Source organism: Planococcus citri, chromosome 5 (assembly GCF_950023065.1).
Source record: "Planococcus citri chromosome 5, ihPlaCitr1.1, whole genome shotgun sequence".
NCBI lineage: Eukaryota > Metazoa > Arthropoda > Insecta > Hemiptera > Pseudococcidae > Planococcus > Planococcus citri.
In genome coordinates, this window is record NC_088681.1 from 45,183,420 (window position 1) to 45,673,747 (window position 490,328).

General features: G+C 35.1%; 2 protein-coding genes and 2 long non-coding RNA genes across 6 annotated transcripts; 1 reads left to right on the plus strand and 3 right to left on the minus strand.

The window, feature by feature from the left end:
• Window positions 1–44,908: 44,908 nt before the first annotated feature.
• LOC135848372 (uncharacterized) lies at window positions 44,909–48,748 on the minus strand. The gene has a single exon (XM_065368272.1). It carries the CDS (start codon window positions 48,746–48,748, stop codon window positions 44,909–44,911), a length of 3,840 nt encoding a protein of 1,279 aa, XP_065224344.1.
• Window positions 48,749–60,060: 11,312 nt separating this feature from the next.
• On the minus strand, window positions 60,061–445,679 carry LOC135849145 (zwei Ig domain protein zig-8-like). Its single transcript, XM_065369413.1, has 6 exons — window positions 445,009–445,679; window positions 316,878–317,068; window positions 210,619–210,829; window positions 149,146–149,297; window positions 85,877–86,048; window positions 60,061–60,284 (listed from the first exon to the last, which is right to left on the minus strand). The coding sequence occupies exons 1-6, from the start codon at window positions 445,097–445,099 to the stop codon at window positions 60,130–60,132; spliced, it is 972 nt and encodes a 323-aa protein (XP_065225485.1). The 5' UTR covers window positions 445,100–445,679; the 3' UTR covers window positions 60,061–60,129.
• LOC135849146 (uncharacterized) lies at window positions 176,384–177,751 on the minus strand. 3 transcript variants are annotated; one of them, XR_010559497.1, is made up of 5 exons: window positions 177,571–177,751; window positions 177,436–177,496; window positions 177,221–177,367; window positions 176,739–177,141; window positions 176,384–176,661 (listed from the first exon to the last, which is right to left on the minus strand). It is a non-coding gene; the product is annotated as an uncharacterized LOC135849146 (long non-coding RNA). The 3 variants fall into 3 exon arrangements; XR_010559496.1 differs by having other exon boundaries at window positions 177,221–177,496; XR_010559495.1 differs by having other exon boundaries at window positions 177,221–177,751.
• On the plus strand, window positions 324,336–328,233 carry LOC135847900 (uncharacterized). Its single transcript, XR_010559268.1, has 2 exons — window positions 324,336–324,754; window positions 328,051–328,233. It is a non-coding gene; the product is annotated as an uncharacterized LOC135847900 (long non-coding RNA).
• Window positions 445,680–490,328: the final 44,649 nt, after the last annotated feature.

The window sequence follows — 490,328 nt, forward strand, 5'->3', positions numbered from 1 at the left end:
GTCAACTCTAGCTCCCAAAAGAATCCCATTCCCCAAGTTTGACTTCATTTTATCAATTAAAACAAGTTACAAGTCCCAAATCATAAAATGTACAATCATTGAAATCACATCACTTTGAGGGGTCGTAGCGCCATCCCCCTTGAGGCTAGGGAGTTGGTCGATAGCTCATTTGATAGGTATTGGGGAGGAGATGAAATGATCACTGGGCTCATTTTACTCAAAATTCAATATTTCAGGAGTTCTTGATGAAAAACTGATTTTGGGGGGCTTTGATCCACTGTGGGGGGGGGTTAGCTCGTGGGGTAGGGGCAGGGACTTTTAGTATGTTGTTCAGCACACCACCCTAGACAATATTCACCAAAAAAACCTTTGTTTGTAATTATGTTTGGGTCAAATTGCATATTGACTGGGCTATCAGTTTGAGGGAGTAGCTCGTGACCTGCCCAATGGCAGCGTTTGAGAGAGGCCTTCTCCCATAACATGGGCTTAGAACTATGAGTTTGTCAATTATTTCAAGAAACGTTTTTTTTTTTTCTGTTACTTTATGATGTTATACATCACCTATAGTTCTAATGAAGGCTATTATTTATTTATTTTGTTATACTTGCGTACCATATCAAAGAACATTTGTCCAATGAAACAGTCAAATAATACAAATAGCATTACTGCGATCAAGGATGAAGTGAAAACTACCAATATCTCGAGATTGTATTTTGCTCCATCAATCTATTTGGAATAAAGCATTTAAAATATCAATGATTGTTTTTGAAATTATAGTTACCCACTGAACAATAGTCATAAATTGATTTGAGAGATGGTACTTACCGAGAAGGCGAAAAATGCCAAACTTATGGCTATGATGTAAGAACTCGTGTAACTCAAGGATAAAATAATACTCAACTGCTCGCTGAATAATTTTGCAATCCTGCATAGATATCACACACAAAAATTTTTTTTTGTAGAATTAATAATGAAAAAATATCTAGCAACCAACCCCCATACTCGTTCCTCGAGGTCATTCCCCTGTTCTTAGATACCTACTGAATTTCTGAAAAAATTACCAGCAAAACTGCGAAAACGTTTTAAAATGTAGTGTAATGTATAGTCTACTCACAAGTACAATCTTTGATGGTGTTTTATGACGAAGATAGTTTTTGTGGTGAGTTCATCTAATGCTAGAGCCCTTTTAATTTTCATTTCGTCGATTTTTGTCAAACTGCTCGGTATACGTTTCTCATACATGGCCATTTCCAAATTGTGGACTTCATCGATACACAGGACAACCGAGTACGAAGTTTCTCGTAAAAATAAACTCAAGAACTCAAATCTGTTGTATATGTGGACGGTGATCATGAAAATGAACATTGGAAACGCTGAAGAAATGGTCATCTCGGGCACGACAGTTGTAATTTCTATCAATCGAACAATAATGCGTAGTGCCAAAGTTTTGTTGCCAGTGCTGATGTATATTGGGTAAATGAAGATAATGTAATCGTCTTTACTGACATATGCTCCATAATCAATCATCATCGTACACAAGAGCAGGAAACCAAACGTTGCCACAACAATCTCGATTCTGAATTTTTTCAAATTCGTTGTGTAAAATGAAGCATATTTTTCTCTCTCATTCAACGATGGCATGGGTTGAGTGGATTCGTCATCTTTATCTTCGAAAAAGTCGAATAATTTGGAAAATGAATCTCTCCAGAGAAATGTCCAAAGATAAATGCCGAGTTTTGCCGGCGAGCCAAACATTAGCGGTGTTATCACAAAAAAAGAGAAATAATCGTTGATCCGTGCATTGATTAAGTAAAATACGATCGATGAGCACACCAACACCAAATTGAAGATATTGAAAATAATCCAGAATTTTCGGAATCTCGTTCGGACATTTGTATCGAAACAGAACCCTCCGCAACAGCAATATAATACGAAAATAAATTTGGTCTCTTCATTTTGGTATCTTTGGTTGAACCCATCGATGTAAACGTAATTTTCGATTTTTTTCCACGCACTTGAGAAAATCGGCATTTTTTTTTCAAGAAAAAGAGGATTGCTATACCTAATCGCGAATTGTCAAGTTTGAAACATTATTTACACGCGGGAACTTGAACACCACTACTCATTTGATCCGTGAAATTTTCAATATCACGTTACTTTTCACTTTCTTAATCATGAATAATTCATTTTTTTCAGAATACATACACTCCATCTTGAATTACCTACTTTCGTCTTCAAATACTTACCTAATGATGATTTTCAAGATTCATTGTCTGATACTTTATTAAGAAAGGCGTGCTCTAATAAGTGTCACAAAATGAGTTTTTTTAAAATTTATCATTCGATTTTCTTGCTTACTAATGTTCGGTTAGGTACTTAGGTAGCCTGTGTTTTAGCATGGGTGCGATTTCAACAGAAATTTTCTTTCTGGAAGGTGGGTGATGACTGTGATGAGAAACATTCGTTGAAAAATTCATTAAAGAGATATTCCTTCTTGATGAATCGATAGGTCGAAATAATTTATGATTCTTTAAAAACTGCTCCAAATGAACTCGTGTTTTTTTTTTTTCATTTTTTCATTGTCCTACTAATCATACTTACCTCGCGCGAATATCTACATAGGTAGGTAGGTTAACATTTTGATTTTGGTGTCTGAGTATTATTGATAAGCATTTTTAAAAAAAGCCCTACTGATCTCTGATTAGATTTGAAATACAACCTACCTACTTCTCGCCAATTCGCTAACTCTTCAATTAAAAAAAAAAAACAAAAAAACGGTTACAACACGATTTTTTCTTGAGCTTATCTCCAACAAAAAGTTTGTACTTTTAGAATGGATTTTTTAATTTCGAAAAAATTTCACTTTTAGTGTTTAAAATTTGAATAAAATATGACTAAAAAATCATGTAAAATCTCGATCCATGATTTTTGAAAAACTTTCTGTTTCTACCAAACAGCTTGCGCATTCATCGTTTAATTGTCTCTACAGTTTACACATATGCAAAAGATATTAAAAAATCAGCAACCTATCGTGCAATTTTTGTCCAATTTGACGTGGAATTGCCCACTTCGTGATTTCCGTTGGTGAAAAAATTTAATCAAGTTCCAAAACGTCATTTTTAGGAGAAAATATGAATTATGAAAGCAGGGGCGAAAATTTTTATGGGGTGACTCCTTATATGTAGATGCTCACAAACGTACTGAAAATAAGAAAAAAAAGGCTTGTATGGGGCTTAGAATTTTGTTTTAAATTGTGATTTCAAAAAAAGGGAGATATCTGAGAAGCTGAGGAGAGAGAGGAGGTCTAAAAATTTGCACACGAAAGTTTCTTGGTGGTACCAACTTTCCATGCAAATATCAAGCCGAAAGCTTTTAGAGGCAAAAAAACTCTTCTTATCCAACTATTGCCTTAAAAAAATCCAAAATCGTATATTTTTTTAGAAAATCACTCGAAATTTCCCCTGCCATTATTCAAATCGACTGCCCTAATTCTACTACAACCACTTCTGAGCTGATCTGGAGTCTCCAGAAAAAGTTCATTGTCCTCCAACAATTTCTGAACGCTCTATAGAAAATCATAGTTCAAAAATGATTGAAATTAACTCGGGGGAAGGAGGAGAGAGAACAGCTTTTGCACCAAATTTCTGACCATAATCTCGTGATTAATAATTTATGCAAAAAGTTGATGAACCGATGGAATATTGTTACGATGTTTCAAAAATTTGCTAAGAATTGATGAATCAAATTCAGCAGCTTAAAATCTGGATTTGATGTGGGTGAATTACATCTTCATTATGTAGAATAAGTACCTACATTTCAAATTATGAAAAGGATAGCAAATTTTTGTGATGTTCAAACTAAATACCAGTACCTTAGGTAATTTTTTCAACAAAAAAAAAATCGCAAAAAAATATGGATGTAGGGTAGATATCTATTATAATGGATGAAAGTTTACTTTGGGGATATTACGATTTATTTTGCTTCAAAAAAGTCAAAGGTTCAAATTGGAAAGCAAAAAATTTCATAACAGAAAGTCAGAGACATTTTTTTTGTTTTTCGAGAAACAGACTTTATAAAAATGGTTACTTTTTTGCGCAAAATGTTGTCAAAGTTGTTGATTTCTAGGATTTTTCTTTTTCAGGGTTTCTAAAATTACCATCGCGTATTATTTTTGGAGAAATGAAAATATCTTGTTTGTAACTTGCAAGTTGTCAATTTTTTTCATGTTTACAATCTCAAGTGTGTGCTTGCGTTCTTTTTCGGCTTATTCCAATCAATACTTTGGTATCCAGGCACAAAAAAAGATGATTTTTTTTATACGATGTCGATTTTTTTCGTCCTCTGTAAACCGTTAAAGGCTATTTTAAGCCTGCGTCCTTCTGAATAATATGATTTGAAAAAAATATTAGGTCATTTTGAAAAAAAAATTGTCAACATGGTCATTTTGAATCGTTTAATTTACCCTTGAAAAATTCGTCAATGTCAATGTTAAAATGACTCACAGTCATGGAATACCTATAAGATGAATAAGTTAGAGCATAGTAAGACCAACCGAACATCAATGATCATTGAAAAATAATTGATGAGTTGTATAATAATTATTCGATGTTTTTCAATTCAACTCACTATTGACGTAAGCATAAGCACCTCCATCGTCTCTATTACCATTATGTCGAAAAAAAAAAATAAAACGCAAAATAGGCGTAATTTACGCGACAAGCAGCTTCGAAAATACAATTTTGAGTTTTTTTTGCCTTTCGTAAGACGATTATTCATTTTTACGATAACGAGGAGGAAAAAAAGAAAAAAAAACGGACGGCTCGTTGTAATAATAGTACAATATAACAAACAAATATAATAATTTAACAATGCCTAACTAGGCGTCGAAGAAGCTTTTTTTCGAGTAACAAAGATGTGACGAGGTGTACGAGATTTGAAAAATACGAAGAAAAAAAAATCACCCCGAAATAAAGACGAATTTGTGGCCAAAAAAATCGTACTTAGCTTGAAAAAGATTGACGTATCTCATAGCTCTGGAAGGGGTTACGGGAGAGAGGGGGTTAATATTGAAAAGAAAAATATATTAAAGACATAAAATGTCTAAGAAAGAGAGGCAATTGGATAGTTTCTTTTATGCGGAGAAAGACCCGCGCTGGTTTTTTGCACACGTTCGTCATACTCTCTTTCTCATCTCTGATTATGGTAAAAAAGAAAGAGTAAGAGAGAAAGGCGAAGAAAAAGCGCGAATAGGAGAGCGGAAAAGTTTGATAAATTGTGGAAACTGGAAGCTGCCTATTTTACTATTCAATTCATCACCCAGGGTTGACAAGGTCGGTTGTTGCCGATATTCACGAGATGCTGACTTATATATATTTTTCAGCAGTAATGTATTTTGCGTAGCTGTTTTTTTTCTCTCTTTCTTTCTCCTTTTCTGTATCAGCCTTTTTCGCTCATATCGTCTTAACGCATTTATTACCATATTTTTTTCCTGCCGATGCGTTCATAAGAAGCAAGTTAATGTTTGAAACATCCTACGAGTATAAAGTATTTTTGCTGGATAACGCGTTTCTTCGAATTCAGCGTGAGTCGTTTACTTCTCTTCTCGTGCTGTTGCAAAGCGAAGCAGAAAAAAAAACTTACACAGAAGGTAGACTTGGTTTTTTGTTTTATGAATTTTTCGGGTTTCCCTTGTTGAGTTGTGTTTTTTTTCTCTTTTCTACTGTTGCGCTGCGACTCGTTCTATAAATTGAAAATAAAGTTCTTCTTGATTCGTACAAGATGGATTCGCGGTTATGGCCTTGGTTGAGTTTTTGTGTACGTGAGAAACGAGAGTAAATCGATACATCGTTTTGAATTTCCGAACTACGTCGATGTCGTGGTGTTGAATTTGGTTCGAGGTAAAGTCAAATATGATATGAGATGTTTCAAAAATGGGTTAGATAATTTAGCCTGTGTAGCATATGGACTTTCCTAAAAGTGCCGTGGGAAGTGGGGGTTTTTGGAAGACTCAGGTGTATGGCTTTCTGAGCGAAAAATTTTCAGATGAACAGGGTGGCACATTTCTGTTTTTTGTTAGGAATTCCCTCGAGTTAATTTTCAGCTGTAAGCAATTTATATCTTTTCGAAAATTTTGAATTTTTTTTTAAAAAGGGAAGAAATTATTGAAACGAGGATTACCTGATTGAATTTGATATAGTGTAATATGCCTTCACCCTCTAGGTGGACATTCTCGGAAAGATTACCTGGTTAGGGGAATCGTCGTAACGTGGGAACTATTTCTACATTAAGCTACTTGACAATAGGTGTATTTTACACATAAATCATGTCAAGTAGCACCTGCCACCCAAAGGGGTGATCCAAGATCGTGCGGATCTCGTGGCAACTCTCTATGAGAATTCCGCCACGATCCTCACTTGTTTTCTATCGTCTGCAGCGTAAGGTATCAAGTGGCATTGTGCTACATAGTGTCGAATAAATGCTTGAGTCTCCCGATGAGACCGATAAATCGTGTTTAACCCACTTCTAGCGTGGTAATTCTATAAATTGGTTTACTCATTCGCCGGTCGAGTAATTAACGTAATTACTTTCTGTATCGTTCGCGAATACCTTCTTATCTCCTTTTTGCGGCTATCTAGATGATCTAGACATCAACAGATAGAGCGTGTGTTACGTGTGTCTCTTCGTAAAGCAGCCACCGACAGCCACTATTATTGGGGTAGGCTAAGGAAAAGAGGTGGTGTGACAGTGAGCAGTGTTTGGTAAGTAGATACTTACATGGTGGTCTCTCAGCCACTATATTAATTATAACTTTATCATAATTAATAGATGATGTCAATAGACGTGAGGGATGGAGCATAGATTCCTCACTCACGTCATCATGAACCTTTTTCGCATACATAACTATTGTAGATTACGTAGTTAGTAAGGTATCAATTCCAAGTATAATTGCCATGATTTGCCAGGACGAGTACCTTACCTTCAGTACTTGCCTATTTGTTTAGATAAGAACACATTCAACGAATTAATAACATATAACGATATGTTATATATGTAGTCTATGTAGTGAATATCTTCTCAAAATAAACCTTATGTACATAAATAATATTTAAATGTTGATTATTTATGCACACTTGATGACTTAGAAATCAGTTTGATCATCCAAGAGAACTCCCATCTGAGCTAGCTGGGAGTCGCATAAATGTCCTCCCTTAGGTGATATTTATGAGATTAATTATCAACACAGTCGTGCCTAAAAGCATCTATTTCGCCGATCATTCTCGCTTCTAAGATAACAAATTTCCTACTGATTTTGAGACTAGATTTTGTTGAAACAACACTGAGAAAAATGAATTAGCACTTTTATCTGAAAATTATGAAATTTTTTATGTAGCCTAGGCTACCTATGCAATTCTCCTTCTCTCAGTATGTTTTACAGATTTTGAAGAAAATTTGAGGGACGGCAGGAAGAAGTTGGAAGAAATGAGTCTCTCAGTCAACATTTTTTTTTTTTTCAAAATCGGAGGATAGTTTGATTTCTATCAAAATTTAAAATTTTAAGACTTTTTGAAAAAAATTGGATGATAATTCCACTTAGAAGTAAGCTACCTAATCATACTTGCATTTTTTGCACTATTCCAGGAGTGTTGCACAACCTTACAAAAATATTACAATTTTGGACGTATTATTCAAAATTTGTGTAAAAATTTAAAAAATTTCAAAAACGGTGTCCTAATTCCCAAAAGCATGCAATTATGATTATGAACCTCCTTTCCGATTTTCCGAAAAATACTTTGTCAAAAACGCCCCACCCTGTAGGTAGGTCTAGGTAGTATCCAATAAGCATAAACCAAAGTGTTATCTTGTAGTTGCCAAAGTACATACATTTTGTGGCCTTTCCAGAGTGATTTGACTGGAGAATTTCATTTTTCTATTTTTGGTAAATTTTCGAAAATTCAAAAGGTATTTTTCGTGAAAAATGTCAAAATTTGATAAAATTGAGGTTTGATGTTTGCCTGATTTTTGATCTCACGAATCAAAGTGATGGTTCATAGCCATGGGATCCAAAAGTTTTCCTGTCGTTTTTTGAGGTCTTAATCCGACAACTTTTTATCCAATCTTTCCTATAATTTTCCAAAAAAAAAGTCGACGATACCCCATCCTATTAGATATGTACTCTCTAGACTCTACTTTGGGTAATTACCACAAAATCCCAAGAGTGTAGGAAAGTTCAAAAGTGAGTTTTTGACCACAATTTGTAAATTCCAGGAAAAGTGAAACAAAGAATACAATTTTCAAATGAAAAAAATACCTATATACCTAACGAAAACAGTCAATGGGAGTGCCCAATAAGCACAAACCAACGTTACAAGTGTCAAAAGTTCATGTTTTGTCTTTCCAGAGTGATTTGGAATTTCTGGAAGAATTTTAAAACTTGTTGAAGGCCCCAAAAAATCAAATTGAGATTGTTTTCAAGTCAGATGTGATCATGTAGATACATCAGACGATGAATTGTAAACAAACAAAAGAAGAAACTACTCATGGTACTTTTTTTGAAAATAAGGAATTTAATTTTTTCACTTTTTCTGGAATTTACAACTTCAAAAATCCTGGAATTTCGAGATGACCCTCCGAAACGGTGGAGAGGACGTCCCTTAGGCTCCAACTAAAATTACAGGTGCTAAAGTTCTTTTTTCATCCTTTCTAGAGCGAAAATCACGATGAAAAAAAAAATGAATGCGGAAATGAATAAGTATTAGGTCAAAAAGTAAACAAATTTTGTTCAGATCATTTTTTTTTCTTACTCTAAAATTTAAGAAGATTTTGAAGCTCAACAATTTTCGATTTGATAAAAATTTCATTTTTACAACATTCAAACTTCAAAAACTTCTTCAATTTTAGAGTAAGGAAAAAAATTATCATAACATTTGTTCATTTTTTGACCTAGTATTCATTTCCACATTCATTTTTTTCATCGCGATTTTTTGAAATTAAAAAAACCATTTGTAGTCCCTTGAATTTGCAACTTAGGCAAAAAGTCATAATAAGTAATTTTGTTTATTTTTCAAAGCACTACCGACCCACATAGTCAAAATAGTATCTTGGCTCTTGGATTTTGAAAACGTATTTTGCCCCGGCTTCAATTTTCAAGATTGGCATCTTGTTCATTCTACGTTTTTTTTTACTCGTACCTACCCGGTTACATTCAAATCTGAAGTTTGTACAACCATTCCCTGGACACCCCTGAGGTACCTACCTCCTACTTCATGAAAAATTTTGAAAATCGCTCAAAAAACTACTTCTAAAAAGTTTTAAAATTTTCTAAAATTACTTACCAAAAATTCAAAAATTAGTTTCAGTAAGAACTTTAATTTTTGGCTACGAGTGTCTCACTCATTACATGCTTTTTCGATAATTATAGCTACGAGTATGTACTTATTTTAAATCAGAGGATGTAAGTTCCAAAAGTTCTCGAGTATTGAGAATAAAAAATAAATAAAAATTTCCTTTAGAAGTATGTATGTAGTAATTGTTTCATTATTTTATCTGGGAATCTCGTTTCACTAGCTGTTTTGAAAAGGAGCGCGCCATTTTACTCCTGGAAAAAAGCACACCTACTCCTGTTTATCCGCTCTCGAAATATTTCTACAGTATTTTAGCAGAATTCCTCACAATAATGTTATGAGAACCCATAGTCGTCGACAAAACGCTTCCGTGAGTTTAATTTCGAAAGTAGATAGGAAGCTGAATTCTTTTCAAAGAGTTTTTAATAGTGAAAATATGTACAACAATTTTTATCTCTCCTTTCTCTCCCTCTCGAAACCTAGAATCGTATAAAATTCACCCTTATCGACTTTACATTCTTCAATTTCATAAATTCGTTATTCGATGAAATACCAACCGTCTTCCTGTGTCAGGTGAAAAACTTTGGCAGATAACCTTTAACTTTCTACGTAAATGAACAAACCGTAAATACTTAAAAACTTTTCCTGTTCGGATTCGGTTGTGTGCGAAAGAATTTACAAATCATTTTACCTATATTGCTCACAATTTTCAATTCACGGAATACCAATACCAATAGTGATTCAAATTGTGGTTGTAGAAATATGTATTTTTTTGAAAAGAATTCCGAATTCGTGTTGAAGTTAACAAAGTACGTACTACGTATAAATACGTACGGAAACGTCGTAGGTAGGTACATATAGGTACAAAGAAATTATTTTTGATGAATAAATTCAACTCATGGTCAATAGACGTTCGAGTACATACCATGAAGTTGAGGATAGGCGGACTTGAGAGTTTTCCCGTTTGATCACAAAAAATAAAACAAAAAATTGAAATATCTCACCTGTATGATTTGTAAATAAGCTACCAGGTTTTAATTTCAATCTATAGCATGGTTTCGAAAAATATGAGCCACGACGAGTGTTTTAACGCCTACCAATAATGAAACTTGAATGAGTGAAGTGGGATTGGAGAGGGTATGTAGGTGATTAGGGTAGAGTAGAATCCCTTCGTAGCCTAAAGTATCATAAAACAAGTAGGTACCTACGTAAGTATATGAGAGTAAAATTCATTCTTATTTTTCATTCCACCCTTCGACAGCGCTGCAGACATTTCCTCCTTCTTCCTTCTTCCTTCGCTCTCTTATTTTTTTCCCCACAGAAATACAAACCTTGTTCTCGAAAAATTTATTTTCACCACGATGACGTCGTCGTCACCGCGAACTCAAACCTAACCATCAACGTATTCACACTAAGCCGTTGCTTTTGCTCGCGTTTTCGCCCCGTAGCTTCTCCATCCTTCATTTTTACCAGCCTACGGCTTTATACCTGCAGATGAAAAAAATACTTCTTCGTGTGCATTGTAGTTGAATTGTCTCGTTTCTGCGCCGAGAAATAGCTCAATTTTGAAAGAAAATTAATTTTTATGCGTCCGTCGTTACTGCAAAGCGTGTATTAACCAACTTGTAACGATATAAGTACGTAAAGCCTACGTAGTTCCTACAACTGCAACTATGTTGTACATGTACCTATACAGCGTGGATCGCGAAAAAAATTCATTTGATATTGATCAAAATCAGTGGAGACTTTATAGTTTCAAGTTTAAAGTCACCTGGGAATTTTTTCAGACCAAGAGGTATCCCCGACAGCCCTCGTGTATTCAACTTTATTTTGGAGAAAATGACCCAGTTCCAACAGATATTATTCTAATATTCTACTTCGACCTGGGTCATTTCCATCGAAATTCGAAACTTCTGTTAGGGCTCTACCAAACGTGAAAATATTTCCTGTAGAAATACCTTCCGAAGGGATGAACAATGGTGCAAATCGCAGCCCCCTATCCCTTTTTTGAAGGCTGCTAGGGGGTGTCAAAGTTTTCAATGAACTTGAAATATCATCAATTTCAGCAGTGGATTACTCGATAACCGCGATACCTACCAAAATGGAACTTTTTCCAATAGTAAGTTTTTTATACGAAAAATTAGCTTGAAATGTTTCGAAACGTGGTTTTAATATGGTTCCGACTCTCAAAAATTCTGAAAAAATATAATATGGACAACTTTTTATACTGAACAACATATTAAAAAATTGGGATGGCATTATGTCGTAATGTCGATTTAAAAAAATTGAAAGTTGGCGGGAAAAATGCGATTTTTTGATTTAAAACATTAAAAAAAGTTTTGACCAGTGAAATTGACCCATTTGACGCTTATTTTTACGTATCTGTAGAAAAAGTTGAAAAAACCCTTTCACTCGATGAAATAAACTCATCACAAAAAAATCGAAATTCCAAATAAAAAGTTGATAGAAATCACATTATGAGCAATCTTTATACCAGTTTATCTACAGCTTATACAGTATGACACAGAAGTAGTGCCCGATGGCATTTATTTCCAAGTGGAAAGAGCTAGAGAGATGAATGAAGCGGCGTTGAGTAGGGAAAAATAAGGGCTTTCAAAAGCAACCTTGAAAATGTCAGGTTCGCGCACAGGGTGTCCATAAATTGAAAAACCAGTTTGGTCAAAAAATTCAAACTGGTTTTTATTGGCGCAATGTATTCTACACATTGAGGCGACAAAAACGTGATATGAATTTTTTGAAACCGGTTCGTTAATTTGCAACTAGTTAACAAAAAATACCCAAAAATTGTAGATAGATAAAAAAGTTTGAAACAAAAGTTGTAGAGCGTGAAAAATTACACAATTCTGTCTAATCACATTTTGAAACCGGTTCACTGGTTCGCATTTAGCAACCAGTTTTTGACAATCACCAAAAAATTGAAGATAGAGAAAAATGCTGAAACAAAAGTTGTAGAGCGTGAAAAATTGAACCATTTTCACTGATCGGATTTTGAAACCGGTTCATTAATTTGCAACCAGTTATCAAAATTACCTAAAAATTGGAGATCGAGAAAAAAGCTTGAAACAAAAGTTGTAGAGTTCGAAAAATTACACAATTCTGTCTAATCAGATTTTGAAACCGGTTCATTGGTTCGCATTTAGGAAACAGTTTTTGACAATCACCTAAAAATTGCAGACAGAGAAAAATGCTTGAAATAAAAGTTGTAGAGCGTGAAAAATTGAACCATTTTTGCTGACCGGATTTTGAAAATGGCTAATTAACTTACAATCAGGTAACTTCTGATGGATCATCATTTATTATTGTTTAACAAAACCTATGATACATTTTCGGTTTCTTACTTTTTTTTTTTTTTTTTTTGTAATTTTGTATTCCCCCCCCCCCAATAGCTTCAGAACGTGTTTTAGTTTTTATCATCCCCTTAACTATAAGCGGTCTCTCCTGTAATTGACTTCCAGCTGTTTAGTACAGTCATTTTAGCAAAATTTTTAGTCGAACCTCGAAAAAATTGGGGGCAAGCTGAATTTTACATTAATTTGTTCAGATTGGTCTCTAAAACAACCCATCAAAAGTTGCACCCCGCAACTTGACTGCTACCCCCGCAAGAGGTCATTAACCTTAGCCGAAACATGTTTTTCGGCTTTATCGCCGAAATGAAGGGTCCAAGAGGGAAAATGTTCAAATAAATATTATTCTACGTTAAATTTCCTATTACCATGACCAGTTCAGTTTTTCCCAAAATGGCGATTTCACCCTTACTAAGGAGGGGGTAAAGTTGTCAATTTTATGAAAATTGTTTTAAAAAATGAAAATCGACCATTTAGAACGTGAACTCGATCCACGGTACACTCGAAAATATTTTGACCAAAGTTGCACACCGCAACTTGTATGCTACCCCCGCAAGAGGTCATTAACCTTTGTCAATCTACGTTTTTTGGCAATTTAACCGAAATGAATGGTCGGAGGGGAAAAAGTGATTGAACTAAAATTGTTCTACGTTAAATTTCCTATAAGCATGACCAGTTCAGCTTTTCTCAAAATGGCGATTTCACGCTTACTCAGGGGGGAGAGGGATAAAGTTGTCAATTTCATGAAAATTGTTTTAAAAAATGAAAATTGACAATTTGAAACGTGAACTCGATCCAAGGTACATTCGAAAATATTTTGACCAAAATTGCACACCGCAACTTGTCCATCACCCCGTCACCCCCCCCCCCCCGGCAAGAGGTCATTAACCTTTGTTAATCTACGATTTTCGGGGGAGCCCTGCAATTGCGCCAAACCACCAAAATCATGTACCCGGAATTGCGCCGGGTGTTCAAAAAAGTATACTGGCAATTGCGCCGAGTTTAAGAAATGCGAAACGAACAAGATATGAATGAATCGTTCAGTCGCAAAAGTTATATCTATGATTTATTCGGCCACTCCAGAATCTTCCCCCACCTAATGTCACAAAAAAATAGGTTCAACAAACAGGAACAAAATTAGAGGTTTGTTCGAGAGGGGGTGGGGAGGGTGACTGAGAATTTTCCGATTGGTATGAGGGGAAAAAATACCAATTTTGCCGAATAAAATGATGCATTTCTAAATAGGTACTCACTCATCCATTAAAGCTTATTTAAAAATTGTAATTTTCACTTTTGAATTTATGGAAGTTCCAAATATGTATGAAATTTTTTTAGTTTGGAAAAGAGATAGGAATTGGTCCGAGCAAAATGAGGACAAAAGTATTCAAAAATTTGTATTTCAAGAAGTGAAAAACAATGTATTTTTTAAAAACTTATTTCTTTTTCTGCTCAAGAATTTTAGAATTTGAATGTTGAGTTTTTGAAAATTTCAATTTTGAAAATGAAAATGAAACAGACGTGAACGAAGCGAGGACAAAACTTGTTTCCAGAAGTAAGAAAACAATGTTTTTAGATTGCAAAAATTTATGTTTATAAAAAGTGAAAATATAATAGCAATTTAAGTACCTCATGCCCCTACGTTTACGGTGTCTACACCTAATTATAAGAACGAATTATTCAACTACACCAAAATTACGATTCTGACAGTCCGCAGTGTGAGCAAAGGGTCGGGAAGATTCGTTCTTTTGATTGGCGCAATTCCCCATGAACACATTTCCCTATCTGGCGCAATTGCAGGTATGCTTATTTTTTTACTCGGCGCAATTCAGGGTATATTTGGCGCAATTGCATGGCAGCCGATTTTCGGCTATACCGCCGAAATGAAGGGTCGGAGGGATAAAAGTAATTGAACTAAAATTATTCTAAGTAAAATTTCCTATAAGCATGACCAGTTCAGTTGCTTGCGTAATCGTAATTTCAGCCTTATAGTAGAAGTGTTTCATTGTTTTATTTTTGAAAAAAATCTGCGAAAAAAATATTATTACTGCTACGGAGTCCACATTATCTGTGTCATCAACAGTTGACCACTTTTTTTTTGTTTTTTCAACAAATAATTGGCTAACAAATAAGTGTTTATTTTTTTGTTGGGTGTGATGTGTTATTTCAATCTTTTTTGTGATACAATTACTCGTAAATTTGATTTTTACTATTTGGTACGGTTTTACGCTAATGGATCGAATACAAAGTCAGAAATGTAAGTAAATCTTTGTATGTTTTCTTTAAATTTCATACCTTTTACTTAGATTTTAAAATTTTGAATTATATAGATGGATGAATGTGTTATCTGTAAAAAAGCACTTTTGGAAAAGGGGACCATCAAGGTTCTGAAAAAAGGTCTCCTTTCAATAGTGAAAGCCAGTCATCGGCGACAAGATGAGATGTGGAAGGTGTTGGAAGATAAGGAAAGTATACACGTACATGTCGACTGCCGTTCAAAATACATCCACGAAAGAAATATCAAGAAAGCTGAAAATGCAATATTCGTTGAAGCTACTTTAGAAGAAGAGATGGTATGTTGAGTGTTTTTGCATGTTTCTCAGGCAATTTTTTTCAATGATATCAAGTATTGTAATATTGTCTTCATTGTTTTTGAATAGGAAATTCCTCAGTCTCCTCCTCGTTTGAGATCATCGGGTAGATATATGTTAAGCTACAAATGTTTGTTCTGTTTTGATCCCATTGATGATGATTTTTTTGAAAAAGAAAAAAAGAAAAATCTTGAATGTCGCCGCCCAGTGGGTTATGTTACAGAAGAAAAATATCACGAAACTATAATTGAAAAATGTGTGGAAAGAGGCGATGACTGGGGGCAGAAGGTTCAGAAAAAATTACGAGGCGTTTCTAATTTGGCATTGGAAAACGCAGTGTACCATAGAGACTGCCAGAAAAAATTTTTCCATGCTCATCAGGTTCTTCCAATAGGTCGACCTCTTGACAGCAACATTGAAATATTCATGAATGAGATATTCAATCTATTGGAAAACTCGGACAATTGTCAATTCTCCCTCAATGAACTGATGGAGCTGACTAAGGGGTAAGAAAATTTCAAATTCATTAATAAATGATTTATTCTAGAACTTATTATTAATTTTTCAAAAATTTTTAGAGATAAACCTTCAAAAAATACGGTATGCGCCAAATTGAAAGAACGTTACAATGATCAAATTATTATTCACCATCTACCAGGAAAATCGAGTATTATTTGCCTATCAGACACTGCTAAATCTGTTGTGGCAAAAGAATGGTACGAGTATACGATGCATTTCATAATATCCTAAGGACTACTAAATTTTTGAAACTAACAACAATTTTTAGGTATGAGAGGAAATCAAAAAATTCGAATAGCAATGCTGAAGAATTTCTGGAAATTATGGATAAGAAGCATGAAATTTTAAAATCAGCAGCCGAAGTATTAAAAAATGACATTCAGCTGAAATGTTGCAAAAATTCAACGTACGAATCTGCGGACAATTTTCGTGAAGCAGTTGTTGATGAAATCCCTGATTCCCTGAATTTTTTCCTAGAAGGTATATTTAATTATTCCTATATTATGTTATCCTTACAGTTACGTCGCGAAGGTGTTTTTTTTTAAGGGGGCGAGCAGCCGAGCACACAAATTAGAACAACTTGAGTATCAATGTAAAATAACTGAAATATGCAGGAATGGCAGTGTTTTCAAAAATTTTGAACTCGTTTGCATTCATTTCAACCAAATTGACCAAAGGGGGTTTTCAGAGGGGGGGGGGCATAAAAATGACAATGGGTAACATTTTTTGCCTTGAAATTTTCAACTCAAATTTTTTAAGGAAGACTTTTAGCAGGACATTTTTTAAACAAATGAGAAATTTTTAAGCGGGGAGTGAAATAGGTGAAATTTTATATTCATCCTTTTCACTTTTGCGATGTCTTCAACTTTTTTTAAGCGAGAGCATGTCGAAAATATAATTTTTAGGCCTGGCAAAGCAAGGGTAAAAATGCTCTTGAAAATCAGTACTTCGAGAAATATAAAAAATGATATTTTTTGTAAGATTTCGTCCCTATCTCTTGATTTTTGTTCATTAAGTACAATTTTGCGACATAAATTTTAAAAATTGTACTGTTTTGGCGAAAATTTTCAAATTTGCATTCTTTTAAAATGAATGCGTTTACGTTTGCGTTCTTGCAAAAAGAAAGTGTTCCATTTGCGTTCGCGAACTTGTCGTTCATGCTGACATCACTGGAAATATGGATAATCTGGGCGGTGCAGAGAAAGAACTACATAGCGACGTCATTGTATCCTTATGTACTTTCCTATATTCTTTCACATTTTTGTTTCTCAGGTCTTATTTGCAAAAAAGGTAGAATACCTACAAATTCAGAAAAGAAAAAATGCGAAGCGATCGCACATTCTATTGTATCGGCGGTGAGGCCTCGTTCATTCATTTCAACCTTACAACTAGGAATTGGTGTATATGTGCACAGGAAATTTTCTTCAAAAATTTTTATATCCATTCTCCACAATCTTGGATTCTCTGCATCTTATAACGAAGTTGTTCTATACGAAGCGTCTGCGATGTCATGCACACAGAGTACAGTAACGGAAAAAAGCTTCTGTCAGTACGCATTTGATAATGCCGACTTTAATGCATGTACATTGAATGGTTTGAACACCATTCATATCACCGGAGGTATTAAAATCACAACACCCTCTTCGTCGCTTACTTCACCACCTCCAATCCCACGATTGAATAAAATACCATCGAAAACCACCTTAGCAAACGTAAACAAGATACCTATTGTGTATTGTGAAGAAAAATCCAACGATGGTTTAAAAAAAATTACGATCACCGACATCAAGCCTTTCAACAGCCAAGATCCTCATCATTTCACCTTGGCAGATGCCTTATGGGTGTTCGACACAGTGTTTAAAATCAAAAACATCGGTGGATGGGCCGGATTCATGCAACAAGTTGTGAAAAATTTACCATTTGAATCTTCAAAAATTACATACCTGCCTTTTGTTCGACTTCCAGCGAGTAGTGATGACGCCATTCTTACAGTATTAAATTTTGCAGCAAATGACAGCATCAAAAATGGGCAAAAATCGTGTTTTGTGACGTTTGACCAGCCCCTATACCTCAAGGCAAGAACCTTCACAAGTAACGTTGAAGAAGCAAGTCCGCTGAAAAATGTCATAGTGAGATTGGGCGGCTTTCACTTACTTATGTCATTTATGGGTTGTATTGGCCACACAATGGAAGGAAGTGGCCTTTCAGATGCTCTTGCCACCGTATATGCTGAAAATTCGATTGTCAAAATGATGGCAGGACATGCTGTTGCAAGAGGTATTAGAGGACATTTTATTGTTCAAGCTGCCTTGAGTAAAATTTTATTTCCTGAAATGGAAATTAATGAAGAAGATCATTTCGAAGTTGAATCTTGCTTAAAAAATTTCAACGAAAACACACCCAGTGAAGAAGAATTAAACAATATGGAATCCCTAAAACGTATTAAGCAAGAATTGGAAAATGTGTTGGAAAAAACTGTACCTAATGCAAGGACCTACTGCTCAACTTTGGGTACAATATTTTCGGTTGGTCACAATCATGAAAAATTACATAATGGCTGAGAGAAATGGCAAGTGGTATTTACATTTAGAATGTGTTCGAAAAATGCTTCCTTATTTCCATGCTTGCGGACATTTCAACTACGCAAAAAGTGCACATTTGTACCTGGAGGATATGAAAAAACTTCGAGATACATTGTCAGAAGAAGAACATCGCCAATTTGTGGAAAATGAATTTTTCACTGTAAGACGAACTGATAAAAGATGGGCAGGACTTTGGTCCGATTTAATAATTGAACAATCGTTGATGCGGGATATGAAAGCTACAGGTGGATTAACACGTGGTCGTGGCATGACTGAGAGTGTTGAAAACCGATGGATTGAAGCTATGCCAGCAAGTAGTAGTTTATGCAGTGCGGTGGAAATGTATTCTGGTGTAAAGGCTACATTCAGTGAACAGCATGTAGAGCTGAGAGCATCAAAAAAAACCAGGATGAACGAGACATTGGAAAGTTGGTCGACTGGTTCAATCTTCACCCTCCATTTGAGCAAGAAAATAACATTAAGTCGATTTCCACTGGATTGCTTGGAACTGATGATGTAAATTGTTTCAAGAGTTACGAAGTTGGATGCAATGCGATGAATGTTACTATTGGTCAAAATTTTGCAGAGGTGCACTACAAGCGAAAAGAGAAAATAAAAACGCTAGCCAACACAACAACAACAATTAAAATCAATGATGAAAATGTAGCAATCGATCCATTTCTCCTGTTTCAAAGAATTTCTGTGCTGAAAAAGAGTGACGAGGAATTGGAGGAATATTTAAAATACGAGCTCGCACCTTACCCAGTGAGCCTCTTCCATAACAATGGTTTTCGTAAGACTGACAAGTCTAAAATAGCGCAGCTTTTTCAAAAATCGGAAAATAATTACCATATTCCGAATTTTATCACTGTGATCGACGGAGGGTATTTATTGCGCCGCGTCATCTGGGGAGCTGCTACCAACTACGGCCAGGTTTGTGAAGCATACATCAATTACATACTGAAACACTATGGTTCCAATTGTGTTGTTGTATTCGATGGCTACAGTGACACTGAAAACAGCACCAAGAGTGTGGAACGGCTACGAAGAGGCACCACTTCGTCTGCTAGGATTAAACCAACAAAGCAGACAACTCTTTCACTCAACCAAAATAAATTTTTTCAAAATAACCTTAACAAATCTGATTTAATTACTCTGCTCAGCGAAGAATTTCGAAACGAAAAAATAGAAGTTTACCAAGCATCGGACGACGCAGATACCCTGATTGTCAACACAGCTATCAGAAAATTGGAAAATGCCACCAAACCAGTAGCAGTGATTGGTCAAGATGTCGATTTGTTGTGTCTAATGGTTGCATTGACCCCTCCCGAAAAAAACCTCTTTTTTATTCGCCCTAGTATGGGAAATCGCGGAATCGAAGTGTTTGAAACGAAAAATCAAGATGAATTAAAAGAAAAAATATTATTCCTGCACGCGTTTAGTGGTTGTGACACCACCTCAACGTTACCTAACATGGGTAAAATCAAGTGTTTCAACTTACTGGAAAAAAATAACAAACTTCTGGAAATAGTCGAAATATTTAATGACAAGAACTCGTCAATAGCTGAGGTGAAGTCAGCAACAATTCGGTTTTTGCTGGCTTATTATGCGGCACCACAAAATGTAAAAGATCTAAATTTCTGGAGATTCCGTTCGTTTATGAAAGCAGCCATGAAGAACAAAAATAATTTCATTTCGCTACCCCCTACGGAAGATGCTGCTCAGCAACATGGTCTACGAGTATATTACCAAATTCAGTTATGGTTGGGTAATAAGTTGAATCCTACTGATTATGGATGGAGAAGGATGAATGGGATATTGCAGCCAGTAACAATGTATGCACCGCCAGCGCCGGAATGTCTCCTGAAAACAATTCACTGCAATTGCAAAAAGCAATGTGGCAATGCGTGCACATGCCGCAAACATGGTACGTAGACATACATATTATGATAAAACGCTCATTACATGTGAGAAATACAAAAAATAAATTTTCAGGTTTAAAATGCTCGAAAATTTGCCGGGAGTGTAATGGTATAGAGTGCCTTAATGCCATCGAAGTTTCTCATCAAATGGATTCTGAGAGCGAGAGTGAAGATGATTGTGATACTGATGACGTGGAATCCGTTGCTTAAGTGCTTGCACGTGAGGTAATATTTTTTCCTGCATATCATTTATATGTAATATATTATTTCAAATCGAAAATTCACTCCCACCCCACCATAAAATACAGAAATTGCTAATTCACGAACAACTGAACTGGTCATACTCATAGGAAATTTTACTTAGAATAATTTTAGCTCAATTACTTTTATCCCTCCGACCCTTCATTTCGGCGGTATAGCCGAAAATCGTAGATTAACAAAGGTTAATGACCTCTTGCCGGGGGGGGGGGGTGACGGGGTGATGGACAAGTTGCGGTGTGCAATTTTGGTCAAAATATTTTCGAATGTACCTTGGATCGAGTTCACGTTTCAAATTGTCAATTTTCATTTTTTAAAACAATTTTCATGAAATTGACAACTTTATCCCTCTCCCCCCTGAGTAAGCGTGAAATCGCCATTTTGAGAAAAGCTGAACTGGTCATGCTTATAGGAAATTTAACGTAGAACAATTTTAGTTCAATCACTTTTTCCCCTCCGACCATTCATTTCGGTTAAATTGCCAAAAAACGTAGATTGACAAAGGTTAATGACCTCTTGCGGGGGTAGCATACAAGTTGCGGTGTGCAACTTTGGTCAAAATATTTTCGAGTGTACCGTGGATCGAGTTCACGTTCTAAATGGTCGATTTTCATTTTTTAAAACAATTTTCATAAAATTGACAACTTTACCCCCTCCTTAGTAAGGGTGAAATCGCCATTTTGGGAAAAACTGAACTGGTCATGGTAATAGGAAATTTAACGTAGAATAATATTTATTTGAACATTTTCCCTCTTGGACCCTTCATTTCGGCGATAAAGCCGAAAAACATGTTTCGGCTAAGGTTAATGACCTCTTGCGGGGGTAGCAGTCAAGTTGCGGGGTGCAACTTTTGATGGGTTGTTTTAGAGACCAATCTGAACAAATTAATGTAAAATTCAGCTTGCCCCCAATTTTTTCGAGGTTCGACTAAAAATTTTGCTAAAATGACTGTACTAATACGAATAAATGACGTTTTATTTTGTGTTACACTCGTCAAATCCTTAGCTGAACCTCAACTTCCTTTAGACTTGTGACTTTTCGCCACATTTAACTGATTGTGTTTTTATTCAAAGAAAGAAAAAGCTCAAGAAGCAGAATGCTGGTGCACAAATATCTGCAGTTGAGTACTGCCAATAAGATTCTGAATTTGATTTTAGTTTCTTGATTGATTCCATTTTCAGTAAAATTGTCAGATTTTGATGGATTTAGCCGGAATTGTATTCAAAGGAAAGCAAATAAGGGTAATTATCTGCCTCCTAGCGCAGAACCCGCCTTTCTTCCCATCTGATCTGGGATCTCAAAATTATTCAATTTTCTACTTTTCTCAAGTGAATTTGGATCTGATATTCACCCTTCACTGTTTCTATCTCCAAAATAGTGAGTTTTGATCATGTCTCATAAAGATTTTGAAGCGATCAGGGGTGATTAGAGTATATAGCGATCTGAAAATTTCATTGTAGGAATTTCGGACCACAACAGCCAACTTCTATAGGTTAATTTCAAAAATTTCAGTCATGAACTGATTTTGCCCAAAATTACAATTTAGTTAGTACATATCTATCATTTTGTATTTAGAATGTTTTGTTGGTTCCAAAAAAACAAAATTTAACTATCAAAAACTACGAAGAATTTGAAATTCAATTGACTTATTGATAAGATGAGATAAACTAGGTAGTAAGTAGGTATAGTATACACATTATTAAACATCAAGGTACCTACGAGTATAAAAAGCTACATGAATTATTTCATTTCACGACAACAGTAGGTAATATAGAATTTAAAATTCGTACATAATTTCACTTCTCATTTCTGTTTGTGAAAATATTGAATAATATTTACCTACTCAGATCATTAGAGTGGGTAGTTAAGTGAGCACAACGATTGTAACATACATTATTTCCAAAAATCAACTCGCAGTATTGTTGAAGTTTTCTTTGGGGAATAACTGTACAAAGTTTGGTGCAAGTGCAAGTTTCGCGTAGTTGTTTTACAAAACATGGAATTTTTCTCCGCGGCTGGAAAAAAAATCCAAGATTTTATTTTCATCGACGAATTTGACCAAAAGTATGAAAATGCAACAAACAAGCTAATTTTCATATTGTATTGCTGCTCCGGAGGATTTTTCTTCCATGACGATGTGCGAAGGAGATTCAGAAAATTTTGGATCATTTTCAACGTTATCAAAGATATTTTTATCATCTCATCGTGCTTATTTTACTTACTAAACGCGCCGATATACGATTACTACACTTTTCTCGTGCCTACTCCGGCTATGTGCGGGGTATCTGCAAAATACGGCTTCTACCTTTGGATTTACTTTTCGAGAGGTGTATTCTCGAAATTATTCGATTTTCTGAATCACGAAGACCACCATTCAGCTGAATCTGTACAACCATCGGACAACTATGCCTCATTGTGTACCAGATTTTTGAAAAAATCCGAAATGATGAAAATTTTCGTGGGATTATGCTTTTGTATTTTTTTCGTTTCGATGATACAAAATTTTGGAAATTTTGGAAATTATGTCAATCATGATGGTTATTTTATCAGTAATTATCCCATATATCTACCATACCATAAAACGATCACACTGCGCACCATCATTCGCTTAGTACAAAGTGTAACTCTCCTGCCTGAGATGATCACGGCTGTATCATTTCCATTACTGAACTTCACGATCACCGCTAACATATACAATAGAGTCGAGTTACTGGCTTTATTTCTACGTGATACTTCGTACTCGGTTTTCCTGTGCATCGATGAAGTCCACAATTTGGAAATGGCCATGCATGAGAAACGTATACCGAGCAGTTTGATGAAAATTGACGAGTTGAAAATAAAAAAGGCTCTGGCGCTGGATGAATTCACCTCAAAAACAACAGTGTTGATTAAAAAACATCAAAACCTGTATTCGTAAGTAACTTTAATTATTATTCTATTAACTTAGGTAATTTTAAATAATTACAAGAATTAGGTAGGTAAGTACACATGTTACAGAAAGCGAACAGTTAAACCTAGTTACCTTTTAGGCTACCCTAGTACCTATCTTTCTCTGTTTTTTGCTGTAGCGTTGCGAAACTGTATAGTGAGAAGATAAATTTAATTTATTCGATGACTTATGCAGAAATAAGCTTGGCTGCTGTGATGTTGGCATTTTTTGTCAGTTCGGTACGTTCAAGTGATGACCTAATAATCAAGTTGAATCCTTACTGACCTATATTTTTTTTTTCGTTGAAATAATTGGCAATTTTGATATTTTTTATTTGAACAGATCACCGAAACCGGACGCTTCAATCAATATTTTCTTGCTATTACATGGGCATTGATTGTAACAGTATCGTGTTGGCTGGCTTACTGTTTCTTGGGAGAAATGTTCCGCGATCTGGTAATAAATCAAGTACTTATGTATTTGTATAAAAAATAAAACGCCCGAGAAAATGTCTCAAACGGTACAAAATTTTTTGAACCGGAAAAAATGGGAATCCAATACATCACAAGCCAAAATTTCAGGAGCTGAAATATTTTTGGCAAGTTCTTAGAACCTAATTCAAATTTGGGCCAAAAACGTGGGAAAAAATCAAAATTTCATCAAGTTGACCAAGAAAGCCTTAATTTGGTTAGTGCCATATTTCAGACTTTCTTAGCCAATTGGTCTTCGTTTCGAACCATATGCATGGAGCCTCCAGTGCAGCGGATTGTTTAAAGATTCTCCGGGTAACGAAAAAACACTATAAATCTGGTAAGTTTACCGGGGGGGGGGGGCGGGGACTGAAGAATTCGAAAATGAGCTGAGGGTTCTAGAATGGTTTTTGGAAGATCGAAAATATGGTGCAAACCAAATTTAAGCCTAATTGGCCAATTTGATAAACTTTGAATTTCCTCCCATTTTCGGGACCAAATTAAAATTTTCCAAAATTAATCAGAAACTGAAAAATGAACTTCAGCTTCTGTTATTTATGCTGGTCGTCTATTCTGAGGCCCTCTATCAATGCCTACAGTGTGCACATTTGATTTGGTATATGTACACATAAATTATATGTACATTATGAGGGTAGAGTGGAACAATATACAGACTCGGACCAATAGATAGTCGTTATCTGTGTGCTCATGCGAATCAGATATCGTATACTATACTCTCTTATGATGTCTATCCCGAATCAAAAGTACACCCCGTATTTGTCTGGTTTAGACATTTTTGCCCAGGCATAGTCCACGTAAATAAACCTCAAACTCCATAAACATCTCATCAACTTTATTTCAAGTCTCATAATAATAAAATAAAAAAAAAGGAAGAAAATAAAATCTAATCCTTTCGAGATTTCCTCGTTAATTACTAGCTTACATTTTTCAGAACGAAATCATCTCCAATGAGATTTATTGCAGTCCATGGTACCACCTCGAACCAAAGGATCGTCAGCTGATTCTTACATTTCTCACAATTCTTCAACGACCTCTCGCGATCTACGCTTTCAAAATATACCCTGTGAATCTATCAGTGTTTCCAAAAACACTGGATAACATCTACTCTAATGTGCAGATACTTCGCACTCTTCAGTTTAAAAAGCTCAAAGGTTGATTATTAACGCAGCTAGTTTATATCAGAGTCTGCTAATCGCAATCACGCACCTCAATTATTTTACTGCTGAAAATTGTTCTATTTTTAGCATTTTAATCACCCTATCATAATGATCACGATTATTATTAAATGTAGGTTTTGTAATAAATAAGCACCCCTGCAATTCAATGTATGTACTTACTTATCATTAATGAAATATTTCAACACCAAATGAATTTTCCTTGTCTTTATCATTATTTCAATCATGATGGGATAGGTAATGCCTCGATGAAAAATTCGGCCATACTATTTCTACTTTGTTAATTTCTGAATTATTTACGCATATTTTAATCTAAATTTTCATAATTCAACTATTATTTACTTCAAATTTATAGTAAATTAAGTGGCTTTAAATGATCGATAAACTAAAGTTCACATGAAGTGTTCAACCTCTCAGTTTCAACATCGCAGAATTTTGAGGAAATTTGTAGTAGGTCAGCTCATAAAACGTTTCGAACTGGCACTCTGAATACTCTGAATAAAACTAAGCCAGCTTCGCTAGGTAGATCAAAACAACATGCCTTGAAACTCCCATTCTTTGTTTTTTATTTTTTGAATGTGTATGAGCAAGAAAAAAAAGAAAAAGAAGAAGGATAAATTTGAAACACAAATAGTCATACGTACAAATGATATTCATCGATTATAATTACGACACAATGCTGGTAATTTCTATACACCAAGTTACGTGTGTGTTTGCCTTTGGGTGCCTTTAAGGAAATATTTTTCTGAAAACAAAAATTACGCAAAATCACGCGAATGAAGCTCTTGACAATAATTCGTGCGACATCATTTTTTCAAAAATTGTCTGAATCTAAATACTTTCCAAAAATTGCCTGAAATTTGCACTTTTTGCTCAAAAATTCTCGCTTTTTGGTGAATTTTCCAAAGTATTTGTTTTTCCTCAAAATTGGCACGAATCCTCGACCTCGATTTTTATCAAAATTGCAGAAAAGTTCTCGTTTTCTGTCGAAACCGGCAACAAAGCTCCATATTTGTAAACGTTTTCGTTTTTTCCCAAAAAATCGAAAAATTGCCGCTTTTTTGCAAAAAAAAAAAAGAATTACCTTTTTCCAAAAAAAGCTGAATACCTATAGTTTATCTTTTTGTTAAAATTGTCAAAGTTGAAAACTGGCGAAAAATTCAAAAACTTTGATTAAAATATTTTCAGTGTTTCTGAAAAATCTTGCGCCTAAAATTGGATCATAATAAGAGTAAAGTTTCGGAAATGAATCAAAAACTTCTGTTTTTATTTGTTTTTTTTTTTTGGTAAAAAATTGTAAAAATTTTAAGTTTTTAGAAGAAATGTAAATCTTGGCCTTTTTGAAAGGATTAGGAGTGATTTAAGTGTAGCGATCTGAAAATTTTGTCATAGGAGTTTTGTACCACAAGAACCAACTTCTACTGGTTGTGTAATTTCAAAATCTCAGCAGGGAACTGAAATTTTTCCCAAAATTACAATTTTGTTAGGTAGATACTTACCTATCACTTTATGTTTTTAGAACATTTGGTTGGTCCAAAAAAAAATCAATTTTTATTGTCAAAAACTACGAAGAATTTGAAATTCAATTGACTTACCTATACATCAACTGAATTATTTCGTTTTATAACAACAGTATAATTTAAAATTCGTACATAATTTCACTTCTCATTTCTGTTTGTGAAAATATTGAACAATATTTAGGTAATCAGATCATTAGAGTTAGTTAAGTAGGTACAACGATTGTAACGTACATTTTCGATACCTAATCTGCTTGTAGTATTGTTGAAGTTTTCTTTGAGAAATAACTGTCCAAAGTTTGGTGTACCTAAGTGTTAGTTTCGTGTAGTTAGTTGTTTTTCAAAAAAATGAAATTTTTCTCCACCGTTAGAAAAAAAATCAAAGACTTTATTTTCATTGACGAATTTGACCAAAAGTATGAAAATGCAACAAACAAGGTAATTTTCATATTGTATTGCTGCTGCGGAGGATTTTTCTTCCACGACGATGTGCGAACTAGCTTCAGAAAATTTTGGATCATTTTCAACGTCGTTAAAGATATTTTCATTACCTCGTCATGCTTATATTACTTACTCAACGCGCCGATATACGATTACTACACTTTTCTCGTGCCTACTCCGGCTATGTGCGGGGTATCTGCAAAATACGGCTTCTACCTTTGGGTTTACTTTTCGAGAGATGTATTCTCGAAATTATTCGATTTTCTGAATCACGAAGACCACCAATCAGCTCAACCTGTACCACCATCGGATAAGACGGGAAACTACGCTTCATTCTGTACCAGATTTTTGAAAAAATCCGAGATGAAAATCTTCGTGGCATCATGCTGTTTCCTTTTTTCCCTTTCAATGATACATGATCTTGAAAATTTTGTCAATCACGACGGTTATTTCGTCAATAATTACCCGATATATCTACCATACCGTAAAACAATCACACTGCGCACCATCATTCGCTTATTACAAAGTGTAACTATTCTGCCTGAGTTGATATCGGTTGCGTCATTTCCATTACTGAATTTCATGGTCACCGCCAACATATACAACAGATTCGAGTTACTGGCTTTATGTTTACGCGATACTTCGTACTCGGTTTTTCTGCGCATCGATGAAGTCCACAATTTGGAAATGGCCATGCATGAGAAACGTATACCGAGCAGTTTGATGAAAATTGACGAGTTGAAAATAAAAAAAGCTCTTGCGCTGGATGAATTCGTCTCAAAAACAACTGTCTTGATTGAAAAACATCAAAAACTGTATTCGTAAGTAGCTTTAATTATTATTGTATTACTTGAGTACATTTTTGATGAAACATGATTCTGTTTTTTGCTGTAGCGTTGCAAAACAATATAGTAAGAAGATGAATTTGATTTTTTCGATGACTTATGCAGAAATAAATTTGGCTGCTGTGACGTTGGCATTTTTTGTCAGTTCGGTACGTTCAATTGATTACCCATTTATCTTAAAACCGTACAGGCCGAAATAATAGGCATGTTTAGTGATATCTTATAATTGAATAGATCACTGAAACTGGACGCTTCAATCAATATTTCCTGGCTATTACAGGGTCATTGAGTACAGCAGTATCATGTTGGCTGGCTTACTGTTTCTTGGGAGAAATGTTCCGCGATCTGGTAATAAATCAAGTAGAATAACACTCACAAGGGAATGTATTCCACCCGGCTCGAAAATCTCTGAACGCACAAACAGAGAATCCATAGAGTACCATAAAATACACCACCAGCCAAAATTTCAGATGAGTGCTGAAATATTTTCCGATTTTCGCCGAGTTTATTCTGGTATTTTAATTCAAATTCTGGCCAAAAATGGGGGGGGGGGGGGTGGGGGAGGTAAGACAGAAATGTCATCAAACTGCCCAAGAACGATTAAATTTGGTTGCTGTCATATTTTAGACTTCCTAGGCCAATTGGTGATGATTTCGAACTGTTCTGGAGCATCCAGCGAATTTTCGGATTCTTCAAGTTTCGGAAAAGCACCATAAATACCTAGGTATATGGAGTAAATGAAATTCGACGCTTAAAACTGTTTCTTTCAGGGTCTTATTACAGGGAGAGTTGGCCGGTGAGTTTGTTGTTAACATCTCCTATCGTTTCCTCCCTCTCGTCTTCTTCCTTGAATTTTCCCCTGTACCGCTAGCATGAAAATACCGTTTTCTCGTATTTTATGAGCTAAATACTTCAGCTTTCTGCATGTTCCTTATATCTTCTACTACGATATTCTGCTCGCCTCATACTTCCTCCTATAAGTATTTTTGAAGAAAAGAAATGAATTGAAATTCACGGATAACTCCACAACGGTTTGAAAACATTACCAATTTACTGGTTGGGGTAGGAGAAAGGGTCGAAAATAGGGTACAAACTAAATTCCAGCCATTTTTTGTTCGCATGTTCGCGAAGGATGACCTTTTATTTTTACCTATATATTTTTTTTCTGAAAATAATCACTGTGGCATATTTTAGATTTGATAATTGGCACAAAACGATTTTTAAAACACAAAAATGTGCCTAAATCGATTGAAAGGGTAACAAAGATGGTGATTCCGAGTTTATAGTACATAAGTGTTGAATTTCTTTTTTACCATAATATGCATACCCACCTATTTACCTAGTTTTCCCGAAAACTGGAGAATTCGAAAATAATTATCGACTGGTGAAATCGAATAAGTACCCTAGATCGCACCTTAGGAGTAATAAGGTTACATCTCAAAAAAGTGAAATTTTACTGGAGAGTGATTTTCTTTTCTCTAAAAACTTGATTCATTATTTTCATCAACTTATAATTAATTGTGAGGAATGAATAGCTCCTAATTTTAAAGATCTGGTATCGTACCTTCATTTAGCATAGGAACACTTCGAAAAATAAAATCTTAAAGAGGAAATATTTCAACTTTTGGAAAACATTTTGCGTTATAACCTTTCATTAAAATTGATCTGGAGGTGAAAGGAAATGTCCAAAAAAATTCATGTTTACAAAAACCATCGCTTTTCTTGTAAAAAAAAAATGACAACAAATGTATTCTATGTAATTGCACCTCATGTTTAAACACAGAATCCATGAGCGATTCAGACGATTACTTATACTTACACAGACAGTGATTTCGAGTAACAAGGGAACCTCTTGAGGTGTCACACTCCGATTTGAACGGGACCGCGATTTTAGGAAAGAGCATAGTCTAAACCCCCAAAACCTAATTTTCAGCTGCCCAAGTTCATTTTTTGGTTTTTGGCGAATTTTTGAAAATTCAAAATTGAATGTTTTTGGCGATTTATGCTTTTTTTAAAAAAGTACGTACTTGATCAGTAAAAATGGTCAAAATAAGTCCCAAAGCTAATATTAATCACCCAAACCGAAATTTCACGATTTTCAGCCATTCTGGAGCCTCCAGTTCGATTTTTCAATTTCTCCAGAATTTTGAATTTGCTCCAGAAGGCGTGAATATGCAGTTGGACAACTAAAAATCGGGTTGTGTATTATACTCGATCTATTTAACGAGTTTATCTACATTTGAGCCAATTTTGGGAGTGACACCTCAAGAGTGGTAATCGAAAAATGAACTTGGACAGCTGAAAATTTGGTTTTGGGGGTTTTAGACTATGCTCTTTCCAAAAATCGCGGTCCCGTTCAAATCGGAATGTGACACCTCAAGAGATTCCCTTGTAAGTTTTAGTTTCTAGATGGTAAGAATATTTAGTTGTACAATAATTAGTATGAATAAGCATTTGGTTGTACAATTTTCATTTTTATTTTGTAATAAACTGTTAAAATTTTACTTATCAACTTAGAAAAAACATTGGATGAGGAGAGGGGCATAAAAAAATGCGAAATTTTAGTGCATTTTGATGGGTCACACATGAGCATTCACAAAAAAATTGTCAAAGTACACTGTAGGGTGGGGGAGGGCACACAAGGGTTAAAATTCAAAACTGATGTCATATTCGGATTCTACGCAACATTTTAGTGTATTTTGATGGGTCGCACGTGAGTATTCGCTGAAAAGTTGTCAAAGTACACTTTACGGAAGGGGAGGGGGCACACAAGGGTTAAAATTCAAAATTAATGGTATATTCAGATTTTATGCAAAATTTTGATGCATTTTGATAGGTTGCATGGAATTATTCATAAAAAAAATTGTCAAACTACAATTTAGGGCGGGGAGAGAGGCACAGAAGGGTTGAAATTAAAAATTAATGGTATAATCGTATTCTACGCAAAGTTTTAATACATTTTGATAGGTCGCACGAGTACTTCGGGGGAAAAAATGTCAAACTAAATTTTGGGGTGGGGGTAACCTCTCAACCACTTCTCTGCGCCATTACTCGTCATTGTGCAGGTATTTTTCAGCCATTCTTTTTCAATTCGGTTGGAAATAATCTTTACGAACCAGTTTCACAAAAATTTTTTGGTAGCCGCGCATACTTATGACTACAGAACGATTTAACCATCAAAAATGAATAAAAATGCATAAAAACTGCATTCAAAGTGCAATAAAATCCGTTTGTGCTACTTTCCAACAGAACAAAACACATATTTGGTATCTGGCGGTGACACCCTTCACGACTACGTTTCATTTTTTGGTAGCGCCCACGTTCATAAATACACCCCTTTGAGGCTGTAGCCCCCTATTGTGCAATTTTGAAATATTGAAATCATGTGTTTTGGGTTTTCGCGGGTCCCTTCTACACTTTGCCGGATAATTTTTTTGGTAAGCAAAAAAGTTCAGTATGGTAACACTTTTACGTTCGTGGATTGTAGACTATTTTATCCAAACGTGGGAAGAAAATGCGCATTTGATCACTCGAGCGACTAGTGAGAGTGAATTCTACTAGTAGAATAAACCACATTTAAGTTGTCTTGGTAAATTTGGAGAAAATTTTGATTTTTTTTATCGATTTATGGGCTAAATTTGAATTTTAAAAAATTATTCAAAAACTAAAAAATGAATTTCAGCTCCAGTAATTGATGCTGGTTGTCTATTCTGAGGTCCTCTATCAATTTCTACAGAGTGCACATTTGATTTGGTATACGCATCATGAAGGAGTGCAACAATATACAGACTCGGACCAACAGAAAGTGTACTCCCATATGATGTGTATCCCGAATCAAAAGTGCACTCTGTATTTGTCTGGTTCAGAAATGTTTGCCCACGTATTAGGTAGGTACCTATCTTTTCTGTCGCCAGACAGTCTGCGTTAATTGGCTTGAAACTCCATAAACATCAACTCCATTTCAAGTCTCATATATAATGAAGAAAGGAAGAAAAGAAAAACTAATCCTTTCGAGATTTCCTCGTTAATTACTAGCTTACATTTTTCAGAACGAAATCATCTCCAATGAGATTTATTGCAGTCCATGGTACCACCTCGAACCAAAGGATCGTCAGCTTATTTTTACATTTCTCACAATTCTTCAACGACCTCTCGCGATCTGCGCTTTCAAAATATACCCTGTGAATCTATCAGTGTTTCCAAAAATATTGGATAACATCTACTCTCACGTGCAGATACTTCGCACTCTTCAGTTTAAAAAGCTTAAAGGTTGATTATTAACGCAGCTACTCGTAGTTTATATCCGAGTCTGCTACTCGCATCTTAATTATTTTACTGATGAAAATTGTTCTCGTTTTAGCATTTTAATCACCCTATCATAATGATCACAATTATAAAATGTAGATTTTATAGGTATTCAGCACTCCTGCAATGCAATGTATCGTTGATAAAGTATTTTAGCATCAAATGAAGTTTCTATGTCTTATTTATCACCTATTTTAAACATGATGGAAAAATCCGTCAATGACTTTTTTGACTATTTTTATCACTGTAATTGTTAAATTTTTGAATAATATGGATGTTTACAATTGTTAAATGTAGATTTTTTAATAATTAAGCACCCCTGCAATGCAATGTATCATTGATGAAATATTTTAGTATTAAATTAATTTTCTTTGTCTCAATGATTATTTCAATCATGATGGAAAAAAGCCTCGATGAAAAATTCGTTCGTCTTTATCTACTTGGATAATTTCTGAATAATTTATTTTACACCAACTAAAAAATTTTCATGATTCAAGTATCGTACTTCGAACGTAGGTAAATTAAGTGTCTTGAATGATTGATAAACACCAGTTCACATATAACTTCATGAAGTGTTACCTAATGTTCAATACTCCAGCTTTAATATCACAGAATTTTGAAGGAATTTGCAAGGCCAGCTCATAATACGTTATGAACTGGCACTCTGAATGAAACTAAGCCAGCTAAGCTAGGTAGATCAGAAAAACGTGTCCTGAAACTCCCACTCTTTGTTTTTTATTTTTTGTATCCCTATGAAGAAGAAAAAGAAGGAGAAGAAGGAGGAGGAGAATATATTTGAAGCACAAATAATCAAACAAATGATATTCGTCGATAAATTATAACACAATGTTGGAAATTTCTATACACCTACGTGTGTACACTGTACAGGCCTTTGGGTGCCGATAAGGAAATATTTTTTTGAAAATAAAAATTGCGCAGAATTACGCGAATAAAGCTTTTGATGATGTGCCTTTGATGATGTGTATCAAAGGACGCTAATACGTGCGACAAAAATGTTGCAACGTTGATTGTTTTTTTATTCGAAAACATACCACGAATATCAATGAGATATTACCGATCGTGCCGATGCCGTATCTATATGGTTGCGCTTTGTGTTGTGGAATATTTTTTTGTGGCTTGATTTTATGCATGGAATATATTGGTATTGGTAGAGCCATGAGAACAAAATACAAAAAAAATTATACCCGCTTATTCAACCTAGAAACCGATATTATTAGGTATGGAAAGATGATTTGAGGAAAAAGTTTTGCTCTGGGGCAATATCAGACGTTTTTAGAGAAATTATGAACAATTAAGCACATCTCTTCAATTTTTTGATAGATAATTTTGTAAAAAACATTCCTGACATACCTACCTAGTTGGAACTTTTCCAAAAAAAAAATTAAAAAAATTAAATTACAAGATACGGCTAGAACTTTGATAAAAAAAGTAGAGAAAATTACAGTAAAACTCTTTAAATTTCACTCTAAATAATGGAATGATTTTTTTTTTTGTTTGTTCAAGGTAACTTGTACATGCCATTTGTAATAATAGGTACATGAAAAATCGATATAGTGGTAAGTGCATACAATTTTTAACTACGAATTCAGTTGGGATGAATTTTTACGCACGAATAGTTTCAGAATACTAAAATGTTTCTCTTTTTGAAAATGAGGTGATGGGTTGTTGATTTATACATTATATTGTGAATTTTTGGAAAAAGTCAAAGATCATTCTAATTCCTAAACTGGTGAACTACAATAATTTGATCGTGGAAATTAGACATTTTTCCTACTTTTTTGTTGTGCTTTGAGCACACGATTTTTCGATTATCAAAATAAAAGTCCAAATCAATTGAAACTGTTTATCTGTACAAAGGTTAGGTACACAATTTTTGTATCCAATCATTTCATTCAATTCTCTGTTGAAAAGTTTGAATTTTAGGTAGGTGGAAAAGTGGCGAGATGAAATTAGAAAATTTCCCTGAAAAATTGTTAGAAGTCGAAAATTTTTCATTTTGGAAGCTTTGGGGGAACAGCTTTTTGACATGAATATGTTTTTCTGCATTCTCTTCTGGAAAATGGCCCAAAAGTGGATGAACTACCTGAATAGGACAAATAGGTTCAGCAATTCAGCATAGAGCGCAACTCGATTTTTAGCTGTCCAAATTAATGTCCACGCCTTCTGGAGAAAATTTAAAATCCCGATAAAATCGAAACTGATTTAAAGGGCTATACTTTTAGACGAGCTACAGCCATTTGTATAAATGTCAAAAGTTTCCCTTCGAACAGAAAAATTTCAATTTTTCCCTCAAGTACAAGCCTGACACATGGTTTTGTCAAAAAAAAATGCACTTGAGAGCTAGGCCTTCCTGGGAATCAGCTCAAATATGGATAAACCCTTCAAACAGGTAGAAAATACGCCACATTTTGATTTTTAGTGGTCCAAATTGATTTCAACACTTTTTGAGGAAATTCTAAAAGATTCTGGAGAAACCAAAAATTACGCTGGATGCTCCAGAAGGTTCGGAGGGGTTAATATTACTTTCAAGACTAATTTCCATAATTTTTTACTGAATAAATAAGTAGGTAGGTACTTTACATTAAAAAAAGAAAAAAAGAAAAGAAAAACACAAATCGCTAAAAATGGTTAATTTTGAGTTTTCAAAAATCAGCCAAAAATCAAAAGGTCATACTCGAACGGCTGAAATTTTTTAAAAACAATTTTCAATTTGGAAGGAGAAAAGGTCATAAAATTTTAAAATCACAGCGTTCTTTTCTTTTGGTTTTTGGTGAAATTGCTTAATTTTCTGACAGCTGAATTTTAAGCTCTTTGTGCAGTGTGCACTTCATTATTGCCTTTTTTTTTTTTTTTTTGAATTAGCAAGTACCTAGTTTTAATTTTTAATCGTCCGTTGACTAACCAAACACCAGGTAGGTAAGCAATTGAGTTTGTTTACACCATAAAGCTGCTAGGAAAATTGAATTTCTTTCGAATGATTACGCATTTTGGGAGAAAGGAGCCCTCCAGAAAGTATCGTTGTTTATTGTTGTTGTTTACCTTTACATCGTAAACAAACCAATTTCAGAATATCGACGAGTTCGTTAATTCACACCTCGTGTAACTTTTTATCTACGTTGTCTTTTCGATAGAGGAAAATTTTAATTAGTTAGCTATCCAATTCATCCAGTGGCAATTTTCCGCTGGAATATAATCGACTCTTTGTGCCTGTGATCTTCTTTTCTTATCGCGAGATAAATTTCACTTTTTGAAAGCTGGCATATTGGAGAATTTTCCATTTGATGTCTCAAAGTCGAATCAACAAAATAACTATACAAAACTATGTCGATTATTAAACCCTGGAATTTTCGTGGGCAACCAATCAGAGAAAACTTGATAATGAGCGAGATTAAACTTTATACAGAGGCTTCGTTTGACGAGACAGACGGCGCATCATACAGCCAACTTCTTTTTTTTCTTCACAAAACGAACAAAAATTACAAATACTGGTACCCTATTTCAAGGAGTGAAATTGCAACACCTCGACGCGAATATTAAAATGAAAATCTACGTTACGTGTACTCGCGAGAGTTGCCATCATTGTACAAAAATTCTCTCTTTCTCTCTATATTCACGGTGAATGGGGAATTGTATGGGTAGGTATAGGTACGTACGTTGTTAGAGGGAACATAAAAATCAACAGAAAGATGAGAGAAGTCCCGACGAAAGTTTACAGTAGGAAAAGAACTCTTCGTCTCCTTCGTGCATGGTGATGTTTCATTTAGAAAATTATAAACGTTATAAACCGCCCAGTTGTGTCGAGCTTTTCATACTATTCTACGCAATTAAAATCAATTCAAGTCGGCAACTTTTCTCCTCTTTTTCTTTTCCCATTCCGACTCGGAGTCAAAGGAGACGCAGGGGGAGGGGTGGGGTGGCTTCTCGTATCTACGTGTACAGTTCACGAGTCGTTCAATTTGAAAGTATTCGTTATACAGCTATTGCTGTGTACGTAGACGTTCACATAATATACACTGTACAGCGCGAAACAGAGGGGGAAAGGTGGAGAAGAAAAAGAAAAGTGAAAATGAAATACAACTCGGCGTATTTCAGACCAGAGCGTAGATAAATTACAAACTATACCGCGTGCTTGCTGCTTCACTCAGCATACCATACACTAAGTAATAATACCCACCAGTATACAGTGGAGAAGTTGCAGCGGTGGCACCGAAACGCGAAAAAGAAAATGAAAATAAAGTCGGCACATTTCGAAAAAGCTTTCGTGTTGCGCTTGCATAGCCATACCAGTTAAAAGCCGGATCAGGTGAGGAATGAGAGGAGGGGGTCGCAGGCGAGAAGTCGGTTTGCGAAAAATGTAATTATTCGTGAACGATGCTATTGCCTGTGCGCGCCACTGAACTGCCATACAAAATACTCAATGGTAATCTACGGTTTAATAAATGTTCTTGCAAATTTCTACATTTGCCTTTGTGGCTGTTTCATCGACTTTTTTTTTTTGGAAAGGCATAGAGAGGTATTTTACTCGAGTAAATCATTATGTTTACGCATGTAGATTGTATAGGTAGGTAGATGTTTTGTATACTTATTTGCGATAGCTAACGAAGTAGTAATATTGCCAAAATTCGTGCCAAAAATTGACAATCGTGTGTGGAATAATAATTTTTCGACGTGTGGAGAAAGTTCTGAGAGATGTGGAAAATCATAATAACCTGTGTGACGTGTTGGTTGAGTTTTCGTTTTGCAACAAAATCGATGTTCTGGTTTCTTTCTCATGTTGATCGTTTATTTGTTCATTCCCAGTAGATGGGAGAATACCGGAGTTTTGAAATTTGATCATGGAAAGCTGCAGGGTGTTCATTGATGAAGAAAGAGTGAATCGTGAAATTAGTATTTTGAAATTTTGAGGAAAAATCAACTTCAACTATTACATTGAGAAGTGGATAAAAAAAAGTCAAAGTTGTGAATAAAAATTATCGAGTGCCAAGAACTTTTTGTTCTAAAAAAAAGTTGAATTCTTCTTTTTTTTACAAAATTTATTGTAGGCACCTATTTATAACGAGATAAGTGAACAAATTTATGTAAGGTGATGGTTAAAACAAGAATAATTAACCAGTCTGGAGAGTCTTTGGATTGTTCAATTCCTATTTTTGTTACCCAGAAATTCCCCATAATTCGGTGAAATTTCACAGTTTTGACATTTTAGGGCTCATTAAACCTCTTTTATAATGGACCACTGTGAGATCAAAATCATTATCTGAGGTTTGTTTTTCATCTAAAAAAATTCACCTCCAAAATCCCAGCTATTCCTAGAATTTGTCTGGGTGATCCTCAACTCTTGAGTAATAAATGACAGAATGAGCTGAAATTTGTAATAGAGTTCCTTCCATTTTTTGAAAACTTAATCAAAAAGATTCACGGTTTGCCGGAATTTTCATAAAATGTTAGCAGGTTTTCTGTAACTTAAGAAGTTTCTAAAAGTTGTTGTGTCTCAGCAAAAATCTGAAAAGTTTCATTTAAAAAAAAAATTGTTTAGAATCATCATCATCATCGAAAGTTTATTTAACGACGTCCGGCATCTTGGCCCTTGACGTCAACAAGAAGCTATTTGTCAGAAATGGCCAAAAGCCCTGCTTTTTGCTAAAATTGTCAATAGACCTGCCTTTTTGTAGAAAATTTCCAGAAATTCTTATCTACTTTTTTGCAAAAAGTATAGCTTGCTCCTGAAATTGTTGAAGTGTTGTTTTTTTGTCAAAAATTGACATAAATTCTCGCTTTTTATGTAAGTTTTAGAAAAGCCTCGCTTTTTCAATTAAAGCTTCTAGAAAAGTCCGTTCTACTAAAGAAAAAGTCGAGTATTTATCGCTTTCGCCAAAACCAGATTTAAATCTTTCCTTTTGTCAAAATAACCAAACGTTTCTTGTCTAAAATTTCAAAAAATTCTCTTTTTTTTTTTTGCAAAAAAACAGGAAGACTTACTTTCTTTCTAAATATGTAGTTGCTCAGGTCTCGTTTTTTGCCAGAATTGTAAGGTTTGTTGTTTGTCAGAAATTGACAAAAATTCCTACCTACCTTTCATCAAAATTTCTAGAAAATCTTGCGTTGCTAAAAATTTTTGTTTTGTAGTCAAAAATTGCTAAAAAAAGGGCCACTTTTTTCTAAATACATATTGTGAGAGGCAGGATGCCCGTAACCGCCTTAGCGATTATTAGTATAACCCCCTTTTTGCACAATATTACTCGATCTATTTATAGGGAGATACTTCGTTACTTGCTCTCTCTAAAATTACACCTATACTGGAAGTAAGGGGAACGTGGGGGATTCTCTGTTCGTGGATCCGGCAGCAACTGTTGCAAGATCACGAGCAAGGCTCTTCACTTAGCACCGGAATCTCAAGCTCTCTGGAGCTAAGTCAACGTTGTAAATATGTATTCTCGCTTCGGCACCGGAAAATGTGAAAGTGCTTGGTACTTAATACCAAGTACCATTTATCGTATTTAACCCACTTCTAGCGTGGTAATTAGTGTTTCTCTGAACATATTGATTAATCCGACGTAATCAATATGGTTCTTTTGAATGCACATTTGATCACCCGGGCATCAAAGGCATTTCTCGCATTACATCGAACCTCGTGTAGTACGTACCTATCAAGTACCAGGAATTAGTGGATACGCCGATTGGATAGGTAATATGTACAGTGTCTTTGGTAAGTATTGAAAAATACTTATTTGGGCCTGATGGTTCCCTCAATTAATTATAATTAGTTTTAGTTAATTGAGTTAGTCGAAGTAGGAATATATTATTTGTGACACCTACCCAAATTAACTCATAGTGATTGTAACCTCATCGCAGTCATTGGTGACATTCCAATTAATTATGTATTAGGTACTCATTTAATACGTAATTAATTGGAATTCTTTCCTTATCTAGGTCGTAATGGCAGGTAACGCACTTGACCATTTCATTATGTTCAAATACGTGTAGTTTGTAATTGCTTTCTACGTACTTTCTTATATGTAAGTAACTAATATGTAATAAAGACATTTTAGTAGTCACCACGAATGTGTTTTATTGTTATTAGAGTACATACGTGATTAGTTAGGATAGGATTATCTACCCCATTTCATCTCTAGAGCTAGCTAGGTAAGTAATAATTATTCCCCACGTAAGGAATAATTATTATCCCGATCCAGTGAGAATTAAATACAACGATTCCCACCATCCAGGTAATTCATCCCTTAACTATATCAATATGTCTAAAGTCTGTAATTATTTTCGCCAAAAATTAGCTAAGATTCTCACTTTTTCCCGAACAATTCTTACTTTTCGCAAAAAATACTGATTCTTGTTTTTTATTAAAATTTCAGAGAAGTTTGCTCTTCCAACCAGAACTACACATACATACATACTCTCATAGTTTCTAAAAAGATTCGTTTCGTTGTAAAAATTTGATAACAGGTCTGACGACTAACAAAAGTCATTTTTCTGTCAAAACCAGAAGCAATAAGTTGTTTTATTGTAAAAATTTTAGTTTTTTCCAAATAAAATCTAAAAATTGTAGCTTTTTTGTGAAAAAAATTACTTTCTCCCAAAAATATGGCTCAAAAGTTTGGCTTCTTGCTAAAATTGTCACAATTAAAATTTGACAAAAAATTCAAATCTTTCGATAAATTCTTTTAAGCGTTTCTGAAAAATCTTGAGCTCAAAATTAGACCATAATTTTCGAGATTTTTGAAAATAAGTGTCACGCAAAATCATCAAAATGGATAAAGATTTTGATAAAATATCATAAATTTCTTCTTATTTGTTCAAAAATTGTGAAAATTCTTGACAAATAAAAGAAATGTAAATTTTACTCATTTTGGAGAGATTAGCCCCCGGTGATATTTGAGTACGATATAAAAGTTTTATCATAGCAGTTTTTGACCATAATAACCAACTTCTACTGATCAATCCCAAAATCCCCACCAGAGGAACTAATTTGCCCTACGAGTATACCTAAGCTGCTATGCTATTTTGTGCTGATTCAAACACCCGATCGATTTTTCTTTATGACCATTTCTCCCAAAATAAATTTTTTAGTTGGAATAGAAAATGTTGTTCCTTATTACAATTTTGTTAGGTACCTACCCACCTACTCACCTACGTACCATTTTATATTTTTGGAATGTTTGGTTGGTCGAAAAAAATAATTTTTGTTGTCAAACGAAGAATTTGAAAAACAATTGACTTATTGATGAGGTGAGATAAACTAGGTACCTAAGTACGTAGTAAGTATACCTACACATAATTAAACTTCAAGGTATAAAGAGCTACACGAATTATTTCATTTTATATGGCAACAATAGAATTTAAAATTCGTACATAATTTCACTTCTCATTTATGTTTGTGAAAATATTGAATAATATTTACTCAGATCATTAGAGTAGTAGGTACCTAGTTAAGTAGGCACAACAATATTGTAACATACCTTTCCGATAATCAGCTCGCAGTATTGTTGAAGTATTATTTGAGGAACAATTGTCTAAAGTTTGGTGTAAGTGTAAGTTCCGCGTAGTTGTTTTTCAAAACAATGAAAATTTTCTCCACCGCTAGAAAAAAAATCAAAGACTTTATTTTCATTGACGAATTTGACCAAAAGTATCAAAATGCAACGAACAAGCAAATTTTCATATTGTATTGCTGCTCCGGAGGATTTTGTTTCCATGACGATGTGCGAACGAGCTTCAGAAAATTTTGGACCATTTTCAACGTTATTAAAGATATTTTTGTTATCTCATCATGCGTATTTTACTTACTCAACGCACCAATAAACGATTACTACGATTTCTTCATGCCAACTCCGATTATGTGCGGGGTATTTGCAAAATGCGGTTTCTACCTTTGGATTTACTTTTCGAGAGATGTATTTTCGAAATTATTCGATTTTCTGAATCACGAAGATCACCAATCAGCTGAACGTGTGCCACCATTGGATAAGACGAGAAACTACGCTTCATTCTGTACTTCATTTTTGGGTAAATCCGTAATGAAAATCTTCGTGGCATCATGCGGTTCAATTTTTTTCATTTCGATGATATCTAATCTTGGAAAGTTGGTCAATTACGATGGTTATTTCATCATTATGTACCCCATATATCTACCATACCAGAAAACAATCACACTGCACACCATCATTCGCTTAATACAAAGTATAACTCTCCTGCCTGAGATGATCACGGCTGTATCATTTCCATTACTGAACTTCACGATCACCGCTAACATATACAATAGAGTCGAGTTACTGGCTTTATTTCTACGTGATACTTCGTACTCGGTTTTCTTGTGTATCGATGAAGTTCACAATTTGGAAATGGCCATGCATGAAAAACGTATACCGAGCAGTTTGATGAAAATTGACGAGTTGAAAATAAAAAAGGCTCTGGCGCTGGATGAATTTGTCTCAAAAACAACTGTCGTGATTACAAAACATCAAAAACTGTATTCGTAAGTAACTTTAATTATTATTCTATTTAGTGATTTCAAGTAATAAATTGCGAGAAGAAGGCACAGAAAGCGAATATTTGAACTTTACGTCTGTACACTTCTTGGTGAACATGATTCTGTTTTTTGCTGTAGCGTTGCAAAACTATACAGTGAGAAGATGAATTTCATTTTTTCGATGACTTATGCAGAAACAAGTTTGGTTGCTGTAACGATGGCATTTTTCCTCGGTTCGGTACGTTCAAGTGATGGCCTATTCTTAAAACCGTTCAGACCTACCTATTTTTTTTTTTTTTTGAGGGGTAGAGAATAATAGGCAAGTGATATTTTTTATTTGAATAGATCACTGAAATTGCACGCTTCAATCAATGTTTCCTGGCTGTTACATTGTGCCTGAGTATAACAGTATCATGTTGGCTGGCTTACTGTTTCTTGGGAGAAATGTTCCACGATCTGGTAAATAAATCAAGTACATACTTACATACATAGAATAACACTCTCACATGGAAATGTATCACAACGGGTACCTAATAAAATACACCATCGGTCAAAATTTCCGGAGCTAAAATATTTTTCAAATGTTGACAAGTTTTTAGTATGTATCTAATTGCTATTCGGGGCAGAAATGTGGGAAAAAAAATCAAAATTTCATCAAATTAACCAAGAAAGTCCCGATTATCAGCGAATAGCAGGGTATTGACATGGGTGTCATTGATGTCTAGCCCTTTTTGTTTGCTTTTCAGCCATTCTTTAATCATATTGTTGAAGTAGATGTTGAACAAGCTACAGGATATTGGGCATCCCTGTCTTACTTTGTTAGTTCACTTAAATTTTTCTCAGGATTTTGAACAACTTCTTCCTTCATACTCGATTGTACACCTTTTCCAGATCAACAAAGCACACGTGGGTTTCTAGGTTATACTCTTGTCTCTTCTCAATCAGCAGCTTCGTTGCGTATACTCTATCTATGCAGGACCTTCCCTTTCAAAATCCATTTTGGCATTCCAATATCATTGGCTCCGCACGTCTCTCGATTCTTCTGGCTAGCATCTTTGCAAGTATTTTGTAAGCGGCATTTAGTAGGCTTATTCCATGGTAGTTTCCTGCGCTCCCCATGGAAAATGAATTCTATAAAATTCTATAAAAAAAAACATTGAAAAATTTTCTATAGAATTTTATGTCCAGAATGTACCTATAAAATTTTATCAAAGCTCATATAATTTGATTTACTTACTTACTTGGATAAAATTCTATCAAATTTGTATTCTTTTGTTTAAAAAAATGATATTTAATTGGTAAAAGTGGGTGGTCTAATTATGGTTAAAATGTGATTTGCGCCTAAAATGTGAAGTAATGTGGTAAATTTCATCAAAAGAGCGAAAAAAAAAATTTCAAAAAATTTGACTGTCTTGGATCCTTTTTTGAAAATGGGTATTATGATTGCTATATGGAAGTCTTCCGGGTATAAAAATCAAATTCAGTGCTCAAAACTCAGATTTAGTTACCATCTTTGCGATTCTTTCCAGCATTTTGCGTTCTCGTGTTCACAGACAATAACTTAATTTTTTGTGGAAAATAATCTTTGGGAATTTTTAAAATACAAAAATGTGCCTAAATTAATCGAAAGGGTGACAAGGATAGTGATTATGAGTTTATAGATGTTGAATTTCCAGGAGAGGGGGGCTGTCGAAAATCACCTGAGGCTCCAGAATGGCTAAAAACTATCATCAATTGACTCAGAAGATTGAAAATATAGTACAAACAAAATTTAAGCTTTCTCAGTGAATTCAGAAGGTAAAGTTTTGATTTTCCCCATTTGTGGGCCAAGTTTCAATTTTTTAAAATTTATAAAAAACTGAAAAATGAATTTCAGCTTTAGTAATTTATGCTGGTTGTCTATTCTAAGGTCCTCTATCGATTCCTACCAGAGTGCATTTCGATTTGGGGTGTTATGTCACGAGGGAGTGGAACAATACACAGACTCATACCAATAGAAAATCATTATCTGTGTGCTCATGCGAATCAGATATGGTATACTCCACTCCCTTATGATGTACGTGTATTGTGTATCCCGAACCAAGTGTGCATCCTGTATTTGTCTAGTTCAAAAATGTTTGCCCACACCTTAGGTAGGTACCCTTCTTGACGCCAGATAGTCTGAGTTGGTAAATTAACCTCAAACTTTATAAACATTTTATCAAATCCACTTTAAGTCTCATAACAATAAAAAATGAAAGAAAAGAAAAACAAATCTTCTCGAGATTTCCTCGTTGATTACTAGCTTAATTTTTCAGAACGAAATCATCTCCAATGAAATTTATTGCAGTCCATGGTATCACCTGCAACCAAAGGATCGTCAGTTTATTCTCACATTTCTCACAATTCTTCAAAGACCTCTCGCAATCTACGCTTTCAAAATATATCCTGTGAATCTATCAATGTTCCCAAAAACATTGGATAACATCTACTCTAATGCGCAGATACTTCGCACTCTTCAGTTTAAAAAGCTTAACGGTTGATTACCAACACAGCTAGTTTATATCACGAGTCTGCTACTCGCATCTCAATTATTTTACTGCTGAAAATTGTTTTCATTTCAGTATTCTAATCACCCTATCATAATGATCACAATAACTTATTATTATTAAATGTAGATTTTTTAATGTAGCTTTTATAATAATTCAGCACTCCTGCAATGCAATGTATTTGTTTTGCGTATATTCGAGTAAAAAAGAAAGAAATACTCATTAAAGCATACTTGCTATATTTACACGTTATGATACACATTCGGATGATAGTGGACTGATAGAGAGATAAGGGAAAATATACAGACGAGGTAAATGGTAACTAATACCGATAGAGAGCGTAATTATTATCTAAACAAAGCTCCCCCAGGAAGACCAAGGGTCTTAAGAAATAAATATAAATAAATTATATACATTCGAGTAGTACTTAAACTATACAACGAGAAATTACGATTACGTATGATATTTACATTCGAGCGAGTAGAAAAAAAACAAAAAACAATTTAAAAATTAACGAGTGAATAAAATGCAATAATTTACATGAAAAGGAACAATTATTTACATTATTCGAACATCCAAAACGAGTTTAAAATTATTCGAACGTTATTCTCCAGCGATTTTCGTTTCGACTGGAAGTTTGACCAATTCCTGGACACCTCGTTGGAAAATCGATCCTTTGGCCTTAACGGAGACCTTTCGTAGGTGGCCTTTGGCATCAGGTTTGCCATCGATGATTCTTCCGAGGGGCCATGAACATGGCGACGAATTTTCTTTCAATATGACGATATCACCGATTGAAAGATTCGGTTCGGCTTTTTTCCATTTCGAGCGAGTCTGAAGTTTGGCAAGATAGCTCGATTTCAGATTATGCCAGAATGACTCGATAATCTGACGTTGAAGCGTCAATCTTTCGCCCAATGTAATATCGAATGGGCTAGGATCGTCCTTTTCGAGCAAACTTGAACCAATCAGGAAATGGGATGGAGTGAGGACATCGATCTCCTCAACATCGGTCGAATTACAAGAGGCATATAATGGTCGAGAGTTGAGGATCGCCTCGACAGCTGTGAGAACTGTTCGGAATTCTTCTTCGGTTTGAACAGCTCCTTTCGTCGCAGCTAGTAGATGCTTTTTCCCAGCTTTGACCGCAGCTTCCCAGACTCCACCTTGGTGTGGAGTTCTAGGAGAAATAAATTTCCATTCGAGTGCGAGTTCGGGATTATTTTTCTCGAGATCGTTCTTAGCACCAACGAAATTCGTTCCGTTATCGGAGTACATTATCGCAGGAGTACCTCGGCGATTCCGGAAGCGTTGAAAAGCGGCTAAAAACGCAGTCGTCGAGAGATCGGACACAGGTTCGATGAATACAGCGCGAGTCACCAAGCAAACGAAGAAAGCGGCATAACATTTGATGTACTTTGGTGTTCGATGATTAGTACATCTGATCATGAAAGGACCGCCGTAATCGACACTGGCATTGGTAAACGGACGAGCGATGGTTAAGCGTTCAGTAGGCAAATCACCCATGATTTGGCTAACTGTCTGAGCTTTCATTCGAGTACACCAGACGCAATTATCGATGGTGTTTTTCACTAGTCGCCGAACTCCAGTAACTATCCAGTAGCGACTGAGTATGAACGATCGAGTAAACGATTGTGATGCGTGGTAATACTTTTCGTAAATGTGTCGAGCGAGTAGTTTGGCGTACTCGGACTGTCCGTGTAAGATGATCGGGTGCTTAACGTCGTAAGAGAAGCGACTATTTCGAAGCCTTCCTCCTACCCGGAGTACTCCAAACTGATCGAGAAAGGGACTTATCGAAGCGAGCGTGTTACGAGATTTCAAAGGTACTTGATTCTGGATTGATTCGATTTCGTTCTTGAACCAAGTAAGCTGAGAAATTCGAGCGATGATGTAAATCGGTAATCGTGGATCTTCGAACATGATCTTCGAAATTCGCAATTGGTAATGAGATAATCGAGCGTAGAACGTTACAAACAATCGAACCATTCGAATCAGCTTTTCGTACGATGAATATTCGCTGATGAATGCTTCTGTAGTTGCTTGACATAACAGCAATACAGTTCGACGTTTTTCAGGTGGTTCGGGTAAACTAATTTCGACTTTCGGAGTATCTTCGGTTTGTAACCAACTAGGTCCTTGGAGCCAAAGTTGATTGTCGATGAGCGATTCGATAGATACACCTCGAGTGACCAAATCAGCAGGATTTTCTTTCGTGTTGACGTAACTCCATTGAGCGTACGGTATGATCGAGTTGACGTGTTCGATACGATTGCGTACGAAGGTATCGAATCGAGATGCTGGACCTTTCAGCCAAGCGAGTGCGACTTGAGAATCTGAGAAGACTCGTGACTTCGAGACGTCGTATTTCAGCATTTTGGAGATATTCGAGAGTAGATTAACGAGCAGTACAGCACCGAGTAATTCGAGTCGATGAACTTTGAGCTCCTTTATCGGTGTGACTTTCGACTTTGAGGCAACGAGCGAGACAGCGATTGATGATGAAGAATACGATTTGATGTAGACGACAGCACCATAAGCTTTTTCACTTGCATCACTGAATCCAATTAATTCGAATCGATCAGGAGCAAATGTCGAGTAAGCGCGAGGTATTTGAATAGAAAACAGCTTTTCAAGGTCTTGGTAGTATTCTCGAAAACTTTTTTCAATTTTGTGAGGAATTTGGTCATCCCACGCCAAATCTTGCCGCCATATTTCTTGAAGCAAGATTTTACCTCGAATCAATATGGGGTTTACGAGACCGAGCGGATCGAAGATGCTGGCAATTAACGAGGATACCACTTGTTTGGTGAGAGTGACTTTCGAAATATCCACCGTTTGATGGTGAACACGCAGCACATCTTCGTTCGGGTACCATTGAAGACCAAGTATTTTTGCAACTCCATCAGAGCAAAACGATACTGGTTTCAATTCTTCAACGAGTTCAGGAGCGAGCGAGGTGAGAAATTCAGTCGAGTTTGAGACATATTTACGCAAAGGAAATTGAGCTTTCATAAGCGCGTTGTGAATTTTTTGCGCTTTAACGATAGCTGCTTGAACGTTTTCCGCACCAGATAGAATATCATCCATATAGGTCATTTCCTTTATCGCTTCTTTCACTTCAGGTTCATCTTCGGGTACTTCTGTGTCAGCTACTTCGTTGACACAGGCAGTAGAATCGGCAGCGGCTGGACCTGTTCCGTATGTCACAGTTGTGAGCTCGAATACTTCGACAGGTTGATCGAGATCGAAACGCCATAAGATTGATTGAAAGCGACAATCATCTTCGTTCATACCGATGCAACGATACATCATCTTGATGTCAGCAGAAAAGGCGATTAGGAAAATTCTCCATCGAATGAGAATATCGAATAGAAACGATTGACGAATCGGACCGTTCAGCAAGATATCGTTCAGAGAAAGACCAGATTTGTTCTTCGCAGAAGCGTTGAATACTACACGCAGTTTTGTTGTCGAGCTGTCTTCGCGTAATACGGGTAAGTGCGGTATGTAGTATCGCTGTACTGCATCTGGATCTTTAATGAGACGCATGTGACCGAGATTGAGATATTCGCGCATGAATTCGGCATATCGAGGTCGAAGTGGCGATTTCTCATACTTCAACAAAGCGCTGAGAGCTTGAGGATACGTGTTGGCGAGTTTATCAGTAGAATCCTTGAAAGGTAATCGAACTTGGAATCTGCCATCGGGTAATCGAATTTGTGTGCTTTGGAAGTGGTTTTCCCAAAGCTCATGTTCGCTGAGAGTAATTTTGGGAGGATTAACTTCTTCAATTTCCCAAAATTTAGCAAGTACATCGTGCGTTGTTGTACTAAGCAAACAGCATTTTCGTTCGAGAGGTGGAACTTTGACAGCTCCGATCGTGAGCCAACCGAAGAGCAATTCTTCGAATGCGAGATCACCGACGAACTTCTTGTTGCCAGTCATGATACGACTGACGTATTCAGCACTGATGAGAATGTCAACGTGGCTGGTTTCGAGTTCCGAATCGGCAAGAGCGAGGTCTGGTTCGAGCGTGGCAACGTGTCGTTGCATTTTCGAGTCGATCGTGTAAGGTAGTGAGCCAATAAGTTCAGCATCGATTTTCAGCTGAGCTTTATTGAAACGCGATTTCACAGTAAACGACACAACATAGCTTGTATGCACCGTTTGAGATGAAATACCTTCGAGGCTGTAGGCAGACGGGCGTTTAACGAGATGGTGTTTGTTCACAAACGCTTCGGTGACGAGATTGACTTGTGAACACGAGTCGATTAAGGCACGAGCGAGTACAAATTTCTTGCCAATTTGCACTTTGATGACAGCAGAAGGCAGAAGTACGTCTTTACCGGAACGAATCGCTACTACTGCTTTTGTCTGGTCATCGGATTTCGGGTCTGGTTTTGATTCGGGATGAAGCATAGTGTGATGATTCTTTTCACACGTGCGACATTTCGAGGAGCGACAAACGTTGCTAGTGTGTCCAGGACACAAGCAATTTTTGCACAGTTTTTTTCGAGGTAACGTACAGTTCGCAATCTGTGACGTTCTTTGCCTGAAATTTCGGACACTGTGAGAGGTAATGCGCTTCTCCGCAGTCGAAACATTTCAGCACAGTCGAGGGAGTTCGTTGAGTAGTCTGCGGCGAAGTACTGGAAGGACTCGAGACTGCCAACGTAGATTTTGTCTTCTTTGAAGAGCCGTTTGTTTTTTCTGGTGTCGCTTTCGAGGTAGAAGACATCAGATTGGCTGTTTCGTAAGCAAAACAACAAGCGCTGAGAAATTTATCGAGTGAGTCGAACGAGGGATATGCGGAATAGTCTAGGTTGCTGTTTTCCCAGTCTATTCGAAGTTTTTCGGGCAGTTTTCGAACAGTGATGAACGTTATGAGAGGAGACATCTTCGCAACATCGATATCGCATGTTTGTAAACCTCTGATAAGTGCTCGAATTTTACTGATCGAATCGCGTAATGTGGATGACGTAATTGACGGCATATCGAGTAGTTTACCGAAATGAGCAGCAATAATGGCTCGAACATTGAAATATTCAGTCAATACTGCTTGGTATGCGAGTACGTACATACCCTCTTTCACTGGTGTCTCTTTGAGGAGGTATTCGGCATCCTTGATGAGAGCACCTTTGAGGAAGAAGAGTTTATGCACTGGTTGCAGCATATCGTTCGAATGAACCAATGCTACATACATCGAATGCCATTCAGTGAAATTGGTAATATCACCATCGAATTTAGGCACTTTGATGTCTGGTAGTTTAGCGAGCGGGTTTCCGAGCATATTTTCACCAACGAATGACGAATCCATGGATTTACGAGCTTTAGCCATTTGCTGAGCAGCTTGATCAGCTTTGTTGATGCGAGCTGCCATTGCACTCAACAAACCTTTGGCTTCGTTGAATTTCTTTCGAGAATCGTTGTAGGGTTTCACAACTTCATCTTCAGCCTTTTCCAGCTCTTTGGCATCTTTGTAGGCCTTAGGATCGAGTAGGTCGAGAATTTGCTGGTCTAGAGCTTCTAATTTTCTAAGCTGTTTCAACCACGAATCGAGTATAGCACCAATTTGATGAACTAAATCTTGCGATGGTTGTTCATTCAATTTAGCTAGTGCATCAGCTTGATCATAGTTCAGATTTTTGGTCAGCAGTCGTTTGTTACGTGTACACTGATCATACGTCAGATCTCCAAAATCTTCATCATCAGATGGCATGATGAATAATTTCTATTGATCAAGGCGCGTCGAGAATGCGAGGTAGCGAGAATATTTACGTGTTTTCTGCGTTGATAACAGCAGAAACTGCGAGGAACGAGTTGCGTGAGCCTTTTACGGAGTAGGCGCGGCGAGGGGTACGTTTCAGTACGTGATAACACAGAGTACTGGCTTCGTACGGCGATTTCCGAGTCGAGACGATGAGAAACGAGCGTTGCTGCTGCTGATACGAGGTCCGGGGTGCGGAGAGACGAGCGTGTGTGTAGCAGGAACGTTGATAGGCGAGGTAGGACGAGGTACGATGATTTTCGGTGAGCTGGCGGGTGCGGCGAGCGGGGTTCGAACGTATCGGCGTTGTGAAACAATGTAACAGCACCGGGTTGTCGAAGCTTGCTGCTTTTTGGTTTTTTACAGCAGAAATTGCCAGCTTTTTTCAGCACAACGAAGTAAATTACGATGAAAGACTTACAGGTTGATTCGAATGAAGCTGGAACGAGTCGAATTCGAGTTGGTTTCGGGTAGATTTCCCTTGACAGGAACACAGGAGCGAGTAAACGAGGTGACGAGGTGAAAACTTTCGTTTTCCGAGAGATGTTCGAGATCAATTAAAACACATACGCGATTGCACTTTAATTGATTTAAACGAGAGAAACGAGTGATTAATAATCGAGTTAACTGATATTCAGGTCGGAAGGACCATTTGTTTTGCGTATATTCGAGTAAAAAAGAAAGAAATACTCATTAAAGCATACCTACTTGCTATATTTACAGGTTATGATACACATTCGGATGATAGTGGACTGATAGAGAGATAAGGGAAAATATACAGACGAGGTAAATGGTAACTAATACCGATAGAGAGCGTAATTATTATCTAAACAGTATTATTGAATATACTTATTCTATGTAGCACCAAATGAATTTTCTTTGACTTATTATTTCAATCATGATGGAAAAATCCATCAATGTCAATGATGAAAAATTTGACCTTCTTTATTACTCTATTGTTAATTTCAGAATAAATTAAGTATATTAAGTAGGTATTTAACTTATGGATATTTTATGTACATGTAAATTTTCAAGATTCAGGTAGTATGCACATAATGCACTTCAAATGTAAGTCAAGTTGCTCGAAGGATTGATAAACATTAAACAACAATTGAATGAACATGAAAATATAAGCGAAGTGTTGGTGTTCAATACACTTTAATTTAATATCACAGAAATTTGGAGGAATTTTCCTCAATGTGAGCTGAAATGAGGAATACCTATACATATACAAGTAGATAATTAAATAATACCTACCCTGTTGTTTTTTTTTTTGGTAATTTTTTGCATTAAAATGTTTTGCTCACGTTTTGTAACTTTTTTGATATAATTTTTTGGTAACTTTCTGTTTATGTACTTTTTCAATTTTTTATTTATCTTTTGGTTATTCTAGTCTTTCATTTTTTTAATGGAAAAAAATAGACCCCGAGCTTTGAAAATAAAACTATGATTTATCTCATTAGCAGCTTTTTTAGTCTTATTTCTCGTTCTAGTCATCTCTATTATGCTAAATAATTCGCCATTGCTCGGTTTTTACAACATTATCTGTTTAGAATATGAATTGAATATAGGTCAAACGTGGTCCTACACAATCGCGTAATAAAAATACGTAGCTGTAGGCGTCATTCAAATTTGGGAAAATATCCCTCCGCAAATCACAAATTGGCATCTTGTTTATCACAACAACTCACACGTCAATATTTAAGAAACAGACGCCCCCGTTTTTACGTGATTACTGCGAATTTACGTTGCAATTTTTCACTCAGTTGAATTTCAAACGCAAACTACCATCCCGTTGTACTGAAAATTTCAATTTCATTTTCCAACTCATTATTTTTCAGTACTTTTCCATCGCGCATTCGAGGAAAATCTGGCTCGTCGTCATAAAAATCCTCGAGGCAGTTGTTTTTTTTACATTATGTAAATGGTACTGTTCAACGTTCATGTTTATACGGCGGTATTTCGCAGTAGCTGAGTATTTGCTCTTTGTCGAATTTCACTTCGCATTTTTTCGAACATATGAGAAAAAATTTTATTAAAAGAGATTTTTTGGATGAGATGGGATTGTTCATAACCTGCTACCAAATCATCTAACCTCTGCGTATAAGTACAACTGTACGTACATAAATAAAAAATTTTCCAAAGTAGGCAAATTATTCGTAAACAAAAATTTTTTCCAAATATATTCCTACTCTACGTTAGGTAAGTAATATGAGATCCTGTTGACAGAAAAAGGCAGGAAATGAAAAACACAAAGCTAAAAACAATACGTCGTATATTTTTCAACATTTATTGAGAATAAAAAAAAATTCATAATATACAAACATTATACAAACATGAAGTATATGTAAAAAATAAATTACATAATGCTTGATGTCTTTTTTTTTCAATTTTTCGACAATTTTTTTTACAAAATTTCATTTTATCTAAGTAGGGCTAGGTATTTAGGAAATGAAACAATAAAACGTGGTCGTTGTGCAATTAAAAACGCTTTTCCTAAGTACATTCGACGATAATATTTGAAAAAAATCTAGGTATAGGGATCTATCAAGTTGGAATAGGTATTATTTGAATTTATACGCGATTGAAAAAATTTTAATTTCGTAAATTTTCGTCCAAGTTATAACTGCTCAAGAAGGCGTGAATTCGACATCGAAATCGTATCTAAAAAAAAATAAAAAATAAAAAGAGGAAAAAAATACATTTCCTGAGCAAAAATCTTTAATACTTTATAGAAAAAGTTGTTTAGCTGTATACGACTCGGAATAAAATATTTGCTCGGGAGGCTAACGAGAGAAAAAAAAGTTAAAAGTTAATTTCAAAGCGAGTTTTTCAAGTTTTATACATTTTTTTTTGCCTGTTCATTTCGCCGAACGTTACAGATTTAATATTGCGGTACATTTTTTTGCCTGGGTTTTGAAAATTCAAATTACATTTTTATTGCGCTTGATTTAACAATTATTATTCTGGATTTTTTTTTTCATTTTTTTTTTACAAGAGAATTTTTTTCTTGTTTTGGAATGTAAATATTGGCTGTATAGGTCGATGTTTCGGACCTCGAGGGCGTTTTTAATTGCTGACGTGGTCAGTGGCGGTCGAATAAGAAGATTAACTTTAGAAAACGCTCTCAATCTAGTTGATTTGTTGAATATTGTGGTGGTTTTAATGACCTAACTTCTTTGAATTTTTTGAATGAGATTATAAAATTAACAATCGACTGATTACAAAATCTGATCCTTTTTAAAAATCCGTTTTCGTGGTGGATTTTGAAGATTCATTATTCAGATTATTGACATTTTGGTGAAGGAAAAAAAAAACAGATGGTATTTCCGCATAAAAGTCCTCCTCCCTCCCCCCAACCCCCTAAAAAACAAAGATGAGAAATCGCCATTGAGTACTTTTATTTGGTATGTAATCTATGGAGTGCAGTACTTTCATCAAATAATTTTGGGAAATGAGGTAAAAAATACTCAATTGAAGATGCTGGTAACTATATGGATTGAAAAATAAGCCATTATTTGAACTAAAAACTCCTTCAAATCAGTCGCAATTGATTTTCCACTTCACATGATTTTTTTAAAAATTTTTAAAGGGTATTGAGATCCTTTTTTCAAAATTAGTTTGTTATGAAGGGGATGAAAAAAATATATTTGTAGTAATTTTTTCAATTTTTTAAAATGGTATCTTTCAACTTTGGTAACATAATATTATGAAACATCGAGTTTTTAACCTTGAAAGTTCAAGCTCAGGTTTTTCAAATTCCTATCAAACATTTCAAATTCCCTATTTATTCTCCTTGAAACCCTGCCAATAGATTTGTTCCAGGTTTATATTTTTTTCAAGAATTAATAACTGTGGTACTTTCCTGGCAAAAAAATACGTAATTTTTTACGATGTAAGGTTTAAAAGGTATCAATTTTTCAAATTAGGTACCAATCGAAAAATAAAGAAAGAAAGATACAGAAATTAATGTTTTTTGTACTCATCTGGATTTTTTAAAATGTTCTTATCGAGTTTAAATACCATTCCATACGTTGAGTCCATTTTGACATCATTTTTTCAGTTTTTAAATTTTCAAACTTTTTTGGAAAAAAAATTTGAAATTTTAAGACTTTTTCTTGGTTCTTATTTGTATCAATGCAAGGCTACAAATAACTTTTCACCCGTGTTTTGTGAAAAAATTCAAAATGAAATGGGACGTCCTTGAATTTTATCATCCCCATAGAGTGCAAAAAATGGCAATTTTTTTAACACGTAGTCGGCGTCTTCGCAGCTAAATTAGCATTAGGTAAGTAAGTACGTCAAGATGTTATCGTTGCAAACTTATGCGAAAAATAAGTTGCCTAATTTCACTTTTGAAGGGAAAACCAGTAAATTTTCTTGGAAACAGCGTATTTTAAATTTTCATTTTAAATTCCATTTAATTTCCCAAGGATTATGGGACCGCCACTGAATCTACACGTGTAAAATTTATTCACATTAAAAACAAAAAACGAAAACGAAAAACAGTACGAATATAAAAAACAGAAAAAATTACGTATCTAACGTAAATAGGTAGGTATTTATATAACATCGAAAATATTCGTTGAAACATTGACAACATCGAGATAAATAGTAAAAATACATACTTATGTACTTAAAAACAGAACTTCACAGAATTCGTCTTCAAAAAACGTTACAAAAAAAAAAAAATGTAGAGAGAGAAAAGAAGGAAAGAAAGAAAAAAAAATACCTAAATAATGAAAAAAATTGTTCGGTATTATTTACTTTAGATGTATGTAAATAATAAATAATAAAAAGAGTAATAGATAGAATAAAATTACGTTTTTAAAATTTGAAACGAGACCAAATGACAAAGCAGCCCCTTGAGAACATTTTTGTACACATAGTTTCACGTTTTGTTTAAACTTCAATACGTTCCCTACGTATATTTTTTTTTAATTTACAAATTTTATTTAAAAAGAAAAAAAAACACAACAAAAACAAAAGAATTGCGAGAAAACAAAAACAACGAAAATAAACGAGGAAAAAATCTTAGAAAATTTCTCACAGTTACGTCGTAGGTAATTTTAAAAGGTTAAGACTGGTATTACCTAATTTTCGTTGGCGTCTTAACTCTTCGCAAGTAAATTCGCTTATTTAACCAGAATACAGCAAATTTTTAATCAACTCGATTAAACAGAGCGGATTTCGGTTCATATGAGGCTTTTCTGCTAACGTATATAGAACGATGAGATTTTTCTCTCGGAAATAGAGATTGATGAGGGATGAGGGGGGGGAGGGGTATGTTAGAATTAGTTTATGTTTTTCTTCGCCGATCGTACACAGGACGTATTTTTTCTCCATTCTCAATATTCGTTTGTTTGTTTGTTTTGTCGAGCCTCGAAAGTAATTTAATTTTGGTAGATTTAAATAAAATGCTAAACAGCTTCATTCGATCGGTTTTCCTCTCACACACATGGAAAGAATAAAGCGTGGATTACTCGTGTTTAAAGGCATACGACGCCACTTGGCGTTTCTCTTTATTTATTTCAACTCTTGAAAGGAGAAAAACTCGACTATTTGTCTCAATTTGTACAGGTGAATGTAGCTCGTTCTCGAATAGTAACCCCGTTCACGTAAAAAAACCGAATTCGCCCAAGTATAAGTGCATAATTTACAATTCCAACATGCTGTGGAGAAAAAAAACGTTCCATTTTGGTCATCGAGTCACGTATCAAGTCTTTATTTTTCAAGCGGAGTATTTTTCGTAGCCGTGTGTATTTTCCCTGTGTAAATATCGCAAGTGTTGATGGGTTTTATGGCGTGCTAACTGTATTTTTTTTAATGAAGTGTAGTGTATTGAGTTGATGCGAGGAGAATTTTAGGGTATTTTGGCTACTTTACCATTTTTTTGGGGAATTTTTTTTTAAAACGAATATTGATTGCTTGATCTTCATGGGAGAGTTGACGAGTCTCTTTTGAGAAAACCAAATTGCAATCTTATTTTTCTGTGAAAAAGATGCCAATAAATAGAAAACTGAGTGCAGCTTGCAGCCTTTGAATAATTGAAAGAAGGAGTTTAAAAGTCCAGTTTACTCACAAAGAAACAAACAAAAATGTCTCTCACGATTCCAAGGAATTTTCTCTTACACAGTGTACTCAAAAGAGTATCATAATAAGTGGATACCTATCTGATTTTCAATTTAAAGTAAAGATGAACTCTCAAAATATGATTTTTCGATAGTCTCAAGATAGGTACGTTGTATCAGAATGCATCTTCGAACTCTAAGAAGTTCTAACTTTCAAAAATTTCGAAAAAATTATCTACCAACAAATTACCTAACTTTATAAAAAATATTATCTTCAACAAGTTTTCAGTTCTACTGGTGAACAATTTCAGTAAGCAGAAAATCATTTTTGTTCGTCTCGAAAAATTATATAATATGTACCTATGTAGCTGCCAAAAACCAGGGTCACAGACCTTAACTTTTTGAAAATTCAGGGCTTTTCTGGAGGAATTTGATACTCATGTTGTATTTTTTCCAAATTTCGAACTCCAACCCGCTCTGAGAGGCTTGTTTTGACTTTAGGGTGAAATAAGTACAGGAGAATCTCCTGATAATCTTTGAAAAGATGAGTCATTATCAGTAATTGAAATCCAAAATCAATTGAACGAAAATATCGATTTTCAGAAGATCAATTTTGAAGAGTATAGTTTTGCCAAAAAATGAAAATGAGAATCAAAACATTGGAAATAATTGGGGAGCTTCGTGGAAAAGGGGCCTTAGTAATTTTTTTTAAAATGATTTTTACAAGTTCAAATGGACTTGAATTTTTTTCTGTAAGGTAAAGTGCCCTAATTCCAACCACTTTTTTTTAAATGCATTTTCGGATATCTCAATTTGAATTTTTTTTTAAAGTTGTGTAACCATTTGATAAAGTAACTATTCAAAATTCATTTGGCATTGTCACCTTGTGGAAAAACCATCCCCAGAAAAAAAAATGAACTTTAGTGAAAAGTGTCAAATCGCAAATTTTCATTTTTGGGTCCCTAATTCCAACCACCTACTTTTACTATGAAAAAAAGTAGCGTAAATTGCAAAAAATACAAAGTTTATTGATTAAAATACAAAAGTAATTAAATCTTCATTTATTATTGAAGTGTCACATGCCGAGATTTGCAAATTTGAGGGCAGTAAAAAACAAAATTTCAAGATTCTCCATCATACCTGAATTTAAAGACTCAAAAATTCATTATGTAAAAAGAGGTGTATCTGACGTCGTTTTTCCCCTCAGAGGCCTTAATTTCACTCAACAATGATGACGGCAGCTCTTTTCTCCTACCTACCACTAATTTACTGGGTATTAAAAATTTTTGAAAATGAATTATCATGTTGTACTTGCTGGTGGTTGGAATTAGGACCCCCACAGAGATTTGAAAATTGTGAAATTAATGGGCCTTCCGTGAGTGGTTCCTACAAATGAATACCGCACATATGTTGAAAACTATCTACTTTCAAGATATATTCATCAAACTTGACGAAAAACTTCGTTAAAAAAATTCCATCGGTATTTTTCTCCGAGCTTCCTTTCAACCGGCAATTTTGAAATGTGGTTTTTCGGCGATGATTTTTTTCCATTTGGCTTTCAGGTGCTGGCGTTTTGTACGTCATCATTTAATCACTTTAGCAACATAATTTCACAAACACCCGCTAGGTAGCGTTATCAACGGACGAGAAATTGAAAGTGGTTGGAATTAGGCACTGGGTGGAATTTGGGCACTTTACCTTAAGCAAACATTTTCCAATTCGTTTTTTTTTTTCATGGAAGAACACTTCAATATCACTGAATATGGTGGAATTAATAAAAAAAAAATAATTTTGAATATATTCAGAATCGTAAAAATCAGAAAAACAGAAAAAATTGACTAAAGCCCTTTTTCCATGGAATCCTTTAATTTTCAAAACGATCGAATGATCGATCATATGAGTTCAAAAATTAAAAATGAATCGACTTTTAGGTTTGGGATATGATTAGCTATCTACTTTTGAGGCCAAAATGGATTCCTAATTTCGATTGTGATCGATTATATGAGATCGAAAATCGTGAATGCATTGATTTTTAAGGTTCGATTAATCGATTTATAATGGGTAGATCAACTTATGAGGCTAAAATTGGTTTTTCATTTCGAATATAATCGATCTCGTGTAATTGAAAATCGAAAAAAATCGATTTTTCAAGATTGGATTAGTCGATCTTTGATCAGGAGCTCCATTTGTGAGGTCAAAATTCGACCTACCGATCACAGATCGATCATGGTCGAAAATCGATCTGTACCTTAATCCTACATGAGATTTTTGATTCCATTTGATCGGTCATATTTGAAATAAAAAATAATTTCTAGTCTCTAAAATGATCTTTCTGATCAAGAATTGATCATGATTGAGAGTCGATTAATCAAACTCCAAAATCGATTTATTGGCGATTTTCGATTACACATGATTGGTCATGTTTGACATGAAAGAACAGCTTTCTTGGTCAAAAATTGTATAAATCGATTTATTGAATTTCAAAAATCGATTTTTTATGACTTTGATTCCATATGATCGATCATGTTTGAAAATGAAAATCAATTTTAGCATTTGTGATAAATACAGAAAGTCTGATCGAAAATTGATCATAGTCGAAAATCGACCTGTTTGAGATCATTGATCGATTAAGATCGATCATTTTCAAAATGAAGAAGCAGATTCCTTATCACAAAATTGATCACGAACAAAAATCGGTTAATCGAGCTTCAAAAATTGGTTTATTTGTAATCTTCAATTCCTTATGATCGATCACATTCGAAATTAAAAATCGATTTCAGGTTGAAAAATGAACTTTACAGATCAAAAATTGATCATGATCGAAATCGAAATCAGACTGCTTGAAAATGCATTTAAGTAGGTACCTACTATTCGATACCAGTATAATTTTTTTCGATGATTCAAAATTTGTTATCCTCCCTCTTTTAGGTATCTACACCTTTTCGAAAATACGCAGCAAACCCAAAATGTCCAATAGGTACGTCAATTTTTGCCATGAAATGCAACCTTTTTCCTTTAAAAAGTTTTTTTCATTTATTCAAAAAATTTTCCACACAAAAATTTCAAATTTTTTATTCGCTTTTTCGGGGTTCATAAATATGTTAGCTGAACAATTAGGTAGCCAGATAATTCAGGGCACTTAATTTTATTCGAGATAACAAAATGTCATCAGGTATAACCTACACATTGGTTTCTCACGTTTAATTACTTATTTATAATCGATCGAAGGAAACCGTTACTAGCGTACATTATTTTTGATATGTGTTTAAAAAATTACGAGTACATTATGGATGTGTGTTGAAAAAATAGAGAATAAAATTCACGGAGACGAGCGAACGAGTCGAGCCATTTTATGTACAAAGCTATACACGATGGTTTTAAGTATGTAGGTAGGTAGTATTTACATTGCAAATGCGTTGTTGTCGAGTTCGCTGATGCGGTAACCAAATTGAAAAATATTTGCGTTTTTTCCTTTTTTGTACTTATGTGTTTGTACAGGTGAATTTTGACAATTTACTACTCATTTTTTCTTCTTTTATTTAACCAATCAATGTACGCACGTGTTGCGTAAAAATTGAGAGAAAAATTCCACTCGGTCGATTATCGAGTATTCGAGATGAAATTTCGCAAGGTAGGTATTTAAATACACTCGGGTAATTTTACCTTACACGATCGTGCCATTATTACTAACGTAAATAATATTTACAAACGATTAAAAAAAACAATACGATTGGAGGGAAATAAGAAACAATCAAGGGACGGGGACGTAGATATAAAAAAATAGTTTTCGAAATTGCGCAAACGGTTGTTAAACAGTCCATTAACATACGCGAAGTTGCATTTTTCGCGATCGCGATTTAACTAGTACAAAAAAATCAACAAAAACAAAAAAATCGAAAAAAAAATATTTTTTGAAAAACTATTTTAAAAAAAAATATTCTATTATAGTTTTACATTAACGCTTATGGTATGGCGTTAATGAAGGTAACAAGGAATAGTAGTATGGAGAGTTTTAACGTCGAAGCTTCATTGTCTTCCTTTGTGATCTCAGGTTTTGAAGTAGTATCGGCTGTTCCTTTTGTTTTCGCATCGTTTTTCATAGCCGCCGGAGTTTCGCCTGGAAGCAGAAAAGTAAAGCCAAATGAGAAAAAAAGAGTAAAAGAAAAAAAACCATCGTTTGGGTACACAATGGTGTAGGTACTGGGAGCTTGGAGAAGCTTTATCATTCAATACGTTTATTAAGCTTGTTTAGCGGGTCACGAAAATGTGCTGGTTTGCGAAGACGTTTTAATTAAAGGTTCGGTTTATATAGAGAGAAGTTAATTTACTATAGGTATGGTGGAGTGTTGCTGATGTTGGCTTGTCACGCCGTATCCCCTTGCAGTATAGGTATGGCTTGGCTCGGGGTGTATTTGTGTTGTTTTGCAGCATGCTACTACAGATATATGTAGAAGCAAGGGCATAGGTAAGGTACCCCCAGTCAAGGGTATATTCAAGTTTTTCTCGTTATACACTATGCACGTATAGTAATTCTCTAAGGAATCTCGTATTTGTGAATATGCATTAGTTCGCTTTGTATGTACTCTATCCCACCTACCAAGCCTGTGTATGATTTTCATCTGGTTGGTTGTAGGTAGTACCTACTCTTATGTGAAAAAGCTGAAGGAGGTGGTGAGGAGATGAAGTAGGTTACATGTGTTGTATTATGTAAACTTCTTCGCCAAAGCTCCAGGATGCGTGTCTTTGCACCTCGGAGACAAATTTTACATAGGTACATTATATTGGAGAATCACAACGAACATGTACAGGTTTCGATAAGTAATGGGCATTCTATAGCTCAATATTACATTGGAAGTTCTCTAGGTTTCCGTGTTGCCCCCTCTTGGAAAATTTTGAAATAGCCTACATGAATTTTGATTCAAACCTACTCAAACTGCTATCAAAGTAAACCAAGCTAGTACCAAATTTGAGCAAAAGGGTATCCCTAGCTAAGATAGGCGAAATGGCCCTGTTCCCAGATTTGGAAAAATATGATGGATTATTGTTGGGTACCTCTACAAAATTTTTCGAGTGGAATTCCCGCATCCCAACCCACCCCCTTTGGACAGTATAGCCAAAAAAATGCGTTTTTTGCAAGAAAAAATGTCTCCACGAGTAGCGGGGAGATAATTCTGGTACCACGCGGAATATGTAGGGGAAGTCTGGGCCTTTCAACACGATTTTTCTCAAAAGTTTTTATCTTAGTGGTGAGGGTAAAATTGATAGAAGAAAACTTTGCACCGTCACAGCTGCTGATTGAAGGGTTCAACACAAAAACTGTTTTCGTCAAAATGTGTCTTCTTTCAAGTACTTTCTTTCTGCCAATCCACAAAATTAAAATTTTGGCTGCAAAAGGCTCATATTTGCAAAAAAAAAACTTAAAATCACGCGTTTTTAGCGTTTTTTTTTTTTTTTTTTTGCAAAAACCGTTTACCAGGTACCGGGTTTAAACCCAGCTACAGAGGCAAGCGTGTGAGTGTAATTAAAAATCTTACGTGCAATTATCAACATTACACACCAAGTACTGGGGGACTACCAGTTATTAGCCGAGCTAACAGATCATGCACGCCATCTGTTAGCAGAATCAAAAAGCTGAAACTGGTTCAAGCATCTATAGAGGTCAACACTGAGGAGCTCAGGGTCTCTTAACTACCCGGCTAGCTCCAAGGTGCTTGTGAAGATGTCACTAGTAAGCAAGCAGGAAACTACTAGTGGAAGCTCGAAAATAAAATTTCCATGAGATACGTCATCAACGCGATCGAGGCAACACAAACATAAGGGATGTTAGCCCAAATACCCAATTCGGCATAAGGGTACGCGTTGATTTGTATGGGATACCACCTAGAGCAGTTATATGACTCGATGATGATGAATGTTAAGTATGCAAAAAATTTATAGAACAAAAAATAGTGCGAAAAAACGCAAAAACCCGTATTTTCAGAATTTTTTACAAATATGAGCCTTTTGCAGACAAAGTTTTTTTTACGTCTTGTTCATATTGTTGAGAGGGCGGGGTGTAATTCTTTTTTGAAGAGTTTTTTTTTGGAGGATATCAGTACTTTTTTTTCTACGTTGTGATAAAGTGTTCAATCCAATGAATGAATATAGCATTGGAAGTAGGAGCATGCAGAGAGTTGAAAGATTACCAGACATTTTTCATCAAACTGACTGGAATAGTGGGGTTTCAAAGAAAGTGGGGGGGGGGTGACTGAAAATTTGGCAATCAGTAATAGAAAAAAATAGGTACCAATTTTGTCACATAAAATGACAAATTTCTAATTTCTAAAATGAAATGAGATATGAAATACCTAACAAGTTTATCAATAATAGCCCAGGAAAGTGAGAGCAAAAACATTCAAAAATTCAAGAGCTGAAAAACGATGTAATTCTCACAAATTTGTTCATTTTTTGGCTTCAAAATTTTAGATTTTAAATGTCAACATTTAAATTTTGAAAATGAAAACCAAACAAACCTGAGCAAAGAGAGGGCGAAACATCATTTTTAGATGTAAAAATTTTCAGGTTGTGAGGAGCAGGAATGCCTTAACCGCGTATCGTGGGTATTCTTATACCCACTATACTCGCGGGTATTAATGTATTTTTACGTTATACTTATGAAAAACCAGTACACTATATTTTCATGTATTTCTCTACCTTGTGGTGTGTGTGTGTGTATGAGCTTTGACGTCAGTCAAGGACTTTTCCGAATTCGCATAGGGCTCGTCTCTAGGCGATTCGCGCTCGATTCTCACTTGATCTTTTACGTCTGGCCAGGGTAGAACTTCTCGTCACCAAAACGATTGTTCATATCGTTCATAATGGGTATTATAGTATCCTCCTTGCAATTTATTCTAAGTATTACCCGCTTGTTCGGTGTGAATTTGTATGTTTATTAACGTAATGTAAATCGTGAGATACATCGTCTCGTTATATCGTTTTTATGGTATTTTTGGATCACGTCCCATAGTCCGGACTTGGGGCTGTGATCTAGTTTCAAAATGTATTCCTCAGACCTTTAGAATTATCGATCGGACCTAGTATTGGTGAGTCCACAGGAGAGATAATTTAACGTGAATAGTTCTGGGTAAGTAATGAAAAAAGCTTACTCGTGGAGTCTGGTACTCCGCTGCGGTTAACTCCTTTTAATAATTTAATGATAATTATTATTACGACTAACTAATAGTGAATAGGTATAATTATTTTGTACCTATGTTCATAACGCAGATAGTGCTTTAATTGATAACTAAGTGTTTACGTGTTATCAAATGTTGTGTATTTTGCTGCATACTCGAATATTTGTTCATTCGATATGTACTTTCTATGTAAATCTCCTTTTGATCTATTTGATTTACGTAATTTCCATGTATAGATATATATAAAAGAATATAGGCTATCTGTACATGTTCTTTCGAGTTTTATTTAATGGTACGTAAAGCTCAACTTTTATAAAATGTAAGAGGGTCGCTAATAGAAAGAGCCTGCCTCCAGAGCTAGTTAGGTATCAGGCAATTATTCCCCTCCCAGGGAATAATTATTTGATTCCCTTTTTATGAGCCACTAGACAAAACTTCTTACCGTCAAAAGTAATTAGTTACTTTCTACCACTGCCATCTATTACAATCCCCACTTTATCAAGGTGAAAAGTGTATCTTGCTTGTTTTAAATAAATTTGAGTAATGGAATTTTTTCAATAATCACTTTGAAAAAAAAAACACAAGAGGCCCAAGCCAAGCTAGGGCAAAAGAAAATTTATATTTTAAGAAGTGAAAAACGACGTTTTTTTGTGATGAGTCATATGTTTTTGACTTCACGATTTAAGATTTATTTTTAGAAATTATTGAACATAGTAAATAAAAATTGTGTTGAAAAAATCAACTTACAAATTAAAAAAAAGTAGGATCTGGTGGGGTTCAAACCTGAGCATACTGCAAGGTGAGCCGCAGCTTAAATCATTCAGCTAATAGGCTGTTCAACACAATGGTGCATTTCAACTGCATACAGCTCAGATTGTAATGCTAACACGTTTTGTACTTCAAATCTAATGGTTATTTGTATATTGAACATTTATGCACAATAATAATAATAGGTAATAATTGTGCATAATCGTTGTCTTAATACTTATGCAAAGTGGCCAACTCCATTTTTGTAAATTGTTCAGGAAATGCGAAAAACAGCGTTATCAACACTATTGATGGGTGTTGCATAGTTAAGATTATTTAAATGCGGCTAAATTTTTTTTTCACTTGACACATTTTAAGCCACTTTCAGTGGAGTTAGATATTTTTCCCAACTTCAAATGCGGATACTACACCAATGAATTCACCTGAGGCAAATTTCAATGTCAGAAGTTCCTTATATGAAGTGTTACCTTTCAGATGGTGTTCATAACTCATTTTCATGTAACGTAAAAATGAAACAGTTTCACGTAGCTAAATACACAGTGCGTTATCCTTTAGCGGAGTTAGATAATTTTCCCGACTTTAACCACAGATAATAGACGAATGGGCCTGCATAGGCATGTTTTTAAGGTTTCAACTTATGAATTAAGTGAAGAAAAATCAGATGGCACTCATAACTCATTTTGGTCAAAAATTGGAGTTAGCCACTTTGCATATTATGACGACGAAATGAAATCTCCAATTAATTTGAAAATATTAAAAGGCACTTCTACAATGATCGAAGTATATTTGAACAGAATTTCAGCATGATTTGTGCCCTATTCAAAGCTGTAGCTTTGTCTAAAGATGCAAAAATGGTGAAAATTAGTATTACAAATCAACTGTTTCTTTAGACAAAGCTACAGCTTCAAATAGGGCACAAATCACACTGAAATTTTGTTTCTAAATATACTTTGAACATTGTAGAAGTGCCTTCTGGTATTCGTAAAATCATCTCAGCTTTTGTTTGGTTGTCCTTTTAATTTATATACTCGTCATATTTTCAAAATTTGCCATTTTTCAGAATCTTTAAACATAGCTTAAGCTTGATGTAATTGGGCTACAAAGCTCAATTTTTGCATGAGTATTAAATTTGTGGTGCAGAAGTGCCTTTTGATATTTTGGGTCAATTTTGAGAATTTTTGGGGCCCAAATAGGGGGGATGCAGGGTCAATTTTAAAAAAATTTATAATTTTTCAACCTTGGTCAGTAGTAGCCAACAAATCAAAGCTGTATTTCAAATTTCATCAAAATTGGCTCGGCCAATCCTTCAAACTTTGAGTGAGTGTTGAAGAATTTTGCTGAAATGTAAGAAAAAAAGTATTCCTGCGTTTTTTTGAATAAACGCATAGTTTTTGATAAAATTGCGTTGGAAATATCGCGGATAATACAGTGAAATGATAATTTGAGAATATAACTCCAGTGCGTTCGCGTTTGGAACCGTGGGAGGGCGGGGTGGCGACGCAGTGTCCAAGGAGGGTGGGTGCGGGCGGAAAATTTGCTCGGAAATTTTTGTAGGTACTCAACAACAATCTATATATCATAATTTTCGAAATCTGTGAACAAGGCCATTTCGCCTATCTTATCTGGGAATACACTTTCAATTAGGTACTTTTCTGCATAGGTATTCCGCGAAACCGACGAAAAATGATACAAAAACGACCCTACGAATCTTTCGACCACTCGCTGAAAAGCTAATTCAATAAATTTCCATAAATAAACGTAACGATTACAAAATTGGCGAACATCTTGAAAATACGAGCCGAAAAAAACAACGACGACGACGCTGAGGCAAGCAATAACAACGGCGTTAGCTCGTCTTTCATATTGAACTATAGTAGGAAGACGAGAGGCACACACTATGTATCTTTTCTCGGGACAAAATTACCGCACACGGGATAACATTGCCGCATAAACCGCATGAGTTATATAGAGATTTCGGGGCAATTTCTACGTAAGAAATTAATTTACCATAAAATATTTGTTATAATGCAATGAACTATAAAACAAATCGCTGCACATGTTACTTTGCGTCGTCGTCGCCGGGATGGTTTTATGATTTCCTGAATCTATAATTTTCTTTCGCTTTTCGCGTGTGTGTCGTGTCTGCATCGTCTACGAGAACCACAGCGTAAAATCGGAATGAAAATTTTTTCCCATTTCCTGCTCGAAAATAGGTACTCGTAAATAATACGCGAGCTGGTAATTTATACGTCGATGCGACAGCTTAGCCGTTTCAGGTTGCATAATGGTCTATGGATTTCGACCTGCGTAGGTATTTTGATTTACACATTTTGAAGAGGCGAAAAAAAAAAGTATAGTAAGTATATACTCGGGAAATTTTGCATTACCAGCTTTAAATTATATATTACGAGGGTTAATTTCGTTTAAAATTGTCACGTAAAACGCGTATATAACCCAGAGTAAATTGTACCGAAAGGCGTTCCATTAGCGGTGCAAAATCCCAACTCCAAGGTCCCCCCCCTCTCCCATAATTCCACCCTACGTTCTCGCTCAGCATATATACGGTAGGTATTCTTACAGCATCCACATCCTGCCTATTCGAATTACGTTTCTGCGAAAGACCAACGCGAACGAGATTTTTTCATCTTCATTTTTATTTTCAAGGGCTTTTTCCAATTTTCTTTTTTCTAATGAAAATGTATCTACATTTTACTTACTTAACCAGAATTTGAAAATTTTCCCCTTCGAATCTCGAAGGTATCGAAAAAATATTTTACACGTCGTTTCAAACCCTTAAATGAAAACATAGCCCTGCGCAGAGTAATTTTATGCGATGAAAAAGGTCGAATTTGTTATTTGAAATTTTTTGCGGTCACCGCTACGCTATCTCTGCCTTTGCCAATTTCGTCGCCTGAATTTTGAAATTTTTATATCGTTTCATCTCTTCATTCAGTTAACGTTTTTCTTTCCCTTTTATTTATTTTTAAATAAGAAGCTTCGCGTCTTTTTAGATTTTTTTCTTTGGCAGTAATGCTGTGTACATTTGAAGAGTCCAGGGAAAGAACCAGGTAAGTCACTTTTTCAAACTTCTGAGTTACGGCGTTTTGAAGTATCAGAAGGCTCCAATTTTGTAGCGAATTTGAATTTCATCAAGGTAATGACTTTAAATACATCACACAACATCCCACAAACACAACTTGAGGCATTGTAGGAAAAAAATGAAGAGATGAGCCAGTCACGACTTGAAAAGTCACTGTTTTCGTGAAAAAATCAAGCAAAAAATCGAAAAATCAGTGTTTCGCAACAACTTGAATTCGATGAAAATCGATTATTATGATGACATAATGAAAAATTTTTGTATTCTAAATAGTTGACGATGTTGAAATTTTCTTCCTGTCGCCTCACATTTCGTCTCGGCTCATTTTTCTTTTCTCCTCTTTTTTTTAAAAGTAATTTTAACCACGAAAAATCGATTTTTTTCAAAATGTAAATAGACTACATTTTTCTACTCCTCAGTGTGAATTTAATTCAACCCTAAACTCATTTTTGAAAAAAAGTGACTTACCTGGTTCTTTCCCTGGACTCTTCATTTATAAGTACTTTGGTTTTTTTTTTTTACGAATTTCAGTGGTATTTTTCCTTTATTAATGAAAACAGATTTTATTTTGGAATAATGAGTTCGAAAATAGATAGGAAGAAATTTTTATTCCTGCAACCGTAACCAATATGACAAATTTTAAGGATGCGAACAGAAAAAAATGTAAAAGAATGTCTACATCGCCATACAAAATTTTAAAAGCTCATTTTTATTTTCGCAATCTTAAAAAAATTTTGTGGTGACTGGGACGGTCCTTGGTATTCAGAGGGAAAGCCCAGTGCTTAAGACCACAATATAGTAAGCCCAGGGAACCTAAACTTGTCCGATATCCTTACGAAAGATATCAATGTGCACAAGGTGACGAGACACCGCTAAATAGATCATAGACCGCAAATGATGTGACAAGTTTTATTGTAAACATCTCTGATATAAAACCAAATAGAATAATTACAAATAAAACGCACAAACATTATTAAAAAAGGCACTTGCAATATCGATTGCAAGTGGAAGCTCTGAAATGCATCCGAATAGGAACACCAGTGAAAATATACTCAACGTTTTGTAACGTCTCTAATGGCGGAGTGGCTCAGCTCGAACTAATCCGACGGAGTGCACTACTTAGTCAGTGCAGCCACTCCGGAGGAACACATCTTCCCTCTAGGTGGAAGCTGTGGGCGCATCCCCTACCATCACAATTTTAAGTATTCAAATTCTACTAGAGAAATTTTTTTATCAAAATTAACTCGAGAACTCTTTTGACTGTTGATATTCCTAAATCGATAAAAAGGGGTCACAAGTAAGTACATAAAACAAAATTACATAACCAAAAAATTCTCTAAATGGAATTAGAGAAGAGTATAAAATTTTCATATCCGATTTCATTTTCAAAACGAAATGAAAAAATATTTTTATCGAATTAAAAGAGAAAAACCGGTTCGGTAATTGACGAAATTTTCGTCAAGTATGTTTTTAAAATTTTCAAATATGGAATTGGAGAAAATTTTGATATATTTTTTGGTCATATTTGAATTTAATTTTCAAAGAAGATTGGTTTAGCCAATGTAAAAATTGATATTAAGTTTGGTTTCATGTCCAAAATTTGTTTAAGTTTAATTTGGTTACCTACTTTAATGTAGAAATTTCCATTTAGGGGTTGGCGAGGATTAGAAGATGCGACAATTTAGATTAGATATGAATTGAAATTTTAAAAAATGGGTCATCATCGGAGTAAGTAAAAACGTAAATTAGGTTTCGTTTAAAATGAAGAATTGGTTAGGTTTGTACGTCAAACGGATATTCAATAAGAATCCATTTGAAATTTAAAGTTATTTGTGTTTTGTTTGGTAAATGAAGAAATTTTTTTAGATTAGGTTGATTTCAAAATCAATATTGAGCGAGTTCGTCGAATGTAGAAAAGATTGATTGTGGTTTGAATTTCAAAACTTTACGGTTTTGGTAAATGTATGTAAGTAGATATAATAAATTTTATGATTTGCTTTGACATAAATTTATCATCTTTTTTGATATTTTTCACCTCAGAGGGTTTCATACAAGCGGGCCAACATCATTTGGAGGACCAAAGAGGGGCTTTCTTGATCTTAAACAAAAAGTGTTTTGCCCAGAAATGAAATATTTTCAAAAAATTTGTACATATATACCTACAGATAAAAATTTTTATTTTTTTTGGTCGATTTTTTCGACTTTGATGGGCTTTATAGGGAGCCAACATCATTGTGAGACTGGCGAAGAATTTTCTTGATGAAATGCTTAATATTTACAAATATTCTGTCTGCAGGTAAGTAGAAATAATTTTCAAAAAATTTCAGTAGACATCAATTTATCATATTTTTTCATTTTTTTCAAATTTTGGGGCGCTCCATACAAGAGAGCCAACATCATTTGGGGGGTCCAATGAAGGTTTATTCTTGAAAAGGGAGTTATGTAGAACAATTTTAATGAGGAAATGAGATATTTTCAAAAAAATTGCTGATTTTGATTTATTTTCATTTTTTGTGATTGTTTCAACTTTGAAAGACTTCTTACTGGGTATAAAATGGTTCGAAGAATCGGGAACATTTTTTTCTTGAAAAAAGGATTATTTAGAAAAATTCTTGCCTAGAAACAAAAAATGTTCATAAATCGATTTTTAAAAAATTGTTTTCATCTTTAAGGGGCTACTGGTACCACACTTTTTGCAATCAGGAAACCGGAAAAAAAATTTCGGTTTGACCCCATGCCTTTGACAGATCAAGTTCCTTCTTTTTGCTCACAAGATTGTTTACTCCACTACTTTTGCGGCAGTCAAACATAATTTCTCATGCGCAGCACAGTGACGTTAATAAAATTGCATAACCAGTTTGCCGTAAGTAAATACGAAATGTTCAGAAAACAGTTTTTACTCGAACAAATGATTGATTTGAGTAATGTACGAACTAATACCTGCATACTTGTAAGTAAATATTTTTTCAAACATATAAACCACATCCAGCCTGAATTTTAAATCCTATACGCGTTTGAAAATGTTGAAATTTTTCAAACTAATTGTTTCTGTATTAGAGGTTTTTAAACGACCAAAAAAGTACAAACTGAATGAAATTCTCATGTTAAAAATTTTCACTTGTGAAACAATACTTTTCTTCGGTGACATTTTTTCATCTCTCAAGTCCGTTACCCCAGTTTTCTTCAAAAGAAATTCATTACTTATTCATAAAGATGGTACAAAAATAACACGAAATTTTCATCAATTTCTTCGATATTCTCGACGTCGAAAGTTTTTCACGCGACTTCTCTACCGACAAGTTAATTTTCCCATTGTTTTTTTTTCTATTTTGCAAATCTCCGCTTAAACCACATCGCTAACCAAACCCACCTCGATTCGAATGTAGTGCTACATGAATTGTACAAAACTACAAATTATTCGATTAGCGAGCTAATTTTATAGCAAAATGTTGTATTTGGTGTTTAGAAATAACTACATTTTACACGTTCACGCTTCGCATAGTAAACAAGATAACTTGGTTTGATGTTTGTATACGCGTTAAAGGCAAATACGCGATTAAAAACAACGCCATTCGACGCGTCGAAGCTCGTTTAATGCGCTAAATATCCGAAATTTTTAAACAAAATCACCTCGCTGGTTCGTTTTTATACAGGCTTTTCAAGCACACCGCCTGTACATTTTAGCAAATTGCGAAAACATCGAAAAAAAGGCACCGTAATTTGATTTTTTTTTCCACCCTTAAAGGATAGGTTAGGTGGCTCTACTTCGTTTACGTTATTTTGCCACTATAGGAATTCGTGGTATGGTTTTGGTTAAACGGGCATGGTAAACAGAGGTGGTTTATTTTTCTCTCTCTCTTTTCGACGAAATATTCCGAATATGTGAATGCTCGGCAAAACGTTTCGCCAGCTCTGCTACCGCATTTTTTTGGCCTGATTTCCGCAGAAAAACGCGGGATATTTTCGCTGCGATAGTCTATTGATGTAAATATCTACGTAAGAAGGAGGGAGGTAGAGTTAGGGATGAAACAAAAGGTTTGAAATACTTGAAAAATTTCAACCTGTTTCGATACCTAAGTCACATGACATTTTATAAAAGTTCTAAAATCATTAATCAATTTTGACCTCAAAATTGTTCAAAAGCGAGCAAAAAAAGTTTTAATCGGTAATAATTTCTTGTTCTCATTTTGAAAGGTTGCGTGACACTTTTTCAAATAGTTTCAAAAATCATAGTCTCATGAGTCATGTGGGGTAAAAATTTTTCAGAAATTTTTAAACCCCTTTTCTTATAAACTTTTGGAATTGTCAATTCAGATACCTATCTGAATTGAGAATTCCAAATGTGACTTTTCAAATATGTAGGTATTATCAAAATCATTCATCAGAGAAGTGTTCAAAAATTTTTTTTATCAGAATATTTGAAATTTTTACGAAATTTCAATCCATCTGATAAGTTGCATGACACTTCAAAAATTTCAAAAATCGAGATCCAATTCTGACAAGAGAACCTCTTGAGGTGTCACACTCCGATTGGAACAGAGCCACGATTTTTGGAAAGAGCATAGTCTAAAACCCCCAAAACCAAATTTTCAGCTGCCCAAGTTCATTTTTTGATTTTTGGTGAATTTTTGAAAATTCAAAATTGACCGTTTTTGGTGATTTATGATTTTTTTTTAAAAGTACGTACTCGATCAGTAAAAATGGTCAAAATAAGTCCCAAAACTAATAATAACTTTCCAAGTCCAAATTTCACCATTTCCAGCCATTCTGGAGCCTCCAGCGCGATTTTTCAATTTCTCCAGAATTTTGAATTTGCTCCAGAAGGCGTGAATATGAAGTTGGGCAGCTAAAAATCGAGTTGTACATTACACTCGACCTGTTTAACGAGTTTATCCACATTTGAACCGATTTTGAGATTGACACCTTAAGCGTGCTTTTTTGAGGCGTCACTCTCGCTCCAAAACGGCTGGAAATGGTAGAATTTGCGCTCCGAGGGTTATGTTCTTGAAGAAATACAGTTATTCGCACACACTTCAAAAATTTTCCCACAAACGGTTATCTTTTGATTTTTTGGATTTTTTAATGTTGAAAAAAGCTGGTCAAAAAACCACTCTTGAGGTGTCACTTCCAAAATCGGCTCGAATGTAGATGAACTCGTTAAACAGGTTGAGTATAATACACAACTCGATTTTTAGCTGTCCAACTGCATATTCACGCCTGGAGCAAATTCAAAATTCTGGAGAAATTGAAAAATCGCGCTGGAGGTTCCAGAATGGCTGGAAAGTGTGAAATTTGGATTTAGGGTGTTAGTTTTGGACAAAATACAGCGATTCGTGTGAATTTCAAAAATTTTTACACAAACGGGAAACTTTTGATTTTTTGGATTTTTTAATTTTGAAAACAGCTGGTCAAAAAGCCACTTTTGAGGTGTCACTCTCAAAATCGGCTCAAATGTGGATGAACTCGTTAAACAGGTCGAGTGTAATATACAACTCGTTTTTTAGCTGCCCAACTTCATATTCACGCCTTCTGGAGCAAATTCAAAATTCTGGAGAAATCGAAAAATCGCGCTGGAGGCTCCAGAATGGCTGGAAATGGTGAAATTTGGACTTGGGTAATTGATATTAGTTTTGGCACTTATTTTGACCATTTTTACTGATCAAGTACGGATTTTAAAAAAAAACATAAATCGCCAAAAACAGTCAATTTTGAATTTTCAAAAATTCGCCAAAAATCGAAAAATGAACTTGGGCAGCTGAAAGTTTGGTTTTGGGGGTTTTAGACTATGCTCTTTCCAAAAATCGTGGTCCCGTTCCAATCGGAGTGTGACACCTCAAGAGGTTCCCTTGTGAGCTCAACACTCTTCAAAAAATAATCTTAAGACATTTTGTACAAAATATTCATATTATTTCGGAAAATTTCAGCTCGTTTCATAAGTCAGATGACATTTTTACAAAAATCTTGAAAACCATATTGCCTAATTTGGCCCCCAAATTGTTCAGAAGAATGCTCAAAACACCTTTTTTGAATTTTCGCGAAATTTCAACTCAATTTCCAATAATAATTCTCAAGGACATTGATTGAAGGTTTCAAAAATATTTCGAGTTATTGTTTTTGTATGGATTTAATAAGCAAACTTTCATCTTGAAATCGTATTCTCTCGTTTCCTCTCAACAGATGAACTTCTTCTATCGAACTATCCTTTGTGTTTTTCCTTTTCTTATAATTACGAATTTTTCAAATTCTCTTCTCAACTTCATATCTCTCGGGTAATTTGCCGCAAGATTACATTTCCGCTTGTTTTTTCGGTCATAAAGAAAAACGTACGCGCTGAGCGTACAGCTCGCTACTTCATATACCTATAAATTTGCTCTGTATTTACCGCAGAATCGGGCTCGCTAGCGACGAACGACATAACGAATTGTGAAGTGTGTTTGGCGACGATAATGGAAAAAAAAACTAATTTATTATCAGAGTGTTTCGAATAATCGTTCTACAGCGCACCGTGTCGTGAATCAAGTTAAAACGAACCCTCTTCTTCCTCTGTTTAGCCACCCATCATTTTCAACTCAATTGCACCGTCTCTTCTTCGAGACGAGAAAATTCACCGCCACGACCACGAGTGGCTAATTTGCGCTGATATTTTCAATAATAGCTATGGGACGAGAAGAATCAAGGAAGGAGAGAAAAACTTATCGATCATCGAGCGAAGATGTTCTAAAAAATTGAGGCAAGTACTGTACTCGTATGAATACGAAGTGGAGGGTTTTTTTCATTCCTTAATAAACATATGTAGGAGAAAATCATCGTTATAAATTACATTCAAAGCTCCGGCTTGTAAACAAATAATGCCACGAGCTCGTGAAATATCCTCTATTTGAAAGCGCGAATGTCCTTTTAATGAAGTAGGTTCTCGTATCTTAAAGCAGCAGAAACAAATGTGGTAATGGTGACTGAAGCAGTCTACGAGTCGTTGTTTACAACAAGCTTCAAGATTTTTTTCTCAAAAACACGAACAAAAAAACCCTGCAGGGGAATTCGTAATAATGTTCGAACGTGATAAAGTCTACTAGGTACTAGTTTTCTGCTTAAATTTCACTACTAAAAAAAGAAGAGGAAAAAAAGGCGAAGAAAACAAAAAAGAAAAGAGCTATACGCGCGTGTGAACATGATATATCGCAGAGAGAATCACGAGTAGGTAGGTAGGTACATAAAGCTTGCTGCAGATTAAAGTAAAACAGTATTCGTACATTGTTCGTTTCCGTATTATATCAAAAGCTTGCGAAATTATCATTCATGGGTTACACCTTTGGCATAATAATATAGCCGAAATTCGTTTTACCAAAATGTTCTTCATTTATACAAAGGCGCGTGGCAAACTTGTTACCGAACACGAAAGCAATAAAGTTGCAAGTTATTAAAATTATACGCGTAGATAGGTAAATACTCGTACGAGAATTGCCTACATGTGGAGGTAATATATTGTACGTATGCGTCCTCGTCGTCGTCGTCATCGTCCTCGTTGGGTACACGAACGCAAAAATCCTCGAAGGTAAATGTGTAGCCTACTACCCTACGAAGGATATTTTGTAACTGGAGATGTGAAATTTGGCTTTGGGCGAAATTTTACCAACGAAGTATTCGAATAACCGCTGCATAATCTTTGTATAAGTATACGATGTGTTACTGGATGAGAATAGTTAATTGAGAAACCTGCCAAGAAAGGTACATATTCCAACTAGATGAATGGCCCTTGCATCAGACAAAAATTTCAGATGTTGAATTTCATATTTTAATTTTAGAAATTTTTTTGATGATTATAATTTGATTCATTAGCACCTCAAAAATCGATATTTTTATCAGAGGGTCATTCCACGTCGCTTCGATCAAGAAGTGGTAAGGTGGGTCGGAGATTTTTTTGAAATTTTTCCAGTGGAGAGATCTTCTGAAGGGACGGCCAATGGCGCAAATCACAGAACTATAGCCCCTTTTTAAAGGCTGCGAGGGGGTGTCAAAGTTTTCAGTGAACTTGAAATATCATCCATCTCAGCAGTGAGTTACTCGATAACCGCGGAACCCACCAAAATGGAACTTTTTCCAATAGTTAGGCATTTTGAAAGGCTTTTTGGTGACATCATAAAAATCAGTGTTGCCACTTTTTTTGTACGACAAATTGGCTCGAAAAGTTTCAAAACGCGGTTTTCGTATCGTTCTGACTCTCACAAATTCTGAAAAAAAATATATTACGGACAACTTTTTATGCTCAACAACATATTAAGAAATTGGGATGGCATTATTTCGTAAAGTCGATTTTCAAAAATTGAAAGTTTGCGAAAAAAAATAGGAATTTTCGATCTATAACATGAAAAAAAGTTTTGACTGGTAAAGTTGACCCATTTGACCCCTATTTCTACGTATCCGTTGAAAAAGTAGAAAATTCCTTTCACTCGATGAAATGAACTCATCACAAAAAAATCAAAATTGTGAGTGAATTGAAAAAATAAACGAATTTTAATTTTTTTGCTGTGAGTGTAATTTTTATCAACTTCTTCATAAAATACGTCAGAATGAGGTCAAAATAAGACAACTGAATTTCAAACTTTTTTTGATGTTTGAAATTGAAAATTGTTTTTTTTTTCGAATTTTGTTTTTTTTTTGTGATGAGTTTCATTTCATCGAATGAAAGGGGGTTTTCAACTTTTTCAACTAATACGTAAAAATATGAGTCAGTGGGTCAACTTCACCAGTCAAAACTTTTTTCCATGTTTTAAATAAAAAAATCGCATTTTTCGCAAACTTTCAATTTTTTGAAATAAACTTTACAAAATAATACCATCCTAATTGAGTTAAATCTTACTGCACACTCGTGAGGTTCTCTTGTCAGAACCCCAAAGAAAGAGCATGAAAATTTTTTTAAACTTGAGAATACCTAACAAAAGAGCATGAAAATTAATTGTTCTCACTTTTGAAAGAAGAACATTTCAAACTACTCCTTTCATTTGAAGTGATAATTTTGGATCAATATTTTAACCCTTTGGAGGTTCTCTAGGTTCCCATGTTGGGAAAACAAATTGCTTTAATCGCTGTAATTGAGTACTCTGCCCAATTCACCAAATCACAAAAAAGTTGAGCTTTCAATGAAAAAATTATGTTGGAAAATGAAAGTTTTGAAAAAGCCCAAATACTTTATTTCCAACAAAACAAATGAATATAAATGGGAATTTTTTTTCAAAAATAATTTAACAACACAAGTAAAAAACATTAAACAAAAGCACGTTTTGAAAATATTTTTAAAGAATTAAATGAGGGAAAAAATCGTGATAACGGTAGTAAAAAAAGTCGTCTGGCAGTTCACAAGTTGAGCTAAAATGAAAACTTGATGAAAGAAAATGACTTTGACCAAAAAATGAAGAAAACAAAAATCTATGTCACTGATAGAGGATTTTTCATCAAGTCATAAAATTTTGTTGGAAATCGGACCCAAATATGACATAAAATTTGGCCAAATTGCGAGCTTTGTCATGGGGGGTACGGGGTAACTAATAATAAAAATATTTTTGTCTTGAAGCACGAGATGTGACATAGAATTTTCTTCCATTTTGGAAAAAAATAAGTAGATATTTTACCACTTAATCCGATGTTGGAATATGAAGATGAACATAGAGAGAAATAGTGACAAAAGTAAACAAAAATAAAAATTCATCTGCGAGTTCAGTCTATAGTCATTTCATTTACGCTATGAATTTTATGTTGTTTTTTTTTTCACTAATTTTAAGCTTTTCACTCGTAAATATTCAAAATATATTGGCTAATTTTTTCGTTTCGATCACATTGACTCTCTCTACCCGCTCCTCAGGCCCCCTCCACATGCTTCTAAATCATAGAGTCAATCTCTCAAATATCGAGTTCTGAAATTGTGTGTTTTTTTTTTTGGTACGTAGGTAGGTATATATTTTGTAAGTAATGGCAAAAGTGGAATTTTGAAAAAGTATAGGTAATTTGAAAATTTTTTCTTTGCAAATATTTCGCAAAGATTACCTACCTTATGCCAAAATATTGAATAATATAATAATTCCTGAAGCTGGGGAAATACCCTTTTGGAACGCAGTGATACCAATCTTTTACAGCCAAAAACTCAAGAAATTTTTTCGATTTTTTCGATTTGGAATTATGACTAAAAAATTGGTACCACTGCGCTCCAAAATATTCCTCCAGTTTCAGGAATGATATCTTTTAATACTTTGGCGTACCTAATCAGCGATTTTCAAATTTTAAACCACTTAGGTACGTCACTAAAGCTTAAAAGTGCAGATTTTCGATCTTAACGGAAATAGCATATGGCCGACTTTTTTGAAAACTACCTTTTTTGAGAGCCGATATCTCCCTTCCAGAGGGCACCTCCGGTGATAACTTTTTTCTGACCGACTTTCAACTGAAAATTGAGATCACTGTTGAATTTAGTTAAAGTTTTTGACTTTTTTTTTCGTGATCCATCCTAATGGGCCACCTTTGAAATTCATTCTAAGTAGAGAAATGGCAGGAATACCTTAAAAATTATAATTTCTTGTCCCAATCAACCTTTGGATCATCATTCTTAGACATCATCGGGGTCCCTGCGATTGCGACACACTCTGGTGTATTATAGATGAAACATGCCTAATTAGTATAGTAGCTTGAAATTAGGTCAATTACTCCAGCTTGAAAGAAAAATAGCCGGACGAGGTGAATTTTGAAATGTATCTTAAACGAAAAAATTAGCGGAGAAGATAAAATAAAAGAAATGGCGTCATTTTACTCGATAAAACGAGTACGTAATTCGACTTTACGCGATTGAATTTCATTGAAACGTCGTCGACATCGTCGTCGGGTCTTCTTCGTTCTCCGGGACACCGCAGCTAATTCTATACAAATGCATTTACCCTCGAAGGTTCAACGAGTCTGGCCGTGTCGCGTCGAGTATTACACAGCACGACGAACGAGGAAAGCTTTTTCTTGATGGCGTTAGCCACCCATGGTGGGGGTGGGGGTGAGGGGGAGCAAGAGAAACAGGGAACAGAGAAGCACGGACGTATACGAGTATGGTTTTAGTATATAAAAGAAGCGTAATTAAAGTCACGTTGAAAATGAAGTTCGCATTCGAGACACAATGGTCTAACATTAAAAATAACTCATGGCAATAACGGCGTTTTTTGTTCCGTTTTCCTTGTTCGCTTTTCGCTTAAAATTCAGCGACGCCGAAATGAAAATAAACGTAACTCGATTTCCGCCAGATAAGTGTTCATTTGCGATTGTATAATATACCCAGAAGTTTGCGCGAGATGCATTTGTTTTGTATATCAGTGTATTATATTACGTACATAATAGTACATATTATAGTTTGAACAGTGTACTGTGTATACTTTGTATAGGTACCTATACGAAGCACCGAGTGTACGTGAATATTCTACCATAATACGAATATGCACATACTACATATCTAGTATACCCATACAAAGTATACGTACAAGGTATACATAATATCCACCTAATACGTACACCGAGTACCTACCCAACACTGCCAACTAAGAAAAAAAATCAATTACTAGCAAATCTGAAATTCATAATTAATTGAATAATTATAATTCCAGATGTGTACCTCTTGAATATTTACAGTGGAATCATCAAAACATTAATTTTGTCAATTTAGAAAAGAAAAGCTGGTATGAATGGCCAACAATAGCCAAAAAAAATACTCATAACATTTGAACTTACCTACACAGAACCAACTATACTTCATTGTTATTGATAAGAAAAATGTTGAATTTAATTTATTATGCAATAGTAACGGTATAATTCGTTGCTGTGGACGTTTTCAATTTCAAAACTCAAAAACATTAAGCTATGATCGTAAATTCCCAAAACTCTTACCTTGAGACCATGATTTTGTAAAAAAAAATTGATTATGAATATTCAAATTAAATACTTCCACGTGGGAGTTCCGCATATTTTATTGGGAAATATATGTAGGTATAATCGAACGATAAAAAAGGTGGTTAGCATGATAACCATTCGAATGATAAAACGTGGCTTAGTAACGGTAGTTTAAGTGGTAAGCACAGCATTTTTCAAGCATTGAAAGAGGTTGTAAGCCCGATAATTTTCATTGATAAACACGATATTTTTCATTGATTAGCACGATATTTTTCATTGACAAAAGAAAACACTGGCACACAGTGGGGCAGATTCATTTTTTAGGGTGTCAAAAATCATATTTCAGAAATGAATGCAAATTTGGACGTCAATCTTTTTGATACACAGGTATTTTGAGGCGCTGAATTCATTTTTGTCGATATTTTGGGTCGAACCTCAAATAGAGGGCCCGGGAGGAGGGTGCATAAAGGGGTAAATATTTTGGAAGAGTCGAGTGGCGGGGTATCGATATGTACATTTTTTGGGCTCCAGAATTCATTTTTGACGTTATTTAGGTTCGAAACCCAAATGGGGCCTCAGAAGGGGGTGTGCAAAGGCCATTGAATAGGTAAAAAATAGCATTTTTCGTAATTTCATTAAAAATCTGTGATTTTTCCAAGTCTAATTAGAGGAGAATCGGGACATTTCTAGAAAAAGTATTAGGCTCAGATGAAAATTTACCGAATTTCAACTCTCCCTTGGCAGCGAAATCCATCCCATTGGGTCAAAAACATAAACGAGATCGTCTGGCGTTACCTATCTCCTAAAGCTTTATTGAAATAGGTAAGGTACCTATACCACTAGAACACTTCATTTTTTATTCACTCGCAAAAATCTTATACTTTTTGTCATTCATTTATCCTTATTTATCGTGGGCATCACTTATTTATCATTCATTTATACTTATTTATCGTGGACATCACTTATTTATCGTTCATTCTTTCAAAAACTTCTCGTGGAAATTGTTTATTTTTTATTGTTCTTACTATCATATATATCGTGGATACCACCTAATTTATTGTTCGTTTTTTAAGAAATCGTGCAATACATTTTTTTATTGCGAGATACACTTTTTTATCGTGCAATCCTCTTTTTCATCGTGAATGCTTATTTATCGTGATAACCCACTACTGTTATCGTGCTAACCCCCTTTTTTAAAGTAATGATAAATTGCATCCTATTTTATTGATAATTCATCGTAAATATTGGATTGAAAACAGTAGACAAGCTGTCATGAAAGTGTTGAACAAATGTGTTAGTTGCAGATGAGTTGATGGTAATGATGGTGGTTCATTTATCATTTCTGATCTTCCTTCTTTTCCTCCCAAAAGACTCTCAACAATTATTCCTTTCACTTATGTTGAAATGTAAAGAAATTCTTTGTCATTATTTTCACCTGTTTAACTATCCAAGCTATTCATTTGGAACTTGTTGAAAGTATGAAAGCTACAGATTTCTTAATCGTTTTTAGTCGTTTTATTGCGGAGAGAAACGTGCTGAAAAAGACCATTTCTGAAAACACTGTACAATCAAAAAAATTCAAATCATGATTGATCACATTTGGAGAGAAAATTTAAGAAAGAATAACGAATTTGTTTTTTTCCTGCTCGAAAATAATATCGAATTGAAGTTTATTCCTGAAAATGCTCCCTGGATGGGAGGTGTCTACAAATCCAATTAGTGCAGTATCAGAAAAAAACTAGTTTTTTTTGCCATTTTTTGTTCACTTTTTGGTAGTTTCGTGACATCTCGTCAGGTCTCATCGCTCATTGGCTGGAATTTTTGGCATTCTGCTACCATTGTGGCAATTAAAACGGTAAAATTTTAATGCTCGTCGCTCATTGGCTGAACTTTGCCATTTCACCAGTTTTTTTGCCATTTGTTCACCTTTTGTCATGGCAAAGTGAATTGTCACTTGTGCGAATCGGGAACATGTGATTTTGTCAGTGAAGAAATGTATCAAAAAATCATTCTCTGGCATGATTAATTTTGAAAACTTGAAAACAACCTCAAAAGAAATCGAAAATGTATTAAACTCAAGGCCACTCACATATGTGACGCGACGCGACAAAATCGACCTTCGAGCCGAAAACAAGTTTTTGAGTTATGGGGGTGTTAAAGTTATCAGTCCAGTTCTGCTCCTTTAGCAGAAGCGCTTGCGTTCTAATCACGTTCTCTGGCTAAGGCTAAACTGAGCTAAACATAGTCTTGGATAACATTTCTTGCCTGTTTTGGGTGAACACCACTGGGTAAAATGGTTATTTACATTGATACAGGGGGCTCAGTTGTGATTACGCTCATTTTTTCATTTTTTAAAATTTTTTTTCATTATTTCAATTTTGAAATTGATCTGGAGGCGAAACAAAGCGTTCTACGAGAAAAATAGGTGGAGCAAAGTTGTAGAGAATTAAATTTCCATAAACCTACAAGAGGTTCATTTTTCTCCAAAATGCATAGTTTTTCCGTTATTCTCAAAAAACAAAAACCTCATGATGATTACCATAAAATTTCTGTTTTTTGAGAATAACGGAAAAACTATGCATTTTGAAGAAAAATAAACCTCTTGTAGGTTTTTGGAAATTTAATCCTCTACAACTTTGGTCAATGGTTTTTTCTTGTAGAACGCTTTGTTTCGCCTCCAGATCGATTTAAAAGTTAAAATAATGAAAAAATCAAAAAAATGAGCACACTTCTGACTGGATTACCCTGTATATGGAGCTATGCAAATCATAGGGACTTCTGGGTGGTTTTAAATGATTTTTGAATGTCCGAGTACCAAAAATCCGTCAAAAAGTGAAAAATAATTTTTACGGTCGGAAGGTCGATTTTGTCTCATCACGTCACATATATGTTTCTGGTGATCTTGAAGATGTCATTACTCCAGCTCATTTCATTTGTAATTGAAGTCATTTATTTCAGTCGATCAGGAATTGGGTGTTGTTAACACGAAATCCAAATTATCCAACATTTGGAATTCATGTAAATAGGTTTTACAGTCGTTTTGGTCCATTTGGTATAAAGATTACTTATCCAGTTTACACAAAAAGGACAATTTTATACAAATAAACGATGTTTGTCAAGTACCAATTGTCAGAGAATAACCTACTCGTAGGTACATATATTAATAGAAGAGGACGTTTCGAGGGTAAAATGAAGATTAGGTGTAATTGATCGGCTTCATATTAGCAGTGATGGAAATATTTGTTCAGCAAACGTTAAAATCAAAACTGGTATATTAACTAGACCCATTGAAAAATTGTACCCTTTAGTAGGTACTTAATTTTAATTAAAGTAAATTTTGAAGTAAAATATTTTGTTTCTTGTTGGGAATGTCGCAAATTGCGATTATTTTAAATAAAAATAATCGCAAATCGTGACACCAACCACAGTGGCCTTCACGTTTTTTTGGCAAAAAAGTTGTGATTTTTAGTTCAGAAATCATTAAGAAAATTTCTTCCTTTAATTTTGAAAAATCATCTTTCACCATCATATTCTGCATTCTAAAAAAAAAAATCATTAGGTAGGTAAAAATGCAGTATGTGTATACATTTGAATTTTGAAATGCATCCCCTTCTGTTTGAAAACATAAGTTGTATTGATTTAAATTGCATCTCACTACGGTTATTTCTCGGGTATTATAATGTGAATGAATTTATCGTTGTCTAAAATGACTATACAGAATACGTACAGTGCCGTTTGTTGGTCCACGAACAAATTCGTCAAAAGTACATTATAATTAATTTTGAGATCTGAGAGATTTGAGACATGTCTGTAAACGAACTTCTGAAAAGAGAATCGAGTTCGAAACTTTTCATAGTTTGCGAAAGCTAGGTACCTATCAATTGAATTTTATCGAATAAGTTAAGATTGATTGTTTCATATAGGTATTGTTAGAATTGAAGTATGACACTAGATAGGTGAGCTTGAGCTGAAGTTGAAGTGAATTTAAACAAGACATGGGTAATGAATGTACAGGTGCTCTTATTTCTTTACGTACAGTTGATGGTGTCGTATCAAAATTTCTGATAATTACTCGTATTTAGAGAGCATTGTTGATGGTCATTCCTCCTTATTTACTACACAAGAAGACATTGAAAATCTCATATTCTTCATTATTTACGAAATATAATGTATAAGTAGATATTTTTTTCCTCTAAGTATCATAAGGTGCACCGGGGGAAGTCCGAATTCGGGGTAAGTCAGAAAAACTGCTCTAACTCTTAGAGGCTTAAGTATATCTGCCGAAGCTCTACCCAGGGGTAACTTGAGGGTACTGCCCCTACTTCATCACAGCATAAAAAATTTCGCGACCCAGTTTCATTTTACAGGCTTTTCATTGGTTCATTTTTAGTTGCTGTTTTGAGTTTGATTTCAAATTGTAATCAGTGTTTTTCAAACTGCTTTTTACCTCAGAAGAAATGATCAGTAAAAGTGATATTATAAGTGAAAGTATTCCTAAAACAATAATGTAAAACCCCAAGTATTCAATTTTTGTTAATTTTCAATTATTCATTATTTATATCGCTTTTTCTGACTTACCCCCTAAATTAGTGCTATGGGGTAAGTCAGAAAAGTGAACATTGATAATTAGGATTCGACTTCATCGATGTGTAATACGTAGAATAATATGTTTTCGAGGTCGTAGAATCCAAATCTGGAGTTATTTTTTTTGTAGGAGTGGGGGGTGAGTCGTGGGGAGGGGGCAATTCTAAATTTTTCGTACATTATTGTGTAATATGTCGATTGATATGTTTTCGAGGTCGTAGAATCCGAATCTGCAGTTTTTTTTTTGTAGGAGTGGGGGGTGAGGCGTGGGGAGAGGGAAAATTTCGAATTTTTCGTACATTATTGTGTAATATGTCGAATAATATGTTTTCGATATCGTAGAATCCGAATTTGGAGTAATTTTTTTGTAGGAGTGGAGGGTGAGGCGTGGGGAAAGGGAAAATTTCAAATTTCTTCTACATTATCGTGTTATATGTCGAATAATATTATATTTTCGAGGTCGTAGAATTCGAATCCGGAGTCATTTTTTATGGTGAAGGTGGAAGGTGAGTCGTAGGTTCGCATGGGTGGGGCACCCTCCCCAAACGGTGATACTTGAATAGCACTCGACCCTAAAAACTAGCTCAAGATTCGAATTCTGCGACCTTGAACACATATCAACCAACATGTTACACAATATTATAGGCAAAATTTGTAATTTACTCTCTCTCCCCTTGACTCACCTCCCACCCCTACAAAAAAAATATCTCCAGATTCGAATTCTACGACCTCGAGAACATATTATTCAACATATAACACGATAATGTAGGAGAAATTTGAAATTTCCCCTCTCCCCACGCCTCACTCCCCACTCCTACAAAAAAATAACAGCAGATTCGGATTCTACGACCTTGAAAATATATCAATCGACATATTACACAATAATGTACGAAAAATTTGGAATTGCCCCCTCTCCACGCCTCACCCCCCACTCCTACAAAAAAAATAACTCCAGATTTGGATTCTACGACCTCGAAAACATGTTATTCGACATATTGCGCATCGATCAGGGTCGAATCCTAATGATACCAATTAATTTTGTAGATTTTCTGACTTACCCCAAAGTGGGGTAAGTCAGAACAAGTTACATTTTATTCGATTGTGCGAAAGCTACTGCGACAATCGCGCTGAAATTTTTACCATAGGTTAAGAACCCTTATGGGAACCTACGTACCAAATTTCAGCCATATTGGTTCATTAGTACGAGAGTAACAGCTGATCAAAGTTGAAATTGTGAAAAAACGTTCTGACTTCCCCCGGTGCACCTTACTAGTTATTCTTGTTTCCAGAATTCGATATTTGAAAGATCAGCTCCACTATTCATAGGTATCGATTTTTTTTTCAAAATTGAAGTATCTGGAGAGGGCACTGAGGGGTGAATTAATGATCGAGTATAAAATAAGAAATTATAATAAAATTAACAAAACTAGGTATACAAATAATTCCTCACTTCATTTTCGATTCGAATTCACGAAGAAAGAAGTCTTGTATTTACGACAAATTGGTTATGCAATTCTATTAACATCTTTGAAATACTATGATTTGCGTCTATAATCGATATTTGAAGGCAAAACAACACCATACTGCTGATAGTGAGTGGGGGGGAGAGATTACCTCAATCCACTCTACGGATTCCATAGGTGCCCAAAGTTTTCAACATTTCAATTTTTGGCCAATTCCGTCAATAAAAAAGAAAAAAAATGTGCTTATAACAGTAAAGTAGTGATTTCTAGAAGATCTCAAGCGTCAGAAGGTCATATTCCCAATATTTTTTGGGGTCCAAATCTTTAAAAATCACCCAAAAATGATTGGAAAATGTTATTGGAAAACTACAACATTAGGAATCTTCTTTTCCAGTCTCAAGTCGAGGTTCCTCAGGGTTTAGGCGTGATTTTGGGTCTGCGCATGCCCAATGGTACCCCATATGGGGTGAACTCCTCTGTCCAGCAGTCCCATTTCGAATTCTTTCCCTTCAATGTTTCTGACTTCTGGTGTTCATGTGAAATCAGATACGCGTACATCCCAAAAATTCAAGTGGTGAAAAATAATATCATCACTGAATAATAACAAAATACTCGTAATAGTTTTACAAGTACCCGATTCGCAAGCAGTTTTCAGTCACAAATACGTAAGTTTCAGTTTCAAAAACAAGGCATATAAGTAAAGTGATTAACTTACCCGGTAATACGTGAACGAATACGGAAGTCTGATTGGCTAAATCTGGCTTACAGGTATATTTACCGGAATCTTCTTTGGACGCGTTGATTATTAATAAGCTACTGGAGCTGAATTTGTTGCTTTTCTCGGTAACGACAGAAACACCTCCTCTAGGCGAATCGTAGTTAATACCCTGAAATCACAATAACCGAAACAGGCTCGAATATAGTACAGGTTTAGGTATCTATAGACCTACTGCCTATATAGTCTATACTGTTACATTACTACATAAAATTAAGTGAACAGAAAGCTTTTGACGATCGGTAGATGGGGCAGCCGAGCAAGGCGGTGTGGATAAATAATAAATTTTGAGCGCGGCAACCGGCAATATACACACAAAGAGCGCAGGGTTGAAACGATGCGCATTTAAATGTATACGTAAGTACGACGAGACGAGCCTTTGATGATTTATTCATTCGATTGTTCGTCTGTCGCGTTCGGTGTAGGTAATTTAGCATTGTGCGATGAAGTAGAGGTAGCGGTGGTGGCGACGAATTCGCGAAATAAATTGGTTTTCGCGTTTAAAAAAGGGGTAAAATTTATAAAAGATTCATTTTTTTTCTCCCAGAAACCACTGGCTGCGGTTGCGTATCCGGCCAAAAAGACTCTTGTATCCGTCCTTCACCTCTTATTTTCTCGTTGCTTCTGTATACAATCGGGAGGCTGTAGTAGGTTTTTATTCCTTTCCATAAGAGAATCCTTATAATTAACTCGCCGATCAGCGAGCGCGCGTGGATTGAATTTGAAACCAAAAAGGAGGCCAAGTAGTGTGGAAAAAAGTGGCAGATTTCTTTGACGAGAAATTACCCTAGGTACGGTAATTTTATTCAAACGATATGGAAAATAAGAGAGGCGCGAATCAATAAGTACTAATTTAAAATCTATTCGAATTATATTCTCGCTATCAATCGTTATTGGCTTTTCAAAATGAAACGTAAGAAAAACGCCAGTTGAATATAAATCAGCAGGAAGTAATTTCAGCCAATTACGTAAACGTGAAACAAATAACGTTACTCGCACCATCCAAGAAGGATGACGGGTGTGAGAGAATGTTCGAGAACGTTAATATTAACATTTGTTTCAAATTGATGTAAAACTTTTTTTTCTCTTACTTCGCGGTGGTATTTCGTATTATGAATTTTTTTTTTCAGGCTTTGGAAATACTTGGGCGTGTACATATGTGGTGAATAGGAGAAGAGGAAGTGGGATTGTCGCCGTCGTAATTTACGTAGGTATAAATTTTACCTCTTGTTGAGTTTTTTTCTTCTATTTCTTATTCATGTCGTCATCATCCTTGTGGCGTTACAAAAAAAAATATCGAGTTTGAAATTCGTACTTCCCTTCCCCATTCACTTTGATATATTGGGTGAATTTTATACGTCATCGTCATGTTTGGCAACAGAATATTGTAAAACGTAGGTGTAATATGGGCTCGTTAATTCACTACCTATATGACGGTGGCACAAAGAGTTTGTCAGTTTGTCACTGAGCAATAATAGTAATTTTTTAACTGGCTGAAGTTTCGAAAGCGAATTCTGCGCCAGGAGGAGACGACTAAGCGAGAGAGAAATGCATTAAATTTTGTGCATCAGACAAAAGCAGTGCGACAACATGGTGTTTGTTATCACGCTGGATCTCCATATGTGTTTTTCTAACAAATAGTCCAGCAGTGAGAGTCTGGGTGCGAAAAATTTAATTAAAAACGATCCACTTTTAAGCAAAGGGTAGCCTGGGTTCCCTAGCATGCGTGGAAAAACAGGATCAAAAGTGAAAAATCAAAGCAATCCCGTACTGTACCCTGGCAGGTGCCCACTCCTTTGGCTTCATTTTCGTTGTCAATATATTTATGTACATTATGACAGCGGGGTACCTATATAGGTTTAGGTATATTATGCACATTTGCATCGAAAGCGATTAATTTGCCGACTCGTATATTTAAATTTGGTCTATGTAATTGTAGGTACTGATGGCGTGTGTTGATAGATTTAATCTCGCGCTACGCTATTAGTTGGCTGGTCCTCGACGCAGAAATGCGTGAGTAAATATTACAGCATGAGTCTTATGGGTGGCTTTTTTTTTTTTTTTTTTTTTTTTACAGGTGTGAGTTTTTTTATGCTCGATTGAGGAGTTGAAGTTGATATAGTTAAATCTAGCGGAACTATGTATAGAAATATTATGAGAAATATTACTGAGGTGAGAAGGCCAAATATCACTATATAGGTAGTTATATTTTCCCTATACCTTGCTAGCTTATGTGGGTCGGAGAGCGTTTAGAAGTCATACCAAAATTACTATATGCACAGAAGTCTGTGTCTAACAACAAGTCCTCGAGTCGATTTAGCGTGACAAATGATTTATTGTTATAAACAGACATGAAAAAATATAAAATAAACTAAATTATTTTATATTGTTGATTGAATAAATAGGGCTGACATACACATGAAATAATCATAAATATACCCTAACTTTGCCTTCCTATGGGTACATAGTACCCATAGGTAGGGGTGGTTTGTACAAATTAATGGAGGATGATAACTTACTTATCAGGTTCACAAGCTGTCCATTTTTCCTGCCTCTTCGGTATGTCCCTAATGCTAGACATGGTCGGCAGGGGTTGGTTAGGATTTGACTGAGGGTGCTTTTCCAGACGAGAAACATGATCAATGCCCGGGAAGATTGATTCATGTTCGAAATGAACGCGACGAAATAGTATACTTATTTCCTACACGCGAAAGATACGAATTATCCCCTATAGAAGGGGGCGACATCGGTAAAAGAGGGGAGAGACACCCTCAAAAGGGTGTCTCATCAGCCTATAACATCTGATAGATTTCATAAATACGAGGTACATGTTATGATCTAGCACCGGCGAGCTCGAGATACCTATACTACGATCATCTTGAGAGATGAACTTCTAATGCAAATTAGCCTAACTACATCTTGCGCGGCAAGTAGCGTATGCGACTAAGTGCATCTCGTCGAAGATGCAAGTGAAAGTACAACTTCTCTACGACATAGTGAAGAACAACTACTGGTTCGGCTCGTGGGCGCGTTGCATTATATATGCATCGCGCTTGGCGCCTTTTTCTTATTTAATCAAAGTCACCTCTAGAAGTTAACACGTTCCCATCACTTACGTTTTCGTATAATAGGCATTCGTTGAATGCCTACTTACTAGTTATTCGGTGAATAACTAGTTACGTAGTTGGGCCATATCTCACCATATCAAAGTTTGAATTTTTTCATGCAAATTGTTGAAGAGGAGATGTTTTTGCATGGAAAATATGATCTGGGAGAAGCTTTGTGCTTTCAGTTCTTTCTCAAGAGAGGCGAAAAAGAGAAGGGAAATGAAGTGTTCGGCTTGGATTTTAACACATATATTATTTTTGGGGCAAAAAATCGAGTAAAATAGCCAATAACTTATGAAATTATTTCAACTTTTTCAGATTCACAATAATGACTAAAAAATTTGGTACCTCTGCTTATATGTATTTCCCCAGTTTCAGGAATGATATCTTTTGAAATTTTGGCATAACTAATTTGAAATACCTATCAGTGAAGAAAAAATTTTCAAAATACAAATTTTATTCAAAAATCAAAGATTTGCATATTTTTAACCGTTCAGTAGAAGTCTGTAAAAGTGATCTTGGATTTTGGCAGCAATAGCGTTAAGGAGCTGTATCTAGTTCCTTAATAGCGTGGATCGACGTAGAATCTCTAATACATACTTTCATTTGGGACTGGGCTATATTTCCCAAAACAAGTTGGGCAGAAGCTGGAGCAAAAGAACCACGACTTTTTACCGACTTTGCCGTGAAACGGAAAAGTGAGGTATTGTATTTGTCATGATGGTTCAAGAATTGGGTGGGGGTGGGTTTTCTTGACGTTTTGGAGTGTGCTGATCACGATAAGACGTATGGCGCAAAACGAGATAAGTTTACATATATATTTATTTATATATGAATACACGTACCTAGTACCTTGTGGTGCCCGGGTCTTTTATGGTAATTGTGGTGCCCGCGTACATAGAGGATCACATATATATGTATGATAAAGGTGTTTTAAAGCAGTTTGATTTTTTTGTGGTTTTTAGTCATAGAGGTGCCCGATACATAAACTTGGTACTTGTGGTGCCTGCCTCAAAAATTTTTTTTTCACCTTAGAGTTCATTTCACTCGATTCTGCATTGTTTTATATAAAAAGACCTTGTGGTGCCCGATTTGGGCGCCACAAGCCCAAAACCGGGCACCACAATGACTACGTATACTTAAAACGGGCACCACAATGACTAAGTTTAAATCTATATATATAAATATTCTAGGGGGTAAACTCGTAACTTTTTTATAGATTAACCAGCAAACTCATAACGTTTTGACAAACTCGTAACCTTTTTAGGACGTGACTTTTCGATGAGGTGCCATATGAATCTACAAGGTGTGGGGAGTCTACTGGCAAAGTTTGAGCAGGGACGTGAGATTGCCGTTTATACACTTTCTCTTTTGACTCAATTTTCAAATGAGTACATAGCCTAATTAATAGGTATGAGGATATGAGGAAAAGGTGTTTATTGCCAAGAATCATTTTTTATGTTTTTTACGTTCTTTTTGGTGATATTGGTGGTTGAAGATGTCCTCTTTCACACGGCGTGGTCAAAAATCGTCTAAAATAAATTTTTGACTGCTCAATTTTAATTTAGAGTTGATTATACAGGTCCGAATTTTCGTGTTTTTCAGTCTATGTAAACAGTGATTTTATGGGAAAAGTATGCATCCTAGGAAAAAAATGCAATGAAGGAAATTGTAGAGAATAAAATTTTCTTTCTGCTTAGAGCTGGTTATTTTTCTGTGGGATGCTTTGTTAAAAAGCTATTTGCGAAAAACAGAGACGTATGGGACTTTAAAAAAACAGCTTTTCTGAAAAATTGATGTTTCAGCAATGAGATACCTCTCCACAGGTCACCCAAAAATCAAGTTAACGAATATAACGCGGCCTAACATCGAGTACTATCAGGCCTATGGGGTGACGCGTCGAGCGCATGCACAGCAACGAAGTTACAGGTGGGACGTGAGTTTGTATTTTATACAAAACGTTATGAGTTTACCTGTATGCGGCTATATACGAGGGGCAATCAATAAGTGCGTGCACTTTTGCTATAACTTTTAAACGGGTAGATATTTTTTGATGAAATTTGGAGAAAACATTCTTCAGACCTTTGAGAAAGTCTTGTGATAGTTGGTTTTGAATTTGGTCCCGGTGTTGATAAATTACAGCGTTATCCGTAAAGTGAGTTTTCAAAAATGCCGTCCAAGAAGGAAATTTGTTCAAATATTCATTTCCTGTGGTTACAAGAAAAATCTGCCACCTAAATGAATAAAAAAAATAATTAAAACGTATCCTGCTAATGCTATCTTAAAACAGATTGTGTTCAATCGGAGTAATTTGTTCAGTAATGGTCGTGAAAGCTTAGCTCATAAGAAATGCAGCAGTGAAGCAAAAAAGTTGGTTTTTTCACTGCACCCTTCATCAAATGAACAATCGCGACTGTTACTGAAGAATTACTCTGATTGAACACAATCTGTTTTAAGATAACATTAGCAGGATACGTTTTAATTATTTTTTTTATTCATTTAGGTGGAAGATTTTTCTTGTAACCACAGGAAATGAATATTTGAACAAATTTCCTTCTTGGACGGCATTTTTGAAAACTCACTTTACGGATAACGCTGTAATTTATCAACACCGGGACCAAATTCAAAACCAACTATCACAAGACCTTCTCAAAGGTCTGAAGAATGTTTTCTCCAAATTTCATCAAAAAATATCTACCCGTTTAAAAGTTATAGCAAAAGTGCACGCACTTATTGATTGCCCCTCGTATATAGGTATATCAATTTATGTATAAATTTGTGTCACGCTGAACTCAAAAGCTCCGAACTTTAAGTCGAAACTGATGATGGCAAAATATTGCTTTGATACTGAACTAGAGAAATTTTTAATTTGGTCGAAATCGATTCAGCCGTTTACGAGATATGAACGTTTAAGTGTGTTTCAACGTTATGGATAAGCAGAAATTTGTGTAAACCCTTATATCTCGCAAACGGCTCACCCCCAACAAACAGATGGGGTGGTTAGGGTGTGTAGGTTGCAGATTGGTGCGCCGGAGGTCGGGATTTTGAATCCCGCGAGAGTCAAGAGGAGAAAATTTTTTGTTAATTTTTTTGTTAATTTTATCCGTCCAAAATTTTTTTGCCATAAAAAATCAAAATTTTTCAAAAATTTCCAGTGTAATTTTTGTTTTAACAAAAAACATCAAGTTTTTGGTAAATAGCCAGTAAATTTTGATATTTTTTTTTTTTTGGTGAATTAATAGTAATTTTTACCGACTTTTTTAGTAAATAAAATGATTAGTTATTTTTGGTGAATTACTCGTAATTAAAGTTGGTCGAAAATTTTGGTAAATTGCTTGGGTAATTTTTGTTTTGGTAAATTAATGGCGTAATTTTTATTGGTAAATTGGTATTCCAATTGGTAAATTTTCGTAAATTGCTGGGGTTATTTTTGGTAAATTGGAAAATTGGTAAATTAGTGGGTAATGTCTGGTAAATTACTGAGGTGAATGTTGGTAAATTGCTGGGGTAATTTTTGGTAAATTGGAAAATTGGTAAATTAGTGGGTAATGTCTGGTAAATTACTGAGGTAAATATTAGTAAATCGCTGGGGTAATTTTTGGTAAATTCATAAATGTTGGTAAATTGGTAAATTTTGGTAAATTGATAAATGTTGGTAAATTGGTAAATTTTGGTAAATTGATAAATTTTAGTAAATCGGTAAATGTTGGTAAATTGGTAAATTTTGGTAAATCGGTAAATTTTGGTAAATTGGTAAATTTTGGTAAATTGGTAAATTTTGATTTTTGGTAAATTAATAAATTTTGGTAAATTGGTAAATTTCGGTAAATTGGTAAATTTCGGTAAATAGCTAAATTTTGGTAAATCCGTGAATTTTGGTAAATTGGTAAATTTCAGTATTTGTTTTGTAAACTACACGGCTCAAATTGTTTATAAAACCAATTGTTTAATTGTTTGTTTATTTTCCTGTATAACAGAGCAAAGTCGGTTAATCTTGCCTACTGCGCAAGATGTTTTTTTGAAAATGCCCCCTTTTTGCGAGCCGATATCTCCCTTCTAGAGGTATTTCGCAAGCTGAAATTTTTTGTGGCTAACTTTCAACTCAAACTGAAGGTTTCTACTGAATTTGGTCAAAATCCACTGATTATTTCATCGCGCGATTCACCTCACTTGTTATACTTACAAGGGAACCTCTTGAGATATCCAGCTTCAATTTCAACGGAACCGTGATTTTTGGAACGAGCATGGTCTAAAACCCCCAAAACCACATTTTCAGCTGTCCAACTTCATTTTTAGATTTTTGGAGAACGTTTTAAAATTCAAAATTGATTGTTTTTGTAATTTATGCTTTTTAAAAAAAAAGTACGTACTTTATCATCAAAAATGATGAATTGTGATGAGCAGCGATATGCCCTGATCACCTTAGTAGTTATCAGCATAATTTCTCTATGAGTGTGGGTTATTGTACTCATCCTATGGAAGGAGCAATAATCTACATAATGTAATCGCGATCCGAGCCTCGTTGCAAGGATCATGAATCTAGAAAAATCACTTGGTCCAGGACACTCGAGCTCTCTGGACCAACGTCAGTTATGGTGAATATTTAAACGGCTGGTATGGCTAGTTCCATACTCCCTACATGTGTTTTACCCATCTTTAGATGCAACGTGACACTTCGTTAATTCCTCATAAGGTCATATAATGCGATACTTCGTTAATTCCTCGTAAGATCGTGGTACTTTATTGGCCCATCTCTGATTGATTAATCCAGACAATCGAGTGGATAACCCTACTAAAATGGAGTAACTAATCATACCTGCCAAAGCGACTATTATTGGGGTCGCCAGGGAGAGGCAGGCAACATGTACAGTAAAACTATGCGTATCTTCATCATCCAAGGTAAATTGTTTAATTCTTGTACCGGGGTTGCATTCGCCCTTACATAATGCCTATCGGGAAGTATAAGGATGACATTATAAAAGTCATCTAAATACTTACTTGTTATTTTTAATGTTATGAAGTATACTATTGCCGAGTATGCTGTATTCACACTAGTGTTGTCTACCTTGCTTGTTAATAAATTTAATCTTCCGAAATCTGGGTGACGATGTGTTAATCACCTCAGCATTTGAGACTCAAAGAATACAATTACATACATCGTATTCTTTTAAATATTTACAACTCGCTTTATAATAAGTTGCAAGGTTTTCCTGTGGACATTTTATATCACCTACTCGTAGAGTTAGAAGATAGGTAGTTTGTATCCCGATTGGCACATTTCTGGTGATATCTGACTAATCATTTCTGCAGTCAGAAAGTGCCATTTTGACAGTCAGATTCGCAGTCTGACTACAATCAACCAATCAGAAACAAGTATTTTTTTGAAATTCCAAGATGGCGGTGACTCGTCAGGGGACTGAGTGGAGATCTGAGCGTGGATCTGACTAGTCAGATCCACACTCAGAACCACAGTCAGATATTGCCGTTTTGGCAGTCAGAAAATACATTCTGACTGATATGTGGTCAGATCCCTATTCAGATGCACTGTCTAAAAAATGTCGTTTTGCCAACCGGGTATTGTGTACCTATCTCACACACAGATTAATTATAAGTAATTATGATTGATTGGTATAATATGCTCAATTGCTCAATTATTTGTTTTACACTAACACCTGTAAATAAAAACCATAAGTAATTTGTAAGAGAAGGCTTTCTTTATTTATAGTATGGTAACTTCTCACTGTGTACATTGAGGTAGAAAGGATTGCCTATTCTAGAGCTGCTAGGTATTTATTTGGAAAATGTTCCTTCTCAATTGAATATTTCTCAGAAAACCACCTTAGGAGAAAATTATCATAATCCATTCTTCTAGCAGTTCCATCTAACCCCACTGTTACAGAATATAAGTTCTAAAACTGATACCAATTCCCCATATCCAAATTTCACATTTTTCAGCCATTTTGGAGTCTCCAGTGTGATTTTCAATTTCTCCAGAATTTTGAATAGGCGTGAATGTGAAGTTGGGCAGTTAAAATCGAGTTGTAGGTATGTTATAATACTCGACCATGTTTAACGAGTTTATCCACATTTGAGCCGATTCTGGAGACGACATCTCAAGAGTGGGTTTTTGGCCAGTTTTTTTCAAAATAAAAATATCCAAAAAATCAAAAGTTTCCCATTTGCGAGAAAATTTTCGAAATTCGCGCGAATCGCTGTATTTTGTCCATGGACTAACCTCCCGAGGGCGAATTTCTCCATTTCCAGCCATTCTGGAGCCTCCAGCGCGATTTTCAATGCCAGTGAACTTTCTGAAAGTGATTCTTGTAAAATCTAGGAATGCCTAAAAATTTTCGAAGTCACCAGAACGTTTAGAATGACAGGATGTCCGTTCTCTGGAAAATTTAGAAATTGCTAAAATTCAGGAAATCATCATGAGATTTCATAATTTTAATTAAAAAAAAAATCCTTCACATGAATTAATAATCTCATAGTAGTCATGCATGGTCATTTAAATAACCGAGAAAATTTTCATTGTACGTATTTCTTTTATTGGTGAAAAAGAGAGCGTTTATGGAAGCTACCTAACGAGAAACTTCAGAATTGGTCTAGAAAACAAATGCCACATCGATACCTATAAGCAGCAAAAAAGTCAAGAAGTTTGCTCAAAAACCACATAATAATAATATAATATTTTAAAATTGTCTCAAAATGTTTGAAAAGTACATTTAAATTTTTTTTAAAGGCACTTTCATGAGAAATTTTTAAATATTTTAAAAATTTTTTGCATTTACTTGGCTTAGGCAAAAATATCTTCCATTATGTTTTTCAAAAGTAACAATTTCGAAAAATAGGGGTTGCATTTTCTCATTATGATGCTAAATGGAAATTTGTCTACAATTTCTGCGTTCTCGTTTGTGAGGAAATATTTTCTCTTATTAAAAATCATTTTCAATGAACAAGTTCACATTCTTAAAAATAAATAATGCAATACTTATAGTTTTTTTAAAATCAATGAAAGGAATGAGGGGAGGTGGAGGAAGAGACCACAGGACTGAAAATTTTAGTGGAAAAGATCGAGAAAAAGTCTAGAAATTCAATTTTGCAAATTTAGTAGCCCCTCTGATTTTTTCTTATGTGACTTCGTTGTATCAAAAATACCCCCCCCCCCCCAAAAAAAAAAACAAAAAGAAACATAGTCGACCAACTGAAGAATATCTGATGATATTCGTCGATCGTGGAATTTAAAAAATAACCTCTTTCTGCCATTTTGTTTGTTGTTGATGTACGATATTATATTTATTCAAGTGTTCTGAAATTTTGGAAAAAAGTTTCGGGGAAAAATATGGCGAAGAAAATTTTTCTTTTTAATTGGACAAAACATCACAGTCAGTTAGGATTTTTAATACGATCAAATTGGCATTTGTACTTGAATTATGATTATGAGAGGGAAGGGAAAATCAACGTTTGATGAAAATTTCTATTTTTAATGGGTGGGAGCAGAATGACATTCGTGAGGCGAGTGATTACATTGCTGGGTGATTAGATAATTCGACTCGAGGTATTTCAGCTTTCCTGAGAAAAGAGGTCCAAAGTTGGAGTTGATTTATAAAAATACAGGATTTTTTTTTATCCTTGGCGTGGGCATATTGTATAATTTCCAAGATTTTTACGCCTCGTTTCAAAGGGTTAGTCTGGATTTGGTTCGACAGAGCGATTTCTTTTATGAATGATTTTCTAAAATTGACGGAAAGAATCAAAATCTCGCTAAGAGCTATACTTAAATTGCCTGAAAATGAATAAAGCATAGTGAAAATAATTTATTTCTAAATAACAATTTGTGATTTTTCAGATTGATATTTGGAATTGGGTGTTGATGTCTTTTTTTATAGAAGTATATTTTCAGAAACGATTCTGAGAGCTTATTTGAAAAAATTGGAAGTTCTCTCGGAAAGATAATGATGGTAAAATTCATTTTGTGTTGAGAGGGGGGGGGGGTTAAACAGCTAAATTTTCAACTCGTATACTGCTCGAGGGAAAAAATTTTCGTCGACGTAGATAGTTTCTTTATTTTATTCGAAGGTTGACCGAAAATTTTTAGTTGGAATACTACATAAAATAGAACAGCATATCGAGCCCCCTCAGGTTTCAAAATCAACCCAAAACGTCTTCTTGTGTAAAAAGTACATATACACGAAGTTTCGTTTGATTTCGTCCAGTGGTTTTAGCCACCTCAAGTACTTACCACATGGCCTTCTCTGAAACCATATTTTCCTCAATCAAATAATAATCCCCAAGACTGCTTATTATGCCTCAAGTGACCAGCTATGTAATTATTACTTAAAAGTGAAGACCCGAGTCAGAAAAAAATATTGGATTTTTTTTCGTCGATGGAATGAGCAAACTTTAGTCAAGACGTTCTTTAGAACAAACTATACGAGCATTAATACAGAAACTATGCAGAAAAAAATATACATTTAAAAGCTAAAGAATTGTATGTTATGTACTTTCAATTTTTCTCGGTCCCATCTCGTTATCTATTTCGGTCCCCTCTTCACAATCGTGTATGCATTACTGCTCAGTCGAGACCCTCGTACCACTACCCTAATACCTTTCAAATAGGTGGGTACCTCTACCTATACGTTTGTTTTCTCGCTAGCATTATGAACATAATAATATGAGCCGGCGGCGACGATAGGAAGCAGATGTTCTAAATTGAAAGAAAGTCCGTATTACCATTCAAATGTCCATTAAATGTGAATTTTATCCCGTTTCGGTTCTGCCTCGCACTGACTCCGATGCAGGAAAGGCTTTTTAGAAAAGATCGCTATATGTACCGACTGTATACGAGTAGCTGAGGTACTTTCCCACTCTGTCTTTTCTTCTACACCGGCGACTGTTCGTTATCGCTGCGAAAATCTTTTATATAACCGAAAACTTTATTCGTATTTGCCGTATTATGCTGCTTGTATATCATTCGTATATCTCATATTCACCATCCACGTATAGGTACCTACGTATTACTTACCAGGATATTGTGCATAGCCTACGTAGAATATTGTGCATTTCAAATTATTGATATTGTTTTTAGACTCGAATGAAATTGCCCATAGTGGGATTTTATCGTTTTTTACGACGTATATTCCTGCTGTGCGGTATTTGTGTTTATTGTTTCTAAAATGCTATTTTGTTTTTATTTTTCTAGCCGAGTGTTTCGTTCGAGTGTCTACGCGGAGTTCAACGAATTGAAAATGGCCAATGTTTTGGTCATTTGTGGTGCAATTCTTGATGTTTAGGAAGGGAAAGTAAAGTAGGTAGGTAATTCAGGTTGCGATGTTCTTAATTTTTTGCTGCAAAAAAAACTGAAACCAATTGTAAGGTAGGAGATTTGTGTTATATTAGAAAGAATTAAAGATTATTGAATAGGCGATTTCTTAATAATTGATTTCGGGAATAATATTCGAATTTAATTCTTGAATTAAGACAGTACTTATATGAATAATGCTTTGTTTCAACATTTTTATAAGAAGACTTTTGTAAGGCGATTCAGTGACAAGGGAGGTGACTCTACTGACACAAAATTTTTAATAGCACGCAAAATTATATCACTACCTAGATATCTCAAATTTTTGTTGATTTGGTGCATTTTCATATTTTTCACTGAAAGAAATAAACAGTAATCGTTACATTAAAACGATGCGCTCAGTGCATTAAAACGCGGTAATTTTGGTATAGGAATGAAACGCATTAATCAGTACATATTTAGAGAAGTAACTATTACACAGAAGTGCGGTAACCATTACATCGTTTTTATTCAACAATATTTAAAAAGAGGGGTTAGGGGTATATCAGTTTCAAGTTTCTCCGTACATCTAAGTAATCCTCACTTCAACGAATTTTTTAAGACCTTATTTTACCTACGAAAATTTTCCGACCTAACTGGGATTCGAACCTGCGACCTCTCGTTCCTAACTACCTGCACCTAACGACATGGCCACGAGTAGAATATTTGATTCAGGCCCGAGAAGTATTTATATGTTTTTCACTGTTTGGGAATAAAGGATTTCATTGCAGTATGGCGATGTACTCAGTACATTGTTTACTGTATTCAGTAAATCACTGCAAGGTTCTCAGTCATGTTTAAGGAATGTAATCATTGCTTACTACATGATGTAATTATTACCCACCAAATGATGTTTTGAATACCAAGTCTGCAGGACTGAGTCCCCAAAGAAATGTAATGAGAACATCAAAATGAATTTTTAAAAGAGATGCAATAAATCCATCCTGGCGATGTACTCATTCCATTGTATGATGCATTCTCTGATTTAAACTATGTAATCATTACATCAAAATTAGGTAACTTGAAAATTACTGTACTGTGCAGTAACCATTGCATCAATTTCGGGACTGAATAACGCGTTTTGAAAATCATTTCTTTCAGTGTTGGCTAATTTTTGAAAATCGAATTTGCACTCCATTTTTTACTCCTCAAATCCAAAAATTCACTTTTTCTCATTTCTTTTTTTTTCAAACCATACAGCAAAACTTTGAAAGAGATACCGCAACTTACTTTAGTGACCTTTTCGATAAAAGAAGATATGTCTTACTTGGTGAGTTTTCGCAACCAATTATGAAGAAAGTAATCAAGTTATGTAAAGGGAGGAATTGGCGCATTTTCTATCACTTAGGTGACAGAAAATTGTTGTGTATCCAGCTATTTCTCATCTTAGTTATGTAAAAGCGCATTCTGGCGGTTTAGTTATGTCAGAGCGCCATCTGGTGGATTAGTTCTCTCTTGACAAACATGTTGTGAGAGCTCTGAGCCACACTTCAGTCATCCACGGACTCACCATGCTTAGCATGGGTATTTCATCCATTCGCCAAGATAGGTCTACGTCAGGCTTCCTATCTGAGAAGATAAGACAAGTTGAGGTGTGGAGCCTTGTCTTTTTGGACATCATATTTACGTAACATGAACTAATTCACTTGTGATCTGTTGCATACATATAATTGGGATTCAAATACATGGAGTTCAAGGTGGCTCGGGTGTTACATTACCAATCATATCATCCTTATTAAAAGCTCTAAATAGAGTCATGGATGATGGACCTGCCCTATTCGTTGACCATGCTCTTCCTCCCTGGGAGGTGCACTTGCACATTATCTTGAATACCTAGTATTCTTTCCTATTTATCCTTTAGTAACGTAATTCACTTACGTAACATTAAATAATAAGACTACAAGTGTGTACCATAATAGCTTAATAACCAATAAAACAGGTATCACGTAGTCGTCAGAGTTATTTTTATATATTATCATGCATTCTATATTTATATCTAATTCATGTCCTATTACCAAAGAGTAGGTATCGAGGCGGTAAATTGCCAGTGTCTATGTGTGTAGCACTAGGTAAAGGTTCACTTCCTTGAAGTAGGGTGGAATGTGAACCATGTAAGAGTATATGGCATGAAGTGCCAAAACCATCTTTACAGTTTCTGAAAAGAAACCCTTGATGGACTTTATAAATTATGAAGTCTTATGTAAAAAATGTTCTGGTGGTTAAAAAAATAATGTATATAATTGGTTTGGAAAGTAGATACACCCAAAAAATGATTTGAAATATTCTCAATAATACGCATAAATGATAATTTTCAGATCTGGGGAGTCGGAAATGGAGTGCATACTAAATTTCAGATTACTAAATAAATTTGGTAAAATTTTGATTTTTTTGCATTTTTGACCCAAATTTGATTTTCAAAAATTTGGCAGAAGTATAAGTTTAGGTACTGTAATCCTATTTGTAGAATATTAGCTCAAATTCAAAGGTATAGAATGGCTGCTTCTGTGTCGTAAGATCTACTTTTCAGATCAAAAATACTGGAAAAATTGTTTTATTTCTGGAAATTTGTAAACTTTTTAAAAATTTTGTCCTTTTGCTTTGCTCTACCTACCAAATTTTAATACTCGTAAATTTTTAAAAATTCTTAAAATAAAACATGTGCAAATGAAATAGGAAAATTATAGTCATTGTTTTTTAAAATTTAATTTATATAATCATTCAGTGTTTTTTGTATTTGGAATTTTTTGAACTTTTATTCAACATTTTCGTTTGTGACAACCTCTAGGGCCTCACTCAAGAAAATACATCATGTGGAAATGACCGTTCAAGAACAATTGAGGTTATTTTAGGAATTTTTTGCCATTTGCTTCTTTATTTAATGGTTACTTATTGATCAAATGATCACATTTCGGTTTCCTACTTTCTGTGTATACGTCTTCGAACAAAATGTTTTTTAAAATTATTTTTTTCTCTATAGAAAGTAATTGAGCTGTCCAATAATTTTTACCGTCATTTTTGAAAAATTTTCTTTTTATTTTAAGGGATTTTTTTAAAAATCAATTTTATGCAATTTTAGAGAACATAAGTATTTTCAAATCAATAATTTCAATGGTATTCTATTCAAGTTGTATGATATTATCGATAGCTTAGGCATGTTTCAAGAATTTTAACATAGCTTTCAATAATTTTTCTGTTGATTTCACTCCATTCAGTCCAAGTGATTTTTAAACTTCTCTCATCACATCAATGAAGTGTTGGCCATTTTTTTATCACATTGTGACAATTTAAATAGGTAATTTTTTTTGTTCTTTCGCCAGTTTTCTTGTTATTTCGAATAATTTTTACCTCATTTAACGAAATTTTTAAACAGATGATTCTGTTGGATCAACTTTTTTCCCTTTACTTTTGTAAAATCAAAGTGCTTTTTCCCAAGTTTTTCTCTGTTTCTTTAATCTAAGAAACTCAGGCATTTCGACATGACACAGCAGTTTTCAAACCGAGCAAAGTTAGATCAAAAGAGCACGAAAAAATTCCATTAAAAGCAAAAAATTCCATTAAAAGCAAAAAATTCAGGTGCCAAAGTGTATCTGTGAATTTTTGAAGATCAAAAATGAGAAAAAAATATAAAAATTTCCCCAAAACTGACCTAGAAAACTGGAGTGAAACTGGGATTTTCAAAATGTATGTACTTGCATGGATGGCTTCAAAACTGTGTAACAGTGCATGTAATCATCTTACTGCTTCAAATAGCTTAAAACCGTTTGCAATCGATTCAGAGTGTCAAAAATAGTGTATTTACCAAATTTCAGCTTTTTAAATCATTTTGGTAAAATTTTGGTTTCTTCTTATTTTTGGTCTTTTGATTTTCAAAATCCACCGAAAATAAAATAATGAATTTTTGCGCCTGAAATTTTGTGTAAGGGACTGGGTGGTGATACGTTTCGCCTATCTACTCTCAATTCGATCTCCATATTGAGATTACAAAACTTCAATTTGCTTCATCGTAGTACTTCTGATGTTTGAATGATTCAATTTCCGTTCTTAAAAAATTATTCATCTCCAAATTCTCTCCCTTTTTCTTTTTTTCGTCAACATTGTTTCGAGATTTTCTATAATTATTTTTTCGATAGAAGTGTTTTAATATTTCGAGCCCTTAACGCCTTCGCCATCAAACCATAGGCAACTTTCTCATTTCAATCGTATTTTTTTTTTACTCTGTTACACGAACGAAGAAAAACTACAACGCAATTTAATTGGTAATTTTAATTCGAATACCTAATGATTTTTGAAAGGAAAAAAAAACGGTATTTACTTTTTTTCCAGTAAGAACAACAAACAAGCTAAATGATTTCAATTTAAAATTAATTGTTTGTCGGAGGAAAATTGAAGAAGACTTTTGTAAACGATTTTGTACCTATTTTATTCGTAATTCGACATTTTATGCTAAGTATTTACGACAATGATGACGTGAGCGCTAAAAATAAAAACTCTCCATTCTTATTCTTCGAAACATTATTTTCTCGCGAGTTTATCAAGAAAAAATTCTCGAAATAAGCATATTTCTTTGATTGTACAATTTTATAATTTACCCATGACGAGATAATTGCGGTGAAAAAGGTGACTTCTTTATGGGTAATTTCGAGACTATATACTTACCATGCGATAGAATGAGATGAAAATAAATTATCGAGTATTTTTCCAAGGGGAATAAATCACTACCAGGGGGGTTTTCTCTTCCGATACGATGCAATAACTGGAATTTTATTTCCGTTCTTTTATTTCACATCCCTTTCACTTTGATTGTGCAAAAGTCGAGGATGAACTATACACACAGAGATACACGATACACGCTAAATATTTTTCAAAAGTAATGACTTTATTATTTGATTGGGAATGTTATTTGACGCTGATTTGTTTGAATGGCGAAAAAGAAAAATGAACGTCGGTGGGTTTTGGCGGCGCAGCGTGGTAATTCGATAATAACAAGCAAGCGAATCCGGATCACTATGGTATTGTAAATGTTCCATCGTAATAAGAATAAAGGCTTTCCTTAATAATTTCCTAGTTGGATTTGATTTTCCGGCCTCGAATATTTTCGCTCGTTTTTCTTTTTAATAGGGTTGGTTATTTGATGGCGGTGCAGTTTGTTTAGATATTCGCGAACCGTTCCGTCGAGAAATTGATGATATCGGTAAAGGTGCGAAAAGGTCAGTACGTGTGTTTTTTGGCCGGAAAATTTCGAGCTGTTGCGTAGGTATTTTTAAATTTAAAACGGTATTTTCATCAAAGGTGGCATGCGGCTTAAATACGAGGCAATTAGATGTGTACGGCTTACCTGATATAGGAAAACCAATGAAGGGAGGGAATTGGGGTACGTAAGTAATGTAAAAAAAAACGAAACATCACGACAGAGGCGCGTTTGATTAAAAAAAAAAGGAACTTTTGCCTGATAAATTGTACGATGAAGGCGAAAAGGGGGAGGGCAAAGCTACATCACATAAAAATTTGTTAGCGATTTCATTGGCGTAGATAAAAGTAACTTGCACACACACCACGTAGGTACCTAAATGTTGGCAGGGAGTTATTTGAAAAATTTAGCAATTTATGAAACGCTATTTGAAGAGAAGATTTAGCGATTCAATTTACGCCACGGTGCACCGACATAGGCCTCCATCTTGACTATGGAATAGGACGAGTTGCAGGCTTTTCAGAGCATACTGTATAGATACATGTAGTGAGTAGTTGCGCTGTTAGGTTAGGTTGGGTTGGTCGAAGTATAACGAAACACCTTGCGGGTATTTTGCGAGTTTTGCACTCGTATTTGTGTTTGTGTGTGAGACGGTGCTGCTATTACGACTGATAAATTAAGCTAAATTCTTGGATAGTTTGTTCAAAGGTTAAACCGACGTGAATTTATTTCTTTCGTATTAATCAGCATCAGTTTTGAAATGTATTACCCGGTTTAGTTTAAAAGGTTGAGTAGTGTCGATTAGAATTTCATTTCCTGAACGTTTTATCTTCCTACGTTGTTAAGTTCGATGGGTGAGAGTAAAATTGAGCCTGGCATCTTCTTTACAAGATCCAGTTCTTTTCTTGTAAGGTTAAAAAAAATTATTCCAGAGTTAAATTTTTAAGAACAGTTAATAATCGAGATCAAAAAAGATGTTTTTAAATATTTTTTAAAAACTGGTCATGTAATTTTTGATTGGTACTTGTTCGCACTATGAATAAATAGAAAAATGTAAGTATCCATAAATTTGAAGTTTCATTGATTTTTTAACGCAGTTTTTTTTTTTTTTTTTTTTACAAATTTATAAGTAAGTACAATAATTTTATGGTATTTTTTCCCACGAATATAATGCCAAACGAGTTCTATTCTATTCTCATTATTAGTATAAAAGTAGGTATGCACATGGGTTTGGTAGGTTGGTTGGTAGGTAGGTAGAAGTATACTATACAGTTAAATACGTGTAAGCGAGGTCGGATTTCCTGCTTTTTTCCCACATCATTACGAAAATTGTCATCCGAAGTGGTAAAAATGAATTACTTACTCTAATTGCGTAATTATCTTAGGTTACGAACGTTTCATCGTGTTCGAATTTTCAGACTTGGATTTTCATTAATGATTCTACCTTTCTAGTCGAGAAAAACGTGTATTGTTAATTAAAATTTGAGAATTAATTTGTATCTACACGCGTCGACTCGAATAACCACGTTGCATCCAATTGTGAGAATGATGTAATTCGAATAAGTACAAGGTATGATCTTTTTGTTTGAAAATAGGTACATTAAGTAGTTAGCTACGCCAAAAGAAGAATTGTGACCAGAGACGTGTGATTTAATGAGCTTGAGGGAATTATCGATAACGTCAAGTTACTGGAATAAGAAGTCGTAATTCTATGAGAAAATTTTTCCATTTGCGAAGTAAATAGAGAGATTCTCAAGGTACATGGTTACTTTTCTAAAAAAAGTACAACGAATGGATAGGTATTAGGTAAATAATTAAAGACTTGAGAAAAGTGACAAGAAATGTGCTAATATGACTCGAAATTAGTTGAAAATATTGTAAAAATGTCACAGCTAGAATGCCGTGAAGATTTTTTAAAATTTACAAGAAATCAACAGTGTCATAATCAAAGTTTTGTACTCGGTTACTTAAACTCAGTTAATTTTGAAGTACCTATCATCTCCAAACAACCAAAGTTACTAATTTTATAGTCTCAGTTTCTATCCAAAATAATTACTTAGTTTCTTTTCTCACCTAAAATGACTTAAAACTTTCGCTTTTTAGCAGAAAATTCCAGAATTTTGGACTTTCCAGAGTGATCTGAAGTTTTTAGAAAAAGTAGAAAAATTGTCAGAGACTCCAGAATGGCCCCAAATTAGTAATTCTTGATGTGTAGTATGTAGTTGAATTGAAAGAATTGTTCATTAGGTATTGTACCACTATTTTCTGAAAAATTTTGCATTTCATGAAAAAATTTGAAAATTGCCTTTGAAACAGATTTTTTTGAATTCTCAACATTTTCAAAGTAAAAAAATGTGATGTAAAACTATGCCTAACATGTATCTGTATACCCTAGTACCATTCCATAGATACAGTTGGTAAAACTGTGCTTACTCTGTTGGAGAAGGCTCAAGGGCCATGCAGCGAGTGTCCAAGCAAGCATAGTTGTTTTCTTAGTTGACGCGTTAACTCTACCACCACCCTGTTAATCAGGCATGGTTAAGTCCTCCATTATTCACATTGTTTTATACTCTTATTCCAAAGGCAAAAGTATAATCATTGGCTACCATAACCTTCAGTTGTAAGGATTTCTTAATGCTTAAGTTGAAGTATAGTGTTTTAGTGCTGTGTTAATTATAACTAAGTAGGACAACCCAAAATATGCTCTCATTCTAGGTAAAACATTGAATATTAGGTATATTCAATTTTTTGGAGTGAAATAATGCCAAAATATTCGAATACCCTAAAAATATTTGAAAATATTTGAATTCAAAATGGGTTTGTTTCAGTCATCTTGATAAGCACAACACACTATTCGCAAAATAGAATAAAATTGTTGAATTAAAATTCTAGTTTTTAATCGTCAAAAAAGAAACAAAATCGAAGCCTAATCTATAATTCAATCTTCATCATCATTCCATCAATCATCAATATCATCATCATCAAAAACAACCATTTTTTTTTTTCATCTTCAACATCCTGTGAAAATGATGTTTACCTACTGTGTTGCATTTCTCAAAATGCAAAATTTCCAAAATATTCCAAAATATTTGATAAATTGCAAAAAATTATGTGGTAATTTTTAGACGAAAATATTCAAATAGCAATCAAATATGTGAAAATGTGCATTTTAAGGCAAAATATTTGAAAATATTTGAAATGAAGTTGGGCTTATTTGAAAGGAAATTTTCTGAAACGTAAAATGATTTTGTTATATTTGTCCTAATCGGAGTGCTACAAAAAACATTCAAAAAAGTATATGGGGTTGCTCCAATTATAAGCGAACTGATTCATAAAAGTGTAAGTGAATCAATTTATTATCATTTATGTCATTATGTGCTCTTTTTCAGACAGTTAATCCAACAGCGATTAACCCTGTAATGACTTAGGTATACTGTCGACTTATTTATATTATGTCATTGTATTACTAGAGAGTGTAATTTATCAGCTAAATATACAAGTAGATATTTGCATCCAACACGTGTTCTTTATTATGTATATTTAGTTATGCCTTGGTATGAGGTGAAATCCTGCGACTCATAGCCTGGCCAAGTACTATTAGAAATACTTCCCACAGTAAATCCAAACAACTCCATCAAACAATTACCTACCTATACATAATACCATTATACAAAAAAAAAAAAAAAAAAAAAAAATACATTCTCAAGTTGAAAAAATTTATTTAGTTTTCAAAAATTTTGAAGATCAGGACTTCTTTTACCCTTCTCGGCCTCCATAAGGTGTCAAAATAATTCTCCGTAGCTTTGTATTTGCATGGATTTCCAAAGTTGTGCACATTCGATCTCCTCATCTCTTGCTGACACATCACAGTTTTTTCATGCCCTCATCCAACAGCTTTAACCAAAAATAACATTTACCAGGTGAATTTTTCATGTTTTAAAAAATATTAGAGCATGCAACGATCTCTCAAATGAACCCCTAACCGATCACAATTACGTACTATATATTTAAATTTTATTTTTTACTTTCAAGTGTCGGCTTCAGGATCAAAGAAATCATATTATCAACTTTTTAAACATTTGAAGTAGGTAGGTATTTATGAAAATTGAAACAGCATCTTTACCGTCTTACTTCAACTCCGACAAATTGTTCAAATTACTCGTACCTAAGTAATAAAACTACGTATATACAACGAGTAAGGAAAACATATACCTACACAACCAACTCGCAAAATAAACTCATCGAGGTTTTTCTTTCTCTTTCTCTCTTTCGCAAGGAAAATTTAATAAACAGAGATGCAGAAACAATAAAGTACAAAAATACAGCATATAGCCCTTCGTCGACATAACACTTTTGCTTAAAATGTATTACCAATAGGAAAAAAAAGTACTCGGAAACTCGAGCAGTGGAGAGCAAAAGGGGGAAGAAAAAACGAAAATTTCTTCATTTTTACACTGAAATATTGTGCTTACCGCACGACTACTATGTACCGAGAAATACGAGTGTTGAAAACACACTTTGCAAAAACTAAAAGCAATTTTCGAGTAAACTTTGATAAAAATATTTATCTTCATACAAGATCACTTAAAACTTTTTTTTTCTGCTGCTTTCTTCCAATGCCGAGAAAAATGGTCAAAAATATTACCAGAGAAAAGGAGCCTCGACTGTGTCGAGTCGTTCAGTGTTATTTCAACGCTTTGTGCGAGACGTTATTAAAATAATATTTTCACCATAGCAAACCGATTACAGGGTACACAAAAGTAAACACAATATCGTATCAGCATAGTAGAAACTCGCACTATGTACAGGGTGTTTAAATGAAACATTTTCAATAATCTGATCACAAATAGAACCCTATTGCTTAATTTTTTGGTCTTGAATGCTTGGGACCATCAAAAAAAGAACCAAAGTTGGGAAAAAGAGTAAATAAGAAAGTTCACTATTTCTGTCTGTCGGATACAGTTTGACCTTGGACTAAATTTGATGAGAACTGTAAATAATCTTATTTATAATAGATCATTAATGTTACCTAGCTTCTCGTCGACCTCAAACGATTGTCTCATCAATCTCAAGCCTCTTCTTGCGCACCACTCGAGAAAAAAATGAGTAAACACAGTGATATGGATGGTAGGCACAAATAATCCTTCAGAGAGATTCCATCAACGTGTCAATTATTACAGCAAAACCGAGATCGACGTCTTCCTCATTTCAAATGTAATGCAGGTAAATTTAAACAACCTCGGCTGTCGATTTTGTTCGGTGATTTCTAAAGCAACGCTGTGTTTTCATATAAACCTACGCGAATTCCACAATATTACATACCATATATTCAAGATGAATGATACCAAACGTAACTCTCGTCTCGTAGCTAGGTACCTATTTTCTCAATAACGATGAAAATCGAGCCCAATACTAACATGGCGTGGGTATTTTGCTCTCGATACGCATATCAGATCAGATAATACGCGAAACTTAAGTAATAGGTAGGTTCATTCAAATTGACATAAACAAACCTCCTACGAGCGACTTTCGAATATTCTCGCCTGTAAAATTCAATTTAATATCGACCTGGGTTGATATTACGTATGAGAATAAGTTCATCGACTCAATTATTTAGATATGCGATGAAAAGTACCTAACTCACACCTATTTCAAAAATTTTCATTTAACGTGTTCGCTTTTCAGTTTTCATTTTCAAAAATTGGATATTAGCTGAAAATTTCATACAAACGCAAGACCTTCGTTCAATTTACGGTTCGAAACACAGCATGCATCTCTTTTTTCACCGCTTCATAAAATTCTATAGGTACGTCTCCCGCATAAGTGTATTTTTCGCATGAAATTTTCAAATCCCCCCTTTCCTAATCACCATCCATCTTGTCCTTTGAAAACAAGCCCTCGTCGCGAACATAGAATCATGTCAACGTTGAAAATGAAAGACATCGAAATTCTCTTTTCATCTGTATAATCTAGTGAAACGTGTAAAATATCAAACCAAAAAGAGGCGTAGATAATTTCAGCCAAATTTGCTTGAAAAATAAACCCTTTATTAATTATTTTCGCGCTCGAAATGGCTTCAGCGACCGCGGCAACGACAAGAGTCACTACAATACCAGCAATGCTTGCTCGTTTACATATAAATAATACCTACCTATCTATATGCCTACCTGCATGTATAAAGAGGTGAGAGACGAGAAAGTGTAATAAATTTTCCATTTTGTATTTTTCGAGAGCTCGAGCGTGTTTTAATTTCTGTTCATTATGGTACCAGAATCATCTAGATCCCCACTTACGTTACCATTATCATCGTAATTATTCTTGTCGCCTCCATCGTCACCATCAATGGGGTTCTTTCAATTACACAGAAATAATAAACGTATCACGTAAGTACCATATATATTTCTTTGTAACGAGAGGAAAACAGTTCAAAATTATTTAATGCGAGGAAATAACAACAGAAATCAAGAAATGAATAGAAACGAAATATTCGCTAATAAAAAGTGTTATTCGGGTTAAATTTTTCTTCCAAAATTAGGAAAAAATCATATTTTTCGAAATTTTTAACATACTAACTTATTAGATAAGAATTTTTACGGTTTTCTGATTTTTGTGACGGGTCCAAAAAATTCCTTTTTTCAAATCTTAGAATACCTTTCGACTTTCTGTTTCAATTTTTTTATAATTTCGAAAATTATCTAAAATTAATGTTACGGTTACCTACCTACAAAATATTTACAATATTCGATGCACGTATTCAATTTTTTTCGGAAAAAAGTCACCAAAAGTTGGAAAAAATTACGAAAATTCAACTAAAAAAGTTGCAAAATGTGAGTAAAACATTTTTATGTAGAAAAGTTTCGCGATTTTTGTCAAAAGTGAGACCGACAATTTGAGCATAAAGGTACGGATTTTTGGTAAAATCTGGCAAAAAGCGAGATTTCAAACATCGTGACAGAAATTCTGATTTTCTTTCATTTTTTTTTGCCCAAAATTTGTTTTAAAAACGTTGATAGAGTGAGATAGATAATTACCGGGAAGAGGGAAATTATTCTAATTCCTATGTATGGTGGTTAAGTCAATAATTATTCTTTAGGGAAGGAATAATTACCTCATCCTTGATTTGTTTTTTCACAAATTGATGCATGAGCACCTCGAACGTACGAGTATTACGAATTTACAATTTGAATAAACTGATCAATTTTTGATTACATTTGTGCTGAACGAATTGCCACAGTTTCAATTTTAATCAACGCAGTGAAGTGTTGATCAGGTAGATCCTCCTGCTGCTCCAGGAATTGTTGAAGAGTAGAAATAGAAATTGCCACAACTGCTTACTCTTTTGTGTCATCATTACTAACGTATCATCATTATCACCTTTGTAGTTATTTTCAATAAGCTCCTCGTGAGAATTGAGCTGCGTTACTTTGGTTGTTATTTTCTTCATCGCTAAGAGTACCAAAAACATCTAGGCATCTTTATCTACTGCTATGTACTCTTCAAACAAAGACATCTCAAGGTGTAATTGCTAATAAACGTTCAATTTTTGGTGAATTGCAGAAAATAATGTACAATTATGTACCTATACCTACTTACTCATAACACTCAGCCAGGTATTGACAAGTTCTCTTTCACTTATAGAGGCTGAACGAGTCAGTACCTTTCAGTTAAAGAGGTATTTTCACTTACTTATACAGGTAAAACACAGACAACATTTCACTTGTAGAAGTAAATACGATAATTTTGGGATAAATCCTAGTTTCAGTTAATGAGGTAGCCTTTTTTCACTTATTGAGGTTGATCTACATATAAAATTGGTCCAAGGTGAAGGGAAGGAGGTTTTTATTTCACTCATTGAGTTTTTTCACTTAATCAAGGTTTCACTTATCCCGATGCTTCTGTACTAATGGTACTGTACCTACACATTTTCTGCCTCTTTTGTGGTTGTCCCTAATACTAGACAACAGCAACAGAATGTGTTACACGAAGCTCCTTTTTGATGAGAGATACTTCCTATGTAAGTATTAGAGCTGAAAATGGTTATGCTACCCGTTTATCAGTACCTGGTTAAAATACCGGCTAAACCCGCTAGTGGCTGGCAGGGATGGAAACTGAAATGAAAAAAAAATATCAGTTATTTTTTTAGCGGTTATTTTTTTCAAAATTATTTATTATGGTTATGGTTAAGGGTTATGGTTATAAGCCAAAAAAATAAAGGTTATGGTTAAAAATAAAGGTTACAGTTTTCTTTCATTTATCAAAAATTAATTGCACTTCTATGTCAAAAAAGTGCGCCTGCAGCCAAAAAAACAAAAAAAAACACGCAATTTTACAGCCATTTTTTGAGTTTGAAGAAAATTTTACACAAATTGAGACCTTTTTTTCTCAAAAATCATAATAAATGTCATATTTTACACGAAAAAAATGAGATTTTTACTCAAAAAATAACCGTTATGTATTTAACCAAAACACAAAAATAAATTGGTTAAGGTTATGGTTATGGTTACAGTTTTTGCCTCATTTTAGCGGTTAAAATTCATTTCGGGTAAAAATTTTGGTTACGGTTTCCATCCCTGGTGGCTGGTATCAAGTTGATACGCTTCGACACCTGTCATTTGTATGTGTGATTGACGTTTGACAGTGTTTGATGACAATGATGACGTCATGCCAGTACACTGGCGACGCATTCAACTCGCTACAAGTTATAATGTGAACCGGTGTGAAATTTTTTCAACTCACTACAAGCTACTAGCGAGAAGTGAGAATTTACAGTACAGGTACAGTAGTTATCCACTGTCAGCGAATACCGTTTTCAGCTCTACTTCCTATGGTCGACAGGATTGGAGAAATATCCAATGTACCATAATTAACAGACATTATGAATAGAAATCACGTTAAAAGCACAAATTATCCACTTAGGAAAGTGGACTAAGGCAGGAAAGAGGGGTGGAGGGGAAAAGCTCTGCTAGGTATGCGCCTATAAGTTGATGAAGAATCAGCCCGCAAGTAGCCAAAACCAAGTAAAGTTGCTGGTTAGAGATCCGATGCACGAGCCTTCAAGCTACGAGCCACGGATCTATAAATATAGTTCCCCACGTTACCATACTTCCAGTACATAGGGATATACATTAATTTATCAACTGCTAAGAAGATTAAGGCATATTTCCTTATATCAATATGAAACACAGAAATTTGTTCAAATTATTTTTAATTTTTCAATTTTCAATTTTTGTTCAAGATCAGCTAAATTTGAGAAAGAATTAGGTAGGTATTCTTTAAACAATCAGTGGAAATATCTACCTAATTTAATTAGTGAAAAGGGCCATGCATGCTTGAGATACTTAGATGATTTTATGTCATGAATTTGATTTCAGATTGTCGTGCAATGTTCATACATGTTGTTGTTCAATGAATTTTTGTCGTGAACTTGGATCATTTGATACGTAAGCAAAATTTTTTTGATCGTGTATTCTCTCTTTTTTGCAGTATTCACCAATAATTTTTTTTTGTTGTAAAGCCAACAAATTTAAAGAATGTTTTTCTTCAGTGAAAGCTTGGTTTATTTTTGAACAGATTTTCTGCAGATTAATAGGTGAAAAATGTATATTTTTTCCCAATAATATTTTCGTGATTTGTGCAATTTTTCAAATATTTGCCTTGGAAGGAGAAACTTCCTTCTGGACTGGTGAGTCACTCTTTCATTTCATAATCTTACATTATCAAAAAATCTATTTCAACCATAGACAAATTTTTTCACCCAATTTTTCAACTGTGTTGTGAAAATATAATCGTCTACTTCTCCAAACATCTTCATCTCACACCTCTTCATCGTTCAGAACAAGAGACAATTTTTCCTACGAATCCATTTACAGTAAAACCAGCGTCGTCTTGGTCACTGTATCCTAATAAAGAAAAGCCAAATACATCGGGTCGCGTCGAGTTATACACTTATGGAATAGAAATACAATAAAGCCTGCTTTCTACCACACTTAAATTTAGTATCTCAACAACGGCGACTACATTATGGGATAATTTCTTGCTTTCTTCTCGCCATTCGATGCTGTGAGTGGACAGGGCACTCGAGCTATATGCTGAAAAGTCCGGAAATTACCCCAACTCGGCGGCAACTCGTACACCATTTATAAAGTATTCCAATAAATCGTTCAACCCGTTCTACAACTACGTGGTATACCTCGTAATACTCGTAGATATACGTGTGCCTCCAATATTATACAAAAAGAAAAATCCATTAACAGCGAAATCCATATTATTATACTCCGCATGGAAAATAAGAATAAAAGCTGATAAGGTTAACAAAGTTATAAATCTCGTCCAGTATGTGTACTACGCCCCAAAAAGCCCTACACACACATTTATAGTTTTTGATCATCCTACTATAGCGATTGTAGCTGAGGGAGTGAAAAAAAAAAAAAAAACGCACCGCATCGAAATCTGCTCAGTTGGGCACAAATAGTCGAGTGAAAACGTACCGCGATAAATTTCCCATCCGAGCAGAGAAAAGTAGAATAATAGTTTAACAAAGAACAATTAGTTTGAAAATCCATTACAAACGAAACTCCCTAGTCCCTATGCCATGCCATAGAGTATAGTCTTCTCACTATGGTCGACGAGAACACGAATGCGTGTAGTACTTATTAAACGTGGGACCTCGATTTTAGATGTTTAATGTGGTACTGAAACGATTTCACACCGTAGTACACTCTTCTGTGTCTGCCATGCTACCCCGCTTCGCGCCCCCCTTCACGGTGATTTTCTAACAATACTGCTAATGGTCGTACATCGGGGCTATTGTTAAGCCTATAAAACTTTAGTATATCTCACCACCTACCTACCTTTATACAGAGCTATACCTTTATGTATTCGTACCCATACATAGTACACTACTAACACCCTTTACTCGAGCTAAATTTCCATTAGAAATGGAAAAAATAAAATAAATTCTGTAGAAGAGATTTTTGCAAGTGCAGCATCGACGTGCAAAGGATACAAAAAAATTCCAACGCGTTGTATTGCGAAGCTTAACGAAATACTTTTTGTTGTTTGGATATATTCCATCGAATTGCAATTTAAATTGCTCTATAGTAATTGTTCGATGCAATAAGTGCATTTTATATAAAACGATGTGATGGTGGTTTTTTTTCTATGTTGGTATTTTTTCCCCAGTCATTTCGTCGTTTCAGTAGGATTTTTGAGTTTTGAGAAGAATGGGGTGATTGCCATGCACTTTTTTTTTAGAAATATGAATGAAAGTAGCATTAACGTTGAAAAAATTGTTAGCTTCGAAGCTGCCCCTGAAAGGGAAACTTGAGTTCTCGCGTCTCCTCAAAAGAGGCTATTTTTGGAAATTGTTATTTTTTCACTCTGCCCCCCTACCCAAGCTGTTTTAAGAAGTATGAACATTTGAGATTCTGCGTCAACTTTGGCCATTGCCGTCAAAATCCAAGATCACTTGTAGGGTTCTATTGATTGTGAGCGATTGAAAATTTGCAAATTGTACATTTTTGAGTAAATTCGTGTATTGAAAATTGTTTCTTCTCAAATATTTCGAATTAATCAAGGCAAAAACGTGCAAAGATAAATCATTTCTGAAACTGAGGAAATATTTTGGAGTACAATGGTGATATTGTCCTTGCTTGGCTCAGTCCAATTCCAATCTCTTGATTGAACAAATCTTTTTTAAAAACTTCCATAAATTCAAAAGGAAACATGACAATTTTTTAATGAACCTAACTCAATGTGAGTATTATAAGTATCAATTGACAAAATTGGTATTTTTTTCTAATATCAGTCGACAAATGTTTGGTCACTACCCCACCTCCACTCCTCTCCTCACAAAACGCATCAGTTTTTTTCTTGTCAGCTTGACTTATTTTCGACAAGTGAAATAAAAAAGCAAAAAAAAAATCAATTGTAAAACTCCCATTCAAGCGTCCGAACCTGAGACAAAAAACAGGAGAAGAAAGATTCTGAGGTGGGGAAGGGGTCATTCCATGTCAACTCAACCAACGTTTTTGAGTCATGTCTTTTGATTTCACTCAAATTTCTTTTACAATATATACCCACCCAGCAAGTAAGAACCCCGCAATTTGTTTGGTCCCAGCCCCCTCAGGGGGCGGGTGGGTGGGCTTCCATTATTTTTACATTGTCTCGAGGTACTCAACTTCAGCAGCCCATTCCTCCATAACTATGATACTTTGATCAAAACTGATTTCACAGTTCGAAAGGGCATTGCATTTAAAAATTTTTAAGCATTTTGAAATTTTCAAAAGCTGAAAGTTGAACTTTTAAATTGAGAGTTGAAATTTCAAAATGGCGCTGTAAGTGGGAACTACCATCTAAAATTTTGAAAAAATGTCCATAGATGTACCTTTTGATGCTTTTTCGAAATATTTAAGTTTCGAGATGGGATCTCGGGGGAGCACCCCCACCCCCCAATTTTGGGTGAAACTTTCGAAAGAAAATCAGGGGCATGCGGTGCATTGAATTCTATGTTTTTGGTGACACTTAAAACAAATATGTAAAGAGAAGATGGTAGGTGGGAACTTTGTCCTCCAGGGGAGGATTCAGTTCCCTGTGTACCTGTCCGGGGTATGCTCGGCTAATTAATACCCTACATCTTCCCTCATACAGATTGTGTGTATGTCACTATTCATCCGACCAATAAACCAAAAGATGATGAATCACTTTTAACACTTTATTGAGCTTCACTTAATGAACATACAGGGTGGCCAGAAATATCGGGTACCCCTAAGAAAGTTTTTCATTAAAAATATAGGTTGGCAACGTGAAATAGATGCATATGATTGGTGGAATGTTATCTCTCCAGTCCAACAACCAATCATGTGTTATCATTATTATCATTCACTGTGACCAACCCAAGTATTTAGTTAGAAAACTTTCTTAGGGGTACCCGATATTTCTGGCCACCCTGTACATTTACACACGACTAATAGGTAATACCTAGAGCTATAATGTACACACGCGTCGGTGCAGTTTTGCTCAAAAGGCTGGTTGTCCTAACATCCGTCCAGAGGAGCGATTACTCTAAGCGACCTGAGACAACTGCGAAGCGGACACGGCATTCTATTTTGGTTGTCCGCATTTTGCGGAACTAATCCGCTAGATGGCACTGCACCAGCAGTGTTACCAACAACCAAGGACATATATTCCCTGCTATAACGAGTACCTAAAGCTCTTTAATACAAGTATGGAAATAGATTATACTCTTAAGAAAGTCATAGGATTTTACGCAAGTTTTACGTACTGCGCAGTGCGCGAGCAAGCATCAAATCAGCTGTTCACGTACAACGTTGCACCCCATTGGTTGCTCCACCCACCCCCACCGCGTGACGACATCAACCTGCCATGCACAGTACGTAATACATACGTAAATTGCTAAGACATTCTTGAGAGCATAATCTATTTCCATACTTGTATTAAAGAGCTTTACGAGTACCTTGGGTCCTCATCTACCCTCTACAAATATGACGTCAGATTTTTGATAGGACCCCATCCACGGCCCCCAGCACCTCCCCAAAGGGGGTAAAAGTTCAAAAAAGTGTTTTGTTCGTGCGACGCATGTAGTAGTATGTTTTTGGTGATGCTGAACACGAATATGATGTCAGATTTTTTATTGGACCCGTCCACGGCCCCCTACACCTCCCCAAAGGGGGTAACCAAAAAAAAAATGGTAACATTCGTGTGACATATGAAATAGTATGTTTTCGATATCGTTGAACACGAATATAGCGATAGTTTTTTAAATTGACCTCACCCATGGCCCCCAGAACCTCCCCCAATAGGTAAAAGTCAGAAAAAAATGTTGGGAGCCGTGGATGGAGTCCAATCAAAAATCTGACGTCATATTAGTGTTCAGCGTCACCAAAAACATACTAATCCATGTGTCGCACGAACAAAACACTTTTTTGAACTCTTACCCCTTTGGGGAGGTGCTGGGGGCCATGGATGAGATCCTATCAAAAATCTGACGTCATATTCGTTTTTAACATCACCGAAAACATAGAATTTGATATATCGCATGCCCCTGATTTTCTTTCGAAAGTTTCACTCAAAATCGGGGGTGGGGTGCTCCCCCTTCATCAAAAGATCCCATCTCGAAACTTAAATATTTCGAAAAAACATCAAAAGGTACATCTATGGAAATTTTTTCAAAATTTTAAATAGTAGCTCCCACTTACAGCGCCATTTTGAAATTTCAACTTTCAATTTGAAAGTTCAACTTTCAACTTTTGAAAATTTCAAAATGCTTTAAAAGTTTTAAATTCAATGCTTTTTTGAACTGTGGAATCAGTTTTGATCAAAGTATCATAGTTTTGGAGGAATGGGCTGCTGAAGTTGAATACCTCGAGATAGGTTTGGGGGGAATGGGCTGTTGAAGTTGAATACCTCGAGACAATGTGAAAATAATGGAAGCCCCCCACCCGCCCCCTGAGGGGGCTGGGACCAAACAAATTGCGGGGTTATTACTTACTGAGTGGGTACATATTGTGAAAAAAATTGAGCGAAATCGGAAGACATGACTTTCAAAATCGCCTTTTTCTGGTTGAGTTGACATGGAATATGACCCGAAGGGTAACATTTTTAGAGTCCCATTTGGTGTATCCGCCGGTGGCCCCAAACCAACCCAGTCTACGCCTGGCTTAGACTCTGACAATACTATGTACATAGCAAAAGCGCACTTTCTCATCAAAATATGCGACATTTTACGAGTTCCAAGAGTTCTTTTAGATCGAATTTCGAATACTTACAAAAGCCAGTCCTTAGTTTCTCGTTTGCTTTCAAAATGTCATCCGAGAATAAAACTTCGCCACACAAATCACCTTTCATGTGAAAGTTTTTTTTTTTCCCAACAGAACACCATCAGCGTATTGAATACAGTTTTTTCCGGTCGTATACACACTTTGTACAAACGAGAAACTCTAACCTCCTCGTGCTATCTCGTTCTCTACCCAAACGCACGATTGCGACTTCGCCTTCGGAATCGTTAAAATATTCACTTCACGAATTTTTGGCCACTTTATAGATACAAAAAACATATCGCGTAAGTTGTTTAACTCCGCGAATAAGCGTTTACTGGTGGTAAGATGAGGAAGGCAATGATATTGGTAGAAAAAGAAGTCGAGGGTTGCTTCAGTAAAATAAAGTTGGCGTGTTGTTGGCTGTTTTTTTCCTCTTCTCTGCCGCTTTTTCCTACAACTCTACAACTTCTCATTCGAGTTCCGAGGTTGAAAAAAAAACTAACGGAGAAGTATATTTGTTTTAATCATCGGTTGAAAAAAGTTTGCAGTTGAAATGAATTTTTTATGGTTTGTAAGTTTGTGAAATTTTAAATATCCGGCGCGTAGCGACTACGTAATGTGTATATTCCTCAAGTTACACTGTCGAGTGAAAATTATATCGTAAAGGAACGCGTATTTCAGCAGTTTTGCCTCCCCTCTCGCCAGATTAAACTACTCGTAGAGAACGAAATGCGAAAGAGAAAAAAAAACAGAGAATATCTTCGAAATTAACAATTTTTGAAGACAATTAACAACGCGATGCTACGTCGTTGTATTATACCATCAGAAGAAGAGTAAGAGCGAGAGGAGAATGTACGAGCTCGTCGAATTTAGCCGAAGAGTTTTCTTAAGAGTGCGGCTGTGTTTTCAAATTAGTATACTATGTGTGTGTTTCGTAGTCGAGTCACGTTACAAAATAAGGAAGTCGAAAAGCGAGCGAGGGAGAAAAAAATACAGAAAAATACCGAAAGAAGTAGAGACGAAGTCAAAGAGGAGAAATAATACATAAATACGACGACGTCGACGAGCAAACGAGCGAGAAGATTTTATGTTTATTTGAAGAAATCGCTGATGGAGGATGACTAAGGAAGCGACGGCGGCAAAAACAAGGTTGTGTGTGCAGAGGATGAAGTTCGCAGTAAATAAAAACACGAAAAACCAGGCCAACGAGGAGAGAAAATCCGCAAAATTGATTCGATAAATTCGCGTAAAATTAAAGCATCATGGCGTGGCATGGTGGTGTGGTACGATGTTTAAAAGAAATAACACACAAGACGACGCGACAACGTGCGTGTTTCTTTACACAGAGAAGCGAGGAAATTCTCGAGATTGCTTTTTTTCTTCATAATACGCCCGCGTCATTAACTGACCTCGATATATGAAGGTTAAATAAGTATTATGACGGCAGGTCTGTCTGACATGAACATATGAACGAAATTCGAAAAAGTCCAAACGATTACTTAACAACTACATTTCATCTCCTTTAATCGAAAATAATTTTTATGAAAAGAGTTATCAAAGAGGCCAGATTTTTCTATTTGGAGGTACGTAATTGATTTGAACTGACGAATTGTAATGAAATATTTGAAATGAAAAAGTATTACAAAAAAAAAAGATGGTTAGGATCAGAGTGGATTCTAAGATAAAATACTAAATTTCGAATGAAGTTCATCGGTGACTTGAAAATTTTTCTTCTGTATCATGCAGTTGATATTATTCCTTTTAATTTGACAAGGAATGTTTCCCAATAGGAAGGAAAATTTTCGAACTAGACGTTGTAAGTACATACAAATATCGAAGAATTACTTCAAAAATACATCATTGGACCACATTCAAGAACCCAGTTGCCAAAGGTGAGACCATAATAAAACTGTTTCACAATACAGAGAATAAGCTGCAGTTTTGAAACCGATACGGCAGGGTACCTAGTAATTCTTCGATATGAAACAGCTTCAAAACAGTTTTCTGAAGAGCAAAATACAGATAACCTTGCTGAGAAGTCAGGCAGACGGGCCAATGACCTTAAGAAGCCACTCAGGCCAACAGACGACCTTTGGAAGCTAGACAGGTAGGTGAGTGATCTTGAGAGTCTGGAAAGATAGTTCAATTACCTCAAGAAGCCAGATACTTAAAAGTACGTTACTTATTTTTTGACAGCTCGAAGCTGAAATTTTATTTTTCGATTTTTGAGCATTCAAATTCCACGAAAAAAATCAAAATTTGATCAAATTGATGTAGAAAGCTGGAATTTGGTGAATTATTCATGTCAGACGTTTCCAAATCAATTGTGGTGGTTTCGAGTGATTCTTGAGCCTTCGGCGGATTTTCAGACGTCGTCATCAACTTTTCATTATGTAGGTAGGGAACCTTTTGAATAGGAACTCTCCGATTTAAACGAAACAATAGCTACATCAAAACAATATTTTCTGATCCCTTCTCCCCTTCACCAAATAATTAAATCCTGAAATTGGTTTTTTGCGAATTTTTAAAATTTAAGAAATTAAAAAAAAAACTGTTTTAAAGGGCAATTTTTAAACTTTATCGTGAAATAATTATATTTTTTTGTAAACTAATAAAGTGAATAAACCCTCCAATTCAACTCTCCACAAGTCAACGACACTAGTTTTAGACCATTCCGGAGCCTCCACAGAGTTTGAATAAATTTTCTGCAAAACTTCAAAGCACTCTGAAGTGGACAGAAATGAACTTCGAGATCCATAACTTTGGTTGGAGTTTATTGGGCACTCTCTCGACCGTTTTAGGTGTTTTATGAAAAACTCCAGGAAAGCCATGTTCAGCAATGAATTTTTAATCAATTTGTAAGTTTCAAAAAAAGGAAACAAAATCAAATTTGAAAATTTTTCGAAGGCTAGATGAAAATCCTAAAATCTTCGTAATAAAACTTTCAAGCTCAAAAGTTCGCATTCGGATTTTTTATGAATTTTTAAAAATACGAGTATAAAAAATTTTAAAAAGCTTTTTGAAAGGCAATTTTTAATTTTTTTCTACGAAATTACATTCAGAAAAAGTGAAAAAAAAAATTGAATGATTGCTGGAGCCTCCTAAATGACTCAAAAATCAGTAGTTAATGTGTGAGTAGGAGTTCAAATTGATGAAGCTAAGAAATTATTTGCATTGGTTCACTTTGCTCAAAATAATTCGTACTTCATGATTAAGTTTAAAAAATTGACCTTCAAACAGTTTTTTTTAAATTTTTATATTTTTTAAAAATTTGTCAAAAATCTAAAAGCGAATTTTAGAACTTGAAATTTTGATTATTACGGTGGGTTTAAAACATAATAAGTATTTTCCATCTAGCTCATAAAAATTTTTCAAATTTGATTTTTTTTCACATTTTTCAAATTTTCCAAATTGAATAAAAAATCACTTTTGAATTTGAAACTCTTCTGGAAGTTTTCAGAAACTACCTGGAACAGTAGAAAAGGTGTCCAATAAGTTCCAACCAATGTTGAAGGTCCCGAAGTTCATTATTTGGCCTTTTCAGAGTGGTTTAATGTCCTGGAGAGAAGACAACATTTGTCACGTGTTTTTATGGTTTTCTTGAAAAATTCCGAGAACAGAATCAATTTTGAAAAATCTGTGACTCGTCGTTTCGAGCAAACTTACATAACTTTGGTTTCAGGTTTTTTGAATTTATAATAATTCTTGCTTTTTTTTTTTTTTTTTTGAAGTACATGTCATCGAATGAATAAGAAACCAAATCAAATAACCAAGTTCAAAGCAGAACTTTTTAGCAGAATCTAAAATTTAAAATTGGCAGAAAAACTTTTCAAACACATTCAAAAATCCGTAGTTTCATAAACAGGTGGCCCTTATGTCTCGCTTGAAGTTGAGACAAAATCTCTCATTTTTCAAAATTCACCTTGGTCAAAAAAAGTGGTAACAAAAGCTCCCAAAGTTGAAAAAAAACACAAAAATAAAATTAAAATGAGAACACTTGAACAAAAAAGAATTTTTAAAAAAAATGGATTATTTGAAGAAATTACGACGCAGTTTTTTTTGTTGATTTTTGCAACTGTGGAAGGCCCTACACAACAGCATTAACCTATATTAGGTAACCAAATGAGATTTTTTTCTTGAAAAAGACTTTATTAAAGGGAAATTTATTTTTCTAAAAGTTTCTGATATTTCAATCACATTTTTGATTTTATTTAATGGGGCTCTCATAACATGAAGAAGGGTAGGTACGATTTTTCTCAAAAATCTGGTTAGTTTAGAAAAATTACGGCGCAGAAATTGAAAATAGAAAACATTTGAAAATTTTCGGCATCTTTGCTTTATTCTATATTTTTAACTTTTTTTTGACATTGGTAGCTTTTTAAAAGAAAGGAACCAACATTGGGAAACCCGGGGAGGGGGGATTTCTTGTATAAAAGACTTCATAGGAAAATGCTGACCTTGACACAGAAATGGAGAATTTTCAAAAACATTTCTTAAATGCAGTATTTTTTCATTATTTTCTATCTCAAGGTGGAATTTGAAAAATAATAGTCCTGAATGATTCTCACTTGAGCACTTGTGCCACATCTTTGCAATCATATTTTGTACCTGATAAGTATTGATAATAAACTCTGTAAAATTTGTTTCCCTTAAAAAATTGATTTTTGGTTATTGGAATCTCACGGTAGGGTACACTTTTATTTCGAAAATGAAAAGAATCGCGTGAAGTGTGAATTTCATTGATTTGAGGTTACCAAATTTTCGTTAAATAGAGCTGTATACCTTGAAATATTATTTGACTAAATAATAAAAAAAAATAAATAAACCAAGCAAATGTTATCGTATCGAGTGTTGAGCTAACATGGTCGTAGTTGTCGCGATAGTTTATTAAAACGAACTGACAAATTTCGGTGTGATTTACATTTTCATTTATGCTAAACCAGAATCAGTTTTCGCCTTATTCTGGTAACTTTTTTCTCACACCGAACGTACCAAATAAGTTTTTTGATTAAACATCACGAAACCAGTATTTCCACAACGACAGCTTACGACATTTCGATTCCATTATTACGTTTATACTTCACACCCACCTCTTCACCTAAACCTATTTGCTGATATTTCAGTATCACGTACTTGTCACCTTTTCTCTGTAGATAGGTACGCTTATTTTCCACCACGCTGTGTAATTTTCGCAACTTTTTTTCGCTCCACACCACACCTCATTTTAGTCTTCAGCTACGCTGCAATTCTATGTTCTTTTTTTCAAATAAATTTCTATATATTCGTATTACATATAAGCTCGACGATATAAGAATAAATGTTTCCTTATGAAACTGAACAGTAGGTACCAGGAAAAAAAAAAGAGAAGAGAGAAAAAACACAGCTCATTTAATTGTTTTCGGGCACCCGAAATGGTTAGTATCTACAGTGTATTTGCATATTATTGGTTTTCCAATGTAACTAATGCAATAGCGAAGTTTTTTCCTCAGTGTACTACTCCTCTCTCTGCACCTTGAATGGAATCGCTATACAATAAAACGACATTTCCACCGTATCTTTATATTACCTATTCGTCGATTTGAAATAAACGTGGAAAAAAAGTAATGTCGAGGTTTAATTAATGTTGAATCACTTTACATTCGAAATCTATTTCATTTCGTGTGATATGCGGCGGTATACTAATATCGAGAGAAATAACGTTTAAACGAGAAAAAGATGGAGGAAAAACAAAACAAAAACATTATTATTCCTCGTAGAGATATTCCCAACCACTCGCTGTGTATTGGCGGAAAAACCTTGTCGACGAAATGAAAATATTAGTTACCTATATTATGAAATTTTTCCAAGCTGAATTCCTCTCGCCTTGTGGGGGAATTTTTCTGTATAAATTGCCCAAGGACTCGGCTACTAGGCTCAGATTATACGATGATGAGAATACGTCGTCGTTGTTACGAGAGAATTCCTCGTCGTGTTTTTATTTTTTCTTTGCGCGTCTTCTCGTTAAAACGACCGGAACGAAATTTTCAACGGAGGTGGAAAAAAATTTCCTACTACCGTAATGGCTTTGCATAATCCTTAATTAAGCTATTTATTTAACGTTCCAGCGCAACGGGAGCTGCAGTGCAAAAATTGTTACGTCCTGCTAAACATTGTTCGAGTCCCTCGAGTAAAAAATATCATCGTTATAGAGATTCTCCGTCGACACGTCTTTTCGACGTCATCGGCATCCGCGCCGCGCGAATATTTCGAATTTTTTCGCCTTCATCGTTGAAACTTTCTTGCCGGAAATTTTTTATCTACCTGATTCTTTTTGCGATGTTTTTCACAAGCAGAAATACCGGAGGCGTTTTTAAAACATAAAGGTTATGAAATGTGTACCAGCTTCATTTGATGTAGGTATCTAGGTCTATAGACGAGCAGGTTTGTCAGAGATAATTTTAAATTGTTGAATACCTACTGCTAGAGTCTAGCAAAGGAGTTTTATAGGCGATGAGATGATGAAAAGGAATCCCAAGGGTTGGGAAGTGAGGTCGTCTCAGTGTAGCTTTAAAAAACTGTTTTTACAAAGGAGGAAAAATAACGAATTAAGTTACGCACTTTTGCAATAAAATTTAGATGTAGCTCAAGGCTGAATTTTTAGGTCAGACGTATGAATTTTTTGCTTCTACATACGAGTACATTCATGTAAAATTGGCTGGATTTATAAAAGGTTCTTTGACTTCAAAACTACATTCAAAAATTTTTCGGTAGGTGCATTTTGTAATTTTTTTTTGCTTCAGGTAACTTCAATTTGTGTGATATTATTTAAGAAGACGATCACAATGTCCAGTAAGACAAATCAAAAAAAAGTGGATTATGACGAAATTAATGGAGATGTTTTACTCTGAATTAAAAGAAAAGTCCCATCTATCAGCTGGAGAACAGGACTTATACATTAAAAGTTAGATCATACATCTTCTAAACTGGCAAAAGTTCCATTTTATATAAATTTTGAGATAAATAACTGTCCATTAAAAATTTAAAGATATTAGAAATCAATCAAGGTTTTCCTGATTGAGTAGTTGAAAAAAATATATTAGTCACGTCAGTCCAAAGAAAGGAGCATTGCGAGATGAAAAAATTCTACCCACTCGTATTTACGGCGGACTGATTAGGCAATTTTATTAACACCATAAAAGTGTGTTTTTCACGGCGCATCGATAGGCAACTTTATCAACTAATCTGCTTATTTTTCGTAATGTTGCGTAGTGAACTTCGCGAAAACGCATAAAATGGATCAGAAACCAATTATGACTGCTATGAGGGGAGGGGGGGGTGGAACTCAGAAAAATTATTGTGATGGTGAAATTTTAGCATGCCAAAAATCTAAGAGTCTGTGTAGATATGGAGGTTTTTCACATTTTGGTGAATTCATTTCTTATGAAATTTTTATTTGAAACACAAAAAAAGCTTCTGAGGAGAGTGAGGAGCTAGGGGAGGGTGGAAAAACTCAAAATTAGAAACATTTTAGAGTGATATGAACTTGTTTTTGTTGAAAATCCAAAAAGAGCTTGGAGGAAGGGACAAAACTTTGTGAGAGGTATCAAAAAGTAGGTTGGTACAATACTTATTTTCCCCTTCTTGAATTTGAACTGAAGTCGTTTTTGTCAAAAACTTGAAAGGAAGCTTCGAGACTGTTGGAAAAAAGCAAAATTTTCGTGCAGGTTACAAAAATGTATGTATGTACATAATAGTATATTCCTGAAGAAGGTGAGAATCGAGAAGGTTCTGACAACGTTCCATATTTGCATCAAAAGTCTTGCAATTTTCGTTGAAAATTTCCTTAAAACTTCATTCAATTTTCCAATGTAAACAAAAATATCATTTATCCGGAATTACCATTAAACCCCATTAAAATTGATGAAAAACTTTTTGTTTGAAATTTTCGTCAGTGATATTATCTATTGGTAAAATAAGTAAATTTTCCAAGTCAGTATTCAAGATTTTCAAAGCAATTTCAAAAATCAAGGGGAATAAAAACTCGAAAAATACTTCTGAATTTTAAGTAAGTAAGGCTTTTCAAGGAGAGAATGGAGAATTCTGACAAATTTTAATGAGCTCAAAATGTGCTATAAAACTTATAAAATGGCCTACATTTTGAATCGGAATCTAAAAAATTATTGAGACGGTTGAAGGAGGAAAGGAGGCAAAATTCAAATTGGAGTTTTGACATTTTACACTTGGATGCATATCTGTTAGTTTTATTGATTTTTAAATTTCTTTGGTTAGGTACCTACGTGAATTTTAATTTTTCTACTTCTTATGCGCAGTCATGAACTAATATTTTGTTGTTTTTTTTTTTTAATTTTTTGATCCCACCATAATTTTCCCCAAATATCGATTTATTTTTGAAAAAAAATTGAAGAATTTTTGAAACAAACGAACTGAGTTTGACCAAATGAACTGCGATTCAACATTTTTCTGGTAAGCTTTATCTTATTTAGCCTATCTATTTTGAGCGAAATTCCGAAAGTTCGACAATAATCCATTGTTTTTGATAAAAAATTGAAACTTTTTTCATAACAAAATATCGAGTTTTGAGCTAGGTTTGTATTCACGTGAAAACCAGAAAAAGTCGGGACATTTTGCTTTCTATTCTGGAAAATTTATGAGAGTTTTAGGAAAACCACAATTTTTGGTCCAAAATGAGGGTATTTTATGAAATTAACTCTTATGTATGACACAACCGGCTTGGTCAAAAAATTCAAACTGGTTTTTATTGGCACAATGTAGGCTATTCTACTCACTAAGGCGACAAAAACTTGAAATGGATTTTTTTTGAAACTGGTTCATTAATTCGCAACCAGTTATAAAAAATGCGAAAAATTGTAGATAGCGAAAAAAGCTTGAAACAGAAGCTGCAGAACATGAAAAATTACACAATTCTGTCCAGTCATATTTTGAAACCGGTTCGTTTGGTTCGCATTTAGCAACCAGTTTTTGACAATCACCTAAAAATTGAAAATAGGGAAAATAGTTTGAAACAAAAATTGGCGAGCGTAAAAAATCGTATTATTTTCGCTAATTGAATTTTGAAACCGGTTCATTAATTTGCAACCAGTTATCAAAAAATACCAAAAAATTGTAGATAGAGAAAAAGGCTCGAAACAAAAGTTGTATGAGCATGACAAATTACACAATTATTTTGTTCAATAACATTTTGAAACCGGTTCTTTGGTTTGCATTTAGCAACCAGTTTTTGACAACCACCTAAAAATTGAAAATAGGGAAAAAAAAGTTTGAAACAAGAGTTGTACTCGTAGATCGTGAAAAATCAAACTATTTTCGGTAAGGAGATTTTGAAACCAGTTCATTAATCTGCAACCAGTTATCGAAAATTACCTAAAAATTGGAGATAAGAGAATAAAGCTTGAAACAAACGTTGTAGGGTGTGAAAAATCAAACAATTTTCGCTAATAGGATTTTGAACCCGGCTAATATCTTCAATTTTCAGGTGATTATCAAAAACTGGTGGCTAAATGTGAACTAATGAACCGGTTTTAAAATGTGATTAGACAGAATTGGGTAATTTTTTACGCCCTACATTTTTTTGTTTTGTTTGAATTTTTTTGACCAAACCAGTTTTTCACTTTGTGGACACCCTGAGCACCACTTATAAATTAAAGCCATCGGGCTTTACTTTTGTGCCACACTGTATAGCGTGCAATGTATGTAATGTCAAACTTCCTATTTTACTCCGTTTTTGCAAACATTTTTTTTTTTTTTTTGCTTCTCTCGGGAATTTGTGTTGTCATTTTTTCGCTACACAAGGAAATGTAATAAGTAGGGCTGAGATATTTATTTTCTAAAAAATGCTAAAATATTCCCTATAAATATTTCCAAAAAAACGTGAAATATGTAAAAATATTCCCTAAAAACCCGAAATATACAAAAAAATTCCCTTACAATATGGGTATCATTGGAAAGGGAATTTCATTCCCTCTTTCATTTTGTTGATATTATGTGATATTTTAGATGAATGGATAAGAAATTCTATCATTTCCATCAAAATTAGCATAATTTTTGATTTTTTAGAAAACAAATTTTTAATTTTTCAAATTTCATTTTCTTGATTGAAAAATTTTTTTTTGCGTTTGAAAATTTTTTTTTTGAGTTTTAAAATTTTGCCTGCTTTGTGAGTTTTTCTTAAAATATTCTCCAAAAACAGTGAAAATTGCTGAATATTGCCAAATATTCCCTAAAAAAGCCCAAAATATGCTAAAATATGCATTTATGCCTCAAATATACCAAAATATTCTCTAACAAATGGGGCTCAATCGACTCGAAATTTTATGAAACGTAAAACTATGTTGGATATACCTTATCTAGTATACTACAAAAAAATACGATATAAAATATTTTTCTCAGCCCTAGTAATAAGACTCTTCCTTCTCCCCATATTTTTCTATTCAAGTTAGTTGATGTTTGTTTGGTCTGAAAATTGGAGAATGAGACTTGGAGAACCGAGAAATGTCTGCAAAAATAATTTCTTCAAAAGAGTGGACAAGACACCCTGTAATCGAAATAACCATGGCTTCCGCAAAAAAAAAAAAAAAAAAAACTTGAGATGAATAGACTTGAAAAGCATAAAGTTTCCTAAAGATATTTTGAGCAAAAATTGGAAAACTCAAATTGATTAAAGTTTTTGTTTTTTGAGTGAGGGCAGGGAGTGTGTGGACGTTTGGAGGCATTCTGTACATTTTACATTATTTTGCATATGTGTGGTTTGGACCAGTCTGTGATGATGAGATTATCTGACTTATGATTATAAAAAGAGGAAAAGCTTTAAAATAATCATTTTGTTATTCAACTGGAATTATGCTCCCAAATCACTGGAATTTCAAAAAATTCCAAGTGCACTGCAAAATTTGCTATAAGTATGTTTTGCTGCTTGAAAAAAAAAATGAGATTTTTCATAATTTCTAGAGAATATTTTTAATATTGCATCAAAGTATAGCACCTATTACACTCAGACAAATTTTTCGCTTGCTGAAGTCGACTGAATAAAAATTAGTCAAAATTAACTACACACGTCGCGTCGTGCGATAATTTAAAATTCCGTTTATTTCGGCGTCGCAACGTCAGACACGAGTCGTACATTCACATTCGACATATTCACGTAGCCAATTTCTCTGGCGTAGCTGAAATTGCCACACATCGTCGAATGAAAATAGCACTATACGTACTTATACTCGTATAACGATCAAAACACTCTTGGTATGAAGTGAACGATGACGACGCCAACTCAGGGCGTATACGAGTATGCCGGAAAGGAAACATCATCGCGAACACACTCGGGAAATCGAATCAATTTCTCATAAACCACACAACTTGTTACCTACGTTCGTAGTGCGGATTTCGCTCTTTTCCCACACACGATGAGCTGCGGTTTTTGGCGCGAAATTTCAACAGGCTACGACTAAATGCACTCGACATTCGACGATGTGGATGATAATCTACGTTGAGCGACACTTTGGTTAGGTACCTTGCTAATACATATCAACGCGTCAGCATTAATTTTTCTTTACCTAGGTAGAGGTACTGAAAGCCCAAAGGTATAGAGAACCACATCTCGTATATTTTTACTCGCTCTTCGTTTATTTTTTTGCACATCTTTTAACTATTTTGATTAAGTAATTAGCTTCGAGGTTTTAATTAATATCGTCTGGGGTGGTATTTAGTAAGCCATAGAGCGTCGGTTATGTTAAAGGTCTTACCGGATGTATATATTCGCGGTCGTTCTCGTATATACTCAACTATATTGCTCCTCGGAGTATTCTTATCGTTGAAACCCATTAATGAATCGAGAGACGATAAAACGTTCAACGAGTTTATGTTGTAATAGGTAGACTGGTAAAGGTATGTGCTGCATTTTACACGACGACGATGACGACGATGACGACAACGACCACGACCGCGTCCCCTACCCCTGAATATGAGGGACTAGGAATTGGTATTTGGTACTTCTCGATGCAAGTCTCTCGTGTTGTTTTCGCTCAACTACCAGTAAATAGGTGAATTATGCATAGAGGAGAAAAAAGGTACCTACGAACATCGAGCTGGTATTTACGATAAAATATCTCCTAGTAAACAAATAAAAAAAGTATCTATTATTCGACTTCTTTTTATTAATTTTTATGCTCGTTTTTCAAATTTTTGGACAAACATTCCGTATAAAAAACCCTTTATTGTTTATATTGAAGTATTTTCTGGTCAGTTATTTACGATTCATCGTCACGTTTGCAAAATGTCTCCTTTGTTTGCACGTATGTACATATAAGGGTTTGGATGAAATTGGTACATTCAGGTTGGTTGAGTGATATGGATACCTACCTGTTTTGTAATTTTGCTTTGTTACGTGTTCGTTGAAACATAAAAATGATAAAAGAAGAATATATCGCTGTATTTACGGGCCATAGCTTTGTTTGTAGGTAAGTATAGGTATTGTTTTGCGATTCTTACGTGTAGGTTCACACCTACCAACTACTCGTATTCATATACACAACGTTCAAAGTAACTTTTCCGATATCTCTTACATATCCTGTAACGAGATGGATCGACTAAGTGATAGTTCTCTGTTTTATTTCTTCTTCTTCTTCTTCTTTTTTTTTTAATAACGTAAATGATAAGTTATGCGAAGGAATATTTTATTGACATTTTTGTTCAGTAAAAGTCACGTCAAATACGTGAGAAATTTCTTACATTTTCTAAAGTTTCAGAGAAGAATGTCATTTCGCGTTCTCTTTTCATCGTCGGAGTGAATTTTTACCTTACGTAGGTACCTACCTGTGCGCGTTTCGTCCATACGATACTTTGTGGAAGAGCGAAATAATACAAAGTAAAATAGGTGGAAATTCATGCAGCTAGTTTTGGATGACGTATCTTTTTATACGAGAATGCGAATGTTTAAGTCAAGGAAAGTGTGTCAAAATTATGCCAAATATTTTGCTTTAGCAAGCATTTTTTTCTATTTTGTTTGTAAGAGAAGAAGGTATATAGGACATAGGTACATATTTGACTCGTAGCAAAGCAAATATTGAAGTGGCTAGTAGTGATGTAATGGAAAATACTCGACATTATCAACCTTTTTTTATTCGAAAAGGAAATGCAAAGTGATAATTTTCGTTAAAAAAAGGTTGGTATAAATCTCTTATCGTGTATTTCAACAAAATATGTATCGAAATGCAGATGTTGGATGAGCACTGAGAACTTTTCAGAATCTGAATATTTTTTCATGTTGAGGAATGTTGACATAGGTAATAAAAGATCTGACAAAAAGTTTACAAGAATTTTATCATCAATATATTTAAGTCTTACCAAAAAAAAGGCATAACTTGGGAATCAAATTCAAGTGGTACCTAAGGTTAATTTTCCTGTCAAAATTGAGAGTAAATTCGAGAAAAAAAGCTGTAAATGCATGGATCAATTCACGTGGTTCGTCTGAAAAAAAAACCATACTCAGTACTATACTCAAATTAGGAAAATACTTTCCTCAATGAATCGTTGTTTCTCAATTAAAGTAGTAAATTTAACAATTTTTGGAGTTGTACTCGTATTTTAAAAATCAAAAAAAAATCTTCAATTTTTCTAGCTTCAAATTTTGAAGAAAGTAAAAAAAAAAAAAAATGCAGAATGAGGCCCTCAAAATTTCATCGCCACCCTCTTAAGAATCTTTGTGATCGTCCTGATTTTTTTCTCAGGTTCTGATATTTTAATGCAAATAATTGTGCAATTAATTTTTGTTTCTGTCTTCTCATTAAATTTTGAAAAAATTTGTCAAATTGATACGAACATAACTTGAGGTGTTTTTTTTTTTTGGTAGGAGGAGGGGGCGAAACATTTTACATGACAAAAAAATACCAATTTTGCAGAATAAAATTACGAATTTTTAAAGTAAAATAAAAATGAAATGACGATTTTGACAATTAATATCCATAATTCGCTTAGGGGTTGTAATTTTCTTTTCCTTTTGAATTTATGGAAGTTTCAAAAATTGTTTTTTTTGATTTAGAAAAGAGATAGAAATTGATCCGAGCAAAGCCGAGGACAAAAACATTTAAAAATTCATATTTCAAGAGGTACATAAAAAACAATGTTTTTTAAAAATTTGTTCACTTTTTTAGCTTGAAATTTTTGAAAATGAAAAGCAAACAAGCCCGAGTGGAGAGAGAACAAAAGATAGTTTTGAGGAATAGATGAACAATGTTTTTCAGGTGAAAAGTGAGTTTTTTGGGTTTGAATATTTCTCAAAATTTGAATACTCAATATAATAGATTTTTATATTAAAAAATCGATTTCCATTAAAACAAACAAAACAAAAACACACAACAGGCCCAATCGAAGTGAGAGCAAATATGTAATTTCAAAAACTCGTATTTCAAGAGGTAAAAAACAATGTTTATTGTGATAAGTTTATTTTTTGACAACGCAAGTTTATAGAATTTGAATGTATTAATTAAAAATTTCGACTGTGAAAAGAAAAAAATTTAAACTGGTCCGTGCGAAGTGAGGGCAAAAGCTTGCGAAAATTTATGTTCAGAGACAGTGAAAATAACATATTTTTTGGTTCAAACATGGCCCAAGGGGCCCCTTAGTGTCTCGGGGCCCCCACGATCGCCAGGTAACATCACAGGCCAGTCCGCCACTGTACCTTAATAAATCCTGTTTTATTTTTTTCCAACTGGCTGCACTGCCTTTTCAGCTTTATGTCTGATTACTAAAATTTTCAGTTTCGCTGCCTTCCAAAATTACTTAAGTAGGTAGTGAAAAGTCTCATCGTTTTTTGTCACAAAATGGTAAAAAAATTTGTGTTATTTTTGCAGAAAAATCCAAAGAGTCTCATGTTGTTTTTTTTTTTTTTTTTTTTTTTTAAATACATTATGCTCACTTTTTTCCGAAATTGCTGTAAAGACTCGCTTTCTTAACAGAAATTGAAAAAGTTTTCACTTTTTCTTATTATAGGTAAGTTATAAATTGCTAAAAATTGTTTCATTTTTCAAAAAGTCTCAGAAAGTCTCACTTTTTTATAACAAAAATTGCTGAAAAAATTTGGCTTTTTATTGTCACGAATTTCCGAAAATTTCACCCTCTTTGCGAAAAATTGCCAGAAAGTATCGCTTTTTCGTCGAAAAGTTTCGGAACGGTCCGTTGGTCTCACTTTTTTATCAACAAAAAGTAGGTATAGCTCATCCCTATCACTTCTTCGCCAATACATATTATTTTGTCAAAAAGTTTTGCTTTTTGGTTTTTGCAAAAATTGCAAAAGTCTTTCATTGAGTTTCATTATTCAATTTTCATCGAAGTGTTTTTTTGTGATTTTTTCACACTTTCAATTGAAATGTTCGGCTTTTTTTTAGAAAAATAACTTGCTCTCGTTTTGCAATTTTTCTGATTACTTTTTCAATCTTTTTGAGTTTTAAATTTGAGTTTTTTTGCAGGGCGGGGGAGGAAATTGAATACCTACGAACACTTGTATTCAACTATACATACATTCATGATTTTCGTACTTTTTTTTCAAAATGGAGGGGACAGGATTTGAACATTGGAGGATCGTTCCTGAAAAAAATTCAAAATACGTATTTGAATTCAACGTTTTCATAGACCCAAAAAATGATCAAATTAATGAGAATCGACAAACTACCTGTACATACCTTATTTTAAACTTTTCACATTTTTTTTTTTTTTTTGCCAAACCTGAGAGTCTTTTTGTTCCTCTATGTCACCTTCTTTTCAAAATCGATTCGTTGCAAAAATGATCAAAATAATTTTTGAAATTGTTAATCTGTTGCTGTCAACTTTTGAACTCACTATGAAAAGTTCAGCTTTCATTTTGAAAGTTGAATTGTGAAGTTTTAAAATAAACAGTGATTTTTAATCTGCTAATGTTGTTTTTCTTCAAAACTACCTTAGTACGTGAACAGATTTGTTCCAAATTTTACTAGTCTTAAAATACAACCTTTCAGAATTTGGTAGTTTCGCTAGAAATACATGATGAATTTGAATCACAATCGAGGCTTCCCCCTCCCAAACTTTCTGAAGGGTTGGGTGAAAATTATGAAAGTCGTTTTACTAGGTAGACTATGAAAAGGCTTTCGTAAAAAAATATGAATTATTTTGAAGCAGATACAAAGTATTTATTCGTGTTTACGGCAAACTGGTTATGCAACTTTATTAACATGTACGAATCCCAATACCTACATTTTTGGAAGGCAGTAAAGAAAGTAGCAAAGATAATCGTTTAGAACTTTCGTGTTAGTCTCGAATAAGAGTGAGAGGGTGCATGACTTCAAAAATCATTTTACCCTCGCCCCCTTTTGCTTCAATTAAAGAAAATTCTCAATTTTTAATTCAAGTTGATTGGAAACTTTGCCAGCTTAAAATCATGCACAATTTTTTTTGAACGCTTCAAAGAATCATCTGGAGCAATTTTCCAGTATCATTATTTGAAATTGAAATTCTACACATTAACCAAGGGTGTATGGTAAAAAAGTTCTGACTACGTAGAAATGTAACATTTTTCATGATCAATTCCATGTTTGATGGTACGAATTTGTATGCTATTATTAGTGTACCTATACTACGTTGGTAGGAATTTTTAAAAATTCATTTTTAACAATGTTTTTATCGTGGCTTTGTTTTTATTTTTTTTTCAATCATTTTTTCAAATTAAATGAATATTTGCTTAATTAAAAACATTTTTACTTGGGAAAGCAATATTCGCAGTTTATTTATTTCGACCGTAAAGGAGCTTTTTAAAACTTTTTTTTTTCAAATTCAACGTACATTTTCCTTTTGGCGTACTCAAATTTGATTGATAATTCGACATAATTTAATGCGGTATCATTCTGAAGAGCGAGAGAAAAAAAACGTCAACCGAACGAACTGTAACTTTTCATTAAAAGTAAATGTATAAATGATAAATTATCAATTAAACGTGTTTCTTTATGGTCAAACGAATCTGTCCTCGTTTCAATTTAATATATCGACTATGGAGTTTGAAAAAAAAAACACAACTACCTCTCGTATACTATAAATGATGACAAGTATAAGCTTAGCTTTAGACTTTAGTTTATTTAATAATAAAAAAAAGTTAGCGTTTTATTACTGTTCTCGTCGTCGTTAAAAACTATTGACAAAAAGTTTCAATATTATATCAAAGTAACAGCAGATTAATAAAAAAAAAAAAAAAAAGAAAGAAAGAAAAAAAATGTAATATAACAGACGAAGGAAAAAAATAAAAAGAGATAGGACACGAACACGTGCGGAACTATACGACGAAATGAATTTTATTGAATGTGCAAGTTGCTTCTGAAGGCAGAAAATTTTGTAATTTTATCCATAACGTTATAAATGCACAGAACGATTGATCGAGGGTTATTTTCGTCTTTGCTAATTTTATCGGCGCACCGTCGACGAGTTGGCATTTTGCGAATTTGTAACTCGCCGAGAAATGCCATTTATTCTCATTCAACTTTTACAATTTGATTTTCGTACGTATAAATTTCACCGCGTCGCTATCTTTCAATTATAAAATAGAGAAGAAAAAGTTACGCCGAGGAAAATTCTTAATTTCGTTGTTCATAGGACCCGAGAGACCCAGCTTGAGCGTATTTTTCCACTTAAAATAAGACCTACTTTGTAACTCGATAAAGATGTTCCCATTTAGCCAATTTTTATCCCCCTTACGTATCTCTTAATATTTGATATACGTCTCGAAGAAGAAAGTTTTTTTTTGCCTTATATTGTACATATCCTCGAGAAGTCGAGAGACTGTTCGTCCCTTGCCACATTTCGTGGGTCAGTTTTCTTCAACGATGACGTTTGTATATCGATAAGTTTGAAGTTTGAGAAAGATGCAAGAGTGTGTGGGCTTTGTGCTTGGTACTCGAAGTAAGTACTTTTCGATACAACTCGAGATGTTAATTAATTCCTCGAGATGGTATCTGTGCGTAGGCTTAATGATCTTTAAAGTTGAAATGTTTCGTTATGCTGAGAAAATCTTTCTAAATCGTATCGGAGGCTCGTTAAAAATGTATTAAAAAGTAATCCGAAGTCGATGGCAGAGGCAAAGAGAGTGTTTTGCTGATGAACTTGAACTTTGTTCTGAAAATTTAGCTTGAGAATTTTTATAATTCACCATAACTGGATAAGTACATATTTTTTAAGGTTTATTTTCATAATGTACCATTTTGGTACGTCTGGTCACCAGCTGCATTAATTTGATTAATGAAAAACTAATGTTTTCGTTCTATTAAATTAATCCAAATATATGTCCGAATTTACATAATAGTCCCATTTTGACGAAAATTACGAGTGAAGGTTTAATGGAAAATTTTCAACATGGCCAAAATGAAAAAATTCTGATGTACGAAGCGTAGATATGTAGGTGCTCAACTCTTATTGCAGACATGAAAACACTCGTGGTATGAAATTTGTCTAGTAGGCTGCTGGAAAAAAATTACATTTCGTTGATAAAAATGAGAAAAAATTTTGTAGACGTGTGGAAGAGACAAAAGAAATTTATCCAAGCATGCGTGGCAAATTTCAAAATGGCTGAAGGCATGATTTTTGTGTGCGATGTTTTTACGAAAGCTGAAAAAAAAAAATTATTGAACTGCATCGAAAAGTTTACAATAGTAGAAAATTTCAGTAGGAATGAATCCATTTTGAATTGTTTGATTGTTATTCAAAAATTTCTACAGCCTTACAATCACGAATTTGGTTCTAAAAATTGTTGAAATTTTAATGAAAATGGATGAAATCGAGCAATAAGGCATGTCAAAAGTTGGAATGCCGATAAATTTTTTTCGAAATTGAAATACTTACTCGTGAAATTACTTTTATTGGATTTATCTGAGAATTTGTCAGGAATGTCGAATGTCTGAGATCTTTTCAACCTTCGCATCGTGATATTGAAAAATAACGTTTCGAATTTGATGGGCACACGTTTTATTTCTTGAATTTTTTTTTATATGTAGGTAGGTGGGTAGTCCTGGCAAAAGAAAAAAAAGGTAATTTGATTATTTTGAAATTGTGTTCATTTTTTTTATTTCAAAATTTAACAGGACTCGGCAGATTTATTGATCTCTGAAAGTATGTACGAATTTCTCGTATTTCTGAGTTAATCCTCTTTATAAGTTGGTGTATTTCCTCTTCAATCTTCCATACTTGTTTACGTATTTTTACATACCTAAACATCTCATGTAGCCCAAGTTAAATTATTCTCGGAAGAGTGGTGCACCTGATGCGTGTCGAATTATCAAATAGATGGATTTGGTGACTTTTGAATTATCAACTCATGGTCGTTGATGGATCGTTATGTTTACACCCTTGAGTCGTCGAAGCGAAACGTCTCACTAAGAGTAAGTTGTAAATAAGAAACAACGTAGTATTCTTACACCATAGGTACTTAAAAGATACTAGCAACCTTGATGAAAATCTGTCAACCTTGTACGAAGATTTCATCGTCGTCAACATACGATATACTTGGGTATTAAACGCTGTTGGAAACGTTCTAATGTGATATGATGGAATTTGGTGGGCTCTAGATAAATTACTTGTGCGTCATTGTGTGGAGCTTTGGATTTTAACTAAAATTCAGCTACGAGTTTTTTTTAGCAGCTTTAAATTATTCATTTCAAAAAAAAAAACAAAAACAAAAAAAATGAACCAAAATAAAACTGTCTTATTGGCTTTTGGGGTTTGTTGAAATTCACAGGGAAAGTTGGTTAATTCTTGGTTTTTTAAACAATTATTACGATCTCTGGTTAGACACTTTTTCAGTGAGGACATTTTTTGGCTGAAATGTTAGATTTTCAAAAAGAGGACATTAGCTAAAAGTTTAAAAGTTGAATTAAAAAATTGTGAACAGCAGGATTTTTGGCAATTTTTTTTTTTTAACAAAGCAGGATTGCAGGACATAGGGTAAGCAAAAAACATGAAAAAAAAGATGAGCAGGTATTATTTTTATCATTAATTTCTGATGATTTTTTTAGAATGCAATTTTTCTTTGGTCTCTGTTGCTTTCAATTTAAAAGATAGAAAATTTTGTCAGAGGACATTTTTTGTTTATTCATTATTTGGAGTTGTTCAGATCAGAATCCGGGCCTAGGAAATTGTTTTCGAAACTTTTTTGAAACAGCTGCCCTTTAAAATTTCAATTATGCAATCATCATTTATTCCAATGTGAGGGGGCAAGCTGAATTACTGGCTTTTTTTGTACCCTGAACAGCACGAATCCGTGGAGTCCCCACCTGTCCCAAGTGAGCTTCTGTATATGATTGAGTCTAGCTCCACCCCCTTGGGAGGACGAAGTTGATTCATATAGGTCATATGATTGAAAATTTGACGTAGAACAACTTTTTACACCCCATTTTTGGGTTAGGACTTCAATTTGGGGTGGTAGGGTTGAAAAACGTCTGAGAACTCTCATTTGAGGGGCTAAAATCCACAATTGGGGAAAGCTCACTTGGGACAGGTGGAGACTCCACGGATTCGTGTTCAGGGTACCTACAAAAAAAACCCATGGATACCAAAATTCTGCTTACCCCCGCTCATTTCCCCGTGCAATGCTAATTTTCTTATTATTGCATGTAGGTCCACTCCCCTTAGGAGGACGAAGTTGGTTCATAGCTCATCTGATTGGAAATTTGATTTAGAACAACTTTTATTGACCCCATTTTTGGGCTACGACCATAATTTGGGAACATCGGGGCGAAAACCCTCATTAAGGAGGCAAAATCTACAATTGGTGGAGAAGCTCGCTAGGGACAGGTGGGGACTCCACGGATTCGTGTTCTGGGTACAAAAATGGGCTAGTATACCAAAAAACAGCTTGTACGGCAGCGTTCCCCTATGACCCTCTTTTTTTGACTAATTTTCTCAGGCTATTGCAGAGAACACATTTGGTTGATTAAATATAGAACATTTTCATTAATTACTACCTAATATAGGCACCTGGTAAAATGAAATGAACATTCAAAACAAGCTACCCTTCTGATTCAAATTTTACTCACTTTTTATGCTACCTTATTTTTCGCAATTTTCTTGTACTTTTTTCAATTTTTTGTCAACATTTATTTTATTTTCCCCAAAATTTGTTGTTCTTTTGGTGTCTTAGACAATTTTTTCCCGTTTTTTCAAGCGATTCTTATGTTATTTTTCGTGATTTTTTCATCTTTTCAGCAGATTTATAAATATGGTATTTTTAGTCATTTGTTTATATACACTTTGGATTTTCAGACTATTTTCATCTTATCGATTTTTTAGTTAACTTTCCCTCGATTTTTCAGTCAATTTTGATGGCCTTTTCTTACAGTTTTTCAGCTTTTTCAATTTTTTTTTTAATTTTTTAGTTTTTTTTTTTTTAGGTCATTTACAATTGATTTTCTCAATTTTTCGACCATTTACTCGATTTATGGGCCAATTTTCGCAAGTTTTTATATACTTGTTTCGATTTTTCAAAAAATTTTTTATAATTTCTTTGCTTATTAGCCGAATTTTTCGGATTTTTTTTATATTGAAATTTTTTTGGACTAAATGAAGCATTTTTGTTCACTTACATACTGACTGCATTATTGCACCTTATACTGTATGTACTCATATTTTTATTGTTGTGCCCCCAGTATGCCCCAATTTTGAGTTGTGAATTTTTTGAATATTTTTCCTGTCATCGGAATCTAAAAAGCTATCACATATAATTTTTTCAGCCGAAAAAAATGTCCTGGATCAGAGAGTAATGTCTCCCAAAATTCATCTGACTTCCTCATCAAGATCTATACAAATTTGCCAAGAAGTTGAGATGAATATTTGAGATTTTTATAACCAGCCACTACAAAAAAAACAAAAAAACAAAAAACAACTCTACCATGACACGTGATTTGCCTCTCAAAAGAGAATAGGTAGGTAACTTTTCCAAGATCAACGTTTCATTAACCTCAATACTTAATATCTGACTTCGCTCGTGCTCTTCTACAAAGAGATACAGTCCTGATACACCCATTAGTTTTCACAATCACAGCAGGGTCAAGCCAAAGATAAATTGAAACAGATAAGAGAAAAACAGCCACGCTGCACAAACCGAAGCAACAAACGAAAAAAAAAAGCTCACACGCTTTCTCGCTTTAAAATGCAAAACAAAATTGAAACAGATTACAAATATTTGCAAATTTACCATAGAGCAGAGCGCACTATTAGCGCGATATTACGTTTTAATTTAAATCGAAACACGCGACGCTTTGTTGGAATTACAATTTAAGGCGGTACATCTGCCGTTCAATTTGAATATTACTTACATCGGTTTTCATGATTTTTGGAACCGTGCAAAATCGTGTTTTTCTTGCTTTCTCCTCGCTCATCTCTCTCACACGGTACTCCATTTCGTAAATATCGTCTAGGAATACTTTTGGCCATTGACCGTGCAGTACACGTTGCTGTGCTCGTCGAATTTATACCATGTTTATAGTATATTTCAACACGTTAAGAGGCTACCAACCGACGTAGCAAAAAAAAAAAACATGTTTGTTCGCGCGTTCGCACTTTATAAATATGTAAATAGCGTACACACGGCACGCAGGGCGTTGAAAGCGCGCATATTTTGTACGTAGGCTCGCGTGTATTCAAATCGAGAGAAAAAAATCCAACCTTAAGGTAATAAAATTGAAATTTAGTGCAATGTTTCGGGAGGATGCAGATGCTGCTATTATACGTTTTAACGCCTCTTTTTTTCACATATTTATACACAAGCGAGAGTAAAAAAAAAGAAGGCGAGATGAAGAAAGGATCTGCCATCGTAGTATCGTAGAAAACCACCTCGTACGTACTCAACTTACGTACACATTTTTATATTACCCAAAGAAGAACATGTTTCAAAAGATTCTCAAACACCCCTTTTACCCTGTACGACTTCTCTTCATCATACGAAAATACCACATACAGGGTGACGTTCGCAGAGGATGAAACGTTTTTCAAAATTTAGCTCGAGCCATTTTTACAGTTTTAGTTGAAAAAAGACACGAACAACGTGCGCTAGGTTCCCCAAAACGGCTATCAAGCGCAACGCCGGGGCATTTTAAAGATGGAAATAAAAACGGTGACACGCGAATGCTAATAATAAAATACACACCAACGTTTGAAAACGCGGAAAAAATAAAGAAAAAAGAAAGCTCGACTTGGAAATTACTACGCCTATGTGTAATTTTGTATACGGGACCATCATCTGTGCCTTTTTGCTTTTATTCTTTTCGTTTTGGGCTTTTAACTCGATCATTTCTCCATTCAGTACCATTGACTTGAGGGGTAGATAGTTGAAATCTATGATGACTAGGTACTCAAAGCTTACTCTCCTGATGGCAGAGAAAAAATAATATAATAAAATGATGACAATTTGACGAACTGTTTTTTACCAAATACAGATTTCCTTTGTGATTTTTTAACGATTCTATTGGGGTAAGAATGTAAAATACGAGGTGCTCTGGTCTGATATAAAAATAAAAGGCTGAATTCGTCAAATCCCTTATGACGGATTTTAAGAAACAGCGTCCTCAAAAAATTTTTTTTTACAAAATTTCTATTATACCTATATTTTGGCACAGTTTTTCAAGATTTGCAAGAGAATGTCTCCAAAGAGTCATTACCCCGCCAATTCAACCAAGAAGTGGTATTAAGGGCGTCAACAATTTTTTTGAAATTTTTCCTGTGGAAAGACCTTTTGAAGGGATGACCAATGGCGCAAATCACAGCCCTCTAGCCCTTTTTCAAAGGCTGCTAGGGGTTGTCAAAATTTTCAGTGAACTTGAAATATCATCCATTTCAGCAGTGGATTACTCGATAATCGCAATACCTACCAAAATGGAACTTTTTCCAATGGTTAGAGGATTTGAAAGGCTTTTTGGTAATATCATAAAAATCAGTATTGCAACACTACAATACATTGCTTTTTAACCATGAAAATTAAGCCACTTACCAACTGCCCTTGAAAGACAAAATAAAACTTGTTAGGATAAAAATGAAGTCCAAAACATGAAAAATAGTGAATAATTTGAATAAAAAATTGAAAGATATTGTTCTATTCTGCTTATTGTTTTTTGTTTGAAGCGTTGAATCATTTTTCACATCTTCTGGTCTTTTCATCTTTCCATCTTCTCATCTTTTTGTAATTTCATCTTTTCATCATTTCATCTTTCTGTCCTTTTGTCCTTTCATCTTTTCGTCTTTTCATCATTTCACCTTTTTATCTTTTCACAGAGATGCCACCAATATTGAATATCACGATAATCGAATTGATTGATTGAATAAATGAGCTATCTCGATAGTCATGATAATCGCACTAACAACTTGCAATCTTTTCCGCTAGAATCGCTAAAGTGAATGCAAAAAATAGGGCACTGTGCATGTAAAAACTGTGGGTGGAGTTTACTTCCAAAAGTCAACACCTCCCTCCAGTTTTTAGTGTAAATTTCTTGTTGCACACTAGCGATCCTTACAGAAAAGATTGCAAGTTGTTGGTATTGTGATATCACAATAATCACAACAGTAGGGGAAAATTAATCGATTAGCAATAGATAGTATCCGTGGCATATGCCTGTCTTTTCATCTTTTTGTCATTAATTTTCATCTTTTTGTCTTTTCATCATTTCATTGTTTTGTGTTTCTGCCTTTTTTGCGTTTCCACTATGTTTCCGCCTTTTCATCTTTTCACCTTTTCATATTTTTGTATTTTCATCTTTTTGTCTTTCCATCTGTTTGTGATTTCATTTTTTGATCTGTTTGTTTTCCCATCTTGTTGTCTTTCCATCTTTTCACCTTTTTGTCATTTTGTCTTTTTTTCGTGTTTTCTCCTTTTTGTGTGTTCACCTTTTTGTCTTTTTGTCGTTTTGATGTTTCGTCTTTTTGTCTTTTCATCTTAACTGTTCTTTATTGACTTTATTATTTATATCAATGATTTATCACCTTATTTTGGATACAGTCTCACAGAATTTGCGGATGATACAACAGCTCTTCTAGAAATAGATGAAGGTATTGATAGTAGTCACATTCAGGGCATCATGAATAGGTTGGTAGCTTGGTTTTCGGCAAATAAAATTGATACTAAATTTAAATAAAACACATTTCTTGGGATTTGGTAAGGTACCTTCTTCTATAACAGAAAGTTACAGGATAATAGATTCAACTAAATTTTTAGGAGGTCTATAAGTGGACCATTTAATCAAAAAACTTTCCACTTATACCTACTTAATACGACAGCTCCGTGAAATAACGCACTCTCACACTTTAAAACTTGCATATTTTGGCCCATTTCATTCTAATCTAAGCTATGGAATAGCACTTTAGGGTGGTAATCCCAGTCTACTCCAACGTGTACTACTAATACAAAAAATAGCTGTAAGAATAATGTTTTGAAAACATCCAAGAGAATCCCATAAACCAGTCTTTATTGAAAACAACATACTGCCAGCTCTGTGTGAGTACATATGTACTTCAACTGTGTATTATGATAAAGAATGGAATAATCCCCCAAAAAAGTACCTCATGGTAAAAAAAAGGGGGTTTGAAAAAGAACGCGCGAGGAAGGTTCATCGCCATTGCAAAAAAAACTTCAAAAAAATCTCCATAATACAACTGGAAAATATCCAAAAAAAAAATAACCCAAAACAAAAAATTACTGATATCTACATTGCAGGGAGTTGGAGAATGATTGGTGGTACCTACTTACCTGCCTACGTACCTACTTCAGAGTTCGCAAATAAATAATGAACAAAAATTTGCCAACTTCCGCTCACTTTCTAACGAAGTCTAATCAAATCAAATTTGATCATGTATACTGGAAAAGGAAGCTACCTAGTTGTCTAAAGAAGTGGGCGGAAGTTGGGAAATTTCTGTTCATTATTTATTTGCGAACTCTGAAGTAGGTACGTAGACAGGTAAGTAGGTACCACCAATCATCAATCATTCTCCAACTCCCTGCAATGTAGATATCAGTAATTTTTTGTTTTGGGTTTTTTTTTTTGGATATTTTCCAGTTGTATTATGGAGATTTTTTTGAAGTTTTTTTTGCAATGGCGATGAACCTTCCTCGTGCGTTCTTTTTCAACCCCCCTTTTTTTTACCGTGAGGTACTTTTTTGGGGGATGTCACCAATTTTTTCTGAAGTCTTTATGAACAAAATATTGGGTTAGATTTGCATTCACTTTTACTCAAACATGGTGTTCGACAAAACGAGAGAAAAACAACTACATCTTGTCAGGTCTCTATATTTTACAATACTGCGATTCATAGTACAATATTTGTCCATATACCTAACCAAATCTTAAACTTAAAAACTACACATATGTTACGTTTACGTATATTTTTATTACCCTTCAATTTGTCACACTCAAACACCACACAGTCCCTTTAAACTACGCACCAGCGGCACTTCTTTGAAATACCAACGAATAGGTACCTATATTCCAACACATGGTTTCCTTAAAAAACTTGTGGAGGCGGGGGTTCAATATTCTCTTCTGAAGATTTTTCTTCTAGTGCTTGTTATTCATTTATTTATTTGTCAAAATTCCAACATTCAAAAACCTGTTGGAGGCTCCAGAACTACTCAAAATGGTATGAAACTATTTCCAATTGATTTGAATTGTCAGAAATGAATTTACACACGAAATTTCAACTTTCTAACATAACATGGTAAAATTTTAATTTTTTTCATTTTTTAAATTATTATTTTTTTTAGATTAAAAAAAAAGCAGAACCAATTTTCTAGGTTAAAATTCAAGAATATAAAACGCAATGATAACAATTTTTCAATTAAAAAAAAAATAATTACTTGAAAAAAAATTTTCACCTAGGTACAGGCGGGATTCGAACCAAGGACCTCCTGCGTAGTAAATGGAAGCTTAAGTCACGCAGCCACTGAGGCTGCGTTGATGACCGCGCATTTCAACTCCATACAACACCGAATGCAACGTATGTTTCAAATATAACGGCCATTCTGATTGATACATATAAGTTGACGTTGGTTTGAGTTAATTGAACGAAGCTAAAGACTTTTAAACTCAATCATTTATAATGAAATTCGGCATATAGATAACTAAAGCTATAGAGAAGTGCCTTTTGTACGTTTTAGCTCACTTGCAAAAATACTTTCTGAATAATGAGCGTTTGAAAATTTCAAATTGGGTAAAAAAGTGGTTAGAATTCGTTTTTCAAAAAATCCCTTCGTAGTGACCATTATTGTGTATAAATGTTACCGTTAATGTGTTTACTCCAGGTAATGTATGAAATAACTAGTTATTTCATACATTAATGAAAAAGTACTTAATATAAGTAAATTGTTCATAGTTCATCTAGGTAATGTATGAAGAATCTAGTTATTCTATGAAATAGCGAGGTGTGATCAGTTAAATCATGAAATCAACTCTTAAAAATTGAATTTTGCTGGGCTGGATAGCAAATTTCACATAGAATTTTTTGATAAGACTAATACTTAACTGCAACAGATCTTTAATTGAGAGTAAAAAAATAAAATTTTTGAATTTTTCCCGAGTTTTTGTTCAGGATTGAAAAAGGCAACTGATAAAAAGGATATGTCATGAGGAAAAATTTTTCAGGTTTTTTTACAAAAACAAAAAAAATGTCAATTTTTGATCACGTTTTTGCAATTATTTCGCTTAGTACAACTCTTCCTGTTCATCTGGTGCAGTTATCAGCCATATCAAAAAACTCTATGTTGAATTTGCTATCGAGCCCCACAAATCGCAACACTCTACCTATCACAGTCGCCCAATGGTGTAATGTTGAAAGTAAAGTACAAAATGAAAAAAACTTTTTTTTGAGTAGTCAAAAATCTGCCCCTGGGGCTTGGAGATTATTCTGTGGCTGGACACTCTATTCCAGATTTGAATTAACCTTAATTTCTTACTTTATCGAAGTTCATTCATTGACTTCACACTTTAACGATACATCCCTCGTGTATGTATAAAATAACTAGGTAAAGTGTAGAAAAAATTCAATTTCACACTTTCTCAGGCAATGTATGAAGTAACATAAATACACCATCATGCAAAATTTTGTTGAATTTGACCGAGCAGTTTTTCTGAAAAGTGTGCTGAAGGAAGTGAAGAAAAAAAAACGGTGTAAAAACGGCATTTTTGAAGTTCTCCTGCACATTTGTTACTAATTGTACAACTTTCAAATTTTGATATGTTGATAAGCTCGTCAAGATCTTCAAAATGACATATTCAACTTGAAAATTGGTGCGATCGTTTTTGAGATCAAAAGGTACTCATTTTCGCGTTTGTTGGTCTCAGAAGAGTAGGCATTGCGGTAGCGGCGACGTTCTTTTTCCCAACCCCCTCGCCGTGCTACCGCCCGGCCTAATAAATCTCAAGGTCCCTTCTCACACATATGAAACAAGATTCAAACATTTGGCAATAGGTGAAAATTTAAGAACAAAAATTATGCAAAATAACGTTGATTTCATGGCCTTAAAAATTTATAATAAAATACCTACCACAAGAACTAAAAAATATACAATCCAAAAACCTTTTTAAAAAGAAACTGAAAAATTTGCTACAGAGATGCGTTCTATGATGTTGAAGAAATGCTGCTAAACTCATAAGTTTACTTTGTTTTCTTTGTTTTCTTTGTGTTTTTTTTTGCTTTTTTTATTTACTTATTTTTTTCATTATTCTATTTCATTTATATATTTATTTTTTATTTTTTAAATTTCTATTTTCAATAATTTTTATCGTTTTAAACCCTTCTATTCTTAATTGTATGTAGGTTACATTTAAAAAATGGCCTGTATGCTAACTGTTATTCATACCTACCTATATCTATTAGTACCTTTTTGTATGACATTGTAAATGCAGTGAAACCTGTGACCTGCAATAAATATATTTGAATTCGAATACTATCTTACAATCTGATACAGTAAATGTGGCCCATCTTCCGAGGTAGGAGGAGGGAAAGTTATTACTTGGAGGGGACTTCTAGTTAATGCAACATTTGTGTCGTTGGACCAGTTAACCATGCCCAAAGTCTAGTTTGTCAAGGTATTTGCTACATTGTGGTAGGGTTTACGTCGTTCTGGGAACGTTAATGAGAATCCAAATTTATAGGATATGTTAATTAGAATGATCTATACTAACGGTATTTATCAATGCGAATTCGCTGTTAATATGTTATGCGTGATTATGTTCGTAAATCAAAGTGTTCAATAAACAGTTCGTCTGTGTTTGTGCCTTTTATTTCGGTAATATCGCGTGTCTGTTATAGAGTTAGGTGTAAATAGGTTTCCTTAATTACCAATCGCGAGTTAGAGTAGGCTAGGAACCTATTTGGGCAAACTATCGAGCCAAGTTAACAAAATTAGTCTTTGGTAGAAAGCATCTTAAATTCTATTATCAAATCTTTTCGGCTTTAAAAATCGCTCTTCAACATTTTTTTTTTTTTTTTGAATTTTCAACATTTTCAAAAACCTCCAAAAATCCAAAAGTTGACCTTAGAATTTGAAATTTTGGTTTCAAGAGTTCTGGAGCACGTTATTTTGACCTATCTTGGTTTCATTCAGATTGGAGAATGACTATAGAAAGAATGTCCTTACTTGCTCTTGAACTTCTAGATCTCAAGAACTCTTCCTAGTATATATTTCACATGCTTGCTGTGTTTTTCTTGTGTCCAATTTTCATGTATCATCAACCCCTGTAGGTAGCGTGATTTCTTCTGTTGCACTTAGTTTCCTTTTACTCGACTATAGGTACGTCAACGTTTCTTTGGAAGTTACCAAGTCATGATGAAGAAGGAAGAACTTACTCGTACAATCGTACATTCTTACCAATCATTCTCCACGAATTTAACGCTCACACAAAACAACTAACATTCCCCGTATAGGTATCCTCACACATGCGTTAGAAACGATTGGCATACGTAATTAAAGAGAAGCAACTTCCTAGAGAATTTATACTGCTAAAATTGATAATATACGCGTCGTCATGTAAAGATTGCGTCGTCGGGCGATTTAATTAAATGGTATAATAATGAAAAGGCAAGCGAGACTGCACCTCACCCGTCTCATCATCGCATAAAAAGACGCAAGACTAAAGGAGGGCTATGCGGTGTGGCGGTAATTTGCTTCATATACGGTCAAAATTGCGTCTAACCTAATGAAAATTAATTTTAACATTTCCTTAATTACAAAAGCGCGTATAGCCGCCGGCCTGTTTTACATACACTGTATAGTGCCAAACAATGAAATTTTATAGCGTAATTCTCGGTCTCTAATGCAACGAAACATGAAAACTTCTCTGAAACAAACGTTATATTTGCGCTGCGTTGGCGTACAAGCGACCTTATACAGCAAAGGCGGACGAGTAGGGAAGTACAGTTTGCCATATTCGTTCGTTCGCGTGTTTTTTTGTTTTCGTCGCTCGCGTCGGCTGTCGAAAAATTTTCGGCGGTTTTAATTATTTAATGAAAATTCATCAACTTTGGAGCTCTGCTGTTAATATATATATGTGCCATAGTATTTGCCAACCCGGCAGTTTGAAGTTTACATAGTGGCATGCTACACTATCACACATACTCTACATTATGCTATATAGAAATAATTTGGAATTTATTTGGCAAAAGCGTTGTGTAGTCGTACTATAAATATTCCATGTACGTTGTACGAGGCTCTCTGAAGCTACAAATAGGGTTACAAACATGATCGGTGTATACGCGCTGTGGTTTGGAAAAAAAAAGTTGAAACTTGAAAAGCGTTTTACCTTTTTGCCATGTACCCAAATCACTTGTTGATTCTCGCTGGGACTTTGCGGATTGTCCATTATAGGCCAGTTCTTTATTATACAAGTTATATTTAGGTTGCTTCCTTTATTGATGTAGATGTCCGGTGCTCCTATTATTGAAGTTATCGGCTCTGTAAAATATAAAGAACAATGGTGGATTAGAATTGAACCACGCAACATATGAGAAAAGGATATATGTACCTACTCGTATCTATATAAGCAAGTACATTAGGGCGGATCGCGAATAAAAACATGTTGTAGGATTTTCATCAAATTCAGTAGACACCTTCATTTGAAGTTGGAATTTTCTCAGAAAAAATGTAGCTCCGGAGGTGCCTCTGGAGAGGAGATGTGCGTTCTCAAAGAGGGAGCATTACAGAAAAAATCGTAGTTTTTTCGGTCCAGCTCATACCCAACTAGTTTTGAAAAAAATGGCCCACTTTCCTTGAGATTCTGCGTCGACCTAAGACATTGCCATCAAAATCCAAGACCAATTTTAGGGTTTCACTGAGCGGTTGAAATTTGAAAATCACTTACTTTTGAACTTCGTGTTTTGAAAATTTTTTCTTCTCGAATATTTTGCATTACCTAATTACGCTAAAATATCGAAAGTCATCATTTTTGAAACTGGAGAAGTATGTACATATGTACTTTGGACCGCAATGGTGCCACTTTTTTAGTCACTATTGCTATTGGAAAAAATAAAAATGAGAAAAAAGTCGAAACCTTTTCAAATTTTTCCTCTTTTTGGTGATTGGCAGCAATGGGCCTAAAATAGTCCTTGTGAAATATTGAAAAATCATTGATAAAAACGTGAAAAATTGCCAGAAAAGAACATTATTTTATGAAAAAAATTAATTTGGTAACTGATATTACATAAATTGCTTCAAAATTGGCTGCAAGTGCCCAAAATGAAAGTACGAGAAACAAATAAATAGTTGGGATTGACATAAAAATGATTGTAGGCCACTCAATTTAAAAAAAAAATAAAATTTAAAATGTTATAATTTCACGGAAGATTGCGTGACTGATGAAACCATTGGAAAATTGATAAAAGTAATGAGAAAAAGTGCAAAAATGGACAAAAGTTCACGAATAATTGCTGAAATTTCTATAAAATACTGAATATTATGTTGAAAAATTGACTTGATTATTGAATGATTGGGTCAGTGAAGTGGTAATGAAAAAATTCCAAAAATTATCAAGAAATGAGAAAAATAGCAAAGGTAGGTGTTAAAAGTAGAAAAAATTGCTGAAATATCACGAAAGCATGCAAAAGTGAAAAAAAATGAAAATCCCTGATAATATTATGTATTTTTGAAAATTATAAAATATATGGTACTTATGATGTCATGAATAATCAAAAAACTAATCAAAATGTCGACAAAATTACTGAAAATTGTCTAAAAATTCTCGGAAAATTTCTAAGAAATAAAATTTGTAGGTAAGTAGTGAGTACTACGGAGTGCGAGCTGTCAATTTGATTTTTTTTTTTTTGGAAAATTGGAGACAGAATTTCAAAAAATGTTGTGAGGGTGACCTCAAAAGACTGTAGAACTAATTTTGAGCCCCTAATTTTCGCCATGAAAATTAATTTTAATTTTTATGTAGGGCTAATATACTTACCTTCGAGTAAATTTCAATGATTTGAAACCTCAGTAGAAAATTGATACCTAGTAAATGTTGGAGACCTAAAATTTGTTCACAGTCTTTTGAGGCCCCCTACAAATTTTATTCGAACCCCCTCCCCCAACCAATGTTCCCAAAAATGAATGACAGCGCACTCTAAAGTATCCTAAATTAAAATTTCCAAAATCTGAGAAAAAGGTGTTGGCATTTTCTTAAAAACACAGAAATTATCGAAAATTTGTGAAAACTTATCAATTTTTATATAAAAATCATTAAAAGTTACAGAAAACTTATCAAAAAAAAAATTCAACGCCAAAATTCTTTCTTTGCTAAACATATTTAATTGGCCATTTTTTTGAAAATCATACAAAATGGCAGAATAATTACCAAAAAAAAAAAAAACAAAATTGTGAAAAAATAAAAAAAAATAAAACTTTAAATTAACTGAAAACAAGTAAAACTGATCAGGAAATCTTGGAAACTCGATAATGAGATTCTCAAACTTCATAAAATTTACAACTTATAAAAATGGCATAAAATTGTGCAAAAATTTCTGAAATTGGCATGAAATATTTCAATAGATCTAAAAGTGATGGTAAAAAGCTCATTAACAATTGAAAATGATTCCAAAATAACCAAAAATTGAATGAAAAGTGCTGAAATAAAACTGTGGAAAAATAAGGAAAAAATGTTCAAAACCTATTGAAAATTTTCTAAAAGTGCTGGAAATTTTGTGAAAATACTGTTAGCGTAAAATTTAATTGGACAGCATAAGTTTTGAAAAAATTTGTACCTACGAGAAAATGACCAAGACTTGAAAATGTCGAGTATTCTATCCTTTTTTTCTTTTTTTTTTTACATTATTTCGTATCATTTTGTGAGATGCTCTTAAAATATTGTCTTTCCATGAATCTTTTTCTTTGCTATTTTGAAAGGTATCATCATGTTGAAATGTCAGATAATTTAAGTAGTCAATACCGATGAGCTTAGCTCACAATCTGGAATAAAATTGCAATACCTGAACTACCGGATATTCGATACTCAATGGATAGAAATGTCCACCTACAACTACCTAAATATTTCAAAAATTTACTCCACCATCCTGCTGAGCGTGAGTTTATAAAGGGGTATCCTTTGACCGTAATTATTGGCCGGTTTAAGGGTTTGCGAAATGCGAACCACTGTTCGCCATGGCTCGCGACCGTACAGGTCAACATAACGATGAGAATATCGAGTACATAAATTACTCGCCCATAGAACATACTCCTGTCAGAGGAATTAATCATTGGGCCGTTATTTCGTCATAAAATGTATTCAAGGGTTGGTCGAACTGCCATGCCGCCGTTACAGGCAATGACGATGGCAAATGTGTCTCTGTGTGGCTGTGTAGTGTGTATGTGTACCTTTATGTGTACCTTGTGCGGTGAACGGTCGTATCTGCGGGGAGAACTTTATTAGCTTTATGTTGATAGCAATACAACGGTGATTTGTTTTATTAATGTGTCCCTAATTTAACGGTATATCAATTTACAACGCCAACCCTGAATCGCAGTGCGTACAAAAGGGATACGAAATGATTTTTTCCCTGCTTGTCGAAGTGTATTGAACCTGCGGCAATACCATTACCGAGTTTGGTGCTATTTGCCACGAGTCCCTCTACCTAAAATGACAGGAAGAAAAAAATACAGGGTGTCTCGGTACAGACTGACGCCCTTTTACCAGTAACATAGGCAACCCATTCTGAGTACAAATATGCATGTTTGGCTACTCTTGGATTTGAAGTGGCTGAATTTTATTCGCATCTGAACTTTTTTGTTTTTCAAGAAACATTAATAATAATGATATGTACCAGCGAAGAGGAATTTTTTTGAAATTTTCAAGAAAAATGGTAAAAATAAACAATTTTTGTACAAAGTCTTTTCAGTATTTTCGTTTCTGATATAGACTGAGACTAAATAGAGGCATCAGCCAACTATGTACCTACTTACTACTTAATAGCAGAATGTATTTTCACCAACTAATTCGTGAACGAATTTCATTTTTTTCCATGCTGTAAATTAAACTTTGTGGGACCTTTTTTTTACTTCCATACATAAGTGTTGAGAATACGTGTATTTCGGTAGCTGGCAATAAAGAGTAAGTATAGGTAGTGTGTTATATATTTTGAATTTTCTTTCATCACAATGAATGTGTAATTTGATGTGGAAATTTAATGTCGTATTTTATTGTGTTAAGCGTTACGTAAATTGGATGTATTCAAAATAAACAAATTCAATAAGGTACTTGATCGAAGCTGTACGTTTCCGTTTTTTTTCAATGACGACGACGGCGTTGAAAAAGATGAATTATAACGCGGATGTGAGCTATATTATTTGTATAAGAACCCTTTTTGCGCAAAATTCGTTGGTAGCTAGTGCTCGTTTTATTTTTACGTACTTTTTTCCTCTAGAAATTATACGAGATGCGAGTAATTTTTCGAGTCTACTCGTATTTTGGTTCCTCAATACAGAAGTTACAATTGTGATGATAAGATTTTAATCGAAAACGTATTGTGTTATTTGTTGGGTTAATAGAAGTGCTAACTCGAGTTCCGCTTTTCTGGACAATTTTATTTCGTTTGCAGTGGTTTTGGTAATTTCATGCGTCATGCGTCATGTGTCATGTCACATTCTATACTCGTACAATGTCTGGAATTTTATTGTTTCGTTAACTTGGATTGATGCAGAGTGTGCAGAAAATGAGTGATCAAACAGATAATTTTAATTGATGTCAGGTGTCCTCAGAGTAAGGTCATTTTTTTCTTCAAATGCGTTTTTTCCCTTCAATTTTCATGTAGTAGGTGTACTTCGACCATCCATCTCCTGAAAAACGTGCAATTTGGGTTTCTAAAACCTTCCTAGCTCATTCACTCTGAAATTTAATCTGCGATTAGTCCTTCAGCAACGAGTTTTTGAAGGTACGTAGATTGCTAAAAATACAATTTCTTGCTAATTATAGGATTATTATTTCTCCCATTAAAAATTGCATTTTGGAATAATCGAAGCTGGATTCGTTCTCTGCAGGTTATAATGTCTCAATAAATCCATTTTTTTGACATTATTATTGATAAAATATCCAAAATTCTGATTTTTTTATTCATTTTAACGAGTGTTTGGAATAATCCTAACCAGCGAAGTGAACTTGTATATGTATGTACACGATTTTTACCTTTTTTTGAGAATTACCCACATAGTCTAAAATCAAAACGATCGTAGATAATTGTGTTTCATAGAGACCCATTTAGAAAGAGCTGGTCTTGGTCAAATGTTCTAAAATTTCGAGGCATAAAAGTCTTGAAGCTGGTGAAAGAAGAGAAGAAGGAGAGATTGAATGTCCCATAATTTTGAGAATCGGTATTATTTCCTTAATTTTCGAAAACTTGTTACCGAAGTGACTGCTTTGTTTTAAAACTGAATGAGAGATTGTGCATTGTAAAATTTTTGAAGACAAGAAAATTATCCTAATTCATAAAATATTTGATCTATGAATTGAAATAAAAAATCTAGCAATGAAAATGGCTGCAAAAATGAGTTGCATTCAATTTTTTTTTCAACATTTTTGGAGTGCTGCTCAACCCTCGTACAGCAGAAAAATTTAACACGGTGACAAAATGTTCAAAAATGAAGTGCTGATTTTTCAAATTTCAGCGACATCTCAACCTCCTTTCTCTTCCACCTCACGAGGGTCTCAAATTCTTTGCTGTCTTCAGATCATCAGTTTCAATTTTATAGCAGATTTCAAAAATTTTAGTGCCCATGACTTCCTTCAAATGTGTCCTATTTTCGGAATTTACAGTTACCTGCACTCCAAGCACACTCGTATGTAGGTCCTAAAGTTTATTTTAGGCCTTTCTTTGGTGATTTGAAGTTTCTGAAAAAAGTTGAAAAATCTCTGGAGGCTCCAGAATGGCTCATTGGCTCAAAACTATTGGTTGTTGAAGCTTGGAAATTCAATTAGAAGAAATGATTCACATTGGGTCATTCCATGCCAAATCGGCGGATTTTTGCACGAGGGGTCTTCGATTTTTTTCAAAATCAGATCATTTGTAGAGGTCATCAAACGATGACGAATGACGCAAACCGGACATTTTTTCGATTTTTTTTGACGGAGCTGTGGCGCTTCAAAGTTCTACAAAATGGCCGAAAATGGAAAATTTCAGTTGCAAATTGCTCCGGTTGTAGGTGGTACAGAATTTTGACCTTTTTTTTCAAATTGTAGTACTTTGAGAGGGTAATCGACGAGTGATGTCAAAATCAGTGTTGCCACTTTCAAAAACCTAAAAAAAATCGATTTTAAAACTTATAATTTAAATATAACCACGATGTCCACCAGTAAAAATTCTGAAAAATTCTCAGTTTTAGTCCTTTTTATGTAGAATAACATATCAAAAAATTGGACTGGCATCTTTTTTCATTTTCGAGAAAAAAAAATTACAAGTTTTACAATTGCTGCAAAAGTACCATCCGAAACCTAAAAAATGAAAATTGTAGTGGGAGAAAATTACAGCTTTCTTTCCCACTTTAGTGGGAGAAAATAATTTTCTTCTGTCACTTAAGCTGGGAGAAACCTAATTTTATACTTTCTATCACCTATATACTGGGAGAAATTTATTTCGTCGTATTTATGTGGGAGAAAATAATTCTATCTCTGTGTAGAATGAATTTTCTCCGATCTTATAGGCGAATGAATATTTTTCTGTCCCCTGATTGACAAACATTCGACTATTTTAATGACCATTTATGACGTCAGTGACCAAATACGACATTTTTCCCAATCTATTTAGTGGTGGTGGCGCTTACGACCAATCGCAATCGCGAAATTATCGAATATCGACGATTATACACGATTATAACTTTGTACTTCCGGTAGTGGCGCCTATTTTACCTCCACTTCCGATATATTAACCAATAACAAGCAAGTTTTTTACGATTTTCGCCGAATATACGCGAATATGACGTAATACGAGCGCCGGTCGCCTACGTTAGCGCCGCTAGACGCGATATACGCGTGCGCCACTTACCCCACCCAGCTACTGCACGATTTTCGACTACCGAAGGTTATAAATACGCCGATCCGAGACGAAATCATTGATATTCGTTCTATTAGCGCCATAGCTAGGAATGATATCCGCTAACCGGCACACAAGCGCCATAGCTTCGGTTAGCTATCAATGAGTCGTTCTTCAAGAATCTGTAGTGTCAAGTTACAGGTTGTTAGTTGGTAAGTACTACAACTTCCGATGTCGTCATCATCATTCACTTGGATTAATCTGCAGCTTAATCCAAGAAATGAATTAAATCCAGTACAGTTCGTGTTCAAGTTAAGTAGGCAATTCGGTCATACGAAACCTACGATACTAAATGGATTAGGCATCCACGACTCGGGCATTTTCATCGCCATAGATGATTTTATGTCCTTAGCACTGTTTCCATTGAGGATAAGTGATCGATTCTCGTCTGTCTCGGATTGGTTACTGACAATTTAGTACAGAGGTAGACACTTTAGGGCATTTCTTTTCCTTTTTTTCCCAAATTTCCTTTATTCTGATAAGTTATTTTGATAAGTTTATTCTGATAAGTTTTATTCTGATAAGTTCTCCCTTTCCCAATAAAAATCCCTTTATTCTGATAAGTTTTATTCTGATAAGTTCTTCCTTTCCCAATAAAAATCCCTTTATTCTGATAAGTTATTCTGATAAGTACACAAATCAAAAAGGACCATGTCCATCTTTTAATTCTTGGTATAATTATTATAATATATAAGTTATTTCTCGAGTTCTTTTCTTATTTATCGACGATTGTCGACTCGTTGAATTACTATTCTTGGTAAATCATTCCATCTACGACAAAAGTAAGTATTTCCACGAATAAAGTAAGTATCTCTACAGTATGAAGTAAATATGGTATTTTGGCGTTTGAGACTTCAAAGACTCGTTCAGCACACGAAGTATTTTATCGTGTCCCCACGACAAATATAAATAAATTTAAATATTCCGGTGGGAATTAGGAATAATTCCTTCGTCCGCGATTCATACGACCCTAAGATCATCACACTGAGCTAGTGTACGAATCGTGAGAGATATTAATTATATGCACGACCACATCCATTAAAACCAGGAGAGTGCATAATAGGATATCCAGTACGGCTAAGTGGGTATGAGGTTATTAGTTACAATTAAGTTGTGTATCGTCGGCTCTCATATCTTCAAAGAAATCAGAAATTTTCCTTCTGGAAAATTTCTGGGAAATTCCAAAAATCAAAAACCTCAAAACTCAAAACGAAAAAATTTTTATGAATTTTTTGTTTTATGGTAGTTTTTGATTGGGTTCCAATTTTTTCTCCCACCACATAATATTTTTGGCGCCCAACGTGGGGCTCGAAGTATTCAAATTTTGAACACTCAAAAGTCAAAATTTATCCTCAAATACTTCGTAAGTTTCATCTACTACGAGTTTTCATCGAGAGAAAATTGCATCTTGCTATTCTCACAATATTAACGACATAAAACTCGTAAATTCATTCAATCAACGAATTAATACGTACGATGAAAAATCAGGAATCGATTCGATCAAATTGCTCAAAATCTTCAACTCGATAGAGCAAATTTACATCTTTTGATTGATCACGATTCTACAAACCCACGAGTCTACATATTTTGATGCTAGAATTGATCCCATGTGATCAATGATATTTTACATATCTATCACGTTGATGTATTTGATAATTTTATCATGTTCGACTTACAGCTCAATTTTCATCGAGCTCATCAAGAAATAATTCTACATGATTCGAACATAATTGATAAATCTACGATCGATTGATCGGCCAATGTTTTATCGAAACGGCCAAATTTAACTCAACGACATCAATCGATCGACGTACGAATACTCAACGAAATGTAGAATTGTCAAATACGTAATATATCCCTCAACTGATTTAAGCTCATCAATATGATGAGTCGACACCCAACTGCTTGTGAATATTAACAATCTAGCACTCAGTGAAGAAATTATTACAGTTTCAATGCTCTGGGGCAATGGATGGGTATTCATGGAATAATCTGTATCAAAAATGAGCAACGATAGTGCTCAGAGTAGATTTATTACGTCATGCATCAGGATATTTTTTAGTCTCATCAACGCCATTAATATCTTCATACTGGATAATTCCATCCTTTTTCTCGCACGATTCTATGCTTATACTCAAGAATGCTCGAAAACACGCAACTCCTCATTCAATACCTATTGAAAATACCGAGAATACTATAGCATCGAGATGAGCAAAGATACACTCTTTGCTAGAGTTGACAATTACCATAGAATGTAACGACAAAATTCAAATTGTCCATAAATAGGAATACCTCAACATTTACGCCTATCATGTAAGAAAATTCCTACCAGACTTTAGGCACTTCGTAGGTGTGGAAAAGTTTCGCGACAAGAACTCAATTTGGTAAGTTCGTCCGTTAGCTAAGGAATAAGTACTCCCACAATTGATCACTTCAACGACATTTTTTTTCATGGTTAAACCTTATTTATTATGTACGATTTACTTGTTTATTTTGTTTTACGACGAGAGAGGAGTTTATTTACACGTATGTATTTTTTTTATCAACGCTACGGAAATGCGAGTTCTTTAATCAAAGAATCAATTCACCAACTTGTGTCCCAAGTCGGATGTGCATAGAAAACATCTACCGAATTGACAAAGCGCCATTTTCCGACACTTCAGCGATAAAGTACAACAATTAAAGCCAATTTCATCATGTTTCACGGAGATCTACATTTTATCTCGAAATGAGCATAATTTTGCATCCAAGTCTCTACACGAATATTTCGGAGTATTATTCATCATGCAAATTATCTTATCAACACCATATCTTCGTGAAAACCTGGCGTTAAAATATTTCAGTTGCAAATCGAGATAACAATATTATCGCGATTATACATCGACGACAATGCACCTCCGAATGCATTATATACCATAAAAAACTCGTCGAAAACTGCAACTGTTATGTGAAAAGCTACATGTCTATACAAAATACACGACATTCTTTTCATAAGACCAATTTTACCAACGTGTATGCCACGTCTGATATGCATAGAAAATATCTACTTAAATTGGTATTCATCGTAAAACACGTTTAATCTGGTTTACGAAGACTTCAAAGGATCAAGAATTATTTGATACCGGGCAAGTTTTGGACAGGCTTTTACATTCAATTGTTTTCGACCAATGTATGGGTTTTTACCACCTTCATGGATAATACTTGGTCACCGACTCTTATCAGCTCGACACAATTGAACTCGACCATATCGATCCTCTGTGAACAATATGATACCGCATAAGGGTTTTTCCCCATTGTATTTTGTTTGCATAAATTCGATATTTGTCCAAAAAACTACAGGTTTTAACACCGATAAGAGATTACACGATTGGACTAGTGACTACTTTATCAATCTAGGTCATTGTTATACACATCCCCACTCTTATCAACCTGCAAGCCCCTCCTTCTGTATCATAATAATTCGACCGATCGACGAGAGAACGTTGCTCTGAGAATTCAATACTTCTACGACTCTCATTGCGACTAGTCAGCTTCTCAGCTACATTCGTCTCTACAAAGCCTTCTTCAATTCTTCAACTACTTCGACTTTGGTTCATATACCATTCTACGATAGATTAATCGAACAACGAATTAATCAATCAAGGCTTTCTCTCTACATTACGTCGATTAATATCCCATTTTTTATGGTGAATGTGGATATTCCTTTGGTCACATCTTCAATTACCTTGTCAAATAATATTCTTCGTGCTTACGACTCTATTATCGTTTAACTACGCAATTACTCGACTATTCTGTGTAATTAGGTCAATTCTTCAATCTACGAATAATTCCTGCGTACAATACGACAATATTTGCTTATCTACGTTCATATTATTCAAACTTGGATTAATTTACTACTTCTTATTTCATCACTAATCTACGATTCTTCAACATGAATTATTTGAGTAGTTTTCGAAATGCTAACGAACCTCAATCTCAGCCTCAGCCAACCCCTAATGTTGGAAATGAGGACGATATTTACCAATTTCCTACTCCAAGTTCTTCATTTCAGCAATTAATCGATAGTTCAATCGATCCTCGTATTGCTAGAACAATGAATTATTTAGATAATGAACCTAGAGCAAATAATCCACGGAGTGATCTACCTACAAATGATACAATTTCGAGCAATCCTTCTTCTCGTATGCAAAGTAGTGCTACCACTAGCACTATCCCCGAGACTTGCTATCGTGATAGGGATCATCGTGCTCGACCTATTCCACCATCATTTTATTGGAAAAGAGCTACTCTTTTAGCACCTCACGTCAATGTCAACTTGCCACCTCCGTCCACAGACAGAACTCGTTTAATATATCGACCAAGACAAGACAATGATGGCGCTCCAGTGAGTCCAGCTCAGGAGGAAGCGATTCCTCCAACGACTCCAGATGAACCCCATCTACCTAGAGAATATAGTTATGATTCGTTCGATCACGAAGCTGAATTTGCAAGTCCTCAGGTGGAGGAGTTCAGAGTTCCAGAAAATGATTTTACAATAAAGGTAGATCATATACGCGGAATTATGAGGTGGATCAAAGATGAAAAATCTGCATGCGAAACTCGTACAGTAGATATACAAGAAAGAATTCGAGGTGTCGAATCTGGACTATCTACGACTCGAGGCGATTTACGCGATTTTTACATCATGGTCCAGGAAAATCGTACAGCTGACCACGATAAAGTAATGACCTTCTTGAGAGGAGCTTTCAACAAGGTAACGTATAAAATGACAGCTACCGAACAATGGATCCAAGCAGTTCACGAAGATTGTCTTGCAATCATGCGAGAGGTAACTAGCATAAATACTGTTAGTCGTGAACTTAAGGATGCTGTGAATGACCTATATTATTACAATCAACACGGAAGATATCAAGTAAGAAATCGTAATTGCGTAAATACGGTAAGTCCTAATTCGAGAACATTTCAACCCCCGTCTAGGAATCAAACTAATCGACCTAATATCGTCGCTGGGGCAAATAATAATCATCGAAACTCTGAGGAATTACTTAGTCCGTCTGGAGTATTGCAAAATCGTGTTGGACAAAACAATACGTCTAACATACCACGACAAAGACAACTCCGTTACGATCTAGTTTTTGGAGACGTTAGTAGTAATCAGGTTAAGCCAAAGTATTTTGCTGATTTCGATATCTATTATAACAACACGAATAAGTACGAACTTATGAGCTTTATCAAAAAGTTTGAGCGCTACATGCAACTCCATCAAGCTAGCGAATACCAACATTGTATTTATCTCGAACAATTAATTCAAAGTGATGAAGGAAAGCGTTGGAAAGCCATTGCATCGTTCAATCGTGGATATTATGCATATAGAGAAGATCTCGTAAGCAACTTATGGGATAGCGTACAGCAAAATAACGCTCGCACTCTTTTTCTCACCATGCCCATTGACAACCGATCATCGATGCTAATTGCTTCTGAATTACTCAAGTGGTACCGTATTCTATCGGACACCGATGTAAACGACATCATGCTCATCAATACCATTTTCCTGCGGATTCCTAACAATTTAAAATATCATTTTACTATTGAATCTCGTGAAAATTGATTTATATTCGAGAAAAAACTAGCTGATATTTCACGACATGAGGAATATACTGATTCTCCGTTTCAAGTAAAAGATCCTTTAACTAATTATTCCGGTGGTTATTGGCAAGCCCCATTTGCCCCCCAACAACGACCTATTCATCGACCTCGTCCAATTCGCGATCCAAACCCCCCTCCATATGGGAATCGTACAAATTCCTCTAATACTGGAGCTGGCAGCGATGCGAACCCTCGAGTACCTCCTCGACCGACGAAAGTTAATGTTAATTCTGTCGATTTTCCTTCTTACGATGATTTAGCACAGTTCTTTATGGAATCAAAACGACGTGATGAAGAAGAAGAGGAATTTAGACGTCAAGAAATGCTTCAGCAACAGCAATTGCAACAACAACAGCAATTACAACAACAACAATCGTTGCAACAACAAGAAGAGGCTTCAAAAAACTTGAATATCCCCTCCGGCCTGAACAGTTCGGAGGGCACCACTCAATAAATTCCATTGATTTTTCTGACACGTCGATGCCAGTGGAAATTCACGATGTTTCGACATTTTCTCTACGTGATTATGAAATAGTCGGCGATGATTTGGCTTATTTCATCAAATATGGAATAGAAACTAGCGACATTTTGCGAGAGCCATATCTTTGTGAAGGTTTACGCCTTCCTGAAATCGCTATTGCTTTAGAAAATGCCAGATTCACCAAAAAGAATGTCGTAATTTCACTGGCACATTTCGAGTTCAATAATCCTACAATTTGTGCGAAATACGTTGAATTACAACTCGACAAAATATTAAAAATACTAATTGATAAAAAATTCAATGGTATTTTAGTATTATTCCCGATTACGAAACCTCTAGTCGATTTTTCACCCAACATATCGATAGATCGATGGTATGAATTTCTATCCGCATTCGAATCAAGTTGTTCTAAACATAAATGTGTTCGGTTCACATTCGACATTGCACTTCAATTTTTGAATTTCAACATGAACTTCAACCAAGGTCATCAGTTGATTATTGCGAAAGATACTGAAGAGATGGTAAGTCCAAATATCGATGGTTTCTTCATAACACCTGAAAAAGAAATAAAATTCGATTTAAATATGCGTAATAAAGTCATTGAATCTATACATCGTAGCTGTGATCCGTTAAATCAATTACCTAAAATAAATGAATCGATTAAATCCACGGATTCAACTATCAATTCCTTTGACGTATATGTACCAACTCCAAACGGCGACACATATCGTATTCCGGTTAACTCGATGACAATCATCCAAAATATTCTTGCCTTACCGAACCAGGATGCAGCTTTAGAATACATACATTCATTAAATGAAGCCACCGACAAATCAATCATCGATATGTTACAAAGTGAAAACAATAATATTTTGACCATGATACCCAATTGTGACTCTACACAAAATTCTGAGATTATCGATATCAATAATGACGATATTTCGATTACGTCAACAATCAATAGTGATAATTCACCACCCTCATCAATGAATGCCATCAATATGGTGAATTTCGTAAACCGAATATCGCTTTCTTCGGAAAATGTAAGTAACATTAACGAATCAATTTTATCGAAAACACCTGTAAAATTGGTTGAAGTTGATCTCGATTTAAAATCACAATTATTTCAACCAAGATCTAAGTCAATTACCTGTGTAATTCCTTTAAAATTAGGAATAATTGAGTACCCAACTCAGTTGGATTCTGGGGCAATTCCAAATATAATCTCCGAAGAAACAGCTCTATCGCTAATCACAAATCATTCCGACGAGATTGATTACATCGAATTGGATCGCCCTGCAATTTGCATTTTAGCCAATAACAAGGAAACTGAAACTGCAAAATATATTATTGTTCCTACTCTATATTTCGGCCGACATGCACTTAAGATTCCATTCTATGTACTTAAAGATTGTAATCAAACTTTCTTGATTGGTACACAATCAATGGAATATTTAGGAATCAAACTCCATTTCAAAGAGCGTCGTGCTACTTGCTGTCCGTCATCGAACAAATACGTCGAATCGATCGATTTCATGTCACCAAATCAATACGAAGATAAATTGAGTATTGCCTATGTAAACATGAGGGACGAATTTGTACTACAGATGAATAATATTCTACGACGTACTACTATGGAAGCAAATTATTACCGACTTCCTGAGGGCGTTATCGATGATGGACCACAGATCTTCATACAGCGTCTCAAGGAAGATTTACACGAAGCTTTAGAGGCGAACAGGATTACACAGGAACAATCCAACTTGGCTTACGATGTATTATCTTCGTATAAAGATGTATTTTCAAAATTCCCTGGGAAGTATACTGGAAAGAAAGTGACATTAGAATTCAACATACCATATCGCGATATTCATTATCGTGGGGCAAAATATAACCCCTCGAAGAAATTAATGAATGATTTGCGTAAGGAAATACAAGTAATGTTAGCTACAAATGTTATCGAACCTTCCAACTCGATATACGTAAATCCAATAGTCGTCAATGTTAAGAAAACTGGCGAAATCAGAGTCTGCTTAAATCCAGTCGATTTGAATCCTATTTTAGTAAATAACTATAATGAAGCAGGTTTACTCGATCGTATTATCACCGAGGATCCCGAGGCTACGTTGTTCAGTAATTTAGATTTCGTATCTGGATTTTGGCAACTAGTTCTCAGTGAAATTTCGCGTAAATACTGTGCTTTTCAGGTCGACGGCAGAATATACCAGTTCATACGACTGCCATATGGTTTGAAAATTTCTTCGGCACTGTTCGTTAACATGATTAATGAAATTATTCCAGATGTTGCTGGAATTACCAAGTACGTCGATGATATTTTATTACGAACTGCGAATTTCGAACGTATGCTTGAACTATCAACGTTAGTCTTGTCCATTCTTCGTACTCATAATTTACGATTAAACGCAAGAAAAACTATGTTCTTCAAGAGTAAAACAGATCACTTGGGTTTCGATTTAGGTCCGGGAATGATTTCTAAACAATCAAAGAAAATTGAGAAATTCAACCAATATATCGACAAGCACACTTCAAAAGGTCATTTTAAATTAAAAGAAAAAACACAAATACTGGAACTGATCGGTTTAACTGGACTTTATCGTAGATTCATTCCAGCGTATCAACAAATAGTAGCTCCATTATACGAATTAACGCGTGATGATGTTCCTTTTGAATGGGGTCCTAAACAGGACGAAGTGGTCGAGTTATTAAGAAAAGAATACACGAAAGATTTCTCATTAGTCCCTCCTAGAGACAATATCGATCTATATCTTGATACATATACTTCTGAAGATGCGATGAATGCGATTTTATATCAAAAATATGACGACAACGACGAAATAGTAATGTTTACTAGTCACAGTTTTAAACCGCACCAAAAGAAATACACCTTGATCGAAAAAGAGATGTATAATCTAGCGAAAAGCATAAAAAAGCTTCAACTATGGTTACATGGACGTACCATTCACGTTCGAAGTGACTTGTTATCAATAGTCAACAAATTCGAAACTATCACAGAAGTACATCGAAAAGCAGCGGGTTGGATTACTTTATTCAACTGTTATGACTTAATCTACGATCTTAGAGCAAAACATAAAAAGTGGTTCGGAGTTCAAGCTCCTGAACTTACTATCAATTCGACGAGTCTGCAAAATTTCACTTCCGACGAAGAGGATCTACCCATTCGCTTTAAAGAACGATTAATGAATTATTTGCGACGACTCGATCAAATCCAAGCTCGCGATGTAAAATGTGTTCGGATTCTTCATCGATTAAAAGAACCCGATTACTTATTGTCTAAAACAAAGAAAATAATTAAACATAAACTCGGTAGACGATTCTCCATCACCACCGTTGATAATAAACCTATACTAATGTTCAATCACGACGATGGAACCAGAGTTCCAGTTATACCGGATGAGTTATTCAAAGATTTGATTTCGTACTTACATGAAATATACGGTCACGTCGGTGCTAACAAGCTTGAGATGATTTTTCGTCGTCTATACTATTCTCAGAATGCTAAGTATTACATCCGTTTCGTTACTAATGAATGTCTAATCTGTAAAGCAAATAAAACCTATTCAGAGAAAAAGACATTAGAATTCGCATATACTAAGGCATACTCACTCGCCGACGTGATTTCGGTAGATATTCTTGGTCCAATCTCCAACTATTCTGATTCACCGCGATATTTATTAGTGTCTAAGGATGTATTGTCTGGTAGAGTCTGGATTTCAGGAATGAAAGATACGACGAAGGAAACTGTCGTCGAAACTATGGAACCTGTAATCAAAGACATTTTATCAAAGAAGCTTAAAATACGTAAAATAATTACAGACAATGCAACTCAGTTTGTAAATTCATTATGGACTGAGTTACTTAATAAATACAAGATCACTATTGGTCGTTCGACAGCATATAATCCTCAGTCGAATCTCGTAGAGAGAACGATGAGAATGATTGGCGAACGATTAAGAATTAAAATAAATACTCATTCACGAGGATCTTATACTCATCATGGTTGGAGTATCTTCATTAAAGAAATTGAGGAAGAGATCAATAACACACCGAACGACGTAGGAATCCCACCGATAGAGGCTTGGGAACTAAATGACATGACAACTGATCTTCCCTGCAACAGAATCAAAACAGATGCTAAATTTCATCTTAAGAAACTACGTGAGGATAAAGAAAAATCGACAATACCTTCAATTACCAGCGACGAACTATTCAAAGAGAAGTTAAATCTGGAGAAAGATGTTTATTTTTCTTCAGACGGTTTCGTACGAGTATCTATCGACGGTGCCTGCGCGAACAATGGTTCTCCAGATGCGGTTGCTGGAATTGGTATATGTTGGCATCCTGAAAGTTCAAAAAACATATCGGAAAGAATCACGAACTCAGAATATCCTCTAACTAATAATTTAGCTGAAGCCGTAGCGCTACTTACCGCAATGCAGATCATGTTGTTAAATGACATCAAAAAGCTTCGCATTGTTTCGGATTCCTTTTATCTTACGTCATCGATCAACGACACATATACCCGGTGGTCAGACAACGATTGGAAGAATGCTAATAACAAACCGGTTCATCACAAGGATATTTTTAAAGAAATACTCGATTTACGATCCAAATTTGATGAATTCGAACTACGTCATGTGTATGCACGACAGACTGACTATGGTAATTTCATCGCAGATGAATTGGCGAAAAAGGCCGTGTATACCGACGAATTAGATACTTCTCGAATCGATACTTTAACTGACCATCAAGCTATTATCAAATTAATAAAGCAACGTCGAGAAATCAAGCAACGAGTAAATGAACGTAAACATAATAAGAAGTTCGGCGATCCTCGTATCTTTCAACCCGGCGAGTTAGTTATGGTCACGAATCATCGTTTATCATCTGCTGATAAGGGAGCGTCTGGAAAATTGTATCCAAAACGCTATGGGCCATTTGTGATTACTTCGCATGTAGGTAAAAACTGTTACGAAATTCGAGATTTAATTGATGAATCAGACAAGCGTCTAATCAATGTTCGTCAAATTTCTACGTATTTGAGTTTATACCACATTAAAATTTTGGAAAAATCACCGAAACTTCGTTCAAAACTCGATAATCGCACTCTACGTAATAAAATCGGTCAATTTGCTCAACATAAGGATTTACTCGAGGATTTTATTCAAAAAACCAACGATTCTCGCAAACGTAAGTATAGTCAAAAGTTTGAGGACTTGAACGAAAACGAACAACTCGAAGAATTTGATCAAATTCGAAAAAGATTTCGTAAAAACCCTACGTCTGAAGAATCAGAGCAATTCGATGCTACTTTAGCTGAAGTGATTCCTGACGAAAATTTAAGACAAAGCATTAGAGACGAAGCTAATGCTCGATACAATCTACGTAAAAGACCTAGGGTGCATTACGACGAAGGGGTAAATTTACCAGAAGAAAGTGCGATTGTTCCAAAGAAAAGGAAATTTAACATTAATTCTATTATTCTAAATTTGTTAGATTACAATCAACGCCTTCGTTTTACCCATCTATTCATCACCCTTCCTAGTTGGTCTAACCTACCTTCCCCCACTGAGAAGTTCGTGTGTTACGATAGTGATGGATGATAAGCTTTCTGCATACTTTAGCGAGATTGTTCATTCGTTTAAACATCCTCTTACGGCTACGACTATCTCAATCTCTCAACTACGACATACCTATCTATCCCGTTAACAACGATAGGTATATGTACATAATATTTCCTAAGAAGGAACCTATTTAATTTTCATTTATTCTTCAAGGAGATCTACGACAATTATTAATTCTGCGGTTTGAGAATTAATTCTAACCTCGTTATCTTCAATAAAAAAAAAAAAAAGAAAAACTATAAAATAATAAAAATCTACAAAAATAAATATTATCTCATTGTCATGGAATCGAATTCTTCGACAACTATTGCCATTTCAGGTGAGAAACAGGTAAGCGACGGCGATAATGAAGTTAAAACATTCATCGAAGAAATACCATTTACTAAAATTCGTATTTTTAATGGTACCTATGAAGACGTATATTTGCCCATTTCATACTCCAACATCGATCGTAAATTAGCCGAGGAAAACTGTTATTTTGATCCAAATCTTCCATTAAGTACTCCCGGTTATTTCTACTTTGTTCAACAACACTCATACGTGAGTAGGTATCGATCAATTTCTCGATTTAATGGGGCAAATATAATCCATGCATTTATCAACGGTTGGTGGATTATTGGGGATGGTCTTGCTCATAGCATCGTGCGTGAGATTTTTCTTTCTGATGCTCGATTACGCGATAGTTGGATAAATTCTAAGGTATCTGGTACTAATATCTCAGCTGGTAAGTTATTGTCGAATTTAAAGAGACACCAAATAGTAGTTCCTCCTAAAATCATCATATCCATTGGAAACAATGGAATATTAAATATGGATTTTCGAAAAACTTGCCAGAAAACTCGTGGTCTGATAACCTATCTACTCAAACAGGGGGCTGAGGAAATTTGGATTCTTCCAAATATTACCTCACCGATTATCGAGAAAAGGCTGGAGAAAGATATGTATAGAAAATTCCTACGAGATGAACTTCCTCACATCCATTATGATGTCAATTTTGCATGGTTCCTCGAAGATACTTTAGACAAAGCTAATCCGGTAATCAGAGACAAGAGGGGAAATTATTACCCGCATCCGAATATACATGCTGAAATTGCTTATCAGCTGGCATTATTCACCCAAAACCATACCCCATCCACTCAATCATCATGTTCATGGTAATGCGTGAATATTACCGGTCTTCGTAGGTATTATTTTCATCGTCGACAACACAATACCTGTGAAGACTCGATTCCTCCTTTAATCTGTACATAATTTGTATTTTAAAGAAGATTCAACATTTTATTTGTCGAAATTTTACTCGAAACTAAGCTATACGTGCGAAAACCGATGTCAAATCATCGATAGGTAGGGTATAGATAGGCGGGTTAGTGCAGTGAATGATAACAATCATGTTCATGTGCCTACGAAGCAACTTCTTATCTTGTTGATAACGAAAGTTTTCCGAGTAAAACCTAGTCTGTCTAATCCACCAACTCCACATTCGTGTATTTGTTCTCGACGACGTATGTGCTTCTTTTCGAAGAATTAGTTTATTTTATTTGACGTACTTTTCTCGACAGTGCTTCGTGTTGTTATTATTTGCGTAAGTAGAAATTTTTTTTCTTTCTCAACCCTATACCTATCTAAATTGACAGTGTAGTTATTCGAATTTCACTTCATATAGTCATATGAAAAGGCGCGCTTTGTTGGAAATTGCTATCGAGCGCACTTCGGCATATCGTGCAGTTGAAGAGGAAGTGTACTTTTCAAAGTCTAGGCTGTTTAGTGCTACCTATCGACGCGTATTGCCGGATACTACGAATTTGCGTCCATTTATTTCGAATTTACAACAACGACGCGAGAGTAAAAAGGTAAGCATCAACAGGTCTGAGTAAATTTGATGTACGATTTGTTCACTAATTCTATCATTTCTCAACAGTCGGTTGATATCGATTCTACATCGAAGTGATTTTTCGTCAGAGCCTACTTCTGCGATTACTATTAGTTGGTAAGTTAAATTTTGCTCATATTCTTAATACGTCGACATTAATTTCACGATGTTTTCTGGATGGTAGTAAAATGGAAATTGAAGCGGACTACGAAATACATATTCCTATCGAAAGTAAACCGACTTGCGAACGTGCATATTCGATTTTCAACAAATTCGCTAAATTCACACGTGTCGAATTAAAATCTCAACCAATATTGAATTTAGATCTCATCGTTGTTCAAAAGCCTTTGACACGTCGGTTGATACTGTAGGTTATAATATCATAAAACAATTTGACTAGTATTTGTGAATTACTCACATTCTTTGTAATTTTTGTTCACAGTGATCGAGTAATCGATTGATCGTTCCGTTTGCCCAAAAAACGGCCTCTTCTTTGTCATATGTGTGCGAATCTCGAATGTGGTAAGTAGCCTATACACGAAGCGATTTTAATTTCGAACTATCAACGACACCTACATTAATCGATCATGTTTTTACCGTCAGTTTATGGATCTTTTCATTGAACACGTGCCGTATATATACGTAAGGCTACCTGAAGAATCGGGCCCTGATACGCCAGAAACCGAATTCTCGAAATTGAGACGTGAATACCGGACAATTGAACGTACGATTCTTCGAAGACAGCGTAAACTGGACGGTAATTTCGTTCCGAGTGTAAATATCATTTCCATCATTCAACAACTACGGCGTAATTGAGTAAGTCGATGTTTTAATTGATCTAAGACTCAGAAAGTTCGTACCTACAGTCTCATATATTTTATTGGAAGACCTTAACGAAGTAGCAAGACATTACCTACGCTACAATTGGCTTTTATTTCTTTCAGCGAACGAAACTGAAAATGCAGTGTCGGCCATTCGAAAATACTTCGTCGAACGAAAGTGTAAATTTCAAAAAAATTCTAAATCGCCCGCTCGATACGTACATTAGTGTCGTCGGTTCAACGGATTAAGAAGGTAATTTGCTATTCAATCAAACTATTGTGATATTTTTGACTACCATTTACCCACTTGTGTTGGTTTTAGCCGAGAATTTAACGAATACAGTTCGTGGTGGATTCGTTGAAAATACGTGGTGTTTAAATTGAATATCTGCCCATAACTTCGATACACTGTATTTAGATTCACCTCGCTCGAATTAGACCACCGATACGTCGTATTTGGATTATTATAGTCATGTGAGTATATAGTTGCACGCATAAATCAGTAAAAACACTTACGTAGGATCGTCATAAACGGATTTTTGATCATTGAATGTGCTCTGATACACCGTTTCTACAGTTTCTTCATTACCTTTTTGGATGATTTAGAAGGGATCGTATTCCATTTTCCGAACCCCATTGATATCGTTGAACCTCAAAACTGAAGGTTTCTCTATACTCTTCGACTAGTATCTGTGTCATTCTACGAATATTAAAAAGACTCGGTACGTTGTTAAATTTCTGATTTAATTGTGACTATATCATTACTTCAAGCATTCGGTAGGTTAATATTCTTCGGTTTGATTTGTAAATTTTATTGTCACGATGTTTGTTTGGAAAAACGGCATGTATTCGTATAAATGCTTGCCATTTGAAACATCGACTTCAGAGTTTCTTCATACGAATGCTTTTCATAATATTCGTCGTACCTTCTATCCTAAAATATACGATGAAAATACTCGTCATCCACATATCGAAGGCTGCACTACCGATAGTGAATCATCATATGAAAATAATCAACCAGGGATGGAAGAGCCTTGATTTCAGGGCTCCCGCTCTTGGCTCTGGCTCAGCTCCCCACAAATTTTAGCTCTGGCTCGCTCTTGGCTCTTGGCTCTGTTTCTTTACATGTGCTCTTTGGCTCCTTGCTCGCTCCTCAATTCTTTCCGACTCCGCTCTTTGACTCTCAGCTCCCTCTTCCAATTTCTTGGCTCCCACTCCAGCTCCAGCTCTGGCTTTTGGCTCTTTAAATTAGAACTTAAAATCCGTGAAAAACGATGAAAAAAATGAAAATATACTGCATTTATTTTCATTTTATTTTTCAATGAGAAAAAAAAACGTAGAAATTCTTCATTTTCTTTACAAATGTGAGTTAAAAGTTGAATTTTCAATAAAATTGTGCGCATTTTTTCACTTTTTTTCTACTTTTTGGGAGCCAAAGAGCCTGAAAAATTTTGTGGGCTCCCACTCGGCTCTGGCTCTTTCCAGGTTGAAGACTCCTTATGATGATGGCTCTCTTGAGTAAAATAAGGAGCTCTTTTGCAAGAGAGCTCTTGATGTTTTTCTGCACTTTCATTTATTTGGCTCTTGGCTCTGGCTCTAGCTCATCAAAAAATCCGGCTCTTTCAGACTCTGGCTCCGGCTCGCTCCCGGCTCTTCCATCCCTGTAATCAACCATTTGTTGATGTGTTATCCGTATTCTCTGACGAACATGAATATCAGCCGAGCATTCCTACTCTCGATCATTATTTCGAAATTTGTAGTCGTCTTAGGGAAAAGAAATACCCTCAGCAATATCACGTGATCGAATATTGTCGTGACTATTACAAAAAATATCCTAGGGACTATTGCGATTACGATCCGGTAAGTATCGAACAAGCTCAAGAAATCATTAACAATGATCGATTCGAATCAAATATCTCCGAAGACTCATTTTTAATGAATGAGAATAAATTTAATAAAATACGTCGAATCATCCCTCGCTGCGGTAGTGTGGTTATCGAAAGTTATAAGGACTACTCTCGTCGATATTTGAAACGTAAAAAGAATGAGGGAATGAAAATACCTAAGTCAATTACTTGTCGTCGATTAAATTTTGATTTCAAAAATGAATCGAATCTCGCCATTCAAGACAAGATCAAGTCAATTTCTCAAGATAGTTTAGATAGTATTGATTCATACCCATCGTCGATTCGACATTATGATGAGAATCTTGAGCGTACTGACAAAAAATCTAAGAACACTTCAAAAAGGGTAACCTTTGATGACGGAATTCAACCTTTAGGTTTGTCTTGGTTTGATAATCAACTTCGTGAAATATACACCGAAGATAATGTTCGTCGTTTTAGAGAGGAAGGTCATATTGGACCAAATGAGATAGTTAGGACTTCCCTTATTCATGATTTGCGTATAATTCCAGACGACGTCGTTGATAATATTAACACCGATTTAGAACATAATTTAGATAACCATTCAAGCAATAATAGTAGCATTGATTATTCGTGGCGTAACGAGTTATTATACGACGATGTATCTGATTGTTTTTACAGAAAAATGTCTGCGCCATCTGATAACGGCGATGCGGTGAAAAAACCACCTACCCACTACGTCGTGTGTCAATTTTGTAAAATTCCCTTCCTACCCGACGAAGTCGTTGTGCGAAATGCAAACTGCAGTCATCTTTACCATCAAAGGTGCATCAATCGGTTGGTTTACCATGAATCTTCCGAGGGAGATACCTTAAAGGCTGACATACGGTGCCAAGACAGAAACTGCTCTGCTCAACTCGCTTTCGGAGACGACGGCGACGTCGATATGGAATTTATTCCAGCTATCGTTGACCCGATGATATCAATTCAGGCTGACCAGATCCAATTCTTGGAAAATCAACTCGCCGAATCCAATGATTCGCTTCATAATTTTTGTGAACGCGTTTTAGAACTTGAGCGTAATCAACCTGATATTGTAAATAACGAAATTGGTGAAGTCAACGATGATGGTGAGTCTAGTAGTCATATCACACGTAGGGATATTAAACTCAATCCCAACTACCTACCGTTACCTAAACATCCATTTTTTGATGTAATAGGTAATGCAGTAGATGAAGCTTTAGATATTGTTCGGAATCGTCATCCTCGATTACCTGTTTTCGCGCAAGAACCAACGCAACGTTCTGCTCAAGAGCCTGATAGGGTGCTTGAAGAACCTAATTTGGGGGAAGCGGCCCCTCTGAATCGAAGGGACCCGAGATTGCGACTTCCAAATCGGCGTATTCAAGTCAATCCGATGCAAGCTCCGGTACCTGCTCTTGTTCCTCCTATGCCCGTCTGGGACGGTAATTTCGAATTGTTAGACGACGACGCTAATTTCCCCGATGAAGACATCGCTTTGCCTCGACCTATACGACGTTACGAACCGCTTAACGGTAATGTATGGCAGTTCGGTATTTTTCCGTTCAGACGTGACAATATTGAACACCATTTAGCTGCTCGCGGCTTTCTGTTTAACGACCCCCTACCCAGAGAGACCGCTCGCCACTTCCATTTTGAACGGCAGCTTATGTACTCCGGAGTGTATTCGTGTCGAGAAGTAGGATCCGAACGAGAAATTTTCTCGGTTTTCATTAATCAGACTATCATCATGGGTGACGGGGTAGCTCACGGGCTTGCCCGTGAGCCCCTATCCCATGAGGATCACCTAAGGAACGCTTGGGACTTTAGCGAGTTCGGAGGTCAATTCTTATCTACCAATCGATTATATCATAATATACGTGACCTAATTGAACACCTTCCCGAACAAGCCCTTCTCTCAATCGGAAGCCACGATCTCCGTCTCAAGCCAAGCGACGATACTGTTATCAGAAACACGACGCGTCTTCTGCGACATCTTGTAGCGAGAGGAGTGCGTAGAATTTACCTCCTCCCTGTAATAATCGCTCAGAGGATGGTGCTAGACGCGGATCGTCGCCTCTGGTATTGTAGATGGTTAAGACACGAGGCTCCTACCCTAGCTTCCGAAGGTGTTATCACCTATCTTCATCAAGTCGAACCAATTTTAGACAATTACGAGCCATATCGCCGCGATGCTTATGCATTGATTGCTCATCCCTTCGTCCATTTTGAAGTAATGAATGCCATCGCTTCGATTTTATAAAAAAAAAAAAAAAACCCTCGATCTTGACCTACTCCCGGCTATGACTTGTCCCTATGTACGATATGTGAAAAATTCGACTCTGATTTTATCTCTGATCATATTGATCACGACCTGCGAATAATTCGAATCTGATATAACCTATTTCATTCAATGAGTGATTAGTCCCTTCTTTTTAACCCTATTCCTATTTCGTCATGTGAATAATTCTACGACTGTATGTATTCTAATTTCAATCTCGTATAAATAATTGCGTCTGAAAACCATCGGTAACGTTTTCATTTCAAGTCAGCTGAAAATTATTCGAAAAATTCTACGATCAATATGTTTTATCGTTGAAATAATTTTGTCACCTATACGAGATTATTGAATACATTTTTGTAAATAATTAGGTATAGTTACGTGTAACTACTTTATAATTTTCTCTGTTTTCTACACGAAGATGTGTACTATTTTATTATTTTATCTTGATCAGGGGTATCGAGACATTGTTGTCATTTCTTCATAAGGGTAACTTTTTGTTTGAATTTAGTTTTAACCTTGAAATATCTGAGATAGGTATCAATTTACTATTGTCAATGCTCGCCGGTTGAGTGCAACAATTATCTTGTTAATCTACGAAATGCAAAGACTTGCATATAACCTACCTATGTATATATATTTCTACGTGTATTCAACAGGTTCGAATCAATTTATCATGTAATTGTATTTATCTGTTACATGATCGTGTAATACTTTGTAATCCTATTCTAGTCATATCATCTACGATAATATAGATCAAAAAACACGATAACACGATGTTAACTTTTATTCATTTGAAATTATTCATAATAGATTACATAGTACACTACACAGGTAAAGTACAGGTAATTGTCGTGGTACGACTTATCAGTAAGATAACAAGTAATATCATCTCAACCGGTTGGATTCTGCATACGAGTGGAAGGGATAGTTTGAATTCATTTCTAACGGTCTTTTTCACATCGAACCATTCTTTCAAGTTTCTATTCGACGAACGACGTGTATGTTTCTACGATTGGTAAGTTTGTGTATTTGCAACGTTGTGCTTACGATTAAATCCATTATTGTAATTATTCATTGCTGTTGTATCGATCATGAATTCTTCTTCTTCGATCATCGTATGTTCTCACTGCAAGGAAACCCTTGGCAGTTCTTCTGGTACGTATACTGAGTTACGAGCTGGTCGACTTTGTCACCACTTATATCACAGCGACTGTCTTAAGGAGGTATGTGGGTCAATTAATGGCCAAGGTAAGTGTAAGTTCGAAGTTGAGGATGGTGCTCAATGTGGTAAATCGCTTTATTTCAAGGATGCCTTAACTGTGACAGCTCCTACAAAACCGATTGACGAAATCGTTCATCAATTGATCGGTGAATCTACACGTAAAACAATCATTGATCTACACCAAGACAAAATCCATAACACCGAGCAAATCACTAGGCTCTCGAAAGATTGTATTAAACACCTAAATACAATAGACGATTTACAAAAAGAAGTTATTAAACGCCACCAAACGATGGAAAAGATGGGTATTATCACATCCACATTGTGGAAGGCGATGATCCCGAAAGAAGATGCTCCGAATGTGAATCTCGACGCTGCTTTACGGTCTGATACTGGTAAGAATACGACGAACACCACCGACGATGATGTAATCGATCTCGATACTCCTTCATTGGAAGGAACTAATGGTAAGTTGAATCAATCTTCAGTTCCGGCTAATACGATACAAATTGGCGACTCGACTGTAATTAGAGACAATAAATTATGTAAAAATTTACTTATCAGCAATACGAGTATCATTAATGAGAATAATGTTATCAAACCTGCCGAGCCTTTATCATCCGAAGTTTCTGACTATGATGAGCTGAATTTTGAACAAGTATACGAACGTAATCCATCGAAAAAGCGCTCATTATCATTGACTCCGGAATCGACTAATAATCATCGATCGATCGTTCATTCATCTCGTAACAGTTTGAATATCAATATCAATCAGACCGACGACAATGGCAAAAGCAGAAATCCACGTTTCAAGAAGAATCGTCGATCTTCGGTAAGCAAAAGTCTCAGCGGTATCTCGACGACCAAGGCGATTAACTCCGTGAGCCTGAAACAATTCAAGATTCCATTTAAGCAAACTGATATCTCTATCAATGGTTTCCCTAAGACTGGGGATTTTGCTACCTTTTTGATTAAAAATGATGCGGTGATAGATCCACCCACTTATCGCGAATTATTGGACGTCTTACCAACTTCGATTGATCGATGTGTCCCTGATGAAATCGTGGATATTGTCACTGCTGTATCGGACGATACCCATTATGTTGTTACTGGTAATATCGCTAATTCTAGGGAGCTGCCGGAATTAGTTTATTTCTTTCAAAGTCATCTTATGATAGGTGACGGGTTGTGTTTCGGCATAGCGCACAACGCCCGTTCATTATCCGACTCGATTTCACGAAACATCTTCCTTGATCAGTTTGCATCCGGTAAAATTCTATTGCAAAATCTCAAAACTGCTGGAATACGATATCCGAAGAGAATCTTATTATCGACAGGAAACGTAGGTATTGCAGATGAATGGCAGCTACAAAAGTTACAGCGTGAAACGAACGAACTAATTCAACACTTTATCGATTGCAAAGTCGAGAGATTAGTTATATTACCTCCTTCCTTCGTTGGTAATACCGCATCCATCGCATATAAATTCAGATCCTGGCTTCGTTACGACGTGTCAAGACAAACGAAAGGCATTTCTGTTCGATACGTACACCAGATTGAACGTATTCTCGATAAAAATCCTCCATTTGGATCTGTAGAGAATTTAGTATCACAAACCCAACATACTATACTGGAAATAGTTCTTGGACTTATCAATTACTTGGGTTCGGATTCATTGGCCAAAGATTCGATTTTGCAGCATTCTTCGCTCGATGATCCACCTGCAAAACATCAACGTCATTATTAATCAAGTGATTAATTAATATATCAATTAGTGTAACAATTTCATACTTACTCGATGTACATGTGTGATAATTCTCCACGTGTGTTTTTCCAGCCAGATCTGCAATCAAAACAAAAATTCGACGATTAGTACGCTTGTTGTTCATTGGTTGATAAAATAACTACGTCACCGAAGACATTCAGTCTTCAACCAATCAGAGTATCGTATATTATTCGACAGATTTATGTTTCATTTTATTTTATTTAATTCTACGAGATACAATTATTATTATTTTACATTAGGTTATATTTCTTTTAGTTTTCATTTCTTCTGTTTTTACAGTACTTTAGAATCTTATTATTTTCATCGAATTTGTATACTCAACTTCTGTGACGATGAATGACTGCGTATTAATCGATTTACTACATCGAGCTGCTACTGAACAACTTAGCATATGGTACTCAAATTCATTCGACGCAATATGGGAAGCCCATCTAATACATTCATTGGTGGTAAGTGAATCAGGTAAAATTGATACTTCATCCCAGTCAAATCTTCGAATAGATATTGGTGTCTATAACACTACTAATCACAACTTTATTATTCCTCCGAATCTTCGTAACCATAAATATCTATATGACGGAGCTAATTTGATTAAATCCGACGAATTGAAGTCTGGTTCACCTCAACTATATTCGAATCTTCTTATTGCTACGAAAGAAACACGTATTCTTAGTGACTTCGAACTCTATTTCAAATGTAAAAACATCAACTTGAATTTTCAAACAATTCCACGATTCAAAGTAGTTAATGGCGTCCCTGGATGCGGAAAGACCACTTATATTTTAAATAATATAAGTATTTACGGGTCAGATTTAGTACTATTTCCTACTCGTGAGGGGGCCAATGACTTCAAAACTCGTCTAAGCATCAATCATCAAATGTCTCCTGATCATCATCTCATGAAAAACCATTATCGAACTATTGACTCATTCCTTATGAGTAATAGTAGATATACCTATAATCGACTATTCGTGGACGAGGCTTTCATGCTCCACTTCGGACAAATTGTTTTTGCTGCGGCCAAAAGTTGTGCCAAATCAGTGATATTAATTGGAGATTGTCTTCAAATTCCATATATTAATCGATCTACAATCACTGAAATATTTCATCAAATGATTCCTACGAGTTTGATCAGTGAAAAAGAATTTCTTTCTATTTCATATCGTTGTTCTACGACTGTATCAGCTTTGCTTTTTCCATTATACGAACATGGCATGTTTTCAACTTCGAATGTAAAATCTGAAATCAAGATACATCGATATATCAATATCACATCAATTCCTCGCGTACTAGATACGCAATACTTAACTTTTACTCAACAAGAGAAGGAATTTTTCTTGAATTTCAACTTTCCAACCAATACCATCCACGAGTTTCAGGGAAAACAAAGCAAATTTGTAATCGTAATTCGATATTTGAAAAACGACAACTCAATTTATCACAGTCTACCTCATGTAGTCGTTGCACTAAGTAGGCACACTAAACAATTGGTCTATTACACCGTCGATCAAAGTGATCTATTATCATCTTATATCCATAAATCATTATATTTCGACGATGCGGTTCATGAAGCTGTCCATATTCCCGGATTTGACATTTTAAACAAATAAAAAAAAAAAAATTGTAAAATTTTAAAAATGTATAAAAAACATGTAACCTAGATATTTATTTTTGTATAGGTATTCTATTTATTTATTTTCTTTTAAATAGCACTTTTCATTTATTACGAAGATGTAAATTCGTTTTTGTTTTCATTTTTTTTTATTGTTTAGAAGAACTTTATATTGTTACTATCTTTTCTATTATTTACGAAGGTTAATTTATTAATTTATGTAATACTTTATGCATACCTATTTATGATGTAATATGTCTTTGTACGTTTTTGGTTTGTGTACTGGTAGAATCTTCAAAATTATTTTATTCCTTTCTCTTCCTCTCTTCGAATGTCTTTAGTGTCTTCTGTGCTATATATCTACGAAAAATACGGTACGAAAATCGGGGCAAGGGTCTCATCGGGATAAAATGGCTGCATTTTCTACAATATTTGGTCACTAGTCATACGTCATACAGGGACAATTCAAGTACATCGACGATAATTAATATGCAATACAACTCTACGATTAATCTTCGAATTCAACATCTACAAATCTCAAGGGTCTCATCGGGATAAAATGGCTGCATTTTCTACAATATTTGGTCACTAGTCATACGTCATACAGGGACAATACAAGTACATCGACGATAATTAAATATGCAATACAACTCTACGATTAATCTTCGAATTCAACATCTACGAATCTCATACTTCAATAGAAATACTTTCAACTCTATGATCTACAAATAGGTAATTTCTCCCGCTGTTACTAGATTTACGTAACCATATTTTCTTCGCTACATATGTCACCTAAATCGGGGCATTTGTAGTGGGAGAAAATTACAGCTTTCTTTCCCACTTTAGTGGGAGAAAATAATTTTCTTCTGTCACTTAAGCTGGGAGAAACCTAATTTTATACTTTCTATCACCTATATACTGGGAGAAATTTATTTCGTCGTATTTATGTGGGAGAAAATAATTCTATCTCTGTGTAGAATGAATTTTCTCCGATCTTATAGGCGAATGAATATTTTTCTGTCCCCTGATTGACAAACATTCGACTATTTTAATGACCATTTATGACGTCAGTGACCAAATACGACATTTTTCCCAATCTATTTAGTGGTGGTGGCGCTTACGACCAATCGCAATCGCGAAATTATCGAATATCGACGATTATACACGATTATAACTTTGTACTTCCGGTAGTGGCGCCTATTTTACCTCCACTTCCGATATATTAACCAATAACAAGCAAGTTTTTTACGATTTTCGCCGAATATACGCGAATATGACGTAATACGAGCGCCGGTCGCCTACGTTAGCGCCGCTAGACGCAATATACGCGTGCGCCACTTACCCCACCCAGCTACTGCACGATTTTCGACTACCGAAGGTTATAAATACGCCGATCCGAGACGAAATCATTGATATTCGTTCTATTAGCGCCATAGCTAGGAATGATATCCGCTAACCGGCACACAAGCGCCATAGCTTCGGTTAGCTATCAATGAGTCGTTCTTCAAGAATCTGTAGTGTCAAGTTACAGGTTGTTAGTTGGTAAGTACTACAACTTCCGATGTCGTCATCATCATTCACTTGGATTAATCTGCAGCTTAATCCAAGAAATGAATTAAATCCAGTACAGTTCGTGTTCAAGTTAAGTAGGCAATTCGGTCATACGAAACCTACGATACTAAATGGATTAGGCATCCACGACTCGGGCATTTTCATCGCCATAGATGATTTTATGTCCTTAGCACTGTTTCCATTGAGGATAAGTGATCGATTCTCGTCTGTCTCGGATTGGTTACTGACAATTTAGTACAGAGGTAGACACTTTAGGGCATTTCTTTTCCTTTTTTTCCCAAATTTCCTTTATTCTGATAAGTTATTTTGATAAGTTTATTCTGATAAGTTTTATTCTGATAAGTTCTCCCTTTCCCAATAAAAATCCCTTTATTCTGATAAGTTTTATTCTGATAAGTTCTTCCTTTCCCAATAAAAATCCCTTTATTCTGATAAGTTATTCTGATAAGTACACAAATCAAAAAGGACCATGTCCATCTTTTAATTCTTGGTATAATTATTATAATATATAAGTTATTTCTCGAGTTCTTTTCTTATTTATCGACGATTGTCGACTCGTTGAATTACTATTCTTGGTAAATCATTCCATCTACGACAAAAGTAAGTATTTCCACGAATAAAGTAAGTATCTCTACAGTATGAAGTAAATATGGTATTTTGGCGTTTGAGACTTCAAAGACTCGTTCAGCACACGAAGTATTTTATCGTGTCCCCACGACAAATATAAATAAATTTAAATATTCCGGTGGGAATTAGGAATAATTCCTTCGTCCGCGATTCATACGACCCTAAGATCATCACACTGAGCTAGTGTACGAATCGTGAGAGATATTAATTATATGCACGACCACATCCATTAAAACCAGGAGAGTGCATAATAGGATATCCAGTACGGCTAAGTGGGTATGAGGTTATTAGTTACAATTAAGTTGTGTATCGTCGGCTCTCATATCTTCAAAGAAATCAGAAATTTTCCTTCTGGAAAATTTCTGGGAAATTCCAAAAATCAAAAACCTCAAAACTCAAAACGAAAAAATTTTTATGAATTTTTTGTTTTATGGTAGTTTTTGATTGGGTTCCAATTTTTTCTCCCACCACAAAATTTTTGCATTTTTGAAATATTTTACCAATGTGTAGACGATAATGTGAAAAAATCCCCCTCCCCCCAATTTGTCGACAAATTGACGAAAAATGCATTAATTTCACTCTTGAAATACTTAAAAATTTATAGCACGAAAAATGTCAATTCGTTGACAAATGGGGGGAGGGGGATTTTTTTCAGATTATCGTCTACACATTGGTAAAATATTTCAAAAATGCAAAAATTTTCATTTTTTAGATTTCGGATGGTACTTTTGCAGCAATTGTAAAACTTGTAATTTTTTTTTCTCGAAAATGAAAAAAGATGCCAGTCCAATTTTTTGATATGTTATTCTACATAAAAAAGACTAAAACTGAGAATTTTTTCAGAATTTTTACTTGCCGAGATCGTGGTTATATTTAAATTATAAGTTTTAAAATCGATTTTTTAGGTTTTTGAAAGTGGCAACACTGATTTTGACATCACTCGTCGATTACCCTCTCAAAGTACTACAATTTGAAAAAAAGTTCAAAATTCTATACCACCTACAACCGGAGCAATTTGAAACTGAAATCTTCCATTTTCGGCCATTTTGGAGAACTTTGAAGCGCCACAGCTCCGTCAAAAAAAATCGAAAAAATGTCCGGTTTGCGTCATTCGTCATCGTTTGATGACCTCTACAAATGATCTGATTTTGAGAAAAAATCGAAGACCCCTCGTGCAAAAATCCGCCGATTTGGCATGGAATGACCCATTGGTTCATTTCCCTAAACAATAATAATTGATCTTGAAATTTTGGTTACGGGGATCTTAGGATACATTATTTCAATTTATCTCGGTTTCGTTCAAATCGAAGAGTGCCAGTTCGAAGGTTTCCCAAGTTTTTCGAAACTTTTCCAGTAACTAGTCCAATATTATTTCATTTTATTTTTCTTTTTCTTTTTTTTTTTTTTTTTGGTTTTCAATACCTAGTTTTAAAAGCAAATCCACGTTGAGAATTAAAATTTTTTTCAAAACTGTTTTCAATTCATCACATAGAGATTAATTCAAAATACCTCACCAGCCACTACTCGAAACATATTCATTTCGGAGAAAAAAATACGAGACCGATCTGAATTAAATCCGAATCCAACTACATGTTCACTCGTCGAATCTCATAATTCCAGCCAGACAACCTTTCAAATACATAATAAGCCGCAACCGTTCAATTAAACCGAATCGTCCGTTCAGTGCAATCATACGCGAGAATATTTGTGGTCGATTATATACTCTACCTCTACGAAGTTCCTAAATTTGTAAAATAACGCGTAGATTGACATAGTAGTCGTTGAACAAGTAGATAACCCTTCAATTTGGGAAATTTTGAATCCCAATTTCTGCCTCATCCTGACTCTATTCACGGCGAGTTATACAAATACCTACTTCAACAAATAATTCGAAAGTCTTCGGGACTTTTTATTCGGCGCTTCGAGTGTTTCAATAAGCATTCAGCCCTCACCCCTTATGTCTCATTTGCCTGTGGTCTACAACTAGGTACCTGTCGAGTGTGATACAACAAAGTTAGTTGAAATTCTTGAAAAATAAAATTTTCAATATCTATTCAAATAAAGTTACTCACTTCCTAAACTTCAAATTTTGAAAAAAATAATCATCGATAATTTTTGAATAAAATCAACTTTTGTAGTCAAAGTTGCTTAAGTACAATGAGTTCACGATGGAAAAAAGTTTGGTAAGCTCGCTTTTAATTTCGATACATCTCCGACTTCAATTCTCCTTTCCCCTTATATTTTCTCTCACAATTTCTTTTTACAGCAGCAACCGCGTATAATGAAGCTAGGTACCCTGGAAGTTGGTTTTTCTCGTTTACAAAATGTAAATCAGTATTTCATCTTGTTCTACTTCCCTGTTGGATTTCTGAGTTACAAAATCTTACTTACGTAATCAAAGTTTGGTTTTTCAATAATGCAACATCGTCGTCGTCACGGACACTTCGAAAGATAACACGTTTTGCAAAACATACAACAAAATCGATGAATTTTCATCATTCAAAGAAGTTAATTCGCCTTGTTCGAACAATAATTCATCAGGGTTTCCTCTCTACTTATGCAAAACAAACAATAACTACATTAAAAGTTGTATAAATTCTCGACGAAGAAATTACATAAATACGAAAGAAAAAAATCCTTCGAAGAAAATATTTTCGTAAAATAAATACTAGAAATTTTATGATTCGCGGAATATTCAAAGTTGAAAAATACGACCGACCCAGTGACGTGATATTTAACATTTTCGAGTAAGAAAAAGAACACGAAAAAAAGTGAGTCGATAAGTAGGCAATTACTTAGCCTCATTAAAAAGTTTACGCGAGAAGAAGAAAGAAAATACGACTCGGAGAGGCAAAAATAAAAATTTTTACTCGAAAGTGTACCAAAAGAAAACTTTACCAGTTTTGATATCGCGACTATCATTTTTAAATTATTCATAGATACGATCTAACGTTAAAGAATAAAGCAAAAAATTAAAAAAATAAATATCTCCTCGACGTCTCGTTCGCCCTTCTTTCTTTTTTGTTGTATTTATCCTCATAATATGTGTTTTTTTCCGCAACGATGACTTCACAAAGTAAAAAAAAGGCCGCCAAAAAATTATATTCTTACTAGCGAAACTTTTCAGTAATTTAAAAATAAATTTTATACGAGTTGAAAAGTGATACTTGGTAGGTAGTTTGATTTTATTCGCAAATTAATTCTCGATCCTTCGAGTAACTCTCGACTTCCTGTACGTTGTGAATTTTTCCAGCAGCAATTAATCAATCAAAAGGGATTTATACTTAAGTTGGTGTTTTAAAAGACTCGTGTAGTCGAATTTCACACAGAAAGAGGATTAATAAGCACAACGTTGGATCAGGTCACTTTTTGAAATATCGCTTTCCACTCCAGAGACGTTATTTGGCCGCCAAAAACATCGTCGTCGCGGTTAAGAGTAGGAAAATAAAGTTACTAAAACGTGTTTCGAACAAGCTAGCGGTTAAGGTGGTGTTTGCTTTATGGAATTTGGAAAATTTCACACCAACTATACTTCTAAAACTTTGTACCAAGTTAGCGAGGAATTAAAACCAATTTCGGTCTGGGTTCACTTCACATACACGATGAGTGTGCTAGATATAACCATACCAATAGGTACATGTTCGACGAAACCAGTACAGATTTTGGTAGTGCACCCTTCACCTTTACCCCATCCAAGTACCTAAACTCGTATAAAGATACCGATGGTTTTCTCGAGCAAAAGTTGCTTTTTAGACGAGATTTATACTGGAAAGTAGAACTATCAGTACGAGTATTAAAATACTTAAGTACCTAGGTATGTGTAGATATGTGTATGTGCTACAACAGAAACATTTTCAAATGTCTGTGTTTGTCTCAAGACCATAGTTTAGTTTAGCGATGAATTTACAAATACGCCGAAGGTGGTTTACCTTCATCTGCGCGAATAAACCAATACTAGGATATCAGATTCTCTACCTTTGCCTATACTTTGATTTGTTTTGTTTAATGTTTATCTTGTAAATGAACTCTTAGAAGGACGATAAAGAAGGGATATAAGGAGGCAAACATCTTTCTATCATCTTGCGTGCAATGTTTTGAGGCGACAAATTACGTCGTCGTGGTACGATAAATGTGGCTATGGCATGACATGCACTTGGTAGGTATTGAAAATTACTTAACGCTAAACCACGGCAAGCCTGCTATGGTTTATGGTTTTTGGATTCGACTGCTGTGATACTCATACTTTTTGACGTGACTTTGAGGATTCATTTCAGGGTTACTGCGTAGATTTTACAGTTCGTTTTGAGCGAACATGCTTCAAAAATACGTTTTTCATCAGTCTGGCTAGAATCAATTGACAGAACATTTTTTGAACCGGACAAAGGACTCATAATTCAACATTTTTTCAGGGGGTCGATATCAGGGTCACTTTTTGTAGGTAGTGAATTTTGGTACTTTTTGGAAAAATGTAAAAAAAAAAAGATAGGTAGTAAATGAGAATTTTGGGTCTTTGGGCTTTGGGATGTTAAAGTAGACACATCAGGCTATCGTTTAAGCCATCACAGACATTTTTTGCGCAATTAAATGGTGATCTGTTTGAAAAATAAACTAGGGGACGATATTTAGCCCCCTTACCCTTACTGACACTGTACACTTTTCTGTCTCTTTCTGGTGCACTCACTCATACTAGGTGCCACGACAGGAAGGAATTTCACAAGGTACGATATAAAAACAAGAAATACTCCCAATGTCCGGATTATGATTAATGAGCAAAATTATTAATCATGTTAGGAAAACACAAATTAACCACTCTAAAAGTGGATTAAACAGAAAAGGAAGGACATGCGCCAAAGCTCATGCACTTATACATCTATGTGCCCTTACACAACATAAAAACGCGGGCAGGAATTCCAGCACTTTACGCCAATACATATCTGCCCATTAATCAGCGCATATTTGGTTTTTCTGCCCCTAAGCTTAAAATCTGCCATTGCTGTTAGTTCATGAAATTTTTTTTGGCTCAGCCAGGGATCAAATTCTGGTCTCCGGATCGGAGAGCGAGAACTCTCATACCCTATAATCATTGGGGCAGCTGATATCAAGAGAATAAATATTTATATATGTACTAATAAGCTAAAACACACGCGTAAAATACCACATTTACACACATTTTTCAGCGAGTACGCGAATAAATACGCTACAAAGCATTCTCATAGCATATTTTGTAGCTGGTTTCTTTCGACGTGTGCAGAAATACGCTATTTAATTTAAAAGCATAGCAGCCTTACGCGACAAAAATACACTCCAAAATATTCTTGTAGCGTGTTTTTCAGAAGAAATTTTTTCTGTGGTGCAGAAAATATAACAACCTGAAAAGTAGCTTCAAATTACACCTGTGAATTGGCGTTTAGTTCAAGTGTAAAACGCCAATTAAACTGCTCTTTAAGGCGTTTTTATTGGCAGAAGGGCAGATTTTCACCCAACTGGGTAAATGTAGCCAACACATCACCGCTTTGATGAGAAACAAACTATCGCGAAATCGTAAGACCAAGTTAGATTATGTTTTTAATGGGGACCCTATATGATCTTTGAGGTTATAGATCCTACTATCTTTGAAGAGGTTACCACGTTACCATACTTTCAGTATAAGTACATATAGAAAGCATGCGTAGAAGTATCCATAAGGGGAAATTACGAGAATAACTACCACCCTATTGACAAAAATTGTGCATACAACATGCTGAAATGCATGTTTTTTTGCATATCACACGCATGTGTGAATTTGGACTTTTTCAAAAAATCGCATGCTATTCAGCCAGTGAATAGCATGCTTAAAAGTAAACCAAAAGTATGTACAAAAAGTGCGGAAATTTTAGCAGAAAAGTTACTCAAAATTACTGGCAATACTATCTACCGATTAATTGTGAATTTTAAGACATTCTAATAGATAGTGTTTTCAAAAAAGTTGAAATTTTTTTTTTAAATTTCCGGTGCATGCGGAGATTGATCCCAGGTTCCTGTGATGTGCGGCCGCTTAACTCACTTGGCCACCTTGCAGCTTGATAGATTGGAGGTTATTTTTGCATAAATGTTATCAATTTTTGGACTTAGAAAAATTTTTATTCACTAGTGCATTTTAGAAAATACTTGGTTGCTAGATTGCTTCTGTTTAGCATGCGAAAATGTACATTTTTAACGTGATAATGCACGCTTTTACACCAGTCCAAAATTACGCACTGTTATGCATGCTTTTCAGCATAATTTTGTCAATAGGGCAGGTGGTGAGGGCATACCTGCTCATCACAACTTTTCTCTGAGTTTGAAATTTTACAATTTGTTATCATGTTTTTCTACTGTATTTCATCTTTTTATCATTTTTTTGATTCAAATTTCAAATCACTACAATTCACATTGAAAAAAACTCATAAAAAGAAATGGAAAAACAGCTTTTTAAAATTTTTTTTTTGATTTCTAACCAGTTTTTTCTGAAAAATTTTCAATTATGATTACAGTTCATTTTGATCTCCTAAAACAGTTAAGGTTATGGTTAGTGATATTTCCAAAAAAATATTTTTAGTTAGGGTTAATTTTTTTTGGTCAATTTACCAGTTAATTTGTGGTTATGGTTAACTGTTAAAAGCCGGTTCACATGTCTGCCAGAATTGCTTAAAACAGTTCAAAACTATTTCCAATTATTTGAAGGGTCAAAATAAGTCACAGTCATCAAAATTTCAGTATTCTGGCTCAATTTGATGAAATTTTGATTTTTCTTCATTTTGGTCTAAATTTGATTTTCAGAAATCAAAAAAACTCTTCTGCATCAGAAATTTTGGCTATTTAGTTGGGATATTTGATATTTAAGCTTAATTTAGAATTATTGTATTGACGGGATTTGAGTGAATATGACCTTGACTCAAAGTTTGTGAATGTTCAAATTTTCAGGAGAAGGTAGAGCGGAGTTGTAAAAGACCAAAAAAATTGAAGTTAAGTATAGGAATCAATTTATAGGCTGACAGACTATCCAACGTTGCATCAGGTAGTAGGTACCTACTTATTATCCAAAAATTTTAGTCCCCCGGAGCAGTTTATGGAAAAGAAAACAATTTTTTGAATGTTTTGACTTTTGAACCCCTTCGCATACTCCTTGACCGCTAAAAAAAGAAGATTATCGCGCCTTTTTTAATGGTTTTTGATTTTGTGTCATCGCTGGAACCTCCTCAAATTGACGTAGGATGCTGAAATTTGACATTCATACCAAGAGGGTGCCGTAGATGTGCATCTTCAGAGAAAGGTTCGACTTTTTAACCCCTCCGCATCCCTAGCCAACTACAAAAAAATTGGATTATCATGCCTTTTAAAGATGGGTTTTGATTTTGTGTAATCGTTTGGAGCCTCTCCAAATTTACCGAGGAGGCTAAAATTTAGCATGTACATTATACACTCGAATGATACCGGAGATGCGTATTTTTTTGGGGGGAGGGGGGAGGTGTCTACTTTTCAATATATTCTCACCTCTCAATAGATGAGTTTTCAGCTTACCTTACCTATCTTTTAATTTAATAATAGCTGAAAAAAAACATATGATTAAGGAGTTCACGTATGCAACTTGAATTGCATCAAGATTTTCAAATTTGCAGTCATGTTTCTATTCAAGGAGAAAATCTGAGCATCTGTTCAAATGTTGAGACATAAAATAGGCAAAATCGGTAAGATACGTTGCGTTGTGTTCTTGTCACAAAGATGACATTTGATAACGATTCATCTTGAGAAATTGACAAATTTTTCATTCTAAAATAAGTGACTTCAGCTTGCTAGGTATCTCGTATAGGTATATTATTATCAAAATTTCTGCATTCATTTCTAGATCCTTTGAAATCCCCAGGTAACCGGTAACGCTGCGACATTCGTGACACCATTTCCGATTCAGCTGCTTTCAAAGATTTCCTAAAGCTAATTCACTTGATGCGTGCCTAACCTAACCTATGTGTATTCGCTTTAGCTTGAAGTTTCTGTGTTCTACGAATGCATCGAAACGAGAAATTAATTTCAATTAATTTAAATAGCGAGTTGGCGCGAAAGCACATATAGGTGCTCGTTAGCGATGCATGTATTCGAAATACCTGCATAATATTAAACGTAATGCGATGCGGTGTAAATAGGTTTCGCCGTGAAATTTACCGACTAAATTTCGCAATGTTTCGAACTCGCTAACAAGACGATATACGAAGGTTTTAGTGCTCAGAGAGAGCGCTGCAACTTACATTCGATTTACAAGACTATACATACACATTCGAGTATAATACGAATATTTACCGCGAATAAGTATTATAAGCTGTAGAAGAATTATTATTCGCATGTGTAGTTCGCTCTGCGAGAAGTTGAATATGCATTTTCGTTTTTGAACGCATGAATTTCTGGTTAACCAAATAAACACTAAGAAGCCGAGAAGTTTTCAATAATGCTTGCAGTGGTAACGTGTGGAACAGGCGAGGTCACCTTACTCGTGAACTGAAGACTTGAGCATACAAACAGTATTCTTAAGGGAGGGAAACAATGCTTATAATTTTGTGTACAATTATACCCTATCTATGTATATAGCTTATTGTATGAGTGTACTACGATGTACATGTTACAGGAAAACCTTTGGCAAATGGTTTTCTTATTTTTTTATTTGAGTGTTAGCTCGAACGAGAGTAATATTTACGTAGGGATAGGTATTTCGATTCGTGCCAAGTTGAACGATACACGTGTAATTTAGATACAATGTACAAAGTTATGTACTCAGATTTGCCTTACCTGACCTTAATCTACCTTCAAGTACGAGTAGATACATTACTTAAATCAGCAAAGTTAACATCATTTAGAAAAATTAAACCAAAAAGAATCAAGATACGAGAGCAACGAACGAAAGAATTTTCTCTTGATAAGATTACTGGCCTTCTAGAATTTTTGCTTTTTGTGTTCGAAATCGTAAAACAAAGAGAATAAGGCTCATCGAACACCGTATATAACAGAAAGATGCTAGAGGAAATATACAATTTAAGAGAGGGCACACAGTAGTGGCATCGATTGCATTACGGATCTATAACCAATCAGGCAAAGGAACAGTTTAGAGAAGTTGTAATTTGTAAACTTTTAAAGGGTTTGTTTGAATTGTACAAAATACGTGAGCGGTTATAGGAAATGAAAAATTTTACGTCGCTCGTTCCTTTTGTGCCAAAAGGCCTTCAGATGGGCGCCGGGTTACGTCGCGTCTACTTTACAAGAAGCGAATTTCGTATGTGGTGAAAATTATTATTTCAATCTTGATCGGTTCTCTTACACAAACGTTTCCTGCAAATCGAACAATTTTCGACCTTAATCACCCACATAATACGTATTACGGTGTTCGAAGTGAAAAGAGGGGCGGGGAATACTTTTCGAAAAGTTCGAAGCGACGAAAAGAGCCATGCAGAATCAACGCTAGCTATTAGAATTCAAGCTATATGACAGAGCTTACGCTTTCACTGCTGCCAACAAAAGGGCACGATTTTATTAATAGTAATCTAGGCCAAAGGTGCGGATAGCAAGACGAGCGAAATTCGTGATCTCGACAGCAAACTTTGGTTATTATACTCTTCATTTTGGTAAACTTACTATAGCACGTTTATTAATTAATGTCGCCTGTTCTCCTCCTCCTCTCAATGATCCGCAAGCTCGCGGAGCTCCTTATGTCATCGACCGAGTTACTTTGATGTTTATTAGGCTACATTGTGTGCAGTACGATGACACGATGTCAAGTGTAAGAGCTTTGTGAGGAAAAAGTGTAAGTATGGAGAAAGCCAAGATATTATTGTATCGAGAAAGTGTGAAAATGGCCAAAAATTTTAATTACTTATTCGAAGACGATGAAAATTCTATCATTTCACTCAACAATATCGAAAGGTAACAATTCTGCACCGAGATGAACAACTTTGGAGACATAATTTTTAAATTTACCTATGTTTCAAAAAAATTTTCGCTTCTCTGGAGTTTATTAGTAGGTAGGTATTTTTTTATCTGGCAATTGGCATTTATGAGGCACTACGAACATAAGACCACTTGCGTTCTTGATTTGTGTAATTAATGTATATTTGAGCAGAAATCAAGAGAGGGGCACAAATTGAAAGATTTTTACGGACAGCATGTGGAAAGTTGAATTGCGAAAATAGCTAATTTTGAGATATCGAAATCAAAATCATCGACAAACTAATCAATCGATTAATAGAACACAGATTTCTACTCGTGTTTCGATTTCTGAAATCTTGAAAATCAACCCCTTAATTATAGTGAAGAGTAGATATTTTCCAGACCTGGTCCAGACCTAGGATCTGAAACCAGTTATTCTAATAATAACCACTAAGGCAGTCAGGGCATGTCTGCTCATCACACACTTCCCAAAAAAGTTTTTAGGGGAGTGAAAAACGTTGAAAAATTATTTTTTTTTAAACTCGCTAAAATGAACAAAAAATCAACTATCGATCATTTCTGATGTTTTTTATGTAAAAACCTCGTCATAGAATAGTATATTACAATACAAACACCGAAAGTGAGCGTTTTCATGGCGAGCGAATGTTTACAGACCCAGCCGAAGGTGAGGGACGTAAATTTGCGAAGCGTAAAATGCTCACTCGGTGCTTGCATTGGAAGATATTTTTCATTACATGATATCATGAAAACGCGTTTTCAGCACTGTACGCGCATGCGCACTTCAAGTTAATTTCAGTCCTAGGACCGAAAAGTAACTTTTCAGTCCTCGTAAACGCACGGAACAATACTTCTCCTGTTGCCAATATAATAAAAGAGCTGCTTTCGTGCGTCAACGCAGTAGTGGGAAAACGCACTTTCATGATATCAGTAATGAAAATACATTTTTCGTCAAATATATTAGTAAAACATTAAAAAGGAGCAATAATTTAACAATTCAGTAAAACTGGTAATCACTTCTCTAACGTGTAACTCATCATGTGACTGTAGAAGTTTTTTTTTTTTGTAATTTTGAACCATTTTCAAATTTTTTAGGGCAAAAAAATGTTTGTGGTAAGTGCAAAAATGAAAAAAAAAATCGTTTTTGCAATTGCCCCCGGTTGATTTTTTCTGGGGTAGTTGCAAAAACGCAATTTACGGCCAAAATAAAAAAAAATGTCAAATTGCCATATCTTACCTTAAACTTCCATCCTTCATGACCCTAAATCGTGAAAATTCCCGATAAATCGACAGTTTTTTCTATTTCACATGCATTTTTTAAAAAAACACCTATCACTTTACGTATGAGTGGTTTCAACATGCTTTGATAAAAGTGTTTGCTTCCCGAGTGACAAGTTGAACCCTTCGAGAGTTGTGACCAGGTGAATATGTCGGTAAAGGTTGTTGTTTTGACACCCCCTAGTTGGCACAACCAGAAGATTGATATTTTTTTGTTTGCATGAGGTCACAATTATGCAATTACCCAGTTTTTAGGATGAGGTTTCCTAGCACTGTGCTGTACTGTGCTTGTTTCAATGAAGAAACGTAGATTTAGTCATTAATTAATTTAATTAATATATTTTCACGCATTTTTCAATGAGGGCAGTTCAAGTACTACTTGATCACTTCCAACTACTAGTTAACCAGTTCCAACTACTAATCAGAGTGCCAAAATATTACTAGTTAAAACTAGTACTTTTTTTTTCATCGAACCACTAGTATTTTTTCTATTAGGGTTATCTAAGGTAGAGTGGGGTAATTGCAAAAACTGGGTAATTGCAAAATTGTGACCTCATGCAAACAAAAAAATATCAATCTTCTGGTTGTGCCAACTAGGGGGTGTCAAAACAACAACCTTTACCGACATATTCACCTGGTCACAACTCTCGAAGGGTTCAACTTGTCACTCGGGAAGCAAACACTTTTATCAAAGCATGTTGAAACCACTCATACGTAAAGTGATAGGTGTTTTTTTAAAAAATGCATGTGAAATAGAAAAAACTGTCGATTTATCGGGAATTTTCACGATTTAGGGTCATGAAGGATGGAAGTTTAAGGTAAGATATGGCAATTTGACATTTTTTTTATTTTGGCCGTAAATTGCGTTTTTGCAACTACCCCAGAAAAAATCAACCGGGGGCAATTGCAAAAACGATTTTTTTTTTCATTTTTGCACTTACCACAAACATTTTTTTGCCCTAAAAAATTTGAAAATGGTTCAAAATTACAAAAAAAAAACTTCTACAGTCACATGATGAGTTACACGTTAGAGAAGTGATTACCAGTTTTACTGAATTGTTAAATTATTGCTCCTTTTTAATGTTTTACTAATATATTTGACGAAAAATGTATTTTCCTATCTAGGGGTGAAAAGTACTACTTTTCCAACCTCGCGAGAATCGCTCGGATGTAAAAATAAGTACTTTCCACCCTCGTTCAGGAAAAATTACTTCACTAAACTCGGAGAAAAAGTGATTTAGAACTCGTGTGAGTTGTTCCCCTCACTTCGTTCGGGTCACAAACCTCACCCTCGTCCAAAATCGCTTTTTCGGCCCTCGTTGTGTAATATACTATTTCATTACTGATATCATGAAAGTGCGTTTTCCCACTACTGCGTTGACGCACGAAAGCAGCTCTTTTATTATATTGGCAACAGGAGAAGTATTGTTCCGTGCGTTTACGAGGACTGAAAAGTTACTTTTCGGTCCTAGGACTGAAATTGACTTGAAGTGCGCATGCGCGTACAGTGCTGAAAACGCGTTTTCATGATATCATGTAATGAAAAATATCTTCCAATGCAAGCACCGAGTGAGCATTTTACGCCTCGCAAATTTACGTCCCTCACCTTCGGCTGGGTCTGTAAACATTCGCTCGCCATGAAAACGCTCACTTTCGGTGTTTGTATTGTAATATACTATTCTATGACGAGGTTTTTACATAAAAAACATCAGAAATGATCGATAGTTGATTTTTTGTTCATTTTAGCGAGTTTTAAAAAAAATAATTTTTCAACGTTTTTTACTCCCCTAAAAACTTTTTTGGGAAGTGTGTGATGAGCAGACATGCCCTGACTGCCTTAGTGGTTATTATTAGAATAACTGGTTTCAGATCCTAGGTCTGGACCAGGTCTGGAAAATATCTACTCTTCACTATACCTGTACAGAAACTCGAGCTCTCAGTACTGTGGTCACCTTATGACTTTTCTAGGCTTCGTGCCTCTTTGCATTTCAACTAATTTATTATTATTTCCCGCTAGTTCGATTAATATGAGTCTTAAACGTTATTCGCGATTGTTATCGAATCGATCAGCGCAAATCATGGCATCTTGGATCACCTCCCATTATCCGGACACGGGAGTGTGATACCTGTTCCAAAATGTACCTAAAAATTATACAGTGCTGTCGAAGGTCCTAGCATTGGTGAGACCACGGAAGAGACAGTTAACGCTAACAGTTGGGTAAGTGTTGGAACACACTCCAAAAATAGTAGGTACTTATTTGTAATTATATCGCGATGTAGTAAAGAAATGACTCAAATGAGCGGAGCATTTGCACCTACCTACTTTGAGCAACACTTGAGTTAGAAATTAAGGATTAGCTTACTCTAACTTAGCTTTAAAATGAACTAATTGCCAGGACTTGTACTGAGCACTATTGTAGTACGCATAACATAATTTAGGACTAATCTCCTTCTTTATGATTACTATTTGATTATCCTTAAGATAATTAATTTATTATTATGTGCTCAACAGTTTAATGTTAAATTTATTATGAACTACATCCATAATAAAGGAGTATAAATTGTTGTGTCGTAATTTATTCATAGGTTATGACTTGGTATTCAGTGTCAATAGTGAGTAGTAGAGAGAGTAGTTGCCTATACTAGCATAGGGAAATTCTCACCCCTTAGGAGATATTTTTCTATGATTTTTCTATAACAGTTTTTATGACCATAATCTCATATACCTCTTCTTACTAATCTCACTATTACAAGTGGAAAAGTTATCAAATTTTTACCGAATCAAGACCACGAATACATCAAAAGTTAGCAAATGACATGTGTAATACAGTGAGTGCGTTGAAATGAAAAAATAAAAAAATATCGCCTACTTTTGCAATGCAAAAGTCGATTTTCAAATTTTCAAATTGCAATTTTCTCCACGATTTGTGGACCAAATTGTACCAAAATTTTACCATTGATAGAGAACCCCCTGAAGTATAAGTGGCACAAATTTCAGCTTCATCCGTGCAATAGTCTTCTCACAGCGCCCTCTCAAAGTGTCACTAATCAAATAGTGCTTTGCGATTACCCCACTCTACCTTACTGATTTTGAAAACTTGGATTTTCATATTCATGTGACAGTTTCTGAAATTTTCGAAACAGATTTTTTCCGAAGAGCTCGGTTTTCAGTCAAGAGAAAACAAAAAATGCAAAATTACAAATCTAAAATATTATTGTCAGATTTTCGTGCCCACTCCTGTGGCAACTCTTGAATCCAAAAATTACGGTAACAAGTTTTTCTCATGAGGGGGTAGGGAGAGCGGTTGGAAACCAATGGAAATTGATGAGTTGTCTTTTTTTTTTTTTTTTTTTGTATACATTGGGCCAAATTATAACTCTAATCTGCTAAAAATCTGATGATTTGCATTGCATTTACGAGTAGGTAACTACAGTGATTTTTTCAGGTAAATTTTTACACTCATTTCGCTCATGGCTCCGACCTGAGTTATCTATATCCAAGATAGATCAATTTTTAAAATTCCTAATTTTGGCATTTAATGAGCATGAAAAGTGAGAAAAATTTTAAAATTTTTGGTGAAAATTTCACCCGACTCATTTTTCTTGAGTTCAACATTTTGAAAACTTAATCTTATTTTTTTTTCAGTTCAGGTTGTCACTTAGTGTCTTTAGTACTTGCATTATCGGTGCATTTAGGACTTCAGAAAAGTTTAAAGTTCATTTTTGTCAAGTTCAGACGTTTGTTAATAATGGCAAAAAAACCATTACAAATGATGTGGTTTTGGATTAAAAATGTTAAATTTTCGACATTTAGTATTTTATAAAAATGCCTTTCAAGAGGTGATAGGTGATGATGAAGAGCTAGGTATTAAATTTTTTTACTGTTCAAATCTAGAATCCGCATTCGATTTTTTACCTACATATATTTTTTTGTTCCATACTCGAGCGTTAAAAAAACTTCAAGTTAAATACACCTACATATCTACTTGCTGCAACAACATAATTTGATGAGTTAACGAACGACACGCTCGTATTCGGATAATCCTGAATCATGCATTAACGTCCATATTATCACAATATATTGGCATTTCGCGGAAAATCTACAAGTTATTATCGACATAAAGCATATTGACGACGCCAACGCTGATACACACGTAAAAGCCAAAACAGCAACGTGTATGCTGATACATCATAGTTAAAGTCACCCCGTTCCCTGCATTCGCATCCGTTTCCTATTAAAACTTCTCGAAAACGACACATACTCGTCGTAGTTCGCGCGATTCGCGAACACTTCTCGCGTTATCATTCAATTTTAACACGTCGACTTTTTTTCCCTCGCATCTAAACGTGAATTATATCTGCACACGACACGAGTTTCCCACGCTTCTTACAAATATTCACCCTGTTTCATCGTTATTAACGTAGCAGCAGCGTTGTCAAAACGTGCGAAATTTCATCCCAGCTTCTTATTTATTACATTTGCTGAAATGTCAAGCCTGCTCGTAAACAGTTACTCGTACGTTGGTATTGGAAAATCAACACGGAGTCGAGTTTCGTCATCATTCTTCTTCACCATATCACATCATCAGCGTCTCCAACACCTCCTCCTGGCGCAGAACTCCCCTACTGCTTTTATCATATTTTATACGTAAGATGGATACATGAAACGAGAACGACTTCGAGTAGCAACTTTACTTACATAGAAAAATATGTATGTGCGAGATTTTGGCATCTTGATTCAGTCTTCTCAATATCGAGAGCGAAATTTTCGTAAGGTTTTTTCCCAGCAGGAAAAATTACACTATAAGGAGTACATCGTGTTGAATTGCTTTTTTCTTTTTAGAAGTAGAGAAGGAGGAAGAGGATGTTTTGTAGATTGCGTTCGATATTCAATATGCTTGATATGTAGGTACTTCATGTACATGACTATAATACTGGCTGCAAACTTGCAAGGCTTCCAAAGAAGACTCGGATGCTGCGTACAAATTACTACAGTGTACGTGTGAAAGTTTGCCTGGCTTGTTCGGTTTCAAGGTTGCAGACAGCTACCTTCACTCAGACGTTGTGATGTAATTACGTAGTATGCTGTCCTTCAGAAAAATAATTGGGATTAATTTTCTTGAAGTGTACGAGGTTCTCAAGGACTTTTCCATGCATAGGAAAAAAATGTGAAAATCAATTTCATTGTCTGAGGATGAATTTTACGCTTTCCAGTTTTAATATTGAAAAAATTCACAAAAACAAAAAACCGATAATTTTTCTAGAGATAGAAACAGGTAGGTGGGTCATTCCACGTCAAATCGGCAGATTTATGCACGACCCTATTGACAATTTTACTAGCAGAATGCTAGCATTAGTAGCACCCACCTAGCATAAGTAGCAGGAAACTAGCATGATACTAGCGTTATGCTAGCATGAAATGAACTAGCATAACATGCTAGCAAAATGCCAGCTTATTACTAGCATGATACAAACTAGCAAGAAGTATGTTAGCAATGAGCTAGCTACATGCTAGCAACATAACTACCGAATGAAGCTAGCATTTCCCGCTAGCAAAATGCTATCATATATCTAGTATGAGATGAGCTAGCACAATGCATGCTAGCAATATGCTAGTAAAACCCTTGCCCCTTAATTACCAAGTGATGCTAGCAGTTTATACTAGCATGCTGCTATCATATTGCTAGCAATGGGGTGAGCTAGCAAAATGTATGCGAGCAATGTGCTAGTCAAACCATTGCCTCATAATTACCTAGTAATGCCTGTTGTCCCTGCTAGCATGATGCTATCATATTGCTAATGTGAGATTATCTAGCAAAATGTATGCCAGGGATATGCTAGTTAAAAACCAGCACCATAATTATCGAGTGATCCCAGCAGCTTCTGCTAGCAAAATTCTACCATAATACTAGCCTGAGATGAGCTAGCACAATGTATGCTAGCAACATGCTAGTTATATCCTAGCATCATAATTACCGAGCGATGCTGGCAGTTTCTCCTAGCATAAAGCTACCATGTTGCTAGCATGATATGAGCTAGTAAAAAGTACACTAGCCATACACTAGTTAATCCTAGCAGAATAATTATCTTATCAACAATTTTACTAGCAGAATGCTAGCAATCAGGGCTGGTGGAACGGAACAGAACGGAACAAATAAACGGAACAATAAACAAATCAGGAAAAAATCTTATTCAGAACGGAACAGAACGGAACGGAACAGAACAGAACAAAATGAACAAAACCAGAACAGAACAAATAAGATAACGAAGTGTTCTTGAACAGAACAGAACAGAACAAAACAAAACAGAAAAAAAAATGGAACGGAACAGAACAGAACAAATTTCAGCTTTCCAAATTCCATCTTCATTTGGTAAAATTTAGTGGAAATTTCGATTCTCAAAAGGTAAAGGTCAATAATCTGCTGGAAGGTTGCAGAAAATGCAGAATTGCTCAAAATGGCTGAAAATCATTTTCAATTGATTCGGCGGGACAAGATTACTTATAAGAGCACATTCCAAATTCTGGTTTTCTAGATAAATTTTCAGAATTTTGTAAAATTTTGATTTTTTTCTCATTTTGGGACCAAATTTGAGTTTTAAAAAATTAAATTCATCTAAAAATGAGAAACAAAATGCACTTCAGTTTTTGAAATTTTCAGAATTTCGGATGGTGTCAAATTTTGCATGTTAATTTGTTCATTCGATGATTTGATCTAGCTTTGTCCAGTTCAATTCAAAAAAATTTCTGCCAGGTAGGATACCCCCCCCCCCCTTTGTTAAAACGGAACGGAACAGAACAGAACAAACGGAACGGAACAGAACAGAACAGAACAAATGGAACGGAACGGAACGGAACAGAACAGAACAAATGGAACGGAACAGAACGGAACAAAAACATGATGAGCAAAACGGAACAGAACAGTAAAAATGCGAAGTGATTTGTTCATGAACGGAACGGAACAAAACGATCGTTTCGGTCACCAGCCCTGCTAGCAATAGTAGCAGAATACTAGCACGGTGCTAGCATGGAATCAACTAGCAGTTTACCAGTTAGAATGGTGTTAGCACTTAGCACTTTGCCACCAGACATTTTATTGGAAAATTCATCCTAGCATAGAACTGGTATGATGCTAGCATGAGGTGAACTAGCAAAAGACAGGCCAGCAATTTGCTGGTTACATGCTAGCAGCATAACCACCGAGTAAAGCTAGCAGTCACTACTAGCATATTGCTAGTGCATTGCTAGCACCCTGTAATGGTGCTAGCATGCCGTGAACTAGCAAAAGGCATGCTAGCAATCTGCTAGTTACATGCTAGAAATACAATCACGGGTAAACTTGCACTAGTCTACTGCTAGCGCTATTCTAACCTTGGTAAAGCTAGCAGTCAAAGTACTATAGCATGGTGCTTGATTTTTGTTAAAAGACTTCTTATCCAGGTGCTAGCAGTCAAGTGCTAGCATAATGCTAGCAAATTGCTAGCGTTGTTCTTTATAGTGATACACTTAACTTCTCTTAGATGAAGTATGTAGTCAAGTCGAATATAAGCTCAATACAGTTTCCTGTTTAAATTAAGAAGAGTGAAGTTGGCAAACTAATCACTCAGTTTATACTAGCACAAGATGCTAGTGCAATGCTAGTTCTAAACTAGCATTGTAGGGCAAATGCCCATTTTTGGATATTTTTGGGAAACGTACCATAATTAAAAATACCCTATTCTTTTATAAGGAAATTAATGCACTTCTAGCATTATACCTATTTTACACATGCTAGCATATGCTAGCGAAAAGCTAGCAAGATCATGCTAGCACCAGTAGCACCATTTTGAACACCTGCACTAGCATATCTGCTAGCAAACTGACGCTAGCATAATGCTAGTCTCCCTGCTAGAATTATGCCAATTGTATGCCAGCATATGCTAGAAATATGCTAGCATGACTATGCTAGCACCAATGGCACCATTTTGAACACCTGTACTAGCCTATCTGCTAGCAAACCATCGCTAGCATAATGCTAGAAAAATGCTGCTAGTGTGGTGCTAGTACCATTTTCCTAGCATTATGCTGGCAACAGTTTGCTAGCAGATATGCTAGGAAAGGTGTTCAAAATGGTGCAACCAGTGCTAGCATGGCCATGCTAGCACTGTTGCTAGCATTCTGCCACTTGAAATTGTCAATAGGGGAGGAGTCTTCGATCTGTTTTAAAATCAGATCATGTTTAAAGATCATCAAATGATGACGAATGAGACGCAAAACCAGACATTTTTTCGATTTTTTTTTTTTTTGGCTGAGCTGTAGGGTTTCAAAGTTTTTCAAAATAGCCGGAAATGGAAAATTTCAGTTGCAAATTGCTCCGGTTGTACGTGGTGTAGAATTTTGAACAGGAGGGAAATTTTTTTCAAATGTTCATCTACACATTGTTAATTATCTCAAAAATGCAAAAATTTTCATTTTTTAGGTTTCTGATGGTATTTTTGCAATAAATGCCAAACTTGTATTTTTTTTCGAAAATAAAAAAAAATGCCAGTCCAATTTTTTCATATGTTATTCTACATGAAAAGGACTAAAACTGAGAATTTTTTCAGCATTTTTACTTGCCGAAATCATAGTTATATTTAAATTATAATTTTTTAAATGAATTTGTTTAGGTTTTTGAAAGTGGCAACACTGATTTTGACATCATTTGTTTACAAATTAAAATTAATCCCATTTTACCAACTAGACTATATTCTAACCCTCAAAAAAGTGATTCTGTAAATCAAATCGGGGGAGTGAAATGTTTTGCGCGGAAAGTAGGCTTACGGACGAGCTCTTGCTAAAAACCCAATGTCCCCAGCGCTGGACCCGCTTTTTTTCGAGATTGGGGCCCAAATGGGGCCGATTTTGGGTCCGTAAATCATTTGAGGGGAGTGTGGGGACATTGCATTTTTGGATAGTGTTGGTATCGTAGATGAAAAATATGCAATGTCCCCAACCCCCCACCCGCTTAATTTAGGCTCACCCCCCTTTCAAAATTTTGACTTTCCAATAAAAATTTATTAAAATACGAGAAATCAACATTTTTGGATGAAATTTTGTATACTAACTAATGAAGGCATGAAGAAATCATATCCGCTGAGTTTTGGTTTTTGCAAGCCCCAGTTGGGGCTGCAGGAGCACCCCCACCTCCAATTTTGAAGTTGGGGCAAATCGTCGATGTTGGAGTCGTTTTCATATGAAACGACCATGCTGATGACGAATATCAAGTCAGATTTGAGACTACACCACTCAGTATTTGGAATGAGAAGATAATACATGTGAAAATGCAATGAAAAACTGAAGGAATTGTTAGTAGAATTTCAACGGTACCTACATACATTCTGCTCGAACAAGCTGTTGAAAGCGATTTTATGATAGGTATTCATTCTAGACGCTATTACAAAGAAATTCAGCTCCTGTGACCTTTTATCATCTTCCCCCTTTTCCGAGGGCCCATCCAAAATATTACAAACTCGCATATTGTCTTCCCTATGGCCCCCACAAAAAAATCCAATAATTTTATTAGAGTGCTACCTACATGAGCACTTTTTTGTTTTATCATAATTCAACTCGTCTGAAATGGAATTACCAAATAGATTTAGTCATTCTCCCGAATCCGAACTCCAGAACGAACATTTTCCAGATGGGATATTTCCTGAATTCTTTGTTTACTGAAATCCCAAAAATTTCTCTTTTAAAAAATTAGTGTCGACACTTTTTTATCTTCTGTTCAAAAAACTAGTTAATTTTCGAAATGAGATCTTTACACTCTTTGGAGGAACAAGAATTCGCAACTTTTTCAAAATACTTAAGTACAAAAAAATCTGTGAAGATGTAGTGACATATCGATTGTTACTAATTCTAAGGTAAGTAGGTATGTACTAAGCTCGAAAATTTACTCATTTTTCCGATCTGGTCCTTATGACCTCTCCCTCCTCCTCCACTAGAATGTAGATTTTCCCAAATATCTTCAAATCCTCAAAAAATTGAAAAAATGCAGTGTTGCAAGAGTGGAGTAAGAGTAGGAGTAAGGAGTGCAAGGAGTGAGAATTTTTGAAAGGAGTAGGAGTGGAGTTGGAGTGTTGTCAAATCAAAACTCCTTACTCCTCTTTTTTCTTCTAATTTTGTGACTAAATTACATCAAAATGTTGCTGTTACTCACGTATTTTCATTATTTTCAATTTTTTTAGTTGTTTATTTTACTGTTTTTCTCATTATTATCATCAATGATACTATTTTATCAATTATTGATATACTTTTACCATCTTACACCTTTAATTTATGGATATAATCAATCACTCAATATCTGTAGAGTCAAAATTCCTGAAAAATAATGAAAAACAATGGGAGTAAGGAGTGGAGTAGGAGTGGAGTAAGAGTGTTGACATTTCCTTTGGAGTGAGTAAGGAGTGAGAGTAGTGCTGAAACCACCACTCTTGCAACACTGAAAAAATGACACGTGGGAACGTCATTTGTTTGGTTTCTGAGGATTTTGAGTTTGAATATTCACTAATTTTTTTTTTCAAGTTGCAAGTTGTCTCCCCTCAATGCCCACCCACCTCACACATTTTGAAAAATGTGCAAGAAATTGGGAAATGAAAAAAAAATGTCCAAAAGCTCACAAAAGCTCACTGAGATGAAAATGAAAATAATTTTAGTTCTTATAGTGGTGTAAAAATTTTCAAGACTAAAGTCGAAACAATTTTTTTCTCGTTGAATTCTCAATCTTTAACCAAAAAATAGTTGCGGATCTCCCCCTTTGGACCAAATTTTGCTATTTTATTTTGCTCTCAAAGAATTCGCAAAAGAATCTTGAAAAGTGAGCATCAAAAAAAATGCAAAAAAACCAATGTTTTTCAAGCTACTTCTGTTCGTAGAAGAGAAACGCGAGTACCAATCGTTTCGATCTAACCGCCATTCGACTCCTGATAAAATTTACTTATAAATCATCTCTTGAAAAAAAAAAACAAAAATCCATTGTGAAAATGTCCGGACTCTGGAGGTTTATTAATTTCTATTTTTCTCAAAATCACTCATACAGCCAAAATCGCATTCAAGGCGATACTGGCAGAAGTAGCTTGAAAAACGTTGATTATTTTTGGATTTTTTTGATCTCACTTTTAAGATTATTTTGCGAGTTTCTCTGGAGCAAAATGAGATAGCGAAATTCAGTCAAAAAGGGGAGTTCCGCAACTAAATTTCAATTATTTTAATGCCCCATTTATTGAATTTTGATTAAAGATTGAGATATCAGCGAGAAAAAACGCGTTTTTCGGCTTTAGTCTAACAATTTTCACCCCACTGTAGTTTCCGCATATCCCGGACGAACCGTACGTTCTAGCAAAGAATTCGATTCTCCACAATTACGTTGATATGGAATTGAAATTAAATGTCGTAAGAAAATTTCACACAGTCAAAATTGTAGAGAATTTAATTCTCTTTCAGATTACTGCCATCAGATTTTTGCCAAGATGCACAATTCGTTTGGTATTTATGCCGAAAACTACAAAACTAAAAAATTTCTCGTTTTTATTTCAGTGAGCTTTTGTAATTTTTTTTTGGCTCGAACACATCGAAAATTTCTTGAAGGATGGGGCTTTCATCAACTATAATTTTTTGAAAAAATGTTTTCACAGTGTTCTTGTATCGAGGTTTTAAAAAACAGTGTAATGGTGAGATTTTGCCGATTTATGAAACTGACGTTATGTCTTGTTCACTGATCTGTTTTTTTGTTATCGTTTTTTCGAATTTTGTATTCATTTGTATTTTTTCCATTCGTTGATTTTTTGTTACCATTCAGCATTGTTCTTATTACAAATTCGACAAAATATTCCGTCATTCGTTCATTTTTGTTCAGTTTTTCATTGCATTTTCACATGTATTATCTTCTCATTCCAAATACTGAGTGATGTAGTCTCAAATCTGACTTGATATTCGTCATCAGCATGGTTGTTTCATATGAAAACGACTCCAACATCGACGATTTGCCCCAACTTCAAAATTGGAGGTGGGGGTGCTCCTGCAGCCCCAACTGGGGCTTGCAAAAACCAAAACTCAGCGGATATGATTTCTTCATGCCTTCATTAGTTAGTATACAAAATTTCATCCAAAAATGTTGATTTCTCGTATTTTAATAAATTTTTATTGGAAAGTCAAAATTTTGAAAGGGGGGTGAGCCTAAATTAAGCGGGTGGGGGGTTGGGGACATTGCATATTTTTCATCTACGATACCAACACTATCCAAAAATGCAATGTCCCCACACTCCCCTCAAATGATTTACGGACCCAAAATTGGCCCCATTTGGGCCCCAATCTCGAAAAAAAGCGGGTCCAGCGCTGGGGACATTGGGTTTTTAGCAAGAGCTCGTCCGTAAGCCTACTTTCCGCGCAAAACATTTCACTCCCCCGATTTGATTTACAGAATCACTTTTTTGAGGGTTAGAATATAGTCTAAACCATTCTAATTCACGAACACACTACTTTTGCATAGATTTTTTCAACTCAACTACAAAAAAGGTCATCAGAATTTTACTCTGAAAAATTCACCCTTTCTCGCATCAACCTAGTTTCAATATCTACGCATATTTAATCGTCACCGAGTCCGAACTCGATTCTCGTTTGATACAACTTCGGCAGAAATACAATTTAATTAAGGCTATTCAGGAAATAGACCCAATTCCAAAACTCTCAATAGTCAACTCGATTCGTCCTGCTGAAAACCGCTCTTTATCCGGAAAAAATTTCAATTCTGTTACACTTTGGTAGATAAGTTGGTTCTCTCAGTCGCACAGCAAAGAACGAACGAACGTTAACTTCATAGCGAGATATTGTCACGGCTGCGTTGATTTCTTAAATAACCCTAATCCGTGAAATTCGTCCGCAAGAAGGCAAAATAATCGTACCTATTTTGCATTACACTTTGCATTACAAATTCAACGTGGGCGTTATCGCAGCAACATGGTTGCTCGCAAAATGAAATACTAATAGTAATTTTGTATACGACGACGACGACATAAGCAAATAACGTTCAACGTGAATGAAACGTCGTCTTCAATTTTTCTTTTTTCACTTCTTTCCCTTCTTGTTACCTACCCTGTGACTTTCTCGCGTTTTATTCACGTCAGTCCGCAGTGGAGAGCTAATTTCGCGCAATAACTCGGTCAACGTAAAAAAAATTACGCTTATAGGATTCCTTTTCGTAATTTTCAACAGAAATGACTTTAAAAGAAATTTTTTCTATTCGGAATATTTTTTATAAGCAGAAAAAAAAAACATTTGGTGTGGGAAAATATAATGATAAAAACTTCGTTTGACGAGTTTTAGTGGGAAGATCATCAAAGGTAGTCTGCAACGAAGGAGCAGACAGAATAAGCAATTTCATTTCACATTTTTTCGTAGTGTGGCTTGTGATGCTTGTGCTATACGCAAATGAAAAGATGTCTGTTGAAATTCCAAATACATCGTATAAATAATATTTTTCAGTGTTCCGATTAGGTAATTATTCAACTTCGTAAATTAGGTAGGTTCCGTATACCTATTGCAAAATTAAGTAGTAACCAACTAATGATAAGTACCTATTACTAAGGTACATACCTACCCATACGTATCGATGTAAGTGGGACGTCAACCCAATGTATGATAAATCCAACTTCATGTGGAAACTCTCCAAACTAGACCAGTGCTAAATCGCTGAATAATACTTGCAATTTCAATAGCTATACTGAAGTGGGAAGTTAGGTGGGTGTGGGTACTATTGAAAATGTTCTTCACTGAAGGTATTTACACGAATTGTGAACTATTAATGGCAATAAACGCGGTTAATGCAGTTACCAATACATTTAACTGTTTCTACGTATCCCTAGTACCCACTATAAAAGGCGTTGTTACATTGCGAGTTCGCAATTATCATTGCTAATTTCATTTATTACGTTATTCGATATCGTGACGCCAGTAGTAATGCTGGCGCAATTACACCTCCAAAATAATCCCTGTATTCGATAAATACGGTAAAATATGTAAATGAAAAGTTTCCAAAATAACTACATACCTATAGGTACCTAGGTATGTATTTGTTTTGTAAGCAAGGTACGAGTATAAAGCTACTCGTAAGGAAATCGTTCGAGGTGTTAAGCTCAAGTTTCAGCATAAGTTGGTTTTTAGTGGAAAGGGAGGCAGATACGTTTAAATACACTGATAATTATTAAAATATTTGCTCAGTTAGTTATGAATTTTCCATTTTCTAAAGATTTTTTGTCGAAAGTACCACTCTCTATGATTATGAGTACCTTCTTTGAAAATTTGATTTTTTTTTACGTATCCGTTGAAAAAGTTGAAAAACCCCTTTCACTCATCGATGAAATAAACTTGACACAAAAAAACTAAAATTCTGAGGGAATTGAAAAAATAAACGAATTTTAATTTTATGGCTACGAGTATAGTTCTCATCAACTTTTTCATGAAATAAATTACGTCTGAAAGAGGTCAAAATAAGACAACTGAATAAATTAAAACTTTTTTTGATGTTAGGAATTGAAAATTTAATTTTTTCAAATTTTGATTTTTTTTCTGGTGAGTTCATTTCATCAAGTGAAAGGGTTGTTTCAACTTTTTCATCGGATACGTAAAAATAGGGTTTAAATGGGTCAACTTCACCAATCAAAACTTTTTTTCATGTTTTAAATCAAAAAAATCACATTTTTTCGCAAACTTCAATTTTTTAAAATCGACTTTACGAATTCATGCCATCTAGATTTTTTAATAAGTTGTTGAGTATAAAAAGTTGTCTATAACGTATTGAAATTTTTCGAGCTAATTTTTTGTTCGAAAAAAAGTGGCAACACTGATTTTTATAACATCACCAAAAAGCTTTTCAAAACCCCTAACTGATGGAAAAAGTTTCATTTTGGTAGATATAGCGGTTATAGAGTAATTCACTGATGAATAATGGATGATATTTTAATTGCACTGAAAATTTGACACCCTCTAGCAGCCTTTAAAAAAGGGAAATATTTAATCGAACGACAAAAAAGGTGGTTTGAACGACAGGCAAGTCTTACGACAATAAGATAGGTAAAAGGCTAGTCACTGGAGGGGTTTGAAATATTCAAATACATAGAAAGCAACTACATTGTCCTCAATGAAGAAGTAAAAGCTCCGACCAACATCCATCGCAACATGCTACGCAGCTTCTCTATCTACATACACAACCAACCGCTCCCCTCCCCTAAATCCTAAGCTCAACATGTAATTCAACATAATTTTTTATCTATTTGTTCTCGTATGTACTTCGCATTTTTACTTGTATTATTCTTGCTTTATGCCTGATGATGGTACGACCACATACTGAAACGGCCGTCGCATGTTTTATAATGTGTAATACAATGTTTTGTGTACAAGTTATTTTTCTTCTATTTATATTGACAATAAGAGGGGTATTAACGACAAATTAGGTGCTAAAAACAGAAGTTTTTAAACCACTAAACAGGTCGTCATCACAACTATTTTTGTTTATGAATCACGACTACTTCTCCCGACAGATATTAGTGTTCGAACGACAAAGTATGATTTTCAGCGACAACTACAACTATACTTGGGTACCTATAGTGTTTAAACTGCACATAATTGGTACAATGGAATATAATGAAGTTGTGATTCAAAACTGTCTACATTTTGCTACTTCTCCAGATGTGTCTTTAAAGGAGTGGATCTCTGGGTATCAATGGGCTGCTCAAAACAAAAAAGTGATTCAAATTCCAGGCGATTCCAGTGCTGCTTCCTTTTTTTCACCACCTTGATAGCACAGCCAAACACTCAATTACTCCCAAATTGATCAAAACCATCAAATCTGCAGACAAACATTGGAAAACTTTTGACAAATTCCTCAAACTCACGCATGGAATTTGGAAAATCAGCATTGTATCAAACAATTTGGAATTATCAGCTTGCTCATGCCCTTATTTCATGAAAGAACAACATGTAAACATGTACTTGGAATGCAAAGTTGTCGAAAATGGGTTCAGGCTCCCCCCCCCCCGAGGTGAAATCCATTCCCTTCTGCCAAAAACGCAAGCGTGGGAGACCAGCTAAATCCAAAAGAGCACTATTGCTGCAATGAAACTTTTTTTTTTCTATCAATTTGCAAATGTTTAGTGCGTGTAGTCTCTTTTTAATTGTATAAATTACTGTTTTTTAATCATAAAATTAGTCATTCCTAGGTACTATTGTGTCGTGAATTTCGCTTATCCGGTTGTCGTGTAAAATAATTATTTGTCGTTGAATGCATTTTTTTACCGTGCAATATTTATAATGCCTGTCGTTGAAGTAATTTTTTTGTCGTGTTTTTTGTGGGCCGTGGTATTTAGTTTTTCTGTCACTTAACCCCCTTATTTTTGTCATGCATTCTCCCTTTTTTGTCGTAACGATAAATCATACCCTTCAAAAAAAGGCTAAATGGCTGCGATTTGGACCATTGGTCATCCCATTGAAAGGCCTTTCCACAGGAAAAATTTCAAAAAAATCGCCGATCCCCCCCCTACCACTTCTTGGTCGAATTGATGTGGAATGCCCCTCGAGTGTATAAGGATACCTATCTTATCAAATTCCTTGACAAAATTAACCTGAAATCTTGAGGAACTTTGAGAATTTTTAGTTTTTTAAATGTGTAATTTTTGTGAGTAGGAACTGTTCACTATTTTTTTCCGAATTTTGATATATTCGTTGTCTCTTTTTGAGAGCATAACATTTCAACAAAAAATAATAATAATAAACAAAGACTCGAATTCTCCTGTTCTCAACATTTGAGTACGCCCTTGAGAGGTAATAGGAGTGTTTTAGGTTACGTTAATTAACATCTAAAATTATTTTTTGGGAAACACGTACTACGTATATCCCCAGCTATCCTCAGCTTTGTACGAGTACCTATTTGAGTTTTTACGTATTTCATGAGGGAAGGGTGAGAAGGGCAGGACAAGGCAAACTTGTGTTTTTTCCTCTCTATTTGAAAAAAAAGGAACACGGATACGTGTAAGCCAAATATTTGAATTGGCGTTGGTTTGTTTTTTAGGGTTTAGCCCTCCGGGTTCTACTTGTAAGTTTAGGTCGTTAAAGTGTAAATTAAATGAAAAACGAGTCTGTGCGCGTGAAAATTTTCAGACGCTTAACGAAAGTAAACATAAATCAAGCATTTTTTTTCTCGTCGTGTTTTCTGCGGTATATAGTGTGGTACACCATACTTCTGCTGTATCGTCCGAGGCGAAGAAAAATGATTATCGAATTACGACTACCTACTACCTAAAGAAGGTGGAATTTCTTTCATTTTGGCACGTCGGTCGTCCTCATTCACGTCCTGGTTGTTGTTGTTGTTTCTGTCGTGCTAGCGTGAGTAAAAAAAAAAAGAAAAAAAAAATGTGAAAGAAATAGGGCGAATGTAACCGAAACAGACGAGGCGAATAAAAAAAGAACGCTATACGTTTTAATTTCGAACGTAATTTTCGAGCGGCTGACTCGCGAAATTGATGGACGGAAACGGTACAAGCTGGATTTTAAAAAACGCATTAAAGTCTGAAATTTTTTCTTCAACCAAGGTCAACGCGAATTACGCGAGAGTTGGCGTTTCAGGCGCTTTTTCGATGTAATAAAACTTTACATAGTGAGGAATATTCCACCGTGCAGAAGGAGGAGTTGGAGGGCGAATAGGTGTAAAAAAATCTAATGCTGAGGCAGAGATGGGATGTCGACAAGGACGAGAGTGTCAAAGTGTATCTACGCGAAATATGGTATTTTTGGGGCGTGTTTGAATGAAAAGTGCTACTATTACGAAGAAGAGCAATATCTATAGAAGTTGCTGAAGAGTGTCGTTAAAACATTTTTTTTTCATCGTGTTTCTGCGTTATTTTTTTTTCATTTTTTTTTTTCGTAAGTCTCTCATTTTAGTGGCCTTTTGATATTGCTTATGGTTTATGAAGTTATTTTTATAAAGCTAAAAAACAATTTTCGATATTAAACTTACCAACGACGCTTAAATGGAAGGTAATGCCGACCGGTGGCGTGGTGCCGACTTGACACTGGTAAATTCCGGTATCATTTATTTGCGTTTGCTGTATACGTAGGACCCAGTCGTTGCCTGGGAATCGATGCACTGTCGAGAAACGCTTATCACGGCTGTACGTATTTGTACCGAGTGTTAATAAATGCAAGTCGCGATGCCTCAGCCAAGATATCTGTAAACAGAAATTATTATACAGGATTAGAACAACCATAGAAGTATGTATATCTACATATCGTCGTTATACGTGATAATCGATATCAAAGTCACGTTGAAGTCGTTGGGTCATGCAAATATAAGTATTAGATAGGTATATGAAGTACCCATGATCGAGTTGACTGCTATGTGCAAAATGTTGTAAGTATAGCTTAAGTGTTTTTTACTCGTACGTGTTGGGTATAATTTCATGTGCAGCTGCAACTATCGGTAAGTATATTGATGTTATTTGGCAAACGTATACTCAAGATAAGATGAACGAGAATATGTACAAACCCTATTGACAATTTCAAGTGGCAGAATGCTAGCAACAGTGCTAGCATGACCATGCTAGCACGGGTTGCACCATTTTGAACACCTTTCCTAGCATATCTGCTAGCAAACTGTTGCCAGCACAATGCTAGGAAAATGGTACCAGCACCACGCTAGCAGCATTTTTCTAGCATTATGCTAGCAATGGTTTGCTAGCAGATATGCTAGTACAGGTGTTCAAAATGGTGCCATTGGTGCTAGCATAGTCATGCTAGCATACAATTGGCATAATTCTAGCAGGGAGACTAGCATTATGCTAGCGTCAGTTTGCTAGCAGATATGCTAGTACAGGTGTTCAAAATGGTGCTACTGGTGCTAGCATGATATTGCTAGCTTTTTGCTAGCATATGCTAGCATGTGTTTAATAATTATGTTTAATGCTAGAAGTGCATTAATTTCCTTATAAAAGAATAGGGTATTTTTAATTATGGTATACGTTTCCCAAAAATATCCAAAAATGGGCAACTGCCCTACAATGCTAGTTTACAACTAGCATTGCACTAGCATCTTGTGCTAGTATAAACTGAGTGCTTAGTTTGCCAACTTCACTCTTCTTAATTTAAACAGGAAACTGTATTGAGCTTATATTCGACTTGACTACATACTTCATCTAAGAGAAGTTAAGTGTATCATGGTAAAGAAAACGCTAGCAATTTGCTAGCATTATGCTAGCACTTGACTGCTAGCACCTGGATAAGAAGTCTTTTAACAAAAATCCAGCACCATGCTAGTACTTTGACTGCTAGCTTTACCAAGGTTAGAATAGCGCTAGCAGTAGACTAGTGCAAGTTTACCTGTGATTGTATTTCTAGCATGTATCTAGCAGATTGCTAGCATGCCTTTTGCTAGTTCACCTCATGCTAGCACCATTACAGGGTGCTAGCAATGCACTAGCAATATGCTAGTAGTGACTGCTAGCTTTACTCGGTGGTTATGCTGCTAGCATGTAACTAGCAAATTGCTGGCCTGTCTTTTGCTAGTTCACCGCATGCTAGCATCATACCAGTTCTATGCTAGGATGAATTTTCCAAAAAAATGTCTGCTGGCAAAGTGCTAAGTGCTAACACCATTCCAACTGGTAATCTGCTAGTTGGTTCCATGCTAGCACCGTGCTAGTAATCTGCTACTAATGCTAGCATTCTGCTAGTAAAATTGTTGGTTGGATAAATATTCTGCTAGGATTAACTAGTGTATGGCTACTGGCTAGTGTACTTTTTACTAGCTCATATCATGCTAGCAACATGGTAGCTTTATGCTAGGAGAAACTGCCAGCATCGCTCGGTAATTATGATGCTAGGATATAACTAGCATGTTGCTAGCATACATTGTGCTAGCTCATCTCAGGCTAGTACTATGGTAGAATTTTGCTAGCAGGAGCTGCTGCGATCGCTCGATAATTATGGTGCTGGGTTTTAACTAGCATATCCCTAGCATGCATTTTGCTAGATAATCTCACATTAGCAATATGATAGCATCATGCTAGCAGGGACAACTGGCATTACTAGGTAATTATGGTGCAAGGGTTTGACTAGCACATTGCTCGCATACATTTTGCTAGCTCACCCCTTGCTAGCGATATGATAGCATCATGCTAGTATGAACTGCTAGCATCACTTGGTAATTAAGGGGCAAGGGCTTAACTAGCATATTGCTAGCATGCATTGTGCTAGCTCATCTCATACTAGATACATGATAGCATTTTGCTAGCGGAAAATGCTAGCTTCATTCGGTAGTTATGTTGCTAGCATGTAGCTAGCTCATTGCTAACATAATTCTTGCTAGTTTGTATCATGCTAGTAATAAGCTGGCATTTTGCTAGCATGTTATGCTAGTTCATTTCATGCTAGCATAACGCTAGTATCATGCTAGTTTCCTGCTACTCATGCTAGGTGGGTGCTACTAATGCTAGCATTCCAGTGCCGGTTTTAAGGGGGGGATTTGGGTGATAATCCCCCCAAGAGGCCAATTTTTTTGAAAAAAATTTTGATGCTATAAAGTGGGAATTTTCTAAGCATTTTTGCGCTCTTGTTTCACTGAGATGGATGCCGATTACAAACCGATGTTCATTTATTTCATCTTTTTTGAGAAAAAGAAGGCTTTTTTTTCTTCTCAAGCCCACATTATAGGTACATTCGTACACGATTTACTTTGAATAATACTTTGCAGGCGAATTTCAGTCATTGAGGTCCCTCCTTTTAAAAATTAAATAGGTAAATAAATGACATATTTATTCAGTGGCGTGGCCAGGGAGTGAAGGGGGCCATTGTCCTCCCTTGCGAACGAAAATTTGAAATAAAACATGCAAAAGTGAACATTTTTTTTGTTGTTCGGACCTATTTTTTTAAAAAATTTTCGCTCTCGCTTCGCTCGAGCAGTAATTTACCTTCATTTTCATAATATAATCACCACACATCACGATAGGTTTCCAGAAAATGACTCCTAATTTCAATTTTTCATGCCTAAAAATATGGTTTTGTCTCCTCCTTGAGAAAATTCTGACTATTCCACTGTTTTTATTTGATTTCTGCTCTCTGAGAAGCTAAATTTTACCCCCCCCCCCCCCCAACCCAAAAAAATGAGACGGCAAAATTGTTTGGTTCTGACCCAATTATCCCCCTCCAAGGAAAAATCCTGGCACCGGTACTGTAGCATTCTGCTAGTAAAATTGTCAATAGGGAAGAATACAAATGAAATTGAATATTTAAAGATCTCGACTTCTGTGTGCTGAAGGTCATTTTTGAATTTTTCTGAATTTTTTTAAAATTAAATTTTTTAAAATAGGTATTATGTTTGATTTTTTTAAAGGGGGCCCCAGTCACAACATCTCGTGGGTGGGGCAAGTTTATTTAGTAATATATGAGTACAATTATCTTTTACGCTAAGGTTTCTAAAGTAATTACTCTACTCAAAACAAACTTATTTGATATGCTATACACAATAAAGGAATATCTTAACATAACCTATAACTAGTCAAGGAAAACTACAGTCAGTGCTTAATGCTAATTACACTTGCACCCATACTTACTTGACTGGAACTCCATTGCCTTCAGGAACTATGTACAATGGCCAGGCTCTTCCGCCCTCTTGATCCGTGTAAAGGCCCAGCCTTGGAGGCTTCTTCACTCTTGTAACAGGGCCTTCAAGTGCCTACCTCTGTTCTTCTCTCCACAACTGTTCAACTGCTTCTCTCAAATAGCTCAAGTGTGACTTGTCACTGGGGTTCAGAGGTAACTCAGGTCTACTGTCTGCAAATCTGAAGCATTCTGTAAATGTATTATGCGCTGCTGTCTCGGTGGGATGTCCGCATCTACAATAAGGGCTATCTTTTCTATTTATCGAGTGAAGGAATTTGCTAAAGCACCCCTTGCCACTGAGGCCTTGGTCGTCGTCGTCATCGTTTCCTTATAAGCGGTAGGCCTATTGGCCTGTCTGCTGCGGTGTGGAACCTGTTGAGGATGAGCCTGAGGTATCCGTGAGTTTCCTCCTTGGTCTCCCTCTGCTTCTCTTCCCCGTTGGTGTGTATTGGAGGACCTGTTTTGGTGATCTTGTTTCCTCCATCCTTTTGACATGATTTCTCCAATCTTTCCTATACTGTTTTATCTTCTTCATGACTGGCTTCACTCCGAGATCTGCTGTTATTTTCTCAGATGGGACTCTGTCTCTGAGAGTCACCCCTGCCGTTCTCCTCATGAACTTCATCTCTGCTGCCGTTATTCTTCTTTGATCAGATTTCTTCAGTGCCCATACCTGAGGCCTTGGGCAGCCCAGAAGTCTAAATCTTAGTGTAGATCCACCTTCTTTCTTTCTGCAATGGAGGTGAATAGTTTCCTTGTCCATAGTCCATGCTGTGACTTCTACCACATTTCATTCCATTTGTTCAAGGCTCGATCCTGGATTATAGTAACAGCGTCATGCAACTCTTCTTCCTGGAGATATGGGGTTCTTTTACAGGCAAGCCACTTCAAAGCTCTAACTTCTATGCTGATTTTCAATGGCATTGAGCCAGCTATTGCAGTTGCAGCCAAATAAAGTTGGGTATAAATTGACCGTCCTGTCAGAGGTCAAATTGGTGATCAAAGATGAAAGTTATGAAAAATTTATGCAATCAAGTTTGTAATTGACTTTTAACTCAATTCTTCAATGATCATCATTATTTGGGTTGGATAAAAATTTCTCCCAGAAACAAGCGCTTATTTACTTAGAAGGATTCTGAGATAAAAATGAGAAATTTCACACTTGCTATAGGGTCAATGTCAATTTGACCAAAAATAATGCGATTTTGAAAATCACGTCTTTTGATTTGGCTCAAACTTTTTTTTGCAATGTTTACCCACCCAATAAGTAAGTAACTCGCAATCAGTTTGGTCCGAGCCTCCTCAGGGGGTAGGGAGGCTTCAATAATTTTCACATTGTCTTGAGGTACTCAACTTTAGCACCGCATACCTCCATAGCTATGCTATGATACTTTGATCAAAACTGTTTTCATAGTTTGATACGGAATTGCACTTTGAACTTTTTGAGCATTTTAAAATTTTCCAAAGTTGAAAGTTGAACTTTCAAATTTGAAGATCAAATTTCAAAATGGCACAGTGAGTGGGAGCTACTATAAAAAAATGCTGAACGATTTTTCATAGATGTATATTTCGATGTTTTTTAGAAATATTCAATTTTGGAGGTGAGATCTTTCAAAGGGAAAGGATCACCCCCTCCACCAAATTTGAGCAAAACTTTCAAAAAAAATATGGGGCATGTGATATATCGAATTGTATGTTTTTGGTGACGCTGAACACGACATGGCGTTAGACTTTTGATTGGACCCATCCATGGCTCTCATCACCTCCCCAAATGGGGTAAAAGTAAAAAAAATGATTTCATTTGTGTGATACATGAAAAAGTATTTTTTCGATATCGCTGAACACGAATATAGCCTTAGTTTTTCGAATTGGTGGCCCTCTCCTCATTAGTTGTAGCGCAGTTTTCGAAAAAATTGCCAGTTCCCGATGAAGGAGACGCTCACGCTCAAATTGGACTCCAGATTCGTACTCAGACATGGGGGGGTTTCTGCAACGTAGAAAATTATTTCCGGTGTCATATTCTTGCAATGGAGCTTTTTTTTTTTTACCCGAAATTGTCCCATTTTTGAGCTCAAAAATGAACCAAAAAAAGGTCGTTGAACTTTACATTTTTAATGACGTTTTTCTGACTAATTTTCAATCGCTGAGCACGAAATTACATACTTGAGAGACTGAAAAAATGTTTTTTCTTGAAAATACCAAAATCGAGTTCTTCCAACATAATTTTTTTATAAGATCTTCTCATTTGTTTTCAACTTTTGGTGGTTCTCATCAATGTTTTACTTTTAGCTAGAGAAGTGGGGGGGGGGGGGTAAAATTTTCAAGAAATTTTGAAAATAAAAACGAACTATTCCTTGAAGAAATTCAAGTATTTGCAAAAAAAAAATCACAAAAAAATGAAATAAGGAACACTCTATCCATCCCTGCTTTCCTAAATCCATCTGGCCCTCATTTTTATAAATAGGTAAATATTCCAACACGTCTCCTTATTCACACATCTGTTTAACCTAGAAACACATTTGTCCAGAAATACGACACGAATCACACTCAAAAAGAACCCAACAGCATTTTCCAATCGATAATATTCCAAAAAGCTTTTTTTTTCACCATGTCTTCTTGCCCACACTCACACGCACGCAACAAGAAAACAAAATCGGAAATAAACGAGGGTAAAAAGATTTAAGGCTTATCATCGTTGAAATGGAAATAATAAACGAACCAGACCCACGTATAGCGGTCACTTTTCTATACGTAAATCCGACTCCGTCACTTATAAAGATCCCAATACTTACACGCTTAACTTGGCCTTTTATTACGGTTTGATGTTAGTAAAAAAAGATACACCGTAGGATGAGGAAGAGAGAGACAGGCTGAAAAAAGGTGGATAAATTTGTACAAAAATCCCTATACAAACGTTATACCGCATAAATGCGTACCTTCTACTACAATAATCTGGCCCATATAAACAAATATTACTACATTAAAGGATTACCCGTCACATATTTGTCCTTGGTAGCTTGAACGTACGTTTGTAAAATGTGTACGAGGGATGTGAAGTTTTGCCAGAGTGGAAAAGATATCCTCAGCTACACATATCTACTTCTAAAAAGCATTTGATGAATTATAGTACAGACTATTTCGTATGGTAGTCGAGCTCTATATGTAAGTAAACGATGAAGTACATAAACGTATATACCTTGGAGATAGTGATGGGGTATCCCGTATATGTATATGGGGTGTGGTAGTTGATGACGACTACACCATCGTGGCCAGGAATTTAATTGCTACGGCGAGAATGACGTAATTGCACAATTTCACGCGTTAGCAGCGAAAATCTACACTGGAGAATAAGAAATGTAACACAAGCAGGCAATTTAATTGCTAATTACCTCATCATTTTCATTGGTATTTAAGTAAACGAAGCTGCGGCGCTGGTGGTTTAAACGTTAATGTTATTGGCACCTTATTTCCTACAGGCTGGTTTTCGTGCCCGGAATCGAATGTTACTTCGTATATGTATGTATAGACGACGAAAGAAAAACTATATTTATGCGAATGGGTACTTTACAAATGAGATAACATAGAGAATGTTCACGCTCGTGTCCATGTTAGAAAAGTTTCGATCCTTTTTCGATGGTTCAGCCTGCTTGTTCGTCGGCTCGTTCTGCAATTTCTAGTGCTCGATCGGCGTATTTCATTAGGTATCTTTTGTCGTTTGCTAACGTCAATCTTTTATGGTAGGCGGTGACATTGACGAGGGTTATTTTTACTACACTATGCTGTGTTTATCTGCCTACCTTATATATCTGTGTAGTACGTGTATCGAGATACCTACGTAGCAATTAACGATCGTTTGTAGTCGTTTGGTGCTGCTCGTCGAAGGTATATTTGACGATAGGATATTGCAGTCGGTTCGACCGCTTCACAATAACGCCAGCGTGTAAATTGTAAAAGGTCCTTGGAAAAGTTCATCGAACATGAAAACTATTTATCTCTTTTAGCCAGCAGAAACGTAACGAACCAACCGAGCAGCCTGAGAAGCGACGACGAACCGAATGAAATATATTACATGTTGTTTGACAAGTCGACTGCACGTATAAAAATGATGTTTTGTATGATTTTACCAGCTAAGAAGTTCGTAAGTATACGATGATGTAGAAAGAAGCAAAAGTTGATTTCATTGCTTCTTTTTAAATTTGCTTTTACTGAGTGTTATTTACGAGTTGCATGATTCTTTTTCTGCGTTTAAATATCATCTACTTATAAGTTTCTTTTTAGTCGAATTTTTGTTCAAAGGTCGATTCTATTGCAGCTGATTTCAGCAATATTTATAACAGGGAACCTTTTAAACTGGAATTCAGTGATTTGAACGAAACCCAGAAGGATCAAAAATAAAGAGCATGTTCTAAAATACTGGAAACCAAAATTTCAAATACAAAAGATCATTTTTAAATTTTTGGTGAATTTTTAGACGATTTTCAAGCTTTTCCATGAAACATGTGCAATGTGAAGAATAAATTCAACTCTCACACATCCGCGACTACTATAGATTTGGACCATTCTAGAGCTTCTAGTGATTTTTCAACTCTCCAGAAACTTTGAATTCCCCTAGAAAGGCCAAAAATTAACTTCAGGACCTGTAACTTTGGTCACATTCAACCGTTTTAGTTGATTATCGCAAAATTCCAGGATGGCAGTTCCAAAGGAAATTTTTGACCAATTTGTGAATTCCAGATCATTCTTTTTTAAACCGTACAAAATTATATCGAAAGAGCAGACAAACTCATCACTTCTCAAAATTTCAAGTGCCAAAGTGCCTTTTACGATTTTTAGTGAATTTTCAAAACTAAAATTTTGACCAAAAATGCAGGGAAAAATCAAAATTTTACCAAATTGGCCTAGAAAGCTGAAATTTGGGATATACCCTATTTTCGACCTGCCAAATCGGCTGGAAACTGTTTCAAACCGTTTTGAGCAGTTCTAGAGCCTCCAGCAGATTTTTGAAACTCGAAATTCCCACAAAATCTCATCAAATGGAGTTGGACAGCCGACTTCAGTTGGATTTTAAGTCGCTTTGGAGCTTCCAGCGACTTTTTGAAAATTACATGGAGTCTCCACCAGATTTTTGAAATTTGAAATTTTCACAATATTTTATCAAAATAATGGGTGTTAGCAAGTCGAAATGAACTCAGCAAACCAATTTCAATACGATATGAAGTCGACTGCATGGTGGTTTCAAGTGGTTTTGAAGCTTCCAGCTACTTTTTTTGAAATTTCAATTTTTCTAAAAACGCCATGAAACCTTTCAGAAAGTCGCTGGAGGCTCCAAAATGACTTGAACCCGCCTGAAATCGTCTTCAGAGGGTGTTAAAATTGGACTGCAGAATGAATTTCGGTTTTCCAACTCCATTTGATAAAATTTTGTGGGAACTTCGAGTTTCAAAAATCTGCTGGAGGCTCCAGAACTGCTCAAAACGGATTTAAACAAGTTCCAATCGATTCGGCAGGTCAAAAATAGGATAATCATCTCCTAAATTTCAGCTTTCTCGGTTAGTAAAATTTTGATTTTTTCCCACATTTTTGGCCAAAATTTGATTTTTGAAAATTCACTTCCAAGTAGGGCCTCTTTTTTTTGAGAGCAAGGGCTAAAAATGTTCCTTGGGACTTCCCCTTTAAGAAAAAAATCTGCCCTGAAGGATAGGGGAGGGGGGTTGCAATAAATCCTTATGCAGGCCCCCGACTATTATTTACAGAAATTCTCGCTATTCAACAACATTTTTAAAGATTTTCATTTGAAGAAATAAAATAAAATGAAATGGTACCTAGTACCCAAAATCCTCGCTTTCTTGACATAAATAGCCAAACAGTATCACTTTTTAGCCAATAATCTTCCAAAAGTCTTGCTTTTTGTTATGATTGTCAACGTCTTGTTTTTTTGAACAATTCTCGTTTTTTTTTCAAAAATTTGAACAAGATTTCGATTTTTAGCTTTTTGACATTTAAATCCAAAATATTTCAATTTGTATCTACCTAATAGGTATATTCTGTGTTTTTTTTTTAATGGATTATAACGATTTTCTCGATCGTTTCGTTTTGTCACTTTTTTGGTGACCAAGGTTACCTCCCCATTTTTTTTTTTTTTTTTAGAAGAATTGGATACAAGACCTGATTTTCAAAAAACAAAAAAACAAAAATTGAGAAGAACTGAAATTTTGAGCCAAATACTCACAACCCAGAAAACCTATCCTTCCACCTCTTCCCACATTTAACTTCCGTCCAAGTAAATTTCATCACCACAGATCACGCAGAGCAAAAAAATAAACATAGGCATTTCACTAGGGTCTGCTCGTCGAGAGTATAAGTTATACTGCCTATAAAATAGATCGACGGGTATTAAAGGATCCAAATAAATATTCATTACTCGTAGAATTTGAAAAGATCTTGGCCATTCCATTAACTATGTAAAGTTTGCCTTCGTTAAAATACCGCTTATCCTCTTCCGACGCCGATGGTTGAAAATTGTTTCAATTCTTGCGGAAGTAATACATTACGAAAGTTGAAATACGCGTCTCAATATGGTCGTCGTAGTCGTCAATTTTCCCTACCCCTACCTTCTTCCCCATCCAAACTCTCTCTGTTTCTCTTTCACTCACTCACTCACTCACTCATTCACTCATGTACTTATGCCCAGCTATCAACTATACGCCATCGTGTTCGATTGGTTGAAAAATTATTTATTATTTATTAGTTTAATTATGGGCGACGGATTGAATTTTTACACCATTCTGTAATACCTAAAGCTCTCAATTTATTTGATGATTTACGACAAGCTCGTTGTGGAGTCGAGTTGCGGTATGAATACGTAATTTTTCTATCATAGTACCTATACAAACTTTAAAGCTCGCACCAGGAAAGAACTCCATGTAGTCGAGTTTTCGAGAGAAACTCTTACTCCTGCATTTTTTGTTTCGATTATTAAATTATGTAGGTACAACTAATCGAAAAAACTGATCAATTCAAAAAACTCGAGAGCACGTACAATTTGTGGCAAAAATAGAATTTTTGAAATTTCTCATAATTATTCTACATCTTCAAGCATAACGAGTAAAATACGAAATTTCGAATTTATCTCAAAGTACTTTTAATGAGGATCAGTGTTGATAAACTGGATCGCATTTCGAATGAAAGTTTACCTACACTTCACGATGATAAACGATTCAACGTTCAGATTTAATGACCTTTTAAAATAAGCCTAGGCAACGGTACAATTCAAATTACACGTCATACGACGCAAGTTGGCAAGCAAGACGAAGCGTGCGTTAATTTTCCAACTTGCCGAGTTATTTTTACGGCGAACTGATTATGCAAATTTATTAACACGACAGCTCTACTATAAATTACGAGATCGCAGGCGTCGACTTATATGCAGCCGAGTGAACGTACATATGACACGGTTAGGTTACCTGGTGGAAAAAAACACCGTCTCAAGGCTAAAGCTGGTGTTTTAAAACAAACCTCGATATAACTACATTACGGATTACCTACAAGATATTTTTTCTATTTTTTTCACTCGAAGGAACCATATTTTCTTACAATTTGACAGTTTAAATTACCCATAGATAGTATTGAGCAGTTTCGGACGATCGAGTAATCGATTAATAGTCCCAATCAATTAATTTTGATTTTGATTTATTTTTGAAGAGCTTTGTTCCAGCTATCGTGAATATTTTGAAATTTTCTGAAGCAGATTCGTGATTATTTCTTATTTTTAAAATACTTTTTGGCAACAAAATCAACAGTCCACAATTTTTTCGAAAGAGATGAGAGCGACGAAAACGCCATTTTTTGAAAGCTTGTGGACTACCGAAGGAAACTTGGTTCGATGAATCTACTTTGGTTTTTCGTAAACTCAAAATTTTATTACCTATGTGAATTTTTGTGGAAGTATTTGTGAACCTGTTTCGAAGACATTGGATCAACATTCAAGAAATCATTTTTGAAAGAATTCGAATGAAAAATGTTCTAATATATCCAATTTTGCCACAAACAAATAAAATTCGACTCTTATGTAACATTCCACTCAATACGACTTTTATTTCTCGCGAAACGATGTTGTGCGATGCCCATGAGAACGTTTGTGTTTTTTTTTTTTTTTTTTTTTTTTTCAAAGATGAGTGAAAATGTTGGTTTTTGCGAAAAAGATACGAAGACGAGAATAGTGAAAAAGCTTCTGCAGAAGAATAATATATTGCTCAAAAGTTAATATACATATATATTTCATCGGTGTATTTATGCAAATATGGGGAAAAAGAGAAGAAAAAAACGTGTACTTTTCTTTAAATATCGCACCGCGTCGAAACGTACTGTACATGGAACACAGAAGCTGTAAAAATATGGCCCAAATACGACCATATATCATTGATATTTTTCACACATTCGCCGCACGTTTTAATCTAAAATTTAAAATAATACTTTGCAACTTTACGAGCGATGATTTTCTATGTGTTGTTTTTTTTTCTTCCTTTTATTCGTAGAGATTTTTTTATTTTTATTTTATAGTATTCGAAAATGTACATGTTGACTCGACTGTTATACTGCGAGTAGCTGAAACTGTTGATTGTTTTTCAGCCATTTACCTAACTTATTTTTTGGTTGGGACTGGGTAGAAATTAATTCGTTACACGAGCTACATTGTTTGTATCCAATTGATTTCGATGAACGAAAACGATACCATATTATAGTCTGTGGTAAATATAATAGTTGTTAAATTGTCGAGGATGTAAAACGTTGAAACTTTTTGAAAGAATTTTATTACAACTTGGTATTTTACATAACGTGGTATTATGACGAATTTTTATTACAGTTTGCGAAAAAGAAACGACTTGACGGTATGGCTATGACGTAGTGAAATGTAATCCGGCTCGTCTTACGGTAGGTTTTTTCTAAATTCTTTCGAAGATGCTGCGTCTAAAGATGCGTGGGGAAGTGAGAGGTATGACGAGACATGAGTGATGGTTGATTTATATCTGTGTTAGTAATTTTTTCCTCGTGCTGGTAAATGGAAAAAGAGAGCTGATGAAAGAATGTGAAGTTCTTCAACGTGTCAAATTTGATATTATGAAATTGAAATTGGTTTTTTGGCGCTTCTACGTAAGTGATAAAGTTTTGGATCGATTTTGATACTCGAATTTGAATCTATTCGGAGTAGGTGTGGGTAATTGGGTATGGTTAAATGAAGATTGAAGATGGTGAAATTCGGATCAAAAAATTGCGTTTGGTTGTATACTAATGTGAAGATAAAGTTTTGAAATTTCAGAAATCTATCCAAATTCGTCGCTTGAAAATTTGAAAAAAATTGAATTGAATTTTTACATAAATAGGGTGAATATTATTTTGTCTGTTCAAATTTAAGTAGTACAGGGTGTCTGACAAGTTATGCAAAATGCATTTGCCAAAAAAGTTCAGAAAAATAAATTCAAAAGCTCTCAAAAAATCATGAAGCATCATCATTTACTTTTTTTCACTAAAAATTGTCATTCTTCACTGAAAATATCATGTTTATCCATCGGATGTGTTTCTTTTCTTTAAAACCAATTATGATCACATTCTTCTAGCTACCTAACTTATATTTTCTCTTCCTCCCCTCACAAAAATTCTAAGACCACTTTTAGAGTTCTAACTACTGAACGTTTGAAAATTTTAAAATCGCTTACTTTTGAACTTTATGTTTTGAAATTTTTGTTTTTCACAAATATTTCACAGTAATTTTGTAAAAATACTGAAAAATTTCATTATTTCTAAAGCTGGGGAAACACTTTGGAACGCAGTGGTGGCAATTTTTTGGTCATTATTGCCAACTTGAAAAAAAAAGGAAAGAAATTGTCGAAAAATTAATTTCGGTTATGTGAAATTGTCAATAATCGCTTAAAATTGACACTACTGCGTTCCAAAATATTTCACCAGTTTCAGAAATTACATTTTTCGATCTTTCGACTTGATAATTAGGTAATGTGAAATATTTCAGAAGAAAAATTTTCAAAATACGAATTTGCCCAAATCCCTATTGACAATTTCAAGTGGCAGAATGCTAGCAACAGTGCTAGCATGACCATGCTAGCACTGCTAGCAGATATGCTAGTACGGGTGTTCAAAATGGTGCCATTGGTGCTAGCATAGTCATGCTAGCATATTTCTAAGCATATTTCTAGCATATTATGCTGGCATACAATTGACATAATTCTAGCAGGGGGACTAGCATTATGCTAGCGTCAGTTTGCTAGCAGATATGCTAGTGCAGGTGTTCAAAATGGTGCTACTGGTGCTAGCATGATCTTGCTAGCTTTTTGCTAGCATATGCTAGCATGTGTATAATATGTATAATGCTAATGCTAGAAGTGCATTAATTTCCTTATAAAAGAATAGGGTATTTTTAATTATGGTACGTTTCCCAAAAATATCCAAAAATGGACAATTGCCCTACAATGCTAGTTTAGAACTAGCATTGCACTAGCATCTTGTGCTAGTATAAACTGGGTGATTAGTTTGCCGACTTCACTCTTCTTAATTTAAACAGGAAACTGTATTGAGTTTATATTCGACTTGACCACATACTTCATCTAAGAGAAGTTAAGTGTATCATGATAAAGAACAACGCTAGCAATTTGCTAGCATTATGCTAGCACTTGACTGCTAGCACCTGGATAATAAGTCTTTTAATAAAAATCCAGCACCATGCTAGTACTTTGACTGCTAGCTTTACCAAAGTTAGAATAGCGCTAGGAGTAGACTAGTGCAAGTTTACCTGTGATTGTATTTCTAGCATGTAACTAGCAGATTGCTAGCATGCATTTTGCTAGTTCACCTCATGCTAGCACCATTACAGGGTGCTAGCAATGCACTAGCAATATGCTAGTAGTGACTGCTAGCTGTACTCGGTGGTTAAGCTGCTAGCATGTAACCAGCAAATTGCTGATGGCCTGTCTTTTGCTAGTTCACCGCATGCTAGCATCATACCAGTTCTATGCTAGGATGAATTTTTTAATAAAATGTCTGCTAGCAGAGCGCTATAAGTGCTAACACCATTCTAACTGGTAATCTGCCAGTTGATTCCATGCTGGCACCATGCTAGTATTCTGCTACTAATGCTAGCATTCTGCTAGTAAAATTGTTGATAAGATAACTATTCTGCTAGGATTAACTAGTGTATGCCTATTGCCTAGTGTACTTTTTACTACTCGTAGCTCATATCATGCTAGCAACATGGTAGCTTTATGCTAGGAGAAACTGCCAGCATCGCTCGGTAATTATGATGCTAGGATATAACTAGCATGTTGCTAGCATACATTGTGCTAGCTCATCTCAGGCTAGTATTATGGTAGAATTTTGGTAGCAGGAGCTGCTGGGATCACTCGATAATTATGGTGCTGGATTTTAACTAGCATATCCCTAGCATACATTTTGCTAGATAATCTCACATTAGCAATATGATAGCATCATGCTAGCATGGACAACTGACATTACTAGGTAATTATGAGGCAAGGGTTTAACTAGCACATTGCTCGAATACATTTTGCTAGCTCACCCCATGCTAGCGATATGATAGAATCATGCTAGTATGAACTGCTAGCGTCACTTGGTAATTAAGGGGCAAGGGTTTAACTAGCATATTGCTAGCATGCATTGTGCTAGCTCATCTCATACTAGATATATGATAGCATTTTGCTAGTGGGAAATGCTAGCTTCATTCGGTAGTTATGTTGCTAGCATGTAGCTAGCTCATTGCTAACATACTTCTTGCTAGTTTGTATCATGCTAGTAATAAGCTGGCATTTTGCTAGCATGTTATGCTAGTTCATTTCATGCTAGCATAACGCTAGTATCATGCTAGTTTCCTGCTACTCATGCTAGGTGGGTGCTACTAATGCTAGCATTCTGCTAGTCAAATTGTCAATAGGGAAACTGAGCGATTTGCAAATTTTTCATCCCCTCTTTGAGAACCTATTTCTCCACTCTAAGGACAACTCCAAAAGCTAAAATTTTGTCTTTGAAAAAAATCTCAAATCAGCCATTTTGAATTTTTTTTGTTGGTAAAAATTTCAAATTGGCAACATTGCTCAACCATGAAACTTATGAACTTGAAAACTGCATAGAACGTATATACTTAGTTTCTCACCTGTCTGCAAACAACCCTTAGGGGTATTACCAAACTTTTTTCATTTACTACCTATACATATAATTTCCAAGAAGTGGGCGTTATTAGGCGCACTTAGCTTACGTTCACAATCACAATCAAAACTTTGAATCACTTCTACTGATTCAACATGAGCAAAAAATTATACTTCGTAATGTACTCGAAAGAACGGTCAGTTTCAGAGTTTGATCCAAAGGATCAAGAATGACGAAGGGTGAAAATGAAAAAAAAAAAGAAGGGGACCTAGTTCACTTGTAGCCTATACATGGAAGTACGCAACAAAACGCAACGAAGCGAGTTAAAGAACCCTCAGCAAAAAAATCTCAACCGAACTTTTTTCGCGGTGAATTTCCACAAAAGCTACTCCAAAAGTCGGATCGAGTTAATTGTTTTATATGAAAGAAAAATACACAACGACGCGCACATATACCTACTCGTACTTTACACTATAACGTATTTCGAAGAAATAAAAAAGAAAGCCATGCCCGCGTATAGTATCCCGTACTATATATGGCTGTTGACCGTATCGAAAAATAACCCCAAGAAACGTGTATAGTGTAAATACGTGCTGGACGGTAAACTGTAAATCGTTTTGGCACATGGAAGAAACAACCGTGCCAAGTTAACGCCATTAAATACCAAAATAAGGGTTAGTTACAAACTTTATAACATCTCCAATTTTCAAACTTTTTTTCTAACCCTGCTCCCGTACCCTTAGCTGTGGACTTTTTGTCTCATAGTTATCGTCATCATCGTATATATAGTTGTACTCGCAGTATCCGCTGCTTCATCTGCAAGTTCTTCAAACTTTTTATACTGATGAAGCGACCATTTTTAGGTAAAATGCATTTTATATGCGACATTTTTCATTTCTCGCCTCATCCTGCAAAGGGTATAACTACGTAGGTACGAGTAGATGAAAAAAATACGCGTGGATTCAAACCGAGCCGAGGGACGAGCATTTTTTTTATCCTCTTTAATTCTCTCGTAAATTTCACACGTTCAAGTTTTTAAGCAATTTTTGAAAGGGAAAAAGTACCTACTGCAGTACTGAAACGAGAGCACGACAAACGAGGGAAACGAAAGTCGTAAAAAAATTCTCAAACGATATGGTGAAAAAATTGTAGAAATATTGGCCACTGGGGTAGACAGCACATGTATCAAATAGAAATACGAGCTGAAATTTTTTCTCACTTCGCCACCATATTGCGTATAAGTGTTACAAATTACATATACGCCTTCAATTTCAAACATTGGCAATATTTTTGTACAAACTTTTATATTTCCGTAGTAAAGTAAGCCTCTATAATGTATCTAATGTAAAAAGTGTTGTTAGGATATTGAAACATTAAAAAAAAAAAATGAAAGACTACTCATATGTTACAATTTTGTCGACAGCACTCGATATGCTTCAGGATTGTTGACTTTCAAACATTAATGAATAAGAGAATATTCATGCAATCTAAACTCCGATTTTGAAATAATATGACAACTATTTCGTTCACTTCTGACTTTCACATATGACCAAATAAAGCATTCAGAAACACAAACGATTCTTTGAAACACGTAAAAAGTTTATTAAAAAGCGTCAAATTGTATCAAAGAAGGGTAGTGGAAGATGAAAGAGCTAGTAAAGAAGTTTCAATTCCCAAATGTAAGTTAAATATATTCCTTTAGGAGTATTGGTGAGATACCTATCAAATAATACACATGTAGAATTCAAACATTGACAAGCACACCTACGTTTCCCATTCCTCTGCTTCTCTCTTTTTTTTTTTTATCACGTCACCCACTCTTTTTTCCTAAAAATCATAGCAAAGTAGCTCGTCGATCCGAGACACAACTTCAGTTTTACCGTACACTCTCAATAACTTGAAACTCTTTAACTCGAAAACCACTATTAGCCGAACCAACCTACATTCCCCTTGAAATCTCCATAACACTCAATGTTAACTTTACTCGGATAAGTCAAAATTGACTACACAAACCAGTTGTAACTCGAAGCTAAATTTTTCCAAAAATGACGAGAAAACCTCTATAAGTCGTACGTTGTTGGACATTTACCTCTGTAACTCAAATATTTCACTCCATACTTACTTCTATCTTCTATGAACTTACATATCTCTCAATTCATTCATTTCGTAAGACCTCTATAACTCGAACAATCTCAAAATCTTACCTGCATAACTCGAAACTGATTACCTCGAAAACCTCTTTGCTGAATGAATCGCCAGCATTCATCTCGGATTTCGAGTTATTGAGAGTGTACTGTATTTGTGGTTCTTGAATTGTCAACTTCTCTTCTCTTACAAGGGAACTACCTGAACCGGCAGAAACGAAAATGAACGAATCAAAGGTAGATCGAAAGGGGACCACCTCAGGACCCCAAATCCAAAATTTCAAGTGCTAAAGTTGATTTCTCGATTTTTGGTGAATTTTTGAAAATTGAAAAATCCGAAAAATTATCAATTAATACCAAAAATAGAAAATATTGATGAAAAATGGAATTTTCTCGGGAAGTGGCTCAGATGGTGTCCCTAACTCATTTACGACTATCGAAATTCATAAAACCTCAATTCCAGTCATTCTGGAGCCTCCAGAGATTTTTTTATCAATTCTCCAGAAACTTGAAATTGCTGTGGAACGGCTAAAAATCAACTTTAGCACAAATAACTTTATTTGGGGCCTATGTGGGTTGCCTTTAACCGTTTTTTGCGGTTGTCACAAAAATCGGCGTCTGCCGGTTCAGATGTGTATTTTTGACCACTGGAAAAATGACAAAATTTGAAAATGTCAAATATTTCATCTTTTGCGATGCTACCTATCCGAGATCGAGCTCTGACCTATTTTTGACGTTCCGAATAGGTGAAACCTCCATTTCGACCATTCTGGAACCTCCAGTGATTTTTTATCTTTTCTCCAGAAACTTGAAATTGCTGTGGAACGGCCAAAAATCAACTTTAGCACAAATAACTGTATTTGGGGCCTATGTGTGGTGCCTTTAACCATTTTTTGCGGTTGTTGCGAAAATCGGCGTCTGCCAGTTCAGATGTGTATTTTTCACCACTGGAAAAAATGACAAAATTTGAAAATGTTAAATATTCCATCTTTTACAATGCTACCTATCCGAAATCGAGCTCTGACCTATTTTTGACGTTCCGAATAGGTGAAAGCTCCATTTCGACTATTCTGGAGCATCTATTAACATTTTCAAATTTTGTCATTTCATTCCAGTGGCCAAAAATACACATCTGAACCGGCAGACGCCGATTTTCGCAACAACCGCAAAAAATGGTTAAAGGCACCACGCATAGGCCCCAAATAAAGTTATTTGTGCTAAAGTTGATTTTTGGACGTTCCACAGCAATTTCAAGTTTCTGGAGAAAAGATAAAAAATCATTGGAGGTTCCAGAATGGTCGAAATGGAGGTTTCACCTATTCGGAACGTCAAAAATAGGTCAGAGCTCGATCTCGGATAGGTAGCATCGCAAAAGATGAAATATTTGACATTTTCAAATTTTGTCATTTTTTCCAGTGGTCAAAAATACACATCTGAACCGGCAGACGCCGATTTTTGTGACAACCGCAAAAAACGGTTAAAGGCAACCCACATAGGCCCCAAATAAAGTTATTTGTGCTAAAGTTGATTTTTAGCCGTTCCACAGCAATTTCAAGTTTCTGGAGAATTGATAAAAAATCTCTGGAGGCTCCAGAATGACTGGAATTGAGGTTTTATGAATTTCGATAGTCGTAAATGAGTTAGGGACACCATCTGAGCCACTTCCCGAGAAAATTCCATTTTTCATCAATATTTTCTATTTTTGGTATTAATTGATCCTCCAAAAAAACTCTTCAAAAAAGAATTACACCCCGCCCTCTCCACGATTCCTAATGAACCTACTCCATGAACAAAAATTAAAAATTTCAGTAAGAAAATGTTATGATATCATGGTGGAATCCGCCCCTAACAAAAACAACCTACCACTTCACCATTTATCGTATAAGACAATCTATGAAACAGCTAATGAGCCAAAAATTTGGGGGCTGACAAATCTTCCACACTCCAAAGTTAAGTTAGATTACTAAACTTATTTGAGGGATCTGTCCGCCCAAATTTTTGGCTCATTAGCTGTTTCATAGATTGTCTTATACGATAAATGGTGAAGTGGTAGGTTGTTTTTGTTAGGGGCGGATTCCACCATGATATCGTAACATTTTCTTACTGAAATTTTTAATTTTTGTTCATGGAGTAGGTTCATTAGGAATCGTGGAGAGGGCGGGGTGTAATTCTTTTTTGAAGAGTTTTTTTGGAGGATATCAGTACTTTTTTTTCTATATTATTGTGATGAAGTGTTTAATCTAATGAATGAAAATAGCGTTGGTGGCAGGAGCATGCAGAGAGTGGACAGATTACTGGACATTTGTCATTAAACTGACTGGAATAAAAACAGTGGGTTTTTAAGGGTGATGGAGGAAGGGGTTGACCAAAAATTCGCCGATCAGTAAAAAAAAGACTTTAAATTTTGTCAAATAAAATGACACAATAGCGAATACAAATTTCTAAAATGAAATGAGAGATGAAATGACAAGTTTACCAATAATTGATAGAAATACCTATTAAAAAATTATTATTTTCGTTTTTGAATTTTTGAAGTTTCAAAATGGAATTTTTTAGTTTAGGAAAAGGATAGAAAAAATAGCTGAGTGATGCGAGTGAAAAAACGTTCAAAAATTCAAGAGGTGAGAAACGATGTGTTTTTCAGGTTCCATTTTTTGGCTTCAAAATTTTGGAATTTAAATGTCAACTTTTTAATGAAAACCAAACAAACCTGAACAAAGTAAAGCAAAACGTCATTTCAAGAAGTAAAAAAAAAAACATGTTTTTTCAGGTGAAAAAATGTATCATTGTTTGTTTTAAATAAATTTGCGTAATGAAATTTTTTCCATGTTTACTTTTTAAAAAAAAAAACAAGGGCAAAAGAAAATTTGTACTTTCGGAAGTGAAAAACAACGTTTTTTTACAATTTATTTTTAAAATTTGAACATATTAAATAAAAATCATATTGAAAAAATCAGCTTACAAAATTAAAAATTGAAAAAAATTTTTGATTCTGATGGGGTTCGAACTGGAGTCTCTTGCGTGGCGAGCGGAAGCTTAAACCAAGCAGCCACTTGGGCTGCTTAGAAAACGGCGCATTTCAACTGCATACAACGCTCACGTTGTAACGCCAACACGTGTTGTGCTTTAAATTTAACGGACATTTCGATAATGAACGTTTATTTGCAATAATAATTATTATTGCGCATAAATGAAAGCTCATATCAATTTGAAAATATTAAAAGGCACTTCCGTGGTGTTTGAAGTATATGTGAACATAATTTCAACGTGATTGGAACTTTTATTCCAAGCTGCAGCTTTTCTTAAAAAATGGATTTTTGGCCATTTTTTGAGTATAATTAAACTACTTCATTAAGAAAAGCTACAGCTTTGAATAGGGCACAAATCACGCTGAAATTTTGTTCAAATGTACTTTGAACATCGTAGATGTGCCTTTTGATGTACGTACATCTATCCCAGCTTTGGTTTGATTGTACTTTGGATAAATATACTGCTCGTTTTTTCAAAATTCGTCATTTTTCAGCATCTTTAGACTCCACTCAAGCTTGATGTAATTGGGCTACAAAGCTCAAATTTTGCATGAACATCAAGTTTGTGGTGGAGAAGTGCCTTTTGATATTTTGGGTCAATTTTGAGATTTTTGGGGCCCAAAAAGGGGGGGTGCAGGGTCAATTTTCAAAAAATTTACAATTTTTTGCTTTTAGTCAGTAATGGTTGACAAATCAAAGCTATATTTCAAATTTCATCAAAATTGGTTCGGCCAATCCTTCTAACTTTGAGTGGAACTTAAAGAAGAATTTTACCCAAAATGACAAAAAACAGGGTACTTGAAACTTTGCGAATTTTTATCATACAAAAATTATTCTTACATATTCTGAAAGGTCTTTGAAAAATAAGAAAAAAAGTATCTATGCGTTTTTTGAATAAACGCATAGTTTTTGAGAAAATTGCGTTGGAAATATTCTGGGCTAACATTATGAAATGATTTGAGAATATAACTCCGTCTGGCGTTGCGCCGCCTACGGTAACGCGTCTCATGACGCGTTTGAAACCGTGGGAGGGCGGGGTGGCAACGCTACCGCGTCGCCTGATAATTTTTCGGATTTTTCAATTTTCAAAAATTCACCAAAAATCGAGAAATCAACTTTAGCACTTGAAATTTTGGATTTGGGGTCCTGAGGTGGTCCCCTTTCGATCTACTTTTGATTCGTTCATTTTCGTTTCTGCCGGTTCAGGTAGTTCCCTTGTTAGGCTTGGGACTAGCTCCAAACCCAGCTGCAGTGGGTCAATTAGAGAAGACTAATTGGTCCTTTTAATCTCAGGGTTGTGGGTTCGAGCCCCACATTGGGCGCCAAAAACTTTGTTAAGGGAGAAATTATTGAGAAATTCGAAAATAAATTAAAAACATCCTAAAATAAAACATTTTAGGGTTTTTGAATTTTGATTCCTTTGAAAGCATAGAAATATGATCTAATCTATGCCAACTTTGTTGTACACGCGTCAAATTACACAACATTAACGTTGTTATTTTCAAGATGATGCAAATATATTGATTATTGCATCATCTTCAAAAATCTAATGCAATATCTACGAATATTGTCTAGTGTTCGTAAATTGCGTCGCATTGTCTGAAATTATTTTACATACTTTAGCTTCTTCGATCCGATCCAATTCATAATTTATCTCTCTTTGTTTCACATGATAATGATACATGTGAAAAGATCCAGAATCTTCAAAAATTGTTGCAATTTGATCAATGGGGTGATGGGAAAAGAGAATCTAGGTTGTATTCGATCCTTTTTAGTTTTTTCCATCAGTAGTTTTACTATAAAACTTGCATCAGTGCATGATCTTCCTTTTCTAAATCTGTTTTGACTTTCTGACAACTTTTCTCCTGCATGATCTACCAGACGTTTTGCCAGTATTTTTGCATATATCTTGTAGCAGGTGTATAGTAGACTTATTCCTCAGTAGTTTTTCAGGTTTGACATATCGCCTTTCTTGAACAGTGGTATTACAATTGCTGTTTTGAATTCTTCAGGTACCTTTTCTTCTTGGTACATCCTATTTAGGAATTCCAGCAGTCTTCTTTTAAATTCACCATTTGCGTAAGTTTTACAATTCTGTTGGTATGCCTTCTTCTCCTGGAGCTTTTGCATTTTTTGCTGTTTTCAAAGCTTCATATAGTTTGTTGTCATCGTTGTCGTGGTTCCTTGTCCTTTACAGAACATTGGAAATCGCATTTTTGTGGTACCTACCCAACAGGGTGAGGCAAATGCCTATTGCCACTGTGATTATTCTAGGGAATCGACGTTGTTTTGAGCTTTCACGTAGTAGTTTCCCGTTGCTTTCTACACTATCTACAAAGTAGCTCATACATCACTAGCCAGGTTTTTACAACCCTGAGTTCTGTAATCACCGCTACCTATACTTGCTCAACCAGTTACAGCTTTTTGATACCTGCAACAGATTGCGTGCATTTCTGTTGCCTCTGCTGTTCTGGGGCTCGGAGCTTAATGTGTAATAGATGTTAAATGCACCTACAATGTATACATTACATGTTTACGCCACGAGCGTCTGGAGTCTGACATTACACAAAACCTATCCGCCAATCAGAATCTGTTAGGGAGGAGTTTCTCGTTATCACGTTTGAATATCATATCATCAGATGCAAACGAACTTAGTTTTGAAAAAAAAAACATCAAAAATGTAAAATTTCTATGATGAAATAGATGAATAAATAAAATTAATACTTATGCTTCCATCAAATGTCACTTTGAAAATGAAAAAAACATGTCCAAATTGACTAGGTAAGATCGTTGATTTTCGTGTGTGTGTTGTGATTACTGATTGTGAATGTGCTGTGATGTTACTGAATATTAAAAAAATACGTAATGAAAACGCTTTATCTAATTTCAATAGTACCTATTACATTTGTGCAGAAAGATTTTGCAAAATATACAACACTTTGAACGCATTTGAAGAAAATAAATTCATACTCTTGAAACATCATCCATTCAAATTTCAAGACCTCGCACTTGGGAAGAAGGAAGGCGTTTTCAAATTCAATTGCTCACACTTCTCAAAGTCCTTCAATTTAATTAGGTATTTGAATCATTATTATAATCATCATCTTCTCTTTTACTTATACTTTAGTCTTTACCACTTCGCTTTTTCTGAAATCTGAAATGAATGATGTTTCAAAGTGAGATTGACTGTTATCTATTTTGGACTTTGGTGACAAACATACGTTTTCAACGTAGTATGATAAGGATTTTGTGATTACTTCTTCATTATTTTCATTTCCTGCTGAATTATTGAACAGTCATCTACGTCTATTTTTTTTACTTTATTGATCATTTATACATTCAAAATAGTTCGAATTGAAACGATGATGAAAAGCACAAAAATAAATAAAGTGCTACTTGCAATATGATTGGCGGATAGGTTTTGTGTAATGTCAGACTCCAGACGCTCGTGTTAACGCCTGTGTCTCTAGCGGGATTTGAACCCACGACCTCTTGTTTGGAAAGCTGTGGCTCAACCCATTACGCCACTGAGCGCTCTTCTTATAGTTCTTTAAATGAAATTCTGTCTTCTGTTTCTCCAATTTCATCTCTGGGGGAGATTAATTGAGGCCAATATCAAAAATGGGGTCTAGGACATGTCTTATTTATGATTTCAATTTGAAAATTTTGAGAAAAATGATTTCTTTTTCTTTCTTTTTTTTTAGTATTGAAATATTATGCCATTTTTTTTGAGAATATCCCACCTACATCAGAATGGATTTCCAAAGAAAAATGCTAGAGGATGTTGACCACACTCAATAAGATCTTCATTTGGAATTTAATATCACTCACGAATTCTAGCTCAGGAGGTGCTCCTGAAGGAGAAATAATTTATTTGGGTCACCAGAGAAAGAATTTTTGAGAAAAAAAATCATGTTTTGTTTGCTCAACTACCTCTTCAACGTGTTTTTGGAAAAATGGCTTATTGTTAGTTCCAAAATGCAGTAAGTGTTTTAGATATTTTCATGTTGATGTAAGGAGATCATTTCCATCAAAATCCGAGAGTGGCTTAACTTTTTGGGAAATACGTGTTCTGAACATTTTTTTGGCAAATGTTACACATTAATCAGTCAAAAACATCTACATAAAGATTATCATTTCTGAAACTGCATAAGTATTTTGGAATGCAGTGGTGCCAATTTTCTGATCATTATTGCAAATCCCCCCCAAAAAAACTAAAAAAAGTTGATGAATTCTTGGTCATTTTTCTGGATTTTTTGAAATTTGCCAATGACGCGTGGTGCATTCCAAAATAGGTATTTCTCAAGTTTCATAAATGATACCTTTCGATATTTTTGCCCAATTTCTGCGAAATATTTGACAAGAAAAAATTTTCAAAACACGAATTTATCAAAAAAATAAGTGATACTATCAAATACGAGTACAATCTTTTGGAGCTGAATCATTTTTTTCAACACAGGTTTGCTAAGTAAAGAGCTATAGAGTAAACAATTACTTAAGTCACATTTATTTTTTTTAACTAAAAAAAATATCAAAAAATGGACCACTTTTAATTTGGAAACTTATATTTGATTTTTTTTAAAAGACCTCTGCATATTTCAGCTCGTTTTAAAATCCGTTAGAATTGTTAGAATGGAAACTCCACGAACGATTATCCTTTTCTCATCTTCTATCCAAATCAAATGCAGGAAAAGAATCACCAGTCGTTTACTGCGGCACGAGAGATACGCCACCTTTGCAAAATTCATTCTCTGCGCGACACGTTAATCGACCGCAATCGTATCTGGAAATCGTACAATATACCCAATGAAGCAAAACTATACCCTCTACGGTGCGAGATACCGCTACCGCCCGCTGACTCCGTCAACATCCCCTATCATCCTTCCTCCTTATACCTACCTAGTAAATACACGAAAACCGAGCAAGCCACGTACACGTTGAAAAAGAAATACGCGCGTTAAATATAATAAATTTTAAGGTTTTTTAACTGACGCGATACAAAACGATCTGAATAATTTGCTCGTTCGCGTGAATTCCCGACCGACTACGCGACCAAGACGAGTGGAGCATTTTTCAAATAGAAAACTCGCTCTTCCATTAAATTTAATGGCTCACGACGACATACTAAAAACGTTCTCACAAAAGATGGTCCCACTAATAAAAGCCACGATACCAGCGCCTCAGCCAGCCTGAATTTATAAAGATATATCGTCGTTGACATTTGAAACAAATTTGTTTCTTCGCCTAGTTTGATTATTATGTCGGCATAATCTGCACCATTTCCGTGCCCTGTGCGTATATTTCTACGCGTCTCACTCCTAATACGGCGTCCAAATACGCGGTAAAGTATTGTTATTCGTGCTCCTGGCGCACAACTCGCTAAAGAAAAAAAATCAGCTATTTTGAAAGCAACAATGAAGATGCTGCTGCCGTCTCGAGTCGATGTTTTTAATCCGATGTAAATGCCCTGGTTGAATTATTTGCATGTTCGGTTTTTGCACGTACTTTGACCTTAATGGCGACTAATGGCATCGTCCTCCTTCTATACATACCGAAACTTTACCCAACTCGACTCGTACTCTGCAAAACGCCCTTTAAAAATTCTACCCCCTCCCGCCTACCTCACTGGTGTATTTTCTTCTCATACGGGTGTTTCGGTGAAATAGAATACTCGTTCCTCGTATAACTTTCTCCATTGAATAGAAAATTTTACACGACCCGATGCAAAAATTTAACCGTTATCGAGCTACTCTTTCTTTTCAAAGAGAAGAAAAACAACACCGTAAAATGAAAGAAAAACACACGAAAATAAAGAACTGTCGTAAAAAAAGTGTTAATTTATTCTTTCGCCTTTTTTTTTCTCTTTTTTCAATTAATTTTATAGTCGGAGTAATTACAAAGTTGAAAACCCCCTTTAGATAAGCCGCGCGGTTAATGCGATCTTCGCACTAGACAAAAAAAAACTGGTTTCGTTGGATCGTTTTTATAACAACTTTTTTCATAATTTTCGAGTCGTAAAAATGAAAAAAACACACTCTAGCATAACGCTTTCAATATTGAATACGGACGAAATTTTGTTTCGTACAATTTTTTTTTTCATATTCTGGTAACGCGTTCACATTAAAAAAGACGAGTCACATAAAGATTTTGCCTACGTTTTATATCCAAGGCGCCGAAAGATTTCACTGCTTCGAAGCTTCTTATATTGTGAACAATGGATATAAATTTGGATGAAATTTTATACAAGTGGGCTTTTCGCTAACTCTGTATGGCGTGAAAATATAAAAAATTTAGTATATGTTCCAAAAAAATATTTGCAATTCTCAACAGGGCATTGATCTTCAAAAATTTTCATAGCTGAGTATGTTGGAAAAGTCCATTGGAATTCTTTGATTAGCGGTAAAATACCTTATTATTTGCTAATCACCATTGAAACTGTTTTTTTTTTTAATTTTTTAAATATTCGAAAATTTGCAAAAAAAAAATCCAAAAATGAACTACATTATTAGATTTTGGAAATCGTAGGACATCCCATTCAACCTAGCATGGTTTCGTTCAAATCAGAAAAAGTATGTTCAAAAGGTTCTTTTGTAAGGAGACCAAAATTTGGCAAATGGATTTATGAAAGAGACATCGTGTTTCTTTGGAAATATTTAGTGTTCCTCCTGTGACCTGTTCTCGTCTTCTATCCGAATTGAAAAATTAATTATTTTCAATTCATCACCATGCAATCTCATTCTGCTACAAATTAAAGAATTTCAGTCTACCAATAATATTTAGAAAGATTTCATCTCTTCAATTGATTTTTTCCCCACAACACATTTTACTCTCCAGTGACGCTTTTCTAATACCGCAACCGCCATTATTAGAGACATTTTTCGTCTCGAGGCCCAAAGTACTCGAATAAAACACACCTATTTTACCCATTACCCACATCTAAATCTAGCCAACCCCCACATAAACTATGCCAAACCACGAAGATAAAACGACGTCAGCAAATCCGCACACATACCTACGAATAGAACGAAATTGTGGTCAGTGCGAGAAACAACAACGTGAATAAAAAAAATGCCATTGTAGAGTAGACTGAGTCGAGCTGGAGTACTCGATACAAAAATACGAGAATTTCCCAATTGGGCACCGCAAACTGTGGAGACCTTACCATTCGTCAATTTGTGTGGTCTAATCGTCTCAGCATGCAAGTAATTTCGACGTGGATACCTAGTAGGAAAAATTGAATCATTGCATCATTTAGGAGCGTACAGGTAATTTTAAAGGAGGTAGATGACAAAATTAAATGGGAAACTACTAGTGAAAGCTCAAAAATAAATTTCCATGAGATACTTACTCAATCAACATGATAGACGCAACACCAACAGAAAGGATGTTGATGAAATCAATAGGTATTTCACATTTGAAATACAGATTAATGTAGCCACTCATCTCCATCAAAAAATATTTTGAGAATGGTTAAAAAAAATAGGTATCTGAAAAATGACCACGGCAATAGACGTTAAAGTCGGGGACAGACTTTGAACCCCTCGTGAGGTCATTTAATAAATATTTTGAGGTCAGCCATTAGCGTAAAAAGTGTAAAATTTCATCTAGAACAATTTTGTATACCACTTTTTTCTGGACAAAATGCACCAGTGCAAGGTCACTGCGTCACTGGTGCTGTGTTTGTGGACCTCACTGCAGCATTTGACATAGTGTGTCATTGGTTACTTCGGTACAAGATTTATGAACTGGCCAGGGACTACAAGTTTACAGAGATCATCACGACGCTGCTTAAAGACTGGAGGTTCTATGTGACTTTAGATGGAAAGAATAGAACTTGGAGAAGGCAAAAGAATGGCTTGCCGCAGAGATGTGTCCTGTCACCCATCCTTTTCAATATCTACACCAATGACTAATCAATTGGAGGACCTGCACGTCGCTTCCTTTATGCAGATGACTTGGCGCTCACAGCACAGTGTGATACATTTGTAGAGGTGGAAGACACACTGAATCAGGCAATAGAAGAACTCGATGAATACTATAAAGCTAACCACCTTAGGCCAAATCCATCCAAGACAGAAACCGGTTTGTTCCACCTGCAAGACCGTGAGGCCAAGAGGCAGCTCAACATCCAATAGGGAAACACTGCACTGAATCACAATGACCCCCCCCCCCGCCAAATATCTAGGAGTGACACTGGATAGATCACTCACCTACAGGCAACACTGTGAAAAAACCAAAATGAAAGTGGCTGCTAGAACAAACCTGATCCGAAAGCTGGTGGGTAGCAGATGGGGAGCTAAACCACAGGTCCTGCGCACATCAGCATCAGCGCTGTGTTACTCAGTTGCAGAATACGCTTGCCCAGCATGGGGATGATCAGCACATGCTAAAAAAGTAGATGTGTCCCTGAATGAAGCCTGTCAATTGGTGACAGGATGCCTCAGACCAACTCCACTCACAGCTCTGCATTGTCTTGTAGTGATTGCACCACTGGAAGTGTGTAGGGAAGTGGCTGCCAGAGCAGAAAAAACTAAAGCAACACACAACCCCCTACACCCCATGTAAGGCTACGACAAATTACCAGAGAGCAGACTAAAATCTAGACACAGTTTCCTGAGAACCGTGAATGAATCAAGTGCTCCTGCCAAAGTTGAATGCTGTCAAATGTGGAACACAGCATCAGGCAGCAATACTATGAGCGAATCATTGCTCCAAGGCAACCAACTGAAGTACAGCCTCTGAAAAACGCTGAATAGAATTAGAAGTGGAACAACACGCTCAAAATCCAACCTACACAGATGGCACTTGGCTTATGACGATCTGTGCAAATGTAGCGAGGTACAAGATGACAGACACGTTTTCAGGTGTCGGTTATATGGTGACTTCAACGCAGACAAACTGGACCAGACAATTGGTGCACATTAATGACGAGGGGATGAAGTTCCTCCAATATTGGGACAAGAAGAGAATTTAGAAACTTAGTATTGCCGACCTGACATGAGAGAAAAAACTCACAAAAGTCAAAATCCAAAAGTACACATCTAAGTACAGTCAGCATACCACCTTATAATACGTATTACCTCGGTAAGTTGGAAAATAAGTACCTACATACACTTTGTAGCAGCATTCTTCGTTCTAAAGTCGTCGCCATGACAACGGGGCTATTTTTTTTCGCGGCGGCCAATTTCCTCAATACCAACTAATCGCCTTAGGGTCCAAACTGAATTTTTTTCTCTGTTTCGAAACCAATTTATAATTTAGTAATTTCATTTCTTTCATCCATTCTCTTGTTCAAATCATCACATACACGAGTCTTTCTCTTACTACCAAGTAAGTATAAAAAGCTATAAAGGATGATAGACAAAAAGGTAGGTACCTAACTGAAAATTTAACCCTTATATATTACGTTTCTTTTTACAAAAACTTATCAATCAAAATTGTCGCTAATAAAATTTCAACTACATACATAAGAAAGTTTCTTTATCGTTCAACATGAAAAAAAAAACACGAAAAGAAGCTAGCTAGACGAACCTTATGAAACTTGAATATACCACAGAAGCTCATAAGATAAAATATTAAATAAAATTGTTAAAAATTCATCATCTATACCACAATTTTCGATTTAGCAAGTCACATTTTCTCATAAGTCAATACCTAGATACTATATCTGCTGCAGTAGGTACATACATTCAGCTGTCAATTATAATTTGGTAGAATTGCCATTTTGACAGATGATTGCTCAATGAAAATTTAACTATGGATTTCCATTTACTCTGCATAAATACTTCGTGAGTAGGTACATCAATTTCACCATCAACTCGATAATTTCAAATTACTCCTCACTCCATCGGTACCCAATACGCTAATAAACGTGAAAATGATACCCAGGCAGTCGGAATTTAATTCGTGGCGAGGGAATATTCACGCTTTAGGAATAACCTTCGAAGTTATAATCGGCCATAAAACACCAAACCGCGCAGCACTTTGCTACTTTTAGATCAGACGTCTTAAATTTTCGGCCAAAAAATATACGAGTACACGCGACCGAGTTTAAAACCGATGAATCTAATCCGCAGAAAATTATACGCTTGAAATATTCCAATTCTACCAATCATTCTGTTCTGCATAAAGGATAAATTAAAATTCCGCTATTTTCGTAACCGTAACTTTATTCTAATCCACTTTTGAAAATCAATTTTGTACTTTATTCATGCACATACAGCATCGTATTGCAAAACAAAATAATAGGTAATATAAAAAGAAACAAATCGTGTTGTTTTCCAATGACACACCACTTCGTACTACGAGTAGGTATATCTATCCTACTTGCAAACGACAGAAATACCAAAAAAAAAAAAAAAAATAAAAATAATGATAATAATAATAGAAAAATAACTTCCACGAAACATTAGACAATATTTTTTCAATTTACAGTGCAAGCTCATTGCACGCCACTTACACATGTTAACGTATTATATTTACTCATCGATAAAAACTTTTGCTATATTGTACTCGTACCTTCCTTTTGCTCTTTCCTTCTATTTATTCTGGTCGTTTTTTTATTGTACTGTAATTTCAGGAGACGAAAAAGATGAAAATATCAGACAATGCGACACAGCTACAGGATAAAAAAAAAATTAACTAAGCTATGTAGATTACATTCAATAGATAATTTTAAAATTACCTGAGTGATCAATTTTTAAAACCGAATCCCATATCAAAAATTCGATGACTTCAAAATTTTATCAGACTCATATTTTTACTCTTAAGTCCTAAAGAATTGAAAGCAATCGATAATGTGCTGGATACATACATAGGTACGTATTATATATTGTACCTACTTAGTTCAATTTACAACACAATGAAGAATTTTCAACCCCAGCGCAAAAATTAATACCCACGTCGTCGTACAACGAAAAAAAAATATTACGCCAAAGTCACCTATACTGTAATTTTCGCGTCATTTTTCCTGCTCATTTTCTCATTTATATGAAACCATCCACTTAAAATCTATTATAAAGGTATAATATCGAAACGAAAATTTGTTAATTTTTTACACCCTGATGTCATTCGTTCACGACCGAATAACCACCACTAATCAGAACACGGTGCGTTTAAGCGTAAAAATACAAACGAAAATTCATCAAAAATCCTATACAAATAAGCAAATGAAAATTTGGCACGATGACGACAACGCTGCTGATGATGATCGAGTCGAGCACAAATGATAGTTAGTTTTTCCCCTTCTTGCCTTAATTTCTTTCTCGTCTAAAGTTGAAAAAAAAACGGAAAGGAAAAAATCGCTTTATATTCGTTTAAAATATTTTTTTTTCCTAAAACAGGCTTTTAATTAAGGAAACTGCTTGAACGTCGTCGAGCACAGGAAAAAAAATGCCAGCGCACTCGAAAATTAATTTTTTTTCTAACTGCGAGCGGTACTCGATAAATCATGCCAAAAATAAGAATTTTTAATAGAATGGAAACAGTTCGCTTTTTTTATTTTTTTTTTTACTCGGGTTTCCGCGTACTACTGCTTTGCCTCATTTCATTTCGACTCTATATAATTTACTCTGTGTTATTCGTCGTCGAACAGACACGACGCTATGAGATTAACGGGGCGATGACACATTTTGTTAAAATGCTCTCGACAACGAGAAGATTTAATTTTCGCGAGAAAAACGCATTATAATATGTTCCACAGAGCTGTGCTACTTCTAGCTATCGCATACACGTAAGTATACGTTGTATATCGAAGATGTTCTTTCCGCTTCTAATATATACCATGTGGTGGATCGGTGAGTGGGGGAGGTACATATATTCAATTAGACAATGTTTATAGATTTTCCAAGTATCGTGTTTACTTTACACCATGCAAAAGCACCACAATGCATACGAATATATGCACATTTGAATCAGTAATTTAATGTACGATCGAGCGCTCTTGTCATCGAATTAATCAGACAATCTACATTATTCCGTCTTTGTTGTCGAGTAAGTAATCATATTACGCTTTGTACTTCATCATTGTTATGATAGCTTGTCTCGTTCATCGTTCTCACCATTTTCTATACCAGGTAGAAGTAGCCATACCTACCTACCTAAATCTCTAATCGAATTTCAGTGATATTCGATTTGTGAAAAATACAAATCCTGTGAAGAATACGCTATTATCGCATTATAAAAGACGACCTTTTAAAATGAAATAAAAAATCTAAGACAAAAGGTAGCGCCTCTAATGTAATTTTTCAAATTCGTCGTTGGTAATTGGGTTTCAATGTGAAGTTGATCGAATCATTTATATATACTCGCATTTAAACCAATAAAGTACTTATTATACCCGATGTATCTACCCTGAAAATGGTAGATTGGTACATTCAACTTGACATTAGTGGTGTCGATTAAAAATCGATTTAATCGAAAATCGATAAAATCGGTCCCAAATAATCGATTTTCTGCCGATTTTTTGATCCTCCGATTTTTTCGATTCCGATTTTATTTTTACAAGAATCGATTATTTCGATTTTTTTCAAAAAATACGAGAGAATTAGTTGAAAATGATATAAAAAAACTGAAAAAAGACAAAAACTCTGAAAAAAATTGAAAAATCGAATAAATTTACACTGGAAATTGCAGTTTTTTCACTAATGTAAATTCACTGTAGAAAAGTCTAGAAATTTCAAAACACAATCATTCAAGAAATCATCAAAGAAATACGAAAAAAATCGAAAATCGGAAGAAATCGATTATTTTTGGCCGATTTTTTTGAAAACGATTTTTTCAAAAAATCGAAGATCGATTTTCAAAATTGATGTTTTTTTTGAATAATCGACACCACTACTTGACATCATTCAAAACATCACCAATCAACATGGAAGTTCAAAAATAAAGTATAAACCTTTCAGCTTTTTTCGTTCACATTGTTCGAAAATCATGATTTTTTAAAAAAATAATTATGTAAGTGGGGTATAAGTAGGTATTATCATTCTTTACACAAATTTTGTGTTTGAACCGGTGCAAACAAGTAGGTATTGAAACTATGGGCTTGAATTGATTTAATGGGCTACAAAAATGACAAATCCAAGTTAATAGGTGGTTTTCATTTTCTCTTTTCTTACAGTGTTTTTTTTTTTTTTAAATTGGAAAATTCTAAATTCCACAGGAGGCTCCAAATTGGTTCGAAACCATCACTAATTTACTAAGAAGGTCAAAAACCAGATCCTAACTTTCTAGGTCAATTTGGTAAAATTTCGATTCCCTATCGCCATTTTTAGACAGAATTTGATTTTTTTTTAAATTCGCCAAAAATCAAAAAATGAATTTCAGCTCCTAAAAATTTGGAACTTTGTGTATTTTGGGCTCCTCTATTCATTCCTTTTTTCCAGTTCAAAAATTTTGGTGCCGGGTGGGATGCTCTCCTTGTCAGGAGGGTTCGTGTAATCCAAAAAGTGCAAAATGTTCAGAGCTATAGCGAATGGTTTCTTATTGGAGAGAGGGGGCACAATTTTTCACTTTTATAAAATATCAATGGTTGTTTTCAAGTTTGTAAAATATCACAAAAATTATTCAAAATATTGATAAGTTGGTTAAAATCAGGGACTGAAATCTTCAAAATGAAACTTGACTTTCGGCTTCTAACTTCCAAAAGAAAAAACTGAAACTTTTGGCTTTAGCTTTTGGCTTTCGCAAATAATTCGGCTAGCTTTTGACTAGCTTTCGGCTTTTCTAAAAGCTGAAATTTTGAATAAAAAATATTGAATTTTTGAATGAATAAAGGGCCGTATTTGTAGATGTCACATGTTACATGTTACTTACAGATCACTTAGCTAAGTGGTGAATCTTGATTCAATTTTTCTCGTAAACGAATAAAAATTTCATATTTTTAGAATGACAAATCGATACTTCGGAACATCGGAGCCCAATTTCTCAATTTTTTATTTGAAAAAATTTCAAAAAATTCAGTTAGTGGAAATAAAACAGTCACCAAAACCATAAAAAAAGCTTGGTAAAAAGCCGTATGAAATGAAACTTCTAGCTGGCTTTCGACTTTTTCAAAATGAAACTTGGCTAGCTTTTAACTTCCAAAATTTTGTGAAAAATATGAAACTTTCGGCTTTTTTCGGCTTTTGGCTATCAGATTTCGGCTAGCTTTCAGTCTCTGGTTAAAATTAACAAAAAAAATTTGAAACCTACGTTTACCTAATTAAATCTTGAAAACTGCACAATGTAAGTATTGATAAAAGTCACCAAAATCATGCACAAATTTGAAAAAAATTAAGTGTGGAAATTTTGAAACCGAGATAACCTTAAAATATCTCACTCGATTTCTTAATTTTTTCTATTTTGTAAAACCTTCTCAACAGTACCCAGTTCATGAATAATTATTATTATGATTTTTAATCATGGGTTTGGAGGGTTCCTAATTTTCCGAGGATTCTTTTTTGTGAGGGTGGGGGAGATTTTTGCAAAATGGTGTCTGATTACGTCTTGAAAATACCTGTTGAAAAAGTTTCATTCCATTCAACAAAAGAAAAAAAAACTTCAATAAAAATTTATTTGCCCTTAAATGCATTTATTATAAAAATGAAAAAATTCCAATTTGAAGCCAATGAAGCTGTGAAAAAGCTTAGTTTGTTGTACTTGTTAAGATGTAAGGGATCTCGTTATCATCTTGAGACAACTGTTTGAGAAATAGGAAAGGATCGACAAGAATGCGAAAAATATTGCGAGGTACTCGTAAATTTTGTGAATGACTTTTCGAAGAGTAGGTAAGTAGTTTTTGTGTGTATGTGGGAATTGTGGGAGGGGGAGAGAGGTGTAATCTGTGAAACATTGTGTGATTAAGAATCTGTGAAATTGAAAAGGTTCTTCAGAAGTCTTGTAGTCGTATTTTGATACTCGGAGATTTTGTTGGACACCTTGTGCCTTTTTGAAAAATTTTCATTGAAAAAAATTCTAATATGTATTTTAAAAAGTGTTATTTCCAGTCTGCATTTTCTAATATAATTTGTGGACTAATTCTAGCTAATTTTGAAACAAAAAATGTAATACAGAAATGGAATCCATTTTGTAAATGTGATAACATTTAAATTTAATAAATCGATTTTCTTTGTGCTCAAAGAGATGAGAACATCAGTTTTGAGTGACCCTTCTCTTAAAAAAGACTTAGCTACCCACAAATAAGGTGACGAAAGGGACGATAATTTCTCGGTTAATTAACTGGAATAAAGCGATCCTTGTGTAAATGGTTCACTTTAAGGGTAAAAGAGGAGAAAATTCGAACACAAGATAAAATAGGTATGGGAAAAAAGTCCATTTAATCCATAGGGGAGGAATGCAAAAATCACTCAGAGGTATTTATTTCAGGTTGTTGTCTCCTTATCGTGAGAGTGTTTCGCTGGCATGTTCATGGTTATAAATTTTACAAACATTAGATTATTTCTACGTAGTCAAAAAAAAAGAAAAGAAGTGAAACAAGGAAGAAAAAAAACGAAGGGTACCCTACGGGAGGCTATAAAATTGTTAAAATTGGAAGAACGATTGAAGGAACGGCAATCGTGTGTTGGTTGGCGAAATTGAAGAAGTGAAGAGACGCCCGTATTAGAGCTTGCGCGACGTTTCATAAAAACACTTTGGGGACCCTTTTAAGCCAAAAGATACACGTTATAGAGTTGCACAGTGATCTCATTTGTTCTAACTGCTTCCTAAAGCCATTCAATGCCCATATTTCCTCTCCATTTAATACTGCTACGTTCTATATTTTGCCGCTTGTCTCCCTGATTTCTGTTCTAATTTTCTACTAACAAAATGATCTCGCCCATTGCTCGTATTTTCTTACATAAATTTTCCAACGTTATTATCCGAAATCTTAAATTGAATTAAAATGTAAAACCTTTTGCCTCGGTTGCGTTTTTTCTTTTTTCTTTTTCCCCTCTTGTACTTTATATACTCGATTCGTGCGGCTTTTTTCGACCAAAAATAAAAGGCTTTTTCCACTTTGACCTTTTAGCCGCACCATTCGAATTAATGGTGTCTAAGGTGGAAAATTATACTTTGTAATGACCGCTAAATGGAAGAAGCTTTTTCCAGAGTAATGTGACGGATACAAAACCGGCAATGTTACGAAAAAGTTTATTGCTTTTGTACTTTTGTTACGATAGGCTTGAAAATTTCTTCGATCTTGAATTTGTAGTACCATGTACGATGATGTGGTGTATTTGAAAGCGGCTGAATTCACCGAGGTTTTCTCAAATGGGATTGAACATGTCGAATTTAGCAGTGTTGGTCGAGCTCAAACAATTGTATTCGTTGATTAGACACGTGTAAGTATAGTTTCAGCTTGTCGACGAAGAGAATTGTTGCAATCCCATTAACACGTCTTTTTGCTTTGCTTGATGTATTCTAGTAAAACTTTATGTACAAAATACACTTGAGAACTACCTACTCAGTTGATGAATTTCATTGAACAGCTGTAAATGTAGATTCAGGGACTTCCCTCATAGACACCTACTCCCTTCAAATCAATTTTCGTTACATTCAGAATCAGCGAATTGAAAATGATCGTCTCGTAAGACAAACGAGAGTCTCATAAATAAAATTTTTCATTTGTCCAAAAATAGCGAAAATTCTCACCAATTTACTAGACATTTTGAGAAAGAAAGAATTGAAATACGTAGTTACAAGTTTCTCGAAACTTTATCATCAATCCTAGTTTCATCGCAATAGCAAACTTTTATCCACACTTGAAAAAAAAAATGATGACTATCTAATTGATACCTTTTTTCAAATAAAACTTGTCAAATATTACGTTCGTTCTCATGGAAGAGTGAAAAAAATAGAGAAAAGAAAACAGGTGGGATGACGAGAAGAAAAAACACAAAGACTCGTGAAGAGAAAAAGCGTTATATTTAGCTTCGGGAGTTACTTCAAGTCGCTCATATTATAGAGAAGGCGTATCAACCACCTAAAGTTTTTCTTTAATGCTGATAAACTTTAACCGGTCAAAAAAAAATTGCAAAAGAAATGTTATATCAAGATTCTAACCGTTTATACTCTTTTTCAAGTAACTCGTCTTTAGAACTTGATTCATTCAAGAGTCAAAAAAACGAAAAATGTCTGGAATTTGTGGATTTATTTATCGCACTGTTAATCATAATCCGAGGGTTTAAAGGTCGCTAAACTTTGTCCCAACTGATGTTTTCATTCGTTACCACAATAAGCAATGACTAAAATGCGGGTTATTTATAAGTACGTACAAACGTATAAAATAATTCAAAAGCTTCCTTAATTCCATTTAATAAGTAAATAGGTGGCGTATTTTGTTAATATCAATTACGCAGCAAGATTACCTTTTGGTAATTCTAGCGTATCATGGCGCCTGGCGCAGAACTCGATTTCAAATTCATTATCGAAATATAGAAACGGTGTGCGAGAAATCGACAGATTGTGGTAATTATATTTGAGATACGTTCAGATGTTTGTCTTAGTTTTTTAATTAGTAAATTGGTGTTTATTTTTTTACCGCAGGACTCTGAGCTTGACTCATGTCGAAAGAGATGTTCTTTCATCCCGTTCTAAAATGGGAACCTTTAGAACTGAAACTCTCCGATTTGAATGAAATCAAACTCGATCGAAAGATCATGTTGTAAAACCTCAGTAACCATAATTTCAGGAGCTGAAGTTCATTTTTGAATTTTCAGCGAATTTATTACCTAATTAAAAATTTAAACAATTTAAAAAAGCTGTTTACTTTTGCATGAACCATGGTTTTTTTATCAATGTGAACCAATGTGAATAAATTCATTAATGCAACTCCCACAGATCAACGTAAACTAGTTTCGAGTCATTTTGGAGCCCTCTCTACGATTTTTCAATTTTTTTCCAGGTAGGTACCTACTTCAAATCACCATGGAAGGGCTAAAAATGAACTTCAGATTTTATAACTTTGATCGGTGCTCAGAGAACATCCTCTCGACCATTCTAGGTGGTTACCTCGAAATTCCAGGAGTGCCAGTTCAAAAGTGAATTTTTAACCAATTTGTAAAATTCCAGGAGAAAAAAAGATTGAAATTTTCAAAGGTCTGCCTACAGTACGCGGAATTTCGACGATATATGGCTTGGTCGCAATTTGACTTTTTTAGGGCCTCCTGTGAGTTTTCGAATTCCTCCAAAAATTTCAAATCGTTGTATAGTGGAGCCAAAAATAAACTTCAGAACCCATAATTTTGACGAATTTCCAGATTTGAAAGAAAGGGGCATATGGCCCTTATGAAGCTTTGCAAAATTTTGAATTTCATTCTTTTTAAAGCTATGGTTTTGCTCATTACCTACCTTTGCAGGAATGCATTCTACCAAAAAATTAGTCCTTTGGGTAGGAAACCTATTGATGAATGGGGGAGGGTTCAAATTTCACAAAACCTTTATTTTATTCTTATTGCGGTGTTGATTTAGGATTGAAAAATGCCTATTTACATGAGGCACATTCTTCAAGAGAATTACTTATGCTTGAGAATAGTTACTTGTGAGTAAATTTCCTCTCCGGGAAATTCATAACATTTTCAAAAAACACAAATAACCCGATTTGAAAGAAAAAGGGGCATATGGCCCTCTTGAAATTTTGCAAAATTTTGAATTTCATTTGTTTCAAAGTCAGGTTTTGCTCATATCTTTGCAGGAATACATTCTATCAAAAAATTAGTCCTTTGAGTTGGAAACTTATTGATGTACGGAGGGGGGAAGGGGTTCCAGAAACCTTCTTTTCATTTTTTATTGCGGTGTTGACTTGGGATTGACAAATATTTAGAGCAGAAATGTGAATCTTGATTATCCTTTTCATTCTCTAATTATAAAGACGACCAACTTCATGATTACCCATGATTATTTTATTAGATATTGCAGGGTTAGGTATTCAATTTTGTTTTCAATTCTTCTGAAACGTACATATTTTTATTGAAGTTTTTGAAACTTCGAATATTTTCAAAACACGTTATCAATTAAATTTTCCAACAAATTTCAAAACTGATGCAAAAATTTCCTGCGGATTGTTGACTCTTTTGACCTTCTTCCTCCAGCTCCATCTTTTCCTTAAAATCTGGACGTACACAAATTTTGGGTCGAGGATCGTTTGTCCTCAGATCTCTTAAATCCACCTCCAAATCAAATCCAAATACATATCTACCAAATTGGACGAATTTAATTGAAGTTCTTCTGGATGAGAATTCTCTTATACCTACCTAGCAAGGTATAGAAATTAAAAATAATCAGACACGTATAAAACTCGTTTGGTCCCCAAAACGATTTCTGTGAGTTGATTGAGTCTATTTGTTTCCCCAAGGTACCTACCTAAATCAGATATACAAAATATATTTTTTTTTAAACGTCAAGTTTTTATTCAAAATTTTAAAAAAAGGGTTCCTGGGATTTTTCACTTGTCGAGTTTTGATTCTTGTTTTAACAATAGGTACATTTTATAAAATTTACAACTCAAAAATTAGAAGTTTTAGGTATGGTTCAAGGAGTAGCAACAAAACACGTGTGGGTAGTGTCCCTCGCTTCAGATCATTTCAAAAATGAAACCATCAAAACTTTTTTTTTTTTGAAATATGATTCATGTTAGGAAAGCCTCATTTTCAAATTGGGAATGCCCTTCAATTGCAGTTAAACACACACCTTGTAAGGTGTCATCGACCTCTTTCTCTTTCCAGTCTTTTAATCAATTCTGAAACCTTTTTGTAAAATTTCCAAACAAAACTCGAGTCCCTGCAATTTGATCTTTATGCGACCATTAAGTATACAACATGATGTTATTTTGGTTGAATTTTTACTCTCTCAAGGAGACCGAGTCTGTCATATTCATCCTGTAAAATGCAAATTTCAAAATCACGTAAACGAGTGAATTTATTAAATTCACACAAAACCCTTGATTCAACCCTCTGAATTTTTTTCTTTCTTTGTGACCTTGTCTGTCGAGAACAACCTTGCTATTTTTTGACCTCTCGTTGAACTTGCTGCAATAAAACTAATTACTCGAATAGGTAACCGCGTGCAAATATACGTGTAATTTTTATCAGCTCTTATAATCTTGTAACACTCTTTTGCTCATTTGCTCGCTCGTTCGCAAAGCTTTAGAAATCTGGCACGCCATTTTAATATTAATATTTAATATGGGTCTTTGATCAACTGTGTGTATAAATTCTCAAGTAGGTAGCTACAGCTAGGTACCTGTATGAACGGTTACTAAAACCGAATACGCTCTAAGTGAGATTAACAACGATGGATGAATAATTACATCGATTAATTGAGCTCGCTCGCCTGTCACAACACTGTTAAAACTGATGGCTGAGATGGCGGTGGCGGTGGCGCTGCTGGTATTCGATATAGTACACTATGTGTTATTATTTCTTATAAGTATATTAAACGAACATATATTCTATCTCTTTCACTCTCACACATATACATTTTTCTTGATTTGAATACTTACACGTGTTTTTATGTTTTATTCATATTTGACGTATTTCAAACTAACATACCTTTAATTTCATTTTGATCATGATCAGATAGTACCTACAGGGACATCTAATTACCAAGGTACCCCAATACATGCAGTGTACTTGTGAATTGATAACGAAGATGTTACTGAATCACAGTTATATAATATATAAGATGAATAAAATCCACAACCACAAACGTCAAAAACGTGTAGTGCTAACCGCATAGTTCGTTTGTCTGTGCTCTTCTTTTGACTCGGTAACTTGGCTAACTACACTCATACATGACTATATCCAGTATATGCGCTTAGAACAATAGCACTTTGTTATAGAATCGCGCTCTCAGCATTGTTAAAAGCATTTTAACAATAACAATAATCCAAAATGCCCTTTCGAAATTCGCACTACGTACATACGTGGAAATTAAACTTTCAGCATGGAGCTGCTACCACCACCGGTTTAAAAGTTTTCTCGCTTTTAAGCAATAATCTGAAATAATAGATTAGACGACTGGACACACATGTACGAGCACACTTACTACAATGCCATGTATTTGTATGGATGGTCCGGATAATTCTACAAAAAACATTCTCGTAAGTTGTTATATTCGATAGATTCTGTTCCCACATCTCGTTTTACTTGCCCCTTCACCACATATTTACTTATCCTAATCGTCGATCGAATACTCCACTAATTATTAGCCAAGTTTGTCGATTAATTCTCTATTTCACATAGGTATGCATATTTGAGTTATTACAACTATTTCGAGCTAAGTTACAAAGATATTTTAACCAATCGACCATAAAACATCCGTCAAAGAGCGTTCAACAAACCGCACATTTTCAATTGAAAATTATTTTTTGAACGTTGATTAATTAGAGTCAATAATGCAGTTCGATTTCTCTACTCTGCCTATCACCCTGAACGATTTTTGTTGCATATTGCATGCGAAGTGATTATAAAGGTATGTAGCTCCTTCTGTACAGAATGTAGGCAATATTTGTGCCATGATTTCATTAGCTTCGGTATTCGGCTATTCGCTGATTTATCAGGCATCGAAGGAAGAAGAAGCTTGAGCCTTATAGCTGGTTCATTAAATTGAACCAAAAATGAGATGAGTTTATAATTTTTTTTTGTTGTTCATTAATTTTTTCGTTGGGGCTTTTGTTCTGCTTTTTTATTCAAAGTAGATCATTTGCAAATTTGAATTTTTTAAAATTTTTTCCTAGCTCAATAGCTCATTGTATGAAAATGATCTGCATGAGTTTGGGATGAGTCTTCAGTGTCTTCCAAAAACGCACTGGAATTCGTGGAAGTTGATAAGATTGCCTAACCAGTTCGCCGTAAATACAAATATGAACAAAAAGTAGTGTATTTTTGAGTATAAATATGTGTCTTGAAATTTTTCTTCTTGTATTTCTCATAAAATCAAGTCGAAACATGGAAAAATATCATTTTTAAAAATGTAGAAATACTTTGAGACGTAGTGATATTCAATAAGACATCTACAGATCATTAAAATATGCAAAAAGGAAAACGAATTAGATTTCAAAACTGCTACCTAGGCCAGTGTAGGACTCAAAAACAAGAATAGAGGGGCAATATACAGCTGACCATGCTCATTATGGCGAATTTCATCGCCAATAACAAGCTCTATCTGTCTCGCTTATATATTCTAGTTGAGGTATAATTGTATTTGTATAAAGCTTACACGCAACCATGAACTCTCAGCAGTTGTATGTACCTCACACGCTTACTATACCTTCGCACAGACATGACGTAACACACAGACACTCGTATGAGTATTTGGGATGCAATTATTGGACCACATATCAACTTAATATGTACATAATACAAAGCTACAGTTCAACGATAACGAGAAACTGTTCTTGTTTCGTTCGCATCATCAAAGTTATATCCTTAATGAAGGTATAATTGGCGCGAAGTAACTGCACATCAAAGTCTTAACCACATCGAAATAACACATCGTCATCACTTTTACATTTGTGTCATGATACCTCAAAGTTTTTGAATTTTTCTAATTCCCATCATCTCCAACCTTCCGCTTTACTTCAAACTTCAGCTTTTAGAAAAGCCCAGTGCGAGTAGTAGCTAAACATAGACGTGTTGCTCCAGTGAAACGAGAGCGCACAAAATCTTGAAAAATGATCACTTTTTACCATCAAATTTTCCCCCATAAAAACAGGATTTTTGGGGGGGGGGAATTATTACCTTAATCTCCCCTTGAAACCAACACTGTGAGGGGGCAATAAAACACTCATTTACCTACAAATGATTTCCTCCACATACTAAGTATACGACGAGCCCTTACTTTCGCGATTCTGTTTAAACTCACGTACAACCAAACACACGAACACTTATGCAAAGAGATTAAAAAGCATACAAAAAAAAAAAGGAAGGAAAGAAAGAAAAGCATCTTAAGAGTTTCCGGTTCACTCGCAAAAACTCTTGTATACGAGTATTCTTTTAAAAGTATTTATCAAGGTAGTGGAATATAGTCGAGACTATGTATGCGAATGCAAGTATACAAGTTTCCTGTTATTCGTAGCTTATACGCATTAACCCAACAAATGCGAAATATTTCCAACAAATTTACCACTTTATACGAAAGTTCATAAATTTTTCCATAAATTATTCGACTGCATATTATCTTGGCTTCGGACGACGATTTTAATTAAATCGGCTAGACCGCCAAGTCTGGAATGAATTGCAAGCGAATGACTCTTTTTTTTCATGTTTTGCTTCTTCTTTTAATTCTGGGTAAGTTAACATAACGAGTATATAAATGGAACTTCCATTTTCGAATCAAAGTAGCTTTTAAACGTTTGCATTTTGTAATGAACTTCTTTAAGAAGACTTTGCTTACTTTTTTTACATCTTTTTTTTTCAGAGTCATAATATGAAATTGTAGATAATTTTTCATCTTTTCTCAACTTCTCAAAATCAAAATGTACTTTCAATTTTTACTATTTTATTACGGAATGGAATTCAGTTTCAAAAATTTTATGGAGTAAAGCAAGCGAAAAATCAGATTACCTATTATTTTTCCAAAACCACTGATGCAAATTCGACAGGGTTGAGCGAACTCTTTTTGAAAATGAATCAACTTTTCAGTCAATTTGACTTATTTTGAAGATACCCAGTTCCAACTCAACTCTTTCAAGTTTTTTAAAAAAAAAAGATTGGAACTCTAAATCGATGACTCCTTTTAAAGAGTTTGATTTTTTTCAACAAATTATCCAGTATTCATCAATGGCATTGCATCAAATATGTACCTAGGTATTTGTGAAGCACCACCTAAATACGAGTGATTGAATTTGAAAATAAATTTAAACCCCTACGACACTAATATCATCAAAATAAAATTTATTTCAAAAATAGTGAAAATTGAGAGGGGCGAGAGGCTCTGGAGAGGGCTAGGTGAGCGTAACAGAAAATCTGAAGTCGTATTCGTGCTCAGCGGTATCGAATCATATGAAAACGATACCAAAATGTCATCAAAATAATATTTATTTCAAAAATAGTGAAAATTAAGGAGGGGCGAGGGGCTCTGGAGAGGGATAGGTGAGTGTAGCAGAAAATCTGAAGTCGTATTCGTGCTCAGCGGTATCGAATCATACGAAAACGACACCAATGCCATCAAAATAATGCTTATTTCAAAAATAGTGAAAATTAAGGGGAGCTGAGGGGCTCTGGAGAGGGCTAGGTGAGTGTAGCATAAAATCGGAGGTCATATTCGTGCTTAGCGGTATCGAATCATATGAAAACGATACCCTACTCATTAATAGTTATTTTTTTCAAAATTCCCATTTCTCCCCCCCCCCCACCACCCTGAGATACATTATTCCAAGTTTTCACCTACCACGGCGCACCAAAGCAAAAATTTCTAATATACATAGTATAATATGATGTTTGGGTGCCACAATAGCCATAAAAAAAATGAAAAAACGCCATTTTGAGGGGTAAATATGAAGGGAGGGGGTTGAAAATTTTTGTGGGAATACCTACTAACGATATACATAACTTCCAGAAAAATTTTCAAAATCGATTAAGATGGGGCGGAGAACTTGTTATTGAAATTTCAAAAAAGGGGGTTCCCCAAAAAGGGGAGGTGGCGTGGATATGAAATTTTTCACGCGGTAATTTCTCGATGGTACCCACCTTCCATGCTAGTATCAACCCGAACACTCTTGGTGGCCATTGCACCCCTTCCTATGCGCCGATATAGCTTTTTGTGTTTTTTAGAAAACCCCTTTCATTTGAATTGTTCTAATCCCACCCTCCTTGGGGGTAGAAGGACAGTTGATATATCACTAGATCGGAATTTTGACGTAGAACAAAAAAGTACTGAGCTGTTTTCGACGTAAAATCAACCCCTGAGGAGAGAAAAACTCTTTTTGGGGTGGTTAAGCCCTCCATAAAAAATTAGTAGGAGGGGTACGGGGTGGTAACTCTCAGGAAATATTCAGGGGGTCACCCTCGACAATTACCCGCAACAAAAACTTGGCTAGGTTAAAAAAAAATTTTGTGATTTTTCACCCAATTCGCCTAGATTACAGTTTGCAAGGAAACATTTCCACATAATCGACAACATTGAAGTGAAACAGAGACTAATAAGGAAAGGTTTTTGGTTTCGAAAAATTTTCATTATCTACTTATTTGTATCCTGCATCAAAATTTTCTGACAGAAAAATTTTTCATTTTAAATCATTCAAATTCTTGATCACCATAATCATTTTTGGAATTGGATTTTACAAATAGGCTGATTTCTTAATTTCTACCCTTCAAATTCCAATGTGAAATTTCAATCAAGTTTCAGACTTTTTGAGCTTCTGCTCTCTAAATAAATTTTTATGTTATTCAAATTGTATTTTTTTTTCAATTCCAAAGCATTTTTTGCCGAAAATTTCCAAAATTCTAGTTTTTTTTTCAATTTTTTTCTGATTATTTCGAAATTTGGTGATGACATTTTTCGAAATCAGAACCTAGCTAGTAGCTACGGCATGGCTTCAAGATGAGCTCTCGAAGTAGTCAAAAAGAAAGGGAATGAATAATGTCGCGTTCAAGTTTTCTCCTTGTGCGTCAAAAAAAATTCAAGAAGAAATTCGAAAAATTTTCAAGTGTTGAAATTTTGAAGCAAATTTCCATCAATTTGGCTTTTTGTTTCTAGATGTTCCTCAAAATTTTATTGAGAAAATTCTCAATTTCTGAAATGATTGATGGCTTGAATTTATTTTTATTTTTTTAAATACATATCATAATAAAAAATTTTTTTCATCTTTTTCGATTGAAAATTTATCAACAAATGCAAAAATATGATCAATGAAAAGGGAGTTGAAACGGTCTCTTCAACTCATTTTTGAAAGCAATCAAACAAAGAATTGACTCTGAGTTGGTGTTGCGAAAAAACTCATTGACCGATCCTGCAATTTTATATCCTTTTAAACACTTTCGACAACATCGTAAATTTTTCACGAGGCCCCTCGCTGTGCCCCACATGCACGCAGGGGACAAACTAATTAGTTTTCTTACTTATTGGATGGGTTCAGCATGTGAAACAGACATACGACTTAAAAAATTGTCTTTTTTCAATCCAGGTAATGTATGTACATGATCCTACCTCAAAACTTCATCATATTTCAAGCATCACATAATTCTATTTTTAATCCGACACCTTTCACAAAAATAATCCAACGTCAATCTCGTCCCCACGTAGAAGGTATCCAATTCCTGCCATCTCAACGTAACCATTGAATCATAAAAACTGACCAGATTTGTCCTCGAATGACCCCGAATAATGATTGGCGATACAAAACGTCTCTCTCATATATCGTACGCCTACGTTACTCACATCTAGTATAAATACTCAAGCATGCGAAACGTTGAAGTGCTTTTAATGTGTAACCATTCGTTTTTGGCGATGAAAATAGGAAACCCATATTCGGTCATTTTTAGCCATTTTGTCCTCGCTTCGTCGTCGCTAGGTACTCATGTAATCGTAGGTAGGTATGTTATTTTTTGCCATCATTTCCCATTAGCTCATAAAACGCTTTGCGGAATTACTTACTCTTCAAAGGGCATTACCCGTCGCTGGAGAGAATACAACATCTATTTTAATCACTTCACTGTACTTAGGGTACCTACTACACTTCTGAAAAAGCGCGCACGTATTTTTCAATCAGTTGAACGAGAGTTCGTTGACTTCTTTTATAAAAAGTAAATTTGTAAATAAACACAATATAAGAGTTGAAAAAAAACACAAACACTCACATAAGTTGAATAAACTTTTTCATACCATATGCACAAAATAAGAAAATATGTACCGGTTCATTTCAATTGGTGCATAATTTATTAGGTATTAATGATTTCTTGTTCCATTCAAGAAATTCAAAGGGCACCAGATTGATAAAAAAAATGGCAAGTAGGCAAAAAAAAATACATCTTGATTGATTTTTTTGCCTCAATGTATGTATTAGACGTAACATAGTTACATTGAATTTTCTCTTATAAATCCAATTTATATCCGCGGATAATACTTAATTGACTCAAATGGTATAATTCCTATACGCATTAAATCAGCAAACTGGGTCATTTTAGCGATGGGATTTAATACGAAAAGTTTCATCATTGCATTAATATTCCTCCTATGGTAGACGTGCACCTATTATGGGGAAGCTTATATGTAAAACAATGCCTTTCGATGATAACACACGAGTGAGTAAACGCTTTCAATTTCCTCCTCTTCCCTCCACAAACGAATTTCTCGTCGTTACACTCGCGCGAGGCTCAAAAAAATAAAATAGATCAACAGTTTATTTTCCATAATATGGATGATGTTTCTATATTATGCACGTTAGCGAGAAGTGGTTTGTATCATATCTAATGCATACACCGTAAGGATAAGTGCTTAATTAGGGCATAAAATGTGGTAAGAATCACCACTCACCAAGATAGATATACTTCGGTTTCGAGACACCATCCAAGAATTATGATACTCAGATGAATTTTCAACGATATTCGAGACGTGATAAATCTACAAATTGTAAGATCTCGACGAGTTTTTCTCACTGTGTTTCTATCTCTTCATCATCATCAACTTTAATAACGAAGAGCTCTTAATAATGATAGAGATTTTTTAAACCATAGCGTCGGTTGAAATTGTTCTTTTGTGTGTTTACTTCGATAAATGGAAATTCGTGCTCGAGCACATTTTAATATCTGCATACTCGAGTTGTTCATTTTTTGGTGAAAATTTCAAATAGCTGAGCAATAGTTGAACGGCTCTTCCGTATTCTGTATCAAGAGTGCGTACGAAATGCAGTTGAAAATCGTTTGAAATAAAGCAAACTTGCGAGGAAATTTCACAACACCTTCATTCATTACTCATCCGACTTCATCCATGGAACTTAACAACTTCAAGTTCCATTTCCTGCTCATTCACTAGGTACCTAACGAATCAATTTTGAATTCGAAAAAAAAAACTCATACCTACATACACAAACGACTCAGCAGTGGCTCATAGGTATTTAAAATCCCAATGAAAAATTGTTTACATAAAATTGAGCCTGCCAATTTTTGCACAACATACCATACTATGTACTTGTATGTATCTAATGGAGAAAAAAATCCACCAAAAATTTACCACATTCTATCCCGTATAAAAACAGTCTACCAATCAATTAATCGATAAAATTCGTCATTTATTACAACTTTATCAAGATACTCGTATTTTGCTTCGGTCAGCCCACCATAATTCCTTCCTTTATCAACAAAAACCTCAACAGGGTACAAGGCGTATCTAACCAACAAATGGGTCTTATTGTACACATTTTCGACCAGGAAAAAAAAGTAAAAAAATTTACGAGAGAAACGTACACACATCGTATAAGAAAAATCGATTTACACAGCAAAAACGCACACTATAGATATACTTATACTTAGGAGAAAAATTCTTGGCTCGGAATAATATTGTAGATGGAAAGTCGACAAAAGAGTTAGCGATATAAAAAAATAGATTCGCAGTTGGCTTTGAGTATATATATATATATTTTTTTACTTCCCTTTCTTATGCTTAGATATACGTAAACGATGTCAACGTTTATTCAAAATGCATCTATTTGAGAATCAGTTGGTGGAATGACTGGGAAAGAGGGGTTATTCAGCCATAAATAAAGTAATAATATAGGAATGCCTCAGCAACGACAACGGAGGTTTTCCTGCAGTGTGGAAAAAATTGCGCTTATTCGACGTCGAAGTCGAAGGTCATCCGAATTTGCGTTGAACTTTTTCTCTCAGTAGCTTCAGTGTTCGTATTTGTATGTACGTACTCTGTTATACGAGTAGGCACCTACTGCAGTCATTAATGCGTGTGGTACCTACTTTTTGTAACTAATATTCAGCAGCAAAAGTTAACTACCTACTACTGGATAATTTTTCAATCAGAAATGGATCGGAATTTTTGAAAAATTGTCCACCATGTCTGATAAACTGTAAACCAGAAAATGTGAGAGAAAATGTTCACAATTGAAGGGGAAACAATTGAAAAGAACAACGGCATAGCTGAATTGTAAATTCCAGTTCAAAAAAACTGATTGAAAAAAAAAAGACAGAATGGAAATTCTATGTTCTATAATTTCAGTTCTTTCTTTTTTTTTAATACAGAATTTTTACCTACTCTTACAGCAATTTTGAGTTTAAAGTTGATGAAATTTTCTCAAAAGTTCATTTTATTTTTCAAAATTTAACGATGAAAATTTTATAACACGATGAGGATTGAATAAAATTGGTCTGTTTTGGTCTAATTTTCAACAGAATTTCGTCCAGTGGGTTGACCTCAATTTAATTTTCTCTAATTTAACAAAATTATCATTTTTCATACTCACAAGGAAGCCTCTTCAGGTGTCCCCTCCAGAATCGGCTCAAATGTGAATAAACTCAATGTCGAGTATAATTCACAACTCCATTTTTAGCTGCCCGACTTCATATTTAAGCCTTCTGAAGCATTTATTCAAAATACTTGGAGGCATCAGAATGGCTGGAAATGGTGAAATTTGGATTTGGGGAATTAATATCAGTTTTAGGACTTATTTTGATCATTTTTACTGATCAAGTATGTACTTTTTTTTAAAAAAGCATAAATCACTAAAAAAAACACGCATAATCTTCAATTTGAAAAAATCTAGGGTTTTAAATTTTTGTAACGTTGATTTTCAAAAAATTTTCATTCCAACTTTCACTTGTGCAGTAAGACTTTTCACTTTTATTTTGAATCTTATCTACAAATGATTTGTTAATGAAGTTTTCTGAATGCTTTACCACCCTTGGGCCCTTCTCTCTCCAAACCATAAAGTATTTGACCCCCATTTCTGTACCTATTTTTTTTTCAATTTTCGAAATTATATTTTTGAAAGACGTTCGCCTCAGCATGGTAATTCTGACTCCATTTTTATAAAATATGCATGTTGAGTGAATACGAAAGAATAAGTTGAAGTACACTTTAAACACAATTTTTCTCATTCAGAAATAATCTTTCAAATTTTCACCCCCCCACCACTTCTTTCTCTGGTCACCCAGAGTGTATTTTTTGACCACCTAATTTATTTGCTTACCCACTTATTAGTTACTTATCAGGCAAAAAATTTCTGTTCCTACAAAACATTCAACCATTGAACAAGTACATTGCACAGTTAATACAATAACTGAGGTGCTGGAGAAAAAGCAGTTTATGCCAGCTGTCTTCCTAGACTCAGTTGCGCCTTTGACAGGGTCTGGCATGAGGAACTTATCATAAAATTAAGAGCTTATCTTCCTGGCAGTCTATGCGATCTACTAATATCTTATGTGAAGCATTGCACCTTTAGAGTTCAATGGGGCTGTGGCTCATCACAAGATACAGCAATTGCCCCTGGCATTCCGCAAGGCAGTGTGCTGGGACCTATACTCTTTCTTCTTTTCACAAATGACTTCCCAGTTACTGATGATACTATCGCCATGCTGTTTGCAGATGACTCTGGTGTCATTGCGTGTGATGATAATTGAAGACATCATAACAAAAAAGGGTATATATGACACATATGTCCTTTTTGAGATGAATTCATATCGTTATTTTTCAGCCCTTCCTCTATCATATGAGACCACCCCCACTTCATAAAGTCGAAAAATCAGTGAGATATCGCCATTTTAAAACTGTGAAGTCGATTAAAAATTTCCTTTTTCAGAGATAATGGGTTACTCATGGTCGATTTTGTGTTGTCAACCATCATTTACCTAGTTTAAATTCAAAAATTTCCTCAAAAACATTTTTAAATAAAAAAAAAATTGGCTAATTTTTCGCTTCAAAGAGGACATATAATTCGAAATGTTTGAGCGCTTACCGCTAACACACAGTTTCCTCCAGACTAATGGTGCATAGCATTTCATATAGTTAGATAGTGTGAAAATAAGATAAAATCATCACCATGTTCAAATATGCACATTTCTAAACTTCACAAGCACTCAAACTTTCAAACAGTTTTCTCTCAAAATACAACTTTCACACATAGGTATGTCCTTTTTGCTATGACATCTTCAATTATGAGAAAGCTGTATGTTGTCTTCAAACAACTGTACACAATATTGTTAAATGGGCCAGAAAATGGAAGATCCAGCTGAATGAAAATAAAACAGCATGGGTAGATTTTGCGCTCTACAAGCACAGATATGTTCCTATACTGTCATCAACAGCAAACCAGTCCTTGTGGCACAGTACACCCGCTACTTGGGCTCATACCTAGATTGAAAGCTGAATTTGCAAGAACATGTTAGAAAGAAATGTGACTATATGAACCTACAATTTTGAAAATTTCAATGGTTGATTGGAAGTCATTCAAAATTGAGCTTAGCCAACAAGAGGCTACCTAATTTAAAAAACAATATTTCTTCCTGCGTGGTCATATGGATGTGAAATTTGGGGCATCACAAAAAAGTCAAATCACCTTGTCATCAAGCATTTCCAAAATAAGTTCATGAGAGCCATAACTAGGGCTCCTTGCTTTGTCTCAAATGAGCAACTTTGAAGTGATCTCCAGCTCAAACCAGTAGACGTAATTATTCACCAAAAAGCGAACGCATATGTGAACCGCGGCTCCATAAACACCCGAATTGTGAGGCTGTGATTCTTTTAGACCAAAGTGATGACACAAGGAGGCTGAGCAGACTCCACATGTTGGACCTTACCAGTCTTTAAGTGCACTATGCAAATTATGGTAAATTAAATATAATTTTTAAATAGTGTTGATAATTTTAGGTTGTTGATTTTTGTGTCAGTTACATATAAATAAATAATTTTGAAAAAAAAAGTTCATACAAAAATATTTAAAATTTGCAAGAATGACAGTGTCATGTATTTTTGACAAAATTCAGTGAAGACCTTCATTTTCAGTTGGAAGTCCCTCAGAAAAATTTTCAGTTTCAGAGGTGCTCCAGCTCCAGGCTCCTGCAGAGGAGATATTGGTTTTTCAAAAAGGGGAACTTTTCGGAAAAAAAGATCAAGATTTTTTCCCTCGACTACCTACAAAATTAACTCTTTGAATCTGAATTCTTCCATTTTGGCCGGGCATTCTGCAGCCTCCAGTAGGTACTAAGTGCTTCAGTGCATTTTTCGAGTTTTGGTGATATTTTAGAAAATTAAAGGGTCAAAGTGGAGAAAAAAAATCAAAATTTCATCCAATTAACCTATGAAAGCTGAAAATAATCATGAGCCTACCCTATTTTTAGCCCTTCGAATCGATTACAACCAATTTTTAAAATATGTTAACCAATGAAATTGAAATGCAAAAATTTACTTTTCACCCTAATTTCAATAAATATGTATCTATTTGTGAGTCGATTGAAGGTGATTTTAAGACATTTTGAAGCCTCCAGAAAAATGTTGGAAGCTTCTAATTTTCAAACAGTGAGATGAAAGTTTTCCGAATCAACTTTAATTTGGAACTGTGAAATTTCTACATCGGTTTATCAAATTAAAAATTTGAAAAATTCACAGTGGGAAAATATACGGCACTCGTGTTCAAATTTTCCCCATTATTGATCTGTCATTGCCTTATTGGCAAATGAAAAGAATATTCGTGGTAAAAATTCACGAAATTGTGTCCAATGAAACTGTGCAGTAGATTCGAAAATAAAGGTATCTCTTCATTGTATACGAATTTAATGTAAAAAAAAATAACCCCTCTTCTGCTCATAGGGCCAGTACACACTAGGTCGGTAGGTTATGACACGAGATTGTAGAAGAAACAGCGAGAGAGAAGAAAAAGGACATAGACGTACTTAATGTACATAAAAGGAAAGTAGTACAAGGTATACACAACAAGAATGAGAGAAAGGTTTACACAAACATAAAATGTTAGCACCTTCGTTAGCACGCTAACAAGCGACCTGAGCGAGGGGAAAATGCAATTCGTTAAAATAGGGTCTGATGCCGTTAAGTTTGTCGGTAATTATATTCAATTAAAATGTTAAAAGCAAAAGGGAAGCCGTGAGCGTACGACGGTTCATGTGTGCTTTGTAACTAATCACCTTGCAAACACTTTCCACGCTGTAATGGTAACCTTTAGCTATATATGTAATTTAAAAGTTCACCTCGTAAATTATAGAAAATGTTTCTTTTTAAAATGTTCTTCAACACTTGTACACGCTAAGCGCGAATATTTTTTGAATTTTTCATTAAACCATTGAAGCGTGCTGCGCGGCTCTTTTTTTCTCTCTCTCGCTTGGACGACGAGGAAGTGTTGTGTTTTCTCCTCTACTAATTCTTCGCACGTTTATTTTTTTTTTATAATCTTGGCTATATATATGTACAAGGAGGCGAATACTTGGCGAAGTTTTTATATCAAAATGAACGCTGGTATCGTCGCTGTTCTTGCTATACACCTGCAGCTTCAACCGCTGGTGGGCTTAAATTGCTGGCAGTTTTGAACAAAGGTGCCGAGTACCTCGTTGCATAGTTATAAAGTGGAAAAATAATTACACATACACATATTAAAGAGTAATTTGGATCAAGTGACGAGTCACCCCTTAAGATTTTTCTATTTTTCAAAAAAAAAAAAAAAAGTTGTGCTCACTTTCTGATCATTTAAGACAATTTTTGTCTAAACCACCATAAAAAAATTACCTTTTTTTTCAAAGCTCACCAATTAGGCACAAAAAGCCTCTGTAATTCATACTCGCAATTACATTGCCAAAGTTTAAATAGCCAAGCCGTGTAAATTCATATTTCACGAAGGTAAAGAAAAAAAATGCTAAAACGGTCATTCTGTTCAGACCTATGGGTAATATTATCATGTATAGTCATTGTGGGTGTTTTTAATTCACTGAAAATTCGCTGTTTGCGCCATAATACCTTTGCCTATATATACGCGTAACATAGTAACTTATTTTTCATTTGCCTCGTAGTATGTCTGAAAAATAGCGAAGGGCAAATTTGGAAGGTAATTTTAAACGTGTTATCAGCAGGTGTTATGAAAGGGGTTACACCGAAACACACCACAACGTGCGATATGCCTTACCTATTAACGAAAATCATACCCTCATAAGATATTCTAGTGTAAAGGTGAGAGTGAGAGAGACAGAGAGAGTGTGTGTGTTTGCTTTATGGTGTTACGTTATACGTGTATTATGGCGTTGTAAAAACGAACCTTTTGTATAATTTAGAACTTTTTCCATCGGTATACCCTTATCAGTTGATGTTTTCGGCTGAAAGAATTCGAAATTTTCAGATACTCTCGTATCAGGGAAGCTTTCGAGTCGTGAAAGAGGTTGTATAAGCGCTGGGTGGTGGGCTTTGCACATTCAAATACGTTTGTGTGGGTATCACAAATGAGAGGTTATTTTTAGGCGTTTTATGGATAATATAATATGTAGTATTGTTTACTGATGAGGTGTGGGTGTACTTCTCGGTGGTTTTGTTGCAAATATTCGCGAGGATTAAATTGGTTCGGCGAAGGGTTCTCCATCGAAAGTTCATATGGATATTGTATCTCCATTTGTGTTATATTGTGTAACTGTGAGATGATTGTAAGTTTACGAATTATTCATAGTTGGTTTCATTTTTTTGTTTCAGGTGAATTTATCCTAGTAAGCAGGTACCTATCTATCTGCCTTAAAAATGAGAAAACAAGATACGTAGTAAAGTAAGTTAATTGTTTGAGATTTTTATGCAAAGCTATTACTTATACCTACATATAAATTTTAAAATCAAAATACTCGTACAATCATCCAAATTCCAAATATTTTTTCAATCCTATAAAAATTGAATCTGCGTTCTTCGATCGGAAAACGTGCATTTAGACTAACACAATTTTATTACATACCACGTCAGCGTCGATTGATTGACCACAATCACAATATCAATCATTCGATCAATTCGAAAAATTCACGTTAGGCTATTCTTGGTACGTACCTGAAACATCGAAAGAAAAAAATAATGTGAGTACAATTATTTGGAAATTTTTCTAAAATCCTATTTGGTTAAGATACATATGTACTTATTAAAGAATTTGGTACTTTAATCAGTAAATGACATCCTTGGCTTCGATTGGAAGTTGGAACATCCCTTTTCAAAATTAATTTGGGTGGTTTATTCCTTCTTGAAAATTTTTGCAGACAAAAGAGGGAGGTAGGTACTTAGGTACCTATTCCAACTGACACAATCATGAATAAATTTAGAACCAGACCAAGTTAGATTGAAATATCACGCAAAAATATATCACCAGCCAAAATTTCAGATGCTAAAGTGCATTTTCAGATTTTGGCTAATTTTTAAGAATCGAATTTTTGCAAAAAATGAATCAAAATCAAAATCTTACAGAATTGACCCAAAAAGCATAAATTTGTCAGGTATTTGCCCTATTTTTTGACGTCAAATTTATTGGATGCTATTTCGAACCATTCTGAGCAGTTCTGGAGCCTTCAGCAGATTTTTGAAAGTTGAGATTTCCACAATACATATACCAAATGAGTTTGAAAAATTTAAATTCACTCTTATGTAGATTTTAACATTCTGAGTCGACTGGAGACGATTTTAAGCCGCGTTCTGGAGCTTTCAGTGAAATTGTAATAATTTCAATTTTTCAAAAAATGTTGTAAAATTTGTGCAATTTGGCTTCAGTGTGTATATGCTCAAGATTGATGCTATATTAATGATCCACGATCGAATATACACATTTTTTTCAAAATCGGTGGGTACCTGTTCAGAACCATATTTTTTTGCAGCAATTTTACAACCAATTTTTAAAAAAGGAAAACAAAATGACATAAATTCTCCATTGGAAGCTCCAAAATGGCGTGAAATCACCGAAAACCGATTCAAAATGTGAAAAAATCGAATGTAAACTGGATTCAGCTTTTTTCATCAAACATCAGGGCAACAATTAGGTAATTTTTAATTATTTTCAATTTTGTGCATTTTTTCACATTTTGTATTTTTTTTTCAACATTTTTGGTGAATTTGTCTTCAAATGGAGATGGCAGATATCATAAATTGCCGAGAAAGGTGACCAAGAGGTACCTATTGAATTATCGTTTTCGAAAGCGCTGATTCTGATTTTGAAATATGTCTTACCCCCGACGAACGTTGCAGATTTCAAATTCTCGTGACTCGTTTTGATAATAGTTTTCATTGAAACCAAAAGCAAATCTTTGGTAGAGAGGTGGGTGGTGTTCAAAAATTGCTTTAAAAAGAAAAATCTGCAATAAGTATGGGATATTGATGTTGGAATCTGATAGAAACTCATTAATGATGTCCACCTAGGATTTGAGCGGGACTACGTTTGAATTTGTTTGGTGATTTTAAATACATTTTTTTTGTGATAATTTTCGAAGAAATTTTTCAGCCAATTTCAATTTTTTTTGAAGTGGTTTCAAATGATTCTTTTCATGGTTATTCAAAATAGATTTGGAATTGATTTTGGATTCATTGAAGCATTTTTTTGTGACGAGTTTAAACAAAAAATTTGCATTCGATAATTTTATTTTTTACTTTTTTTCATGCCAAGTACATTTTTCTTCGTCGATTCAAATGAATTTTTGAGAAGATTGAGGGCCATATCACAGAACGTTACTTATGCTTACTTTCGGACGTACATGGCTGCTTGAGCAAATTTTTGTATCATAGATGGATTTTTTCCAACTTGAAAACTGTTTTGTAAACAAAAAACTTGAGAGGTCAAATTTGACTTCTTAAGCTCAGCTTGAGCAAAATGTTTACAATAAAAATACGTTTTGTAGTTGCTTTATTATTTTTCAGGGGTGTTTCTTTTTTTTTATAATAAATTAACTATATATAGTGAATTTATGAGGTGAAATGTTATGCTGAATTGTTTTCTATGCATTGTTATTTGTTTGAAAAATTTTTCACTACAATTTTCATCGGATATCTGAACTGAACTAAATTGAAGAATTTGAAGATAATAATAGATGATACAATCGTACGGTAGGAATATATCTCGCGATAATCCGTGTACATACAAAACAAATACATTATTTGGCATTTATTTTTATTTTTTGAGTATTCTTAACTCATTTTTGTTTGCCCATTTTTCATGATTCGTAATTTCATTATCATTCATCAGCGTATCACGACAACATTTCTGAATTATTTTTCACTCTTTCATATTCTCTCGTTAATATCAAACAATAACAACGTTTTCACATAAATTTGATGAATTTGAAATTTCATCTCGTAAAATCATAGAAGGAAAAGAAGAAAACATTGTCGAAAACGCTTATGTACGTGAGCTACGAGTTGATTACTCGTGTAAACAAAAATAACAAACGATTTTATTTTTTTGGAATTATCCACAGATTATACCAAAAATTTTCATTTATCAGCAATTTGATTGGTTCTTACAGGATCTTGCAGCTTTATTGTTATTGGCAACATAGCATGATATAGAAAGCTTACATTTGTTTTATGATACCAGTAAAAGAAAAACTTCAACTTAACTTTTGTTTACTTTTGTTCTATGATAGCGAATTTTACTTATGACTTGGGAAAATCTCATAGTTGAGTCAAGCATAAGTTGTGTTCTGTGATATGGCCCTGAGTATGAATAAATTCAAAATTGATTTTTTCATGGTGATTATCGAATTGATTTTTCAAGAACAGCTTAAAGTTGATTTAGAGTCGCGTGTTTGATTTAGTGAAGAATTTTTCTCTGGTGGTATTAAATGAATTTTTTCATGATTGTGTCGAATGAATGTTTCAGTGGTGATTTCAAATTGGAGTTTTTGATTTTTATTTTTACAGAATTCTATCGATAAATTCTCATTTTTATTTTTCTCATGTTGATTTTATAAAATCGTATTGAAGCTACCCACACTTTTTGTTGCAAGAGTATCTAATACTGTTAGATTTCAAATTCTTTTTCTAAGAAATTGTGGATGTTTCCAAATTTAAATACACAGGTGGCTATGTTGAATAGTTTTTTTCTTTTCAGTAGTTCGGTCTTCACTTGATCACTATCCGTATCCACGTAGGTAACTATCTCTAATCTTTAACTCTTTCCCTCGTTTTCTCTCTCAGACTTGTAACTACAAGAATTTTTCAGCCAATGATAAATTTTTACGCGTAAAAAATCCTTTATTCGTCGAAGCTGCTTTTTAGTAAGGAGAGGGGATGAAGCAGGAGGATTTTGATAAAATGTACAACCATCCAGGGTGCAGCTCGTTAGGACAGAACAATTTTCACGGGCACAATTTGCAGTGTGCTGAAAGTTGAATTTGGAAATATGTTACGTAAGTTATTTCGAAATAACAAATACGAGTATAAGACACAAAGCCGAAAAAAAAAAACGCAGAAAAGAGAAGAATTTTTACGAAACAAGAACAAACGGTGGCGTTCGTCGTAAAAAAACATTACCGCGAGAAAGATTTCATCTCATTCGGATTTAAACTTAATGAACACATTTTTTAGACTAACTAAAAAAAAAAACAAAAAACAAAACTAAAAGAAGAAAAAAGTAGATGGTGAAAAGGTGGGAAATGAGGACAAGGCGAGAAAGTGAGAGAGGTGCGAAGAAAAAAAGCTGTATGCGGCAGACGACGTCGACGTCGAATTTTTTCTCGTTATCTGCACAAGACGAGGATAATCCGAGCAATACTGAAAATCGAGTCTATCTTACACATAAGTATAAATTTTTCGTTTTTCGGGGCAGAAGAGTGGAATCGTTTGTTTAACATATTTTGGAAGCAGAGTATACGAGAGAAAAAGAACTGATGTGAGATAGAAGCTAAAGTAAAACGAGTAAAATCAAGTTGGCCAATTGTACTAGAGAGTGTCGAATTCGTACAGGACTATTTTCTGCTGGTAAAATATTATAGTACTCGAGGGAAATGAGTCTCGTACTCTGTGGCTTTTGCATTTCGACTAAGATGATGTGGCCCTTCGGGGCTTCGGCCCTTTATCTGAGTCTTTTTTACGGCGTAAAAATAAATATGGTAGTCGTGATTTGGTATGAAAGCCAAGTTCTCGTTTACTCGAGTTCATTTTATGCGTGAAAAGTAACCGAAGTCGAGGTGTTCAGAAAGAGAGATATGATAGACTAGAAAAATAAGAAATCGAGTCAAAGTCCCAGTATACTATTGATGATTTGTTGTGCAGCAAGTGTAACGTGAGGTACCTACCTAAGAGGAAAAATATGCATTTTTATTTTGTTTTGTATACATTTTGTATTTATTTACACTTATTACATTTCTCGAGCTGTTTCGTTTCAATTTCAATTTAACGTTTTCTCTTCGTATAGTTTAATTTCAAAGTTTTATAAACGTATAGTCGAGCGACAAGTCGTGCTGGGGCAATTTACTCGGCTTTGAGTTCGGGCACAAGCGAAAAGAAAATATTGAGACTGGCAAAAATATGAATACGACGTGATTAAATCGTCTCTAGAATGTTATTCGAACGAATTAAGTTTTACCGCCAGCGTCATCCCGAACCTATCCGCTCTTCTTTGCAGTTGAAAAGTTCTGTTCTTTGTGTGTATCTTTACAGAGATCATTTTCGAAAAAACAATATTTATTGTGTATATAAAACCTCGCTAAATTCTTAATTTAATATGTTTGCGTTTTCACAACGCTCGAGTAAAATATATTTACTTTGCGAAAATTGCTTCGGTACGTACTTCCGTCTTACATGCAAAGGCTGTTGCCTTCTTTCAACGAGGAGAACTAACCATTGTTGGCTCTGATTTGTTGTACAGCGTGATGAGAAGTGTAGCTGCTGAATACATCTTATAAGTAGGTACGTATAACAATGTGAGAAAGTGAGAGCATTAGAGATTTGATTTCGTCTATTATATGTACTTACAAGGGAACCTCTTGAGATGTCACACTCCGATTTGAACAGGACCGCGATTTTTGGAAAGAGCATGGTCTAAAACCCCCAAAACCAAATTTTCAGCTGCCCAAGTGCATTTTTTGATTTTTGGCGAATTTTTGAAAATTCAAAATTCACTGTTTTTGGCGATTTGTGTGTTTTTTTTTAAAAGTACGTATACTTGATCAGTAAAAATGGTCAGAATAAGTCCAAAACTAATATTAATCACCCAAATCCGAATTTCACCATTTTCAGCCATTCTGGAGCCTCCAGCGCGATTTTTCAATTTCTCCAGAATTTTGAATTTGCTCAAGAAGGCGTGAATATGAAGTTGGGTAGCTAAAAATGGAGTTGTATATTACACTCGACCTGTTTAACAGGTTTATCCGCATTTGACCCGATTTTGGGAGTGACACCTCAAGAGTGGTTTTTTGACCAGCTTTTTTCAAAATTAAAAAATCCAAAAAATCAGAAGTTTCCCGTTTGTGTGGAAATTTTCGGAATTCATGCAAATCGCTGTATTTTGTCCAAAATTAACCCCGCAAAATCCAAATTTCACAATTTCCAGCCATTCTGGAGCCTCCAGCTCGATTTTTCAATTTCTCCAAAATTTTGAATTTGCTCCAGAAGGCGTGAATATGCAGTTGGGCAGCTAAAAATCGAGTTGTGTATTACACTCGACCTGTTTAACGAGTTTATCTACATTTGAGCCGATTTTGGGAGTGACACCTCAAGAGTGGTTTTTTGACCAGCTGTTTTCAAGATAAAAAAATCCAAAAAAAACAAAAGATAACCGTTTGTGAGGAAACTGTTGAAATTTGTACGAATCGCTGTATTTCTTCGAGAACTAACCTCCGGAGCCCAAATTCTACCATTTCCAGCCGTTTTGGAGCGAAAATGACACCTCAAAGAACCACTCTTGAGGTGTCACTCTGAAAATCGGCTCAAATGAGGATAAACTCGTTAAACAGGTCGAGTATAATACACAACTCGATTTTTAGCTGTCCAACTGCATGTTCACGCCTCTTGAAGCAAATTCAAAATTCTGGAGAAATTGAAAAATCACGCTGGAGGCTCCAGAATGGCTGAAAATGGTGAAATATGGATTTGGGTAATTAATATTAGTTTTAGGACTTATTTTGACCATTTTTACTGATCAAGTAGGTACGCACTTTAAAAAAAAACACAAATCGCCAAAAACAATCAATTTTGAATTTTCAAAAATTCGCCAAAAATCGAGAAATGAACTTGGGCAGCTGAAAATTTGGTTTTGGGGGTTTTAGACTATGCTTTTTCCAAAAATCGCGGCCCCGTTCCAATCGGAGTGTGACATCTCAAGATGTATCTCAATATCGTATAACTAAGTATCTTGTGGAACTGGGCTATCCCCCCCCTGAAAACTGGTTGAGTATCGGCTAAAGCGAAAAAACCACGTTCTTTTCGAAAATGTATCCTCTTTGAAGCCTCATATCTCCCTCCAAGAGCACCGAAAAAGCTAAAAAATTTCGGGGTCACTTTTAATAAAAAATGAAGGTTGTTCCTGAATTTGGTCAAAATCTGACTTTTTTTTAGCGATCCTTCTCAACACTTTTTAAAGTACAGACAATTAAGAAGAAAATCGTACTCCAAAAATTCCAACAAAAATTTTCAATTACATACTTATTCAAACGCAAATACAATTTCGAATAGAATCCCTTACTTCACCTAATGAAAAAAAGAAGCAAAACACGTCGAAAAAATTCGAAATTACAAATTCATGGAATCTTTATTTCCAACTAGATTGGAAAGTATTTCTCTTCTCAACAATCTTATTGCCAATTAATGGCAACTTCTTTTTAAAAAATTCAAAAGCCTCGTAAAAGAAGGAATTTTACATCTTTTTCGTATCTCGTCGCCACCTTCGATACGAATCGAAACGACATTATCGAATTTTTTTCCTCCACTACCATATCGAAAAAGGAAGAACGCCGTTTTTTCGCTATTATTACACAATCATTTGCAGCTTTTCGGACAATTCGAACACCTCGTTAAAAATTTCTTTGAAAAGATTTCCCATTAAATGGAGAATATCGTGTTCTCTGTATCTGTGCTATTTGAAATATAGTTGTGTAGATACGATGTAAAAATTGAACCAGAACAGGAACGAGAAAAGACGCTAGTTTTGTAAAAATATTCGGTACAATGTAACCGTTTGATTATGTAGGTGTAGAGTAGACGATGAGAACATCAATTTTCATAAAATAGGTTGCTTATCAAGAGAACTTGGTCGATGGAAAATGTTTTCACTTTTTAGTATGTACTTCAAATTTTATACTCATTTTACAAAAAAATGTACTTTGGATTGTTTTCAAAAAAACGAAATCAAATAAAAAGTTGGTTAGTCCAATTGAGAGGGGGGGTTCCAGAGCCAACCATGATTTTCAGGTCCATGGCACATTCATTTTCCCTCGCCTACTACCTCGAACTGTAAATATTTTCACCAGAAGTTGTGTTAAATTCAATTTAAATGCAATCTATGAAATGGGCAAATCTCAGAGTAATATCAACTCAAGTCTCCTAGCACCACATTAATCTCATAAATGAATTCTGCTCCAGATAATCTACCTCACAATCAGCTGTAAGAACATTGATCAGAATTTTGAAAACAATTTCAAAACACCCCCAACATTATACTTAGAAAATTATCGACAATCGGTCGTTACACGACGTATATTTGCGAACATAGAACAAGTTTTAACAACTCGTCATCAGTTCAAACTTTTTACTCTGCGAACCAAAGTCATCACAATACAACGAAATTTTCGTTCATCATGCCCAACTCGCCCATAGGAAGTACGGTCTACACCATGGAGCGAACTAGATCACGTGGACCAGCGACAGAATGGCGTTTCGTCGACTTTGACAAAAAGACGTATTTGTTTGGCGGAAATGGTTTAGACTCGACGGAATTCGCGAATAATACACAGAATACAGGCAGAAAAAAAATACTACGAATAAAGTATTAAATCAATACAATAATATTCTTTTGGGAATTTATGATCCGTAAAAATCATAGAGCGATATCGCGTTAACATGAGGCAAGTTTTTTTTTTCAAACTTGGTTATTTTTTTACAGCCATTTTCCGCTAAGCGCAGTAAATTCATACCTGAATCAAGCAACCGTATAAAAAATCATGGCAAAAGTTTTTCTCTTTTCGTAGAGAAAAAAAATTGCAAAATTTTCTTTTTGTACAACGTTGTAGTTAACTATCGCGTATTGTGACGCTTGAAAGAGAAGAAATAGAACGACTAAAAATATACTAATGTTATAAAAGTACTTACGATTCTTTGAAGGAATTTTTTTTCTAAACCGTTTAAACGCCATTTAATATTCAGTCGCGTTGAAAATTACTATCGAAAGACTAGGTAAGTAAAAAATGAAAAAAAAATATGCACCTACATTTCTGAATGTAATTTTACATTTCAACCGATGGTCTACAATACTGCCTCTATTATTTTTTCTTCGAGTTTTAGAATACTAAAGCAGTTTTTTTTCCTCTTAGTGTTTTTGGAACGTATTTTTTAATCGGATTTTCTTGTGGTGTGAATTTTGATGAGCGCCGGCTATTTAATTTATACCCACAGAAAATAAAATAAAAAATGTAATTTAAAATCACCACCGAAACATTCATTTGACATAAATATGAAAAAATTCATTCAATACCAGTAAAGAAAAATTCTTCATTACCTATATAAATCAAACATGTGATTCTAAATCACTACAAAAGAGTAAATTTTAAGCTGTCTTTGAAAAATAAATTCCTAATCATCATGAAAATATGAATTATTATTAATCTATTCGAAATCTTCTCCAAAAATTAATTTGAATGGTAGCAAACAAATTTACTTGATATATTGTTTTTTAAAAAAATGAATTTATAGCAGAAAGTACAAAAAAAATTCCAAATCAAATAAACAAAATTAAAATCTAAATTTAGTAGAAGTAGGTACCCTACTATGGGTCCATTTCATTTTGGTTGGGTGGAAAGATTTGACTATTCGCTATGTGATCTAATTAAACCACCTACGTTGGAAAATTATTGCATTCTACATATGAGAATACTTTATTGTTCTAGAATGGAATTTTCTCCATTTAAACTTTCTTTTGTTTCTCTACAGCACACGTGGCAAAATCTCAGTTCTATTCATGGCAAATTTTCGTTTCCAAAAGAAATTTTTTTCTCTGAATGAAGTAATTTTCTTATTTTATAGGTAATCTACCTATTGAAAAGGATGTTACTTGTGCATGGTATTACTCAGGATTTATAATATAATGAGCATAGGTAGGTATTTAAAAAGAAACTCGTTTGTACAACAAAATTCTAGTTAACAAAATTGGTACCGAGGTACATTTATGCACATACTATGACCAGCATAACATGAAAAATTAATTTCAAATACAAACTGCGAATCATTATTAAACCGTTGAAATACAGTCAAGTCATTTTTAAAACCCAGCCCAGAATAATTTCCATTTATGCACATACGAGTACATTCATTCGCACGATATCAGAGCTTCGGTAGGTATTTCTATTCGAACAATCTAACCTAAGCCTGTTACTTATATGGTTTTTATCATCATCTCGCATCACTATACGAAACGCTCAGCTGCTCTAAAGGGTTTGCGGATTTTTTCAAATGTTTTCCATACACTGAGGCAACGAATAGTTACACAAGCTGTCTTTGTATACTCTTTCGTTCTCATTTACTTTTCTGTATTCGCTGCTAAGTTACTACCTTTTTTCCTGCTGCTGTTTGAACAAAGTATAAAAATTTCACCGGCGTATACGTATTACGTACCTCTACCTACCAGAGAATATATACGTCACAATACACCACCGTGAAGCGGATTTAGTTGTATGTTGTATAAATATCCCTTCCCCTTTTACCCATCCTTCGTGTAAATGAAACCTTTAACCGTCTGGTAATGAAAAGAATACACACCTTTGAATGTTTATCTGTGCTGGCGCTTATAAACTTAGAAAGCTCGTAGGTAGAGCTATAGACTTGTATAATGAATTGCACGTTTTAGGTGTGTATTTACAAAGGTGTATTAACTCGCATCAAAACTATAAATTTTACATGCGGAACAATTTACAAATGTTTCATCTCTGATTTTAAATGATTAATGAAGCGATAAAGATTCATTATCGATGGATACTTTGGTTGGTCAGATGAACGTTTAGTGTTGTTTGATATCAAGTATTTGCGTTTCGAGCGTATTATTCAAATGATTAAAGACTACCGATTTGAGACATTTGCTTGTTAAATAACAAATTTATTGAGCAAATGAATTTTATAAATTACATTATTATTCGGAATATATTTTACAATCAACAACAAGGATCGACTGCCTATTCCATTCCTTTAAACTAATACCTACCTAAACAGCTACTTGTATGCAGCGGATAATTTCTGGAACCCCTTAAAGAGCAGTTTAATTGGCATTTTATACTTAAATGCCAATTCACCAGCGTAATTTGAAGCGACTCAACTTTTCAGGTTGTTACATTTTCTGCGCCGCAGAAAAAAATTTCAACTGAAAAACATTCTACAAGAATATTTTGTAACGTATTTTTGTTGTGTAAGGTCTCTACACTTTTAAGTTAAGTGGTGTATTTCTGCACGTTGAAAGAAACCAGCTACAAAATATGCTTCAAGAATGTTTTGTAGCGTGTTTACTGTTCATTTGCGTACTCTCTGAAAAACGTGCGTGAATATGGTATTTTACATGTGTGTTTCAGCTTAGTATGCAAATATTTATTCTCTCAATATCATCTACCCTGATGGTTAGGGTACGAGAGTTCCAGCTCTCAGATCTGGAGACCAGAGTTCGATCCCCGGCTGAGCCAAAAAATTTTCATCAATCAACAGCAATGGCAGATTTTTGCGCTTGGGGGCAGAAAAACCAAATGCACACTGATTATTGGGCAGATATGTATTAGCGTAAAGTTCCGGAATTCCTGCCCGCGTTTTGGATGGCGGCGTGTCAAGGACATTTACAATTGTAACAGTTGTGTTGTGGCTTTTCATCTTGTTTATCATTGTAACCAGTCAGATCACAATTGTCACATAGGTCTCCATCACATTGATCACTCGGATCTTATTTACCACACAGACAGTGGCGAAGCGTGAAAAAATTGGCATGTAAGCTACAGAGTATCAATAATTGCAAAATTGAAGGTATCAATTATTTCTTTTGAAAAAAATACCCCCTAAAAATATGATACCCATAATACTCCAATTTATAACAATTATTATCCAAACAACATTTGCAATTTGAAAACAGTGTTGCATTTGATTTCACAGCCTTGTTTTGCATTGAATTTTGATTTAAAATTATGCTGATAGTGACATCACAAAGATGCATTCTTTCTTCTCTACAGGCCTTCAAAGTTGGAAAATGGGGCCAAGAACTCAAATTTTGAAAATTCATCATAAAGAAGGCAAAGAACGTACAATTGATTAATTTTGAAAAATTATTTACGTTTTTTTCCTTTGAAAAAACTAGATAAGTAAAATGAAATCTCTCTATATTAAAAAATCAAAACCCGTCAAACAACTTCTGGACGAGAGCGAACGACTCGGAAGTCGGAGATGTGTTAGTCAAGCGTTTACAAGACGTTTACAAGACGCTGTATGTTTGTGGTAGTGAGAGCCGAAATTCACCGAAAATGTTCGAGTGGCGTGTACTAACATAGTACTGTGTTTGTAGTGGTGAGCCTTACAGAAGGTAGAGGGACAAGAAGAGCGGGAAAGCAGTACATATATTGAAAGAACTGGTCTGGATCAAGTACAGGAGAGAAGGATAGATGAAGCGAGGATGCGGATATCACTAGATCGCCGAAGTACGTCCTGCTATTTTTTGATGGGAGGGGGGGATATGGTTGCGAATTTTCGTAGTTCCCGCGTTATAATGAATTCGTTCTGCGGTGCCACCGTGGGCAAGAATCCATCGACGCTCAAAAAATGTTATGTGACTTCAATCATCCTGAGGCATTGGTTAGATTTAGTTTTGAGATTTTAAACTTTCAGGATTTTATTAAATTCAACTGTATATCGTTATTATGACTGGTTGATTTTTTGTGAGTTGAAGGAGCCAATTGCTTCGCAAAACTCGAAATTTACGGATTTTGAAAAAATCATAAGCTTAATAGATGTTTAGACCCTAAATAAAAAAGAGTGAGTTTTAATTTCAGTTGTTTAAGGTAGTTTTCAGATTCTACTGACTTTTTTACATAAACAAATTTCCCTGATTTTTGATTTTCAAAGTTTCAAGTGCGTACGACTAATTTTTCTTTTTAATGTTTGATATTCGAAAAATTCAATTTGAACTTCGAGTGAACACAGTTCCGCGTGATTTTTTCGCAAAACAATAGTATGTTGCTACGAATTCTTGAAGTACACAGTGGGCCACAGACCCCCCCCCAAAAAACGGTGATAATTAGGATTCAACCCTCATCGATGTGAAATATGTCAATAAGTATGTTTTCGAGGTCGTAGAATTCGAATATGCACTTATTTTTTTGTAGGAGTGGGGGTGAGGCATGGGGAGCGAGAAAATTTTAAATTTTGCTTATATTATCGTGTAATATATCGATTAATATGTTTTCGAGGTCACAGAGTTCAAATCTGGAGTTAGTTTTTTGGTAGAGGTGGGGGGTGAGGCGTGGGGAGTGGAAAATTTCAAATTTTGCATGATATGTTTCCGAGGTCGTAGAGTTCGAATCTGGAGTTAGTTTTGCAGTAGAGGTTGGGAGATGAGGCGTGGGAGGTGGAAAGTCCCAAATTTACTTTTTGATGTCTCTCTATATTAAAAAATCAAAACCCATCAAACAACTTCTGGACGAGAGCGAACGACTCGGAAGTCGGAGATGTGTTAGTAAGGCGTTTACAAGACGCTGTATGTGTGTGGTAGTGAGAGTTGAAATACACTGAAAATGTTCGAGTGGTGGAATTGCAACGTGACGTGTACTAACATAGTACTGTGTTTGTAGTGGTGAGCCTTACATTCAAGCATGTTAGGCTGTTAGAGCTGACGTCACAAGCACTGATTTTTTTTGTTTTTATAAAGGAAAAAAAAAATGTAAGGAAAGTAAAATTCTCTACAAAATTAGGTATGTTTGAAAGTGCAATAGAAAACAAGATTTTAAAGCTCAAGTACTAAAAAATATGAAATATCAATTTTTTCCAGAAGTTTTCTTCTATCACGCAGATGACATTTAAACCCACCCTACTTTGTACAGAACTTTACTTCGCAATGCTATATATTTAATTTCATCTTACATAGATTTTGCTTTAGTTGTTGAAAGAAAAAAACTACGCTTCTTTACAGTCACATGGCAACCATTTAAATGAGGGAGGTTTTCTGAAAAATACATAAAGGCTATACGCGCCTAAGAGGGGTGAAATGGTCCCCGAAAACGTTCGAGTTGATATTAGCATGGAAGGTAGGTACCATTGAGAAACTTCCGCGTGGAAAGTTTCAGATCCACACCCCTTCCCCTTTTTGGGGAACCCCACTTTTCTGAAACTTCAATAACACGTTTCTCAGACCCATTTCAACAGATTTTGAAAATTTTTCGGTACATTATGTATATCTTTATAAGGTTTCCCCACAAAAATTTTCAACCCCCTCACCTCATTATTTAACCCTCAAGATGGCGTTTTTTTTCATTTTTTTATGCATATCAAGAATCAAGATTGCGAGGTACAGTTTTAGAAACGCGTTTTTTGGATGTAATTTTGACCCCAAAACGTCATGTACTTTTTTCGACATTTTTTCAATGGTGCGGCGTGCTGAAAAGTTGGAAAAATGTGTCTAAAGGGGAGGGGGATGAAATGGGAATTTTGGCAAATATAAATATCAATGAGTAGGGTGTCGTTTTCTTATGATTCGGTACCGCTGGGCACGAATATGACGTCAGATTTTGTTTTACACTCACACAGCCCCTCCGGAGCCCTAAACCCCCCTCAATTTTTAATATTTGAAAAATAAACTTACTTTGATTTCATCATCACTTGACAGAAAATTTTTAGAAATTCATATTTAAAAAAAAAATGATAAGAAGAAAAAAAAGAATAAATGGGAAGTACAAAAATTGTTATTTAAAATATGAAAAAACAAATCATTTCCTCTTAAAAATAGGTACTTCAATATTTTTCAGAAGGGAGTGTCTCAAATTTTGTTTCATGATTAAAAAAATAGAAGAAGTTAGTAGACTACAAAGTGTCAAACAAACAGGACGTCATGTAAAAAAGAGGAAAACAGCAGAACTTTCTGGAGTGAATGACAACTTTTTCAAATATTTTAAACGTTGGGAATCAAATGAAACCAAAATTCATCACTTTTCAGTCTTTCCCGAGAAATTGTTATGGGCTAAAATTAAAAACGGCTCAAATCATTTGATTTTCTGACTTCGAGGAGGTGAGTTGAGTTGATAGCGTTTTTATCAGTTTATTCATTAATAGCGACCTTTGGCGTGTATTTTGATATGTCACATGCTTTTTTCTTCACGCATATTTCGCGAATTTGCTCGGTGAGCATAATATGCTCATAACATCACTAAGGCTGATGGCTTCCCAGGGGCTATGTGAGTGTAGCAGAAAATCTGACGTCATTTTCGTGCTCAGCGGTTTCGAATCATAAGAAAACGAGACTAAAATCATCAAAGTAAGTTTATTTTTAAAAATATTAAAAATTGAGGGGGGCTTAGGGCTCCGGAGGAACTGTGTGAGTGTAAAACAAAATCTGACGTCATTATTCGTGCCCAGCGGTACCGTATCATAAGAAAACGACACCCTACTCATTGATATTTATATTTGCCAAAATTCCCATTTCACCCCCCCCCCCTTAAGACACATTTTTCCAACTTTTCAGCACGCCGCACCATTGAAAAAATGTCGAAAAAAGTACATGACGTTTTGGGGTCAAAATTATATCCAAAAAACGCGTTTCTAAAACTGTACCTCGCAATCTTGATTCTTGATATGCATAAAAAAATGAAAAAAACGCCATCTTGAGGGTTAAATAATGAGGGGAGGGGGTTGAAGATATACATAACGTACTGAAAAATTTTCAAAATCTGTTGAAATGGGGCTGAGAAACGTGTTATTTAAAAAAAATACAATTTAAACGAAATTTTGAGTGAGAACATAGGTGTTTGAGGTAAGGAAAATAATCTACGTAAAATTCTCTACGAGATGAAGTAGCTTAAAAAGTTATCCATGCGATAGAAAAAAGTTATAAAAACTAAAATTTGTAAAACTCTTGGAAAAAATTGTTTTTAGTATTTAAAATAAGTACATATCTACCTACAAATTTACTCGAAATGTTGAATAAGGACATACGTGTTTGGGGTATGGAAGACGATCAAGGCTAAGTGCTGTACAAGATAGAGTAAGTTAGAAAGTTATCAGGGCAATAGAACATAAGATTTTAAAGCTCAAGTATCAAAAAATATGAAATATCAATTTATTCCAGAAGTTTTCTTCTATCACGCAGATAGGAATGGTTGACGGGCCATGAGGGGGGGTTTGGGGGGCTCTGCCCCCCAAGCGAAGTTCCGAGGGCGCAGCCCGAGGAACGAGTCGGGGGTTGGGCCGCGAAGCGGCCAGGGGGCGGAGCCCCCTAGTTATTTAAAAAGAAAATAATTGGTGTTGAAAAAAAGTTTTAAAGAATCTAGGAAAAAAAAATTACCCAGAGGTTTTTAGCACAAAACAATTGAAGCATTTCAATAATGTTAAAAAAATATGAAAGAAGCGAGATTGAAGCCGGCTTCACCAACGCGTTCAAGGACAACTCTTTCCCTTCACCCTTCACAACTGCTTAGGACTATACGCGCATGCGTCAGAACAACTCAACCAGCCTCTGCTGAAGCCAAACGGATAGGGCTTCAAGCAGAACAAGTTGCCTACCCCAACTCCACCTTTCAACAGATAATAATTGATTCTTTCATTTCCCGAGTTGAGATTTTAAATGTTCTGTACAATTTCTGTACCTACTGAAATCGAATTTTCTTCTCTCTTTTTTTTCTTTTTCTGGTGTAAGCCCGACTTTCTGGCTTACACGCACGCTTCCCCCCTGCACACAGACCATTAACACACAGATCATGTTGGCCACTCGGACCATTTTTATCACCAAACAGATTATTTAAACTATTCAAGAAATTCGCATAAAAACCTTGAGGAGAAAGGTAATAACCAGCTCTAGCACCAGTAGCTACAGTTTTATCATGAATGCCATGGATTAAGCAGGATACTGCATCCTCACCTTCAATTCTGCACTGGTGAATTAACTGTAACTTACTAAAATAATATTGATCCCAAGTTTCATTATCTAATTTTTAACAATTCAACATATTTTCCAGCTGGGTGGCAAAATCGTTGGTGTCTGGGAGCATGGCTATTAATTCACATCTCCATTCTTTCCATGATAAATCCTATGATGGGAGAGAAGCTTACCAGTCCTTAGCATAACCAGCTAACTTTGTTTGAAAAACTCATTTCTTCTCGCACTCAGACCAATTGTAAACTGCAGCCAACTCCTCGAGTTTATGTAACCATTTAGTGGAAGTGACACCAACTTTACAGGAAAACTCTAATTGAATGACAGAATAAGTGAATTGCAAGACAGGACAGCCCCACGATAAAATAATGGTTTTTGGATGACAGGTGATTTAACGACTGTTTTGGTTATTACCCTACTGACAAGAAAAACGCGGTTGAATGCGTAAAACTGAGACCACGTTTTTTGGTGTGTTTATGCCCAGTGTAGGTAATTGCTTTTATGAAAGACTGCCTGGAGTGTGAGATGGCATAAACGCAATGCGGATGTAGTAAAAAAACGCGGTCTACTCCAACAAAACCGGTTTCAGGTAGAACAGAGTAACAGCGGATTTGAAAAAAGTGAGCGGATTTGAAAAGACGTGGGCGTAATAGCTGAAAAGTGAGACTAAAACGCGTTTTTCTTGTTAATAGGGTAAATGACAACATTGAACAACAGACCTTGATCGATAACCATGAAAAATTCACGTCGAGAAAAAGGGAATGCCTGGTGAGTGTTCGTTTCAACATCATCATCATTTCCATTTTATTCTTTACATGCCATAAGTACCCCAGGGATGTGATATTTCCTGTTGGTCTAGCTAGTTTTTATTTTAATAAGAACTTTTACCTCAAAAATAGCGAAAAAATGAGTTTTTTTTTGTGATGATCAGGGTAGACAACAAAATATTTTTGAAAAAGTGGAGTCAACGATTTTTATACTAAAAAATTCCCATATTTTGATATAAACCCATAAAGTTATTTTTCAACATTTTGAAATTATCAGTTGTTTTTTTTTTTACTATTTTGAGGTAGGTACCTAAATTCAATCATTTCTGCAGGCAAGCAAAATAATGGAAAAGTGTTTGAAATCACAGAAAGAGAAGTGGAATATAATGTAGAAAATCTCTATTTATTCGCATTCAACTTGTGAGACTATTCTAATCTGAGGATTTTTTGAATTTTGGCCGCATACTTCTTCATTTCGGACCACTTGCCTCTTGGGCAGAAGAGGAAGAGAAGGAGGCCAAGAAAAGCTAAAAAGGCACTACTCGTTTAAATCACCTACTTGATAGAACATTCGATTTCACATTATTTTTCAATTCCCAAATTTTAACCCACGAATAATTTGTCTCAATTCAATATGAGAGTATTGCCAACTTTCATTAAATTTCATGATTTATCGTTTTGGTCTCAATTTTGTCGTTTCTTTAGCAAAGCAGTTTGTATATTTCATTTAATTCGTTGGGCATACACCGGCGTGCACTTTAATTTTTCTTTCATGCAATGGTCGACAACACTTTCTGTTGTTATCACTACCTGGTTTTCAGGCGTTCACTTATGTCTTGCAAAATCCTTTTTTCTCGTCGAGTTGATAAATGACACCCCAACTTTTGGGGAAACAATTTCCACCCAACAGAGCATCACGTCTCCCTTCATGTTGTAGACGATGAGACTTTCATTCATATGATGGACAAGATAACTAGTAGATGAACTACAGCCTACAGGTTAAACATGATGAACTTGAAACTCGAATAGCGCCTTCTACTTCGTTTTCCCATGGTTTGTCCCACTTCTGAATTGTTAAATAACGAATTTAATGAGCAAACAAATTTTATATTTTAAATTATTATCAGGAATAGATTTTACAATCAATAACAACGATTGACTGTCCATTCCATTCCTTTAAACTAGTACCTAAACACTTAGTGGTACCTATACTTGTATGCAGCCAATAACTTCTAAAAAATGTCTGTGTAATATGCTTAGTGATTTTTTTTAAATTTCAAGTCTATTTTTTTCAAAAAATCATTTAAAATGAGTATGAAAAAAATTTTGAAGTTGCAATTTTTTCCACGCATAGGTAAATGGTTTTAGCTTCCATGTAATGCCACCGGAATATTCATCTTTCAATAATTTTTCTGCCTTCAGAACTTGGTTTCAGTCAATGCACCCCATATTTTACCAGACTTTACCATTTAAATAAATCTGTAAATCGACAGGAAACCTCCCCCCTCATCTTCACCAGACATTACTCCCATGAAACTTGTTCGAAGAAACGCCTACTCCAAAAAAAAAAAATTACAATAAGAAAATCCACCCACGACACAACGAGCCGCTTCCATTTGCACATTTTTTTATCAATTACCACAAAGACACCGGAAAAAGTGACGAAATTGATTTCTTTTTCAACGCTTTGTCTTTTGTTCGAGCCAGAATTCGTTTGGATTTGGTTCTGTCTCTGCCTCTCGTACACGCACAACGCACACTTTTTCTTTTTAACCGAAGAATATAAATTCAAGAACAAAAAAAAAACATCAATTACAGAAGTTGTACGTTAAAACGACGACGGTAAGCGCATTTGTTATCCTCGAAAGTCGCTCAACGCCGAGAATTTTATTAAAAATTATTAAAACCGAAACGTACAAGTTTTTACGTATATTTATATAAGAAAAGTAAAGCAGAAAAAAAATTAAAACTAATTTCGACGACATGAAATCCGTCAAGATTTCAGAGACGCGATAGAAAAGCTTACAGAAAGGTTTTTTTTCTCTACTCGGCTATACTTTGTCGTATATATTATAAGGTGAATAAGTAGAAGTAAAGCTTTGCGAAAGATAATTTACATAATCGATTTCAACGTGATAAATTTGATTATATTGAAAGTTAGATAGGTATGTACTTGCGGGATAGCAAAACCAAAGGGCATCGCGGCAATGAACACTATACAGGAACAGTAAAAAACCAGAATTATGAAGAAATCTACCACCTTAGACGAGTTAATACAGTCATCGAGACTCAGATTATGGAGCAGAAGAGTTGGGGAGAGGAAGAAAAATGTTTATGAAATAATTAAAGAATGTTGGATGAGAACTTTACGCTCGATGAACTTGATACGATGCGATGGTATGTTTTTTCCTTCTTATACGCTGTACAACCTAAAGCTATGTACTATACGTATAGTATATACGAGTATTCTCGATCGGATGCGGAAATTAAAGCGTGTAGTCGAAAAAATGGACTACTTTGCGGATTTCCTCCCTTCCGCCTGATCTAAGTTAAGGAGAGAACGACATGGCAAGGGGAATGGGCACCTACATGTACATAAAAGTTCATTTGTAACCCGCCCGCTTCACTTGAAAGTTCGTTATAACGTCAGACGAAATAATGTACTTTTGTAGGTATAAACCGCATCGGCTTTTCCTTGTACCTTTTTCAAACGTAATATAACCAAGTTTGTTGCAAAACTTTCCAACGGCTATACGGACGCCGTTGTTGTCACCACTCGTCTCACCCCCACTGACCAATGACGCAGCTGCCATGAAAGTATTCTTACGTACGGACAAGCAGCATCTCCTCGTGACGGTTTAATCAGTTCTACCACATAATATAGGATGGATACTGATCGATCGAACAGATATAACCACACGTAAGATAGGTTGTTTAATCAACGAAATGACTCATATGCACTATTGGGTGACCATAATTATAACAAAAGGTGGAATACAATTTGCAAATAGGTTGGAATTTTTAATGAAAAAAAGTTCACGAGCCTGACAGGGTCCAAAAACAAAAAAACCTCCGTTTTTGCACCACGTCAATTCGACCAAGAAGTGGTGAGGAGGGTCAGCGAATTTTTTGAAAGTTTTCCTTTGGAAAGACCTTCCGAAGGGATGACCAATGGTGCAAATCGCAGCCTTCTAGCACTTTTTTAAAGGCTGCTAGGGGGTGTCAAAGTTTTCGAAAAAATTCAATTTTCAATTCCAAATATCAAAAAAAGTTTAAATTTATTCAGTTGTCTTATTTTGACCTCTTTCTGACGTATTTCATGAAGAAGTTGATAAAAGTTACACTCATGGCAAAAAAAATAAAAATTTGTTTATTTTTTTAATTTTTTCGAATTTTGATTTTTTTTCTGATGAGTTCATTTCATAAAAATTATAAACATCAAAAAAACTGACGCCATTGGCCCAAATTTACGATAAAATCTCATCTGGTAGAATTTGCTCTTTGTAGAAATTATTTGTGCATAGACGTTTCAATCCAAGCCGATCAAATTTGGAAACTTCGAGATACTGATTTTTCTTTTAGAATCTTCAAACAGCACTTTATAAAATCGCAGTCAAATAAATTTGTATAGATTTTCATTCGAGGAGAAAATTATATTAAACTTGAAAATCTCATTTATGAAGTTGATCCAAAGATCGAAATAAACGAAGAAATATCAGTTTGTTGATTTTGATTCATGATCATTACAAATTCGACGCCAAAGTCACCGCACGCTATTGTCACCATATTTGACGGAGTAACCCAGCATTTCATTAAATTCGACCACTCTTCATAATGGAGAAACATTTACGGATTTTGTAATATCCGATGTGATGTATTTGGAGATTACGTGCCAATGGATTTACTCAAGCTCGTGTGTTGACCCTGTTCCTTTTTTTTTTTTTCGAAATCTAGTTCAGAAATAAAACGCGACGTAGTAAAACGATATGAAGATGACGTATGCAGACCTCGGATTGATGGTATTTTTCCACCAGTGCGTGAGGATAAAGGTTAGGTTAAATTGGAAGAAGCAAAAAAATATTTTAATTTTGTTTTTAAAATGTATGAATTTTTGCGCAAACAAATGACGTATGTACGTAACTTTACTACCTCGAGAGTCGGATTTATCGCTCGAACCCTTTTTATTTTTCTATTTTTTCTTCTTTTTTGCTTTCGCTTGTATGCATAACGAATAGAATATGAGGGATGGAGACGATGGATGCGGGCGTTGGTTTTATGTATTTTAATAAGCATATATGGTTGAATTGAAAAAAAAAAAAACAAGAAAAAACAAGCTCGAATAACTTTATTTATTTTGTTAACCAAACGTAAAAGAAATTATTAATGAAAAAATATACACGTGTATTTTTAATATCTCGTTGTGTAGTTAAAATTTTTTTATTTCATTAAAAATAATCGATATGTAGGTATGTAGGTTGCTTTCTGCAGAATTTAGATTTATATCATTCCACGTTGAGAAAACCTTGCGAAATTTTTAATTACACTCGTATTGCTCATACGTGTATGTGGCTAGTGAGTTAAACGTTGCATCAATAAAACTCTCGTAAAGGGTTGAAAAAATTTTTTTCTTAGTTACAGTTTAAACTTGCATAATGTTATAACCATCCGCAAAATGTGCAAATAAATAATGAAGTTCGTTAACGAGATTACACGCTGCAACAATTAGCCTGTTATGCATATAAATTGCAAATTCTTCCAAATTTGCTCGCATATCTTGTTATCTCGTCGAATATACCTACTCGTACTTACTGCGAACGCCTAGCAGAGCAACCATGTTAACATCTAACATCTAGTTTATTGTTATTTTAATTCGTTGCCTACACTGTTAAGTAATTACCTTCCTTTATTACGCGTTGTTGTTGCTTTTCGCATATTCGTGTGTATGAAGGAGATTGCCTCAATACAGGTGTTCTTATTATATGTTATGAGTTATGAGCTTTGCGACTAAGTAGATTTAAAATCAAGTTTTTGGTTTCGTTCAAACTGGTCAACTTTTTATATTTGATAGAAAAGAAAATGTTGGGTCATTCATAATATTATATATTGGTTCAACAGCAGGTCATTCCATGTCAATTCGACCAAAAAAATTATGACTTTCAGTCATGTCTTTCGATCTCGCTAAAAATTTTTCACAATGTCTACCCACCCCACCCAATAAATAAGAAACCTGCAACCAATTTGGTCCCGGCCTCCTCAGGGTATGGGAAGCGGGCTTCAATCATTTTATTTTCACATTGTATCGAGGTACTCAACTTCATCAGCGCATATACCTACAAAGCTATGATACTTTGATCAAAACGATTTCACAGTTCGAAAGGGCGTTGCATTTTAAACTTTTTAAGCATTTTGAAATTTTCAAAAGTTGAAAGTTCGAATTTCAGAATGGCACTGTAAGTGGGAGCTACCATTGAAAATTCTGAAAAATTTTTCATAGATGTACCTTTTAATTCTTTTTTGAAATATCTAATTTTCGAGATGGGATCTTTCAATGGAGCAGGATAAACATTGAACACCCCCCTCTGCCAAATTTGAGCAAAACTTTTCAAAAAAAAAGCTGGACCCCATATATGGAAATCATTACCTATTTGTTGAACTTTTACCTATTTGGGGAATTTCTGGGGGCCATGGGTGAAGTCAATTTAAAAAACTAAGGCTATATTCGTCTTACCCCCTATGGAGATGTGCTGGGGCCGTGGATGGGGTCCAATCAAAATCTGACGTTATGTTCGTGTTAAGTGTCACTAAAAACATACAATTCAATGTATCACATGCCCCAGATTTTTTTTGAAAGTAATTCCAAAATTTGGGAGAGGGAGTGCTCTCTCTCCAATAAAAGATCCCATCTCGAAAATTGAATACCTATTTCGAAAAATCATCAAAAGGTACATCTATGGAAATTTTTTCAGAATTTTAAATGGTAGCAGGGTCATTTCACGTCAATTCGACCACGAAGTAGTAAGGTGGTGTTGGCGATTTTTTTGAAATTTTTTCTGTGGAAAGACCTTCCTCATCACAAAAAAATCAAAATTTAAAAAAATTCAAAAAATAAATGAATTTTACTTATTTTTGCTATGAGTGATTTTTATCAAAGTTTTCATGAAATACGTCAGGAAGATGTCAAAATAAGACAACTGAATAAAAATTTAAATTTGTTTTGATGTTTGAAATTGAAAATTAAATTTTTTAGAATTTTGATTTTTTTGTGATGAGTTTCATTTCATCGAGTGAAAGGATATTTTCAACTTTTTCAGCGGATACGTAATAATATGGGTCAAATGGGTCAACTTCACCAATCAAAACTTTTTTCATGTTTTAAATCAAAAAATCGAATTTTTCGCAAATTTTCAATTTTTTTAAATCGACTTTACGAAATAATGCGATCGCAATTTTTTAATAATTATGTTGTTCAGCATGAAAAGTTGTCCATAATATATTTTTTTTCGAGTCGAAACGATATGATAACTACGTTTTGAAACTTTTGGAGCTAATTTTTCGTACGAAAAAAGTGGCAACACTGGTTTTTACGGTACCACCAAAAAGCCTTTTTTAAGATCCCTAACGATTGGAAAAAGTTCCATTTTGGTAGGTATCGCGGTTATCGAGTAAAATACTCCTGAAATGGATGATATTTTAAGTTCACTGAAAACTTTGACACCCCCTAGCAGCCTTTGAAAAAGGGCTAGAGGGCTGCGATTTGCGTCATTGGTCATCCCTTCGGATGGTGTTTCCACAGCGCCATTTTGAAATTTGAATTTTCAATTTGAAAGTTAAAATATGTATCAACTTTTGAAAATTTAAAAATACTTGAAAAGTATACGGAATGCAATGCTTTTTCTAACTGTGAAATCAGTTTTGATCAAAGTATCATAGCTTTATATGGAGGCATGCGCTGCTCAAGTTGAGTACCTCGAGACAATGTGAAAATAATTTAAGCCCCGCACCCACCTCCTGAGGGGCCTTTGACCAAACTGATTGCGGGTTTCTTACTTATTGGGTGGGTGGACATTTTAAAGAAAAATTGAGCGAAATGGAAGGACATGACTCAAAAAGGTTGGTGGAAATGAGGTGGAATGGCCCGCCAGCGAGTTTTTAAAAAAATTAATTTTTACCCCTCCCCTCCATTGTACAACCTGAGATTTAAAAATCATCATTTTTCTTCTTTCACACACTTACAGGTACATTGAAATCCAGCACAAAGTATCTGCCAACGAACAAGTCCACAGGTTAATCACGTTTTTCAAATCAGCATACCTACAGACTGAAGAAGTTTTACTCCTGGCGCAGAACTGCGACACGTGAATTTATTCTGAATAGAGTTCTTCCAAAGTGATTGAACTAGATATTCTAAGTTAATCCTTAATCTAGCTCTACTTCTTTAAGTTATTTGCTCTTTAAATAATTATTCCTTCTGCACAAATCATTCGCAAAATATGATTTCATTACGTACTGCACATGTTCATCATTCAATTTTCTTCAAACAAAACTTCAACGAAGTTACTCTCGAAAAATTTTCCCAATTTAAGATAAAATTTCCTCACTTTTGCTACACTCATATTTCTCATATCTTTTTGAAAAATTTCCTCATCCGCAAATTCCAACTCATTTCTCTTTCGCCGCTTCCTTATACACGAATTATGGTGTTTCCCTATTCAACTTCGATCGTTATCATAGCTGGTTTAATTCAATTCTCCAGCATAGCCATGCTCATCTGGCAACACTTCGCATTAGTCTTGTAGCCGGCAAAACGAGCAACGACGTTGACAAATACAATCGAGACTCGCATTTAAACATTAATTCCACCGTCGAGACTACGACGTTAGCTCATAACGCGATTCTAGACCATTTTGTTTCATTGTGCTGTGCCACGTTATTTTCATTTCGCAAAACGTTCTCGTCCTCGTCTCACGTTCGTCGTTTTCCCAGTTAATTATCAAAAACTAAAATACACACTGTGTATTTTACTACACCGAGTGAGGCCGGGAAGTGAAACTCGTTGAATACGATTTACTCATTAAGAGGATTAAAAAAGTTACAAGCAAAATTACTCATTAGGGGAACATATTCATCATTTCTTGCTAACTGTTTCCGTTGTATGTTGAAACGCGCCTCGACGCATAAATTTTTTTTCAAAAAAGGTTCTTGATTTGCGATAGTTAACACGCGAATTCGTTGTGTATCATTCCGTTGTGTATACTGTTCAGCCGACACCTTTTATATTTTTCTCTCTTCTCGTCTTCGTATAAATTTCGCTCGTTTTTCATTTTTTTCCTTTCTTTTTCGGCGCCTTGTTTTCCTTGTTTTTCTACTATTTTTTTTCTTCTTTCATCTGTTCGTTTAAGTGAAATGGAGACGACAAAAAACAGCCGCGTTTTGTTTACGTTTTATTTGACTAGGAAAATTGAAAGAATGTAGACCATAATAAACGTATGTGATCGTTTCGACATTTTCCTTTGATCGACTGTCTATTTATGACGCTAGTGAACAGAAACATATCTTTAACATTCGTGTTTTCGTTTCGAAAATTCTTTATGCATTTCCGCTCGAGTACGTATGTAACTCCCATGTCAATAACAAGAAAATATACGTTTTTACATGCCAAAGAGCATAGCAGGTAAAATAGGTAGGTAGGTTTCCGGCTGAGATTTCGAAACTATAAATTGTTATCAATCCAGTGGAAGTTGTCCCTTGTAGTCCGAAACCTCGACTATGACAAAATTTCCAATTCACACATGTCTTCTCTGAACTCTCCAAAAAGGGTGAGATGGACTTTTTCGTTGAAAAGGGTACGCCCCGATAGGATAGGCAAAATGCCCTTAACCTCGGATTTCGATGAAACTCATAGGGTATGTTTAGTACCCCCAAAAAATAACTTTGGGCCCATAGCCCGACCCCACCCCACCCCCTCAGCCGGGGGAGAAGGGGCAAAAAACGCGTTTTTCAGGGGAAAATATCTGCATCAACTCGTGTTTGAGATAAATTGATTCTGTAAACGAATATAGTCAAAGGACACATGGGGGTACCTCCCTGAATTTTTTCAGAATTTTTCATTGCAAGGGGGGAGAAGGGGGGACAAAAGAAAACTTAAAATCGACATTACTCCGGAATGAAAAAACATACCAAAATGATTTTTTCATCAAATATGTATCTTTAGGTCTATTTTCTATAGAAATCATCACCCAGCCATTTGGAGTGGTGGGTCAAGCACAAAAGCTCAAAAAACTCTCTAAATACCACGTTTTTTACGTATTTCTCCAAAAATATGGACAGATGGCGGAAATCAAAGAGAACCAAGTTGTTCAGCGTGAAATTTTACATCAGGATGTGTAATTAAAAATTTATTTACACCGCAGGATCATAAAACTGCGCGTGGAGAAGTATTTTTGCTTATATGTATCAAGATAGCTGAAAGGGTATTCCTGGGTAAAACAGGTGAAACACTCCTGTCCTCGGATTTCTGAAATTTTGATGAAATATTGTTGGGTACCTTTAAAAAAAATGTTGAAGGCAAAGAAATTTCCCTCACCCCACCTCCCTTGCTCACAATAGCGAAAAAACGCTTTTCTCGGGGAGGGGGGGTCATGCTTCAACAAGTTTTGAAAAAAAATCTGTATTCACTCAAAATACTTGAAGAAGATATGATTCTAGCAACGTGAATTTTTTTCAAGAATAATTGTTGGCTCCCCAGAGGGGAGAAACTGACAAAAGAAAATTTGAAACCGCCGTATTTCTGAACCCAATTGAAGCACATGATTTTTTTTTAATAGGTATATCTGCATGAGTACCATAATTGGGATTTTTTTCAAATTTCCCTCCAGGTTGGGTCATTTTCAAAAGCTCAAAAAACACTCAAAACAAGACCTAAAGATACATATTTGATGAAAAAGTCATTTTGGTATGTTTTTTCATTCTGGAGTAATGTCGATTTGAAGTTTTCTTTTGTCCCCCTTTCTCCCCCCTTGAGATGAAAAATTTTGCAAAAATTCAGGGAGATACCCCCATGTGTCCTCTCTATATTTGTGTACAGAATTAATTTATCTCAAACACAAGCTGATGCAGAAATTTTCCCCTGAAAAACGCGTTTTTCGGCCCCCTGGCTGAGGGTGGGGTGGGGTGGGGGACCAGCTATGGGCCCAAAGTCATTTTTTGGGGATACTTAATAAAATACAATGTGCACTTCGAAATAAAACGATGTATTTAAACATATTTACTAGGGTGACAATGAAATACACCAGAAAAAAAATTTTTCAAATATTTTTTTTACAGTACACCTGAAAAATGTGCTATGAGGTATCAAAAAATTATCCCCAAAGTTTCATCCCTCCAACTTGATTTTAACCCGTGCCGCAGTGGCTCCAAAGTTTGGAACATAATGTCCGAGCGCAACCTTACGAGTCTCACGGCGACGCGTGATGGAGAAATCGTTGAGTACGCGCTACACGTACAATGTGGAATAGAGTAACAACACTCCAAAATTTTTTTTGGTGATAATTTGATGTTATTTTTTTTTGTCACAAGCTAACTCTAAAACATTTGTTAAATTATATTTATGGCGAAAAAACCGATTTCTCTATTTTATTTTGCTGTAGAAAAAGATTGAGCCTTTAATGCACGTTTTTGTATGTGGAATTAGTTTCTAGCTAGTAAGTATATAAGGTAAATGATGGCCATTGTACATGGATGGTGAGTGAAGAAATATCGAATAAGCATAATAAGTGAATTTTATATCATAGTAACCTTTTGGTATAAAGAAACGTACAAAAACAATAACATAATTGCGTTAAAAAGATCAATTTTTTCTCAGGTCGGAATAAAATTAAAAAATTGTACTTTTTTGTAGAAAATATAATTTAAAAACTGTTTTAGAGTTAGCTTGTGATGAAAAAAAAATCATCACATTATCAACAGATGAAAAAATACAAGGTACGTTACTCTATTGCACTTCGTTCATGTAGCGCATACTCAACGATTTTTCCACCACGCGTCGCCGTGAGACTCCTAAGGTTGCACTCGGAAGTTACGTTTCAAACTTTGGAGCCATTGCGGCACGGGTTAAAATCAAGTTAGAGGGATGAAACTTTGGGGATCATTTTTTGATACCTCATAGCACATTTTTCAGGTGTGCTGCATTCAAAAATCCGAAAAAAATTTCATTGTCACCCTAATATTTACATGATAAAAAATATGTAGATGAATAAATACAGATAGTGACACTGTTTTACATTATTTTTCACACTTTCCCTAATTCGATAATTATCAAGCAATAAATCAAAAGCAAAACTGTCCCGTACAAACATGAAGAACGTCGATCATGTTTTCTCAAATTCGGTCGATGTTGAAGATGCGTTGTAAGCGGCGATCAGCTCGAATATAAGCAACTCGATCAGCTACCTGGATCCACAATATCGCCGCAACTGGTACTTTACCTTAGTGAAAATACCATTTGTGAACGATTCAATACTAAATCAAATCCAGTGAAAGAGGTGAGGTAACAAAATTTGACCATTTAAAATCCATCAATAAAAGTTGAAGATTGTTTGTTCATGAATGAGTTTCATTTATGAGACGCTGAAACATATCTACCAAAATACTCACTCACCATTCTCACCCAGACTATGCAGCAGGTGACTAATTTAATGCCCAAATGGCTAACTGGGAGTGTCTGGGACCAAGTTCAATTAGGTGATTTAGCAGAATAGCGGGAAAGTTGTTCAAGCCATAGAAATTCATGAAATCATTGCCAAATATCCAATTTTTCAGACAAATTCATCTCCTCACTCCTTGAAATATTATTTTTTCAGTGATGCCTTCTTATTCGATCCATTTCTCAGGTTTTGTATTTAAAAAATGCTATCATCATTTTCAAAAATAACTTTACATTATTATCAAAAGAACTTAAGGCCTTTATCTCTCCTTTAGAGTCATTAAAAGAGTTAAAATATTAGCTCCGAGTGATTTTTTTTCTCTTTTTCATCTTGTTGTTCATCGTGTGGTTTTTATATCTACTATTTTCTCGTTTTTGTAATCCGCATTTTCGTTTAATTTACTCTTTTTACTTAATAAAATTCGTCTAAAAAGTGTCTCTCTCTTCCTGTTACTTTCCCTTTTTCCTTTCCTTTCCTTTTTTTTTTTTTTTTTTTTTTTTTGCAACACAGCAGCGTGAAATTACTTTCACTTTAAAATCTATAGCTTTTTTTAGATTTTAAATAAAACACGCTCTGTTTTCCTCCTCTTGTTGTTGTTGTTGTTTTATGCCTGTGTTCTTTGGCAATGGAGATGTGCGACTCTCGTGGAGAAATGATATCCTGCTAAAAAGAAAGTACTTCCTGCATTCTCGTGTCAGGGGCTTTCGTATTTCGCGAAACGATTTTAAACTGTTTATGTAGTGCAGTATTGCGTCGAAACAGAGTAATTCGGTGTTGTAAATTTTTATAGCGGGCGTTTGCCCGCCTCCTCTTCTTCCATTACTTACCCCCGTCTCCTACTTGTCATGCAACTAGCTACATTTTTCGTTCAATTCTCTCTTCTTCTTTTTTTTTTGCCTCTTCGTTTGAGTAGTTCTGTATAATATGTAAAGAAAGTGTACTTCGTAATAGTGGTAACGTGGTGCTCGCCCAATGGTGAATTTTTTTGCGGTCAGGATGAATTGCTAAAGAAATAAGAAAGGACAAAAAAGAAGCGAAATTTTAACGCTTCTGTGCGATTTGTACGCGGTGTGCACGTTTGTATATTTTTCAGCATAGAAAAGAAAGCTTACCTCGAGTTGAAAGTGAAGAGAAATGTGCTAGCTAGTTTGGTCGAAGCTGTAGTATTAAGCATGTTGGTACTTATTTTCGTTTTTAATCTTCCGAGTAGGTACGTATTAGAATAGGAAGCGCGAGTACTGGTAGCTTAGCTTCATTAAACAAAGTACATATTTTTACATGGCGATCTTTTGAACTTGGTGCCGAAGGTAACGATGTCTGAATACATTCGCGTAATTAATTTTGCTAAGTGATTTCTAAAGTAGGTACTCGTATATCATTTCGTGGCTTTATTATGATTATCTTTCCTTCCAGGTGTAAATTTAAGAGAGCTTATAGAAGGAGATTTGTTTATGTTCCTGCATAAATGATGCCTTAGAAATTGTTCTCTAAAAACTTGATTTGGGTATTTTTCCCAAGTTTTCGAAAAAGAAGTCATTCTCGTTAAAATACGAGGAAGTTATTCGATGATGATACTTCTACAAAAATATGGAAACAAAAATGGTTCGAGTTCGCAATACTTTGAATGCTCATTTGATGTTGCAAGATCATTCCCTCCGTGAACTCATCTTGTTTGACTGCGATTTTTGGAAAGAGCATGGTCTAACACCCCACAACTCAAATTTCAGCTGCTCGAATTGATTTTTCGAATTTTGATGAATTTTTGAAAATTCAAAATTGGCTATTCGTGCTTTTTTTTAAAAATACGTATTTTTATTTTACCTTCTCTAAAAGTGATGGAGACATGATTCCTTCGAACCGAATTTCACTGTTTCCGATTATTTTGGAGCCTCCAGAGCGATTTTCGATTCCTCCATAACCTCAAAATTTCTCCAGGGCTGGTATAGATAAATCAATTTGAACAGCTAAAAATCGAGTTGTGGCTTATGCTGGACCCCTTTTAACGAGCTCAAACACGTATTGTTTGATTTTCAGGTGGACATCTCAAATGCGTTTTTCTGACCACGAATATTCATGAGGAAAATGTTTTTAAAAATCCAAAAATTTTCTATACTAAAGGAGATTTTTGAAATCTGCACAAGTAACTTTGTTTCGTCTAAAACCAACCCTAAAAATTCGAAATTCTTTACTTGAAATCTTTCTGAGGCTCCAGCGCAATTTTTGATTATTTGAGTATTTTAAAATTTCTCCAGAAGTCACGGAAATTAAAATTGGACAACTAGAAATCGAGTTGTGGCTCATCCAGGATCTATTTAACGAGTTCAGCCACATTTGGTCCGATTTCCAGACGGACACGTACATCATGTGCGTTTTCCAGATCGGAATGTTAAAAATTTTCTCTTCATAGGGAGGAGTTTTTTCTTCCCCCCTCCAATTGACAGGACAACTACTATAAATGTCGATTTTCTGGAGTTATGCTAGCATTTTCATGACATTTTTAATCGAAGTATTGAATTTTTGAAGATAATTTATTACCATTTCCTAAAAATAAGTTTCTAAAATTAAATATTTTGAATTTTTTTTCCACGAAAATTACTCTCTTATGAAAAATTTTATTCATAATGCCTCAAGCAACCAACTTGGCAACGTTTTATTGAAAGATATTTTCAAAATTTCTAATCAGAACACCTCATTTGAATACGTGCTGGAGGCTCTGGAACGATTCGAGATGAGAAAATTTGGATTGGGGAATGGATTTTAGATAAGATAAAGTGATCGTTCGAATTTCAAAAATTTTCCATCGTGCAGAAAGTTTTTGATTTTTTGAATTTTTTTCTAATGAATACGTTTTACCTATTCTGGCTGATAATGATAAGCCACTAGGTACTGAATTTTGTAGCTTTTCATTTCCATTCTACCAGGAGAAACAGTTCTGGAGAAACTGAAAACTGTGCTGGAGGCTCCAGAATGACCAGAAGAGGCAAAATTCAGTTCGAAAGAGTTGAGGTATATCAATTCCAGGAGAAACCTTCATTTTTGCTGGAAAATAGTCAATTTTGAATTATCAGGATTTGCAAAAAATCGAAAACTTAATTTGGACAGCTGAAATTTGGTTATGACTGTTATGAGGTTTCAAATTGGAGGTGGACACAATATTTAGAAGTTCAGCTCAGTCGTTCATGAATGATTTGATCATTAGAGGTATTTAACCATTCAGTTCAGTTTTTGTCCCTTACCATACACAAATTATTTCTTTCATTTTTACTTCTTTTGGAGAAATAATTTTTTGAGATGTAGTGGGAGGTTTTTCCCTCTTTCCTCACATCATTTGCTGGGTAAATATTTCCTTAAACGAAAACTCATTCATTACACCTCCTACCTATAATTTTCTCAATATTAATTATTATCATTGCACCGGCCATATTAGCATTGTACCGGTTATATCATTTACTTATCGTACGACTAGCGGCGTTTCGAGGAACTTATATGTAAGTTTCCTACGTTCGAAACTTTCGCATGAATCTTCAGTAGGTCCGAGCACCTCGGCCTGCTCATTCGATGTAGTGAAAAGTTGAACCGGTGTTAATTATCATGAAATATCATACACGTTACACGAATCTCAGATGAGACAATTCATTTATTCAACATCATAATTAAAACTAAACTTTTAATTATCCACAAACACACTCTCTCTTTTCCTTCCATCGTCTTATTTTCTGTTTTTATTCTTCGAGAATAGGTGAAATAAATTCATCCGGTCGTAGTAGGGTAGCTGCCACCTATTTCGGTTGATTTCTCTGACCAAGGTATGCTAATTGATTTTTTTATCTAGTTTTAAGCTGCACGATTTTCTTTATCTTTGTTTTCATTTTTGTTGCTCAATATAAAATCTCAAAGCAGTGTGCTTGTTATTTTCTTCAAGTTCGATGGGTTAGGGGTGCCCTTTTTATCCCTTCATATTATTCTTGGTATACCTATTTTTCGTCCCCGATTATAATTGTTTAATGGTGAAAGACCCTGATTTCAATTATTCATCCGGTTACATTATTCCTATGTATGATTCTTAATGGTAAATCTTCGAGATACATTCGTTTCATGATCAATATTACGCTAGGCGGGTTTTGGTCCATTTAGGATCAACATATCAATTAGGAATAGGTACAAGAATTTATGTCTTCTTTATTCATTTTTATTTATTATGTCCGAATAACCCATGGCGAGGCGGTAAATCGCCAGACATGGGTGTGCTTTGATTAGCTAGGTCATTTCCCAGGGGTTTCATTATTTTTTTTTGGTTCTTGGGATGATGCGGTGCATGAAAAGGAATTTTCGGCACGCTTCAGAGATGTTAATGTAAGTCATCCTTCATGAGAAGACGCATAAATTATAGGTATGCACTTGGTTGTCAATAATTAAATCACTTTCGTCCACCACCTCCCCTCTACCACTCAATAATACATATATTTGCTGAGAAAATTATAAAGTTGATTGTACTGTAAAAAGCAAGTTGATTTCAAATCATTTCTACGAAACGTACCTATCCTTCGTACGATTAAGTGTAATTTTGTTTATTTTTCTTTATTTTTGCGCACTATTGCCGCAGCGTAAGTATACGACGAAAACTCACTGATTCAATTTTTAAATGGCGACGTCTGCAATCAGTGAATGAACGAGATGTGTTCTATAAATTGATACCTTTTATCGGATTTTTTGCCATCATATACGAGTAAGTACAGCACACTATGTGTACATTTCAGTTACCTGAAACCTATAGGTACGTACTTGGAATAACCAAAGCATGCAGTAGGTATCTCTAGCTTCATCAAATACGAGTAGAGTAAATTCAACTCGAGACATAATACACTTTCGAATCGTTTATGCTAGAGGGATTTTCGGACGATTTGGACGTGGATTGACTCGTCGACCTTTTTAAAAAAAATCTATACGTGCCAGACCATCGACAACAGACATCGTTAGGCATAAAATAGGTAGTAAAAAGCAACGTAGCGTACGAAATTATTGTCAGTGAGAATAGGTCCTGGCATCGGAGTTTTTCTCTCCATCTGTGAGAAGTCTCGAGAAAACCTAAGATATTTGATGCCGAATAAATAAGATTTTTTTTTAACAAACCAAGTTTACGAAAATGTCGGTTTTTTACCAAACGTTGCAACGACTTTGGCTACGACCAAATATAGTATCCAATATCCATATACCTATATACCTACGGTATAGTAAATAGTTGGTTTGGAAGAACCACCCTTGTAGTTTAGCTGTCCAATGTCCACGTGCGATTTTCTTTTTCAAGCTCACACAAGACTTGAATACGAACTACGAGGACGATGCGGTCAAGGAAAATGAACGGAAGTGAATGGGTTTGCGTGAAGTTCGAGTTGCCTAGCGATTGTACGTTGTGTGAGAGAGTAGTTCGATGCGAACGATGCTGCAAAAAGATATATTACGAGATCAAAGGGTACTTCTCTATTCGAGAAAAGCTGCGACCGATGTCGTGTGTAAAATTTCGTCGTATTGTGACGACCACACAGTAGACCGTTCTCTTTTTTTAGTACGTAATATACTACGAAGAAAGATAGACCTATGCGTAGCATACCGTATACTATAAGATACGATACGATATCACTCTGTCCCTCGTCTGTAGGATTGACTACGTTGCAGATAACGATGAAAAGAGATCGATGACGTTGAGCTGCAAATATGTACTTACTGCAGCGAAAAAGATGACGAATTCCCTAAGGGGTGTACTCCTCTTGATTCTCTCATCGATTCGTGCTCAAGTCGTATCGCTGTATTGATGAAGTTTCTATAATTTTAATTCAGTACGTTTTCAAAAAAAAAAAAATGAGAGAAAATTTCGTAAAAGGAAACGACGACGTTCAGGACTGTAATTAGATTAGATAAGGTCGTCTAACATCCCTCCCAGAGTAAGTAAAGGGTATTATAAGGATAGAAGAATAAAAACTCAGATGAACGAAGAGTTATAATACCTACATATATAGCTAGTAGCTAGTCTACGTATAGTATATAAGATTCGCTGATACTATAAACTTTTCATTGAAATCTGTCTATAAATTTGGTGCTGGTTGCTTTGTCTTTGTCTTTCATTCATCTTATATATGTACAATATCACAGAGATCATTTGGTTCAATTCTCGCTCTCTCTCGTACTCTTTCTGATGTCTGCGTTGCTGCTGGTGCTGCCTTTGGTCGAGTTTCTCAAGAGCAGCTATACACTATACACTATATACGTACTATTCTACGTTGGATAATTTAATGGGATTTTCTTATCTTTTTTCACTTGTCTGCTGATGCTGTATGAAAAGCATAGAGCGGCGTTTTATCGTTTCCAAGTTTTGCGAAAAGCAGCGAGAAGAAGCGCATAGCGTTAAAACTGAAATATTTGGGCGCCGTAACTGATACTTGAATGCGAAAAATTTGGCAAACGTTCAGCAAATCAACTCGGTTGCGCGACTATTAAATCTCCATCTCGTTTATCTTATAACAACGCGAGCAGATATGCTATAATTTTCGCCTTCATTACGTATTGTTGTTGTGATACTCGCTGTACCAGGATATATACGACAACGAGCACAGAAATGACGGCGTGCATCGTGTGCCTTTGCTGTACTATGCACTCCTATCCGCCACTAGGGACGAGAAAAACCAGGAATATTTGGAAATTTGAATTTTTAACGATGCCCCATAACTACCCTTAACTCTTACAACTTTATTCAAGATAGGTATCAGTTTCAGGCCTAAAGTATGCTCGTATTTCCTGGTTGGAATAGTGAACTTTTTGTCCGTCTTCAGATTTAGGTATAAAAAACAAACAAATAATTGCTTTGTGGTGATTTTTTTTAGCTCCTCAGATCAATTTGGAGAGACTTTGGCGATGACACAAAATCAAAACCGGTAAGAAAAAGCACGAAAAACTTTTTTTTCCTGCTGTTTTATGAAGACGTGGTTAGGGTTTTAAAACTAAAAATTTCCAAAAGGAAAATCTATATTGGCCATTCCTTGGAGTTGAATACATCGAATGAGTTAATTTGGGGAGCCTCCAGCGATTATACAAAATCGAAATCGGTTAAAAAGGCGCAAAAATCCACTTTTTTATGCCAAAATTCATTTAGGGAGATGGAAGCGTCCCACAAGATTTTTCAAGGGTAAAAAAATACGAAAAATACAGTTTTCTTCACTCCAAATAAGTAGCTCCAGGGAGCTGATTTTCAGATTTGTTTTACAGCATTTGATTTCCAAATTGGCTGGTTCTTAATTTGGCTTTATTGATCTTTTTCACTTCTCTGCTGCCCCTCCCAAAATTTTAGACATTTATGAGAATTTTGAATTAAGGTCATCACCGTAATAAACCCCCTCCAATCAAACATAGACATCCGAGGATTTTAAATCAAGGTCATCACTAATCAATCCTTTCAATCAAACGCCAAACCAAGCCCATAAATACCGAATTTGAGCGAATTTCGTTGAAAACCCTCCGGATGATATATTCTTATGAACCACTAATTATACCTATCGAAATGTTTTGGTAAATTGTTCTGATACTGATACATATTAATTTGAAAAGATATGACATGGAAGATGAGAGCTTTGCAGTGTGGTGGGTGACTTTGATAATGATTTTTCATGTTTTTTATATGCCAATTATTCATTCCTAAAAATGTTCTGGTAATTTGGGAAGGGGAAGTAAAATTTATTGTATCTTGAAGAGCTTTTTTTCCTCCTCAAAATGATTTTTCATTTTTTACCGTACCTACTCTATTTCTACTCAAAATGGCCCCAAAAAACACTTTTAGACCACATATTTCTACGTTTTTTGATGAGAATTTGTTTTTTTTTAATGCTAAATAGGTATAAACGTCAAAAAAGCTGCATAAATGATATAATTTTTATCTCTTCATCGCCTCAAATTCATAAAAGCTTTTTACAACGAAAAAAAAAAAAAATATATCGAAGTCACGCCACTTTACTATATAATATGGTTTGAAACGTGGAAAAAATGTTACAGATATTCAAAAACTAGTAAAATTGACTTGTAAATGGTGACAAAAAAGCAAAATTACTCGTATAATGGTTGAAAATTCAGAGTTTTTGAGAGTACGAACGATATGAAAACTGCGTTTTGAAACTTTTTAAGCCAATTTTTTGTATGAAAAAAGTGGCAACACTGATTTTGATGATATCACCAAAAAGCCTTTCAAAACCTCTGAATATTGGAAAAATTTTCATTTTGGGAGGTATATCGTGGTTATTGAGTAATCCACTGCTGAAATGGATGATATTTCAATTTCACTGAAAACTTTGACACCCCCTAGCAGCCTTTAAAAAAGGGCTAGAGAGCTGCGATTTGCGCCATAGGTCATCCCTTCAAAAGATCGCTGACCCCACTTTACTACATCTTTGTCGAATTGACGTAAAATGACCCTGAAAAAATTCACTATAATCAAATATCAATTGAATAGTTATCGAGAATACACATTCATTGATATTTACGGCAAACTGGTTAGGCAATTTTATTAACACCTACGAATTTAGTTCATTTTTGAAAGGCAGTAAAGAAGGCAATGGAAGCAATTGCTTACAAATTGTTTTTGATTGGTACAGAAGAAGTGGACGTAAGTGATACGAGGTAGACCTCAAATTGTCTAGTTAAATATTTCACGCTTCCCGGATTCACTTCACCCTTCCTGGTCCTAACACTTGAGAATGTTTGAATAATTTTTCAACCTGGTTGCTCGTAAATGGCTCGGATTCTCTCATCATTTGGCCCACTTTTTAAATAGGTAATTTCTTCATGAACGAATCACACATGATGAAAGAGGAGATAATTATATGCAGGTAGTTACGTAAATAGTACATAGGTAGGTAGGTACATTGGGTATTTTTCCAATGCTCGAAATTCGTGAAGGATTTCATATTTCAAGCTTGGGAGATCAGTTTCGAAGAGAATCATTGATGAACGAGTGAATCAATAAAAAATAACTTCTGCGATAAGTATACAATTGAACTTTGTGAACAAATCATGCAATATTATGTTAAAACATATTTTGACTGTTCAAATTAATTTCTCAATCGATCAAACGAATTAATCGAATCTCTTGTATAAATTTAAAATCTCCCGCACTGCGACACAATCTATCCATCGTTAGATACTGGCGACGGACGACCTGAAGACGACATTTTTCTTAATCTAAAAATACATAATATTATAATGTCAACAACCGACGCAAATACTATCTCCTCTACGAATATTTTCAGACCAGCTAACGCGATGGCAAAAGCTGCAGTAATTTTTTTGTCGATCGCAAAATATGTACATGTGCTTGAAATCCATCTCATCGTCTGCCATCGATAAATCATATCTCGGTGAAACCCCTTTTTCAACGTAAACGCAGTCGCAGCAACGTAGTAAAAAAGAGAGCAACGTTCCAACTCGAGGAAATATTTCACGCGGCCGTTTAAAAGCTAATTTCGTTTGTTTGCTGGATTTAAAATGGATGGAGTACGCCGGTAATAATTCATATTCCGGCGGAAATACGTTGTCTCTTGGTCGCGTTGTGTAGGATTTTTTCCTCTTCCGTCTCCGCCCCTCGTATGGTCGTATCGTTCGTCCTAACAACCGTACAGAGTATACAGGATGGCAAGAGGCGGGTAACAAAAAATGAAAAAGCTATTCGAATTCAACGATGTCGTTGTCCAGCTAAGAAAGGAGAAAAAAATTTCACACGCCGTGATACTGCGGAGATGAAAAAAAAAAAAAATGAAACGGTATGAGAGAAGGAAAAAAAGAAAAGCTGAAAACTCGGCATTAATACAAAAGCAGCGAAGGAAAGGGAAAGAAAACTACGAAGAGTCTCGGGCTGGTATAGTGGAGTTGAGCAGATACACAGCACGATATGAAAAGTCAAGATAGTTACAAAGAAGTTAGTGAGGTTTGTGTCGATTTTAAAGGCACGTCGTCACCGACGATTTATCATAGCCGCCTGAATAACCCTATTAACGCTATATTTCCTCCTTTTTCAACGCGGTTTTTTCAAAACGATGAACGAGTTTACGCTGCGCTGATGCCAGTGCTATCGTCGTTTTTGTAATAATATGTAGGTACTGTACATACATATCTATCTGTTCAATATAGAAGAACGCGTCGTGATGTGGTCTGCTATATATTTTCATGCGAGAAGTACATAGAAACAATATTTGTACGCTGAAAGTGTCTCAAATTTACTGTCGGTTGACTTATTTGAATGAGTCGCTTTTTAGCATCTTCTAATGTGATAAAATAGACAAAAAAGCTTATTTATGTAGGTAGTTCTGTTCTAAGTGGATCAATTTGCAGCTACTTTCAATGAGTGTGAGATTTTGAGAAAATCATGGGATATTCTCGATATTAAATTGATAATTTAATTATAGTGTATTTTTTCGTTGAACTACAAGTTATAAAAATGTTCACCAAAATTATTATTGAATTTTATTTTAAAAATTTTTGAATAGTAAGTAATTTGAAAAAATCTCGGTAAATATCCGTGAACATGAATTTATTTGTTTTAAAAACCAAGACGAAAATTCTAAAAATTTCATTGGAAATCCTGTCAACCAAATGGAGTTTAAAATTTCAGGCATTTCATTTTGAAAAATTCAAAGAAAAAAAATGAATATTTTTGTGAAAATTGGTGAAGCAAAAATACATATTTTTACCTCATGCACATGAATATCATTGGCAAATACTTTTCATTTGCGTTTTTCGATTTCAACTCAAGTTCTACAAAACCAGGAATATGGTGAAGATAAATCCATGGAGGGGGAGGGGGATGGTGAAACTTTTATCTAATCAATTTGAAGTCTACCTCGTATCACTTGCGTGCACTTCTTTTATTCCAATCAATGCTAAAAACAATTTGTAAAAGTAAGCCTCCACTACACTTGCTTCACTGCCTACCAAAAATAATCTAAAATAAGGTACGAGTTAATACAATTGCCTAACCAGTTCGCCGTAAATATCAATGAATACTAAGTAGGTACGTATGTAGGTACTAGGTAGGTACTCGGAAGCATAAACGAAGTCGAGTTTTCCAATGTTGTGCAACCTTTTACGAGTTCCTATCCATAGTCCAGATAATGTAACCATCATATTATTTGTCCTAACCCTTCATGGAGGTAGAAAAGGCACTCAGAAAAGAAATTTTCAAAAATTTTTGTACCTATCAATTTTACTGATTTTGTGATGAGTTTGCTCAATTATTTTCACATTGAATAAGTAGGGATTTCATATGCATTTGCCAATATTGAATAAACTTTACCTAGTAGGTATACTCTACCCATTTCCTGACATTGAAAAAAATTTGTAAGAATTTGATGCAATTTCAATTTTTTTTTTTTGAATGTATAATTTTGTTTTTAATTATTTTTGTGCGAGTTCAGCTGATTTTTCATGAATTTTTGGGAAATTTTTATGTAACGTTACATACAATTTTGAATTTTTATCGATCATCTTTTCATTTATTTTCTGAAAAAATCTATTCAATGTTTTAGGTTCACTCCCCCGCCTCTGGGGCGAGAAATATGAACGAAGGTTCATTTTCCGGCAAATTTTATGAATTAGAACATAACAATCGCAGAATTTTTCCAATTTGACCAATATTGAAGAAGGTGGATTGAAAAAAGTTTTTGGGGGCTTGGGATCCACAAAGGGGGAGAATTGGTTACGCTTCGTTAAAATTGGCGTTTGAAACTTGAATCAACATTCCATTTGACATTTTTACATTTTTTAGTAGATACATTTCAATTCACTGCACATATGTTATATCGGCAGATAACTGAATTGATGAGGGGGAGGAGGGGAGGGGTGACGCTGTAGTCCGTTCTGTATCTCAGAAAAAGAAAAAGAATGTACCCTCAATCATTTTTTAACGATTAAAAATTTAATTAATTAATTTATTTATTTATTTGTACATCGATCTTACAGTTCAGTGGTATACGCTATTTCACGCAAAAGATATGTTAGGTGAAGTTGAGTATATATCTGGTGCCAACCTAGGACGAAGACGTCTGTTTGAGGTTTGAGATGTCAGTTCTGTTAAGGAATCTTGATTTTGCATACGCATGAGGCATTTGTGTGGTTGTTTTGATGCATTCTTGGATAGTATCTATTGAAAGTTCTTGTCGGATCTGTGAATTTTGCAGGAACCATGGACTTTTTGTGATTATGCGAAGTATCTTATTTTGGAATGTTTCCAATTTTTTTGTATTCGTTTTCGAAGTTCCAATCCATGCAATACATGAATAAGTTATTATTGGATGTAGAAGTGATAGATACAGTATTCTACCACAACGAATACTTAATCTTGATTTATAATTCAGGAGTGGATACAACAGGCGAAGTCGAGTATAGGCTGTACTTAGTTTGAAGTCTATGTGACTGGTGAAGTTCAATCCAGGCATTGATGGTATCACCAACCACATGTTAAAAAACCTGCCTCGAGATTATTTAGAACACCTATGCAAAATCTTCAATGGTTGCTTACGCTCATCGTATTTTCCTAACTGCTGGAAGAATACTACTGTAATTGTAATTCCAAAACCTGGTAAGCCTAAATCAATGCCATCTAGTTACAGGCCAATCAGCTTACTGAGCAGTCTCTCCAAACTTCTTGAGAAAATCATCAAAAAGAGACTGACAACAATACTCACTCAAAAAAGTATAGTTCAAGACTACCAATTTGGATTCAAAGAGAAATATAATGCTCCTTATCAAGTGCATAGAGTCTGCAAAGCAATTCATGATGGCTTTGAAAAAAAAGAATATATACAGCTGCGGTCTTCCTTGACGTTGAAAAAGCATTCGACTCTGTCTGACATGCAGGTCTACTATACAAACTCGTGGCGCTTAACCTTCCACTTTACCTCATAAAAATGATCCGTTCATTTATAGAAAATCACACATTCCAAGTCAAAATTGGAGATACCATCTCAAGTTTGAAAAAAGTCACCGTCGGAGTACCTCAAGGCGCCATTATGACCAATATATTAACAATCAATGTAATAGCGCTATTACAGACCCCCTTATGTTCAAAGCGCCGTAGGTCCACCCCCCTTGGTGCTGGAAAATCGATACATGGCTCATCTGATGGGAAATTTGACGTAGAACAACATTCCTCAACCATTTTTGCGCTACAGTCAATATTTTTCGATGAATTGGTCACAATTTGGGGGAACGCACATCCGGGACAGTAGGGGACTCCTCAAATTCGTTTTCAGGACATCAAAATGGCCGGACCAGTACCTATACCAAAAATCAGCTTGCCACCTAGGGATTCACTATAGAACTTTTTTTTTTGCTAATTCTACTGGACTTATTATGTATAGGTAAGTGACTCTTTGGAGTGATTTAGAACTATGTACCTATATTTTTCCAATCTTTTTGTGCAGGTTCAAATTCAAAATTCTCTCCAGTGATTTATTTTTGAAAACAAAAAATGAAAAATTTATTGTTTACAAACGCGTGAATAAAAAAAGCAGAAATTAAATTTTAAAAAAATATGTAAAAAAATTGTAGTCTATTTTCGACCTCCCGCGAGTAGATTGGTGATGGTTTTGAACTGTTTTGGAGCCTCCGGTGGATTTTCAAATTCTCCATTTTTTGAAAAAACCCAGTTAGTAGATAAGTATGGCTAACAACCAAACATTTTTCCAACGCTTAAGATTTTCAAAATATGTACTATCAGCTCAAGTCCATCAAAACAGCCACAAATATGGTAAAAATTTGAACGTTTTTTCAAATACATACTACCAGTAGAAACCTGAAAATCTGCTGAAGGCTCCAAAACGGTTCAAATTTTAGAGAAATCGGAAGACTCCAGGTCATTTTTGGTTCGAGAAAAGATACCCTTACAACGTTCTTTTCCCTTCAATGACACAATTGTCAACAATATTCACGCACACAACTCGTTAAATAAAGCACACATACACATAGGAATTCAACAACTTCCACAATATTCGCAGTAAGGTAGATACATATTTTCAAAGATTATTTTCCAACTTTATTCACCCTACTTGGTTGATTCGACCACAATACACAACGTATCTAATTTTCCCTCGTCTCTTCACGACGCAGAAAATATCACGCTGTTAAAAACAACAATAACCGTAAACTTTGCTTTCAAAAGATTAAAAAAATAATGCAGCGAGTTTGTTATTTTAATAATTCCGCGTGTATAGTCGAGTAGGTATCATTTCATAAAATCTCCCGCAACACGCATTCTCATCATTAGCTTTCCACATGGGTACGTAGAAATTTGTCAAGGTTTGAGAAAAGCGAGCAGAAATAAGTAGCATTTTTCCCAGGCGAACTTACACTCTTGATACTTTTTACACTAAACTGCTGCTGTACTTTAATTAATACCGCTTCCGCCTACGATACGTACGTATTTTGCCGCATTTAATCAGATTCCGCGTGTCTTGTTGTTGTTAGTAAATTTTCGCAACAATTCTATCGTTTACACGACCGTATTCTCTCGCAACGAAACAAAAGTTTTAAACTCGAACCGTGTTTTCTCGTATGCATTGCCATCAAAAATCGACGAGACAATCTTACCAAACAAGTATACAAATTTTAAAGATTGGTAATGCGAGTGTATGCCAACTGCCAAGGCAGGCATTAGGATTACTACAAATGGAGCGTGTAGTGTAGGGGAATAAGATGAATTTTCATTTTCACTGACGCTTTTACTCCAATCAAAGGATTAACCTATGACGTCGACTGACAGATACGCGTATAAAAGCTAGTCTTCATTCACAGGTGAAAGTACACACTATACACAGATGCGTGTAAAGGGGCCTTGTGTTCCCTCTGAATTCAAAATCTCAACTATATGGAAAATCTAAGCAAAAAATTATCGCACTTGAGAAGCGCAAGATGTTGCTGATGATGAAGAAGTGTGAGAAGAGCGACGTTAAAAGCTTTCATCCGGGTAAATCTGGAACAAGCCGCCACCGCCACCGTACTACTCGTACCATAGCTCGTACATCGTGAAAATCAATCTTACGTATACCAAAGAATAGAGAAATTGAAATAAAAGCGTTAAATCAAAGGAATACCAGTGGAAAATAAGCGAGGTTGTGAGAGCGGATAGGATTTAAAGGTGGTAAGGGGAGTTGAAGCAGACTATGACTGAGCAAAACAATGCTGAGCATTTATATTTAGGCGCAGTGTATAGCATTCTATCTGCGAGTTCCCGCATATACATAAATTCGTATAGGCTATAGCATACGTTCGAGTGTATAAGGAAAGCAAAGAAAGCAAAGAGGAAGCAATTGACGAGCGAGTGAGTGAAACAGAATGAGACTGGTAGACGAGTATGGAATAAGAATAGGAAAAATATTTGTCGTGGAATTTTCGCGTTGCTTTGTTTCATTCTACGTAGCTACGTGTATGTATATGTTGTGTACCAAGTCCGAAATTGTACAATTCGGGGTTGGTACAGTCAATTTTGTACCATCTCCGAAGTGTCCGGACCAAGCGTGAATATTACTTTTTCATCGGACTTGGTTTGTACCATGCCCGGAGGGTCCGGACAAAGTGTTCGACTTGGTACAATTGTGTTGTGCAAAGTCCGAAATATAGTTTTATAATGAATTAATTCGAATTTTACACCCCTTTATACCACAAATATTGATCCAAATAAAAGGAAATTTAAAGATGACTCTAAAATACACCACTAGCAAAATTTTCAGGTCCTGAAATTCATTTTTTGATTTTTGAGGAATTTTTAGAGATTCAAATATGGCTATGTTCACTTCTCAAGAAAAAAAAATAAAAAGATCAAATTGAGGTATGTACTTACTAACTAGAATGCTGAAATTTGGTTTTTACTTTCTATTTTCAACTTCTCGATTCGTTTGGTGGTGGTTTTGAACAGGACCATATTTACGCATAGGCAACTTATAGGCAGCAAATTTTGAAGCGTTTTCAGCTCGATTTTTGCGATATTTTTTATACTTGTGAATTGTACATAAGTATTTAGAGTAGGTATAATTAAAGTTTAGCATAAACCCCTTTATGACCTTTTCGATCGATTTTTTCAAAACCATTTTGTATCACTGAAAATTCAAATGTTTTTTAATTTTTTAAAAAATTACTGGAGAAATCAGCTATCAACTCAGAAAAATGGTACAAACCAAATTTCAGCCTTTCACGACAATTTGGTAAAGTTTTGACTTTGAAAAACCCATAAAAAATGAATTTGGAATCGAAGTTTTAGTGCACGAGAATTTCACGACTCCAGAAGTTGAAACTAGAGAGTATAAAAACCAAATTTCAGTATTTTAGTTAGTAAGTACCTCAATTTGACCTTTTCTTTTTTTTTTCTTGAGAAGTGAGCATAGCAATAATATTGGAATCTTTAAAATTTCCCCAAAAATCAAAAAATGAATTTCAGCACCTGAAAATTTTGCTGGTGGTGTATTTTAGAGTCATCTTTAAATTTCCTTTTATTTGGATCAATATTTGTGGTATAAAGGGGTGTAAAATTCGAATTAATTCATTATAAAACTATATTTCGGACTTTGCACAACACAATTGTACCAAGTCGAACACTTTGTCCGGACCCTCCGGGCATGGTACAAACCAAGTCCGATGAAAAAGTAATATTCACGCTTGGTCCGGACACTTCGGAGATGGTACAAAATTGACTGTACCAACCCCGAATTGTACAATTTCGGACTTGGTACACAACATATATAACGTCAAATAGGTTTGCGACAAATCCCATAAAACGTTCAACATTTGGCTCGACGACCAACAACGATGCGATAGCACATCTCTATCGTAATGATGCACAACAACGTAATAAAATGCATTGCCAATCTGTTCGATTGTATCGACAGCATAAGAAATAATTCCACTGCACATATTAAGATTATTGTAATATCCATATGACCCTCTTTTTCATCCATCATCACCACTGCTATTCTCATTTCGCAAAACGTTGTTGGCGACCTCGATACTTCATAGGATTTGGGAGCCAGGGGTCGACACGTGTCCTTGAGATTACTTCAATGATTTATTATGTCAGTTTAGGGTAATTCCATGCATGTTTAAAATATATTTTATGTAGTTAGATCTCAATGAGGGATGACGAATGGCGCAAATCAGAGTTCGTGTGCTCAAAGTTCTGAGTAAAATAGGGATATTGTAAAGTTGGAGTGGGGTTAATTTTAAAACCACAAATGGTACTTTTTTGTAACTTTTACCAGTGTTTGGGTCTGTAGAAGAGCTTTTTGAAAATGTGGTGAAAATCAGTATTGCCATCTTCTTGAGCACCAAAAACTAGCTAGAAAAGTTTGAAATTACCCTATTTACTTTTCCATGGTGCCCATGCATGTTCAAAAATTCTGAAAAAATTACCCCGAGTGCAACTTTTTATGCTGATTTACATATATCAGCCTCCTATGTCATAATATTTTATCTTTTTTCTTTTTTTGAAATCGCAGGATTGAAAAACAAGTTTTTGAGAAAAACACATGGCATGCCGGATTCTTAATGAAACATGAAATCCATCTTCCAGACATTACCATACAATCTTCTGGCTCACTATCTATGTGATAGAAAATTCAGAGTCAAATATGACAATGCTATCTCTGACTTCGGAACAATCCTAGCAGGAGTACCACAAGGAAGTGTAATGAGCCTGATATTATATCTTTTCTACACAGGTGACATTCCTTTGACAAGCGACATCACAATGGCGACATTTGACAACAACAGTACAATTACCACACAAGATTTTGATCCGGATGTTGCAATGGACAAATTACAAAACAACTTAAACGCAATAAACTAAAGCTTTTTAATACAAGTATGGAAATGGATTATGCTCTCAAGATATAGTCAATGCATTTCATGTAAGTTTTATGTACTGCACAAGCATCAAATTTGTTTACACTGTACAACATTGCACCTCATTGGTTGTCCCACCGCGTGACAACACAAACCTGCCATTACGTAAAATGTTTTGACTATCTTATTAAGACATAATCTATTTCCATACTTGTATTCGAATGGTGTCAAACTTGGAGAATCAAAATCATTAATGAAAAATCGAGCTATATCCTTTTTACTGGAAGAAAAGTTTAAACAAGTAGCTAACACCCATGTTTAATATTGATGAAATGCTTCAAATAAACATCGTGAAATATCTGGGATTACACCTTGATACCCATCTCACATTTGGCCTGGGCACTTACATAGATGGCGCTAGTGTTCAGACAGGGCTTTTCTTATCAGCGTTTACAAAAGCATTAATTTCAAGGGTTAAAATTGAGAAAATTAATCGATGTACATTATTTTTACAATTATTATTGCATATCAATTATGATTGAATCATATTTTTAACTTGTAAAACCAGAGTTTTGGTAAACTACAACAAATGGAGAGATCATATTCTGAAGAAGAGAACTCAACTCGACAAAAAACTCAAGTCGCTTTATTGGCTTCTTGGAACTAATATACTGAACCAACAAAACAAGATCTTGGTATACTCGTTCAAATGTTTATTCAAACAATTTGGTCCCATGGCATTGAACTATGGGGTTCAGCTAGTGAATCCAACATCCTGTTTATCAAAAAAATTCCAGAACAAAATTTTAAGAAGACTTATAAACACATTGTATGTAGTATGTAAAGAACAGCACAATTCTTGAAGATTTGGAAATACCTAGTGTGAAATCAATGATATCCATAAGAGGCTGCAAGTGGTTTGCGCACAATTGGGGGAAAACATAACTCGTTTGCGCATAAAATTAGAACTTGTTCACGCACAGGAAACTTAGGGACATATAGGGATGGTAGGTACAACTCCATTGTACATAATTTTTTTCTCACTTTCACAGGCTTAGGACTGTCTGCTTTATTGGCAGGCATGATTAAAAATGTATGAGAGAGTAGTAAGATTGACAAGTATTTTCTGATGGTAATTTCTTTACTTTTGTGCTGCTGCAAAGTTGCTCTCAGAAATTTTTCTTTCTCCTTCATTTCTTTCCTGGCGTAATTTGAAGCACCTTGTCGAATAGAATAGAATTGATTTTCAGGCCCGTCTCTTGCTGTACCTGCAGTATGATGTCAGTAACAGGGTGAATATTCTAATGTGGGTGGTAGAATTGGCCGTTGAAATGCGAGTGAAAACTTTCCACTGCATTTGTTGTTCATGGAGAAGAATCTGGTTCAGCTGCCCAAATATCAGGTGGAAAAGTTGAAAATTCTGTTATGTAGTGGTCTAAAAGGTAATCTGGAAATGCCATGTCAGTTGTAGGAGCTGTAGATATGAGTTCAGTGAAACCATCTGATACTTCGTCAGCAAGTAAATACGCGAGTCCAAAAAATTTTTTCAGCCATTTTCCAACTTTTGATTCCTTGCTTTTATACTCCTGCAGCAGTTGGCCTAAATGGAACTTATAAGCTCTTATTTCACACTCCGAATGTATCAATGTAATGACCCATTCAATGAATCTCAAAAAGCTAGAAACTATGTACAATTGCATACAATAACATCTACCAAGAAAGAATTTCTAACCATGACAATGTATTAGTCAAAGATCTTTTGAATTGTGATGAAGAAATGTACCATCTGCGTAGATGTCGCATATTAGACCTACCAGTGAGATTTCAATCTTAATTGCGTGCAAGCTAAACTTTACTATTTTATAACCGATTTATTTTCTTTTTGTTCCTTCAAAAAAAAAAGAAAAAAAAGAAAGGAAAACTGACCAACATTTAAAAAAAAAAGAATATCAAACCTAGATGACAACAACTCATTGAAAACACGGAGATTCAGAAAGTGCGACTTGTGGCCCTTTTTCCGAGTCCACAGACGCTAACTTCAAATGCGCTTTCAACATACTTTTTGGCCAAATTATGTACAATGATATGTAGTTCACATGCCAAACAACCAAAATCCGTGAAAAAACGATTCTTTAAAATGTTGACCTATTTCCACATTTCCGCCTCTCCTGTAAAAAAAAAGGTTTTCCGACTTTTTGCCCCTTTTGTCAGACCAGGTCACATATGTTAATCAGCACGAAAGGTTGTGCTTGTGGTAATTTTTCCAGATTTTTTGAGAATGGACGCCATGAAGAAATATAGTTTTCAACTTTTTCATTGAATTTTTGATGGCTGCTCAAAAAACGCCCATCTGTTCTCCCCCCCCCTTTTGACCTGTGTTTCGCTCGAATGTGCTGCTATCCTACTTCTGCCCCACTCTTTTGCCACAATTTCCGGAAATTCCTGCATTCACGCATTTGTATCTAATAATTTGTAAATTTTGTTTCAGAAGTTTCGAAATTTCAGAAGGTTCTGTTTTTTGGCCAAAATTCTAAACAAATCCTGTATTCATAATCAAAACGAAAAATTCTGGTTTTCTTTCAAGATTGCCCCATTTTTTCCATTTTGCAGCTAAAAGTACAAAAAAGTGCTTTTTTGATGCCATACCTAATATTGATTTTGAAAAAAAGATATAATATTTTTTGGTTAAAATTCCGGTTGTCAAAATGGCAAAAAAGTCTGATGAACTCCAAAAGTGCAAAAAGTCCTATTTTTGTCAAAATTGCAGAGGATCTTGGGTGTGTTTTGATCAAAAATTCCAAAAAGTACCTAGTTCAAGTCTAGTTTTTTCAAAATTTCCTCCTTTTTGGCACTTCTTCTTCCTTATTAGTTACATAACCATATTAAGAAAAAATCTGACCTTGTAAAAAATATGAAAATACGCCTCATCGATTAAAATATAGGAGTATCCATGATCAAATTGTGAGAAATATTGGTTCAATAAAAAATTCGCAGAGTAAGCTGCAATATAAAAAATTTTTCGAAAATCCTCGTCGTATTACGTACGTTATGTCAAGCTCATCGTAGTCTTTTCTTCTTACAGATCACCCGAAGTGCAAATAATTAGGTATGCCTTTGATATTCCCTTCGTTTTTTCAAAAGAAAAGAGCAAAAATATGTATATTTTCTATAAACCACATCTTCAACGTTACAGTGAGGGGTTTTCCAGAGATCGGCCTTGAACTATGACCTTTGAAAGCTACTCGTAAAAGAATCTCTAGCGCGTAGAGTTTAGTTTTCATTCCATTCGATGAATTATTCTATCTCATTTGCTCGCAATTAAATGTGTAACTTTTCCATTCTTGACGGTGGGATGTTTTTCAAATTTATTTTTTTCCAACAAAGGGAAGAGGAGATAGTCTTAGTCATGTACAACGGGAAAAAGGGAGGGGAGAGGAATTTTTCGATTCAACTTTGGAATTTTTCGTGGTCAACTATCTAATTCTTTTTTATTTTTAAATGAGCTGAGATGAAGAGCTTGAAGCAAGTTTGTTTTTTCTTAAATTTTTACTGTTGGAAGGTTTCTTCCCCATTTACTTCACTTATTCCAAGTTATTGTTAATCTTAATATAACCTCATATTCCCTCTCCTTTAGTCTTTTCCGATGTCTTATTAAAAAAGGAAAAGATAACGATATTGAAACATCATAATCCTACATTTGGGATTCAAAAAGGAAGCATTTGAATTGGGGAAAAAAGAAAATTGTATACAAGCATATAGATATAATCGGCTTACCGTTTTATTTCCATCGGTCGGTTTTAATTTAACTCTGCACAATAATTCGGCCGGCGTTCCAGCTATTACGGTATAATTTCTGGTAACGTTATAGTCGAACTGGTCATAATACGGGCCTTCTGCTACTTCTTTAATTTTTGGCGGATCGTCCCAATCGTCGTAATCGATAGCTGTGCTAGGTTTCGGGGCGCCTGTAAAATGAGCTTGCATTAACGGTAGGTAGGTAGGTAGGTAGATAGATAGGTACCTATAATGTGGTATTTTCAAATGCATAGTACATATTATGAATTGAGTACGTAGCTTGTATGCTTTAATGGAAACACATAACGTCACGTCTTATAAGGTTTTTTCCTCTTAGGATAAAACGCATTTTCAGTGATCAAAGTATTCTCATCGTTAAAATACCTTCTTCCACTCGAACGCATCTTCAAAATAAACGATTGATGATTGTTTTCTAAGTACGTGATGTTGGATGTGAAATTTCATAGCGAATCAAACGCGAACAAGTCTTTTGCGATGATTTCTTTTTCTTCTTGCTCGTGTTTTCTTTTTTCATCTTTCAACTTGGTTTCTCATTTTATACCAAGTACCTACCTACATACTCGTATATATAAGTGAAATATGTTCTAAAGGGATGCGTACAGTTTCGGGTCATTTGATTTAATTTTTCAACGTTTTTTTTTTTTTTTTTTTTTTTTTTTACTATTGCGTGACTGTGGTTTGATGTCGGATTGGAATTTGAAGTATAATCATTATTAAAAAGAAAAATACCCTTATTGTGATAAAATTTTTGCTACAAGATTGAGAATTTCTTAATGAAATTTGAAATTTTTCTCATGATTGAAACCAGATGAATTTTTCTACCGACGAAACGATATTTTTAATTGGAAAATTTTGAAGAATTTATTCGTCTGCGAGATGTTTACTAGAGTGAAATATTTGAGAAAATTCACTTCTAAGATTTTTTTTTTTCATCGTGGTTTCGAGAAACAATAAAATTTTCACTGTAAGCCTGTTTGCAGAAGGCGTTGAAAAGTTTATAAATTAGACATTTAGATGAACATTTTGTAAACTGTGTAGGCATTTAAAATTGCGTAAATTTTCATCCAAGGCCGGTCTTGAAAAGTTTTAAAAGTTGCTTGAATGACGCTTGAAATAGCATTTTTTTTTTTCTGAGTTCATTTAAACGAAATCGAAAACTAAATAAGGTGGCAGAGAAATCATTGCAGTGCGAAATTATAAAACAAATTCGTAAAATTTTTGAAAATTACACGTTTAGTAAAATAATTTGATGTAATTAGATTTCAAGCAAAGTTGTATAAAAAATTTAACAATCATTAGGTATAAAGTTGGAAAACTCTGGTCGTCCACTGCATACGTAAAAAGCTGGGAAAAGTTCAAAAATATTTAATATCAAACAATTACGAGTAGATGCTTTAATGTTCAAAAATTTCATAAAAAAAAAAAATCAAAAAGTTTGCTGTTCAGAATGCTCTTTGCAGAAGCCTGGCTCATCCTCCAAAATGTTTTTATTGATGGACAGCATCGAATTAGGTACCATAGGGTATCCAATTTGTCGTAAGTTTATAAGGATCATACAAAATATTTTTTTTTAATTTCATTGTTGCCTGGTGATTCAATTGTGAATGTAAAATCAATGTTTATCGCCTTCTCCCTTCTTCACAGCAAAAATCCCAAGCTTTAAATTTTTCTTTAAAAAAAAGTGTCATTTCCAATAATTTTTGAACAAATAACTGTTTGGCTTTTTTTCTCTTCTAGTCTTGAAAATGGGAGGTGGCGAAGTGGAAAATCAACTTTTCATGATGTATACAAAAGTTGAAATCTAAGTAAGTATCATTTGGTTATTTTTAATAAAATCTTTTTTTTTTTTTTGCATTTCAACAAATAAATTTTCAAAATAAGTACCTATAAGATTTCCACACCTTAGAGAAGCGCAAAGAATCACCAGATTTGATTGACTCAAAACATTTGATCGATGGCCACTTATTTGAGGTAATGTTGAGCTGAATTTTTGGATCAGGCGACGCGGTAGCGTTGCCACCCCGCCCTCCCACGGTTTCAAACGCGTCATGAAACGCGTTACCGTAGGCGGCGCAACGCCAGACGGAGTTATATTCTCAAATCATTTCATAATGTTAGCCCAGAATATTTCCAACGCATTTTTCTCAAAAACTATGCGTTTATTCAAAAAACGCATAGATACTTTTTTTCTTATTTTTCAAAGACCTTTCAGAATATATAAGAATAATTTTTGTACGATAAAAATTCGCAAAGTTTCAAGTAGGTACCTTGTTTTTTGTCATTTTGGTAAAATTCTTCTTCAAGTTCCACTCAAAGTTAGAAGGATTGGCCGAACCAATTTTGATGAAATTTGGAATATAGCTTTGATTTGTCAACCATTACTGACTAAAAGCAAAAAATTGTAAATTTTTTGAAAATTGACCCTGCACCCCCCCTTTTTGGGCCCCAAAAATTTTCAAAATTGACCCAAAATATCAAAAGGCACTTCTCCACCACAAACTTGATGTTCATGCGAAAATTGAGCTTTGTAGCCCAATTACATCAAGCTTGAGTGGAGTCTAAAGATGCTGAAAAATGACAAATTTTGAAAAAACGAGCAGTATATTTATCCAAAGTACAATCAAACCAAAGCTGGGATAGATGTACGTACATCAAAAGGCACATCTACGATGTTCAAAGTACATTTGAACAAAATTTCAGCGTGATTTGTGCCCTATTCGAAGCTGTAGCTTTTCTTAATGAAGTAGTTTAATTATACTCAAAAAATGGCCAACAATCCATTTTTTAAGAAAAGCTGCAGCTTGGAATAAAGTCCCAATCACGTTGAAATTATGTTCACATATACTCCAAACACCAGGGAAGTGCCTTTTAATATTTTCAAATTGATATGAGCTTTCATTTATGCGCAATAATAATTATTATTGCACATAAGCGTTCAATATCGAAATGTCCGTTAAATTTAAAGCACAACACGTGTTGCCATTACAAGGTGAGCGTTGTATGCAGTTGAAATGCGCCGTTTTCTAAGCAGCCCAAGTGGCTGCTTGCGTTAAGCTTCTGCTCGCCACGCAGTAGACTCCGGTTCGAACCCCATCAGAATCAAAAATTTTTTTCAATTTTTAATTTTGTAAGCTGATTTTTTCAATATGATTTTTATTTAATAGGTATGTTCAATTTTTAAAAATATTGTAAAAAACGTTGTTTTTCACTTCCGAAAGTACAAATTTTCTTTTGCCCTTGTTTTTTTTTTTAAAGTAAACATGGAAAAAATTTCATTACGCAAATTTATTTAAAACAAACAAGATACATTTTTTCACCTGAAAAAACATGTTTTTTTTTACTTCTTGAAATGACGTTTTGCTTTACTTTGTTCAGGTTTGTTTGGTTTTCATTAAAAAGTTGACATTTAAATTCCAAAATTTTGAAGCCAAAAAATGGAACCTGAAAAACACATGGTTTCTCCCCTCTTGAATTTTTGAACGTTTTTTCACTGGCATCACTCAGCTATTTTTTCTATCCTTTTCCTAAACTAAAAAATTCCATTTTGAAACTTCAAAAAATTCAAAAACTAAAATAATAATTTTTTAATAGGTATTTCTATCAATTATTGGTAAACTTGTCATTTCATCTCTCATTTCATTTTAGAAATTTGTATTCGCTATTGTGTCATTTTATTTGACAAAATTTAAAGTCTTTTTTTTTTACTGATCGGCGAATTTTTGGTCAACCCCTTCCTCCATCACCCTTAAAAACCCACTGTTTTTATTCCAGTCAGTTTAATGACAAATGTCCAGTAATCTGTCCACTCTCTGCATGCTCCTGCCACCAACGCTATTTTCATTCATTAGATTAAACACTTCATCACAATAATATAGAAAAAAAAGTACTGATATCCTCCAAAAAAACTCTTCAAAAAAGAATTACACCCCGCCCTCTCCACGATTCCTAATGAACCTACTCCATGAACAAAAATTAAAAATTTCAGTAAGAAAATGTTATGATATCATGGTGGAATCCGCCCCTAACAAAAACAACCTACCACTTCACCATTTATCGTATAAGACCAATCTATGAAAGAGCTAATGAGCCAAAAATTTGGGCGGACAGATCCCTCAAATAAGTTTAGTAATCTAACTTGACTCTGGAGTGTGGAAGATTTGTCAGCCCCCAAATTTTTGGCTCATTAGCTGTTTCATAGATTGTCTTATACGATAAATGGTGAAGTGGTAGGTTGTTTTTGTTAGGGGCGGATTCCACCATGATATCATAACATTTTCTTACTGAAATTTTTAATTTTTGTTCATGGAGTAGGTTCATTAGGAATCGTGGAGAGGGCGGGGTGTAATTCTTTTTTGAAGAGTTTTTTTGGAGTTATTAGTTCTCTTCAACGACTTCCCTTCCAATCCACCCACTCCAAAATTTGAAGAAAAAAAATTTCGAAGCGTGGCAGCTTCAATGTTTGAATTAATTTGAAGTCGTTCAGAATTTTTTCCCAAATTTGGAAAGAGGGGGGAGATCACAAACATCAAACACATTCCGTCTCAGGACTGGTTGGTCTTGGAAAAAATCAGTTCTCGGAGTTTCAAAGAGAATAAATTGATGATTTTGTAGTCAGTGTATTAAAATTTCAGATAAAGCTTCGACTTATCATATTCACAGTATAAAAGTTTAAAGCTGAAATTTGAAAATTTTCAAAAATAACAGTCGAAGTTTTTTTTTACCTTTTTTCCGGCGAATTAAAAAAAATTGATTTCAACATTCTTGCGAGCACAAACCCACCTCCCCCCCAAAAAAAGTTGTATCTCAACTAGAATGCCGCTTGAATTGGAACACATCCGATTTGAACGAAACCAAGCTCAATCGAAAGAGCATATCTCTTGAAACCGCCGCCAGAACAAAATTTCCAATCCTAAAATTCATTTGTTAAATTTTTGAAAAATGTTTGAAACTTTAAAAAATTCAAAAAAGATGTTTGTGAGTCTTTTAATTCAATTCCCACAGTTTCAAGCCATTCTGGAGCCTTCAGTGATTTTTGAATTTTCTCAAGAAACTTTAAATCACACCGTATAGGCCAAAAATCATCTTTTAAATCTGTAATTTACATAGTTAGTTGTTGCTTATTGGGCACCGTTCCGACCATTGTAAACGTTCTGCTCAAAATTCAAGAACTATTTCTCAGAATATTCTGACCCAAAAAATGAGAATAATCTCAAATTTTTGCTGTTTACAAATGTATGAGAGATCTCAAAAGAGTTGATCTCCCTGATTTTTCAATGGACTCAATAAAATTTGAAAAAAATACACCGACTCTTTTTTGTAGACACCCTATTTTTGTTTCCAGTCTAAATAATTTCTTACCATGTTGGTACCCAGGTGTCATTTGTATCAATTTTCTTCATCTCACACTTTGTTATTATATGCTCGTGTTCGAAATTATCTTCCCTTCGCAAGATTTCAAAGGAAGATGTTAAGGTGATTTTCAAATTTTCAACTTCGTTATTTCCAGCCATTGTCAGTAGCACTGGAATTTAATTTTCACTTTTAGAAACCATTTACCTTAAAAGTTTAAAAAATTAAAATTCACAACAGTTTCTAAGAATGTGATCAAAGGCGATACTTAATAGATTTAAAACGAATTTGAATTATTCTAAGTCACGAGGTTTTTTGATTTTCACCTAATGAAAAATTTCCACGCGCACAGAGTAACCTTACACCGAAGACTTTTCACAATGGCTGGTGCTATTTTAATTATCTCTCCGAAGATGGCTTATTAATTAGATCACAAAGGCGAACGTTAATTAGACGAAAGACTAGGTGCGGTTAAAGCGTTGCTTACTGCCCATTCTGCTGCGTTTATTTTTATCCATTAAAAAGTCTCGTGTCCGCCGGTAGCTATGGCGATTCGAGTAACTGTCTGGGTAATTTAATATGAAACGGTTTAAAATAATAACCAATACTCTTGGTACCTACGTAAATTATGAGAGTTCGTTCTTGCGGGTTAACTCGATTATATATCTGTATAGCTTTAAAACAGCGCCAAAGTAACCGGGTCAGAGATCTGGCGAGAAACTTAATGGTAAGAACGTCTGGGTTTATGTCTTTCTGTCCGATGATAGGCTTACGATGGCTGGGAAATTCAATTAAAAATATAGGTACCTAGTGTAATATAATATAGGCTATGTAATGTAGAACTTGATACTGGAGCTGGTTCGATTGAGTTATACTATATTTTTTGCTTATCGGATTCGCATATTTTCAAATGCAATTTACCGTACATTTTAGTAGGAGACACGTATCCTTTTTATAATTAGATCTCGGAAGAGAGAAATATCGCATGAGCTGAGGGAACAAACGTGAGAAAAATTCGAATTTGGAATAATTTGATTATTTGGTAGGTATCATTGATTTGAACTCTGATATTTAGGTAGGTAATATATTATGTTTCAACTTTTCAGCCCCTCTCAGCTCCTTTCCAGGTTTAAAAAAGTGAATTTCTGGAATTTTTTGACGGTTTTCGGTTTTGGGTAATTACTGAAGAGCCCTCTAGCTCTTTTTTAAAGGCTGCTAGAGGGTGTCAAAGTTTTCAGCGAACTTGAAACATCATCCATTTCGAGCTAATTTTTCGTACGAAAAAAAGTGGCAACACTAATTTTTATGATATTACCAAAAAGCCTTTCAAAGCCTCCAATTATGGGAAAAAGATCCATTTCTTTGGTAGGTATCTAGGTATATCGAGTAATCCACTGCTGAAATGGATGATACGTATTTCAAGTTCACTGAAAACGTTGACATCCCCTAGCAAAAGGTCTTTCCACAGGAAAAATCTCAAAAAATCTTCGACCCTCCCTTACCACTTCTTGGTCGAATTGACGTGGAATGACCCAGCCATGAAAAATAGGTGCTTAATATAAAAATACGAATCCTGAAACATGACCTTGTTTCATTCAAGGACAATAATGTAGGAAATCAGACCAATGCTCCTGTACAGGTTGAACTTGAAATGACCTAAAAGAACATAAAGCTAGAAAAGAATCGCGGTTTCTTATGTTATGAAGGCTGTAATTTTCAAGAGGCTTCTTTTATATAGTTTGAAAAAAAAATGAGTACCTTGTATTGATTCTACGAAAACAAAAAAAAAAAAATCAGAAAACGCGTGTCAGATTTATGCAGGCTTCTCAAATTCAATCTAATTGTTTCAATTGTAAAGTTCAAGATTTTTTTGTTGCCAAAAGCAAGGTCGTTAGAAGTATAGAATTACTTCGTAGCGTGATGGAAGTTTGCTTACTTAATAATCTTTCACGTAATCGATTTGATTACTGCGGTTTTCCTTTTATTTTTTCCCTCGAATTTTATCGACCAATGTTAGATGGGAAATGGGTATACTTATTTATAATCAACTAGTAAGAAATTGTGTACTTTGATTAGATTCGCATTTTACGAGTATCAATTGCTGTGAATTTACTACGGTTTGTAGGATTTACCGCACATCTTGTTTATCGAGATAGATGATCGTAAATGAATAAGGCCAAGTGTACGATAATGAAGACGACAACTACAACTATGGATTTAAATCTTTCGTTCGGATACATTGTAACAGTTCGAGTTTAGTTGTCGTGTTCAGTTAATTTTTATGAGTTGGTTGGCTTCGAAGTTGAATTTTGGCGAAGGTAATTTTGTTCGAGAAATCGGTGACTCGATGTTGAACAAGATGTATGAATATATTAAATTGGTATTCGTAGCTACAACCGTTGTAATAATCAGCGTTTTACTGGTCGTTCAAGCCAGACTGGAGGATAATAAACAAGCTGCACCGGTAGAAGGTGAAAAACAAGTGAGTAAGTAAATACACCTACGTACTTCCTTTGATGTGTTTCTTCCTTGTCTTTTATTTTGTTTCAGAGAAGTAGGAAGGGTAACCTGGGGCAAATGTTGGGGTATGTGAAATATACGTAGGACTAAGGGTTCTAAGGTGTTAAGGCATAAAACAGATTTTATAGAGCGTGGAAATGCGTGTCCGGTATAAAATTCGCAACTTGTGGGGTGTAAGGTGTCTGCGAGTTGACGTACCTAGTTTGTAAAAAAAAGTCGCGAAATTGAATTTTGAGTTGAAAAGTGGGTAATTTTGTTCAAAAAGAATCACATAAGTCGAGAATCTTTCATTTAAAAATGGCCTGAAATGTATCTCTTTATGCTTGAAACTTTCATCGTGTATGAGCTTTATTCGTAAGTGTTCACTTTCTATTTGAATGGGAACCCGGGGAAAAAAGTTCAAACTTGGCCATACATGATCATGTATGGTGGATGAACTCGAGCATACATGATCATACATAAACCGAAGTTTCCGTACATGCTCATGTTACAAAATTGTCCCCCACATGATCATACATGTCATATATGATCATGTATGATCAAGTATGATTTAGTGTAACCATGATCATGTGTAAATGCGGGGATTTTTTTAAACATGAACATGTATGATCATACTTTAAATTCGAGAATGTATGAATTTTTATAGTAAAAATATTGTCAGTATAAAATATATGGGATGATTTGCTGAATGGTATAAGTACATAAGATGTGCTAAGAATGCAAGACAAATGTGGATAAATGAATTTCAGACATTTTTCCAGATTATAGACACTTTTCTAGATTATAGAATAAAATGTATGATATAAAACATGCAATTTCATACAAATTATCCATACATGAGCATGTGGGGGACAATTTTTTAGTATGATCATGTATGAAGTCGTCATACATGATCATGTATGGCCAAGTTTGAACTTTTTCCCCGGGAATGCAATTTAAACCCTCATAAACAACCCGGGGAAAAAAGTTCAAACTTGGCCATACATGATCATGTATGACGACTTCATACATGATCATACTAAAAAATTGTCCCCCACATGCTCATGTATGGATAATTTGTATGAAATTGCATGTTTTATATCATACATTTTATTCTATAATCTAGAAAAGTGTCTATAATCTGGAAAAATGTCTGAAATTCATTTATCCACATTTGTCTTGCATTCTTAGCACATCGTATGTACTTATACCATTCAGCAAATCATCCCATATATTTTATACTGACAATATTTTTATTATAAAAATTCATACATTCTCGAATTTAAAGTATGATCATACATGTTCATGTTTAAAAAAATCCCCGCATTTACACATGATCATGGTTACACTAAATCATACTTGATCATACATGATCATATATGACATGTATGATCATGTGGGGGACAATTTTGTAACATGAGCATGTATGAAAACTTCGGTTTATGTATGATCATGTATGCTCGAGTTCATCCACCATACATGATCATGTATGGCCAAGTTTGAACTTTTTTCCCCGGGAAGTCTGTGTGAAAATTGGCCCAATTTTGGATAAGCTTGTTAAACTGAGAAAGAAGAAGTCAAAGTTTGATTTTTAGATGCTCGAATTAATTTCCGCGTTTTTTGAAGAATTTCAAAAATTCATAGAAGAATCGAAAATTGCCCCGGAAGCTTCAGCGTGACCGGAAATGGTGGGATTTTGTTTTGAGGGAGCATACAGTATCAACTTCAAAACTATACGATGTGATTTTCATCATTTTCACTAAAAAAAGTATAAAAGTAAAAAAAATCCAAAAAAATGTCATGATTGGATTTTTAAAAAATTTGCTAAATATGGCAAAATAAAGTATTTTTGAAATTTTGGTTATGATGTTTCAGAACATGCTTTCTTCAGAAATCGCTTTCTTGGTCAAATCGGAGGCTCTTGTCAGACTCATTTTTTGCATAAATTAAGTACCTATACGAGTACGCATAATTTTTCATTCGAAAATTTGTTCTTGGAGAGAGAGAGAAAAAAATGTCCAGTTTCCGATAAAAATTCCAGAATAAGTTGAGAATTTAATTTTTTGAAATTTTTATGAGACCATTTAGACGATTTGACTTATAGTGAGAAACTTTTTTTTAACTCTTGTTTATTTTTTACTTGAGCAATAAAAAAAATTGTTTACTGTTCATCTACCAATTATTTTCCCAAGATGGTGGAAATACATCCCCTTCTCATCTACCTATTTTAATGTGTCAAAAAATGATCATATGTAAGGTTAAAGATTCAAATTGTCAATTTTGATTTTTTTTTTGAAAAGTCGAAATGTTTACAAGGGAACTATTGAAGGTATCCTTCTGAATGAGCTGGACTAGGTATGCGATTTTCGAAAAGAAAAGAGCATGTTCAAAACTCCCACAAAGGTAATTGATCTGTTCAAAATTAATTTTTTGGTTTTCGGCGAATTTTGAAAACCGGAGAATAATCGTTTTTGGCAACTCCCTCAAATCAAATTTCACGATTTTCAGCCATTCATTCTGGAGTCTCCAGTGTGATCTTCAATTTCTCCAGAATTTTCACACTCCAGAAAGCGCGGCAATTAATTTGGGCTGCTTTAAGCCCTTTTTTGTGTCTAATTTTCGACTTGTTTAACGAGTCTATCAACATTTGCAATCAATTTTCAGACAACACACTTGGAGTTCGTTTTTTTTTAACTGAATACTTGAGTAGCATATTTGTAAGGAAAAAAAAGATTTGAAAAAAAAAATCGTTTGCAGAGAAAACTTGGAAATTTGGAAAATGGTTGTATCGTATCTATAGAACCAACCCATCGGATGCAAGTTTCACCATTTCGAGCTACTCTATAGTCCCTGAAAACTCCAGGGTGATGTTTGATTTCTTCAGAAGAAGCAAAAATTAATTTGGGCAGTTGGAAATCGAATTTTGGCTTATCCTCATCGACTCATTTAACGAGCTTATATCCAAATTTGGGTGGATTTCCAGGCAGATACCCACTTACTTAATATACTACTTGATGAAAAATATAGGCACAAATGATCAAAAATTTCTGTTCAAAAAACACTGGAAGTGTTCGCTTGGAAATCATTTATGGTAATTTCAGATTCATATATGTACCTACTCTCCAAAAATCACGATCCTGCTTAAATCGGATGGGGGGGGAGGGTGAAGAGAGGAATAGGTAAGAATCATCTTGAAGATCCTTTCGAGTTGATGTCGATAAACTGTTTTTGAGGAAGGTACCTAATTATTTTCAATTTTTTAATTTTTTTTTTTTGCTTTCAGACGTAAAATGAATTCTGCATTTGCAGAAAGAATGAACATGTTGTTGGTATCTTGCAGTTCAAAAGTTTTTTAAATGCACCTGCAACCAGCCTCTCGTCAATGAAATGAAGACTTCGTCACAAATAAATAGTTTTAAGTGTATGTAAATTAACCTCAAAAATATATCGTGAACTTTAAATAAAAGTATCCATCGAATTTTATTTCAATTGTGCTTGCACTTACTGGGTCTGTTATCAGATGGATTTCTTTCAATATTTTCCTTTATTAAATTTTTTCTCCAAAACATTTCATTCTTGTTTTCAATACCTACTTAGTATCTACTTATACCCTTTAAAAAAAAACGTTTTTTTTTGTTTTTCAACGTTTAAAAAAATGAAATTACTTTGTCGTGTGGCATTATTTTCTAACTTTTACCAACATGTATTTCCATTACTTTTCCTCATCTCAAATTTCAATTTCAAATCAATTTTTCCATCTAAATTTTGCACAATTTTGCAAAAATGATCAATTTTGATAAAGTGGAATACACGCAAACATATGAATTCACAAGCGTTCGAAAGGACAGAAAAAAGGATCAGTTGGGTTACTCACACTTGTAAGGTGTAAAGCTAATATAGAAAAGAATTAGAGTGGAAAAATCTCAAGTACTTTATATCCCTTCGGGCACACTGTTTGGATACAAGAAAGGTGGAAACTTCGACAAAAAAATATAGGACGGATAGCAAGGGTTGAAAGATCGTTGTATGAGAAGCGTTTTCAAGTTGAATGTGTCGGTATATCCCGATGTACATTTTTACCAAGTTTCCTACTGGTGTGTTCATCTCTACATACTCGTGTCATGAGGCTTATACGTACGTTTATTACACGAACGAGTCAACAACCTAATTAAAATAAATGTACGTATATCTACTTACTGAAATTATTGACACGACTCAACGTTCGTATTACTCAAAGGTTCGTAATTAGATGTTTTAGAAAGACGAAAGTTGGATAACCCTCTTTAATTATATGATCGTATATAAATGGAAAGTTAAAACACGGTGTAGATGGGTTAATTTTATCAATAGGCGTAATCTACGAGTAGGCTCCTTCTCACTTATTTTTCAAACAAACACGTTAACTTTAAAGGTTAAAAATGGAATCATGGTGATCTGAAAAGTGATGGGAGAAAATTGATTATGGTCGTATCGAGCGTAGGTTTAAACTTTCGGGTACCCATTCAAAATAGTACAGGTGCTTAAATGTGGTCCATTGCTTTTTCCTCTCTTTTTAAAAAAAAAAGAAGAAATAACACGTAGATTTTTAGCTCTGAAGATATGTGGGTATCTGTTTGAAATGTACACACAGACGACAAATGGAAACGACGATTTTTGTAAATTGTACGAAATTACATGACCCGAGTAATGTATGCAATTTCGTTAAAGTGAAATGTTTCCGGCAACTTGAGCTCATATCGTCTCGAATGAGATTTTCTATGTAGATTTTTTTTTTTTCGTAAACGACACGTTAGCAACACCTTTAACTTGGTAGACGATGGAAACTGTGTTGTTGATGAATGTACATCGAATTTAAGGTATGTCTTTTTACATGAGAATGTAGTGTAGAAGCACGTGCACTTTGTGGACTCTTTGTTTCGCCTTCCCTGCTTTTCTTTTTATTTTCTTTTTTTTTAGAAATTCTTTTACGGGTCTTGGAAATCGACTCGATAGCTTCAACTGTATCTTTTCATTCAACTATTCGCCTGTATCGTACTCGAAGGTAGAAGATTGAAAGTTAAATAAAACCATATGGAGGTGATTTAAAATCCGGGTAATTAAGAAGAATGATTTAAAGAAACTTATCCTCTGTAAAAAGAAGCAAAAAAATTAACTGTCGTTTGAAAGTTTATTGCTCTTTGAAATGAAAAAGAAAAACAGATTCGTAAGTAAACGAATTCGAGACCATTTTTTATTTATGTTTATTTTTTTGATGCGCGTAGAAATACCTGTACCTAGTATGAAACAAGCCATAGGTAATACAAATACATAGCATATGAGGCGAATGCTTTCATGTTCTGATGAGATTTTTTTTTTCGTATAAGTACGTCTCGAGGTTGAGCTAAAAATTTTTTGTTAAAAATTGGAAAATCCATTACAGGTGAAATGAAAAGGTAACTTTATTCGTGAGTAAACATGCCCGAAGCAACGCACATGTTTGAAAATATTATTCTGTGGTTAATGCACGACATAAAACACTCGTAGTTACAACTGAAACACGATAGGTGCTTTCTCATATTATATCGTGTATCCGACTGACGTGTATGATGATGACGAAGTTGAACGAAGAAAAGCTTTGACGTAATTTTTATAGCTCATGTGGTTGTATATTCGATCAAAATAACGATACGAAAAATGTATTTTACCTAGACGCTAGACGAGTGCAGAAATGTACGACTCATATGATCTTCGTATCGATAATAAGTAGGTACATTGTTAATGCACGCCATTTTACATGATAAATGCACCGAATGTTACCTAGCTCACTGTGTGATACATATTGGCATACCTTCCGAGGCTTACATGATGGAAAAGAAGTGATTAAGGCAAGGTTAACGAAATGCAATGAGCATTATCACCCTTGCTGGCCTTGCTTGTGTGAGTTTTGTGTCTTGAGAGGATTCTTACCGGAAAATTATCCCATCTTTTCGTGAGTACTCAATGATGAAAAATGTGTCAGCTCGGTCACCAAATCGTCTAAAATTTTTCCTCAAATCTACGATACCTACCTTATTCATAAGCACGTGAAATGAAACCGACTTGCTCAAAATCTGCAACTCGTAGAGTAAATTCTCGTTATCATACACCTTCTTTAACGTCTACGAAAATAATACCACGAAGGAAAAAAAAGGAAACGAAAAAGATTCGCGAAAGGAGGAAATCGATTCAATAAAGGGTATTAAACGGATTCGACCGGGGTATTTACTACGCATAGAAAGGCTCCTAGTCGTATCGTAAACTACATAAGCATTTCAATCAAAATTCACCTTTTCAATCATCACGATGCGTTGGCGGTGCCCAAAGAAAGAGAGCTGAGATAGAGCGAAGAAGAAGCAAAATCGACTTAATCACACGTTAAGGAAAACGTAGCCCGGATAGGGTACTGCGCTACCTACTTAAATATTTAAACACGTTCTCGCCATAAATTATCGGCAACGCAACCCGCAACACGCCGATGGACGGGACCGGAGCTCAGTCGAGAAAAGACGAGGGGGGCTCAGCTCATTCGACCTAATGCATTTACAATATGAGAGAGAATGCTTACGCGAATGATTTATGCCATACATTACGCAACGTTGGCGACATTATCATAAAGTCGACTTTTTCAACATTCATTTACGTTCAACCATCTATCAGATAGATTATTGCGGGAAAAATGAACCCTATAGTACTGTAGTATCTAAAACGAGTACCAAGCATTTTCTGCGACCATATTAGTGGAAAAAAAACTGCGATGGGGAATTTTTTGATGACGATGGTGCATATAAGATGGTATAATATTTTTAGATTAGCTGTATATGGTATCTCTTGATAGGTTCCTGAGTTGCTTAATTGTAGGGTACGCTTTTCCTCTTCTCACACACCTCAATCTCAGTTGTCAAGTAAGCTTTATAGAGAGAAAATTGTCAAAATGTCTTAAAAACGATGCAAAAAATCTCCTCGCTTCAAAGTTTCAATTCAACTGCAGTTTCTTGAAAAAACTAGACAGCTCAGCTGCACTCTATTTCCTAAAATCCATCACCAAAAAAAATTAAAATTCCCAAACAAGATTCAGTATGATAAATGAACACTAGAAAATCCAATTTGAAATCGCCACTGAAACATTAATCAATCATCCATAGCTCCCCCTCCCAAAAAACATTATTCTAAACTATCGCAAAAATGAAAAAAAAAAAAAAAAAAACACAAAAAATTGAAATTCTGAAAATCAACATGTGACGTACCATCATGCCTTGCCACGTTTATGTGTAGCTTGTATAGTAAAAGTTTGTTATAATGTTTTTGGTGGTAACACTGATTTTGTTATAAAACTGATTTCCTCTGGTCCCAAGACAACCTCATTTGAACCCATGTAAAATTAATCGCGATATAATGCTCATAAGTAATCATAAATCGCATTTCAACGCTCCAAAATTCAGGAGAAATCACATTTTTTAAAATAGTTTTGGCCGAAACAATTTTTTTTGTTATATAACTTTCAACAGTTTCAGTTCATACAAAAAAGTAAAATTATTTTTGATTTTGGCCAAAAAAAGTAAGATTTTTTGATAACCTTATCAAACTTTAATAGAAGCTTGATTAAAATTCTAACAAAAAAGGCAGGTACCCCATTGGGTGAAAATCTGCTGATGATACACAACAAAAACCACAACAGGAATCGCAACACTTTCCACCAATACTTTTCTGCTCATTAATCAGCACACCTATTTTTTAACACGATAAATTCTGCCAATGTCCAATATTCACGAACAATTTTTTGGCTCTGCCGGAGTGCCGGGGATCGAACCGAGGTCTCTGAGTTTGAGAATGACTTCTCTACCTACCAAACCACCAGGACATGTGATGGAACAATTGCAAATATTTCTATACTATGCTAAAACATTCACATAAAATACCGCATTTACGCATGTTATTTAGCAAATACGCGAAAGAATATGCCAAAAAACAGGTTAGTGGTGTATTTTGTAGTTGGTGTCTTCCAGTGCAAAGAAACACACCACATACCTAATTTGAAAGCGCTATGGCCTTACGCGAGAAAAATATGGTACCAAATATTCACGTAACATATTTTTTAGCAGATTTCTTTTGATGCACCAATCCTCCTTCTGGTGCGTACATTCAGAATATGTCAATAAACCAGCTGGTTTTGGCGTCTTTTTCAGAGTATGGGCAGATTTTCCTCAATGGGGTATTTTTATACTATGCTAAAACATTTGCGTAAAATACCGCATTTACACGAAAGCAAATATGCAAAAGAATACACCAAAAAACAGGTTAGTGGCATATTTTGTAGTTGGTTTCTTCGAGCGTGAAGAAACACACCACCCCAAAAATGCAAAAATGTCAAAATCAATTTTTTTGAGATGTATGCCTTATTACTCCAAAGATGCGATTTGTTAATATGAGGTATAGTCAGAAAGTAAGTTTCACATTTTTTTAAAAAATAGAAGGTGTGGATATTTTTTGACCAAAATTGGAGATGTAAGTAGTTCAAAGATTCGACCAGATCTGACAAAATTTATTTCGCATTTGGGTGGGTTGTTCGTATTTCACAGCGTGATTAGTAAAGTGCTGATGAAAAAATGCTGTCCAAAAATTATATTTCAGAAAAAATGAATTTTTCAACCTAACAAAATGGAAATTCATCGGAAAATTGATTGAGAACCACTCAAGACATAACATACTAACATTATTTTGATTCAACCAAAATCCAAATGAAGTAGATTGTTCAGTGATAATCTGCTGAATGTTGGCATTGTTGAGAGTTACTCAGCACCAGAAATTTTGCGACCATCACATGAACAAATTACAGCGCCAAATAACATCTTTACTTGAAATAACATTAGCATGATTGAGTAATTTTTGATAAATTTTAGTCATAATTATTACAACTACAATTTTTTTTGGCCAAATACCACATTTGGACGGCATTTTTTATCAGCACTTTACTAATCACGCTGTGAAATACAAACAACGCACCCAAATGCAAAATAAATTTTGTCAGATCTGGTCGAATGTTTGAACTACATCCCCTCCAATTTTGGTCAAAAAATATCCACGCCTTCTATTTTTTAAAAAAATGTGAAACTTACTTTCTGACTATACCTCGTATATCACAAATATAAGAGTGTAGAAATTGTATTGAGGATAATACTACAAGGGGGTGATATATCTTGTGAGTATAGCCTACTCTTAGGTCCGGACCCACCCACCGAGTTGCTGAGAAAATCTCGGTGGGCCGTGACGTATTTTGGCTGATGAGGTAAAAACTGGGCCGCTTAAAAAATTTCTGAATGAATTTTCATGCTCAGTGTCCTGCACTTTAAAAAACGGGAGAAAAAAATTTGGCCAATTGAGGAGCCCAAAATCATGGCCACTAAAATGGGATATCTCAGTGGGCCACCACGTGTTCTTGAGTCTGGCCCTGCCTACTCTTCCCATTATATATGCCAGAGTAGCTACATTGATGTATGATGAAGTTTGTCATATCCCATGAGCTATCTGTAAACCATAATAAAAGATTATAATATCACTTAGGTGAATATTCCGATCTATCCTGCTGCTGTTGTTTGAAAATTTGGTTTGTTTTGTTTTTTCTAGAATTTTCAAATTGCTTAAAAATTAATTCACTTTGAACTGACACTCCTGGAATTTTGTTGTGACCACCTGAAATGGTCCACAGGATCACTAATAAGCATCGACCAGTATTATTTGTGTTAAAGTTTGTTTTTGATTTTTCCAAAGAGATTTGAAGATTCTGGAGGAAAACTCACTGGAGGTTCCAAAATGGCACAACACTAGAAGTTGTTGATGCATGGGAGTTGAGTTAAAGGACTTGTTCAGATTGCTTCACTTCTCTTAAAAAATTTTATTTCATGAAAAAATTTGAAATTCGCCCTTGAAACAACTGTTTTGAATTTTTTGAAGTTTCAAACATTTATCAAAAATCCAAAAATGAAATTTGGCACTTGAAACTTCAGATTGCTTCATTTCTCTCTAGAAATTTTTTATTCCACGAAAATGTTCCCAATTCGCCTGTGAAACAGCTTTTTCGATTTTTTTTTTTAATTTCAAAAATTTATCAAAAATCCAAAAATGAACTTTGGCACCTGAAAGTTTGGTTACAGAGATATTAGGACACGCTTTTTCGATCTAGCTATGGTTTCTTTAAAGTCAGATAGTTCTAGTTAAAGGTTCCCTTATCAAGATATTTTCAACTCATTTTTACTAAAAGACAAAAGGTAGAAGATAAGGGGAGGAGAACCAGAAATTCAAAAAAACACGTGAAATACAAATATGAACAACTCCACCTTTCCCCATCTCTTTTTCAACTCATGTTCCATTCCACATCAAAAAACCAAAAAAATCCAAGGGCAAAAAAAACACGATAAAATAAAACACGTTGGTAATAAACTGCTGCCATACGTAGGTACATATTTGGTTATCCGCGTAAAAGCTGCTCTATTACCCTGAGAAAAAAGATCGAAAATAACAAAATTTATATGCCGGCGCGTATGGCAAATGTGCGTGGAAAAATACAAATAGGGAAAACATTTGTACTATTTGTAGGAAATCTTCTCTTATACTTAACCCAGTTTTAGCGATTCTAGCAACGATTTGCAACATTGTTATTTCAAAAACGTCGGAATAAAAAGGTACCGTATAAGCAGAGTACACAACGAAAAAGGATAAATCCAATTTGATCAAGCTATTTCACAAGATCTGTTTGTACTTCTCTTTCATACAACTTACTTACCTTTTTCCCCTTGTTTTTTTCTCTCTCTTGAAGTAAAAGAGTCGGCTCATTTTAAAAATATGTGATTTCTGTCACGTTCGAACAGATTTTTTTTCACTTCCCTCCCCCAACTGTTCGCATTTTGCAAGTACCTAAGCTTCTTCTGCAGCTCACGCAGCGAGTTGGTAAAAAAATATTGAATTAAGAAGGTGGTGCGCTAAGTACTTCTTGTGTACTTGCTTATTTTTCTTTATGCGACGAAAAACAAATCTACCTATAGGCTTTCTAAAGTAAGGGGAATAAAATCGATTTTACATGACGAGGTGGTATAAAAATGTGCAAAATAGATCGAAACTAAGATATATCTACTATTGAAAGATGGGTTATTTATATTTCATTGAATTACAGGTACTATACGATCATGTCACATTCTCTTTCTCTTTTATTCATTCTTTTCATGTACGAAAATAGTTCGATTTCGATATAAAAAGCGAACCAAAAAAAAAAAAAAGAGATGAAGAGTCGAGGAAAAAAGTATATATCTACCTGCGGAAAATAAACTTATAAAACTTTTCATATTTTTTGATTGCGTTGTGGAAATATTTACACATCACGAAATATGGCAGGAAAAAAATTTCAACACTCGTTAGTTACCTACTTGTTCGAAATCTACGATGCGTGAGAATTGCGTGATGTTGATGCGGTATCGACATTCTCATCCTTATCCTGTTTAAACGACCTCATAATTTAGCACGTTTTCGGAAATCTAGCAGCAAGGTGGAGTTAGAAGAAGGGAGGAGGAACGCTATCAACTCGCTCGCCTTTTCGCATTCTATTAAAATTTTCTGACCCTTGAAAAATGAATTTTATAAAAGAAAATGGGTACTTCGGAGGTGCTGGCGTTCTTTTCAAAAAATCATAGGCTACATAAAAATCGGGGTTCCTGTAACTAAAGAGCGAACAGTTTAACCATCTCGTGATAAAGAGAAGTTTAATAGGATTTTTCGCGTTAAAACGAACGTGAACGCGAAATGTGGCGATACTCGTGTAACAAAATAACTCGTTTGAATGCGAATACTTAATTTTAGTTTACAGGCTCGCTGTTTTCATGTACCTATAGGTAAAAGAATTCTATTCGCGAAATATTTCAAGTTTATGTACCATGCGGTATAACGTACCTAGTAGTATGTAAGACGTGTAAGTACATATACATTTTTCATGGCACAATAAACGAGTTATTAATAAAGCTCCAGCGCAACGAAAACTTTCCAGTAACAAATTTATACTGAAATCACGAGCAAATAAAGGAATTGAAAGGACCTGTTTTCTTTTATGCACTTGTAACGTCGTCTTTGTGAATTTTTAAAATTGGCAAATATACGTTTTATGTTTACTAAACAAGTGGGTGGCTTGTGATTCGATTTTTTTTTTTTTAAATATTGTAGGTAAACACATACCTAGTGAAAAAATAACGAAATGACGTCAAAAAAAGAACATAGAAAAAAGCTCAGAATCGAGGATTTAATCATAAGCCTTCGTTTTCTCTCTCAAAATTTAAATATTTTTCACAGAGGGGAATTTTTTATTAATGGATAAATGGAAAATATTTTGTATCTGTCTAAAAATAGGTACCATAGAAAGTAATAGGCGATTTTCTATACTCATTCTTTTTTGGAAGTTGTGTTCAAAGTATAATTTTTTGCTTGCCAGAAGCTTAAACGTTGAAGTTTTGTATTTCATCTTGTGAAAGTACCTATCAGATTAAAACCCAAGTTTCAAAAATTTGTCTTATCGTAATCATCTACTTAAACTCTTTTGAAACTGGGTCATTTTTCCTAAAACAGGTTGGATAAAGGCACGAGCGAAAAAACCATGATTTTTTTCAAGAATTCACCTCTTTTGAAGACCCATATATCACCACTCCAAAGGTACCATCGCAGCTAAAACTGTTTCTGAGTGATTTTCAACTCAGATTGAAGGTTTCCACCGAATTTGGTCAAAATCACCCGAATTTTCTTTCAGGATCCACTGTAATGTGGTACACATTTTTGCAGTCATCGATTGACTAATGAAACGTTGGTTTTTTAGTTGGGATTAGTTCAAGATCTTTATGTTTTCAGTTATTTCATTAGACCTCATCATTGCCCTAAAAAAGAGAAATATCTCAATTAACACAAAAAATTTTGAAACAAACAAAGGGAAATTGAACGATCCCAAAATACCTACCTCAACAGCAAAAATTTCAGTACTTATTGAATTAATTTTTTTGATTTTTTGGTGAATTTTTAAAAATTTAAAATACTTATTTAAAAATTTGATCAGATTGACATGAACGACTGAAATCTGACAAAAGCGTACTACAGTGAAGACAGCGCCAGGGGTATTCTGCGCATCCACGTCTTGCGGGGTGGTAACATGTTGCTGTTTGATGAACTTGGGATCGATAAACATGGCCAAAGCAGAATTCTCCAGTTGGTAGAACGACAGGGAAGTGTAGCAAGCTGAAGGCCAAACCTCTACATAAATGTGTCATTCCGCAGGTAAAGGGCCCATTTGGTCGATATTGAGTTAGGGGTGGTGGTGGATGGGGGGGGGGGTGAAATAGACCTCCGGAGCAATCATATGAGCTGGATAGAAGCCCAAAAAGTGCAAAAAACACTCCAAAAAAAAAATCCAGAACTAAAAATTTGAAAAACTCAACTTTTGAGAAAATTGCCCTCAAAGTTGAGGAGCTCATTGCAAAAACAGCCCTTGTCACATTACCTTTTAGAACCTATGCAACTCCCAAGCTCTCCCTTGAGCGTACCCAGGATCATGAATGTAAACTCTCTAACGCAATTCCTCTCCCGGCTGCTCCGGTAGACCAACGTAACGGTCATTTCATCATCACAACATGATCTTCTCAGTTGGCTATAGGTGAAATGGAGTGCATAGGGTCTAAGTGGCGATCTGACAAGGGCTATTTTTGCAATGAGCTCCTCAGTTTTTTTTCTGAAAAAACCTGAAATTTCACGTAATCCGAAAACCTTCGTACCTAAAATTGAAGATTATTGTTTCTGATGTCAAATATTACTACCCACCTGCAATAGCGATTTTTTTTACTCAATATTTTCATGTTTATGAGTATTTTAAGCCTGAAAAACAATGATTAATAAATTTAAATTTTGCATAAAAATTCATTATTCTGTTCAAAAGCAGAAAAAAACTGATTAAATTACATTTTCTGTCAAAATTCAACTTGTAAAAATAAGAATCATGAAAAAAAAATTTCAAAAAATTTCTTCCTCCGCGCGATTCGAACCCAGACCTCTTGCTCCGCAATCAGTTATCAGTGTCACACGGCTACCGCTCCACCAACGTAAATCATGTTTTTGAATGGTATACATGTTGCCACTGGCAACTAGGTGCAGTATAATTTTGTAGGGTATTTTTTTGGAAGCGAATTTACTGCTAAAAAGCAAAAACGACCAAATGGGCCCTTTATAGAAAAACTTTAGTTCCGTTTTTCTCTGCTTGGGGCGCACCTGCGGCCTTGATACTTCAACACGAGATAGTCGGATATGTTCTACATCAAAATCCATCAAAACCTTGATTTTCAATTTTTTCAACTGTTTCACTAAAAACACAATTATCTCGATAAGTAGAAACGACCAAATGGGCCCTTTACCTACGGAATGACACAAATACGGATTACAAACAAGAATGCATAAGAGCTGCAGAACACCAATAACTCACTCATTCCAGCTCCAGGGAAGCGCAAGAGCTTCAGAGTGAGAAGACAAATACCAGTGCCTAAAAACTGGCAAATTCGGCTCAGGGAGTAAACCCTAACAGAGAATCATTGTGGACAAACACCATTACATCTCCCTAGAATTATCGTCGTCGTCGTCGTGGTTCCTTATCCTTTACAGGACATTGGAAATCGCATTTTTGTGGTACCTTAACAGGGTGGAGGCATATGCCTATTGCCACTGCGATTATTCTAGGAAATCGACGTTGTTTCGAGCTTCCACTAGTAGTTTCCCGTTGCTTTCTAGTGACATCTACACAAGCACCTTAGAGCTAGCCGGGTAGTTTAGAGACCCTGAGCTCCTCAGTGTTGACCTCTATAGATGCTCGAACCAGTTTCAGCTTTTTGATTCTGCTAACAGATGGCGTGCATTATCTGTTAGCTCGGCTAAACTGGTAGTCCCACGGTACTTGGCGTGTAATGTTGATAATTGCATGAAAGATTTTTTAATTACACGCACAAGCTTGCCTCTGTATCTGGGTTTGAACTGGGTACCTCATGAACAGAGGTCCGCGGCTCTACCTACTACGCCACCGAGGGACTCTAGAATTATACGGACATCAATTTAGCAATGGCCCCAAGTCTCCATCAGGCTGATCCTCATCCAGCAAGGCAGCCGGATAGGGTGCGAAGACTATGCGGAGTTAAAACAAGGTGGAACAACATCAAGGTTGCAACCTGGAATGTGAGAACTTTGTACAAATTTGGAAAACTCGCTAATGTGATTACAGAAGCTAGGAGATTACAAATCAACGTATTAGGAATAAGCGAGACCTGATGGACTGGAAATGGTAGCAACTGGGCAGATCAAGATTATGAAATGATTTACGCTGGGAAAGACACACACAAACTAGGTGTGGGTGTATTAATTACATAGGTACCAGAATCAGCGATAAATCAGTGCCATAATTCCAAAGTTAGAGAGAATAATGTTCATGAGATTAGGGGTCAAGCTGAAACCAGTTATGATAATTCAAGTTTATAGAGATCATAAAGAAATCAAATCATCAATTGGAATGGCAAAAAGTGCTTTCAATAACCATGCCAAAGTGCTGGAAAATCGAACGATGAGTCTGGGTCTGAGAAAGCGAATTATGAGATGTTACCTATGGACTGTTCTGAAGTATTTCCTGTATTCCTGTGAAACATGGACCATGACTTCAGAATGTGAGAAGAAAGTATCTGCTTTTGAGATGTGGTGCTATTGAAGGCTATTACGGATCTCATGGAAGGACTTTATTACCAACAAGGAAGTATTAGCAAGAATAGGAGAGGAGCAAAAGTCGTAGTAGAAGATATCAAGAACAGTAAGTTAAAGTATTTAGCACATTAAATATGAGACAACCGTATTTTCATGCTAGAGGTACGGGGAAAAATTCAAGGAAGAACGACAAGAGGGAGGGAACGATCGGAACTGCTAACAACAAACTCACCAGCAAACTCTCCCTGTAAGACCTTGAAGGAAACTATCAGATACGCTAGAAACCGGCTAATATATGTAGATGGAAGTATGAACTATCTCCTGTAAAGGAGTGCGACCACGACGACGACGACGATGATGGCGACAGTTCACCGAAATTGAAAAATATTGGTGTTAAAATTTATTGGTTAGCAAAATTTGGCATGAATTTGCCAAAACTGGTATAAATTATCCAATGTCAGGCAGGAATTGGTCAAAATCAGCGAAACTAAAGTATACATGCTCGTCAAAGTTCTCATAAGTTGTTAAAAAAAAAAAGAAAGGTAACATTGGTAAAAGTTGACAGGGGTCATGCAGAATTGCTGGAAGTTTGTTGATGTTGAATTTTGCAAAAGTTGGTCAAAAATGTGGTCCAGTCACTTTTTGGAAATTCTGGTTTCCAAAAAAGCTCCATAAAATCAGTTCAAAGTTGCTCGATTGAGCAAAACTTGGCCAAAGTTAAATCAGACTACAGGAAAGTTGGAAAAAATTGAAAATTCTCGGGGCCAGTTGATCAATGTTGGCAAAACTGACCATAGTCAGCTGAGTGACAATTTTTGTATATTAAGTAAGTAGGCCTATTTAATTTTTCAAATACTTTCCCTTATTTAAATACAATTTTTATCAATTCAAAATTTTTCAAATCTGTTTCTCAGCACTACGTTATTGATTCAACAATATTTTTTTTGATATTTTCGAAGATAGTTCGGTAAAGAGGGTAAAGAATGATACGAGTAACGGATCCACATGAGATATTTCAGAAGGTGTCATTGCATGATCAAAAGGTAGGTATAGTATCTATTTTTTCAAGACTTTTTCTTCAACTTGGCTGATTCTTATGAGAATTTTTCTCATTTTCTGCAAAGGTACATCTAATAAAGAGGAATTTCAATTGATGAACAATTTCCAAATATTACATTGTTGCCTCGCGATTAGGCATATATAAGGTTAAGTACAAATTTTTCCATTCCTCCGCTTTCGTTACAAAAAAAATCAATTTTTCAGCAGAAAAGTGCTGGAAAATTACAACTCTATTTGTTCCACTTACTCAAACTCTCTCTCCCCATCAGAATGGAATTTATTGCTTCATATTTCAACGTAGGTACTTTTTCACTGATGAAGAAAAATTACCTACGCGAAAATTTCACTCTCGTATAAAATTAAATAAGGTATCGGCGCGATACTTGAAAGTTGAAAGCTTCGAAAACGTGGGGTGTAAATATGTATTATCAACTCGAATATAACAATATCTCAGGAATGTTTTTTACTCGACGTTCATTATGCGAGAGAATAAAAGAACTTTTCGAAATATGTACCTACTTCATCGCTCCCTTTACATGGAATACTAAAGGCCTACTCGGCAAAATATAAGATAAATGAGTACACATACCCGGGGGCTACATCGTTCGAGAAAGAGGAAAAATAAAATACCGATAAATTTTCGTACATAACATAACTTGAGGACTGAATAATGTAGGTACTCGTTTATATTGTCGCATATCGTGTGTACGAGTATACACTTATTCCCTTTTGGTACATTGTGTGATGTGTCAAATCGTCGACTTTTAATTGAGAAAAAAGTAGCGCTGTTGAGAAAAGTATACATAGTAATGTCGTGTATACTTGGAAAAGCTTTCAGCTTCATTATTTACGCGAATAATTCGATAATTAAAACATCTACCTGAATGGAGCGTTAAAACTTGAGGAGCTTTTTATCGTCGACTTATATATTCTTTCTCGAGTTTATGGTGTTTTGATCGTTTTCAATGTCGGTTTCAATTCACGTTCAAGTTTTCAAGCACCAGTTTACCTTACTTTTGATTCAGTGATGACGATGACGGTTGAAAAATATATCTCGATCGTTTACTTTGCGACTCTTTTTCAAATTCTTACCCCAAGTTTCAAATTAAACTGCGACGAAATGAAATAGAACGTATTTTAGGGTGAGTAGATTCACACTTTTTTTTTTCAATTTGACTGAGAGAGCTTAACAATAAGGGGTTACTGGCAAATGATTTTCAAAAGATGTACTTAGATATTAATAAAAATAGCAACTTCAAAAGTCAATAGGGCCAGTCCATGTCAATTCGACCAAAAAAATGCGATTTTGAAAGTGATGAGGTTCTGGGGGCCACAAATGAGGTCAATTTGAAAAACTAAAGTTACCTATACCTATTCGTGTTCAGCGATATCGAAAACATATGTACTACAGTATGACACAAAAGTAGTGCCCGGTGGCTTTTATTTCTAAGATGGAAAGAGCTAGAGAGATGAATGAAGTGGCGTTGAGTAGGGAAAAATAAGGTCTTTCAAAAGCGACCTTGAAAATTTCAGGCCCATGCACAGGGTGTTCACAAATTGAAAAACCGGTTTGGTCAAAAAATTCAAACTGGTTTTTATTGGCACAATGTATTCTACACGTCGTCGTCGTCGTCGTAGTCGCGCTCCTTTACAGGAGATAGCGTATACTTCCATCTATATCAGCCGGTTTCTAGCATATCTGATAGTTTCTTTCAGGGTCTTACAGGGAGAGTTGGCCGGTGAGTTTGTTGTTAACATCTCCGATCGTTTCCTCCCTCTTCTAGTTCTTCCTTGAATTTTCCCCTGTACCGCTAGCATGAAAATACCGTTTTCTCGTATTTTATGAGCTATATACTTTAGCTTTCTGTTCTTTATATCTTCTACTACGACTTTCCGCTCCTCTCCTATTCTTGCTAATACTTCCTGGTTGGTGATGAAGTCCTTCCATGAGATCCGTAGTAGCCTTCGATAGCACCACATCTCAAAAGCAGATATTTTCTTCTCGCATTCTGCACTCATGGTCCATGTTTCACACTAAGGTGATAAAAACGTGATATGAATTTTTTGAAACCGGTTCATTAATTTGCAACCAGTTGACAAAAAATACCAAAAAATTTGTAGATAGAGAAAAAAGCTCGGAACAAAAGTTGTAGAGCGTGAAAAATTACACAATTCTGTCTTATCACATTTTGAAACAGGTTTATTGGTTTGGATTTAGCAACCAGTTTTTAACAATCACCTGAAAGTTGGAGATAGCGAAAAAAGCTTGAAACAAAATTTGTAGAGCGTGAAAAATTGAACCCTTTTCGCTAATCAGATTTTGAAATAGGTTCATTAATTTTCAACCAGTTATCAAAAATCACCTAAAAATTGGAGATCGAGAAAAAAGCTCGAATCAAAAGATTGTGGGGCATGAAAAATTACACAAGTTTGTTTAGTCACATTTTGAAACTGGTTCATTGATTTGCATTTAGCAGCCAGTTTTTGAAAATCACCAACAAATTGAAGATAGAGAAAAACACTTGAAACAAAAGTTGTAGAGCGTGAAAAATTAAACCATTTTTGCTGATCGGATTTTGAAAATGGATAGTTAACTTGCAACCAGGTAACTTTTGATAGCTTGCTGCGAATTAATGAACCGGTTTCAAAATCCAATCAGCAAAAGTGGTTCAATTTTTCACACTCTACAACTTTCCTTTCGAGCTTTTTTCTCTACTTACAATTCTTGGGTATTTTTTGTTAACTGGTTGCAAATTTGGAGGAATGCGCCGCTGAAGTTGAATATACCTCGAGACAATGTGAAAATAATTTAAGCCCCCCCCCCCATCCACCCTCTCAGAAGGGCTGAGACCAAACTGATATCGAGTTTCTTACTTATTGGGTGTGTAGACATTGTAAAAAAAATTTGAGTGAAATCGAAGGACATGTCTCAAAAACGTTGCTCGAATTGAGGTGGAATGACCCGACAGGTACCTTACCCATCTATGTAGTTTCTCATTATTTTTATGTAGGTAGTTGAAGCTTGAAATTTTGTAATCATAGGAAAAATTTCCACGATTATCTTTCCTTCTTCATTTTTAAATAAATCTGACCCCTTCCCCTCCACAAATGTATGCTCATTTTCCCCATTTACAGAAACCCTATAGCACTGTGTTGAATCCACGATACTCGTAGGTATACCTGATGATGCATTTATTGGCTCAAATGAGATTAGAAAAATTCATTCTTTGTAAATAATAATAAAAGTAATTAATTTTTTACCTCGGGTAAATTAAAGCCGTTTTATTCGGAAGGTTTTCATTTACACCGCTGCATGTAAATTGTGCGAGATGCTCGCTCTGTAACTCAAGTTGATTACACAAATTTCTAGCACCCGTTTCTCTCTCCGAACCGACCTCTAAATATGGTTCAAAGTGTGTATTTGTAAGTACCTATCTCGTTTTGTCTCTGCTAACGCTGGTTTATCTGCGTTGTACTTGAATTTAGTTCGTTTATCTTTTCCATCATCTCGTAGTCTATACAACTGTTGCGGATTCCACAAACTATACTACAAAGTAAGGGACATATACAAAAAAGCTCGAGTAGGTATCTTTGAAAGAAAACCGACAGCGAAGTTTGTCTGCAATTTAAGATGACATCTGCGATTAGAAAAAGTTTATGTATCTCGGTTTTCGCGAATTTATATGCTCGTGGAATTTATTGAAAGTGTTTATTTTACTCGACGCGACGACGAATCAACAATTTTGTAAAATTTCTTCGATTTGTTAACATGGCAGATAACGCGGTTGAGAGAATTTTTCGTTCAAGTCGAGTCGTTCATCTTGGAATAGGATTTTTTTCAATTTTTTTCTTTCTGACAGTTGACTATTGAAAGCTGGTGAAAGTTGAGAGTATTTGGGGGAGAGGTGGGGGACTCTAGACTTGAAAAATACAGGATTCAATGTCTTAGTCAACAAATTGTTGAAATTAAATTTTTTTGTTATTGGAGGATGATGAAATTTGAGATTAAGAAACAAGAAAGAATCACGTTGAGACCCCCCCTCGCAATTCCCTCCACTTAACCCTAACTAAATTCATCCCGAAACAACTTTGTGGTATAATTTATTTTTAAAATTTCTAATTACGTTTTTTTTGAAAAAATTTTAACCGTTTTATCTTCTTTGGACATTTTGTGTACTTGAAAAAAAAAACAGTTGGGCAGCTGGAAAAGCCAAAAGCAATAATTTCTTCTAGATACTAGACATTCTGTAATCCAACCATCCGGATGATAAAAGAAAAGAATGATCGTGTTTATTTTAATAATGGCAAATTGAAATTTTTGTACGACAATTTTTATTAGAAGGTCACCTTTTTTTTTGGTTCTGAGTTTTTTTCTGCGGATTCATCGTTTCAAAATTAATTCGCTGAAAAATTCGACAAATTGGAATTTTTGTCAAGTTATCAAACCAACAGCTCAGGGAAAAGAGTACAAGCTGACTTTTCTACCTCGATGACAAATTTCCCAATATATCGCTCTCTACTCCTATTATTATTGTCAAGGTATCTTATTTCCTTTTTCATCTTATATACTTTTAGAAGAAGCAGTAATTGCTCATTTTTAACGAAATCGCGTTTTCGAAATTTTTTCAAGAACTTTTAGCAGCAATAATAGATACGAATATAGGGAAGAAAGAATGGCAAGAAAAACTCCACTTTTTTTGGGGCGAAGAATTCTATCAAAAACACGATCATTCGTGCGACGATTAATTGAGTCAATTTTTTCGAACGAGTTTTTCAATTATAATGAAATTTGCCGTTTTATTTTCCAACTTTGGCGTTCGTTTTTGGGGGTTAAATTGAAAAGAATGACGTTTACAGTGTGAAAGTGAAAGAGGAACGTTACAATAATAAAATCGATTATATAAAAAGTGAAAGGAAAAGATTGTTTGGAGCGCAATTTTTCGCCTGCACACGTTTGTAAGATTGCCACACACGAGTTCACGTGCTTTTTCGATACAGTTTTCAACAAAAGCAGTCAGCTTTCAAAATTATACGAAGATTGTAAAAATAATAATTTTAGACCTGTATCTGAGTACGAGTAAGTACATATATAGGATGTGGAAAAGTATTTGGAAAAGTACGAGAGTTGTTCAGCTGACAGATGCTTTGATCTGTTTGCGTGTAAAGTGTTTTAATTTCTTGCCTCCTATTTTCGTTGCTTTCATTTTCTCTCGGCAGTTTATTGAAAATGTGTATTTGTTGTGGGTGTTGTGTTAGTGTTTGTAGACTGGAAAGTAGGTATCGGGTGACCTTGTTTTTTTCTTCTGCGTTCCCTGTTTTTATCGGATGTTTGTTCATGTCCCCTTACTCTAAGTTATGGTATTCGTTTTCGCTTTCGTTTCGGGAATTGTTATGGGTGCGATCTCGTGACACGAATTTTGAGTGAGAAGTAAACTCTAATATATCCACCTACCTGTAGGTCCTACAGGTACTGGGAACTGGGAGGCTGATATGAGACGATGTACGTGTTATGTGGAGAGGAATTACGAAGGTAAGGGACAGGGATTTTGGCGGTGTGATGTCAACAACTGTGTATAGTTCTCAGAGCTAGTGGTGTTTGTTTTCACTTTTTGCTACGCGGCGATTAAAATTATGTTTACGGTGATGAAATGTTGAGAATTTTCATCGATTTTATACGAGGTGCTGTTTTTTGAACAAAAGTTTCGTGAGTGATTTCAGGCGCGGACTGGGTCGGTATAGGGCACTCAAAATTTCACCCCCCCCCCATCTACTAAAATTTTTCTATCCCTGTTCTCTTCTCAGATTCAGATACCTTGAATGCGAGTTGTACAATCGATTGTTTCCCTTCTTTTTTAATTCGATTTCGCAAGAATATGTCGACCTGACAAGAATTGAGGAGAGGGATGAGGAGCTCACTGAAAATTTGCTGACTGATATGAGAAAAAAATACCAATTTTTCCGGATAAAATTAGGAGTTTTTAAGATGAAATACAAGTAAAAGATGAAATGACAAAAATTTTCAAATTGATATAATAGGTTCATTTAAAAAATTGTTATTTTCATGTTTGAATTTTTGGAAGTTTCAAACAGGAATTTTTTTAGTTTAGAGATAGGAATTGACTCGAGTGAAGCAAGGGCAAGAGCTTTCAAAAAATTCGGGTTCCGAGACGTAAAAAACAACGTTTTAAAAATTTGTTTATTTCTTTTGCTCTAAATTTTCAGAATTTAAATGATGAATTTTTTAAAATTTCAGTTTCGGAAATGAAAAGCAAGCAGACCCGAGTGAAGCTAGGACAAAATCTTGTTTCGAGAGGTAAAGAAGCAACGTTTTTTCAGGTGAAAAGCGCTTTTATTGGCTTGAACATTTCTTAAAATTCGAAGTACATGTGTTTTTAATGTTCAATTTGGAGAAAAAAAAAACACTGTAACTCAAACGAGGTGAGGGCAAAAACTTTCACGAATTTGTATTTTGAGAGTTGAAAAATGATGTTTTTTTAGATGAGTAGGTATATTTTTGACTCCACAATTTTAGAATTTGAATTAGGTAGGTAGGTAGGTACCTAACAAAAAATTTCAATTTTGAAATAAATAAAAAACAAACAGGCCCGAGAGAAGCGTTGAGGGCAAAAGCTTGAAAAAATTCATGTTTAGAGAGAGTGAAAATGGTATGTAGATTTTTAGTTCAAACTGGGGGCCTCGGGGGCCACTTGGTGTCTCAGGGCCTCCTGGCGATCGCCAGTCAACATCGTAGGCTAATCAACCCCTATGTGATTTTCTGGAAGTGTACCTAAATTATTTGTGTGTATTCAAGTTACTGGATTTTTTGTAAGTTGAATTTTCTTTTGTCAAGTTACTGCTCAGTTCAAATTAAACTTTGACTTTTGAAAACTTCCGCTTCGTAAAGTTACATACGTATATCGATGAAATATTTTTTTATGGATTCTGAATATTATTCTCTTCTCATTTATTTAACTATACGTACCCACTTTCCATGTTCACAATATCAACAAGAATTCAGCAACCAAGTACAATTTGAATACACTTACCTGAAACATATAAAAATTTACTAAATATTAGTCCAAGTATTGAAGCGTCATGTCATATTTATTAAAAACGTTGGTGAAAAATATTGAATTCAGCACTTTTGATAACTCAACAAAAGAAGCGTCACATGTATTTGTATTTTTTGTACATAGGTACATTACTTACCAGTGTTCAAAGACACCGATGAAAGCAGGGGTGGGGGTAACCGGTAAAAGGATTGCAAATGAACTGATATTTTAAATCATCGTCCTTCAGATTAATTCCATTCAATTATAGGAGTATCAGTCATCATTTCATATTCGATTTTTTTTTTTAAATTTTGACCACATTCTCATGAGAGTTCTCCGGCTTCGGAGAACCCATTTTAGAAATTGATTTTTTTTTGCAAAGAGTTGATACAAAAGTCGAGCGAATCGGAGAACCTGTCTTCATATCAGGGTTAATTTGATAGTATTCATTCATATTTGCGGCGAACTGGTTAGGCAATCTTATTAACATGTACATACAAATTCTTGCTCATTTTTGAAAGCAAGGCAGCAAATTGCAGAGTTACTTAATCGTGGAATGAACTTTTTCCCGAGTTGGTAGAAGAGAAGCATGTCAGTAATGTCTAAATGACTTCGAAACGATTTTATCCTACGTATTTTCTCGAAAACCCACTCTGTTTTTAAGGGTGGTCTTGAAAATTGATATTATAAGAAAAAAAATCCGAGATAAATCACTTGTTTGGAGATATTTAAACTCAGAAAGATCACCAGTGTTTAATTTCTGATTCAGATTTATGTCTCGAGGGCGAAGGGGGTGGGGGTAGGGGAATAAAACATAAGGTTCTCAGTCATTCTCAAAAATCACGTCAACAGCCTTCAAGTTTTGAAATTGAATTAAAAATTTTCCTAGTTAGGCACCTGCTTCTTGTTTTTTTTTTTTTTTTTTTTTTTTTTTTTTAACAGGGTGGCTGGAAAGGTGAAAAAAGACTGAGTTAGAAGTTACAATATTTTCCAAAAATTTCTGTCAAATTCCAACCAAAAATGAAGTAGAGCGCTCCCATTCCGCTCAAAATATTTTTATATGTTCTCCTCGTCAATGGTAGGGGTAAAATACCCAACATAGTTTTTGTATCAACCCTTTAGAAGGGGAAAGGAATTTGAGGAAATCTGTTCGCGGGACCTTGAAAAGAAAATAATAATTATGAGTGAAGATTCAAAATCAAACCAACCAAATAAAAAAATTTAAATAATACTGAATAGAAATTTTTAAAAAGCCAAATTTCGAACTTTTTTTTCGAATTTTAAAATTTTTCTGGTGAATATAAAAGTTGAAGGCTATATCATTTGAAAATGAAGAAATTACATCATAAGACTATATTCACAGTGTCGGATGATTTTGTCCAAATTTACCGAAATCTTCAACCACTCAGCGGAACCCTAAAAGTTGTCTTAGCCTCAAATTCTATTTTTTGGAATTGGGTCATTTTTGAAAAAAATAGTTTGGGTAGAGGCTAGAGCGAAAAAAAAAACGAGAAAACGTCGAGTGGAGCGTCGTTTTTTTAGATTTACGAAAGTGCCAAATTCAAATATTCACTCATTTTTTGAAATATGTACAATCTTTGACCGTAGTAATCTACTTCTCCTCGCCCTAATTTTGAAAAGAATAAAGTATAGGTTCAAGAAACCACGAAAATGTGGTGTTTGGTGTGACATATCGATTCTCTGTATAATTTGAGTGCCTCGTTGAATTCAACTGTGCATTTTTTCAAATATGCAACCATTCAGTGCCCTTTCCATCGCCTACATTTTAAAAATGCGCCAAAAATTCCAAAAATGCGATATAATTTCTTCAAAATTTGAAACATCTGATTTCTGATTATCAAATCGTATCAGAGCAATAGATTTTTTTCTGGTTGAAATCGTATGCAAGTGAACCAAAAAGGCTTTGGAAACTTGCATGCAAATTCCATTTGATTTATAAATTCACATTGGTGGAAAAAAGCAATAAAAATTCGATCGAGTCTAATTATACACAGTATGGGTAACTATGTGTTTGAATGGTTATGCTAAAAGTACATATAAAGTATGTACTTAATGTGGTACGTGGTATCGTCTATTTGTAGTTTGTACCCACATATAATGCAACTGATGGTCAGATACTGTAAAAGTTTATGTCACTCGGCCATTTTATGTATCTACATGTAAAGCAACCACAGTCCGGAGTCTAGGTTCGGGATCCGTGTGTATATATTTTTGCCGCACTATAATCGTACGAATGATTTGATATCAGTACTAATTAGCCTTATAGAGGTATTATGTTTCGTATAACGAATAGGTCATTTACGCGGTTAAATTTCGATTGAATGGTTCCGATTGTCAAAAGCGGAGATTTGCGATTACATTTTGTATGGTAATTTGACCGTATATATATCGCTGGCGCTTTTGCTTTTACAAATCGACTCGACAATTTCGTATTAAAATGTGTACATAATAAAATATATTAGGTAGTCGAATGATCGTCATAGAAATTGGCTAATTTTTTGCCAGCGGATCGAATTCCACGCAATTGTAGAATAGGTAAGTACCTTATTATAGAATTTTAAGGAGAATACTTCGATCTTGCGAAAATATATTCGCGAATTTGAATTACACTGTCGTGTTGCGCAGGTTTTCTTTGTCTCTACGCGTGGGATTTTTTTTAACGTCTGCGATAAATTTATAAATACAGACAGAGAAAAAATAAGGGGAGCTGGGCACAAAACGAAGAATGTCGACGAAATAGCTACTATTTTATTTACATTTGAATGGAGTTCACCGCCTCCTCAGCCAAATTATTAATTTTTAATTACGATTAAATTTTAATATTTCGAATTCAAAAGGTGTAGATATGAAATAGACATAAATTCAAAGTCGTCGAGGTCGTAAAGGATGAGGAAAAAAACCACAAATGGCCGCCAGACAATGTAGGCTCACAGAAAGGTCTGCTTTAGACACGAATACACCGAACCAAAAACGCTGGTAACAGATTTTGGCAATTTACCGACAATTTTTTTTGTTCCCAACAGTGCCCTCGGGGAAGTGAAAAAAATTTCAAAGTGTTTTTACGCCATTCAGGCGTACTCGTGCTGCTAAATTTCACCCTTAACTGGATTTTAATGCCACGCACTGCAATTTTAAAACAATTTCAAGGCGTGTGTCAAATATCGTAATTTTTTTTATGTGACCGAAAAATTGGTCGAAAAGTTTTACATTTTTTCCCTCAACGTTTCGTAATAATCGAGAGCTGAAATTCGTCAGGGGTAGGTAAATGTTGAGTTAGGGCGAAATTATTCGAACACGAGTTTTTGCTTTTTGCAAGATGGTAAATTACAAATAAAAACGTTGCGAATTTCATTTTCTTATGAAATATTAATGAAAAAGTTTTTAAACGTAAAGGAAACCGCGCAGCATCGGGTACTTGTGAAATTTTATTTTTGTTTGCAGCGCGGCGATGCGATACGAAGTCAGAAAAAAATATATAAAGAAATTCCGATGTAGATTAAAAGTTTGTGTAGCGGCACGTCGAGGAAATGTCGCCGAGGCTGTACGTGACAGAAACCGTATACTGGGAATTAAATTGTAAATTTGGCCGTGTTAACGTCACATTTTTCTTTGAACAAGAACCAGAAAGTAGATGAAAGGGCGAATAAGTAAGGCGAAGATGGGTAATAAATAAAAAGACGATTTCGTTGATTTAATTCAACTCGACAGGTTTGAAATATTTAATCATGAAATAATCATGAATTGAGGTTTTGATGGAGTTTTTTTTTCAACACTTTTGTAAAAATGGGAGAAAGTTTATTTAAAAAATAATATTTTTGTGTTTGTAAATGTACTGCACCGGGGCATGTTCGAGGCTTGTTGTTCGATGATACTTGTTGTTTTTCCTTTATCATTATTTTTTTTATCGCAGGACCCCTATTTCTGGCTTTGGAAATCAATTCCTTCACACGATGAAAACAACAGAATTTCTAATTTTTCATCATAAAAATCTCGAGCTTCTAGAAAAATTTAAGCATCCTGTAAAAAAATGAAGGGCCAAAATTGTGTAAAGCACAAAATTCCCTAACTAGTTACTTCGTCAATTTTTTAGTTGTATGCAAAGTTCATTTTTTCACAAATTTCCAAAAATTTAATTTTTTCATCCATATTGAAAAAGAAAAATATTATCAATACCTACCACGATTCGCTCAGAAACGATAAATCATCCGAAAACGACTGAATCACTCGGAAATAATATTAGTTGAAACACACGACAATAAAAAACGAAGCATATTATTCATCAATAAAAATTGTGAATGATTCGTTCGCGAACGATTTGCTCACTTGAGTAAATAGTCAAACAAATGAATTACTGAAAAATCAAATCAGGTATAGATGCGACAAAATGACAAGTGGGTAACTTCAAAATTTCATTTCTACATATCATCAAAAACTGCATCCAATTCGTTCGCAAATGATTTGCTCAGAATCGAAAAATCATTCGAGAATGACTGAAATGCTGTCAAATCAATTCCAGTGAAAAAGGACTTGACAAAATTTCAGCATTTCAAATCCATGAATAAGAATTGAAGATGATTTGTCAGTGAATTTTATTAGGGCTTGCAAAAATTGTTCGCAAATGAATGAATCTGTTGTAACTTTAGCGTGATTAATTAATAAATGATCAACGAATTAATTTAACCCATAATTCACGAGTGTATTTTTATCAACGTATATACACTGGAATGCTCTAAGGCGCAATTTATACAATGCTAATGCTACAACAGAATCACTGAAAAATCAAATCAGGTGGTTAGATGATACCTACATATGATGAGGTTTCACAGTTTCAACCTTTACGCCTGTTGTGTTGACAATTTTGTATCTGGTAATTTTAGCGTTTATTTGTAGCTGAAACGATCTTTTTGTGTGACATTTGGTGGTAACACTGACATTCACATGTTGTACAATCATGGTAGTGGTAAGTTTTTTTCCTCTCAATACATCTTTGTTGTAATGGCGTTTTTGTAATTATATTTTGAAACGGTTTGTGCGTTATTTCTTCATTTAAATTAAAACAATATACTACAGGTGATGGGCCCAGTGACTTTATAGTGACCTGCGAGTTCGTTTTTTTGTTGTTTATCGAGCTTTTGTTGTGTTTTAATTCAAATTTGAGCTGAAGTAATGAGTACTCATGTAAAAGGTACTGAAGCTGTTCCAGCACAGCATGTTTTCAATGGCAAAGATTTTTTGGAATGGGAATTCCAAGTCAAGACACAATTAAGAAATCTGGGATGTATTTCCGCAATCACCAAAGAAAGTCCCTCAAAACTTTCCGATGGTGTGAAGAATAAAGCAATGGACGTGATCGTTGGTATGCTGGATAAATGAATTTTGGGTGTAGTTATGTCAGCATCATGTCCATACTAAGTAATGGAGAAATTACATGCTAGATATGCTCCTAAAAACGTTGGTGTTTCCGTTGGTTTACATATTCAGCTGTCCAAGGTTCATGAAGGGCAGTTTGAAACAATGGAAGATTATGTAAATGAAGTACCCACCCTCATTCATCAGATGAGAATGCAAGATGGTAATATTACAATTCCGAGTCCGAGCATATTCACTACCTGAAAAATGGATTAGCTGAGGATTGTTTAGAAGCACATTCAACTATTTGAGCTGCATTACAGACTGGTGATGTTTTTGTTAAAGATATCAAAAGTATAATACTTGAAGAAGAGAAGCTAATTGTGTAGAAAGCAGTAGCTGAGATAAAAGTGTCAGTTGAAACAAAATTAGCTGAGTCTAGTTCTAGTCTGATGAGAGCAGCAATGGTAGCAGTTACAGTCCCACCTGTGAAAGGTCCTACATGCTACAGGTGTCAGTGGAGCAGTCATTTGGTGAAGTATTGCACTACCTATGGAGAAGATCGGCTTAAATGCAATAATGTGGCAAATATGGCCATGAAGAGGCAAAGTGTAAGAGTGCTGAAGCTGATAAAGGGAAATCATCCCTTCTAAGTGTATATGTTACCGTTAATGTGTTTACTCCAGGTAATTTCATACATTAATGAAAAAGTACTTAATGCAAGTAAATTGTTCATAGTTCATCTAGGTAATGTATGAAGAATCTAGTTATTCTATGAAATAGCGAGGTGTGATCAGTTAAATCATGAAATGAGCTGTTAAAAATCGAAGTTTGCTGGAACCAATAGCAAATTTCATGGAGAATTTTTTGATGTGGCTAATACAAACTGCACCAAATCTTTAAATGAGAGTAAAAAAAAATGAAATTTTTGAATTTTTCCAAGTTTTTGTTCAGCATTGAAAGAGGTGAAACTTTTTTATAAAGTGAGATAGAGAGGCGCGGGTTTGTTATACCAAAAATGTCACACTTTTCAATTCAAGGCAACTGATAGAAAGGATATGTCATGAGGAAAACTTTTTCAAGTTTTACAAAAGCAAAAAAATGCCAATTTTTGAACACAGTTTTCCAATTATTTCTCTTCGTACAACTCTTCCTGTTCATCTGGCGCAGTTCTAAGCCATATCAAAAAATTCTACGTTGAATTTGCTATCGAGCCCCGCAAACCTCAACACTCTACCTATCAAGGTCGCTCAATGGTGTAATGTTGAAAGTAAAATACCTACCTACAAAATGAAAAAAACTTTTTTTGGGTGGCCAAAAATCTGTCCCTGGGGGCTTGGAGGTTATTCTGTGGCGGGACACCCTGTTCTACCTTTGAATTAAACTTCATTTCTTATTTTATCACAGTTCATTCATTGATTTCACACTTTAGCCATACACACCTCGTGTATGTATGAAATAACTATAGGTAAAGTGTAGAAAAAATTCAATTTTACACTTTCTCAGGTAATGTATGAAATACCTAGTTATTTCATACATTACCTGGTGTAAACACATTAACGGTAACATATACAAGGCATGCTGAATTGTTCATTGTTCATTGTGATGTTATTTTTAAGATGTTTATTTGTCTTGTACCTGTGATTTCTTATCATTAATTGTATTTATTTAAAGTTGAGCGCATTTTTGTGTATTTTTATCATAATTTCGGCCTTTTTGTGTTCTTTTTTATTGAACTTTCATCCGTCATATCGAGCTTTTGTGCGTTTTTATTTTGCAATCGAGCTGACATGTGTATTTATCGAGCTGACATGTGTATCTATTTTTATATCGACCACTCGTTATATTTTTAAGTTGTATTTGCGTAGTTATTATTGTTTGTTGTTCAGAACAAAATTGTAGGGGAGTGTTGTGTTGACAATTTTGTATCTGGTAATTTTAGCGTTTATTCGTAGCTGAAACAATCTTTTCGTGTGGCGTTTGGTGGTAAAACTGACGTTCACATGTTGTATACATTCGCCATAGTTGTTAGTTTTTTTCCTCTCGATGCATCTTTGTTGTAATGACGTTTTTGTAATTATATTTTGAAATGGTTCATGCGTTATTTCTTCATTTAAATTAAAATAATCAGAATCGATAAATTATTCTAGAATTATTGAACCATCACAAATTCAATAACTTCTGTGAAAGAGAAAGTAGTAAAATTTGACTTTTTATTGACAGATCATTTGTTCATGAATGATTCACTCTGGGATAAAAAAAATCGTTCGAGAATGATGTGCTCAAAATGGAAGAGTTATTCATGAACGACTAAATCACGACTTGTTCCAAAAAAAAATGAAAGAGGACGTGACATTTTACTTTTTTAAACTCATCAATAAGAATTGGAGATGGTTCTGTTGACGACTTGTTTACTCAAGGGTTAAAAAATCGTTCATGAACGATCTGCTTAAAATCTACAGATCATTCGAGAAAGACTGAATGATTTTCATGGCGTTATTGACGTTATTTTCTTCACAAACGTTTTCACAAAAAAATTAATTCTCACTTTTGAAATTTCACCCCAGAGATATTGTAGCACCACCATCCTATTTAATAATAATCAATGACTGCGTTAATAGGCCATACAATGCTTGAAATTTGTATTTTCAAAACACTTTTCATTTTTCTAAAACTATATAGAACTCTGCTCATCTACCGCCCCCTCTCCCCATCACATCAAATTTCACACCCTATAACCCATAATTCAACTTGTTGAAAAAAAAAATGAAGCCTACCAACTCGAGTCCATTCACCCTAAAAAAAAAGTTCACTCATCATTCAGCCGTTTCTCAAACAGAACCTCTACTCATACGAATGGTCCTCTACTCGCACATAAAACCACCCCATAAAAAACTCGAACGCATTACCCTCCACAAAGATGAATCCTACTCCACGCCTTCTAAAATTACCAGAGGATCGTATCTTTCGACAATAACCCACAACCTCGTGGAAAAGCAAACAATTTATAATATTCAAATCCGACTCTCTGTAGACGGATTATTACATTCTTCGGATATAATTTCGAAAATAAAACGCTTCCCGTGCTTTTTGAAAAAAATGCAGTAATGACAAAATAAGACAGCGTTAAAAAAAAAAAAGAATAACATAACGTAGTAAAATGAAAATTTAAACAGCTTTTAAACGAACCGAAATGCCGAGCTTTTCGAGGGAAAAAACATCCTTAATGTGACTCTAACGAAAAAGCTGAACGCCTCTTTTTTCTCATTCGATAGGGAGGAAAAAAAAGAAGACGAATATTACAGAATTTTTGTTACATTATCAAGAAGCCTCACGCAGTGATGTGAAAATAATGATCGTACAAGAAAATTAGTTTTTTCCTTATTTACTTTTAAATATAAAATTCGCGTAAACGATTTTATAGGTATATTTTCACTTTCGAATAAACTCGACTCAATTGATTACCCGATACCCACCTATGCAGATTAAGCAATTTTTTTCACTTTCTCTTTCGCCGATAATCCGTATCTCTACCTTTCGTCGTGTTATTTTTTTGAAACAAATTAACCATGACGCTGCGATAAAGAAAAAAAATACCTACAAAAATGTTCCTTTCCTCCTTTTTATTTGTGTACAACAAGTTTCAGATTGTAAAAAAAAAGAGATCGTTTAAATTATTTTGATTGAAGAGGTTGCGCTCTTTCTTCTTCTGGTTTTTGTGCTTTCTTGACGAGTTATATTTTCGATACTTTTTCTTCTTTTCCGCTTATCGTATAGGAAATGACATGAAATTAAATCATGGAAATGACAACGATATTTGATGGTATTTTAATGAACAATAAACGATCGCATTCAGATATGATAAGTATTTCGACTCGGTTAAAGTTCAAGGTTTCTTTCTGTTTCGAAAAACCGCGCGTTTTCCCAGCAGCACAATACGCCAAAATATTCTAATGCGAAATCATTGTTTCGTATTTTTTATTTTTCGTATTCCTCTTACAATTCAACGAGCCAGCAGCCAAAAGGTACATTGCATCAATCAAACGAAATTTCCAAGTAGAAAAAATAAATGTAAATAATATAAAAAAGGCGAAAAATTATTCCAAATACTAATCGTTTTTGCTTTTCGTGGAAAACTTTTACTTCAGATATTATAACTTCGGGATCGAGGCGAAAAGTTGAAATAATTTTTGAAAGCGTAAGTAACTTTTGCATTTGCAGCCAAAAATACGACTCGTGTTTATTTCGGTTCAATTTTTAACATGGAAATTAATATTTAACGCGACGCGACAAATACTATACTGACTGCGCTGGCGAAATTTCATTTTCGAAAAGGCGCACTTCCGTAGCGTATGGGAAGGTTTTGTAATAAATATATGAATACCGAATACCGAACAAGGAGAAGAAGAAGAAGCGAAAATTCAAACTTTACTAAATACTATACTAAGTCGAGAAAATCTTAGCGCAGCTTCGAAAAATTCATAAACTTGAATTTCAATTCCAAAACTTTCTCGACATTCTTTTAAATGTATAGGTATGTACTGTAGTAAAACATTCGAGAAATAATTTCTATTTTCTTTATACTCGCTGCACGATTAATTTTGGCAAAGCTTCAAAATCATTCAAGGTCTTCTGCTGTAATTTACTTTTGTTTAGGAAGTGTCTGCACATTACTCTTATGCATATTGAAAATTTATTTCGGATATAATCCATTCTCGCGATGCCTAATTACAGGGTGTCTAATTCAAGTATAGTTGAAAAAAAAACATTCAGTAAAGTTGAGCTCGAATTTGCTCAAAATGATTCAGAAACTAAACCATTTAGAGAAAAATATGAGAAATCTCAAAGTGTGAAATTTCACATCTCTTTTTGATGTATTCTTTATTTTTTTCATAAAGTATCATTTTTTTTTGTAGAATAAGTGATTTTTCCCTAAAATTATATCTGATGAAAAAAATTGAAAAATATCAAAATTTTCATTACAAGTGATCTTTTTAATTTTCGAAATTTATTCGCTCAAAACTTATCCACCAAAATCAAAGTCTACCTAGAAAAAAATAACTTGTACCGGTAGGGGATGCGCCCGCAGCTTCCACCTAGAGGGAAGTTGTGTTCCTGTCGGAGTGGCAGCACTGCTTATGAGTAGTGCACTCTATCGAGCTAGTTCGAGATGCGCCACTCCGAGCTTCGAGCTTTGAAAGCTCGTTAGGTATATTTTCACTGGTGCTAGCGTAAGGTAGCAAGTTCAGAGCTTCCGCTTGTAGTCGATACTACAAGTGTATTTTATTCAATAATGTGTAGTGTGTTTTATTATAATTCTTCGCGTGTGTTATACCAGAGAAGTGAATAAAACATTACGAACATTTAGCGGTCTTATGATCATTTATGAGGTGCCTCAACATCGCTGCAATTTGATATCTTTCGCAAGGATATCGGGCAAGTTTAGGTTCCCTGGGCTTATTATATGCACGCTGGTCTTGCGGAGGTCTCCCTCAAAGTAAAGACCTCCCAAACCACCACATATTTGGCGCCCAAGCGTGGTTCTCTAACCCAGGGCTTTTCAAAATTGCATTTATTGCAATATTTAGGCGCAAGCAGAGACGTTTTAGTCGAAAACGAGGCACACCGCGTGTTCTCAGGCCTAGCCTACAATTGCGCTCGTAAGACGCAAATTGCAATTTATTGCATCGGAAACTTGTTTTCCATTTGAGGTTTCACCTCACAGAGACGATTCGAAGAAATCGCGAATTTTTTTTATCGTTTATTCGGAAAAATTTCGGTCCAATTTGGTCAACCAGGCGACCAATCAGTCAACCAGGCGACTGCAAAGATCAACCAACGGTCAACTTGGCGACCGCAACGTTCATCAGAACAGGTACGTGAGATTTTATTCTCGAAAAAATCGCGAAAAAGTGTCGAAAATCGCGTTAGAAATAGAGCTTTCATACCAAGTTCGACAAGCTTTGGTTTGGAAAAACCGAGCACAGTTGAACAAGCTTGACACGAAGGCTCAAGGTCAAGCGCCGAACGTTGTAAAAGCTTGTACCACGTACCTGAAACAGAGAAGTTACAAAGTTCGATAATGGCTACGAATAATTTGGAATATTTATCGGATGAATTTCTTGAATTATTACCTGAACGGATGCGACGACTATATGAGATGACGGCTGAAAATAATTCTCCAAATCCTGGAATTGACAATTCGCGACGATCCAGTTTTCCATCGATCAACTTGGATACACGTGTGACACAATTGCGACCTGAAATCAGAGAATATGACAGTGACGGCGTAAATCAGAGATGTGTAAATGAAAATCAGAGATGTTTAAATGAAAATCAGAATAACGGTAAAAAGCAGCTGAGACGTTCGACCAGAAATGCTGCGAAAGATGCTGATTTTCGACGCCGAGAACAATTAGGAATTCAAAAAACACCTAAATCGAAGCCACCTAAAATTAGAGATCGAAAATTATTGCGCAGCTTGCACGAGAACATTTTGGATCAGAGAAGGGAATGGCGGAGTGCTGAAATTTGGATCGATTCCCAGGAATATCAGGAGGCACTCGAGGATGGTGATTTGGATTTTCTAAAAACCGACTTAGACGAAATAGATGCGAATGGTGCTGACGAAGCTGTAGCTGGAAGCAGTGCACTACTGACAGGATTCGAAAATCCTGATGCATCGATAAACCAAAATGAACTGGAATATGAACTCGAAGATGAAATAAACCGATCAGAGAGATGTTTAAAAAATATTGCTGAATCCAAAATGGCCCAAATTTGCAGTTTTGACCCTGTGAATTTTGAGAAGAAAATTGATTTGAAAATTGAGAAAAAGCCTGATGAGCAATATCCAGCGCCATTGTCTCAGGACGAGTTAATTTTTCGAAAATGGGCCTATGCTGCATCTGATAATCACGATAAAAATGAAGACACCATTAGCAGTCGAGTAGTTGACTCTGAAAAGGCGATTTCAAGAACCAGAGAAGATGTAGGTCACCTATATCTCGAGCTACGTGCTCAAATGGCCAGAATGAAATCAGATCTCAAAAAAGATCATGAGAAAAAGATCAATGATCTAAGATCAGAGATGAGAACAACCTTCAGAGCCTACAGGGAAACTACTGATCGGGTACTCACCTCTCACGTGCTCATTATAAACAAAATGAAAGAGAGAAATATGTACATGAGTAATTTAATGCATCAGATTCAAATGCAGTACTTAGAAGATCAAGAAAATATGCAGATCGAAAGAGCCGAGTATTTATCATGGAAAGATCACGTTGACGGTTTCATAGCAGAGCTTCATGATCCAGAAGAACCACCCTACCAACCCCCTGTTGTGCCGACAGTTGTGCACAACGTAAACAGTAGCAATGCCGATAACACTGCCAGTCGCAGCAGTGTAAATCCAGGCAAAGGCGCAGATCTTTTCCGAGGAAGGAGAGGATCTAGAGATCGATCAAGGTCCCCCGCCCCCTACAGGGGCAACACCGATAACGACAGCCGCAGTAACGAGAGATGTGGCAACAATGGTAGCAGTAACAATAGCTATCGAACGCATGATAACAGACCTAATCGCGATAGATCATCGTCAAGAGAATCACGATCAAACAGAGATGATAGAAACAACGATCGAGACCATCGAAATGATCGAGATAGCAGAGATTACCGAAACAACGATCGAGATAACAGAGATAATAGAAACAACGATCGAGGCAGCCGTGATCGACGAGACAGCAGAAATGATCGAGATAACAGAGATGATCGAAATAGCGATCGAAGCAGTGATTATAACAACAACAATCGTAACAGCTTCGACGGCAGCAGTAATAGTAGTAACTATAATCGCGATAACAGAGATGATCAACGAAATGATCGACGCGATGATCGAGCGAATGATCGACACGGAAACGACGATGATCAAGAAGTGCAGATTGATCCTAGATGGATTCAGGCTGAAAATGAGCAACAAAACAACCCCCCAGAATGCAGATTAAATTATAGAATCAAGTTTGGAAATTCAAATTTCAACATAAGACCAGACAGATTACGTGAATTTGGGGTAAGATATTCGGAAGATAATAAGTACCAAGTTTACAACTTTTTGCACCGATTTGAAAGACGTATGCAGCCATACCAAGTATCCCAAAGTCAGTACTGCGATGCCCTAATGGTCCTAATTGATGATAAGCTGATTCATATGGCACCTTGGAAAGATTTGCAAGAAAATAATACTGATTATTACCAATTGAGAAAAGATTTCATCGATTGTGCTTGGGGTCCTCAGAGACAAAATGAGGCTAGAAATCACTTCAGAAATATGCCAGTGTGCAAAACATCTTCGACCACACAATGTTCAGAATTGATGATATGGCTGAAAGTGCTCAAAACAACGAATTCACCATTCGAGGATATCATTATGATGATATACTACAAAATGACACCCAGTCTCAGACCACGTTTTACTGAGATTGAATTGCAAGATATCAACATTTTCGAGAAAAGACTGAATGGAATGACTCGTGTTGAAGAGTTTGCTCAGAGACCACCTGAACCAGAAAGGCCTGCTACTCAGACTCGAAATGTGCAACAAAGGTCAGAGAATCGCCGATCCAGTTTTGGCGGCACTGATAGGCGTTCCAATTCACAAACAGTGCGGAATAATATCAATGAAAACAAAGGCGAGCGCACAACTGACAAGTATAAAAAGCATACCTACGATAAAAACAAAAGTCAGACCAAATCAGAGACTGCCAAAACTTACCAAAAAGACAGAAAAGATGAGTCTAAGTATAAAAAACCGAAGGAAAAGACACATGGTGTTAATCAAATGAACAAGGAAGAAACACCATCAGAGAATGAAAGCTCAGAGGAGCAACAGTCCCCCCCTACCTCACCTGAGGGATCGATTGATTCAGCAGGATTGCCGTCGGGAAACGAGTAGCTGACGCGTGCAAATTAGCACAAGTGGAGCAATTCCATGAGCTACCACAAGAAGAGTTTGAACTCATTGGAGATTCACTCGCTGTATTCTTAGCAAATATAATACCACGACGAAGGCCTGAAATCACTCAGCCTTATCTCAAAGAACAGATCAACATCAGCGATCTGAAAACAGCCATCAGAGCAGCCACCTTTATGAAGAAAAAAGCCATTCTATCATTGGCTCAATATGAACTGAACTACTCAGACATGGCTTCGAGTGTTGTGAAAAATTATGCGAAGCAGATTATGGAGAATTTAAAGCAGAAAGGGTTCGAGAAAATTATTTTACTGTTTCCACTGGTAAAGCCAAAAACTTCTGCAAGTAATCCAGTATCAATGGACAAGTATTTTGCCTACAGAAGAGCGCTAGAGTCACTGGAAGACGATGTTGTGTCATTTTGGTGGTCTCCTGCTGCCTTATTTTTGGACTTGAAAAGAGACTCACAAGATCGATATAAGCGTCAATTTCGAGTTGATAAAGATTACAACATGATGCCAGTGATGCATAAATTCCATTTGAGCAGAAAAAATGGCAGATATTATCCAAGATTTGCATGCAAAACAGAGTTGTTCCAAGAGATGGATAAAATGTACAATTACGATTGGCATCAGAAGAAACCTCCTGAGAATGGCACTGAGCAACATGGCACTCAGACTGAAGAGAGTAGAGAAGTTATAACTGAGGAAGATGGCTTGCAATATGAAGTAGTAAAGAAGAAAACCCTGATCGAAAAGAAAAACTCAGACATTCCTAAAAACATCGAAAAGGAAGTCGCTGATGCTGTAAAGAAAATAGAGAAGTTAAAAAAGTTCATGAAACCTCAAGCGCTCCAAAAGCTACTCAACAAGATAGGAATCCCCTCCCCCCATGAGGAGGAACGAAACTTATCAGAGACGTTACAAACACCTGTTAAATCCGCTAGGGCATCAGAGAAGTTAAAAATAACAGTCAATCACGTGACTGGGGCAACGCCTAAGCCCCCCAACACAACATGTATATCTCAAAATTCAACACATGTGCCTCAAGACACAACTCAGAGTGCACAACCGACAGCAGGAACTTCAACGAATTCAATCCAGCAACCTCTTACACCTAAACCACCGCTACGCAGAGAGGAAATTGAGGCTCGAGTTAGAGAGCAAATCCTCAGAGAAAAAGATAAATTTGACACGTGTGTAGTGCCACTTACGATGGATGGCACCACCTACCCAGCGCAGCTCGATACCGGGGCAACCCCTAATGTAATATCAGAAGAAACTGCGAACATCCTGCTCAGAGATCACTATGACAGCGTTCAGTATATCATGCTGAAAAAACCTATTGTGTGCTGTTTGGCTGACGATTCAAAGGTAGAGACATACAGATATGTGATTGTGCCAAAACTCAAATTTGGAGAATGCGAGCTCAAAATTCCATTCTACATTATGAAAGGGTGTAACCAGACTTTTATAATTGGTACTAAAACCATGAAGGTACTTGGAATTAAGACTGATGTGGAAAATAAAAGAGCCACATGCTGCCCTCCAGGCCAAGAGAAGATTGAAACACTCAACTTTATGACTGAGGAGGAGTACAAAAAGAAGATTACACTCAGACGAATCAGAGTAAAGAAAAAGAGCGTTGAGCAAATTGATCACATATCCAAAAGAGCAAACACAGCTGATAAGTACCAGGAAATGGAGCCTGAAGATGTGGACGATGGTCCAGAAGTATTTTTGGAAACACTGAGATCGGATTTGGAGCAAGCTGTAAATGAAGAAACCATTACGAAGAAACAGGCTAAAAAAGCATTTGACATACTCAAAGAATTTGCCTGTGTGTTCAGCAAGTATCCGGGAAAATGGACAGGACCGCCGATGAAATTGAGATTCAAGGATCCCAAGAATATCAAAAGATTCCATGGTCCGAAGTATACTCCATCTAACAAACAGATGCCACTCGTGAGAGAAGCTCTCAGAGTGATGATAGCCAAAAAGATCGTTGAACCTTCGACCTCACCTTACATCAATGCGCTGGTAGCAAACATCAAGAAAAATGGCGAGGTGAGATTATGCTTGAATCCTATGGAACTAAACCCTATACTCGAAAATGACTACAATGAAGCTCCATTGCTTGATAGAATTATAACAACAGATGGACGTGCCAAAATGTACTGTTGCCTCGATTTTGTGGCAGGATTTTGGCAGATGGTACTACATGAAGCATATAGGAAGTATTGTGCTTTCATAGTAGATGGAGAAGTCCACCAGTTTATAAGGGTGCCATATGGATTAAAAGTGTCGTCTGCATTATTTGTGAAAATGATAAATACCATTATGAAAACAAAAAAAGGCAGAACGAAGTACGTTGACGATGTGCTACTCAAGGCGATGACTTTCGAAGAGATGATGGAATTACTAGTTGATACACTGAAAATAATCAGAGATAATGGACTTAGGCTCAATCCAAGAAAATCAAAGTTTTTCAAGAAGAGCATCAACCATCTTGGTTTTCAACTCCAGCCTGGGGCAATTTTGAAGCAGAATAAAAAGCTTCAAAAGCTTGATGAATTCAAAAAGAAGCACACCAACAAGAAAGGCGAATTCAAACTCAAGAATGAAAAAGAAGTTATGGCATTTTTGGGAATTGTTGGATTCTACAAGCGCTTCATCGCAGATTATCAGCAGCTAGCAGTGCCACTTTATGAAGTGACTCGAAAAGAAAATTTCAAGTGGGGTGAAGAGCAGCAAAATGCATTAGAGATGTTGGAAACTGAGTATCGTAAAGAATTCAAATTAGCCACTCCAATTGATGGTGCAGATTTCTACTTAGAAACGAGTTTCACTCAAGATGCCATGAATGCGGTGGCATACCAGAAAGACGAAGATGGCGTAGATCACGTTGTGCTGTTTGTGAGCAATACATTTAAAGAGCACCAAAAGAAGTACACAGTAATAGAGAAAGAGATGTACTCGCTCGCGAATGCATTAAAAAAACTCGAAATGTGGCTTCATGGATATACTGTGCATGTCAGAAAAGACATAATGTCAGTTGTGCACCGATTTAACACATTGGCTCAAATACATCGCAAAGCAGCGGCGTGGATAACGCATTTTAACTGCCACGACCTTGTTTATGACCTGCCAAAAAGAGTTGGAAAATGGTGGGATAGACAAGCACCTGAATTGACCCTATACAGCACGAATTGGACTCATATGGTGCCACTTGGCGTTGTTTACAAAGATTTGGTCAAGGAGCAGTTGATTGATTGCCTTAAGAGGCTGGACTTGTACCAAAACAGAGATGAAAATTGGTCAAAAGTCATTCGGAGACTTCAAGCAGACGAGATTGACATGACCTCCAAGCAGAGAAAAGCGAAGAAACAGCTCGAGAAAAAATATGTCATTTTGGAAGAAGAAGAAGGTGTCAAAATACTGTATCGAATCAGAGAAGATGGATCTAAAGTGCCATGCATGCCTGATGAATTGTACAAAGATACCATAATGTACTTACATGAAGAATATGGTCATGTGGGAGCTGCCAAAATTGACTCGATATTTCGACGCATGTATTATTCGCCAAATGTGCCAAAATCTGCCAAATTGGCCACAAGCGAATGCCTCGATTGCAAGCACAATAAGAACTTTGGGCAGAAAAAGAAGCTAGAGTATGCTCAAATTGAGTCTTATGGCATAGCAGATGTCTTGTCAGCTGATTTAATTGGCCAAATCGCCAACAAAGCCAAGGACCCAAAATACATGCTAGTAGTAAAATGTGTATTTACTGCCAAAGTGTGGCTCAAAACCCTGATTGTGGCAACCAAAGAAGAGGTCTCAAAAGCGATGAAAGAGATACTCGAAGAGATAAAGAAACTGGGGCACAAGGTGCGCAAAGTAATCACTGATAATGGCACTCAGTTTGTGAGTGATACCTGGAATGATTTGCTCAAATCCTATGGTGTAAAAATAGGCCACACCACCAAGTACAATCCACAATCGAGCTTAGTGGAAAGAACAATGAGAATAATTGGCGACAGGCTGAGAGTAAAAATCAACCAATCAGCTGAGGACTTCGATTATACTCATCATGGATGGCACAAATATGCCAAGCAGGTGGAAAATGAAATAAATAATACACCTACTGAATTCGGAGTGAAGCCAAACGAAGTTTGGGGAATTCCTGATAACTTGGCTCAAGATTTACCAGTACCTAACATTGGAATAAATGCCAAATTCGAATTGAGTAAATTACGAGAAGAGCAACGTGCCAATAATGTTCCATCTATAACGTCAGAAGAAGCTCTAAAACTCAAAATGGATCAAAAAAAGCTCATTGTTGATAAAAAAGGATTTGTCTGGGTAGCTGTAGATGGAGCTTGTTCCCAAAATGGCACAGATGAAGCAATAGCGGGTATCGGAATCAGTTGGACACCTAGTGGAGACTTCAATGTTTCGGAAAGAGTTGTGCACCCAGAATATAAAAATTCGAATAATTTGGCAGAAATCATTGCACTGATAAAAGCGATGGAAATTGCCCTAAATAACCAGATAGAGAAGCTCAAAGTATTTTCGGATTCCAACTACTTGGTCACTGCAGTAAATCACAATTCAAAGAGATGGGTAGAAAATAACTGGAAAAATACCAACAAAAAACCAGTTCATCACAAAGCAGCATTCCAGCAGGTCATTGAACTCTCTAAAGAATTCAAGGAGTTCGAATTGAGACATGTAAGGGCGAGAAAACACGATCATAATAATTTCGTAGCTGATAAATTGGCCAGAAAGGCTGTATATACCCAAGAAGTGGTTGATGAGAATATTGAAAATATGACCCAGCAGCAGGCTTTAGTGAATTTCATTTGCGAAAAAAGAATGCAGCAGAGAATAAATAATGAGGTCGCTTTCAATAAATTACATGGGCCCCCTACCATTTTTGAAAATGGTGAATTGGTCATGTTAACTTCTCATCGTCTGTCATCATATGAAAAAGGACTTTCAAAAAAGCTATTTCAAAAACGCTATGGTCCATATACAGTCGAACAGCATGTAGGTAGCAATTGTTACATGGTCAAAAATGTAGCTGATCCTACTGACGAGCAGATTGTTAACACTCGCCAAATGACGTCATACCTCAATAAAAACCAGTTGGAAGAGCTCAAAAATGACCTAAAGCAGAGATCAAAATTCGACAACAGAGATTTGGTGGAAAAAATCAGAGATTTTTCGAAGAAAAAAACCACAAATCAGAGTGCTGAAATGGAAGAAGAAGATACTGATGAGGAGGAGGTCGATGACCCTAGAGATCCGGAATATTTACCAAGAGGTTCGCGAAAGCAGCCTGAAAAAACCCTGGAAAAAATCCGCCAAAATTGCGAAAAAGAGAGACCTAAAAGAGATGTTACAAAACATGATGCAGAATTCCGCGAGATAAAAAAGAGATTACGAAAAAAGCTTCCCCCCCTCCTAGAGAAAAAGCTCGAAGATTGTCTCAAACAAACGTTTCCGGACGAAGAGGAGTACAAAGAGAAGAGGGAAGCGGCGCGGGAGAGATATGAAACGCGTTTGAGAACGAAGCAGGTACCTACCAACGCTGAAAGCTCCAACTTGCGAGATAAAAATGCACCGGATGGCCTTGATAATCCTCGTAACAAAAAGAAGCGAAAAAAGACCTTGAATTTTATTCACTTAGAGATGTTGGAAAGTTTCGAACGTGCATATTTTGTGAAAGCTTTCACGAAATATCAATCCAAGGCCAAACTAAGTGAGAAATGAGCTTTTGTTACGTTCATGGCCAACTACTTTTAGCATACATGTAGCGTTAATATACTTTCATCTCCGAATGCAACATTTTTGATGAGATTAAAAGTAAGATAATTTTAGCTATGTGAAAGTTTATCTTTAAAATCGCCATTTTGAAAAACTCATCTATTGTTATGGAATTTCCGATACACAACTGTAGCATTAGAGCTTTCATTCGTTGATTTGATGTGCTCAGATTAAGTAGTACTGTGTATTTTTCGCGATAGTTTGGGAATTAGTGCTAATTTAAGCGTTGTTATTCATTTTGTTATTAGAATTTTTTTTCTTTTTTCAAAGTTGCACTTCGGATAAAATTTAGTCTTGTTTAATTTATGACTAGTTTTATTTTAATTTATTTTGACTAATCGTAACTATTAGTTCACATAGGTTTAGAATTTTTTGTAAATAATTGTAAATTTTTTTCTTTCCAAGAGAAGTTGAAAAATCGCGTGAGCATGTGTTGGGGAATTTTGAACGAGTAATTTTTCACAAAAAATAGAGATGTTCAAAATCCAGGTTCGATCACAGGTCGAGAAAGGCGCAAGAAGGTTTTCAAGTGCGAAAAAATGAGAGAAAATCGCAATTTTTGAACTTGGAAAAATCGCAACTGGCCAGCTGTCAGTGAATAGAGCGCGATGTTCCTAGCTGTCCGTGGGAATAGCCCAATATTCCCAGCTGTGTGTGGACATAGCAACGAGCGACTAGCTGTCTGTGACGATAACGCGGCACTGAATCAACACAACACGAGAGAAAACAAACGCGACGCGATCTAAAGCTAACAAGATCACTTTGTACGCGTAAATAGAGATGTGTAAATAGGGTACTTACTGCAGCAGAGATGATGAAAAAGGATTCCGGTTCCAGCTCCGAAAACTTCCAATTTGGAAAAATGTCAGCTTGCTGATAACAGAGAGGTTGAAAAATATCGCCAACATGTTAGAGAAAATAAAATGAATCGTAACCAAGATTCAACGTACCTGTAATTTCTCTGATGCTTTTCCGGTTATCGGAGTATTTTTCCGGCATCTCTGATCAATTGGAATTACCAATGAACTTTGGATCGTTTGCCCTTGGTGAAAACAGTCATCCCCGTTTGGCTCCAGTGAGCTTATTTCGATGCTGATTGAATCCGGGAAAGTTGCTGTAGAAAGAGAAGAAAGTCCCTGTTTAGTTTAACATCAAGAAATACGATTCGGAACGCGTAATTAATTAAAAAAGTACCTGTTAATTGCTCCAGCAGAAGAATTCATCGATCTCGTGTTGGCAAAGCTTTTGGCGCAGTTTTGGCCTTACTTCGAACCAGTTGATACGCAGCTCAGCGCGTGTTTTTTGCACAATTGTAGATTTTGATTCATTTTTTATTTATTTTGAATTTGTACATTTCTCTGCTTTTTATGTAAATATTTTGTGTTTGTGAATTTTGTAGCACTTTAGCGACTAAGATGTAACCTGTTTTAATATTTATATGACAAATTGTTTGCATCTAAGGTAATTTTAAGTCGCTAGTGCCGTGAAAAAAACAGCAGAGATGTTTAAAAAAATTGAAAATTCGACTTGTTGGAAGTCATGGATGGATGCCGAAGAACCTAGCTATTCAACATCTTGGAAGCTGCGGGTTCATAGAAGCGGGGCAGCAGAGGGGCCCTACCGTCCGTTGTCCGATTGGCCAATTTTTGGCTTCAATGATCCAGCATCTCCGATGTCCACGCTGTTCAATGGAAGCGGGGCATATGTACCGGTAGGGGATGCGCCCGCAGCTTCCACCTAGAGGGAAGTTGTGTTCCTGTCGGAGTGGCAGCACTGCTTATGAGTAGTGCACTCTATCGAGCTAGTTCGAGATGCGCCACTCCGAGCTTCGAGCTTTGAAAGCTCGTTAGGTATATTTTCACTGGTGCTAGCGTAAGGTAGCAAGTTCAGAGCTTCCGCTTGTAGTCGATACTACAAGTGTATTTTATTCAATAATGTGTAGTGTGTTTTATTATAATTCTTCGCGTGTGTTATACCAGAGAAGTGAATAAAACATTACGAACATTTAGCGGTCTTATGATCATTTATGAGGTGTCTCAACATCGCTGCAATTTGATATCTTTCGCAAGGATATCGGGCAAGTTTAGGTTCCCTGGGCTTATTATATGCACGCTGGTCTTGCGGAGGTCTCCCTCAAAGTAAAGACCTCCCAAACCACCACAAACTTCAGAAACCGTACTCAATTTCTTCTCAAAAAAAGTAACTTCAGTATTAGTAGCCAAAAATGCTCGAAAAAAAAACTCAACTAAAAGTGACCAAAAAAGTTACCAGACAAAACGTGAACAAAATATTGATTTCAATTTGGAAAACAATGAAAAAAAAAACTAAAACATTGAAATGTTTTGATTTTGATTTTGAAAAGTTGACTACTTACTTACCTATTTTATAACTTTTTAGCAACAAAGCGAGACTTTTTTCAATGTTTTGAAAAAATATAAAGATTTTTTTCAATTTTTATTTTAAAAAGTCAAATTTTTGGCTAGATAATTTCAGCAAAAGGAATGCGTATTGGTTACCTGCTTAATTTTTATCAAAAAAGTAATGCTTTTAGACAATTTTTTGAAAAAAGTGAATCTGTTTTAAATATTACTGAAAAAAAGTTAAATTTTTTAGCAATTTCGCTACCCAAAAAAAAAAAAAATAAAAACAAAACAGAACTTTTGTTAGTTTCTGGTGAAATGCAAGACATTTTATGGTAAAGATACTTTTACGCAATTTTCGGAAAAATGTGAAAAAGTGAGGATTTTTTGCAAGAAAATGACCAAGTATTTTTCATTTATTTTTCAGCAAAGCAGAGATTTTGGTCTATTTTTAAAGAAGCGACAATTTTTGACAATTTCAGGCAAACAGGAAGACTTTTACATACAATTGAAACAAAAAGCAGGAGCTTTTGAGAACAATTGTAGAAAATGGATACTTTTTGGCAATTTCTTGCAAAAAAACAAAATTTTCAATAATTTTTGAAAGGAGGAGTCCCGATAAGGCCATTTTTTGGGCCCCGCACTGTCATCGACTCGAACTCTCTTAAAATGTTGTAATAAATGTCCTAAATACGAATCCGTGATTAGTTAACCCAAAATGACAATTTTTTTGGGATCCAGGGGTTTCCAAAGTTGTAAATAAAAAAATAATTTTAGGAATAACTGAGTATTATTTTTAAAAACTTTTTCTGCGTAAAATATCTGTTTGAGCCCGATAAACGTTGTGCGAGGTGGTTTTTCTATTCTCGACCCTCTAGGGCAGAAATGGGGGGGGGGGGTTGATATTTGGAAAATTTTGGAACCACAATTTTGAACCTACCCCTTTGAACCCCGCTAAAAGGCTTTTTACAGTTCATTAGTATCTGAAAGACCTCCATCATACCAAATTTTGAGCTCAATAAAATTTTGCGCTGGTACTCAAAAATCCAATTTTCCAATTTTTTGTAATGTCGATGTTTTGGGAAACCCTGGAAAATTAGAAACCTGCAATTTGCGCCAAACGTAACATTTTGAGGTATATATTCAATAATCTAGATGAAAAAGTTGAATAAAGCTCCCCGTAAATTCGTAATTTTGAATCCTTTTTTTAGAGCCCCCCACTTTAGGCACCCCTAAAAAAGGCGTTGAAGCATATTTTTTCAAATAAATTGAAGAATTTACATTTGAAACACACCAACAAGTGCTCGATCATTTTTCATATGATTTTTCCTGTAACTTTCTAAATTGGGCTATTTTGGGTCAAATTCTAAGAGTTTAGCTACTCTTCGAAAAAACTTTACATTAAATCACGTTTTCACGATTTCAACGAAGTAAAATCTCAGAATTCGACCCAAAAAAGCTCAATTTTGAAACTTACAGGATAAATGAAATGAAAAATTATCGAACACTTGCTAGGGTGTTTCAAATGTAAATTCTTCAAATTAATTGAGAAAATATGGGTAAAATGCTTTTTTTAGGGGTGCCTAAAGTGGGGAGCTCCAAAAAAAAGGTTCAAAATTACAAATATACGGGGAGCTTAATTGAACTTTTTCATCTAGATAATTGAATACATACCTCAAAACGTTACGTTTGGCGCAAATCGCAGGTTTTCATTTTTTCAGGGATTCCCAAAATATCGAAATTACGAAAAATTGGTAAATTGGATTTTTGAGTACCAGCGCAAAATTTTATTGAGCTCAAAATTCGGTATGAAGGAGGTCTTTCAGATACTAATGAACTGTAAAAAGCCTTTTAGCGGGGTTCAAAGGGGTAGGTTAAAAATTGTGGGTCCAAAATTTTCCAAATTTACGCTGAAAAAGTTTTTAAAAATAATACTCAGTGGTTCCTAAAATTATTTTTTTATTCACAACTTCGGAAACCCCTGGAGCCCAAAAAATGGTCATTTTTGGTTAACTAACCACGGATTCGTATTTGGGACATTTATTACAACATTTTAAGAGTGGTCGAGTCGATAACTGTGCGGGGCCCAAAAAGTGGCCTTAACGGGACTCCTTTTTTCCCAAAAAATGTCAAATGGGATTACGTTTTCAATTATTTTTATGTACTTTGTAAGTTTAGCTGATTTTTCATCCCTACCAAGAAAGTTGTACTGCATTTTTAACGATATTTCATCCATTTTTTTCAACAAGCTCAAATATTTTTGCAAATTTTTCAAACATTTTTGGATTGAATATGCCATTTTACATTTTTCACAATGTTCATCGACCATTTACAAGTCACTTTTACCTAAATTTTTGGGCAATTTCAAACAAATTTCTCTATATTTTCACCTAAGTAAATGGTAACGTTTCTTAATACACATACACATATAACCTACTTTTGTCATTCTCAACAATTTTTTGCAAGAATTTTGACATTTTATCAATTTTTCTCACTTTTTTGATCCATTTGTGCAAAGAAAAAAGTGATTTTAAACGTAGGGAGTTATACGTTGTGGTTTTGAAAAACTTTTTAAAAAATAATTACGTACCTCACTTTGGGGACTCGCAAGTCGTATCTGATCCCTCTTTCTACGTGAAGGTATCAACTTGTTTACATACATATGTAGGATAATTTCAGTTCAATGAATTTAGTTCAAATTATTCATGGGAAAATATTTTTCAGAACATAAGGAGCCAATTTTCTTATTATTATTGCCAATTTCAAAAAACCAAAAATGCTTGGCACAGTCCAAGCTTTTGGCCTACTTTCCCGAGTTTTGAAAAATGACAATAATTACCAAAAAATTGGCACTATTGTATTCCAAAATATGTATTCTGGTAAATAATACAAAATATGTACTTAAGTACATAGTATTAAAGAAGAAAATATGTAAAACACGAAATTATTCCTTGAGATAATCGATTAACTACTCCATAGAACCTTAATAGTATTCTTGGATTTGGATGGAAATGGACTAAATGAACGCAAAATCTAAAATAGGTACATAGTTATTATCTTTTGAACCTGAGCCATTTTTCAACAACCGTTTGGGTAGCGACTAGAGTGAATCCTTCCCCCCCCCCAAAAAAAAAGTGAGTGATTTCACTAATATTTATTTTTTTTTTAATTTCGAAATGTAATAAGAATTTGTATATACTTACATTATTAATTGGTTACTTTTTAAGAGCTCGTATCGAGCAAACGTTTTTTTGTGCCTTCAATTGAGATGACAAAAATTACGATAAAGTTTACAGTAAAGGATTGAACTTGATTTTTTTTATTTGCTCTAACTGTGTCGATACCGTTTTCTCGCAATGTTGGTATAATCCCTTTCCAGTAAATTAATCGTAATTAATGGTAATCTCGTATAGTATAAGAAAAATCATCTACCAAAGACTTTCGAACAGATTGGAACTGTTCGACATTCCAAACGACTGCGACTATATCTTTAGCAGTTTCTTATGCAGTACCTACTTCGCGTATAAATTGTTGTAGCACAGTTTTCGTTTCGTATAGTCGAAGTATTAACTGTGAAAGACTCGAACTTTTCAGCTTGTAACGGATATAAAACAAAAGAGAGACCGACACGACGTTACATCAGCAGCCTATCGTACGAAAATCAAACAATCGGCTCTGGCACAACGGGCTCGGAGACGAGGACGAGGGAGGCACAACGCGTTCAAAAGATTTCCTCTAATTCTGCCGGGAATGATAATAATAATAAATTACTTAATACCCAATAGATCGACGTGTACTATAAACTGCGCTGCGCTGTGCTGTGCACATATTCTGAGCTAGCAAACAAGTTCCGGGCTCCGATATAGTTATACAAAGTTTAAACATGCCTAAAAGCGGCAACAAATAAATTTGAACGGAATTTCCTCCAGGGTATAAAGAGGAAAATAATACGACAGAGGGTAGGAGGAAAAAAACACAGCTGGGAGGAACGAGTGAAAAAAAATTCCAACTTTTTTTTCCGTCGCAGCAGCGAGCTTATATATATTTGAAAGACGAGAGAAGAGATTTCGTGTCCATCGACCTCGATTAGACCTGCTCTGACGCAACTCGGTATGGAAAGCTATATTATGGGGAGGATTTTTCGAAAATAAAGAGATTATAGAAATTAACGTTTTTAATTTTTCCACGTTATACTGCCACGCCGATTATATCATAGGCGACTAAATGAAAATTTAAACTGATGGGGTTGACGAGCAGGGTATAGTGAGGGTGGCAGAGGATGAGAAGCGACTAAGGAAAGAAGAAAGACGTTAGTAGCACGTGCTTCTTTTGGTAGAAAATTTACATAATGTTTTGGCATCGTGTCGGATTTTAACTACGTTACTTTAAATATTTGATTTTACAAAAAAGTTTTTTTATGACTCGAAATTACTCCTTTTTACCTTAATTTAAAGCGAAATTTCGGCAATTTATGGGCGTAAACATGAAAAATGTTTGTTTGCAGCAACTACGTTGGTCTTTTTTATTGCGCCAGTTTCCCACACGCCGGTTTCTTTTTTATAAAAACAACGATACTGTTGTGATATTGTCGAATTATTCTGCGTGTAATGTCCTGCTTGTATAATGGGTACGTATACTTCCTTTTAGAACTCTGGGACATTTGCATAAATATTCGGTGGACGAAGATCGGGAGATGTTTCGTAGCGACGAGCTCTTGTTTTTTCGCACTCTTTTGGTCGTTTGCGTTTAATACTACTCGCGGTTCCGGCCTATTGTTGATCAACTCGTTGCTAAATGTTGAATGCAGATGAAGAATACGAGTTTGACCGAGATAGATGCTGGATTTTGTAAAGGATTTTTGTTGATTGGTCCGGAAGGATAGATTGATTATTTTTCGTTGGTGTTTTGAAAAATAAAAGGGTTCCGGTCAAGGTTCTAGTAGAATAGGAATAGGATTCCGAATAGGTCATCTAATTTTGGAACATTGGATTTGGTTTCATTAAGAACTAACCATTAATGTTTTCAAAATTATTTTTAGGTAGGTTGGAATAGTAAAAATATAGCTGGTAATTGAAAAAAATTGTAATTTTTGGTGAAAATTCATGCTTCTTGTTTCCAGCGATGACCTTGTTCTATTACAAGAGGGGAAAATGTGCAGCGGGTTCTGCGCCAGGAGTAACATTTTTATCCTACATACGTAGCATTTTTCTCTGCCGCATCTTCCCTGCTCACTTATCACGTAAAACTATAAAAATGAAACTCACGAAAACCTCTGAAATTCTCGAACAAACTGGTCAAATGAATAATACACCGTGTATAAACACTACAAGCCAATTAAAAACCTCCAACAGTGAGCGAATAAACCGCGTATTCAACGAGTCCGTTTACCCAGGCTGTGCGAATCTTCGGACACAGAAGCTTTTAGCAAAACCGGCGAACCTTTTATACCTATCATACGGAGTAGGCTACACCATAAGCCGCCAAAAACAGTAGGACGAGGGCGAGGAGAAGAGACTGTACAACCTGAAACGGAATCTTTTCGTGAAACAAGAAGGAAGTCAACGTCGGAAAATAATTACTACAGGATGTAAGTTGTAAAATTAAAACCGCAGCAACGTTTTGCCAGAAACGTTATAATGAATACCGAGAAGCTTGCGAAGGAACGAAGTATAACAAATGACGAAGTTAACGTATTATTTAAGAATTCCATTCGGTAATCTTTTCGCCAAAGGTATGGAAGAAGACCGAGACTTACTAATGAGATTTAAAGGTGGTAGACGTTACATGGCGCGCGTATCCTGATCTCATGAATAATTCAATAATACAATATTCCGGCCTGAATTTCGATAAGGTTATTTTTAAACTGAAGAGATGCGGCGGCGTGAAATCTTGAAATGTTGATGGTACGAGCAAAGGTAGTACGAGTACTGTGTGCTGTAGATATAGTAGGGTAGGTACGTAGACGTAGAGAAAGACGAGAGTTCGGAGTGAGCAAAAGGCAGAGAGAGAATGTTTCTCCAATTTTGGTGACTGAAACTTTTGTTTTGGTTAGGTTGGAATTAGTATGACAGATCTGACGAACTGAGGTGTTAAAGTAATGAGTATCGTAGCTTTTGTCGAAAAACGTGAATTCATGCGTAAAAGTATGTGACAGCGTTGTTCCAATGTTACAAAAAGACGAGGCGCAAATTTCCCAATGATGGTGATGGAGCTGCGATATAGTCTTATGATTCGTTTTCAATCCACATAACGCATTGAACGATGAAAAAATTAGGATGCTTCTTTATTAGTATTTTCCTCTACACTCTTTTCATAGCGTCTCACTCTTTCTTTCTAATTTTATTCAGCATAAAATTACCAAAACAACAACAAAAACGTGGGGATCATTTTTTTTTACAGGAATTCAACATTTTTACCCACAAATAGAACTTTTATTACAGGTTGGAGAAGCGAGGGGCGAATTAAATATTTGATTATTTATCTACTGGGTTTGAAGTGGTTTGTTTCCAATTTTTTATTCTTGAAAATATCACTAACGTTTTTCAGTGTTAATAATTTGGATTTTTTTGAAAATAGCGTGAGTAGTTACAGAATTGATCGCACATGCTCACTGTGCTTGGTGATAGATACACCAAAAAATTAACCAAGTGAAAAATCGATTAAACATGGTCGCTGCTTGGTGAAACTGCCACTAAGTGACCAAGAAGTCACCAGACAGTCAAATAGGAATTTTCTTATTTCTATGTTTTGATGACTTCTTAGTGACTGATTCACCAAAGGCACCATGAATCACCAGAAGTCACCAGACATTCAAATATGAATATTCTATGTTTTGGTGATTTCTTGGTGACTGATTCACCAAAAGTCATCAAGATTCGTCAACAGTCACCAGACATTAAAACATCAATTTTCTATGTTTTAGTAACTTCTTGGTGACTAATTCATCAAAAGTCACCATGATTCACCAGCAGTCACTAGAAAGACAAATATTCAAATGAATATTCCATGTTTTGGTGACTTCTTGGTGACTGATTCATCAAAAGTGACCATGATTCACTAGAAGTCACCAGACATTCAAATATGAATTTCATATATTTTAGTAACTTCTTGGTGACTAATTCATCAAAAATCACCATGATTTGCCAGAAGTCCGCAAAATTTGCCAACAATCACCAAGATTCACCAGAAGTCATGAGAAAGTGAAATATTCATAGGAATATTCTAGTTTTGGTGACTTCTTGTTTTTGGTAACTGATTCATCAAAAGTGACCAGGATTCACCAGAAGTCACTAGAAAGACAAATATTCATATGAATATTCCATGTTTTGGTGACTTCCTGGTGACTTCTTGGTGACTGATTCATCAAAAGTGACCATGATTTGCCAGAAGTCATTGGAAAGTTAAATATTCATAGGAATATTCTAGTTTTGGTGACTTCTTGGTAACTGATTCATCAAAAGTGACCATGATTCACCAGAAGTCACCAGACATTCAAATATGAATTTTCTATGTTTTAGTACCTTCTTGGTGACTAATTCATCAGAAGTCGTCATGATTCACCAAGATTCACCAGAAGTCACCAGGATTCAACAAAAGTCACTCAGAATCACCAAAAGTCACCAATATTCGCCAATAGTCGCCAAGATACACCATAAGTCACCAGACTGTCAAAAAAATGAATTTTCTATGTTTCAATGACTTCTTGGTGACTGATTCAACAAAAGTCACTATGATTCACCAGAAGTCACCAGACATTCAAATATGAATTTTCTATGTTTTAGTTACTTTTTGGTGACTGATTCACCAAAAGTCACCAAGATTCGCCAACAATAACCTAGATTCACCAGACAGTCAAATATGAATACATATTCTATGTTTTGGTGACTTCTTGGTAACAGATTCATCAAAAGTCACCAGGATTCACCAGAATTCACCAGAAAGTCAAATATGAATTTTCTATGTTTCAGTGACTTCTTGGTGACTGATTCATCAAAAGTCACCATGATTCACCAGAAGTCATCTGACATTCAAATATAAATTATCTATGTTTTAGTGACTTCTTGGTGGTTGATTTATCAAAAACCACAAGAATTCAACAAAAGTCACTCAGAATCACCAAAAGTCATCAATATTCACTAACAGTCATCAAGATACACCAAAAGTCACCAGACAGTCAAATATGAATTTTCCATGTTTTAGTAACTTCTTGGTGACTGATTCAACAAAAGTCACTATGATCACCAGAAGTCATCAGACATTCAAATATGAATTTTCTATGTTTAAGTGACTTCTTGGTGACTGATTCACCAAAAGTCACCAAGATTCGCCAACAATCACCTAGATTCACCAGACAGTCAAATGTTATTCTATGTTTTGGTGACTTTTTGGTGACCAGACACCAGACTACTTCGTCAAAAGTCACCAGGATTCAAGCAAAGTCATTCAGAATCTCTAAAAGTCGCCAATATTCGCCATCAGTCTCCAAGATGCACCAAAAGTCACCAGACAGACAAATATGAATATTTTATGTTATAGTGACTTCTTGGGGACTGATTCAGCAGAAGTCACCAAGATTCGCCAATGGTCCCCATGATTCACCAGAAGTCACCAGACATTCAAATGAATTTTCTACGTTTTAGTGACTTCTTGGTGACTGATTCTCCTAAAGTCAGCAAGATTCGCCAACAATCATCAAGTTTCACCTGAAGTCACCATGCAGTCAAATATAAATATTGTATGTGTTGGTGACTTCTTGGTGACTGATTCATCAAAAGTCACCCAAGATACACCAAAGTCATCAAGTTCAAAATCGATCACAAATGATTGCTGCTTCGTGAATCTGTTACCAATAAGTCACCAGACAGTGACATAGGTATCTTTTCCAAGAGCAGTGGAGACATTCATGGTGATTACATCACACCCATTGGTACGGGTAACCGTTGGTTAAAATTTTGGACAGACTCCAGGCTCAACATATTCAAGTATGTCAAAATTAAAAAAACAGTAGGTACAATTTTGCAATTTTGGCATAAAAACCAGTGATTTTCTCAAGAAGATTAGGACTTTCTTTAAATTTAGGCAAAGCGTAGAGTTTTCTGTATGTTTTGTAGACAAGCAGAGCAGTGGCAGTACTGCAAGGCATCTCTACATACAAATACAAAGAACATGGCAAAAATATGGAAGGCAAGATCAGCAAAATTTCTAAACTTCATTACTGGGTATGTATAAATACTTGAAAAATCTGGAAAATTGGAAAATTTCGAGAATGTAATTTCTGCGCATGACTGGGCACGAATCAAAAATTTAACTGGGTGACAATAAAAGGTCGAATCCAAAAAATTTATAACCGCTTGAACTTGGCAACTTTAATCGGTATCAATAATGCATATTATTTTGTACTTGAGTATATTACCTACATTTTCGTTTTTCTTTTTTCAAAATCGAATCGAAGGGCTAAAAGGACTCTTGTCGAGTTATGTTTGAAAATGAAAAATTGCTTATATTCACCCCCCTCCCCCGGATGAAAACTAAAGATCACTTGATTACATCTTGGTTATTTTTCTAATCCCTTGATTCTTTCAGAAGAGTTGAACCTTTCAGATCTGTGTAGTTGTGAGATAATTTATTTATTTTTGTAATGATATGCAATACCTATCTTACGGAGAAAAGAAGCAAGGAAGATTTAAAAATATGTATGTATTATGTGGATAAGGATCAAAGTTTCAAACTGCCGATAAACTATTTAGTAATCTACGAGTATTCTATTTGCTTGGCTTAGATGGCACCGTGATTTTAATTTAATGACACCCAAACACGCCATTAGTCGACTTAATTCCAAGACGGAGCAAACAGGAGAGAAAAAATGTCGCGAACGTAGTTTTATTTTAATTAATTGTAGGCAGTAAACGCCAACACGTCGAGCAGAGTTTCCTCACTCGAGTAAGTAAATTGGGTTAGCTTTTGTCGAATTAAAATAATGAAATTCGGCTCGACAAAATATTCGACGACGTCGTCGTCGGTGGCGCAGCGCAGGCAAGCAGGCATCGAAATTACCAAATTTATGCGTATACGTGGTGCTGCTGTCTTAAAAATACTTAATATTAAGCACGGCTCGACGAATAATTCGCAACGATTATTTTTAATCTTTTTTTTATGCTTGGTTACGTTTATGCCCTTTGACAATTCGATTTATCTTTAAACCTATGCCAAGAATTTTCTTTTCTTTCAAGAAAAACAGGAAGAATAAACGAGCGGATTATCTTAATTAAAAAATTTTTTCCACTTTTTTGTCCTTTGTTGAGTGTCGTTCGAGAGGATTTTTTTTCTTCTCGTTTCACAACCGTGGCGTTCGTATAATTCGTGGAAAGCCGGCATGAAAAAAATTTCAATTTTGTCATCGTAGTATCGTGTTCACGTCAAAGGTCGGGTTCGAGTTGAAATGTTAATTATTTTAGACAGTTTCTTGCTGTGCTTGAAAAGAAATTCCGAGCTTGAGTGGAATCGAATATCGTCGCAAAAGACACCTCTTGGAAAATGTTTTGGGATAAATATCGGATAAGAACTGGAACATTAAACCAAGGCCTGGTTTAATTTTTCTCTATAGAGACTACCTACTCGCTGTGTTGGAATATATTTTGGAAATATTTTTGCAAATATCGTTTCCTTGGTATACCTATCAACGCGAATCACTCGACGAATTAGGCTAACTGAAGCTGAAAAAAATCATCGAAAATGCATATAATTGAAAAATACTTTCAACAAAAGTGCAAATAAGTTGAAAAGTGTCACCAGCAATCATTAACAAAAATAATAAACGTAAAAAAAAAAGTGTTCGTGGCATGGTATTCAAATCCGTGACATTCATTTCTGAAACGGCGACTTGCCAATTGATATTTTATCGATTTTAACGCGCCCTTTTTTCTCAGCTTAAAAAAACCAATCCTACTTATACTACAGGGTACCCATAAACTGACGGTGGAGTAACTTGAAAAGGGCATTTTGCTCAATCTACTCATCTCCCTCTGTTGCTGTCGAACCAACTTCACAAAAGCTTTACAATAAAGTTTTTATTTAACGTAATTAACTGGAAAAGAAGCAGTATTTTGTGAGTCGGAAGCATCAGAGGTACCCGGCTATTCGCCTACCCTTGCACAGCACCTAAGTTAAAATAACAACTTCAAAAAAAAAACACCGATTTGACAACTTCCAAAAGGGTATCAGCGAATATTTTCACCATGTTTAAAAGTTCGAAACGTTTTTTAGAGTTTTTTTTCTTCTTTTCTTTTTTTTCTCCCAACCGCGAAAGGAAGAGTAATGGGAAACGACGAGGAAGTGAAACGAAGAAAGAATTATCGCTTAAATGTGACCTAAAAACCGATATTGCTTACTTTTGTGACAATTTGAAAATGGGTAACCATTAAAAAAAAAACGTCGTCACGTTTCAGAAAGTTAACAGTTGTTTTGAATGTTTGTAAAATACACGAATACCAAAGAAAATGAGAGAAGGATTATTCGTTTGTTTTGTGTGCTGATGAGGAACTCTTGGAAAACCACGTGATTTGACATTAATTTTTTGGGAAGCTGTATTGGTGAGATACGTATTTTGAGCGAAAAATCAAGGGTACATTAATTGCTGGTAATTTTATGGTAAGATTCTGGAAATTTTATGATAAATATGGTACCTAGTAGTAATTTTTTTGTAAATAATTTTCGGTTAATTTTCAAGTGAACTACTGGTAATTTCCTGATAAATTCCTGGTAATTTCATGATAAATTACCTACTGGTAAATTATTGTTTAATTACTGGCAATTTTCTGGTAAATTACTGGTAATCTTCTAATAGCTTACTGGTATTTTTCTGGTAAATTACTAATAATTTTCTGGTAAATCACTGACAGTTTTCTGGTATTTTTCTGGTAAATTACTGGTAATTTTCTGGTAAATTACTGGTAATTTTCTGGTAAATTACTGGTAATTTCTGGCAATTTTCTGGTAAATCACTGTTAATTTTCTGGTGAATTACTGGTAGTTTTCTGGTAAATTACTGGTAAATTTCTGGTTTACTGGTAATTTTCTGGTAAATTTCTGGTAATTTTCTGGTCAATAACTGGTAATTTTCTGGTCAATTACTGGTAATTTTCTGGAAAATTACTGGTAAATTTCTGGTCAATTACTGGTAATTTTCTGGTAAATTTCTGGTAATTTTGAGGTAAATCGCTGGTATTTTGGTAGATTTTTGAACATAATATCTCTTAAATTAGTGGTAATTTGGGGGATTAAAAACTTGTATTGATCAATTTTTGACCACGCCCGCGCTATCTACCTGGAAGAAGAGCTCTTTAACGGCCAGAAAAAAAGAGATTTTTTGGCAACGGCATCCTTTTTTGAATTGCTTCCCAAAAATCTTTCATGTAACAGCCAAAAAAACCACTTTTCTTCTTTTACACTTTTTTGTTCGAAATGTGGATAACTCCAAAACTTGATCCCGTTAAATTTCTTATAAAGCAAAGAATTCAACTGGTGAAAATCAACAAAATATGAAAGAACTTTTTACACGCTATATTATAAACTACGCGAACTTCCTCAACAAAAATTTTCGCTGTGTGTTTAGGTACTTACATATTATTACAAAGTTACTATGAGAAAAATCTCTTTCCTCTCCTCCTCCTTCGTACAACATAACAAGGCTTTAATTCACGCTAAAAATAACGTAAAACACAACATCAAAATAATATCCTCAAAAATCTCACTTTTGAAGCCTGCTTTGTGCGAAATACCACCAGCAGCAACGATGAATTAGGCAGATACCAGTAAAAAAATTTCATCTCGTTGAAAAGCTTCGCTCGCTGTAATGTATACCTTAGTTAATGTTTCATCTCAAGCGCTTAAGCTTCTTGTCGCACCTGGCCTTGATCTGGTGTGTAGGTAAATAAAATAAACGAGGCGGGTAGATATTTTCCAAATACTTTAATAAATTCGTGAGATTTTCTATTTTGAATAACATTTCTATCTCGTCGAGTGAAATTTAATTATCATTTTCGGGATAGGAAAATGCTCGCGATGCGCTGGAAAAATGTCATCTAATATTAACTGAATTAAAAAGGCAGCCGACGAGTTCCCATTATCAATACGTTCATCTACGTACGTTTCTCGTAAGGTGTACGGTCGTAAAACGATAAAAGCGTCGTGTATTCGCTTGAAAAGTGAAATGTCAAGTTTAAACGTTTAATTACGCTTTTATTATTAAATATAAGTATACATTTCGCGATGTCATCTTCATCGTCATATTTGGCGTGTGCACGTATTCTCAAGCTTTTTCTAAATTCCCTGCTTACTTATTCCTTTTCATCATTATTCAACTCTTTGCTCGAGATGAAATATCTATTCGAGTATTTTCGACGCGTCAAAATTAAGTTCTCGGGTGTACCTGTACCTTTCGTATGTGTTTTTTTCCATTCTTTTGCTCTAAATTAAGAGTTTTACTTTTTGAAAATAATCAGGTGAACTGTACCAAGGAAAAAATGTCGAATTCGAAATATTCATCCGAAATACCATCAAAGTCGACATCTTCATTAACAATAGGTAGGTACAACGAGCGGTGCAAGACAGAAGCACTCTTTTTCATTCTCTCGAGGGTTAATAATAATAAGATCCATCGATATGATTACTTCATTATAACAAGTTGGCTCACATTGATTAGGCGCCACGCCATGCTCGCCTGAGACGTGCGACGACGATGCCCCTATCTCAGCACGAATTACACGACAGTAGATCTTCTTTCAACCCTTCTTCCTTTAGGTTTCATTATCCCACTGCGATGGCTTTTTATCCTACGCAGTGGTGGCGTAAAACGCGTAATTTTTCTCCAATGGTAATAATTACCAACGCAACGCAACACACAGCTCGGCACGTGAAAAGGTATAATATTTCAAACTCCCTGCTTCTTATCAATTAAACTCTCCGCTTAAGTAGGCGCTCTTCAGTTTTAATACAGATTCGAAGAAGTATTTAAGTGGCTTAAGCGAGACGAAGAAGTTTACCCCGGATCCTGCGCCTCGTCGCCTTAAAATTACCAAGTCCATTAGCCTTTATTTGCAACATTTCCACATTTCCCGTTTACGCAGTAATATACAATTCGGCTATTTTAAATACTACTTTACATAATGAGGTTTTAAAATTATAAAAGGAAAAAAAGAAAAACCCACCCACCGATACTCGGTTCGGTACCTATTCAATACCACGTGTATTATTCCTTTTTTTTTTTTTTTTTTTTTTTTTTTTTTTTTTTTGAGAAAACGAAAGCTGAACTGTGCTTTGCAGAAAAAAGAATGGAGGAAAGCGAATTTCTTCTTACCGACCTACACGAATTCGCGGTATAAAAAATGGAAAAATGGTCCAGGTTGTATTTGAATTTATATCGATGGTGCTGTTTTCTGAATTCCAGCAGAGAAAAAATTTTGTGAATGTGTGCTAGGGTAACTAGACTATGTTGATTTTGTTGATTGAATTTCAGACTTGAACCCCCCAAAAGAAGACATCCTCAGAGGTCGATTTTTTTTTACATCAATCGCAGACAAAGAAAAATTGAAACAGTGCTTGAAATGTATGTCACTAGGAAACAATTCAGGCGCTGATGGTCATTTCTTGATTTTTAGAGGATTTTAAAAAATATTAATTTGGCCCATTTCCCATTTTTTTGAAAAAATCAAAATTTGATAGAATTGAGCATGGAATTTGCCTCCTGAGGATTTGTGCATTTTTTCGTCTTCAAAAAAATCTTGTGAAGTGGGTCAACAAATTCAAAACTGACGTATAAATTTTTATTACTATGTACTTTTTTATGATCCTCACGATTTGATTGAGTACCTATAAACTCAAATTTTTGATTTTTCCAGAAATTTGAACAATTTCTGAAGGTTATTCAGAATGGACCACAACTGTTACCTAGTTATTAATGTGTGAGAGTAGAATTGAAGGAATTCTTCACATTGTTTCACTTTACTGAAAAAACGTTGTGTTTCATGAAAAAGTTTAGATATTGACCTCTGAGCACTGAGCAGGTCCATTTGAATTATTATACCTAATTTTTGAAAATTCACCAAAAAATCCAAAAATGAGTTTTAGGATTCGAAATTTTGGTTTTGCAGGTTTTTGGACATGCTGTTTTGAACTAGCTTGGTTTCGTACTGAAATCGAAAAATTCCAGTTTGAAAGGATCTTTAGTAGAGTATATAGAGGGAGGCAAAATGTTATGGTTAAGCTTTGACGAACCCTGGCATTGACATTCATTACTGAATAAAGGTTAAAATTTCAGTTTTAGCGTAAAATATGTAGTATGATTTACGAGTGGTTCGTCCATAAAATATACCAAATCACCCTCCCATGAAAACACAAATTAATTTTTTGAAAAAACTTCCAAAAATCATCTTGCCCCATGGTGGGGGCAAGATGATTTTTTGCATGGGGGTAAGGTGTTTCTGAGGTAAGTGAACATTTCAATACAATAATGCAGAGTCATTTGAAATTTTCCATCGCCGTGGTCGGCTATGACGATGGAATTTCATTGCCTGTAGTTGACCAGCACAACCATAGAATTCCGTTGATTTAGCTATATCACAATAAATGAAAATTTACAATAGGGAGGGAGGGGGGTTGAGACCACACGGGGGAGTGGGTCTATTTTTCACAAAAAAATGCAGGTTGAAATATAGGTTTTTGAGGACTCTGAATTCAGAAATGCTATCGATTTTCCATTTTGGTCGAAGCCAAGGGGATGATACTGCATTTAAAAGTTGGAGGATGAAATTTTTCACAACAAACCGACATGAGACCATGAATTTGAATGACTTCTAAGCAAAAATTCCTATGTCTTGGTCAAAAAAATCAGACCTGCCAAGTGCCACGGCGAAGGAAAGCCCATCATTCCAGTGGATAAAACGTTATTACTTATAGAGAAAATACAAGTTTAATATTGTTTAAATTCATGATTATTGGCGTAATTAACATCAGTACTCACCACCAAATATTTTTTCAACACTTTTCAATTTTTTTATATTTATGTACAGCAGAGCTGATACCTTAACCCACGGCGAAAGAAGAAGAAAAAGATAAACAATCATATTTTCATAGACTTGCATTTGTATTCTGGGGGTAGCAGTGGGGATATTTTTTATATTTTGTAATTTGGAATATAGTTTTTAATAAATATTGATTGATTGATCGATTGATTGATTGATTCAATATTTCATCAGTGGAAAAGATTTTGTGAACCACCTAAACAGTATTACATACCGTACCATATTCAGACAGCAAAATATGTAAATGGTGAGCCGTTTAGAATGCATTGAAAATTGCCCACGGCGATGGAACAGAAACTTTAAGACAAAGGTTTGAGGTCACCCCACAGCTTATGTCACTTGCAGTTTTCAGGAATTAAAAAAAAAAATGTCAAAATTGCAGAACATCGCCACTCTCTGCTAACCAGCCATATAATCATTTAGAAACAAGATGTGAGGCAGCCACGGTGATGGAAGTTTTGCTCATATAAGGGGGTCTGTTGCCCCGGGGGAAGAGGGTAAATTCATGAAAGTGCCTGAGAATGTTAAATGGGGATGATTTTCATTCACCCAACCATTCGCCATTACTTTTCATGTGCATACTATAACGAAATTTTACACGGACGTGAAATAGTGTAAAATTGATAATATGTAGAACTACCCAGTTTCATTTCAAGAAATTACAAAAAAAAACATCTTGCCCTATCTACCCTAATATCTAAAATCTATTGAGTGTTCAAGAATAAATCTAGGGAGCAGGAACTATTTGATTCGAGGAGAGAAAAATGGAATGTAAATACCCAAAATTTCGCATTCTGCCTGTATTCATGCAATTTATAATTTCAATATTTTTCTTCGCCATTGAGCTAAACTATATAATATAATTTTCAAAACTGAAAATCAGCGTCAATAATTTTGTCTATAGTGTATTTTTTTTTTGATGCGATGTGATGCGTGCCTGTTAAAATATCCTCGGATACTTAATCTCGAGTATGTCTAGATCTCTTCATCTCGCTGCTTTAGATGCTATCACATCCGAGTTTTGTTTTATTCTCTAATCGCACGCACGTGCGCTTATTTACGTACTTTTTAAGCAGCTTACCCAAGTATTATTACACGTATTTATTTTAATATTGTATCATCCGCACAAAAGCCTACACCGCACTGCTCATGCTCCACTATCCAAAAGCTCACGTACTTCACAAAGAATCCCATTCGTAAACTGAATTGTCGAGAGTTTCCCTTCGTCACCGCTCGACCTTTCATTTGGATAAACTGTTGATGACACCGCAACAGTCGTGAGAGATGAATTGACATTTTTATAAAAACTGATACCGTTATACCGAACCGCCAAATAAACTTGTTCGTTGACAAATTAGAAGTATTTTTCGATCCGTGAACTTCCTCTTCCCTCTCTCCCTATCTCGTCTTGTCATTTTTGTTGATTTAAGATATATGTAGGCCTAGTTCGGATGGCACCAAAAAATAGGTATTTCAATTTCCAAGTTCAAATGTCGTGTAATTTAAAACCCAAATTTTGCTATCATTCGTGTTTTTTTTGGTTTCCATTTCGAGGAAGGAGAAAAAAAATAACTTTTAGCATCTTTTAGCGAATGAATTTTCGTCAACAAGTTTGTTTTTAGACGTTCTAAACCAATTCCGCGAAAAGATTTTGAATATGAAATTTCATTTATAATATTTCTCTTGAATTTTTATTTATTTTGTCTCGTCGTCGACTAAATTCTTGTGATTGTTCGCTTTTACGAGCTCGTATCTGGTATTTTGGAGTAGCATGGTTTCTGAGTTTATAGAAGAAAGACATTTGGTAGGTTATGTTTTAGTAATTTGTATCGTCAAAAGGCATCAGTACGTCCTTACGTCCTTGTTATGGAGAAACGTTTGCGAAATTATGTTGGAAATATGGAATACATACCTGTAAGTTATTATCTCTGGTATCTATTGAATAACATTCATATTTATTATTATTATTCAAATAGGTACCCATTTAAAAATATTTCATCCGTTCAACAACTTCAGAAAATTTTCCTTCGGGGTATTTTTTTCAAAAATCATTTAATTATCTCGTAAATTATTTCACTTCTACGATCTTCTCGTATGGTACATTTTTTTTCATTGCCATACGAATCCATCTTTCAATAAAATTAAATCCATTATCATTCTAACTGCACACAGCATGTCTCGTAATGGACGAATAATTCAACATCAATCAAACCCACGCGTCTTTTGGGCTTTTCGCTACAAACTCCATCATAATCAACAATTGCTTAAAATGGTAAATTAAGACAAATAAAGATTCTCGATTTCATAGGCGTACAAGCTGCGGAAAAATACAAGAAAGGAGGCCAGTAGAAGGGAAACACAAGTGGTTAAATATTTTCCGCCAGCACTAAAAATACTCGCAAAAAACATAAATCTTTTAATAATATGGTTATTTTAAAAGGCGAATGTTTTCTCTTTATTTTTCGTCGGCGCTTTTTCTTGTTGTGAGAAAAACCAAGATAAAAGCATTCCATAAAAAGTACGCAGCTCTTGTAATAGCTTTTGTTTAGGGTACGATGAGGCACGGCAGACGGTTGTGTAATTTCTCGTTTATATCGTCAACCAGCATCCCTTCTATGTATAGAGTTGCTGCTTTATGGTCTACCTAAGTAACAATATGTTGCATTCGGGCTAATAACATAGGTATTTGAGTACGTGGCTCATATTATTGGATCAATAAAATCGCCGATGTACGATTTCTCCAGCCTGTTATTCAACTCGTCGTTTGTCTTGTTTGAGAGAAAGTATAGATATATATACAATATCGAAGTCAATCTCACCCCCTTATTTTACACCCATTTTGGCAATAAAGTATTAAGTTTTTACGTGCAGTGTTCACCAATAATACACAACGACTCAGCTGATCCAAACGCTATTAAAGTCGAGTAATCCTTTCTTTCAAATTGAGTAGATAGTTTTATACGGTTTTACGAATGTTTTGAATTTGGAGAATAAATGACATGGCATATGTACGTAGAGCTTTCGTAATGAGTGTAATCTTTATAGTATAGTACACGTGTCGTGTGCTCATTGTAAATCCGCTAAAAAACACATTCAAACAGGCATAGAGAAAAGTCTGTTCGCTCGTGTGCACAAAAAATAATTTAATTCAAGGTTAGGATATTCAACCTTTTGTTTTTCTTTATTCGCAATTGAAATTTTCCAATCTAAATGATCGCTAGTGCTTTCGCAATAATTTTCAATTAATTTGGCTTAAAGGGATCGAGCACTTATACATCGAAATCGTATCAAGGTGTCGTAGAAATTGATGTGCTTAAATGTCGAATAATCAGATGACATTTTCTGCAATTTTTGAATGGGACATAAGTAAGTATTTTCTGCTGGTACCTACAGAGTAGCTTTCTATTACCCCCCCTCCCTCCTCAAAATCAACTCAACTATTTCAAGTTTTCTTGCATTTTAATCAATGAGAATAGCTAATTTTTCTTTTATTAAATTACATATGCATTTTTGTACTGATATTTTTGAGACACCCGGTATATCTACTCGTACTCGCAATGAAATTATTTGTATCCATTTCAGTTTTCACAACATGGAAATTTTCATTTCGATTTTATTCCTTTGAAATGAAAATTACCTGTATTACCTATAGGTATGTTCCAATACCTAAGTAGCTAGTATAGCTACCTACACTTTTACCTATATACTTTAAAAAGAACAAAGTTTTTCAATCGAATGACAATATTTGTTTGAAAACATATAGAACGACATGATTCTCTAGTAAAGTTATTATTCCCTTCCGAAAATAAAAAGTTTGAAAAAAATTTCAGCATTAATTCCCTTCTCTTTTTCTTTTCCAACCCACGAAAAATACTTGTATAAGAATTCACGAATTTGTTCGAGTATCTGCGGGTATATCGTAAATTTCATCAAATTCAAAATGTAGATATTTTCATGCTGATAAGCGTGTATTTGAAGACGAGTCCCCGAGGGGCAACTTATGCTATGCTGAAATACGTCAGTGTATAAAACGTGTGTATTGTACACATTTATATAGGGACACATAAATACAGGCGTAGGCACATCTCGCGAGCTAAAAATTATCCTCTTTATAATTCCATTCGAATAGCTCGCAACAAAATTCATATTATTAAGACTACAGCTGATGTTGCTGCTATCAACACACACACAGCGCTCATTTTGAAACGAGTTTCCAGCGAATTATACGAGCCGAAGAATTCATATTAAAATATATTATTTGTTAAAAGCTGCTACACATTTACCCCTTTTGTGTAGATTGGAACTCTTCTCGTGTGGCGAACAAGAAGGAAGCGAAGTAGACGTATTTATATACCTACAAAGCTCTGAGGGGAATCCCCCCCCAAAAAAAAATACCACGCGAAATTTACTCCATCGAATAACAAGGGTATATCATTTCGACGATTACATATTACTATGGCTAGGCATCGAAATAAGTAATTCTATAACAAAATGCTTCTTTTGATTTTAGATTTTGTATTTTTATTGATTATATTCAGGCTAATGCTGTTCTTCTCATTTTTTTTTTTTTTTTTTTTTTTTTTAGAGTAATTCAGTGGGCATTTTGTTTCTTCTCTTGTTCATATTCACTCTAGAGAATCTCTCGATCACTTCTCTACGAATTTTGCTCATTTTTTTTATCAGAGTATGGGAACTCATGGAAATTTAAATTGGGTTCCTACAATTATATTATGGAGACCTAATTCTGACATTAGGTGGAGGTATAGTGGCAATTTTTAGGAGCTCAATTTTTTCAATAAAAGCATTAAAATCTCAAATTGTGTGAGGAATTTTCTTCCTTGATCATTTTCTGGCTGTAATTTGCTTTTTAATAACTTGTGCAAAAATCTACAACTGTGGGATCTCTCGCCTATTGGGCCATATTCACCCTACCATTTATTTTGAAGAAGAACTTTCTGCACAACCAGAATCACTACAACATGTTTTGAGGACTGTTCTTCTCAAGAAGTTGATAAGATAAAAGTAGGTACCATTTTTTTATTGTTCAAAATTTCTTTGAAAACAAAAACAAAAAAACTGAATTCCAAATTAATTTGAAGCGAATTTTATTTCAATTTTTTTAGTATTTATTTTAATCTGTTCTATTGTTAAATTATTATTTTTTAAATTTTATTTGAATTCTGCATTCAATTGTAACTTTTAAAAAAATACTTCAATCTCAAATCCAGCTTCACTATCAAATCTCATTTCATTTCAATTCTACTTAGTTTTAAATTTAAATTCAAAGTTGCATTAAAAATTCAGTTTGATATTAAATTTTAATTGCATTTTTTTCATTTTAAGTATTTTAAAATAATGATTTCTAAATTTAAATTAATTTTAAATTGCATAATTTTACGTCAATTGATTTAATTCAAAAATTAAGAATTAAAACTAGAATTGAAGTCAAAATATAATTAGCCTCCACAGGTAAAGATGTTCAATGCACACTTTCACAAAATTTAACAAAACTCACCCAAGAGTCGACTTTCTCCTCCACTTTGATAATATGACCGCATGTTCTCAAAATTCAGTTTTTTCCCCTCTCGAGTAAGTGATCCATAAATGCTGACCATCACTCCACCCAACCCTCACGAAATCTACATTGTGTAAAATTTTCACATTAGTGAACAAAGAGAACGTTAGAAGACTGAAAATTGGAAAAATTCATGAAGAGCCACACTTAATTTTTGTAATTTTGAGCCCAAAAGTAGGTGCCACCTACTCAAAAAAAATGACATAAGAAAAGTATTGCTTGTTGTTTTAATTTAGGTACCTATTTTATTTTATTTTCATATATACCTATTCAGGTCTTCAAACTCAAAATTTAAGTTTTACATGTGATTTCTTTTATTTTGAATTTGCCTAATGTTTAATTTTATTCAATTTTCAATTTCAATTTCAATTTCACAGCCTTTTTTATTTACATTTCACCATTGTTGATTTAATCTTGATTTCAGCTTTTTAGGTTGGAAGGTTGGTATCCAATTGTGAATTTGGACCTGAAATTTTGATTTCGAATTTTAAATTCAATAAACTACTTAATATGTAATATTCCATTTTAATTTCAATTTCAATTTTGAAACTGAGTTCAATCATAATAATTCAATTTTAAATCTAACAAGGGAACCTCTTGAGGTGTCACACTCCGATTTGAAAGGGGCCACGATTAAAACCAAATTTTCAGCTTCCCAAGTTCATTTTTTGATTTTTGGCGAATTTTTGAAAATTCAAAATTGACTGTTTTATGCTTTTTTTAAAAAAAGTGCGCAGATACTTGATCAATAAAAATGGTCAAGATAAGTCCCAAAACTGATATTAATTACCCAAATCCAAATTTCACAATTTCCCGCCATTCTGGAGCCCCCAGCACGATTTTTCAATTTCTCCAGAATTTTGAATTTACTCCATGAAGGCGTGAATATGAAGTTGGGCAGCTAAAAATCGAGTTGTAATGTTGTATATTATTACACTCGACCTGTTTAACGAGTTTAACCACATTTGAGCCGATGTTGATAGTGACACCTCATAAGTGGCTTTTTGACCGGCTTTTTTCAAAATTAAAAAATCCAAAAAATCGAAATTTTCCCGTTTGTGTGGAAATTTTTGAAATTCACGCGAATCGCAGTATTTTGTCCAAAACCAACCCACCAAATCCAAATTTCACAATTTCCAGCCATTCTGGAGTCTCAAGCGCTATTTTTCAATTTCTCCAGAATTTGGAATTTGCTCCAGAAGGCGTGAATATGCAGTTGGAAAGCTAAAAATCGAGTTGTGTATTATACTGGACCTGTTTAACGAGTTTATCTACATTTGAGCCGATTTTGGGAGTGACACTTCAAGAGTGGTTTTTTGACCAGCTTTTTTCAAAATTAAAAAATCCAAAAAAATCAAAAGATAACTGTTTGTGAGGAAATTTTTGGAATTTGCGCGAATCACTGTATTTTGTCCGTAACTAACCCCCGGAGTGCAAATTCTACCATTTCCAGCCGTTTTGGAGAGAGAGAGTGACACATCAAGAAACCACTCTTGAGGTGTCACTCTCAAAATCGGCTCAAATGTAGATAAACTCGTTAAACAAGTCCAGTATAATACACAACTCGATTTTTAGCTGCCCAGCTGCATATTCACGCCTTCTGGAGCAAATTCAAAATTCTGGAGAAATTGAAAAATCGCGCTTGAGGCTCCAGAATGGCGGGAAATGGCGAAATTTGGATTTGGGTAATTAATATTAGTTTTGGGACTTATTTTGACCATTTTTGTAGATCAAATACCTATGTATGTGATATACTACTATGCCGTACGTGGTATGTTTAGGGTGTGCCCACATGGTAACACTGCGTTGCACTAAGGCAACACTGCGTTGTATTTTCGTCAGCTAGCCGTACGAGCCAAGCGATGAGAGTACAGAACGCCAGTAACTTGTCCGAGTTGACACAGGTAGGTTATTCAATTGCTAATCGGTTAATACAGTCATTTAAGTATAAGTTATTACTCTCAAGTGTTAAGTGTTTATGTTTAGTTCTTCTGTTATTTCTAGTTAGTGTTATGATATTATTAAGGTCCGATGTGCTGAGATTAGGTTCGAGGCAAGTAGGTGAGAAGGATTAGTGATCTACTCATCACCATCCAGGTAAGAATGTATCATAGAATACTATCGAGAATCCTTGCTGAAGGATACCTTTTGCCACCCTACACCTCAGAGTGTATAATTAGTCTTAAGAAATGTGTCATATTAATGTTACAATTACATAGTAGATGTAGATGTACAATACATGTAAAGTGTTGTTAATCTCACACACATTATATATTTCTACATGTGTATCTTGTTGTTATTTATGGTGTGTGTGAACATCTGTTAAGAGTGTAAAAGCAACCTTTCCTACCCACGCCGCGCCCTAGCCGAGCATGTGATATTCTGGTGAGTATTTATAAGAAATACTCTAAGGGATATTTCCAGGAAACAACACAACATTATAGGCATACAACCCTATCATGCTTTAAGTCATTTTACCCTCTTACACATACTTTTTTTTAAAAAAAGCATAAATCGCCAAAAACAGTCAATTTTGAATTTTCAAAAATTTGCCAAAAATCAAAAAATGAACTTGGGCAGCTGAAAATTTGGTTTTGGGGATTTTAGACTATGCTCTTTCAAAAATTGTAGTCCCGTCCAAATTGGAGTGTGACACCTCAAGAGGTTCCCTTGTAAGCTTAAAGAAGTATACTAATTTTGATTTTCAAGTTTGAATTTTATTTAAGTAATTTTTAATTTTAAAATTTGATTTTAATTCTAATTTTAAATACTTATTTTAGCATTATTGAACTTAGAAAATGGCTTCTTTGAAAATATACCTACCTATGTTTTTTCGTTTTTCTGTTAAAGTTGTTTCTCTTAACGTAATGGTACCGAATTTGCAATTCAATTTTTTCATTAGTTCATACAATTTTTCAACAATTTTGGAAGATTTCAAACCTCCAGTAGAACCCTAAACTTTTCATTTGGGCAGCTGAAACTTTTTCAAAAAGCTTTATCATGGGTATCCAAAATGTCAATTGTCAGTGAATGGGGAAAAAAGCGAAGAAAAAAAAATCGACGACCACTGAGTGATTAAGTGAGGTTCCCTCTCACCAATATGTTGACTTATCTGGATCTTTAAAAATAAAAATTCCCGAAATCTTGACGAAAACGTTGTTTGGTGGTTTCAAAGTTCCTGGATTTTAGACTGTTTTTGAGACGGTAAACATCTGGCAAATTGAAAGACTGACGCTTGATGTATACCTATTTAGATGAAGAAATGCGTATGATGAATGGGTGGGACGGAGAGTGAAAAGCTTTGAAATTACGAATGAAACTTTGTACAAGGTTGCCTACAGATCTGTATACTGGAGCAAGGTACAGTGCAGCATCATGCTGTGTGTGTACGTTCAACTCGAAAGCTTTTATCATTAATTGGTATTAGGTGAGGCGGCGAAGGAGACATTTAACGTTGAAAGTTAAACTGATACGTATTTAAGAAGCGGATTCTGTATAAATTTGCTATCAAGAGGTTAACCCTTGTGTAGATAATGTATAGGCGTTTTATTTGTAAACTTGCGCGTAAACTCGTATACGTAAATTTTTCCTCAAACGTAAAGCTCGCTTTCTTCGTGATGTAAAAATTAAACCGTTTTTCGTTTACGTTGAATTACACTCACACACGTGCCAAGTCGGCAAAGTCAAATTGAAAGTATACGAGAGAAAAATTCAAAGCGTGTGAAATTTTCTTTACTACTATTTTGCCTATAAAACATGTTTGTTTCATGAAATTGGAAAATATTTACCAATTTGAATGCTGGAATTGGGCTGAAGAAAGCTGATTTGAAATTTGAATGAATCACCTACTTACCTACATAAAAAATTGTACCTACTCAACTACTTTCATTTTCAAGTGATTTCAAGTTATTTATTGGTGGGATGAAAGTAGATGGCCTGGATCGTCTGAAATTCACCTTGAAGAATTTTCGATGAATCAGAAGTTTGGATATGACGTTGCTTCAAAATCATCTCTGATTGTAAATTGACTCCTACCTTTCCAAGATTTGGAAAATCCACTCTATAATCTACACTAATTTGATAAAAAATTCAACAAATCGAAATGCATACTTAGGTAGGTCAAAAATACATTTTGACGAGTTATAAATCATTCAATCAATTACTCACATCTCAAAAAGCTGAATACATCGGTACAAATTTGTAATGGTAAAAAAAGGTCGAATTTTTTCGCTGTTCAGCTTTTATGCGGAGCTTTCTTTTTCTTTTATGGCATAGCTGAGTCATCGAAAACCCAGCCCGATGGAAAAATAAAAATGATATACACACTTTACTCTGGCCACATAGCACAAGATGTATTGTATACATGTACGATAGTATAAGGTCGAGCTTGCGTTGTAAAATAACGCCTGACACATTGTTATTATACGAAATGAAAACTAAACAGAGTCGGCCACAGAATAATGGCAAATAAAGTACTAAGTGGACATATAGTGCGTATATTTTGGTGAAAAAATCCATTAAAAAGAATACGAGTATAGGCTATATACCCACATCGGACATGAAGAGTGAGCGAGGAGAAGAAGCAAAGACCCGCAGAAAAAGTTAGAACGAAAAAAAAAGCCCGAAAGACTAAATTATATGTCGCAGATAATATCACACATGTCAAGAGTTGAACTCTTCTGGGTGGAAAAGCTAAAGCAGATCCGAGTAAAATAATATGGCGAGAAGTTGCGCCGAGTTCTGAAATATTTTCACCAAAATCGAACCAAAAACTACGCAAATATTATACCAGAATAGCGATGGGGGATGGAGTTTCTTTTGAATCAAACGAAAAACAATACAATGAAGTTACCTAGTTTATTTGTATAGCTGTCTATATTATGTGGGTGGTTTGTTAACTTACGGATGAATGGCGAATAAATAAAAGTGAACTAGGTACCCTCGTACAGTATAGAATAGAAAGGAACCATTTGGAAATAATAGAGATTTTTTACTTTTCGAAGGCTGGAAGCACATGCTGTAAAATCAAGGTCTCCAGAGGGCTGCATTTTCATTAGCAGATTGAAATTTTTTGGTAAAGTTGCATAAAATGTCGATGGTGAATTTCTTTGTTAATGAAATTCATCGAGATGACGAGAAAAGTGGGCAAGAATGAAGTTCAAGGAAAAAGGATTAGTGTCCATTGATTTTGTCTCGTGTTTTGAAACTAGGTAACGAAATGTTTACAAAAGGAATCCTTTTAATGCTGATTTTGATTGAAATTTGTAGTATTTCGAAATAATTAATGAAAATTACCAAGACTAAGGCACGAGACGGTTAGTATTTTGGTAAACTTTTCAACAAGTTGTTGGTGTTGAAAATCTGCTGAAATTTCTAAATAAGCCTTCGACAAATAAACTCCGACTTTCCATTCTTTCAAAATAATTACTATAGCTTTTCGATTCAAATAAATATAACGTCGACGTTCGTCAAAAAAAAGAAGAAAATTTGCTCTCGGACGAAAAGTAAAATGACTAAAAAGAGAATTCCGGTTGAAATGATTAATTCGCGTTTAAATTTTTTATAATTAAGTGCAACTTTAGTAGCGAATTCCAAAATACCTAAATAACGCTGCGACTATTCAGGCAACTTAAAAGGGTTCGTAATGTTCCTAATGACGATGCTTTTAACGAATAGGTATCTTGTTCTAAGTTGGACGAGGCCGTTCAGGAGGCAGACAAAAAATCGCGAAAGATGCAGAGTGGCTTTATTTTGTTAATGGTTAAGATTTATGAACGTTTTACTTTTTTTTCTCACTCTTTGGTTTATTAATTTGGAAGCATTAAGAAAATGATGAATGTTTCATTAGATGAGAATTGCACCATGTGCAGTAGACGAGTACCTAAATGTAAAATAAGATTTCATGGGAGCAGTTTTTTCTCGTCGCGCGTCGAGAGTATAATTTCATTCATTTCATTGTATGTATTTTTGACTATGTCAGCTTAAAATACGATTTTCTTTGGATCTATTCTTGGCGATAGAAGAGCAGGTGTGTTGACATTTGGAAATTTCTAAATCTTTTTTTAAAATCAATGGTCCTCTGAACTGACCCGACCCGAAGGACCAATAAAAATGTAGCGGATAATCGTGTATTTCTCAAGTACCTAATACAACTGATAAGTATTTCAGAAAGAGAGAACGAGGTTCTTTGATCTTCATCAGTTTTCAACTAAGTACTTTATATTACTATTGTTGTTTTGAATCTTATATAAGACTGATCTTAGACTTGTTTCTTGGGATACAGTGGGCGAGTACTCGTATTTATTTCTGTTTTTGCATCGTTCGAGTAAATATAAACTCTTGGTTTGTACATATAAATACTCGTAGTCTTCACATTTCTTCCGCGCAGTTATAAGTTGGTTCTTAGTGAACTGTGTACCATTTTTCAACTGTGACGTTTTTAATTTGTTTTTTCTCCCGTATATCTACATCGTTTATAATTGCAAAACCACATTTAGTTGGAGTTTTCTTCTACTTTTTGTGTAGCCAGCAGTTTTAATTACTTACGTAGATTCGCAGTATCGCGATGGTTCTGTTTGTGCAGCCAAAACAGAGTTGCTCGCTCGTTTTAAAAGTAAACATAAGATTGGAAATGAAAAATTCAAGATGCTGTGTTTGAAATATATGTGGGTTATATTACATTAGGTATAAATGTTACAGATATCTAATTTGAATTATGGGATTATATTGTAGGTAGAGTGTTTGATATGTTTGTTGTGATTGTGCATAGATATCTATAAGAGTGGATAGGTAATTTTTTAAGGAATTGACATTTTTTTGGTGATGAACCGAATTCAATCTGTAGACTCGAAAAATATCAAGAAGAAATTAGCAAAATTTAAAAAAAGTGAATATTTGGGAAAACTTTAGGCAAAATTGATGTGGTTGAATTTAACAACATCCATAATAATGTAGTAGATGGAAATATGCGATTTGCTTAGGTATTATTTGAATTTTCAGCTGTTCAAAATTCTCTTGTTTTATCGAACATGTTGCTAACTTGAGATTTAATTTTGTTTATTTTCATGTTGTTTATTTTTAGGTATGAATTCGAATACTGGATGTATTTGTTTGGAGAAGAGTAGTTATTTCGCTAAGGTAGCTACGTCTAAAAACTAGAAAATATTCAAAATTATTTCGCTTTCGAGTAATATACCTATATTTGTATAGATAGGTAGGTACATTTCTTTTTTTGGCTTCACAATTTGCATTGCATTTCAATTTCAATTTTATTTATTCAAGGTATATAGGTACCTATTTATTTATTCTTTTGACAAAAATGAAGCAGATTGGTACTCTTGAGAAACCTACAATACCTATGCTGCAAAGTGGCTCGCTACCAGTAAAGTTCTCTTCTTAGTATTCAAAAATAATGTATTGGTTATAGTTTTTTATGCTTATTAACTTTATAACTACTTTGTGTATTCTTGATCATGTTCATTGTTCACCCTTCTGACTATTTACTTACACGATGAATAAAATTCCTATAAACAATCGGATTTCGAAATGTAAAAAGAGGTGAGGAAACTACGGTTGAATTTTTTCATGATTTGTGCAGAATTCTGTTTTTCCTGTTTGATTCATTAGGTAATAATTTTGAAAGAATTACTGATCATAATTTTTACATCACGATAATGTTTTAAAAAAATCATCAAAAAATCAAGTATTACAATATTTGAAGAGTATATGAAAAAAACGAGAAAATCTACCTATTTTCTCGTTTTTTTCATAAACTTTTCAAATAATTTTTACATGCTCGTGTACCCTGGATTTTGCCAAAAGTTGGCGGAAAAATTTACTTTGAGTAGAAGACTACTCAGAAAAATGTTGATCAGTGGTCCTCAAGTAGGGTCATTTTTGGAAAAATTGCGTGTTTTTTTTACCATTTTTGGGTAGTACGAGCACAATTTCTTGATCACCATCCCCCTCAATAGTGGAAAAATTTGAATTTTGAAAATTTGATCCAAACGATTGCGAAAATGGTGGTTATCAGGGTATTGTGACCTGCTAAAGATAAATTCAGTGTTGGTTTTTGATTTTTTTAAAAATTATCTATGGTGAAAAAATGCTATAAAAATATGATGGGAATAATTGTCATTTTTTCGCGACCCGTCAATTTTTAAGGGCTTGGTAGCCCGACGGTGCCAAAAACGAAATTTTATGGCACTCTAGGCTCATAAAAGTGACATAATTCCGCCATTTCATGACTCTACATTAATATGCTCTAAAAAGTGCACAAGGTATGTAACAGAAAAATGTTACAATTATGTCATGCCATTAAAATTGTGCTTCAATTGTAACAAATGACACCATATTCTGGTGGCATGAATGTGATTTTAAAAGGTCACATTTCAATACCATTTTTAGTGGATCAAAATGTGACTTGAAAATGGCATGGCATGAATTGTGTCATTTTATTGTTACCAATATGAGCAATCATCTTAGTACTCATAATGCCCCCTACAAATGTGTCATTATAGATTTTCATCTAATGCTATATTATGGGCCATAATAATAGCACATGAAAAACTACCTGAAATGGTTCAGAAATGTGACATTATCATGTCATGCAGCAAATCATGTGGTTCAACGTCACATTAATGTCACAATTTATGTTCACACATATAAGGGACTTTGATCTATCCTATAATTGCACTCCACATAAGATAACATAAAGCTACCTTACAGCAGTATATAAAATTGCTCTAAAAAAGTAACATGTATGTCATATCAGCAAATTACAAAACAATGCCAATTGTAATGGCTTTGAAAAAATATCATTTCAGAGTGAAATTAAAGTGCTTGCAGTATGACAAACACAGTTCTGCAGGAAGTTGTGTGCCTTAATGCACATAAAGGACAAATTTTTAGTTGTTATTGATGTCACACCTTTATGCCTCATAATTTTCATTCTTTTATTGTATCATAAAAATGCCAGAAGCAAGTGCATAAAATTGAACTCATAAAAGAAACATTAGTGTCTCATCAGCAAACCATAAAATGACACATAAGAAATTTTTCAGTTTTACATGCACACAAAGACCACATTTTCAGCTTTCATGAATTATTCTCTTTTATGTCCCATCATGTTCACTGTTTTATTGTATCATAAAAGTGCCAGAATCAAGTGCATAAAATTGCACTTGCCAAAAAAATATTTATGTTCAATCAACATGCCTAACAATGACTCTTTGGAAACAGTGAATTTTTTATGACATATTAAGGTCAAATTTTCAGTTCTTACCAACATTTCTCTTTTATCTCTCATAATTTTCATTCTTTTATTGTATCATAAAAGTGCCAGAAGCAAGTGTATGACATTGCACTTGCAGAAGAAACGTTAGTGTCTAAAGGCTCGTTTATACTGGCCCCGGAACAACTTGTATCCGTTCCGCGGATTTTCAAAAATAATTGAAAATCCATAAGAAACTACGGACCGGTGTCCGTAGCCACTATAAACAACTACGTTACAACTCCCAGCTTTGATTTTCCGCGGAAAGTTTACGGTCTCGTTCCGCGGGCAGTATAAACGAGCCTTAATGAGCAAACCATAAAATGACACATGAGAATTTTTCAGTTTTACAGCACACAAAGACCACATTTTCAGCTTTCATGAATGTTTCTCTTTTATGTCCCATCATTTACACTCAGGGGCGAAGCGTGCGTGTAAGCCAGTAAGCCGGGCTTACACGAGAAAAAGAAAAAAAAGAGAAATGGCACATAATAGAGCATATAAATGTTTTTTCATGCAACATTTTTGTCACCTGGAAAGTACACAATTTAATTATGTGACATGAGATCAGGCCAGAAATGTACCATAGCTGATGGCACATAATAGAGCATATAAATTTCGTTTATCATGCAACATTTATGTCACTTGGGAGGGATAAAATTTATGTAACATGAAATTGTACTTAGAAAGTGCCATGGCACATGTCACATAATACCGCCTATAAATTTCGTTTTTCATGTGCCATTTATGAAATTTTAACATGATGCAGAAATGTATCATAGATATGCCAATGAAAAAGGCCTCTGCTCATGTTACATTAATGTTGCATGATAAACGAAATTTATATGCTCTATTATGTGACATGTGGCACGGTACATTTATGGCAAATACTTGGCACCGTCGGGAGAGGGCTAAAAAGGTATTGAATTCTGAATTCAGTGGTTCACGGAGGTTCAGAAACTCAAATTGCAACTTTCGAGGGGGGGGTGACTGAAGGATTGCACAGGTTATACCACCCAAACTTGGCAAAAACCATGATTTTTTACGAAAATTACTCTACGCAGTTGGCAAAACGTCATTTTTTAGACACTGCATCTGACTATAGGGATATGACCACATATCAGTCAGAATGTATTTTCTGACTGCCAAAACGGCAACTGACTGTGGTTCTGAGTGTATTCAAGAACGTTGATTAATTTTAAAAAAGAAGAATTTGATAATAATTTGTACATCAAAGTGAAATTTATGGCCTAGAATTCCTTTTTCCCCTTTTAAATCGATCAATAGTACTCGTATGTAGTTTTGAGCCATCTTATCGCCTCCATTGCAACGGGAAGGTTCATGATTTTTCAAAGTTCTCAAGTTGGATTATCAGTGATTGCGATCTTTTTAATTTATTTGAGAATCATTTTGCTGTCGGCAAATTTAAATTCCTGATTTTTCTTTTGTGATTTGGTATTCTTGAATAGGTATCTGATGAGGCGTAGCTGAGATTTTTCCAAAGAAAGGGTAAAACTAGGTTCGAGTTGTAGGTGGTACCTCTATGTTATGAGATCTCAAAATTCCAAGTAATTTCCTTTAAAAAATCCTATATAATAATTTACTAAATTTCATCAAAATAAATGTCAAAATATTTGCTCGTGCGAAAAATTAGTTTCATAAGTCAAAAATTGTTCATTTTTGTACCTACATTTTTTATTAAATTTTCACTCGTTGAAGGGATGGTCATGGCCTTCTCGCTCTCTTCCTTTGCCCATGTCACTTTATTTAAGTAGGTACCTATATGAGTTGATAACAAGTTTGGAAAATTTAAAAACCGTGATTACTCAAAGTGCTGAGGGAGATCATAAGGGACACAAGTCACCGATTAAATTTTAGTTTTGCTTCTCATTGTCTGCAATTCTGCATAGAATCAATTTTTCGATCTATTTCATGGATCACAAAAGTTTGGCAGTTTTGGATGCTCTATTGTTTTTTTTTCATCTCAACATAGATTTTTCTGTCCATTTTAATGTCTTTATTTGAGAGAATATTTTCCATCGGCGTCGTTGGAAGATGGTTAATTTTGAGACTAGTTGGTTTAAAGTTAACAAAAATAATTTTCAATATTTGCAAAAGTCAAGCGAGGCTACGTTTACTAACCAATAACATGAATACGAGTTGCCTAGATTGCCTAACGATGAACAGTTTTCAGGTGTTTTTTGATCTCACTGCAGCTGAAAATGAACACAGTAGGTAATAGGTATTATGTACGACGCGTTCTCGCGCATTTAAAGGTCGAAACATTTTCGGTAGTACGTTAGACGCATTTGCTCGAAAATTTACAAACATTCGGGTTAATCGGATTGTAAACTAGAACATTTGGCTAAGATAAGGCGAGCAGCCGAGCACTATACGTGTTATATCTATCTATTGTTGAAACGATCCCAAAATTTTTGTTTCACGTGAAATTAAATAATTTAATCAATATATATCAAAGATTTCTTTTTAATGTAGTTGCTTATCTTGTTCGATGAAAGTATTATACAGAGGACGGTGCGAGACGAAGAGTTGTAGACCCAAGCGTCGGGTTTCGTTTCATTTTGTTCAATCAAACAATGTTATATAAGATAAAAACTGGATCCGAGCCAGAACGGCACAGCGTAGAATAAATGTTCGCTATGATAATGGGAATAATATCCGCGAAAAGTAAATTTTTTTCCCGCTGTTCGATACAATTTGAAAAATATATAGTTGAAGGAGATTTACTCGAAAGTAGATAATTAAAATTAATCGCTAGTCCGAAGCAACAATCTACCAAGGAAGCGAACTTGGGAGCAAGAAATTCTCTATAGCACGTGATACGAAACTTTTATAGGAGACGATTTATGGCGTACTTCGCCAAAAAGTCGAGATTATTTTTAATAATTATGCTGGTTTTTATGGTAGAAGAAAGGGAGGGAGGCGAGGAGGCGAAGTAAATTTGAATCTATGTGTACCTCGATACCGTCGATTTTTTAATTGGATTTTTAATAGGGTTGATTGTATGGGGAGGGGGGGAGTTTCAAAAATAAATAGGGTGAGTGAAAATGAATTCCATTGTGCAACTTTGAGTCTACATCAAGTACTCTGTGAATTTGCCCCTTCAATCTACCGAATTAGCATATCAATTTACACTTGTGTGTGAGGTAGGTTGCTGTACTGCCAGGCACATTATTCAACACTTCGAAAGGAACACCCTGTATATTTCTACAAATCGATTGTAGATAACATTGTGTTTGAAATTATTGAGAAATTGGGCAACGAGCGTCAGTGTGACAATTTCTTTCGATTTGATTCAACGTGCAAAAGGTAGATTTGTTGAAAGCGCAGTATTCGGGTCCAATGTAGAAAGTATTCGATTCCCTTTTGCTGAAAATATTTACGACACACGACGATGTTAATGCCTGGAATTGTGAATAGCGACGAGAGGCGAATTCTCCGGACGAGAATTTACCTTATCTAAAGATAATACTTTTTCCTATACACCTAAATGGAATGAAAATCATTTTCGCAAATATTAGCCAAGGCGATAAAAGCGATCATTTAGCGAAATTTATACGGGTACGAGGTATTCTAAATTACGCTGTGATTTCGCTTTAATACGTAATATCATCAATGTACCTTTTATGTGGATCGTTATTTTAAACTGGTGGATGTCATTTACATGATTAAGTTGTCATTTGTATACCTCTTGTATATGGCGAAGTAATGGAAGCTGGAAAATTTTCGATGAAAGCAAAAATAAAATGTTCCTAGTGTATGCGATGATGTGATGTGGAGTTTTTTTCCTTCGTCGTGGAGCGTTTACAATCAAGACGACGAAAGAAAATGCGGAAATATGAGACGTTCTCGTAGCTTGTATATTTTTTTCATCGTATATAACGAATAATAGTATATTATGCAACTAGGGAGATAAAGTGCGTGATTACAAACGAGTGCTAAATACAACACGAGGCGTAGCCGAGTGTTGTATCTCACTCGTTTATGATCGCGTACTCTATCTTCCTAATTGAATAATATATTTTACATATAACATACATATGATACTTATCAGTACAACGTTGTTGTGAGGTGCAAAAATGACTGCCGCCTGCCGCAGATTGTGGGAATACCTACTAATACATACGTTTTGTTTTGAATTCAACTAAATTTTAATGAACATGTGAAGATAATTTTCAAAAGAGGTTTCATTTACCTAAACATTTATCGTGAATGTACATACGATTTATTTACTATCAAAACTCAACAATTCTAAAGTGAAATGTATTTTGTGACCGTATCGTTCACCATTGTTAATCGAATATTCATTTTTTAAGTAATTCACGCACGTCAAAATTCACTAATTAAATCACAATTATTTACTACAATGGTCTGAAGTTCGATTCACCGATTCGGTTGCATCGAATATTCATTTTAAGTAATTCACGCACGTCAAAATTCACTAAATAAATCACAATTATTTACTACAATGGTCAGAAGTTCGATTCACCGATTCAGTTTGCAACCTCAAACCTGTAACATGTGGCTGTACCTAGTTGTTAAGCTGAACGGCCGACGCGACGTACGTACGGTCCGATAACGTGTTTACATTATACATGCTACGAAAGTAACGCGTTACCTACTCGCAGATAAATTATGCAGCCGAAATTATATAAGGAATACAAACGGAAGGGCGAGGTGGGAGGGGGAGGAGGATGGCTCTCCATTTTTGCTGAATTTTTTTTTGGGGTGACGCGTTCTTTCGTAGCAGTATAATGTAAACATAGCAGTGTTGCCAAATCGCAAAATTTTAGATTATCTCCCTAGGGAGTATCCAAAATTTAGATTACCTCCCGGATAGAGATTCATTCCTCTTCTTATTTACTCGCTCAGAATGTTCCAGTTTTTGCATCGAATAACAACGTTGTAATGATACGTATTATATGTATGTTATATGTCCATTTTTGCTGAATTTTTTTTTGGGGTGACGCGTTCTTTCGTAGCAGTATAATGTAAACATAGCAGTGTTGCCAAATCGCAAAATTTTAGATTATCTCCCTAGGGAGTATCCAAAATTTAGATTACCTCCCGGATAGAGATTCATTCCTCTTCTTATTTACTCGCTCAGAATGTTCCAGTTTTTGCATCGAATAACAACGTTGTAATGATACGTATTATATGTATGTTATATGTCCATTTTTGCTGAATTTTTTTTTGGGGTGACGCGTTCTTTCGTAGCAGTATAATGTAAACATAGCAGTGTTGCCAAATCGCAAAATTTTAGATTATCTCCCTAGGGAGTATCCAAAATTTAGATTACCTCCCGGATAGAGATTCATTCCTCTTCTTATTTACTCGCTCAGAATGTTCCAGTTTTTGCATCGAATAACAACGTTGTAATGATACGTATTATATGTATGTTATATGTAAATTATAAATACTGTTGTCATCACGTTGACCCGAATTTCAAAGGGGTTGATAACTTTTTTATGGCAACTAATATTATACAACGTATGTGAACTTGAAGCTCTCGCGAGGGTTTCTTCCTTTCGTAAGTAGAATGTGCAGAAAAAAAAGGAAATGGGTAAAAGAAAATATACGATGATGGGTGTGTTTTTTTACGTTTTTCATCGGAGGTGATAATGCAATAACTGAAATGAAACAATGTATCCGGCAATGTTTATTCGAAATGACGAATGCGGTAATGTGTTTTTTTCCTTTTTTCGTTTTGAGAAAATTGACATGGTTGAGAATTGTATTACCTAGTATCTGTGCTACACGTTCATGTTTCAAGTTGTTATTAAGTGAGAAGTTTCGATGATGAGCTGATTGAAGAGATTTTGTTCCAGTGACAAGAAGGGATGAAGTACGAACGTTGGAAATGAAGATTATGGTTAGAGCGATGATAAGTTAGAGATATAAAAGGAGTTGCTGTTTGAGAATTATGCGACCTGCTTGACGTTTACTTATTTAATATTGTGCTGGTTGATGCGTATTCCATTGAGAAAATTTGCGGCATTTTTCATTTATGCGGAGATTAATTCGAAATTGTCTCGATTTCTTTAAATTTTTTGTAGTATTCAATCGCAGAAATGCATTAAATTTGAACATTAATGAAATTGGAATGGAAAGTTCTGTAAAGATGTTGTAAGTATACAGTGCATATTTTTGATCAATTTTTAAGTTTTCAAAAATTAATTGCTGTTGTACTTCGATGGTTTAATTAAATTTTATACACATTCCAGAATGAAGAAAAATTAATTTAGGTAGGTATACCTACCAACTCAAAAATCTTGAAATTTTAGGGGGAAAAACCCTATTTTGTTGCGGAAACTCAAATAAGAGGCACAATAAAAATTAAAATTGCTTACTTTTAGGCCAAAAATACATATGATAGATAAAGCTGCAAATAGGTAGTAGATATTCCGAAAAAATGGGAATTGGGAGATGCACCTCTGAAGGAAATTACCAAACTAAAAATTCCTGTAAGACGATACTTTTGTGAAAATTTCAAAAAAAGTTATACCTACCTAATGATTAACGAATGACCCTTGGTAAGTGTTTCACATCCCTGCATATTTTGAAAAAATTGGTTGGAAACTGAAAAAGATGCATAAATTTTTAACAAAAATCCCAATTCGACCCCTTTTTGAGAGGTGTTAGGGTTGAGCCCTTTTAACCCAGATATGATCTTTTAGACCATTACTTCAAGTCTTAATGATGTAAAGTTGTGGAATTTTATTACCAATGTATTCAATGAACTATTACTGAACTGTAATAGCCTGAGCAAGTGGGATGGGAAGATTCGTTCTTTTGGTTGGCGACTCTTTCGATCAATTTATTGACTATTTTGATTGGCTTTTGCAATATTATTTTTTATAAAAACATGTTTCCCAATTTCTTATCATTTTCACCATTTTTTTTGCAATGTAAAATTGACCATTTTGTTGCACATTTTTAAAAATCTACCTGAGAACAGCTTTTTTGAATTTTTAATATTTTAAAAATACACAAAAATCCAAAACGAACTTCGGCTCATAAGATTTTGGTCAAAGGAGCTTCATAACATACTTTTCGATCTACCTTGGTTTGATTCAATTTCAAATCGGAGCGCATCTTTGTAAAATATTTAAAAAAGTGAGTACTTTATCAGTGGTAGAAAGTTAGCTGAGAAAAGTGTAATAAAGATTTTCTAGAATTTTTCTAATGATTTTTAACGATTTTAAGGTTGTTTTAAATAAAAGGCATCAAAATTTGAAAAAATTCAAGGACATAATTCGAAATACCTCATCTGTCCTCCCCCTTCAAAACTTCCAATTCAATTGGTTCAAAATAAAACTACAGGAAATATCGTGAGATACCTGAAAATCGTTTTGGGTCAACAGCGATATTTTCGATACCTAGTTATATACTTATTACCTGTGATGTTTGAAATATCGAAGGATGAAAAGCATACCGAGTGAACAGAATTCATTCACGATATTTTTATGAATAACTCACCTGAAACAAAAACAAAAAAAATTTATATCAGTAAGTATTGTGAATTTTTTAAGGTACACTTCATTTGAGGAAAGGTCTAGTTGCAAAGTTGATTTTAAAAAATTCGATTTTTGATTTAAAACATGAAAAAAAGTTTTGATAGGTGAATTTGACCCATTTCACCCCTATTTGTACGTACCTGTTGAAAAAGTTGAAGAAACCCTTTCACTCGATGAAATGAGAACTCCTCTTTAAAAAAAAAACAAAATTCGAAAAGATTCAAAAAATGAACGAATTTTTATTTTTTGTTGTGGGTGTAATTTTCAACAACTTTTTCATAAAATACGTCAGAAAGAGGTCAAAATAAGACAACTGAATAAATTTGAACTTTTATTAATGTTTGAAATCAAAAATTGAATTTTTTCGAATTTTGATTTTTTTGTGAGGAGTTTACTTCATCGAGTGAAAGGGGTTTTTCAACTTTCTCAACAGATACGTACAAATAGGGGTCAAATGGGTCAACTTCACCTATCAAAACTTTTTTTCATGTTTTAAATAAAAAAAATCGCATTTTTTCGCAAACTTTAAATTTTTTAAAATCGACTTTATGAAATAATGCCATCCCGATTTTTTAATAATATGTTCTTCAGCATGGAAAGTTGTCCAGAATACATTTTTTCAGAATTTTTGAGAGTCGAAACGATATGAAAACTACGTTTAGAAACTTTTTGAGCTAATTTTTTGTACGAAAAAAAGTGGCAACACTGATTTTTATGATATCATCAAAAAGCCTTTCAAAACCCCTAACTATGGGAAAAAGTTCCATTATGGTAGGTATCGCGATTATCGAGTAATCCACTGCTGAAATGGATGATATTTTAGGTTCACTGAAAACTTTGACACCCCCTGGCTGCCTTTAAAAATGGGCTAGAGAGCTGCCATTTGTGCCATTGGTCATCCCTTCAAAAGGTATTTCCACAGGAAAAATTTCAAAAAAATCACCGAAACCCCCTACCACTTCTTGGTCCAATTGACGTGGAATGACCCTGCAATAAAAAATGTTTCATCTGACCACAGTAAATTCAGGGAATAGGTAGCCACAAATGTGTTATTTGGTCGATAGTTGGATTGTATACAAATAGTTAAAAACACCATTTCAAGGCTACGAATTCTCGAAATATTTCCCTATCGCTAGTCTTTCGAAATGGAAATACGCAGGTTATACGTATAAAGTATACGAGAGACGATAATTATTCACGCAGTTGAACCTACATTGTGGGTGAGAGAAAACGTGCAAGAGGGTTGCACAGATGATAAAACATCGCGAGAAAGCCGAAAGAGGAATTGCTACCGTCGATGGAAGGAAAATGCTAGAATGAGAAAGAGTCATAGAATGGGAATAAGCGACGAGTGAGAGAATACTATATGAGACGAAAATACCTACATCGACTGCTCTTGAAAACGCAACTCGGCGGTTAATATCAACGAAAAACACGCGCCCTCAAGATTTACTTAGCCACATACCTCACCCATACACTATGAATATATGCGTATATGCAATGTATAGTACAATACCTCTACATTTTTATAGGGCTGATGTGGTGACAGTCAAGACGAATGTACGATATCTCGTAGGCTATAAGGTGAATTAGTCAAGCGGTATTGTTCGATGGTGGCTTGTTTTTGTGAAAACAATAGCTACCTATATTTCAATTGTTTGAAATTGGTAGACCGTTTCTTCGCTTAGGTGCCTTTTATTACTCCTGCTTCTCCTCATACTTCTCCTCTTTTCCTACATACGTACGTATAAGTACTAATCTTAAAATCAGAAGACGATAATTGAGAGAAGACGTTCGCTCACTTCAGATAAAAAAATTCTTTTGTTTTTCGATATCTATATTTATTATTCCGGGATGAAGTGTTACGAGTACAACTAGTCGCCACTATATATTTAATGGCTAGAATAGGACTGTTTAGTGTGGCGAGATGCAATAGTTCCTATAGTTGTAAAGTAGCTTGATTCTTTACGTAACAAGTAACGACCTATGGCGCCTAACTTCGACCTTATTTCCGTCATGCATTTCCAACGAATTATATCATTCGTCTGTATACTTAATGTAAAGCTCTCATTTCTCGAGTTCGGATTGTTCCTTCTATAAATAGCAAGTTGAACGTTTTATGATGTTGAATCGATGCTGTATTTGATCAGTGTGATCAAATGAGATTTTCTTTCTTCTCAGTCTACATGGATATTTTTAAAGCTTCTCTCCAGCTCACTCTACTATCCTTTCAACCCTTTATACTGGCACTCTGCGATTTGAACGAAACCGTAGGTAGATGGAAATAGTAAGACCTGAACCCCTCCCCTGGGAGGGGGGTCATCGAGAGCCAATTCAGTCGGAAAAGTATTGATTTTGGTCATACTTTTACCTGAAATTTGCTGTGAATAAAAATATGTGTGACGAAATGATTAATGCCCAATGGGTCATTCCACGTCAATTCAACCAAGAAGTGGTAAGGGGGGAGTAAACGATTTCTTTGAAATTTTTCCTGCGGAAAGATCTTTTGAAGGGATGACCAATGGCACAAATCGAAGCCCTCTAGCCCTTTTTTAAAGGCTGCTAGGGGGTGTCAAAGTTTTCAGTGAATTTAAAATATCATTCCCACAAGAATGGAAAAAAGCAATCATTGTTTTAATACCAAAAAAAAAGTCCTGATCCAACTTCTCCTGCTAGCTATAGACCAATCAGCCTATTGACTTCACTTTCCAAATTATTAGAACGTTATCATCTTGAAGCGCTTCACTGATCACACCAACAGACATGAAATATTGCCACAGTTTCAGTTTGGCTTTCGAAAACATACAGCAACAACACACCAACTACATCATCTTACCAAAATTATCCACTGCAGTTTTGAAAATAAACAATACACTGCCACAGCGTTTCTCGACATTAAACAAGCTTACAAATCTATATGGCATTCCGGTTTGCTACAAAAATTGGAGAATACTCATTTACTCAAGTACCTCGTTACTTACGTATTTGATATCTATCATCAAATCGTTCTTATCAGACCGCTACTTCCAGATTCGCATAAACGATTCACTTTTGGATCCTAAACCTATCTTTAGAGGCGTACCTCAAAGAGCTGTTCTAAGCCCTACACTTTTCAACATCTACTGCAACGACATCACAACTTCATCAAATGCAGAAATTCTTCAATTTGCAGATGATACCTGCTTATGCACCCAAAGTAATGATCTCTCTAGTGCAATCCACAATCTCAAACAAAGTATCAAGACCACCAACTCCTGGCTAAAATCCTGGAAACTTGAACTCTCCATAGCTGCTATTTATACTATGGCAGAGGACTAAATGCTCAGACCATCAAAGATTCATAGATCGCTTAGGACCGTTCCAATTCACGTAAGTATCTACCACGATGGATGAACAAGAAGTGATCTCAAGATCGAATATAGCTAAAGTTATACCTGCAGTTTTGGGTTGATCTCAAGAGATTATAAGCTAGCACTATGTTATCAAATACATAGGTATGGGAATTATAGAAATGTTAAGAAAGCGAACTCCCGCTGATTCTCGAGTACACCCTTCGAATTCGCGAGTACTTGCTTCTCACCTTAATAAATCAAACGATCCCTAAGTTGTCAAGACATAAAGGATCAAATTATCGATACCTATCTATAGAATCTCACCAACTTAAGGAATCATTATACAATGCACTGCCAAGACAGTGAGGCCATAATGCCACCTTACAGTATTTCATGAAAAAGTTGATAAAAATTACACTCCTAGAAAAAAAAATTAAAATTCATTTATTTTTTTTGAATTGAATTCATTTCATCAAGTGAAAGATTTTTTTCAACCTGCACACCATTTCATTTTATTTTTAGTATTTTCATTCTCTAAAGGAAAGAAAAATGGCAAAGGATGATTTTTAATTGGTTATTAAAGTCGACTTTGAGATTCTATATAAAAAGTTAAATAAGTAGGTATATTCATTGCAGGAAATTAAAGCAGCCCGCGTAACAAGAAATGAACCCAGGTCTTTATTATAACTCGACAGTAGGTATAAGTAGGTATAGTAAAGTACTAAGTACCTACTTTGGAAGGGAGGTATTTGCTAGATAAGTAGCTAGGTACTAAACGGTTTCGCTGATGCAATTTTTATACTCGCAGCCAGATGAAGCCTGCAAGCAGAGGAAGAGATGCAAAAAGTTTTACTCGAAGAATCGGCTAATTTGCATTCTTGATAACACGCGCAGCAGCTGCAGCTCGTCATAATAATATACGAATTCGAGTAATTTTTATACGCCATTGTGTGGCAAACTTTCTTCGTAAACAGGAAAATTGAAGTATCGTAATTACAAACTGCAGCCGATATCGAGGTTGCGGTTTTTTTTTTGAGTAGAATGTACAACGTTATGTACATTTTCTGGTAGAAGTACTCAGCTGCCTTCTGTAACATTATGTGTACTTTGTTGCGAGAGGAAAAAAACCCGTCTTGTATACGCTTGGGTGGAATATTTCTGTGGAGTAATTTTCAATAGGGAATTTTCATCGCGGATACCTTCATTTTTAAGAGTTTTCATTCGTGATTGTGATATTGTATATTGTAGGTAGGTACGTAGGTATTTGTATTGATAGAAAAATTCTTAACTCGAAATGTTGCCGATGAAATTCTTCTTATCGTTATTTTTCATCTTGCGATTCGTCGGTGCATCGATGTGTGAAAAAATTAACCCCTTTGGAAGCCTCAAAAAAAATCCGATTCGAAGAATGAATTTCGAGCTGAGGCTTTCGTTCGTTTTTTTCCTTTTTTGCTTCCGGTAATGATGCTCCGAGCATTGAGCCTGAAAGCCTGATTTGTTGGTTGAAGTGGTGTATTTTTTTCCTGCACGAGGAAGTGAACGATGAGTTGATAAAATTTCAGACAGTACTTGTGATTTGTGTAATCACAATTTGGATTCTTCTCCTAGATCTAAATCTCACCATTTCCATTTTCCAGCCATAATTTTTTTTTCAATTTTTGATACCTTGAGAATTCAAGATGAACGAGAATTTCTCGTCATCTATCTCCAATTCTCCAATTTTGGTTCTTTTTTCTTCATCAGTCACCACCCATCTTTTGTTTTATTGTCAAGTGCATTAATTCTATGTATTAGTTATGACCTTCTGATAGAATTAAATTTAATTATTTACCTATTTTTTTCATCAGGAGACTTGTCTTGTGCTTATACTTCGTTTTGAACAAAATTTCCAATTCGAATTAGAAAACACACCGTACGTATTTGAAAACTCAACGTCATTTTCAACAGTTTTATTTTAACATGTTGTTCTGTATGATGACAATTTGTGCTCGAAATGGAAATATATATGAAATAAAAATATGAAAAATCATTCGCGAAAGTACAGTTGCAAAGTAGACATTTTTGAGACAGATACGAAGAGGCGTATTGTAGGTACGAAGAACGGAGTTTTTTTTTCTTTTCATAATATAAAGACAAAACTTTATTTGCAAAAAATTAGGTTGCTTTTGTTTTGAAATAATATTTATCATCAATTTGTATTCGACGCGTTCTAATAATTGGCTTTTTGTTTTGATGAAATAATTCGAATTCGTAGGAGGAAGAAAGATAAATAAAAGATGTTTTTGCTTGTTTTCATTCTAGATAATTGATAGAAAAAATAATTCAAGTAGGTACCTACCTATTCTGATGAGAACGAGGGAGTGAAATTTTTTTTCAGTTATTGTAGTAGGTACCTAGTCAATTTGTGTATTCAATTTTAGAGAGCATAATTAATAAATCTATTGAATGGTGTTTGAAACGTTGCCATTGGTTCTGATAAAATGACAACAGGAGAGAAATTCGAAATAGTTGAAATTATTCTTGGTCCTCCGAGCCGGATCACATAAACTGATATCCGGCCCAAAGGAACAAAATGAGTTTCGCCTCTTCATGTGATAAATAGTCAGGTTGTTCGTTTCTTTCAAACTCAGAACCTTTGTTGGTTCTTACGTGAAGAGTGCTCCAAAACTAGGAAGAGTAAAATGGCCAGTCAGTCGTACCATGCCCTTATTTACATGTCAAGTACCTCGTCCATTGGGTCTTTGAGCGTGTTTGGCTCTTAGATGGCACAAATTAACACTGCGTTGAACTGAGACCGAGATAAATTCTGTTTTCTGTGTTGAAACGAAGAGCTCTAAATATCGAACATTGGTATCTGACAAATCATGCTCCCATTATTGTTACGATTATTATTATTAGTTATGATATCGGAATGTCGAAGCCTCTTCATCTTGTTTTTCGAAAAAAGTACCCGGTCTCTCGTGGGATCGTGCTCAGAATTAGGGTTTTTCAAAGGATCGTGCTGGTAGTAATTTTTAAATTCGTTTCATATGCAAATCATTTGGGTAAAATAATACCAACTGAAAAAAAAATCTCGCCACAATGAAATAATTTAGGGATAAGTTATTATTCTACAGTAGAGTATAATATTGTGCAACGAGTTTAATACATTAAACCATATTATGGTTTTTTCGACCTCCAATCCTTGGTCACTGGAGAAAAAAAAATCCCTCGCAAGGAGAAGAAGAAAAAGAACGCGTGAGAGGCCAAGTTTTAGTTTAATTGTACTCAGCCTATGCTTGTAAGCAGCGAGTAGGCAACTTGGAAAATAAATATTGAATGTTTGAACATCGAATGTTGAAACTTCCAAGTCTGTGACAATGATGAATGAAATAATAAATTGTTCTTCGGTAGGTATTACGGTTTTTTTTTTTTTTTTTTTTTTTTTGAAAGCTTTATATTACGTGGTCAGTTTTTCAATTTCTTGCGGCCTAAATTTCGTTATCTGTTTTTTTTTTTTCGTTGTTTGCCTCCGCCAGTTTTTTCCTACCTATTTCTCTATCTTACGTGGGCGTACTAAAGTACGAGTTCTGAAAAGTAGATGGATTTCGAAAGATAATAGCGCAAGGATGACTACTTTTGACTCTAAAAAGCGTATAATGCGGCTATAAATGGGAAATATTCAACGATATAATTTTATATCGGTATTTTTATCCGAATTTTTCGTCGTAAATGGAGAAAATTCGGGATATCGCCGTTGGCCTTATTTTTTTCTTAACACTGAACTCGACTGCATATTTTTCTTTTTTCCGGTTATTGTTAGTGAGCAAGCAACAAAGCATACATATATCGAGGATTTTTTTGGTTAAGTATATTGTGTCATCAAATATGGTATGGCGAGTCGAAAATTACGTGTGGTTGATGCTCATTCATTGAGGTTGATGGCTATACTATTTTTTACGTGTTTTTTGCTTTGAATTGTAGGTAATGGAAAGTACTTGTACCTAAGTGGTTTTTTGTGAGGTTTTGGTGCAATTTGATTTTAAAAATTTTTACGTTAAATATTCCTGTGAATGTGAAAATACTATAGACAATGGCTATTAAAATTAATTTTGAAGAGAAATAAAGAAGATGATGGAAGGGAATAAGCAGGGATGTGTTTATTGAGTATATTCGCACACCCAGGGAAAATTTTTAGATGCGGGATATTGTTCCTATTTTTAATTGTTGATGACCCAAAACCTTGAAAGATATAATTTCTAAAACTGGGGAAATATTTTCGAACGCAATCGTGCCAATTTTTTGGTCATGATTGTCAATTTCAAAACAACAAAAAAAAATAGTCTCAAATACTTTCATTTGAGACTGGACCGTTTTTCCCAAAACAGGTTGGGTAGCAAAAGAAGGGAAAAAACGCGATTTTTTCGAAAATGTCCCCTCTTTGAAAATCCATGTCACCTCTCCAGGGGCACATATGGAGCTAAAAAAATTTCTGAGCAACTTACAACTCAAAATGTTAGTCTGTGTGGGAAACCGCTGAATTTTTTTGGGCGATCCGCGCCTTACCTACTGGGGCACACCTACTTAAACCAACTTAAACCAAGCATATACTTTTTACCTCAATTTAAACAAAATTTTGATCTCTAGAGTGGAAAATGGACCATTTTTACCTGAAAAAATTTACCAGAAAATGAAATTCAACAACTAAAATTTGAGATTCATAATTTTCTCAAAAAAATGTTTAAAATAATATTATTTTTGGAGGCTGAATTTGAAAAAAAATGAAATCTTCAAAAATGGATTTGAGCAGCTGAAAATTTGAATTCCTACAAAACCATTTTCTGATTATGCAGTTTGATAATTCTGTACTCCAATGCAAAAAGGATGGAAGTCCAATGACCTGGCATAAAGAAAGGAGGTTAGTGTGTTTAATGCAGTTTGATACAGGGATTTTAAACTTTTCAGTTCCAAATTTAAAATTCCTGTCTCTCAAAACTGCACTGAACACACTAACCTCCTTTCCTTATGCCAGGTCATTGGACTTTCATCCTTTTTGCATTGGAGTACAGAATTCAAGAATCAACATTTAAATTGACCAGTCGCTTAAAAAAAATCCAATAAGTAATTCAACTTTTTTTTCAGGACTTGGAGATTTTTGAAAACTTTTTTCAATTTTGAACAGATTTCAATGGCACAATTTTCAAAAGATTATCCCATTTTGAACCCATTTATTTTATTTAGGATTTTGGTAGGATTCTAGGTTAACTTATTAACAAGCGTGGTGTATTTTATAATGGTGGATAATATGAGATAAAAAAAATCGAAAAATTGGGTAGGTATAACTGGAGTTTCAGTCATGTGTGGTTAGTGATCGAAAAATCTATTTTTGATGCCAAGTCACCAATAATGAATTGACTTTCAGATTCGATCAATCGGTTTTCAATAATGATCAGTTTCCCGTCAAAAAATTAATAATTTGAACCACTCATCCTCCCTCGACCATCATATTCATCTTGAACGGGTCCGGAAGAAATAGAGGTGTTTTTATGATATAAGTAATATTAAATTTTTAGATAAGGTTCGTTGACTTTGTTTTCTTTTTCTTTTCTTTTCTTTTTTCAGAACGATCAAGTAAACCAATGTCTTCAAAACTAAAATGGTGAGTTTTTTATTTTTATTTCACATGCATCTAAACGTAGGTGTCTTTAGTGTTTATTCACTTCCATATATCCATTCTTCCTGATCATTGTTACCTGTTGTTCCCACAGGATCTTGTCATATTAAAAAATGTTGCATATAATCTTCAAGATCGTATATAATGCAAAAAGCTAAATGTTAAATGCACCCCGAATAAGCGAGCACACACTCCTACGTATTTTGTGTTATAAAAAATGAATTTCATCTTCATTTCGTCCCCTTTTTTTCACGATGCATCTTATACCCACAAGAACATTTTGTAACGTGGTACGTATCTTGATATAAAATCGAGAAAGACAAGTACTCGAAGAGGAAAAAAACGTCGTCGGAAGGAAATTCGCGAAAGAGAAGGTTGTAGAAAAAAAACCGAATGTAATTTTTGAAAAAAAAAAAAAAAAAAAAAATGTAACTACGAAAATGCACCGAACCATCTCGCAAATAAGTATTCTCCATAATAACGCGGAAAACGAAAAAGACAACAAAAACAACAACAACAGATACGAAAAAAAGCAAGAAAAAGGAAAGAAAGGCGAACGATCTGAAAAGCAAAACGACCGCAGGAGAGATGAGAAAAAAACGAATCAGGTTTCTGCATGAATTAAAGGTAAGAAGAAAATCTTGGGGGATAAAAAAATGTAATTCTTTGAAGGGATGAACGTTGAATATCGTCTGGAATAGAAAATTTCAACTCTGTTCATTTTGATGGCGGTTGAGAAATAAGTTGGCAAATTTTTAACGTAGGTATAAAAAACAACAAACTGGGCCATACTTACCATGTAAGTGGTATCTATGTAGTACAGCTAGGTACGTACCTATATGATGATGTTATTATATCCTATGTACATAGGTAAGGTATATAGTAAGGTGGACATTTGATTATACGAACGTACAACTACGGTTTGCTCGAAGTTTTTGGACTACGTGTACGTATATTTACGTGTACCTATTTAACCTAGAAATTCGAGTATAGCTACACGAAGAGGCGTAAACCCGGTAATCTAGATCGAATAGCGAGTGATTAGGGTGTCACGTCGAACTGGGATTTTCCTCATTTATTTGTAAACCACGCTGCAGCTGTGTGTGAAGCTGTGAGCCACACGCAGGACAAATTTTTTTAAACGTCGAGCCAGCCAACTTTTTCTATTATAAATGAAACTCTCGCGGCTGGGGTTTGCGGATTTATTATTCCATCATTGCCTCCTGTTTGTCGAGAAGTAGGGTACGTAGCGTGGTTAGAGATTGGAAAAACAAGTGAAAATTTAACCAAGCTACGAGAAAATTTTGTCGAATGTGGGTTACATACAGTAGGTATAAATGTGGCTGACGAGAGCGGCGAGAGTTTGCCGTTGTGAAAGGAAAAATGTGTCGACATAGAAGATGAATTCAATTTTGAACGGATTTTCTTCTCGAGTGATTGAAAAAAATTTCAGCCTTTGTGCTAAATTCGGTTTACTGATAAAAAATCAGAGTCAGTCGAATGTAAGTATCCTTGAAGTGAAAAATTTCGGTGAAATTTCGATGCGCTATGTAAGAAATGATGTTGAACAATCGAGACAACCTTGAGTTCATTTCAAAGGAAGGAAGAGTTTACCTACTCGACCGAACTGTTGAATTTACAGCTTTGAAATTATTATTTGACAAGAGACAAAACAGAAGACGTTAAGTAGATAGAAATGCAAGCATCAAAAATTTGATATTCAAGATTTTCAGATCAGCGATCTTGAATTTTAGCTTCCGAAGTGATCTCATTTCAAAGGAACTGAAGCCACGAATTGATTTTTGTAAAAACATTGGAATCCCTAAAAAATTAATTTGAAATGTCCCAGTGATTCACCTGTAGATATACGGTCATTCCATGTCAATTCGGCCAAGAATTGGTAAGGGGGGGGTCACCGATTTTTTTTGAAATTTTTTCTGAGGAAAGACCTTTTGAAGGGATGGCCAATGGTGCAAGTCGCAGCCCACTAGCGATTTTTCAAAGGCTGATAGGGGGTGTTAAAGTTTTCTGTGAACATGAAAATGTATCATCCATTTTGGCAGTGGATTACCTACTCAATAACCGCGATACCTACCAAAATGGAACTTTTTCCAATAGTCAGGGGTTTTGAAAGGCTTTTTGCTGATATCTTAAAAATCGGTGTTGCCACTTGTAATAGGGGGGATTGTAATAGATAGCAGTGGTAGAAAGTAACTAATTACTTTTTAGGGTAAGAAGTTTTGTCTAGTGGCTCATAAAACGGGAATCTAATAATTATTCCCTGGAAGGGGAATAATTACCAGATACCTAACTAGCTCTGGAGGCAGGCTCTTTCTATTAGCGACTCCCTAACATTTATAAAAGTTGAGCTTTACGTAAATTATAATAAAACTCAAGAGAACATGTACAGATAACCTATATTCTTTTAATACATCTATACACGTAAATTATATAAATCAAATATGCCACGAGTAGATTTATATGGAAAATACATATCGAATGAACAAATATTCGACAATGTAACAAAACACATAACATTTGATAACACGTAAATACTTAGTTATCAATTAAGGCAATAATGGTACTATGAACATAGACACGAAATAGTTATGCCTATTCACTATTAGTTAGTCATAATAATAATTATAATAAATCATTAAAAGGAGTTAACCGCAGCGGAGGAATAACCTCCACGAGTAAGCTTTTTTCATTACTTACCCAAAACTGTTCACGTTAAATTATCTCTCCTGTGGACTCACCAATACTAGGTCCGATCGATAATTCTAAAAGTCTGAGGAATACCTTTTGAAACGAGATCACAGCCCCAAGTCCGGATTATGGGACGTGATCCAAAATACCATAAAAACGATATAACGAGACTGTACATCTCACGATTTACATTATGTTAACAGACACAAATTCACACCGAACAAGCGGGTAATAATTAAAATAAAGTGCAAGAAGGATACTAATACCCATTATGAACGATATGAACAATCGTTTGGTGACGAGAAGTTCTACCCTGGCCAGCTGTAAAAGATCAAGTGAGAATCGAGCGCGATTCGCCTAGAGACGAGCCCTATGCGAATTTGGAAAAGTCCTTGACAGATGTCAAAGCTCACACACACACACACACCAAGGTAGAGAAATACGTGAAAATTGTAGTGTACTGGTTTTTCGTAGAAAAACCAGTATAACAAAAGATACATTAATACCCGCGAGTATAGTGGGTATAGGAATACCCACGATACGCGGTTAAGGCATTCCTGCTCCTCACACACTCTTTTTCGTACAAAAAATCTGCTCGAAAAGTTTCAAAACGTAGTTAGATTGGCACATTTCTGGTGATATCTGACTACTCATTTCTGCAGTCAGAAATTGCTGTTTTGACAGTCACATTTGCAGTCTGACTACAATCAACCAATCAGAAACAATTATTTTTTTGATATTCCAAGATGGCACTGACTCGTCAGAAGACTGAGTGGAGATCTGAGTGTGGATCTGACTAGTCATATCCACAGTCAGATATTGCCGTTTTGGCAGTCAGAAAATACATTCTGACTGATAAAAGTGGTCATATCCCTATTCAGATGCACTGTCTAAAAAATGCTGTTTTGCCAACCGGGAATCGCAGTGAAAAATGAAAATATTCATTGACTCGAATGGGGCAAAACTAAATTAAAATGTGTTGAGAATTTCAATAAGTGAAAATTGAAAATTGAAAAAATTTTCGTTTTTAAAGTTGATTTCCATAACCCTGATTTTCTGAACAGTATTAGATTGATATGAGGAGATATACCTTAATTATGCCATAGCAGTTACTAAATTAATCCCCCTATATACTGAAAGTAAAGTCCCTCGGTGGTGTAGTAGGTAGAGCCGCGGACCTCCGTTCATGAGGTACCCAGTTCAAACCCAGCTACAGAGGCAAGCTTGGTGCAATTATCAACATTCCACACCAAAGTACCCTGGGACTACCTACCAGTTATTAGCCAAGCTAACAAATCATGCACACCATCTGTTAGCAAAATCAAAAAGCTGAAACTGGTTTGAGTGTCAATAGAGGTCAACACTGAGGAGCTCAGGGTCTCTGAACTACCTGGCTAGCTCCAAGGTGCTTGTGTAGATGTCACTAGTAAGCAAGAGGGAAACTACATACTAGTGGAAGCTCAAAAATAAATTTCCATGAGATACGTCATCAATGCGATAGAGGCAACACCAACATAAAGGATGTTAGCCCAAATACCCAATTAGGCATAAGGGTACGCGTTGATTTGTACGCAATACCACCTCGAGCAGTTATACTACTCAATGATGATGATACTGAAAGTATGGCAACGTGTGAGAACTTTTATAATCCGAGGCTCATACATCGGATTGTTAACCACTCTTGTCACTTGGTTTTGGTTACTCGTGATGGCTGGTTCTTCGTCAATATACAGACATAACGTAAAGGCAATGGAGCTTTTCCCTTCCATCCCTCCAACCTGGCTTAGCCCAATGTTACATTGGATATCTCTTTGATCTCACTGGTTATTGGAGGTACTTATCTCTTGGATATAGACACTGTACCTGGGGGAAGACAACGAACTAGCCGCCAAATTGGCTAAATTATGTGTGTCATGCCAATTTATCCCGCTGGGTGCTTTTGGCTGCGCTGGTGTCGAATTCTTGTATGAAGTACCATGCGAACTGCGAAGTACAGCGCGCGCAGCCAAGAGCATCACTACCATCCCTCTTCCCCGTTGCCTGCAAACTGACGTACAGCGCAACCAAAATCACCCAGCGGGAGAAATTGGCATGACACAAGATTTTACTACCGTCCCTTTTCCCCGTTGCCTGCAGTTCGGTATCTTACCCGGAGGGCACAGGTACAGTGTCTATACTCTTGGACAATCCCTCCCCCCAATTTGTCGACAAATTGACGAAAAATGCATTAATTTCACTCTTGAAATAAAAATTTATAGCACGAAAAATGCCAATTCGTTGACAAATGGGGGGAGGGGGATTTTTTTCACATTATCGTCTACACATTGGTAAAATATTTCAAAAATGCAAAAATTTTCATTTTTTAGGTTTCGGATGGTACTTTTGCAGCAATTGTAAAACTTGTAATTTTTTTTTCTCGAAAATGAAAAAAGATGCCAGTCTAATTTTTTGATATGTTATTTTATATAAAAAGGACTAAAACTGAGAATTTTTTCAGAATTTTTACTCGCCGAGATCGTGGTTATATTTAAATTATAAGTTTTAAAATCGATTTTTTTAGCTTTTTGAAAGTGGCAACACTGATTTTGACATCACTCGTCAATTACCCTCTCAAAGTACTACAATTTGAAAAAAAGTTCAAAATTCTATACCACGTACAACCGGAGCAATTTGCAACTGAAATTTTCCATTTTCGGCCATTTTGGAGAACTTTGACGCGCCACAGCTCCGTCAAAAAAAATCGAAAAAATGTCCGGTTTGCGTCATTCGTCATCGTTTGATGACCTCTACAAATGATCTGATTTTGAAAAAAATCGAAGACCCCTCGTGCAAAAATCCGCCGATTTGGCATGGAATGACCCAATATTATTATATAGATCATGTGTGCATGTATAGCGTTACTGGTTTTATATACCTACTCCGAGCTGACAAGGTAATTATTCCTTCCCTAAGGAATAATTATCGACTAAATCATCATACAGTAGAATTAAAATAATTTCTCTCTCATCCCAATAATCCCAAGTCTAACTCTAACAAGCTCAGGGTTGAGAAATTTTTAATTTCATGAATTTTTGAAAAATCAACTTGAGAATTAATTTTTTGAATGAGCTTGGAATCAGTATTTTCGTTTAACAAATTGTTCTTTATTTATTTTTTGATGTCAACAGGTAGGGTGACACTGACAATAATTTCTAACAATGAAATAAATGTTTTTGATATAGATAATTTTTAGACAAAATACTGATGATATCTACCATTCTCCCTCTCGCCTCCTCTCTCTTTTTCTTTTATTCTCCTAGAAAAAGAAACCAACAGAAATAAGATTTTCGCAGCCTTTGCAGTCATGTTTGTCCCAACAAAACAGCCACATATTCGTATGTCATACGTCACACAGTAGTATATTTACTCCTCTGAGAGAACCTTACCTAATTTTTCCATCCTTGCGGTAATGCGGTAATTGGTAATTGGTATACGATTGATAGCACAATAACTATTTAATGCTGATAGATACGATACCTCGTTTGGGTAAAGATTTGACTTTGATCTTATGCCAAGAACAGAACTTATATTATTGAATTATTCACATCGAAGCCGTCATTTTGACGAGCGGCTAAATTAACTATAGTTCGAATGTCGATTGAACTATTTCAATTTGCCAACGCATACAACCATACTGCTATACAGCTGCATGCCCTGTAACGTTAACGTTGGCCATGAATAATTATAATTTATCTCGTTATCGTCATCATCATCATCATCACGGCGAAATTGAATATGTATTATTTGTAATCGAAAATTACACGCGGATATTCGCTAACTCGTCTTGGAACATTTTGCTTTCGACATCTTTCATCATGCGCGTACAGTCCACATTATACCTATACACAAAACATTGCATTTAGGAGTTCGTTAAAGTTCTTCTTTCTGTACGGGTATTTCGACCTCTAAACGTCGAGTGGTAGTTGGAGGTGATTTTATACTTTACCTAATACCGTGTATCTTAACTTATAAGCACCAACTATAAGGAGGCTGATTTTAATTTATAACCTTTTTCTTGAAGCAGGTTTGTTCATTCTTTCACTTGTTCTACGTTCGCCAAAGCTGAAGTTAGAATTCGAAACGAAAGTGTTTTTAAAAGTAACATTCGCGCCAAATTTACGGTAACGTAAAAACGAATCAAACAGGAAATAACCCATGAACGAGTAAATTTCGAATACGACATAAACTTTCTCGTTGTTGAACGAAATAAAAACGAAAGGCGGAGTGAACGAGAGAAAAAAAAACAATGCTTTATTACTTTCGAGAAGTTGTATAATTTAAATGCTCAAAAAAGTTTCCAAAACCATAAATATTTCAAACACCAACGAAAAAAGAAAAAAAAAACACAACCTTACGATGAGAATTCTTCGAGACTTTAAACGTTGTGTTGTTTTTCTTATGGGAATCAACCAAGCATTTCTCGTTTTTTATGTATTCAAAATGTCAATTTACATGTTAGTAAACGACGATCTACTACCAACTCATAGACATTAATGATGCATATTGGAAACGACTGAAATATTTTACATTCACTGAGGGTAGTTTAATGCGCATCTGATTCCTTTATTTGGAAGATACTGACAACCGGAGTGATTTTTTGTAGCTTTTTAAGTAATCAGCATCGTTTAATTTCGAATAGGTTTTAAATAGTACATTGTCATAGAAGTTATCTACGTTCTCGTGGACATCTGTTAAAAAACCGAGAGGTTTTGAATAATTTTCACCATTCAGCTTGGTATATTTTTTCTTCGAAAGGCTTCACGTTTTGATGGTAAGAACCCATACTTCTTTTCCAGAAATCAGGCTCTCAATCCACGTAACCAATTTACTCGTCTTGGCCTATTTTAAAATTCAAAGACGTAAAATGTTCGAAAAAAAATTTCGAAGCTGAAATCTTCAATATAAATTTCAACATGACTTTTCAAGGCAATAGAAAAAAGTTCTGCTATAAAATTTCCAGCCTTCAACATTGCAAGCACCACAGGGATATAAATTTTCAAAAAACATAAAACAAGTTAATAAAAATTTTCAAAATGAGATTTTTCATGGTTTTGAAAAAAGGCTTTTACCTGAATATAGTGAATACGTTGTCAACCAAGCATTTTCAAGAAACACAAGACAGGTATCAGTACATCGTAGTTTGAAAATTTTATCGAGAAAAATTCCAATACAAGAAAAACTTTTAGTGTCGTTTTTCAATAGATATTGGTGGAGAGGGAGGTTGTAGCTCTAGTTTCAGGACCAATTGCCATCATTTTTGGTGCAAACGAATATACTTTTTCACTAATTTGGAAAAGGCTACGCACATTTGAATCCATTTCATATCCTACACATATCTTATCAAACCATAAAAACAGGTACTGAAAGTTACTAGTTCACTGGGAAAATGGGACAAAAAGCTTCAAAAAATAAAAACCTTTATAAGAGGATTCCATATAGGTACATAAAAACTTTCGCATCCATAATAAGTAAAATAGACTTTTTGTCGAAAAAATATATAAAAATTAAAACCACACCGCCAATTAGCGTCGAGGTAAACGTTTAACGAAGTAATAAACACGTATTCAGCGTTTTTATTTTTAGGAATCAAGCTCTAAAAATTGTCGAGCTGCCGTTTTACTTCTTCTTTTAGTTTTCTTCTTTCCTCTTTTTTTTTCTCCACCAAATTGCTAGCTCGAATAAACAACGCCAAAACGAAAGAAAGAGAAACGTAAAAAAAAAGTGGAATAAGACGAAGAGAAAACGCCGTTAACAAACGCAATACTTCGTTTTTGTCATCTCGTTCGTTTTTCACAACGTTTAAACATTTTTATTTTGTTTCTGTGCACGCGTGCTGCCTTTGATAAAAATGAAAAAAAAAAGAAGCAGAAGAAGAAGAATAATGCATCAAATAAAAGTCTTTAAAACGACGCGACGCACGCAAGTAAAAAGTTACAAATTCCTCAAAAGTAGTTAGAAAATATTTCATTGAGATAAAAACCCGCACCTCGCGTTAAGCTTCTACAAAGCTTTTATACCTACGATTTTCATCTCTTTTTTTCCCAACGTTTTCCCTTTCTACACAGTGAAATTTTTTCCCCTGTACAATTTTCCTGCTTGAAATCGTCGTTTGAAGAGTGTTTTATATTATTGGAAATTTCCCCGTTTCCAATCTGTTTGGTGGATGTATTTTCTTTTTTCTTTTTTTTTTACCTCGGCGCTTCATCTACTTAGAGCGTGTTTTTTCTTTTTTATTTTCGTGTTGAAAATGTACGTGAAATGTTTTTTTTACCTCTGGAAAGAAAAATAAAAGTGGGGAAAAAGTTTCAATTCTGAAAAGGTGGAATATTTTTTCGGAAATTTTGCATAATTAGCCTTCGTATTAACGTACTTGTCATGTATGGGGTGGTTCAAAAATATTTGCGGACTCTTGAAGAATAAAGTTTTAAAGTGCTGCTTAATTTTTGTTTTTTTTTTTGAATAAGTAATAACGCTCAAGACATAATTGAAATGAGCTTTTCTTGAAGGGCTGAATTTGAGCTGAATGAGGGTGAAAATCAAAATCAATGAACTTGAATATTGAAATTTCCAAACCGATGTAACAATTTTTGAGATTTTTGGGACACCAACCTCGCCCCACTCATTTTTAAGATGCTTAGTACTACATCGATGCAGGGTCATTCCACGTCAATTCGTCAAAAAAGTGGTAAGGGGAGGTCGCCGATTTTTTTGAAATTTTTCCCGTAGAAAGACCTTCCTAAAGGATGACCAATGGCGCAAATCACTGCCCTTCAGCCCTTTTTTAAAGGCTGCTAAGGGGTGTCAAAGTTTTCAGTGAACTTGAAATATAATCCATTTCAGCAGTGGATTACTCAATAACCCCGATACCTATGTACTTACTAAATTGGGACTTTTCTTGCAACATGTACAGGACGCCTACAATTATAGCAGTCACGTTGAGGCTTTTTCTTCTCTTGCTTATCATTGGAATGATCACTCAGATCACGATTACCACTCAGTTCTCAATCACGTCAATCTCTCAGATCTTGTTTACCATGCAGATCTTGATGGTCACTCAGACCATTACCATGCAAATCATAACCACACACATCATGTTGGTCACTCAGACCATTTTCATCAGTAAGCAAACGATTCAAACTATTCAAGAAATTCGCATAAAAACCTTGAGGAGAAAGGTACCCAGTTGGGTGAAAATCTGCCCTTACACGACATAAAAATGCGGGCAGGAATTCCGACAGTTTACGCCAATACTTATCTGCCCATTATTCAGTGCGTATTTGGTTTTTCTGTCCCTAAGCATAAAAATCTGCCATTGCTGTTCACAAAATTTTTTTTGGCTCAGCCGGGGATCGAACTCTGATCTCCTGGTTGGAGAGTGAGAACTATCATACCCTAACCATCAGGGCAGATGATATCAATGGAATAAAAATTTATATGCTAAGCTAAAACACACATGTAAAATAGCACATTTACGCGATTTTTTCAGTGAGTACACGAATAAATACGCTACAAAACATTCTCGTAGCATATTTTGTATAGCTGGTTTCATTTGACGTGCAGAGATGCGCCACTTAATTAAAAAGCGTAGTGGCCTTACACGACAAAAATACGCTACAAAATATTCTTATGGCATGTTTTTCAGCAGAAATTTTTTTCTGCGGTGCAGAAAATGTAACAACCTGAGAATTTGCTTCAAATTATGCCCATGAATTGGCATTTAAGTATAAAACGTCAATTAAACTGCTCTTTAAGGCGTTTTTATTGGCAGAATTCCCACGTAGAAAAAGTTTAATGATGTCCATTGGAAAATCAGCAGTGTTTCTTAGTAAGGAATTGCCACTAGTGATTTACTTCTCCTACTCAAAATTACATATGAGTGATGAATTACTGCTGATTTCTCAGTAGAGTAGCACTACTGATCCACCTACGCAAATCAATGGTATTTCACTGCTGTCTAGTGCGTGTGTAGTAAATCACCACTGGCAATTCCTTACTAGGAAACACTACTCATTTCCAAGTGTGTGTCAGAAGTGTTTCACTACATGCTATCAGTATCAGTGGGGTGCAATAATTTTCAAAAATCAAAAAAATAGGGTTGCGGAATTTTATTTTGAATATCCCTATCCTCATTGTGATGCTCACATCATGTATGATTTTTCCTGCTTATAACATTTTTAGAAAATTCCCACACCTATATCTCGCGGCGATTCAAACCAGGGACCTACGGATGTCTGACTATATGACCCTAACCACCTGACTACTAGTGCACTACAGTAGATAGGGCATTTAAAGAATATATTTGTTTTCAAACACTAAATTTCAACAGTTTGTGAATTTGAATGTTGAAACTTAAAACTATGAATGATTGGTGAAGTTCTCAAGAGTGTCAATTTCATTTTTGAAAACTATTTGATCCCAAACCCAAAATGAGCTCCAAAGAGGGGGGGAGGCACAAAATTGCAAAGTTTTGAAATTTCAATGGCGTGGAATCAATTTTTGAAGACCATTTGACCCCAGACCCCAAAATGGGCTCCAGAAGGGGAGGTATAAAAAAGTACAAAATCAAAAAATTATCAAAAAAAATATATATGGGGATCAAAATCTCAAATTTATGGGTTCAGAATTCATTTCTTAAGACAATTTTACCTCAAACCCCAAAATGGGCAACAATGGAGGAGGTACAAAATTGTAATCTTTTTAAAGAAGTACATTATTGATACCAAAATTTGAGTTTTCAATGGCACAGAATCCATTTTTGAAGACCATTCAATCCCAAACCCGAAATTGGGCTCCAAAGCTAGGGAGGTACAAAAATAAAAATTTTCCAAAAAAAGAGCAATATTGGTGTGAATTGAAAATTTGGATTTTCAATGGTGTAGATCAGACTTAATTTTTGAAAATCATTCGATCGTAAACCTCAAACAATATCTATAGTGAAGATTCAGAACCAAAAATTAAATTTTCCTATATATTATTTGGACACAGAATTCATTTTTGAGAATGATTTGATCCTAACTTCCTAAAATGGACTTCAAAGGGGGCAACAAAATCGCCGACCCGCCCCCCTTGAGATCACTTCTTGGTCGAATTGATGTGGAATGACTTTGTAGTTTACAGGAGAGGAGATCCAAATCAACTGGAATATTGATTGCAATAATTAATTGAAGCGGGATGGGCGCTCGACTTTGAAAAACTAACAATTTTCCATCAGTTTTCTGCAACAAAATGTTTTTTTTTTTCCTTTTACTTAATCCAGGGTCACGCTCGTGACCCCATCCCCCCCAAAAAAAACAAAATTACAGATTTTAAATTTCTGCAAAAATATTCATCTACACGTTTTGAAGCATTACCTCAGATTCACGGTTCATCTCTCTTAATCAATTCACAGTGTCGAAGGTGCGACATTCTTGAATTTCAAGATGTTTAATTTTCTTTCGTATACAGTGCTTCTGGGACAATTTTAATTTTCCGGAGAAAAGTCAACTTTAACTGAAGGCTACAAATCGGTTCCGAGGTGATTGCAGTTAAAGTAAGATGATACGTAGTTCAGTGGGAGGGGGAGCTATATGAGAATATGCACGAGTGAGGAGAAGTACATCATTTTAATTTCTTTTTGAAAAAATAGGAGGGTGCATTTTTCATTTTTTTTTTGCTCAAAATCTTTTTAAAAAATCTTCTTACAGACGAGACGGTTTTTCATTAAGTCGTGCATTCTTCAAATTTTATGTTTTCCAGCACGCCTGTCATTTCATTTTAATATAAAAGGTCTAGAAAAGTCATCAACGCTAAAATTTCAGTGAAGTTCTTCAGTTGCGAAACCTTTGATCACCACCTTCGGAAATTTATCAGAGATCAAAGCTTCACCTTGGAATTTTTTCTCCAATTTTATTAGAAGAAAAATTCCACTAAAATTCCATCTCACATGAGTATCGACTCGAAAGAGAAATTCCAAGGAGAAATTTTTTTATTAAAACGTAATTTGATGTCAAATTATCCACCTTAAAGTTATATTATGTACCTACAGATATAAAAATTACTTTGACCGCTACAGGCAGACCGACACTATTAACAAGACGACGAACCACACACGTGCTAAGGTGAGCCGTGTAGGGCATATTTTCGCGAGGATTTTCTCGCACATCGTGTTAATTTATCGAAATTTGGTCTGAGGTCGAAATTTGATACCTGTTCTTAACCCAGCTAGTAGGTACCTACATATGTAATCTCGTTAGAATGCTGATTGTAAACAAAGGATTTTTTACCAAGGCCGAAGACAAGCTCAGCATAAAATATACTCGTGGTGCAAAAAAAAACACACACCGATACGAACCGATGTCTTTATTTTGTTCGATATCAGTACATAACCTACCCTCCCTGCTGCCTTTCAACCACCCCTCAGTATGCCAAAAAAGTAACATTAGCAAACCGCAAAAAGGTCGCGTAACCTCGAACGAACGCTCGAAATCTCGTTTAATTTGCGAATATCTCTTGTTATACTCAAAATAAGCTATGTTATGGTAGCCTATCTACCTATACATACGTAGTAGGTACATAGACAAACCTTATACGCCGCTTGGCGAATGCTGAAGAAGGAAATAGAGGGGAGAGGTCTGCCTGCAATAAAATCGTGTAACGTATATAAATAGGCAATTCTTTAACATAATGCTCGTAAGCTGAACGGTGCGGGCGCCTGGCGCAAATCTATTTAAATACGATTTCGCCAAGATAGCAATTTGAAAATAACCACTAAGGCGAGGCGAGATAATAAAGCAGTATGCGAGTTCTCTCGTCACGTGGTACACAACCATATCCTGTGTGTATATTTACCTATACCTACTAAAATACATGGATAGGTATACATATGTAGAATAGAACATATAGAGGGTGTACATGTACAGGGCGAACAATACGAAACGTAGTTTTCTTGTAAAAGCGAGCTTCTTCTTTTTTTTTTTTATTATTCCAGCAGCTTTATTTTACGTATAAATTTAAACGCAGCGGGATTTTCAAATAACGTATAAATGGTTGTATAAGACCCTGTTATGTCATCCAGCAGTCGGTCTACAGCTCTAAGCAACATATACCAAACAGTATTATATGTGTAGTATACAACAGGCGCGGTTAATTCGCAAAATATACGTATAATATACGTCGAGTTTATTAGCCTTATTTTCTTCTCATCTCGCCATACCTCACGTAAAGTTAACGACGTGTTCTCGATGCGGCGACGACAACCACGACGACAATGTGGCCCATAATTGTGATGGATAACCGGAGGTTTTTTCCGTCTCTTGCCACCTCTGTTTTTTTTTTGCCTCGTGTATGTCGACTTGAGTGAGGTGGCAGTATAGAGGCAATAACTTGAACGATGGATGATGGGATGATATAATATACGAGCAAACCCATATCTAACAAAATATCTCGTAGAATGAAATTTCAAAAAAAAAGTTTATGTTTTTCAGTGATGTGAGGATATTATAATGGCTACGTCTCGTGCGATATTTTTATGTACAAAAATAAATGTGGGCTTATAATTTGATCACTGATCAGTATAGATTACTCTGGACATATTATAAAAATAATAAAAAATTTAAAACTATTCATAAAAGAATTATTTTCAAGGTGTTTAACAAAATTTCAAAATACATATAAAAGTGAGAGTTCGGGCAGGACAATTTTCAAATTTGAGATTTTCCTGAAGAAAAGGAAGAGGTCTGAATAATCTTACACTTGCAATTTTTGTTTTTAAAAGTATCTTCAGTAATTTCTTGCTAAATTAGCAAAAATTTGCTCGATGGGTCATTGATTTTTTTTCATATTCTACATGTCGGTAAAGGTCATAAAACCATTTGGATACGAATGGCACAAACTGGAGGTCTCTGCGATTCATTTCGGATAGGTAGGAATTTGAAAATTTCTAAAATGAACACCAATTGAAAGCGATTTGAACTTTTTCTTCGCTTTTGTTCCACATTGGACTTACTCACGTAGGGTGCCGAAAATAGTAGGCCTATTGCCACTTCTAATGATGTGAAAACGTCGGATTAGAAACTTATCAATCAATCAAAGCTTTATTTTTACAAATGTTACAGTTACAAATACAACGATATAGGCAACACTCGTGGCTCTAAGATACGGCAAAATACTCCCCCCGCCTGCACCATTCTTTCCTATCTTGGATGATCTTCTGAAAGTGGTGATGGGTCAGTAGTTTCCTAAAGTCGTCCCTCCACCTAGCCCTCTGTTTCCATTGCCTTCTTGCCCCTGTATTGAATCAGAAAGTGACTTTTTGTGTCCATCTGTTATCCCTTAATCTAGCCACATGATCCTCCCCCCACCACTATTTTTTGATTTTATCAGTTTGACTGCGTCCCGAATCCTTATATATTAAAAGAATTTTGTTGAAAACCTGGTGACAGTCCGCCAGCCTCTTCTACTGAACCGATTTCAACGAATTTTTTTTTAAAACGTTCCTTTTGACGTGTAGATATGTCATGAAGAAAAAAAAATCGAAAATTTTGAAATTAAGGACCGAAAAAATTGGTAAAACACGTTTTCTATTGTGTTTAAACAATAGAATTTCGAGTAGAAACCTTGATAGAGTTCGCCAGCCTTTTCTATCGAACCGATTTCGACAATTTTTTTTTCAAACATTCCTTTTGACGTGTAGATATGTCATCAAGAAAAAAAAATCGGAAATTTTCAAATTAAGGGCCGAAAAAATAGAAAAAACACTTTTTCTATTGTGTATAAATGCACGTATGTATTACAATGCGCACGGATAACAATACACTCAGAATGTTGCTATGTGGACGTGTTTACAGCGTGGGGGTGTTGAGGAGGGAATGATGTTGTTGTGTTGCGAGAGTTGTGAGTTACATTCATTGCTATAGTATTTAATTTTTACAAAACTGGAATGTGGTGTCTGTTAAAATAATAAGGAGAGGAGGTTCTGCACTTGAGATCAATTTTGGGTTATGATTTTAATTCATTAGCACAAATTGAAATGTTTAGTGGAACATTGTTTGCAAAAAAGTTGAAGCGAAGATGGGGAAGGGTTCAGTACAGTGTAGCCAGAATTTTCTCAAAGAGGCAAAGCCAGATTTTTAGGCATGAAAAATCGAAATTAAAGGTAATTTTATTAAAATCCTTCGTTATGTGTGATAATTTTATGGAAATGAAGGTGCAATTACTGCTCAAGTGAAGTGAGCGCGAAAATTTTTTGAAAAAAATGTGTCGAAAAAAACGGTTCATCATTGCATGCATTATTTCTAATTTTCACTCGCGGAGGGGAGGGTGGAGGATGGCTCAAGTCACGTCCCTCCCTTAGCTACGCCACCATCTGGTAGGGTTTCTATATACTTGGGATGTAAATTTGACTATCCTACCTCAGATTTTCATTTTAATAGGATTGAATTACTCCAGCATACTCACTACCTACTTATTTTATGTCATCATTTTACAAGAATTTCATTTTTTAAACATTTTTCTACCCAATTTTACACATGGGCATGAGTTGAGTTGCCAAAAAAGCGAGCAGCACGAGCGAAGCGAGTGCTCGAGTCGAGGGTTGAGGTCGCGAAGCGACCTAGGGGGCGAAGCCCCCTAGTTTTGATCTTAATCCAATTTTTTTAAATTTAAATTTATCATGGTTCTTTTCATTGAATTTTGAGTTGTTCTTATTTTTTGTTCTATTTTTTTTATATAGTGTCCACGTGTCAGAACCATAAGTGAGAGTTGGGAGGACACATGTGTTGAATGTTTTGCTTTTTATTTTGACTGAAAAGGGATCTTTGAAAATGAATTTTAATGACAACAATAATTTATTCCAAGCCAGAGTTATTTTTCTTTCAATTTCTTCTATTTGATAATTTTTGCATGAAATTCTTTGTCCAAGATTAGAAACTTATAACTGAAATAAAAATACGAAGGCGTAGAGACAAAATTCTGTAAAAATTCTCAAAAATTGTCGTTTCCATGTGAAACAACGTATTAAAAAAACTACAATAATAGTCCAAGAGCTATACCACTGCGATTGGGCCGAAATAACTGAAAGCTGGGGATGGTCTCAAAAGTTAGTATACATACCCCTATTTTAAAAGCACTTGGTCTGCCGATTCGCAGCTGCTGCTTTAAAGCTCAGTGAAAGCTCGAAAGTTCAAAATTTTTCTGAACTTTCAGCTGAGAAAACTGATGGCTAAAATTGGTGCCTACTTATAGCATTTTTCGCGCTGAATCCGAATATATCGGTCTGCCGACCCATAAGTGCCGCCAAACCCCCGCCAGACTGGGTCGAAAGGCGAGCAAATTTGGCAAATTTCATGTTTTTGGGCTAAATTCTCATAAAAAGCTACAAAATCGGGTTAGAATTTATTTTCAAGCAGTTTAACGGAATGCTCTACGGCTAAGATGATTTTTAGGCACTGAAATTTTTCAAAATTTTCCTGTTCTGGGGGGTGGGGCGTGAGGGGAGTATTAATGAATTCAGCAAATATGGCCTTGTGATACATCAAAATATATGTTTTTTGACCGTATTTTCTTCCAATGTGAAAAATATTGCCATAATTGAATTCTACGACCCAAAAAACATACATTTTGATATATCACAAGGCAATATTTGCTGAATTCATTAATACTCCCCTCACGCCCCACCCCCCAAAAAATGAAAATTTTGAAAAATTTCTGTGCCTAAAAATCATTTTAGCCATAGAGCATTCCGTTAAACTGCTTGAAAATAATTTTTAACCCGATTTTGTAGCTTCTTATGAGAATTTAGCCCAAAAACATGAAATTTGCCAAATTTGCTCGCCTTTTGACCCAGTCTGGCGGGGGTTTGGCGGCACTTATGGGTCGGCAGACTGATATATTCGGATTCAGCGCGAAAAATGCTATAATTAGGCACCAATTTTAGCCATCAGTTTTCTCAGCTGAAAGTTCAGAAAAAGTTTGAACTTTCGAGCTTTCACTGAGCTTTAAAGCAGCAGCTGCGGATCGGCAGACCAAGTGCTTTCAAAATAGGGGTATGTATACTAACTTTTGAGACCATCCCCAGCTTTCAGTTATTTCGGCCCAATCGCAGTGGTATAGCTCTTGGACTATAATGTTTGTTTTTAGATATTTTTGAGAAGATAATTATTTTAAATTGTGACTAGGCTTAAACACAAAATTCTTCTTAAAATTATATGTACCTACTATTGCATATACAAAAAATAGTACTGTCAATATATATTTTGTCAGCTGAAATGAAAAGTCGAATCAGTTTTCTCCTCTTTTAATTCAATTTTTGAACACGAAGTAAATTTATGATAACCCAAGAAAGCAACGAGACGACAACACCAGTACCTACTTTTTTTTTTAGAAAAGTTGACATGATTCGCGATTCATAATTCGAATCATTTTATGAACAAAGGATTCCGTTGATTTCAAATCGCCAATATTGAACGTGATTCGTGATTCGCGATTCGAATCACTTTTTACACGATTCTGTCTATTCCTGATCTTGATAGAAAAACAAACAAAATTCTATCTGCCCAAAATATAGCCCAAATTTACAAAAAACGACATTTCTTGGCACAAACTTTAACGAATTCGTGTCCAAAAAATCGAAATTCTTCCCGAATTTTCGATATCAAGGCCCTTGAAACGGTACCTAATTTGATTTTTCGTCATTTTTCTCATTTGTCTGGAGGTCAATGACCTTTCAATTTTTCCAAGAAATGAAAACTTGAGAGTTCGTTTGGATAATTTGAATTCGGGAAATCGGATTCGATAAAATGGGATTCGGATAACCTTTCGGGGAAATGTCCGTTTGGAAAAATTAATTCGGGAAATTGAACCTCATGTCTTTTTTCTCAAATGTCTTCCATAAAAAAATTATATTCTTCATATGTCTTTGATAAACATGAGAAAATTGGAAAATTTTTCAATCTGTAGTTTGAGCAAAATATCGCAATAATTGACACAGAAATGTTTGAACCAGGAAATTGAAAGTGGATGGCAAAACACACTGGACCATAAAACATTTCCAATGCTGAAACTTCATTTTTTTTTTAAGCTAATTTTTGAAAATTTAAATAAAAAATCACAATTTGACCAAACCGATAGATTTAAAACGTGAAAATTTGGTTTGTGCCCTATTTTTGATCTCCTGGGTCGATTGGTGGTGGTTTTGGAGCCTTCAGAGACATTCCGGAAACTGAAATTCTGCTCCTACAAACTCGGATTTACCATTTTTATAATCCTTCCGATCGATTTGGGCAAATTATTTTTTTTACCGATTCAAATTTAGAAAAATTTTTCAGCGATCAAGTAGGTATTTTTGAAAAAAAAGGGAAAAATTCATCGATCACAAACGTGGTAATGGGAAAAATTGAAACATTAGTTTGTACTTTATACCCTATTTTTGTCTTTCTGAATCGATTGATGATAGTTTAAAACCGTTCTGGATTCTCCAGCACATTTTCAGATTCTCCAGTTTTCAAAAAAACGCCGTGTCGTAAGTACTTAGAGTACCTAAAAATGAAATCTAGACCCCTATAAAATCGGATTTATCATCATTGTGACCCATTCATTGTTCGATTTAGTTAGACACGTATTTTCAAAATATTTTTTTGCTGATTCAAATCCAAAATCTTCTCCAGAGATTGTTCTTGAAAAAAATCAAGTGATCATAGTTCGTGTACGTGTAAAAGAAAAAAACCTCAAATTTAATTTGCACACCACGGCTTCGAATCGTTCTGGAGTCTCCAGTGGATTTTTCGACTCTCCAGTTTTCGTAAAAATGCTGTAAATGGGGTGGAAATGAAATTCTGCACTTATAAACTGGGATATTCCAGTTTATAAGTGCAGAAAGGTTAATATTTACCTTCTTTGCGAACCTTCGGATCGATTTAGGTACATAAGTATTTTCAAAATAGGTACTCTTTTTCTGACTCAAATCCAAAATTGTTTCCGGCGATTATTTTTTAAAAATGAGAAATTCTTCGTTCACAAACGCAATGAACGACAAATCCTGAAATTTGGCTCACACCATAAACTTCCAGTTTATTTATTTATTTATCTTTTGTTTTTTTGAGGGGGGAAGCTGAGAATCCCAAAAATCCACTGGATCGAGTTTAGAACTGTACAAACCCAGTTTCAACTTTTTATGTCAACTTGATCAAATTTCGATGTTTTTTTCACGAGAAATGGGTCAAATTTAAATTGTTAAAAATTCGTTGAAAATCAAAAAATGAATTTCGGCTCCGGAAATTTTTACTACCTGGTTGTCTGTTTGGGGATCCCCTTTCGACTTCCCTATGTTTGGTTCAACATTTTATCCCAGTTAGAATACTTCCCTTAAATAAATAATTGAAGTTCAAATTTCTGAAAAATTCATTTTTTATTCATCCTGTTTCCGCCTTTTCACCGAGAAATCATCGAAACTCAAAATTTACAAATTGCAACATCATGTACCCTTAAAATATTCCATCTTGGAAAAATTTTCCGATTTGGTTATCGTTGAGAAAAAATTCAGGGCAATCGTTTCGTACCATTTCACAATTTCATCTTTGAAATCGATAGAATCACACAAGCGAAATTTTCCACAGCCTTGAAAACTGTCTCGAGGGTAGAAAGTTGGCCTGGTCGAAGAAGAACTACCTACGTAAGTATGTACGAGTATATTCTAGGTAGTATAGATACCGATATTTGGTCACCTTCGACTTTCCTGCTCGATGATTACTTCGAGGCAGTGTCGAAGTCTCCGCGTAATGTGCGATATCCTACCGTACATATACCTTCTTCTAGTACCTATATAAGTATGTGTGCGTGTTTACACATAATCGGAACAGTTAATCCGTCCTGTGAAAACTAATTACCGAACTACATCTCATTAAAAGTTATACTCTTTTAGAACTACACGGCAAGGCGACGCGTGAATAATAAATCTCGTAAATCTCACCGTACGTGAACATAAATACCTACTCAAGGCACGAAAAAGAGCACATACGAATTACGATACGGAAAATTCCACCATGGCATGACGATATGTAGGTATAGTATAGGCAAAGGAAAAGAAAGCTTTAATACCTGCGATGCCCTACTACCAATCCGGCCGAATCTCAAATTCCGAACAATTTTTACACTCGAGAGTATTTTCGAGTTTCGTGTTCGGTCGTGCGTCGTTGAAAGTTATGCGACAAACCTTTTATTATGAAGAGAGAGAGACCTATCGATGTAATTTGTCCCCCTTTTCGACGTACGATATAAGGCTCGCGATTGGTGTATTGTAGTTCGATTTCGAAGGAAAAGAACCGTGGGCCATGGTTTCCTTTAATATTGATCAACGACTCGACGACACGATACGATACGACTTAACGCAGCTATCATCATCAGGAGGGAATCCGGCCCTAGACAATTGACATTTAAAACTTCACGGTACATCTGATACGCCTGAAGGGAGATCACTTCGAGCCAAATTATTATGCTGGTAAGATAACACAAGAAATCTGAGAGCTTGAGACTCGAACCGGAGCTAATGGGGCGTTCTATCCGATATCTGTCGTCAATTAAGTATCTCTCGGCACTCTCGTTCTTTAATTTTTCATCAACGAAGGTTATTTCTTGAACTGGATACCATTATCGGTGTTCGTTGATATTATTAAAGCCTCAATTGAAAAAAAAATTGCTTACATGTGACGAAAAACTAAATCAATACGAATCACTATTGAAGTAAAAAAGGCAATTTGAATTTTTTACATATTGAAACAAACAAACCGTAGACTAATTCTGATTACACAAATTTTTCAAAACAATACGAAACGGAATATCTAATTAAAATTCTCTTTCGAAAATTTTATTGTTTATTAAACGTTCAGAAGCGTGAAACGAATCGATATTAAAATCACCTACGGCGTTAATAGAGTTTATCGACGTTCGAGAGTTATATAACTCGTTGAAAACAACCCTTGTTTTTATAGGCTTCTAATAAATTAATTGAAAAATAATATCGCGTGATTCGTGTACATCTAAAGTCGACGAAGTCCTTCGTCAAATACCTAAACTAATGCTAATGTAAGCCTAGATATAAAACAAAAAGAAATGAACACAAACCACGTGTAATCATCCAGCACGTAGCACTATTTACGGCAAACTGGTTATGCAATTTTATTAACATCTAAGCTATTACGAGTATCACGTTACCTTAATGATTCTTTCAATGAGATTAGAAGAGCTATTTTTTCGTGTACCTATTATTTTCACATAAGCAATTTATTTGAAGGAATTATGTGTTATAAATTTGATACCACAAATCGACCTTGAAAACTACGCACTCTACGAGAGAATTACGAGTATATTCGAAAGATGAAAATATTTTTCTATCGAAATTACGAGTATTTGTACTATATACGTGAACGTAGTATACTATACTCGTATACGAATAGAGTGGATTTGTTATGTGTGTATTTTCGATTATGTCAGGAGATTTGTAGGCTAATCGGATTACAAGCCGATATAAAGTACGTGTACTTAAATGTGCTTCATTTATTATCGACGAAACTTATAGTTATTGGTGTAAGAACAAGAAACGAAACGCCTACGAATGGAATTTATCATCTCGTGTGGGTTATTTAAGAAGCAGGCCATTACTGGATATAAATTTATAATGGATTGGCGAGCTCTGGTCAAGGTTACGAGGTTAGTAAACCTACACACAGAGGGTGTCTGGTTGGATTTAATGTTGTCCTGTGGTGGTCAATAGCAGTCATGTCGAATCATTCGTGAGTTAGGGGTGTGTTAATGAGGTGTTAGTGGCAGATGATGGTTGTTTTTCTGTAAATTACGAGGTTGTTTTGGGGCATATAAGTTACAAGAGAAGTGAGCCAATGTTTTTTTTTCTTGTTTATGAAAGAATCGTATATTTCTTGGAATTTTCAAATCCCTCGTTGAATTGCTGGAGAAATAATACAGTTTTTGAACAGGCAGAAATCGATTTTGGAAAAATTGTGTGTAATTGGTTGAGGGGCACTAAAGTCGATGTAGACAATTTTTTATCGATTTTTTTGAAAATTTGGGATCTCCAAAATATTACTGGAGGCTCCAGAACGGCTTGATAAACCTTCTTCAATCAACTCAGTGCATTGAAATTTTGATAGAAAGTCAATGTTAGGCTTTCAACTTCATTGAACAAAATTTTGTAGAAATTCAATTTTTCAAAAATTTTCTGAAGGCTCTAGAAGTGCTCAAAATTGTTTGAAACTTTTCCAATCAATTTTAGAGTCAAGAATAAGGCACATACCAAATTCGCTTTGGCATCCTACAATTTTCTGTGAGTTCTCTCTGCAGATGTGAGACTTATTTTGGAGAGCTAAAAATCGAGAAAATTTTTCAAGGATTTTTGAATTGCTCTAAAAAGTGTGTAAATTAATTTAAGCAGCTTCTTAAATCGAATTCCAGCTTATTTTTCAATCTGTTGTACGAGTTTATTCAAAACTGAAGTCATATTCAGGCGAACTTCTCGAATGTGTTTTTTTAAACAGTAATTTTCGATTATTTATTAGTATTTTTTTTTTCAACAAGAAATTAGGGAGTCCTGTGACCATAATAAAATACTCGATGAGTTCACTCAGAAGACACTCAATTGTGCAAATGAATGAATTCGTTGAACAGGTCGAAAATAAAACAGAACTAGATTTTTAGCTCCCAAAATTAATTTCCGCACCTTCTGAATGAATAATCCAAAAATTATGGAAAAATCTAAAATTGCGCTGGAGGCTCTAGAGTGGTTGTAAGTGATGGAATTTGGTTTAATAGAGTCGATATTGGTTTTGGAATTGATGAAAAATAATTAATGCACATTCGAAAAAACGCAACAAAGTCAGAAAATCACCATTTTCGAACTTTCAAAAATTACCTAGCCCTACTTGACTGAAAATCGAAAAAATAAGTTTGAGAAACTTAAATTTTGCTTCTGAGGGTTTCTAATTTACTAATGCTTTTTCCAAAAATCACATTCCTGTTCAATTCAGAGATAGACTAGGCAGGCACCTCGAATTATTCTCCTATTGCCATGATTTATCGTTAAACTTATTCAAATCACTAATAGTAATTTCCATGAAACTAATTGATGATTTATTCTCATTTTGTTTCAGGTGAGTGCAGAATTTTTATCTCAAAACAAGTATTGAATATTGATGAAATTGGTGAGTTTCTTATTTTTTTCAATCTTTAGATCGTTCAATATTAAAGAAATTTAATTTTTTCCTCCCTCATTCGTCTCACTCCTTTTTTCGTTGAATTTTAACAGCTTCAATTGATACAGGGTTTTTTATATCCCACGTTCCTTTTGAATTGCCAACCAGTCCTGTTTTTCTTCCATCTTTTGATCAAACAGTAAGATTTTCCATTTGTTCCCCCCTATTAAGAATTATTTTTATTCATTTTTTTTCTTGAAAAATAAAAAATTGAGGTTAGAAAAATGAAAAATAAATATGCACTTTGAAAAAATTCTGACTTTGAATCATTTGACCTCTTTATATGAAATGTTTGAAAAAAGCTCCTGCCAAAAGTCTCACTTCTGGCTTGATTTTGTTCATATTATTCTGCTTGTTAAACACCTTTTACACTCCGATTTCTGAGATTTTCATTTTTTCTCGTGATTTTTTTTTGAGAGGGGGAGGGGAGGGGGAATATCAAGGCACCATTGTAGCTGTAAAATGGCTCAAAAATAGTCGCAATGATTTCGTCGACGATTAGTTGAATATAAATAAAATACGAGAGGATATACCCAATATAATTTTTTGAAAAAATTTGAAAGATCCTGAAGTATCGCAGGTAGTAAATTAGAGATTTTGAGAGTGTTTAAATCTGAAGTTTCTGACACATTCCGCGTCAATTTTCATTTTACTTAGTTCTCGATGAAGTTTTTCTTTTCACAACAGAATAAAAACATGATTGACAAAAAAAGTGGAACCCCCTCCCGCAAGTTTTCGATCACCTTGATACCTACAATAAGCACGCCGTTGTTGCAGATAACACGATGCGAGCTGTTCTTGAAGATACGAGTACTAATACACGGAAGCTGTGTCACCGAGATGTCGAAAACACTTCCGGTAAACAAGTTGAAATCGAACAATATAAACGTGAAATTAATTCTACGAGACAACCACGATGTTCACATTCACAAAATATTGACGAGTATGATAATCAATAATCATAAAAGGTGGTTTAGTGTTCAAATTTGAAAATTTAGTTTGTCAGAGAAGCCCTCTCTTAGTTTTTTTCAAGTTCTTAAAAGTCAGAATCATCGATGTCTGGAAATCTAGGTACCTACATACATACTTAATTCAATACAAGTAAAAATTTTAGAAATTGGTCATTGTTTTCGTTTTTGAAAGTTGAAAATAAGAAATAACGTTAAAAATGTATAGAAAATTTTCCTGGTTTTAAAAAGTCAGATAAATCATTGTAAAACCAGATAAGAACTTAACTAGCCCATTTTCCCCCAATTTTTCAAAAGCCTGATAACATCAAACTTTAGTAAATCACCATTCAATCGTTTCGACCCCCTCCCCTCCCTCGCTCTTTATGATGGGAAATTTTAATTTGATCTTCAAATCAAAAAATAACAAAAATAAATTTTGAAAATTAAATTTTTGTGATTGTACAAAAACTTGCATTTAATTGGTCCATTTCTATCAGGAAAGCATTATCTATCAGCTTCATTTTCAATTTTTCAACACTTTTTTTTCAAGCTTTTAAAGTCTCTATAGTAGATAAATTAGAATTTTTCACTTTGGGGAGGGTTTTCTACATGATATTTTTGGGAATAAGGGAAAAAAATCACATTTATTCTCCAAAAAACTACGTACAAAAAGCACACTCGAAGTTACTTTCCCAGGATGGAATTCTTCTGCCGTTTACATACTTGAGGCATTTATTCGACAACAACAACGAGGACAAAAAAATAACTATGAAATACATAGGCAGATCGCACATCCACGAAAAAATGAGCAAAACAGATACAGAAGCAAGAGTACGCTGATGATACTGGTGTATTCGGAGCTCTCTGCCCCCTAGCTTTCTTCTACCCTGTCACTCTTCTCTGAAACACGCCTCGTCGTGCTAATAAATCATTAATTTTCTTTAATCAGCTCGACATGTACGTGTAGTAGAACACAGGACGAGCAGCCTATCTAGATGGTATTCTACAATAATAGCTGTATAAAGCTCACAGGCAGTGTGGCTTGCCGAAGTCATCCACGCAAAAGGCCTAACATCTAAGTTGGAAGAAAAATACACTTCAAAGTTTGCGAAAGGGAAAATTTTCAGCCGCCGGTAGTAGCGTTGCCCAACCACGTCGTCATTTTCGTGGATTCAATTTACTAATTTACAGTCGGGTAGAATTTTGTGAATGGAGAATTTATTGACATAACGGAAGCGTTGTCGAGAAAGAAGGGTACGTTTTGGTCATCGGAAAAACGTTAAAAACCTCTCGCAATCAGATTGAAAGTTCCATTACTTATACTTGCCGATTGACGAGTACGACGATGACGATGATGACGAAGTTTCGATAGCTACATTCAATCTCGTCATCGTTTTCGTCGTTTCATATAGACTGTTGGGAATTGAATATTTATAATATAAACGTCGATTTCTATTACCACTTACCGTTTATGAGATGATAGAAGGCGAACGTGCTGAAAGCGACGATAAATATAATATTCATGCTGGATTTGAGTGTCGAAGGTGCTCGGATCATTTAGACACACCTCCGTTGGTGATGTGATGATTTTCTTCGCTAGTAAAAATACCCCTAGGTGTTATTGATGGAAATTTCAACGATAAAAATTAGCAAAAGACGATTCATCGGTATGAAAAAAATTAGACAACAAGGGGACAAAGGGGAAAACCACGTTATATTATACGTTTACGACACGCACACAAACACGAAAAACGGCTCACGTGTACGAAATACAGCAGGGTGCACTACACGTTGCGATTAAAGAAGGGCTTATCAGGCGAAAAAAATCGCCCAACGAAGATACAGGTACTTAATCGAACAAAGATCACATTTCGACGAGAAAAAAATTAGCACCTTGTTTGCAACCGAACCAGACCGAATAGTTGTGAAAGTAGAAAAATAGAAAGCCCAAAGACCGAACCAAATTCGCAGCTTTCTTCGCGGGCAAACTCGCGATTTTGACGAAAAATAAAAACTCGTACACTCGACTCGCAAATTGTATCGAAATCACCGAACCGACGACATAGAACTGGTGTCTACGAATCGTACCGAGATAACTGAAATCCACCGATATGATTTTCGCCACCGTCGACAACGGTTTTCGAAAGCACCCCCTTCGAATATCATCGAAAACGCAGAGTACAGTTCGCCCAAGATTTTCTTTGGGTGCGTGCGCCGTAGTCGGTGCACTGCCGCTACTTCTTCTTCATTTATGGTGGTCTGTGTGTGCTCCTGCGAGCCTACTGTACCCTTTTCTGGGTGTAGGCAGGGGTGAAGGCTTGAAAGATTGGGAAATTGCAGCGTTTCCGAAATATACTATAATTTAGAGTAATTAAGATATCTTCCTGTTCGATTTCGATATCGGGTTTCTTATAGGTTTTCCTTTCACGTGTAGAAAACCTATCATCCGTGTAGGTTTTTCACCTTAAGGTTCAGTTGATAGTTCAAAACGATACCTTATTTCTTGGCTACGAAATCACATGGTCTCGTCGTGTGACTTCATAGGTTATTTGAGTGCAGTAGGAATTTTCGTAGTGGAATGAAATTTAATGAAAGGTGATGTAAATGTTGAATTGATTGGGAGGTTTCGTCACATTTCTGTTCATTGGTTCAGAATCCAGATCCAGCGAGACCATCTCACGAGCCATTTTATATGAGGAGGAGTGAACAAAATGGTTATAGAAACCGTTGAAAAATGTGAAAAAGAAAGTTTAAAATGTGATTTCTGTGACCTCCTCACAATGAGATATTTCGAATGCGTGATTTTTGCAATATTTTAAGCTACTTAGGTACCTGAGTTGTGCTACCAAATAAATTTCACTATCGTTCTCAACTATTTTCAAGTAAATTTTCTCAGTTGTTGATTTTGGTGAAATTCTGCAACCTAAGTGGGTATGGCAACATTTAATGAATTCAATTGATTTTCAATTATTACTAGGTATAAGAGGAATTTTTGTGCGAAATTTTATTCATTTTTCTCTTTTAAATTGTTTTTATGTCAATTCTATTTTAATTTTCAATATTCTGGACAATTTTGTTCATTTCATGAATTTTCTCTCCATTTGAGATGATTTTTTCGTAAACTTTTCAAGCACGTTATTGGTTTTTTTTTCAATTTACAATAATTTTTGTGTCAGATTTGATTCATTTTTCAAATATTTTCATTCTGAATGATTTTTCATGTTTTTAATGCAAATACGACCAATAATTTTTTATAAATTCTGAAAAAAAAATTTCATAATTTTGCGGCACCATAACGATAAATAATTTTAATATTTTTTCTTCATTTTTCAACTGTAGGTGGTTTTTTGTCTTATTGGGTGATTTTTCAACTTCATTCGATTATAATATTCATGTTTTGTGTGAAAACTTTCAAAATCAGCTTACCAATTTTTCATCATTATTGGACTATAAATTTCTATTTCAGCATTTTTTGGTTTCTTGTAAATTTTAGGAAATTCTTGACATATTTTACTAGATTTGGATAATGTTTCATCAAGAAATCAAGAAAGTCATGTTTATGCCTTTGTCAAGTTTTCAGTAATTTAATATCATTTTGTTGATATTTTCTGCAGTTTCTGCTTTGTTGTAGTTTTTTTTTTTTTGTTGAAGAAATTGAAATTTTGACAAATAAAATCTTTCATTAATTTACTAGTGTGTAGTTCACAAAAAAAACGTGGATAATTTTGGAATTTTTGGAATTTTGCCTTACTTTAGGTGCCTCATTCTTAAGGACTTGATCAACTTTTTAGTTTGTGATTTTAAACCACTGCTGTTCATGTTTTCAGATATGTACTACTTTTAGCGTACCTATTGATTTATGTTTTTTCATGTTTTTGAAATTCTTAATAATGACCGAAACATTAGTGCCCCTTCTATTTTAAAGTATTCTCTTTTGAACAATACTTATGGGTATGTAAGTCAGATCGAAATAACACATTCTGAAATCTCTTGGGCCAAAATTTTAGGTGTTCGTTAATTGATTTTTGGTGGATTTGAAAAGTGTTTAAAATTAAAAAAAAATTGTTTAATTTCCTAATTTTTCCAAAATTTTAAACTTTTTTCTACGTAATTTTCCCCTTCCTCTCAAAAATCATATATTTTTAGGGCATTCTGAAGCCTCATAGCAGTTCTCAATTTTCTCCAAAAATTTCAAAATAGTGCTGAAAGTCCAAAAATCAACATAACACCTTCAACTTCGGTTGATGCTTATCAGACTCCTTTTTGGCTATTTCAAAAGCAAATTGTTGACCAATTTTCAAATTTTCCGGAAAATCAGACTTTCCAAAATGGCACATTATGGGCAGTTTTCTTGGCTGGAAAATGTTCGTTTTTCGTTTTTAAAAAATGTTCGAGCCTCCAGAGCAACTCTAAATTTTGACCATCCAGAATCACCTAAAACTGTTGGCTTTCAGGAGGGAGGGAGGGAGGGAGAGGGCGTATTATAAGAATGTGTTTTAAAATTTTTTAAAAATGTCTCAAAAATGACCGTGAGCACCTAAATTTTGGCTACAAAGGCTTTAAGATATGTTTGTTTGATCTCGCTTGATTTTTGTTTGAATCAAAGATTGCCAGTTTAAAAATGGTTTCCTTGCTGAATTCTAGTGGAAATAGATCTTAAGTCGATGCAGAATCTGATGCAGTATTTTCTTTCTTCTTAAATACGGACCATTTTTCCCAATTCATATTGATTTTTTTGAAAATGTTTAATCTTTGGTGGCTCATTCAATTTCCCAACTAGGGACACCTTCGAGGCTAAAGTATATTTTCTGGAAAATTTTCAACTCATAAAGGTTTCTCATGATATTTGGTCAATATTTGTCGAATTTTTTACTCTTTCCCCTCCCCCTTCGATTATTATTGATTGCTATAATTACGTTCGGAATCAGTTTCTCTATACATTTTTTTCCTAGAAACGTATTTTTCTCGTACCTAATCTAAAATAGAATTAATGGAATAGGATTTTGTTTAGTAAGAATATGGATAACATTTTCTTAAATAGTTTCAGATTTAAGTAAAAGCTCCGAAGCTTTTCGTTCTTTTAATTTTTGAGTGCCATTCCGTGCATTGTCACCCGTATACTCGTACATTAGTTTTATAGGAGAATTTGTCGAGAAATTTTCATCGATGTTATTTCGTTTTAATACAAATAGCTAGAGCTTACAAGTGTTAATTTTAATTTCGTAGAAAGTTTATAACTTTCAATTTCAGGATTAGAGCATTTCTTGATTTTCAAGATATGGTTAAACGCGTAATAATTCAGATTCAAAATTGAAAATAATTGTAGAATTTTCGATAAGAATATTTTTAGTACCTACCTTTGGATCTCAACGTTCCATGGAAGGACACACAAGTACCCTTCATTTTTGATCATGTTCTGAAAAAAGTTTTCAAGTAATATCAAATTTAAATTGTTATCGTGGATAATTTAAAAGGCGTTGAGTTTGAATGTTGACTGATTTTTTTTTTTCGATTCTCTCCAACTCTTTTCGCCTTCGGCAACACCTAAAAACAAAATTTCAAATAATTGAAAAAATTCTGATACATTTTCGAGCAGCTGAAAACCCTCCTATAAAATGATTTCAAAGAAAAACGTCGTTTCGCATTTGAAAAAAAAATAGGGTCAAGGGGACCGAAAAGTAACTGTGAATCGTTAGTGGATTAAAAATCAAAAAAATTCCATTTCATTTTCGATATTCAAGTCGAATTCGGTACTTCTGTAGAGGGAACAGCAGCGATGGAGGTGAAAGCAGCAGAATCCCATAGTATATAGGTAGGTAAATGGTGATGAAAAAGCCGTTAAAATTCAGCGGCTCGTTCGCTCTCTCGCTCGTTGCTGGAAACATCATCAGCACACCGGTAATTAACTTTCTTTGAAGTAGGTATTTTTCACCGACAGCGACGCGACTTTACCTTTTCTAATTACTTTTATCGATTCGGCGGCTCAAAAATTGCGCTTAAAAAGAAGGTAATTAGTTAATTTCACGTTTCTTCGGATTCATTGGTGCGAAACAACTCGTATACAAGAGGAATCTCTCTACTTAGGAGAGATAGTGGAGCAGATACGATGTGGCGATGGATGGCGGGTCGTGAGGCGCAAAAATTCGAACCCATGTTCTGTGTGTGCTTTGTGAGCCAGCATCAGCAGCCGAGTCAAAGAAGAATCAAGCAGCTTGGCTGCATAGTAGGGTGGAAAAAACACTTTTCTTTGCGAGTTAATACGTATACACTCGAGTAGGTATATGGAGGTTTTCAGAGCAGAGAAATACTACGTGCTAGACTTATAGGTGGCGTGTTCTACAGGAGTTATATGTACTTCTCGTACTTGGAATTAAAAGGAAGACGTATAACGCTTGACTACGTGGAATTGCATCACGCGTATCTCTAATTAAAAGCTATGACGATGAGGTGCTTTGTACTCTACGTATCTATCTATCATATACCTGTCTGATGTACTTATACGTATACGTAGTATGTCGTATATGTACTTCATAATGTACAGAATCTGCCTGCCTGTCTATCTTGTTCCATATTAAAATGCAAACTCTCTCGTCAATTTCAATGATACGTGTAGAAATAATCTACACAGATATCAAATACATTTCTACACGATGCGAGAGAAATGAAACCCAAGGAGTATAATACCTACCATATTCTCTTTAATGCATAAGTTTACATCTTTTCTAATACTCTCGTATTACTTTTGTCACACAAAGAACCAAATTAGCCGATTATTTTTTTCACGGTTGTTGTTTTGTTTCTTGATATATACGAAGCAAAGAGCCTTAAGCCCAGATTAAAGTATACTTACTCGCCAAAGTGCAACTTTTTATCATCTTTTTGCGTATTGCCATGCACATAATACTCTTGCTGAGAGCCAACATCTACTATACGTACCTACCTAGGTACTTTCATAAAAAGACCAACCAACTCGTATATGTAGTTTTCGAGTAATTCGCTGTCGAGTCGCGTTTTGCTGCGAAACCTCTCGTGGAATTTTCCTTCTTATCCTTGGTCGAGATGAAATTGTCTACTCGTTGTTGACGATCAAATAGAGATACCTTCTCTAATAGTTGAACTGGTCGACTTTATGAGATGACCACCACTGCAGCAGGAAAGGAAGGGGGTAATACTTATTCGTATAAGTAAGGTTGAATTTCTTTTCACACACACCACATTCTCTCTATACGTTATCAACTCCCCAGATGAGCTTTTTCATTTTCTCGATAGTTCATTTTCCCCTCCCCCTCCCCTCTGAACTCTTGTACTGTTTTAGCTCCAGTTTGCCTTCTTTATATGGGGGTATGGTATTCACGATCCTATATGCTATCCAAGCTGATGCTATCAATTCTTTATACGTTTACTGATAACTTTGCTTTTAAAACTAATTTAACAACGTGCTCTTAACCATTTTGGCTTTTCTACCTTGGGACCTCGCTTATACTGTAGTGGTCGCGATGCTGCTGCAAAAGTTTTTATTTCGTTATTGGTCGATTAACGGTATACGTGTGAACTTGAGATGGTTCCAAGTAAAGTATATGGGTTTTGTAAGTATCGTCTATATGTTCCCTTTGATCAGACAAAGAGCATGTGGTAAGTTTGAATGGATGTATTGGAGAGAGATGAGGAGAAGGGAATGGCAGTGAAACCTTTAAATATTCATTTTTATTGGGATGGTTGTTTTTAAATGGGACTGCGGAGATGACATTGTGAGTAAACTGTTTGAAAATATCGTTTTAAAATTATGTAAGTACTTACTTATTCACCTGTGCTTTTTCTATCGAGTGGAAATCGATGAAGCTTAATCGAAAAATGAAAGTTCATCGTACTGCGTTTGTATCGTTTTCCTTTCCGTTTCTCTGTAAGTTGACCACTTGAAAGTTGAATGTCTGGTGTTTGAATTCGGTCGCAGAATTATTTTCATCGGGAAAACGTGCTTGATATTTTGAAAAATATTAAGAGGATGGGAACATTCAAATTGTTCCATTCAAGGGTCATTTTTTGTAATGTGAAATGAATAGGTAGGTAAGTTGATTGTTTTGGCCAGGGACGAAACTAAAGGTTTTTGGAGAGAAGGAGGGTTTGTGCAACCAAAGGTTTGCCGACTGATATCAGAAAAAAATGGGTGCCATTTATCGGCACGACAGATTAAATGATTTGAACAACCAAAAAAAAGTCTTTTGCACGACAGATGCCAACGTCCAAAACCACTTTTTTAACGACGGAAACAGTTCTTAACCATTGCACGACAACAAAAAATCAAGTGAACGCCAGCGTATGCCTGACAAATTGAATGAAATGCATCGACGACTTTAGGAAATGAACGACGACATAATGATAGAAGCGGGATTTGTTAAATTGACTGGTAACTTGCACCACCACGAACGAACGAATGAACGATTGAATCAAATCTCAACTTAGCATTATTGAGACGGAGACGGTAATATCGTGAAGAATACTAGTTTACTAATTACAGTGTCACTTTATTAAATTAATTAAAAACTTAAAAAGGAACACAACAAACCTTGTTCTTTTTCTTCAACTTATAATATAATTCGACGAGCACTACGAGTAGTTATAAGTCAAAAGTCACACCTTTAGTTGTCTGGTATCACTTTACGTCTTTCCTCATATCAATCTAGATGTATTTCTTTATAAGAAAATGCCGGTTTTGCTGTCGTTGACAAAGAAAAGGGTAGAAGATAGAATAAAAATTAAATTGAATGAAATTATCGGAATCGGACTTCGTGAGTAAAACAAAATATGTGAAATTAAATAGCACATACTACTCATACTATAGTTTCTTTTGAAGAATCTCGGATAATATCGAAAGGCACACGAAGGAGGAAGGAATCCTTCTCCGTCATCAAACTTCTCAAAACAATCGATAACGATAACTGAGTCCATTTTTTTAGCAGTTCGATTCTTAAATAAAAAATAGTTAGATGATACATTTTATCTCCACTCATCCTCATCGTAAATTTGTAATTTATTCCTTCAAAGTTCAATCTCATCTCGCCTCGCTGGTGTAATCACTGTAATGATGTCTGTAATGTAAACAAATTTTGGAATGCTTAATGAATCGGTTAAAATGAACGACAATGCACAACTAAAATGGGGTTTGGTGCAAGTTACCAGTCAATTTAACAACTCCCGATAGAAGCGACGAATTTATTCACAAAACTAAAATTTCCAAAAACGATTGATGTTGGTTTCGAACCGATCTGAAACCTCCTCCTCCAGTGCATTTTCCAATCAAAACTTCCTAAAGCTAAAAACAATGAAATTCAGCACTTATAAAGGCACATTGGGTACATATCTTTAAATTCTTTTTGAGCCGGTTCAAATCCAAAATTTTCTCCAACGATCACTTTTTTTTGAATTGGAAAATTAAAAAACAAGATGAGAGGCACTAGGAGTCCTGAAAGTAGCTTTTATTCACAATTGAGAATTTTTTTGCAATTTTTGTTGGCTTCCACTCCCTTATTTATAGTTGTTACTGTTTAAAAAAAAAAAAAACAAAAAAACAAAAAAACGCTGAAATGTGTATCTATTTTTCGATAAAATTGAGACATATTCGGGGGGGGGGGAGGGCGGTATTGCAAAAACTCGAAACTTCAAAATAAGTTCAGCCACATTGTGCTACTTTGATATGAAATTATTTTGAATTTTTATTAAAATTCCTATTTGGTAATTAAGTATCTTGTAAGTAAGAAATGGGATTAAAAACTGTTTTTGCTGCAATTTTTTTTAAATTTTTGAATCGTAGCTTTCGATCTAATTCTCATTGCAAAAAGTCAAACTATCAGCTTGAAAATTCAATTTTGAGTTTTAAAAATTTTATTCAGGTAAATATTCACCAATTTCGAATCACTAACCCTGCAAAAAGACTCTCTCCAACATTATTCACAAATCGGTCCCATTCATGTCCACTAATTCAAACGACAGATGAATAATTTGAGATGTCGGTCAATTGAAATTATTTCGTCGGGCTTTCCCATGTTCGTCGTGCATTCCCTTTCTCGAGGCGTGAATTTTCTATGCTTGTCGTTCGAGGTCTGTCGTTCAATGCTGTCGTTTTAATGACCAAAACTGTCGTTAAATCGCTGTCGTTCAAAAACACGATTTCGTCGTGGGATTTTTCTGTCGTGCAATTCACTTATTCTGTCGTTCAATTAAAGTTTTCCCAAAAAAATACCACTCGTAAAAGAAAAGATGAGAAAACACATATCATGATTTATAAATCATGTATGTTTTCCTGTTCAATTTTTAAAAGCCTCGAACATGGAATTTTTCATTTTATAAACTAGGAGCGGATAAATAAGCAACTAAAAATGCCAAAATAAGCGCTGTAAATTATGCACTTTTTGAAGGAAAAATAGGTAAGCATTTTCCTTTGAAAAAAGCAAAAAAAGCAATAGTGCTTGATAAAATACAAGCTATGCACGGTGAAATAATCTAATGTATTTATAAACCAACATATTTACAACGATTAAAATATGTACACTAAAATAAAAAGATAGAAAATCGCCATAATGCGAACGTTAGGGTGATCAAAATATTAGCTAGCAAATTCGAAAATCGGAATCGCGAGGAAAAAAAATGTAAAGTCATAGGAGCTTTTAATTGACTTCTTGGAAATGTAAACGATCTTAATAATTTGAGAATTACCCGTAGTTACAACGTAAATTATAAGTACATATAGATAATGACGGGATTTTTAAATTTATTTCAACACTTTCCCAAAATTTGAGAATTAATTAACAGCAATAATACTGCTCTGTACAAACATGAAGAACGCATCAAACATGTTTTCTCAAATTTGTTCAAGGTTAAAGATGCTTTGTTAGCGGCGATCAGCTCGGATTAGCAACTCAATCAGCTACCTTGATCCACAATATCACCATGTCAGCATATTTGATGTATACACTAGTTGTCCAGGGAAATGTACTCAGACATCCGGCAAAATCAGCATAGCTGAAACATTTCAGCTGTCTATTGATCATATCAAACAAGTAACAAATTATGCGTTTCAGACAGCCAATGTCTTCGATGATTAGATTTTCCAGAGTACTCAATAACACGCCGGCTACATTGAGGCGTGTGTCTCTAGTGATGTACAGCAGCTTGTCTACCTCTGATCAATGATTGGTAGGAATCATCAGAGGTATCGATGTCTGATAGCTTTCCCCGAGGTCTAGAACCTGGATTCAGCGCGTCGTTAGCGCCTATGGATTGTATTGTCGAGGTAACCATAGCATTTTGCAATTTGGGATGGTTTTGGCTTTAAACTGCAGCTTCTGTGTACAAATTTGGTGATTTTAGTGGTGTTAAAAAATATTGATAGTATCGATAGTATCGATACTTGGCTGTATTCGATACTTATCGATACTTTTTGAGCGAGTATCAAATACAAAATTGTGTTAAAACTAAGCAAAAATGGTGCAAAATATGGTTTAAACTTCCTCTAACTGCGAGAAAATACATGAAAAAAAATAAAAATTACCAAAAACTGTTCAAATATTTGAAAAATTCAAGCAGTTGTCAAATTGTCACTGTATTTTTCATTTTTTCCTCTGGGCTGTGGCCCATGGTCAAAAAAACACGGGCAAAAGTGTGAATAATAATTATTCACACTTTGGAGTATCGATTAGTATTGATACTTATTGATACTTTTTGAGAATCATTCGATACTAATCGATACATTTTTTCGACGATACTTGACATCACGATTAGTGAAGCTTTTAAAAAGTTGAGTTCTCTAGAAGTAAGAGAACATTCATATTTTATGTGAGTAGTTCATTTTTTGATTTGAATTTCTTTGGAGTGTGAATATAAATTGACCTTTATAAAATGTGATTTTTAAAAAGAAAACTAACAGACCTGAGCAAAACGAGGGAAGAAGTTTTCAAAAATTTATAATGCTTGAAACAAATTAATTAATTATTGGGTATTTTTCAACAAGAAGTCAGTTTGCCCACATATCAACCTTTCACTTGATGAAATGAACTCATTACAAAAAAATCAAAATTCAATTATCAATTCCAAACATCAAAAAGTGTTTATTCAGTTGTCTTATTTTGACCTCTTTCTGACATATTTCTTGAAAAAATTGATAAAAATTACACTCACAGCAAAAAATTATATCATTCATTTATTTTTTTCACTTCACTCAGAATTTTGATTTTTTTTGTGGTGAGTTCATTTCATCAAGTGATAGAGTTTTCTCAACTTTTCCAACGGATACATAAAAATACGGATCAAATGGGTCAACTTTACCAGTCAAAACTTTATTTCGTGTTTTAAATTTTAAAAAATCGCATTTTTTCGCAAACTTTTAATGTTGTTCAGCATGAAAAGTTGTCGATAGTAAATTTTTTTCAGAATTTTTGAAAGTCGGAACAATATGAAAACTACGTTTTGAAACTTTTCGAGCTGATTTTTCGTATACGAAAAAAGTGGCAACACTGATTTCTATGATATCACCAAAAAGCTTTTCAAACCCCCTAACTATTGGAATAAATTTCATTTTAGTAGGTATCGTGGTTGTCGAGTAATCTACTGCTGGAGTTGGCAATATTTCAGGTTCACTGAAAAATTTGACACCCCCTAGCAGCCTTTAAACAGAGGTTAGAGAGCTGCGATTTGCACCATTGGTCATCCCTTCGGAAGGTCTTCCTCAAAAAAAATTACCGACCCTCCCTTACCACTTCTTGGTCGAATTGACGTGGAGTGACCCGCAAGTGTAGAAATTTAGAAACAGAAATACACTAGCCCGAGCAAAGAGAGGGCAGAAGCTTTCAAAAAGGTGTACCTGAAGTTCCAAAAAAGTTTTAATTATGTGACTCAAACTACACTTTCTCTTCCATCCCAAATCGTCCCCTAATAGGTCAGAATATTATTTCCTCGTGTGAATGGAAAAAAACGAAAAAAGGCATGTGCAAATGTTCCTTTTTACAAATTTTTATTTTAGTCCGAATTTTGGGATAATTTATTTTCCCATATCTAATCAACGATTGTATAAAATTTTCGTCCGATTTCTTGGTTCTTCAAATGGTGTATCACAACGTAATGCAAGTTGTCTATTCACTCCACAGAAGGGGTTGAAAAACCTCGAAACACACAGTATATCTAATACTAAGTATATCCACTTCTCGGTATCGACGACTCAATAGACACGTCTAAGTGTCTAGAGCACTGTATACTACTTTAACATAGTCGACGCACATCTGGATTCATTTTGGGGCGTTAATTTATCACGATACAGGATCGGCTACGCGTATTGTTTTCGTGTGTACTAAGCAGTAAAATTTACGCAGTATTTTAAACGTAGTACTACATATCGTAGTATACTTGCTCGCAGAATATAGAGGAGTTTGCTAGCAAGATATACGATTAAAGTTAGTCGAATAAAAAGTTTCTTGTGAATGGAGAAATTTCTGCAAACTGAAATTGCCAAAACTATTTCACATAACTTTTGTTTGCATTCATAGTACGAGTGTGTGTGTGTGTGTGTTGAAGGAAACAGAAAGGGGGTGATAGGGCGCGAACGTATTCATTGCATCGAACTTCTTCCCCTCTCTTCGCCAATGGTCCGCATTTCACCGCATATACTCGTACGAGGCAATTTATTAAAATTTTAACGTCCGAACTATGTACGGATACGAGAGAATTTTTAACGTAGGTATTCGTAAAACTGGCTCATGGTCGAACTGGGCCTAAGGGGTCTCTCTTTCGTACGATGAACGCGTGCACACGTTTATTTGTTTCGAGGTTAAGACGCGGGATACGAATGAAATCACACGTTTCCGACGTATGCGAGATCGTAAACAAGCGGAAAAATTCTCTCGGTATTGTTTTCAAATACATCACGTACAACAACGTATTCGCGCGGCGCCAATTCGTACATAAATTTACTCCGTCGTGTGATCCCTGATCCCCCCTAACGAGGTACTGGCTATGGTAGTGTTCGGTGGTCGACGACGGTCGTTCAGATAGCCGGCGATTTTCACGTACTGGTGAGCTCAGCGCTATTGCTCGGCACGATTTCGCAGGATTTTGCGACGATGGCCAAGTTTTTTTCCTCGTCGCTTGATTTACATTCGTGTGCAGGGGGCGATGTACTGACTATCTTTTTTTTAGAGTTATCGTTAAGGTGAGTTGGATAAACACACTTACCGGTGTGCTGAATGAGCTTGGAAAGTTTTTTTCAGACTTGAAGATGTAGTTACTCGTGGGATTAGATAGCGAAAGGATGTGAATGAGATTTTTTCACGGTTCCTTGAGCAAAGATTGAATGAGAGACAAGCGAAAGGTACAATGGAGTGAGGGATTCGCTAGGCGGCTAGACTGAAGGTACAGGAGAGTTGTACATAGAAATGGATAGAAAATCAGCAATTGATCTAAAAAAGTGAGAAGGATCCATTTCACTGGAGCTCCAAAGTCGATTTATCTTTAATTCCGGGATCATCAAAGGACTAAAAACACAATCTGACTTCAATTTTGCACCTCTCAAAGTTTGAAAAAAAATGGAGAATTGAAGATTTTCATTTCAAAATTTACCAAGACTTCTGTATAGGATTTCAAAAAAATTCAACACCTCTCCATCTATTATCATTCAAATCATTTAGAATTTCACAAAATACAAACCCTTCTGTCTAATTTCCTTCTCAAGAAGCTTCAGTTTGCAGACACTGAACAAGCCGTCATATTTTTGTTAGGTTATGTAGTTTTCTTTTTTTATGGAAATGATATTGACCACTTTTGTCCAAAATTACCTACTTGTAACCTGATTAATTTGATGAATATGGTGAAATAATCAGCAGAATGTTCTCATGACGCTAGGAATTGTTTTTGAATGTCTGGTGACTACTGGGTGAATTCAGGTGACTTCTGCTGACAGATTCGCCAGATCGCATCAGGTGTAGGTACAAAATCGCTCACGTCAGATATGGAGACTGCTTGGTGAATCTGTCATCAAAAAGTCACCAGAGGATAAGATATGACTTTTCTATGTTCTGGTGAATCCTCGTGACATGTGGTGAATCAGTTACCAAGATTCATCAGAAGTCACCAGGTGTACAAAAGCGCTCAAATATGGCCACTGTTTGGTGAATCTGTCACCAAAAAGTCACCAGGGTATAAAATGTGACTTTTCTATGTTCTGGTGAATCCTGGTGACTTCTGATGAATCAGTCACCAAGATTCACCAGAAGTCACTAGGTGTGGAAAATCGCTGAAATATGGGCACTGTTTAGTGAATCTGTCACCAAAAAGTCACCTGGGTATAAAACGTGACTTTTCTATGTTCTGGTGAATCCTGGTGACTTCTGATGAATCAGTCACCAAGATTCACCAGAAGTCACCAAGTGTACAAAATCGCTCGAATATGGCCACTGTTTGGTGAATCTGTCACCAAAAAGTCACAAGAATATAAAATGTGACTTTTCCATATTCTGGTGAATCCTGGTAACTTCTGATGAATCAGTCACCAAGATTTTCCAGAAGTCACCAGGTGTGGAAAATCGCTCAAATATGGGCACTGTTTAGTGAATCTGTCACCAAAAAGTCACAAGAATACAAAATATGACTTTTTCATGTTCTGTTGAATCCTGGTGACTTCTGGTAAATCAGTCACCAAGATTCACCAGAAGTCACCAGGTGTACAAAATCGCTCAAATATGGGCGCTGTTTAGTGAATCTGTCACCAAAAAGTCACAAGAAAACAAAATATGACTTTTCTATGTTCTGGCGAATCCTGTTGAGTTCTGGTGAATCAGTCACCAAGATTCACCAGAAGTCACCAGAAGTCACCAGGTGCACAAAATTGCTCAAATATGTCCCCTGCTTGGTGAATATGTCACCAAAAAGTCACCAGAGGGTAAAATATGACTTTTCTGTCCTGGTGAATCCTGTTGACTTCTGATGAATCAGTCACCAAGATTCACCAGAAGTCACCAGGTGTGGAAAATTGCTCAAATATGTGATCTGTCACGAGAAAACCAGGTTAGTGTCCAAAACATAAAGTTTACAGGGCGGGCATTTGAAGTTGTGAATTTATGTGTTCGGCGATCTATGATTCTTACAAGGAAGCTACCCATGGTCTGACACGCGGATCGAAAAAATTTTTTCACAGGTGGATAGAGCATCAAAAAATATGTTATGAGCCAAAATTTTAGCTGCTGAAGTTGACAGGGATAGAAACCGCGGGGGTTTGAATATTGAAAAATCGCAAAAATATGCAAAAATATGCTGAAAAAAGTATAAAAATTGAAATCATTCGGCACCCTGTTCGTTTCAGCAGCTAATTTTTTGGCCACGATCTACCATCGATATATGACGACTTATGGTGGACAAGTCGCCGCGATCTGCGTGTCAGACCTTGGGGGTGAATTTTCCCCCACCCCCTAATTTTGGGTGAAACTTTCGAAAGAAAATCTGGGGCGTGTGATATATCAAATTGTATGTTTTTTGTGACGCTGAATTCGAATATGACGTCAGATTTTTGATTGGACCCCATCCACGGCCCCCAGCACCTCCCCAAAGGTGGTAAAAGTTCGAAAAAATGTTTTGTTAGTGCGACACATGAAATAGTATGTTTTCTGTGACGCTGAATACGAATATGACGTCAGATTTTTTATTGGACCCCATCCATGGCCCCCAGCACCTCTCCAAAGGTGATAAAAGTTCGAAAAAGTGTTTTGTTCGCGCGACACATGAAATAGTATGTTTTTTGTGACGCTGAATACGAATATAGAGTCAGATTTTTGATTGGACAAGTCGCTGCGATCCGTGTGTAACACCTTGAGGATAAAATTTTCACTTATTAAAAAGAATTTAAAAAATGGAAAATCAAAATAACTCGCCACCCTATTTGTTTGCAGCTATTTTTTTTACCATGAACCATCGTCGTCGATATATGATGTCCAAGGGTGGACAAGCCGCCTGGATTCGCTTTTGATACCCGAGGGATGATATTTTTACTTGTTTAAGAGGTAGTTTATCTCCTTTGGGAAGGAACTGGGGGCCATGGATGGTGCCAATCAAAAATCTGACGTCATATTCGTATTCAGCGTCACAGAAAACATACTATTTCATGTGTCGCACGAACAAAACACTTTTTCGAACTTTTACCCCCTTTGGGGAGGTGCTGGGGGCCGCGGATGGGGTCCAATCAAAAATCTGACGTCATATTCGAATTCAGCGTCACAAAAAACATACAATTTGATATATCACATGCCCCAGATTTTCTTTCGAAAGTTTTGCCCAAAATTAGGGGGTGGAGGAAAATTCACCCCCAAGGTCTGACACGCAGATCGCGACGACTTGTCCACCATAAGTCGTCATATATCGATGGTAGATCGTGGCCAAAAAATTAGCTGCTGAAGCGAACAGGGTGCCGAATGATTTCAATTTTTATACTTTTTTCAGCATATTTTTGCGTATTTTTGCGATTTTTCAATATTCAAACCCCCGCGGTTTCTATCCCTGTCAACTTCAGCAGCTAAAATTTTGGCTCATAACATATTTTTTGATGCTCTATCCGCCTGTGAAAAAATTTTTTCGATCCGCGTGTCAGACCTTGGGTAGCTCCCTTGTTAGGTCCGTGAAACTTGGACTACTTTTGACCACAAGAGGTGCCAACATGACCTGACATTTTTTTTCAAAATCAGGGTTGCCAAAGGCCAATAATTGGAATTTCCCTAAATTGATTTTGTCGTTTTTTTTTAAATTTTGCGCCAAAAATTTCACGAAAACTACTAAAAATGAATCATCAATATAAAATAAAGTTATTTATTGAGTTTTTCAATTTTTTCAAAAATTTTGTTCAAGGTGAAAAGAGTTGATTTTTCCAGCTTAAGCCTCATTCAAATTTCAATAAAATGGCACTAATCCTCCGAATGTGAGCCGATTACCCCCAAAATTTGCATATTGACTCCCCAGAACATACTTTTCAAGAAAATCACAAAAAAAAAATTTCAAACTTTTTTTGTAGTTGCTCTATTCTTTTAACCTTGAATTTAGGGTCAAAAGAATCGTTCGCGAACGTTTTAACCACCACAGGCGGATTCTGCACACTGAGTACTACCAATATCCATAAAAAAAACAAATCGATTTTTTGGACACTAACCTGGTTTTCTCGTGACAGATCACCTATGAGCACTGTTTAGTGAATCTGTCACCAAAAAGTCACAAGAATACAAAATATTACTTTTCTATGTTCTGGTGAATCCTCGTGACTTCTGGTAAATCAGTCACCAAGATCCACCAGAAGTCACCAGGAATGTTTTCGAATTTTTTTCACGTGAATTTATGATGAAGAAAATCACCGGAATGTATTTATTACCGTGGAAATATTTTTCGCATGTCTGGTGACTCTTTGGTGAATGCTGGTGACTGCTGGCGAATGTGTCACCAGAAGTCACCACGAGTGTTTTCGAATTTTTCTCACGTGAATTTATATTGAAAAAGTCACGAGAAGGTCATCAAGGACTTTGAAACTTCTTTTGGGTGTCCGGGGACTCCTTGGTAAATCCTGGTGACTTCTGATGACAGACTCACCGGAAGTCACCAATTGAGTTTTCGACTTTTTGAATGGTGAATTGACATTGAAAAAATCACAAAAATGTCCTCAGAGCCTTTGAAAATCTTTTGGGTGTCCGATGACTGCTTGTTGAATCCTGGTGACTTCGTGGTGACAGATTCACCAGGAGTCACCAAGTGAGTTTTTGTCTTCTTTTAGGTGAATAATTTATGGTGAAAAAATTACCAAAATGTCCTCATGAACCTGAATTTTTTTTGAATGACAACTTACTCTTTGGTTGACATAATTTCGATCGTGCCGACAGAAATATTTGGCATTTAAATTCGCCTTCAAAACTTTACAACAAACGTCGTAGGGAAATTAAAATTAAAAAAAAAGAAAGAGGTAAGATTTATTTCAACGTAAGTATGCAGTCTCAACATTGAAAAATGGAATAAGAAAAGAAATTCTAAAAGGAAACCTCTACAGCGTAGAAGTTGCTCAAGAGAAAATTTCACCCATTAAAGAATTCATCTCGGGCAGCTCGTGTTCATCAACTCGTAAAAGCCTTCGTATCCTGTTCAGATGAACAAATCAGTCTGAAGAGTGATCAAAATGGTCGGTCGGCCAAGCTCGGATACGCGTTGTTTCAAACAGGAAACTCGAAAATTAAAGTGGATTTCTCAATGTCAAATGAGGAATTCTCGATTATAAAACGTCGGAGAAAAAAATCTTTTATCGAGTAATAAAAGAGCGATGTGAGCTCGTGTGTACAATGTACCATTATTTGCGAGTCGTCATCCAGCATCAAAGAGGCAGACATTAAAAGAGTTTAGCAGGCAATCGGCGAGTTTTGTTGCACACCGCACAGAATAGACTAGAAGCAAGCGAAGGCAAACGATGATGGCGGAGTTTTAAAGAAGCTATAAAATATGGTAAGTATTTTTTATGCAAAACAAGTTACCAATACGTGTTTAGAATTTGAAAATTGGCTAACGTTATGGTTCTATTGGCGTTGCACTCTGTATAGTGAAAAGGAATGATTGCGTTTAAGTGTTTGCTGGTGTAAATGATGTTAACACAATCTTGCAAAAAGAAATACGTTCGGAAATGGATTTTTTTCTACAGTAGAAAAATATTAAAAAAAGAGAAATTATCCGAACCAATAAGTACACGTTTGTGAATTCCATGTTTTTTGCCTCAATCTTCTTTTCTCATTCTCGTCTCGTAATTAAGAACCACATTTTTATCTCATTTTTATTCTATTTCCATCTCGTTATTTTCTTGGTTTTGTACCTACCTATTATCTTCCTTTCCTATAGTGGATATTTTTATTTGGGCTGAGGGTCTCATTTTTCATTAAAACAAAGTACCCTCTCCATCATTCCTCAACCAAAAAAATACTAAAAAATGTTCCAGGTGCCCGCCTGTCTTGATGACATATCATTGAATATTCGACAAATGAAATTCTTTTCTGGTTTCATTCACTTCGAAAGTTTTTAAAGTATTTCAATTCATTTACTGCATTTATAATCATCAGACTTCCTTAAAAACTTGGTAATTCCATGAAAAAATTTTATCACAAATTTTTTGCAGAAAGGCCAAACCCTAAACCGAATTTCTTCATAGTAAATATGCCACAACAACTCGAACACTACCACAATCTCACTCGTCTCATCGAATGCAATATAAACCACAACTCACATGCGGAAATAAACGAGAACTAACGCAAACGCACAATTTCCATCTCCGAAACAGACTCTGGAATAATTGAAGGACGTTCAAACTTACCCTATGTATACTTTTAACCAGCGAGTGCAAAATTTATTTATCAACTTCGGAAATACGCCGGCTAAGTGATTTCCGTTTTGAGCTACGAAGTACGAACTGTTAACAGATCCTGTTGCGAAAACGAATCATATATTAAAGTGTACTGGAAACCTTGTAACAGTTGAAAGTTTTTACCAGCAACGATGAGAACGCGTAGGTAATATTTATGTGGCTTGTAAGATCTGAAGTTTGGGCTGTGTATTTTCGTCTTGCTTTTAATAACTCAAACAAAAATAAAGAACATGATTCTCATCCACATCCATACCTATAAAAGCCTCTTGTTTCGGGCTGATTCATCTTTACAGATGAAATATGTTCGCTAAGCAAAAAAGGTCCGATTGATCCCTAGGGGTCAACATTGATCGAAGTTCTCCTCCCAAGATCATGGTTTAATGAATTTTATTTCGCACAGACATATTCAAAGGGTTTTGTTGTATTTTCATAATCATTATAATATTTCAAGTGCTTCTTTCATCAATCAAAAATTTCTAAATTGAAAAATTAAGGAATACGTATACCTGGTACATTGGAATTAGTAGACAAAGGGTTTCTAATTTAGTAAAAATTTCACTTTCAAAGGTACAACATGGGGCATACTGCTTTATTGCTTCGCAAAATAACGCGCACTCAGTCGATAACGAAGTATAATAAAGTTTTCTTAAGTAATTATTTAAACTCACGATGCAGCTTAATAAATTTACAGTTCATAATTGAGAACAAGCTCTTCATAAAGATGTTTTGCTACACGTGATGAAGTTTGCTGAGCCAAGAATGAAAAAATATACGCCATGATTTCGCCTAAATTTCAATTAATAGGGCAATGTACTGTAATGATGTAACGCAGTATAGTCATTTTCAGGTAGTTTAATTATGCGAGCTACGTAACGAATAATAAAGGACAGGGAGAGGGTTTCGAAGAACCAAAAATTATCAAGTGCCTATGTTTTAAAGAAAATTTTCCTCGTGTTATTTGATTCTCAAACTTGATAGTGCAAATTTTCTCATCGCTTGAAAGACAATTTGCTCTTGTGGCCATTTTCACTGCGTTCTTGGATGACAAACAATTTCACAGACGGTGACTTTTGCAATAAGTATATTGAGAGATTAAAGTTAGGTAAATATTTCTTTAGAAATTTAATATTAGTGAATGAAACCTTTTGTGCTTGATTTTTAAGAGGCCACATGAAATTTCCCTGCTACATAATTTGATGTAAAACTATCTAAGAAGATTTTTAAGCCCCTCTTCTCCCACTTCCTATGGTCGATTGTGTTCAAAATTCATCGTTTATTTATATCTTTGAAGTGTATTGTCAAAGAATTCACATACTTACTTAATTTAGTTTTTTTGACGAGTTCAAAAAGTCAAAAACTTACAACAAAAATGGAGGTAGCCGTAGCTGTGTTTTTAGGAAGAAATGTAATTAGATACCTACATAAATATACTTAGATGTAGGTAAAATCAGAGTTTGGCACCAGGGCCTAAAGCATAAAATTCGCAAGTGCCTGAATAACAAGTATTACGACATAATATGCTCGTACATTGAAGGCCGTCAGTTTAGTGTGGCCCAGGGAGATGCTCTGTCCTCCTGGAGAGACTGCGAAGCTGGGGTCCTGCAGGGAGGAGTCTTATCTCCGGTCCTTTATCTCCTCTTCACAGCAGATATTCCAGTCCCAGATGGAATAATAGCTGCACTATTTGCCGACGACAAGGCCATTCTCTCAGTAAATGAAGATTACGAAGGGGCCATTACTTCACTACAAGCATCAGTTGATAGAATTGCTGACTGGATGGGGATGTGGAAAATAGCTGCAAATTGTGGGAAATCAGTGCACGTTGACTTCTCTCTTCACACCCACCCCTACCTTCCGATCAGTATCAACAATGCAATTGTGCCATACTCGAACTCTACTAAATACCTTGGTATGCATTTAGATTCAAGACTAAACTGGAGCCAGCACATTCGGATGAAAAAACTTCAGATAAAAGAAAAAATGGGGGAGCTGTACTGGCTCATGGGGCCAAAATCGAGGCTGAGTCTTGCAAACAAACGCCTCTTATACCTGGCGATAGTCAGGCCCATCTGGCTGTATGGTATAGCGCTTTGGGACTGTGCCTCTAAATCAAATATCCTGACAATACAAAGGTGCCAAAACATAATCCTATGAACAATGACTGGAGCATACTGATACAAACAAAATGCTGACCTCCATAAGGACCTGGGAATCAGCTATGTCTCCGAGGAAATCTGCAGGCACGCCGAGCGGCACGAGCATAGGCTTTATAGCCACTGCAACCCCAGTGCCATCCAGCTTTTGGACAACTCTAACGATGTGCGCAGGCTGACGAGATTCAAGCCGTGTGACCTTCCAGCAAGAAGAATCAACATGTGAGAAGACAGACAACAGAGTAGCGGTGGAATCGTCGTTGGGCGCTCTCAGCCGGAATTGGTGATTTAGCAAAAAACGCTGATGGATGCCCAATGTGGCAGGGATCGCGGAAAAAAAAGAAAAAAAAAAGATGCTGGAAAAATATTTTTTGGAAGCTCAAAAGTTGATGGAACATTCTCAAAAAAATTAAAAACACACATGCACTCATTTTTGGGACACCTAAATTCTTAAAAACATTTCCAGTCATTTAGTTTCCTTGGAATTTCTTTGAAATTTTTTCAACATTTTCTCCCTTTGAGGGCTCATTTTGAGGCTAGGGTAAAAACAATGTTAAAAACTAATTTGGAAGGTACAAATATGTAGATTTTGACACCTCACTTGAAACATTCAAAAATTTACCCCCCCCCCCCCCCAGCACCCCCTTTGAGGGGCCATTCCGGGGCTAGGGGAAAAAATAACGCCAAAAATGAACTCAGCGCCTCATTATCCCTTGCTACACATCTAGAAGTTTACAATATCAAAGCTTTGATTTTTGGTGTGCTAAATTTCAATCTGAACCAGTATGTATCATGCCTTATGGATTTCCTAGATAGCTTATGGGATTCTCCCTGATTCAACTCTACATTAATGTAGTCTCACCTATTTGAACTACCAAGTATAAGCTTGACAATATTCACAACTGATATACTAGTTAAAGTGTTTATTTAATTGTAGGTGCTTCCAACGAAATAAGAACTGGGAACTACTATATCTACACTCGTGCATTTGCGGTAAATTTAGAAATATACATCTTTAAACCACACACAGATTAGTAAAATGAAGTATAACTAACTGTACCTTACAATAATAAGAAAATATACGTACCTACTATACATATACCACAACAATAATGAGAAGGAATCTGTGTTCACGAGAGACCTCTTGAAATAGAAACATATATCACAACAATTTTAGGGCTTGACGAAAAAAACATATATCCCAACAATTTATCACATATAACAACATGACACACACAAAGGGCTCAAGTATTGATCAGGTACCAGAGATTATCATCTTATGGTCACCAATAGTGCGAGGACATACATAAGCATAACAGACCAAATTCTCCTTTGTATTTCTTTGCCGCAGCTACTTATGTAGTGACGAGAGAAAGTTCCAGTTCGGTGCATGAAGCCTCAAACTGTTCCAGTCACTTTTGGGGTTTGGCTTAAATGGGAGTTAACACATAGACCAGGGAGGAGAATTATACATTCATGATCATAATATCATGCATTAGCATGATGCGCTACCTCACAAAATTTCAGTTGTTAACTCGTAAGGAAGACTTTTGTTCTTATAACAGCATTCAAAAACATGAAATTATGCAAATTCATCAAACAATTCACATGTAAGAACTTTTCTGAATAAAGAATAATATCAAGCTAATTGTCAAGAAAAAATCTCTTCCATGTTCTGAAAAGTATTTTGGTCTCTGTGAGTGTGATGACCTGATGACTTATCAAAATGTTTGCCTCTTTGTGAGAAATCGTGGACAAAAAAGCCAAAACAGCTGCGAGGAGCAGAAGACATTTTTTTTTCTTGAAAATGTGATCATTTAGAAGAATTCTGATGCAAAAGTAATTTTGTTTTTGATAAATTGGGATTTTAAAATGAAGTTTCTGGATCATCCCTTTCAGAAATAGAAAATTATAAATTTCAAGCATATCTGGCCACATAACTCTGGTTTTGGCTGGAGGAGGAGGGGAGATTAGGGATAACTTGAGAATTTTTTTGACATGATTTTACATCAAAACCAACCGAGAGAGTGAGAGTCAGAGAGTGTCAAAAAAAGAGTGAATGGTCAAAATCTCGTATCAAAATAGCCAACGATAGATTCAATAACGTAAGTTACTTATTTGGAGGAAACAAGATCACCAAAACAGGTCCTCCAATATACACCAACGGGGAAAAGAAGCAGAGGGAGACCAAGGAGGAAACTCACTGATACCTCAGGCTCATCCTCAACAGGTTCCACACCACAGCAGACAGGCCAATAGGCCTACCGCTTATAAGGAAACGACGACGACGACGAAAATGGTTATCACTGAGCCTAAACATTTTTAAGAATATCGAATAAACAATGAAGGGAAAATTTTTCCAAAAAAAAGTGATGTTGATTGTAGTAGGTAGGCTACTCTCAACTCAATAAATTTAGGAATTTCTCGGAACGATTTATTTTTCAGAACATTTTTTTTTTAAATAGATCCTTTTACTTCCAAGGTGAGCAGGCCGAAAAAATAAAAATAAAAATTTCAAAATTACGAATGAATCTCTTAAAGGCTAAATTTAACAGTTTTTTGACCTTTGTAGAGGATGAATAAATGTCAATTTTTTATTTTCAAGATGAGAAGAGACACACGCTGCGAAAATTATTCGAATCGACGTAGCAAAGATGCTCCAAAAAAAACTACCGAAAATAAAATCATCGGGGACGTTGAATGTACAATAATCGTTGACGTTTCTGAAGAAATTTTATGAATGGACAAGTACCTAAATGCTTTATAAAATTGAGGCATTCTATTTTCCACGAAATTCGGCGACATCATGGGACGAATTTATCCATCATTCCTTCGCCTACGTTTATTATTCAAATCGAGACGAAATTTTAAATCACGTCAGTATAATAAAAGCTGCCAGAAAGTAATCTGTAGGATGAGAAAGAGGAATGGAGAAAGACTGAATGAAAAGGGCCGATCTTTGTTCAAAAAAAAAAAACATCCAAAGTATGTAAAAAAAAGGTCCTCGAATAATTACGGGTTAAAGATGAGGCTCAGAAACGTTGCTCTTCTGCAGTATGGACGTACCTTTTGCGGGACGAAGAAAAATCACGCCGGCTTGGACTATTATAGTGGATTTTGTGTGTCGATACGTTGTGTTTTTCAGGATAAACTCGACTGTCGACAGCACCCTTTTTTCAATTTTGTTTTAAATTTAAAGAGGCCGTGTAATTTATAATTTAGCGTGGGTGTTAAAATAAAGACTTTAGAAAGTTGCCTCATTTAAGTTTACGAGAACAGATATGGAGGGTAAACGCGTTTTTAATGATATTTGATAAAATAACGCTGCCGCAGGTTGTACACAGAAGAAGGGTCCTTTGAGTTGTTAATTTTATTGCCTTTTTTTTTTACATTCAAACAAGGTGGCGATGCGATGAAGGTTTTTCTTCGTTTTCTTTATTCTCTGGTAGAGTGTGATGAATTGACGATGCTATCGGAAATTAACATTTAAATTCGAAAACTTTTCGCGTAGCATTGGTCGTTGAAAAAAAAACCATAATGTTTGTGATTTTTTTTTTTTTTTTATAATATGAAAAGACGTCGGTATCATTCCTCATCGAATTTTCAGCATTTTCTCTTCACCTGTTCTCTATATATAAACTCACCTCGAGATTTTTATTAAATAAGTTTGTCGAAAGAAACGTAGGTTGGGTAGAAACATCCGACGATGGTATTTGCATTCGAATGTTTTTTGACGGAATTAAAACGAAGAAAAAATTAAAACTATTCTTCATTTGTACAAAAATTGAATACTTGGATATTCAATATTTTTGTAAAAAAAAAAAAACTCAGACTCGCAGACGATAAACTTGCGCTATTGCGTTTCAGTAATTCTAAACATTAGATTGTAACTTTGATGAAGTGAAAGAAATGGAAAAAAACCTATCTAAACAGTGCTCTTTACTCATCTTGAAGTGTTTTACCTGAAATGAAAGACAAGTTCTTTTATAAAGGTATGTAGGTAATCCAAGTGGACTGCATCAAAGATGGAAATTTATCTCTTAAGCGAGACGATTATCAATTATAAAGAAAATTATTCAAATTCCAAAAATTACTATCGTATCGTTGTTAAACTTTCGGTAAGGAAATAAATTCCGCGAGAAATACTTTCTATCAACTGCAATAGTAAGTAGGTAGTATGTAGATATTTTTATATCTTTGCACGAAGAATATTTTATTAGGTATTTTTATACCTTTGGAGTATAAAATTGAGGAGAAAATCGACGCGAAAAAAGTAGATAGGTATTCGTTAAAATACAAATATGTTTTTATTTTAATCTTTTCGGTCAATGGTCGGAGTAGAGTATGAATGAGAAATCAGACTACCTACCCACTCATAGAAAGGGAATTTTTATGAATTCGAGTTCTCATGTAGAAAATAAGGGCAAAGCTCTCTTTGGAGGTTTTTTTTTTTTTTTTTTTTTTTTTTTTTCAAATAAAACTCATTTTACGAATATCTATCAGCATTGAAAAAATAAATTGATATATTGTGGCAAAATGTGAGATTCGGTACAAGAACCTTGAATAAAATATTACAGCGAGACTTGTTTTTTTTTATTCTTGAAAATTGTGAATCTTGTTGTGCAATTCAATGCTAAAGGCTTGGTAGGTATAGAAAATCACAAACCCTCTGATTTGAGAAATCTGCGTATTTTTCCAGTGTTGTTGACCTGCAGATATGTGAAGATATTGACTCAGAGAAAAAAAATGATAGGGAATGGCGTAGGTAGATGTAGGCATGACAAATTGGCAATTCATTCGTAAAATCATTACGAATGCTGTTGACCCATCTTAAAAAAGTTTTTCAGTGGAATTGAAAAAAAAATTAATGGTAATTTATTTCGCTGTGTAAGAATAGCCAGCAGAGCGGTTGAAATTGCAAAGGAACTAGCGAGAATAAAATGTTTTCCAGAGGTTCGGAGATTATTTTCACTACGAGAGACAAAAAATGATGCGAAAAAATTCTGCACTTAGGTATGCAATGTTGGAGAAGTTACAAAAATTATGCCCAAAAAAATTACAAGTTGATAGAAGAATTTTGTATGACTGAGAATTCATTCCAGAGTAATTTTTGAAAATGAATAAAAACATTTCTTACAGCTTTGAAATTAACTAAAACTTTAAAGAATTTCTTATTTTTCAAAATTATCCGTCTTTATTTCAGCTGGTTTATTCTTTTTTACTCTGCAGTAAAACATAATGTGCCTATTTTCACACCTTCCTCTATGCATATTATATTCTCTTAAAAAGAGAGAAATCCAAAAATACGCCACAAAAAAAATCAAAAATAAATTGAAGTAAAAATCTGAAATTGTTTTTTTTTTCATTTTATTTTTTAATCGCCAGCGGATTTTTGGATTTACTCATTTTTGAAATGGGCAAATGCGATCTCCCACTCTGAAAAGTTGATGGATTCTATAAGGAATAAATAATTTCCTCTTGTTATTTTTCAATAAGTCCAAAAAATTTGTACTAGGAGCACTCTCCAGTCCTTACAAGTTGAAAGAAAAATGTCGATTTAGTCAACAGTGTTGTTTCTACATCCGAATTTTAATTTTTTTTTTTTTCAAGATAAAACGAATCTCTCAGCTATGTTGTTTTTCTTGTATAAAGCCCACAAGAAATCGAAAAAATGGAAAACCCAATCTGACGGTTGTTAGATTTTTTTTTGAAAATTTCCCATTTCTGTGTGAGAATTATTCTTTCAAGTTATCTTTTTCTTTTAATAAAAAAAAAAACCTTTCTTTTGGTCTTTTCGATAATACCTCCAAAACTATCGCAAAATTAAAAAAAAATTTACTGGCTGTCTGTGAAAAAAAAAATATACAATTTTTCATTTTTGGTCGAAATTCTTTAGAAAATGACCCAATTTTTAAGACAAAACCTGTCTCGCCCCCTTACAAACGATTTTAGTTTACTTACAGTCTTCCAAAGTTGGAAAAATTTTAAAAAAACATGAAAAAGGAAAAAATTTTAAACTATTGAGTTGTGGTTAGAATTTTTTTTAAATAACCCTATTTTCAAAATACAAAACACTTCCTTCGCCCAAAATCATATTGGTCTCCTTGTCCTCCACTTCATGCAAGGCAACAAAATTTTAAAGGACTCCAAACAAGGGAACCGAAACACGGTGCAGGACCGGGGGGATTTTTTCTTTGAAATTCGGATCAGATAGGTATTTGGAAGAATTCTGGCGCAAAAATAAAAATTCGTTGGATGGATTGGATTACTTTATTTTTTGAAAATTTAGTCAATAGAGGAGGGGGAGCCTCCTCCGCTCGACTGATTTCAAGTTAATGAAGGACTTTTTTCTTCGTAAAAATCAATCATATGAGCGTGGAAAAAATGCAAAAAAAAAATCAGTTTTATTGAATAATACCTACCTACTGATTAATCAATTTATTTCGTCAACTGCAAAAATCCGAGAGCTAAATACTCATCCTGCCTGTCACAATACTTCACCCTCAGTAATTTATATTTTTTGTGGAAGAAAAAATTGCAAATAATATTTTTTCACTTCACAGCCCCCTTTTCCCTCTATCGCACGTACCTGCCTATTAATTTTTTCTCGTTGTTTGCCTGTTTTTCTTCGGGTCGTATACGTTCATTCAGCGAAATATACGACTTTAACAAGAGCGTGTTTATATTTGAAGAGATAATTTCTAAAATTTATACGTATTACGTGGATTCCGGCTAAAATAAACGTTACCACTTAGTTTGCGATGCATCGCGAATAGAAATAAGATACTTAAGTATCCGCCTGTATATCTGTATCTGCGTATAACTCACTACAAAGCACAGCTCGTTTGCTACAAATACACATACACAAGCTGAATTTCATTTCATACATCATTGCTATTTCTAAATAATAATTAACAATTCCGAAAGGAACTGAGGGAGAGGGTGAAGAACTTGAGATCGAAACAGACGGGGCAAGATGCCACAGAGAGTGGTAGAATTCATTTATCGGATAAATAATACTTTTTTGAGAGGTGTAGGGGGTGGGAGAGGCTCTGGTCTAAGTCTTCATCGGATATTCTCCTTTTTCATCTCATTTCAGCTGGTATTATCGAATCAATAAACGTGCAACATTTCTCTTCACGTCGACTTCGTCGTCGTCATACGTCCGTGTAAAATAAATTGCCTCATCCTCCGGTCTCCTCGGCCTCTCTGGCTTGGTCTATGAACCGATACAAATGTCAACATTTTACTGTACACTGCTGCAAATGCTGACCACAGCCTCGTCCCAGTTTTTATACATCTTCTCTCTCCATCGTTCGTTTATTCCATCCCTCAAGCCAATCTATCAAGTAGCAAAATGGAACTGGAAAGTGGGGGAAAATACGAAAGGATCACTTTTACCGGTAAACCACTTACAGGTTATTTTTTCAATTCGACTTTTGCACACGACGCCTCAGTATTCTGGCTTTTTCAAGGTCTTCCGCAAGAAAAAAACCTTTTTATTACGCTACAAAGATGGATAACGCACTCATCTCGGAGCGGGAAAAAAATCATCGCTCGTCTTTTATACTCGGGTACCTATAATAAATTTCAAGCGGCTTATTTACTGGCGCGTCGCGTCGACTAATAATTTAAACGAATACCACCTCGTCCTGGATAGAAAATTATAACGATAAAATTAACCCACCCTTAATTAAAGAACACTGCTAACCTTATTTCCGCGTCGTGTATCGATGTGGTCGTAGTGGTAGCGTCTTCACGAGCTCGTATCCTCTTCGTTCTGTACGTTTTGTGTATAGTGTAATATCGAAATATTGTATTCGCGTCGAAGAATCAATATTTTACAAATGAGAGGAATTATATTTCAGTGCGAAAGGCTCCATCTTCGAAGACCACCTCCTCCGATCCCACTGCCATCGCCAGCGCCGCCAAATTATCGACGAGAGCGGATTTTTGTCGTCGACGACGCGCGATGTTTTACTATTTCCGACGTAATTAAATTTCAAACTTTGTTGTTTCCGCGATAATGAAAACCACTCCGATGATTAATTTATCTTTCATTCTGATCTTATACTTAATAATACTTTCCTCCAACGCTTTCGTTATTGTTTACGTTGCTGTCGAAGAGGAAGTGTTGCGATGGAGTATCAAAGCAGTAGATGAGAAAAGACAGCAAAGGCGATGTTTTTGTGGTACAATATCACTTTTAACGTAGCTGTATTTATATAAAGCTAGAATGGATTTATGGAGGTATTTTCAGACACTCTAAATTGGCAATTTATTATACAATTAAGTACCTTGTATTGATGATGGACATCTGTTTCATCCAGAGTATTTGTTGTAGTATGATAGGTGATTACTAATAGATAGGCACCTCTTTTGAAGGACCACATCTCCTCTTTTCGAGCATTTCCGGAGATGAAAAATTTGCTGACTCTGAATGACTTTCAACTCAAAATGTAGGTTTCTGCTGAATTTGGTAAAAATCCCTCAACTTTATATTTTGTTGAGAACTGTGGTTGTTGCTCTATTTGCCATCTTTCATCAAGGTGTACTTACCCTTAAAAAAGCATGCTATTAAATGTGGATTTCTCAAGTCGATAAAGCTGCAAATGAAGCTAGAAATTTCATCACTAGTGAAAGATTCAGAACACCTATTCGTGCCAATTCCAAATAAAAAGGATTTTTCGGATGAAAAATACCATACCTACTTACCTAAACGTAGGTATAATCTCAATACCAAAGGTGCTGACGGCTCTCTCTTGGCGCTTTGTAAATGTTCTCCGGGTAATACGGTTTGACGGGTGTTTCTTTCTACCGAGGGAGATTCGAGATTCTCCTTCGGTAACATCATATTTACGTGAAACGCCATTAAAATGTCGCACCAACGTGTATCGTAGTTACTGACCTGGAAAATGTTTTTTAAGCTTATTCTGTTCGGTAGGGAATTTTTCAGGTGACGTTGTTGGGGTTACTGTTGCTTACTTGGAGTATCACCAGACTCGACGTGGTTGGTTTTACACGCTAGGATGAGTTTTGGTTGAAGAACTTCTTATGATGGTGGAAAAGAAGCCCGGACTGATTAAACGAGAAAAAGGGAATGAGCGACGAAGAGCTGTAGAAGTATATATAAGGTGTTCAAGTTGAAGAATGGTGATGTATTTTCAATTGTGAGGTACCTAATTCTTGCTCACAGAATTTACTAGTGTGTGTAATTAAAAATACAATGGTTATTTCATCAATTCATACTTAGAAATACAATAATTTATTACAATTCATCAATATTACCGTAATTTACCTAAATTTACAAAAATTTATTGTAATTTACCCAACTTGACCAAAACAAGGGCAATTCACCTAAATTTATCAAAATTCACCAGAATTCATCAACCCAAATTCACGCAAAATTACAATAATTTACCTAAATTTGTTGATTTTACAGTGTTTTATCTAAATTTACTAAAATTATCTACGTACTGTAGTTTACCAAAATTAACCAAAATTATGGTAATATAAGTACCTGAATTTACCAAAATTACAGTAACTTACCCTAATTTACCAAAGCTACAATAATTTACCTAAAATTACCAAAACCACAATAATTTACCTAAATTTACCAAAATTAAGGTAATTTACCTACATTTACCAAAATTACGGTAATTTACCTACATTTACCAAAATTACGGTAATTTACCTAAATTTACCTAAATTATGGTAATTTACCTAAATTTACCTAAATTATGGTAATTTACCTAAAATTACCTAAATTATGGTAATTTACCTAAAATTACCAAAATTACATTAATTCATCTTAATTTACCAAAATTACGATAATTTACCTAAATTTACCAAAATTACAGTGATTTACCAAAATTACAGTAATTTACCTGAATTTACCAAAATTACAGTGATTTACCAAAATTACGGTAATTTACCAAAATTATGATAATTTACCAAAGTTACAGTAATTTACCAAATTTACCAAAATTACTCACATGAAATTTACTATAGGTACTTAATTACCGGATTTTAATTCAATTTACAATCATTTACCGCAAATTGTAGTAATTTATTGGTAAAATAGGTACCAAAAATTATGTCAACTTCTGGTAAATTACCTACTCTATGATATACGTACTCGTAAGATTGAACTTTTTCGACATTATGACTGTGTACCTACCTAAGCTACTACCTACCTACTTACTTGTCCGATTGATTCATGATCTAAAAAATCGCCAATTTTCGATGTCTTTGTTTACTTTTGTTTGTTTTTGAACAAGAATCCAATTCAGTCCGTATAATTAAATTCAACTGTAACTTGCAATAGTGCCCGGTCTTTTATTTATTCACTCGAAACACGTTTCAAAGCATTTTTTTCGCAAAGGCTTTTTTTCCGCCCTATTTTGCAAACGTTTTAAAACGATGATAATTTTTTTTAAAAAAATACACAGCTTAAAACTTTCCATCGCCGGCGAATTTTTTCGTGTTTTAATTTCAGAAAAAAAGAAGCTGAAAAATCACGTTTAATTCATAATAAATGAAAATGTTTATAGCAGAAAAAAAACTAGAGTAATATTTCACGTCTCGCTCGGTTCCCAGTCAGTGGAGTTTGCAGATTTATTCGTTACACGATTGCGATGATATAATGACGTCTACTTTTTTAGCATAGTAAAAAGAGATACCCCCGGTTTTTCGAAGTGAATTTTTATCGCTATTATAGTCCATTCGTCATCCGACTGCTGAGAAAAGGGAAACAAAACGCGATATTTTTCACACGCTGAATACAAAGAAGAGACAAATTGCCTCGAGTGCAAAAGCCGAAGTCGAATATTTTATCGAGCATCGTTTCGCGACTCGAGAATATTCTCTGTTGAACATGTAGAGAAATCTATACTAAACTTTCGCAAGTTTTGGACTGCCAAGTCGAATACAGGAAAAGTTGTTATTCAGGCGGTATCTGTTGCTGTGAAGGAGAAAATACAAGACGAGATGATAAAATACAGAACGTTTGAAGGGGCTGAATTTGTAAGATTACTTGAGCTTAGTTTGTTAATCTGTAGAGGGCGTCATTGACCAAAGCACAGCTTGATGAGGAACTTTTTTCTATTATTTTTGTTTTCATTTTGTCGAAGAGATGGAGCTAGCTCGCTTTGTAATAAATGACAGAAGCTGGCGAGGTTTTTTATAATGGTCTGGATATCTTCTTCTTTATGGCCGGTGTAATGTGTGATTACGACGTACGAGAATGCTGAAAATTAGTCCCTGCGGTGTATCTTCGATAATACTGTTTGACTTCATAGGTTGATGAGTTGAAAATGCCATTTAACGCATTGGTCTATATTTATTTCACCGCATCGTTGTTTCTGTCTCTGCAGGCGTTTCGAAAGGTACCTACGATGAATTTATTCGTTGTAAAAATATGTACTCAATGAAGGAAATATGGTTGTTTGAAAATAGTCGAATGATTGATATGATTTTTTTTAAATGGACGAGATAACCTTGTGAGCATTTTATGGAACTGTGGTCAATTTCAGAGCCAAACAACTTTCTGAGACAGATTTACTCGAGTTTAGTTTGGGTTTTAGGTCTGTGAGGCATTAGCAAGGTCAAGCTAAACAAAAATAATGTTCTACGTTTCGAATTATTAATTTTTCACAGCTTTTTATTGTTTGTCTTTTTTCTAACCAAAGCATCGTTTTTGAAAAGTTTAAATTATCTATTCAACATTTTTCTTCCAACTCCCCCTTCCGAAATTCGTTCGAACCACATCTGGCTAGTCGGCTGGAAAAATCAAGGTGAGGGGGAATCTGGAAAATCTGGCGAAAAAAATCGAGAAAGTTTCGGTCTCAAGCACCCTCTCCTCTCACCACGACCCATCACTTCGTGACGCCTCCTCTGTTTTTCTCAATATTATTTTCTGCGGGTTATGATACCTACTTTCATAGTAACTACGCGTGGAATAGGTTTGAAATTTGGTATAAATATTGAAACATACTCGTAGCATCTTTATTCGGACGTGTGCAAGGATCATAACAACAAAGCCAAACAGACCATAATGAAAATAAAACCAACTCAACAGATGGATAATGAATACAGAGTGAGACTACGATGAGTGTAGTGTACAGTCGTACACGAGCGAGTCATCTCAAACGGTAATTGTTTTAACCCTGGCTACGACTCTCGGAGGCTGTTTTCAAGATGAAAATTAAATTACCTCGGTAATAAATTTCGCTTATGAGAAAAGCCACCATACGTAATCTGACTTAAATCTAGTTTACAATTTACAAAAGGCGCTGCCAACTCTATTCGATGATACATTATAGTCATAGAGGCTGAAACTTTGATGCTTTATTAATTCACAACAAGAGCGAAGCGCAGCAGTGGCCAACATCTGCGATATCCTCACACATGGAGAGGGATGAGAGGGAGGAAAAAATGGTATCCTCTGTGTATACCGTATGCAATTTAAAGGTCACCGAACTAAACGTGGTTTTGTCATTAACAATACACACGTAGATAGGTAACTGGAGCTACCTTTGCTCGTACATATATATCGTACACGTACGTACCTATGTAGATTCTGGGTTCTTTTATGCAACACACGCCATACCGCACACGAAACACTAGGTAGACCGAAATTTAAACCGCAGCGGTACCATCAGACGCGATAAATTACCGAGTATTCTTGCGAAATTTTACTAAAATAGCTGATTTACATACTCATCCATCTTACGCGTAGCTATTTTTTCCCTCAACGTTACCTAGCTGTATAGAAATAAACGAAACCTCTTTGAATACGTTAATCCATTTTTGGTTCGGGGTTTTTTCATCATTTACCTACTTTCTTACGACGAGAAAGGTATTAATTTTTTTAACCCGAATTTCGAATTTTCAAAAACGTCCATCGTTGAGTTGGTCTGTCAAGTTCAAGATTTATCATCCGGAGACCATCGGCGACACCTTCGTTTTCGTAATTATCGAAATAAATCTTTCACTATAAAGCCGGAACTTGATGAATGAACCTGGACGGTTTCCTCAAATTATAATCCCACGTACTCCACTACGCCCTCATTCTATCTAAAATTTGTCCTGTTTCACTACCCTATACTTCGTTAAATTATTTTGCCTATTAAGAAAGAGATACTTACCGCAATATTTTCGATCAAATCTTCATTTAGATATTCATTTATTCTCGTAGCATTAGGTCGAAAAGAAATCGGACCTCATTCGATTCGCATTTCCATCACATTAAGTTGGTTAAGGTGAATTCTAAATTGCCTACACAATTTCCTTGAATGGAAACTGGAGAGTCGACAGAGGAGATGAACTATTAAAACTGTTTCAAAATACGAAATTATAAGTGCGTAGGTATTCTAGAGCTTGGTAAGTATTTTAATTGGGTGGAAACGAGCACAATCTAGCCATTTCCTGGATCCTGAGACCGTGGAGACCACCAACAACAGAACATACTCGTAAAGTAAGATTTGTGCACATTTTTTTGTCGTGTAGGTACCTATTCAAATCTTTTCATGAATATACTTTACCTACCTTACTGGAAGGGTTGCAGTTTTTTGCTGATAGGTGGACATGTTGAAAATACCATGAAATATGTACTTATGTATTATACATTAAATTGTGGGAATAGTTGGAAAATTTTTTCCAATTGTTTTTAGGAATTTTTTAGATTTAAATTGATAAATACCTACCTAATAGAAGCTTGAAAAAAATATAATAATTGAAACCTAAAAGTGGTGTCTAAAATCAAAATGAAAATTCATCAAAACTAATTTTTCAAAAAAATTGACCACTTCAGATTTGATATATTTGTAATTGGATCCGTTAAGATCTCATTAAATCAGGTCACATCGCATCAGATCTGCTCTCTCTGAATCTCGCTTCAGATCGCATCATTTTAGATCTTATCAGATTTGATCATTTTGGATTTTATGAAATTGGACCAGTTCAAGAAATCGTTGGATCACTTTCAATTTTATCAGACTGGATCAGTTCAGATTCATCCTTTCAGATCGTCACTTTAGATATTATCTCTTTGAGCGCATCTTTCAAACCTCAAAGATCTGATAATTTTAGTTTTATCACAATAATTCACATTTAATAATTTCAGATTTCATCAGATTATATCAGTTCATATCTGACCTCTTCCAATCGTATAAGCTCTGATTCCTTTAAATTTCATCAGCTTCGCTCGTCGCTTCAGATTCCATAAAATCTGATCACTTCAGATCCTATCAAAATTTCATTGAATCATTAAAACACTTACAATTTTATCAGATTTGACTACTTTAATTTCTTTTTCGTCTTGGATCAGATTTGATCTCATAAGATTCAATCCTTTCAGATCTGATTGCTTCGAATCTCGTCAGTGCTGAACACGTTAGAAAATTGTCATACAACTTTTCAGACATTATCGAATTGGAATCAGTTCAGATCTCATCGCTCCAAGTCACATAATACTCAGATCGCATCAGACCAGGCCACATAAGACCAGATTACTTCAGATCACGTAGTATCTGGCCCTTTCAAACTACATCGGATCTGTCACCTGAGATCACATCAGATCTTATCAGAACTTCGGAGCATCATTTGGTAATCTTATGTTTCATCAGATTGGGTCAGTTTCAGATCTAATATAATTTTATCAGTTCAGGTTGCATCAGATTTGATCAGTTCAGATCACATCAGACTCGATCGCTTCAGATCTTACCAGTTGTGATTACTTCGTTGCATTGTCATCCACTTTCGATTTTTCTGATCGGATCAGTTCAGATTTCATTGCTTCAGATCACATATTCGATATGATCATGATCAGTTTATATCTCATCAGATCTGATTGTTTCATAGCAGTATCAGAGCTCCTCGAGGCATTGTAGAATCACTTTATATTTTATGATTGTATCAGTTCTGGTCACTTCAATTCTAATCATATCAGGTCACATCAGATCAAATCACGCTGTTGATCGCATCAGAACTTCAGAGTGCTACCTGATCACATCACTTCAGATTTTATCGCATTTTGATAAATAAGGTAGAGACTTAATACTTGGTCGTAAGGTAACGAGAGAGTATTCAGACTAAAGTGTGATGCTAGCTAGCCACACTAAGTACATAACAATTGGAATTCGCACAGAGAGTTATGTACTTAATGGGTTCCCTAACTCCTATTATTAATCAGCCACTGCTAATCAAATAGTACTTACCCCGGCTAGGTGCGCGAGTAGAGAACCGAATCACGAATATTTATCATAGAATAAGTACACGAGGAATAAATACGCGATCATTTACTCGAACTTGTATTACACAAATAAATACAGATGTAATCACGAGTATTACAAAGAAAAAGCTTAACACAACTAAAAACTTAGACAAAATAAAGAAATGAACTAATATGAAAAACCTTTAACCGAGGGCCTGAGCTCTCCTGTATTTTAGGGTACTTTTAATTTGTAAATTCGCAACTCTTGTCGTTGTAGAACTGCGACGAGTTTAGGTAGCTAATTTGGCTAGCCAGCCAAATTAGCACCTTGACCACGCCTATTGTCACCAGATTGGTAAAGGGCTTTGACTATATATACATGGACTGCTATCTCCTATTGTTGTTGAACGGGAATCGTGAAGCCAAAGCAATAGAGGTACTTAATCGGGACATGGGCTCTGAGCATGCGCGAGATTTCGTTGCAACGAGCGGTGCGGTTGTTGGGACGTAGGAGGGTGTCCGTCACTGGTGATTGGAAGGTGTGAGCGCGGTTCGGATTCCTGCGCGCGCATGAAAATTCCCGATGCTCCCGATTAAGTACCTCTATTACTTCGGCTTCATCGGCGACAATGAAGATAGCAGTCCATGTATATATAGTCAAAGATAAAGGGTTGACATACGAGTATGCTACTATTGACGAATATATTGGTAGTGGCTTTAAGGCATATGTGACCGTGCATATTAAAACAGACCTTACGACTTTTTTTTCACTTTTGAGTTAAATACGGATTCTTATGTAAAAAATGCTGAATTTTTCAAAAAAGTTGGTCTCAAGAACAATGGAGCATGTTTAGTACCTTAAACATGCATGTTTGTTGGCTGCGTTTGCAAAACATTGATGTTTTTCCGTTAGGTCGCTTTTAACTTGCACAACATTTTCATGCATAAAAACTTTTTTCTGTTAGGTTGGTTTCAACTTACACAGTAAAACAATAATTGTTAGCAACTTTGGAATCTCTGCCACCACCAGGACAACCCGAATGTTACGCGGGTAGCCGCGGAGCCCCCCGCGCAAAAAAATAATCCAAAAACTTTAAACCCATTTTTCTCAAAAACAGTTTTTTGGCTTAAGGTCTGTTTTAATATGCACGGTCACATATACTTCCTACTCTAACAATTTGATCACTTTAGTTTTTATTAGATAGGAACAGTCCAGATCTCATAAAATTTGATCAGTTTAGATATTATTAAATAAGATCGTTTCAGATTACATCATATTTGATCACTAACTTCAGATCATCAGTCTTATTCTGATCGGAAATCACTTCAGAGAATTGTCAGAACACTTCAGATTTCATCACTTTTGGATTGGATCCGTTCAAAACGTATCAGATTTGAATCAGACTTGAACGTTTCAAACTTCAAAACACGTCATACCATATTCACCTGTTACCGGATTTGTGATTTTCATCTCCTAAGATAAGTACATACCTACCTACATATTTGGAACAACAGAATCACCTTCAAGAAAAACGAATAAAGGGTTTAAAAGTGAAAGGAAAGACACAAAATAGAACGAGATTCTACAAAAATTAATGAGACATATTACCAGAGAGAAAGCTTACTTAGTACCAACCAGGCTCACCAAAGTTAAGATTATCAATACATATCTTAAGTAGGTATCTGCATTCAAAGCGTTAGAAACTGAGAAGAAACGGAATCTTCACAACAGTATGGTAACCGAAACCAATCAGAGTTATACGCCTTGACGGTTGAAATATCTGCCTAAATAACACAATAGTACCTACAACTACGTAAAATAGAGCCAGAAGATAGAAAGAGAGAAGTATAGGAAGAAGTCGAAATTCACAGACATAAAGAAGCATTTAAATATTAGTCATCAAGACAGGGCAAAGAGGAAAATGAAGAGCATACCGTAGGATCAAAACGGCAGTACACAGTCGTTATAGAACTTGGCTTACGACAAGGTGGCATGGTGAAGTATAGGCACGACGATAACTACAAACGAAGAGAAACGGATTTGCGAGAGATGCCATAGGCCTAGCTACCGCTCATCTCGAGCAACACGCAGCATCACCAAATGTAAGCGAGCTTTACGACGAAGCCGATTCTGTACTGTACGGTAGGATTTTCTCGCTTTCGCCGGCATAGCAAGCAGGGTTAAAGTATTGTCCGCAGCCTCCAGAGAGCACACAGCAATGAATAGTTCCTCACGGATGACTGAATCGAAATCGTAACTTGAAATTTAAAGGGGTTGAAAAGTCTGGGGTGAAATTTACTTCTTGAATTATCGCCTATCATTGAAGAAAAGCTATTACAACGACGACTTTCTATATATAGACCACAGCGTAGTAATCGTAAGCGAGCTTTAACTCACCCCACCCTACTTCTCAATCCATCTATGCGATCTTAGAGCCGTTTCTCCTATCGTTTTCTATATGCCTAGGTGCGTAACGACGACTGTCAGACGCCTTATGCCCTCCGCAGCCATGTAGCACTTACCGAGCGCGAACATCTCGTTTCCGGCCATCCATTATCCAGTACACATACCGAGAATTTGGCATTTCGTATCCAAAAAATATAATACCGCGTTTTCGACATTGCCGGTCGGCGTTCGTGTTCCGAAAGTTGTAAAAAAGCAAGAAAAAAAATTCTTCCAATGAGAAAACCCTTCGTATTGAGCTCTTCCTTTGTGCTGTGTGCAGTGATATGGCAAAAAAAGAGGAAAAAAACAACCCTTGTCTCTCTATACAACCGAACCGATGGAAAAACCCCGGCTTCGGTGAAAAAGAAAACGCATTTCCGCGAGGGTATTTTTGAAAAAGCATCGGCAAATTCGTCCATGCAACTTGAAAAACGAAACGTATCAATTTCCATAACAGGCGTTTTCAATTTATAGACCCAGTAACCCGAAGAAAATCACTAGATAGATATTGTGATGAATCAACCTCCATTCGGACTGGCACAATACAATGAAAGTGGAAAATTTTTAGATGGGTTTTTGTGATATAGCGCCCTCTTTTGGGTATCTGAACGTCATATTTGCTCCTTCTCTTCGCTTTTCAGCTGGAAAAGTAACAAATCTGTGCTTAATCGAAAGGCGTGAGTTTTCGGCTGAAATTGGTTATTTATTTGATGTAGAATTTCCAGTTCACTAGGTTCAGAATTAATTCAGAATCGACTCAGCAGAACGCGTTGATCTCGGACAATTTCTGATCTGTTTCGAGTAGGTAAATTTTGATCGTGAAAAGAGGCAATGCGCGGTTTCAAGCTCATACACAAACTTTGGTTTTGAATTCAAATTTCAGTTTGGCAGATTGTGAATTGTTCAAAAAAAAAGGTGTAAGTAAGAACAAAATTTGCTCAAACGTGCTTTTTTTAAGCTCTTGGAGAGCGGGGAAGAAGGGGAAGGGGTGAGTACATCAATGAATAATACGAAAAATAAAATTACAAAAAATGTAAAATTTTGAAAAAATTACCCTTGCATACCTAAATAAAAAATGATTGATTTACTCATCATCATGCTCCTTAAATTATCGATGCAAAAATTTGTACTCGCCTGAAACAAAAAAAAATGGACCATTCATTAGTGGATCGACAAAATACCTCCGTATACGGAACTAATATTCATGAAATTTTCAGCCTCAAGAAAGACCTTCTGATCTATATGAGTAACTTGTGAGCATGGTGAAAGGTAGGTACCTCTATCCTAATGGAAATTAAAATCTTTGAATTTGATTAGCACTGAGCTGAACTCAGTGCTCACAGATGAAAATATAGAGATGCTGCAATGAGGACTTATTAACAATACTGTATAATTTCCAAAATTTTTCAATCTCTACCTCCCCCTCCCCACTTTCAATCATTTTTTTCTCATTGATTAGTCCTTCCTCAGAATATCTTCTACCAAGAATTGACATTTCAGAAAAACTTTCTAGTTGGCTCGAGGAAAATCAAAACCTTGTCAAAAATATGTAGGGGGAGAAAGTAATTATCTTGTCCTCGTCCGCAATGTAGGGGGGTGGATTGCATATTCGAACACATTACTTTTGTTGATACTCGATATAATTGCATTTCTTCGCATAAATACAATTATCCACCAACATTATGTCCTCTGACTCTTTCCTAAGGAGCCTTGTGAACCTTAACAAGTACACGATTTAGCGGGGAACTTGATATTGTGAAGTGCGAAGTCATAAAGTAATAGAATACGTCATAAGTTTTCCAGGTAGGAAGCCCTGATAATAAATCATCTCAGGGATAGAAAGCGTATGAGGAAATTATGACATCAATTAGCCAAATAATAAATTTCATGTATTGATAGCGTAAACACATAATATCACAGGTTGCTCAAATCGTATACATGAATGAGACTTCTATAATTAAATGATAATTATAAACTTCTAATAGAAAACGTAATAAATCGAATGCGTAATATGGTGGCAGGCTTTCAACGTTTTTAGTTGCATATTGAGCTCAAAGCCGGAAAGCTCATATACAACCCCCTGTTGGGGTCTTGGTTAAGGACATCGCGTTCTCTGGAGTGCCCTGTCTACTGACAAGCTTTTAACCCCGACGCCTGAGTGCTAGTTACATTCCACGGTTCCTCATTTATGATCCTTCATGACTTATATTCCACAATACGGTGGAGATATAAGAACACGTAAGGCGTGACTCGATATGTTGGTCCATGATGAATGGGATAAGTTCCAAGCATCCTTAGAAAGTGTATCCACAGCATAAATTGGTATTCAAAGTTCTTGGTCACCGAGGTATTCCACTGGGCAGCAAGAAGTCGAAAGCGTGAGGAGGAATGTGTACAACAACTGGAACAGCTAGCGTGGTGAGTTGTTGGAACTAACAACTGAGGAAAAAACACTTGTGCAGGAGCTTTTATAGACGAAAGTTCAACGTAAAAGCGGCAGGGATGACAGATATTTGGCGTGAAAGTAGGGACATAACGGCGCGTGTCGCGTAGGTCTCATTGGCGGCAGCAAATTGGTGGTGATATCGTGGAAGGGTTGATGAGTCGTGAATATTTCTAGCGGCTGATGTCACAAATACCTTAATAAAATGAGTATGACGTCACAAATACCTTGTAAAATTACGTAGAAACGTTCATTTTCTACCGCCTATAGTGGAAAAAGTGATCATTTCTACCGCTACAAATATCACACTCAGCAACTTTTCAGACACTAAAGTTGATTTTTCTATTACATGAAAAATGATTAAAAAAATTCACAATCTTTCAAAAAAAATGAAAAAATAGACCAGGGCAAAATTTTGTTCCAGAAATTTTGTTTCATTTGAATTTTAAATTAAAAAAAACACCCTTTAAACAGCAGCAAAAAAGAAAAACAGTCCCAAAATGTTCTGATGGAATCTGATGCGAGTGGAGCTGCTGAAATTTGAAGGAATCAGAGCTAATGTGATTGGAAGAAGTCAGATATGAACTGATACAATCTGATGAAATCTGAAGTAAGTAATTAATGTGATAAGACTCTACAATTATCAGATCTTTGCAGTTTGAAACCATTGTTTAAGGTGATCATATCTTAAGTAATCTGAAAGAATAAAACTGAACTGATGATCCAGTCTGATAAAATCTAAAGTTACCCAACAACTCTTTGAACCGGTCCAAGTATATAAAATCTGATGCGATCTGATTTTATGAGATCTAAACTGATCCAATCTGATGAAATCGAAAGTGATCAAATCTGATAAGATTTGAAGACATCTGACCTAAAGTGAGATTCAGGAGGATTAGATCTCATGCGATTTTATCGGATCTAATGAGATCTAAACGGATCAAATTTGATCTAATCTAAAATGATCACATCTAATGGAATCTGATTATAATTTGGAGCGAGCGAAAAATTAATTTTTGCGGGATTTCTGGAGAATTGCATGATTGGATCTAATATGAAATGAAGTGATCAGATTTGATGTGATCTGAAGCGATCGGATCTTAAGTGATCTCAAGTAAAATCATCTTATGTGATCTGAAGTAATCTGAACAGATGTGATGTGATCGCATTGGATCAGGTCTGATGCGATCTTTACCAATCTACTTAATTCCATAAAATCTAAAGTGATCACATCTGTTAGAATTTGATAATAATCTGAAATGAGGATATTCTAATGGGGTCTGAAGTGATATTTTCTGGTGAGGAAATTATCGGATCTGATGTGATCTGAATTGATCCATTCTGATAAAATCTGATTCCATTCGCTGATCTTATGAGATATGTATTTACCGAATGGATCTGATAAAATCTTACAAGAAGTAAACTGATATGATGAATAGGTAATGCTTTAAAGTGATTTGATCTAATGAGACTCCAGGTGATCAATATGAAATTCCACTTGTGGGTGCATTTCAATTTACCCCCAAAAAAGCTGTCAACATTCAAAGAATGTTATTCGTTTTTCAAAATGTTGTTTGTTGGTGAATTTTAAATCAATTTTGGGTGCTTACCTACTTCAGGTTTGATTCTTCAGTCAACTGACATAATATTTTATATCTTGACCATCGACTTTCTCTCCTCGTAAAAACAGTATTCATCGTACTGAGTGAGTAGGTATATTATTGAATCCATTTGAAATTCGATTTAAAAAAGTGCTACATAAGATCACAAATTAAACAATACACACATTTATGTAGGTACCTAAGTACTTAATAACTTACAAATTCTACCCTGCTTTCCCCACACGATGTACATATAAGAGAACTCCAACAATCCAACAGGGTACCATTTTCCTTCTCATTTCATCCACCATAACTCCGGTATCTGCTCATAATAGACTTACTGCGTATTTACCGCGCTCACAATTGCGATAATTTATCACCATTAGATTTGCTATTCGCGGTAAAATAGGTCGCTGCCATCACGATAACGATCAACCACCAAAAAGTGGAAATGATTTCTTATAAAATACGCAATTTTTCCAAACTAAAACGGATTTTCTGTACATACTGCGGGTAGCAGCTCAGTTCTATACAGACTAGCTCGTCGATGATATTTCATTTTTGGCCACGAGGAGGCCGTGATTGTTGAAAGCAGTACAGAAGAGCAAAGGAGGGAAGAGAAGGCTTGGCGCGGATAAAAAGCAACGCTTCAAAGATATATGATAGCAATAGCAAGTTGGATGTATTCCAGTGCATTGGTTAAAACTTCTGTAATATTTATTAAACGTTATAAGCAAAATTATAAGCCATTATTTCATCTTATCTGTATTAAACGTATTGGAAGTCTTACATACGGAAAAGAAATGAAAGGACACATTTTTCTTATTTTTCCCCCTCCCAACCTAGACGCTGCAGCTCACGCCAGAATTGGGTTAATATATAATTTCGTTTGTGGGTTCGTTTCGCGTCTGCTTCTTCCTCATATTACCTACCCGTTCCTCATCATCTTGTGCTTTTTGACTTTGTAATACGAAAATGGTTTGATGGTTACGTTATTTCCACGAAATGAGAAAAACCCTCTCTCTATTTGTATCGCCGACCAAGAAATTGAGGGAAATGGAAATGAGGAGAGGAATTCTAGTACTCGGTACTGTATTTTTCACAGCATCGCAGCAAATTTAATACACTATACTTATACGTGTATAATATGAGTAGCATCGCAAGCAACGTATATCGTATAGTATACCTAATGTAAGACCTTTACACGTACCATATAAGTAAGCTGACGTCTTGAACGATGAAGAAGACAAGAAAGAATGAAAGAAAGCAGAAAAAAAAAACTGTCGAGTCACCGTGTTCTATCGTTGGCTGTATCTTTTTCCTCGTCGCTCGTTGCCAAGTAATGAACTCGTACAAGGTTTATCACGTTCTTCGATGAAATATTTCCCTTCGTTTGTCTCCTTCATCGCCAATGTATCGATAGTCGATATTACAGTTCGATTAAAAAGCTAATATCTAGATTAAATAGGTACATATGGTATGGGTCTCGATATGCTGCTCTTCGTACGTTCATGTATTTTCCCCCCTGCTTTTCTCCTCCTTCCTGATCTGAGAATATGGTTTGCTTCGTCGAGTCGTTATAAATTATTTTAGTCGGCCTCGCATTGCTCTCGCCTTCGTCTTCAATGTGTACACAAGCAAGTGCTACGACGTATAAGAGAATATTTTCACAAATACGCCATTTCCTGCGCGTTTTTCCACCACCATACTCGACTTCTCGCGCATTACTTTGTAAGTATGAAAAATTGCATACTCGTAAAATTATGGTACTTCTTGGAATTTCTTTGTTCGTTGACGTGAGTTTTCTGAGATTCGAAATTTTTCTCGGGATGTAGAAACAAGTGTCAGAAAATTTTAACGCTAAGAAAAAAACATACATGTGCATTTTCATAATGAATGCAAAAATGTATTGCCAAAGACTAGGTAGTGGAAGAAATAAAGTACGAAAAAAAAAACTCTAAAAAGGACAATGATTTTGGAAGAGGAAAACTTTAAGTATAGGTATCCAACAATCTGGGAAGTAGTATAAAACAAGTCGTATTTAAGGAAGGACGGAATTCTAATCTTTCACGAAGATTGGTGCGATGGAAAAAGTCAATTCAGAGTTTGAGCTATAACTAAAAGAGCTGTCTCCCGGAACTACAAAAAAAATGATGCTTCAAAAAAAGTGCTAGCTTGTTCAGCACTGATCTCTGGTAAAAAAAAATTAGTCACTGTGATGCCATTTCCGAATTTTAATGTAATTTTCCATCAACCCACTCACTATTTTTATGCCCATTTATCACCTTACAGTTCTTCAACCCTGAAATTTGTTTTATTATCACCGTGACACTTTCAAGGTCTATTATCCTTAATTCCAACTCCTACGCATACTTCTTCCTACATCTCGATTCTCCTCTCTTCCATCGATAATTCCAAATAAACTAGGTAGTATTATTTTATTTACGATCTCGCGCTACCTCGCTTGTATTTAATCCTTCGTTCGAGACAATCGCTACTCATATCTATGTAATCTAATCCTTCAA

Excerpts from the sequence above, each read along its gene's own strand:
- LOC135848372 (XM_065368272.1), bottom strand. The coding sequence starts at position 48,748 with ATGCTTCATCCCGAATCAAAACCAGACCCGAAATCCGATGACCAGACA.
- LOC135849145 (XM_065369413.1), bottom strand. The coding sequence starts at position 445,099 with ATGATCCGAGCACCTTCGACACTCAAATCCAGCATGAATATTATATTT. Across the intron at positions 210,830-316,877 it reads CGACCGATGGAAATAAAACG|ATATCTTGGCTGAGGCATCG; the intron begins GTAAGCCGATTA and ends TTCTGTTTACAG. Across the intron at positions 149,298-210,618 it reads CTTCCATTTAAGCGTCGTTG|AGCCGATAACTTCAATAATA; the intron begins GTAAGTTTAATA and ends TATATTTTACAG.